The 576,716-nt window shown below is 45.8% G+C and overlaps 2 protein-coding genes and 1 pseudogene across 9 annotated transcripts; 1 reads left to right on the forward strand and 2 right to left on the reverse strand.

Moving 5' to 3' along the window:
- Nucleotides 1-8,768: 8,768 nt before the first annotated feature.
- Nucleotides 8,769-279,940, reverse strand: FAM114A1 (family with sequence similarity 114 member A1). The gene is made up of 14 exons (XM_078678335.1): nt 279,575-279,940; nt 229,291-229,638; nt 212,193-212,280; nt 183,589-183,696; nt 174,630-174,736; nt 168,871-169,005; nt 157,393-157,545; nt 109,810-109,933; nt 95,504-95,595; nt 72,666-72,827; nt 51,875-52,014; nt 44,408-44,480; nt 32,591-32,644; nt 8,769-10,283 (listed from the first exon to the last, which is right to left on the reverse strand). The coding sequence occupies exons 2-14, from the start codon at nt 229,624-229,626 to the stop codon at nt 10,182-10,184; spliced, it is 1,674 nt and encodes a 557-aa protein (XP_078534461.1). The 5' UTR covers nt 229,627-229,638; nt 279,575-279,940; the 3' UTR covers nt 8,769-10,181.
- A 36,565-nt stretch (nt 279,941-316,505) lies between these two features.
- LOC144821372 (toll-like receptor 6) lies at nt 316,506-395,004 on the forward strand. 8 transcript variants are annotated; one of them, XM_078678344.1, is made up of 5 exons: nt 316,506-316,744; nt 358,389-358,452; nt 363,273-363,529; nt 363,619-363,708; nt 387,875-395,004. In XM_078678344.1, the coding sequence occupies exon 5, from the start codon at nt 387,932-387,934 to the stop codon at nt 390,290-390,292; it is 2,361 nt and encodes a 786-aa protein (XP_078534470.1). In that variant the 5' UTR covers nt 316,506-316,744; nt 358,389-358,452; nt 363,273-363,529; nt 363,619-363,708; nt 387,875-387,931; the 3' UTR covers nt 390,293-395,004. The 8 variants fall into 8 exon arrangements, with proteins under 8 accessions (XP_078534470.1, XP_078534464.1, XP_078534467.1 ...); XM_078678343.1 differs by lacking the exon at nt 316,506-316,744 and adding an exon at nt 316,866-317,133; XM_078678338.1 differs by lacking the exons at nt 363,273-363,529; nt 363,619-363,708 and adding an exon at nt 317,073-317,133.
- A 96,578-nt stretch (nt 395,005-491,582) lies between these two features.
- LOC144821781 (toll-like receptor 1) lies at nt 491,583-494,998 on the reverse strand (annotated as a pseudogene).
- Between the last annotated feature and the right edge of the window lie 81,718 nt (nt 494,999-576,716).

Here is a 576,716-nt window from a genome sequence, read left to right on the forward strand (position 1 = left end):
TGGTTTTCTGATTAGTATATGTTGGGTACTTTAATTTGATATCAAATTCTGGCTATGTAAAGAAATATATCTCCATTTTCTGTTGTGGATCAATCTCCTCATCCTAAATAATAAGTAATACATCAATTGGTGTGTAATGATCTAGCCTTCGCGCGACATGCATGCGACCTCTGCCCAGCGTTGGGCTCGCGCCGCCTGCGTGCGTGCGTGCGTATTGTACACTCTGTGACAGTTGAACTGGAGTTATGATTTCCCCTGTGACCTGTGCAGCCGCATGTGTTCGTTTTCCTGTGGGACTCATTAAAGACTCATTTTAAGTTTATTGCGAGTGTTTTGTTCTAATTACTACATGGTGTTTTGAGATATGTCTAGGACCACTTGGCATATAAAACAAGGCAGTAGTCAAAAGTACTCCTATTATGCAATCGAACCCTAAGTCTACCTAGTGTGTGTGTAGGTGTAGAGCCAAGAATCCCCCAAAGGACGATCCAACCCCATTACCTGTTGGAAGAGAATGAAGCACCCTGTCTTAGTCACAAACTGGACAACCTTCACAAGATGTCAGACCACTGTGTGGTGATATTTCAGCATGCATGAACCTCTGATGTCAGCTGGAGTGCCTCCTCAGCTCATCTATTGGATGCTCATATTTTATAATCAAAAGTAGCCTTGCGATGTGAGCATAGATTAGGGATGTTATAGATATGTAGATAGCCCTATCACCCCGTGGATGAAGATAGAGATGACATTTGTGCATAGTGCAAAAAGAGTCTTTGTACTTGATGTTCAGCGCATTGTGATAATCTTGTGCAAAGCCAGATGTGTAAACAAGTTTAGTTTCAGGGAAACTAATCCAACAATGTCACACATGCAAATATGTGCAAAAGGTTACTGCTGAAAATATAGGACAACAAGCTGCTTCCCTACATGGGCCTAACTCGGGAATATAACAAACTGTTTAGTGCTAAGAAAGTACACATAGTGTCTTCACCCACAGCCTCAATGAAATCACGAGGGAAAATGTAAGTGCCTTTATGGTTGATAAACAAAATAACCGAAATACTGACAGCACTCTCACAACCATCACAGAACTGCAGTTGCAGACTACCAGAAGCACTGTTTCACCCCTCACAGAGTACCAGTAAGATATGTTTGGAAGCCCTCTTACACCACTCACATGCTAATATTCTCTCGCTACTTACAGCCCCTCACATCCATGGCAGGAGCAATCACTGAGGCATTCTCACACACCAGCAGTCTAAACACTGTTGACAGCACACAGATGCCTAAAAAAATAGCAGTCACACTACCAGAAGCACAAAACACTTGCAAACTAGCAAAAGCAAAAGGTCTAGCTGATAACCGAAAGTGCCTCTTCGTTGATGAGTCTGTGTGTGTGGTAGCGTAGATGGCACTGTTGTCGGTCTCATTTGTATGCGCGTGATTCAATAGATTTAATTCCTATTCTTATGTTACTACACTCATTACGGAGAAACAGATTTAGGTCCCTTTTCCAACCTCTCAGTGAAGAGTGAACTTCAGTGGTACATTCAGCCATAACTGTTTTGTGTAGATAGCTGCGATACCCATCTAAACATCAGATTAAAGTTAAGGGGCCAGTAAAGGATACTTTAATAAAGTTACAATTCTGTGAAGGTTTGTACATTTCAAATCCGAGAGTCTGCAGTGACCAAGAAGCAAATGGTAACAATTTTTCCACCTAAAACCAATATATGTGCGGAGAAAATATTTTACTATTCATAATACATGATGACGCCAAGAGGTATTGAATTGGCATTGACACTGCATTTTGTCTCAGCTTCTACAATTATTTTCTATATGGATTGCAGAAACATTAAGCAGACAAGACTTCCGCACCTGTCTAGTCATCCATCTGTATGTATGGTATTGTATTGGAATTGCACTTATATAGTGCTTACTGTCCCTGACGAGACATTGAAGCGCTCTACGCAGGGCAATATCCTGCTCTGGAACGCAAGGTAAGTGGTGTTTTTTCTGTGGCTTGTGGGGTTATCCATGTCCTCTTAAGGAGACCATTGCTCCAGTGTTTATGTGGTACATTAAATTAATAGACGTTAAGTGTGATCTTTAGTGGGAGGTAGAATTCATTCAAAAGGTAGCAGTATTAATAGATAGGCCAGAGGAGATTAGGGATTGGATTGCAGGGGTGTTACCTTAAAAGAAAGGTCATGATCTTTGAAATGAAGTGTGGGCAATTTGCAGAAATACAATAATAGGGATAAGGCAAACATGTATGTGCCTTAGAGTAGGACGTGCTTAGAGAATGTAGGAAAACACTAGAAGATGGAAAGGAAGGAGAGAGTCATTCAAAAGAAAAAGAAGACCCGACAAATTGAAGTTTTAAGTCAAGGTCACTTTTTCATGCAGGGTCTTTAGGAATATTATAAAGTCGTTTTGGGATAGAATACAAATCAGTAGAAAAAACAACATTTGCAGGCAAGATAGTGCTATATTAGGTAATGTGATAAGCACTAGATTCAGATGAAGAGCCTGTCCACCACTACACCACCACTTCAGCAAGAGCATTGGATGTAAATACGGAGTAATGGCTGCCCGTATATATAGGAAAATCCTGAGAGCTTTAGGCTGCACTCAAAGGAAGCAGTAAACTCATGATCCTATCAATATGAGATTACATGCACGGTAAACAATGCAACAGTGAAAGTAGACTGTGAAAGAGCTGGAGTGGATCTTTTATGATGTTTAGTCTTAAAGTTTGGGTCACAGTAATAATTAGAAGAAAGAGGGGTCAATTATTGACACACATGATTTAGAATGGCACAAGATGGAAGTGAGGACAGCCTTCCCGTACAGTAGAAGTTAAATGCCTGCATTCCTGTGGCTTAAGGGTGGAGACCAGAACACTGACGTGAGAGAAGAAAGGGACGTGTGCGCCCCTTAGAAATTCAAGGAGTACCTTGTTAGGACGGGAATGCTGATTGCTTGTTTTTCCTGAGAACTGTCGGTTTAGTAGATTGTGTGTGAGGGGTGGGACTGCACTTTCTATTGTCCATGTTGAGCAAGTTTCCAGAAAAGTACTCTACTTTTGTGAATCTGGTTACTGCTCCAGGAAGGTTGCATGACAGCCAGGTGTATGATCTGTCACTTCATTATGCCTATGTTGTCGGTGCTGCAGACTGGAGACTGGCCCAGTGCTACCTGCTGCGAGAAGCATCACTACACTAAGGCTTTGTTTGGAAAGTAACTTCAGTAGGACAGGCAATGCAACTTTTTCCAAAGGCGTATCTGTGACTTGCTTCTCAAAGTCCTGTAGCTCAGTTTATGACAACTATGGTGTTTAGCAGAAGTAGAGCTGTGTTTAGTGATTCCGCCTTCACTACAATGGAAGCCTTGTAACCCTTCTCCACCAAATCAGTCTTTCCTTGTTTCGTCTGCATATTCGTCCTTGCCATGAAGCTGGCCTCCTACCTCCATCACTATACAGTCGCAGAGCAAAAAGACTTTGGAAGGCAGAATACCACATTCTCCCTGCTCATTGGCACTTTTACCTCTGTCGCAAAAGGCAAGTCCAGCACTGGTGTAATTGCAATAGTAGCTGATGGCAGAACACATCATGATTAATAATTCTTCTGGGAGTTGAGACCTAGGGATGAAGGGGAAATGTGCTGGATTGGACAGAAGTAATAATGGAATGTGTTGATCATTTATCTGAAGATAGGTTGAGTAGGTTGGGGTTCCAATAATTTTCAGCATACTTTATATGCATATGCTGAAGAGTGGAGGCGGTAGGGGAGACCCTTGCAGGACATTAGGTAAGATCTGGTAGGAGTCATACAGGAAAGCAGATGATGGAAATCTTTTGAAAATAAAATCGGCTATGCACCGTTTTTACTTTTAACTTTTGTTTTTGATCCATAAAGGAAACATGGGGACTGGTTATGTTACCTAAACTTTTAGTACCAATTTATGACTTTCAGTTGAGAATTGAGCCCTTTCGTAAAACACTTATGTCACACATAGTTAGTAGACAGAGCAAACATCAGAGAGCCAAGACTGAACCACCGACTGTTGTTTTATGGGATGTATGTCATTACGACGCGGTGTTTACACCGCACTACCATTACAACGCAGTTATCACAACGCAAGTCGTTACAATGACTTGTATTGGAGAGCGCTGGATTGTGGATTATTTTAATTTTCTATTCCAACTCCAGCCCACGTAACAGTAGGGAAGGTGTTGGAATAGAATATTAAACTATTCCTTGAGCAAGAGCGCCATCCAGCGCAAGTCGTAGTAATGACTTGCGTTGTGATGGCTGCGTCGTAAAGGCCCCGCGGTGTAAACACCGCGTTGTAAAGGATGTTTTCCGTTTTATGTACTACAGAAATAGGTTTGGATGCATCCAACCAGTTTCAAGTAGAGCGGGAATTCACCAGACATATAGAATAATGTCCTGAATCTGCACTAACTTCATATAGCAAAAAAAATACATGCTTGTAAAAATGATCATTTGTAACAAAGGTGCCTCACAACAGGCTATAAAAGTCAATAGTTTCAGAAGGCTTAGCTCATGCATAGTAAGCGTCCTGGGATGAAGAGAAATCACAGGCAACGATAGCAGGGCTTTTACTGCACTTTTACATTTGTTTTAAACTACAACTTGTTCATATGTTTGCCATCTTCACTTAATAATCATATTGGGATCGGAAATGTCCCCTGCATGATGTTAAGTGGCGTTCTTCTGTCCTCTATGTCCGACTGCGTGTATCTATCTGATAACCTGGCTTTTGACTGTGGCCCTAGCATCACACTAATCTAGTGTATGCGCAAAAGACTAGGCCTATATTGTTTGACTGATGACACCCAGGTTCAAGAATCTCACATCTCTTTGTGGCTCTGTTGTGTGTATTCCACGATCGAGACTACCCTGCTATGGGAAGAATCACTCTCCATAAACGCTGCGTCTGGAGAGCACAACCTCAAAGCGGTTCTGAAAGGGCAGACAGTGGAAACAGGGCCAGTCCTAGAACTTCTGGGGCCCCGGCCAAGAGGGAAGATGTGAGGCCCCTCTAATTTGCATGTGACATCACTAGAAGTGACATCACAGAAAGTGACATCGCAGGACTATTGATCTTATTTGGCATCACTGTAGAGACCTAATGTGGATATCAGTAACATGGACAAAAAGATCAACATACAAGTGAAATAAGTCTATATATTGAAGACTGTATTAAATGGATTACATTTATCACATTGGATGGAATAGCTAGGTGCAGGTCTAAAAAAGATGGATATTTTGTACTCCATGTTTCCATATTCCATGATTATTTCCAGATGAGTGCATGATAACATTTCCAGTTCTGTCTCATAAAGGGGAGAGATCCTGTTGAGGTAACGAGGGGTGGGATCACTCAAAATATAAAATGAAACAAGACAAAAACCCTCACACCATTGATGTAATCGCAAATTTCAAAAGGCCCCCTTATCTTTCCGTGCCATTATTGTGCCACCTTAGTATGACATTAATACTTAGTAAGTTGTTTTAACGTAAATCTTCTCACCAGTATCCCATCTGCACATGCTAAGACTCATAGGACATTGTTTTTTGTGTGTGGGCTCTTTACTCGCCAGAATTATATTGCGTGCAAAAACACAACACATATATTACAAAAATACAAGACACCATTGCAAACAAATAAAGATTGTACATAAATTTATAAAAATACTTAGAACCACTGATGCCACTACTAAATCATAGATTGACTTGACAATGTTTTTTTATTTAGTGTTGGAACTGTAGTAAGTGGTAGAGGCCAGCTTTAGTGCTGGTGGTACCCCCCCCAATTACTCCCTCTGCCACAGATTCCCTCAAAAGTGCCCCTCAAGCTTCCGCAACCACATTTTCGCTCAGATGCATTTAATTTGATCTACAGCTCCACTGATACCAGTGTAGGGTGTCAGACCACTTTACAACACACATTACACAGAGACAATCAATCATATGTATGTAAAACACTGTAGAGGAAATGTTAGATAAGACAAAGGACTACAAGGTGTAGGAGTCACATGACAATCATACTAGTAGGCAGTATAATTTAATAGTGATTGGTCTGGAGAAACACAAACTCTGAATTTAGAACGTAATATCATTGTTGAGGGTTCCCTTTAATAACCGGAATTGATTTCTTTCCAAATGAACCCTTTTTGCAACATTAGGATAATCAAAGACTGGGGAAATAACCATAATGCTTTAATTTATACCTTGCAGTTTGCATGCAGCTCTAAGATGACAGGTAATAGCTCACTGTTCTATGTTAAGATTTTTGACATAAACTGAAAGCAACAAAAGGGTCTCACTGACAAAAGCAGTATCACACTGACCTATTTACATTATGTGCACTTTGTGATCTGCATGGTAAATGTTCTAAGCAGCAAGCACATTAACCCTCTGCGCTTACTTTTCAGGAGTCTAAACTTCCACTTGACAAAACTTCATCTCTCTCTAGGAAGAACATTAATCAATGGAGTTATCGTGACATTTTTATTGTTGCCGAAATTTGCTGAAGGCCAGGAAGGAGGCAACAAGTGCTTTTAAAAATGTAATATACTTGCAAACATGACGCCCCCACCGGAAGTCAGCGGCTGGTGCGATCGCAGCGGTCGCACTGCACTAGAGCTGGCCCTTCTCAGGGTCCTGTGACCTCAGTGGCAGGGTCACTGCTGCTCTAGGGTGTGCTGCTTCGTACGCCTGCCCGCAAGACTGGAGGTGAACTTCAGTATGGCTTGTGGTGGACAGGCCTTCAAGGTTAACCCACACTTGCCACTGCTATGGTCCACCTGCTGGTGCTAAGACACCAGGGCTTCCATAGTCTAGCAGGACCTTCTAAGGTCTAGCACAGGAATGTGCTCCCTCAAGAGAGTGATCTGGGAGACTGGTCATGACGGCCAGGGCTTTAAGTGGAATTAAATAACAGGGGGCCTATCAGAGGGGCGTGGCCAATGTAATTAAGGATGTGGCTTAAAAACACATAAGCTAAACATGTGTCTGTGTTGTACCAGCCCCATTCAGTTTGCTCCTTCCTCCCACCCCAGCACCCCCAGGAATGGCAGCACGCTCGACTAACTGTGAAAGTGTGGCCTTTCACAGGGAAGCGGGTGGGGGCCCCCTGTTTCTCAGCTGAGCGCGAGGCCCTGGGCAGCTGCCTACACCGCCCATGCCTAGCGCCGTCCCTGAGTGGAAGCACATCCCTTGTTTGCTTTTACTGTACACAGTGGAACCCACTTGTTGTTCTACTTCCAAGTTTTCTATGAGCAAGGAAGGTAGTACAGAGTAGTTAGAGAACTGCTAGGCAACCAGAGCAGATTGGACAGCCAGTTTCCCAGAAGTGAGGGGGCATTACCTAAGTCTACCCCTTGCTGAAGGACTGTTCACCTATCCTGAAGTGCATAGAAGCCAGCTTCTCTTCTGAGAGAGGAAAGGGAGAAGAAAGGAAACTTTTACAACCCTGCATGACGGAGCCACAGTCCAGGAGGAGTGAGGTGCTGCATGACCCTGGTGGGTCTGCAGAAGAAAAAGACTGTGCAGAGAGGTTTGCATGGTGCCCTCGACTCTCCACTGTGATTCCTGGCTAAAATGGTTAAGCTGCAGCGTGACCCGAGTCTGGCCTGTGTGTGGCTGCACAGATCCAGACCTGAGCAGCTCAAGTTGGGTTGTACAAAGCAACTGCTGGAGCAGCTGTGAGAGATCCAACACTTCCCTAAGCATCCTTCCTGACAGCGATATCTGCTGCATCATCAACTAAATGAATGCTGAGGAGGCTGAGAGGGACTGCTGGCTCCTGAAGGAAAGACTGTGCACAATTTCAACATTTCTGGGGTAATCTGCACCTGAGCCTAATCATGCTATCATATAAGGGCGGGGCAAGAGAGAGACCCAGAGCCAATAGAGAGAGGCACAGACTACTCCAGCGCCAGGACACTAAACTGTGTTGTGCACATTTTCATATGTGTAGTATTTAGTTCTAATGTGCATTAACATACTTTACGTCTTGAAAGTCAAGCACTAAGGTGGACAATCATTTGTTATTCTAATGTGTGTTTGTCGAGTACAAAGCTCAAGCACCCCCACATTACCGCCTTGAGGAGCATGTCACTACCTGCCACCACTACCATGGAGAGTCCAGGGGTAAGATGTTGTACTTGGTCCAGCTTGCCTAACCATAGTAGGATAGATCCTTGGATATCCAGAACAAACAACATCAACAAAATGATCTCATTTTGCAAATTAAATGATGATATTCAACTGGGAGCACTTACATTGTGTGTGTAAACATCTTGCTATTCCATGGTCTTTGGAGTGACTCTATAATGCACAATTATTGTGCGATTTTGACAAATTACTTGTCTGAATTCTACGTTGTCCAGTTCATGTAATATTCAGTACAATCTCAGCATGGTCTCCAAATTGAGCTACTTTTCATTTACACTATCCAAAGCAAAAGGTCTTACATTAGCAACCACCTGTAATATTTTTGGATGTGTGATCATGTTAAATTGTGAAGGTAATGTTACATTGTAAAGTGACAACAACCCTACAGCAGTTAGGAGCAGGATTTCTTCGATACCATATTTGTCCAAAGGCATGCACACGTCTGGATTAATTAAATGGCAAGATAGAGGAGGCAAATAAAAGGACAACAGAAAAAACTTAATTCAAACTCAAAGATACCTCTATTTCTTTAAAACACAATACACAGAACACAAATAAGTTTGAAAACAATTACTCTTTATCGAATTTACTTTCTGGGTTCTGAATCTGTTCAAAAGCACATACATATATATTCCAGTAGCTAACCCCCTTCTAAGTAAGGAGGGGTGAGACTTAGCAACCTCTTATGTCCCAAAACATACATTTTCAAGTATTGTTGGAACTCAGTGAGTGCCGGCTTTACAATGTTGGACCACCACTTGTTTGAGTTCTTACTGATGGCAGAGCTTTCAGAAACACCATAGAGACAACTTAAAAGCTTAACCTTTAAGAGATACGCAACGATCCTTGAAGAATGGATAGTTCACCACATTCAATAATTCCATTCCACGGGTCTTACAATCACAAATTGGCTTAAATTTGAACCATTTTAAGATTGGCATCCTGGCAATTTAAGGCTGGGCTATGAAAAGTTCAAAAACCTTGGATGTTGACAAATACAATTTGCCACAATACATTTAGTTTATCCCACTAATAGTGATGAGATGCCTGTAGTTCTCTATCCCCATTCATCCCTCAATCTTTTAATACAGAACATGATCACAGTGTTAATGGGAGGAAGAACTGTCAAAGTGTACTTTCGAGGACAGTTTCTTATGCTACACAAGAAGACATCTTAGAACTCGTTGTGCAGATCTATATTGAAAATACATTATCTCAGTCTCAGTAGTGATGTTAATTTGAAGATTCAAATAATAATAAAATTCCTTGAATGGGATTAACTATCCTAAATGAAAATCTGAGTGTTTATCTCTTTTTTAAAAATCAACAGAAATTAAAGTACATTTTTTAAATTGCAACATTTGTTTTTTAACAGGGATGGGGTACTTTCTGTTTATACATATACAATCAAGGGTTATACATAGTCATCCATGGGTGAGCATCGGTACCGCTCTATATATACAGTGTTTTTCTAGACATGGGTTTTAAGGTATGGACAATATTTAGTTATGTTGTGTATTTGTATAAATTCTGTAGTGTTTAATGTACAAGGTTTGTCAGAAAACACATTTAATACCTTTTTCTGCTATATATGTGACTTGGGTGAAGAAGAGGGAAAAACTGTGGAGACCAGTTTTCCTTAAATTGTAAACATGCAAAAGTGAAGGCCCTTTTTTGTTGTATGCAAACATGTTGGTATGTAAAGGACTGTTCTGAGCTTGGACCCTATTCTCCTTTCAGCCACTGTCTATCCTACTCATAGAAAAATGTACTACCATATATAAAAATATTATGCTACTTCACATAAAAGCAATGTCAATAATACGGTTTTATCTCAATATGTGCAAACCAACACCTTGCTTCTTCAAAATGTTTGCTGACAACATTTTTGGCATCTCCTAAAGCTACTTGGTGCATAAAGGATCCCAAATTATATTCTCATCTCAGAATGCATTTGTTCTTTTGATGTCATTGCTGCATAATGGAACTTCTAGTCTGGATATGTGAAATCTGCATAACTGGGAGTAGTAGCTGGAAAGCGTCTTGTATGTAGGTTGTGCTGTTAGCACCCTGTGGGAGGCAGAAGAACATGCAATTACATTTAATGTCGATTGAAAATGCTTTATTTGCTCTATACAGAAGAATCAGTATTGCATTCGTACACAATAAAAGATTCATAAATAGTTAAACAGTTTTATAATTCATAGGTAGGTAAATAGTTTTATTGTGAGATTTAGATTAACAATCAATACAATAAGATAAAAGCAGTTACATAATTTAAAGAAAATAAGTTGGTGTTAAATATAATTTACGTTTATATCAATTCATTAATACATTTGGCAGTTTTCCATAACCACGTAGTTCAGCCGGATCGGTCAAACTAATCCTTTATAAGCATGGCTGTAAGTGAAAGAAATGTAGTTGTGCAGCCAATTATTTTGTTTGTTACACTACAAAAACATAGCAACTTAGTGTTTTCAATTGTTCTTACACCAGTTCTGTAAAGGATTTGTTTGAAATACTTATGCCTCAGATCCTGTAATAAGGGGCACATACATAAAATGTGGTCTATTATTTCATGGGATATGTTCCAGAGGCTGCACTTAGTTTCTTTTACATACAAGGTTTGACCAGGAACCTTCAATCTGTAAGAGCAGAACATGCAGCAGTCTAAATATTATTAACTCCCTTTTGGTCCAAGGATCTAAATTGGAGTCAAAGTAGGCTTGCCTTCTATTTGAGTATGTGTTAATCGTATAACTTGAGTTCTTAGATTTAGTTAGAAATTCCTTATTAGTATTGCAAGATATAGATTTAATATTTATTTTGATTAAAACTTCCTAGCTGGTGGTGAAAGTTCTGCTAATATCTTTCGTAGTTGGCTTTGAAAGTGATGCTAAAATTAAAATTAGAGGCAGTTTACCATTTTGTAGTAAAATATTTAGCTCGGCTTCTGTGATCACAACTCAAAATATTATTATTTTTTTTTTTTTTTTTTTTTTTAAAAACCTTTATTTGAGCAAGCAGAAACGTACAAGGATGGGCCTACAACCACACGGGCCAGCCGCTAAAAAGGAGTAGACAAATATCACATAAGCCCGCAGAGGTAATCGTCAATCAACAATGCAATACTCCACATTAAATACAGGACCAAAACAGGTTTTATATATATGAAAGAACAAACATACAAAAAGGCGAGAGTGTATCACTGAAGGTCAGCCCAAGGGACGTAAGGGGGGGACAGCAGCGGAGGTGCAGTAATAATATCCTAAGCACTAAGGAGTATGGAGCGGGGGGGGGGGGGGGGGGGGGCGGGGAGGGGGGCAGATATCAGGAAAAAGAAGGGGGGGAAGAGCCGGTGACACCAGCTCAGTCCCTATATGAAGATTCCGGGAACGCTAGCCTAGGGAGATAGGGTAATCTCGATAGTGTCCACAAGGGGAGGAGTACAAATGTCGCCACGGTATTCGTTCCATTGACCCCACACCTTCACCCATGCCCTGGGTCTACCCCTGGCCACATAAACAGTTTTCTCACGGAACATGGACCAGTCCATATTATCCTCCCATTGCGCGAGGGCAGGGGGCCTGGAGGCCCCCCAGAGTTGCGCAATATCTCGCTTCGCAATCATATAGCCCAGGGTGGCCCATCTAGTCTGTGCCACCGAATAGTCCGTGGGCTCCCAAACATTCAAAAGACAGCGACGAGGTTCCGGTCGCAAGGATATCCCCGTCACCACAGTCATCAGATCAAGCACGGCCACCCAATAAGCAGCCACCATCGGGCACTCCCAAAGAATATGCAGGAAAGTAGCACGCAAACCACATCCACGCTTACACAGTCCATCAGAGGAAAAACCCATCACCATCAGTCGCGGTCCCGTCACGTACACCCGATGAAGGATCTTCAATTGGACCAGACGGAGTCGAGCCGGTATAGCCACCTCCTTCGGAGAGGAGAGGGCCGATTGCCAATCCTCATCATCAAGTTCCAACCCATCTCCCAGCCACTGTTCCCGAAGTCGGGCCAATAAGTCAGTCCGATTGTTGATCAACTTTTTATAGATCAGGGAGATAGTGCTATCAGGAAGATGTCCGTCGAGGATATGGTCTTCAAGTGGGGAAGAGTCAGGCGGAATCTCACCAGGAGCAAACACCGAAACCAAAGCGTGCCTGATCTGTAAATAACGAAAGAATTCCCGACTACTCAGGCCATAGTCAGCCTGGAGGGCCTGAAACGGGCGCACAGAACCCTTAGAATATACATCTCCCACTTTAGAGATCCCAATCAAGTCCCAACGGTCAAAACCCTTGGAAGACCAAAGACCGCCCAGACGTTCCGAAGCATAAAGAGGCGTCGCCAACGTCAAGCGATCCTCCCAGCCCAGGCTCACATTCGCAGCACGCCACACTGTCAAAGCAGTCAAAGTAGGTCCCACAAGATGGCGCCCAGCGGAGCGAGAATAGAGTACTCTATTAAAGTCACCTCCCGGAAGCTGAAGTTTATCCATCTCAAACGCCGGATTACGACCCGGAGAGAACATAGCGTGATTAATAGCGGACAGATGGGAAGCCCAGTAGTATCTCTTAATATCGGGGAGCGCCATGCCCCCATCGTACCACGGGATAGAAAGTTTCGCGAGAGCAATGCGCGGTCGCCCATCCCAAATAAGTTGCCTCTGAAGGCTCTCAATCTCCCGAAAATAGGTCTTGGGGATAGGATCATAATAATTCTGGAGAGCGTAGAGAAACCGCGGTAGTGACATCATCTTAAACAGGGCCGCCCGACCCAGTGGAGACAGGGGAAGTTTGCGCCAGCGGGCAACGTCCAAACGGAGCCTAAGCAACGGGGGAAGGAGATTACGATCAAAACGAAGGGACGGATCCAAGGTAACGAAAACACCCAAGTATTTGAAACCATCCCGGACCACCTGAAGAGGAAGTCTACTCGGCAACGGAGGCAAGATACCAGATAAAACGTATACACAGGATTTAGACCAGTTGATGACGAGGCCTGAGTTAGCACCAAAGGACGCAAGAACGTCAAATAAAACAGATAAAGACTTGCTAGGGGAAGTAAGATACAAGAGGATGTCGTCCGCATAAAGCGAGACGCGGTCTTCGAAGTCCGGGGCCCATCGAATACCTTTAAGGGACGGTTCCCAACGGAGCCAGGCCGCCAACGGTTCAAGAGCGAGCGCGAACAACAGAGGGGACAAGGGGCAACCCTGACGGGTACCCCTGCCCAAGGAGAAGGGGGTCGACACTCTACCGTTCACTACAACTTGCGCCAGAGGTTCCGCGTACAACAGTCTAACCAATCCAAATTTCTCAAGTGTCGCCCATAAATAGGGCCACTCCACAGTATCAAAGGCCATGGAGGCATCCAGGGACGCCAAAATGGCCGGTTCAGTCAAAAGCCCCGCCCTCGCCAGCGCGCCGTGGAGGCGACGTAAATTCAGAGCAGTGTTGCGATGCGGGATAAAGCCAGACTGATCCGGATGGACCAACTCCCCAAGAACCGAAAGGAGACGGGTCGCCAAAAGTTTAGCCAACACCTTAGGTTCAACATTTAATAGGGATATGGGCCTATACGAGGAACAGAGGTCACGCGGTTTACCCTCTTTGGGAATGACGACGATTGTCGCCAGACGCTGATCATAGGGAAGCACGTTCCGCTCACGAGATTCTAGAAACATGGCGCGGAGATGCGGCGCCACCTTATCGGGGCATAATTTGTACAACTCAATAGGCAAACCGTTCGGGCCCAGTGCTTTGCCCGAACGGAGCGATCGAACTGCATTAGCTATCTCATCATTCGTAAAAGGGGAGTCCAAAGCAATACGGTCCAAGTCGGTGACACAGGGCAAAGTGATATCGCGCAGAAGAAGGCGGGAGTCGGCAACATCCCTCACAGACACGGGAGCATATACCACACGGAAATACTCTGCAAAACGATCAACAATGGCGGTCGGATCAATCACATTCTCACCATTCGCAGACTGAATCACGGGCACCACACGATTAACTCTTTCTTTCTTGTCCAACCACGCTAGGAGTTTGCCCGCCTTGTCACCCACATCGTACAATCTGCCCTGCTGCTCACGAAACATCACCTTTGCAGCGTCAGTGACCAGAGATTTATATGCAAACTGTTTTAGACCCAGGGCATGGAGTTTGTCAGGCGTGACACCAGATTCCAACTCGTCCTCCAAAGCAGAGATCTCCCCCTCAAGGTCCACCACCTCCTTCCTCCCTGCCCTCTTGGCTTCAACAATCAAGGAAAGGGCCTGTCCACGAATCACAGTTTTAAAAGCTTCCCACAGGGACACAGCCGAAGAGACCGACCCCTCATTTTCCAGGAAATATGCATCCATGGACTTGAGCAAGAGGGTACGAGTCTCAGGGGAGGAAAGATACCAAGGGTTAATGGGAGCCACTCGGCCCGCCGCCTCTACCCCAACCTCGAAACGGAGCCAGAGCGGCGAGTGATCAGAAATACCCCTCGGCAAGTGTAAAATCTCACGAACCGCCGATGATTGGGCTGCGGGCATCAGGAAATAATCCAGCCGGGACAGACTGCCATGGGCCCCAGAGTGAAAGGTGTATTGGAGCTGAGTAGGATGCAACAGTCGCCAGCAGTCCACAAGGCCAAAGGTATCTAAAAACCCACCCAACCACTGCTGAGCCTGCGGGGTATCTCTAGGGGGATGGCGATCGTGAAGGCCGGAAAGCACCGAATTAAAATCACCGGCAAGAAAGAGAGTGCTATCAGGGAGATCCAACAGAACACGGCCCAAGTCAGTAAAAGTAGAGGCCTGCAAACCCGGGGGAACATAAACATTGAAGAGAGATAGGGTGCGGCCTTCATATCTACCCACCAGGACAGTATATCTCCCACGGTCATCATGAATCACCTCATCGATAGCCAGGGGGAGGGAGGTTCGAACAAGAATACCCACACCCCTAGATCCGGAGGTAAACCCTGAGTGCGCCACAAGGCGGTAGCCCCATCTATTCATCGCATAACAAACATTACCAATCAAATGGGTTTCTTGCATGAAAACAATGTCCGGTGACAAACGTCGTATACAGTTTAAGACCACACTGCGCTTAATACGATCTCCCAGGCCATTAACGTTCCAGGAAAGAAATTTCAACCCTCTACCCCCCATCCCAACCACCCGAGCCAAGACCCCTCGTCCATGAGCTAGACATCAGGAACAGCAGCAAACACAGGAGCAAATCGCCTTGAAAACAACACACAGAAAAGAAAAAACTTCCCAACCCCCCTCCCCCAAACTGAAGAGAAACACCCCCCACCCTGCACCCCTGCAAAAAGCTAAAGAGCCACCCCAACCTGCAGTGTGCCTGTCGCCCAAAAACCCCTATTCTACACAAAGACCCCGGAGGAGGAAAGGTCTCCGTTCCATCCACCCCCCGACCTCAGCAAGAACAAAAATAACAAACGAAAAGACAGAATGATCACAATGTAGAGGGACGCCGGCCAACACTCCTGAGAATGTATTCAAAATAAGACATAAGAGCCGAACAGTTAGATCTCCACACCACCTTCGGCACCGCCCGGGTGAGCGGCGGAGTCTGTCTCAGGAGGACAGTCAGGCAATGAGTCCAGCCAGTCATTAACAGCATCTGGCCGATCAAAGAAAAGGGTACGTTCATTGTATTCAACCCGGAGTCTAGTGGGAAAGAGCATGGCGTAACGTAGGCCCCGATCCCGGAGACGTTTCTTGGCACCACGAAACTCCATACGTTGTCTCTGAACCTGTTGGGAAAAGTCCGGGTAAAAGTTCACCGTAGCATTCTCAAAGGCCACCGGGCCCTTCGCCCGCGAGGCCTGCAGGATAGCGTCCCGGTCTCTATAATGAAAAAGCTTCGCTACAATGGGTCTCGGCGGGGCTCCCGGCTTGACTTTGCCCCCTGGAACACGATGTGCACGTTCCACCGTGAAAAATTTTGTGAGACCAGAAGGGGCCAAATGGTTCAAGACCAGATCCTCAACCAGGAGATCCACCGAGTGGGGTTCAGGGTTTTCCGGTACACCAACCAGGCGAACATTGCAGCGACGCGCCCTATTTTCAAAGTCCTCCAGGCGACGGGTCATGAAGTCGTTCCCCCGACGGAGATTTCCAATCTCTGTTTGGAGCTCCGAGACGTCATTCGTAAGGCTAGAGGATTTAATATCCAGTGATTGTACCCTCTCATTCGTCTTGCCGAGGTCAGCACGAATCAGATTCACCTCGATAGCCACGGTGTCAAGTTTGTGGGCCAAGGCCTCGTACTGTAGGCCGATGGATTCCCTCACACCCGAGATGGCGCCCATGATATCCTGTAAGGAGGGCTCCGCCGACTCTTCCAAAATTCGTTCAGACGCAATACTAGAACCAGGCAGGGCAGCTCCGGGGGACCCCTTAGAATGGGTATAACGGTCCATGACATTTGATTGAACTGGAGCTCCGCGCAGAGGTGTATTCGTCTTGCGCGTCTCCCTGTCCCCTCTGCCCGCCATTTTGAAGATGCGTCACAGGACAAGCCACCAGGTCCGACGGGCCCGACACCCAAAGTACAGGATCAAAAGTACAGAAAAAGGGGGCACAACTCGGGTAGAGGTCGCCAAACCAGCAAATAGATCACATGAAAGCCCAACAGCCGATCTGCCTCCAAGTCTCAGTCGCAACACGACATCCACAGCCGTGGCCCAAGTCGGAACGGAATCGAAACCGAAACTTAAAAAGGGGGGACCCACAAGGCCAGATCTCTTGCCGTTGTTGTTCAATTGCAGGACGGCTACAGTACCGCACCCCGTCCCGGGCGCACCTCAAGGGCGGAGCCCAAAAGTTCAGAGCACCATAACTCAGGAATACGAGATCCAAATCGATTTCTGAAAAGTGCCAGGGTAATCAGCCAAACGTCCCCTACACGAATTCTTGCAAGAAATCAGGATTCAGCCAGGATAAAATGTCGGGAGCGGCGAGGGTCCGGAGAGCGCTGTGCTCAAGCGGCCATCTCGGATGCCCGCCAAGCTCCTCCTCGACAACTCAAAATATTTATTTAAATCTTCTTGGATTAAGACCTTCAATGTTTTCATAGAGGCACTGTAACAATCACAGAAATAATTAATTAGGCTCCAGTTAAGGTTTTTTGATTTAAAACTGCTAAGTGACTAAGACCCAATTCTAGTCTGATTAAGGTGTGAGGTATTGATTTTCTTAGATTGAAGGATTGTCTAACAACTTCGACAAAGGTAGAGTTAAAAACCTCGATCTTTTGAAAGCTGTCCTTCCATATAAAAGTTCAGGACAAATGTTAATGTTCAGAACAGTAAGTATAGAAAAGCAAAATGTATTCGTTATTTTTAAAATGTGTATGTAATTATTTTGGTCTTAGCACATTTTACAGAGGAACACAGCATGAAAATGCATTCAACTCTATATACCACCATAATGCAGCAATTTTCTAAAACAACATCTTACTTTGTGTGTTTAAATAGAACCCAAAACTACAGACAAAGTCACACCAAATAAGAACTTCATGGTTTCTTGGCCCACAAATATAAATGTCTGTTATTTAAGTTGTCCTACACCACAACATGCTGTTCTCAAGTAGCCGCTTCTCAACTGGAAAATGTTAAAGTAAGGACTCACTTTGTAACAGTCCAATGGGAAAAGCAGGTAATAGAAGGTAAGCCATTGTTGTCAGGCTAGGGCTTTACGCAGGGCCCTGGAAGGGCTACTCACTGGGACCACTCCCTTTGTACAGGGGTGTGTATAATCCTAATGATCAGCAAAATCTATTTGAAGTAGATTGTTTTAAAATCTCTTTTAACGGTCTAAAGTCAGTTAGGTTGCTTTCTTAGATTTCAACTTAAGGCATTTCAGAGTTGAGGTCCCAGTACTTTCATTGTTCAGCCACCAAGCATTTTCCAATGGAATATGGCTGGAAGATCAGATTGTCTCTGCCTAACTCCAGGCTGTAAAAAGCTAATTAGTAGGAGGCCATTATATATAGGTATTGTTGGTCCTATACTTCAAACGTAGTTTTTGGGACCTCGATTTCAAAGGCTTTGATTAGAGATCCGTGAATTTTTTATTTTATTCTCATTGACACTGGGAGCTTTTTGATTGTTTTGATTGTTTTCATCTACAGTTGAGGTGTGATGATATCATGTGGTTTATCATAGCTCAGCCATTTAATTTTGCATTCTCTGCAACTTCTAAATATTTGTGGTGCCCAGTTGTTGATGATGTTGCAGTAATCCAACAGTGATAACTCCAGAGCTCTCATTCGGTCAAGGGGATTTCTTATCTACAGGAGAGGAAGGAGTCTTCTCATCCATCTAAGTAACACATATTTCAGTCATCAAACTGTTGGGTGTATGCCATTTTCCTTCTTCCAGTAATATATGCACTTCAAGAAGCTCATGATTTTTTTGCTACTGATCAATGTTGCCGCCCACTTGGATGTGGAGCTCAATATTGCTTTCACACATAACTGACAGAGAAATGCTGCAAGTGATGAACTATGACAGGTCAATTACTAGTATGGTTTGTATAGTATGGGATGAGGTCACTACACCACAGTAGGGTGATACCAGTGATTCCAGCTCATTTAGCCAGCTGCTCCTATAGAGGTTCATGTGTCACTGATGTCACCTACGGAAAGGTCGAGCGTTATTAGGATTTCTAGTTTTTGAACAAGGACAGTAGGCCTCTCCGGCTGTCAGCGGGTGTCATTTCTCTGCCTGAGTGTCCATCCTTTACGATTAAGTTTGATTCCCCAAAGTCTTGGAGTTGGTGAGTGATGACACTCCCAATAATTTTACCTATTGAGTGGATTTCAAACATGTGCTGATTATTTGTCAAACTCAGCCAGTTTATTGCTGTGTTTTTTACAATGGTTTAACAAAATCTTGCTTTAGTTCTCTATTGGTTATGCCTTATTGTGAGGAACCAATGATAGTGCTTGCCATATTTGGAACTAGTTAGTCAATGTGTTTATTATGCTGTGTGAAGTGTGGTCAGATGATTAGAGTCTTTGATATGTCTCACTGTTTTGTGAACATATTTGAGATTTAGATTTATCAAGGTTGTTAGAGATGCTTTGAAAGTGGGAGAAGATATCTGGAAGAAAGGAAGATCTCTGGGTTGTATCAGATTTGGCTACATTTCTTTGAATCACGCCCTCAAATAAGTCTATCAGTTTTTTTTCCACAGTGGAGTGGATGTGGAAGGGGGATTTTTCATTGACTCTGGGTTCAGACATTTATTTGGTGATTTTAAACAACTCCATTATTAAGGTTGCTGAAATGACCCACTTTTCTGTCTGGATTGTCATGTGAAAAACTCCCATGTGGCTTGTGCACTGTGTCTATAGCATCCTGATGCTGTCTCGACATTTGCTCCAGCCTCATTCTATTCTTTTTATTTCAGCTAGGTTTGTTCCTAACCGCTTCTTGATTGCCTTGTTGGCTTTGGTTTCTTTAAGCAAAAATGGCTATCATATCAAGTGATCTGGTATTGTGATGTACAGAGAGTTTTGCTTTCTGGTGACTGTTAAAAGCTGTCACTGTTCTGGTCCCCTCTTACTCCTGGCCACCTTATTTAAAGCTTATTATATCCTAATGCAGTTGTAATACGTAGAAGCCATATCCAGCACATTTGTGATGAGTATCTGTCTGCCAAACTGTAAATTAGCCCACTTTTTGCTTTCATCAAGATGGCCCAGTTCAGTTTATGCGTGAATAAGGAATAATAGGCTACCTCAAGACATGCTCTGTTATAGTCCATAGCACCAAAACTATAACATTGACCTGCCCTGACTAATTTGTAAATGCTTCACTGAGTGATAGACAACATAATCATGGTTCTTTGGAGTCTGTTCTGGGTAAAATATTGTATTCACTTTAGACTATTCTAGAAGGATATATACATATATATATATATATTTTTTTTATTTTTATTTAAGCGCATCTATGATGTTGAATGGGAAAGTGATATGTTGCTTATAACTTTTGCTGTTTCTTCCCTTTATACAAGTATACATTACAGTGCAGCATTTTTTACGCATAAGACCACTAGGATTTGCTCTACATAACCACATGCTTCTAGAGATGACTGAATATTGCCTTACTAATAACATCTTTACTTTTGGTAAACAATTATACCAACAACAGAGAGGGAATGCTATGGGCACCTGTTTCACCCCCAGCTATGCGTATCTTCACATGGGCTGGTGGGAGGAACAGGTGCTCGGGGGCAAAGACATGGAACACTGGTAGTAGCACATAACTTTGCGGTTGGATGACCTCTTTGTTCTGTCGCAGGGCACAGAGGGTGATGCTAAACAATTTGCGAGGGAGCTAAATGAGAATAACCTGAACCTTAAATCCACTGCTGCTATTAGTTCCACTTCAGTGAACTTTCTGGGTGTCAACATTTCAATTGGTACTAATGGTTTGGAGACCACGATATTCAGAAAGCGGACTACTGGGAATACTATCCTCCATTCTAAAAGTTTTCATCCTGCACCACTCATCAGAAGCATCCCATTTGGGTAATTATATAGAGCCAGAAGAACATGCAGCAATCTAGAGTCTTTTGATAAAATCGAAAATGAGATGCTGAAAAGATTTAAACAAAGGGGATACTCTAATCGTATCCTAGATGCTGCCTGCAAGAGAGCCACAGAAGTGGGTAGGGAAAAAGCACTATTCTATCCACCCAGGAGCAGTATGAAGGGTAGAGATGCTATTCGCACACAAAGATGTAGCACCACATACAACCAGGAACATCAGAAATTGCGACAGGCCATGTCCAAACACTTACATCTTTTGAGGGAAGATCCAATTATTGGCTCATTGGTTCCTTGACGTTCAATGATCACTTATAAGAAATCCAAGCCAATGAGAGACCATCTGGTCAGGAGTGACTTTGATAGTGGGGTTAGTTCCCACACTTGATTGACCCAATATGATGGCTTTAGAAAATGCTCCAAGTGTAAAGCTTGTAAGAATGGAAAATATCTTACATTCATTGAGACACCCTTTAGAAAGAAAATCAAGAAATGGGGCAATCTTACATGCAATCCGATTATGTTGTTTATGTTCTCTGCAAAATAATTTTTTTGTGGGGAGCACCACACTGCCGGTTCACAGGAGAATATTGCAACATATTCGTGTCATCATCCATAGGGATCACAGTTATCCTGCTGCCCGTCACTTAATTTAGGGCACTTCAACTTTTGCAACTTGCGGCACAGTGATGGAACAATGAACTATACTCACAGAAAGATGATTGGCACGGACTTATTTAGTTTTGAACCAGTAACCTGGCATGTAGCTTGTGCAGAAAGAAATTTTGTTATATATAAGGCACTATATACATACTACTTCTACCTTGCCCACTTGGGTTAGATTTGGGTGTTTGAAACTGAATTTAAGCAACACAATGACGCCAATGCTAGTCTCAATAAAGTTATACATTGAGACTTGTCAGATTACGAGTGTACACACGAACACATAATGGTTCAATAAGTACTTGGTAATGTGATTGAGGCATTTAACCAGAAATGTATTAGCCCATAATGTGCGTAAATATTGTTTTTTCGTGGGAATGACAAATGTAAATATTATTCATTTAATATGATTTACAATTTGTGTAAATAGTACGAGATCAAATATTAAGCAATGAATTGTGCATTTTACAACAAAAACAGAATTTGTAGGTCGTAGAGAGATTCTACTGTGTACTTTTGCACACTGTAAGATGGCCGCTATAGTTGCTCTTTGAATCACATGGGGGTGAACGTTTTATCACGTAATGTTTGGAGTGTATTTAAACATGGCGGCTACATGAATTTACGAGCGTGAACAAGATTTATTACCGAAACACTTCGTTTTTCCCTTGCCTAAATAAATTTACTGCAAGCATCTGGAGTGTCAGAGTGGTTCCGGTTAGGAGTAGGAACTTGTTGAGCGAATATATATATATATATATATACGCCCTCTGCCCTCTTGTAACCACCCGCCACTGATGAAGGGACACCCTAGTTCCCGAAACGCGTTTGGCATTTTGACTCTTCCGAGGCTGTCACGCTGCTCGTTTACCTGCTTGCAAGGTGTTATTAAAAATACTTAAAGCAACATAGATTCCTCCTGTGGTCACTTCGCTTGGGATACCTGCAACTGTGTGATATATATATATATATGTATATATATATGTGTATATATATATATATATATATATATTCGCTCAACAAGTTAAAATTATATATATATTTATATATATATTACCTACTGGCGGTCGCCAGTAGGTATATATAGTTAGGATTTTTTCTCTATGGGTTTTTTGAAAATTCTATGTCTAATAACTTTGGCGTTTGTGGACGGAATTGGCTGAAATTTTCAGGAAAATGGCACATTTTGTTTCTGAGCAGCCCCTGAAAATTGGGGGGGGGTTCGTCCAGGGGGGGTCGAGAAAAAAGGGGGGTCCCAAAACGTGTTTTTAACATTGAGTTTTCCATAGGGCGGTTGGCCTCACTTTTAGCCCGAACGGCTGAATGGATTTGCACGAAACTTGGCAAAATTGTAGGGACTGGTAGCCCGATGTGCCTTTTGTAGGTCTCAATATATGTGCTACAGTGGATTTTGAGAAATTAACGTTTAAAAAAAGATATATATCTGTAACAGCGGACCGGGCAGCGCTCCAGGACGCGTACTTTTCGCGCAACGGAGCTTTGTGAAGCGAAGCTGATTGGTTCTCCGGCGTCTGTCAACATTCCAAACAGTCCGTAGCGGCCGCCATCTTGTCTCTCGGTAGGATCGAGAGACAAGAGGAGGCCAAAGCGAAGGGGCAAATGACCATAAGGGGGAATAGTAGATCCTCGCTGACCCCCTAGGTTTGATGTGGAGGTTTTAAAAGGGCCCCGCGGGGCAAAAAAAAAAAATAATAATAATAATCGAACGGCTGAATGGATTTGCACGAAACTTGGCAAAATTGTAGGGACTGGTAGCCCGATGTGCCTTTGCTAGGTCTCAATATATGTGCTTCAGTGGATTTTGAGAAATTAACGTTCAAAAAAAGATATATATCTGTAACAGCGCACCGCTTCGCGGAGATAAAATTATATCTGTATTACCTAGCTGTTGCTAACACCAGTTAGCGACGGCTAGTAGGAGATAGCGACCATCTTGGGCCCCACTTTGCATGTGAGTGATATTTATCACTAATGACATGCAAAGTGGACATGCCAAGATGTTAGCGACTGGAAACAGTCGCTAACATCGCTATCTCCTATTATCAACTTTTGGAAATATTCGAGATAAGCGCGAATATCTCCAAAAAGTAACAGCTGCCCTGAGCAGTTCTTAGCCATGTTATCCAATGGGAGGTGGATAACATGGCTAAGAGCATTAGCTCGGTAATGCATGAATATCGCTGAGTTTTCAGCGATATTAATGCATTGCGGTCGTTTTTTATCGTATTTGCGATAAACCTTGATAATAGCAAGGTTTATCTGCGATAATTTCTGACGGTAAAAAAATCTTTGCAATGCATCGTTAGGGATAAATATCGCTTAACTTTGGTAATATGCCCCAACGTCTGTTAACGTTCGATTCGAAGGAAATCAGGAAGTGTTGAAAAACATTGTCTGCGCCATCTTGTCTTTTTTCAAATGCCACACTTTTGTCGTGCACGGCAGCCATTTTAGATGCCTTGACCAGACCCACTCTGTGCACGCTGTCGATCCTTAGCATGGCTCCCCACCCTCGCAAGCATCTCACCCAGGCAGTGGTCACCCCCGCTCTCTGTCTTATGCATGGGTAATAAACCTCCCCCCATCTGCGCTGCTCTTCCCTGAGAATCACACCCTGTGCCCGCCCGACACCTCCCTTTCGCCCTATTCACTACCGCACCCTCTGACACTCCTTTTCCTCTATGTCCGATTGTCCAGGCCGGTCCTAGGCTATCAGCTAGCCCTGCAGATGTAGTTTATGGCCACAGCTGTAAAGAATCACCCCTCTTCAAAGGAGTTATAGTAGATCAAGGCCCACACTCGATGAGATCCGTCACAGCAGAAGCGTTGCTATTATCTGAAAACCATCCTGTATTGTGATTGGGGAGGGGACCGAGCGTGAAGCGGAAGATTCCAGGGATGACTCTTTGTACATCAAAGTTTTTACAATTATGTGTCACATTAAAAATATATAGCACTCCGACAAAGTAGTAAGATTATAAAACTTTAATAATTTATAAATATATACAAGAAAACAAAAATAGTAATAACATATAAAAAATTTTAGGGAAAAACAACGAAGTAGCGGTCGGCTGTGCGAATAGTCCCAACGCAGCACAACGTCCAGATTTCCGGCGTGGGGCGTCGCGGGGGGTGGGTCATCAGTAGCAAACTGTTGTGCGAATAGTTCCAAGGCAGCAGAACGCGCCGAAATCTAGATGAGACGAAAGTGATGTCTAGTAAGTTGCCACCCAGCAAATAACGGCGTGGGGCGTCACGGGGGGTGGGTCATCAGTAGCAAACTGTTGTGCGAATAGTTCCAAGGCAGCAGAACGATGGCACCAAGGTGATGTCCAGTAAGTTGCCGCACTGGTTTTGGTATCCTACAATGCTGCTCCGAATAACGGCGTGGGGCGCCCCGGGGGAGGCGGCGTGAACGGGCCTCTCCAGGTGGAGTGTCATCTGTTGTAGTGGGGCGCCCCTTTACCGTTTCAGTTGCCATTCCGTCCGTTTTTGGTCCACTGTGTCAAAAGCCGCAATTCAGCTGAGTTGCGCCCACTCTTGCGGTGCAGCGATAGGCGGCTGTCACAGTACTCTCAAAATGGCGGCAGGCTCTTTCCTTTTTAGGCCTGGTCCACTGAAATGGCCCTGGGACACCTTGGAAATCGGACGCTTGTCTGCTAGGTCTTGGACCCCATTCTCGAAAGCGTCCCCTCCGCCTTGAGAATTCATCAAAAGTTTTGGGGGCCCCGACTCCTGCAGGCTTCTGGTGGGGAGCGGCTGCCATGATTGCTCGCGGAATGACCACGACGGAGCTACGAGATGGTGGTGCTCTCATGCTGACGCCAGTTTAGTCTGAAACATCCAGAAACAAGGTGGGGCTTTCATCGTTTGGGAAAAAAAAAAAGTTTTCATCCAATGAAAAGTGTTGTTTTTAGGTCATATGATCAAGCCTTCCATCATTAGGAAACCAAAAGTAAAATGAACCAATGAAAAGTTTTATAAACAAGTCACATGACCTGTTATGCAGCATAGGGTATAAAATGCGGAGAAAATACGTTGGCACGTGAGGCGGCGTCAGTAGCGGACCGATGTGCGAATAGGCCGAAGGCAATACAACGCGCCAAGATCCGGATGGCACCGAGGTGGTGTCCAGCAAGTTGCAGCACTGGTGTGGCCATCCTACAATGCTGAAAGTCGGCGTGGGGCGCCCCGTTGGCCTGTGAGTTTGCGTCAGTAGCGGACCGATGTGCGAATAGGCCGAAGGCAGCACAACGCGCCAAGATCCGGATGGCACCGAGGTGGTGTCTAGTAAGTTGCCGCACTGGTGTGGCCATCCAACAATGCTGAAAGTCGGCGTGGGGCGCCCCGTTGGCCTGTGAGTTTGCGTCAGTAGCGGACCGATGTGCGAATAGGCCGAAGGCAGCACAACGCGCCAAGATACGGATGGCACCGAGGTGGTGTCTAGTAAGTTGCCGCACTGGTGTGGCCATCCTACAATGCTGAAAGTCGGCGTGGGGCGCCCCGTTGGCCTGTGAGATGGCGTCAGTAGCGGACCGATGTGTGAATGGGGCCGAAGGCAGTGCAACAATATTTTCGGAATAGAAGACACCACTAGGCGCTGAGATGCCAAGATCCGGATGGCACCGAGGTGGTGTCATAGTTGAGAGTTCTGAGCAGCGGTTGTAACACTGTCTGAAGCTTATTTGCAGCTGCTGCAGCTTCACTACGCGTCAAGATCCGGATGGCACCGAGGTGGTGTCTAGTAAGGTGCACTGGTGTGGCCATCCTACAATGCTGAAAGTCGGCGTGGGGCGCCCCGTTGGCCTGTGAGTTTGCGTCAGTAGCGGACCGATGTGCGAATAGGCCGAAGGCAGCACAACGCGCCAAGATCCGGATGGCACCGAGGTGGTGTCTAGTAAGTTGTCGCACTTCTGTGGCCATCCTACAATGTTGAAAGTCGGCGTGGGGCGCCCCGTTGGCCTGTGAGATGGCGTCAGTAGCGGACCGATGTGCGAATGGGGCCAAAGGCAGCGCAACAATATTTTCTGATTTGAAGACACCACAAGGCGCTGAGATGCCAAGATCCGGATGGCACAGGAGGTGGTGTCTAGCAAGTTGTGGCACTGGTGTGGCCATCGTACAATGGTAAAAGTCGGCGTGGGGCGCCCTGTTGGCCTGTGAGATGGTGTCAGTAGCGGACTGATGTGCGAATGGGGCCAAAGGCAGCGCAACAATATTTTCTGACTGACACCACAAGGCGCTGAGATGCCAAGATCCGGATGGCACCGAGGTGATGTCTAAGTTGCGGACTGATGTGCGAATGGGGCCAAAGGCAGCGTAACAATATTTTTTGTATGGAAGATACCACTAGGCGTTGAGATGCCAAGATTCGGATGGCACCGAGGTGATGTCTAGCAAGTTGCTGTACTGGTGTGGTCATCCTACAATGCTGAAACTCGGCGTGGGTCGCCCCATTAGCCTGTGAGATGGCGTCAGTAGCGGACCGATGTGCGAATAGGCCGAAGGCAGCACAACGCGCCAAGATCCGGATGTCACCGTGGTGGTTTCATAGTTGAGAGGCACTTCATCTGCAGTGGGGCGCCGAGATCCGGATGGCACCGAGGTGATGTCTAGCAAGTTGCTGTACTGGTGTGGTCATTCTACAATGCTGAAAGTCGGCGTGGGGCGCCCCATTAGCCTGTGAGATGGCGTCAGTAGCGGACTGATGTGCGAATGGGGCCAAAGGCAGCGCAACAATATTTTCTGAAGAGAAGACACCAAAAGGTGCTGACATTCCAAGATCCGGATGGCACCGAGGTGGTGTCTAGCAAGCTATGCAGTTGAGTTGTGTGCGCACTTGCGGCGAATAGGTCGAAGGCAGCATAACAATGTTTTCTGAATAGAAGACACCACAAGGCGTTGAGATTCGGTTACCACCAAGGTGATGTCTAGCAAGTTGCCGCACTGGTGTGGCCATCCTACAATACTGCTCCGAATAACGGCGTGGGGTGCCCGAAGGGGGGGGGAGCCGGCGTGAATGGGCCTTCCTAGGTGGAGGCTCGTCTGCTGTAGTGGGGCGCCCCTTTACCGTTTCAGTTGCCATTCAGCTGAGTTTCGGCTGCTCTTGATGCTACAGCGACAGGCGGCTGCAAGAGGACTCTCAAAATGGCGGCCTGTTCTTTGGATTTGGGCCTGGTCCACTAAAATGGCCCTGGGACACCTTAGAACTCGGACGCTCGATTTTTTTTTCCTTTCCTGTGCATGCAAAAAAAGGTAAATGCCCGGTACGTTACACGCTTCATCTGCCACGATGAACTCTCCAGAAGAACCGAAAAAAAATATAGTTGTGGTAACTATACCATGCATCGTCATATGGAGAGGTGGCACCAATTAATTATAGTGCTGCATAAAAGAGAGATTTGGAGGAGAACCCCTGACCTGCTAGTACATTCATCAAAGAAGTGGCACTGAGAGCTTCAGAGGCAAGGGAAACGGTCCCAAATATTTAGAAGAACTTTGGAAAGATTAAAATGACATGTTTAGATTGTGGCAAATTAATTTCATGTGGACAGATGAGTGTTACTCTAATAAATACAGCATATGAACATCATCATAGTCGATGGTTGGTAGAGACATTTTGACTATATCCTGGACCTGCCCGTCCTCGCCCAAAATGGCGCCGGAATAAATGGGACTCGTAACTCCTTGTTGTGTACTGGTTGCAGAACCTTGAAATAACGAGATACGTATGCAGTTTTGAAGCACATGGCGGGCGGGGACGAGAATTGATTGAATATTTCGACATCCCTATTGATATTAAGTTCTGATGTGTTATTGATTACTGTACTGTTGAAAGTTCGAATTAACGTCACCCATGGTACTTGCCCGCAAATGTATATCTAGATAATTTTATTGTAACTGGCCCTGTCGTATTTTAATTATAAAATGTACGTGCACCGATTCCGTAACTGTTAGACACCTTAGTTCTTGCAACCTAATGGCCCGCCCGTTACGTTCCTCTACAGTGTAAATGTCTATTCATCATATACGATTACAGTTTGCTCCGTGGCAGGCCCACGTGGTTATAGGCTCGTATTTGTATAATGAAATTTTCACAATAAAGGTTTTTAAAAGAAAACATGGTAGTAGTATATACATTGGTAAAGTTTTTAATAATAGTGACTGTTTTAGAATCATTAAAAGGCAAGTGAAATAAAGCAGACCAATTACATGAAGGGTAAAAGGTATAATACGAAGGAACGCAGTAAAGATAAATGGTCAAGGGCTGTTGTGTTTTCTATTCCTGCAACATAAAGTGATCGATAAGAATCTCATATTCAGGCGTATCGGCGACTAAGACAGCAGGTCGACCCTCTTTTGCTCAACGGCTCCGTCATGGGACGAAGAAACGCTCTTTTTCTCGAAAAAAGAATATATTTTACTTGCAGGACAGTTGTAAAATTTCCGGGAAAGTACATTAGCCTGGAACATTATAACATATATTTAAGAAAAAATAATGTTCGGAAGTAATGAAAAGCGTAATTTTTAGGTCATATGACCAAGCCTTTCATCATTACAATAAGAAAAGTAAAATGAACCAATGAAAAGTTTTATTAACAAGTCACATGACTTGTTATGCTTACGTTACGCGCTGCGCGCCCCGGATGACTTCCGGATGCGCTAACGCGGCGCGTCATATGACGCATTACGCGACAACGCAGGTACAGAATATAGTCAAAATGTCTCCACCAACCAGCGGTCGGAACACAACCCCTTTCAGCAGGCTAAATAGTTCTGTTAAATGACAACAGAAGGGACAGGCAACAAGAACCATCAGTCAAAGAGGGAAGGGCTAGTTCTTCTCTACCGGGTTACATTGGGGCGCTACCGGAACTGATCGAATTGGTAGTCTACAGTGTTTCTGGATGTTTCAGACTGAAGCTGGGGTTAGCATGAGAGCAGCACCATTTCGTAGCTCCGTCGTGGCCATTCCGCAACCAATCATGGCAGCCGCTCTTTATCGTTATTTTGGGCGGGGTGGGTGGCGGAGCCGAGCTGTTTTGCAGCCATCATTGTGTGGAGTTCAGTTCATCTCACTAGTTTTGTATTTGTCATGAGGGGTTGTTCCTAATGTTTCTATTTTAGCGAGGTCAAAAAGAGATCCCATTAGTGGCCTACTGATTTTGCTCGATTCCTTTTCTTTTTTTTTTACACGATTTTTCGTTATCTGCAAAGACTAAACAGAGTATTGCGACTCTGTGTTTGTTTGTAAATAGAGAATGAACCAAAGAGAACTAATTCTAAAACAGTAAATACTTGGATAACAATCAATCAAATGGAGAGAGAAGCAGGCACGACGGATTACAACGGGGGCAAAGGCCTGCGTTAACTACCTTTCACTATCTGCAAAGAGAGAGTACTCCTAATAGAAATGAGGGGGGGGGGGCACCATTCAAAGCAGATCAGTGTGCATAAACACGAAAATGTTTTCACTTACCACGTACTTGACATTCGACAGCTTATGATATTTGCTATTAAAAAACCATTGAAATTCACTGAAAAAACCATAGGTTATAGACCATATATAGTTAGGAATTAGCATTTACAAAACCTTGAAAATTCACTGAAAAAACCATAGGTTATAGACCATATATAGTTAGGAATTAGCATTTAAAAAACCTTATTTTACTCACACAAAACCATTGAAATTCCATATATAGTTAGTTGCACTAACTATATATCGCGCACCCGCAATCCACTGCTGATCATGTCACATATTACATCATTCATGACATGGTCAGTGACATCACTGATGACATCACTGATGACATCTCAAATGACATCACTGATGACATCACTGATGACATCTCAAATGACATCACTGATGACATCACTGATGACATCTCAAATGACATCACTGATGACATCTCATTTGACATTACTGATCACATCACTGATGACATCATTCATGTGATAATACGATGAACCTCTTCAGACTCTAATATAACCTTAGATACACTCAGTGTAAACAGACACTCATAGACTGTCACTCATCCATGGAGTTACTCAGACACTTAGTCAGTCATGCAAAGAATCAATCACACCTCCATTTCCTCAACTATACAGTTATACACACCTTACTTATTCAAACATATACTAAAACATATTTACTCACTTATACAATCCTGGATACAAGTTCACAATGATCCATACAGCCACTCACACATTCACTGGCTCTTATGCACAGTTATTTATATATGTCAACTCTCACATGTACTGTGTTTTACATATGTACTTACTTTGACATGTAGCACTGAGATATCCATTCACTCACCAATACACTCATGCACACAGTCAACCGCCCATACAGCTGTTTCCACATGCACTTTTGAACCCATACATCTAGTCAATCAACTGCTCACACATCTATGCAGAGAGTCATACACCTCCCAGCCACCCAGACACACACTCAGTCTCCCATACAAATGCTTGGGCAACCAATCAATAACCCATACAGTTAATCATATAGCTAATGATCAACACATGCAGCAGTTTACAGAACAACAGACATAATGATGCACAAATTAAGACAGTTTAGTCACTAACCCATGCACTCAGTGAGACACATTTAATCAGTCACTCATACAGTCAGCCATGCCCCTACTAAATCCTTCATCAAGACACTTATACATCCACTCATTCTTCAATATGTAAGACATATTTTAACTTTACAGAATTATACAGTCACTGGATGTAGTCATCAGTGATGTCATCAGTGATGTCATTTGAGATGTCATCAGTGATGTCATCAGTGATGTCACTGACCATGTCATGAATGATGTAATATGTGACATGATCAGCAGTGGATTGCGGGTGCGCGATATATAGTTAGTGCAACTAACTATATATGGAATTTCAATGGTTTTGTGTGAGTAAAATAAGGTTTTTTAAATGCTAATTCCTAACTATATATGGTCTATAACCTATGGTTTTTTCAGTGAATTTTCAAGGTTTTGTAAATGCTAATTCCTAACTATATATGGTCTTTAACCTATGGTTTTTTCAGTGAATATATATATATATATATATATATATATATATATATATATATATAATTTTAAAATAATTAAAATAATTCAGTCAAGAATACAGTACTTTTTAACCTTAAGTGCACATGGCATGCTTCCAGTGCAATAAAGAAACCAGGTCCAGATCAAGCAACACCCCATAGCTTCTATTACAAGTGCCTACATATTTCCGGGGCAGGTTATGTGATTTACCAGTGCCAATGTAATTACGAGGCACAAAGGAACACTGGAGACCCACTGTTTTTCAGGGACATATTTCAGAAGCTAAAATCTCCAGGAGAAATACCGAGTGCGAAATACGAAATAACCAGAAGACTTGGGATCGTAACTACTGATTACCAAAGTAATTCCTCATTTCTTAGAGGACTCTCACTGTCCAACAGGTAATACCGAGTAAAGCTGCCTCCTCAAACTCCTGATGCCTCCAGCATCAGTAAATCTGGACACATGGGCATACTTACCAAGTAATGCACTAGGGCAAAGTGACCCAATCAGTCAAGGAATCAGCATCCTCTGGATTATTTATCTGGAATAGTCATTGGTCCACTTTGCCGATCTCAGCTGAGAAACTGATTCATAAACAGCATAGTGACTTGCTCACCTTCCTCAGGAACATCTTTTACAATGCTAGGAGTGTCACTGGATTGTACATAGTCAAACCACTCTATTTAAAGGGGTTTTATATTAACACCATTCTTATTCATGATCTACACCGGGCCATGCATGCGATCAGTCAACAGCTAGATGGTTCTGTTCTATGACCCTTCTTGTATTTTGAGGGTGAAAAGGGGAACACTGTATTCATTGGTTGAGTCATTGAGTCATTTAAGGAGTGGCTTTCACACAGGTAGGTATGCAAGATTATTCAAGTAACACTTGCATCATTACTTACAAAGATGGCTATGTATTAACTGAAGTTGAAAATAGCCACTGTGGCTCAATTTATGACACAGTCATTTTATTTAACCTTGATTCACAATAACATGCTAATGTGGCATTAAAATCAGTAAAGAAAAGACACAAAAAAGTTTACCTCTTCCAAAACACTGTTCACCATTGGGCTGAGAACCTCTGCTTTCTTTTTACTCTGTTAGAATGAAGTGCATATAGATTAATAAGGGATTACATAGCACATTTCCAATTGATTATCCATATTTGAAATAGCAACCCTGCCTAAATTGTTCTTTTTGGCTTTGGAAAGCATGTTAGTGGTATTCTGTCAGATGCACATTTGAATAGCACATCTTTGGGAGGTCTAAATTAATGAAATAAGGGTGATCTGATGGAATATTGACGGCCATTTGATTTGTCATGGGAGGGACAACCAATTAAACACTTGCTTGGAGATGGATGCCTCTGAGTGAGCCTATGAGAAAAGTCTTTCACTGTATATAAAGCCTAATCCCCCCTGTTTTTCACCAAACTGCATTCCTAGGTTTTTAAAGTTCTTTAAAAAGGATTATAATGGGCAGAGGACATACTAGTGTAAAGCAAAGAAGTGGGTCACAAAATAAGACAAGTGACCTATATTGATGGAACTAGACCTACAGCCAGGAAATGTCAGGAATAATACCCAGACTTAAACCTTAGGTGCCAGCAGACAACTCGCATGAACAAACTTGCATGAAAGGTGTGCAGCACAATCTAGCTTATAAAAAGGTTTTTAATTAGGAAGGGCTACAAATTACAGGCAGTCACAGAAAAATGCACACCTTCTGTTCGCCATTGTTTTTTAATCATTGGGTACCTATTCATTCACATACACACAGCTATCCCTTAAACAAATTGGGATAACGACTATCCCTAAAAATTCATTTTATTTGGAATCTGTGCTGAAAAGGTAATTGAATGAAAAAGGTGATTATACATGTTGGGAGAGGCAGAATTTCTGAGACAACATTTTTAAAGAACATAGATGACAATGATAGCATCTTATAGCCATGTATGTGCTGACATCATATATATCTTAAGCTTTTCTAAATAGTGAACACTATTGGAAAATCTTCCTCTTTCTGCTCTCTTTAGATGAGAAAGTCAAACAAAGTTGTCAGCAATGGTACAAGATCTAAACATGTGGACCAAGACCCACTTTAGATATAGACATGTGGGAGGCAATAGAAAGAACAAAACTATAGGAGCATCATTTCAGTTGACAATCAGTGACAAAGGGAAGCACATTTACATTTACAAGAAACATTCCCAGCTGCTCTCCGCATCTCTAAGTGGGTAACTTGAAGCAATTCACCTGCTTTCCTGAAATATATCGACATGGAAACAGTTGGTAAACCAATAGCTCTGGCCTTGGCGAGCTGGTACGAGGTTTTAATTGCTTTTATTTATAGTAAGCTTACACCACAAACATTTAAAGGACTAAAAAAATAAAATATTCGGCCACTTAAATGTGCCCGCTGTATGCTTGCAATAATAATTTAACATGTTTAAAACTCCACTGACGTGGCTGTTTTAATGGTGCAGCTTTTATTAAACAACGCAGCTTTCAGTTGTACCATGCATTTTGGAATTATTATATACGAGACTAAAGCACCACCTAACCAAGCACTCAACTCGAAAGGTAGCTGCAATGTTACAATAACAACAATAATATAAAGGAGAGAGAAAACCAATCACTATGAAGGCATAAAAAAACCACACTTTGAACCAATTTTGTCAGTCAAGAGAAGAAACAATTTTTAGGAGGACATGAACAGGCTTTGTGTGCAATCACTCTAAATGAAGAGAGGCAGTGGGTAAAGTGGGCCGATTCAAAATGTGAATGACAATTTAACAGACCAACAGATGAAGCTCATTGACCAAAATAGCCCCTACTTATGTACATTATGTATACATATTTTGGAAAATGAATAGTGTGCTGTCAATAGACAGGGAGCTGCCTTATGCAAATCAGTCTTGTTACTGCTCCAATAGGAATAGTCCAGCCTCACCTGCTAAGCTAGATCTCCTCCAGATAGGAACACCAGCAACTACAGATATGTTCAGCAGAATCCTATAGCACAGTGAACACGGAACCTGTGTCCAGGCATACCCGACTCACCTAGAGCATCATAATGAATATAAAAGACATATCATAGGGATAATCTCTATGGAGATACCCGAACTGACAGATATAGCACTGGAAACCTGGAACACTGTCACCAAAATGTTTGTTTTGGAGAGCCATCTCCTGGATAAAATTCCATTATAGGTGAGTTGTAGAATGTAGAAAGTGTTGAGATTGGAGGAGTTCCAATTGGAGGATGTCCAATGACATGACATGTTTCACCCTGCTGCAGTAAGATAACAATTAAATCTGCACCTTCTTAGATACTTATACCTCAGGCACAACATTTATAAGTAAAATATAGGAATAGTGATACAGCTGTGCCAGAATGCACACCATTAGTGTGCTGGGTACAGGAGGAACCGCTCAGACGATAAGTTATATTGGTTATTTATAACACACTTAACTTATGCATACTTCCCCGAAGGTCTAGAGAAACTGAGAGAAACGTGGGAAAGGAATATAAGCTCATTTGACAACAGCAACTGTGAGAAGGAGTAGGTTCTGTCCTGTGACTCCAGTTCTGTAGTAGGGGTATCTCTGTTATAGTCATAATCTAGTGAATAGTCCCGCCCATGTGCGTGGACCCCGGAGCAATCAAAAATAATCTCTTAAATTGTCAAAACATGCAGAACTGCACAGACACTTAAGAGAGAATTTAAAGACAGATAATGCAGCCTATATCCACAGGCTACACTGTCCAGTACTTCATCTAGAAATTCCACCAAAATCCACAAACAGCACAGCCTGTCCAGATTTTTCTACAGAGAAAAACCTTGCCTTTAACAGCAAAACCCTCTGGAATGATAGAGAGGAAGAAGTGGACAGATAAGCCCCATAGGCTGCCATTATGTGGCTCAGAAAAGGATACTGTGCCTTTAAGAGAACTTTCCAGAAGTCTCACAGTATCCCAGAATGCACTGCAGGTCCCTTTTACTTTGAGTTCTTTTTGAAGGCGTAACACGCCACACCTGTAGCATTTCTTACATGAATATCTCTCTCCACTGGGGAGGAGGGTGGGCGCTTATGACTATAACAGAGATACCCCTACTACAGAACTGGAGTTAGAGGACAGAAACTACTCCTTCTGTTGTAGTAGGGGATCTCTGTGTATAGTCATAATCTAGTGAATAGAATGGCAAGCCCATCCCCACACCAAAGCGGTGGTGGAGAAAAGAGAAATAACACCACTACTGTGCTAACAGATTACGCAGCGAAGCCTCCCCAACCTGAGCGTCTGACCTGGCATCAGTGTCCAGACAGTAATGCTTAGCAAAGGTATGGACCGACTTCCAAGTGGCCGCCTTGCAGATTTCTGCAATTGGAATATTACGTAGCAAAGCAGTCGTGGCAGCTTTGCCCCTGGTGGAATGAGCCTTAGGTTTACCCCCTAAGGTCTTATTAGCCTTTTGGTAACACAATTGTATACAGGACACAATCCACCTCGAGATAGACTGTTTCGAGGTAGCAAGACCGGTCCTGACTGATCCATAATTGATAAACAATTGGTCTGACCTACGAATATCCTTGTTTTTATCCACATAAAATTTCAACACCCTCCTAACATCCAGGGAATGCAGGGACCTTTCCGCTGGAGATGAAGGATTCTGAAAAAACGTAGGTAAAGTTATGGTCTGGTTAACATGGAAATCAGATATAACCTTTGGAAGAAATTTAGGGTGAGTACGCATAACAACCTTAGCAGCATGAAATACAGTATAAGGTTCTTGGCAACACAACGCCTGAATTTCACTCACCCTGCGGGCCGATGTAATGGCCACGAGGAACGCCGCCTTCCAGGACAGGTGCTGCAACGAAGCCTTATGAATAGGTTCAAAAGGCTCCTTCATCAATCTGGACAGCACCACGTTGAATTCCCATGAAGGCGAAGGAAGCCGGACAGGAGGGAACACTTTCTTCAAGCCTTCCAAAAAATCTTTGATCACAGGGATCTGGAAGAAGGAAGTCTGTGAAGGGCATTTCCTGTAGGCAGTCAGCGCAGCGAGATGAACCTTAATGGAATGGACATTAAGGCCAGACTGCGCCAAATGTAGAAGATATGGAAGGATAACATCTTCCTTACACGTCGTCAGGTCATAGTTCTTGGACTTGCACCAGATGCAAAATCTCTTCCACTTGTAAGCATAGGAAGTCCTAGTAGAAGGTCGCTTAGCCTCCTTCAGTATGTCCATACAATCTTCTGGTAGCTTCAAATGGCCATATTGCACTATCTCAGGAGCAATGCTCCCTCTAATTTTTTTCCTCTGTGTGCGGCACTGGAGGGTCTCTGTGCGCTGCAACCATGGCTATGTGCGCCAGGAACCAAACCGCGCGTGTCTGCGGCACCAAATGGCACTCAAAACGTTTACTTTAAAAAGTGAAAAGATGATGCATTTTCACACATACAGAGCCACAATAAGGGTCTTAAGGGCAGTTTGCAAATGTATTGTATTGCCTGTATTTTCATTGTTGTGTCTCTGACTGCTGTTGTCTGTCTTTCCCGCTGCCTGTACGTGGTCCATGCCCCGTTTTCTTCCCTCTGTAACCCTCGCTATCCCCCTGCTCTCTCTGCACGGTCTTTCCTTCTGTACTCCTCGCTGCACGTGTCTCTGTCCAGTTTTCCCTTCTGTTTCCCTCGCTGCACCCGGGCCTCTCTGCCCGTTCTGCCTTCTGTTCTTAGCTGCCCCTATATTTCTGTATTCTGCCTCTATGCCATTAGTTTTTTGTGCCCGTCTGCCCTCTGTGCCACTCGTTTTTGTGCCCTTCTGCCCTCTGTGCCACTAATTTTTTGTGCCTTTTAGCCCTCTTTTTCACTTCGTTTCCCCTCGTTTTTGAGCCCTTCTGCCCTGTTCCACTCGTTTTTTTGTGCCCTTCTGCCCTCTGTTCCACTAGTTTTTTGTGCCTTTTAGCCCTCTGTTCCACTTCGTTTCCCCCTCGTGTTCTGTGCCCTTCTGCCCTCTGTTCCACTCGTTTTTTTGTGCATTTCTGCCTTTCTGCCCTCTGTCCCACTCATTTTTTGTGCTTTTATGCTCTCTGTCCCACTAGTTTTTTGTGCCTTTCTGCCCTCTGTCCCAGTCTTTCTGCCCTCTGTCCCAATCGTTTTTTGTGCCTTTATGCTCTCTGTCCCACTCGTTTTATGTGCCTTTCTGTCCTCTGTCTGTGTCCCACTCGTTTTGTTGTGCCTTTCTGTCCTCTGTCTGTGTCCCACTCGTTTTTTTGTGCCTTTCTGTCCTCTGTCTGTGTCCCACTTGTTTTTTTTGGTGCCTTTCTGTCCTCTGTCTGTGTCCCACTCGTGCCTTTATGCCCTCTTGCCTTCTGTTCCGCTCGTTCCCCAGCGGCTGTGGCCTTTTGTTTAAATATTGCTGTTAATCGGAGCCCCTTCACGGGCTCCGATTAACAGCAATACTTAAACAAAATGCCACAGTCTGCCCCTCGCTTTACTAACAAAAGCGTAGACACTTTCCAAACACAGCGTGAGCACCCAGCGGCTGTGGCCTTTTGTTTAAATATTACTGTTAATCGGAGCCCCTTCACGGGCTCCCATTAACAGCAATATTTAAACAAAAGGCCACAGTTTGCCCCGCTCCCACACAGCCGCAAGCGCCATAATCCCCACCAGCCCCCCGCCTCCTTACCTGCACTCCTCACGCCCGCTCCACTGCCACCACTGGAAAAGTGCTCATGTTCGCGCCGCTCGCGTTTTAAAAGCGGCGAGCGGCGCGACCCTCTAGCGACGTCCTGTGTGCGCGCGCCACTCTAGGTGGTGCGCGCTGACTTGGGGGGAGGTGTAGAGGGAACGGTGCTCAGGAGCCATGCCGCCAAACTCAAAGACGAGAGGTTGGGGTGCACCATCCGCCCCCCGAACTTCGTGAGAAGGTCCGGCCTGCACGGCAGCCATATGTGAGGAAGGAGAGACCGGTGAAGAAGGTCCGTGAACCACCACTGCCAAAGCCATTCCGGGGCAATCAGGATCATCCGTGCCCTGGACTGGGACAGCTTGATGAGCACCGCCGGAATCAGGGGAATGGGTGGAAAAGCGTACAGAAAGCTGTTCGACCAGTTGATCCATAGCGCATTTCCCAGCGTCCCCTGCTGGTAGAACCTGGAGGCGAAGTCTCTACATTTTCTGTTTTCGGCGGTGGCGAACAGATCTACGTCTGGAGTCCCCCACCTTGTGAAGACTTCTCCTAGCACTTCGTCGTTTATGACCCATTCGTGGTTTTCCTGAATCAGTCTGTGCGTCTGCCTGAACATTCTGCACACCTGGTAGATAGGTGGCCGTTATCGTCATTCCTCTGGCCAGAAGCCAGCACCAGATCGCCTGCGCCTCCTGTGACAGAGTGCATGATCTCGAGCCCCCTTGCTTGTTGAGGTAATACATCGTGGTCGTATTGTCCGTCTGTACAAGTAGAGAGTTGGTCCGGAAGGACGGATGAAAGGCCTTCAAAGCCAAGTGAACAGCTCTGAGTTCCAGGAAATTGATGTGGTACGTGGACTCCGTCGGGGACCACGCTCCTTGAATCTGTAAGTCTCCGGAGTGCGCCCCCCAGCCGTGGAGAGACATATCCGTCACGATAGTCTGTGTGGGAATGTCCTTGTGGAAGGGAACCCCTCTGAGGAAGTTCTCCGCTGAACACCACCACTTCAGAGACTAAAGAGCATGCAGAGACAGTCGTATCTTGTCGTCCCAAGACCCCTTCCTCTGATCCCACTGATCCTCCAAGCACTCCTGCAATGGTCTCATATGCAGCTGTGCGTGTGGCGTGAGGAAGATACAAGAGGCCATCGACCCGAGTAGAGAAGACACCGTCCTCACTGTTGTAGATGGAGTGGTCATAAGAGCCTGAGCCTTCCGAAGGAGTGATAACCGTCTCTCCTCCGAAGGAGACACGCTTGCTGACAGCGTATTGATGGAGGCTCCCAAGTACTGTATGCACTGGACCGGGGTCGGGATAGACTTGGACATGTTGACGTGTAACCCCAGCTTGTTCAGCAGAACGCACGTCTTCTGGAAGTGTGCTTGAGCTTCCGAAAAGGAGGAGGCCTTGATCAACCAATCGTCCAGGTACGGGTAGACAAACACCTTGTTCTTCCTTAGGTGTGCAGCTACCACTGCCATGCACTTCGAGAATGTTCTGGGCGCAGACTTAAGCCCGAATGGCAGTACTGTGTACTGATAATGATTGGCGCCGACTTGGAATCGCAGGCACTTCCTGCGTTTGTGTGCAATGGGCACATGGAAGTACGCATCCTGTAGGTCTATAGCACATAGCCAGTCTCCCTGTTGCAGGTGAGGATAAATCTGATGCAACGACAGCATGCGAAACTTCTCTCTGCGAATCCACTTGTTTGCTTGTCGCATATCCAGAATGGGCCTGAACTCGTTCTTGTCCTTCTTGCGAACCAGAAAGAACCGGGAGTACAGACCTCTTCCTCTTTGAGACAGAGGTACGTCTTCTATCGCCCTTTTCCTTAACATTTATATCGGCCTCCACCTGGAGCTCGCGCAGTTGAAACTGCGAGCTGACCGGTGGAATCGATGAGGCGGGCTGGTGAACCGAAGACTGTATCCATGGCAAACAATATTCAGCACCCACTTGTCCGGAGTAATTTTTCTCCACTCTGCCAGAAAAAATGAACGCTTCCCCCCACCGGAGTGGGTAACAGATGTAGGGGAAGTAACCGCTCAGGGTCGAGACCCAGCTGGGCCTTTGTTCGCTGCTGCAGACTGCTGGCCGCCTCTACCCTTCTGGCGCTTCTGGAAGGGCTTCCGGAACTGCTGCTGCTGTTGTTGCTGCTGCCCCGAAGTCTGTCCACGCCCTCTGCCCTGCGCCCCAAACCGTCTCTGGAATGGGCGGTAGGTCTTCTTCTCCTTGGGCTTCTCCAACCTGACCGCCGTTAGGGTCTCGGCCTCCGCCTTCATGCGGGCCATTTCGTCATCCGCATGCTTGCCAAACAGGATTTCCCCCGAGAAAGACAGATTGGCCACCCGCTGCTGAGTTTCCGGCTTGAGCGATGTAAGTCTAAGCCAAGCGTGGCGTCGCTGGTTGACACCATGACAGTACCCATGTGCCGCCAGCAGAGACGTATCCGCAGCCGTGCTGATAAGCTGGTTCGACACCAGCATCCCCTCCTTCAGGATCTCTTGAAAGTCCTCTTTCTTCTCACGGGGAAGGAACTCAGCGAATTGCTGGAGGGACTACCATAGGGCACGATCATATCGCCCTAGCAAAGCCGCAGCACTGGCCGCCTTCATCGCAGTAGAGGCCGTCCCACAGACCTTTATGCCTGCCGAGTCGATCCATCGGCTCTCCTTATCAGGAGGTACAGTAGAAGACGGGGAGGTGGCATGTTGCTTCCTAGCCGCCGTCACTATGACAGAGTCCGGAGTCGGATCCATCCGAAGAAAGGCCGGGTCAGAATCCGGGGCCCTGTACTTCTTAAGGAGCCGGGAGGGAGCGGCCTTCGTCACCGCAGGGGTGAGAAACAACTCCTCTGTGGGCTCTACCAGTCCTGGCACTAGAGGCAGTAAAGGTCGAGACAGGTGTTTTTTATGCAGTGTCTCGAAAATCACGGATGTCGTGGGAGTAGGCACCGTCACCGTGATACCCAACTTAGCTGCACCCCTCAGGAGAACATCCTGGAAGGTGCTGATGTCGTCCACCGGAGATACTCTTGTCCCCGGGGATTCCGACAAAGTCGGTGAGTAGGTTCTGGTCCCGGAAGAGTCCATGCGGGACCGTGATCTTCGCCTCTAGTGACGCAGTCTTGATCTCGTTAAGGATCTGTGACGACTCCGCGATCTCCCCCTCCGACCGGAGCGAGATCCCGACCTCCTTGGCGTCGGGGGCTCCGCCGGCTTCACAGGAGCGGGCGACGTTGGCCCTGCAGGGGTCCTCGGCCGAGGGGTCCCCTTAGGGGGCATCGGATATCGAGGCAGCAAAGCCGTCCTCGGAGGAACCGGAGGAGACCTGTCAGCCGGAAGCTGAGGTTGAGGTTGAGGTAGAGGTTGAGGTTGAGGATGAGGTGGAAGTAGAGGTGGGGTGGGAGACCGCGGAGGGGGTCCCCTGGGCAATAGAGGAGGGGGCGTAACCGACTTCGGCCTAGAAGGCGTGTACACTTCAGAATACACCGAGCCCGGTGATCCGCCTTCTTTTCTAGGCTGGGGCGTTGGAGGATCCCCTATCGGCACCTGCCGCCTGCTAGACTGACTCCTAGCGCCAGAACTCCTTCTGCGCCTCTTTGGCGTCGAAGAACGTCGACCCGACGGCGAGCGTCGGCCCCTCGACGGCGAGCGTCTCCTCCTCGACGGCGAACGCCTCCTCCTTGACGGCGAATGCCTTCGCCTCGACGGCGACCTTCGCCTCGACGGCGAGCGTCTCCTCGACGCCGAACGTCTGTGTGACTTTGAAGTCCTTCTCGACGTCGAGGATCCCCTCGACGACAACCTCCTTCTCTTCGCAGACGGCGAACGGCGGTGTCGCCTCGACGGCGAGCGCCTACGCCGGGCCACCTCTCGATGTCGATTACTCGACGCCGCTGCCGACGGAGACGACGACGAAATCGTTACCGGTGTTCTCGACGGCGGTCTATTCAGTTCCCTCGACGCCGAGCGTCAACGCCGCTTCAACCCAGAGCCCTGGGGAGACGGGGAACATACTGTAGTGATCCCTCTCGTCGCAATAGTCGGTGCAATCGACGGCGACGGAGAATGGGGACGTTTGCTGGTCTTCCTGCCCCTGGGGAGCCCCCCAGAGGCCTCAGCATGGGCAGAGGAAGCCCTTCCAGACCCACCTTGCGCCTTCAGTCTTCTGTCTTCCAGGCCTTGGAGCCTGATCTTCATCCTATCTCTCAGGGTTCTGCTAGAGAAGCCCTGGCAGATGTCACACTCCTCTGGGACACGAGATGAGGGAAGGCAGATGATGCACACCTCGTGTGGGTCCGACTTGGCCTTCTTCCTCGAGCACTCTGGACATTTGTCAAACAATGCAGGCATATTGACAAATAAAGAGTGCACCAAGACAAACACAAGGAAGAAACACCATAGTACTTCAAGAAAAGCACTCAAAAAACTTGAAAAAAAGTGAAAAATCACCAATTAAACCCTTGAAAAGGGAGAGCTCAATGCTCCAGGGTTCTGCTTGCAGGAGCTGGAAAAAAGAACTGAAAGTAAAAGGGACCTGCAGTGCATTCTGGGATACTGTGAGACTTCTGGAAAGTTATCTTAAAGGCACAGTATCCTGTTCTGAGCCACATAATGGCAGCCTATGGGGCTTGTCTGTCCACTTCTTCCTCTCTATCATTCCAGAGGGTTTTGCTGTTAAAGGCAAGGTTTTTCTCTCTAGAAAAATCTGGACAGGCTGTGCTGTTTGTGGATTTTGGTGGAATTTCTAGTTGAAGTACTGGACAGTGTAGCCTGTGGATATAGGCTGCATTATCTGTCTTTAAATTCTCTCTTAAGTGTCTGTGCAGTTCTGCATGTTTTGACAATTTAAGAGATTATTTTTGATTGCTCCGGGGTCCACGCACATGGGCAGGACTATTCACTAGATTATGACTATACACAGAGATCCCCTACTACAGAATGCTTTAATGTACCCCGAGGAGTGGCAATTATAACTGGATTCAAGTTGCTCCAGCCGAAAATCTTATATAGGATATATTACATTAGAGTACACCTAAAATAATTTCTAACATCAAACCATTGTCTGATTGTCTTTGGGAGGTGGAAAAATGGTACTTACCTTCATACTGCATGACACTGTCCCAAGACTCAAACCTTCTGAGAGGGGGTGAAGAATTGTTTGACCAGAGTTCTTGGAAAGAAGGAGGTCATGCAAGACACATCAGGTTTTTTATTGATGGAGGAGAATTGATCTTCCCCATTTTTACCCCTCTCCCTGTTGACCCAAGCTGAGAAGATGAGGTTTATGGGAACACGGACAGGATATACTTTACGGTGTGTGTGTGTAAATCGCTCAGGTGCGCCAATACTTTAACTAATATGGTTGTTATTGCTCATGAAAAACAAAATCATTATTAAATATGAAAAAATACAATTAGCAGAAAATCTTGAATCATTAGCTACAGAAACTTATTGTGGTAGCCAGTAAAGATAAATAACTAAGAGGTTTCTTCTACTTGTAGAAGTTAAAGATGTACGTGAAAAACAAGAAAGTGGAAAATCACAGTAAACAATCACCGAAGGACAATACTTCTCTGATATAACACAAAGGTAGTGTTCAAACTGCAACGTTGTCTCATTGTCAGGTGAAGCGAATATTTGGATGCTAATTCGACACGAACACAGTATCAGGCTTATTAGGTGTACTCTGTAAACACCTGCTAATTGTTTTTCTTTGCTATACTGCACCCCCTTATATTATCATAATTGTCTAGTACTTTGGAGCTTTTTTTGGCATTTAAAAATATGATATAAAATTGATGCTATGGTGTTAATCGCTTTCCACTGAGCAGGTTTGCTGTTCCGTAAATTGCCATGCCCTTGACAAGTAGAGTTCAGGATAACAAAATAATATAAAGAACATCATTACATAATGAGTATGACTATACACTTGCAGTACATCACGTTTGTAAAGCTTTGGGTTGTCTCAAACAGTGACAAACCTAAGATATTACTATTATAAACACTAAACAGAGACACTCGACATTTATAATCAATGTCCTCACTATTTCTAATTGCACTTTGGAATATAAAAGGCATTTTAAGAGTCGGCTGTAATACATAGACAATTACAGAAATACAGATAATTTTAAAAACTGATGACTTACTCCAGCTGTAGTCAGGAAATCTGAAAAATTATTTGACAACGAAGATACTTCTTTACACATAGCATCATTTAACCTAAAAAATAAAAACATAGCCATCATTAACAGAATTTTCCCCATAGTACCTGTTGGAGAGGTTTTCATACAATCCAAAAACAGTGAGCACTATAATTAAATGTGTCTATAGCAAGGCCAAAAAGATAAGAGAAACAGGATGCATTAATATGTAGCAACAAGTAACACTACTTTTGCGATGTGGAGTACAAAACTCTTTACATGTAAAAATCACTTAATCACAAGTTACATTCCACCAATTTGACCAAAATATCATGAAGATCCTGTAAACAAGTTATACAAGTTAATTCAACTAATGACTAAACCTTCTATGACGAACTTACAGTAAAGTTTGCCTGCGCAAAACACAAACACATCTTAATGTGCTAGATGTAGATGCTGAAGACTGATTTTCGGAAATCCTAAAAATACCATGTGTAGTCTAAACCCCTCAAAATGTGCATGCATGCATATTCAGTATATGTATCATGGAAAATCCCCATTCACAGGAAATTAGTGATATTTCCACCATAACCTATCTATGCCTGTTTCTCCACATAAAAAATCATTTTCTAGGTGTATTTTTCTCTCATACCAAAGTAAAAATGTAGGGGTTCATGCACTTTCTGCATCACCTGGATAATTTAGGTTTGAGTTGTCAAGAGCAGATACGCGTAGCAAAGGTATTGTAAATGATTATGAATAGCATCAAGTTTTCTGTAGCTTTCTCCACATTTGCATGGACGATTAGCTTAACAACTCCCTGGAACGTTTAAATAAGTCTCACATACAACTGCAGATAGATCTGCCTATTTGAGAGAACTTGCATTTGTAAGGAATGCCTCTCAAGCCTTGCTCAATCTGCACCATGTATTATGCTATAAACTGCAGTGCAGACCGAGATCCACACCTTTTTTCTTTTACCCCTTCTGATTATCTGGTGAGGTACTGCTGAAAAATGTATATTGCGGTGTATGGATGCAGTCCACACCACTGTATGTTAGGGTAAGCATCTCACTACTTTAAACAACTCCTCAGGGGAGTATGAGTAACAAACCGTTTAGTAGAAGGTCTTTCAGGAGTGGCTCGGTTTGAAGGAGTTTATTATTGCCTCCTGTGATCATGGTTAGCATGAGTAAGCTGGGAGGTATCAGCGCAGGCTACAAATGCGCCTGCATATATATATAGGCAATATTTATTGTAAACATTAAAAACCCTTCGAGGAATGGAGCAATGCCATTCTTAGACGGGGGGTTTTCACTATTGGGGAACTCGGTGAAAAGTGACAGGGCACACAGATCAAGAAGTCAGTTGTCCAAAGATATTAAACGTTAGATCCATGGTATTGGTTGGGAATACACTATTGACTAATATGTACACACACTGCACTTTTGTTAAGGAAATATGGTTTTAGCATGAATCACCTGAAAGACGAACTTCATTTTTGATTACAGGTGATTTTAATTTTCATATGGATCCGTCTCTCCCCCCCCAGAAAGAAGTTGCAAGTTGTGTACACAGTGCAACACAACCACAAAGTTCTGTTGCACATAATGCTCCTTATAATACTTAGTAGCCTGAAATCCCTGTATAAAAAAGCCCATTGCTAATTTCCTTATTACACAGCAACTTTGGACATCTGCAGTCAACTGTTAAATGAAACAAGGCAGCTGCTCGACTGTATTACGTTATTATAGTTAACTTGCAATGGCAAAATCACTGCTAACAGAAGCAGCTTCCAAAGTTGAAGACAGCTCACGGAGCATGATTGCTGTGTACATATATTTAGCTTCATCTTTGTATTTATTCTAAAGGTATTATATTATATATTGCTTACAGCAACCCATTAAGAACTATTTACCAGAGTCATCATTTATGTATATGCTTTATTTGTATTGCCATCTGCATTGTATTGCCTCTTATGAATTTACACTCATATGCTTTAGTAATAAGTTAACCATAGCTGGAAGAAGGGTTTTAACTTTAAGTAATAACTTAGCCCACTTTTGCATGGTATTACATAAATGTGCACTTATATATAATTATATATAATTCTGCACAGAGTGTGTAAGAACTTGGGTGCATACTATAGTTGTAACTTTCCCACACGAGTTTAGTCAGATTATTTATATTGACTGAGATCTAATCCCTCTGGGTAATCCAACTAAAAAAGTGGACGTATCGTGTAAATTAAGACAGTAAAGAACCTACTACATATGACAACCTTTTTTTAATGCGAGTAGTAAACGTGTTAAAATACCTGTAACTATATGGCAGAATTCTGCTGGTTCCGTGAATGCAGGTGTTGACTGCATTACGACAGAAGCGTGCTAGCATTAAACTATGCATTCACTCTTGTTCAGGGTCATACTGTATTTTAATATCATGACCTTACACTCACCCTAGAAGTGTTTAGAAAGGGTAGGCACATTGGTGGTTTTCATCATCTAATTCTAATTCTAATTTAAAATACTTCTAGAGCGCAGCGTACACCTTGCGGTTTCTTGGCGCTGGGGGGATCGGCAGCTGAGGGGGAAAGACCAGGGAGAGGTGAAGGGAATTTTGAGGAAGATTAAGTGAGGAAAGCCTGGCTGAAGAGGAACGTTTTCAGATCTCTGCGAAAGGGGAGATACTGAGTGGCAGAGCGGAGGTGGTCAGGGAGTGAGTTCCAAAAGGTTGGAGCCAGGGTAGAGAAATTGGCCCCGACCCACTTTTTGCGAGTGAAGCGAGGGATATGGAGGAGGGACTTGGAGGAAGACCGGAGTTCTCTTACGGGTACATAAGACTTGATTAGTGAGGAGATGAAGGCGGGGGCAGTGCCCTGGCGGGCCTGGAAGACCATACAACCGATCTTAAATAGGGCCCGTTCCTTTATAGGGAGCCAGTGAAGCTCCCTGAGAAGAGGGGTGGAGTGGTGATACCGAGGAAGACCGTACACCAGCCGGGCTGCTTGGTTCTGAACGGTCTGGCGTCTACGCAGACTGTATGCGGGGATACCGTGGTAGAGAGCGTTTGCGTAGTCCAGTTTCGATATCACAAGTGCGGCCATAATGATCTTAAGTGCCTGGGGGGAAAAGAAGCGGGAGACAGTGCGGATAGTGCGGAGAGAGAGGAAGCAAGAGGACACCACAAAGCTGATTTGTGAATGGAGGGTGAGTTGGCTGTTTATTTTGACACCAAGTGTTTTGACCGTGATGGAGGGGGTCGGTGCAGTGCCAAGGGAGGGGGGCCAGAAGAGAGAGTTCCAGGGACTGGACGAACCACCAGTGAGAACCAGCTCGGTTTTATCCGGGTTCAGCTTAAGGTGGTTGTGGTTCATCCAGTCCCTGATGAATGTCATAGTTGACTGGAAATTAGAGACCGAGAGAGGGGAAGGGGACAGATCAAAGATGAGCTGGAGGTCATCCGCGTAATTATAGACGGTGACCTCCAGCTGCTGTAGTGCAAAGATGAGAGGAAAGATATAAAGGTTGAAAAGTAAGGGGGAGAGAGAGGATCCCTGGGGGACACCACAGGTGACAGGGAGGGGAGTGGCCGTGAAGTCGCCTAGCCGGACCGCCTGAGTGCGTTCCCTCAGAAAGGAGGAGAGCCAGATCAGGGCTGATCCCCCGATGCCGGCCGCCTTGACACGGGTAAGTAAGATGGTGTGGTCCACCGTGTCAAAGGCGGCGGATAGATCAAGGAGGACCAGTGCCTGGTGTTTGTTTCCATCCATACCCTTTCTGAGTTTGTCCAAGACTGAGACCACGACTGACTCGGTCGAATGCCTGGGACGGAACCCGGCTTGGCGGGATGCCAGTCCCCCATTTGCCTCAACATGGGCGCTGAGCACCGCGGTAACATGGCGTTCCATCACCTTGCCCAGAAAGGGTAGCAGGGAGATGGGGCGATAGTTGGCAGAGATAGAAGAGTCAGCGCCAGGTTTTTTCAGGATGGGCACTATGGTAGCTGCCTTGAGCGCAGAGGGCACTACGCCCTGTGCCAGGGAGCTGTTGAGGAAGGCAATGGGGGGGTCAGGGCAGCTGGAGTATATTTGCTGCAGGACTCGTGCTGGGCAGACGTCCGCGGGAGACCCCGACTTCACTTTAGGGAGTATCTCTATAAAAGAGTCCTGAGTGAGGGGGGGGATGGAGGTAAGCAGGTAGGGGAGGGGAGGGGGGGGAGGGATCGACGAAGGCAGAAGAAGGTGGAGGGATATTGAGCTTGATGGTTGCTATTTTATCTAAGAAATAAGTATTGAGCTGGTCGCAGAGTGGTTGGGAGGGAGGGATATTGGGCGAGGTTCGGTCTGAGAATGCCAGGTCATTCACTATCCCGAAGATTTCCCTGGGTTTATTTTCGGCAGAAGTAATTTTTGATGAAAAGTAGGCGGTCTTGGCAGCCAGGATTGCTGTTTTGTATTTGTCCAGTGCTGAAATGAAGTGGGTTTTTGATAAGGGATTGTAATTTTTCCTCCATTGCCTCTCTGCCCGTCGGGCGCTCAATTTGAGATCTTTTAGGTGGTCATTAAACCATCTATTAGCGTCCTTTGGTCGGCGGATGGAGATGCGGCGTAGGGGCGCCACAGAGTCGCAGCCTTCAGCCAGCCAGGTGTTGATGGCCTTGGCTTGAGAGGTAGATGGTAAGCCAACAAGAGCATGGAGGTCAAGGAGGGGTAATCCAGTCTATTCCAGTTCCGTGCCCAGATGTTTTTGGCATGCGGGGTTTTAGGCATCGCGTTACGGGGAATAGAGAAGGAAATGAGGGCATGGTCGGACCATGGGCACGGCGAGACGGTGGCCGAGGCCACGGGGAGGTTGAGGGACCAGACCTGGTCCAGTGTGTGCCCATGGGAGTGGGTGGGAACGGATATGTGCGACACGAAATTAAGGGATGAAAGGCAGTCTGTAAACTCTTTTGAGGCTGAGCACTCGTGTGGGTCGGAGGGCCAGTAATTAAAGTCCCCTAGCACCAAGACCGAGGCGTAGTTGACCACCAAGTTGGCCAACAGGTCTTGAAAGGCCGGCAAGAATGCGGGCGAGGGCTGGGGAGGCCGGTACATTAATAGGCAGGTGATGGGGGGAGAAAATGAAAGAGAACGGACTACCAGGAAGTCAGCAGGGGGAATAGGGGGGGAGGGAAGTGATTGGAAATTCAACTCGGACCGAGCAATCAGGGCGACCCCACCGCCTGCCTTGCCTGCCGGCCGGCCGGCTCGCAGGGCCACATAGGAGGGGGGTAGGGTGGCCAGGAGAACGGGGAGGGAAGTGTCACAATACCAAGTTTCGGTCAGGAGCAGTAGGTCAGGTTTCTCGGAGTCGAGTAAGACGAACAGCTCAGGGTGGTGCTTGACCGCTGACCTGGTATTGAGTAAAAAGACAGACAACGCTGGCGAGCGGGGGAGGAGGTCCGGGGGGAGGGGACGGGGTGACAGGGGAGCATGTAACGGGGGATGAGGGGCTGTGGGGGAAGAGGAGGCCAGGCCTAGAGAGGAGATTAGTCTGCGGATGGGATCTGGAAGTAGCCAATGGCCTTGAAGAGCAATTAGATCCTTGGAAGAGTAGGATGTAGTTTTGGCATGGAGTCGTGCCCCTAGCCCCGTCCGGCCGCGGACGGGCGCAGACGGGCTTGCCTTAGGCGCGCCTTCGGCGCGCAAACGTCGCGCCCGCTGCGCTCGTCCGCTGCGCTCGTCCGCTGCGCGTCCGACCAAGACACATACTTTATGCCGCTGATCGGGAGGTTGGAGGGGGCGTGGCCAGCCGAGGGGGCGTGTCTCGCCTCGCCCTCGTGAATGGCGTCGGAATGAGGGGGTCGTTGCAGCGAGGAGCGCTGTTTGTGAAAGCCCAGGTACAGGTTTAAAAACAAAGTATCACACACAATAGTTAAAAATCAATTTGTCCCCTGCTCCCGGCTTTTCGCCTCAGGAGCCAATCAATAGTGCGGCGCTTGGCGTTTGGCGCGCTCTATTTGTCTGTTTTCCTGGCGGGGGGGCGTGGCCAGCCGAGGAGGCGTGTCTCGCCTCGCCCTCGTGAATGGCGTCGGAATGAGGGGGTCGTTGCAGCGAGGAGCGCTGTTTGTGAAAGCCCAGGTACAGGTTTAAAAACAAAGTATCACACACAATAGTTAAAAATCAATTTGTCCCCTGCTCCCGGCTTTTCGCCTCAGGAGCCAATCAATAGTGCGGCGCTTGGCGTTTGGCGCGCTCTATTTGTCTGTTTTCCTGGCGGGGGGGCGTGGCCAGCCGAGGGGGCGTGTCTCGCCTCGCCCTCGTGAATGGCGTCGGAATGAGGGGGTCGTTGCAGCGAGGAGCGCTGTTTGTGAAAGCCCAGGTACAGGTTTAAAAACAAAGTATCACACACAATAGTTAAAAATCAATTTGTCCCCTGCTCCCGGCTTTTCGCCTCAGGATCTGCCCACTCATCAGCCCCAGAGCCAGGGAAGAAAGGATTTAAAGCAAGAGGATTAAGGTAGATAAAATGCAAGATGGTCAGATACTGTATTCCTTCTAGTCTAACCCTGGGCTCCAGATAAATAATTTTGGCATTTTGCAAACGTAAACCCACTCATCAACAATACATAAAATGTATTGTATATATATCAAAATATACTCAGTCAATGAAACTTTTTAATCATTGTGTACACAATCAACATTTTCAATTAGATGTTTAAAATGTTCACCATTATGCATTGATATATTTGTAATAGCATCAGACTTTTTAGTGTTTTTAAAGACAAATCTAAATGATATTGAGGTGTCTTTTAATGTTTATACAATCCATTTATGTTATTGTTTAAAAATAATTAGCAATAAACTATTGGTAATATTTTAAGCTTGGATTGGGTATTTGTGCAATATCTATATTTTTTTTACTCATGTTATTATTCAGGGGTTCCTGGTTTGGGGACAATAGTGTAGTGGTCTAGTCTACCCCATCCCTTAGTGACTCAGGGGTAGCTCTACTGTTTCATATATCATGGGAGGATGCGTTATGCCAATTGGTCTGTCTTTAGTCCATCTTTAAACAGATGCACAAATGTGTGAAAATACATCCTTCTTACTTGTAAGAACATCCTCTACAGAGAATGATAAAGATAGAGAGAGTTAATCTTTCTCTCTTGGTATTATACATATTAAAGTAATAAACAAATCACTATACATGTAACTGAGTTATATGAGATTGAATTGTAGGTATGTCCTCTTTGTGGATTTTAAAGTCTTGGTCAAACCTGATAAAATCCCAAATATTACAAAGTTACATGTGGTTTATGCTACAAAGCACACCTGGTAAAGTTTACAGTATCATACATACTATACCTGTGATTCATTAAGATTAGTCCTGCATTTCAACACACAGCATAATGCGTACAAAAAAACACAAATATTAGAACATCTTTGATGCAATGTATTAGACAACAGAAGGTGAAGAGCTAGTTTACCTAGTCAGGACTTTTGCCTGGTCCTGAGCTGGCTTTTCCACATCTTGCCCATGAAGAATTAACTCTGCTATCTTATGAAGTTGTTCAATACAACGAGCTGTTACTTCAGCGAGGCTTTCGATAGACAGCTTGTAAGCATCCTATTCAAAAGACAGAAATCATAACAGTATTTGTAGAATGCTACCAAAATGCTGCTTTACATAAGCAAAACAGGTGATACAATGATACTCTGAAGTGAATTGTGCGATGGCCAACATTTATATTTAACCTTAATTTATTTTATATGAAAGTCCCGCATTTGTGGAGCACATCACTACATTTTTTAATCTGTATCAATAAACATGTTCTTTTATTTAATAAATACATTTATTGCTTTAAATAATTTACCTTTTTGTCCAGAATTTTCTTAACTGAGTGGATCGGAGTCCTATTGAAAGGTCTCTTTTTTTTGGATAGCATTTTTTTAACTTGTTTTATTACAGTTTTGAGAAACAAATAACACAGGTTGCATTCGTAGATATTCTGCATACTTTTCCAGTGAGTATAAAAATGAAACAACAGTAATAGGTAGCTGTAATATAGAAATCTCAATGCAAAGTATTCAGTAGCACTGCAGTAATGCACAATGTCAGTCACAGTAGCTTATAAACCAATAAGGTAATGGGCAAATGATGAGATGGATATAATTAGTCTATTTATAACAAAATAAGAAAAACACAAAAAGGGGGCAAAGAACAATGGTTGTCTGTGGTAGGATAAATGGGGTGGTGTGAGGGTATGCTGAGGAAAATTGGGTAATTAGGAGGTAATTACCTTTAAAAAAAAAAAGAGGGGTAGGGGTAAAGACAAGCTTTTCGAGGTATGCATTTGCAGGTGCAGCGGAGATCAGGCCAAATTGTGCAGTGCGAAAAAGTGAACGCGCTACAAACAGGGGCCGCTCATGGGTGCAGTGCATCATCTCTTAGAGCCGTCCGCGAAGCATCCAAATCATCTGTAATATGGTACCTGTGGAGACCTTTACACTCTTCTTTGTGAAGTGCTTTACTTTCAGCCCGGGCCAGCGCAATGTTATTGAATGCCAGGATTCAAATGTGGGAGCTGTGGATGCCTTCCACCGGGAGTCCCGCAAAACACAATGTTCATAATTCAGACAAGCAAAGTGTCTCCTGACTATGCAAGTTTCGTCCAGGGAGATCTCAGACAGCCAGCTAGATACCAATTGAAACTGTGCCGCAGGGTAATAAGCCTCAAAGTTAGTATCACCAAGTCCTCCTCCGTCATCGGAAACTGGAGCACAGGCATGGCCACATTTTGGTATCCGCTAGGCCACAACAAAAGTGGACGCAGATCGCAAGAGAAGTATCGAGTAAGACTGGGCAGTTCACAAAATAATAAATCAGTATTGACAACATAACCATCTTAGAGATGGGAAAACGTCTGATGACCAAGAGGGGCAGCAACTTATAAAATGTCACCTGACCTACGGGAATTCACTGCTCGTAGAAAATTACCTACCCATAGGTCTTCCTCTGCATGGTACATGAGTATTCCCAGATAACGGAACATTGAATTCTCCCACCACATTGGGCAATCACCCAGAGAAATATTAAGAGGAGATGGCCCCTGAGTAAGAGGGAATAGACAGGAATTGTCCTTATTGACTAGTAGGCGGGAGACTGCCCCGAAACCCAAGTGATGGTGGTATGGCCTGGGTGAGAATTCCTCAAATAGAGGGGAACATTGTCCGCATAGAGGGAGACTGCATGGACACCACCTGAAAGAAGTGTGCCCCAGTAATAGTACCTTGCTCAAAATCAAATCGGTGCTAGGGTGGAGAGTAGAGGGAGAGTGTGCACCCTTCCTGGTGGCCCTTCCCATCATTTTGGGGTTTGATATAAACCTGCCCTGTCGAATTCTGACTACCAGGTTAACTTAAATCAAATGTATCATACTGAGGAGGTGAGGAGAGAACCCAAATTTGCCTAGGGCTATACGTCCCAATTGAGTGTTCTGAATGCCTTCTCTAAATTTAGGATTGATTTTTTTAAGACCAACGGTCCCAAACTTTATTCAGTTTCACAAATAAGCCAGTAGGTAAACATACAGTGTCAGAACCACGGAGTATTGTTACAGACATTAATCTAGCAGATAGTACATGTCGACAATTCAGGTGGGCATGAGTGAAAACAAACAGGTGCTGGTGGAAGTGCATCAGTTAATAAATGACGGTGTCAGGAAATGCCACATGGTGCAGTGTCTACAGTTCACAGCACTGCAACAAAGAACCTGCGTGTCCAGAACGACAAGCCCACAGTCATTGTTTGAAATGAAGTTCCCTGGTCATCGTAGCAGGGGGTTAAGGCAGCATCATACCCTCTGGCGTCTAGTGGGTCGCTGGGTGCCCGCTTCCTGGTTCTGAGCACATCAAAGCAGCTGTACATAAGACGTAGACAAGGAAGGGTACTCGGGCGTTATCCAGAGTATAGCATGAACGGCCTCTGTGTCAATCAAAATAATTAACTGGGTAGCCGAAAACATGGGGTGGGGGGGGAACATTGCAATAACTGTTAGACTAGTGTTCGTGTGTGTGGTAGTGCATCTAGTTTTCCAGCTGTGTGTGGTGCATCCTATGTGGGCTGTGCGGGGGCAGAGACAAAGGATGAGGTGGCGTCGCCGTGACTGTAGGGCAATAGGGGGGGGGAACTGAGCGGCGGGGGGGGGGGAGGGGCGGGAGTGGCAGGGGACATCTCCATCGCGCAAGACCTCTGTCGCCGGGAGGGGGGGGGGCTGTGGAGGTTGGTAAGCACGCGGGGTGGGGGGGGGGCGAGGAGAGGGGGGGGGGGCGAGGAGAGGGGGGGGGGGAGAGGGGTGGTGGAGTCTGCGCCAGGTGCGGACAGCATTCAGGTGGGCCCTCCCTGTTCTGTGTCGAGTCGGTACTCTATGCCGGCTTGGGTGCATGCGCGGTGATATGCAATCAGGGCAGCGTCCCAGTCTTGGGCGATCGGGTATTTCCGTAGACCCGCGGTCTCCTCTCTGTGGAGCGACACACTCTCCGCACAGGCCCAGTTTGCAAAAGAGCGGCGCCAGTCTGCAGGGCGCGGCGGAGTGGGGCTCTTCCACCGTCGGGTAATGAGACGTTTGGCCGTAATTAGGCCCAAGTCCCAGAAGCGAGCCCGTAGCTTGGTCTGCTTGGTTCTCTTGTAGAGCCCCAGTAGGCATACTTCCCACGTCGTGGGGAGGGTTTCGCCCGTCGCCGCTGTCAGCATATCCGTGATCGCGGACCAGTACGGGGTAAGATGGACGCAGCTCCAAAGTGCGTGTAGGAGGTCTGAGTCCAGGAGGCCGCATCTGGGACATGCCGATGAAGTGAGCCCGAAGTAGCGGTTCAGCTTGTCCGGAGACAGATATGCACGGTGGATAATATAGTATTGGATAATCTTGAAACGTGCATTGCGGGGAATGACCCTTGCGCCTGCTAGGATGGCATTCCATTGTTTGTCCGTCCAGTCTGAGCCGTGGTCAGTCGCCCATTTTTCCCTCAGTTTCTGGGAAGAAAATTGCGTATGGCTGTGCAAGGCTTGTGCGAGCCAGTGCACAATGTGGGACCCATCTCCCATCACGTGCAGGTATTGGATGAGCAGGTGAGTGGATGGCTCGTGGCTAAGATCGCCCCACGCGTTTGCCAGCACACGAAGGAGTCTGGCGTGTGTCAGGAATTGACCTGCCGGTAGCTCTGTGGCCGCAGCCAAGGTCCCGAATGGCAGCAGCTCTCCGTCGCTGTACAGGCCGCCCAGGTCATCTAGGTCTGCTGCTGTCCAGCTGCGCAGCTCAGCTGTGGACAATATGCCCGTGCCCAGAGGTGTCCCTAGCAAGGGCAGGTTCGGGGCGTAGGGCACCGTATGTCTGGTGAGCCGGAGGCTCCGTGCGAAGCATCGCTTTGCCACTGCTACATGAAGCTGCGTGGGGGGCCGGCCCACTGTCAGCGGGTGGAAGAGTGTGAGCACCTGTACGGGTGATAGGATAGCATCGGCCGTGGCCGTGTCCGCCAGGTTCTTACCGCTCAGCCAGTAGGCAACCCACTGTAGCTGTGCCGCTAAGTAATAAAGCTCCTGATTGGGAACCGCTAGGCCTCCGGCGTCTGTGGGTGCATACAGGGTCCTCAGCGCAACCCGGGGTCTCCCCTTATTCCAGATGAGGCGTCTGGTAAGGGCGTCCAGCTCCCTAAATATGCGCGCCGGTACATACACTGGCAGATTAGTATAATAATAAAGAAGCCGGGGTAGCATTATCATCTTGGTCAGGGCCACTCTGGCTGGCACATTTAAAGGGAGGGAGTTCCAGAATGCGACCTGGGCTGTGAGCGAGGAGATGGCCCTCACTAGGTTCCCCTCCAGCAGATCCGCAGGGTCCCGATACATGAAGATCCCTAGGTATCGAAATACCGTCGGGTGCCATCGGAGCGTCTCCCCCATCATACGCACATCACACTGTGGCAACTCGCCATCGAATGCGTAGGTCCCTGATTTGGCCCAGTTGACACGGAGGCCCGACATGTCTCCAAATTTCCGGAAGGTGTCCGAGAGCGCCTCAGGTATGCGCGTGAGGTCTCTGACAAATAATAACAAGTCATCGGCGTACAGAGACACCGAGTGGATGCCGTCCGCCAGTGGAATGCCCCAGGCGTCTCCGGAAGTGCGGAGCATCTCCGCTAGTGGCTCCATCGCCAGGGCGAATAAGATGGGGGGGAGGGGGCAGCCCTGTCTGGTGCCCCTCCCAATGCGGATCCTGTCCGAGAACAACCGTCCGGTCCGGACCCGGACCTCGGGTGTTTGATAGAGGAGCCCCACCATCTGGACGTAGGTGTCTCCCAGTTCGTACTTCTCAAGGACTCGGAGGAGATACGGCCATTCCACCGAGTCGAATGCCTTCTCTAAGTCAAGCACGATACATCCCGAGCGTGGCCAGGCCGGGGTCGCATAACGTTGGACCCGGAAAAACCGGCGTAGGTTGTGGGACGTGCTCCGTGTGGGTACGAAGCCATTCTGGTCAGTATGCACCAGAGTGGGGACCAGTGGTGCAAGCCTCCGGGCTAGGGCTGCCGCAAGTATTTTATAATCGGTATTGAGGAGCGCTAACGGCCGGTACGAGCCGAGTTCATTCGCCTCTTTACCTGGTTTCAGCAGGGAGACCACGTTTGCTTCGTTCAGGGACGACGGGAGTGCAGCGTCTTCCAGCGCCGCCTTGTACATTTTCAGCATTTCCGGTATCAGCACCAGAGAGTAGGCTTTGTAGAACTCCGCCGGGAGCCCATCGGGGCCCGGCGCCTTGCAGTTGGAGAGGGAGAAAATCACCTCTCGCAGTTCCTCACCAGTGAGCGTGGCTCCCAGCTCTGCCTGTTGGGCAGCAGTAGCGGTCGGGAGCTGCAGTGTCGCCAGGTAGTCTGTAATCTCCGCCACCGTGGCTCGTAGTCGCGAGCTGTATAGGGATTTGTAATGCGATGTGAACGCATCATGGATTTGTTGCTGGGTATAGACCTCAACGCCCTGGGCCGTGCGGATAGATAAGATCGACGCGGATTGCGCGTCTTGTCGCACCAGCCACGACAGGAGTCTGCCAGGCTTATCTCCCGTGCTGTGGGTGCGTGCGGAGTGCGCTGCGAAGTTGATATTCTTGAGGCGTTCCATCAAGGTAGCGTGGTCCGCCCTGGCCGAGACGAGTAGGTGGTCATCGCCCCCCATTGCCCCTTGTTCTGCACCCAGTAGCGTCCTCTCCGCCTGTGCCAGATCTCGCTCTACTTGCCTACGCAGGCCCGCTTGTACACTGAGGCAGCTTCCCCGGGTCGCCGACTTAAAGGCGTCCCACTCGATTCTCGGGGAGGAGGTCGAGTCTGTATTGTCCTCGAAGTACTGCAGGATCTTCCCGGAGATTTCCTCTCGGAATGGGGCGTCGAGTAGGAGATCCGGCTGTAGGCGCCATGTTGGTATCGGCGGGTGCGGGCGCTTCCATCCATATACCAGCGTGTGCGGGTTGTGGTCCGAGTGGGTCCGACCGAGGTAGTCAGTGTCGGACACAGAGGGGAGCAGGTCACGGGACAGCATGAATCTGTCTAGCCTGACATGCAGTGAGTGGGCTCCCGAGTAGTAAGAATACACCCGGGCGGTGGGGTTCCTGACACGCCAGGCATCTTGTAAGTTCCACTGTGTTGCCCAGTCGAGGAGGGCCTTGGAGGACGCCTGTACCGGGGCTAATGTCGCTGGGAGAGATGAGCGATCAAGGGAGGCATTCAACACGCAGTTATAATCCCCGCCCACCATCATGGGTACGTCCGGCCATGACGCTATCGCTGTCGACAGTCGTGTGAAGAATTTCCCCTGTTCTACATTAGGCGCATATATGGAGGCTATGACCAGCTGCTGCCCGTCAAGTCTGCCCTGTATGAAGACGTAGCGTCCCTCAGTGTCTATGTTGCTGTGTGTTAGCGCAAACGGGACCCCGGGCCGGACCCAGATCAGGGTCCCCCTCGCAAACGCCGAGAAGGCCGTGGCAAATATCTGTCCCCTCCATTTACGGCGAAGTGTGGCTACCTCCGTGGCAACTAGGTGTGTCTCCTGTAGCAGTGCAATCTGGATCTGATGCCGTTTAAGATAGGAATATACCTGGTATCTACGTGAGGGTGTGTGCATGCCCCTGACATTCCAGGTACAAAATTTAAACGTAGCCATCACAGTGGTGAATGCGGTCAAGTACCCACCTCCCCCCCCTCAGGGCCCCACCCGCCCCGCCCACACCCACACAGCAGTGGCGAATAATGAGCATTGTTACCTCACGCCCCACCCCACAGACCCACAGAAGCACACAATAGCAAGTCAGTACCAACACTAGTCTCAAAAGAAATAACTTGAACATAAACATAATGCCAAAAGGGCAACAACAAGAACAAGTCGTCGCCCAAACGCTCTATCGAGCTCAATCAATCCGTGAGTACAATGGGGGGTTGACTAAGTACAGCACTTAAAGTAAACAGGGTAGTTCGTTATGCCGAAAGAGCCGAAGCGGCTCCCCTCCACGGGCAGTGGGCCGGAGGAGCACCAAGAGCCAGTGATAGTGTCCGTGGCCAGTTCAGGGTTCCCAGTGTCACTTGACCCAGAGCATTGGTCCCACAGCGGGGCCCCATCTTTCAGTCCCCCGGAGGAGGGGCACTCACCTCTAGGGGTCCGTCCACCCCTCTAAAGTCAAGGTCCCGGCAATGTTCCAGCAGAGGAGCCCCGGCCCCCCGCTCAGTGCCACTGTAGCTCCGTGGCAAGCCGGAAAGCGGGGTTCGGCAGCAAAGTACAGGTCTCGGATGAGGTGGCGGTCGTGGCCGTCAGGCCTTCAGAAGCATTCATGTAATTCCCCGGTCGGGCCATCAATGGGGGGGGGAGCCGACCGCTCCTCCGCACGAGTCGCTGTGGTCCAGCCAGGGCTGGGTTGGGGAGGAGCACTTACGATATCAGATCTGAAGTTTGGGGGGTGACGTCTGGCAGGCCCCCTGGGTTCGAGTCGTCTGGCAAACCGTAGATGTAGTCGTCGTCCTCGCTCCCGCGTGAGCGCGGGCTGGCGTTGGATAGCAGTAGAGGCGATTGCGACCCGCTGATCACAGCTGTTATGCGGACGGCTTCCAATTGTTCATTCTGTATTTGCTCCGGGGTTGGGCCGATTTCCGTGTCCATGGTCGGCGACCCGGCTCTCGAGGTGCGTCGCTGTCTCCGTCTGCGCGTGCCTCGATTCCGGCGCTGTTCTCTCGGTGCGGGCTCAGGGTTCGTGTCCACTCCTGAATCCAGCCAGGCCATTGCCGCCTCTGGGGTGTCGAAGAAGTGGGTCTTGTCTGACGCCACCACTCTGAGGCGTGCTGGAAACAACAGCGAGTATTTGAGAGCCAAGCGTCTGAGCCGGTGTTTCACCTCAAGAAAGGACTGGCGTCGTCGCTGAACTTGTATAGTATAATCAGGGAAGAACATCACCTTCGCGTTGTCTATCTGTATATTTGTTAGTTTCCGCGTCTCGCGGAGGATGGCGTCTCGGTCGCGGTAGTTCAATACCCGCACGAGCATCGGTCTTGGGTTGGAACCTTCCGGGGGCGGGCGGGCCGGTACTCTGTGTGCCCGCTCCACTACAAAGTATGGCGACAGTGTGCCTTCTGGCAATAATTCTCTGAGCCAGGTCTCCATATGTTCCGCTGTCTCTCTCCGCTCCCAGCGCTCCGGCAGGCCCACTATGCGCACGTTGTTCCTCCTGGCCCGTCCTTCCGCGTCCTCTGCTCTATCCTCAAGGAACTCCACCCGGTTGAGCAGGTCCTGGACGTGTTTGTCCCTCTGTGCTAGTTTGGGGGTGGCCTCCGCCATCGTGTGCTCCAGGGTCGTGGTGCGTTCAGACAGTTTCTTGTGGTCCGCCCGGAGGAGTGTCAGATCCACGGCCACCTTGTCGATCTTGTTCTCCAGCGACGTACGGGTCAGCTGCATGGATTCCTCCAGGCGTTCCATGGCTGCCAGCATGGTGTCTAGCTTGGAAGCGGTCTGGTCAGACTCTGCGTTTTTCACCATTTTCCCTTTGCCGAGGGTCCCTCCTGTGCCAGTCTTTGCCCTTGTCCCCCCTGACATGTGGGAGGCCTTTGCGGCTGGTCAGGCGGGTAGGTATATTTTCGCAATGCGCGGCGGAGGGGCCAGAGCACGTGGGTCTCTCGGTCAGGTTCTCTGTGCCCCCTATTGTGGATGCCGTGTAGCCGTAGGTGGGGGGGGAGAGTCGTCCCACCGCTGGATTCCGGGGATCTGTGGCACGTGGCCGCCTAGGGAGGACAGGGTGGTTGCGTGGCGGCTGTTGTGGGGACTCCCGAGCGTGGCGGCCAGTGCCGCGGGGGTCCCGGTTGTCGCTCGCTTCTCGTCTGAGCCACTCGGTGGTCCGGTAGGTCGGGGTGGCGGGTCGCCCCCGAATCGTCCGCCCGCTGGGCTTGGGAGGACGCGCTCTGCCGGGTGACGCTAGGCGGCACCTAGCTCCGTGCGTGGGTCTGGCTCGTCCGGTACAGGTCCGGTGGATGTGGGGCGTGCGAGCTGCGTAGGCCTCGTGGCGCCAGGGCGGGAGAGTCTCTCAGTGTTGGGCTGAGTATTGGCGGGGCCGGTGCAACGCGGCTGCAGTCCGTGAGCGGCGCGCTTTAAGCCTCACGTCACCAGGAGGGTCCGATGTCGATCCGTGTCGTCCCGTATGAGACGGGCAGGCGCAGAGGGCTGGTGAGAGAGGGCCGTGTAGCCTCCGGTGGCGGCTCGCTGAGCGTGGCGGTGACGGTGTCTGCGCGGGCCTCGTGGTGGCCCCGCTCGGCAGCTCACAGATGCCAGATCTACCTGTTCGGGTGGTTCCAGTGCTCGCAGGTGCAGAGGGGCAGTGTCACAGACCGCCACGGGCCGGCTTTGTGTGAGTGCTTGTAGCGCTGCGGGCCCTCGGGTGGCCGGGTCGCCGGGGCCCTCTGGCACCGCGTCGCGGGTTCCCTGCGTGTGTCGTGGGTTATCAGGGCCCCGGGGCAGAGTTATGATAGTGCGGGCCCCCAGCCAGGCTCGTGCGCTCACCTCCTGTTGGTCCCGGGGCTCGGCGGGATGGCCCCAGTGGCGGCGGGCGAGGCGTGGAAGCGTCGCGGCCTTCCGTGGATCCGGGCGACGAGTGTCCACTGCTGTCCGGGGCCCCTGCAGAGTCTGGTCGCTGGTGGGCGTCCGGCGTGTGGGGCGCGGTCTTGTCCCTCCGCCGGACCGCACTTTGCAGGGCACTCGCTTTGCGGCCTATCCCGCAGGGCCGGATCCCCGGCCTCAGGTAATTGGGCCGCCGGCCGGAAGTGCACCCCAGGCGGCCAGTCAGCAGGGCCGCTGCCGGTCGGAGGGCCAGTCGCTCCGATGCGCCTGAAAGTCGCCCAGGAGGTGGTTCGGGTGTCCGGGTGCACTCGGTCCGAGTTTGGGCTCGGTACCGCCGGTATTTCAGGATAAAATGCCCGTGGCAGGGGAGCTTCGCACGGAGCTCAGCTCGGGCACGTCTTCCTACATCGCGTGCTTGGCCACGCCCCCCTAAATTTAGGATTGATGCCACCACGTCTGGCCTCCACACTGGGGCTCTCTCTAGAATCCTGAAGAATCTTCTGATGTGATTAGTAGTGTTCCGACTTTTGGACTGCATTTTAAAATGGGTATTTGTGTGAATTGCTAAATTGTGTACTGCCATCCCTGGATGAAACATACACAGATTTTTTAATAGGGAAATAACAAGGGGCAACAATGAATCAAGTAATTTGACTCCGATCTTGTAAGATATTTTTGGTCTGATCACAGAGTTTTCCAGAACTGAATATAAGCGTTTCCATAGAATCACTGACAGTGGATCCAATCAATAATTCTACGTATTAAGTCTCACCTGACTTATGTGCTTGAGCCTTCTGGGCATAAGGAGGGGAAGGGACAATAACTAATGTTACTGACTGGCTCTGCATTGATAATGTTCACTAGATGGCAAAGACATTGAACTGAACAAGTGCCTTTTGCACTAAAAAAAGCAAATGCTGGACATTTGTGTGACATAACATAATGGTATCCTGCATCAACTCTCTGTTAAAATCTAAGAGGTCACATGTATGTTCATTATTTGACAGAACTCTGGGTAGGCACACTTCCAACTCCTTGCGTTCCTCTCAATGTTTTAAAATACTACAGAGGCAGTAAACTGTTCATGAATCGTTCAGAGAAGTAATAAAATAAGGTAAAAAATGGTGGATGTTTCATTACTATTGCAGCTATTGAACGCAATTGTGCGTAATAGACACGGACTGGTTGATTTTCTGCCTATTTAGATTAGCTCAGACACTAATGCAAAGTCCACGCGCTTCAATGCATTTAAGATGAGATCCATGTAACCTGGAAGGAAAGGAGCCTGCAGCAATGCCACATACAACAAAGGGTCAACTCACTCAGTGAGGTAAGGCCAGAGAAGCACAATGATGGCAATGTAGGAAGCTTTCCAATGTAGAAAACAGTGTATCGCGTGTCAGGCGAAATTTCCCTGACAAAAACTGTTGTGACAAATGCAGCTGAGGGTCTTTATTGGTTGGTGCATGCCTTATTCCGAGCAACCTTTCAACATTAAACAAGCATTAATCAGCTTTTTGGCTTTGTCAAAGCTTGCTTAGTTTTGTCATCGTTTTTGCTAGTCTTTATTGCTGGAGAAGCTGCCAGGCTCTCATATATTTTCCATATGTTTTGGTCTGAAAAGGCACACATTGCCATAGTAGTACCTAGCAATTAAGGGAACTAGGTAGCGTGTCGATGTGCTGCTTATGAAAGGGCAAAATGACATCACTCACAAGTGAAATTAGTCAATGGATGAAGAGAGCTGACCCACTGCCCCATGCTGTATACAGTAGTTTAGTGGGTGGTAATAAAACGTGAATGAATACAGATAAATTGATAAAGAGGACTAGCTGAAAGACCATATAAGTAAGCATAATAAATATATAATTTTAATAAAATCAAAAATTCTTGGCTAACGCCAAACAGTGAACATGGTAATCCTTCCTACATTTGTTTTCTTTATTGAGCAGAGCATTAGGTACATAAAATACATAATATACTTAAGATCATTATTAAAAACCATTTGTACAAAAAAGATATGATAGCTTCTTATTTCATTATAACATTTTAGACAAAATATGGCTGTAGCAGCTAATAACATCATCAACCAAATATAGCAATGTGCAAATCATCTAATAAAGTGCAGCAACAGGAAAATCTGCTAATGCTACTAAAGTGCAATACCAAATAAAGTGCTAGTGCCTTTTTTTGGTCCCCATAAGTAGCAGCTACCACTATCATAACCACATTTTAGACAAAATATGGCTGTAGCAGCTAATCACATCCTCGACCCAAAATAACAATGTGCAAATCATCTGATAACGTACAGCAACAAAAAAGTGCTAATTCTTCTAAAGTGCAATAACAAGGAAAGTGCTAGTGCCTTTTATCATAGCAGCTACAACTCCAACATCCATATTGAAAAAGAGTGTTAAAGTACCTCCTATACCTTTTCTAAATCATAAAAAAACTTAAATTTTTTTCAAATTTCCTAGTGGCCCCCACCTGTTAAGCATAAGCTTCTTCAAAATTTCGAGTCCTCTTCATTTTATTAAACCATTTCAAATGAGAGGGAGCTTCACTAGATTTCCAATTCTGAAGAATTAAAGAACGGGCTAAAGTACAAGAAATGAATAGAGAAACTTTCTCGGCCTCTGTTAACATCATTCTATCTCTGCAAAGTCCAAACAGAACGGCCTCGGGCAAAATTCTCTTCCCAATTACTAGCTCAATATCTATAAAAATTGCCTCCCAGAAGGGGCTCAGCCATGGACATGCAAAGAAAATATGGTGTCATTCACCTTCCCCATCCACCTGGCAGCAAAAGCACTTATCTTCAACTTCTGGAAATCTTTTTTTTAATGCGGCCGGAGAAAAATAGGAAAGCCAACGTAATAGGAAGGTCATCCTTTGAAAATTCGCAGCACGCAGGGATTTTCTTCCAAGATGGCATAAGGCCTCCCAATCATTCAGGGAAAGAATACATTGTGTCTCACGAGCTACCTTAGCCAAATGGCTCTCTATCACGGGAGCTTGACCCTGTTGATGTAATAACCAGTACCAGTTCCCTACACCACTAACTTTGGCCCCATAGAGAGCTACCACAAGTTCATTTGGAGCATCGAAAATGCCACTGATATTTTTCAGAAAGTGAACAACTTGTAAGTACTCAAAAAAGGCCGGTTTCCTATGGCTTTCCGCCCTTGCCATTACCTCTTGCCAGGAAATCACCCTATTTTGAATTATAAAATGTCTTAGCTTTAGTAGTCCACAACCTTCCCAATTATTAATATGTCTTGATCGAAACTGGAGGCCGAGACTAGTACATTCTCTCAATTTTAAATATTGCAGACCCTAAGAGCCCGTCTTTTTAAAAAAGGACTGAAGTCTAAAAGAGTAATCTTTTAAAGTCTTGTATCTTGTTCTCTTAGGGAGTTTGGAAGTTTTTAAAAATACTCAAGTTTGAGAACCAATTTCTTGCGTCATTTTATCTATAAAGAAGCTATCTCTAGTACCTTTAGATTCATTGAAGCTAGACACTAAATCTAAAAAAAAAAGCAGCCTCATAATAGGTTCTTAAATGAGGCAAAGCTAAGCCCCCTTGTGCAATAGATAGTTGCACCACAGTCAATTTAACCCTTGATACTTTCTTTCCCCAGACAAATTCTCTAAATAAGGTTTCTATTTCTCTAAAAAAGGAAACATGTATCTTAATTGGGACAATGGTAAAAAGAAATATAAGCAACGGGAGTATGGACATTTTGATTAAAGAAACTCTACCCACTAACGATTAGGGGAGCAAAAGTCATAGCTCCAGAAGTTTCTTGATTTTCATTCTTAAATAATTACATTTATATAGCTGTTGGTACTGGCTAAACATAAATATCCCAAGATATCTAATTGGATCTGGCTTAGTTGCTTGTGCCCTCAAGCAAGATGGAAGAAAATTTAAATCTGTATTAAGGGCAAGAACTTCAGTTTTATTAGCATTTATTTTATAGCCACCAATTAGCACAAAATTAATAAATTCCTTTAAAACCATTTCGAGATTATCTTTGTCAGGGGTCAGCTATAAAATAATGTTGTCTGCAAAAAGTTTCAACTTTGCCATGCCAGGGATAGGGGATTGAATAGCAGAATTATTTCATATTTTAATTACCAGTGGTTCTATAAAAAAGGTAAACAGCAAAGGCGGAAGCGGACAACCCTGCCTTGTCCCAGGGTTTATTTTTATGGTTCCTGCTCGTTCTAATTTATAGCCACCAGAGCCGTGGCTCCCTGATAGATATTACGTAGCATGTTGACGACCTGAGCAGGAAAGCCAACCAAACCAAGGGAGAAAACACAGGGTTCTCCAATTAACGAAGTTAAAAGCTTTCTCAGTATCGACCATTACCATACATGCCAGAATAAGATTGGTATTAAAATAATCCAAGGTATGTATTAAAAACTCGGTATTGGCCGTCATTGATCTCCCTGCTATAAAACCAGTCTGATCACTGTGAATTGTCTCTTGGGCGGCAAATAAAAAAACACTCTGCCCATACTTTCATTAAAATCTTATAATCTAAATTCAAAAGACTGATGGGCCTGTATGAATTAACATCAGCAGGATTTTTATCTTTTTTAACAAAGGACACAATTATCGCATCTTTAAAACATGCGGGTGACTAAACCACCCCTTTTAATGTAATTAAATAGTTTTTTCAGAGGGGTAATTAATTCCTTTGAAAAAACTTTATAGAATTCAATAGGGAAGCCATCCTGCCCCAGCTGTTACTTTGATGGCTGCCGAGATCTCGGCAGATTCCACATCAGATCCCAATTGACTGATCTGATTATCTTAAAATTTAGGAATATTCACATTTGTGAAATAATATTGGATCAGCTCCTCTTCCACTAGATATATAGTTGAATTAGCCAAGAATTTACCAACTAGCTGGCTTTCTTCGTAAACCCTTTGTTGATATATTTGAGAACTACAGATCTCCTCTAGAACATAAACAGCACCGTTCTAGCCTGTTCAAGTTGATTAGGGAGTAGCTGAAGTTGGAGAGCGTACTCTTTTTCCACCGCTGTTTGTAATTTAGCTATTTTAAGTCTCTGGGCATTTGACTGGGCAGCGGTAAAGGCTATTATTTGACTGGGCGCTGCTGCCTTAAACCCACCCCACACTGAGAAGGGCTCCGCGGTGTTCTCATTGATCTTAAAATATTCAGAGATCCATTCTCTGAAGCTTTTGACCCAATCCATGTCCTGCAGGAGGAGGCAGTGCAGCTGCCACCTGGGCCGCTCCCTGCTCCCTCCCCCAAGCACCATTTCTAGCCCAACATAAGCGTGGTTGGAGAAGAAATTGAACCCAATATCACCCTTTAAAACCTTAAGTGATCTAAATGTGAGAAAAAAATCGATGTGGTCTGAGAACGGTGCGAATAGCAGGTAAAAAAATATTTATCAGAATGGATTTCTCGCCACGGATCTACCAGTTGATATTCTTGTCTAATGGCTTTCACACATTTTTTGGTATTTGGTTTCAGTTTTTTTTTGTTTTTATTTGAAGTATCCTTTCTTAAATCCTGTATAAGTGTAAAATCCCCTCCAATAATAAACTGACCAGGGGCTCCCATCCAAAGCTCATTAATTTTGACCAGGGCTGAGATGTCATCTGAAACAGGACTATAATAATTTATGAAATTCTAAATCTTCACATGTAACCTTGTTGCCACCCATATCCATCTCCCAGGTGGCTCCCTATGTACTTGTAAGAATTCCCAGGGACGTTTTCTAGAAAAAATAAATGGCAACCCTTCTCATAGCAAGGCCTGCAGGCGCAAAAAAAAACATTAGAAAAGACCCTGGGTAAAAATAACTTAAGAGAATTAGATTTTAAATGCGTCTCCTGTAAGAACAAGACTTGAGGATTGAATGATGTCAACCATCTGATTAGAGCACCATACTTTTTTTTGTTTAGAATTCTATTAGCGTTAACTGATAGGATCTTACATTTACTGGTTCCTAATATTAATACTTTCTCTAAAGTAAACTCCTTGTTTACTCAGTACCAAATCTTTACGTTGTGTGCTATCTGTACCTTTTGCTCCTACTCTTTTTTCTGCAGTGAACCCTACCCAAACTCCACCCTTCCCACCCCTGAAAAGAAGAACCCACCCATCGAAATGTGGAAAAACCCCTACTGACCACGCTAACCACATTTTGCCCCTCCCATCTAACCTCCTGGGTGTCATGGAATTACACCCGAAGTGACCCTGCTGACCAAACGGATCCCCTACATGATCTCACACAGACGCTTTCTTTCTCTATTTGAATCGACGTGCCCAGTTCTAAAAATAAGTGTGGTATAAAATGACAAATATATCTACCTTCTTTATATTGAACTTTGAAACAAACATTTATGAAAGTGATCACTTTTCCATGAGCACAGCATAAACATTGCTGCAGGGCAATTAATTATTTTACCCTAATCTTGAAGGAGCTGATACCCTGGTAAGACCACCGATCTCAGGAATCTATTCATCACAAACTCCAATGTCTGACTGGAATATCACAATGCAAAGGTTGGGAAGAAGGTAACTCTGGGAGAGGCTGTGTATACTGACTTCTTAGGAACATGAAATCCGGTCAATTCCATGATGTAATATGGAGTGGACCAGAGACGTACATGACAATAAAACATTCTATAGAACAGATAGCTGTGGCTACCATGTGATAAGTGTCAAGAAAGTCACCCATGAAAAAGGAACATTTCTCCCTATGCTCAAAACTGGTCTTATTACACTTCTACTCATGAAACTGATCTTCAACCCCACTGACATCCAACACCTGAGATCAGTCTCCAAACTTAATTTCCTCACAAAATCATTGACAACGCTGTTCCCCTGCAACCTTTCTTTCACATCTTGAACAATAACCATCTCAATTCCAATTCCAATATGACTTCCACATCAAATGCAGCATAGGCAGAGCCACCATCTAACTACTTGATTCTTACACTGTAGGAACGCACCATCATTTCCCTTCTCTAGTTTCAGTACTTTCTGCAGCATTCAACAGCTTTAACCATATGACCCTAAGCAGCATCCTTTATTCCAGAATGGGGATGAAGGGTCTAGAACTGAAATGTTTCTCTCCCCTCCTCTCATCAAAGTTCGAGTTTGTACAAATGGGTTCTACCCTCATTGCTGCTTATTTGGAGAGTACAACAGGACTTCACGGCCCCTCCTTTATTCACAGACATTGTATTACATACTTAAAGCAAAATCCCAAATCGGGGTCATTAATTCAAATGGTGCAGGGCACCACCAGCAATTAACCATCATAGATAAATCTTGACATCATTGGTTAGCTTGCTATATCCCCCTTTAATCAGGGATGCCTGCACAATGTCAGTGCATAAAGTATTCTGGAGTATGCCAGGATGGCCATGGACTTCTTTCTGCAGATGGTCAATCAATGGTTTACGTTTTGCAGCATCTCTCTCATTACATAAACTGAAAGTCAGCTTTTTCATTACCATAATAGAACAATTCCTCCTGGACCAATCATGGAAGGATGGAGATGATAGACTTTTTCATTTTAGCACAATTTTCTATTTTGCACCAAGCAGCATATTAACAAATAGAGACCAGTCACTTCCACGTAGGCCCTCCCTTGTGTTGGGTTGTAACAGCAAGATAGTTATGCATCCTCCGTTTTTAACTTCTACATGGAAACACTATGCTCTATGCTATAGTTAAAAAGGTTGTCATCATCCTAATGCCGACAAAAAATCCAATTACACCTTAATATCGCAGAAATCTTCCATGAAAACGTATTAAATGAATGACCTCACTCTCCATGAAACTAAAGCCAACAAAAAGGGAATTCCTCTTTCTTCATGCTAAAGACTCAAAGGACTTATAGATGCATCTCTCCTGTGTTAGCAAGTTTCACAAATCAGCATAATTAATCACTAACCAAAAACTATAAATCCTCAAAACTTCAAAAACACCTCCTTCCAAATCCTTTAACAGAATACCTTCATTGCAAGCAATTTCCCCCACCTACAAGTGTGACTGGGTACTAGAATGATCAAGTCTGAAACTGCGTGCCTGATCATTTCCAGCCCAGAGATACTTGGCCTGTATTTGATGCTGCAGGGGCAGGGGCTGCAGGTAACTGCACAGTGCAACCCCGTCCAATCCCTGCAGGAGCAAGGGAGATAAGAAAGTGCTATCCCCAGACATGATGAAGACCACAAAGATCCTCTGCCCACCACACTCCTTCACTCCCACCAGCCCTTTGTCAGACAATTGGAAAATGTCCTTAGTTTTCTCCACAGAATTGAGAAAACTATGAGGTAAAAGACCCAGTATCTATCTCTGTGTCTATATAGTTATTCCCCAATTCAAGAAAACATGTAATCTGTGGGTTTTGATGAAGGAATGCTCGTTACATTCAAGAATTCTAGTATCTTGGTACCCCCTACACCAAAATCTGCAGAACTCGTAAAAAGGACCTAAGAAACTAAAAACCTCCATTTCTTCACCGGACATTATAATAGCTGTACAAGCTCTGGTAGGAGATTGGCAATACAATATAATGGCCTGCCCAGATCCACTATAGATCCTTTCAGGGCCATCCTTCATACTGCAGTTCATACTTTCAAAGGAATTAAGAAATCAGATCAGATCACATCCATTCTGAAAGCCCTCCACTGACTCCCTAATAAAGCTAGGACTCCCTTCAGAATGGCTTGTGTCATCCTAAAAAGCCTTCCTCAGGGCCTCACGAGTTATCTAAAGGACAAACTACACTTCAATGGTGAACAAAGAGATAGAAGAAGTAACTCTTTCTAAAGGACAAACTACACTTCAATAGGACAAACTACACTTCAATAGTGAACAAAGAGATAGAAGAAGTAACTATTGCCTGCTTATCGAAGTATCAAAAATAAAAAATCCCAGACACTGAACCATGTGTAAAGCACTAACACTATCATTCTGAAGTCGCCTACCGAAAAAGGCTAACACTTAAGCCCAATTCACCCTTTTTCTGAAAAAAGACTTTAAAACACATTTTACTTCCCTGCCTTATCTTGTCACAATCTTGTATGCATTTTCCCTGTAATACATAAAAAGTTCTTTCGCCCTTGTAGCAAGGGCTATGTTATGTAGGTATCTTATTGTTAATAATAATAATAATAATAAGAAGAAGAAGAAGAAGAAGAAGAAGAATGATGATAATAATTATGTATTTAAGTAGACTAAACATTATTTAAATTATTATACATCTATAATAAATTCTATCAATAGGCCAGGGAAACCTTTCAACATCATGTCAATAATGTAGTGGGAATGGGGGGTATTACATTTATAGCTTCTCGTTGAGATTCTCGCAGTCAGATATTCTGGATTAATTGATAAGAAAGCAGGGACACTTTCTTATTCACAAAAAGAAACATACACCTTTCCCTTGACACTAACTACAACCACAGCCTTTAAAATTTAGCCCAATATGTGAGCGGCTTCAATTTGTTATAAAATATGTGAATTTATCAAGATGTTCATGTAGATCCTACTCTTACCTTGTTACTCAAATCCCTCAAGGATTCGAGTGATTAAATTCCTGAAGGGAGTGAAAAAGTATGTTTGAGAAATATACCTTCAAGACCTTACCTTGCCTTTGAAGAGCTTCACAGATCATAAAGACAACCACTTTTAATAATAAATAAAAAGTGAAGAACATTGACCTGTAAATCTTTTAATATTACAGATGAAGAAAGCCATGCATTATTTCTCATGGACACCCAGGTAATGGAGGATAGGGCTGTTATATCAGCGTGGACTTTAATCATTACAAATGTGTATTCAGTCACCCCTTGCTTCTAAAAGCATGACAATCTGCTTCTTCTACACATGCTCAGGAGCTGTCCAATCTATCTGTCCATTTCGTCCAACATGAAAGAACTGTAACAAAACATAACCGTTAAGGGATTTCCTTTGCTTAGCTCTAGGCATCAACTTTACATTTGTATTAAACGCCAGGCATAGTGACAGGCTCTGACATGACTTGGGGTGGTTACAACCAAAGACAGATTTGTATGTGTTGTTTGTAAGTGAGGTGGTCCTAAATCTTGTTTACGGCATTTTCGAGGGAATTTCAGAGCTGGGTTACCAAGAGGGATGCATATGCTCGACTTGCGGGCATAATTGACTGTTGGAACCATTAGTAAATGGGGGTTTCTCGATTAGTGGTGGTAACCAGGAGTTTTATCTGAGGGGTGGCTGTAATACTGTTTCTTGTTCATCTCTGGCATTTTTTTAATACAGCATTACATAGTATGTAATCCGTCTTGAGAATTTTTAATCAAATAAAAATTGTAATGCTCCGACTTTTAGCATCTGGCAATCTTCAGTGTATAACAAGATTTACGACAATGTGGAAGGGCCTTCGTCTTTCACAAAAGTAACCAGAAATGCCTTAGCCATGGGATTGTCAACATAAATACTTTCCAGCTTCAGTGAACCTTCCCCTGCGAAGACCTGAACTTTACTGTTCTCATCATTGCCACCATGATCAATCTGAAAGTCCACTACATGACCTCCTTTTAAGCTTTTCCTGCACAATAACAGTCGGAGTTGCACCATACAATTGGCCAACTGAATGCATGCCAAAAAACACGAATCCGAACTGATAAATCACTCCAATGTTCCCAGTTACGGTGACATTAATATTGATAATTGTGTCTCACCTGCACATGCCTAGCATGGACAGCCACAGACTGTACTTATGTGTATGCAAAAATATACCACTACACACAGCCAAATAAAAAACACCACTTTACCAACATGCTGCTGCTATCCAGATTTTATCTGAAATCCATACAAAATGGAGACAGGTGTTTCCTGTTATGCAACTTAAACTATAATGCCCACTCTCAAGCTACATCAAGCCACAAACATTCGCCCCCTGCATCAGAAAGTCCCTTAAAGTCACACTTTTCAGTAATACCCAATCATCTTCTTCTGTTCAGAACAATCTATAGCACTAAACTAAAATTCCCTTCTTAGTGTGCATATTGTAAACACAATAAATAAAACATTAGAATAGAGAAATGTTCAAACATGTTGTTCACCCCTGCGTATTTGGCTCAGCCTTACCTCCACAGTGTTGCATTTCTTCTCTTCAATTCTGCTTTCATCTTCTTTTCCTTCAACATTCTCTTCCACTGCAACTATAGGTTCTTCCACTGCCACGTTCTCTGGGTCTAATGGCGTTGTAGACTGTGCGTCTGACAGCCAGTCATGAGCTTTTTTCCTAGCCTAGTAAAAAATAAAATAATACACATTGCAGCAACTGAAACAATAATAGATTTCTTAAGTGATCTTCCACTATACAGATGGCATCCAAGGTGTGTACAAGTCATACGAGTAGATAAACGTTGTTTCAACCTATTGTACTGAAGGACTGGACTATTTAAGGCCCAGCGGTGCCAGGGACCAACACCTAAAACCTTCGTGGGATACCTGTTCTGGCGCACTAAAGACAGAGACACGGGAGACTTCCTTCGGCGTCAAAGATCAGCGTTTATTACTGCAGGGATGCAAGAGTCATGGGAAGTACAACAGAGTGTAGGTTCCAAGAGCCTGCTTCCACTTGTATTTGTGGGTCGCTCTCTTTTATACAAGATCTTGTCATTGCACAATATGTAAGCAAAAGGTTACAGCTCAGTTCCCACAGTAAAATTCAAAAGGATCGCTTTCATGTATTCAGAACCCCGGAACATAATTACAATAACATCACCAGTCCCAACTGTAAAAGCACATCTTCCCACCATTAGGTACATTCCACTTGAGTTGTAAATAAGCAAAAGAAAGAGACAAGAACAGCTGCAGGGAAGTCAGACAACAGGGAAAAGAGAGGGTGAGGATAATATTGGATGCGTAATCGTAGCTTGAAAGGGCTTGATCCCAGCACGTGCGAGGCTGTAACAATAGACCGGCACGGTGGAATCACCTTCGAGCGGAGGCAACTGCTCTAGCAGTATCCTCCCCCTACTCATAAAAGACGCACGAAAAGGCATATGCTTCTTCCGTGAAGCTTGGGAACAAAAGGTCACGATGCGGACAGTTGCCTGTTCGCTGACTACGTGAGGGCAAGAAACAAAATGGATGCCGTATCTAAAATGGAACCCGAGGGTTCATTGGAAAAAACCTGTAAATGAGATGAACTCTTCTGAGTAGCATGGCGATACCGCGTACACTTACTAAACTCGTCATTTACGGTTCATAGATACCACACTCGTCCATATTCGGCGATGCCCAAAACGTCGTAACGATTTTCACGGAACCTCAGTATGTACGTTTATTTTTGTGGTAAGATATTTTAATTGGCCAAATAGTTAACACGGAGATAATATATTTTTCTATAATGTAATTGCTACTAAGATGCATACTTCGTCAAAGGAGACACAAGCAATGAGAGAAAGAATTTAAAACTCCGAAAGATAGAGAGGTACTACACAGATATTGACGAAACTGGTTTGGTGCAAATTAATTTAGCTTTTATTAACAAAACTGTGCAAAGACATCTACCTTGGCAGCCACGGGTACACGAATGTTAGGCTGCTTGACTGGATTCTAGTAAGACAAGGATCTGGTAGCAAGAGTGGAATTCTCACTGGGTACGAGCAATCCATCTGTTCAGTGCCACAGAAAAGTGATGCATGACTAGTTTGTGTTAAAAGAAAAGCATCATATATAACTACTATAAATACACAATATCTCAATTTCATTTTATAATTGTAAAAACAGATTTCAAATTTTCAATTGCCTGTTTACATAAAATAAACAGGCAATTGGAAGACTCCGGGTATATCATATATAGAAAAGCAGAACAGCCTAATATCTTTCATCTTCAATAAACCTGCTGGGTAGTGTTTAATTTGTGCCTCTGCTAAGCAGTGCTCAGCACCGAGACTCCCTTAAGAGAACTGGAACGGGTCTGCGCTTCATTCTGACAGATTCTGTGATCCCAGGAGGTTCGTTTGCAGAGGCTTGGAGTCTGAACAGGAGCAAGTGAGTGACCCCCCGCACTCTCCATCCTGCATGTTTACACACATCCTTTTTGAAAAGATACAAGGCTTTGCAAGGCGAGCTGAAGTGAAGAGAGTGTTTGCTGCAAAATGAGTGTTACTGTATTGGTGTAAGAGGTCCTTTTTTGTAACTACATACATGCACCGCAAAGAACCAGCTGCTGCTCTGCCCCCTTCAGGCCTGGCGGAGTCCACTCTAATCCAGACAGTCATGCAGCGTCATCCTATTAGGTCATTTAAGATGGCGGGCCTGGCAGCATAAGCACTGGCAGACCCCTACTCAGAATGAAGGCGGTCTCCTCCTGATCGTGTGGTTTTGCCATGCGTGTACTGCAGGGCCTGCCCAGACATTCATCCTTGTGACTAACCACAGCACTGGAGCCTAGCCTGGTCGCTGATGGACTCACTGGGAACGTCCAACACCGTACCCAACACTGACTATCGGTGAGATAGGGTGAGTGTTAAATTGACTTATACCTGGGTGCACTCTTTCTGCGCTCTGACATTACATTCATGACCTACCTATAGTCCGCTTTAAAAAAATCAAAGATATCTTTTTTTATATATAACTATGCATGAATGTTTTACAGTCTAACAAACCAGATATGAGTGTGTTTATTTTGTAGCTTTAAACTGATTCACTAATAAATGTTTCTATATTTTGCTGTCGATGGAAAGGAGACCGTAAAGTTGAGTGTTTTGACTAGGATCACATCATTTTGTCAAGTTGTGATGACAGGATCCGAGTCTGCAAATCAGGCATTGTGGATACATTTAGCAATTTAAAACTACATGCGTGGTGTTTTTGTAGTACAAAGTTAAGTGGCAAGACTAACTGCATTTATGTGCATTGAACGTTAGGCCTTTGTTAGCATCGACGCCTCCAATTAAAAGTTTTACAAGTATTCACAGCAATCGAATGAATGTCATAGAGCCCGCAAACGGGCATTCTTGACACCCCTACTGATTTATCAAGTCGGCTACAGCTTTTGCGGTAGCCCTGATCCTCTGACCCCCACTGATGTGTGTTTAAGAGAGAAAGAAAAAGAGAGAAAGAAATAAGGAAAGAGCAAAGAATGAGAAGGAAGGAAAGAGAGAAGGAAGGAAAGAGAGAAGAAAGGAGACAGAGAAGGGAAAAAAAGATATAGAAAGAAGGAGAAGGAAATCTAAAGAAAGCGGGAAAGAAAGAAAAGGAAAGAGGGATACAAAGAAAAACTAAGAAAGAGGGGAGGAAAGAAAGACGAAAGACAGAAGGGTAGAGAAAAAAAGAAAAAAGAAAGATTGGAAGAAGGCGACAATGAAGGAAGGCAAGAGGAAAAAATGAGGAAGGAAAAGAGAAAAAAGAAAGAAATAGGTAAAAGAAAAGGAAAGTGAAAGGGAAAGAAGAAAAGAGAAAAAGAAAGAGAAACAAAGAATGAGAAGGATAGAGAAGAAAAGAAAGAAGGAAAGAAAGAGTGAACGAAGGCAAGAAAGAACAAAGGAAAGAAAGAAAGAAGAAAGGAAAGACGGACACAATTCAGAAGGAAAGAAAGCAAAAAGGAGAAAAAGAAAATAAGTATAAAAGGATAACTTAATACAGACCAGTTTCAAATGCACACAATCTGATCTGGTATTCTGTCAAATAGCAGCAATCAGAAAAGCAAAACACTCCAAACGGAATTTACATCAGTATTGGCAGGAGATTGGATCCGATAAAGATGGAATATGCATCAGAAATGTCCTGTTATATCACATCAGGCTCTAAACACTAGGGCACACTAAAGTAATTATGAAGTAAAACAAGCATTTGCAATGCAATCAGTCTCGCCTTTGGGACCTCATATGTATTTAGCTATGCAGCACATTAGCCTGGGTGCTGAAACATCAACTGTTCTTTAAAATGGAGGGAAAATAGGCACCAAACTGCGTGACACACCAGGTATGACAACACATGGAGAAATATTGCCTTTCACCGGGAAATGGTATAGTCCAAAGCTCTGTTTTTAATATAAAATCAGGGCCTTAGGTGGTCATATAACTGAAATACAAGATTTGAAAAAAATATTATTGTCTACGGGTGCTCATGGAAGACAATCTCTATAGACTGGAACCTAGAGAATGCTAAAGTGATTCTTGTATTTTACTGACCTCTGCTGGTCGTTTTCTATCAAGACAGTTAAATCGAGGCAGTTGCCAAAAAAATTAAAAAGAGAAAGTCCCTACGCAGAAAGCAATTCTGGTATTTTACTGACCTCTGCTGGTCGTTTTCTATTAAGACAGTTAAATAGAGGCAGTTGCCAGAAAAAAAGTCCCTAAGCGGAAGCAGACAAGTCCTAGGGCTGATCTCCAGAGCCCACAAAGTATATACACATATAAGTATATACTAAAGTATATACAAGCGGTCTCGACTGCTCGACCTAAACACTGGCACTGAAGGGAACTAGCGTGGGAGGGCCCCCTCCCTGTGAGAGAGCAAAATGTAGTCACACACATTCCAGTTGCTCAGCAATTTAACACGTTGCGAGTACTACCTGGACCGTCGTGTACTCGCAACGTGTTCAATCGCTGAGCAAGTGGAATATGCTATCCCACTGTGATGTGACAGCGTTTGGAGGGGGAACTACGGCCTATCACTACTCTGGAGTTTACGCTGAGAGTACTATATTAGTGAACTTACTGAGCTCCTATATTAATTGAGACTGTACTTTGGACACAATTCGAAGACATAAACTGATTTATTGGAATGACAAAGGATATACTAACACAAAAGGTGCTTAAAAGAGGTTGTTGATACTCATACACAGCCCTGATGAAATCGTGAATGTGAAGAAACACGTTGGCTAAAGTTGGGTTGACAGGTCCCTGAATAAAGCAACTCATATCCATTGGAGAATGCGTACAACACTTGAAGACTGGACTGCTTATTTTTTTTGTAGCGTGCAATAAGGCTGTATTTAACTATATACTCTCCCAGTCCAGCCCTGCATGTGCAGCACGAAGATTGGATTTAAAGTGATACTGGAACACTGCGCCTCTATACAGTCAATTTCTTTGATGTAATGCCGAAACACTGCTACTGTACACTGCAAATTGCTTTGATGTGATGTCTAAACACTGCTACTGTCCAAGGAGAATTGCTTTGACATGATACCAAAACACTGCTACTGCATACAGAGAATTGCTTTGAAATGATACCAAAACACTGCTACTGCATTTAGAGAATTGCTTTGACATGATACCAAAACACTGTTACTGCACACAGAAAATTGATTTGACATGATAACAAAACGCTGCTACTGTACAGGGAGAATTACTTTGTGACTGAAACACTGCTACTCTACACTGCAAGTGGCTTTGATATGATACAGAAACAAGGCTACTTTCTATGCTGTTGCACATGTGGGACTGTATCTGCAAATTGTTCATGCGAGGACTGCAATTTCACAAATTGGAGAGGAACGCAATGCTCTGCAGTGTCTCACACCAGTGATGCACAGGCTGGTGATCAGGGACAGGACAGCTACAGAGCATATGGCTGCAAGAATGTTTTGTGTTAAAGTTTTTCTTAGTTACAGAGGGGCGTGGTTTGGGCGTTGTGCTGGATCACGGCTCGCCTTTGAGCTTCATGAGGAACGACAGTGCAGACACCTCCGAAAATCCAAGTGCTGCCGCTTCTTTGCCTGGGCTGATTTGTGGGTCTCCCTAGAGGCTTCATAGATGCTTTGCTGCAGGCCGATGGATTGTTAAGCCCATTCTTCAGGCTTCTCTGACTTCCGTCTTAAGAACGGACGGTTTTCAAAATGGTGCCACCCGTGTGAGTCTGCCTCCTCCTACGATGGCGATCAATCAGAGAACTCGAAATTCCTGGTGAAGAATTTAAGGTAAGTCGGAGGGTGCCAGTGGGTCTTCCCGAGATACACTCCTGCCTACATGAAGTTCTGCCTTCTTCCCCGGCCTTTTACTCATGCATTCCAAGTCTCCCAGTTGTAGGCCCCTCTCAACCCACAGCCTTGAGCTCAGCTGCCCCTTCCCCAACTACCACATTCTCTAACGTCTTGACCAGTATAGCACAGCACCCAGCTTATGGTTACCAGGAACTTCTCTCCACTGTGTGTGGTCGGTGGCCCACTGCTTGCATTTCTGACACAAGGATGTTGCCAGGCCACTCAGCACTGTTAGGGGGCTCCTACCCTGCCGCCTGTGAATCAACACTCGTAACCTGGGCACTGGGCTTGGCATTTGAAGTTCTGTCTTGTGAACCCTCTGTATGGGTTCCCCATGAATATCAAAACAGTATGGCTGAACTCAAAGAAAATAAGTATAAAGACTGTAAAGGGAAGATAAAACAAACTATGCAAGAACCCCCATTATTGGAGTCCCCTATTAAAGGTAAATCTGAAGACTCTGCAACAATGGAAGCTATCCTGAAAAAATATAACAGTACATGAAATTGCTCAGAGCATCAAAAAGAATACAGACCTACTTCAGGTGGAAGTGGCAGCATTAAGAGATATTTGAAGGACTTGAACATCAGAATCAATAATGCGGAATCTAGAATAAGGAACGCAGAAGACTGCAATATGGCCCATGGAAAACCGATACAAAGGACCGATCAGATAATTTCCTCCCTCAGGCGAAGATGTTATTAATTTAGAAGATCGCAACAGGGAAAGCAACCTTAGAATATTAGGGCTACCCGAGAGCAGAGAGGAGAGGGCCACCTCCACGGTGGGATTTCTGGAATCCTAGATCCCAGCCACCTTGAAGATATCTTTCGAAAAAGACTTCCAAATCCCTACCTTGCAGCACAAAAACTCTAGAACTCCATATCTGGTAATTTGTACGCCTTTATGCCACCAACACTTGGAAGCCTTTCTTGCCCATGTGAGGAAGTCCAAAGAGCTCATCTGGCATGGTTATAGGTTCTCTATCTCACAAGACTTTGCGAGAGACGCTGCGGAAAAGAAGAAGGGCTTTCTGGCCCTAAGGAAGAGACTCACTGAAAGAGCCATCCCCAACTCATTTGTTGGTCCTTCAAGATCCAAAATCGACTTCAGGGACAGAACACAGACCTTCCATGAGCCTGCTAACCTCTGTACCCTCCTGGACAATACAACTGAAACACAGATAGACAAAGATGGAGCCTCTGGTTCTTTGAGCCTCCCAGCCACTTGACTCTTTTCCCGATACCTCCAGAGCAACTTTCTGCTAAAGGCTGGTTTAATTTATAAATTTGCTGGGTGCCTCATGCCTGCAGCGATGCCAGGCCTACCACCTGGGGTGGAGCGTATGGCTTGTTTATCTCCACAAGATATACTGTGTACCTGTTCCACTGTTGAGCTTGCAGGCTACTATACACCATTTGCACTGTGGACACCTCACAAATTTGAAGATCTTACAACTGTATCTATTTTGCATTATGTTTTTGCAGTACTTCATTAATGCTTTAAGATGCATATGAGTGGTGTTCTCTCAATTTGTAACACTTCTAGGTTTTAGTATATAAGTATCTGGCTATCTCAGTTTCTGCTGTCGTAGTAATGTTGCAATGGTGCTATGATTGTTTTTTTTTTTTAAACATATTTTTGTTGATTTTCAAGTGCTATGGTTGTTGTAAGCTTGTAATACCATGGTATGCCACCTCCAGCTTAAGTATTTGATAAAGCACTCAATACTGTTAGGGCAACTGACCAGACACCTGGTACTCATGATGTCTCCACTGACCTGTATTGCCTCATGTTTGTCTGCTTTCAGTATAGCTTTGTAGAATTGGAACTGGCTATGGGGGCAGAGTTATTTTGGTGATCTTCTATACTATTGTATTTGCTGTTCCCACAGTTTTAGTCCACTTCCCACAGTCATAGCTCCTCCTTGCAACCGGGGAACTTTGCCTTGCTTAGATGGGATCTCTTACAGATCTATAATGTATCCCCATGGTTTGTATGTTCATCACTCGATCTTACGTGTCTTCGAGATTCCCCCACCAGTTTGTTCGGCAGCGTTCTCAAATACTTATAGATCACTAACTTGCTGGTGCAGTGAGTTCCTTCCCACCTCCTTCACTGCACTGATGCCCCCACAGCCTCTTGGATCCACACCTCGTTCCATAGGACTTTCCCTCTCTTTCCACAGGAGGATCTTTGGTTTATTTTTATTTTTCACTTCCTTCCCTATCTCCTTTCCTGTTACCTCCCCCTACCCGTCTTGCCATGTGGCCTATGGCATGAAGCCAGATGCAACTGCCTTTGGGCTATCTGTTTGGGCTTTTGCTGTCCAGCTTGCACGCCAGATTATCAGTTCTTCCTAAGATGCTTGACTTAAGTATAAGTATAAGTATAAGTATAAACCATTTTATAGCGCGCTCCGTTACTGGAGAGTATCCTGGCGCGAGAAAGGGAAAGGCAGACAGCAGAACACAGAGAAAAAAAAAAAAAAGCATCTTAGATTGCACTCTTGAATAAATGAGTTTTCAGATGTTTTTTGAATGCAGCCACTGTTGGCATGGAGCGCAGATGGAGAGGGAGAGCGTTCCAGGCCCGAGCCACAATCACAGATATCGACTTGCCACCGAGTCTAGCACGTTTGAAGCGGGGAAGGGACAATTTAAACAGAGTGGAAGATCTCAGGGTGCGTGCAGGGACATAGCTAGTGAATCTCTTTCTCAGATGCAGGGGGCCTTGATCATGAGTTGCACGAAACGCAAGCACCAGAGATTTAAACAGAATGCGCTGTGCAACAGGAAGCCAGTGGAGCGTGCGCATCTCAGCGCGGACGCTCTTCCATCTAGGGATGTTAAATAATAGACGGACAGCCGCATTCTGGATAATTTGCAGGCGTCTCACCAGATATGCCGGAATGCCACTGAACAGTGCATTCGCATAGTCCAACCTAGCCAGTATGAGCGCCCGAGCAACAGACTCCCTAGCCTCCCTAGGGAGCAAGGGGAAAAATTTACAGAGCATTCTTAGAGTGGCAAAGCAGGTGCCTGTAAGCTTTTTAATATGGTACTCGAATCTGAGATCCTCTGTGAACCAGATGCCAAGATTTTTGGCAGGTCTCCCCATCTCTTTCGGGCTAGGAATGTTAGAAGGCCACCGTGTGCTCATAAACGAGGGGGGGAAGGAACCATAAAAAAGCACTTCAGATTTGTCCTCATTGCATTTCAGCTGGGCCTGCGTTAGCCAGCGAAATACAGAGGACAGACACAGATGGACTGTCGACGTATCCAGATTATCATCTGGCCAAGTGAACAGCAGTTGGGTATCATCTGCATACCCTATGATCTTAGCCCCAAACTGTTCCGCTAGATAAACCAGGGGGGTGATGTAAACATTGAACAGTAAGGGGCTAAGAGTGGACCCCTGCGGGACCCCTGTAAGCAGAGGTTTAGGCTCAGAGGCATGGGGAGGCATCCAGACCTGCTGGGTCCTATCCGATAGAAAAGAGGACAGCCAGTCTAGCACAACCCCCCCAATGCCTATGGCAGACAGCCGGCCGAGGAGGAGCTCATGAGGGACGGTATCGAACGCGGCAGAGAGGTCCAATAAAATTAGGACCGCTCTGCCACCTCCGTCTAGGCAGTCCCGAATTGCCTCGGTCATTTCCAGCAGGGCCGTCTCGGTGCTGTATGCAGCCCTGAAGCCCGATTGAGCAGGGTGGAGGGCGTTGGAGGTTTCAACAAAGCTCTCCAATTGTTGAAGTACCACCTTCTCACATATTTTCGTGAGTGCCGGTAAAAGGGAGATGGGGCGGAAATTCCCAGGAGCCGACGCATCCAGTCCCGGTTTTTTCAAAAGCGGCAGAAGTTTGGCCTGTTTCCAAACTAGAGGAACCTCGCCCGCAGCCAAGGAGAGATTCACTATCTGCGTGATCTCAGCGCAGACCGTTTCCGCCACCTCCGAAAGCACTCGGGCTGGACACGGATCGGTTGGAGAGCCGGATTTCAGGGACTGGAGAAGGGGGAGAACAGCACCCTCCGTAATCTGTGCAAAGTTCGTAAGTTGCTGTCCAGAATATGGGCAAAAGGAAGGACACAGGCCGGCTGCCGAGCAATCGGTGGGAAGAGCCGCTAAAAGGTCCTGCTGAATCCTTGCTATTTTAGTAATAAAAAAGGTGGACAGCTCCTCGCACCATTGCGCTGAGGGCAAGAGAGAAACAGCCTCAGCGACAGGTGCCACAAAGCTTAAACGTGATCTCTCTCTCTAGGGCCTTAATCGCCTGGTGATATGTAGAAAATGTTTAGATTAGCTGTGTGATTAGATTATTGTAACAATCTTAAAGGAGATATAATTATCCTTAAGCAAAATAAGGTTGGCCATAAGCATGCCCTATTCTTTCGTACTTGCTGGGTCTTGATCTGGCCAGCTCCCCTGCTGTCTCAATCAGCCCGTATTGTATTGGGGGACACTTCAACCTACCCATGGATGTAATTCTTGATAGACAATCAGCATTCTAATATAGACCTCCCAAAGCCAAGCTCAATCCATAAATTGGTAGACGTTTGGCGACTCCAGAATCCTACAGGATGTGACTTTATGTTATTCTCACTTCCCCACAATATGTCCTCTAGGATGGATTTCATATTCGTTAGCACTGGACTTGTTCAGGATTCACTTGATTCCTCAACAGAACCCATTTTAGTCTCCAACCATACAGCCATCATGACCTCATTTAAATGTACCCCAGCACACGCCATAACATGTGCATAGCGTATGAACTCTGAGTTCCTAAAGTCTGAGAAGGATAAAGAATTGCTGGGTATGGAAATTTCTCAATTTTTAAAAGAAAACACTGACTCAGTCTCCTCCCCAGTGATTCTGTGGGATGCCCTGAAATGCGCTACAAGGGGCTTCTGTATTAGTCGAATGTCGAAAAGAAATAAAGACATCAAGACTCCTCTATCCATCTTAGAAAAAGCGGTTAAAGAAAAGACAGACATCTACAGACACCCTAAGGTTCCCACCCTAATGACAGAAATCAAGAGACTCAAATACGAATATATTCATATACTCAGTAAGAGAGCGCACTTCACAATTAAGGCCCAAAACAGTACAAAACTCCTATATCTCTTGCAGCTTACCCAAATTTAAACACAATAACTCCATTATAACAGTGATAAGAGACCTCCAAGGTACTACTATGACCAAAACATCAGACATTCAGGAAACCTTTAAAAATGTCTATGTTTCTCTAAATAGTCCTAAGATAGCAGCCTCAAAACAGGCATGTGCGAATTTCCTTAAAAACATTCCTATTATCTCTCTCGAACATGGAGAAACTATCCCTAAATAAACCAATTGATTCCATAGAAATCCTTGCCTATTCCGCCCCACGTTTTGTGGTCAGCCGAACGTTGTGCCGAACGTTGTGCGAGGAGCAGAGGGGGCTGCGGGCTGTGAGCTGCATGCGGTCGGATGTGAACGCTGAGCCGAGTGCTGAGAGAACAACGCCGCCGCCGCCGCAGGGGAGACCGCAGGGGAAACTGCCACCGCCGGAGGAGCCGGAGAGCAGCATAGGCGAGGAGCTGTAAGCCGGGACCGGGACCGGGACGTGTTGGCTTGGACTCCCGCTTGGATCCCTCCCTGCCTCCTGCCTCCCTGCCTGCCTGGCCCCCCTTCTACTGAGGCAAGGTCTGCGAGTCGCAAACGGCGACCCGCAGCACCGCGGCCTGCTGTATTTCAGCTGCTGGATGGACAGTTTTCCCCCTCTGGCGATGTGTGTACCGTGAGCTGCATCCCTCGGAAAAAGTGAGTGCACTTTCACTGGCAACACACACACTTTGCGCATGGACACAGGGGTATTGAGTGGCTCATTCAGTAGTGTTTTGCATACGCAAGCGGCTAGTGGCAGAAGAAGTGAGGCGTGGCGAGGAGGTGTGAGGAACGCCCGAGGGGTTAACACCACATCAAGAGAGCAGCGGCCGGACCCACAGAAGGTGGGGGGTTCCGGTCTGGAATGCATAATTGACTTTAACTACGTGGCCCCCACAGTTATAGTCAGGAGACTCCATCCGAGTGCCCCTTTGCCCGCTTTATTGCCCCCTCTGCCTCACCTCCACCCCCATTCAGGAGGGCTGTAGCCACTGCATCGGTCATGTCAACCAACAAGGGCACCAAGGTTGGGGGGGCCCGATGGGCCAAAGGTCCACCCAAAGGGCCACACCAAGAGTGGGAATATATATGACATGCACAGCTGGGTAAGGACCGGCTTCGTCCCAGTAGCAGGCAGCCTAGAGTGGACTAACTTGGACACTTAACACAGGAAGGATCAGCCCTCAGAGTGTTTAGATATCTCCATTGATAGAACATCCCCCTTACTCAAATATGATGATGAAGATGTCCTTAAGGTCCAAGAGCCTTTTACAGCCACAACATCTCCTGGAGCCACAATTATCAAAGACAAATTCCCCAGGGTCAGCACAACAGCAGGTGAAGGATCAATAGATCCACCCCCCCCCCCCCATTAATGGGGACAAAGTCATCTTCCCACCGTCTTTCATCTACACTGCTCAGGGGGCGGACGAAAAGATCTCTGTCTTCCCACAACTTGGCAGTCTCTCCAGCTTTTCTTGATTCACATATAACAAAACAGGTAGGAAATCAGGAAGAGGGCTCATTCCCAGGAACAGCCGGGGTGACTCTGACCGGCTGCAGCAGCCCGCATAATATCTAAAAAATCCAGACGTTTACTTCCCCAACGCTGAAAGAAGACACAGCCATTGACGCCTCAACCCCAGGTATTGTAGCCCATACTAGCAAATGTGGATCACGCATCTTGATAGGATCATCTCCTGAGTTTGATCCGGGGTCAAGGGACTCCTTACATAGATCACCACCGCTCCTGCCTTTTGAGCTCTCATGTGCTCAGGACAACTTGCTAAGATCAGTCAACACATCCCTCTCAAACGCCATTAACGTGCTAACATGGCAATCTGAGAAATTCGAGCTGCAAATGGACACCCTGCAAATCATGGCAACGAAAATGGTAGAGATGGACAAAAAAATAGGTAACCTGGCCGCAAATAGGAACAACTTTTTTCCTTCCTCTCTTACTCCCGATTGCCGATGTCCAGTCCTGATAGACAAACTGTCTTCGCTCCCGACAGTACTCTCCTTGTTGGTGGAGGAACTAAGGCTCAGTATTAGTACTCGCCTTGTTGCAGCTAACACTGAGCAGTACACCAGCAGCCACACGCCAGTCGTGGGGGGTAAAAATCCGGAGTCCATACAATCACATCAGCGATCAACATCGGCCGCTCAGCCCTCCCCTCTGGGAGCTTCAGCAGGCCCAATGGGACTGAGCAATACTACAGGGGACACCACTTCCATCAATTCAGGGTCCACTACTCAGTCGGAAGGTGCCACTAATTGGTCGGAAGTTGCCACTAATCGGTCGGAAGTTGCCAAGGTCGCCCCCCAATAACATGGAGAGAGAAGAAACGCCTCAAAAAACAAAAGAAGCAAGCTACGAGTCTAGCGCTAAAAAATCACCAGTGTAATGTTTTGGCCACAGAACAAACAAATCCTGCACTCAATCGGTCCACTGAGCCGGGACACAATCAGCCTCTTTTCCCAATATTCTGCAAGAAGTCTAATGCGAAGCCCTCGCCTGCCCTACTTTCATTGAACACACAAACCATTAACCAGCCCTCAGTAGAGATAGCAGCCATAGAGAATGGTCCTAAGAAGTCGAGGAGCCACACGTAGGGGGTCCTGACACTGCAGGGCTTGCACCAACATTGGAATTGGACAGTCATCCAACCCCTCCAATTCTAACAATATCCATGATGGGATGCCGGGTGCACAAAGTACCGACGCAGCTGTAAGACGGTTGAACGGGAACTCAGGAACCATCGGGTCCCACCACTAGGAATCCTACCAGAACCCCAAATGTCATCAAGAAACCACAGTAGGGATTGAGGACATGTAACAACCTGCCCTGGGAATGTTCAAGGCCCACTAACGGTACATTTCCCCACCAGTATCGAGAATCATATCAGATATGGAGGCTGCCTAACAACTTGGCCGGGAAACGTACAAGGTAAAAAAATGGGACATTTTCATCAACCTAACAGCTCGATTCCAACCTCTTCCACTAGTACCCAGAATAACTCCAGGCACAGAGGAATCACGACTACCTACCCGGGTAATGTTCAAGGTCCGCCAGTAGTCCAACTCCATCAGACTAATGCCGCCCCCACCAGAACTGTGTCTCTAAGTTCAAAGCAAGGAACGGAATTTGACCCCCCGACTCCCTGCAAGCCTTCTAGCCTGGATCCACCTACATGGGCCCCAATCTCACTATGCAATGGCCCCTTTTCAACCCTGGGACAACAAGCCCCCCCACGGGAACCTTGGGAGAGGTCCATTTCTCAAAAACGAGCATGATTCCAAGCTATACTTCAAAGGGCAATCATGATTCTCTTAATAGATCAAATATTTTGACCCTCCTCCAACATACACAGTCACTCTCCCAGATCTCAACCAGAGCATTGTCAGGGTCCAATTTGTCTCCCTGCCTTCACACACAGGGAAAGAACAAACCATTGTAACCTGGGCCAACACAGACATTGCTGACAGAGTCCTCATGGAAAAAGAACAATTTGCCGAATGGGGTATCGAAGTGCCGAGGTTGGAACAGGAAAAGTATCCATATATCCTCCAGGCTCCAACTAAGAACCCCCCAATGGTCAGCATATTGAAGGGGATCCGAGGAGGGGAGGGCTCCCTTGCTCAAGCGAACTTGAACATTCAATGCATGGTCGATGGGCCTTGGGGGGGGAGACAGGTCATCTCCACATCTAAAACCCCCACCCCCTTTTGCTCCACACCCTCTCCAATCTCGGCCTATTGCGGGTGGGTCGCGGCCAATATGGCCAACAAAACTCAAGTCCCCAATAAGTGAGGGGTCCGGACCGACAAAGGCCTGGCTCATCCCAAGCAACAGCCGTGCTCAGCCCAGGCCCTTTCTAGCCAACATCCAAGCACTAAACATATTGAATTGGAATGTCGCAGGGATGACGAAGGTTCTACAAAGTACTTTGGCGACCACGCTCCTTGCAGGGGCTGAATATTTTGCGCTCAAGAAACGTGGTCAACCACGTCCATTCCAATAGGAGGCTACACAGAATACTTCAAACCTGCAATTAAAGGCACCATATTTGGGAGACCTGCGGGGGGCATCTCCATATACATCAAACACGCCTTGAAAGTCCATTTCACCGAGAAAAAGAACGACTCTGACATGTTCTTGGCTGGGATCCTGAAAGGGCTTAATACGGGAGAGGGTCCCCTATCCCTTCTCTTAATCAATGTATATTATAACCCCCACGGGCCGGCCCCCAAAGACAAGCTGACTCAACTGATTGCACAGATTGAATCTTTGCTCATTCAGTTTGCGTCTATGGAACCTATGATCCTTGGGGATCTTAACATGCATAAAATCATTCCGCTGGGAGCGCTGCGAGATGTAATGCCTTTATGCGGGCATACAACCTGGCCACCACGCACTTCCTATTTACAAAGGCCAAGCCATGGTTATCTCACGCACCCACTTATAACAATCAGACCATTCAGACCCCCATAGACTACATTCTATAACGTGAGAGGCTACAAAAATATATGCTAAACTTCGAAGTGCTTCCTCGGAGTCAAAGTGACCATGCCGCCTTAATTCTGAACTTAACCATCAGTACAGACATCCGCAATATCGTCCCCTGCATCGTAATATCCCATGGTGAAGAACAGTTCAGGCTCCTTAGAAGGATTAAATGGGGGGCAAGGACAACCAACGAATTTGCTTTATGGAAAACATCATGGGTCGGATGGCAGACCGGCTACAATAACTGTGGTTGTATAGGGGAATGGGACAAACTTGCATATGCTCTGGCCACACTGCTGCGGGGGCACACCACACATAGTATCCCTCGAAATCCAACATACATCCTGGGTCAAGTTCCAGCGATAAAGCAATGCGCTAAACACTTAAAGGCCAAACGAAGGGCCTTTCAAAAAACAAGGCCAGAGTCTGCTAAAAAGGAACTCAAATCAGCCGCTAAAAACTATTCACATCAGGTTTGGGAGTCAAAACGCAAACTCACTGAGGCAAAATGGTTGAAAATATTTGAAATACTGGTACCGTGTAAATCTCAAGATTTTTGGCGATGCCTAAACCAACTATTCCACGGGACCTCAAACATAGAGAATCCTCTGGATGAAGCTACATGGGTAGCCCATGTTAAAAGACTGTAAACTGATGACCCGAATGGCACCCTGCAGAACAGTACCTCAACATCTGGAGAGGGACATGGAATCACCCCAGCAGAGCCGGTAGTCCCTCCAGCCGCTTCAACTTTCCCAAGCAAAGGGGAGGTCTGTTTAATTCTAAAAAAGATACGACAGAACGGAGCCCCCAGCCCTAGTGGTCTACCAAGTTCCCTTTTTAGGGACGACACAAACTTCTGGTCAGACACCCTGGCACAATTATATGCGGAATGCAGGCTACTGGGGGATGTCCCAGACTCCTGGAGGAGTTCACTGTTGCAACCAATATATAAAAAAGGGCCAAACACGGACCCAGGGAACTACCGAATGATCGCCCTCCTGGACATCGAGGGCAAGGCCTATGCAAGCCTACTTTTGGCTGAATTAGTGGACTGGGTCGAGGCGCAAGGACTTCTGCCCTTTTATCAGACGGGGTTTAGACCAGGGGGCTCAACTGTGGATAACATTGTTGCCCTGTCATATCTAGCTCAGCAAGCAGTGTCCTATTACACCCCGCCGCTTTTTGCCTGCTTCATCGGCCTTCGACGGTGTAGACCGATCCATCCTTTGCCAGAAACTGGCTCGCTGGAACATCAGTCCACCCCTATTACAAGCCATTAAATCACTATACTCGCGTACCTGGGTAAGGGTCAAACTCACCAGTCAGTTTGCTACAGGGAAAATTACCACGGACCGGGGGCTAAATCAGGGGTGCGTGCTGGCCCCGATGTTCTTTAATTTGTATACTGCGGATATGGGCCAGGCACTGCATGGAGCCCCACTAGCCACGCCCAGGACTGGCCTCACAAAGATGTAGCTGCTGCAGTACGCCGATGATCTGGTTCTTTTCGACCACACCAAAATAGGGCTTCAAAAAGCTTTTACGGCCCTTTCGGTATACAACGCTCAGAACAAGCTGGTCGCTAAATCAACAAAGTCCAAAATAGTAATTTTTGGCCATTACCCGAAAAAAAAGGTGGCAAAATGGCGATTGGGCAGGCTGACTCTGGTCAGTGTCAAATCCTACAACTACCTCGGGGTTTGGATCAGCAAATCGGGACGCCCACAGGCACATCTCCACAAACTGCAGCGGAAGGTGGAAAAGGGTTACCTACGCCCTTTGCAAATTACATGCGACTCTGGATAGCCCTACCACAATGGCCATACAAAGAGTCCTGAGGGCCAAACTTTTACCGTCCCTCAATTACGCGCAACAGGCATTTCCAGGGAAATTTGCGCAAGACCTGGAAAAAATACATTGCACCGCCTACAAAAAGATATTCCGTCTACCAGCTTGCACCAGGAACACCTTAATTCGTCTAGAATTTGACCTCAATCGACAAATACTAGAGGAGCTGGCGACTCTCTCAAAATACTTTTTCTTAACAACGGCGGTCCCCATAAACTCTATTAAGGCGGTTTTAAAATCTATTTTCCTACAAACCAGTAATCCATGGTCTGCCTGTCTTGCCTTAGCCAAAGATCTTCTGCAGCTTGCCACAGAGAATTGGGAACCCAGTTTAACCAACTATGCTATCAACAAGGCAACAATTGCGGCTACGATCTCTCACCTTGGATATGGAATCCCTGGCAGCAAGAGGTTTTCATGAGACCCAAAGTCTCCCACACACACAGTCCAGCCAGAAACCCCACCTTAGGCAGGCTGTGGGAAGGCCAGCCCTACACAGGATCTTAGCTGCCCGATTACACCCTCTTCCTTTAAAAGAACTATATCCAACTACGAACTCAAGGCCAAGTATAAGGGAGTGTCGCTTCTGCAATTACAAACGAGAATCCTTGGCCCACATTCTACTTTGCTGTTCAGCCCTCCAGCCAGCTCGTAGAACTTATCTTAGACCCATCCTCCTTCAACTGGGCACCCGTACAGCAAAAGAGGCTGTCCAACAACTTTATACTTTGGACATTGTAAAGCACATGGCGAGTTTTGGGAAATTTGTTTACCATACTCGCACACTAATTATGGGCTACTCTCCACAGGCCGAGTCAGGAGCACCCTCTGGAGTTTCGTAGAAAGCTGGGCCCGGGTTGTGGAGGCTTGGATAATACTGAACTTTTGACTTGCTCTGCCCACAACAGGTTTTTCTCAAATTTCTGTCTTATTTTATAAACAAAAACAAAAGGTGGTTTTTAATAATTTTTTTGTACACATATTTATTGTTTTACATTTCTAAAAGTGTTGTTTCTCCTGTTTAAAAAAACAAAATATGTTGCGTTTTGTAATGGTTTTGATTAACCGCACAAATAAAGTATACACATACACTCCATAGAAATCCTGCAGGCAATTAAAATTATTCTGGGGGTAAAGCCTCTGGAACTGATGGCCTTCCCATCAATTTCTACAATTCTCTGAAGAAGTCTTGCGGCCACTGGAATCATTATTCAGGCATTTACCTCCTGCGGCAAAGTTACCAGCTTCACAGCTGAGGCTACCATAGTAGTCCTTCTAAAGAGGGGAAAGACCACCTGGATACCAAGAATTATAGACCCATCTCTCTCCGGAATATGGAGGCCAGATCTAGCTAAACGGTTGGAATTTCCGATACCTAAACAAATTCCTCCATCCCAATCCAGGTTTGTTAAGGGCAGACTAGCTTGGGACGAAACCTGTCTTGTTTGCCACATAGTCAAAAAAAGCCCCCTTTCTCCAATCTCCGACCAGTATGACCATTCCATTAGATGCCGAAAAGGCCTTTAATAAAGTATATTGGCAATTTCTTGAGGCGACCCTGGATAGATACAACTTAAGTGACTTCTTCTCCTCCATTGTCTGACCCTATATGTTGAACCCAGAGCTATACTTAGAATCAACGGGGCACTCTCCAAACTCTTCTCTCTATACCAGGGCACATGCAGGGCACTAGCAATAGACCCGCTACTAGTCATGATTAATGAGAATCCATATATTATAGGTGTCAACTTTGGCTCCCTCACATTCAAAATGGCTGCCTATGCAGAAGATATAATTATCTTCCCCGAAAATCCCAATATAACAATCTCCAAAACTGTCTTGTTGATTCAGTTCTTAACAGAATTCTCCAGCTGCACCTTAAACAGAGATAAGATGGAAGTTATGCCGCTTAATTTTCATTGTCACTCCTCTATAGGACAGTGCTGCCTTCAAAGAGAGCCAAAAATAATAACATACCTAGGCATCTGTTTCTCAATCAATCTATCATAATCAGCCACGTTTAATGAACAGAAAACTCTAGACAAAATCAAGGACCTACTATCCTCCTAGTCCACTAAGTTTATCTCGTGGTGGAGGAGACTAGAAACTTTGAGAATGATGTTTACACCCCTTGTGAACTTTCCATCCATTATGCTTCCAATGCGCTTATCTGGATCAAGCTACTCTTTAACTTCCTTTGGGCTAAAATAAAAGCCAGATTCGGCCTAAATAATCTCAGACTGCCATGCTCAATGGGAGGGTGCAGTCTCCCCAACTGGTAGAACTACCAAACACCCTTTCTAGCTGCATGAGGCACAAGCTGGTTTGACACTAATACCACAACAACAGTACAAGGCACATGGTTGAACTATACCTCATATTGCCATATTCGCTACCTGAGACGCTGAGAATGCCTTTCCTAGTGTTACCTTACTCTAACCGTATCTTCCTTGACACCATTCGTGCTCAGAATGACAGAGAAAGTTTTGTTCCCTACTTTAAATAAATCTATGGCCCTTTCTCTATGGAACAACCCTAAAACAGCAACAACTGTTCCAGCCAAAGAAAGCCCAATTTGGGTGACAAAAGGCACCAGTCAAGTATGTGACCTAATGGCTGATGGCCTCCCCCTTACTTTTGCTTCACTACAAGAGAAATACTCCCTATCCAATATGGATTATGAAACATTTGTAAAAATGAAGGCAAAACTCTCTAAACTAGACCCACTACTCCCTTCAGGTCAATTCAGTTTTATTCAGCAATCTAATAAAGGTAGCCGCTTAGCGTAAAAAATCTACACATTTTTAAACAACTCACAAGCCGCCCCACCCGAACCATCCAGAAACGTTGGCTTAAGCATCTTGAAACCTCAAAATACCCCTCCTACTCTTTCTGGCTAGCCCAGAATATCCATCAATCTTCTAAAAAAAATGATACCATCATTGACTCCGACATGGTTCTATGCTGCATATTTCTTATACTGGACACCATCCAGACTGTTCAAATTGAAATTGATTGAATCTGATCACGGATGGCCCTGTAAAAAAGCAGCTGGTACAATGAACACATATTTTTGACCTGCAAGTACCTATCGTCTTATTGGGCAGAGGTTCATAGGCGGCTCATCCCCGTTTTCAACGTGAGCTTTCCTCTAGCCTTGTCTCTTGAAATATTGGGTCTGCATGCACTCAACCCCCCACTGGACTTACTTGGTGCTATTGGACTTATTGGTGACGGTGGCCATCTAGATCATCTTATTAGAATACAAAGCGTTAAATAACGTTTCTTCTCACACGTGGTGGGAAGGGTCATGTATCTCAGAAGCACACATAAAAACGTTACTCTCTCATCTAGAAACAATGGATTTGGTGCACACTTGAAAGATTCATATCCACCATCTAATGTTGTTTTATCTCACCACTCACCTCCCTTACACAGAAGCTGGCTTATTCACTCTCTTCATTCCATTTGTCCCCCATGGCGTACACCTCCACCACTCTCCCTACCCACCTGGGTTCACTCTTTCCCATCTCTCCTCTCTTGTCCTACTGTTTCGCAAATCTAATCTTTTTGGCCAAATAGGACTTCACCCCAGTCCTTGCTTGTCAGAACTTCTTTTCTTGTCTACTAATACCGCCTTAGTGTCTGAATATATTAGCTTTTAGGATTCAGTACTATTGTCATTGTTGCGAATGATACTATATGTTACTATAATACTATGTTATTATGAGGTTATTTTATTATGCTTCTTGCCAAAATGTCATATGGCAGATCTTGTTTATTCTCTCTCCCATATATCCAGACATATGAAGATAATAACAGATATTTCACCTGTGACACTTGTACTAGGTTGGGCCTCGAATTTTTACAGTATGATGTAAGCCTACTGTTTCCTTTATTCTTTAAAAAAAAAAAAATATATATATATATATATATATGTATATATATATATATATATATATACATATATATATATATATATATATCACAAAAAGATTTTCTTAGCTAATGATGGAATTTGGCATTTTTATAGCACCCAGTCTGCTATAATTAAGGCATTGCAGCGCTTTTCAAGTACTTCGAGCTATCTGTATATGAAGTCAGTTCCTCTGAACTCGCGTAACGTGATGTGTCATGACAAGGCCCATTTCTGGTGTTTTCATCATTAATCTCATTTGTGGTTATAGCTTCATAGTCACGGAATGTGTGCAATTATGCAAAGGGGTCTCACAGGGAACAAGTGAAATGGATGAGCACAGCAGGATGCAGTTACTTTTTAATTACTTGTCTGTATTTAAACTGCTATATTAGCGAATTCACACAAAAACACACACATATCCGAGAGTTGATTTCTGCCCAGTCCTTTACAGAGTCCCACATTTTCTTAACCTCTAACCTTCATTAGGGGGGAGAATGAACAGGAACTGCCTGGGATGCTGAGCCTGACAGGTTACCCCAGCCAGACCACTTTCAGATGGCAGTGGAAGCCTATAACTGAACCTATCACAAAGGACAAATGGAGGAAGTGGGCAATGTCAGCAGAGGCAGTGAGAAGCAGAATGCCAAAAACAGCCTCAATAGGCTCTTGAGAGCCAGGAGCTCAGACCATCATGCAGTTCACACAGTCACCATCTTTCTGGTCCCACTCAAGACTCTTCAAAGCTTTATTGCTGCAAGAGAATCGAGTAAGATGATGATTTATAAGATGCCAAATAAGATGCTGTATATTTGACTAGACAGAAGGCGTATGAACGCTGGCAAGTTGCATGATATACCCTTATTTATCAAGAACTGGAATGCAGAAGAGCCAAGAAACACGATATGGACCCAGTAGGGTATTGGAATTGGTGGATGACATATTTAGAAGTAGCTTAAGATGTAGACAAGCATACACTTTAAGACAGGAGGAATACGCCAAATCAGTTGCAAGTGGTTAATATCAGAGTAATGAGTCAAAGTTCTGCTTAATAGGGGACATATTAGTACTGTGGTACTAGGTTAGAATTTTCAAATCATAACTTTTCTAATATGTTTGTTTACTGATGGCGGTGTGTAAACTCTGGGAGATCTCACAGTCCTGACTTTGGAAGGAAAGGAAAGGAGACCATGTAATGGCCAAGTTAATAGATCAGGACAGCAGTCTAAGTGGTGAAGTGAAATTGTCCTGGTTAAAGAGTGCTTTTCATAATGAACTGCTTAAATCTAATCAATTGCATATTGAACTCATATAGGTTTGAATTTGAACAGCAACCTAAAAAGTGGAATTGCATACAACTTACTCCAGTGTTCTTATCTCTACGCCTTCCAGTGGTAACCAAAACTATTTGACAAAATATTTTAAAACCTGGTAATTTGTAAGATGGTTGTAGGTTAAAGATCTCTGTTCTCCAATAAATTAAAGGTTTTCCACTTGCATATAACACACCAGAAGAACACAGGTCTACCAACAGGACATTAAAGTCACACTGTACTGACCTTATTGAGCTTGTCTGGAGTGGCAGCAACATGCAATTCAAACAACAGTTCTGTCAGCATACTAATGAACTCTTCATTTTTCACTTCTGAAACTAAAAACAGACATTTGTTTAATGATTTGCTTAAATCAACAAGACCAAATGAAGTAATTAATAATGAGGACTATTCATGTAGTGAACTGCATAGATTGAATTGTCTCTATACATTTAATTATAGTGTTATTACTACTCAAATCAATGATTCTTTTTATCAACTCCAGAGGAATGAAAGGATAACACTGACCTGCCAGATTTCACATATGACCTGAAAGTCAACGAGCGAGTGTTAAATCCATAGAGCTGTCTCACTGATGCACATGGACGGTCGTCTGTCACATATTTTGAGATTGGTTGATTTTGGTGTGGTATCTATGCCTTTCGGAATGGAATTCATACAAATGTCTTCAGGTTTTTCTTTAAGACACATTCTGTCAAATTGGTTTATATGTCATAAAATTATGTGACACAGTGGGTTAAAGTTAAATATTGCTTTGAGATTAACTTAGCGTGATTGTGTTATAAAAATGGGAGATCATCATTCAGGCTACAAGGAATTGGCATGTACAGGTTACTACCACCGTTTTTTAAGCAGAAAGAGATGCATGTTTTGTTAAGCAATTTTAGTTAAATGTTAAAAATTTCGAATTGGATTCTGTATTTTTTTTTGCATTCATTTACCTTCAGTTGGTATCTGTTTTACCTATTTTAACATTGATTTGGGCAACCGGTTTTTGTACTTCCTGAATGATTGCAAACAGGTGGAGTGTTAAGGTAAGCTCATTCCTCCTCTAGTCACAGCAATAAGGTTATGTACTAAACAATAAATGAAATGATGAGAATAGCACTCTGTATAGTAATTTACAGTTTGTAGGATTTACAGAGGGGGTGGAGTGGACGACACTGGAGTAATTCCTTGAGAACTGGATTTCATCCTGGGTGCCCTCTGCCTAACTGTCCTCCTGTTTTGTGATCAGACAGGTGTACAGGTCCTTGGCACCTAGGCCGCCCCCTGTGGGCCCGCCTTGCCCAATTATTACCAAAGTACTCAACTACAAGGACCGCATCCGACAGGAGGTCTGCCGGGCCAGGAACCCAGTTCACGATGCACAATGGATCATTATTTTCCCGGACTAGGCTCGCCAAGTGCAGCTGGCGCAGAAATCAAATGACGAGGTCAAGGTGAAACTCTGCACCCTCAATCCAAATCCATGCTGATGTTTGTGGCGCTTACAGGTCATTCACAACTCTAAAACTGTTTTCTTTGACACACCAGAAGCGGCTTAGGAGAGGAGACAGAACAGTGTTCCTTGACAATGAATTTGGCTAGGGGAACACAGCCATGTGGGGGCCCTATGGGGGCAGGTGGATTGGATGACTTGCTCGCTGCCGGAAGTTGCGGAAGAGGAACCACTAAGCATTTGTGGTGGACTCGGACTCTGGGGTGGGAGACTGTGCTTGAGATCAAGGCCACATGGTTCACAGAGACTGGTGTCTTCGCAGCAACAGCCCACCCAGATGATGTCTCGTGACTTATCAGCGGACTCGAAGGACAGGACCTAGGGCCATCCCGACTCCTTTCTTTCATATCTCTGTCAGCACCAATGTCTCCCTAATTAACATGGGATGGCGCAAAACCGTGTGGGGAGCAGACTTTCGCCTAAGTTTGATTTATCGTTTGGTGGGGTGGACAACAGATGTTTCTGGAAGGAAGTGTGGGGTGGGGGTGGTTGGGGAATGGCCAATGATTATTTTGCTGTTATTGTTTCGGGTTAATTGTATTTGTTGAATGACAAGAGGGGGTACCACAGGCACACTATATTCTTACTTTACTCCTACCCGAGTTGGGTTCTCACTTATTGTACATACTCCCACTTGGGGCAATACTGGCTGCGATGAACCTTACTCCAGGTGATGGCCCCGTATGTGGTGATGACGTGGAATGTCAACGGTCTAAATGATCGTATTAAACGAGGGGCAGTGCTCCACTTTGCGAAGCAGCAAGGCCCTGCATTCCTGCTCTTGCAGGAGACCCACCTACTTGGCACCAGTTGCTCCTTCCTGGCCCGATATGGGTTTAATAGAGTCTTTCATCCTGGACACACTACAAGATCCAGAGGCACGGCGGTGCTCTTCCACAAAACATTCCCATTAGTAACCTCTCAGGACCACTTGGATCGCTCGGGGAGGTATGTTTAGGTAGAAGTTAGGCAGCACTGGCGCATACACTGCTTCATTAGTGTATAGGTTCCTCCTACCTTGGTGTACAATACCATGGAAGATCTACGGTCACAGATTTTACGGCTCTCTCATGGAACCAGCTTCATTGGTGGGGATTTTAACAATATTATGGTCCCCAGCGAAGACTCAATGGGGTTGGGCACAGCCGGAGGGAGGGAGAGCAGGCGCTTACACAGTTGCTTGGAGGATCTGGGCCTTTATGACACCTAGATGGTATGGAACCCTGGAACTTTGGCTTATAATCATCACTCTGCTTCTCATAACTCCTTATCCCATATTGACGTAATCCTCCTTCTGGAAACAGAATTTCCTGGCACCTCAGGTTCTCTCATTCTGCCCCGTGGTATGTCAGATCACACCTCATGGCTCTCCTTTGGCAGACAACCTGTGGTGACCCAATGTGGTGACTTAATGCTTGGTTTCTGCAGCAGCAGGAATTTTGGTACTTTCTTGCCCAAGAGGTGATGGTTACTCTGACTTTAATTGGGGTACCATGGACTTACTGAGAGCTCTGTGGCTGGCCGGTAAGGCTGTTTTGAGAGGGGTGGTGAGATCCTACCTGAGAGGGCAAGAGTGTGCTCAGCAGCAACAGAGAGCTGAACTAGAATCCAGTATCTTTGAGTTGGAGGGCAAAGACTTCTCTAATATGGATGGTGCTGATTTACACCAACTAGCTCTGAAGTGCAGGTCACTCCAACAGCTGGCGCTTGAAGAGGCTCGCCAATGCTGGATGGCCTCAACACCCAGGGTCTATGAGTGGTGGGGACAAGTCAGGTATGCTCTTATATTGGTTTGCGATGTGGGAGCTGGCCCCCAAGTTTGACCCCTCTTTTCAATCCGATGTGAGGGTGGTAGCGGAAAGAGCTGAGGATATAGTGCCTGTGTTTGCAGCATTTTATAGGGATTTATACGCCCTCAGGGAGAGGCCTCAGAGGGAAGCAACCCATCCCTCAGTATTTGACATCCCGATGACCACAGTGTCTATGAGCGAGAGGACTGACTTGGACCGCCCCCCGAGGCAGAGGAGATCATGCTGGCCCTCTCGGACATGAACTGAGGGAAAGCTCAAGGCCCATATGGGTTCCACATGGAATACTACAAACAGTTCCAGAACCAGCTGATGCCTCGCCTTCTTGGCCTTATCAAGAGGCGGTACACAGAGCACAGTTTCCTCCGAAGCGGGACTTACCGACCATTGTGCTTCTACCCAAGACCGGCCAATCTATGTATGGGTTAGCATTGTTTCGCCCAATTACGCTTATTAATTCTGAGGTTAAAATCTTTGCTAAAATTCTGGCGAAGCTGCTAACTGTTCTCCCACAGCTGGTCCACCTTGATCAAGACGGTTTGTGCACTGTAGAAGTACTAGGCACTGCTTCCGCAGGGTACATATGGCACTCACAAGTCGCTCTCTGCTGTGGATCCAACTGCTCCCATTTTATAGGATTTTGAAAAGGCCTTTGAGTCTGTTAGTTGGGCCTTTCTGGCGTAAGTCTTGGTAGGGTGGGTGAGGAGCCCCGATTTCGGGCATTTTTTTGCGGGTGCTCTACTCTCATCCCAGGGCCTAGGTATGGGTCAATGGCACCTTATCCGCCACTTTTGTTTGCTCTGGCGACTGAGCCACTGGCAGTGTGGATCCACTATGATGCTCAGGTCTGGAATTTTTACTTTGGGGGTGGTGACGGAGGACCGCAGTGCTTTCTATGCGGGAGATGTGCTTCAGATCCTTGGTCTCTACGGGATGCATCGGGATTTATTTTAACTGGCCTAAATCAGTCTTGATCCCCCTGAGGGGACCTCTAATTGATGTGGAATGGTCAGTAAGGGACTATGGTGCGCAGACTGAGCTTCCGATACCTAGGGCTGTACATGGTCCTGGAGCCAGATTTAACTTGTAGCTTAAATATTTGACCGTTGTGGTCTCACTTAACAACAGATCTCGCCAGATGAGATAAATTGCATCTTAATATCTTGGGCCACACCACTCTGTTCAAAATGATCAGATGTCCCAGCTTGTAGTATACACTAAAAAACTATCCTTTGCTGCTACCGCAATCTTGGTGGCGTCAACTGCAGGCCAAAATCCGGGCATTTTTGTGGTTTAACCAACCTCCCTGCATAGCATATTGGAAATGCCCTCAATCCACTTGGGACGTGAGGCTGGGGATGGTGGATGCGCACCTGGGCGGTGCAGCTCATGGTGGTCAATGAGTGGCTGAAAGTGGGGGTGGGGGATCCGGCTTTTCAGTAGGAAGTGGCCGGGATGTAACTGGACAAAATAGAAGGGTTACTATATGGTATTCCTGTCCCATCTCATTTTTCTCACACGGCTGGTTCTTGGGACCTGATGCATGGCACGATGGTGGACGATTGGGATCGAAGGATTTCGCCGGCGACCCCCCTCTTGGTGGGAGGATGCTTACATCTGATCTCCTCCTTAGGATTCAGTGAGTGAGAGAAGATTGGGATCTCCAAGGTGTGGGACGTCTGGCACAGCAAACACCTGAAGTCCTACCAGGTGATGCAGGAGGGGTTTGACCAACACAGGTCTCAGTTTTTTAGATACCCACAGTTGCGCCATGCCCTGGATCAACACCACGGCTCCCTGGGGAATGTTCCTGAGTGTAGCCACCTGGAGCCCCAGATTCTTATGGGACCCATGCCCCATTGCAGAGAAGGGGATTTCCTAAATTTATAAATCCCTTATAGTTCACTCCCCAGACTTGGTTGCGTCCCTCAGGGCCTAATAGGAACATTGGGTGGGGCCCATGGAGGATTGTGACTGGAGGGATGCCCATATGGCACCAAGCGTGTCGGTTATCTCCTCACTGCTCTGGCTCATCCTGCTCAATTACCTGCACAGGACCTGCAAATTGCCAAAGTGGCTTTGGTAGGCAGGTGTGAAGTCTCCGGCACGTTGGAACAGCTCGGGGACGCCAGCTCACTTCTATCACATGGTGTGGGATTGTCCAATGATTGCGAGGTACTGTGGTAGAATCAGTGAAGTCGTATCAAGGGTTCTGGGAAGTTCTATTGACAATTCTCTGCTGTACATTCTATATGGAGTCCTGGAAGTGGTCTAAGATGCCAGTGGAGATAACCTTTTGGTGGGGATTAGGGTGGCACTGGCCAAGCGAGATATTGCCAAATGGTGAAGGCTGCCCTCTCCTCCTCCGATAGCTCTCTGCAAGCAGGCAATAGATGGGAGCACTACTCAAGACTAAACTGTATACACGACTAGGGGGTGCCCGAAAAAGCATGCACAGATATGGGGAAAGTGGATGGAGTATTGAGGATTTCGCAGAAATGCATGTTCAAGTGGGATGTGGTGGTGTACAGCGGAGGGCATCATTTTATTGTATTTATTTTTTTGCCTGCGGATTTGTTGTGGGTTGTTGATAGCTTCAAAAATCAATACAGATTCAGTTTATACAAAAAAAAGAAATGCTGCTTGCTAATTTTTATGTATTTTAAGTCTTGTAACATAATGTAGAAATCGAAAAGAAAACAGAAGAAAAAGCCCAGGAAAAATAAACACAACAAAATCATCATTCATCGTTTTTCTGGTCGACCATCAATTAAGATATCTGATACCCCTCCATGAAATCCAAAGACAAGTGGTAACCTAAACTTATTGGCACTATGGTCAGAAACTTTAGCACTGAAGTAAAAGAAAGTCACCCAAAATACACACATCATCTGTTATTGTACACAATTCTTCATATAAAAGAATCAGTTTATTGTTACAATAATTTATTTTACTTTGATAACTTTGTCCCCCTGAAAAACACATCCCATATCCTGCTGTGGGGGAACTGGGCAAAGTGTTAGAATCTCAATAATGTTAGAGTCTGTTGAATGAATCGAGAGCAAGAGGTAGAATATGGGGTCTCTTGTGCAAATTGGGATTCAGCAGGTAATATGGAAGGTCTGTTCTATGCACTGGGAATGTGGTAGAATGTGTTGCTTTGTTATAGGTACTAATTTTCCGACTGCTACAGAAATACTCCCAGTGTCAGTTGAACTTAGGCTCTTTCTGTGATGAGCAGAGATGCAAGGAGATAGGCATTTTTTTAAATAGACACAGGGTGCGTTTGAAGGACTGATTTAAACGAAATTTTTTAGGGTATTGGCTTTTGTTTCTTCTAAGGATTTTAGAGAGTTGTCGTCAGCTTAGTTAGAATGTCTGAAGGGCAGATGATAAGGTACTGAAGCAGTTAACTCAGGCAATAGTGGACAAGGTTTTTGTAGCTCTTGTGGAGCAACTTAGAAAAGCTATTGATGATTGTATGGATAATATAATAATGTAATATATGAAGAGAAGAAAAAACAGGAAGGCATCCATGAGGAGCTGAAGTTTAAGTTAGCAGGACGTTCTGATGAACAGGTCAGAAAGCTGGACACTTTTGTGGAAAAATGGTGACCCAGAAAAGCAAACATATTTCGTTTGAGAATAGGACTTGACATTTCTATGTCTCAAAGAGAGACAGGCGATCAAAGAGGGAGAGGAATGATTTATAAGAAGGCTATGAAGTTTGAGAGTAAAACATTTAATTTTGCAATGCATTCTATGATCATTGCTTTCCAGGGTGTGATCATTGGTTCCAAAACACTATTTACATTCCCAGTGGCTTGCGATAAATTCTCAAGTGGCGGGGACGTGGAGATCCCTGCTGTTCAGGTTCGGACTCAGATTCTGGCAAGGATGATAAGATGCAAAACCGACATAGGTATGAAAATGAGTGAAAGAAGAGGAAGAGAAAGGTTTGATTGATCCTCATGCAAATTATTTGCTTGATCCACTGCTAATCCAGTACCCTCTTTTGCCACTTTGGTCGCCTTCATTACACGTGGCTCTATATTTGGAAAAGTGGATAAGAAGGTAAATGTATCCAAGTCAGACAATGTCTAGCAAGGTGGCTGTCAGTCCTGAGCTTAACCCAAATATGTTAGTTTTCCTCCAAAAATTCGTCTGAGATCCACAGAAAGGCTAGGATAAAGGTCTGAAAGGATGCTAGGATAGTCTTCAAGATGTGCTACGCCCTTTGACAAGAATATTTGATATCCCTTAACTGAAGAAAGCAGGCATTGATGTGGAGATGCTGCACGAATGGGTGCGAAAAACAGCATGTTTATTGGGAAATGCTAAAGCAGCAATTTGCACTGAAAGATGAAAGAGCAGTCTTCTAAAGATCGAGCTAAAACTAGTGGAGTTGGCTAGCCAGGATGGGTGAGGATCGAGCTAAAACTAGTGGAGTTGGCTAGCCAGGATGGGTGAGTCTCATATGAGGGCAAGTTGTTTGGAGAGCATTTTGTAAAGGATATATCCAAGTACGTAGGCACTTTTAATTCCATTTAGAAAGTGAAGAGATAAGAAAGGCATTTGGAAGGAAGGTTTTTGGAGTTGTCTGGAGAATGTGGGGTCGGTTCCCCAGCCAAGATCAAGGGATTGTTCGTGCATCTATTGAATGAAGATATAGACTCCAGAGTGCCGCATGGTTCTTTCTACAAAGAAAGAGATCCTGAGCACAAGGCACAAGAGGTGGCATAAAGGTAAGAGAATCTACAGGTATGCTCAAGCAAATACCTTATTACTACTCGCATAGCACTTGGTGGCAGACCTACCCAGTTTTTAGAGTAAGGTGCAGAGATAGCACAGGCATGGGTATTGGAAACTGTACAGGGGTATTGGATAGAGTTTATGGCACTGCCATTTTAGGAGCAAGAACCAAGTAAAATTAGGTTTTAACAGACGAAATGGGGATGGTAAATAAGGAGACTGAGGCATTGTTTCATAAAAGAGCAATAGAAACGGTGTCAGGCGGGTAAAGTGGATTTGTCAGCAATGTATTGCTGGTGGGAAAAAAGGACAATCGCATGAGGACAGCAGTTAGACTTTGAGAACAATATGATTAGATAATATATCAACACTTCAGGATGGAGGAAATGTATCTACAAAGAGACTTGTTGACTCAAAACGATTGTAATTATATGCTTATTTAACAGTCACAGTGTGTCAGATAATCGATTATCGGAGATTCCATGGGGGAGGAAAGATTTGGAGGTTTACATGTCTCCCATTAAGCTTCATTTCACCCTTGTGGTGTTTCACGAGAGGATTGCAGCCAGTTATTACTTGGGTGCGAACAGGGGGTGTATGATTGATTGTGTATTTGGATGATGTACTGACCACAGCCCCACAGCATGGGGGCCACAAGCTCATACAGAATTTGAGATTTGTAAGGAACAAGGCCAATTTGAGCATGGTGCCACAGCTTGAAACCACGTTTTTAGATACAGATATTGGAATGTGTGTTGAATTTACTGAAAGAGAAACTGAAAAAGATTCACAGGGAGATCAAGTGAGTGATTGTAGAAGAGGTAGTATAATTAAACCAGTTTTCAAGACTTCTATGTTTGTTGTCAGCATTGATTCAGGTGATCTTTTGAGCTCCTCTGAATTACCTGTCTGTACCGAGGTTTCAAGGTTTACAATACATGAGACATTTGCAGAAGGTAATTCGGAGTCTGGAGGAGCTGGAATGGTGGACGGACAATACCAAGTTGTGGAAAGGCTGCACTATATTCAGGGAGATTCCAGAGATAGCTGTTGAGTTGGATGCCAGCTAGTAGAGCGTGGAGTGCAAGATGTGGAGATATGATGATAGGGGTGGGGTGGGGTGGGGGGAGAAGTGGTCAGAAATTGAAAGGAACTTGCATGCAAACGGTCTTGAGTTGTTGCAAGGGTCATGTGCAGAGTTAGCCAGGGAGTGGTGGCACTTTTGCCTCGACAAGAATATTATGGTTCAGGTCCAGAAGATTCTGGGTTTAAGGAAGTCTGTGGCACTTTGGATTTGGAGAAACTTGAGGGAGGGAGCTGTTTAGGAAGGTACAGTAGAATAGATTCGGTTGCCAACAATTTGAAACTGTAGGCTCTGGCGTTCTTCTGTTGGTTCCAAGGACTACAAAGGCATATTGATTGGCCTGCAAGGGGTGTGGGGATCCCCTTTTGACAGCAATAGTTAATACTATGAATCTGTTAACAGGGTTGTATTGTGGGGATCTGTGATACAGTACTGTGACTTTGTAGAGGTCAGCTATTTCTGCGGGGCATTAAGAATGGGTTACCTGTTGGGTAAAATACTTTGGAAGGGAGGTTAGTCAGAAGATTGTGTTTAAAGACAGCTCCGCCAGAAAGGCATCAGTCTTTGTGGGATGTGAATAAGGTGCTATGGTTGCTGCAGAAAAGGATGAAAATAGGGTTTTAGAGTTGCAAACTTTGTCCCCAAAACTGGCTTTGCTACTCTGTCTGATTTTATGTCCCTGTGTGCCAGATGTCTGGGCTGTATAGATTTCCTTGTAGAGTTTTTTAGTTTAGTTTCATTTTAACACCAAAGATTTTCTTTTGATCAACTCAGGGGACATTGTTCTGTCAGTATTTATAAGTTTAAGATGTGCAACTGCTTTAAAGGAATCACGAAGCGAAGGAAAGTGGCTGGGTAATGATACGGGTGAGATTCTGGAGGGACGACCACTGTTTGATGAATTTTTGTAATTGTAGGTGATCATCTTTTATCAATTGCAAGGATAAGAATTTGTATATGGGGTTAAGGGACAACGAATTTAAGTTTCATACAAGCTTGTATAGAACAGTCAAGTTCATTCATTTTTTACATTACAGTTACCCCTGAGCTTACAAAGCCTGCAATGCATTGGGTTTATATGAATGAGGCCACCCTGACTGAATTAAGGATTCCGACATGCTTTTGAATACAGCCATGGATGGGCAATTCTTTTGCATTTGAAAAAATTAAGAATCGTTCAGATTTTGATGTGAATGGAAATAGATGAATCTTGGCGAAAATGAACGGATTTAAACATGATTAAAAAGGACTATTGTTGATAAATGATTGAGTCTCTGGAATATTACATAATTTAGCTGTGTGACTTCCATTGGAGCGGCATGACGTTGCATATGTTTTGGAATTATGCATTTGTGCTTTGGGGTACGGCACGATACAAGTCTGCACGCGACACTTGAGCCTGGAGCATCCTTTGAATTGAAAATGAAAGATGGGAGTATAAGGTGTGCATTCTTCCACATGTACTGGATTCATCATATGTGTGCCAGATGCCTGGGCTATATAGGTTTCCTCAAGGTGTTACAGACCGAAAAGGGTGCATTTTTATGTAAGGAAGAGGATGAGAACTATGTCTAGAACTATTTTCCATTCTGGAGAACCAAAATAACTTTGGCACAGTTGTCTGATGGTGTATGAATTCAAAACAGAGATTCTATGAAAGCAATGATACACTCTGTTATTAATATTTTTTGGCCCACCTCATAAGCCAGTATCTTCCCCTACCTGATGATCAGTGGCAGTTTGAGTGACACTTTAAATCTGCAGATTGGTCAGAAGTTTCCACTTTCAAGAGATTTTAATTTAAACCTTTAAAGAGTGCTTTGGGAAATGTTAGGACACAGCTTTGATCATGCATAATGTATGAGCTTCAAGCTCTGCCATGAAATGCAGATATTCCACAGCATGGAGGTGAAACCCACCCCAAGATTTTAATAAAAACACTGAGGCTAATATTATCCCTCCCAGTTATTTCCGACCCTGTAATTTTCTATAATTATTTTTCCAGGTCAATACTAAGGTAAAGAAAAGATGGACATGCAAAGATCCATTCAGATTACTAAAATGGAGTTCTTTGGCTCAAGCAGGAGGTAGGTGAAGGGACTGTTTATGTACAGCAGAAAAAGAAGGAAGATGGCTGCAGAATCTGTGTGTTCACACATGTTAAGTGTGATTTACATTTAACAGTTCTATCCTTGCTGCGGCTGTGTATGACAGCAATAAAGAAGGTCTGAATGATACTAACCATTGTGTCTTTATTAAGATCATGATTTTGGTCCCACCAGGCTGTGGAAAATCGGCATTATACTTGATGATTGCTCACCTTACCACCGGCTTTGAATAGATGGGAAAAAAGGAGTGGATGGGTGGGTACAGGCATGAAGCAGAGGGTTAGGAGAGTATCAGGGGACAGCAGGAGGTAGCCTTTTATGGCTTCCTCTTTCTGTGCCATGTAAGGGGGTTAGCAGAACACCACGGACGGGCTGAGCTTGCTGCGAAATCCTCACGTCATTTTAGTGCCTAGATTTTAAAGCAGGTAAAATTGGGGCTACTGCTCCCATTCTTGTGAAATCCGGCCATGGCAACACCGGACCATTTATAATTGGGCAGAGGGGTAATGCCACCCAGGAATACAGCTCCGCGTAACTTTTCAAAGCCACACTGATTTATAGAGGACATGTGATGGTCTTTACACGTGATGTAAATGAGAAGATCCATCAAGTCATACTCCTACTATATTGGCATAATTTACCGCTCATTAGTTGCTGTGGCGGCTGGTAACCTTTAAAAGTGGTGAGGCGTAATCCTTGGGTCGAACTCCAGAGAGCTTTTTCTTGAAGGGTTCTCTCACACTTTCTTGCATTAAGTTTACTGTCTCACTCTGACTCACTCAGTCTTACAAATTCACTTTTTCCCCCTCAGTCCCACTCATTTTCACTCACTCAGAATTATTCAGTCTTACTGTGACTCAGTCTCACGTACATTAACACTCAGTTACACTCACTGTCATTCTCCCTCACTCGCTCACATTCACTCTCACACATACTGGTCCTTACTGCCACTCATTCTCACTCACTCCTTCACTGACTCTCTCTCAATTTAACTCACACAGAAATGCTGACAGTGCTGGAATGGCGCAGGCACCTTCATCCACCTGTGCCAGGAATCAAACAACGTCACTACCTGCCTCAGTTCATTGCTGGACCCGTATTGGGTCTGCATTTTATCTTTACTTATGTTAAGAATGAATAATTATTCACTCTTGATACAATAAATTGGACCACAAAACAAGGAGGGTGTGGTGTAGCTGTGGAGCCCATAAAGGAGAGCAGCTCCTGGTCCAGGGACACCTACACATCAAACAAATCAATTCACCCTTTCACATATCCACCCCCTTTCAACCATTCATCCATTCATCTATCCATCCTTTCTCTCATCCACCACCCTTTCACTCAAACTATCCATCCTTTCACCCCATCAATCTATCATCCTACCTTTGGCTCATCCATCTATCAACGGTTTCACTCTGCCATCCATCCTTACACCCATCCATCCACCCACCCGTAGTCCCATCCATCCACCCTCCATTTACCCTTTCACTCATTCATCCATCTATCCATGCTTTCATCCTTCAATTCACCATTTCAGTCATCCATCCAGCCTTTCATTCAGACATCCATCTACCATGCCTTTCACTCATCCATCCAATGTTTTAATCATCCATCTTTACATACATCCTTTCGATCATCCATCCTTTCACTCATCCACACCCCCCCTCATCCATCCATCTATTTACCCGTCCACTCATTCATCCATCCTTTAACTCATTCTAACATCCATCCTTTATCTCATCATCCAGAAACCCATATATTCACTCCATCCATCCACCCTCCCTTTCACTCATACACCCTCTCTGCCTTTCACTCTTCCATTCTTAAATCCATCCTTTCACTTATTCATCCATGCACCATTACATCCATTTATCCACCCATTTTTCCATTTACTCACTCACCCTTTCAAATTAATTATGCGCCTTTGTCTGCCGTGCTGCAGACATATGAGTCCCATCAAGAACCCCACTCCCTGTAGGGGGGAGGGGGGGCAGTCGATGAAACCCCTGATGCAGGCAGAAGCTTAACTGCACCTCTACCTCTTAGTCCACACGTGCAATTGTTGTCTGCAGCTGGTTACTTCACTCTCGTAGGCCTCTATGGTCGAGGTAAGGAGCAACCTGATGTGCTCAGCTCCATAAAGTATTTTTTCAAAGTGAAACCAAATGCAGTATTATACATGTGTTACTGCCAAGAAAGCATCCCCCTGAACACCTCCTATAGCCTGTCCCTCTGTGATGACCAACAAATTGTTGCCACCCACTCCCGCCTTGTCTCATTGGCCTGCTCCACTCCCAGCCATTTAAGTGATCCCGTTGCTTTTGGAGCCACTGTTTAGGTGCCCCAAAAGGAACCGGATCACCTGCTTTCTAATTCAGCACTCCCTCTCCTGTGATGTCACTGCTGACTCCCTCCTTGTGATGTCACAGCTGTAGCTTGTACCTGCAGGTCGAAGAAAAAACTGGCCCGGCTGGCACTTGCGCAGTAGGACATCAGCAAAGTTCCCTAGAGTTCACCCAAGCGTTTCAGCTCACTGTCTCAGAGAAGTGATTCATTTTCAGCTGCTCTGTGTTTATTTCCATATTATTGCCTCTCCGCCAAGGGTGACATGTCAATACCCCTTTTGCCCATGAACACCAGTCACCCTCATTAGTTGGTGTTGGACAAGTGTGTGTGGGATGGGATAGCGCTGGACGCCTCTAAGTGCTACCTTAGAGTTCAAAAAAGAAATTTAAAGATGGTAAATTCCTCATCCTGGTTCACAGAATCGGAATGTATTGAACTTTACGAACATAAAGCATACGTATGACTGTAATAGTGTGCAAGTGTGTGTTCGTGAGTCAGGTAGCATTTCAGGATTGGCCATTCTCCAAAATTAGCCAAATAACCACTAACTTAAAGAACTGTTGGCATTCACACATCTCTTGCAGCTTCCACGCTGGAAACACACACATACATGTACTCCTGGTGGAATCCAATTTTATGAAGAGGAGTATTGATGGAAGTCTAGATTTCCAGGAAGCCTCCTGAGATTCTTTGCGAATCACTTAAAAGTTAGCACTAAACTGCAAATTTAGGCTCAAACCTACAGAAATGGACGACTTGCACAGTCACCTAAAAATACAGTAAATAAATAGTAGATGCAGTACCGCACACATCTGTAATTGTGCACATGCGATAATTAAAAGATATTTTGAGTACATCCCCTCTTTCCCTCCATTAAGGCTGCACTTCCTCCAGTTTACAAAGGACTGCAGCACATCTTGATTGGTCCATACCTGCCTCTTCCGGCTCCGCCTCCTTTTCCAGCTCCTTCTGAAGAAAGATGTCCTTGATGGCCACCAGATCTGCTTTCACGGTTTCCAGCTCATCTCCTTCCAGCGACGTTACATACGACTGGACCTGAAATTGAAAGGCCATCACGCTTAATACAATTCCGCATGCCTCAGAGCGGAGGTAATCAAATGACGCGCTCAATCAGAGAATAAATAATAACAGAGCGCGCAGAACGCAAATCCCAGGCATGGCATTATCCATCAGCAAATGGAATTATGAAATAAAAGACGGGACACACTCTAATCCAGGGATGCGTCCACCATATTAAAACTGGAGCGTGGCGAGAGCGCATCCACAGGACAAACCGTGCAATTTTAGTCTGCGCAATCATTAGTTTCACGAGGACAACGCCCGTAATATGCTGCACTCGGGGCTTTGCAGAAAAGCGTTTTTAAGCAAGACCCTATTCTCAGAAGGAGTGTCATTTCTATTTTCGGAAAGTGCTTTCCTCATAAATAAATAGCATAGCCCCGATACGTGTTTCATGCCCCGTCCAAGGCTATTGGATCAAACATTGGCACATTTTCAGGAAATGTAGTGCAAATTTGTGTTGACCTGCAATAAATATAAATTACACGAGCCAGCGGGGGCTGATTTGCAAGCGGCGCGAGGTTACAGAGCCTTTTAGTCAATGGATCGAGGGAGGCTGAAAGGTCACAGAATTCATAGCAAGCGGGTGACTTGATAGGCGCTCTTTCTGAAAAGAGATCAGGCCTTGCCTCACTTTACAGTACCAGAATGCAACAAGCATTTGCAACGCTATCGGTATCGCTATTGGCTAATTCCAATTCTAAGTTACAGTACCAGGAATAGGAAACAATAATAAAACAACACTTGTTTCCACACAGTATCCAATTATTGAACATACACCAATCCACTTATCAAAGCATATAAAAGCCTGTGCTTATTTATAACATCCTTACAACATTTGAGGAAACTGCTCAGCAATTAAAGCGCGAGGCAATGCAAGGTGTCCCTTAAAAAAACAAGCATTTGCAATGCAATAGGTCTCACATTTACGAGATTTTGAGCTAGTAGCACTGTAAATGCCAATGCCTTTTATTTATGTGCTCTTTTTAAAACCGATAAATAAAAGGCCTTGTCATTTACAATGCCAATAGCTTAAACTCTTGCAAATGCGGGACCTATTGCATTGCAAATGCATTCGGCGCCCAGGCTATAAAAATAAATCAAAAGCGTTAGGAGAGTGCGTGTCCTGCTGCAACAGCAGGCAGTACAAAGCTATTTGAGAAAATAGAGCTCAGAGGCTGTGATTAAAGCCTACCGAGTAACAACCCACATAACAGGGGGTGTTGCCACTGGAGCTTACAAAACGAGGCAAGGTGGTACTAAGGCGAGACTAAGCCTTTTGGCCAATGAACAGCCACAGTTTACAGTAGACAATGACAAAAATATTAATATATATATTTATTTAACTGCCACAAATACATGAGCGACAAGGAGAAACATGGCAGTAGATGTGTTCTGCTTGATTGGCTGTAAAGTCTGCATTTTGAAATAAATATCTTATGGGGTTAAGGCACCTGCTGCAGAGATCGTTGTGCCACAGCTATGTCTCAGGGAATAATATTAACTCTGGAGGTTAGCACTTTTGCTGGAGAGATCTGTGTCTAATCCCAGGTTTGAATCAGAGTGGTATAGAACGTCAATGTCTCCTGCAATGCACATTATGTAACATGCCAAGGACAGATTTGTATGTTATGTAGATGGGTGAGTGGGTTACTGCTTTCAACAGAGTTCCATTTGTTATTTGCAGTTCATAAATTGTAATCCTTCTAATATAGCACAGTGAACTATGAAGGACATGTGATTCCAACACCCTATCACCCGGTCTTATGTAACACATCTTGTAAATTAATTTACACAACTACATAGTTTATCGTCAATGTATATGTACGTTGCATAAAGCGCTTCGACACCCTGCATTGAGATGAATTGCGCTATAAAAGTAATAAAATAGTGAACATTAAATTATTTGTGTAAAAATTGGGACGGACCAATAAAGCTGACATTCTTACAGTGCATGCATCTCTTATAAACAGGGGCTGGACAAAGTCAAAAGCATGCCTCTGTTTAGTACCTGTGAAGTGATAAGCTGTGTGCCTTTGTTTCCATTCTGGTACATTTGCATCTAAGTGTATGGCTCCAGACAACACCTAGCCAGGATCATATTGGAACAAAAGGCCTGATGGCCCCTTATCTTCGACTCTGGCCTTTGACCCAGCTAGGGGTGAAAATAAAAAAGCCCAGAATCTGCCTCAACATTGCTGCTCGGAATGAAAGCCGACAAGGTGCAGGCGCTGCTGAAGGTGTCCCAGTGTGTGAAAATTACACAGGACAAGTTCGGCATATTTCAGTGGGGCCCAACATCTTGGCAGGGTGGACGGCCCTTATGAAAATAGTGAATACCCGTGTGTACCTGCAAACAGAGATCCTGTGAGGACAGTGTCACACTCGCATGTACACAGACCTCACAGGAGGGGCGGTGTTCCAGCCTCTAGCAGACATCTGAGAGACAAGCATGTCCTTCCAGTGGTACATCATGTACAGTTAGTGTCTCACTCGCAAATACACAGATGTCACAAGAGGGACGGGCTGCCAGCTTCTGGCAGACAACTGACAGAGATGCCTGTCCCTGTAGAGGGAGACCTTGTGTAGACAGTGTTGCACTCAGAGCACAGGCTCCACACGAGGGACGGGCTGCCAGCCTCTGGTAGACATCTGAGAGAGAGAGACACCTATCCTAACAGGGAGAGTTCATGTATAGTGTCACACTCACATGTACACAGGCCCCACACGAGGGGCGGGCTGCCAGCCTCCGACAGACATCTGAGAGAGAGAGACCTATCCTAACAGGGAGAGTTCATGTATAGTGTCACACTCGCATGTACACAGGCCCCACAGGAGGGACGGGCTGCCAGCCTCTGGTAGACATCTGAGAGAGAGAGACCTATCCTAACAGGGAGAGTTCATGTATAGTGTCACACTCGCATGTACACAGGCCCCACACGAGGGGCGGGCTGCCAGCCTCTGGTAGACATCTGAGAGAGAGAGACCTATCCTAACAGGGAGAGTTCATGTATAGTGTCACACTCGCATGTACACAGGCCCCACACGAGGGGCGGGCTGCCAGGCTCCGGCAGACATCTGAGAGAGAGAGACCTATCCTAACAGGGAGAGTTCATGTATAGTGTCACACTCGCATGTACACAGGCCCCACACGAGGGGCGGGCTGCCAGCCTCCGACAGACATCTGAGAGAGAGAGACCTATCCTAACAGGGAGAGTTCATGTATAGTGTCACACTCGCATGTACACAGGCCCCACACGAGGGGCGGGCTGCCAGCCTCCGGTAGACATCTGAGAGAGAGAGACCTATCCTAACAGGGAGAGTTCATGTATAGTGTCACACTCGCATGTACACAGGCCCCACACGAGGGGCGGGCTGCCAGCCTCCGACAGACATCTGAGAGAGAGAGACCTATCCTAACAGGGAGAGTTCATGTATAGTGTCACACTCGCATGTACACAGGCCCCTCAGGAGGGACGGGCTGCCAGCCTCTGGTAGACATCTGAGAGAGAGAGACCTATCCTAACAGGGAGAGTTCATGTATAGTGTCACACTCGCATGTACACAGGCCCCTCAGGAGGGACGGGCTGCCAGCCTCTGGTAGACATCTGAGAGAGAGAGACCTATCCTAATAGGGAGAGTTCATGTATAGTGTCACACTCGCATGTACACAGGCCCCACACGAGGGACGGGCTGCCAGCCTCCGACAGACATCTGAGAGAGAGAGACCTATCCTAACAGGGAGAGTTCATGTATAGTGTCACACTCACATCTACACAGGCCCCACACGAGGGGCGGGCTGCCAGCCTCTGGTAGACATCTGAGAGAGAGAGACCTATCCTAACAGGGAGAGTTCATGTATAGTGTCACACTCGCATGTACACAGGCCCCACAGGAGGGACGGGCTGCCAGCCTCTGGTAGACATCTGAGAGAGAGACACCTATCCTAACAGGGAGAGTTCATGTATAGTGTCACACTCGCATGTACACAGGCCCCACACGAGGGGCGGGCTGCCAGCCTCTGGTAAACATCTGAGAGAGAGAGACCTATCCTAACAGGGAGAGTTCATGTATAGTGTCACACTCGCATGTACACAGGCCCCTCAGGAGGGACGGGCTGCCAGCCTCTGGTAGACATCTGAGAGAGAGAGACACCTATCCTAACAGGGAGAGTTCATGTATAGTGTCACACTCGCATGTACACGGGCCCCACACGAGGGGCGGGCTGCCAGCCTCTGACAGACATCTGAGAGAGAGAGACCTATCCTAACAGGGAGAGTTCATGTATAGTGTCACACTCGCATGTACACAGGCCCCTCAGGAGGGATGGGCTGCCAGCCTCTGGTAGACATCTGAGAGAGAGAGACCTATCCTAACAGGGAGAGTTCATGTATAGTGTCACACTCACATATACACAGGCCCCACACGAGGGGCGGGCTGTCAGCCTCTGACAGACTTCTGAGAGAGAGAGACCTATCCTAACAGGGAGAGTTCATGTATAGTGTCACACTCGCATGTACACAGGCCCCTCAGGAGGGACGGGCTGCCAGCCTCCGACAGACATCTGAGAGAGAGAGACCTATCCTAACAGGGAGAGTTCATGTATAGTGTCACACTCACATGTACACAGGCCCCACAGGAGGGACGGGCTGCCAGCCTCCGACAGACATCTGAGAGAGAGAGACCTATCCTAACAGGGAGAGTTCATGTATAGTGTCACACTCGCATGTACACAGGCCCCTCAGGAGGGACGGGCTGCCAGCCTCTGGTCGACATCTGAGAGAGAGAGACACCTATCCTAACAGGGAGAGTTCATGTATAGTGTCACACTCGCATGTACACAGGCCCCACACTAGGGGCGGGCTGCCAGCCTCCGACAGACATCTGAGAGAGAGAGACCTATCCTAACAGGGAGAGTTCATGTATAGTGTCACACTCGCATGTACACAGGCCCCACACGAGGGACGGGCTGCCAGCCTCTGGTAGACATCTGAGAGAGAGAGACACCTATCCTAACAGGGAGAGTTCATGTATAGTGTCACACTCGCATGTACACAGGCCCCTCAGGAGGGACGGGCTGCCAGCCTCTAGTAGACATCTGAGAGAGAGAGACACCTATCCTAACAGGGAGAGTTCATGTATAGTGTCACACTCCCATATACACAGGCCCCACACGAGGGGCGGGCTGTCAGCCTCTGACAGACATCTGAGAGAGAGAGACCTATCCTAACAGGGAGAGTTCATGTATAGTGTCACACTCACATGTACACAGGCCCCACACGAGGGGCGGGCTGACAGCCTCCGACAGACATCTGAGAGAGAGAGACCTATCCTAACAGGGAGAGTTCATGTATAGTGTCACACTCGCATGTACACAGGCCCCACAGGAGGGACGGGCTGCCAGCCTCTGGTAGACATCTGAGAGAGAGAGACCTATCCTAACAGGGAGAGTTCATGTATAGTGTCACACTCGCATGTACACAGGCCCCACACGAGGGGCGGGCTGCCAGCCTCTGGTAGACATCTGAGAGAGAGAGACCTATCCTAACAGGGAGAGTTCATGTATAGTGTCACACTCGCATGTACACAGGCCCCACACGAGGGGCGGGCTGCCAGGCTCCGGCAGACATCTGAGAGAGAGAGACCTATCCTAACAGGGAGAGTTCATGTATAGTGTCATACTCGCATGTACACAGGCCCCACACGAGGGGCGGGCTGCCAGCCTCCGACAGACATCTGAGAGAGAGAGACCTATCCTAACAGGGAGAGTTCATGTATAGTGTCACACTCGCATGTACACAGGCCCCACACGAGGGGCGGGCTGCCAGCCTCTGGTAGACATCTGAGAGAGAGAGACCTATCCTAACAGGGAGAGTTCATGTATAGTGTCACACTCGCATGTACACAGGCCCCACACGAGGGGCGGGCTGCCAGCCTCCGACAGACATCTGAGAGAGAGAGACCTATCCTAACAGGGAGAGTTCATGTATAGTGTCACACTCGCATGTACACAGGCCCCTCAGGAGGGACGGGCTGCCAGCCTCTGGTAGACATCTGAGAGAGAGAGACCTATCCTAACAGGGAGAGTTCATGTATAGTGTCACACTCGCATGTACACAGGCCCCTCAGGAGGGACGGGCTGCCAGCCTCTGGTAGACATCTGAGAGAGAGAGACCTATCCTAACAGGGAGAGTTCATGTATAGTGTCACACTCGCATGTACACAGGCCCCACACGAGGGGCGGGCTGCCAGCCTCCGACAGACATCTGAGAGAGAGAGACCTATCCTAACAGGGAGAGTTCATGTATAGTGTCACACTCGCATGTACACAGGCCCCTCAGGAGGGACGGGCTGCCAGCCTCTGGTAGACATCTGAGAGAGAGAGACCTATCCTAACAGGGAGAGTTCATGTATAGTGTCACACTCGCATGTACACAGGCCCCTCAGGAGGGACGGGCTGCCAGCCTCTGGTAGACATCTGAGAGAGAGAGACCTATCCTAATAGGGAGAGTTCATGTATAGTGTCACTATCGCATGTACACAGGCCCCACACGAGGGACGGGCTGCCAGCCTCCGACAGACATCTGAGAGAGAGAGACCTATCCTAACAGGGAGAGTTCATGTATAGTGTCACACTCACATGTACACAGGCCCCACACGAGGGACGGGCTGCCAGCTTCTGGCAGACAACTGACAGAGATGCCTGTCCCTGTAGAGGGAGACCTTGTGTAGACAGTGTTGCACTCAGAGCACAGGCTCCACACGAGGGACGGGCTGCCAGCCTCTGGTAGACATCTGAGAGAGAGAGACACCTATCCTAACAGGGAGAGTTCATGTATAGTGTCACACTCACATGTACACAGGCCCCACACGAGGGGCGGGCTGCCAGCCTCCGACAGACATCTGAGAGAGAGAGACCTATCCTAACAGGGAGAGTTCATGTATAGTGTCACACTCGCATGTACACAGGCCCCACAGGAGGGACGGGCTGCCAGCCTCTGGTAGACATCTGAGAGAGAGAGACCTATCCTAACAGGGAGAGTTCATGTATAGTGTCACACTCGCATGTACACAGGCCCCACACGAGGGGCGGGCTGCCAGCCTCTGGTAGACATCTGAGAGAGAGAGACCTATCCTAACAGGGAGAGTTCATGTATAGTGTCACACTCGCATGTACACAGGCCCCACACGAGGGGCGGGCTGCCAGGCTCCGGCAGACATCTGAGAGAGAGAGACCTATCCTAACAGGGAGAGTTCATGTATAGTGTCACACTCGCATGTACACAGGCCCCACACGAGGGGCGGGCTGCCAGCCTCCGACAGACATCTGAGAGAGAGAGACCTATCCTAACAGGGAGAGTTCATGTATAGTGTCACACTCGCATGTACACAGGCCCCACACGAGGGGCGGGCTACCAGCCTCTGGTAGACATCTGAGAGAGAGAGACCTATCCTAACAGGGAGAGTTCATGTATAGTGTCACACTCGCATGTACACAGGCCCCACACGAGGGGCGGGCTGCCAGCCTCCGACAGACATCTGAGAGAGAGAGACCTATCCTAACAGGGAGAGTTCATGTATAGTGTCACACTCGCATGTACACAGGCCCCTCAGGAGGGACGGGCTGCCAGCCTCTGGTAGACATCTGAGAGAGAGAGACCTATCCTAACAGGGAGAGTTCATGTATAGTGTCACACTCGCATGTACACAGGCCCCTCAGGAGGGACGGGCTGCCAGCCTCTGGTAGACATCTGAGAGAGAGAGACCTATCCTAATAGGGAGAGGTCATGTATAGTGTCACTATCGCATGTACACAGGCCCCACACGAGGGACGGGCTGCCAGCCTCCGACAGACATCTGAGAGAGAGAGACCTATCCTAACAGGGAGAGTTCATGTATAGTGTCACACTCACATGTACACAGGCCCCACACGAGGGGCGGGCTGCCAGCCTCTGGTAGACATCTGAGAGAGAGAGACCTATCCTAACAGGGAGAGTTCATGTATAGTGTCACACTCGCATGTACACAGGCCCCACAGGAGGGACGGGCTGCCAGCCTCTGGTAGACATCTGAGAGAGAGACACCTATCCTAACAGGGAGAGTTCATGTATAGTGTCACACTCGCATGTACACAGGCCCCACACGAGGGGCGGGCTGCCAGCCTCTGGTAAACATCTGAGAGAGAGAGACCTATCCTAACAGGGAGAGTTCATGTATAGTGTCACACTCGCATGTACACAGGCCCCTCAGGAGGGACGGGCTGCCAGCCTCTGGTAGACATCTGAGAGAGAGAGACACCTATCCTAACAGGGAGAGTTCATGTATAGTGTCACACTCGCATGTACACGGGCCCCACACGAGGGGCGGGCTGCCAGCCTCTGACAGACATCTGAGAGAGAGAGACCTATCCTAACAGGGAGAGTTCATGTATAGTGTCACACTCGCATGTACACAGGCCCCTCAGGAGGGACGGGCTGCCAGCCTCTGGTAGACATCTGAGAGAGAGAGACCTATCCTAACAGGGAGAGTTCATGTATAGTGTCACACTCACATATACACAGGTCCCACACGAGGGGCGGGCTGTCAGCCTCTGACAGACTTCTGAGAGAGAGAGACCTATCCTAACAGGGAGAGTTCATGTATAGTGTCACACTCGCATGTACACAGGCCCCTCAGGAGGGACGGGCTGCCAGCCTCCGACAGACATCTGAGAGAGAGAGACCTATCCTAACAGGGAGAGTTCATGTATAGTGTCACACTCACATGTACACAGGCCCCACAGGAGGGACGGGCTGCCAGCCTCCGGCAGACATCTGAGAGAGAGAGACCTATCCTAACAGGGAGAGTTCATGTATAGTGTCACACTTGCATGTACACAGGCCCCTCAGGAGGGACGGGCTGCCAGCCTCTGGTCGACATCTGAGAGAGAGAGACACCTATCCTAACAGGGAGAGTTCATGTATAGTGTCACACTCGCATGTACACAGGCCCCACACTAGGGGCGGGCTGCCAGCCTCCGACAGACATCTGAGAGAGAGAGACCTATCCTAACAGGGAGAGTTCATGTATAGTGTCACACTCGCATGTACACAGGCCCCACACGAGGGACGGGCTGCCAGCCTCTGGTAGACATCTGAGAGAGAGAGACACCTATCCTAACAGGGAGAGTTCATGTATAGTGTCACACTCGCATGTACACAGGCCCCTCAGGAGGGACGGGCTGCCAGCCTCTAGTAGACATCTGAGAGAGAGAGACACCTATCCTAACAGGGAGAGTTCATGTATAGTGTCACACTCCCATATACACAGGCCCCACACGAGGGGCGGGCTGTCAGCCTCTGACAGACATCTGAGAGAGAGAGACCTATCCTAACAGGGAGAGTTCATGTATAGTGTCACACTCACATGTACACAGGCCCCACACGAGGGGCGGGCTGACAGCCTCTGGTAGACATCTGAGAGAGAGAGACCTATCCTAACAGGGAGAGTTCATGTATAGTGTCACACTCGCATGTACACAGGCCTCACAGGAGGGACGGGCTGCCAGCCTCTGGTAGACATCTGAGAGAGAGAGACCTATCCTAACAGGGAGAGTTCATGTATAGTGTCACACTCGCATGTACACAGGCCCCACACGAGGGGCGGGCTGCCAGCCTCTGGTAGACATCTGAGAGAGAGAGACCTATCCTAACAGGGAGAGTTCATGTATAGTGTCACACTCGCATGTACACAGGCCCCACACGAGGGGCGGGCTGCCAGCCTCTGGTAGACATCTGAGAGAGAGAGACACCTATCCTAACAGGGAGAGTTCATGTATAGTGTCACACTCACATGTACACAGGCCCCACACGAGGGGCGGGCTGCCAGCCTCTGGTAGACATCTGAGAGAGAGAGACCTATCCTAACAGGGAGAGTTCATGTATAGTGTCACACTCGCATGTACACAGGCCCCTCAGGAGGGACGGGCTGCCAGGCTCCGGCAGACATCTGAGAGAGAGACACCTATCGTAACAGGGAGAGTTCATGTATAGTGTCACACTCGCATGTACACAGGCCCCACAGGAAGGGCTGGCTGCCAGCCTCTGGTAGACATCTGAGAGAGAGAGACACCTATCCTAACAGGGAGAGTTCATGTATAGTGTCACACTCGCATGTACACAGGCCCCTCAGGAGGGACGGGCTGCCAGGCTCCGGCAGACATCTGAGAGAGAGAGACCTATCCTAACAGGGAGAGTTCATGTATAGTGTCACACTCGCATGTACACAGGCCCCACACGAGGGGCGGGCTGCCAGCCTCTAGTAGACATCTGAGAGAGAGAGAGAGACCTATCCTAACAGGGAGAGTTCATGTATAGTGTCACACTCGCATGTACACAGGCCCCACACGAGGGGCGGGCTGCCAGCCTCTAGTAGACATCTGAGAGAGAGAGACCTATCCTAACAGGGAGAGTTCATGTATAGTGTCACACTCGCATGTACACAGGCCCCACACGAGGGGCGGGCTGCCAGCCTCCGACAGACATCTGAGAGAGAGAGACCTATCCTAACAGGGAGAGTTCATGTATAGTGTCACACTCGCATGTACACAGGCCTCACAGGAGGGGCGGGCTGCCAGCCTCTGGTAGACATCTGAGAGAGAGAGACCTATCCTAACAGGGAGAGTTCATGTATAGTGTCACACTCACATGTACACAGGCCCCACACGAGGGGCGGGCTGCCAGCCTCCGACAGACATCTGAGAGAGAGAGACCTATCCTAACAGGGAGAGTTCATGTATAGTGTCACACTCGCATGTACACAGGCCCCACACGAGGGGCGGGCTGCCAGCCTCCGACAGACATCTGAGAGAGAGAGACCTATCCTAACAGGGAGAGTTCATGTATAGTGTCACACTCGCATGTACACAGGCCCCACAGGAGGGACGGGCTGCCAGCCTCCGGCAGACATCTGAGACAGACGTTTGTCCTTCCAGGGGTAGATATGTAGTGTCACACTCACATGTACACAGAGTACAGGCCCCACAGGAAGGGCTGGCTGCCAGCCTCCGGCAGACATTTGAGACAGACGAGTGTCCCTGCAGACGGAGATCCTGTGCAGATAGCGTCACACTCACATGTTCACAGACCTCACAGGGGGGTGGTGGTGTTCCCTCCTCTGGCAGACACACGTGTCCTTCCAGTGTTACATCATGTACAGATAATGTCTCACTCGCAGATGTCACAGGAGGGACGAGCTGCCAGCCTTTGGCAGACATCTGAGAGAGACGCGTGTCCCTGCAGAGGGAGCTCCTGTGCAGAGTGTCACCCTCATATGTAGGCAGAGCACAGGTCCCACATAAGGCGCAGCCACCAGCCTCTGGCAGTGTTGTGTCTCCATAGCTAGTTGACGTACAGATAGTGCCCCGCTCACGGTGTACACACACCAGACTTGCCACAGGAGGCGCAGGTTGCGAGAAGCATGACCTGTACTTACCAGTCTCGAACACTCAACACATCTGAGAGCGCCAGGTCCCCATGGGTAGATTGTGTGCACAGTGTCTAGGCACTGTCCTGCGTCCCAACACTTTGTGCAAAAGGAAATACATGGAGGGGTTTTCACGAAAGTTGGGCTAGCGTGCACGTTGACTCAGGGGGGAAGTCAGCTCCTGTGCTGGCTCACCCCAAACACGCAGCAGAGCAGGGCTTGGTTAAGGACCCACCTGTTGGATGTTATATGTTGCTACTCTTGGAAATCTCTGATCCTGCCCCGCACAGGGTAGTTGTATACCACTACCGTCAAACTAAAACAGCTTGGAGGCTGATGCCGCATGGTCTAGGAGGCTTGCTGCCTCTGGTGACCTTGACACTGTCTGCTTGCTCCCCGCCCTCACCCTGAAAGGACTTACGGAGGCGAAGACTTTGGTGTTGCTAATACTCCAAACCTCTGGAGTATTCTTTAAAGGGGCCAAACTGTTGAGGGTACTGTTTTGTCGGAGTACAGAGGCGAAGAAATGGGGCCTGGATTTCTTTGAAGCAGTCCACTGTGAAGCTGGCTTTCTTGACAAACAGGCAAGATCCTTTGAATGGTATATCATCAGTGAGACTTGCACATCACTAGAGAAGGTCGTGGATCTCATCCATGTTTGACGCCACAGTGCCATGCTATTGATGATTGCTTCTCCCAAGCAATCAGTAGTATCCAACCCAGAATGGATAATACATTTGGCCACATCCTGACTATCCTGGATGTGTTGGGCTAGATTTACCCAAACTCCCTGAGAGACTGCCAGCAAGAACTCGCTATTCTGTCGATAAAGTGGAAAACAACTGGCATTGATTGACAAGAGGGCTAGGTTGGCAGATGAAAATTGAATGCTTCAATTCTCTTTGACTCTCTGTCGGGGGGGGGGGAGTTAGTTGTAAGGAAAGAACTGGGGTTTACTCTACTGTGGGAATCCGTGACAACCAAATGTTCTGACATAGGGCCGAGGTGCCTATTAATGTGTCAGGCAGTGCTTCAGTGAATGGCAGTAAAAGCCCAGAGGAAGCCTGCCCAGGTTAACATGTTATTCTTAACTTCCATAGATGGCAGCTATAAATCTATTTCCAAAGCTGCAGTTCTTATGACAACAGCAAAGAAAGCACTATTTTTTATTGATAGCCTAGGGGGGAGAACACAGCCTAGTGTCTGGGAAAGTGTTCAACCCACTAGCCTCCTGCAAATCAATGTACAGACTCCATCATCATAGTGTGGGGGGTTATGGGGATAGAATCATCCCCATCATCCCCACTGTGAAGCCCAAAAGCTGGTGGATTCTGGTTAGAGTAAGAACATTGTTGGAATAATGGAGTGCGGCTCCGAGATAAAGATATGGTTTTGTCTGAGTTGGATTGAAATGGGACCTAGGGAATCAGTATGGCTTTGGGACGTGATGTTGGTCGAGGCCAAGATGACTTTGGGTCAAAGTTTAGGCAGCATAGACAGTGCAGAGGGCAAACCAGGTGGTGGGAATCCATCTGGAGGTGTCAGCAGATCCTTTGAAGGCGTGGTAGAGTGAGCTAACAGAATACCAAAGATTCACAGCACAGCCGCTCTAAAGACTTCAATCTTTTGCAAAGTAACCAAAGGCCCCATAAATTCGTGGTGCGTTGTGATCAGTTGTGGAATCAGCTCCTCACCAGGGGACTAAGGGCCAGATGTAGGTCACCAAATACCGGTCGGTAACGGCCGATTTCGGCCGTTACCGACCGGTATTTGGCTTTTGAGATGTAGGTGGGTCTGAATTTACAGAATCGGTATATTTACCGATTCGGTAAATTTACCACTTCGGTATTTTACCGAATCGGTAAATATACCGAATCTGTAAATCCATGTGTAGGTGACACTCCTAAGAGTGCCACAGGCCCTTAAGAGTCGGTATTTTACCACCCAATCCTATTGGGTGGTAAAATACCGAATTCAGGTGTGCATGCACATCTGTGCATGCACACCTGTGCCATGTGACACACAGACATGCCCTTAGGGCATGTCTGTGTGCCACATGGCACACAAGCCTGTACTTGGGGTGCTAGAGGGTGTCAAAGTGACACCCTCTGCACCCTTGCAGGATTCGGTATTTACCGAATCTGTAAATACCGAATCGGTATTTCACATTGATTCCTATGGGCTTCAAGGCCCATAGGAATCAATGTGAAATACCGAATCGGTATTTACAGATTCGGTAAATACCGACTCTTACAGATTCGGTAATTTTTTACCTACATCTGCCTCCTTCCTATTTACCGACTCTTAAATACCGATTCGGTATGAGTCGGTGTTTAAGAGTCGGTAAATAGGAATTACCTACATCTGGCCCTAAGAGTGAGACTGAGAGGCACAGTGACATCCTTGTGACTTTTCTAGCAGAGAGGGGCAGGAATGGAAAGAGGCCTACTAGGCCTTTTTGTGCTTCTGCTACGATTTACCAGAAGACTTGAACAGTGATGAGGGTCTGTTGCTGGAACTGTGCCGTCAACTTAGAGTGGGACTTCTATGACTTCTTTCGGCGTACAGGAAAATACAGCTTCTCAATCATAAGGGCACACTCCTTGCAGGACTTGGTGTCGTACCACGAACCTAAACACCAGAGCCATACCTCATAGGGGGATAGCGGGGTCTGACACTGATAATTTTTCACAACAGTCCATACAAGATTTAAACTATGTAGTTTTAGAAGGGGACATAGTTCCCTTGCACACTAGCACAAAGAAGAATCTAAAGAAAAAACCTGACAAAGAAAAAGTGGAAGCGAGCTCTAGATCTATGTATGAATGCATTGAAAGAAAGAAACCTACGTTGACACAGAGGTGGAGCTTATCTGAAGCTCAAGCCACATGAGTCAATGCAGAGCTCCACCGTGCCACCTACCATAGAGCAGAAACTATGGTGCTTAAACCTACTAAATCCAGACTAGCGCCTAGGGATATTCTAAAGGTGAGGAATCAACGGTTAGAAGTATCTATCAAAAAATAGAGTTCTTCTCGCCCCTAACCTGTCGCCCCCAGGATCTTCCTCTATACATTATTCTCTCTAATAGATATTGCTTGGCTCTGTGTGCTGACGATGAATGTGGATTCCGGGTTTCAGAATAGCGATGTGCCAGATCTTGAAAGCAGTTTTGAACTTTGTCAGTAAGCAACATGCACTTTTCATAGTACTTTGATCTTCATCCTGGATGTAGCAAGAAGCCAATGAAGAGCTTTCATCACTGGTTTAATGTGGTCACATTTTTAGAAATATAGACACCTTGCTGTCTGGTTTTGTGCTCGTTCCACTCTGTTGAGCTTTTTTGGTAGGTTGGTGTAGACTACTTTATATTAGTCCAACTGGGCCATCACTAGCACACATGTAAGCTCTGTTCAATGGTGAGTTAGTAGGAGTGGAAGAATTTTCTCGAAAAGACTGTGTTAGAAGCAGCGTGCCTTGAACGCAACATTTCATTGTGCGGTGCAGCTGAGATCTGTGGGTAAGAGTCCAGGTTGAAGTACTAGTTAAAAGGCAGTGACTCTGACCCTCCTATTATCAAGACTTCAGTCTTTGATCCGTTTTAAACAAAGTCAGCTTTTCTTCACCCCAAAAATTAAATGATCTTGACAATGTTCTTACGCTTCTCCATGCTATTCCCCAGGTGTGTATCTGAGTGTCACCTTCACTAATCTGCAATTATACCTGATGACCGTCTAGCACTATAGCACTGCACTTTATGGGATGATGAAACAGACAAACCAGTATGTAATGCATCTTCCCTCATCCTGCACAATCTTGGCGCAAACCTATTCTCTGTACATCTCAGTTGGTTATTTATGTCACTGCTGCCCCTGCAGTTCAAGAAGAGAATCCTCCCCTACCAATGAACTATGCTAGTCTTAGGTGAAATTCAATTATGCACAAAAATGGGCACATGATGGTGTTAAAAAAAAAAACGTTTTTCACACCCTTGCACCAAAAATTATTTTTACATGACTGACTGTGATGACATGACTATTTGTGTGATTTAATGCAGCTATTGTAGGTGCTAAGATCGAACTCTCAATGAATCTGAACAGAGACAAACTATTTAACTTATTAAAGTGTTAAACAATCGTATAACATTTACCATGCATGACGTCTCTACGATGAAGAATATATCTTTCAGTTTAATAAGTATCACTTTTCTTTGGGCCAAGTCATTAACTGCAGAATACTTCGATTTAAAACACAATCTAAATTTAAACTTTACAATCCAGAAAAACATATTAAGAATCAATGCAATAAGGAACAAGTACCAAAAGCGTGATGCATTTCTAAGCCCGTTTGCATCTTTTTATTTATACACTAGGCATCGATAAATATATGCAACACATTAAAGTTGAATGTCCTTTTCGCTGAAATGCCAGCTGTAATGCTATAAAACAGGCATTTAAATGATGGTTAAGATGGCACTTTAATGGGCTCCAGTAATACTTTTTAAAGATTTCGGCTGATGATCACATTACTTGTGTGTCTAAAGGGAGATCAGGCCTCGACAGTGGAAGTTAAGTGCTGATGGAATACGCAAAGGCACTGAACATTTAAATATCCCTCATTAAATTGAGTTAATGGACTTTCACAAAGTAATTCAAGGCGGTTACGTATCTTGGGGATAACGTACATAATGATGTGTCATACAATGTATTAAAAAGCGTTTTTGTAACATCCTCTGCGATAAATCTTTAACAAACCACTGGATAGGCAATAGCATCAAATGAGAAAATAAGCAAGATGTTGCAAAACATACACCACAATTAAATGGTAATTGAATACACTATTTACTTCGTATTGCAGTTTGATTCATACGCGTCATCACATTTTCCTGATATCCGTACTGTATCACAAGAGGAGGCAAATAAGAAGTGCATACCCCTCTGTGGAAAGTCAACAAACCCAAGTAGTGGATTTTACCTTGTGCAAGAATTGGAATGCTATTTGGTGGAATGTGGAAATAGCACCTTTTCTGGATCGTACAGGACAATGTTCCACTAAGGTGGTGGGTTAGGTGAGATTAGCCTGGCAGTAGACCTTGCGCCTTACGCGCCCCGTGTGGGCTACACTCTACAGCCTCATAGGAAACAGTAAGCTGCAGGATGGTACACAGCGGGACTAAATGGAGGTAATGGGGGGGGGGAGGAATGGAGAGATGTGTCTCAGGATTAATAGCATACAAGGAACCTCTGCCACAGCTGCTATCTGGTCTGTAAACCCAAGCAGCTGGAAATGGACACAAACATGTACTGCTGCTGCTGTGCATGGAGACTTACCTCTGAAACCAAGAAGTGTAGCATCAAGGTGGTGAATATTGTTGCCCGCAGTTCTGCATTGCACAGTAGGTTCAATAATGTTCTTACATAGAGCAGTGTAGAGACAGGTAACCTTTCCACACTGCAGCAAGACACATCCCAGCAAGGCACATAGCAATGTATTAAACCCACCCTGGAGGTATTTAAAAGCCTTCACTGTAAAAAATGTGCTGCTAAGTTTCTGACTTTTTACCTAAATGTTTGTTTTACACTCAGCGAAGTCAACAATCTGCAAGTTCACTGAGCGCGCGCCATGTGTTGCATTTACAAGGAGAGCACAATGCTTTGGTGTTCAGGCGTGTTACCAAAGCATACCCTCACTCATAGTGGAGGATGGCTTCTTCCTCCAGCCAGTACTATGTGGAAATGAAATGCTAAGGGATCATAGCCAGTACTGCGTACATTATAATAGCCCCAGTATTGTTAGTACAAGGGGGTAAGAAAAATCATACCACCCCATTAAGGTAGTAGTCATTTTACATTGTAGTTCATCAGCTGCTGTTCCAGGTGTAGGAGGTCTTCATGTCGAGTCACTATCCGCCTTGTCTCAGTTAGTGCATCGGTTCCCGATGTCTATGAGATGCAGGTCTTGCCCGGTAGGGCAGGTCGTTTGTCTAGCAATACATTTGCCTTCTTGGCAAATGTTAATGTCTCTTTAGGGTTGGTATATACGTGCAATTTATCATCATCGTGGATGTAGAGGTGGGTCGGGTAAAGCATGGCATATTTGATGGTTTTTTCTCGCAGGATCTTCTGTGGTTCAGCAAACGCCTCGCGAGCCTCCTGTATAGCTGGAGTAAAGTTAGGATAGATAGAACTGTCCGAGCCCTGGTATGTCGGACGCTTTTCTCCCTTGCCAGGCAAAGAGCAATGTCAGGATCATGATAGTCCAATCGGCTGCGGCGGGGCCCCAACCGGCATTTGGGGCCTAAGGATCTGTAAGCCCGTTCCACCACCAGAATATCAGAGAAGTTTTCTCGGGTAAAAACTGCTACCAGGAAGGACTCAATAAATAGTTCAGCATGTCTCTAATAGTGGTTTCTGGGAGTCCCACTATGGGGATGTTGTTTCTTTGCAATTTCAAGACCTCATTTTTGGCTATCACCTGCAGTGTTCAAGATGGCACACTGTAGCTTTAGTGGTAGGGGGCTCTTCCCCAAGGGTCGACATCCTGGTCTCCACTTCATTATGGCGGAGCCCATTTTTATCTAGTCTATCCTACACCAGAACCATTTGCGCATTTAGATGGTCGATTTGTGCACCAATTTCAGTAAGGCTGATTTTCATCTCCAAGACGATCGATTTTATGTCTGGTTCCAACTGTGAGGATGTCACCATCAGTAGATCGGAAGCAGGTGAGTGTTACCTGGATCATGATCCTGACTGTCGCAGCAGCTCGGACGGAAGCTTGCTCTGCTTGTTATCTGTTTTTCCCTTTGCCGCCAATGGTCTCGTTAGCCAGTGGCCTCTTCTCAGACCTGTATCGGGGTTTCAGCAGGTAAGTGGTGTATAGCCTCGATGTTCAGTTGTGTGTTGCAGTGGTTTCCACAGTTTCATGCAAATTCAGAAACAGGTCCTATGGAGCAGCCAGGCATTAAGGAACTGGCTGGCATGGCCAATAAAGTAACAAAAGCCCCGAGCTCCAGGGAGCCACCTTTGCAAAAGTGCTAGGTGGTGGGCCAGGGCGGGGGGGGGAGAGGTGCTCTCTGTGTACTTAGCAGTGGGGGCCTCCTCAATTTTTGGTATGCCACTGGGGATGGCTCAGATCCTTTATCCTTCATCACATAGACCTGAACAAAATAAAAGTGGAAGAGGCGTGATATGTTGCCTAGGCATGTGCCACAGTGGGCACATGCCCCTCCTATGCAATATAGGCCTGGCGGGATATACCATGTCCTCTGCGCCCTGGCAGTATTTGCAATAAAAGATTTCATAAAAGTGTCAATGAGGGGGGCCCGTATTCAAGAGTAGCACCAGCAGGCCCAAGGCAACAAGACATGAGGCCCAGTGCTAGCAGGTTGTAGGCCTTGTAGTCCTTATTAGTGTTGGTATGATTTGGTAGACTTTAGGCTCTGTTTTAGCTTGCAGTGCCAGCTGATTCTGGTAAGATATTTCACATCCACTTGTGTGTCAGTGGCCAGGTGGTGTCCCTGTCCTGGTAGTCCTTGCGATCCTTCGGTGCAGCTGCCATTTCTCACCGGTAGGTTGGACGCCGCTGCCTCGTGATCCAGACACCGAGGTGTACATGCCTACCCACCTCGGGTACTCCGGTGGCTCTATGGATAATAGAAGGCTCCGATCTCCTCACCTGTGATGCTGGGGAAGGCTGTGGGGGGCACCTTTCAGGGCAGCCCTCCCATTGGCACCCCAAGGCTCTTAACGGGATGGAATGTCAAAGTTTCAGAGCGGCGAAGGGAGAACTCTGCATTAGGCAGACATCTAGGCCGGTGCCTAGCCTAGCCCCGCCTCCTGAGATGAGTTATATAGTCGAAACATACAACAAAGGAAAGACAAAAATGCAGTAGGCATATACCTTCAAGTCAAACTGTATGAAAGGAAATTAGTATTTTTAATAGAAAAGAGATGTCTGCTTGTGGAATTTTTTTCGCAAAGTTATATTTTGAGCAATCAACGGTAGAAACTTTGTTAGTACCATAGAAAAAAAATCTGTTTATCCGTGCAAAGAATGCTAAGTATCTCTTGCATCGAGATTTAGCGATTTCTAAAAAACTTTATTGTGGTATGAAGCAAAAACTACACAAACTTGAGTGTTACATATTTTAAAATATTGTTACCATGGCAAAAGTACACAATAGCGTAAGGCTACATTGAATGTTAAGTACTTCCCAAGATCCACAAACTTTCCCATAAGACAGTAGTGCTTCAAAAGCAGTACCTAATAGAATACCAACTATAATATTTAATTCCTGTACTCGAGAGAAGCAGGAGGGTCCTGTCCGGGTCTAGCCGCTACCTGTAACGCTCAGGAAAACACCTTTTGCCGCTTGAGAGGACACCGCCGACCCTCCTACTGTCGGTACTTTGTTTGGGAGCAGGAGCGGGACTGGGCTACACGTCCCAGTCTCCTTTGCCACCACTGCAACTGACCAGCTGACCACGCGCCCAAAGGCGCCTACTTAACTGTCGGAAACCTCCCTCAGCGCTGGTGCACACGGGAAAAGCCCGGGCCAAGGGCTGGCCCGTCCACGCCCATCGCAGGCTGGGCTGGGCCTATTCCCTTTCATCTGCATTTCTGTTAAGGTACAGTTTATCCCTTACTATCCCGGCCCATAACTATGTTGAAAGGAAAGGGATGTAAGGAGAAGTCCGGAGGGAGGGTCGGAGCAACATTGGACTCTTTCCTAGTAAGAGGGGCAAGCGTTCTCTCCCATCAGATAGAGTTGACCGAGAGACGTCTCTCTCTAGACTCTACTTCACTAAGATGTATTCCATCCCCGACACCACCTCCCGAGTCTGACACCTTGCCACTTACAACATTGCCAATTCCAGTAACCCAAACAGTTCTGGTATTAGATAAGAGTGGCCATCTCCCTGTAAACCACATCACAGAAGCTGCCCCAGGAAGGGGCCTAGACCGGTCCCCCCAGATTGTCTCCCCATTGAATCGTTCCTCACCGCTGCCACCCACCAAAAGAACCAGAGCAGGTGGGGCCATCAATGGTGCAATACTCAAAAAACCCAAGAACATCCGTGCTTCGAAACCTAAACCTGCCCAAACGAAGGCCTATGCCACAAAATCTTTGTTACCTCCGGATCCTAGCGGCTCAGAGGCCGGGCTGGAGATTATAGGAAAAATAAATGAGGTACTGGATCCCATTCTTGACAAATTGACCCAAATCGAGTTCCACCTGACGGAGTTGGAATTGCAGAATCGGACTCTACTTGCCAGAATGCCTGCTATCCACGCCCCTCACCCATTATCATCCATAACTCAAAAACCATCAAGAGAAATTCGGGATACTCCTCTAGTGGCAAATTTGAAGCAACCACTAGCATTGTGTTTACCACATGGAGGTCTTACCAGTCATCTAATGCAAGACTCTAACACACCCCAAAACGCCAATCCAATTGGGCACACGCAAAGTTCTTTAGGCCCAAAGGAAAGAGCCATCACCTCCCAGCCATTACTATCCCAGAAGGGTAAAATGAGAGTTGCACACAAGGCAATTACCCAAGATCAAAATGTCGGAGCGCAACAGATTTTCCGGCAGCATATCCTTCATCTTCCATATGCTACTGTCCCATTAGTCCTGGTTTAGGCAAACGTCCCTCTCCTCCGTGAAAACCAGAGTGAAACTACTGGACAGTTAAAGGACAAATGTTTGCACTGGTTACTTCACAATGTTAACGTGACCAATCCGGGGGGGGGGGGGAGGTTTTGGCTCACAAATTGACTATGGCCAGGAGAGTGGAGGGACATGCATCAAGGAACACCCAGATAATACCCCTAGCGTTGGAATACTTTTATGCTGGCCATGATGATCCATGGGGGAGGGCTCAAATGGACAAAACTAGGAACCTTTTAACTGACTGGAACATAAATCCTGGGATTATTCTACAAAATAGATTTGCTGCCCTGTCTAACAGGAGGATTGTGATTGACTAACCTTGTCACCATCCCAATTATTCAGCAAATCTCCCATCATGGCCATAGCAGAAAACAGCTTACAGCCACCTTTACCTAATCCAACACCTCTTGAAGCAGTCCCTGTAGATGTGACTCGGGCCCAAGGAACTCAGGGGCATGGGCAGACACCCCCGAATATAATTATGGGCTCAAGAGCAAACATGGTATTGTGGAATGTGTCAGGCTTAGCCTCCAAATTAATGAACCAACATTGGCTGAATGAGTGGCAAGCTATGGAGTTAGTTATATTCCAGGAAACCTGGGCAATACACCCTCCCTTCTTCACAGGGTTTCATTCCTTCCACTCCCCAGCTGTGTCTGCAGCTTCAGGAAGCGCAAAGGGAGCTTACTTACACTACCTTCAAATACCTCACCACTCCAAGTCAGACAAGTTAGCCCGCTACACACCCTATTCTAGATACTAGAGTTGGTCTTTAGGAAACAGAATATTTGTACTCTTGTCAACTTCTATAACAACGAATTTGGGAGAAACTCTAGGGCTGTGGTGGATGCTTTAGCGGTGGAGATTGACAAATTGTATAAAGGGAAGAAAGGGGGAAACGTGAATCTCATATGGGCGGGGGATTTTAATACCCATCTATGTAAATTTACTGGGACTAGAGTCTGTGGTGTAGAAACCACCAACGTAATCCCCTCCTGCAGTTTTCGCACAAAACACAACTTGTTATCTCAGTGGACTTTGCTTACATTAAGCGAGTCTAATGAAAAAGGGCAAGGGTCAACTTTCAGAAGAGGCACTCAGGTAACTACTATTGATTTCATCTTAGTGTCTGGGCATCTACTTCAGAAGGTAGACCTTAAGAGCATTAGGTTCTCACCCCGTAGCGACGATGCCATCCTACTGACTCAGCTAAACATCCTTTCTACACCCAAACAACATAATCTGGTTCTTATGCATGTGAATCTGTCCAGAAAAAATGGTTATTTATTATTTATTTATTTATTTATTGCATTTCTAAAGTGCACTATCACCTAACAGGCATCTTGGCGCTAGTAACTCAACCTGCCAACCTCAGGGGGGCCTTACTGTAGCCAACCCCTAAGTCTTGGGAAATAGCCATGTTTTTAAATTCTATCTAAATGGAAGGAGATCACTAATTTGTCTCAGCTCGAAAAGTAAGGTGTTCCAGAGCTTTGCAGCAGCGATATCAAAGGATCTCCCTCTGCTCTGACTTTTTTGAATCGGGGGATTTTTATCAGTTTTGCTCCAGATGAACGCAAAGTTCGGGGTGGGACATACCACTCAAATTTGCGTTGAAGGGAAGTAGGACCCCTTCCATGCAGGGCCTTAAATACTAGGCAGAGTGATTTGAACTTGATTCTTTGTTTCACGGGGAGCCAGTGCAACTCCGCCAGGGCCAATGAAGCGGAGGACCGTCTCGACCAGCCTAGTACCAGCTTAGCTGCAGTTGACTGCAGCCTCTGCATCCTGTCCACTAGAAAGTTTGGAGATTCAAGGAGCAGGGCATTGCAATAGTTAACTTGGCTAAGTATAGTACTGCGTGCTATCAAGGAACGCGCCAGAGGGGGGAGCAACGGAAAGATCTTCCGTAGAGAGCGAATGATGGCCAGGCAACAACCCACCACTTTCGTGACATGCGCCTCCAGGGTAAGATTACAATCAAATGTCACACCCAGGTTGCGAACTGTCTTGACAGGCTGGCCAAGATTAGAGGATTCTGAAGGCCAGAAGTTACGAGGCAACACAGAAGGGACCCTTTCCATGGCACAATAAAGCACCTCAGTTTTAGATACATTAAATTGTAGCGAGTTATCCCTCAGCCACAATGACGTCTCTCGCAGGCAACTGTGAAACCCCTCTAAAGAGATTGACTGAGCTCCCTCCAGGGAGAGAATTAATTGCGTATCATCCGAGCAATTAACGATCTTAATGTTATAGCGCTTGATGACCGCCATCAGGGGTCTTATGTAAATATTAAAAAGAATAGGGCTAATGGCCGAGCCCTGTGGCACGCCATGCGAGACACAAGTAATGGCAGATTGGTAGGGGGAGGGACGCTGCCTGCCTGACAGAAAAGAGTGGAACCACCTAAGGGCGCAGCCCGTCACTCCCACCTCTTTCAATCGTCTCAGTAGGATTGTGTGGTTAACCATATCAAAGGCGGCAGACAGGTCAAGCAGAATAAGTACAGCTGCCTGACCCCTGTCTGCCCGCCCCTGAAGTTCGTCCATCACGGTCACCGAGGCCGTCTCGGTGCCATGTGCTGGCCGAAACCCAAACTGCTCCTCCTCCAGAAGCTTAGCTTGTTCTAACTGGTTACCAACTGTAATCGACAGTGGTAATAATATCAAATTTGGTCCCTGAAATTCTGGCACACATAAAGAAAGACATTATAGAATGCCTGCGAGAAGACCTAAGCCCCATAGACATGGTCACCAGATTCACTGCCCTTCTGGCAAAAATAAATATAGCAATTACGCGGCAAAGTCATCAAACTTCGCCGTAAAAAAGGGGTGGTTCGCCTTAGCCTGCACTAAAGCCAAAACAGACCTTGTAAACGCCTTAAAAAACCTCCCCAGGGATTACCCTAAGATCCGTTTACTACGTGTAGAATATAAAATAGCCAGGAGGGTGAGAGACAATGATTTAAAAACACCGGCGTGGAATGATCTTGAACAAGCAGCCAGCTCTGGCAGCAGCAAAGCTTTCTGGGAAGTTATAAACGCACCTTATTTAAAAGATACTAATGACCCCGTACTAGATGTTCACGTAGACGAGGAGTCTTGGGTGAGACATTTCGAAGAAATATTTTGGTTAACCTCTCCTGTGGAGAAGTGTGGCTCAGTGGTTAGAGGCGGCAGACCCGGAAGCTGAGATCAGCCGTGGACCAGGGTTCGATTCCCCGCCTCGGCGGGTCTCGGGCTCAAAAAAAAAATTCCACGGACTCGACTATTCTCGCTCCGGTGCCTACTCGACTCACAGGGTCACACTCTGCGACTCTGGGCAATAGCTTGCTTAATCTCCACTACGGCCCCTCGCGGCGGGATGCCTGGCTTTCACCTTGTGAATACCCTGGCGGGGTATCTCTCACAGGGGAATACCAGGACGGGTTCCCTAAGCAAGCGCCTTGAGACCCCTGGGTGAAACGTGCGCTATATAAATCGAAATACATTTACATTTACATTTACATCCTGTATTTACACAAACACCCTCCCCAACTAACACACCTCAGGAAGGACTAGTCTTCACTACCCCCGAGCTCCGAAGTGCACTAAAATCCTGTTTCCCTGGTAAGGCACCAAGGCCGACTGTGTTCCGATTGACCTCTTCCAAATTGATTGCAACATGTGGGTCCCCTTACTTACAAACACTTTTAACAGCATTGTGTTAGCAGGCCCACCACCTTCGTGGAGCCAGAGCGTAATAGTCCTGATTTATTAAAAAAAAGAGATAGGGCTTCACCAAAGAATTACTGCCCTATAACCCTCCTCGATACCACTGCCAAACTAATAGGGAGGGTCCTATTGGCCAGACTGGAGGAGTGGGCAGAATCACATAACATAATCATGAAGGTACAATATGGATTCCGGAGAAGTATGGGGACAGTCGACCAGTGCCTAAACCTTTCTCTAACCATAGGGAAGTTCTCAAAGGGCAGAAATGGGAAACTATACATGGCCTCCATGGACCTAACATCGGCCTTTAACTGTGTGTCACATTCTAGGCTATGGTCCATGATGGAGGACATGTGTATAGACCTGCCGATTATTGGGTTCATCCACCAGCTGTATGCCAATGCTTCTGCCTGTGTAAGGTATGGTAGATAGGGGGAGTGTACACGTCACTTTAAAACTGAAAAGGGAGTTAGACAGGGGTGTGTGCTCGCCCCGTTCCTTTTCTCAATCTATATGAACGGAGTCGAGTCCTCCCATTCTGTCCTCTCTTTGGACGTACCCCAATTTGACCAAACCCCCTCCCGACTTTGGCATACGCTGATGATGTGGTGTTGATGGCAAGAATGGCCCTGGCCCTACAAAAACGAATTAAAGCTTATGCCATCTATATGGCTTCCCTTGGCTTAAAAGTAAATGAAACAAAATCTATTATAATTATGGCCATAGAGACCAGAGGAGAGAAACTCCCGGATTTCCAGATGGCCGGCAATGAAATTAAGGTGGTGGACTCCTTTCCATGCCTAGGAGTGCTCTTTGATAAGGATCATTCTTGGTCCAAACTAGTAAAAACAAGAGCCCATGGTATGCAGAGGAGCCTAAACACATTTAAAAGATTTGCAAAAAAGTTGGGTGGAAACTCACTGGACGTAACAAAAAATATTTAACAAGCCAAAATAAAATCAGCCACAACATATGGAGCAGGCGTGCGGGGGATGGCGAATGCTTGCCTGTTACAGCGAATGGAAGACTCCTTCTTTAAAAACTGTGTGTACTTACCCCAATCGGCTTCAAATTATATTTTACGTCACGAATTAGGGCTCCCGTTTTTGAGCGACACCATAAGAATGACCCCGGTCCTCTTGTGGCTATCAATTTGGCAAAGAACTACGGTCGACTTGACACAAACTATTATAAGAGAATGCTGCAACCTAGATTATTACAACAGAATTGGGTGGCTAAATCATGTAGAAACTATATTGAAGTCTATAGGGATGGAAAAACTCTTTCAGGACCCTGATTCCTGTAAGGGGGTCACGAAGAAACGGTTAAAAGATCTATGTTCTCTGGACAGGTATGGCCAGCTATGGGTCACATTGGCGGTGACAGTGGCCAAGAGGGACATTGCGCAGAAGTGGGGTGCCCCGGAATTGCCTACGGTGGCTGGCTGGATCAGGAATATGGACCTCCTCATGGTGAAAGAAAGAGCGGTTTACGTGCTGCGGGCCTGCCCGCGTAAGTGGAATAAGGTGTGGACACCATGGAATAAGTACAGGGGAGAACCGTGTGAACCCCTACCGGAACATGAGGACTTGGACTCGGAAGAGGAGGAGGATTAGTAGGGGTGGGCATACATATTAACTCGGGTTGATGGTGGGGTGGTGCGGGAATGTGGTGCTACCTTTGATGTCGTGCTGAACATGTGCAATGGCTAACAAATGACTATGGGCGGGACTAGCCCTCTACCGAGTGATGACTTTAGTTGGGTTTTAATGTTTCTCTATTTTTGTTGTAAGTTAATTTTGCCAGGAAAAAATTATTGTACCAAACACGAGCGGACCACGAAATGGAACAGGGGTAGGGTATGAAGATGAGATGAAGGCCGAGAGTCTTAGTAGCTTGTGATTCATTTGTGTCCATATTAGAAGGGTAACCACACTATGTAAGAATGCGATCTGATGCCTCCAATTCTGTTGATGATAACTAATATCGATATGACAATGATAACTAAAAGAAATATTGTTACTGTGTAGTGTAGCTCCTATTTTCCCAATAGGCTCTGCGCATTGGAATAGTACCTACAGCAGTAAAGGCCTAGGCCAGACGTTAACTAGGTCTACTACTGTCGATACTAGACTTAATTTTTGGGTTTGCCAGCTAAGCTCAGAGTTCGCTAGAAACTTTCTCGAATGTTCAAGGAAGGAATTAACTCCCCTGATTAGACAAGAAGGGATTTAGTTTCTGACAACCATAGAACATGACAACTTTGCTCTCCCCTAATCAAGAGTCAATCTCGAGAGTCGTGTGAGCACAAGGCAATTATTTTACTCAGTCAGTACGTGCATTCTTAGTCTCATCAGAATGTAGAGAAAAGGAAGAGACGGGCGTGTTCAATAAAAGATGTTATTTATTGATCAGTCTCTTTTCTCGTACAAGAGAAATGGATCGATATTATTGCAATACTTATAGTTAAGTAAAGTGCATACATTAAAAGCAATAGTATAAAATAATACTGTAAAAACATTGATATGGTTTCTGAGCCATATGATGTTTAAAATGATTAAAATATATTTACATACACATATACATTTTGACTAAACGTGCTCAACTGGTGTTTCTAAATACGCCTACCCCGTGTACCTGACCTAAGTCTAATGCGTGGGCGGGAATAGAAAGTTACAGTTTAAGTTAAGTTTGTTTTTGCCAAGTGAATAACTAAAGAATTCTCTGTGAGGGGTTATTCAGTTCTGTACCTGGAAGTTAGGATGAATGAGGAATGGTATCTCTTTCTCTGCTCTCGATATCCCAGGCTGCCTGCGAGGGCTGCCCAGAAACGCCGGTGCTGGGTCTCTCGGCTTGAGATAGCAGCGCGTCTCTCAGCGCGTCAGGAAGGCGGGGCTGCTGCCAGCGGGGTCTGCTTCTGCTCTCGGCTTCGGCAAGTATGGCTGCTCCGTCTTGTCACCACGCGTGTGTTTGCATAGGGCAAGATCGGCAATATTTATACCTTAAAGGTGCCGAGATTGACGTAAGGATGGACATAGATACGTCAATAAAGATGTCATACGATTTGCTCGTTAGCACATTCTTTACTAAAGTTCTCTGTGAAATCAAAACAATGGCCGCACGGATTTTCCAGGTTGTCATAGGTTTGATTTGTTATGAGAACGTCGTATGCCTTATCAGGGGCTGGAGGAATGTCGCTTGTCTAATTAGATCTCAAGCGTTATGACCTAATCAGATAACACGTTCCTGTGCCGTAGTGTGACTGCGTCAGATAACGGTATCTGCATCATGGGGGTTTTCTTGCCTCATGGGCTGACTGTTAGTTAACTTGATAGTTAGTTTAACCAGAATAGGGTCAGGAATAGGGGGATCGATTCAGAACCTATAGAAATACACGACACCCACTCCACGCTAACTATGGTCATATCTACTAATCTATGCATAGTATAACATAGTACAACATACTATAGAGTATAGTGTATACCTTACCACCCCAAAATACATAAATGCATTTCGAAATTTTCAAATATACTGAAAAATTGCAGTCATATATATTGTATGCACTTAAGCTATGAATTAAATGCAAAAGTAAACACGCATTGTTATGCATTATTGCTTATTGGTATATGAGAAATACACATGAAATGGCTCTTAATATAGCTATACAGAAAGGAAGTTCGAGACCATCTCATCACATAATAAAATATTTGTGAACATCCCAGCGGGCAACTAAAGTTTATAAAGTATCTAAAAATAGAAATCTTAGTTCTCTAGGAATAGTTTCTTACTTTAAGCAGAAGATAAGTGTCCCGAAAAATTTGTGAAAAATAATTTGGGGCTGCTAAAAAATTGTTGTCCGTGAACTGGTGGGAAGAATTGTTCATGTGACTTTATTTTTAAAGTTGAAGGCCGAATTCAGGGAACGCCGTGTGCGAGCTTGCTCAAAAGTCTCTATTTCTGTTCTGGAGAGAACATCATATCATTCAGGCTTTCGAAAAAACTGTCAACAGCTTCATGGGAAAGTTCCACTAAGTCGGAAATAGGGGTAACCATGCATTCGTGCGCATGATTGTCTGCATTGACATTCTGATTCGCATTGCTGACAGAAGGTCGTACCTGTTCGATGCTGCTTTCATCTTGAACTTCACTACTCTTCAATCGCAGTGGTGAAGATTCCAGGAATGCCGTCATCAGGATTGGCAGCCTTTGAGGGCAGCACAAAGCGTGAACCTTGGTAGGAACCAACAGTGTATCTGCATCCACTGGCGCATCCGATTGTAGCGTCAGACAGGTGTCTAACACGCATTCTTCTCCGCATAGCAGACACCTTAGTACAGGTAAAACACATCTTTGCCACATTGGTCGAAATGATAGAAACCAAGTCATGTTCAGGTCTCTAAGCCGGGAGAGTCCCAGGATTTTTGATATCCGGTCCCGGTATCCAATGGCTAGGATCGTATCTTCCATTGTCGCGAGAGTTTGATCTGTGACATGGGTTGCCATAACGAAAAATAAGGACTAGGAATAGGATTCCTGCAATTAGTCCCAGGATCAGGGGAAGTCCGCCAAAAATCGAATGGACGAAATCTGGAAAAATACCCAGTATGGCTTTGAATGGTGTTAATGCCATCGAAAATACTGTCTTAAATACCCCTGAGATCCCATTGGTATCAGAAATATTTAAGATTTCGCTCAGGATTTCCGCGAAATGTACGGGGGAATTAGTTGATAATAATGTATGTATCTCTGCAGTCGTCCTTGCGACTTGTAGATCATACGTTTCTTTTGATGACGTGAGCCTTGTAGGCGTCTGAAGAAGCACTGTTTTCATTCTGCTTAAAGTATCTATTCGAATAGAAGTAATTTTCAAACTGGGCCATGCCCTTGCCTCCCTGTCTGGAAAGGAGCTGGGGAATAAAGAACGTCCACAGCACTTGACCTTCGCCGTCGTAGTGACTAGATAAGGAGTCCCGGGCCTAAGACTACAACATCTGCGGTCTACAATAAGAATGTAACTCCCATTATAGAGTCTTTGAAAGAATGGTTCTATTTCAGTTGCAGGTGCGCCTTGCTGGTGACATGAAAGGTTGTATGAATTCCCTTCACAGGCTCCGTGCAAACTAATACCGTTACACAGAAGCGTGCCGCTTAGTGACATAGCACAATTGTTGCCACTAAGAAACACTTTCTGTCCTTTATTACTGACACATGCATGTGAATAGGGCAGGTTCCAAGTTGTTTTAAGGTGCCCCTTTCCCAATTTCTCGTACATGCCAGCCTGTATATATTTTTGGCAGTATTGAAACCTGAAGGTTGAGATTGGAATATTTATGATTCCGTGGATTATCCATTCACTGACAGGTCGTTCTGACATTGTCATTGGTAATCTTTCTAGTTTTTCAATGCTCAAGATTGTATAATCAGCACCCTTTTGCGCCATACCGATTTGTCTATCAGTAAGGTTAAAGATTTGGAATAGTGACGTTGTGTTGATTAAACGCCAAGGCACATAGCCTGAACGCAGATTTTGTAACGTCCAGCCAAGCTGTACAATAGAACGCAATTGTGACTGACCATGTTGTAATAACAGTAAGTCTTGCGATAATATATCGATTGCTGAAGACACAATGCTGTCCAATGAAAAAATTCTGGAGGACAGAGTCATTAACCCATTGTCCACTACAGAAAGTGATTTTTCCAAATTGATACGGTCAATTTCCCGTATTCTTTCTGCTGTTTCAATTTGAGTAACCTTCCAGGCCTCATTGTATGCTGCATATACAGAGGCTGCTATGAAACGCTTTTGACGCTGTTTGCGTGGTCCCATTATGAAATCACGCAAGTCAGCACCATCAGTAAGTAAAGTTTGGTGTTGCTTAATTTCAGGCACTGTGGAAGTTTGTAGCCATTGAAGGCATAATTTGCCCACACTGTAGGTTGTTATTATCCCTGGGTGATGTCTTTGGGGATATCTAGGGTCTGGCCTGGTCATTTTGAAACCCTGTGTTTTATTCAGGAATCTATCTTGACAGTGATTTGTATCTGTGGGCCAGATCAACCATTGTTTCCAATCAGGATGTGTTCTGTTTTGGTTTAATATATGGTTTACGTCTATCTCTTTATCTGTATCAGAGCTATTGCTAAACATTGTTGGCTTTGGAATAGACGGTTTAATTAAATCTTTGATTTTTGCTAAGCCAAGACAGGTGGTTTGTTGAACAGTGTCATTTAAAAATATCATTTGTTCTGGGATCATGCAGGCTCTAAACAAAGCTTCTATACCCTGTACTTGCCATTCTTTTGTACCCCAAACACTTTTCAAATCAACATTTTTGTCCCAATAATCAAATCCAAATGTATTCATTTTTTCAAAGAATGAATCTGAATATATCAATTTTGTGTTGGTTATCATGGTTTTCATCCCTGTCTTGTTTGACAATTTAAAATAAAATGTTTCAGCATTACTTGTGTTAAAACCTGAAAAATATGAATATTTGTCGTAAACGGTTCTTGAGCTCCCTTTTGGAGGTGTAGCACAGTGTTCCCATTGATTGTAATTCAAAACATTTCTAGGTTGTGCAGATTTATGTAAAAAATGGTTACCATAGTGGTTATAGCAATACATACTGTCATAATTTGTAGAACCTTGCAAATAATCATGTTTTGTAAATTTAGCAGACATTACTAAGTCAGACATCATGTTGTTAATACTTTCGAAGTCCCAATCATCAGCAAATGAGTTTGGTTTTGCAAAGTCACTCAAGGAGATCTTGATTTGGTGTGGATATTTCAGGATCTCGACCGGACCATAAATTTCATAGTCAGTGTTGTCCCAGGCTACCCCACCAGGTATAGGATTGGCTGTGAAGTTGGCTGAAGAAAGTTCTCTTTTCTCGACGTGTGAAGATGTGTGTGGTTTGAGGACCAAGTTGATGTTCTGGCTTGCTGTGTCCATTTTAGCATATTTTCCCTCAATGAAGCGTCCCAAAGTAAATACCATGATGAGCCAAAGTATGAGGATAAATGCACCAAAACCCACCCAAAATTCAATCCATGGAGAAACCAGATATGTTTCTTTCAGATGTTTCAAAAGTTCCTTAGCTTTGTCTTTAAAGGATTTTGATGATGGCTGTGTCTTTGATTCACTGAAGCCGTCAGAGGAATCATCGAAGTTGATGAAGTAACCGGATGCAGTTCTGTCAATTGTTCCAATTGGTTCAGGATTTCTGTTTTTTGCATTTTCACTCGGTACTTCAGTATAGATTGGTGTGTCTCTGCTAAATGTCTTTATTTGGGTTTTCAGAGGTCTGAGTTCTATTGCATTGTTGCATAGTCCTTCTTGTTCTTCTTTAGGCGTTTCGAATGTGATGAGCCTTTTTGTTAGGACCTCTGTGCTGGTAGCAAACCTTGGTGTTCTGCTACTTATTGGGAGTCCACTTGGCCTACTGTTTGTTATCGGCCACATGTTGTGGTTTTACCAGGTCGATGGATACAACTCGGTTCTCCTTTTTACCAGCAAGTGGCGGTAGTACAACTGATCTTGTCCCGTTGACAGACAAGACAGGAACTGCTTTTCTGTAAGAAGGCCCAAATTCCTTCTTTACCGCGATCTTTTCCCTGACTAGATCCCCGACTTTTGGAATCCAGACAGGTCTTGCTGGGACAGGTGGTGATTCTTCAGTGGTTGTTGGCTGTTGTTTCAACTGTATGTTGCTCAGGTCTTTTCTTGTTTTGTTTAAGTCCTGCAAAATAGCCAAACGGTCTTTGACATCAAAGGTTTTTTCTATTACCACTGAAGTCTGACTATCAAGGTCAGAGATCAACATCCTAGTTCCGAATAATAATTCGTACGGACTGAATCCCTTCAGAGAATTTCTTGGCAAGTTATTTAGACTACGTTGGACACTTATTAGATGTTTGACCCACCCAGCTCCCGAACCTAATATCCTTTCTATTATAGATTGCTTTCTGCCTTGGTTTTTTCTTTACACCATCCCGTACCCTCAGGAAGGAAGTGAGAAGATTCCCGCTGGACTGTGCTCATTTGGCCATGTTTCCCCCCAGGCTGGTTTGCCTGAGTGAAAACAATGGTCAAACGTAACATGCTCTTAGCGTATATGCCAATTAGACTCGCAAATCTTGTATAATAGTCCGGACGTCAGCCGAGTGCTGGTGATCTACATTATAAGTGGAAACTAGCCTGTATATGTTAATCGCAAGCCATTCTTTTTGCTGGTAATATTATCTGCCTTGATACGACGAGGTATTAAACTGCTTCTCTCCCCACTGCGATCTCTGTTGCAGTTTGGGCAGTTTTTTACAAACATGGTGTAGTGCAGGCTCATGCCTGGCCACCAGTACCGTGATTGTAATTCTTCCAGAGAATCTTTTAATTTAAGGTGTCTGAGACCCTCGCCCATGTGTGCGTCTGCGATTAACAAGTTTCTCCTGTCCATGTTTGGAATCACTCTATCCCCCACTCCAGGGATTCGAGCAAAAGGGACGGAGTTTGCATCGATTATGTATGTATAATTGAGTGGATAGTTGATCGGTAACGCTGAACAGTCGCCTTTTGATGACGTTTTCACCGCCAGCATTGTTTCACCGTCAATGTATTTTAATGTACGCTTTTTTCGATCTACGGGAGCCGGTTTAGTGGCTGCCGCTGCGGCTGTTTCAGCCAATGAATTCCCCACAACGTGAACGCCATCACGCTGATGACTCAGTGAGTGTGTCACGTGAGTCTTTGGTAGTTCTTTTTTCAAAAGAGCTACTTGTTCCCAGAGCAGTCTCTGCTTTATTGGTGCATCTGTGTCATCTTTGTAACCGTTCTGAATCCATGTCTGCAAATCCTTGTTATATGCTTTGACGCAGTAATATGAATCTGACACTATAAGCGTCGGGAATTCGCGATCCGCATTATCTAGCGTCATTTTCAAAGCTATTATTTCAGTTTGTAGTTCTGAATTAGTTTCTACTGAGTGTGATTTTGTTAATAGAGGTCTTAGTTTACCTCCGCGCCACACTTCTTTTGTAATCTCACATGTGGGATTGTTTGTATGTTCTCCCCAAACGGAGGGTTGAGCATGTCCGTCTGTATAGATTACACAGGCGTAATGTCGTAGAGGAAGAATGTCGATTGGCAGAGGATACGTCTTTTCATAATTTAGATTTTTTAATTCTTCTAGTTCTGGATCAAAGTAGTAGTATACTTTGTCCGTTGTGATTGAATTCACCCATTGTATCCATTCCGGATTCAATGTTGTTGTTGGTAAATTACAAGGTGTTGTTAGTGCCTCAAAGGCTGATTCTGCTGTTCTGACTGTGATATGTCTACCGTCAGCTATGTCTTTTTCTCTAGCTATTGCGGTTTGAACTGCACGAATGATTTTTTCTGTATTACTGAATTTCTGTTCAGCTTCTGTGTACAAGTGTGATTTGAATGCAATTGGTACCTTTTCTCCTTCATTAGAAGTCAGGTATGTGAATCCGCATCTCCCTGGGATGACTCGAATCACAAGATTGCGTGTGTTATCACGTGTTTCTAATTTTGTTTTAATTAGCATGTCTGTTTGTAAGGATCTCAAAATTTCTGTGTGTGTTTGAGTCCAATTGGATCTTTTAAAGTCTGGTTTAATTAGATCATAAAGGGGTTTGACCCTTTCTGCGTAATTTGCAATGTATGTTCTTCCGAAATTTAGGAAGCCTAGAATTGACTGTAGGTTTTTTAGTGTTTTAGGAGCTTGGATTACGGCACATTTCTCTAGGAAATTGTCTGCCAGGCTTTTACCTTCACTTGATAACTCATATCCTAAGAATAGGACTGTCATATGGGCAATTCTGGATTTTTTAAAGTTGAATTTGTAACCCTCTGCAGCGAACCCAAGTATTATGGTGTTCACCCTTTTCAAGTGAGTCTCCAAGTCATCATCTGTTAAGTAAATGTCATCGACATAAGATAATGCTTCATCATCATATAGTTGTAGTAATTCTGTTACTCTCGCTGAGAATACCCCCGGGCTGTTCTTGTACCCCTGGGCTAACCGACAGAATTGTTTTTGAGTGCCATTTACTGAGAATGCAGTTAAATATCTGCTCTCTGGTGCTATGTTTTGACAAAAGAATCCATTGGAGATGTCCAAGGTTGTTTTGTATTTTTTGCGCACTATGTTATTCATTAGTGCAGCACTGTGTGAGTTTTGCACTGCAAAGGTTTTGCAACATGTGTTAAGGTGTCGGTAATCCAAAACTAGACGATATGAATTGTCTGGTTTGGAGACCGGAAACAAAGGGTTGTTCATTTGTGAGGTGCAAGTTTCAATCACCCCCTGGTATTCTAGCTGATCTAGTATTTCATTTACCTGTTTTTTAGCTTCTTGCTTAATTGGGTACTGCCTTTGTGCAGTAGGTTGTGATTTTAACTGGATTTTGTGAGGAGGAGAATCCTCATCCCATCCTACATGATTTTTATATAAAGCAGGTGCTAAGGCCACTGCCCACTTTCTAGCAAGTGTGTATTTTTTATGAATCGGTATTTGATTCGAGAAGGCAGGCATAATTACTTCTTCGCCATGAGGGCACTCCCTGACAAACTCTGGTGGCCAGTCTTTTTCAGCTAGAAGGATGTCATAACCCTTTGAAAGGTTATCCCAAAATAGTCCCCTAATTTTCCTAGTCTTATCTCCCTCTATACGTAATGTTATCTCGTATATCTTGTGGGGCTTGCTAACTCTGGTGTCTGCAGTTTCCACTTGAAGGTATTCATTCGTGTCCACTGTCTCCAGATGATTCATAAGGACTTTGCGAGCTATGCTCACCTCTGCTGCGCTGTCTAGCATTGTCTGAGCCCATTCTCCGTTTTTCAGTTGTGTCCTCAGTATTCTCGGCATTTTTAACTACCTTGATACTGGCTACCTTCTTTTTTGGAAATTGTAATTTCTTTTTTGGCTGAGCAGGTTCCTTGTCTTTGGACTTGGCGTGCTCTTCTGATCGTCCTCTTCTTTCCGATTTCTGCGAGGAAGTCTGAAAAGATTGAGAGGGACGTGTATCAATGTCTTGATATCTATCAGGTTTTTTAATATTATCCCTATTTCTAAGGTTATATCTATTCCCAGAGGGGTCACTCTGCGGTGACCTTTGTCTTTGGTTTGGAGATTTCTCTCTTCGCCTAGGAGACCTTCCTCGGGACTGGAATTTCTTTTCTTTAGGATTGGATTGTTTGTTTCCATCCCAGTTCTTTTTTGGTGAACTATTATTAAAAAATATTTTTTCTGGACTTGTAGTCAGTTGCGGTTTTACTGGTATTCCACCTAGACTATCTCTGCCTAGTTCTTCATAGGATTTTTCTATGATTCTGGCAATTTCAGCTGGTTGGTCTGCTATATCTGTCTCTTTTAACCTCTGGCGGATCGCCACGTTTGCTGCTTCACCTTTTATGTTGGCTAATAATATAGCCGAGACCTGCTTGAAGTCTTTTAGTAATTTCATACCAAGAGTTAAAGCAGGTTCTGGACCGTATTCATCTTGAATTTGTTTTAGCACATCTGGTATTACCGAAATGGATGGAACACCGTGCGTTTTTGTGTAGATGGAAGCAAAGACTGTACCCCAAGTGTCACAGTCCTCAATGTGTGGTGCGATTCCCATTGGGAGACATATAGTCAGAATCCTGTGTTTTTCTAATGGGGTGGTGTCAGGAAACACCGCCTCTATTTGGGTAATTTTCTGTGCCAACCAGAATGGTATCTGTTCCCGTTTAGCTGGAACTTTACCTAGGCAGGATTGGATGTTCTGTGGTGTAATTTTATTTGTGTTCCCCTGGTGAGGGGTCAGCTGTGGAAGTTTAATCGCTGGCTGAATTGTTGAAGTCCGCATTACATACTGAACTAATTGTCTATGAATTTTTAGTAGTTGTTTTAGCTGTATTAACAGCTCTGCTGCAGGCATTCTATCGATGTCTGGATGCGGTGTGTATCCGGCTAAGACCGGCCACGTTGCTCCTGGTCTTCCTAAAAGGACCGAGTCTTGTAATGTGATTGTTATGTATTAGGGCGCCATCAAATAAGAGCAAATGCTCTTGGAATTTGAGTGGTACTTCCACCTCCTCGAAAGGAGTGTACGTTTCAGGAGGTTCCTCTACTTTGTAATAGTGGAAGTACTTTGTTACAGCATTTGCTGCTGGAAAATGTATCCATGAATAGTATACCTCTGTCTGCCGATATTCGTGTGCCTCGATTACGAATATGACTGTGCCACCTCTAGGTGTCAGTCCATTTTCTATAAGTTTTAAGGTTATAGATCTCCTTTTAATGACCGGAATGAGTGTTATATTCGGGTCTGCTGCTTGCATGGTAGCATCAGCATCTGCGAGTTCAGTTGCTAATCTAACTGCCTCTCTTTCATCATCACTCTCTGCCATTTTACAGACAGGATGGTATTATGTTTGTTGGCAGATCAGGTTTCTTTATGGAAACAGAGATTAGTTACACAATATTTTGGGAATGTTTTTATCCTTCAACGTTGACTATACCAAGAACCTTACATAGGAGTTCCCTCCTGCGAGGTTTTGGAGGATATTACCTTTCACCCACTCCAGACGTCTTTGGAGTATAATGGAAAAAGGGGTCTGAGTGAGAAAGCACGACTGAGTTACTCTAAATGTCTTACGTTAGTTTTATCGCCCTTTCCAAACGCGTTGGGCGCCATGTAGTGTAGCTCCTATTTTCCCAATAGGCTCTGCGCATTGGAATAGTACCTACAGCAGTAAAGGCCTAGGCCAGACGTTAACTAGGTCTACTACTGTCGATACTAGACTTAATTTTTGGGTTTGCCAGCTAAGCTCAGAGTTCGCTAGAAACTTTCTCGAATGTTCAAGGAAGGAATTAACTCCCCTGATTAGACAAGAAGGGATTTAGTTTCTGACAACCATAGAACATGACAACTTTGCTCTCCCCTAATCAAGAGTCAATCTCGAGAGTCGTGTGAGCACAAGGCAATTATTTTACTCAGTCAGTACGTGCATTCTTAGTCTCATCAGAATGTAGAGAAAAGGAAGAGACGGGCGTGTTCAATAAAAGATGTTATTTATTGATCAGTCTCTTTTCTCGTACAAGAGAAATGGATCGATATTATTGCAATACTTATAGTTAAGTAAAGTGCATACATTAAAAGCAATAGTATAAAATAATACTGTAAAAACATTGATATGGTTTCTGAGCCATATGATGTTTAAAATGATTAAAATATATTTACATACACATATACATTTTGACTAAACGTGCTCAACTGGTGTTTCTAAATACGCCTACCCCGTGTACCTGACCTAAGTCTAATGCGTGGGCGGGAATAGAAAGTTACAGTTTAAGTTAAGTTTGTTTTTGCCAAGTGAATAACTAAAGAATTCTCTGTGAGGGGTTATTCAGTTCTGTACCTGGAAGTTAGGATGAATGAGGAATGGTATCTCTTTCTCTGCTCTCGATATCCCAGGCTGCCTGCGAGGGCTGCCCAGAAACGCCGGTGCTGGGTCTCTCGGCTTGAGATAGCAGCGCGTCTCTCAGCGCGTCAGGAAGGCGGGGCTGCTGCCAGCGGGGTCTGCTTCTGCTCTCGGCTTCGGCAAGTATGGCTGCTCCGTCTTGTCACCACGCGTGTGTTTGCATAGGGCAAGATCAGCAATATTTATACCTTAAAGGTGCCGAGATTGACGTAAGGATGGACATAGATACGTCAATAAAGATGTCATACGATTTGCTCGTTAGCACATTCTTTACTAAAGTTCTCTGTGAAATCAAAACAATGGCCGCACGGATTTTCCAGGTTGTCATAGGTTTGATTTGTTATAAGAACGTCGTATGCCTTATCAGGGGCTGGAGGAATGTCGCTTGTCTAATTAGATCTCAAGCGTTATGACCTAATCAGATAACACGTTCCTGTGCCGTAGTGTGACTGCGTCAGATAACGGTATCTGCATCATGGGGGTTTTCTTGCCTCATGGGCTGACTGTTAGTTAACTTGATAGTTAGTTTAACCAGAATAGGGTCAGGAATAGGGGGATCGATTCAGAACCTATAGAAATACACGACAACTGTGTCTTTTGACTTCCTGACAATAAAGAGTTTTAAAAAAAAAAAGATCTATGTTCTCAAAAGCAAAATACGCCTGCAGGGAAAAAAACGATCCATTACTCTACTGTTGCGTATCACTTGGTCCCATCAATACCAGGAGATGGTTTCCAATACTTAGCACGGATAAACAACACACAGCACTGATTTATTTCACTATGCTTCAGATTAAACATGATCCCGTTATTCCTGGGATATCCACAAAAAAAGTATAGGCTAGCAGATCTCGATAGCTGCTCCTGTAACAACCTCGCGGCGCAGACAGATCTGCATATCCTACTATTTTGTCAAAAATATTCAGAGGAAAGGAAATTGTTTACTGCCAATTCTGAGGCATCATAATTTTAGGAAATGTCGGGTCGCAGTGTATTTCTTAAAAGCCCTACGTGACCGATTTGCCTGTTTCTGTGTCGCCTCATATTTATGGGCCTGCCTCAGGAAGAGGAAAAGGGTGAGTATAGTTTCTAGCAGCACCCTGTAATCATATTATGAACTGTTCTTTTTACATAACTGATTTCAAAGGTTTTAATTAGATCACAGTAAAATGTGTTTAATAATGTTTTAACTAATGTATATATGAATATTTATTGATCTGGAATTTTTTTATATGTATTCTTGTACTTTTATGGTCTATTTACAATGATCGAATAAAGCTGTGTGAAATGAAAAGAATTCCTGTACTCATTTTCAAAGATATTTCGTAACAGTTACGCTGGAACATTCCCTAACAATTTTCAGGAAATATTTTATCACAAACAAATCAGTGCTTAATAATAATTACTAGTTGTTAAGTGTGAATGAGTCACATGCTTGCGTTTTATTACAAATATGAAGTATTTGAAGTGACCTTAAAGTTAGCTCTTTTATTTAGGTGCTACTTTTTTCTGTTTAAGTACTCTACCTGAATGTGTCATTTTCAAAAGGCACCCTCATGTCCTTCTCCCCCTTCCGTGTTGTCCCCACCCTCCCTCCTTCACTTCCTACATTTTGCTTTCACCTACCCATTGACCATGTTTATTGTTTGCCCCTACCTGCTGTCCCTGTTTGTTGCTTGACCTCACCAGCTGTCAGTTTTTAGGTCTCGGCTAGGCAGCGCTTGTGCTCTCTCTTCGAGACATGCTGTATTCAGGTATGGACTTGAGGCTCTGCCCACTCTCTGTCCATCTTTTTAATTGTCTGCTGTGGCTGTCCTTGGTAAATGGTTGCTTTTGATTACTGAATAGTCTTGGTAGTCACTCCTTAGTACCGCCTTTTCTCCTTTTGTAACCTCCCATGAAGACTGGCCCTCTTACGTGTGTTGTTACTCAGTATCTTTCATTTATAGTCTGCGAGCACTATTTTGTTAAATGACTTTCTCCTGCCATGTTGCAGGCAGGACATGCTCTCCAGTAGCCGCTTTTTTCTTTTTAACCAGCTGCACCTTTCTTTATATGTTGCTCGCCATATTCAGGTTAACAAACACATTTTTTCTTTTTTTAAAGGCTAAGGTGTCGCACTTTAACTTTTTATATATATTTTTTCTAATGTGCCATGTGCGCTGCAAATTTAACATGGAAGCCACGAGCCTTTCTTTTGTGCTGCAGCTCCCCAAAACATTTAAAAATCCATTTTTTCCCAACTACAGCAAAATGTAGAGCTTTAACTATGGTCAGCAGTTTGGCAGCTCCTAACATTTTCGTCCGCTTTCCCTACATGCCCGCGTTGGCGCAGTTGTGTTGCCTGGACGAAGCTCCGAGATCCCTACAGTCCCTGCAGACATGACGGACAGCGGCAGAAGTTTTATTCACTTCAGAAGACTCTGCTTACTTTTGTCCGAAGTTTACCTGGGTAACTAGAAAGCCAGGTGTTAATAAATAGGAAGGGTTGGCTTGGCTTGTTATTAGCACTTTGTAGTTGTAGCCCGACCGGAGGGTATTGGAGCACTCCAACTGCAGTCCAACATGTAAGAAATTTAGGGATAATCATTGATGACAACATGACCATGCAGATACACATTGCCAAAACGGCCTCCACATGCCTTCTGATCCTTAAATGGCTTAGAAAAATTCTATGGCAATTACCGGAGGGAGCACAAAGGACTGTTATCCAGGCATTAATAATGTCGCGCCTAGACTACGGTAACGTCCTATTTCTTGGAACCACGAATAGAACACTAAACCAATTACAAGTGGTACAAAATTCCGCCGCAAGAATACTCCTGAATCTGCCAGGGAGAACAAGGATGACAGAACATCTCAAAAACTTACACTGGCTGCGGATCTCCAGCAGAGTAAAGTTTAAAGCTCTGTGCTATATGCACAGAATAAATGCAGGAATAGCTCCTAAGTACCTATGTAAAATGGTTAGTAATTACCTTCCCCCAAGAAATCTACGCTCAGCAGGGCAAGCTAAATTTATTGTGCCCAGGGTAAAAAGAGCTCGACTAGGTGGTCGCTCCTTCTCATACCTAGCACCAGTACTTTGGAATTCACTCCCTATCCATCTCAGACTGGAACCTTGCTACCTTCGATTCCGCAAACGAGTGAAAGCCTGGCTATTTGATCTATAACGGCCATAAGACGTCTTCTACAAATGCTGATCCAGGGTGCCGGGAAACCCTCAGGGTAGCTGTTGCGCCATAGAAATGCAATAAATAAATAAATAATACTTGTGTGTCGTTGTTAGTTTCTTCTCACATTCATTTTCCTTAAACCAGGAATATAAGGATTCCTCTCTAAAGGGCACCTTTGAACGGACAGACACTTAATCCAGAAGGGGGTGGCGGAAGAGACAAAGGCTTTTATATGACACATCCACTGCGGGGGAGAGTCATGTGCGGTAAACAATTACAAATTCTTACTGAAAAAGATACTGCTGCTGGAACCCATGGTGTTGTTTGAAGAGGTATTTGTAAATTATCAAAGCACTGCTAAACTTATGACCTAAAATGTCCTTATAGCTAATGGTTTCAAGTTGTCATTTGCTTTCCTTGTCTATGTTATGTTGTTATGTTATCGGATTTTATTAAGAGCACATATCACCTGAGGGCCTCAAAGCGCTAGCCTAAAACCAAGAACATAGAGGAAATAGAATGAAGGGGGCAAACAGAGAGAGGAGAGATCAGAACAGCCAGGTTTTAAGATTCTTACGGAATTTTCTGTGGTTGGTTTCCATACGTAGATGCAAAGGGAGTGAATTCCACTGGGTGGGGGCAAGATATTATTATTATTATTATTATTAGTGGTGTTTTGTTAAGCGCATGCTACCCGGAGGCCTCGTAGCGCTATATTGTTTGAGTCATGAGAAAGTCAGAGAGCCAAGTTAGGTGAAAAGAAGCGTTTTCAGTTCCTTCCGGAACTTCAGCAAGTTAGGCTCGCCACGAAGGGTGTCAGGCAGGGAGTTCCAGGCTCTAGCGGCATTCCAGGAGAAGGAGCGTCCACCCCATCTTGCCCGTTTGGTTCTGTTAACGGTAGCCAGGAAAGCTGAGCTGGATCTCAGGCTTCTTTTAGGGAGATAAGGGTTTGCAAGGGAGCAAACCATGGCTGGAGCAGTTTTCCACATGGCTTTGTGCATAATGCACATGGATTTAAACACGACTCTGGCCTTGATGGGCAGCCAGTGCAGTTTCTTTAATGCTGCTGTGCCGGAATCTCGCCGGCCCAGGCTTAGGAGAAGGCGAGCGGCTGCATTCTGTGTAATCTGAAGTCTTCTGGTGGTAGAGATAGGGGCTCCTAAGTATAATGAGTTTCCGTAGTCCAGACGGGACAGGACAATGGCTTGCACCATGATTCTACGTGCCTGGAAGGGAAGAAGAGGCAGCACCTTCCTGAGCATCCGCATCAGGCCACAGGTAGCGGACAGGGCAGTAGCTTGTTGCTTGAAGTCCAACTTTGAATCCAACCACATACCCAGACTCTTTATTTGGGTCTTGGGTTGGGGTGGATTCCCCATACTGGGGGGCCAGTCGAGCGTAGGGCCCGGAGTAGGTGAGTTGCCCAAAATCATAAGCTCAGTTTTCTCACCATTGAGCTTTAAGTGTGAGGAGGTCATCCAATGATTTATCGCTACCAAGCAATTCGTGAGATTGGGGGGAGAGGTATTAGGCTGATTCATGGATACCACTAATTGTGTGTCGTCGGCATAGGTTACGATATCTAGGCCAAACGAGCGCACAATGTCCGCAAGGGGTTGTAGATACACATTAAATAAGGTAGGGCTCAAAGACGAGCCCTGTGGTACACCTTGATCAAGGGGCCAGATTTTTGAGTGGGCATCGTTCTCGACTACCTCGAAGGAACGGTCCTCCAGAAAAGATTGAAGCCATATTATGGCCTTCCCTGTAATTCCTATGTGGCGTAGGCGGTCAAGGAGGATACTAGTGTTGACGGTATCGAAGGCGGCACTGAGATCAAGCAACATAATTGCTACAGTGCCGCCTTGATCCATCTGTTTCCTAGCCATCTCAGTCACAGTCAGAAGGGCCGTTTCTGTGCCTAATTTTGGGCGGAAACCTGCTTGGGAATCGTGGAGCAGGAGGTTATGTTCCAGATATTGAGTGACGGAGGCATTAATATGTTTCTCCAGCAATTTGCTAATCCAGGGAAGGAGTGAAATTGGACGATAGTTGGCCATGTTGTCAGGGTCCAAAGTTGGTTTTTTCAAAAGTGCTCTAACTTGGGCACGTTTCCATGCTGGTGGGACTATGCCTGTGGTGATAGAGGAGTTTAAGATTTTAAGAATAATAGGTCTGATGATGTCCTTGATTTTAAGTAGATGGAAAGGGGGGGCCGGATCAGTAGGCGAGCCAGATTTAACCCTCTGCATCAGAATATCCAGTGAGTCCTCATTGAGTAGAGGAAACTCATCCAGCGTGTGTGGCGTCAACTGAGGTAAAGGGGAGCCTTTGGGTGGTTTAAATGTGGCGATGATATTCTGTATTTTCTTGTGAAAATATTCTGCCTGATTATCGCAGCGTAGTTGGATTTTGTTAGGATCAAGGGGAGTAGTTGGGGTATCAATGAGGGATTTTGCAATTTTAAAGATTTCACTTGATGAATTAGAGGCACTAATAATTATGCTTTCAAAGTACAAGGCTTTTGAGTTTCTAATTTCTGCTTTATATTTTTTAATTGCCTCTTGATAACTAAGTTTATCTAGATTATTGCGGGAAACCCTCCAGGTGCGTTCCAGTTTCCTACAGCCTCTTTTCAGCTCTTTGAGTGGAGGAGTGTACCATGGGGAATTTCTTGATTTGGTTTTTTCTTTAAGAGCTTTCCAAGGTGCAACAGAATCGAGAGCTGTACCCAACCAATTAGTGTAGGTGTCATAAAGAAGTATGGGGTCTGTTCCCAATTGGGAAGGGGCCGGAGATAAGGATTCGATCCACTGGTCCACCGAAAATTTTGACCATTCTCTCCCCTGCAGGATAGTACGGGGAACAACTGGTGCTGGGGTAGCTGGTGTCCATTGTATCGGAACCAGGTAATGGTCTGTCCAGGCCAGGGGCAGGGGTGTCCCTACCTCTAGTCTTTGGTCATTGCTAAATACCCAATCTAGGATATGAAAAAGATCTCCTGCCATTCCGGGCGATAAAGGTCTTAAAAGGGATTTGAAGATGTTTGTTGGCGGATCTAAGGGTTCTGGTGGGGTTATACCAGATCACTTTTTTTTGCAAGATAGTGTGGTCCATTCCCATAAATGGTTTTGTGGACCAGGCAGTTGAATTTGAAGATTATACTTTTCCTGATGGGAAGCCAAGGAAGAGCTCTCAAACTTGGTGTTGAGGGGAATCGGGAAGGTAGATTTAATACAAGTCTGGCACCTGTGTTTTGAAGGATATGTAGTTTGGTGAGGAGCTCTTCATTAATAGAGGCCATTAGGGCCTTTCCAGAGTCTAGACGACTGACGATTAATCCTTGAACCAGCGGTATCCGAGATGCCAATGGAACCCATTGCAAGATCTTACGGAGACTGCGCATAAGTCCATAGCAAATGCCCGTCACATGATTAACATGGTCAGTCAGGGAGAGGTGGTTGTCAATCATTACCCCAAGATTACGAACCATGGAATTGGGAGATGGACATGGGCCAAGATTGGGAGGCCACCAATCCCTCGACCACAGGGTTTGAGCTTTGCCAAAGAGGATGATTTCCATCTTGCTGGCGTTAAGTTGCAGATGATTAGTTTGCATTTAGATGTGTATGTCGGACATACACTTAATAAATCTGAGTTTGGTGTCCGTTGGATCTGGGCCTAGCGTGATTAGTAGTTGTGTATCAGCGGCATATGACACAGTGTCGAAGCCATACGATCTGATCACTCTAGCTAGGGGTGCCACGTACAGATTGAAAAGCATGGGGCTTAAGATAGAACCCGGGGGATACTCTTTTCTATCACTTGGCTGCGGGAGACAAAAGTGCCAGCATGTACTTTCGAAGAACAATCAGTTAGAGAGCTCCTAAGCCAATTCAATGCATTACCCCTGATGCCCATATCCCACAGACGATTCACAAGCGTACTGTGGGAGATGGTGTCAAAGACAGCCGATAGATCAAGTAGAACCAGAATGGCTGACTGACCAGCATCGAGGGAGAGTCTGTTCTTGTCGACTACCTCTAACAGAGCAGTTTCCATGCTGTGCGCAGCCCGAAACCCAGATAGGGAAAAGTCCAGTAGTGTATTACTAGCTAGAAAAGTGGTGAGTTGTTGACTCCAAGACTTTCCCAAAGAAAGGGAGATGGGCCGATAGTTGTTTGGTTCTTTGGGGTCTAGGGTAGACTTCTTTAAAATAGGCTTGACCATGGCCGCTTTCCATTTTGTGGGGACCATTTAGTGGCATAAGGATAGATTAAAAAGCTTAGTAAGGCCTGTGAGGAGGGCTGGCCCAATTATGGACAAAATGTGGGGAGAGACTGGGTCGGCAGGAACAGAATAATGCCACAGTAACAGGGGCAGTCATCTGGGTGGGTCCAAAATGCCAAAAGGCGGAACTAATTTACCCTATCCACCAAACAAAAGCAGACATTTAATAAGGGCACTAACAGTAGCCAATAGAAAAGAGGGGTGTTTCTTCCACCACACATACCAGATATAGAATGCCTGGCAGAGCAGCGCATGCCCGTTGCGCTAGGCTCTACCTAAAAACCCAATATGACGCAGACAGCACTGGCTGCATCATACCACTTTTACTCCCCACATTCTGCATCCCCATTGCTCTCCCCTAACACACACACACCATCTCTGTGCTGCTTCCTGCTCCCGGTCCCCTTCAGTAACAAAATAAAAGCGCTGTGACATGGCCAGCGCTGGCTGTGTTGTATCTTTTTTTTAGCGTCTCGGTGGAGAAAGGAGTAATGTAACATTTTAAACCAGCTGTGGTAGTGGCACACGCAGGGCAGCTCGTCTTTGCAGGCAGCATTACTACATGCGGCATCCCAGTCACGCAGGTAAGTTGTAACCCAGCCACCTGGATTGCATCGATGCTCATACTCTCCCCAAAACTTTCAAAGCGTGCCCTTTTACTCTGAAAGAAGCATCTTTAGTACAGCACAGACGTTGCTTATAAACACAGGACTATTGCAGCCTAGACAGAAGCACTGGAAACCTCTGTGTAAGATTTTTAGGGTCACATTGCATGTGTGTTGATGGAGTTGGTGTGTGCAACAGTATGTCTTTGGTGTGCGCTTGTGTGGTATGCATTGGTGTAAACAAACATTTGTAGAATGGTGTGTTTTTTGCATGGTGGTGTGTATGGAATGATGTGTGAATCTAGATGGTGCCAAGCTGTGAGCACAGCTGTGTGCATCTAATGTGTGGTGGAGCCAATTGGTAAAATGTCTGTCAGTGTGATACGTGTGTGTATGAAAAGGTATGTCTTATAGTGTGAATGTGTACTGGTGCATGTGTGGAATGGTGTTTGGGTGTAATTTTGATCATCTGACTGTGTAAATTAGCACTGATTCCCGTGTGGAATGATGCGTGTATGGTATGTTGTGTTAGGTGTGCATGTGTTTTGTGTATTCAAGTGAGAGTATGATGGTTTGTAAAACCATTGGCAAAACCAATACATTCCAAAGGCGGGACCTATTGGATTTGCCAATGCTGTTTTAACAGTAATACAAACTGACCGACCAGTTGTACTTTAGAAAACCTTTTAATCAAAAGTCTGACGGCCAACTAATACAATAGTTGAATTCTCCTCTCGTAGTGTGATTTAAGCTGTAATCTCGCTATGGGATCGTTCAAAGACATGATATCCTCTTATTACTTGGTTGGTGGTTGTTGTGTGAGGAGTGATTATGTCTGAATACATATCTGTGGAAGTGGTAACTACTAACTATGTTTGATGGATTGCGGTGTTGCCAGTCCCATATGAAACTGCCAGACTGGATTTCACTTTTGTCCCTCGAAAAGCTGCACCATGGAATATCTGTGCTGCGGTCCCACAAACATGTGTTTCCAGTAAACGTACTGTGCCATACCTTAGTTTCACTTTCACTAGAGAGAATTTCCAGGGCTTCTAGATGGGAGAGGCCTTGGAACTCGTCAAAGAGCAGCCCGTAGTGCGCCGTCCTCTCATCCGCCACGTGCTGGGCCAGCCGCTGCTTCTCCTTCTCTTTGGCTTCTCTCAGCATCTGCAACAGAGGAACAGGTGCACGTCAGCCTTCCTCCCAGCCAGTAGCCACTCGGGCTTCATTATTTAATTATAAAATATTTTCCGACCAGGACAGGCACTGGCTGCAAGGCAGCTCAAAGTGGGGTCGCTAAATCTCTTTAATGACGCACTTAACTGAATTTAAATATCTGCTTCTGGTGTGTTCAGGGTCACAAGGAACAAACAACAGGCCAGGGACAATGGGCCCCCCTAAAAGTGGCCCACATTTGTGAGTTGTGACTTTTCGTAAACCATTGCTTGGTTAATACTTCGGACTATTATGTGGCAAAATATGACATACCTGTTGAATTCTTTTCCCAGGGACTCATCCATCTTTTTCAGCAATTATGTCTGATTTATTTAACTCCCCTATACCTTCTCGCTTGTGCCCGCCTTCTCCTCTGTGCTCTTCATCCATTCCTTTTCAAATTATGAGGACTTCTCTCTGTCTCATCCAGTCAACTTGTCTCCCTTAATTTCCTGCTGCACAGCCTCTTTCTCCCCTCTTCTTTTCCTCTATTTAGCTATTTTTCCCGATGTCTCATCACTTTCCTCTTCTTTTCCTCATGCAGTCTTTCTCTCCTTTCCTTCTCGGTGTCTTTTTCCTCCTGTCACGCCTTCGTCTATCATTTCTTCCTCTAATCTCATCTGCCTGTTTAGCACCTTACATTTTACCTTCTCTCTCCTTACATGCAGCCCATGTACCTCTTTTTTTACTCCAGTTATTCTCTCCCTTCTTTTCCCTGGTTCTCTACTTTTCTTTTATTTCCCTTCCTCCATGTTAACTTCTTATTTCTTCCCTCCTTTTCCCCCCTACAGTATCCCTACCACAATTTTTCTCATAGGACTTTATCATCTAGTATACTCAGTCTATACAGCTCCGTAATCTTGTCAAATCTTGCCATCCTTGTCAAACTCCTTTGCCCCGCCAGAGGCTGAGGTTTAGTACTCAAACCTGATAAACCTGATCGTGCCTTTGAGCTCTCCTCCCCAGCCCCCACAGACTACCCAACAGTCTGGAGCAAGAGAACTAACCTGGGGCAGTTAACCTTCGAAGTACCTAATGCCCTGACATATTGCCTGTGCAGGTCTGTTTTCCTCGACCATCCCTAACTCAGGTTACCACATGACTATATTCCGCCTTTGCATTCTGGGAGTTACATTCCACATTCACGCCAATGAATCAAAAATGAACTAACACACCTGAAAACAAATATGTTGGCGGGTTAGTGCCATCCTTCACGAGGCGGTACAAAAGGGGGTGGTGATGGACGGAGCATCCGAACCAATCAAACACTCAAACCCAGTCAAAAGATCTGGGTTTAATCCATCACCGTTCTTTAGCCCACTCTGCCACCCCAGTTCAGACATGGCTATATGCAAATCAGTCTGGCCCTGTGCCTCATGGGAACAGTCCAGCCCGAACTGCCAAGCCATGCCCTCCCTGGACCGGAAAGAAGCTTCCGAGGACAGGTTTCTGGCATTACAGCCGTCTTCAGCCCAGCTTGCTTGAATCCAGTGGCAAAGTGAGCAACGGACTCATGTCTGAGCATACCTTGCCACACTTATGGCGGCCAAAAGCGGTACAAAAGGGGGTGGTGATGGACGGAGCATCCGAACCAATCAAACACTCACACCCAGTCAAAAGATCTGGGTTTAATCCATCACCGTTCTTTAGCCCACTCTGCCACCCCAGTTCAGACATGGCTATATGAAAATCAGTCTGACCCTGTGCCTCATGGGAACAGTCCAGCCCGAACTGCCAAGCCATGCCCTCCCTGGACCATCCTTCACGAGGCGGCCGGATTGTTGTGTCCTTTGAGGGATTGGGTTTTAAAAATTAAAAACCCGCCAAACAGCTCTTTTGGCGAATCTCTAACTCATTCCTTCCTTCCAGAAGGGGAATCTGCCAGACCAGTGCATACACTGGTACAAGTTCGAATTCTGGTGGGTTCAATCGGCTTTTCAAGGTCAATAAAATGAGTATCCCTGACGTGGATAGCAATACACGTCATCTGTTACTTTAGCGTCAAGGGACCCAAGGTGATCGTTCGCTCTTCAAATATACATTGTGTTATAACTGAACCACAGCCCTGGAGCAGCAGCTCTGCGAGCTTCACTTCTGCCGAGAGCCTGTCTGGAAGGGAGTAGGCCGCAGGCTGGAGGCGCGCGCCCCGCGTGCTCACCTGGGCAGCCCATCATCATTCTATGAGAGGCAATGAGCCAGCCGGACAGGGTGCCGTCGGGCTGCGGCAGCCTTTGGCGTTTTAAGAGTGCGGTGCGTGGTGGCACCAGACCGTACAAGTAGGAGCAAAAATGCCACTCAGCCGGCCTCGGCCACTGGCCCCTCGGGCCAATGATCCGTTTTGTCGATCCAGCCTTGGGTGTAGCATTCCCCACCACTCACCTGATTTAGCAAACACTACGGACTTGATCTTTTACAGTACACGTAGAGTGACTTTCAGAACGGTAAGCCTGGCGGGACCCTCGTGGAAGCTGGCACAGGGCAGCCCGTCAGCAGTTTCACCTCAGCAGAGCGGCGCTGGCTGCACGGCTGTCCACTCGTCTGTGGGTCACTGGCACTGAACTCGGGAGTCAAGAAGGGACTAAAGAAGTGGTACATCTTCTTTCCCTTTGCTGTTTTTACCTCCCCCTCTCTCTACTTAGGTCTTTCTGATGTTATGTTACCCCTGAGCACAGACCAACAAGCTCTATGTCAGCGCGTTTTATAACTTAAATGGCCATAAAAAGAATGACTCCACTAAAGTCCCGATCGTAGCTCATTTCTGACACATGCCATAATGAGTAAAGGCAGCTCATCAGCAAAGCTTCACATTGACCCCTCGCGGCCACTGTAACTGTGAGTCGGCAATATTTCCCGCGCTGAATCATCTTTACTGGCGCGAGGACTCGAACGTAACGCTGGCACGCGACAAACCTGAGCCGACAGCAAGTTCATATTCATCAATCACAACACCCACCGACCACCAGGGCACGCAGTGGAGCACTGCTACCCCAAGGAGACAGCTCGAGGTTCTGCTGTCACTTCAGCACAATGTCCACGGAATGTAACCTGCTACGTCGCCTCCACCTCTGGGGAGTGACGACCCAGGACTGTGGGTCCTTCCAGCGCTGAGGGGAGGAGAGGAGAGGACGCCGCTTCTTCCCGGGCGCCGATGAACATGGACAGCGGCCTCCGATGACATATTGTGAGATGCTATTGGTTAAAGTCGGCAGATATTACACACGCTCTACGAACAGCTGAGGGCCGGTGTATTTATTTCCTTTATAGGGTGACATACCGTATCATGAGGACATTCCTCGTAGGCGGTGGAAAAGGTGGTCTTTTAAAAGAGAACAACAAGTAGGGTGGAGGTGATAGAGGGCATGCCAGTGTTCAAAGTGGAGGGGGGGGGGGGTGAAGAGCTTTAATATATCCACTTGGATGCTAAGCATCTTCTGGCACTTCAATGTAATTTCCATTGAAATGAATGGGCACTCCATGACGAGTTACCCTTGTCATTAGCATCCAAGTGGTTTTAAGGTGGCTGTCACGTTAAAGACTAGTGGGAGTAAGAGGTTTATTGCAGATGATTATATTTGTGGTTTTGCACATTCCACATTTCGTGATCAGAGACCTTTGAACCATTTACTTTTACAAACTGTGTGAACCAAGTATAATAGACACTCAGTATCCGCACAGATTTAGACACATATCAAGTTGCCATTTAATATTAATGCACGTACGGGTGTTACAGATGATAGTTGATGCCCCCCGTATGCCACAGATTAGCATAAACATTAAAATTCCATAAATGTTAATTACAACTAGTTAAATAGGGGCTCATTTGGAGTTTTGCATGCCGGACCCCTGCTGTGAGTCGGTGAGGGTCTCGCTCGCGGTTCCCCCTCCCTAATCAGAGGCATGGGGGTTGCAGAGATTTTGATAGTAGAGCAATAGCTGACTCTGCCATCGCAGCACATTCATTCAACACAGGGCCATCAGGCTATAGATGGTTGCCCCACTCAATTCAAACCAACACTAGCAGGGCACAAGTCGGGGGTACACCAGGCCCGGCTCTAGGATTCTAGCTCAGGGAGGGCCATGAACATGGATGTGTGGGCCTTAAAGATGAATGGGCAGTGGTACAAAGTACTGCAGAAATCTAAGATTTTAGGTACTGACATTGTCAACTTTTGATATTTTAGCACCATAACCACCAACCAACGAGGCTTCGCTTTGGCTTTGTAGAAGGGGAGGGACACAGCATACAGATGGGATGCAGCCTGCTCCTGGTCACGTGCAGCAACAGAAACATTCCTACAGCCACACATCTCTTTGCAGCTTTTCATCTGTTCTAAAAAAAGAAATTGTCCGCTTTGCAGTTTGCAAAGCACCGAAGTTTAAAAACGCAGTGCAGTAAGCCCTCTTACAACTTTTCACACTCCTACCTAATAAAAGAATGCAGACTTTACAATTTATTTACCCTCCCTTTCTATGCACGTTTATTAAAAAAAAAACAGTTAAAAACTGAGTTATAGTTTTGACAAAAGTGAAAAATCAAGTAAACTCACGAGTTATGGTAACCAACGCACACAATACAGGCCATAACTCACGTTGCCAGTCACGTTCAAAACCCATTCTCAACAGGGCCTGGGTTTTTCTCCCATCTGTTTTAAGGCCAAGTTTTTTTTAAATGAGATATTGCTTTTTTGCCATTCTAGCCTCTGGCAATACTTCCAGCATTCACATATCCCCCTTAATGGAAGTAACAACATGCTTGAACTGCTAGTAGTTCTGGTTGTTTTGTAGCGTGTATTTGGTTTACAATATGTAAACGGTAATGAATGTGTACAAAATAATAAAAAGAAGATTTATTCAGGAAAACAATACTGCAGTGCCCTGTACCAAACAAATATGCTCAGAATAGAAAGCACTATACTGTGCACTACTGAGCTCTGCTTAGCCACAAGTAATAAAAAAAGACTTCCACAGGAGTTAAGGGTACAATGGGCGTGCACCATGAACCTTAAAACACCTCTCTTTAAGGCACTGAAATACTTCAGATTAGGTGCTTTTGGAAAAAAAAGCACAGCACTGCTTTAAGTCACATATAAATCATAAGCCCTAAAGATCACAATTAATGGGACCTATAATATATATCCCTCTACTCAAAAGTGGACAAGACACAACATCATTCCAGAGTCAGGCATCCAGACAAGACAATATTCTTGCTGTTCAGCAGTCTTTAGTCAAGCTGTGTAAAACATTTGTTTAAAATGTTCCCAGCACAAGATAGCCAACACGTATTTCGTCTTTTACTGAGACTTTTTCAAGGCATAGACATCCAAGTCAATCCGGCCATAACTGAAAAACAGTTCGTATGGAGTCTTACAAACAGTTACGTGGAAGGGCCCGAATCCGGAGTCCAATAAACCAACCCGGCTCAAAGTATTCAGAAATCGTCAACTACAAGATCCCACTTTCCGGAAGTAGTTCTGGCAGGTTGAGACAAGAATCCTAAAGCTGCGTGTAGGTAGCTCGCGGGTCCAAAAGTTCAGAATACCGTCGTCATTACGATATCCATATCCGGAAGTGAATCTGGCAGGTTACAAGATGATTGTAAAAGCTGCAAATATGCGGGCCCAAAAGTTCAGAGTACCGTCGTCATTACGATCCCCATATCTGGAAGTGAATCTGGCAAGTTACGAGATGATTCTAAAAGCTCCAAATGTGCAAATCACGGGCCATAAGAAATGGGTCAAACTTGTGTCCCTCAATACCAGAAAACACTGCGAATTGCAGCGGGCCAATAATTTCCCCTTCAATCTTTCCTTATTAAACGGGTTAAATAATACCTCCTACCCCACACTCAGCTCCTCACACACCCCTTCTGGTGCCAAATGTATTGCGCCTGTTGCCAGTGCAACCGTAGTACGCTGAACCCCTCCGAGTCGTAATGTCTCCGCCGGTCCGCGTATCACCACTGCCAAACGAATTTGATTGTGATCTATACCGTCTATGATTTATATGTGACTTAACGCCTTAACCGCGGCAGCAATTCTGCCGCGGTGCGGGCGTTCTAATGAGTGGGCGGGGCTGCGACGGCCGTTGGCAGCACTAGGGATGGAATGCTCCCGTCAGCCAACGGCAGCACGGAAGGGGTTAAAGGAGTGCTGCTGGAGTCTCAATTTTTGGTATATAAGTTGTTGCACACGGATGTGTGCTTAATAACACCTCTAGGTGGTAGGTGTTTTGAGCAAAGCGAGCACCCGCTTATACAGATCTAGTAGGATACTTTGACTTTTTTCATGCTAAATTGATTATTGACTTTAATGTGCTATTGAAGGTGCGGACATTCCCTGTTGAGGGATCACTACCACCCTTGTGTTATGGTTATGGTGCAAAATGGTTGCAAATGGAGCATCTCTGAATCCTCTCTCTGCAACCATGTCCTTAAACTCCTGGTCATTCTTATGAATCCTTGCTTGGCCCTGACCAACATGACCCCAGAATCTCATGCGTATCATCTTGTCTTTAGTCTTCTGTTCACACGTAAGAATCCATAGGTACTGCTCATCCTTAGGCCTTCAGACTCTTGCTCATCATCAGTTGGTCTCTAAACTACCCACTTATTAAAGGGACCCTGGAGCTCATTTCCACTCTCTGGTCCTTTGAGACGCCTGCTCAGGTTCAGATCCTTAAGGTTCCAGTTCACTCTCAGGTGTCTTTGGATTCCAGCTCATCTGGTCACCTGATTTGCTTGTTCACTATCGGAGCCTGTAGCTCCTGCTCAGTCTTACTTGGAAGCTCCAGGGCATGCTAATGTCCCAGAGGATAATGAATACCATGAAATTCCGCATAACTTATATATCTGTATAGCTTCCTTGATGTTTTGCTCACCCTAAGGGCATGAGGTGTATTGTCACCACCAGACGGCTGAAGCTCCTGATCACCCTCCATCCTCACAGTGGGCATTGGGGGTGAACATATGCTTCAGAGGCCTAGCTGAGTTTAGGTGCCTGAGCCTCAAGCTCACCCTCATAGTCATTTGCTTTATGAGTACTCCAAGTTGCCCGAAACTCTACTCACTCCAAGGTCTTCAAGGCTCCTGTTTGTCCCAATGGCTCTGGCTCACCTGGGCGTGCTAAGGTTCCTGCTCAGTGTCGTTTACTTGTGGTGCCTGGCCACGGTCAATTGCCCAGAGGTTCCCGAGTGACTCAGGGACATTAATCCCAGGAGCTCTGGTCCACCTTAGGCCCCAGGGGCACATAGCACCCTCAAGTTGCTGAATCTTCCACTAAATTTCACATACCAGAAGATCTCGTTTACCTTCAGATCACTGACTTTCCTCGTCACCCTGAGGTCTCCTAATATCTCTGCCCACCCTTATGAAGTCAGAAATCTCACTAATATACTTCAGGCTTCAGTGGCTATACACATCCAAGTCTTTCGTAGACCCTTTTAGTTGCCACACAGAAGTCTCGCTATGTGTGATGTCTTAGGGGGTATAAAACAGCTTGGTACTTGGTGACTGTGGGAAGAGACATGATCTGAATCTGCTTGACATGCTGGAGGAAAGCACTTCATCTACAGCCATTCTTTTCATTTTCTATATATTACCGATGCCTTGTTCTCTATTTCATCACCCCACATGTATGAGTGGGCCCATCACTCCTCCTGCTATTGTTTATCCCTCTCGCCCCTTTCTTTACTCTCTCATTTCACCTGCTCTCTCACGTTCTCACCGACCACATATATTACATTTTCTATGTTCCTGTATGTCTGTCCTACCAATTCTTCATTCTGTCTTCCTATCATTCTACAAACCCCTCTATTTTAATCCTCTTCTTTATCATTCCCCCTCCCATTATTCCATCTCTTGCGTTATCCATCTCTTTTTTCCTGTCTCTCTCTCTTTCTCTCTCTCCGTAGTTGCCCTGATATTCCCCATTACCATTGCCCCTGCACTATTCCCCTCCCTCTCTCTTAGTCTATAACTTCCCCCTCTACCTCATTCCTCTATCTCCCACATACACTCTGTATTTCGTTGGTTTTCTACTTCCCAAGTCCATATTCAACACTTTCTCAAATCCTATTGCGTCTGAGTTTTACTTCAGTTCTTTTTTCCGTCTTTAATAGTCTCCTTTTCATCAAATTATGTTTTCTCATGTCAGTCACCCTCATTTCCCTCCAGCCCTTGAACTTGTTTGTGTCCTGAACCTAATGTTATATTTCATTGTGTTCTATTTACTGAGCTGCTGCTGTCAGTAGTTACCTGCTTTATCAAACCTTGACATTTGCAGAAGACCATTCTCTGTAGACATTAACTAAATAGCTGTCCTTATAAGTGTTTTCAGTTCTGCATGCTTTTTAAAGTTATTCGGGGAAGTGGAGGGGCCTTGTTCTACCTTTAGGAGTGTTAACCACTTGCACGCTAGCGGTTTTCCCGCTGTGCGCTGGAATTTCAAAATCAACATGTTGAGTGACGAGTTCATCTTGTCATCCGCACAGGGTAGGTAATGCTGATGACGAGCTGAGCTCGTCATCAGCATGGAAGGGGTTAAAGGAAAAACCACCTATTTCTGGAGGAATTGTTAGATACAGTGGAGAATCCACAGGTGGCATTTCTTTTACCATTCTACCCCTTTCTAGAAGGGATAGTACCATATTAGCCCTTTCCTGGGTTCTACTCCTCATTTGGCACTTACTCAAGGTATCGCCAACCTCTAAATCAATTGTAGACTGCTGGACCGTCAGAATATGAAGTGTGTGTGATCCATCCTTTCCTTATTACTACTGACTAGGAAACTTCTAACACCCTCTTCTGCATCCATCCTTTGCTTTGTCATTCACTATTCTTTTTCTCCCCTTGCCATTGCCCTTCTCTCCACTTTTATTTCCTACCCTGTCTTTACCAATCTCTTGCTCTACCCTTCTCTCCTCTTAGACTGTCCTCACTTCATCTTTTCCTTGGCTGTTTCCATCTCCTTTCCCCCCTCACTCCCTCATTGCGCTTATCTATAATTATTTCCCTCCCCTCTTTTCCTCTCCTCTCTCTCTTTTCTCTCCCCCTCTCTGTTTGTCTCCACCCCCCACTCCGTCTCTTATTACCTTTAGTCTCTGTCTCTCTCTTTATCCCTCCTCTGTTGTTACCTCTCCATGTACCCCAAGATCGAAGGTGAATTAAATTTTTCATTGCAACATTGTTAAAATCTAATTTTCCTTTTATCCATTTCTAGTAATCTTTCTCATTAAGTGTAAAGTTATTTCAGTCCTTAGTGTTTTTTCTGAAGTTCCATCACTTTTAGCTGTGAGCAGCACCCTTCCCATTCCTTAAACAGATGGAATTTTATTAGAATGAAACTTCAAATCTCAATTTGTTGTGCCACTGCACAGTTTTTAAACCAAGAATGCTGGTAGTAGGCTTTTCTATACGATCGTTGTGGCCTGCTGCGAGGGACTAAAGCTAACGTTCCCCGTCCAAGACTTGTTAATGGTGCTGCTCAAAAGCATCAGCAGCTTCCTGAGGACCCAAAGTCACCTCCTTAGGCCTGGGATGGGAGGAGATACACAACTGCTGTGCCTCCTGGGCCGGACCATTGTCATTCTGCCCATGACAATCAACTGGCCTGACTCTGTTGCTTGCTGAGAGTCACACTTAAGCTGTAGCAACTTTTTGGGTTGTGCACCAGTAGGTAAGTCGGCCCAGGAATGTGGACCTGCTTTTCCACTTCTGAATGGCTTTGTGTGGGCCAGGATCTTCCTTGGGTGGGCCTCACCCACCGTCTAGAACTGGGCCGGTGGTACACATGGGTAGTTGGTGTCCACCCACTGTTTTCACAAGGTATGGCAGTCCCGTGTGGGTAAATCATACAGTGATCATAAAGGGCAAGGAGAAAACGTCCTGTGTGCCAGGGCCTTTATTTTTTCTGTTTACTAGAAACAAACTATTGTTTTTAAGAGTCTGTTTTCTTGACAACAAAAAACCTTTGCAAGAGCATCAGACATGGCGCCTGCAGTAGAGCCAGTGCACTGGCAGCTTTGCTGAAGACACACAAATACCTGCCTGCCTAGCAGCAATCCCTAGATTTGGTATGTGGTCCTCAAACCAATAGAGTGGAGGTCATGGCCTCTGCTGCCGTGGTGGACAATTGGGCCACCCATCAGGATCTAAATAACTTGCCTTCATCTGTAACGCAACTGGTGCTCACGTAAAGCGCTCGGGTCTAGTTCGCACTATATAAAACTCCCCCAAAAAAACAACAACAAAAAACTCCAAGAGTGTTTGGCTACCCTTGCCATGTTATGTAATACTACATATGTACATAGAACATAGGATCCTACTGTAGTGGATGGGAGTAGTCAGTTTCACCCAGAGGTTATTTATAGGACTATAGGGAGGTTAGCCTCTGTAGCCAGTCGTTACTCAGCGATAGCCATGTGTGAGCGGTTCTGAAGAGTTTATGGAGTATGGTCCAGCAGTGGTTTGGCTCCTTTTTGAAGGTCTTTAGAGGTGTGAAGAAGCAGCATGAGTTTGACATTGCTTGACCAGTGCTGCATTTCACAATCCTGTTGCACTAATCCACATCCGGTATTACACCAATCCACATCCGGTAATACAATTACCCCATGGAACACCACCCTGTTGGTAGTCAAAATGGTGGAGCTAGCAGGGAAATTCAAGACGCGATCCCATGTCCGTTCTCGGCATGGTTACAACACCTACGTTTGTGAATTTTGGGTGTGAGCTAGATTATTAAAAAGTATTCAAAAATTGGCAGTCTAGAGCTCTGAAACCAATTCAGACGGTGTGCTGCAATATCGGGAAATGAAATACGTTTATGGAAAACGGAAAACACTGGGATATTTGAGACAATATTGAATGTTTTATAGAAAATAAAATAGTAAAACAAATTAAGAAAAGGGCGGAAGAGCAACAAAAAGAAACTAACAAAAATATGCTTTCTAAAGCGAAACTTCCAATAGACTGGCCGCATACAAAGGATACACACGTTACTGTTTTTTTCGTAATTGTAGCAGTATTCATAAAGCGGAGAGCGTCTATTCCCCTCACTGAATCTGAATGTGTGAATACACTGCAGTGTTTCCACTGCCAAGGTCGCTTTATGATTTACATGCATTAGCCCACAGATTTCCCAAGAGGCACAAAAACAATTACAAGCTTAATTTAACCATTCCCATTAATTGAAAAGCTCTTAACAGCTTTCTCTCGCACTAGCACAGCCACCATCCATCAGAGGGCGTTTAAATCTTCTGCCAGTGCATCTGAAGCAGTCTTACCTGTGACAGGGAGGCAGTCCGCTGCATCAATATCTTGGTTCTCTTAAACCCAGGATCACCTTCTGCCAGCACTTTCATCGTTTTCTTGCCAATAAATTCGAGTGCGTCCAGGCCTCCAGTCAGAACAGTTTTCCCCTTCATATAACAACAGGCACTTTATCAGGTAAACATGATACTAATATTGAATGGTACTAAACATAAGCTGTCAAATTTAAATTAATCTTTATTTTATTTTTTCTAGTAGAAGAGCCACATTTAGTGTTCCATTGAGAAAGTTCTATGTTGCTGCTGTGCATGAATGATACTATGGTATTGTGTAAGGTGGTTAAAGGTGGTGGAGCCGTCACTCATTTAGGGGACAGGGACACATTTTTCATCAGACTTTAACCCAGAAGAGGAGAAAAAGACGGCATAACATGGAGAAAAAAGAATGAAGAGAAAAATAGCAAAATAAAATGAAAGGGAGAAGGCGGGGATGAAAACGAGCCGGCAAAAGTGAAAAAAAGAAAAAGGAATTTTAAAGGAATAAAGTGGAATCAAAATCTGGGCAGTCCTGGCATCAAGCAATACAATGGGGGGTGAGGGGAAGCTCAACAATTTTGGACCCCGCACAAATTATTCATTTTTTAACAAATTTAGCACTGTACTGCAAAGAGGTGGGGAGTTATCCGTTTGCACAGAAAAGAGAGTCTTGTATTGTGCACTTTGGCCTAAGCCTTGAATTGCTGTCAACAAGAGTAAGACTAAACACAGCCAATTCTGAAACCTAGAATTAAGCATTTTATGGAGCTCAAAACCAGGCATTCAAAACCAGGACTGTTTGATCTGTCTGCCTATAGAGGTCTTTTCATATCTCTACTGACCTTCCCCCTTCTTTGCTCCTCTGTTACATCCTCCAATTTAAATTTGTAACTATTATTCTATTTGATTTCGCAATTAAATCTGAATTATTTTTTAACCAGCAATGTACACTTTGGATAAAAATGTCTTCAAATTAAATGCATTGATTAGAAATCTCTAATAAAGAAATAGTCTTTTTATACAAAAAGAGCTAAGCAAACAAATACAATCAATCACCCTTTTGGGTTCTGGTGATTGCCAGAAATCCCCCAAAACACGTTAAGACTGAACCACAAACGCATTTATGAGTAGCAGAAGTAGTATTACACGTGTACATTTTTACATACTCTTATATGCCTTTGTGAGTCCAACCTGAAATGTCCAACTTTCTTATAGTAAAAGTGCAAAAAGAGAACAGTCCTTTCTAGTTATAATAATTGCATATGAATATGCAGTGACTGTTCCCATTAAAGTCTCGTATTAGATGTTCTGGGGCCAATTCACAAAGCCATGTTTTAGTATGTAAAAGAGTTCTACGTGAATACTATGTTACCTAAATCAAAATGCATTTGTGAATAGGTCTCTTGGACCTCTGTGCTTCATGCTCAGGGTGTGACCTGAATGCCTGTTATTGACACTTGCCTTGCAACATTTACCTCTTTCTACTAGTGTACGACACCCCCTATTCCCCCCCAGGGCGACAGAAAGCCTACTAGGCACAGATTTTTTTTTAGCAATGTGCCTACCTGTGGATTTTGGGCCCTAGCACAGCTGGCACATAGGGAAACCTAGCAAACCTGTACATTTGCGAAAACTAGACACCAAGGGGAATCCAGGATGGGGTGACTTGGCTGGCTCTCACAGGTTCTTTTACCCATAATCCCTTGCAAACCTCAAACTTTGTCCCAAAAAAACATTTTCCTCACATTTATGTGGTGGAAAGTTCTGGAATTTGCATGGATCCACAAAATTCCACCCACTCCGCTTTTCCCGAAGTTTTCCAAGAAAAATGGTACCTCACTTGTGTGGGTAGGCCTAGTGCCCCCAACAGGAAACGGCCCAAATCACAACATGGACACACCCCATTTTCACAGTGAAAACTGACCCTTTTTTGCAAAGTGCGTAGCTGTAGATTTTGAACCCTAGCTCTGCTTGCACCTAGGAAAACCTAGCAAACCTATACATTTTTAAAAACTAGACACCCAGGGGAATTCAGGATGGGGTGACTTGTCTGGCTCTCCAGATTCTGTTACCCAGAATCCCTTGCAAACTTAAAAATTTGTCAACATTTTTCTCACATCTCAGTGGTGGAAAGTTCGGGAATCTGTGTGGATCGATCCACAACATTTCACACACCCCGCATTCCCCAAAGTCTTCCGAGAAAAATGGTACCTCACTTGTGTGGGTGGGTCACGCACCCGCGACAGGCAAGCGCCCAAAACCCATTGAGGCGCACTCAAAATTACCTATCAGAAAACAACCTGGTTTTGCAAGGGGGGAACTAGACACCCATGGGAGTCCAGCAAGGTATGGCATGCGTGGATCCCCCAACATTCCCTACCCAGAATTCCTTGCAAACCTCAAATTTAGCCACATAAATCCCTTTTTTCTCAAATTTCTGTGTGGGAAAGTTTTGTAATCTGCTTGGATCCACAAATTTCCTACCACCCAGCGTTCCACTAGGTCTCCCGATAAAAAGGATACCTCACTCGTGCCCAAAACCTATTGAGGCGACATCAAAATTATCTATCACAAAAAACCTGGTTTTGCAAGGGGGGTCCCATGAGATTTTGGCCCCGGGCTTGGCGGCCATCTAGGGAAACCTACCAAACCCACACATTTCTGAAAACTAGACAACCGGGGGAGTCCAGCAAGGTATGGCTTGCAGGGGTCCCTCAACATTTCCCTACCCAGAATCCCCTGCAAACCTCAAATGTTGATGAAAAAAAAAAGAATCTCACATTTCTGTGCAGGAAATTCATCCTGAATTCCCCTGGGTGTCTAGCTTTAAAAATGTATAGGTTTGCTGGGTTTCCCTAGGTGCCGGCAGAGCTAGGGTTAAAAAACTACAGCTAAATCAGACACGCGATACGGGCAGCGTTCCCCTCGCTTAAAGATATACCAGAGTCGTCACCTCTGGAGGACCGCTTGTTGGATGGGACTCTTACTTCGAAGGCAATATCTCTGACTTATAAGAAGTTGAGCAACAATTTGCCTGACACCTTCCCGAAGCTCAGAGAGTGATGGCAAGACGACATGGGCCCTATAGAGGACGAGGACTGGCAGATGGCTCTTATGTCCCCACGTGCAGCGGCTATCACTCAGAGATTTCGGTTGATTCAACTTAGGGTACTCCACCGCACGTACATCACAGGGACAATATTGGGGAGAATAGGAACTAGACCTGATGACCGGTGTGTGAAGGGTTGTGGTCAGAAGGCCATATTTTACCATACACTGTGGACCTGCCCCAAAATACGTCCCCTCTGGGAGGGAGCCTCAGACCACATGCGCACAGCTTTGGGGAAGGACATAGTATTAACTCCACAATTGGCAATATTAAACATTTGGGAGGCGGCGACCGACCTAACGGAAGTCGAACAGCAATTTACGACATTGGGGTATAGACTAGTGAAAATAGAGAGCTAGCTAGAGGTTGGGGGGGGGAACAAATCCACCACTCGTCACCATGTGGGCCAGAGAAATGGATAGATGTATGTGGGTGGAGACTGAGGTTTTTAAGGCTTGTGGATGCCCCAAGAAATGGGATAGGAAGTGGTCACACTGGAATAAGCATCGGGGGATCCTTGTGTGTCGGCTACTGTCGAAATGGAATTGCATAGACAGGCGAGTCTTGTAGGAAATGTGTAAATTGCAACCAGGATTAATGTCTGCTTGATTATCTTGCTGAAAACCTCGTATAAGTTGTTTAGTCAAGTAATGTATGGCTGTGACTGAAACCAATAAACAAATAAAAAAATTAAAAAAAATACAACTAGGCAAAAAAAGGGCAATTTTTCACAGGGAAAATGTGGTGTGTTCACAGTGGCGTGTTGCGCCGTTTCCTTTAGAGGGCACTAGGCCTACCCACACAAGTGAGATACCATTTTTCTTAGAAGACTTAGGGGAACGCTGGGTGGGTGGAAATTTGTAGATCCACGAAGATTCCAGAACTTTCCACCACAGAAATGTGAGGAATTTTTTTTTTGTGTGAATTATTTAGGTTTGCAAGGGATTCTGGGTAACAAAACCTGGTGAGAGCCAGTCAAGTCAACCCATCCTAAATTCCCCTGGGTGTCTAGTTTTCAAAAATGTATAGGTTTGCTAGGTTTCCCTACGTGTCGGCAGAGCTAGGGTTAAAAAACTACAGTTAGGCACTTTGCAAAAAAAGGGTAATTTTTCACTGTGAAAATGTGGTGCGTCCACATTGCGTATTACGCCGTATCCTGTCGTGGGGACTAGGCCTACCCACACAAGTAAGGTACCATTCTTCTCAGAAGACTTTAGGGAATGCAGGATGGGTGGAATTTTGTGGATCCACGTAGATTCCAGAACTTTCCACCACAGAAATGTGAGGAAAATGTTTTTTTGTTATTTATTTAGGTTTGCAAGAGATTCTGGGTAACAGAACCCGGTGAGAGCCAGTCAAGTCACCCCATCCTGAATTCCCCTGGGTGTCTTGCTTTAAAAAATGTATAGGTTTGCTAGGTTTACCCAGGTGCCGGCAGAGCTAGGGTTTAAACTCTACATCTAGGCACTTTGCAAAAAAAGGGTCATTTTTCATTGTGAAAATGTGGTGTGTCCATGTTGTGTTTTGAGCAGTTTTCTATCGTGGGAACTAGGCCTACCCAAACACGTGAGGTACCATTTTTATCGGGAGACTTAGGGTAATACAGAATTGGAGAGCAACTGTTATTACCTATTGACCTTTGATGCATTTCTGCCTTCCAAATAAAAGACAATGTGTAAAAAAGAAGTCAGTTTGAAAATGACCTGTAGTTCTCATGCTAGTATGGGTACTCCCAATTTTGGAAATGTGCAAATATCTACTGTTTCTAAACTCTATATTTTGTTCCCATTTCAGAAATACATAGGCGTCTTACATATCGATTTTTCCATGTATACATTTTCCCAGAATAATTGCTATATACCCGGTACATAATAAAAAACCATTGCAAGACGCTGCTCAGTTTTTGGCTCTGGGTTCGTCGGGTTCTTAGTGAACCTACAAGTGCTATATATTCCCCACAACCGGAAAGGTCCAGCCGATGTAACAGTATATTGCTTTCAAATAGCTGTCATAATTAGAAGTTACAGGGGAAAACGACACAAATGGCTGTTTTTTAACTAGTTTTCAATTTTTTCTACATTTAACTGTTAGTTTCTATAAAGAAACCTTGAAGGATCTACACAAATGACCACTTGCTGAATTCAGAAATGTATCTACTTTTCCCAAAAAACAGATGCTTTCACCTGTAGCCATTTTCTAGCATTTTTCCCCCCAAAAACAAAATCTTTGCTGTATTTTGGCTAATTGTTGGGTCCCCTCCAGGGGAATCCAAAAACCCTGGGTACCTTTAGAATCTCCATAATGTTGAAAAAAAAGGACGCAAATTTGGCATGGATATCTTATGTGGTTAAAACGTTACAGGGGCATAAGCGCAAACTACCCCAAATAGCCAAAAAAAGGCTTAGCACGGGGGAAAAGGCCTCGCAGCGAAGGGGTTAAGATAAAACCCCTAGTGTACGAGATGTTCATTTTAAGATAAAACTAGAGTACGAGATGCTTATGTTAAGATAAAACTCCTGGTGTACGAGATGCTCACGTTAAGATAAAACTCCTAGTGTACGAGATGCTCATGTTAAGATAACACTTAGCATTCACAAAGAACAGTACAGGGCTCAGAAGAACTACTTACTGTGTTTTGTACAACATTTGTGATTGTTGACAACACTCCGCGAGAACTGGCTGAAGGAGAAGCTGGTGGAGCTTCGGCAGTACCCTCTTCTGATTCAGAAGCACATTCTATTAAATAAAAAAATATAATAATAACTCATTTTAACAGGACCATGAACTCTGAGAGAAGGAAGTTGTTCCCTGGTTTGTTGGATACACTAAAAGGATACTTAAACATGAATTGTGTTGAGTATGCACAGCACTAGTCGCAGGAATAGTGGTTATGCGACAGTTAGTAGTTCTGGCAGGTTGCAGGTGGCTGATTTTTTTTTTTATAACTCTTTATTCGAGACTGCACAGAAGGAACAAGCAGTGGTAAGAAATCTCATACATACACCAGTCACGATTTTCTCTTTTCTCCCCAACAATTGACATTGGCAATAACTGTCCTTTCAATGTATCATCAGGTAACAACATCTATACAGAAACATTTCAGCCCTTCATGATACATTACATGTCACCCAGGTTGCAGGTGGCTGATAACGCATTTGCAAGTGGCCTCCCTTATAAATAGGGGGAACAAGACAACCCACACCAGGGACTGTTGGAGCATGGATTGCCCAGGCGAGGTGACCGGAGCAGAAGAGGGAAAAGCATGTGATCAGGTCTGACAGGGTCCACTAACGCTAGACTTAAGCTTATCCAGTGTAATATCTTGCATAGAACCTACATGACCCCCAGAAACCTTTCTAAGATATACCCAGCGAACCCGAATGTCTGGTAGGTGCGCACTGGCCTCAGCAGCCTTTTTACACAGACATGGCCCTGTCAACCGCCAGTGGAATTCTGAGCAGAAGTGAGAAGTACATTATTGTACCTAGCAGGGATGGTTCTGACAGGGACCATAACGGTGCTTGTTGATGGTACTGCCACAATGCAGGAAAATGAAAATGGCAACATGGATGGTGACGCTCAGGGTAGTCCTAGCAAAGATGCCAGATCTCCATACACTGGCCTGCACCCTGAGCCCTGGAGGTAAGAGTCTGCAAGAGAGATATATTGGAGTAGGCTTAACAACACATGCAACTCACCCGCAGAGATTACAAAGTGGTAGAGTATTTGGCGACTTGGGTTGGACATATTTACAAAAATAATGGACCCCCCAATAGCAGACCTCCCTTAACTATAAAATGTTGACATTTGTGGGGTCCGGTAACGATAAAGTTATGAGTGAGCATTATGTGGAACATCTCAAAGAATTGGTCGCTCAATAACTGCTGTGACTGGATGTAATGGGGTGGTCAAATACTTAAGATTGGTTGCACATGAGATAATATTTATGCTTTTGAGATTTTTCTGAAAATTCTAATAAGCATATTAAAAAGAAAAAGAATATCCGCAGCAATATTCCATCGCTCCTATAATATTCCAATGTTCCAGGACACTGCACTGAAATCTACTGTCAGACCCTTCGACATTAGCAGTCAGAGAGTGGACATTCCTTGACATCATCGGACCATACAGACTCACCCAGCTACCTTTCTTCAGCTTCAGGTCTTTAGGCCCAAATTCACAAAACCAATTATGAACTAAGTGTGACTTTGGTGCATAAGTGGCTTGATTTCCGAAAGTAAATTCATGTTTTAAATTCACAAAATCTGAGTTTAAACTCAAAGTAACTTACTCACATGTAATATTACAAGAATATGATCTATTACTTTGTGGGAAACAAATACACCCTGCCATCACGGGGGCAGAGGTGTGTATTTCTAGGTGGAGACAATGGCCATAGTAAGTGAATACTCATAAACATGCATATCTGTGCTCTTCACAGACTTTTGCAGGCCCTTTCCTACCCCATATGTGCTACAACATGTACTACTGTCCTTGACAGGTGTATATTTGTATTTGGGGTGGGAAAGTGGATTGGACACTCCCAACATTGGGGGAGGATTACAGGACAGCAGTTGTCCACAGGGGAAAATATTTTCCAAATAGAGAAAAAGAAAAAAAACTTTACAAGTGCAAATGTGTAAACGTACACTGTGTCTAAATTACTCACCACATTTCCTCCAATTACACACCTCCGCTTGAATATCAACAATGCTTATAAATATATGAGTATATGTTTGACTTTCAAAACTTTTACACATTTCAGTTCCAACATTTCCTATACATTGGTAGTACGATAATTCTCTTTTGCCAGAATAGTTTTTAGGTCAAAGCCTACAACACAGCCCAGCCGTCTGGTTTGCTAAAGACATGTTGTGGACATTCGGAAAGCTTCCCTGGGAATGCATTCCGCCCATTGCTTACCATTGGCTTTGCGGTTTGTAACTCACATTTGCTTGCTTTTTAATTACTGACTATATTTGTTTTAGGTTATCCAGCTTGAGTTCGTCCCTCCCCGTGGAGCATTACCTATTTACTGTATTCTTCCTGCTAGCTTTCTGTAAACAAGCCTTCAAATCTTGTTCTTATTATGCCACATTCAAAGACAGAGGTCAAATGTCAGGCTCTGCCTTCCAGGGGAGCTTGGTGTTTACTATTCTTTCATTGACTACAAAGTGAGAGGATTTATGTGACAACGTGCTATGAAAGAAAGGCTTCTCTGTAGAAACACAACATAATTTAAATGTCTGTAAACTGTGCAGATATTTTAGAATTAAGAAAGCACAAATGAAGCAATTTTTTTTCTAATTTTGAAATATGGTGGAAACAAATATTTTAATACGATCAAAACAAATCAATACACTAAGTGCTGATATTTTCACACATTATCATTTGTGCTGAATACTTTATCAGTAAAACCGTATGTCTGTGCACATGTAATGGTCATTTCAATTGAAAATGTGTTGTCTGTAAAGGCAAAGTGCTCCGCACCATGCATACTCCACTTTACACCACTACACTCTACTTTATGTCACTGCACTCTACATTTCTCTACTCTACTGTGCACAACTCTACTTTATGCCAATGAACTCTATGCCACTCCACTCTACTTTGCACCACTCTGCTCCATAACTGCACTCCACTCCACTCTACGCCACTCTACTCTACTGTGCACCACTCGACTTTATGCCAATGCACTTTATGCTACTCTGCTCTGCACCACTGCACTCTATGCCACTGCACTCTACTCTGTGCCACTGTACTTTAGGACAATCAACTCTATACCTCTCTAATCTGTTTTGCACCACTGTACTCGATACCACTGTACTCTATGCCACTGCACTCTACCAAGCACCACTGCACTCTACGGCACTTCACTCTACTCTGTAACAATCTACTCTATGCTGCTGCACTCTACACCACTCTACTCCAGTTTATGCCACTCCACTCTGTGCCACTGCAATCTACGCTATGCCACTTCACTCTATGCCACACTACTCTACGCCACTCTACTCTGCAGCACTACACTGTACTCTCTACTACTCCACTCCATGCCACTGCACTCTAAGCCAATCCACTCTACCCCTCTCTAATCTAATCTGCATCACTGCACTATACAACACTCTACGTCACTGCAATTTACCCTGCACCACTCCACTCTATGCCACTTCACTTTACTCTGAAACAATCTAATCTACACTACTGCACTCTGAGGCACTCAACTCTATGCCACTACAATCTATGCCACGACACTCTATGCCACTGCAGTCTACGCTGCGCCACTCTACTCTACCCTTCACCACTCTACTCCATGCCGCTCTATGCCACTCTACTCTGCAATACTGCACTCTATGTCAATACACTCTACACCAATGCACATACTCTGTAGCAATCCACTCCCTGCCAATGCACTCTACGCCACTCCTATCTACCCTGCGCCACTGCACTCTATGCCATTCTATGTCACTGCATTCTACGCCAGTCTACTTTAGCCGCTTCCTTCTTCCCTACATCACACAACCCTGCACCACCCCACTCTATACCACTCCACTCTACTCTGAAACATGCACCCTACGTCAATGCAATCTCTGCTGTGCCACTCCACTCTTCGCCACTGCACTCTGATACTCTACTCTATGCCTCTGCACTCTACGCCAATGCACTTTACACTCCTATACTCAAAACCAATGCACTTTATGCCACTGCACTGTGCGCCAATTTACTTTGCCCCAACTGAACTCGATACAACTATTCTCTACTCTGCAACACACTACACCACTTTTTTTACTCTACACGATTTTACTCTATGCCACTAAACTCTACACCACTCAACTCGAAACCATTGCACCCTGTGACACTTTACTTTTCAACACTGCACTTTTTGCCACTAAACTCCATGCCACTCTACTCTGCACCACTGCACTCTATGCCACTGCACTCTACACCACTTCACTCTACTCTCCACCACTCAGCTCTACACCACTCTACTGCACTCTACTTTACCACACTCTATGCCACTCTACTCTGCAGCACTCCATTATATGCCACTGCACTGTACTCTGCACTACTTTACTCTGTGCCACTACACTCTAAACCACTTGACTCTCCTCTGCACCACTGTGCAACACTCTATTCTGCACCACTCTATGCCACTACACTCTGGACCGCTGAACTCTACTCCACTCTATTCTGCACCACTGTATCTACACCACTGCATTCTACAATGCTGCGACACTCTACTCAACTCTACAATATTCCACTCAACGAGACTCCACTCTACGACACGGTCCTCTATGCCACAACGTTTTGGTCATGCTGAACAGTAGTCATGCTGGTGTACAACATGGCTAAAACACATAGGCAAAGCCAATAGCACTTGAATAGGCGAGACCTACTGGCTTTTCCACTGCTTGTTTTATTTGCTTTCGGTTGTAAATCTCTCATAGAAGCAATTTCTGCTTTCAAAAGAAAAGTTCTTGCTCTACAGACGTGATAGGAAGAATTTGGACCCTTACCTCTAGAATGGGCAAAGAATGTGTAACCTATTGCTGAGCGTCAGAGCCTTGTGTATCTCACACAAGGTAGGTCAAAAGGCACTGACTTCAGGTAATAAAGGAAGCCTCAAGGCTGAGACTGTGACCACTCTAGAGAGGTCATCAGCCGCAGATTCAACACATACAGAGGGAGTGCATTCTAATGGCTTGGGTTTTGGGCTATTTGCTACTGGAATTACTGGTGTTTGCATTGGTTTTGGGGTTGTGTTTAATACGTCAGTCTCTTATTTACCTCTTTATTTGGAATAACAATTTTGATGTTAAACTGTATTGTTCTCCGACCAACAGATGTGCTCGTGGGAGTAGACTTAAAATAACATTATAAACAGTCAGCTGTGCGCCAAGAGAGTTTTGTTCCCATAGAGAAAGGGCAATTAATTCATACCATGGTGTCCTGTGTGACACATCCCTAGTGCAAGCATTAAAATCCTATTACCTGGAGCCACATAGATATGCGCATGATGTGCACCTTTTATCCTCTAAGTCATTTAAATCATAGGAAACTGCTGAATTGCGAATGTGACGGTCGTACTTCAGCAGCGTCAGTGTAAAAAACGAATGGAAATCTAAACAACAAAAATACCTATGAAACAACCCAGTTATCCTAATTTTCTTACTAAAGTCTGCTGCCATAAGAACATTATGTGATAGAAACCTCTGCTAATGTAGTAATTGTGCATCTTTATTTAGAAAAACAAGAATTTGCAAAGCCAATACATCTTGCCTACATGAGAGCTATAGGCTTTGCCAATGTCTTTAAGACGTCTTGCAGAGCTGCAAACGGAAGTAGCAACACAGAAAATGAGGAAGAAGAACGATAAAGAAGCAACAAGGAAGAAGAAAAAAGAAGCAGCAACACAGACAATGAGGAAGAAGAAAGAAGAAAAGCACCTCAATCACAGCGCGAGTAGTGAAAGGACACTAATCAAGAGGAAGCAATCAGTACTTGGTCTATGCTCCAAAGGAAAGAAGGGGAAGGGAAACTGGCACGTACTAACCAATCAGAAAGCAGCAAATAAGAGTGAAAATGAAACAAACAAATGGTAAGCAATATGGGCCCCAAGCCCCCTTGTAATATACAATATTTCTCACAAGCAACACTGCATGTGTGCTGCCTTAGGCAAGATCTAAAAATCTCAGTAGCCTCGGTTTAGCAGAATACCAAAAGTGGCATCACAACAACAAAATACAATGGTCTTCTTCTAAAGATCATAATTCTGGCTAATTCACTCCAAACCATTTATATGGTTCCTCCTTTATCGGAAACTAAATGGCAGACACCCTCCTTGTGGTCCTGGATAGAAATTTACAGTGCTATACACCAAGTTGCTCAGGCAAGGATGTCAGAGCTGGGAAAACAAGCAACATACAAAGGGTTCTCTCAGATCGAATACCTGGGTTTCAAGTCTGTGTCTTTTTGAAGAGCACTCCTTTCACCCCTACGGAGGGTTGCTTGCATTCACCATCCTTTTCTGGATATCGAATGATTACCTCACATAAACATCATAAGAGATCCTTAACTCAGGATGCTGAGGAACTACCAGACGTTAAAAAGAACAAGCAGTTTTTTTATTTTTATCAAGACACCTAACAATATTCTTTATCTTTATTTATTAAAACAAAAGACACACTTTTCATGGTAAAGTAAGCCACGGAGGAATCTCTACCATCTCCTGTTATGAATAAGCACATTATGCCAATACACCCTGGCCATATACCTTTGATGCTGCTTTGCTTATTAGGCCATCTGACAGCAGAGAGCACTTTGTAGCAAAACAATGACCAATCCGTATCCCTAGCATACACACACCATGCCAGCATAGCAGAGCATGTGCAAGTTTAGGGTTTTTGAAGTGAGCAACACGTCCAGATATTAAAAGGCAGGGCGGATCCCATTACTGACTCCAAATGAGTACCTACATCCCCGATACAATTCAGAGGTTTCAGTTTGAGTGTGCCAATGACAAGCTACACTGTGCTGCTGAGAAGGACTAACAGGGAACTTGGTAATTAAAGTCCTTTAGTTTTTGTGGTAAGTGCTGAAGCTCCACACTGGAGTCGTTCTTCAGGTAAGAAGCGTATTTATTAGTTAGAACTTCACCCACAGCATGGAGTGTGTCTCTGGCATGAAGGTCGATCTGCAATGTCATTGCCCATCGAACCTACCGCCAGCGCACACTCCATGCACGGGACACCGTTGTTTAAGCAATAACATTCTGACAAACTATTCGACATTAAAATACAAACCCACTATAGTTTTGGTCACCATCAAGGATCCACAGCAATATTGTAAACCTTCAGCTAAGTCACTGACCCTAAATATTTATTTCCTTCTAACAAGGACAAAGAGCCACATCTAATTGACTAAACCTCACCCGGTGAGAACCATACCTTTAGAAATAGGGTGTTTGCCAACAGAAATATGTTGGCAGGCGTGTACATGACGGAGGAGCCCCATATGGGTGCTCTGGATGTAGGGGCACTTGAATTAGCGCTTCAGGAGAACATTCTAATCAATGCATTGCCAGAATGAGGATGCACCACTTTAGGCCTTTTGCATCATAGGATGCTCAGTGTATTATTTGTAGGGCACCAGTAAACATACTTCTGGAATGGACTACAACAATGGTCTCTATGCTGTCACCAGGAAACTCCCCACCAACTTTGCATATAGTTTTCCATTTCGCATAGAGCCAACCACCACAACCATAGTTTGATTGTTTTTTACCACTTGTTACTGTGGTATGTGCTGTGCAACCTAAGATAAATATATTTGTAGTGTGCACTATAAAAAAATAAACATATAAAACAGATAATGTATTAAATAAGTAAACAGTCTAAATGTCACCTTAAACACTGGCATGTTTTCCACCCACAACACAGAGCCTCTGACTCCATTTTGCGCATAATATATATATTTTTTTTTACCACACCAGGTAAGTGCCATTACTACGGAGTGAATTATTTACCAGGTGTGGTAAATACATTCTATTTCACTTTTTAAATGATAACTAACATGCAGAATGCATATATAGTATCCAAAATATCACATTTTGCTTTTTTTCTGGGTCATTTCCTGTTTTAACTTTCAGCAGCGTTGACCTGCTTAAATGTATCAGGTCAAAACTGGGAAGATGTGATAATTATCACACAACTCGTAATATCCAGTCCCTGTGCAAACTTCTGTTTGTAGAGCAATCGTTATTTAGCTCTGAACGTGTAATTGGGCCGGAGATGGATAGTTTAAAGTATATTCTCCAATGTGTCGATAATGGCCATGTCAGATGTTCACTTTAATTCGACAATTTTACTACCAGGCTTCTTTCTTAATAGCTCTTTTATTTGCCAGCAGAATCAATAATGGAACATCCTGGGTGATATAAACTGCGGAAGATGAACAGTTGAAGAAAAAACGGGCACCTGTTCTGGTGGCTGGCTGTGTGACAGAGGGGGAAGTTACCACAAAGAATCTGAAAGGCAGCAACAAGCACTGCTCTTAGGGTTAAGATTCTACTGGCAAATATTTGCAAAGTGACTACCTAGTGGAAATGTATATCAGTCATGACTCAGACACAGCGTGGGGCATTCATTGCAACAACCCTTTGCCACCACGCACATGCTGCAAACTGCAATCCAGTAAAAAACAAAGTACCAGAAACAACCCATCTGTTTGTATGCAATGACATGCTGCGACTTAGGACCTCTGGCCACTGTTGATAACTAAGGGTGATGAAAAAAAGCTACAGTTGGCGGCGAGGAAATAACTACACTTGATCCCACTGAGCGCGTTTTCACAACTGATTTCTTGCCTGGAAAAAAATCCGTTACATTATGCAGATATTCATTAATTTGTACCAGATATCGCGCAAGAATTAATAGAAATGTGACGGCCTAATAAGAACAGACACTCATTCTTTTAGGCACGCCAAGAATATTTGAGAATAAAAGGCTTTATATGCACATTCTAGTTCTTGCAACTTGAGAACATAAAGAAATCAGATAACTCAAATAAATATTTGAACTGTACAAAAGTACCTGCTTTTGCAGTTTCAGAGGTGTCAGAACACGTATCTTCATGAGAAGTTGTGCTATGAATTCCAAGTGTAGCTCCAGCTTTTTCCTTAACCGCTGTTAATCCATGACCTGTTGTGAAAAGAAATGAAACTGCTGTCAGAAAAAGCAGCAAGAAAATGCAACCGAGCTGCATTAAAAATACGCTGACCATAACGTTTTATTGGAGTAAGACAGGTTAAATATATGAGCCACTGTAATTTCAAATTGATTTTTACTAATGTGTTCTACTGTTCTGTTTTCAGTAGTTTTGTTCAGGGTTGGACTGACCTATAGGGGAATCTAGCAGTGTCCGTAGGGTTTGCCTCATAGATCAGTGTACGGGCTGTTTTTTTATGGCTGTTTGTGGGCATGTTTTGTATTCTGTCGGCCTGTTTTTACTGTCGATTTTTCTGATATTGCTACAAATTTTGGCAGCAGCAAGTATAAACGCATGCAGTGTCCCATACCTAGCGAAACACCTATATTGCTGGCCTATACAAGTTTAAAAAATCCCTGATTTGTAAACGTGGGCCATTTTTTTAGGCATCTGATTCACTAATTGGGACACTTTTAATTTGGTGCCCGGGCCTGTTTTTTTTGTCCCAGTCCGACCATGGCTTAGATGTTGGTCTACCGAGAAACATTTCGCCAGGGTGGGCTATTCGTCCTGCAGTCAGGTCACAGCCTCTCGTCTCATAAAGGGTTTGCAGCCACTAACACTTTGCACCTTTTACCCTGGGCTTCTTCTGATACCCCACCGGCTGATGTGATGCTGCAGGAAAGTTCATGCCCATCCACTACTGGGTAGTTGATAATGTGTGGGGAATTTATCATTAGTCCAGAATGCAGGTGTTCAAGGACTCCTTGCGGCCTCTATGACCTCATATTGTATGGTCAGTGACCCCATTTCCCTATAGCACTACTACCTTCCCCACCCCCTCAAATCCCAAATCAACTGAGCATCACACTGGGGTCCCATCCAGCTGCTTGGAAATTCGAAGGACGAGGCCCCATACAACATCACTCGATTCACAGAAGAGTAAAAATCAACATCTTTGGCCATTTGGGTCCTTTGTCCACTGGATTCTTGACTTTGTAACATTTCTAGTGTTTTGAAAGCGTAGCTGACTGTGACTGGATGTGTACCCTCAGGTATCTGTTATTAAAAACTCAGTGGCTACACCAAAGTCAGCTGTGACTGAGGGTAGGAATAAACGTTTAATCATAACCACAAACATGACGCGGCAGGGCTAGTCCCTGCAAGAGGAAATGACACCATTCCACCAGGCAGTTCCAATTTAACAGGAAGTATTTCTATAGGGAAGTTTCAAAAGAGGCTCTATACATTTCAAAATTAATAGGTTGACAAGTATATGAATAAGATCAAGAAAGGGAAAGTTGTATGTACATCTTCCAGCTCAGGAAAGATATCACTGAAATAGAATGTTAGCCCGATATCTTTGTTGTTATAGGGTCATAGCATAAGATAGGAGGAGGAAGTGATTGTCTACAGTAGCGTTTTTTCAAAATGTGATTACATTATTTTTACCACTAAGTATGAAGTACATTTTTAGGCGTTGTCCTTTGAGACGCCTTAATTGTGTGCCTCTCTTGCATTGCCACAAGATGACTTGCAAGGAAATATACGAACGACAGTTAACAGAATGTAAAATGCTATACTGCTAAAGGAATGATACATATACAGTTTACAGATTTTTTCAGAAATCTCTGGTGGAAAAAACACCCATCATAACTACACTTGTTATTCTTCAATATAGAGTAATTTCATAAATTTGTTGGTAGATGTACCTCAGTCCGTTGAAATACTAGCCCAAAATTAACTCTTTGTTTTTATTGCCTTTAATCAGTAGAAGCACATTATGAACACTGACTAGTGGGAGAGTGCGCTTACCAACATGAACACTCACAACAATCAACGTCTCTAAATTAAAAGCATCTTCAGCTACCCTTTACTTAAAGGATCACTAAAGGCATTTAAGCGTGACTGACAATTAGTTGAGTTAAGGTTATTCATCTTGGACACAGACCAGTGTCCAAGATTAATCCCAGAAAAGTAGCTGATGGAAAACATGAACACGGTTATTGACAGCAGAGAACGACCACTTGAGCCCTCTAGTACCACAGTCCAGCCTTAACCTTTCCCCGTCTTTGCTTTTATACTATGATTACTCTCTCGCCCTGTCCAAATGTCGGCTCTGTAATCTGAGGGATTACCAGGGAGGAGCACACATGCCTTATCTGAGGAGAGGATTCATTAAATTAAGGAAGCCCTTGGTAAAATAAAGGATTCTTGAAGGAAGTGCGATGAATTAGTACACATGAGAAACATGTCACAGGAAGGACGTCAACACGGGGACACTTTCTATCAGTAGGATGCAGAATCTACAGCTGCTGTGCTAATGGAAATGGTGAGAGGACACCTACTGGCCAAATGCAAAAGAGGATCTAGCACATCAAATGTTCCCAGGGGTCAAAAAGTATGGTATGTGGTGTGACAGAGTCATAATGATGCCAGCAGGGCGGAGCTGAGGGAGATGGGGTGTAAGGTCAGTATCAGAGAGGAAAGCATGTTAGCCGTGGATTTATTTTGAGCGTTTCATTCCATACTGGCCTCTAAAGTAGGCCTAGTCACTAAGCGAGATATAGATTTAACATTACTGTGTTATGTTGTATCTGAGTTACTATTCCTCTACCTCACCCAGGAGTAAGTCTTCTCTGCCTGCTGTCAAATCCTTTGGTGAGTCAGGTGTACAAAGGAAGCAACCTGGTTATTGTATTGGAATAAAATAGAAGCTTGGGCCTCACAATCTCCTTTTAGTCTCTTATCTGTACATTTTGGGAGCTTTTAGAAACAGGCTCAGCCAAAGTAGTGAGTGCCATAAAAATCCTTAATAGAGAACCCTCAACAAGGTATGCAATTATCTGAGATGGACATGCAGAAACACCCAACCTCCGCCGACAGATGTGGTATGGTGGACAAATTTTAGCCATGGCACTAGGACATTTGATATTTAATCCCGGCTTTACCACTATGCCCAAAGATGTGGACTGGGACCTCTGTATTAAAAGTCTGGGCAGGTTTCACAAGACAGTGTTTTTTCTTTGGTTAGAGTAGTCCCTCAGTCTCACATTCAGAATCACTCACACTCCACCTGTGTAATGAGCAAGATGGAAACGATGGAACCAGAAAATGTGCTTTTTTATTAATTTTAGTATCCTCTTACGGAGCTAGGAAAAATAATTCAAACTCAAACACTGGCAGTAGGTATCTCAGAAGAAACCATGACTGTAACCGAAAAATCATTTGATTTTACTCATGTGGGAGAGAACACCTAGTTTCACAGTACACTCACTAAAATGTAATGTACTAAGAAAGCTATGGACCTTAAAACAAGGGGTCCAACTCTCTGGTGTTGGTACTCCAGATTAATTACATTGTTTGATGGTCAAATGATGTCCTTCATATGCCTTTGTCTCAATAACTGCCACAATGTGATAGAAGGGAGCATGTGACTGAAAGCTCGAGTTAACCTTGACCCAGATGCCTGGGTCAGCTTGAAGTTCTCTTATATCCTTGAATCCAAACAAAACAATTCGACCCATTACGCGGCTTCTGTCTGAGACACATGCTCTAATCTCATGTGCCAAGAATTAAAGCCAGAGAATGAACTTTTTGAATAATTAAAGACAGAGCATGAACTTTTTATGTAAAACTGAAGAGAGCGAGATACCAACCTAGTGGCTACATTGCACAACGAAAACCAGAAGCAATTGTGGCCTCCTTACTTGGGCAAATTGTGTGATCCTAGACAATTGTGTTATTTCACCTTGTCTGTTTTTTTTCATTATCGCATATGTGAGCACCCTAAATTACAGGAGTTAGGTCTGCAATGTGTTGAAAAATGTATCTTGGATTTGATTCACTAGACAGCAATGCTGTTCCAGGCCAAAAGAGGGCGCACGTGAAAACTAACTTGCCTCTTGCTTCACTAATGGCATTGCTGTGAGAGACAGGGAAGGACATGGATGTTTTTAAGTTCATGTTTAAAAACGATCACGCCTAACAAACACCACTCAATGCAGGGATATAATATGATGTACTAAGGTGAAACACATCCACATATTAGAGAAATATATATTTTTAAAATTTTGAGGACACGTGATCATATTTTTACATGTTTGCTGCACAATGTCTTTAAACGTGGAGGTGTGTCTAAAGATAGGCAGTGCAGGACACTTTTGGTGCATCTTTTCCTTTATTTCCATCAACATGTACATAAATGCATGGACATTTCTTTAATATCTCCTTGAATGTTAGTGTTCAGTCAAGAAAGCAGCAGCTCAGTGCTTCTATTCACCATGGTGCAGTATGTAAAGGTCATGTGGGCTCCAAGCAGCCCCTGGGGCCCTACAATAAGTGTCCCTGATCTAGCACAACTCTAGTGACTGCTCAAGGTGACAGGACAGGGACACAATAATGCTAGAGTTAATCCGCTTGCAAAGGTTTTTGGAGGAAGGAAAAATCTGATGTGCCAATGTTGACAACTTCTATTTGTATGAAAGATTTTTCAGTATGAGCATATAGGGCAAGCTCCCATTTAATAAATTCACATTTTAGAGAAGCTCAATGTCTGATTCTGTTCAGGGATTCAAGTAACTGAAGACAAATAATTTACACACTAGTTTTTTATTTATTTATTTATTTAATTGTTTTATATAGCGCAAACTTGACCCGTAAGGGTATCAGAGCGCTTTACAGGGGAACATAGCAGTGTACAATAGGCAAGGAATCACATTAGGGTAGAGGACATGTATGTACAGTTTACATATGAGTAACTCCAGATAAGGCCCCAGATTTCTAGTGTTTTTGTTCGCTCTCAAATGTGACATGGAATCACGATGACTGCTTTACTATTCATAAATTGTATTTAGCTGTTATAGCAGAAGATCAAAATAATAGATTGAAGTATCTATAGGAAAATGTACATTAGAGTAATAACAGCACCATAGTAGCTGGGCTATAGTCAGAAACCATAATCACGAACTCATAATTTTGCAGTTAGTTAAATATAACGTATAGTTCATGCTAAGTCTAAGTCCATTGATGCTGCATCATAGGGTCTCAAAATGCACTTCACGGATGAGGTGCTACAAGAGAAAAACAGGCCTGGGTTGGAGTGAGCTCATGTGCAGAGGGGATGTGGCACAGCAATTTGGGCTTGATGGTTCCTACTGAAGCAGGACCAAGGCGGAATAGCATATGAGGACTACCCTTCTGTGATGGCACAAAACAAAAACGGTGGTATGGAATGTGCCCAGACATATTACCAGTGCCCAAGATAAATTCGATTATTCACACCCATTGCATCATTTTGCTGTCTATGTGGGTAGCCGTAAAGGGCATTGGTATGCCCAGATGTGTTGCTTATTCTTCCATATGGATTGAAGCTTCTCCTCACTTATGGGGCAAAACAACATCAGGAAGTTCTGGGGTTGGTTGTGTTCCTGTGCAGAGGGCACATATCTACGGAGTTTTGCTGGAATGATCCCATTGGAGGGGGTCCAATGCTGCTTTCCACTTCTTCTGTGATGGCAAAGAAAAGCTACAAATGAAGTTTTTGAAATACGTCTAGAGTAATTACCAGAGGACTAGATACATTCAATTATTTCCACCTATCACATCTTTTTTGCCATGAATACCCAAGAAATTGTGTGGGTATGCCTAAACAGGGGATCCCTTGCTGACTGTCAAAGGAACTCAAGCTTTACCTCAGTAAGGAGATCAATCACATTTTTTGCTTTCTACAATTTAGTTCTTGGTATAGTGGGGCGGGAGCCTACCTCTACCAGGGGGCCGCCATAGAACAGAACATTACAGGTCAAGAGGACCTGGACATACCATCAAACATATGACACTATTCCTGACCAACCAAACAATATAAAGTAAGAATCAGGGCATTAAGACCCTGTTGCAGTGCACAGTGAAGCCAGGGGGCCGCACAGTGAAGGACAAGCTGTATCTGGCATCGATTTTGACACTAGTTCATATTTGGATTTTGGTGGCAATTCCACTCAATCCTGCATTAGTGAGCGACGCACCACCATGTCCAATCAGCTAAAACCGGTCTGTCTAACAACGGACGAACATCAACACCTTCAAAAATATTCTCATTTTTATCCCTAACCTACTAAGCAGGTGCAAACTAACATCAATTATATTTGCTGCGGTGTGTTTTTGCACCTGCATTTCACGACCAGGTCTAAATGACAGTGTTAATGTGTGTTTCAAAGCTTGTAAACACAAAAAAACTCTTAAATAGAAAAACCTCAGATTACAGTTTTGGTGTAAGTAAACTCCTAGAAGGTGCAGATTCACAAGGATCACTGGTAAAAGAGCAATGCACTTAGAGAGCTGCATGAAGCTGTGGTGGGATTCTCCATTGAGGAGTGTCGAGTGCACCAATGTGTTGGTGCGCACATAGGCTAGCTGCAGTGAGGTGCACAATAAAGGGTAAAGCTGGCAAGAAAATAGGCCCTGGTACCAAAATAAAAGTGACTCCAATTAGCGAACCATGTAGCGGGTAAACGGCCTACATGTGCAAACCAGGACAGTTTCGAACTTGTAAAGACATGCTCTTTATGTGTTTTTTTCAAAGGTATGGAAGCCTGCATGTATTTGTTCATAGTGCATCCAACCTCTGTGCTAATATCAGGGAAATGAACATTATAAACAGCCCACCAGCCCATAAAACATAACGTGTATTTGTAAAGCGCACGTTCACCCAAGGGCATCTATGCACTGAATAACAGATGTTTATGGTTACCCAACTCGATGGTACTCATTTTATCGACCTCAGAAAGATGAAAGGCTGGGTGGACCCGCCAGGATTTGAACCCGTGACCATGAGGTCGAACACAGCCCCCTACAGTGGACGCATTTACCCACTAAGCTACTAGACTAAAACAGGCCCACAAATGCCAAAAAATGGCCCACATACTCACGTGTTGCACCAGACCATCAACACTTCTAAATTGCCCTACCGGCCTGCCCGACCCCGTACACAAACAGCTCATTTTCCGGAGAGGGGATTTGATTGAGTTTTTTATTGCTCAGTAAACAGGGACGAGTAAAGCAAGGGGCAGCCGATATCCAATACCTGCTTTCAGTTTCGTGATGAGCTCTGACATAATGATCTCTTCTTAAAGGGACAGGTTACCATGCCACAGTGAATGCTGCTGTATAAACTAACTTTGGAGGAGCAGGGCGCATTTCTGGAGTGATACTTCCCGTGACCCCATAAGCCAGTAGCCCTACAAGTGATGATCGCAGTTGGCCTTTGTAATGTGTCACATGACACACCCTGTAAAGAAATACAGCATGACACACATGCACGCAACCTAGCGCCAGGCGCGGCATCAGGGGGAAGGTTAATGGAGAAGCAGGAGGGTGGCAGAGTGCACGGACATCCGGACCGGCGGTGTAGACGCCGAAGCCTGCTGGAGGGCCACTCCTGTTGTTGCCAGTATCCAAGCAACAAAGCACAGGCAACACAACAAGGCTGCCAACCTGTCCTGCACTCTCCTGGCACACGGCAGTGCACCACAGCCAGAGAACAGGGCGTGCTGGTGTGCTTCTTTCACCAGGGGGGGCTTGGCCCAACAATCAGTGCAGGAAGGAAAATCTAGCAAGTCCAGTACTTTAAAACTCTTGCAAGTAAGAACTATTTTCTTTGGTGAAACAGAGGCATATGACTACCTGGTCCTTCAAGTAGAGAAACAAAGCACGTTCTACTCCACCTACAGGGACTAAAGACAACGACCATAAAAAAAAAGCAAATATAAAGGAAAGCGCGCCAAGATAAATATTGCGCCACCAGACCGACGTTGTACCACTACATCACAGCGAACCCCTTAACACCCAAAGAGATTGACCTCAAGACCAAGAGCAACACCCAGCAGGGAGGGGCAGAGGCAGCCCAGCAGCAACCAGTGCAGCCCCCCCCCCCCATTACACGGGGAGGGGCAGGTCCAGCAGCCTCAAACTGGGGCCGACCAGGGCCGGCTCTAGGGCGGTGCGACCGGTGCCACCGCACCGGGTGCTGACTCATCCAGGGGGCACCGCGTTTGGAAGTATTTTATGGCTTTAAAAGCACCTGCTGCTGCATTGCTGGCCGCCGCAATTTTCATTCCAAAAATAAAAATGTCAAGATAACAAGGTGATTAATGTTCTTCCTGGTGAGAGAAGGAGATTTGTCAAGTGGACGTAAAACTCTCTGTGCTACCATAAAATGAGTTAAAAATCATTTTATGCTAGCACAGAGAGTTAATGTACCTGCTGCAAAGAATGTGTACCATGCAGATCACAAAGTGCATATAAAACTCTAAAAAGAAAAATATATACATATATATATATCGGTTAAATAGGTCAGTGCTTTTATCAGAGAGATCCTTTTCTTATAGCAGTGTAGATGTTAAAATCCTAACATGGAACAGTGAACTAATAACTGTCATCTAAGAGCTGCATGCAAAGTGTAAGGTATAGATTGGAGCATTATGATGTTTTCATCCATCTTTCATTATTCTGATGTTTCAAAAAGGGTTCATTTTGGTAAAAAAAATATCCTTGTTATTAAATGTAACCCCCAACCATGGGGTTATGTTTTAAATTCTGAGTCTGTGCTTAGTGACCAACCGTCCGTAAATTTCACGGACAGTCCGTAATTTCGGCCGTCTGTCCGTTGTCCGTGAAGGATTTTTTAACGGACGCCATTTGTCCATCATTTTAACAGGGCACCGGTTGCCTCACCCTAAAGCCGGCACAGCTTGCACCCACCTCCCTTCTTCACACCGATGCTGCACCAAAGCTCCTCAGATACTCAGCAGCAATTGAGAGGCACAGCGGGATAGCAACCCTCACACCTCCAGCCCTTGATGACCTGTTAAGAGGTGCTTCGAAGGTGACTGAGAGGGAGGGGCTGCAGGTTCAGGAGCAGCGACATATATTCACATGCAAACAGCCCTGAATGCATCATGTCTCTGCTATTTAGAGGGGGGCTCACACATTCCATTTCTACCCAGGGCCCCAAACATCCGAGACTCGGCCAGATGATACTAGAATACTGCATGCCCACCCCTGTGCCCACCCTGGTGGATCCTGTTCCCCCTCCTGTGATGGCTCCTGCCCTCCCCTCAGTGATGGCTCCTGTCCCCCCATGTGGTGGCTCCAGTCCAACCCCCCGCCCGTGATGGCTCCTGTCCCCCCATGTTGTGGCTCCAGTCCACCCCCACCTGTGATGGCTCCTGTCCCCCCATGTTGTGGCTCCAGTCCACCCCTCAGTGATGGCTCCTGTCCCCCCATGTGGTGGCTCCAGTCCACCCCCCGCCTGTGATGGCTCCTGTCCCCCCATGTTGTTGCTCCAGTCCACCCCCACCTGTGATGGCTCTTGTCCCCCCCTGTGGTGGATCCTGTCTCCGCCCTGGGCGGCTTCTGTCCCAGTATTGGAACGGCCCCTGCAGCGAGGGTGAAGTTCTTGATGGGCGTCTTCTCAAAAGGGCTCAGCTCAAAATTAATATGGAAAGGTGGGCGAGTAAGTAAGTGAAGGGATGGGTGAATGGCTGGGTGAATTAGTGAAAGGATGAATGAAAAATTGAATAAATGGATAATGAGAGGATGGATGGATTGATGAGTGAGGGGAGGATGGAGAGAAAATGTAAATAGCTGGATGTATGGGTGGAAGGGTAGCTGGATGATGAATGAGGGGAAGGATGATGGACGAGGAGAAGGATGGATGGATGGAATGGGAAGGATGGATGGATGAGGGGAAGGATAAATGGATGGGATGGATGGATGGGTGAGGGGAAGGATGGATGATGGATGAAAGGATGGATGGATGAGGGGAAGGATGGATGGATGGGGGAAGGATGGATGGATGAGGGGAAGGATGGATGGATGAGGGGATGGATGGATGAGGGGAAGGAAGGATGGATGGATGAGGGGAAGAATGATGAATGAGGGGATGGATGGATGGATGGATGAGGGGATGGATGGAGGGGAAGGATGGATGGATGGGTGGGTGAAAGGATGGATGGATGGGTGGGTGAAAGGATGGATGGATGATGTGGGGAAGGATGGATGGATGGATGATGAGGGGATGGATGGATGATGAGGTGAAGGATGATGAGGGGGTGGGTGAAAGGATGGATGATGAGGGGAAGGGTGGATGGATGATGAGAAGGGTGGATGGATGATGAGAAGGGTGGATGGATGGATGATGAGGGGGTGGGTGAAAGGATGGATGGATGGATGATTAGGGAATGGATGGATGATGAGGGGGGTGGGTGAGGGGATGGATGGATGAGGGGAAGGAAGGATGGATGGATGAGGGGAAGGATGGATGGATGAGGGGATGGATGGATGAGGGGAAGGATGGATGGATGGGTGGGTGAAAGGATGGATGGATGATGTGGGGAAGGATGGATGATGAGGGGAAGGATGGATGATGAGGGGAAGGATGGATGATGAGGGGAAGGATGGATGGATGAGGGGGTGGGTGAAAAGATGGATGATGAGGGGAAGGGTGGATGGATGGATGATGAGGGGAAGGGTGGATGGATGGATGATGAGGGGGTGGGTGAAAGGATGGATGGATGATGAGGGGGTGGGTGAAAGGATGGATGGATGGATGATGAGGGAATGGATGGATGATGAGGGGGTGGGTGAAAGGATGGATGGATAATGAGGGGAAGGATGGATGGATGATGAGTGGGTGGGTAGAAGGATGGATGGATGGATGATGAGGGAAAAGGATGGATGGATGATGATGAGGGAAAAGGATGGATGGATGATGAGGGGAAGGATGGATGGATGATGAGGGGAAGGGCGGATGGATGGATGGATGATGGGTGGGTGAAAGGATGGATGGATGGAGAGTGGGTGGGTGAAAGGATGGATGGATGATGAGTGGGTGGGTGGGTGAAAGGATGGATGACGAGTGGATGGGTGAAAGATGGATGGATGGATGAGTGAGTGGGTGGGTAGATGGTGGGTGGGTGAAAGGATGGATCAGTGGATAGGATGGTGGGTGAAAGGATGGATGGGTGGGTGGATGGTGGGTGGGTGGATGGATGGTTGAGTGGATGATGGGTGGGTAGGTGGATGAGTGAAATGATGGATGGATTGATAAGTGCAAGGGTGAATGAATGGACGTATGAGTGAAAGGGTGGATGTAAGGATGGATGAGTGAGTGAAAGGGAGGGTAGATGGACAAAAGGATGAATAGATGTGTGAAGGAGTGAAATGATGGTTGAGGGATAGGGTCAATGGATGGATTCATGAGTGGATGAGTAGATGGATGGATGGGTGGGTGGATGGATGGATGGAAGGAAGGATGGCTAAGTGAAAGGGTCGATGGAGAGAGAAAGGGAGGATGGATGGATAACTAAAAGAGTGGATGGGTGGAAGGATTAGTAAGTGAAAGGATGGCTGGATTGGTGAAAGGGTAAATGGCTGAATGGATGAGTGAATGGATGGATGGGATGAAGAGTGGATGGATAAGTGTACAGATGGATAGGGTGAAAGGGTGGATGGATGGATAATGGAGGATGAGTGAAAGGATGGATGAGGGGATGGATGAAGGGATGGATGAGTGAAATGATAGATGGAAGGATACATGATGGATAGGTTTGCAAATGGTTGAATATGTTTGGAAACGGCTGGGCTTACTTATATACTATTGCGCGACCTCTGATGTGTCTAAAACGTACCTATTGTATTGAAGTTTTGTCCTGAATTTTGACCTCCTGTCCTGAATTTGTGTCCTGAATTTTGACCCTTTGTCCTGAATTTTTACACTCACCGTCCTGAATTTGCACCAATGCCAATTGGTCACCCTACCGGTCCAGACTAATCTCTCTTAAACTATACTGTCTACCAGTATGGATGACATGTGACTCACCGTGTAGTCTTCTGGCTTATGTAACATTTGCTATACACTAATTTACACACATATGATTGATTGTCTCTGTGTTATGTGTGTGTGATGTAAAGTGCTTTGACACCCTACACTGGTATAGCTGGCGCTATATAACTAATTAACTACATCTGTGAGGCAGTGGTTATGGAAACTTGAGGGGGCACTTATAAAGGGTGGTAGTGAGGGAGTCTGTGGGGAGCGCCTGTGGGCGGCGCTAACAAACATTGTCTCACAGGGCACCACCGGCGCTAAAGCCGGCCCTGGGGCCGACTGTCAAACCCAAAGGTGGAGCCACCAACTCTCTCCCCTTATGTGAGTTCAGTCACCCAGCTACAGCGGCACCCTGCTGGTGCACATGGGTATCACACTTAAACAACTCTTTCAAAACTACCAAGGAAACTAACAGGGAAGTAGAACAATTCCTCCTACTTTATTATGTTGGGAAAGAGATCTTTAAATTGTTGAGGAACCTCCTTGACATGGATGGCAACAATGATAATGTCAGAGCAGTCTCTGCTTTGAACATACATTTCGATCCCCAAATTAACCCGGACCTTGAATGTTTCAAACTTTGTCAAAAACATCAACGAGAAGGGGAATCCATCGACATCTTCAATGCCTGACTACAAGAACTTACAAGCACATGTATAACTGACAATCCGCAAAAGGAAGTTAGAGCACAACTCATCCAAGGATGCAGGTTGGCGGCTCTCAAGCACCTCATCCTACGCAAAGTCAGCATGTCCCTGGATGAGAGGCTCTCCATTGTCCGCTCACACAAATTCATTAGCAATTGGACCAGGCATCCAGCAAGCTCACAATCAAACATGAAAGTGAACACAAACAGATCAAGACGGATACTTGAGAAGCTGCCAATAAAGGACCCAATATGTTGCATACGGGTTCCCATGTACTCAATGGTGAAAAAACATGTGTGGGTACTGTGGATTCTCTTCTCACCCCTAACAAGACTGTTCTGCACTGGGCAATATCCCAACCACCTTGCCAAGGTCCATAGTGATGGCCATTGTTTTGCAACAACAAGAGTGGAGGGCGAGGGCGTGGCTTGGGCGCCGATGGAGCAGGTGGAGTCAGCCGATAGCTCCGCGCCCTATCCCGGTTATTATCCTGTAGCAACATCCTGCTGGTAGCTCACGGTAACGGAGCTTACATCGGAAGACCAGGGGCATATTCGGAGCCCAGAATTGCGGCAGACGGCGGCTCCGCGGGGCCGTGGGAGCACCTTGAAGTGCCGGAGGAGCGGAGGAGGGACCCGCAAAATGGCGTCGGCTGTCGGCTGCTCGGACTGATCACTGCCGAGAGACCCGCTGCTGGATTAGTACGGGGACGGAGCTGACGAATGCCGGGAGCGCGGAAGGGAATGCAGCTGGCGGATGGGCTCCCGTAACTGGTGTGATTGGTGAGGCGGGCTGGTGAAAGCGGACTCGGCTTGGCCGAGAAGAGACCTGCTGGATACGCTAAGATGGCGGCCGCCGGGAGAGACGTCTAGGGAGCGCTGCATACCTGGGGCTGCAACCGGAGGATCATCGGCTGGATCCCGGCACCCGTGGAGGTTGGGCGACGGCGTGCTGCACCTACCCGGCGGTGGCGCTGTGGACCCCAGGACTTGTGAGGGCCGGCACGGCCTACGGGGCAGTGACCGGTGACCATCGCTTGCGGAACATGCGACAGGCCCCAGTGTCCTGCGGACAGTAGAGGCATACGGAGAGCGAAACGGGAGCCCTGAGGATGGCGAGCGGCTGGCGGGCGTGTTTCCTCCGCGGCCCTGGTGAGTGTGGGGTTGCGGGCCTGCGCTTGGTGCTGTGGAGGCGGGGGCGGGGGCAGGCCCGCGGCGCTGCACGAAAGGAGGATGCGGGGACGCGGCTGCAGGCATAGGGACGGCTGGGTCTGGAGGTGAGGAGAACGCTGACCCGATCTGCCAGCCTGAGCCCGGTCATTGCTGGGAGCCCTGGAAGAACACAGCCACATGAGTGTTGGGGGTGCTTCTCCCTTTCGATCTGCTGGCGCCCCAGGCCAATGAGGATTGCACGTACTCTGACAGCATAAGAGCAGAACAATAATACGAGGCACTGTGAATAGATTGGCGGCTAGAGTGCACCCGGTGTGAGGAACGATTCTGGTGGCCCACGAGCACGGTGCAAGGTGCGGGGGTACACACGTGCTCTTGGGGACCCCTTGCCCCTGGAGGCAGTCTGTGGTGGAGACATGCACAGTGCTACTTATTGTGCAGGCGGCCTGAGTGGGGCGGTGAGCTTCTGCTGCGCGTGAACAAGTACCTACGGATATCAACTGGTGATGTATCGCTCCTGCAACAGCCTGTGACACACTGAGAGCGGTGATTTGGAGAAAACAGCTTTTACTCTGTGGAACAGTGGACGCTCTGTCATTCAAAATGAAGCCCAAAAATAAGAGGGAGGACGCGGTGGAGCAGGAAGACGCCCAGGATAACGGGGACGATGCTGAGAGCACGGTGTCTGAAAGGAGGCTGAACAAACGCCTAGATAAAATCCTAGAGGCCATCGCAGCGACGAAGGAATCCTTGCACAACGACATCACACAAGTTGCGACGGGGCTGGGACTCCTGAGGGCTGACCACTCGAAACTGGTGGACAGGGTAAAAAAAACTGAACTGGTGGTTAAAGACCTGAAGCCGGCGGTGGTGACAGTAGAACGTAAGCTGGAGGATGCGTTGCAACGACTGGCAACGCTGGAGAGAAAGGCCGAGGATGCTGAAAGTCGAAACCGGCGCAACAACGTAAGGGTGGTTGGCCTGCCGGAAAAAATAGAGGGTACAGACATGATAACCTATTTAGAGAATTGGTTCAAGACACAGGTTGCCCCGGAGGACCTCTCCTCCTTCTTCACGCTCGAGAGGGCGCACAGGGTCCCGGCCAAGCCGCCCTTATCGGGCCGCCCACCCCGACCTGTCGTGGCTAGAGTCCTTCACTACAAAGATAGAGATCTCTTGATTTAGAATGCGCGTGCAACGGGGCCTTTTAAAGTGGAGAACGGCACTGTCACGATCTTCCCGGACTACACACAGGAGATACAGAGGCGCAGAGCCTCGTACTTGACCGTCAAAAAAGAGCTCAGGGATGAGGGGATCCAGTATTCACTGATATTCCCTGCCAAATTACGAATCATCATGGACGGTACGACACAGTTCTTCCTGACGCCCGAGGAAGCTTGGTCCTGGCTCGAATCCTATAGGGCAGGAACAGATCATAGGGGCAAGGGAGACAGAGGACAGCCTAAACCGCTGAGGATGCGCCAATCGCAACGTATCCGTAAGAGAAACAGGAATCAACAGGCCCTACAGCCCACACAACTGGCTGCTGACAAGCAGGGTGCTCTGGCGGCGACGGCGGCGATAACGGGGTCACACAAGGAGGGCTCGGTCAGGGGGTCGGAATCAGATGACGACAGAAGACACTCGGGCACTGAACTATCAGATGTAGACAGCGCCAAGGGACCGGAGGTGACACCTAGAACGGCGGACGATCTGTAAACTACATGGCCTTCTGTGTGAATCCCTGCCCATGGACTGAAATTAGAGGAGCTGGAATATCTGGTAATCTCTATGAACATTATCACTGTACCATGCTACAATACGGGACTGCAGGCCGGGAGGCTGGGGTGGGTGCTGCCACCTGTCGGGGTCGAACCACGCTCCCATTGCCCTTAAAGCAACCTGTAGTGGCTACTGCAGGATAGTCTTGTGTGCATTGTTGTGGAAGTTTGGATGGGGACTGATACCTTGTTCTTAGGTCCTGTTCTGGGGGGGGGGGGGAGGGTTATGGGTGTTCTATGGGGTGTTCAGAGGTTGGGAGTTAATGGTTCTGGTGTGGGCTGGCAGGGTTTGGAGGAGGGGACATTGAGGAGAAACACAATGGGGACATTACCTGAATTGAAATGTATCACGTGGAACGTACGTGAGCTGCATACCATGTCCAGGCGTCATAGGGTGCATGCATATTTGGTGCGACGCGGGATTCAGATTGCATTGCTCCAGGAGACCCATCTTACCAAACAAGAGTGCAGAAGCGTTGGCGGGGCCAGGTGTTTGGTACAGCCTACTCAGCATTTGCTAGGGGGGTCTAGATATGGGTGAGAGCGGAGATTCCCTTCCAGGTCACGAGTCAGGCTACTGAACCAGAGGGCAGATATGTGGCGGTAGCAGGGAGACTGTATGGCCGAGAGGTGGTGCTCTGCAGTATTTATGCCCCGAACACGGATCAGTCCCGATTCTTCGACACACTATCAGGCACATTAGCACATTATTTGGCGGGTCCGGTAATCCTGGGGGGAGATTTCAATTCAATTACTGACATCACATTGGATAGATCGCATCCACCATTAGTTGAGTCCCTTGTATGCAGAGTAGCGAGGCAGAGGGTGGATTGGCAGGACAGATGGGGGCCGAGTGACATATGGCGAGGATACCACCCTGAGGATTGGAACTATTCTTTCTTTTCTGCACTCCATGAACTGCACGTTAGAATTGATACGATCTTATGCGGCCGCACGATAGCTTCTCTGGCGACACACTCAGAGTACCTGGTTAGGACCATTTCTGATGGCAGCGGGTGAGGACCGCCATCCCCACTTGGAGATTGAACCCGGAAACGTTAGAAGATCAGGTTTTTGGCTCTGAGGTTCAGGAAGGTGTCGAACACTATTTCACTGTCAATAAAGGGACGGCATCTACTAGAGGAATAGAATGGGATGCTTTCAAGGTGGTGGTGAGGGGGATATGCCATAGTAAACACTCTGGAGAAAGGACAGTGGTTCTGGCAGATGTCAAAAAAACAGAGGAGGCACTGAGGAACATAGAGAAGCAGAGGCCAGAGCAGAGGACACTGCAAGCGCAGCTTTTAGAAGCTAAGGAATTAGTGGCGGCAGAGACGGAAAGATTGCGGTGCTATGATTACAGACAATACACGGCGAAGGTTCATGCTGAGGGGGATAAGGTAGGCACACTGCTAGCAAGGCTGGCGAACCCGGTACCAAGGGGATGCCCGGTTTTGAGTGTGCGAACAGAGACGGGAGAGCCGGTTTATTCCCAAACAGCGATCCTCTCACGCTTCTTGGATTACTACACGACCCTTTACCGGAGCCACAATATGGCGGAGGCTGGGGACATAGAGGACTACCTGGCGGGGATTCAGTTCCCACAGCTGGAGGAAGAGGATGCTGAGACTCTGGGTCACGCTATCACATTGGCTGAGGTTAGGGGGGGTAATTAAACAGATGGCAAGAAGCAAGACACCAGGTGTGGACGGACTCCCGATAGAATTTTATGTCAAGTATATTGACACTTTGGCACCCCAATTGCAGGAGGTCTATAACGAGGCGGCGGAGCAGGGCCACCTGCCCAGGTCCATGAGGGAGGCACTGGTCGTCCCCCTGTTGAAACCTGGGAGAGAGAGCAGTGACGTGACCTCCTATAGACCGCTGTCCATGCTGACTGTGGACTATAAAATTCTGAGCCGCATATTGGCCACGAGGCTGCTGCCACATATGACGGCGCTAGTCCATGAGGACCAAGCTGGGTTTATTCCCACTAGGAATACCTCGACCAATATCCGCTGCCTCGTAAGAGTGTTAGGGAGCGACCTGAGTGTGAAGGTGATGCCAGCCGTGTTGTCCATAGACATAGAAAAGGCGTTTGACAGTGTGGAGTGGGAGTACCTAGATAGGGTGCTGGAGAAGTTCGGCCTAGGTGCTCAATTTCAAAGATGGACGAAAGTGCTGTACTCCTCAGCTACCGCCAGGGTGCGTCTGGGTTCAGTAATATCAGCCGAGTACCCGGTAAAGAGAGGAACGAGACAGGGGTGCTCACTTTTACCCCTGTTATTCGCGCTGGCGATTGAGCCTCTGGCTATTCTGGCTAGGTCGGGGGTGGCATACGGGGGCCTCATGTGCGGAGGTATTCAGCAATATATTTCATTGTATGCAGACGATCTGTTGATGTTCATAGAGGACACGTCTGTAGCGCTGCGGGGAGCAGTAGACATGCTTACAGAATTTGGGACGCTATCGGGCCTTAGAGTTAATTGGAACAAAACGTGTATTTTCCCGCTGCGAGCAGATATGCCCCAGCCGCCACTGGTCGCAGATATGGTATGGGAGCGGTCGTGCTTCACCTATTTAGGAGTAAGGATCTATCATGGTGCCGATGACATGTTGGAAGGGAACATAGGACGCTGCATAAGAGCCCGGAGGAGCTGCATGGCGTTTTGGGCCACCCTCCCACTTTCAGTGGTTGGGAGAGTGGCGCTGCTCAAAATGATGGCCTTGCCGCGACTGCTCTACTATTTCCGAACGCTGCCACTATGGATCCCGCCTAGGTTCTTTAGGGAACTACGAACGCTCACCATTGACTTTCTGTGGGGGCGCGGGAGATGACGGGTGGCGCTGGACATGCTGCGGCGGCCGAAGTCGGAAGGGGGAATGGCGGTCCCCGACTTCGAACTTTACTATCTGGCAGCGCAGCTACAGGTCCTTACACAGATTGTCGCAAGAGAATTTAGGGGCCCATTTCAGAATCGGGGGGCGGGGATACAAAGGCATGTCCTGTCATACATCGTCATGCAGCAACAACTTGATGTGAGGGACTTAACCCTGGAGGAAAAGACCCTGAGGTTGTGCTGGAATAAAAGCCAAAAGAGGGCAGGAGTGGCGCATCCATATGCACCTGAAATACCTCTGGGCATGCTGACAGCGTTACCACATGGGGGGGATTGGTCCCCCCTCATGGAATGGGAGGAGATGGGGCTCCACATGATTGGTGACTTATATGCTGATGGCGAGTTACTGCCCTTTCGAGCAGTACAGGAACAATTCGGTCTTCCGGACGGAAGTTTCCTTTTGCATATGGCTGTGACATCGGCGATAAAGAAACACTGGAAGACTGGGCAGTTGGAACCACCGACCACGATGGCCTGCGAATATGTGGTAATGGTGGTGGGAACATTTAAGGCGGTCACTTGCCTGCATTCTCGAATGCTTCACGAGGGACTAGAACCCCTCACGGCCCTAAAACAAAAATGGGAGGAGAGTGTGGGGAAACCCATACCGGATACGACATGGGGGCATATCCTGAGAAGGACATGGAAGGGGTGCAGGAACGCTCAATTTCAGCAGGTGCACTTCTTTGTAGTGCATAGAGCTTACCTTACCCCAGGGAGGATTCGGAGGTATTTCCATGTAGAAGATGCGGCGTGTCCTAGGTGCTTGCAGCCTGAGGTGGAGTTGGATCATATGTTATGGGACTGCCCGAAATTGGGGCCGTATTGGTCTGAGGTGGGGGCGCTTCTGAACGAAGTAACTGATAGGCAGGTGGACTACGACATGGCGACCTGCCTGTTGCTCTGGTTCCCTCACAAGAAAGAAAACGAAAGTCACTAGTAAATTCATTGATCTAGGTCTTATCTTAGCCCAGAGGGAAATCACCTGGCATTGGAAATCGACAGAGGGTCCATCTAGTAGGCGTTGGGCTGCCGAATTTCATAAATGGACCCGTAGCGAAGGTACTGTAATACTTAGGCAGGCATCTCGTACCGCTAATGAGAAAAGTTTGGAAATGGCACGGGCATGGGAGGGAATGGTGAGAACACTGAGCGACTGCCAAGCTAGCGAGAAGGACTAGGGAATGAGAATCTTGCCTAGGATTCCATGTGATGCACTGACAGATGAGTATTGCTCCTTCAGCTCTTGTCCGATTAGGAATAGTCCTGCATTATGCCCACACCAACAGCAGTTGGGGGGAGGGTGGGGGAGGGGTAGTTAGGGGTCCTGCTGATGGTACAGGAGATGGCTGACTATTGAGTGCCTAGTGTGAGGACATTTGCATGGTGTGTCTGTTTAAAGTGTTCCCCTAATTAGGGATCAGCACACTGAGTTTGGTTCTTTATTTGACACACATGTGAGGATGCTCGTCGGTTGGGGAGGGCAACTGCAGTACGATGGCAATGTTTCCCCGCAATTATCATTTGCGCGGCGGGACAGGTTATTTGTTGGGATTAGGGATTGGGTAGATACAGAAAAGCAGATCCTAGACCACCTTGCCGAGCAGATGTCATTGTTTCCTTTGCTACACCCTTTTTTAATGCTTCCTAGCTGTCGCCGCACAGCCTCCGGGATGTGAGCTAAATGGCTGTGTGATGCTTCCTCTACGATCTGAGTGTGATGTCTGTAGAGGGTGGGAGAGTCGGGCCAAACGATTGTATATTTTCTGAATCTGCAATAAAAACACAATTTACAAAAAAAAAAACAAGAGAGAGAGGGCCCGCAACGCGTCAAAGAGTGCGCACCATTGTAGAAGTGAAAGACCCAACCAAACACATGTGGAGTGCGCCTCCAGCCCCGATGACACAAAATGAAGAGGAGGAAGAGAGACAATTCTCATCTCATGCAAGCTGGGGTGCTAAAACAAACCTGGCAAATCTCCCCCAGTATGCCAGGTGACATTAGGTGGGACGCCCATAACATCCCTCATTGACTCAAGGGCATTGATGAATGTAATGAGCAAAACCTAATTTCAACAACTGTAATCGCCACCTATACTGTTACCATGAAGGTCAAAATGTTTGCATACAGGGGATGACACCTATCCTACTGGAAGGGACGTTCCACAGTAACAACACCCACTAGGGATCACCCTAGGAGATAAGTGGCCAGATGTAGGTAAAGTACATTTACCGATTCTAAAATACATAATTTTACCGATTCGGTATTTTAGAATCGGTGAATGCTATGTCAAAAAAATCGGTAAAAATTACTGAATCGGTAAGATTCGGTATTTACCGAATCGGTATTTACCGATTCGGTAATTGCCATTCATTCCTATGGGCCTGGAGGCCCATAGGAATGAATGGCAATTACCGAATCAGTAAATACCGATTCGATAAAATGAGGGACACATACAAGGGTGACAGGGTGTCACTTTGACACCCTGTTGCACCCCTGAATCATGCTTGTGTGCAGATGTGGCACACGCATGTATGTCTGCCACATGGCACGGATGTATGACGTTACAACGCATACTTTTACAACGCCTACCTTTACATCGCAAGTTTTACAACGCATACCTTTACAACGCATAGTGCTTTTAGGCGCTGGATAATGAATAGTTTAATTTACTATTCCAACTCCAGTCCCCGTGGATAGTAGGGAAGGTGTTGGATAGTACATTAAACCTATTCCCTATCCTAGAGCGCCCCCCAGCGCAATGCGTTGTAATAGTTTGCGTTGTAAAAGTTGCGTCGTAAAGGCACTGCGTGGTAAAAGTTGCGTTGTAAAGGATGTTTACCCATGGCACAGTTAAAAATGCACTGATTTGCATTTTCAAAGCTATTCCTTATTTACCACCAACTTATAGTTGGTGGTAAGTAACGAATCCTAAAATGGGAAAAGCACTCATTTGAGTGCTTCCTACATTGCAAATTCGGTAATTTACCGATTCAGTATTTTAAAGAATCGGTAATTTACCGATTCCTTAAAATACCGAATCGGTAAATTACCGAATTTGCAATTTAGGCCACCTACATCCCAAATGCCCAATACCGGTCGGTAACGGCCGAAATTCGGTAATTTCGGCTGTTACCGACCGGTATTGGGCCACCTACATCTGGCCCTAAGTTCTTTGTTGCAGCCAATCGAGTAGAAACACTTTTCAGCTGCTCCACTGCTGAGGCGTTCAGTCTGATCCACTTCACATCAGCTGTCAACGACAAGCGCATCACCAAAATTCTCATAGACTTCCAACACCTTTTTAATGGTCTTGGCTGCCTACATAGCCCCTCCGTGTCTCTACATGTTGACTCCACTATAAAATCCATTGCGCTCCTCAATCGGCTGATCCTGTTCCACCTACGCCTAGCAGTAGAGGCCAGAACTGAATTACTGAAACTAGAAAATGCAGTGGTCATTGGGAATGTATCTGGGCACATATCATGGGTCTCTCACATGGTCTTTGCTTTTAAAGCCTAACAGCCCTGGAATATACACATTTGCATTTACATGATAATGCTAAATAGAGCCATCCCAAGGGAGTGGCACGTTACCATGACCATCGATTAACTCAATACTGATCTAAACGGGGACCGTGGGTTCTTGAAGTCAGACCTTAACTCTGGTTACCACCAGCTCCAGCTCCACAGAGAATGCCGCTATATCACCACTTTTTCTAAACATGTCCTCAATGTCAGTGATGACATGCTGATATACTATCCCACGGTCTCAGAACACCAAAAGAGACTAGCTGCCACCCTTGGAAGAATCAGTGGTGTGGGGCAAATGCTACAAGCAAAAATGCCAATTTCTGCTACATGAAATGACATTTTATTGCTACATCTTTTCTGTGACTGGCGTACGAGTGGACCCAGCAAAAAGTACTGTCATCCAAAAATGCCGTACCACCGACCTCGCAGTCAGAAGTCTTCTTAGACACATAGTGTACGAAGTTCATACCGAACCTAGCAACTCTGGCAAGGCCTCTGAGACACCTGACGAAGGTATTAAAACCCTGGTCGTGGGGACAGGTAGAGGAGGCGGTGTTTAAAGATATCAAACTGGCAAGACACAACAATGTTGTATTCTGACCCAGCAAGAGTCTGAACTAATAGTAGATGCAAGTCCCATCAGGCTTGGAGTGACACGTAAGCAAAAAATAAAAAAACTGAAGTGGACACCGGTCTCTTAAGCAAACCGAGCACTCACTGAAACTGAGAAGAGAAATGCCCACATTGAGAAACAGCTGATTGCAATCAAGTGGGGCTGCACCCGTTTTCATCTGTACTTTGTATAGCCAACCCTTCAAAATCACCACAGAATATAACCCCCTCATATTATTTCATACTTATTATTTTTGTAGGCATGTACCACCACACCCTGTATAGAGTAGAGGGCGCTCCAACTTCAGAAATACCAATTCACACCAGTTTGGAGCAGTACAAACCTGGATGTACCAAACCCACAGATTATCTGTTGCAACATCCCCATACTGATCTGCCAAAAGTACAGGAACTCAAGCAGGGGCAAACAAATACACTGAGTAGCAACATTCATGGATAGCGCTGAAATGACTATATCAGTCCCCTGCCTACAGAGTGAATGTAACAGTGCTATCTCAATTCAATGGTAGGATATACTTCAGTGACCACGACATCCACCAGTGGCACTGTGGCATATGCCAGCGCCACGGAAAGTGGCATCCTCCTGAGGAGGAATCAACTCTTCATTCCTTGACAGATGAGACACCAAATTTTGCTCCCTGCACACATAGGACATCAAGGTGCAATGAAGACTAAAGCTTGACTGGAAAGTAAAGTCTGGGTTCCAGCAGTGGGCACCAGTGTTGACAAGGTGGTGGTGAGCCGCCACTGGTGCCAAAAAAACAGGCTTTAGATAGACTTGTACCAATTGTGACAGAAGACCACAGTGATAGGCTATGGCAAGATGTGAGTGTTGATTTCGGATCACTACTTCATGGGCGCCATATGCTAGAACTCTTAGATACATATTTCAAATCCCCAGTTATCGAGATAATGACCACCATGTATTTTGTACAAAAGGAAGTCATATCAACAAAATATTTGCCATGTTTGGGCTACCAAAAATGGTGAAGAGCAACAATGGGCCCTTGTCCCAGGGGAGCCAATTCCAATATCTTACGCTCCTAGCCCTCACTCATAAGAAAATAAAGCAACAGTGGTTTCAAGTCAATTTTGATGTTGAGAGGTGGATGAAGACACTGAATATAGCCATCAGGATTGGTCTGGAACAGCAAGAGGATGTTGAAGACGTGATCAGTATATTCCTGGGAGCATATAAACGCACTCCACACAGCACCACCAACCGGCCACCAGCTGATGTCATGTTTAACTAAGCCTCTTGAGACATTCTTTCTCATGTAGAATCATCGTCACCAGCATCACTGGGCAAACAGGCTAGCCAACAATAACGAGCCTGCAATAACGTTGGGGTGAATTCGATCAGAGGATCTCGAGAGTCAGTCATCAAAATTGGTGACTGGGTCCTGGTGTGCAATCAGCATCGATGAAGGGGAAAGTTCTATCTTCCATTTGAAAAGCACCCTCTACTGGCAACAAGCAACAAGCATTGGAAATGCAATAGGTCTCGCAGCATTAGAGTTAGTGCTTTTAGAATTGTTTATGGGTTTTTTTGTAAATCTTTAGCATTTTTGTTTCCTGTAGCCAATGCTAAAGAATTAAAAAAAAAAAAACAAACATTTCTAAAAGCTCTAACTCAAATGCTCCGAGACCTATTCCACTGTGTGAGGGTGAGGGGTTGAGGGTGAGTGAGGGTGAGTGAGGGTGGGTGAGGGTGAGTGAGGGTGAGGGGTTGAGGGTGAGTGAGAGTGAGGGTGAGTGAGGGTGAGTAAGGGTGAGGGTGAGGGTGAGTGAGGGTGAGTGTGAGTGAGGGTGAGTGAGGGTGAGGGTGAGGGTGAGTGAGGGTGAGTAAGGGTGAGGGTGAGTGAGGGTGAGTGTGAGTGAGGGTGAGTGAGGGTGAGTGAGGGTGAGGGTGAGTGAGGGTGAGGGGTTGAGGGTGAGTGAGGGTGAGTGAGGGGTTGAGGGTGAGTGAGGGTGAGGGTGAGTGAGGGTGAGGGGTTGAGGGTGAGTGAGGGGTTGAGGGTGAGTAAGGGTGAGGGGTTGAGGGTGAGTGAGGGTGAGGGGTTGAGGGTGAGTGAGGGTGAGGGGTTGAGGGTGAGTGAGGGTGAGTGAGGGTGATGGGTTGAGGGTGAGTGAGGGTGTGTGAGGGTGAGGGGGTATTGGTGAGAGGGTGAGGGGGTGTGAGGGTGAGGGTGAGTGGGTGTGTGAGGGTGTGTGAGGGTGAGTGGGTGTGTGAGGGTGAGTGAAGGGGTGTGAGGGTGGGTGAGGGTGGGTGAGGGTGGGTGAGAGGGTGGGTGTGTCTGCTCACAAAACCAGAGCTTTCAACACAACTATCTTTTGTGTGCAAGAGGGACACATCTTGCAAGGCAGGCACAGAGAATTTCGGAACTGGCTGCATATTTGAAATGCATCAGTTCAGTGTGCAGCTACTAGAACTCACCAATGAGATTGTGCTTTTATCTTGCTTGTCATAGCCACAGGCTTTCTGCTGCAAATTTAAATGAAAAAATTGCACCGAAGAGCCTCACATATAAAAGTGGACTACACAAAGTTTTTAGTATGGTCTCCAGTTTTACCCCCATATTCTCCGCAGTGAAGAGGTTTAGAATTCCACTGTAACTACGATAATTGGCCGCATTTAATCAAAAACTGTTTGTGCAGACAAGGAATGCTTTCCACTTTTACCTCTGTGTAGTCTCTTTCAAGTGAAGGGAGTATTATCTAACCTAGGTGTGGCTCAGGGGATTCCCGTGCAGAAGGCAGATCGAGGACAAGCCAAGCGTCTGCAATGAATGAAGGCTCTCTCAGGAGCCAACACACGGTCATTGCTTTTGTGACCCCCATCTCTCCTTCAGCAAGATCACTAGCCCGTACAGAGAGTGACAGTGCAGACTGGCACTCTGTGAAACTCTCCCTGCTCTTTGGTGCATGAGACCTGGGCAAAAGTTGACCGAGCGCAAACTTCACAGCAATGTAAAGAATTCTCGGTGAGGGAAGAGGGTGTGAGGGAGAGAATAAAAGAGAAGACATTGCCTTAGCTGGTAAGGGAAGGTGTCGGGAAGCAGAAAGCAGTGAAAGTTCGCTAAATCTGAAGGAAAGAAAAGCGTGCAGAACAGAAGGGCTGCGGAGGAGGGGTGGCAGCTGCTCCTGCACTGCACACTTGAGGAGGAGTATTCACCAACGCACTCAAAGCACAAGACGAGAGGGAGTCTGTATATGTGTGTTAGATATTTACCCTGAACACAGCGGCATAAAAAACGGTGACCTACCTGTAGAGGCACAAGATTTCCATATACAAAACAAGCATTTGCGCCGCGCAGCTTTAAAAGTGACGCCGTGCTGAAATAAAACAAGAAAGGAAACAAGACGGAGGGAAGAGAGGGGAGGGGGGAGGAGAAATGCGACACGGCGGGAAGGGGAGGGGGCGGAGCGGGTACAATAAACAAGACGGAGGAATCAAAAACTGTTTGTGCAGACAAGGAATGCTTTCCACTTTTACCTCTGTGTAGTCTCTTTCAAGTGAAGGGAGTATTATCTAACCTAGGTGTGGCTCAGGGGATTCCCGTGCAGAAGGCAGAAACAAGCATTGGCAAGAAAGAGAAAATGCGAGAGACATGGAGGGAGAGTGGGAGGGAAAGAGAAGACGGAAGAGCAACAAGCTCTCGGCATTGCGTGGCGGGGGTGGGGGGCAGGGGAGCGGGGCACGTCGAGTCGCAACAAAAAAAAAAAGAGCGGCTGCGAAATGAACTGGAGACAGGGCTGACACCATTAAGCTGCCACCAGCACGCTCGCCTTACTGAATTGCAGAAGTTATCTTTGGCGTGGATAGCGTGTAAAGCTTAAGAATTATACCGCTAAAACGTTAGGTTTTGCGCAGCAACAGTAGTAAAGGAGCCTTGAGCTACGGAAAGAGTGAGTAGGTCTTCAGCCATGACTTGCACACTGGAAGGTTTATGGAAACAAGCATTGGCGAGAAAGAGAAAATGCGAGAGACATGGAGGGAGAGTGGGAGGGAAAGAGAAGACGGAAGAGCAACAAGCTCTCGGCATTGCGTGGTGGGGGGGGCAGGGGAGCGGGGCACGTCGAGTCGCAACAAAAAAAAAGTCAGCAGCTGCGAAATGAACTGGAGACAGGGCTGACACCATTAAGCCGCCACCAGCACGCTCTCCTTACTGAATTGCAGAAGTTATCTCTGGCGTGGATAGCGTGAATAGCCTGTAAATCTTAAAAATGATAACGCTAAAACGTCCGGTTTTGCGCAGCAACAGTAGTAAAGGAGCCTTGAGCTACGGAAAGAGTGAGTAGGTCTTCAGCCATGACTCGCACACTGGAAGGTTTACGGAAACAAGCATTGGCGAGAAAGAGAAAATGCGAGAGACATGGAGGGAGGGTGGGAGGGAAAGAGAAGACGGAAGATAAACAAGCTCTCGGCGTGGCGGAGGGGGGGGGGCGGGTGAGCAAGGGAGCGGGGCACGTCGAGTCGCAACAAAAAAAAAAAGACCACAATTACAACGGATGTCTTGCTCCAATAAATACGGTTTACATACACCTCTGGATGATGCTTGTGGAATTGCGTGTGTGTAATCTATGATATGAGCAGGGCTGATCTTTACAAACAAGTGAAAGACACGGCGGGAAGGGGCAGGCAGGATGACTCAGGGGAGGGGGCGGAGCGGGGCAGAGCGGCATGTGGGTGTGAACAAGCCGGGCCTTTGAAGTGAAGCTAAGCTTCACTTCAAAGGTGTCGGAGGAATGCGGGCGGCTGTGCACGCGCTTTTAAGCTCAATGCACATGCGCATTGAGCTTAAAAGTCACGGGCACTGCAAGGAATCGCCACGATTCCTTGCAAGTTAGATAAAGTCTGGATGAGCCCCTATAGTCTCGCTTGCTCGATGCGCATGCGCATCGACAGGCGAGACCTAAAAAGGGGACAATGGTGAAAGCCCGGAGGGCAGTGAACTGGTTACAAGAAATATCTTGTCTTTCCGGAGGTGGTGCCCCAACATACCTGAGAGTAAAAACCAATGTGTGCCCGGGTGATGATCAACAAAATGATATGGACTGCCTGAAGTTCCTGAAAGCTCCTAACACCCAACCTCAGACGCTCTGGGTCAGTCGAAGCTCTATCTCCCTTGGGGAAGGTGGGGTGATGGATGCGTCTCAAGTGTAATCCCAGAAGCAACCATACCATTTGCAGTCCCGAGTTCGCAGACCAAGGAGATTTGATGACTGTGAATGCTACTCACTGTGGAATCTATAATTAATGAGAAGCAACTGTTAACGCCACCTGTTGAGTAGCCACCTGTTTGACTTGGACATTCAGGTCAACAACATTTGGGGAGGAATGTAGTGGCATGTCGCATGACACACCCTATATGCCATACTGCGCAGCACACATCTTTACGCTGGGCACTGCATCAGCCCAAAGGTCAATAAAGAAAATACTGGGCTGAAGTGTGCACAAACCCTGACTGCAAGTATTCCTCCAAACTGATGTCGGCCCTCTTCTTCAGCGCATGTGATGAGGCTTTGTCCATAGGCACCAGAGGATTCATAGATATCTTTACTTTGTAGCTTATATTAGTTTGCCTCCTGCTCTCAGCAAACAGTTACAATCCAACTCGTTGCATTTAAGGAAGTCAACTTTTTACTCAGTTTACATTCACGACTAGCGAGGGTTTGTAAGATGGGTACTGCACTTCACAGTAGCGACTGCAATGCACATTTTCTGCATGCTGAATTCTAAGCTGACGTTGTAAAAGCAGACATCTGTAATGCATTCGGCCATCATAATTTTATTTACATATTCTAAAATGTAACATTTTTTAATTACTTAGTTTGACTATCAAATGTCAACTTTTGAATAATATTGAGATACCCCTATAAGCAAACAACATGGAATTAAATTCAAAGTTAAATGCAATACTAAGTTACTCACCAACTGAAGCAGTGGCAGTTGACAGCAAAGACTTGCCCCACGACCCCCAGGCTCCCCAGCCGCTTCCTGCTGTGAGGGTGTTTGGATCCTAAAAACACAATTAATATTTGTATTTAGTTCCAGATTTTTTAAATACACAACCAAAACGAATACAGTAACATGATTAGTTAGCAATACTTGAAAACATTTTACATTTATTGGAGCATGATGAGGTATAGCTGATAAAAATGAGGATCTTTGCCACTAAAATGCGGATGAAGTCAGGAATTTAGAAGGGTGATACCATTTAGGTCAATGGGGAATTAGTGTTTTCTGTAGGGTGACAGGTGTGAAAAGCAGGGGACCCCATTAAAGTCGTTGGAGGCATTTTGTTTCTCAGACGGTTGAATTGAAATAAAAAGCGTATGACACCCCCCAAATGTGGGTTAGTTGACAGATAGATATATACAACAGTGGAAAACTCAAGCATAAAATGAACTTTTTCAGATTATTTAAATTTTTGTGGTTCAAATTTCAAACTTATGAACTAATTTAAGGATATGACCGATGATAATGTACCTGAGTGACCCCATTCTAGGGTGCAAATATTAGCGATGCTCATGGCATCAGCTATATAAGAACCTATTTTTGGTAGGGAACTGTATCACCATTATCTAGATAACTTACCTTAATTATTCCAAGTCTTCCTTCCTCCTCGTTTCAGTAGTTACCCGCCTGACTGACACCTCACACAAAAGCTGTATTTTTATCCATAGACCAATGAAAAGGGAGTTTAACCACCCTCCGTAATGTGCCTGATGTGATCCCTAACAATAGATTGGTGCTCAAAGCACTTTGTTGATACCAAGCTGAAAGCAAAAGATTGCACACAAAGCCTCAACCTTCGTAAAAACTGGAAAGAGGAAGGAAGAATCGGAGTAATGAAGACTACTGGTAAGTACTCTCAACATATTCTCCTCATCTCCTTCCTTGTCCCATTTCTTACTTCTTTTCAGATATATTTATTGTTTTTATGCTGATTTAGAACAATAAACACAGGATCAGACGGAGCATTACATAATTTGCACAGTCATGGCGACATCCACACAAAAATGATGCGACGCAATCTCGAAATAAATGCGTAAAAACGGAGAAAAGAAGGAACAAGAGAAAAAACAGTGCTCTGTAATCTGCATGAAAGTACTGAATGGAAGTATGTATACCTGAAATAAACAAACGTATGCAAAATATGTACCAACAGACTGGTCAATCAAATGAGGGGTCAAATAGTAATTACGGTCTTTACAAGTTCCTGAGGGGCACCCACTATCCATATCTAGCAATCAGGTGGGGAGGATTTGAAACATGGGGTGGGGGAGGGAGGGAGGGAAAGGGGCACAGTGAGGACACGAACCATGAAGAAGCCTCTGGGGGCAGGTCACTGATGAGGGCATCAATCATTCAGGAGGTTTGATTGGGAGGCGGCACTCATGCATCCACGCGAGGTGGCAATAAAACTGAGGTTGCGCCTCATCCGATACAAAATTTTGCACCAAACATATTTTGATACAGCAGGACTGCATAAAATAGGGAGAGCGGCGAGACCAGATTGTCTTAGATGCCAAACGGAATGTGGAACATTCATAGACACCCTTTGGGAATGTAATGCAATCCAAACATATTGGGGAAAGATTGTGGGAGAGCTTAATAAAGTATTGGGAGTCCAACTGGAGCTGGAACCAAAGTTTCTCCTTTTGGGAATCCCTACGGATGTGGACATCCCGAGACTCAAACTCATACTAGCCAATTTGGGGTTAGTGGTAGCCAAACTGAATATAGCTAAATAATGGGGGAGCCCGCAACTACCTGTACTTAAGGAATGGAGGACAAGTCTGGATCTGTATATGGTGGCGGAACAGGTGACCTACAAGGCTGGGGGTTGCCCTTGGAAATTTGTTAAGATTTGGGCACCATGGATAGAATACTATGGTCTAGATGTGTGGGGGGAGGAAGACGGAAGGGGATTGCTGTTAGAAAGGTCAGGAGAGAAGCTGTGAAAGATGTAATGTTACACCCTAATGTTGGTAACCATGAACACAGTAAATGTGACCCTGTGTCTTTCTGTGCCCAGGTCGTTCAAGTCCAGCTACAGCCTAACATGCAAAAGACATTTTACCCTTATAACTGCCTTACAAAAATGTAGTGGATTGATATTCTTCGTGTATTGTGTATTCATGCTTTGTTTAATGTTTTCTTTTCTTTTAAAAACAAAATAAAAATATATATTTTTAAAATAATTATTCAGAGGGTGGTAAATCCCTGACAGCAACAGCAGTCTGAAGTAGTCGCACATGAGTCGCAAAATAATTTAGTGTACTCACACCGTAATCAATCATCAATCCCATTGGGGTTATGTTAGCTGTATATCCGGGCGGGGCAATTTCATCTTTCAGGATCTTGGACAGGGACAAGTCTCAGTTTGTAATATGAGACTCCTTTCACCATTTTCTTGCCAGAACAGATAATACTTGGGCTTCCACAACAGTCCATTTCATCAGTTCTTACCTCCATTCATCTGGTCCTGAAGCAACCCTGTTCTTCCTTTGCACTGCAACCTGCGATTTAGTTAAAGCCACAGCAAGGTCTATGAACCTAGTCACTTCCCTGGTCTTCTTGGATCGCAGCATTATACCAAGCAAGCAGAGATTAGAGGAGTGATTGGGATACACAGCTCAATAATACAACTTGCTAATTGTAGAATACAGGACCAGTAAGGCGCAAAATTCAGATATGCCCAGAAACTGCACTTGCCCGATACTGTGGGAAATATTCTATGAAGTCTTATTGGTGTTAGGTAAGAACGGTGCAGTATATGGTAGTGAATCAACTGAGTACGGGCATTTCTAGACACTCCCTAAGAAAAACACACTGCACACTTCCACTTGCTAATGGGAAGTTCACCATTCACATCCGTCTCCCGGACAGCTTTTGGTGTGGTTAAAGGAATCTTTGCACTATCAGCTGGGTAAATACACCAGCATTAGTCGTTTATAACCACCAATCATTAATAGAGCCTGGACAATGGTGTGTCTATCTGGAGTGGTTAGGCTATCCCCCTATGTTTCTGTAAAGGCATTGCAAATTGCTTTAAAAGACAGGAATTGGCCAGGAGGCAAGGGGAATGTTTGTGTTAAATCGTGGAAAGATACGAAATGATTATCAACTACCGAATCACCAATGTGTTTCACCCCCGCCTGAGTCGATGAATGCGCCCCAACACTGTAAATCAGCATACAGTATCTAGATAGTAACCACAATGGTAGTTGGGGAGCATATGGGCCTGCACCCTCTGTGCATTATGGCTTGCTTTCAGCAGTATTTAGCCACCATCAACAGATGTTACAAAGAATTAGAACCATTAAGGGAATCTAGCAAATGTTTGACAATCGCATCTCCCTTAAGTTCATCTGCTGACTACCTTGTCAGTAACTGTAGTTGTGCAGCCACATAATACAGTTCATACTGCAACTTTCTTGCTCATAGAGCACCACCCCAGACTACGTCTACTAGGATCCCATTCAGAGCGCAAAATAAGTTCCATGGGAGGCTCATGGACAGCACCGCAAAAACATGTCCCATTTTTTACTGGATGAGGATCTATCCAAGCAGTACATATTCATGCGATCAACCAGTCTGATTATCAGACATACAGAAGTTCAAATTAATGTAGTTCCAGACTTGTTTACAGCCTAACTCAATGCAAAAGTTGTTCATGTTAAAACAAACGACACACTACAGCCACAGTGGAAAAGATACCTCTATATACACAAACCACACAGTCAAGCCAGCATAACAGTTAAAAGAGATGACATAATTCGCTCAATGGCATAAAGTGGAAAAAACAAAAAGGTCTGAGGCCCTTTCACACAACAAACAGATGATCATATCTCCAGAATTCAGTTTCTTTAACGTGATCTAAAGCACACATTGTCCAAATTAGGAGGATTTAAAGTCATATACACCAGGTGACTGTGACAGAATAAGCATCAGGACCTGCCACTGAACTACTGCCACTAGCTAGATAAAGTAACTCAAACCTCCTTCCATATATGCAAGCACAAGATATAAACCCTAAAGATGGGGTAGAAAATAGAAGGGAGGAACTCCAAACCTACGAAAGGAAGAGTTAATTAAATATCCAACTGAGGATTGGTTGCGGGGGCAAGGTCACTGAAGCCATCGATGTGGGCAGGGGGGTCAGGGGTTGCGTTCTGGCCCCCCTTCTCTTCATTATCTACATTAATGGACTGAATAAAACCTTAAAATCACTAACTCAAGATGTTCCAAAAATCAATGGCAGACAACTGCCCATGCTACTCCAAGCGGATGATGCGGTCCTTATGGGCTGCTCTCCGAATTCCCTACGTACGCTAGTGCAGAGCAGGCGCGGTGCGTCCATTGGGGCGTAGGGGCGTAGCCCCACGCCCCATGGACCTACCGCGTCGTCACTAGAAGCCAAATACAAACATTTTATCTGCCGGCCGGGAAACCGGGAGACACCCGACTTTCCCGGAGTGCGCAAGGGGGGGGGGAGAATGGGCCTGCTGCAGCTGCGCAAGTGTATTTCTGGGCACAAACATGCCCGCGCATGCGCATATCGTTTCCAGGGAATTCCCCCCTTAGAGAGAGGACCAGGGGGCGGGCCGCAGCCCCCGGGGTTACACAGGACGACTGGGCGAGGAGTCATGGTGCCCCCCCAGCCAATCCTGGCGCTGCATACAGCGCCAGGATTGGCTGGTCAATACATAGCCTGGGTACATAACCCCTGACGGATAGCACGGCCGACTTTGGTGCTGGGAAACCAGGTTCGAGCCTCTTATCGAACCATAAAAATGTATACATGACTTACTTTGGTGTTAAATAAATAGATATTTTAAAAACAAATAAAAATGATGTTCCGACTAAGGTGTGAAATTGGGTTCGAGACTGGTATTGAACACTGACAAGCTGTGTGCAAGTTATATGGTCATAAAAATACATGAATGATGGATGCAGGATGGGTGAGTGGATGCATGAATGGATGCAGGATGAATGATGGGTGGATGAATGGATGGGTGGATGCATGAATGAATGATGGATGGGTGGATGGGTAGATGAATGAATGATGGATGCAGGATGATTGCAGGGTGGATGGATGGATGGGTGCATGAATGAATGACGGATGCAGGATGGGTGGATGGGTGGATGCATGAATGGATGCAGGATGAATGATGGGTGGATGAATGGATGGGTGGATGCATGAATGAATGATGGATGCAGGGTGGATGGATGGATGGGTGGGTGCATGAATGATGGATGCAGGATGGATGGATGGATGGGTGGATGCATGAATGGATGCAGGAATGGATGCAGGATGGATGATGGATGGGTGGATGGATGGGTGGATGGATGGATGGGTGGATGCATGAATGAATGATGGATGGATGCAGGATGGATGGGTGGATGGGTGGATGGATGGATGGGTGGATGAATGAATGATGGATGCAGGATGGATGGGTGGATGGATGGATGGATGGATGCATGAATGAATGATGGATGGATGCAGGATGGATGCAGGATGGATGGGTGGATGGATGGATGGGTGGATGAATGAATGATGGATGCAGGATGGATCGGTGGATGGATGGGTGGATGCATGAATGGATGCAGGATGAATGATGGGTGGATGAATGGATGGGTGGATGCATGAATGAATGATGGATGCAGGGTGGATGCAGGATGGGTAGATGAATGAATGATGGATGCAGGGTGGATGGATGGGTGGATGCATGAATGATGGATGCAGGATGGATGGGTGGGTGGATGCATGAATGAATGATGGATGCAGGATGGATGGGTGGATGGATGGGTGGATGCATGAATGAATGATGTATGGATGCAGGGTGGGTGGGTGGATGGATGGATGGGTGGATGCATGAATGATGTACGGATGGATGCAAGGTGGTTCGGGCTCGCTCGCTGCGCTCGCTGCGGTGCAATATGCAAATTAGTTTACGCCTCACCACTTTCAAATGTCACCAGCCGCCCCTGGTGCAGGGCTTTGTTAACTATATGGGCAGCTTAGACCTACGCACTCATTTAAAAAAGTATTTTATAATGTTGTGTGGTCCAAAGAAATGCCAACTTAGCTCTATATCTGTGGACAACCAGAAGCTGATGAGCACCAGTACCTTCCCTTACCTTGGAGTGGTCTTTGCTGGGAACGGCTCCTGGAGTGAGCACATGGCTCACTCCAGGAGCAAGTTCTCAAAGGCCTCCAACTCAATTCTTAACCTCCCACACCCAAAGAGAACATGTGGAATTGTAGCCATTTAAAAATAATTTAAGTCCCAATGTGTGCCAACAGCTACGTATGGAGCGGAGGTTTGGGGCTTCACCAATAGCACCTGCATCCAACAGGAAGAGAATAGATTTTGCAGGAAGTTATTAGGCGTCCCAATCTCCACACTCCAATACACCTGTCATAAAGAACTTAACCTACGTTTTATTTAAAGATTTTATTAGGGCCCGCCCTGCCCTTTTCTGGTTATCGTACTGGAAAAACCTGGCCGCATCCCTAACAAGAGAGATCATTAGTGATTGTATAGGATGTGCGAAAGGGAAAGACATACCATGGCTCTCAGGAGTGTATTGGAGCCTTTGTAGCACTAATAAGGAAATAATCTTTTCAGATCCGAGCACAGCTATGGCCGCAAACAAAAGTGAGCTTAGGAGTGAGCTCTATTTGTTATATAGAGCAGAAAGGTTCGAAAAGGAATCTAAAAAGTCCCTTGTTCATAGCCACATGGCCATTAGAAATCCTCCACACCCACTGGCTAAATATATCACCCTGCCAATGAGCCACTGGGAGAGGAGCCTTCTGTTTCGTCTAAGGACTGGCACCATTACATTTGTATTAAGTTTTCCCCTTGGTTACCACCCTGACCTTGACCATTCACGGCCAGAGAGGCCTATATATTTAGCACTTTTTGTTTTTTTGCAAATACTATCTAAAGTATATTAAGTGGCTTTTAACTCCGTGTTTTAAAAAGCAAATGCCCATTAGCTTGGAAAACGCTTATTTAAAATTACTTACCCTGGACAATGAAGAGTTGTTCTTTCGCACAGGCACTTTTTTGAGAATTGCAGTTCGAGCACGTCAAATGATGTCTAACCCTTGAGCTTTTACATTACCTACTAATGAATTTTTATGAATTTAACGATTACTGTATATTGTATGCTGCTATGGTTTGATCATGACTCTCTAATTTGTAAATTTTTAACTTGTTTGGTGTTGTGTTTTTGTGCTTTTATGGATACAATGGATACGATGGTATCAGAATAAAGTGTCCTTGAACCTGAACCTGAAATGCTTAACTCATTTCAACAATAAACATCCAAATATAAGGATGTTTGCTCTAAAGAGAGTTTGTCTCACCCAAATCATGAGCAGAGTGAAACCAATCAGTCGAAACATTTTAGAGGAGAAAAAGTGATAAGAATCTCCTCAACAGAAAAGCCCATAATATAGAAAACAACCAAAAAAAGGACGTTAGAAAAAGAAATAAGACAAATTCCCAGTTGCAACCAGAAAAAAATAATTATAAAAATGCTAAGCGAAAGAAGGGCACGTCAAGGATCCTGGTGACGAAAACCCTCTCATTGTACTCTGTGTTATCACACATTGACTGGCATTGCAGAAACCCTTTAAGGAACTGGAACACTAATTCAGACTCAGCCTGAAGGAGGATCCACAAAGTACATAACTCATCATTCGTAAAAAGGTTCCAGGAGCATCATATTCTTAAATCATTGTACAATACAATGGAGCCTGACCCTTCTCTCCCTCTTGGAGAAGGTGCCTCCCTCTCCCCCAAGAATTCTGGGTGAAGAGGGAAGAATGCAAGACAATCTGCAGATCCTAGTAACATTATGTTCGGCCGCAAAACTCCATGCAGGGCAGAAGTAAACAAAAACTCAGGAATACTGAGGATTGATTCTGTTCTTCATAACCACAAAAATAAAACAATCCATAAGAATATTACTAAAATAAAACAGACACCACCTCTCCCAGGAAAAGGAAGAAATTATCCTTATTCCTGTATTCCATCAACCCTCATAAAGGGAGTTACAAACAGGGAAGGAACCCTCCTTAACATCCATAAGGAACTGACATACAGAGACTAAATCTAAAGTAAATAGTTCGCCCAACTGGAGCGCTATGCCGATTTTATTTACCATATACTTTGTGCAATAACCATTGCCTGACAATTGAGAAAAGTGCATGAGATTCTCTGAACAGAAGCAAATCCTCTTACTTTGACTGAACACATAATTTAGGAGAGTCTGATGACTCTGAAGTAACATTGATACTCCATGTTACTAACACAACTTAAATTAACAACCTTCATGAACACCATTAAAGGACCTCTGGAGGGGAGATGGCCCCTCAATGTACAAAAGAGTTGGAATTGACACTGGACCCCAATGCAAACCAACATGGCGAAACACGGAGGCCTAGAAACAAACCGCTCCTCAGGTGCCAAAACAAAAAAATCAACAGGATACTTAACTAGAAAGGAAATAAGCCCCATCAGAAAATAAAGGTGAACTGTTAAGGAAAACAAAAATCCTCCTTGCCTCTCTGCACCCTGATCTAAATGCTGAATTGAGGGTAATCATGCAGTAAGAAAAGGAAAATCCATAAACCTGGCTTGTAGGAGGGAAGAAAGCATACATTGTTCATCTAAAGTAAACCCCCTAAAATCTCCTCACAACTGGCAGGGGCACAAATGGCATATGTGAGGAACTGGAGATAACACTGAAACTGAATAACTTGCATGATCCGAACCATGTCTCTGAGATCTTGAACTCTAAAAGATTTAAATACAGAAGATGATCATGGGACCACAATTCCCATGTCTTCCCCCACACATGGCTGAAATTTCAGCAAAATAGTCGAAACAGGCTTATGAATTGATATCAAAATGCAGACGTTCCCTGCACACCCCCAGTGAAGGCTGGCAGATGAGAGGGGAGTTAGAACTAACATACCCGGAGGAACAAAGACAGAGCTGCAAAATGCTGTAAAATCCTGCAGCGTTCCACGTAGTTAACCATTTCATTTGTTCCAGAGACCTTGGGTTCTACAGAAACATCAAACACTGGAAGCCATACCCTTTGCCAAACATAACTAAGAACATAACAACTGGCATGCACACAAAGTATATTTGTGAGGAAAGAGGCCCCCTTCTGCCCTGTCAAGGCTCTGACAAACCAGCGAAAAGGCCTAGACAAGACTACTAAATTACAAAGCTCCACTCTTAAAGGTGAACTTTGTTAGAAGTTGACTCAACCTAGAGCCAAAAAACACAGCCATAACTGTGGATGTTAAGTGCTCTGAAAAAAACATCATCAAATTCCCTATCAATTGTGGGAAGCCCATAGAACAGCATATACAAAAGGCTGAGCATTTAAATTCTCCATTCATCTAGAAGAGACGGGTCACTAAAAAGAACCTCATAGCCATTGGTGGAGCCTTCCATTGGTGCAATGAGAAAGAGACTGAACAGCCATCTTTCACCGCCAACCTTCTTAAGGATATATTTGAACCAACATATGACTCCCTATGAGTCGTTTCTGTCTCCCTTTTATGTATTTAGAAAATACTCAAGTCTTGGCCGCTTATAACCAGCTTATCCACCATCAAAAACCTTTGGATTCTAAAAGATTGTTGGCCAGTGGGTAGAGACAACTAATAAACTACTTAAACAGATAATCTATTCAAGTTTCTATATTCAATACAACGGTAGCTAGCACAATGTAAAACTACGAAACCGATTAATCAACTCCACAACAAAATGATGTTAATGATGCCGTATTAATCAATGAAGACGACCGTAACCTGCAGGCACTATTACCATAGTGATAGCAGGCTAAGAATCCTCATCTTTCAGGCCTAGAGCACTGAATGTCCAGGAAGCAGAGCCAAAGCTGTTGCAAGGCCAGTTGATCCCACCAAGAGGCCACCTCCCAAGTACTGATTATCAAGCAGGAGATATACAGACTGAAAAGGGGGGGCCCTCGGCCCCCCCGCACGCATGGCGGCGCGGCGACCGTCGCCCCCACTGTCTCCTTGGTTGCCACTCGGCGGTGGGGGCGTGCCCTGGGGGGCGCGGCCCACCGCCGATTGGCTGGCGGCCCCCTTGACCCGGATCCTGGGAAATGGGTCCGGGTCAGGGGGGGCGGGCTAGAGGAGGGGCCACCTGGCCCCTCAGGAATAAAGAGATAGGGAGCGCCCAGGAGACCCCCTTGTCCCTGGACGCTCCCTCGCCGAAACGGTGTGCCCCGCGCTCGGGGCTTCTTTGTTTTGTTTTGCAGGTCCGCTACGCGATCGGTGTGCTTGGAGCAGATGAGCCCGGGAGAACAGATGATTCCTTTTTTCGTCGGGGCACATGTTCGCGTTCGCGCTTTGGAGCCCAGGAGAACAGCAGAGCAGCAGCGCTCGGCAGGAATGGACGAGTCTTCACGTTCCGGGCGGCGGATCCCAAAGGCGGACGGGGATGGTCGGGCATTGGCCTTTGACTTCGGCAGGGCGCTGGCTTGAAGGTGAGCCATGAGTACGGGTGGGGGCTTGAAGGTGAGCCATGAGCTGTGCGGGTACCGTGTGTTTCCAACGCGGGTGAAGCTTGATCAAAGTCATTTGCGAATTGGGACAAGTCACTTAATATCATTGTGCCATTATGTATCGTACTGGGTTTATGTAAGCGCTCGGAGTCAGCTCGGTGACTCGAGACAGTGAAGATGGTCCTTTGTTTATGGATTGGGACAAATCACTTGATATCCCTGTGCCATTATGTATCGTTAATAGTGTTATGTAAGCGCTCTGAGTCAGCTCGGTGACTCGTGCCAGTAAAGATGGTCCTTTGTCTCAACCACAGGCACAATGTGGCCTGAGGGTGGCCTTGTGGTGGCTTCAAGGAACCCTGGTTTCTTTCGGAGCCTCTAATAAATCTCTGTGGAGCCGTTGACAGACCCTCGGCGCGCCGCTGGGGGGCAGAGAAGGCTAGCAATAATTTACTTGCTTTAATGAACTTAGAGTCCGGACGCAGGTCTGGGTGGTATCGTGAATAGTTTTACACTTGTTCTGTATATATGATGCCCTTAATGTAATCACGCTGGTCAGTTTAATAACATGCTCGTGTTCATTTGATCCAAAATCTAATGTAAGATTGCTTCGGTGACACTGCCTGCTCGATTCCCGCCACCAGTACATCTGTGGCGTTTGATAGTGCAGGATTATGTGCTGCGGGGTTTCTCCGACTACGCACTCAAAAAATGCAACTTTTAAAAACAATTAGCAGTGTCTTTAGAAGGTGATATGCGTCACAATTTGTACAAACTATTGCTCTTGAGTGTGAAATAACATACCGGGCGAAGCTAGTGTAACCTCAACTGTTTAAACTCGCTTGGGCAGAAGTAAAAGTCAGTCACTCGCCAATGTCTCGTGATAGCTGGGATAAAAAGAAAATAGGTAGGGAATTAATTTAGTTGGGAGGACAATGCTAGTTTACACATTTAGATGCAAAAGCCACCTCTTGCATAGTCGTGGAGTCCAGCTGGCTGTCCTCAATTGGTAGTGAAACCTGCAACAGAGCTAAGTGAAGCCACGAGGCACAGAGCGATGTAATGTGCGGGGGGGACTTTGCATGTTCCGGTTGTGGACAACCCGGGTTGCCTTCCGATCTTGAAGAGTGTTCATCATCCTGAAGTGCTGTCTGGGGCCGGAGTTTGCATCAGGGGATGCGGTTATTAATTCTCCCTCGATCTCTCCCGCCTCCAGGGCGCTTGGCTTGCCCGTATCTTTATTTGCATTGTATTTCTTGCGGGGAAGCTCTCGTCAATCACCCGCGTTAGAGCCACTCCCGAGCCCCCATCCATCAGCCAAGGCCGATTAGTTCAGTAGCATGGCGCTGACTGGAACTCCTGCGGCTGGCAGGCCCACGTGCTCGCTGAACTGCACAGGTTCTAGAATGAAACGACTTCCTTTCATTCAATCTTGTACGCCATTAATTTAAAACAAACACTACATTGTACTGCTATAAGTATTCTCCGACTGCTGTTCCAGGGAGTATTACAAAAATCAAGGGGGTCCGCACTCCGCAGGGGCTTCACCTGGAAAGGACTCCCAAAGCGTTTAATTTTGAGACAATGTAGTGCAATTAGAGGAGATGAATGGGTCTAGCGGCTAGGGCACTGAAGCTGGGGATCTGGGTTCGAGTCTCGGTAAGGACGCCAAAACCTCCTGTGATTCTGGGTAAATCACTTAATCTCCCCGTGCCAAAAAATGAATGTGGGTCCGATCTCATGTAACGTAACTGGGGCTATGTAAGGCGCTCCGATACCTGATTCGGTTCGGGTCCTGAGAGGATTCACGGTGCTGCTCGTGTACCGCACTTGATGCGGTACCGGTGTTGAAAAATCCGTGACTTTACTGCCTGAGTGGTTTGCCCTAGGTACAACTTCTCATAAGGGCATCTTACAAAATAGTAGGTATTGGTTCGCATTTCAATTGGAAATGTAGTCTAGTCTGGACCCCCGACTAGAAGTGGGTACACATTCTTTGAATAATAATTTTCCAGTTTTATTTCAGTACACTAATAACTGGATTAGTTAGTACTTGCCTTGGTATACTGAAAGGGTCTCGTAGGGAAAACATGTCCTTTTTAAAGAAGTTTGAACTAATTCCTTGCGCTATCCTCCATTGCTAAGCTTATTAGACAGCGAATTGGCATTTGTGAGGTAGTCCTCTTCAATGGTACAATACTTTCGGATACGGGGGACTTGCTCAAAGGGTAGAGTTCCTTCCAGTGTTCTTGGGTGCCCTTCGGGGACGTGTAATAACGTGTTGAGCTTTTATTTGATTTTACGCTTATTCGCCTTCTATAACTAACATGGCTAGGTCCAAGAAATTGGCTTTCTCCGTATCATGCATCATGGTAAATACTCAGTCTGATTGTTAAGCCAGTTCTAAAGCTCATTCAACTTACCAAATCATATGACATAATTTATATAGCGGTACCACTTGTGATGCCATTTCAACAGAAATTCTAGAGGGGCCTGGGGTGGCAGTGTCCTTGAGTTCACCACATCTTTATTCCCAGATATGGTCTCGTCTTGGGTGACATTAGAGAAGGGAGTCCTACATCACAAGCTGCCCCAGTAGTACAATAAACGGTTTGAAAAGGGTGTCTAGATATTGTGTGAGGGTTCTGCTAGGAAACTACATGCAGAGATGACGGGTCTGCCTGGATTACCATTAGGGTGTTTGTGAAGTTTGGGCAGGATATAGATCAACCACAGACAAAGTGGCTGTAACGGCTAGGGTGGTTGCTCTCAATTCTGGGGAACTGGGTTCGAGACTCTGTGATGACGCTCAACATCCCGTGAGTCTGGACAAAGCGCGTAATCTCCCTGTGCTTGACAAAACAGAATGTCCCGGATCACGGAACATTGTTATGTCCTTCGTAGTAACTTGAGACATTCGGGTGGGTGTTAAATAAATACTTCAGGGTTGGTCGTTACCAAATTGTGTGACATCTTAAGAGGAAGGCGATGTGTTCTGATAAATTTGGTTTTGCAGTGTTTGTACTTCATTATTGCAAAAATACTGCGCTGGGCTATAGCTGTTGGGCTGGAGGCAGATCTAACTATGTCGCGATGTTGTGCCCTAAAAAATTTTAATTTTATTGTTATATTACTTTGTGTATATTATCGGGGTATATTGTTACATTAAGGTTATTGGGTTCACAAGGCAGACGCAGCGCCCTGATGGGACGGGTCCCCACCAGGGGTGGTGAGTTACCCAAAATATGCTCTGTTGGCATTCGGTTGATGAGTTCAGTCCTGAAAAACTCATTGTCTAAATCAGAGCTCACGCTACATGGGGACATTAAATTTCACCTAGAGAATGGGATGGTTGGTGACATGCCTGGGCTGCTTATTCATGTCCCATAAGCACTTGCTATACTTTATCGAAGCCATGGTTGCTGCTTAGTTCTCTTACGCGAGGAACAGCCATTGCCATAAGTCAAATTTGTCATTATAGAACGACTATCAGTGGTCTGCTAGGTGATAGTTGGAACAATCATGGAACATTCACGAATAGGGTATGCCACCTTCCATTGGGGTCAACCTGGGGGTGAACGACATCTAAGGGTAGGGCTTAGCGAGACTGAGGGACAGTTTCCCAGGTCCCACTTTCCTTTGCAAGCCAAAGCAGAAAGCCAAACAATGGACTTATTTCATTGTGGAGCTAATCACCACATGAGGTGCTGTTCACGAATATAGGGGGGATATACGCCAGTCCTCACATTGCACCTGTCCAAACGCCCCCTTCATGGATGATGGGTTTAAACCAACATTATTAGTAAATTATCCTAGGGTTAGCAAATGATTCGGTGTGAAGACCTCTATAGCACACAGTAATTTACCACCATATACGTTGAGCTCTAGGGGTACACCAAAGCCATATATTAATAATATGGTGGGGGAACCACGAATGGCATAGAGACAGGGCCTAGAGCCTCTAGAACGACTAATGGGGGTCCTGATAAAGATACACACCCTGATGTCACACCTAAAAGGTGCCCAAGAGCCTAGTTGCGGCATCACATAGTTCTGGGGATGCATGTGATCATGTCCGGGTGGCTGGGATGATATTTCCCAGAAGCCAAAGTGGCGTACTTAAAAGGTCCTTGGGGCCAGCTTAGGGCCTGGCGGAGTTTGGGCTGTGCTAATTCTTTAGCCAACAACTGTGATACTGCACTGCTAAGTAAGCCGTCTTGTTTTAACACATAGATCCTATGCATAAAGACGTGGGTAGGAAACAGACAAACTGAGGCTATGCTTAACATTTGCTGTCGGCGTGTTGAGGTGTACGGATCTGGCATTAAGATTAGCTAAATTTAGCGACGGATGGTAATGTAAGTCTGACACGTGTACAGCAGTTATTGCCGGAAAGACTAATGATGTGTGTCTATCTTTCCAATTTATGTATGACCGGGTCCATGGTTGATACCTGGAGTGCTCCATATCACAACAGCTGCAACAGGTGGCCAGCCCAAGGGATGCTTACGTCAGTCACGGCTGGGTCCATGGCGGATATCTGAGGAGTACTCCACACCGCAACATCATCAGTGGGTGGACGTCAAAAGGAAAGCATACGTCGAAAGAAGACACCAAGGGCCCAAGTATTGCTGGCAGGTGTTAGTGTTACCCATTCCCTAAGGTGGAATTGGGAATGGTTACCCAGGTTTTCTTGGTCTTTTTCTGGTTCTTGCAGTTTCTCAAACCTGCCACGCAGGGGAGGAACTCCTCACCAGAAGTTGAGGAGCTAAAAATGGTTACCCAGGTTTTCTTGGTCTTTTTCTGGTTCTTGCAGTTACTCAAACCTGCCACGCAGGGGAGGAACTCCTCGTCAGAAGTTGAGGAGCAAAAAATGTGCCAGCACAAACAACGTGCCGGACGCAGGACAGGGAAGAGTGGGTTTGAGGGTCTGTGCCATGGTCAGTTCAGGAACTGCTTTCGGGGACTTTTAGCTCAGCAGCCCGACCCCCTGTCAGTGGTGATACCTCACCTAGGGGGGGACTGAATGGGCCAAACTGGGGAGGCGAATACTCATTGATGGGTCCATCTCCACTGTGGGTGGGTCTTCAGGACTTGGGTGGCACGGTGGTAGGGTCTCAACTTATCCCGGGGTGGCAGGGACTCGGTCAGGGTGTTGAATCACTCGATAAAGGGGATCAACACACAGTGGGACATACTATTTCAAGCCCCCACTCGGCCTGCAGATGATCCAACATGGGTGTATTGGTTCTACCTGGTAATGGGTGTATTGGCTCTGCCTGGTAACGGGAGTCCATGTGACGGAGGAAGGGAGGGTCCTGTGGTCTGATGATGTCGGGGCCTGGCCGGAAGGGGTTACTAGAGGGAGACCTTTGTCGGGTAGACCTAGGCAGGGGGAGGCCAGATCGTCGGTTAACAATGCTGGCCTGTGGCGGTAAGGTCATTATCGGTGAGCACATATTTTGAGGTCTGAGGGGGCGGGCATCATCCTATGGAGGTTCCCGCCCAGGGGGAGGAGCCTGCGGGCCACTCCCACAACTCCAGGGGCAAGGTAATAGATGCTGCAAAGCAAAGGAGCGCGGGTAGGAGTAGTTCACGCTTTCCTTAGGCTGGTAGCCACCCCGCGCGCGTGGACTCATGACGCCACAGGCGCAGAGTAAGGGCCCTCCTTTAGTGGGTAAATGGAGTTCAGGGCGTAGACCGGGCAATTCCCGGGGTAACACTGCGCATGCGCACATCCAGAGGGGAGGCGCAGCTTGTAGGACCTGACACCGGTAGTGACCCTGCCATATGGCCAGAAATGTACAAAAATTCTAGATGAGGATGTTTAGTATAAGTTAGGAATAACATGTATTAGAGTTTTGTTAAAGTCAGGCTCTCAAACTTGTTGCTAAGAGTATGTACCTAAATGTCCTGCTGAATTTTTGTATAAATTGGTGATTATGCAATTAAAACCTTTTTTAATTTCATACTTTAATAAATACGGCCGGGCGACTAGCGCCCGCCTTCCAAAAAGTAAAGACGTCTCGTGTCCACGTTCCTGGGTATTGGGTGCCGGATTGGGGGGGAGGCGGCAGCTAGTCGCTGACCATGTGAATCCTCTGGCACTGTTTAACCTCTACATTCCTTAATTAATGTATTTATACATAGCAGGTGTTTCGTATCGTGCTAACATGCCATTCCACCTAAAAAGTCATACTAGAGGACTAGGAGACACTGTAAACCTGAAGTGCAGCATGAGAAGGATATCAGTATTCAAGCAAGGCAGACACCCAAATCCAACAGAACTACTATTGATAAGTGAGGGCGGTGCTTCGCTTACACCAGTGCAAATGACTATGCTACGGGCTACTGCTTGTTTGTATGCTGGCCTCAGAGAGGCACAATTAAAAACAGAAATATCAACAGTTCTTCCATTCTCCCATTTGCACTGACGTATTTTATAGACAAGTACCTGAGCACATTGTTCTTCCAGTGTCCCTTCGGCTCCAGGCTCGGGCTCTAGACTGACAAAGTCGCTGCACTCAGGCCTATTCTCTGTTCCTTCTATGGAAGAAGGCTGAGTTCTAATGACTTCTTCCTTCAGTGGGAGCTCTGCATCCGCTGTCTGTTCTTCCACTCCCAGCAAAGGTCCAGCTCCACTGGGTTCTGCTTCTGACGCGTCCTTCAATAGTGCTGCATCCGGCTCGGGTTCTAAGCCTCTATCTCCAGACTGCGCTGCACAGTTATCCATTTGGGGTGCTTCCGGCTTCACTTCGATACCAGTTGCCTCGCTTGATTCAGCAGACATGTTTATTGAAGTCTATAATATAAGATCAAAAACATGCATTCATTATTGAGTGGAATGTGTAAAACTGTCCGCACAGCATAAATGTAGCATAAGGAAAATATATCATAATACTCCTACTCCCATCTAACTAAAGAAATTCTTCCTTATTAAGCAAATAGAGTGAAGAGATTTTGACTAGAACATATTTGCTGATTGCAGGGTATTTGGACCTTCAACTTATCTCAAATTAAAAAATAAACACAATATCTTTAGCTGCCAATTTTTTTGTGCCAGAGAACATGGATATTTAAGTAATATACCCTCAGAACGAGCTCTTATGTAAAAATGTGTAGATGGTTAGGTGAGGAATCTGGTAAGCAGCTGGGAAAAGCTGCTAAAAGTAAGAGACGGCGGCCGAATGAGGGACTAGGGTGGGTGCCGACAGAGTAGGTCTGTCCTTCAGGGGGACGTTGGGCGTTGGTGCAGTCCAGTGACTGTAAGCGGAGTGTTGGGCCCTTTCTGGTATGGTGGGCAGCAGGCACCTATAGCCAGGGAGCGTTGGGCTACCAGCCACCATTGTGTGCCATATCAACACGATGGCTGGTAGCATAGGCAGAGTTTGTTCAGGAACCCACCTGCCCATCCCCCTGTAGTCAGTTTGGAAAGGTGCATTGTCGGGACTGCATGGGTGGAGCAGGTGCATAGGTTGGTTATTGAAGTCAGGGCATCGCTTTTGGACAGGTGCAGGGCAGCGGCTTGATGAAAGGTTTTAACGGTTTCAATTAGTTTTTATTGTTGTTGGGGGTGGGTGAACCAGTTTGAAAGGTGGAGGGGGGGCAAGTTTACACTTCCAGAAGTCAGGAAATTGAGGGGTTACAGTTCAAGAATAAAGGTACTTAGTTTGTTTATGATGTAGAGTACAGTGGTGACCGAGGCTCAAGTTCGGGAATTGTGGGGGAGGGATATTTAGGAGTGGTGGTAGGAAAAACATTAGTTGTTATTGATGTATAGTCAGGCAGTTAGTTTTGTAAGGCATTTGACCCAGGCTATGTTATGCTTTTGTGATATGCACCTGTTCCAACAAAGCAGCCTTTTTCACACAACAAGTTGCAGTGGTCTGTGCAGTAGCCTCGCGCCCAAGTGGAAGCAACACAATTACTGCAGGAAAGACCAGGCAGTAGGGAAAGCTGGTGGGGACAAAGTGGGTCCACAGAGGAAGTCATCGGAACAAAGAAAGAAAAAGGAAATGGACAGAGCATAAACAAGAAAACAATATCTATAAGGTTGATTTGAAAAGATCCATGGTTTGCAGCATCTAGGGATCTTTTGCGCTATTTTCATGTAAAACCTCTGCCCATATATTCAGGGAATCCCAGAGCAGATAAGAGGTTTCAGGACCCGCCATCCTGCCCTTTTCCTTGTACTCAGACTTGATTGATTTTCTTAGTATATTTTTCCTGTTTCTCTGTACCAGGTCCTGGTAGTTTTGAAATAATTTACTTTTTTGTGTCAACATTGGCTAAGTGGTTATTCAGTGAAATCACTTAACCATGGTAGACACTTTATCACCTGGGGTCTTCTGCAATTGCAATGTGATGCCAGACCAGCCGAGAGGTTGCCCCAATATACAAAAGCATTCTCTCTGGAAAAGCACTCATCTGCCAAACATATTAGAATATGCAATGTCAAGTCGTAAGTGAAACCTTATCGCTGGACGTCATTACCCATAGATATTAAATGCAGGCCCTCCCAACATCCAACCTTCCTTTGCTGCTGCCTGCGCCTGGGTAAATGATTTGTATGTTCACTTCGATGACCCTGTTACCACCCAGATGATAACATCTGATAACATCTTTCCAGCAGACTTCAATCTCTGCTGATGGAACAACACATCTTGGCTCGTATGTACACCACCACACCGGCCTCAAACTAGCGACCAAGTGAAACACTGGAAAGCACTCAAACATGAACACAGATTGGAACAACACAGTATCAATATCCCCTCTCACTTACTTCAAATTTCATCCTGGACATCATACTTTTCAAACACTAATGTGCCAATAAATAAGTAATCCTTATCATAGTCGGCTGGTCAGACCAACTTCAAATTCTATTTACCTTCACTTTTGAAAGAATAAAAATGCAAACTGGTCTGGATTAGGAAAGCATGAACTTGGATAATATTATCAATCTGGATTCTCCGGTCTCAACCTAGCAGACATCAATGACCACATTAATCGTCTAGCCTCTTCCTTCCACAACATGATGACTCAGAAAGGCAGTGTCTTAGCCTCACTTGGCCTAAAAAGGCAAATGCTGAAAATAATCTGCTTCCTGGTATTCTGCAGCACGAAAGAAGAAAGGAATACGGTTGAAACTTAAATGGGCCACAGCAGACATCCTACTGTGACTCCATCAGATAAGAGCTACTCACAAGAACATTACCTCCTCGTCAGCCCTCCCCGTCCCAGTCCTTACCCATGAGCATAGCTCCTCCCACCAGAAACTCCCAAGCAACTAAAACCCATCCCTTCCCTCCAGGCCACACCCACACCCTAAGGCATATAATCATGTGACCCGCCCATCCACATCCTGTTTGTTTTTTCTGCGGAATTCATTTCCTGGCAACTTCGTTGTGGGGAGGTACTGGACCGATGGTGCCTCCTTTCGGGTGAGTGTGAAACGGCCTGCTGGGCGGCCGTTTGTTCCCCTGCTGTACTTGTTTTCTTTCCATGTACTTTCGAGTCCCTGCTTTAGCGGGACCGTGGGGTTGGGGGGCCTTGACTGCCTGGTGTGGGGTGGTGTCTCCCTGCTGCGGCCTCCCCTCTTCCGGGTATGTTCCCTGCCCTAGCGGGTTCACCCGGGGAGGGAGGGGGGGTGTGTTGGGCGCGGCTGGCCTCTCTGCTCGCCTGTGGCGTGGCGGTTTGGCTCCTCCTTGGTGGTGTGTTTGGTGGCTGGGTGCTCGTAACGGGCCCGTGTTTCCCACTGTTTGCTGCCATTGGTTTGTCCGGGATTTCGGGGGCTAGGATGTGGTGTCCCATGCACTGCTTCCGGCTTTGGACTTGGTTGCCCGGTTTCGTGTGTTGGCGTTGCTTCAACCTCGTGTGGTTCGGAGCGTTTCGCATTTCCTCCCCTGCCTACAGAACGTAATCCTGTGTCCTTCTGTGATGCTACTGGTGCTCGTAAAAAGCGCGCCGTTACGTTTTTCCGATGTTCCCGTGTCTGTTTGGATCTGGGGGTGCCCTGGTATTCTGATTGTGTTGGGCTGTGCCTCGGCTGCATCTGTTTATCGTAGTGACATGATCCTCTATGTACTGTGGAGCGTGTTGGGTGTTTGAGCCTGCCCTTAACGGAGAACATGTGCTTTATTATCTTTACAATACGCATGCCTGGGGCCGGTTCCTTGGGGGGTCGGGACTCTGTGTGCTGAAGGTCCTTGGTTTCTCCCCTGGCCTCTTTCTCCTGCCGTGGGTCGCTCTCTGCCCCTTTTGAGGGCATTGCTTCTGTTTCTGACAGGGACCCGTGGTGGGGGCACGACTTGTCTTCCTGCTGGGGCCTCCCCTCTTCCAGGTTGTTTCCCTGCCCTAGCGGGTTCGCCCGGGGTGGGAGGGGGGGTGTGTTGTGCATGGCAGGCTTCTCTGCACGTCTGTCCTCCTTTCAGGTAGGTGTGTGGCGGTCTGCTTGGCGGCTGTGTTTTGTTCCCCTTGGATACCTGTTGTTTCATGTACGTTTGAGTCCCTGCTTTAGTGGGACCATGGTGTTTGGGGGGGGTCCGGGACTCCCTCTTTATGTCATGTTTGGGCTGGCCTGCTGTCCTGTTGGGGTGTGGCTTTCCCTGATTGGCCCTTGTGGATCTTGCGTTGCTTGGTCTGGGCTCTCCTTTCTCTGTTCTGTTCCCCTACTGGAGATGTGTGGTTTGGGCTACGCTGTAACTGGGGGGTGGTGGTCGCTGGGTCTTCCGCTGCTCCTTCACTGTTGTCATGTGCTGGATGCTTTGCTGTCGTGGCTCCGGACGTGGTTTCGGGTGAGTCCTGTGGGCAGGCTTCACGGTGTTCTGCTACGTGTTTGGGTCGGTTTGGGGTTCCCTTGGCCCTTGGGAGGTGGGAAGTCTGTAGACTTTTTCCCCTTTTTCCTGTTGTTGGGGCTTGTAGGCCTCCGTCTTTCTGTACTCTGTGAGCGGTGTGCTTGATGGGGGGTGGCAGGATGTTGTCACACTTGTTTTTCCCCTGGCTCTGGCGGTGGGGTGTCCTTTACAGTGGTTCGCTGTGGTGTCCTGGCTGTGGTGATGGTCGATCCCTGCTGGCTGGTGTACCTTCTCGGTGCCTGTTGGTATTTGTGGGTGCCGTTCCTTCTTATTCTGTGGTCCCGCTTGTTGCGAGGCCTTGGATCCATCTTTTTCTGCCTCTGGTCCTACTGTTGTGTCTGTGCCTTGCCCCTGCTTTTGGGTTCGGTTGCTTCTGTGTGGCTGTCGAGGTTTCTCTGCGGCCTACGGCCTTGCCTCCCTGGTTTCGCCTGCTCCGGTCTGCTCTCGGGAGTTGGGCATGGTCGGGCCTGGTTGGTGCCTGGTTGGGAGGCCACCTTGGACTACCGGGTGCTGTGGGCTAAGTTCCCTCTGATTCTTTTTCCATGTTGGGACTGCTGTTGCGTTTCCTGACGGATTTGTCCTTCGGTTCCCTTGGTACGGCAGCGGCTTGGTCCTCTATGGCTGTTCGCTGGCTGTTGTGCTTCTGGCCTGGGGAGGCGGTGCTGTTTGTGGGGCTGCTGTGATGGGGCTTTCCTTCAGGGGCTCTGTCCAGTTTGGGGTTCCGTTGGTGCCCTTGTTCGGTTTGGCGGCTGCGGTCGTTCTTGTTGGCTCCAGTCCGATTACTCGGTGTGGGTAGTTTACGGGTTGTGTGCGGGCTTTTGGTCTGCCTTTCGTTAACTTTGATTGCCCGACCCTTTGTGGTGTGGTGCGCGGCCGGTGGGTCCCTTCCTTCCACATGTCCCGGGGTTTTCTGAGTGCTTCCTCTTCTTCTGGTCCCTCCTTGTTGGGCTGGGCTACTGGATGGGTTCTGCACTGCCCCTGTTCCGGGTTCTCTGGCGATGTGTCGGGCTTTCTTTCTCGGTTTTCGGGGCTTCGTTTCTGTTGGGCCTGTGTGGTACCCTCTTCATTCCTTCATGATGGTGTCTCTTCAGTTGTTTCTTCCCTTCCTGTTGGTGGGGTTTTTTCATGGATTCTGGTCTTGGAGTCTTCCATTCTTTGCGCCGCTCAGGTGCTCCTGTTCGTTGGGTGTTTCGGCGCCTCAGTTGGTAGGGTCTTCCTGCCGGTGCCCTGCGGGCTGGCTCTGTTGCGAGGACTGCGGTGGTTGTTGGGGGCTCAGTCTTCCGCTTCTCCCCGGTGGCTCCATGTTCCGCGGCTGTTGTCTGCTGCTGTGGGGTTTGTTCCTTGGGCCCGTTGGCGCTTGTTCCCCCCAGATGTGTCTTGCTCTGGGGCTTTGGGTTCCGGCTTCTTTGGGCTGTCTGCTGTTGTTTCCGGGGGGTGTGGCCTTTGGCCGCGGGTGGTCCTGTTGGCTGGTGGTTCGCTCCTCTTGCGTGGCTGCCCTTTTCTGTCCCGTGAGCGGTTGCCTCTATGCCTGTCTTGGGCTTGTTGGGCGTTGATTGTCCTTGGACCTGTTACTCTATGGTATGTCTTGTGCCTCTGCTGCCGCGGGCTCACACTGGCGTTGGGTTCATATCCTGCCTCTGCTTTCGTGGTGTCCCTTGGTGGTTTTGGTTCTTGTGGTGCTTTCGTTTTGACCGGAGTGCTTTAGCTCGATGGTTTGTCTTGTGCCTCTGGTGGCGCAGGCTCGCACTGGTGTGAGTTTGGGTCCTTCTTCTGCTTTCTTTGTCTCCTGTGGTCGGTTCGGTTGGCCTGGCCTCTTTCTGCCTTGGCTCCTCTTGAGGTTCCTATCGGTCTGGTCGGACTGGGTGGTGGTGCCGTGGGGCTTTGGCTGGTGGGTGTTTCTTGTACCTTATTGTGGTGCCCGCCCTCGGAGGCCTGGGTTCGGATCCTGCCAATGCTGTGTTTGTGTCCCCTGGTGGTACTTTTTGTAGTTCCCTTTGGGTTTTCTGTCTGCCGGGGGTTTTGTTCTTGTGGCGACTCGCCTGAGTGGGGTGTCTCCCTCCCTGTCCGTGTTGGGCCTCTTTCTGACCTGGTTCGGGGTTCCGTTGTTGGTCCTGTTTTGCATCTCCGAGGATCGCCTTGGGTTGAGGTTGTTCTATGGTTTGGCCCGGCACTGTCTGGGGGGTGGTTGCCCTGTCCTTCGTTGGACGGGGGCCTGCTGTGTGCCTTTCCTCAATTCTGAAGCCCTTCGCCTCTCCTGTCCTGGGCCGGTCGTGGGGTTTTCCTTCCTGGATTACTGTCCGGCACGGGGTGTGTCTGCATTGGATTCCGGTGCGGGTCTTGGGTTTCTGGGTGGTTGGCTTCGACTGGGTCGGCCTGTGTCCTCCCTGCGTGCTCTGTGGGCGGATGTGTTGGCCTTTCAGGGTTCGGGCATTGGGCCGATGCGCCCCTTGGTGTCCGGGTGGTTTTGGATGGTTCCTCCTGGCGCCGTTCTTTCGTTCCTTTGCTCCTTGTTGGGGTTTCTGGTTCTGCCTGTTTTCTGTCCTGTTCCTCTTTCTGGGGTTTCGGTGCAGCTACTCTGTTTGACGGTTGTGCGGGCTCTGGAGGTGTTCCTCCTTCCTGTGGTGTCTTTTTTATGGGGTGGTTTTCCCTTTTTGTTGCCTTTGGGCTGGCTGGTCCTGTTTTGGGGCCTGTTGTGGCTGCTCTCCGTCGGTGGCTGTGTTGGTTGTGCGGCCTGCTGTTGGGCTTGTGGTGTGTTGGCGCCTGGGTCGGTTCGAGGTTCCTAGCCTCGGGGGTGGCTGCTTCTTGTGCTTGCTTCCGGGGGGCCTCCCTGGCTGTGTTCTGCGTGTATGCTGCTGGGTGTTCTCCTCGAGCTTTTATGTCCTCTAGTCGTTGGTTGATGTGTGGGACTGTCTCTCCTGGGTTTGGGGACGCTGGGTTGCGTTCTGCTCGGGTTGTGTGCCTTCCTGCCTGTGAGGCTTGAGTCTGTTTTGCTACTGTGTGAAGCCGATTCTTGCTTTGGTATCTGCTCATGGGTAAGGACTGGGACGGGGAGGGCTGACGAGGAGGTAATGACCGGTTACTCACCTGTAATATTCATTACTCCGAGTCGTAGCCCTCCCCGTCCCAGTCCTGGTTCCCATCCCTCCCTCCCTGTTCGGCTTCTTGTGCTTGGTGGTACAGGATGTGGATGGGCGGGTCACATGATTATATGCCTTAGGGTGTGGGTGTGGCCTGGAGGGAAGGGATGGGTTTTAGTTGCTTGGGAGTTTCTGGTGGGAGGAGCTATGCTCATGGGTAAGGACTGGGACGGGGAGGGCTACGACTCGGAGTAATGAATATTACCGGTGAGTAACCGGTCAATATCAGACAAGCCAAAAGATTTAGACCAAACGACCCAAATCAAGCCAGCAAACAATTGTGCTAAGAAACTGTCTGAGACAGGAAGGACACCTTTAACCCATTCCCAACAACAGTGCTACAGCCAGTGAATAAATGGCAGCCATGATGCTTGCTTCCCTAGCAAGGCCAATTGCCAACCGTGCAGAATCTGCCTTCAGCAAACCAATAATGTCTCACTAAACATGATGAATCGTCTGCAAAAACGTAACAGACCTACCTTCACCAAAAGGAAATCCACTGCCCAACAGGATGACAGGAACAGTTACTGCTCCATCTTTAGTCTTTCATTCAAAGTCAAAACCATCAAAAACGGGCTCCTTACAAATCAAATTTACCTCTAGCAATCATCCTCTACAGGGCCGGACTGGCTACCAGGCAGTTTGGCATTCTGTCGAGCTGGGGGCTGATGTCACTGCGGTGGGGGCTAATTTCGTAGATGGAGACCTGTGTGTGCCTCGAAATCAACAATGCAAAATGAATTTCGTTTTGCACACGCAGGTCCCGATCAACGAAATCAGCCCCCAGCACTGTAGAATGTCAAAATGCCCGATAGCCAGTCCGGCCCTGATCCTCTAGAAGACCATCGGTCAGCACATGTCAAGGACAGAACTCTGAAACAATCACCATTAAAAGATACCATTTTACCCTCACTAAAAATGTCTGCCTCCTTAGTGTTCTAAAATCACAAGGAGTCTACATGGTGAGTCACACAATGTTACTATATTGTCTAAAAACTCAAATAGGAATGGACAAGGTTCATTTAGTTTCTCCATAATCAATCCAATTTAACCAAAATAGGTAATTGCTTGTCTTTCCCTTAACCTAGACTCTACAGACTTCAATGGAGGAATATCTTCACACCATTATACAACTACTGCATCGCATCTTTGGGAACGCTTGCGAGAAGCATGCACGTATCAACTCACCATTTCATGGACATCAGGCAGCTGTACTAAAGTCACTGAAAGCTATACAAGCATGGGTGTCTCACCACTATCTACATCTAAATCTCTGAAAAACAATATTTTCTACTATTGCGCCTCTGTCAGATATGTCCAACTAGAATTCACTTACAGCACTCTCTTTAGAACTGGTGTCACATATAAGGGTATCCAAGTCGGATGAAATAAGCTTGATATCTCTTTGCTTAATTAAAATAACCGACAAATTTACATGGAAAGCTGATCTTTGCACTCTCGTTCAGATATCTTGTCTAAACTGTGTAAATGTGCTCCGCTCTGGCCTTCTTAAAACAATATTTGTGTTGATAAAAAGTGTTCATTGTATGACCCTCAAGACTGGCTCACACTTCCACAATTAGGATCACGGCTCCCCAATCCGACCCATCCTGCACAAACTTCACATCTAAGTTTATTCTCTCTATTGACCAGTTTACATTATAGGCAAAGTAATTCAACACAACACCCCCAGCACCAAGGTGAAAAATCTACAGTCCCAAGATTATCCTGCGGACGGTATACAAAGCAGGATTTATATGTAGAACTATGGACCATTGAAGACATTAGACTCTCAACCACTCCATCTCTGGCCGCATCTCACAGACCACTAGTGGTCAAGAGAGCCCCATCTGAGGCGTCTCATAATGTTTCCAAAAGTTCTGAAACCCATCTTCTTTATAAATATTTACAAACAAGCACTGCCTTTGTTCTTCCTCTCTGTTCTTCAGTCAGCTATGGACTCCTTGCAGTTTTTTGTGAAGTGTGGTGCTTCCAGTGTTGTGCTTTCTAGTGGTGAGCTGGAATGATTCTTACATGAATTTACTAGTTCTACATCATCATATTTTCCCTCTCCTGTTCCTAACGTTTCAGACACCTCAAACATCGCATTTTCGAGGGGCCATCACACCCTCAGGATTGAATGAACCTTTGAGAATCCACTCACTGCTTAACTGGTCCTATATGTCTCATTTTACTGTTTCTTGGAAGAATGTAGTGCCGTTCTAGCCAGTTTCTATTTGTTTTACTGTCCCCCCCAATGGAAGTTGTATTTTTTTATACCTCAATGCTTGATCGACATCTTACGTTATTGATCTGCCTTGAAATATAGATTAAATACTTTGACTTTTGCCCACTGGATGGCTATGTGCAGAAAAATACTAAGCTACATTGAAGGTGGTCTGATATAATTGAATTCTCCTAATGAAGATTTGAAATTGCTATTCAACATACGAGATGGCTGGCACTGGTGACTTTGAACTGACTACATTCACAATAAATTACATTAAAATATAGTTACAATATACGTAATTTACTTGATAATGTAACATGTTGCTGGAATGTTTGGACACAGAAAAAGTGACCTAAGATAGGAGGGGAAAAATCGACTCCTGGCACTCTCCAAAAATAATTCACCTATTTATTAAGACAAAAACAGCAGGGAGTATGGTTCCATACCACCCAGTGTCAGAAATAAAGTGCAGTCATTACAGCGTTATTTCCGTCACTTTAAATGGCATTTTATTTTATGCTGTGGCATTCTTCTCTTCTTCAGTGAACAGTAGTAAGCAGATGTACAGCTGTCAGCATACTCAAGAATTAACTATGGATCTAGCTCATCAAGAAGCTGACCATTGAACATAAGTGATAACGAGGGTTTTAAAAGGTGAGAACCGCTGCTCAAAACCATATTCAAATATTATTTTCTTGTTCTGCATATTATACCAAAATCATACCAGCACAGTCTCGAAGACTAAGTAGACAGTTATTTTGAAATACAATAATAAGCGATGAGTTGAGAATTATTAAACAATTCTACTGACTGAAAAGCAGTTTAAATGTTTGTGAAATTAAACTGAGACTTCAGCTGTCAGTCTCTTTTATCTGAGAACAAGCATTTTAAATGTTTGTGAAATTAAACTGAGACTTCAACTGTCAGTTTCTTTTATCTGAGAACATAAACCGAGTATCACTGCAGGTGCTGATCGCACCCCTTGACTATCTTTTCTGGCACAAATTTAGCATGACCAATGGCAGGTTGGACCAGTCCCTCGCAATGTCAAAGGTCAATGTGTTACTGTTGCTGGGTAGTTGGGTAGGGCGGTTAGGAGCCTGTATCTGTATAGTTGGCCGTGGTCGTGTTTTTCAAGTGTTGTGGGCACCCAGGGATCCTCTGGACAGCGTTACACTCAAAGGGGCAACCAGGTTATACCATAGCCTAGGTTTCCGTAGGGTTAGCACACATTGGTCATAAAGACCCCAACACGCACAGTGGCCCAACAGTGGGGAGGAATCACAGAGTGGGACTGGATGCACTAGAATAGATGGTATAGTGTGGGAAAGAGAGAGAGGAAATGGAGTGGTGAGAGAGAACGGCACAGTCTAAAAGTGGCTGCACAGACTGTGAGAATAAATCAATGATGAAAATAATTTTTAAAGTGCAAACTGGCCACCAGGCATGTTGGTTGTAGGACCATAGGTAACAGCAAGAAGGGGTGGATCAACAGAATAGGAATGTTTTAAAGGTTTTTATGAAAGGCGGTGTGATTGGTGAGGAGATATTGATATTGAGGTGGGGGTGATAGGGCGTGAATTCTGCATCTGAGGTGCGAGCGCCAAGAAAGAATACTTATCGGAGGAAAATTATGGGGAACTGTTGGTTTTTCGAGTGCAAATAACTAGTAGGGAATGAGCCAATCTTGAAGAAAGGAAGGACCATTGAATAGTGTTGCTATGACGGGCTAGGGATCATAGAGTTTTCAGGCTGATTGGGGGTTTTCGGAATTCACACTGTGACCCTAAAGTTTCAAAAATATGTGAAAGCTGTTACTAAATATGTGTGTCCTAATTAGCACTACAGTGTCCCAGATTACGCTATTTTGACTTATTTTACCAGAATCAGAGCAATACTTGGTATTGGGAAACAACCTGCATTCCTCACAAGGGTAGCGTGGCCTAAAAACACAGACACTGCATTGCTGGTGATCTGCTTTATGCATGACTGCTTGTTTTATTTTAGAATGGACGAGGGCTGATGGTTCTCAAGACGTGCTTTTAAGGGAAGATGATAGCTCTACAGAGAAATCAGGACTATTTACAAGACATGTGAGGCTCTGAAATGCTGAGGGTCTTTGATGACTAGGTAAGAGCTAGTTACAGCAACAAGAGGTTGCCTCACATTCTCACTTCCTAAAGTGTGGCCGAGGATGCACTGAACAGTAAATGGCCTCCTGTGGTCGCGGTTACTCTCTTCCTAAAAATGGCGCCTTCAATGTTTTCACATGATCCATTTTTGTAAAAGTCATTATGTGTTTAATGAACCAAGATTAGGCATACGCCTAACGGTGTAAAATGTAGTAAAAAACAAAGGTCCTCTAGTTTCTTTTTGATTTGATTGAGCACTTCGTCTGGTGATTGTAGTTTCAACACGTAATTCTGTATAGTACACAGTAGTGTAGACTCTAAACATTATTAAACGACTAAAAGGGATTCCGTATTTAGACCTTGGATGGAAGGCAAACTCGGTGCAGCAGGTCTGCAATTTATGAGAAGCAGATCTCTGGACTTTTTAATTCTGACTGCGATTTAAACAAGCAGTGCCAAAGCCAACAGGTCTGAGTTAAACATGCTAGCACAAGCAGCACTAGCACATCCGAGCGAGACACATGTTAGAGAGCCAGAAAGAGCGCATAGAGAGAGCTATAGCTATAAACTAATCCCCCAGGCAGTTCAATGGAGCAGAGGTGGAAGGATACATCCACACAACCAATACCATTAACTGAGAGATAAATACGCCACTGGGCTGAGTCCACACGTGTTTGATAAATTCTCAAGCTATTAGCTGAAAGAGTCTGGTTATAAAAAACCAATGGTTGGAGGGGGGTCGATTAAAATCCTACTATTTATATATTTTTACCACCAAGTAGGTTTGACAGTTATGCTGTCAAAGCACAGACCTTAAAGCAGCCTCAATCACATATGATTGTTCTGAATTTTGTGTCAACGGCTCTGCCTTTTGAACAGCCCAGTATGGAGCCCATTGCAACTGAGCCTAGAAGTAGCCCAGCCAGGCACAGTACTGCACGGCCATGCCTCGACCCAAGGGCCAGTTCTACAGCACCCCTAGACAAATTACTTTGATTCTGGTTTAGAGGATTGTAGTAACAGAGAATCTACTAAAACATTCCAGATTATCCTTTCACATCTCCTACAATTTAGTCACCCAATTCAGAGTCTAGTCTCTGGGTGTTGCTAATGCTGCTAAAGATAGAGGTGGTTAAAAGTTGCACCAACAGTAGCAGTTCAACCCCAAGTTTGGTGGAGTTAGCACTATGAGTGGCTGCAATGGAAATTGTGGCAAACCTTGAATATGTATATGTGCTATTTGTTTCCAAGTATCCATTGCCATATGAAATAAAACACTGCATTTCCCTGCATTAGTCTCCACAGGACGTGACGCCACTGGTTCCCACCAAAAACAATCTTTAAAGAATCTGGACAAGCAGACTTCCATTTCCAAGCATGTATGTTTACAGGAACTAACATCACTTGATGTCCACCAAAAACATCTCTAAAACACGACTTCATAATATGCTCCCGTGAAAAATGTATGATGGTGACTTCAACAAGGGAATTCACATAAATGGACAGGAAGGGAGGAAATGTAAAGTGACCAAGATAATAGATAGGGGGACTGTTGTAAACAGAAACAGAATTCTACAGAAAACAATGCACCTCAGCTGGATAAAGAATGAAGCAGCTGTGACAATTGATTATGAAGCCCGTTACTTACTATTCTCCTTCTCCCAGCCATGTTAAAGATGATAATGTTAATGATTGTTGACATGCAGCCACTGATTAAACAAATGTAAACATTTAAATGCTAATGTCCTAATCGACGTTTTCATTGTTCTTTTATGCATTAAGATGTTCTACAATTATACAAATTATATATATATAAATATATATATCATCAACATCCGTGGCGTCAATAATCTTTCTCCCAGACAAACGGATACAGACGACTTTATCGTGCAAAATTATATTCTCTTTATTTCGTGCTAGGTGGCATGACGCGTTTCGGCTCCCACCAGAGCCCAAGAGCATTTAGGAGGGCACACAACAGAGTCCCAACCATCCGGTTTTCTCCTGGACTTGTCTTTCGTGTCACACTGCAATTACTTTGTGCCCGCTGCTTAAGGGCAATTGATGTTCATATTTCTACACGGCCCCTACCGTGGGGAGGAGCACCATTTTCTGCAAACAAAATAAAAAGGCTGTGGAGAGGAACTGTTCCACATTGAAAGCACGGCGCTCTCATGCGATAAAGAAAGCCCTTTTTTCTGCATTCCATCCTACTAAGGAAATAATAAAAAAAAGAGTTTAGAGACTTTAACACACCGTACCTACTACAGGAGAATAATGATACTCACCATTAGGAACAACAATTTCCAGCATGCCATTCGACTAATGCTGTCACGCCTACGAAGTGCGATGATGTCAATATGCTAATAAAAGAATGTTAATGGTCAGCCCACAGAGTTTTTCTGCCAGAAGGGCAATGCCTCGAAACGCGTTGGCTTCATTTAATCATCACAGCATAGCTGCCAAGGTTTCCGATTGCAATGTGTGACATGCTCATAATTTCAGTGCAATTATGAGTGAAATTTTAATGACCATGAGTGACACTTTCTCGTGCAAGCAATGAAAACCAGGGAAACATATCAGTATCATACATTACAGCCATTTGAGCATCTGGGCTTGAGTTCTAAGTTTTTTCAAGTATCCTACATACTTTAGGTTTGCTGAGCTATGTTCAAATGCTAGTCTTTACATTACCCCATTTGATACATGTATAATTATTTGGTGTGCCATTAAGCTTGCCTTGATGGCATTTAGGCCAAGTTCATTGGTATTTTATACATGTACCATGCCTAATTTGCTATCAAATAAAAAACAGAAGGAGCTCATACTTTTTCTAAAGAGGGTGTCACTCATGCTGCCGAATGTAGGGGTTCATGAATACCAAGGCTTATACATTTTGATTTCACGTCATGCTTCTTTTTTCAATCCACCTGCACTTCCTGTGTTCTTAACTCTCTCTTGTTGGTTATTTTTCATTCCTACTATCTTCATGACACTGTTCCATTATATTCCTCTGCTTTCTTCTTGCTCCCTTTCTGTAATTCTCTCTAGTAGTAGCTCTGGACCAAGATATGTTGGAAGAAAATTAACTCTCAGACCCCAAAAATTAATTCCCTCCACTACCAAGCACCTGCATAAATGATGCACTGTATACGGGACAAAGATGAGTCACAAGAGGAGGAAGGCCTCCTCCACCTCCCACCTCTCTCACACAGCCACACACACCACCCCTTTCCTTCTGCACCGAAGCCCCCTCCTTCATTTCCACTAACTCAAACACTTTCAGCCGTGATGCGCTCGTGTGCTCACCTTACAATTCTCCTACCCGATGTTCCCCCTCCTTCAGGCAAGGAAACCCTTTGCAATACTCCTCGGGCCCAGACAAAGCACTCCCCCCTCACCAATCCGGGAATACACACTCCCTTCCAGTGAGCAGTCTCTCTCGTACACCACTCACACCTGAGCCCAGTAAAGAGACGTGCCCTGTGTATAAACTAGAAATCTCTACTTTCTGTAGAGTGCTGCCAGTGTTTTTTTCTTCCCTCGCTGTGATGTCTGTTATTGCAGTGAGATATAGAAGAGCTACGCAGAGCTGAGCTGCACAGAGATGAGCTGCCTTAGCCAGCCCAAGTAAAGAAGGCTGTTGGCTGGCCGAGGCTGAAGTAAAACTAAAGGCGGCAGACACCAGAAGCACCCCCGCAGCCTTGAGCCTACAGCCATGCCCAGGGCAAGCACTCCCGTGGCCCCTAGCCTCGAGCCATGCCCAGGGCAGACCGTCATGAGCGGCACTGGCTGCAAGCAGCTGATCAAGCAGCTGATCAAGCGCTGTCTCCAGGGCCCATGAGACTCCTTGTGCAAGGCACTAAAGTGAAACCAAAGTGCTGCGCAACGACGGGTGTTACGAGAATCATCTTTCCTCTGCAACCGAATCCTAAAAAAACCTCGGGGCTATATCTACCATACATAACCTAAAACATCCTGACTTCCATGAACCCAAGTGCACCGCTGCCGCCCGGGCTGAGCCTCCTGAGCAGAGCTGTGAGAATGAAAGCTGCAGCTGAGCCCTGAAGACGGCGCGGCCGCAACTCCCATTTTGGCCTGCTACAAACCATACATTAGTTTGCAATGCTTCAGTTGTGTGCAGCAGGCGGAGGTCAGATAGCTCACAGTGTGTCCACTGCATGCTGCCAGCAGCGCACCAGGCTCATGCTGCTTCACCTAATGGGGCACAGCTTCTACTACCGTGGTAGCACTTCACAGTTAGACACCTGCTGAGACACTACGATTATGCGTGACAATGCATTTCAGTGCGGTAATGCGGATTACCACACTGAAATGCGCTAGTGTCACGCCTGATGCGTGACACTTGGCAGGCATGTCACAGGAAGCAGAGAGGCGAGCTGCAGCGAGGCTTTTAATGAAAAGAGCGCCATTGAATGACCTCCCGCTGCTTAAGGGCAATTGATATATATATCTGGTAAGCCCCAGCCCCCGTGTAACATACCGCAAATGCAGCTCTTTACAGGACATGTTGGTTCATAGCCACTTGCAGAAGGGCACGACCCACTCAGGATCTTGGTTGAGGGAACTCCCAGGATTTTACAAATGTGGAAAATGAAAGGTGTGTGCAAGTAGTCCCAATGTTAAAACATACATGCTGCCAAAGGGTTAGAAAGCTAAGATACACAAATTCATGAACTGCAACAGTGAATATGTGGTGTATGTTCTGGTATGCGTGTGTGGTCTCAAATATGTGTGTAGCACAATTTTCCCAGTGAAAAAGAGAATATTAGAACACCTTCGTGCAATCAGGAATAAAAATATGAGCTACACTTTGGCTAAACACTGAACTTCTACATGGAACTTTCGCAGATATATCTTCTAAAATCTCATTTTTTGGTGTTGATAGGATCCCAAATCATCCAAGAGGGGGAGATAGAGAACGATAGTTGAGATGAATGGAATCTGAATACATCATCCGCTTGGGCAGCATGTATCCCGGTGGCCTCAACCATCATGAGGAACTCCATGTGCACCTAGGATAGCCTCCCCTGAAATGTACCCTGGTGGGTCTTTCATCTTGAGAATAAATGTAGCTTTAAAACGCAGTGTGGTATTTAAGGGATGAAATGCACACAAATTAGTGTTTGTTTTATTTTCGATTAGGTGGATTGTATTTTCTTTGTTCACTCGTTTTCTTTTAGGGCATCACTGGTGGAACTTAGCGTGCAAATAGAAAGGGAGAGTTTCCGCCACTTAGCGTTGTGTATAACAAATAGGCAGTATTTGTTGAATTTTTCATGAGATATGGATCAACAGTATGAGGCACTAGCCTGAAGTAATGACCATTATTGTGCCCTAATTTTGTTTATAAAATATTGTGACGTTCTTTCTGAATTTTTTTAAAGAAAGAATTTCAAATTAATTTGGCTATGGTGAAATAGTCTTTCTTCTCCCTAGGAAGTGTAACATGGTATCCATACATTTTCCAAAGAGTCTGTTTTTCATGTTTATTTATGCTAAATCACTGTTTCTATAGAAAATAGAGCACGTTCGTGTGCGGACTATGACTCTGACAAAGACCGTGGAGGTTGAAACGCGTCAGTCAAAGTAAAGAAACTTTATTTCAATAAATCCTGGAGTGCGGTTTATTCTTTGCGGCAGCGCAAGACAAGATATATATATATATATATATATATATATATATATATATACACACACACACACAAACACACATTCTTTTTTTAACCAAAAAATAGAACAGCTAAGGCCCAAGGCACTGCACCACCAGTAAATACCCTTAAATAAGCCATATTAAATAATCACCCACCTCTCGAAGTTGGCTGTCCAGAAATTGAAATCATGCACTTGAACAGAAAGGCAACAATAATATATGTCCAATTATGTGTCATTTTTAGGTCTCGCCTGAGCCAGCGCATGCACTGCTCTGGCGAGACATTTAGTAACTGGGTTTTAAAAGTGCTACCCAGAGGCTTTTCCGGCCACCAGCTTGCTGTTATGCGCATAAGCGGGTGCGACACGCACAGCTGCCATCTGGCTTTCTGTAATGGCTCATTAAGCCTTACAGCGCGAGCATGAATGCTACCTCCCTTCTCCCACTCCCTTCTTGTCAGCTTCATTGCTTTCAATTTCGCGCATGTGTGAATTCCCTTCCCCCTCCCACTCCCTCCTCGTCAGCTTCATTGCTTTCACTTTCGCACGCGCACTTCCGATGCTGCACAACATTGGCAGAAAGCATTGTCAAAGCAGGTAGGTCAACAAAGCAAGGCTTATTGTATTTTTTAATATCTGTTTTATTTTGTTTCCTTCTGTATCGCTAAGAGTCCATGTGCTCTCCAGCTGCCTTGACATACTGTTTACCAAATTTGAAACATGTATGTTAGTGAGATGCTCCAAGATTAGTGAAGCTCACACTGCTGTTGTCTTTAGCTTTGCGCGTGAGTGTCGTGGCTGTGTGTATATAGTGCATAGATATACACATACATATATTGTCCGTTTTTTCCAAGGCTATTTGACTTTTTAAACATCACGTGAAAGTGGCGGCAGGCTTGCTCCCAATCCAAGTCTATGTTGCCCACGACCTCAGTGCTCAAAATCGCGCTAAGCTTGGGTAATTTTTTAGTTTATATTCTGTTTGCCCAGCACCCAGCGGAAATAGTGGTGCTTTTACTGCTAGGCTGTACAGCAAGTCAACGTTACCACGCGCTGACCCTTGTCAGTGTGTGTTAACGGTCCCACAACGGACGTCTAGGCCATGCTTCAGCATGAGGGGGCTTGGGAGGGCTTGGATGGTGTCACATTGTCCACGCTCTGGTTTTAGGCTTCAGTCCCGTGTTTTCCTCCTTCGCTCTATTACTGGATGAAGGCGCAAGACAACTGTTGTGGCAAATATTGAAGCTGTGAGCGGACATAATGTTCCACGTGCTCCCATGGATGCGGAAACCACTATCACAGCCCAACAGGGAACCACAGTTTCTTACTGGCTAGATCACGGGTACTCATAGTACGGCCCGCGGGCCAACAGCGGCCCGGCAAGCCTTCCCTGGCGGCCCGCGGACCGTCCAAACATCGTACCCATGTTTTAATATATATATTTTTTTTAAGTATGTCAGCCAACACCCCTGCGGCAGCGCGACTCAAGAGACTCTGCTGCTCTGTGTAGGCGGGCGATTCCCCCCATAGTCAGAGTGGAGCTGCTGGGGCCTAAGAGGTGAACAAAGCCTCATTAACATGTGAATGGTCTTTTAAAGACCTGTGAAGTGCTCGGGTGCGGCTGTGTGTGTGTGTGTGTGTCCGGAAGCTGTCTCAGCCAGGGCACACACAGGCAGGGTGAGATGAAGAGGGTGACAGAGGGAGAGGGAGGAGGTAGAGGGGTAGAGAGACAGAGGCAGACAGAGGGAGAGCGAGGGAGGGAGACAGAGAGAGAGCGAGGGAGAAACAGACAGAGGGAGAGCGAGGGAGGGCGAGCGAGGGAGACAGAGGGAGAGCGAGGGAGGGAGACAGAGGGAGAGCGAGGGAGGGAGACAGAGGGAGAGCGAGGGAGAGTGAGGCAGGGAGACAGAGGGAGAGCGAGGGAGGGAGACAGAGGGAGAGCGAGGGAGAGGCAGACAGAGGCAGAGCAAGGGAGAGCGTGGGAGAACGAGGGAGAGCGAGGGAGGGCGAGCGAGGGAGGGAGACAGAGGCAGACAGAGGGAGAGCGAGGGAGGGAGACAGAGGGAGAGTGAGGGAGAGCGAGGGAGGGAGACAGAGGGAGAGCGAGGGAGAGGCAGACAGAGAGAGACAGAGGGAGAGCTAGAGAGAGCGAGGGAGAGCGTGGGAGAACATGGGAGAGCGAGGGAGAGCGAGGGAGAGAGACAGAGGCCGAGGGAGGGAGAGCGAGGGTGAGCGAGGGAGGGAGACAGAGGGAGAGCGAGGGAGAGGCAGAGAGAGGGAGAGCGAGGGAGAGCGAGGGAGAGGCAGAGAGAGGGAGGGAGACAGAGGGAGAGCGAGGGAGGGAGACAGAGGTAGACAGAGGGAAAGCGAGGGAGAGCGAGGGAGAGCGAGGGAGAGCGAGGGAGAGCGAGGGAGGGAGACAGAAGCAGACAGAGGGAGAGCAAGGGAGAGCAAGGGAGAGCAAGGGAGAGTAAGGGAGAGCGAGGGAGGCAGACAGAGGCAGAGCAAGGGAGAGCGGGCAGAGAGAGGGAGACAGAGGGAGAGCGAGGGAGACAGAGGCAGACAGAGGGAAAGCGAGGGAGAGCGAGGGAGAGCGAGGGAGGGAGACAGAAGCAGACAGAGGGAGAGCAAGTGAGAGCAAGGGAGAGCAAGGGAGAGCAAGGGAGAGCAAGGGAGAGTAAGGGAGAGTAAGGGAGAGCAAGGGAGGCAGACAGAGGCAGAGCAAGGGAGAGCGGGCAGAGCGAGGGAGAGCGAGGGAGAGAGACAGATGCATACAGAGGGAGAGCGAGGGAGAACGAGGCAGACAGAGGCAGACAGAGGGAGAGCGAGGGAGAGCGAGGGAGAGGCAGCGAGAGGGGGAGCGAGGGAGGGAGACAGAGGCAGACCGAGGGAGAGCGAGGGAGAGCGAGGGAGAGCGAGGGAGAGCGAGGGAGAGCGAGGGAGAGCGAGGGAGAGTGAGGGAGAGAGACAGAGAGAGAGCGGGGGAGAGCGAGGCAGACAGAGGCAGACAGAGGGAGAGCGAGGGAGGAAGACAGAGGCAGACCGAGGGAGAGCGAGGGAGAGCAAGGGAGAGTAAGGGAGTGTAAGGGAGAGCGATGCAGAGCGAGAGAGAGAGGGAGAGAGACAGAGGCAGACAGAGGGAGAGCGAGGGAGATCATGGGAGACAGAGGGAGAGCGAGGGAGAGGGAGGGGGGGAGACAGAGGAGCGAGGGAGAGGGAGGGAGGGAGACAGAGGGAGAGTGAGGGAGACAGAGTGAGGGAGGGAGACAGAGCGAGGGAGGGAGACAGAGGGAGAGTGAGGGAGATAGAGTGAGGGAGGGAGACAGAGCGAGGGATGGAGACAGAGCGAGGGAGGGAGACAGAGCGAGGGAGGGAGACAGAGCGAGGGAGGGAGACAGAGCGAGGGAGGGAGACAGAGCGAGGGAGGGAGACAGAGCGAGGGAGGGAGACAGAGCGAGGGAGGGAGAGAGACAGAGCGAGGGAGGGAGAGAGACAGAGCAAGGGAGGGAGAGAGACAGAGCGAGGGAGGGAGAGAGACAGAGCGAGGGAGGGAGATCTCAGAGTGAGGGAGACCTCTGAGTGAGGGAGGGGGAAGGAGAGAGAGGGAGACAGAGGGAAGGAGGAAGAGGGAAGGAGAGGGAGGGAGAGGGAAACAGAGTGAGGGAGAGGGAAACAGAGTGAGGGAGAGGGAAACAGAGTGAGGGAGAGGGAAACAGAGTGAGGGAGAGGGTAACAGGGAGAGGGAAACAGAGAGAGAGGGAGACAGAGAGAGGGAGACATTCAGAGTGAGTGAGACAGAGGGAGAGAAGGAGTGAGAGGGAGGGAGACAGTCAGAGTGAGTGAGACAGAGGGAGACAGAGAGACAGAGGGAGAGAGAGGTAGAGAGAGGGAGGAAGAGGGAGGAAGAGGGAGGGAGGGAGACAGAGAGAGAGACTGAAAAAGAACGAGAGAGAGATGTGTGTATGCCGGGTCTGGTGGCTCAGTGGACGAAGGCGTCCGCTGCAGGGACCAGTGGTCAACCTCATGGTACCAGCTTTTTTTGTTGCTCTAGCCCCGCGCCCACCGGTGCCGCCCTCTGACACAAACCACACTGTAAATTTGGCCCCTGAGAGAAAGTTTATGAGTACCCATGGGCTAGATCATTGTCTATTGCTAAAAAGTTTCTCTCATAGCCCCATACTTGCTAGGGCAGGTGGCCCCATGGTGTAAGAGTGTATCTAATTTATTTGTTGCCCTCCTCGTGCTTATCCTCAGTAGGCTGCTAAATACAGCATTGTTTTACTTAAGCATCTTTGATTGAATCATTACTTGTGCTGGTAGCTGTCATTATACCCTCAGTATAAGGGTGGCTGCGTAGTAAGATAAAAAAAATATGCGTTACATCGACTGCATGTATTTAGCCCATGGGATTTAGGATTACATTCACAACTTCGGTCTTTCATTTGTAAAGATTGTGTCTGACTGAGTTTGCTATGGCTTGGGCGAGATATTTCGGCGTGGCAGTGCGACCTGTAACACGTGTTGAATAAACTGTTGCTTGTTTCTTCTGGATGTTTCTTCAGACAAATCATAGTTTGGTTTTTCATCTGCAGTTCTTTCCATTCAAAATATATGTGATACAAATTACATTTCCCGTGTTCATGATGGCCTGGGTGAAGTAACTATGCAGAACTAAATGCTTGTGTTGCAGTGCAGCCTTCGAAGTCTGCAGTGCTAATGAGATGGCAGCCACAAGGAGCTTTTTGGCTACCCTGACTTTGATGCAGGCTACATTATACTCAATAAGTTACGCTATAAAGCTTCCCTTATTAGCCATGCAGGATACATACTCAATGTGTGGAAAGCATTAAAATGGCTGCCATTGATTTACATTTGTTTTTGTTTCTGATCGGTTTCAGCTTCGCCCGTCACTTACTCTCTCCAGGTCGTTCCTAAATCCTCATTCCACTCCAAACAAAAACATTGTCATTTACAACGCCAATAGGTCTAACTTTCACAAATGCAAGACCGATTGCATTGTAAATGCTTTTTTTAATAGGGTCATTTAGTTGTACATAATATCTTCTGTTTTATATCTACAGTAACAAAAATACTTATAACACTTTTTTATTGCAACTTTTTAACATGCTGCACAGCAGCCACACTGCTCTACAACAAATCTTAAAAACATTGCCAGAGCCAATAGCTCTGGCTAAACACTTATGAGGAACTAAACGCGAAACCTATTGGCTATGCCAATGCTTGTTCAATTTATGAAAGTCCAAAACATTAACGCTTGAAACCGAGATCATTTAAAAGATCTTTTAAATTTTTTTAATTTAGAACACTATAAGACACTGATGGGTCTATTAGGATGCCGTGCGGATCACCATCGCCCTAACGGCGGTGGCGATCTGCCCGCCAAATCACCCCGCCGGACGGCCTTTTACCCCGCCATGGAGGACGGAAAGAACGTCTGCTGCTTTTCCGCCGGTATGCAATCGCCCCGATTGCCTACCGGCGGAAAAGGCCCATAACATGGTGGCGGTGGCTTGCAGGCACCGCCATCCATATTATGATGTGGCATTTTCAATGCCTTTCCATGGCGGAAAATCCACCATGGAAAGGCATGCAGAGTTTAATTTGGGGGCCCGTTGCTGGCTCCCAGGGGGCTGGGGCGGGAGGGGGGCAGGACTTGGGGGTACCCCCCAACATTGGCATCCACAAGGTGGCAGGCACCATGCTGTCACGTCACAGCACCGCCCGCCACAATGTAATATATATGGGATGCCACTGCCACAATCTAAACCTGACCAACCATTGGAAATAGAAGATTGTAAATGCTTCATAGTATGTATCATACTTTAACGATCCACTCCCTCATAATATGTTTTCCTTCAGGAAGATTCAGATGCATCTTCTGTTGTAGGGTAATCTCTTCCATTAACTTTAAGAGGTAAGATTGCCATTGATACTGTGTGACATAATTTGACGGTTCAATCAAACTTTAGCCACCCGTTACCAGAACTCAGTCATGTCTTGTTTTTAAAACTTCAGACATAAGTTCCCATGTTTATGTCTGGCTTAACAGACCAGACCTTATGTTGTTTTTAAGTACACCACATGATTATGCAGTACTATGCTTTCACTTTTTGCCTTGTCGGGGAACCTTTTGCTCAATATAGCAGCACTAAGTCAGTTATAGTGGCAAGCCAATGATCTGGCTATAGACGTGATAAATATTATGAAAAGTTAAGAAAAGTTAAGATAAAGCTAGTCGGCCCGATGTGTTTATTGTTGAAAGCATATGTTAAAGTCAACAGGCATTTAAGGGTGGATTGCTAATACTCCACAATAAAGCCTACAGCAATTCTGTTACATGAAATCTCTCAGACTACAATATTAGGCAAAGTTTTTGGTGTTGGTTACCCTCCCTGGCAAACCATAGGTGTAGAAGATTTGGACTGTGATCCATGTTAGGCACTTTTAGAAGGGACAGTATTTTTGTATAGATTTTGAATGTTATGACTGCAGGCCTGATGAATGCCTTGTGGGAAACCTTGCACCCTATACAGGACGCCTATAGGAAGCTGGCTCTGTATATATAATCCCAAAGTAAGGTATAGTGTGCGCAGAGGTCTGGGAGTGGCCAGAGGTATAACCGAGGCTAAATTAGGTAACTACTTACAGCTCGCTTTATTGTAGTGTGGGCGAGCAGTTAGGCTTATCCAGAGGGTGTGTTAAGCATTTATTCCATTCACTCAATCAAGACTGATAGCACACACTCAGAGACTGAATCCAGACCAATGATGTAAGTATAAAAAAAGGTATACTTATGTTTTATTTTTAGAACCAAGTAGGACTTGGCACAGGTAAGTAAAATATACTCTCAAATGCAAGACTTTACAAGGAAATGCAGTTGTGGTTGAATCTGCAATCATAACAGGTGTGTACCGGCATCAGAAAATTCAAATTACGCAGTAATTACTTTTGGATTACTTTTAGAGTACATCAACTACTTGGTGTGGTACGCCTAGATACCACACCGGGGATCTCACAATACAAGATAAGTAAGACTTTGGAAGGTTTGCAGTTTAGTTACATCATTTTTTGGAAAAAACTTGTAACATTGGTTACTATGGGAGACAAAGGATTAACGGTTCTCAGGTAAGTAAACGACTTTGGTTTGGAGTTTAGAGGGTTGGGACCAAAGTTCCCTAAGGTCTAGGTAGGGACTCAATTTGCACCACAAGCGGCACTGGGGCAGCTGGGTTCAGAGTGAAGAGGCCCAATATTAGCCAATGGGGCTAGAGACACTTTCGTTGGGGGCTGCCCACAGCCAGGCCACTTTCTTGCGGGGCCAAGCTCCTATGGTTAAGGTCAGGGCAATGGGGTTGGCACCAAGTTCACACCACCAGCTGTGCAGGGGCGACAGGGTGCTGAGGAGGGGTCGGGAGCCCAATGCAATCCTATGGAGGTTGCGCTTTTGAATTCGGGATATAGGTGCACCTCCGGTCCTCTTCTCCAGGGCACGGGGCACAGGGAAGCCGGAGGCAGAGGTGCCTTTTGAGGCCAGATTTCACCTTCGCAGGTCACTCGTGGTTGGGGGGATCTTCGTGCAGAGGTTGCAGGTGACGTCGGGAAGTCCTGGAGGGGACAACCCACGGTGGAATCGGACTCTGGAGCACTGGGGGACCTCGCTGCGACCGGTGAGCCACTTGGTCTTGGGCCATACGTGACAGGTGCAGTGGTGGTACCAGGCATCTGGTTTCTTCATCCTCAGCAGGCTCAGAGCTTTTCATTGTAGTTTCTTTTGAACTGAGCTACTGTTCGCGGGAGATCCAGTTGAAGGCAGTCAGTCCTCCCAGGGGTTCCGGAGGTCACTGGCTGCAGGACAAATCAACTTTTGGTGCAGGATCTCCTCAAACTGCAGACGGGCCGGTAGGGCTGGGGCCAAGTCAGTTCTTCTCTGTAGTCTCCTCTGCTGTGCCACTTCTTCCGTCCTTCTTCTTTGTAGGTTGCAGGAATCTGAGGAGGCAAGGTTCAGGGTTGCCCCTAAATACTACATTTAGGGGTGTTTACTGGGGGAGGGCAGGTGGTGAACACTGGGTCCCTTCCTTGGGGTGGGTACACCCCCTATTATGCCACCCTCCAGTTTGAGTGGGGCCTGAGCCTCTCTCTAATTGCTGGGTCCCCTCATCTTCAAGATGAAGGGAACTGAGATGTATGCTTCACCTCGTCTCCCCCACCTGAGGGGTGGGGTTGCCACTCTCCTCCTAACTAGGTTTTCCTGTGGATTATCCCGCCCAAAGTGGGGGTCAGAACCAGTAGGAGCCAGTTTCTAGGGGCAGTGAAAGGCAGGGACAGCTTACAAAGGCGCCAGGCCTTTGAAGCTTCCCCTTTGTGGACCCAGCCCATTATGGGGGAGGAGGCATGACACCTCTGAACAGGATGGGCTTTGTTTCTGAACCCAGAGAGGGGAGGCTCTCTACCCAGGGGTCCAATAACCTGTCTAGTGGTGGCAAATCGCGGGCAGCCATTCAGGAGCCACACCCAGTCTGACCGTTTTTCAGGGGGCATCTTCCTCTGTGTGCATTTTACATTAAAACCCACACTGGCATCAGTGTGGGTTTAATCTGCTGAGATGCTTGCTACCACACTACCCAGATTTCAGTAAAGCCATTATGAATCTGAGGAGTTCGTAATGACTCTCCACTTTCCGCTGCACCAAAGCACGCAGCCTGCAATGGCAGTGTGTGGGTGTTAGGCTTCAGGGCCCCTAAGGGTGGCACAATAGGTGCTGCAGCCTTTAGAGGCCTTCCTTGGTCACAGTGACCTTGGTACCCATGCTACCTTTTACAGGGTGCTTACCTGTGGCCAGAGATGTGACAATTGTGGGTACAAAGGTACAGTATTGGGAAAGAACACAGGCCCTGGGAACCTGATTGGCAGGGAACCAGGGCACACCAAGTCAAGGTGCATCAGAAACCTGCCAAAAAGTGGAGGGGTTACTGCAAAATAAACCAACTTTCCAACAAGGCACGAGTTGGTTTATGGTGACAGGCCAATGACAAGGCTAGAGGCCATGTGTATTATGAAAGGTTAGGACAAAGGCAGCCACATTGTATAAGAAACAAAAATCCTGTTGATAAGTGAGCTAACTGTAACCCAGATCCTGAGGTTTACTTGGTCACCCCATTTGAAAGTAATAGGTTCTTATTGTGGCATTTTTAATGGTAGATTGTTACCACATTGTGTTACAGGTTGTAGATAGAGGTAGGTGAGCTACTGAAAGCTAGCCAGGCTCGAGAAAAATGCTTGGCTGTGACTCAGCTCGAGCTCCCCTAGGACCTTGAGCTCAAACTGTACTGAGTTTTAAGCAGCTTCTGCCTGCCAGCAACACTCAAACCTCAATCACAAGGAGTTCAAAACAAAGCAGTGACCTTTGTTGTATAAAACAAAAAGGAGAGTGAAAGAGATACAATCTAGTGTTACAATTTCACAATGTGAAACCAGAAAACCTGGAATCAATCCCAGCTTCCTCGTCTGACCAAATCGTGTGATTAAAGGCACATTTGTCTTCATTGTCAGACATGAGAGTACCTTCAAATACAGGAGTTCAGGATGTCCACTGTAAAAACACCTGTTTAGTTTGATTGAATTGACAGTTATGTTGCTTCATGCATAATAAGAATCCATGCCATACATATGGTATAGGTGACAACTGACTTGTCTTAATTCACTAGTGGCATTGTTGTCTTCGGCGGAGGCATACATTTTCACTGTAGTGATGTAATCTGATGTACTAAGGTGAAACGCTCTGCATGTTAAATAAATCCACTTTTTTTTAATGTTGTTGAGATTCCATTATATTTTTACATGATATCTGGTGCTTGATTTACATGCTTGAATATTTTCCAGGCTCGGCTCGTCCACAGTCCTTTAGAGCGTAGCCAGACCTTTGGCTTAGCTCTCCCTTTCAATGTTTTGGCTCGCCCACCTCTAGCTTTAGCGAGGTATTTTGTTACATGAAATCTTTCAGAGTACCATAGTAACTCACTCTGACAAATCCTAGGGGTAAAAACATTTACAGTGATAATCCTTACAAGGGTCTTTTAAGAAAGGGATGCATATTGTTTTCCCAACTGTAATGTTGTACATATTTTGCAATTTTATTAAAGTACACCTGATGCTCACTGTGATAATCCATATGAAGCCATTTTGAGAGGGGCTGTAAATTGTTTTGCCAACTATAATTTTGTACATATTTTTAATAATATTACTGTGTATGTAATGGTGGAACAGCATAATGGTTACTAGTTTATGCACATTTCAGTAGGCCTATGTTGGTTAAGGTATCAAGCCAATGGCACATGCTCTAGCCACTGGTACTCACAAACATTTTTTCCCAGAGCCACAAAGTGCGGTCTCTGGTGTGCCAGAGTGCTGCATTGATGCTAGGAGGGTGGGAGTGCGGCTTTGTGGGAAGGGGGCAAAGTTGGTTATTTGGTGCATCCACTATCCATTTTTATCTTTAACACTTTCACTCACGCATATATTTCTTTGAGCACTGCTTCCAGTTACCACTATGTTGAATAGTGATATGTACAATACGGACATACCACCTTGTGAAATCGCCCAAATGATGACAACAAGGGCGGTTCAGAGTGCATAACTGATGGGTACATACATCACATTGTGATTAGTCCCTTTGTACTTCACAGTATAGTGAAGACCGTTTGAACACAGAGACCTTAAGTTTCACATAGACCCACAGTTATTGATTGTTTATAAAGTATGTTCTAAGGGGTTATAACTGTGTATCTGGTCTTTAAATATTCCCTTGGACCCTACTCCCTCCGTGTTTGTTATTGTTTAGTGCAGTTGCATGACTGCGGGTCCAGTTTTTCTCATTTTTTCTAAAAAATGATTACGTTATAGCTCGTAGCGAGTGGGAAGCAAGGCTCCACTTAAATCCCCCAAACCAACGAATCATAGCATCGGGTTGGGTTCCCCACACTCGATAGCTGCCGGTTCCTTTCTGACGTCAACTCTCTTGATTCTTCTCTAAGAATGGCGACCAATTTAGGTTTAGCCTTCGATGAAGAAGAAATTCAATCCATTCTGAACGAGAATCCCAGTATGTTAGAATCAATGCCAGTTCCACCCTTGACAAACGAAGATGGATGGCCTAAGATTCTAATATTAAAAAAGAGCTATTCCCGCACTTGTGTTCACGGAATAGCCATGGCTGAATATCTCAGGGGAAACGGTGCACCATCTGGGTTGATTGTTACCAATGCCCCTAGACTCTTCCTTGATGATAAAGATTTCTTGTGCGATTGGTCACTCATAGCATGGAAATGCACTCGCGATTGGCTTGTTTTAATAATTAAAACTGCAAAAAGGGTCGCTGACAAGATTCTTGTTGAGATACAAATATTGGAGGGTCAAATCAAGGCTAAAGTCACAGGGAAGTTGTTTACCAAACAGCAAGAGGAGAACAACAAGACTAGTAAGGAGTTTAAAGACTCGATTTTATTTGCTAAGCTAGAGAAATGCAAAAAAGATCTGGCGAAATTCGCCATGGACAAAGTCTATCCCTATACGAGCACCACTTATGTACCAACTCCGTACAATAGAAACGGACGAAGAGGTGGCTCCACGTATGGTACCTCTACTTCGGAGGACACCTCGAGTGATTCTGACTCCAATAACCAAGACAATTCTGCCAACCAACAACGAGGCAGAGGCAACAAAAAGAACTGAAGAGGCCACAACTATGGCCCGAATCAATTCAATCCGTGGTGGTCACCCAACCCATGGATGTCTGGAGGCCCTTTTCCACTTCAACCTATGGGCCCTTTTGGCCCTATGCCTTTCCCGCAAAATCAAAATATGCAGCCTTTTTTAGGCTTTGGCCAAGGAAGGACACGAGGAAGAAGACGAACCTCAAGAGGCCATGTCCAGTGGAGAGCACCACCACAATCGATGGGTCTACGGAGCGGGAGACAAATACAACAGGACCAAGCAGGAACGAGCACAGAGACGATTTGATCATCAATCTCAGTACAAGAGAGTTGTCCTCCACTGAAAGCCAAGTATTAAATCGAGGTCTTGGTTTTGTGCAGACAACAACTGGTGACGCTTTTCAGACACAAGTGGAACTAGCCCCATTTTTTAGGAAGGTCAGGTTACACTTTTTCTTTTTGAAATCTGAGAATACTCCCAATGAAGAACAGAATACAGGTTTAAGGAAACCTTCCAGTTTCCTGCCCTTACCTCATACAATACCAACAAAGGTCATAACCTTTGAGGAAGCAGTGCCACATGATATTCAGCACTTATTCGAAGGTACTGAGAAGCCATTCATGAACCTGCCCAAGAAAGAACAAGAGGCTTTATCGAATCTAGCGAGAGATGACTCTGTCCTTATAAAGCCCGCAAACAAAGGGGGTGCCATAGTACTTATGGATACGAACACTTACAGACAAGAGTGTCTGAGACAACTTAACAACACCTATTCCTATAGTCCGTTGTCTGAAGATCCTACTGAAAGACTCTCCAATACGATCAAACTTCTCACGGAGGAGGCGTTATCAGAAGGCTGGATCACCACCAACGAGGCCTCTTTCCTTTGTACGTCTAAACCGGTGATGCCATATTTTTATGTGCTCCCAAAAGTTCACAAGGAAACACGCCCACCGCCAGGACGCCCGATCATTTCAGGCATTGGGTCGTTATTTGAACCCTTATCGACCTTTGTCGATATTTTTTTGCGACCATTGGTGAAACTGATGCCAACATATATCCAGGATACAAAAGACCTTTTGAGGATTCTCCCTGATATTGAGTTCGACAACACCTTGGACATCCTGGCGTCCTTCGATGTTGAGTCCCTTTATACCTCGATACCACAAGATGAGACACTTGAGACTATCGAGATGCTTCTACGAGAAAAAGAATGGGACTCCATCACTCCAGTTTCTTTCATTATGGAACTGGCTACCATCGCAATGAAAGAGAACTTCTTTCGTTTTGAAGAGACAGTGTTCCTCCAAACGTCAGGTACCAGCATGGGGAGCGTTTTTGCCCCCAGCTTGGCGAACCTGTACGTCCACAAGTTTGAACAGGACTGTGTATTGTCATCTATGAACCCCTATTTACAATCAATAAGGGTTTGGAAACGTTACATAGATGATATTTTGATTGTGTGGCGTGGATCTGAAAGTGAACTCAAGTCCTTTTACTTGTGGTTGAACGAACAGAATGCGTTCTTGCGCTTCACGTGTGAACATTCAAAGTCTACGCTGGCCTTCTTAGACCTACGGATCAATGTAACCTCAGGGGGTTTGGCGTCCGAACTATATAAGAAGCCAATGTCACGCAATTCGCTGCTCCAATACGACAGCTGCCACCCCAAAGCGTTACGGGATAATTTGCCCTTCGGGCAATTCCTACACATCCAGCGAAACTGCACCACCAAAGAAAGTTTCCAGAAACACGCGAAGGAACTTGACGACTGTCTTCGAGACAAGAAATATCCTAAAAAGGTGATTAGAGAATCCAAGAAACGAGCCTCGAACAACAATCGAGAATCATTACTAGAACTTACTCCTCCAAAACCCAAGAACGAGAGGATAGCTTTTGTCAATACCTTCAATACAAGGTCAAATGCCATCCAGAAGATCGTGCGACAACACTGAAAGATCCTGAACACTGGCCCAGACAAACTTGCGGAACCCCTCTTTGCTTATAAAAGAGGAACCGATTCAGAAAAGGGGGTGGTGATGAACAGAGTGTCTGAATTAAGCAGACCACTCTTACCCAGTCCAAAGATCAGGGCTTGATCCATCACCGTTATTTAGCTCACTGCCCCATCCCAGCTCAGAACCTGGCTATATGCAAATTAGTCTGTCCCTGGCCCAGTGCATCATGGGAACAGGGCAGACCAAACTACCAAGCCAATTCTTCACCAGAAAGGAGACAAGCTACCGGGGACCGGTTTCTGGCATTTCAGCCTCGTCGGCCCGGCTTGCTTGAATCCTGATGGAGCAGTGAGCAAGGGACTCATGTCTGAGTATACCCTGCCACACCTATAGTGGCCAAAAATGATTCAGAAAAGGGGGTGGTGATGAACAGAGTGTCTGAATTAAGCAGACCACTCTTACCCAGTCCAAAGATCAGGGCTTGATCCATCAACGTTATTTAGCTCACTGCCCCATCCCAGCTCAGAACCTGGCTATATGCAAATTAGTCTGTCCCTGGCCCAGTGCATCATGGGAACAGGGCAGACCAAACTACCAAGCCAATTCTTCACCAGAAAGGAGACAAGCTACCGGGGACCGGTTTCTGGCATTTCAGCCTCGTCGGCCCGGCTTGCTTGAATCCTGATGGAGCAGTGAGCAAGGGACTCGTGTCTGAGTATACCCTGCCACACCTATAGTGGCCAAAAACGATTCAGAAGGAACTTGACGATTGTCTTCGAAACAAGAAATATCCTAAAAAGGTGATTAGAGAATCCAAGAAACGAGCCTCGAACAACAATCGAGAATCATTACTTGAACTTACTCCTCCAAAACCCAAGAGCGAGAGGATAGCTTTTGTCAATACCTTCAATACAAGGTCGAATGCCATCCAGAAGATCGTGCGACAACACTGGAAGATCCTGAACACTGGCCCAGACAAACTTGCGGAACCCCTCTTTGCTTATAAAAGAGGAACCAGCATAAGAGATCGGCTAGTACATACGAGACCAGGGCCCAAGAATGTCCACCAAGTTGGGACTCTGTGGGACCTCCCTCCAGTTGTAGGGCACCATCCCTGTGGACACTGCGCTGCTTGCCCACAAACTAGTCGATCCACCAGTTTAGACATTGGAACATCCAGGCGTTGGGAACAGAAACAGTTTACCAACTGCAACAGCATCAACCTCATCTACCTGATTACATGTCCCTGTCCCCGACAGTATGTCGGGATGACAACGAGGAAAATCAAAGTGAGAATTTCTGAGCACAAGAGCACAATCAGGTGCAAGAAGCAGGCAACCCGCCTCACCAACCACTTCTTAGAGGTGGGACATAAGCCAACTGATTTTACTTGGACTGTCTTGGAACAACCACGAATTCCACCTCATATCACTGACATTACCAAACATCTATTTAAATTGGAGCAGAAATGGGTGTATCGTTTGAACACTGATAAAAATGGGTTGAACGAAGACATCCCGTGGATAGCGTTACAGTGACCTAGTCTTCTTTGACCTCCAGGGCTTGTTTTCTCGCTCACCTGACTGGTCGGCGACCTATTCATCATGCCGAGTATATGGTGCACAAGCTACAATCATGAGTGCTTAAAACAAGACTACCTAAGGCTCAATATAATCGAGTAGGCAGTATAATTGTGGAAATACTCTCGCACTTTACACTCTCTAATGGGCTTCAATAGGTTGGTCTATAGTTGGGTTGGAATAGCGATGCACGGTCACACTATTTGTGATACCTGGGCAAAACTATGAACCTGATGAATTTTGATTGTCTGTCATTGCTTCATGAGATAACTGCACCAACAATGAAAATAAATGTTCAAGCAAACTATACCAACTCTATCTTACCGAAACAGGTCATTTGCACATGACAGGGGGGAGTCGAACCTGAGGCTCTCTGTGTGTTGTCCATGCCGCATACAGCATTGACTGTCAATGTTTCAGAGACGTGGCACACATGATGATAGTTGCTGCCGCGCTGTGACATACATTGATTCTAGCTGTCGGGGCTTCCAAGTCCTTATATATAAAATGATTGCTTCGACTTGAGATCGGAATGTTTGATAAACATTTTTATCACATTTGAAACAGCATTATTGAGACAGAGCCGATTGCCGTCATGATAAGCGATCCCTTAACTACAATTCCCGTGATTCTTTCAAACGCACACTGATGAGGCCTGTGACATTGACCAATGGGCTTGCACGGCGCGCAATGGCGTCATGACGTGTAATCGCGACCCACGTTTTGTAAACAACTTTGAAATACGGCAAAATACGCCCCCTCGGTGCCTCCCCAAACAGCGCAGATGCCTGACCGGAGTACCGACGGATAGGTACGTACAACCACGGCCGGCTAGACTGTTGACTGACTCATGCTTGGTCGGAATGGAGTGCGCAGGTTGCTATTCCCGCGTCGATCTCCATTATTTCCACCCTGCTGCGAGACCCGGGTGTTTCAACTAATCCCCGATCATTAAACTGCACGAGATCAGGGGTGTACTCTAATAATAATGCGACGGAGTGGTGAGAGGATGTCTTCTGTTACCATCTGTGTAGCGTTGCAAATGCTTTGATTCTCACAGAGGTGACTTACACGATGATAGACACCACCACAACGTTGTAACTCTAATGATTGATGACGTCTGTTTTCGGAATGGCAGCTGTCGTGTGGGGTTTCTCATTTTCGTTTTTATGATTTTCAATTAGAGCGGTGCCCCCAATTCCTGAGCTGTAGCCAGGTGAGGAGTGGCGCTGGTCCCTCAACCTCCAGGTGAGTGAGAGGAGTGTCCAATTAATAATCGGTTGGGTAATATTGTTTTGACATAGAACAATTCACAAGTCAATAGACTTTTATGAAACTAAGGAGAGATAACTCTGCTAATAATATGTTATCCTACTATCTCTGTTTTCTTCTTTTTTTATGTGTCTTCTACACCTCTGCATCACTCGAACAGAACAGTGAGAGGACCTATTCAGGTGATATCCATTTTCGGTTTTTTGCACTCACTCACTTTAGAAGCAGTCGCAAAGTAAAAAATGTTTTGGTCCTGAAGAAGCAGAGATCCCGTCTGGATCTACTATCTGCAGAAACATGTCGACCTTTATCAACATGCAGTAGATATTTGTTAAACTACTGTTACTTTGCACTTTAAGGTTTTTAATCTTGGAGGTGGTTGCCTTCTCATTAAAGTTATTTGGTGCATCCACTATCCATTTTTATCTTTAATACTTTTACTCACGCATATATTTCTTTGAGCACTGCTTCCAGTTACCACTATGTTGAATAGTGATATGTACAATATGGACATACCACCTTGTGAAATCGCCCAAATGATGACAACAAGGGCGGTTCAGAGTGCGTAACTGATGGGTACATACATCACATTGTGGTTAGTCCCTTTGTACTTCAGAGTATAGTGAAGACCGTTTGAACACAGAGACCTTAAGTTTCACATAGACCCACAGTTATTGATTGTTTATAAAGTATGTTCTATGGGGTTATAACTGTGTATCTGGTCTTTAAATATTCCCTTGGACCCTACTCCCTCCGTGTTTGTTATTGTTTAGTGCAGTTGCATGACTGCGGGTCCAGTTTTTCTAAAAAATGATTACGTTATAGCTCGTAGCGAGTGGGAAGCAAGGCTCCACTTAAATCCCCCAAACCAACGAATCATAGCATCGGGTTGGGTTCCCCACACTCGATAGCTGCCGGTTCCTTTCTGACGTCAACTCTCTTGATTCTTCTCTAAGAATGGCGACCAATTTAGGTTTAGCCTTCGATGAAGAAGAAATTCAATCCATTCTGAACGAGAATCCCAGTATGTTAGAATCAATGCCAGTTCCACCCTTGACAAACGAAGATGGATGGCCTAAGATTCTAATATTAAAAAAGAGCTATTCCCGCACTTGTGTTCACGGAATAGCCATGGCTGAATATCTCAGGGGAAACGGTGCACCATCTGGGTTGATTGTTACCAATGCCCCTAGACAATTCCTTGATGATAAAGATTTCTTGCGCGATTGGTCACTCATAGCATGGAAATGCACTCGCGATTGGCTTGTTTTAATAATTAAAACTGCAAAAAGGGTCGCTGACAAGATTCTTGTTGAGATACAAATATTGGAGGGTCAAATCAAGGCTACAGTCACAGGGAAGTTGTTTACCAAACAGCAAGAGGAGAACAACAAGACTAGTAAGGAGTTTAAAGACTCGATTTTATTTGCTAAGCTAGAGAAATGCAAAAAAGATCTGGCGAAATTCGCCATGGACAAAGTCTATCCCTATACGAGCACCACTTATGTACCAACTCCGTACAATAGAAACGGACGAAGAGGTGGCTCCACGTATGGTACCTCTACTTCGGAGGACACCTCGAGTGATTCTGACTCCAATAACCAAGACAATTCTGCCAACCAACAACGAGGCAGAGGCAACAAAAAGAACTGGAGAGGCCACAATTATGGCCCGAATCAATTCAATCCGTGGTGGTCACCCAACCCATGGATGTCTGGAGGCCCTTTTCCACTTCAACCTATGGGCCCTTTTGGCCCTATGCCTTTCCCGCAAAATCAAAATATGCAGCCTTTTTTAGGCTTTGGCCAAGGAAGGACACGAGGAAGAAGACGAACCTCAAGAGGCCATGTCCAGTGGACAGCACCACCACAATCGATGGGTCTACGGAGCGGGAGACAAATACAACAGGACCAAGCAGGAACGAGCACAGAGACGATTTGATCATCAATCTCTGTACAAGAGAGTTGTCCTCCACTGAAAGCCAAGTATTAAATCGAGGTCTTGGTTTTGTGCAGACAACAACTGGTGACGCTTTTCAGACACAAGTGGAACTAGCCCAATTTTTTAGGAAGGTCAGGTTACACTTTTTCTTTTTGAAATCTGAGAATACTCCCAATGAAGAACAGAACACAGGTTTAAGGAAACCTTCCAGTTTCCTGCCCTTACCTCATACAATACCAACAAAGGTCATAACCTTTGAGGAAGCAGTGCGACATGATATTCAGCACTTATTCGAAGGTACTGAGAAGCCATTCATGAACCTGCCCAAGAAAGAACAAGAGGCTTTATCGAATCTAGCGAGAGATGACTCTGTCATTATAAAGCCCGCAGACAAAGGGGTGCCATAGTACTTATGGATACGAACACTTACAGACAAGAGTGTCTGAGACAACTTAACGACACCAATTCCTATAGTCCGTTGTCTGAAGATCCTACTGAAAGACTCTCCAATACGATCAAACTTCTCACGGAGGAGGCGTTATCAGAAGGCTGGATCACCACCAACGAGGCCTCTTTCCTTTGTACGTCTAAACCGGTGATGCCATATTTTTATGTGCTCCCAAAAGTTCACAAGGAAACACGCCCACCGCCAGGACGCCCGATCATTTCAGGCATCGGGTCGTTACTTGAACCCTTATCGACCTTTGTCGATATTTTTTTGCGACCATTGGTGAAACTGATGCCAACATATATCCAGGATACAAAAGACCTTTTGAGGATTCTCCCTGATATTGAGTTCGACAACACCTTGGACATCCTGGCGTCCTTCGATATTGAGTCCCTTTATACCTCGATACCACAAGATGAGACACTTGAGACTATCGAGATGCTTCTACGAGAAAAAGAATGGGACTCCATCACTCCAGTTTCTTTCATTATGGAACTGGCTACCATCGCAATGAAAGAGAACTTCTTTCGTTTTGAAGAGACAGTGTTCCTCCAAACGTCAGGTACCAGCATGGGGAGCGTTTTTGCCCCCAGCTTGGCGAACCTGTACGTCCACAAGTTTGAACAGGACTGTGTATTGTCATCTATGAACCCCTATTTACAATCAATAAGGGTTTGGAAACGTTACATAGATGATATTTTGATTGTGTGGCGTGGATCTGAAAGTGAACTCAAGTCCTTTTACTTGTGGTTGAACGAACAGAATGCGTTCTTGCGCTTCACGTGTGAACATTCAAAGTCTACGCTGGCCTTCTTAGACCTACGGATCAATGTAACCTCAGGGGGTTTGGCGTCCGAACTATATAAGAAGCCAATGTCACGCAATTCGCTGCTCCAATACGACAGCTGCCACCCCAAAGCGTTACGGGATAATTTGCCCTTCGGGCAATTCCTACGCATCCAGCGAAACTGCACCACCAAAGAAAGTTTCCAGAAACACGCGAAGGAACTTGACGACTGTCTTCGAGACAAGAAATATCCTAAAAAGGTGATTAGAGAATCCAAGAAACGAGCCTCGAACAACAATCGAGAATCATTACTAGAACTTACTCCTCCAAAACCCAAGAGCGAGAGGATAGCTTTTGTCAATACCTTCAATACAAGGTCGAATGCCATCCAGAAGATCGTGCGACAACACTGGAAGATCCTGAACACTGGCCCAGACAAACTTGCGGAACCCCTCTTTGCTTATAAAAGAGGAACCAGCATAAGAGATCGGCTAGTACATACGAGACCAGGGCCCAAGAATGTCCACCAAGTTGGGACTCTGTGGGACCTCCCTCCAGTTGTAGGGCACCATCCCTGTGGACACTGCGCTGCTTGCCCACAAACTAGTCGATCCACCAGTTTAGACATTGGAACATCCAGGCGTTGGGAACAGAAACAGTTTACCAACTGCAACAGCATCAACCTCATCTACCTGATTACATGTCCCTGTCCCCGACAGTATGTCGGGATGACAACGAGGAAAATCAAAGTGAGAATTTCCGAGCACAAGAGCACAATCAGGTGCAAGAAGCAGGCAACCCGCCTCACCAACCACTTCTTAGAGGTGGGACATAAGCCAACTGATTTTACTTGGACTGTCTTGGAACAACCACGAATTCCACCTCATATCACTGACATTACCAAACATCTATTTAAATTGGAGCAGAAATGGGTGTATCGTTTGAACACTGATAAAAATGGGTTGAACGAAGACATCCCGTGGATAGCGTTACAGTGACCTAGTCTTCTTTGACCTCCAGGGCTTGTTTTCTCGCTCACCTGACTGGTCAGCGACCTATTCATCATGCCGAGTATATGGTGCACAAGCTACAACCATGAGTGCTTAAAACAAGACTACCTAAGGCTCAATATAATCGAGTAGGCAGTATAATTGTGGAAATACTCTCGCACTTTACACTCTCTAATGGGCTTCAATAGGTTGGTCTATAGTTGGGTTGGAATAGCGATGCACGGTCACACTATTTGTGATACCTGGGCAAAACTATGAACCTGATGAATTTTGATTGTCTGTCATTGCTTCATGAGATAACTGCACCAACAATGAAAATAAATGTTCAAGCAAACTATACCAACTCTATCTTACCGAAACAGGTCATTTGCACATGACAGGCGGGAGTCGAACCTGAGGCTCTCTGTGTGTTGTCCATGCCGCATACTGCATTGACTGTCAATGTTTCAGAGACGTGGCACACATGATGATAGTTGCTGCCGCGCTGTGACATACATTGATTCTAGCTGTCGGGGCTTCCAAGTCCTTATATATAAAATGATTGCTTCGACTTGAGATCGGAATGTTTGATAAACATTTTTATCACATTTGAAACGGCATTATTGAGACAGAGCCGATTGCCGTCATGATAAGCGATCCCTTAACTACAATTCCCGTGATTCTTTCAAACGCACACTGATGAGGCCTGTGACATTGACCAATGGGCTTGCACGGCGCGCAATGGCGTCATGACGTGTAATCGCGACCCACGTTTTGTAAACAACTTTGAAATACGGCAAAATACACCCCCTCGGTGCCTCCCCAAACAGCACAAATGCCTGACCGGAGTACCGACGGATAGGTACGTACAACCACGGCCGGCTAGACTGTTGACTGACTCATGCTTGGTCGGAATGGTGTGCGCAGGTTGCTATTCCCGCGTCGATCTCCATTATTTCCACCCTGCTGCGAAATGGGCACTCTATGTGCCGCGAGACCCGGGTGTTTCAACTAATCCCCGATCATTAAACTGCACGAGATCAGGGGTGTACTCTTTAATAATAATGCGACGGAGTGGTGAGATGATGTCTTCTGTTACCATCTGTGTAGCGTTGCAAATGCTTTGATTCTCACAGAGGTGACTTACACGATGATAGACACCACCACAACGTTGTAACTCTAATGATTGATGACGTCTGTTTTCGGAATGGCAGCTGTCGTGTGGGGTTTCTCATTTTCGTTTTTATGATTTTCAATTAGAGCGGTGCCCCCAATTCCTGAGCTGTAGCCAGGTGAGGAGTGGCGCTGGTCCCTCAACCTCCAGGTGAGTGAGAGGAGTGTCCAATTAATAATCGGTTGGGTAATATTGTTTTGACATAGAACAATTCACAAGTCAATAGACTTTTATGAAACTAAGGAGAGATAACTCTGCTAATAATATGTTATCCTACTATCTCTATTTTCTTCTTTTTTTATGTGTCTTCTACACCTCTGCATCACTCGAACAGAACAGTGAGAGGACCTATTCAGGTGATATCCATTTTCGTTTTTTTGCACTCACTCACTTTAGAAGCAGTCGCAAAGTAAAAAATGTTTTGGTCCTGAAGAAGCAGAGATCCCGTCTGGATCTACTATCTGCAGAAATATGTCGACCTTTATCAACATGCAGTAGATATTTGTTAAACTACTGTTACTTTGCACTTTAAGGTTTTTAATCTTGGAGGTGGTTGCCTTCTCATTAAAGTTATTTGGTGCATCCACTATCCATTTTTATCTTTAACACTTTCACTCACGCATATATTTCTTTGAGCACTGCTTCCAGTTACCACTATGTTGAATAGTGATATGTACAATACGGACATACCACCTTGTGAAATCGCCCAAATGATGACAACAAGGGCGGTTCAGAGTGCGTAACTGATGGGTACATACATCACATTGTGATTAGTCCCTTTGTACTTCACAGTATAGTGAAGACCGTTTGAACACAGAGACCTTAAGTTTCACATAGACCCACAGTTATTGATTGTTTATAAAGTATGTTCAAAGGGGTTATAACTGTGTATCTGGTCTTTAAATATTCCCTTGGACCCTACTCCCTCCGTGTTTGTTATTATAATCCATATGAAGCCATTTTGAGAGGGGCTGCAAATTGTTTTGCCAACTATAATTTTGTACTTATTTTTAATAATATTACTGTGTATGTAATGGTGGAACAGCATAATGGTTACTAGTTTATGCACATTTCAGTAGGCCTATGTTGGTTAAGGTATCAAGCCAATGGCACATGCTCTAGCCACTGGTACTCACAAACATTTTTTCCCAGAGCCACAAAGTGCGGTCTCTGGTGTGCCAGAGTGCTGCATTGATGCTAGGAGGGTGGGAGTGCGGCTTTGTGGGAAGGGGGCAAAGTTGGCATTGTGGAAGCAAAGCATGTACATGGTCAGTGAGTCGTGGAGCTTTTTTGAGGTTTTCACTCCATACTGCCCTCTAAATTAAGCACGTAGTCTCTAGAAGAGTCATAGATTTGACAATACTGTGTTGTTCTATATTTGAATCGCTAGCCTCTACCGCACCTTAAGGTAAGCCTTATCTTGTTGCTAGCACTGCCTTGGGAGAGTTAAGTGTAAAAAAGAGGTAACTCCTTTATTGATTGCAATTAAAAAAAAAATCACAATGTGAAACCAGAAAACCTAGAATCAATCCCGGCTTCATCACCTGGCCAAACTGTATTACCTTGGCAATTGTTTTATTTCACTTTGCTTTCTTTTTCCTCATTATCACATGTAAGACCACCTTGAAATGCATGTGCGCTGCACAAAAACTTCTCTTGTGCTTCTTTTAGGAAACTTTAATGTTGTCCATGTATAACAAAAACCCAGGCCACCCAGAGGGTTCGACGTGACATATGTCATAAGCAGTAGGCCTCATGTATGTATTATGAAATGTATAGACTAAATCTAGGCCTTTAAAGGTGGATTGTTACTGCACCTTGTTAAAGCTTACAGCCATGCATTTTTACATAACATCTCACAGATTAACATTTGTGGGGAAGAACTTTGGTGCTGACTACCCACTTTGACAAACTGTAAGGGTAAACGATTTATACAGTAATACTACTTGCTGGAGTCTCTTTGGAAGGCCGAACAGGATTAGCTATCTGTCAGAATCTTTGGAAAAAAATCATTAAAAATACAAACATACCTATATACAATCATATGGCTGAAGCAGCATTCTGTTTTCATGCATGATAGCATAAAGCATGGGGCAATGGACCAGTCCACTTCAGTCACTAGCTCTATTCCCGGATAAAGGATGACACTTGTCTGATCACATGTGCATGTCTACCTGAAAATGAGTGACTTGTTGTTTTCCATCTTCTCTTTTCATAAATTCAATTTAATTTCTTTCCTTCTCTTTTTCTTATCATTTTAGCGCATACTATAGTTTCCCAGGCAGTGCTAAAAGACAGCTTGCTTACTGCTCATTTTATCAGCACCGCGCCATACCCCTTATAGCCACTGATTCTAGAACTTTAAAAACAACTAAACACTGTGTACAATTCCATTGCAAGATGCCCTCTGGTTACTATGTGTAATTATATTTGTTATTGCAGTCATATTATTACCAAGTTTACACAGCAGTATGTTTTTTTTTTCTACGTTAAGTATTTTAAATTAGCTTGAATATTTTGTTGGGTGTGCTTCGTTATGCATTTGTAAGTGGATAAACGCAAGAATGATTTCGTGGATTGATGAATGATGCATGGGTGCAAAAAGGAGGGACGGAGTCATGGCTCTCCATCTTAAATCTAACAGGCTTCAAACTCCAACTGACAGAAAAAGTAAAATCCCTTGGATTCACCCTCAACTCGAACCTCCCACACAAAGAACACATTGCCAAGATGACCAAATCAGCCTAGTTCCAAATTTCCCTCCTAAAAAAGTTAAACATTTTCTCCCAGGTTAAGACTTCAGAAAAACAGTTCAAGCCCTATTCCTATCTCACCCAAATGCACTGCTCAACGGCATCCCAGAGACCGCTCTTACTTCCTTTAATGGCATCCATCATGCAGTAGCACGGCTCATCAAGTGGCTAAAGGAATCGAACCACAGCATCTTCATGCTAATGGATCTACACTGGCTCCTCCTGCAAGCCCTGATCATCTTCAAGATCAGCTGCATCACTTATAAGACCCTCTACGCTAAGACCCTGGTCTACCTAGCTAACAAGCTAACTATCTGGAAGTCAATTCCAGAAGAGGAGCTCCAACATAGCCTGATTAGAGACTAAATATTGCAGGGAGGAGAAAACAAGAAAGCAAGCCTTTTCAGCATATGCCTCTAGGATCTGGAACAACAACCCATCTGACATCATAACAGCGCTAAGCCTCCTACAATTCAGGAGGAAAATGAAAACTCGCCTCTTCGAGGAATACTACCTCAGATACAATGACTTCTCACCTCTTCCACTAGTTCAACCACCTCTTTCACGGCCCTCCCTCTATGTATCTCCATTCATGCTCTGTTACTAGGTAGTTAGGTAGGTTTGTGATTTAGAATTACCAAAACATTCATACACTCATAGACTGCATGTATGAGGTGTATGCTGACATATTGAATGTTTAAACAATCAATGACTGAAGAGGCACTTTCACAGACCTGCCAACCTCGAACAGATTTTTACTGTGCAAGTGATGAGGTAGGGGTCGCGAAGAGGGTAGAGTATGGATAAGGGGTCGGGTTGAAAGTTCTTCAGTGTCTGAGTAGCTATAGGACGACACTGGAGGGGGAGTGACCAATGCGATGGGAAGGGATTTGCGACCATTACTGACAAAGGTATCTACTCTTACCCTCCCTCAAAATGCCACCCGCGTTGTCTTGGGGAGGTTTAAAAAGCTGGAAATGGAATGTAAATTGTGAAGAGTCTCCAGGCACGAGCTGGAAACCCACTATATATAAGGGTTTCCAGCTCACACTGTGCCCTGCGTGTTTTAGTGGTATTTTACTCAATGATACTGTGGAAAGTGCTAATATTAGGTCATGCCTTGCTGCCAACCCCAGATATGCATGGCCAAAAGTTTGGAAATTAAGAACATCATAAAAAAGCCCATTAAATGAATTACCCCTCCCCAAAAAAAGAGTTAAAAACTGAGTTATGGTTGCGGCTCAAACTCCCCAAGCCACTAAAGTTCGCCAGTAATGGTTAGTAATGCACACAGCACATACATAACAGACAGCGCAATATAGATACATTATATATATATATATGCAAAGAATCAGGTTGCCCTCTGCGGTAGGACCACACTCGCAGGTAGGTATAGCACATTTGCAAGAATGCTCGAGGTCCGACGCGTTTCGGGCCAACACCCTTCATCATGGACCCTCCTCTGTGCACAAAACAGGAAACAAACAACTATAATCCCACCTTTTATTTAAATTCATTGACAACACGCTCAGGTGAGCGAACCATTGCCTGCTGAGACTGGTAGTTCCAAATATTCCCCAAGTGGGGGCTGTTTCTGCTGGCACATTGAAAAGTTATTTATGAGGCTGCCAAGTGTCCCGCAACATTCCTCCTGCCATCACAGTACCCCACCTGCTCCGCACTTTTTAATGTGCCATGAGGGACCCAGAAGGACCCTCCTGGGGCCAAAAAGAGAGAAGAAAAAAAAATTGGCAAACACTGCAGTAATCCTGCTGGACTCCTGCAAGATCGGAAAAAACCCAAAACAAAATGGTGGCCTGGGCCATGATCACTAAGTTTATGCCTTGGCAAACCCACCCCCCGGGGCTGTATTCATAAGAGGGAGGGGCTGCACAGCCCCCTCCCCAAGCCTTCAGAGGCCCCAGGGAGCACACCCCTGTTGCTCAAATTAGTGTAAATGGGGGGGGGACGGTTGGGGGGGGTGCAGTGCAGACCCCCCCTGATCCTCCGGAGGTCCCGGGACCCTACTCGCATGAACAAAATGCTTCCATTGTGAGAGGCGGGCCACCCAGCCCCTCTGCTCGGGCTTTTAAAGGCCAAAATTACTTAAAATGGAGAGGGAATGCGTGCCTCACCTCTCCGAGCCATTAAAGGCCCCAGGGACCCCATCCCTTAGGGTCGGCTCACATACTATGTTCTGGGTAGCCCACCCCTGGGACATAGCAGTTACTCTGCCCGCACAGGCATGGGCAGGGAAACCTGTGTTTGCTCTCGCTTGGTGGGAGAATTTTCAAAACTCCCGCCAAGTGGGAGCAAACACCAAGTCCGTACCCAGCGAGTGGGAACTATAAAAATGTTCCTACCAACTGGGAGAGGACTTATGATCTGTTTCAGGGCAGGGAAACAGAGCAAAATATTGCTCCTGCCTGGAGGGAGCAGCATTAGTAGCTGCTAGGGAGCAATTAGTCCATTACAGACGGCGATCTACACTTACACTTACAACTGAAAAGTTGGCCTGAACCGCTTCCTTTTGTATCTGTTGCAACTGTTTCCACACCTGAACCTTTACCATCCTTTGAACTGCAGTTGAATTGCGTCCCTTTTGAGTGGTCTGTGTCGCCGTTTACCACCTGTTTGAAGTTATTGGCCCTTTGACATTGATTTAGTCTTAGAAGCCCTAATATCCACTACCCCCTTCAGGTGTCTTGATCCTGTAGCTCAATGAAATACTAAATCCTTCTCTTCCAATTTCACTCCGACTACTTTAGTCTGAATATTGACTCCCTTTCTACCCGGAGTTAACTGCCTGAAATTCTCTGTAAATTTCATGCGCAACACCTGGAGTTAATCCAGCCTCTATTGACCATGCAGTCTTTCACAGATCTGCCACCACGTGTCACTAACAGAAACCCAAACCCCTGCTTAAACTGCTGTACACATGAATGTATGCTCAATGCAAAAGTGGAATGCTGTACAACGTTGTGAAATCTAGCTACTTCCAATCCCTGACAAGTTCTTTATCTTTGAGGAGAGGTGGTGAGAACATAGATCATGCAGTCTCGATCTCTTCCAGGCATCACTTTGCCATGTAGCTGTCTGCCGGAGTTTCAAAAATAGAATTTTCCATTTGTTACTTTTGGCCAATCCAGCCGTATCATTCTTTATATATACACACACCAGGGCTCGAAATCATAAAAATGTTACTAGACGTGCAGGACTAGTAACTTTAGTAATCTACTCGACCTAACTGTAATGTACCGGACCCGTGAACGGGTCTCATTGTGTGAGCCTAGGCAAATGTTATGTCTTGTGGAGCCGCCTTTTTCTTACAGTTATAGGGTACACATGATTCCTGGCGTGCCTCTTAATTCATAATAGCATCGTCATCTGGGCAGGAGCAGTAATAATTCCCAATTCCTGCTTAAAAACTCACTTTTCATAAATATATTACCAAAGCATAATGTGGTAGTGCATTGTCGTTTACAGATAGCCCATTTTCCATTGAAACATGCTGCACCCATGGGATGGACTAATGTTCTGATTTGTTACCTTTGCCTCAAATTGTAAAGCGCTCTGATATCTTTCGGGATCAAGTTTGTGCTATATAAATCTTTATAAATAAAAAATAAAAAATAAATAAAGGCCGGCTCCTGCTGCATGCCCCGGCGGTCATGAAGGAATATAATATGGGTGCCCTGGGTGGGGACCAGGGAACCCACCTTTCAATTATATGGGCCTCCGGGCATGGGGTCCCGGGACTGATTTTGGCTCTGGAAGGGGGCCGCACAGTCCCCTCCCCTTTATTTAAATGAGTGGCCCTGATGGATGGATCCCCAGGGTCTAACAAAGCTCAGGGAGGGGGGGGGCAACGTGCCCCCCCCTCTTACTAGGGGATGAGGTCCCAGGGCCTTACAAGGCCTGGGAAGAGGGGCCACATGGCACCCTCCCCTTTAATTTCAGTGATGGCCCTGTAGGATGGCGTCCCTAAGGCCTGACAAGGCTTGGAGATAAGGGCCATGCTCTCCACCTCCCCTTTAATATTAGTAATGGCCCTTGGGGATGGGGTCTCGAGGGCCTAACAAAGATCTGGAGTAGTGCCAAAAAAAGGCCCTGTGGGTGGAGTCCCAAGAGCCTAAGAAGGCTCGGGGAGGTGGGCCATGCGGACCCTCTCCAGTTTAAATTAAGTAGTGGCCCGGGGGATGGGGTCCCCAGGAACTAATAAGGCTTGGGAAGGTGGCCCGCATAGCCCTCCCTCCCCATTAATTTTAGTAATGCTTGGGGACTGGGGCCACATGGCCCCTCTCCCCTTTAATAAAATAGAAAGGCCCTGGAATATAGTGTCCCAAGGACCTAATAAGGCTCTGGAAGTTAGGGCACACGGCCCGCTCCCCTTTATTTTAAAAAACTGCCCTGGGTGATAGGGTCCCCAGGGCCCAATAAGGCTCAGAGAGGGCAGCACATGGACCCTTGCCTTTTAAAAAACATACTGTTCTGTGGCCACCCCCCACCACGCACAGCATTTGAGATGTCATCAGTGATATCATAACTGATGTCAGAGAACATGTCACGAGTCATGTAATAAATGAGGTCAAACAGTGCATGGTTGAAGCACGAGTTACAGTTAGCTCTGCTCACTATAACTGGTGAATTTCTGTCTTTTAGTTCAAAATGTTAATTTTATCACTGATATATTCACCCCACTATAACGTTACATTAACCTTTTTTGTGTATATATATATATATATATATATATTTATATATATTGATAAAAAACACAATTAGAAACTAGTTATGGCTCAGTGAACACAAAAGTGAAAAAAGCCCTGAAACTCACCGTTTATGGTATGTAATGCCAACTGCACACCATAACCCATGCCCACACCATGTTTAGCTTTTTGTTGACGGACTTTTTTCATTACATGACACCGGCTAAGCTGTATATTAGGCGTGATGGGTGGGGCATGAGTTATCATGTGCATTGTACCCCATAACTTGGAATTTCGGCGCTTTTCTTAACTTGTGTTCACTGACCATAACTGATCTTCAACTGTGGTTTCTTTAGTGAATTTCATGATCTTTATGATGTGCTGCATTTGCCTCACTTGAACCCATTCTGCACTGTACATGAGTTTTAGCTAAGCTCTGAGCCCAGCCCACTTCTGTGGTGCACAGCGGGAGATGGTCATAGGGCCTGCCTAGCCTTGCACTGGTCCTAATTAACTAGCTGCTAGACTTCACGCAAACTCATCAAAAATGCTAATATGTTGGTGAATGTAACTTTTATTGCCCCTGTTTATCCTTTTTCCTCCTCTGACAGATCTGCTACACATGTGATATAGGCACAAAAGTTGATATACCATTAGCAAACCAATCATCAAATATATCTGCTAAATATGTGCCGATTTGTACCATAGTGCCAATGTTATTAACGAATGAAGATATTTTTGCATCTACGTTTTAACTGGGCTTTCTTTTATGGATCTGCATGAAATTGAAAATACCAAGGTAAATCTAAACAGGCTAAATCTCTGCCAGATTTAGTGCATTTCCACCAGAGATGTTCAAAGTTATTAGTATATCATATATATTTTCTACTGCCCTCTTTAACTTTGCCCCTCCCCCATCAGGATCTTCATGACATTGGCACAAATCCTGGCATACCAATAGAAAACAAATCCTTTAAAGCTTTTGCCACAATTTGTGTAGATTCATCACATAGTGCCAAACTTATCAGCAAATGAACAATGTTTTCTCCCTCCCCCTTTTCCAACTGCTATCCTTAGTGGAGCTGTATGAATTTGAAAATACCAAAAGTCCAGATTTTATGCAAAATCATCAAACACAGCCCAAGTTATGAGTAAATAAACAAACGGCTTTTGAACTGACAACATATGCAAAAGTGTAAACCCCACTCTGCCCCTTTTTAATATCTCAAGAACTACCAAACGGATTTAGACCAAACAAACAAACACACACTTTCTGAGTAAGTTTATGCAAGTCTGCTGTAAATCTGTTTAGTGAGAGCAAAATTTCCTACAGGTGTTAAGATTAGAAAACACATCTTATTTGACCCACCTCTTAATTGTGTTACCCTGCACAGAAGTGCACAAAATGAGACTTTGACCACGTTAGGTGAGGGCCACATTTTGTGCAGATCCGTTGGGGGTGTTGGGGGGCAAAGAAATAGTCACATCGAAAAGGGGCATTTCAATGGAAAGTGTGGCTGAACCATAACTACACAGTGGTGACTGCCACCCTGTAATGTATAGTACAAATGAATAGATGCCGAGTGTAATATCACAATTGTTGTGTGGGGAGGAGTCATGACTCACAGGCGAAGCAGCCTTGAGTGAGTTGTGATGGTCCTCATCTCCCTCAACAATGCCAATGGGGCATCTGCGTATATGGTTTGAGTCATGGCACATTTTCATTTGTATTTCATTTAACAAAATGTATTCAACACAAATGAGAATACAAGGGGTCACATTACAGTTACAAGGTAAAATTACATTGAAGAGTCATGGAACTATTAGGAAAGTTGTTTCCCATATAAAGTAGCTTTTACACGAAAACATCAAGGTAGTAAAAAGTATTTTTAGGCCAATTTTGCTGTGCTATGGTAATATATGTGAATTTGACATTTGTTCTGTAGAGATAAATGTGTGAATGTACATTTATTAATACAGTTGCTCTGCATAACGTGTGTTAAGGGGGTCAACATTTATTTTCATTGCTGTGGAATGAATAGATTATTTATGTTATTTATAGAAACTACCAAAACACATTCACAAAGCTATAACTGGAGTGCAGAGGTCTCATTCATGTTTATTACCACAGTCCATCCAACTTGACTTGAAACCTCTACAATGTGAGTTCACCTTGCTGCAAATATTTAACCCCTTCTATACTGGTTTCGGGCAAATATATTTTCTTTTAAGAAATAGACATTTAAAAAATGACATGGACATGGCATAAATAAGTGCGTCTTGACCTTTTGACTTACGTGAGCCACTACTGAATCACTAATAGAAACTGGGGACCCCAGCCTAAGCAAATTTTTACAAAACAATACACACAACAAGTGTACATCTAGCAAATACCCAAGTCCTGAAATATGTTATTTATTTCACACACAAAAAATATATTAAAAAATTATTATAAAATATAAACACATTTTAAAAAAAATATTGAACAGGACGCTTAGAGCTTCTCAGATGTTTTTTATTTCTAAAAGACAATGAAATATACTTGACTCAAGCTTATCACTTTTCCTTTTTGACTCTTAATGCAGGCAATAAGCTACCATGCATGTGAACTAGCTTCAGTTTACTGTACCTGTGCTACTCCAATCAATCGAGCTAAGATTACCAATTTAATTTTAGCAGTCAATTTCAAATTTCTTCAGTCACAGAGGATTTTCAAATGCTCAATGTTACAATTATCTTTTTATTTACCTAAAATATAATAATGTGCTATTATTATATCATTGTTTTCTGCGGATCCCCTGAGTAGGCATCGTGGCCAGCCAGGGGTCTCAGCGACACGGGTTATGTATGAACCGCTGGCATAAACTATATAGATTACACAGAATGCAATGTGCCATTGTTGTGGGAGGGGAGAGGCAACACGACCCACTCGAGGCCGTTTCTCTAGTGTCACGGGGGACTCTCGGTCCCTCTTCACGGTCATTAATTGTAATAAATACCGTGTCTGACAATTTAAAGGGACCATCCAGGGAAGAGAAGGGAGCAGATCATTCTCTTCTTCGCTAACAATCACCAATAGTAAACATAGCGCAGCAGCGCCACCGAGTGTCCAACAGCCTACATTGCAATAGCCTTCCACGTTCACAAGTTAATAAATGCCCAGGGGCGTATAAAAAGTTCTTCTCCGAGTACAGAGTTTACCAAACGCGTGACTTGAGTCCATATGGGTGTGTGATCCACACGTCAGTTTTATTTCAAAATATAAGTTTGAGGAAAATAAATAACACTACGTGCATGCCAACTGTACAACCAGCAGCAACACACAGACACCTATCAGCGCAGGGACAGTGCAGCACCAGAGTCACATATACTAACCGTGGCTCCAAAGCAGCGAAGAAGCTGTCCATCAAGTCAAGCTGGCATCAGCAAGTTACGTCATGACTCATTCCAGGAGAAGGTATAGCAGTTCGGGACGCCTCGCTGCGTGTCTCAGCCCTGCACGTCTCCCTCCAGCAAGTAAGCACTAATCCTTTGGGCCAGGGTCTACGTGCGGCCTGTGGGCATCGGTGCCCAGCCTTGTCAGTTCAGAAGAGGTTGGTTATTCGGAAGGCACTTGGCGAGTTTCCCTAACAGAGATGCCCTTTCAGCTCAGCTGTTCTCCCGGCGTTGCTATTGCCGGTGCCGCGCCCCCTCGTCCCTCCCTTCCAGCCGCCACGTAGTCAAGCAAAGCGCAGAGGCTTTCCCTGGGAGGGCGGGGAGGGGAGTGGAGCGGCCGCGGCCTGGCCTGGCCCCCCTACACGTCATCAAAGGGACAACGAGGCCTGACCCCGGGCTCGCCAAACAGGCTGCTGTCTGGCCCAATTCCCTTCTCAGGCGGCCACACTATTGGCCTTGAGCCCTCGGCTGCCTCGCTCTGGTAATCCCGATGTTAGTCTAGAAAGTGAGTTATTTTAGTGAAAAAGTTTTAACTTGATTCACAGCAGACGTTATAAACCCGACCCCCATTTCTTGTGGCGCTATCCTATTTCTGGCGAATCCTCACGTGTCGCCACTAAAGAGTCCAGATTCTCAAACAAGTAAACATTTCACAAAGGGCGTCTATTCAAATGATAAATCAAGACACGACAGTCAAAGTTCAGCCTTGCTTTGGGGTTGGCAGAATGTCAGCGGAGTAGCTATTCACTTGACCCTGGGCTCCGTGTGTTCCAATTCGCCCATATGGAACTGCCAGTTTGGCATCAAACTCTAAATGAGGGTCTAGGATATTTGACAGAGATAGATTATTAGATATGGGGAGCCTCTTACCGGCTGGTGGTCTTTTCCTTGCGGTGTTTCTTCTTGGGCTCCAGCGCTACTTCTCGCGACACCCGCTCCGCGGGTGCCGCTCGTCGGATTCACAACCTTGCCGGCCTGACCCCTGAGGATACGGGGAGACTTTGCCTGCCGGAACTACTGAGGGTCAAGAGGCGGGACTGCGAGGACCAGACTGCCCAGCGCCGCTGATCGGCCGCAGCTGGTCCTCTTCCCGCCCCCTCCTCTTCAAAGACCGTGTGCTCCTGAGGGCAGTGGGAGCCTCTTACCGGCTGGTGGTCTTTTCCTTGCGGTGTTTCTTCTTGGGCTCCAGCGCTACTTCTCGCGACACCCGCTCCGCGGGTGCCGCTCGTCGGATTCACAACCTTGCCGGCCTGACCCCTGAGGATACGGGGAGACTTTGCCTGCCGGAACTACTGAGGGTCAAGAGGCGGGACTGCGAGGACCAGACTGCCCAGCGCCGCTGATCGGCCGCAGCTGGTCCTCTTCCCGCCCCCTCCTCTTCAAAGACCGTGTGCTCCTGAGGGCAGTGGGAGCCTCTTACCGGCTGGTGGTCTTTTCCTTGCGGTGTTTCTTCTTGGGCTCCAGCGCTACTTCTCGCGACACCCGCTCCGCGGGTGCCGCTCGTCGGATTCACAACCTTGCCGGCCTGACCCCTGAGGATACGGGGAGACTTTGCCTGCCGGAACTACTGAGGGTCAAGAGCCGGGACTGCGAGGACCAGACTGCCCAGCGCCGCTGATCGGCCGCAGCTGGTCCTCTTCCCGCCCCCTCCTCTTCAAAGACCGTGTGCTCCTGAGGGCAGTGGGAGCCTCTTACCGGCTGGTGGTCTTTTCCTTGCGGTGTTTCTTCTTGGGCTCCAGCGCTACTTCTCGCGACACCCGCTCCGCGGGTGCCGCTCGTCGGATTCACAACCTTGCCGGCCTGACCCCTGAGGATACGGGGAGACTTTGCCTGCCGGAACTACTGAGGGTCAAGAGGCGGGACTGCGAGGACCAGACTGCCCAGCGCCGCTGATCGGCCGCAGGTGGTCCTCTTCCCGCCCCCTCCTCTTCAAAGACCGTGTGCTCCTGAGGGCAGTGGGAGCCTCTTACCGGCTGGTGGTCTTTTCCTTGCGGTGTTTCTTCTTGGGCTCCAGCGCTACTTCTCGCGACACCCGCTCCGCGGGTGCCGCTCGTCGGATTCACAACCTTGCCGGCCTGACCCCTGAGGATACGGGGAGACTTTGCCTGCCGGAACTACTGAGGGTCAAGAGGCGGGACTGCGAGGACCAGACTGCCCAGCGCCTCTGATCGGCCGCAGCTGGTCCTCTTCCCGCCCCCTTTGGAGACGCCTCGTATATTAAGGTCTACCAGTGACGCGCACGCGGGACGCGCACGGGACACAGAATGGGGCGAAGACCGGGCAAAGAGCGGGCCGTTTGAGGCCGTTCGAGAACGTTAGAGACTGGGCTGGGCCATCCCACTTATAGCAGGAACATCTCCATTTCCCCTTTTCGCTTCTATTAGATTATCTGGCCTCTCCCAGCGCCCTCTAGTTATATTGCTCACTATGAATAAAATGGAGACGAGGAGAAAAGCCAATTCGGCAGTTAATGGTCCCACGACAATTGCCCCTACTCAAGGTAAAATTGATAACTATTTCTTGAAGGCAGGATCCCTCTTGATAGATGACATCACTCTGCTAGAAAGACGCATTTCGCAAGAAATAGAGTGGGTTAGGAGGTCATCGATGGGTCCCATAGCAATGGCAAAAACTCCTGAGGAGAGGCGGAATATAGATAGCTCACAGCTTGGTGCCTGTGGAGGGGCCCAGCAAACCACTAGCATAGACCTCTCTGACGGAATTCTAAGTGATCTTGAGGACATGAGCCTTCTCTCACTGCCATTGACACAAATTACTCAACCACCAAATATAACAAACATGGGAGAAGATACTGATTTAACCACCCAAAGCCCTATTCCATCGAGGGAAGAACCCCCCTTAACTACTGACACCCCAAATGTGGCAGGGCCATTAAATCCAGATCGGGGTTTAAGGGAGGGTGCCATACAAAGAAGGAAAAGAGGTAAACAGGGTAATAAGGAAAAGAAGGGGAAAAAAGCGAAGGAAGGGCCAACACACAATACACCCAGTACAGACCCTACTACTCCGGATAGAACTTCACCCGTGATATCGATTGACTCTCCCCAGCAACCATCTAGTGACACTCTCACTGATCTGCCACCTCCCACCACTGAACACAATCTTGAGTTAGCTGAAGAGGATATAACATTAGCAGACATAGGGAAACTCTTTAGGTCAATCTTAAGCCCCCTAGAAGCCCGCCTGATTAAAATGGAAGCGAGGTTAATTAAAATTGAGAAAACCGCATTACAGATTATGGACGGTTGGAAACCTGGGGCTCCTGGCCCCATACTTTCTAACACTGATCCAAAACACAAAAAGAACCCGGACCCTCCAAAACTTGTAAAAAACACCAAGGCTGTAACAACTTCACTGGGTGCTAAAAACACCAATTCACATAGCAATCAACCATCAAACCCAAAAGTTAAATCACCTACGCCAGTGATTTCTGCAGGTGTCTCTAATAAGCAACCTCCTACTGCACAACAACAATCAGCTTCAGTCACCGATAACACGCAGTTCCATACACAACACAAAAGTCTTTCTAAACCCCCCCCCGATCATCAACCAAAATGCCCAAGACCTTAATAACTTAGTGGCAAAACCACAAAGAACAGTTACTGTTAATCTCCCGCCTGAGGTAGCCCCATATACCGTCATTCTAGTCGGGGCTCCCGAACTAAAATCGGATACAAATGAGACAGGGGAGTCATTAAAAAATAAAGTAATCAACTGGCTTTCAACCCATAGACCTCTTCCCAGAGGTAGGACCAGCGATATTCGCATGGTAAGAAGAGTCTCGTGGGTAGGCAAGAGACCCAAAACAATCAGTGGTGACTGCATACTGGTGAGCTTCAAAGAGCCAGGAACAGTCTCATTTATTTGCAGTTCCTTTTTGGAGGATGAGGGGAATACCATTCACCCAGTCCCTCTTTCGTTCTTCTATCCAGCAAATGAACATGTAACCAATGACCAGAGAAGAGGATACCATCAGAACTCACAGGGAAATTGGGAGGACAATCAGGGAAGGACGAGACCCCTCTTTAACCAAATGCGAAGACCCCCTGATCATCCGACTATATACAATAACTTTCAGGGGTGGGAGACTGTAAAGAGAAGAGGAATGGGAATGGGTGGATTTGATAGAGAAGTGCCTTGGCCTCCAAGATTCTGCCAGCCACCATTTCTACCATTGTCTAACCGATATGACTGCCTTGAAATGGGGGACTGACATCTGGCCTCCGAAGAAGGTGTACACGGACAAACACTAGGGTGTGATGAAGGCAACTTTGACACCTCTAACTCTAGGGAGGTGATATCTACTACTAGGAATCTAGACCCACCCCAACAGAGAAAAGAAAGGGGAACTATTCTGGAGGGTCCATCTATGGCTGAAGGGCATAAAGATATGGTTTCTCGCACAGCCCACACAAGTCAAACGGTCAATCAATCTCGCACGCAGACTATCCCACAAACATTAAATTTGCTTTCCTGGAATGTGGCAGGTCTAGCCAATAAAATAGACTCGGACCTATGGGCCGAGCTAATACATCCAAAAAGCGTCTGTCTCTTGCAAGAGACTTGGGCTAGGGACGAGACCTCCTCCAGGGGTTTCCAGACATTCTCAATTCCAGCTACCTGGGGTGGGAGAGGCCGACCATCTGGAGGCTTGGCAACCTGGGTGGCTTCCGACTTAGGCTGCTTAGCTTCACGATATATAGTAGACTCGGAAGATATATTGGCCGTCCTACTTGAATGGCCGGGTCCCTTTAAATTATTAGTTATAAATATTTACTCCAGACCAGTCCCAATAGCTACTACCTCTAAAACTATAGAGGCATTGTCTCGCCTCCTAGAAACCATCCCAGGGGATATATCATACCTAATAGGGGGGGACTTTAATTCACATTTTGAACCATTGCCTGGATTACTTGATGGACCCTCCCTAGAGGAGGATTCAAGTTGGCAGGTTCCTCCGACAGAAGCACCCCCTCCTAGAGCATGGACACCATTGGCCGTTCAAATAAATACACTAAATCTCACCTACGGTCTGAGAGCTTGTAACGGCCGAACTAGGTCTGACATCCCGAGCAAATGTACATTTAACAAACTAGGGAGGGAATCCAGATTAGATTACTTCCTGGTACAGATGCATGTATGGAAAAGGGTAGTGGATTTCAAAATAACATCAAGGCAGGATAGCGACCATAACGCTTTAGAATTAGAATACGCCATCCCCTGCTTGGAGGTGAATGTGTCAAGTGAGCAAAAATTGAGAGAGGGACACCTCCTGGACAACAGGAGGAGGATAAGATGGGAAAAGCTTGCCTCTAGTGAAGAGAAGCTAGCCTCCCTTTATGCTGGAATTATCCCTATCCTTGAGGAGGCTTTTGACCTATGGAACCTAGACTCCCTAAAAGATACTAGCAAAGATCTAGCACAAGTACACGAACACCTAATCAGGAACCTTGAAGCTGATCTCTTTAGTACCAGACGACCTAGAACTCAGGGACCTACCAGAAACTCTTGGTTCAATAGTACTTGTCGACTGGCCAAATGAGACCTCCTATCCACCATAAAAGAAGGAGGCCCAAGGGAAGAGATCCGCTCTAAAAGGAGGGCTTACAAAACACTTATAGCCAATGCTAAAATAGAGTGGGATGTACAGCACTGGGAGAATCTATCGGAGTCCCTAGCCAAAAGAGACTCCCGTAGATTCTGGAGAATAATTAATCATGGAAGCGGGGATCTTCCCACGGCAATTGAGCCCAACATTGCAGCAAACGTCTGGCAAGAACATTTCCAGCAGCTGTATTCCCCCGAGAATGAGGAGTCAGAACCAACATTACCTACTATTCTTGACACATACTCCTATGACCCCTTCACCATAAAAGACATTAGGGTGGCGATAGCAGGGCTTTCCTCTGGAAAGGCGCCAGGCTTGGATGGGGTGCCAGGCGACCTCTTCAGGCAGGAACCTGGGATTTGGGCACCCTACCTCATGGTCTTATTCAATGCAGTGCTGGGGGGGATGAAAATACCGGATACTTGGCTGGGAGCGGAGGTGGTCCCAATATTTAAAAAGGGGTCGCCCCTGCTCCCCGCCAACTATTGCCCAATCAGCCTCATTGATGTGTCCCAGAAGCTGTTCGGTAGATTAATTCTTGATAGGCTGCAAAGCTGGATGGAGGAGACCGACATCCTGAGCCCTCTCCAGGCGGGGTTTAGAAAAGGAGTTTCAACAGTCGATCAAATACTTAGATTGAACATTTTGTACTGGAAGACGGTACATCTAGAAGGTGGGTCACTGTATGCGGTCTTCGTGGACCTCCGCGCCGCCTTTGACTTGGTCCCTAGGGCTAAACTGTGGGCGGTGCTGGCTGATCTGGGTGTCCCTGGAGATATCCTACAGATCCTAATCAGGCTACACACAGACAATTACGCCCGAGTAAGATATGGAAAGGGCGGTAGGCTGACAGATAGGTTCCCTGTCCGAAGAGGGGTAAGGCAGGGCTGCGTGTTGGCGCCAACCCTGTTCTGCCTATTCACGAATGGGGTGATAGAGCATTTGAGCAGGATCCCCAATATTGATGCGCCTCAATTGAACAGTAGCAGGGTACCAGCGATTATGTTCGCGGACGATACCCTGCTGCTGTCAAAAACACCAATGGGGCTACAGAGAGTCTTGAGGGGGTTCTTGGGGTTCTGCAATGAAAAGGGATTAGAAATAAACCCCTCCAAGACTAAATTCATGATTCTTAATCATAAACCCAAAAGCTGCCCAAATCCCCGCCTGGGATCTACAATCCTAGAAAGAGTTTATGAAATTGAATATCTCGGCATAACCCTCAACCAGAACCTGACCTGGTTGCCTCACAAAACAAAAGCAACCACAAAATTAATTCAGAGGGCTGGAGCCATTACTAGAATCGCCAAAAAATCACCTCTTCGCCCATTGGCACCTGCCATACACATTTATAAAGCCCAAGCCCGGGGGGGTATTACTTAAGGAGCCGAGTTATAGGGACACACACCGCTACAGACCATACAAGTTGCAGAAAACAATTGTATTAGGCAACTGACTGCTCTTCCACCGAGAACTCCTCTTCTCCCACTCAGAATGGACTTGGCATTACGACCAATTATGGAGGAACTGGCCCTTAAACCCTTGACTTACTGGAGGCGCTTGTGGAGCAGCCAGAATCTAGTACACTATAGAAGTGAATTGCAAGACCTTCTCAGATTAATCCACGTGGCCAAAATCCCATGGCTAAAGTACATAAGGGACATGTGTACGACCCTTGGAGTCACAGAGTTATGGTCCAATCCGGAGGTCATGTCTGCAAGGCTCCCGAGAAAAGAACTTTCCAAATTATTTTACAACTTCATGCTCCAGAAATCTCTGAATTCTACACGGGAAGGATCCTTAACCGATACATTTATCAAGGCAAAAGACTTCTACAGTCTTGAGTACGTCTTAGACGGTATGACGCCAGTGTCTGTAAGGAAGATCTTTATGCAATGGAGGTACGGTTCTCTTCCCCTGAGGTCCCTTACCAAATCATGGGACGGCTATCTGGACTCGGAGAACTGCCCAGCATGTAACTATAAACTGGAAAGTGACCTTCACGTGGTCCTCTTTTGCAGAGCTTATAGCAGAATCAGGAGCTATTGGCTGGTCCCCTATTTAAGGAACCTGGGCTTTCGAACTTATGCCCCAGCCTACAGAGTGCTCAAAACAGACTTAACAGCTCCAACTGTGTTCGTAATGGCGAAATTTCTGACGGCTATGTGGAGAGTACGAGCAAGAATTATAAGGGACGCTGACGTTGTATGAACTCTTGGCTCTTAAACCAAAAATTATTTATCTTAATTAGATTGTAATCGCGATTTGGGTATTTTATAACATATAGCTTATTTCATAATGATTTTAATGGTGGCATTTATTTGTACATCTTTTATGATCTCTAATGATCGAAATAAAGATTATTTGAATTGAATTGAATTATTAGATATCCAGAGGAAATGCAAGATAAGCAATAAGGCTTATAGTAGTGCAATATCATTCATTATATGCAGTAAAGATCTTATAAAATTAGTACTAAAATGGATGTTACTGAAGGTTTTTGTATCAAAAAACTGCTTAACACCCTGCCTCTCAGTAAAGTACTGCTTGAGTGCACCCAACATCAGAGATGTGGTGATAATATATATATGTACTTTGATCAAACTAATATCTGGCTGCCTGGAGAAGTAATAGAGCTCAATGTACATAGCCCTTTCTGGACATACCCATTGGATTGGATATTGCACAAACGTTTGATGAAGCTGGTGATATGAAAAGTCTTTCATCTAGAAAATGTATCAGTTCAAAACTTTTACAAACAGTAATACTCCTGGTTTCTTTTTTTTTTGTTAAATCATTTTTATTGAAGATAAAATAAAACACAGGATTAAAAAATGAACATTTAACAATTCTGATATAAAGGTGAGTACATAAGTATGAACCAGTAGTTGAAACGGACATGGGAGTTTGCCTCCTGCTCTGGTTCCCGCACACCCCAACCACGAAGGTTACCAGTAAATTCATCGACCTGGGGCTGATCCTGGCCAAGAGGGAGCTCACCCTACACTGGAAATCTAGAGGGGGTCCCAGCTTCCTGAGATGGCGGGGGTGTTTTCAGCAATGGGCGACTAGTGAAGGGACTCTCCGCTTACAACTGGCCAACCGCGCAGATAATGATAAAGCACTAGAAACAGTCAGGGCGTGGTGCGCGCTAGTGGCAGAACTACAATCAATGTCCGAGGTCGCGGAGGATAGTGAGGAAGAGGCGCAAGCGAGCCAAGGGGAGGAGATGGCAGCGGGGAGGGCGGGGACGCCCACAGGGGACATTGCATGCTAGGACTGCATTCCTGTTGGCTATCAAGGAACTAGAACATCACACCAGGGGTTGTGGAGACGGGATGGGGTTGCATACACGGACCTGCATGGCGTTTGGAATCCACCTGGGTATGGGGGCTGCTGCCCGAGGTTTGAGAGGAGATGCCTGCAATTTCATGTTGAGTTATGTTGCATCGAGGGACCGACACACGAGGCACACTGACATGGGGGGGTGGGGGTAGAGAGGGTGGGGGTAGAGGGGACGGTAGGGTATTGATATGTGGGGCGCAATACTTGAAATATTGATCTGTGAAATGCAAAACGGAAGCCTGCAATACTTTGTTTGTCTGTTGATGTGAAAATTCAATAAAAATTTTGTTAAAAAAAAAAGTATGTACCAGTAATATTCATAAAGTACATGAGATATAGAATAAGAGGAAATAAAATTGCATAAAACTTATACTAACATTCCCAAAAATAATTACTATGAAAAATAAGAATACATAGCAAACCTGACTGTATCATAATATACTAATACATAAAAACCTGTGTAAATATAGAGAAGAAAAGACAATAATAAAGAGATTTAGTTTTTTTAGAAAGGGAAGAGCGAAAGAGTAGAGGAAAGAAAAAGGAAGATATAAGGAAAAGAAAGAGAAAAGAAAAAAGAGAGGAGTAAGAGGGAAGAAAGAAAGAGGAAGGCGTAAGAAAAAACAGAATGATTAACCGTAAAGATTAAGAAGATGATGATAGAAAGGTAGTAAAAGGTAACCATAGGAAATCTGATTTCATTTGTAGAGGAATTGAAGGTTGAGGTACTGAAGCAATTCTATGTTCATCACATATTAAATTCCACCAAAGTTTTGGTCTAACCTTGGCTAAACATGATATTGCTAGAGCCTGGAAGGCACCTCTGGCTCCGCCCCTAGCCACTTGGAAGAACGGCATGGACTTTTGTATGGGGCTGGAGCAGCCCATCTTCCTGGCCAGGGGATGCCCCCGTAACCACTTTCGGATTTGGAAAAAGTGGGCTGATTACCGGGGGCTGGATTTGGACCCCCCACCGGAGAGTGATTCCCTTCTGACAATTTAACTGCAGGGGGTTGCTGGAGCACGTCGGTAATGCTCTGATGGAACTGGCGTGTATTTACTGTTTATATTATTGTTTTTTAGTGATCTAGTGTACGGTAGCAGTGCAACCTGGGGGGGGGATGGAGTGGGGGGGTTGTTTGCATCTCATGGAAATGTCTGACGATGGTATACATGCTTCATTGCTGTGTGCAATAGACTCCGGAGCTCTGGGCTATGCATTTATATTTGTGCGGACGAATAAAATCTGTTTTTAAAAAAAAAATTCCACCGAAGTAAAAAGGATCATTTAGAATTGTTTTTCCAGCAAGTTTATATAACTTTAAAAGCAACAGCAATAAATAGATCAAATAAAATAGACTTGGAGGTAATTTAATCAAAATCAGGTGACATTGTACCTAAAAAGACATTTTGAATGTTAAATTGAATGTTATACCGAAAAATCAAAATACATTTTGACCATATAGCTTTCCAAAAAGTATGTACCTTAGGACAATAAAAAAAGTAGGTGTGTTAGAGACCCCTCAGCAGTAAGACATGACCAACAAGCTGATGAAATAGAATGATTGAATTTATGTAAAAGTAGAGGAGTAATAACCACTCTATTGTAAATAAAGTATAGATATTGCGTAATATTTGCAGCTTTGGAGGTGCTGAAGAATTTGTGCCAGAACGTATCCCATTGAAAAATAGATAATGCCTGGGATAGGTCCTGTTCCCATTCAAGTTCAATATTTGACTTGCTTCGTATGCACTCTGAAGTAGATACAATTTTATAAATAAAAGAAGCACTAGGAATAGATTCAGTAGAAATTTGATATAAGGGAGTATCAGGCGGGAAAGTTGGGTTAGGAATACATTTCTGTACACATTCCTGTAATATGGCAATTAAAGTATTATATTGGTGGATACATGAATAAGCTAAATGAAAGGTCTCTTGCAATTGATGGAAGGATAAAATCATATTATTATCAATCATTTGGTTGACATAAAAAAGGCCCTTCTTTTTCCATTGTTTGTAATAAAAGAATGTGTGTTGAAACTTAATGTATTTATTAAACCATATTGAGGAGGCTAAAAAGACTGATATTCATCAAAATTTTTAAAGAAAAGAGTACGCAAAAGGTATTGAGAATGTTTCAAAATAGGGTATTTAGAAATAAAGGTGCAGTTAGACATGTATGTAATATCTCGTACTGAAAAATCGTTTAGCAAGGAACATTCAACATTGACCCATGAGGGGTTAGATAAATCTTGATAATCTGCAGCTAAAGTATAAAACTGACAGATCCGAAACACATTATGGTGTAATTGAAACTTAGGAAATATTACACCCCCTGCATTATGGTATAATTGAAAGTCAGTTAATCTTACACCCCCTTCATTCTTGGGACGAATCAATTTGGAGATAGCAATACGTGCATGTTTATTATTCCAGAGAAATTTAATACATAACGAATTAATTTGAGTAAAGTAATATTTAGGTATTTTGAATGGCACATAGATAATAAAAACAAAACCTGGGGAACAATCAGCATTTTAATTGTATCAAGCCTGCCCCACCAAGATAAAAATAGAGGTGATCAAAGATTTAACAAATTGGTAATTTTAAGTTTTAATGCAGTAAAATTATAGAGTAATGTGTCACGAATGTTAGAAGAAAACCATGTGCCTAAATATTTTTTGGGGATACCATGTGAAATTGGCTGAATCAAACATATGTCTATAACATGAGGGATTTAAGGGTAACATCTCTGTCTTAGAGAAATTTAATTTATAGCCTGAAACCTTTGAGAATGCAGCGATCTCTTGTAAAAAGGGGGGTAAGGAGGATATAGGATTAGATATATAGATAAGAACATCGTCAGCATAAGCAGACAATTTAATGTGATGGGATTTTATTTTGAAACCAGTAATGAGAGAATTGCTTCTAATGCGTTCCAAAAAGGGTTCTAAGCCTAACAAAAAAAGTAACAGGGAAAGGGGACAACCTTAACAAGTACCTCTTTGGAGAGAAAAGTATGAAGAGAAAAGACCATTAACGAAAACACCAAGTTTTGGATTTGTATATAATAATTTGACATATGACATGAACTTTGGACCAAATCCAAACCATTTTAGTGTGTGCATCATGAAATCCCAATTAATTCAATCGAAGGCTTTTTCTGCATCCAAAGATAGTGCTGCCAATGGAGAGGGATATTTTTTGCTAAGAGCCAAAATATTGGAGAACATTCTAGCATTATCAGAGGCCAAACGACCTTTAACCAAACCATGCGTGATCAGGTATTATAATGAAAGGTATAACTTTCTCCAGACGAGATGCTAACATTTTTGTAAAGATTTTACAGTCATAATTGATTAATGAAATAGGATGAACATTTTTGCAAAAGGATGGGTCTTTATCTGGTTTGGGGATTACAATAATGAGAGCTTCTAAAAAAGAGCCATAGGCCTTAGAATTGGATATGAAAGAATTACAAAGTTCTAATAATTTAGGGGAAAAAATTGAGAAGGCTAAAAGTAATTCAACTGAAAAACCATCAGGGTCAGGGGTTTTTGCTTTTTTTCAGGTATTGGAAGCATCAGATAATTCTTGAAGAGAGATATCTTCCTCAAGCTGTTTAAAAAAATCTGGGGAGATTTTAGGTTTGGGAATATCTCGGAAAAAGAGATGGTAAAATCTTCTTCAGATGGTGTAGTAGTTTCTGTGTATAAAAGATTGTAATATGATTGAAATGTACTAATAATATCGGAGTCAGTTGAGAGGAGTGCGTTATTCTGTTCTGAGTGAATGGGCCCAATAGTTTTAGTTTCTGATTTGATTTTTAAATAATTTGCTAGCATCTTTCCTGCTTTGTTTTGACCTCCTGTGGTATTTCGATTTAATCTTAAGGAGGATGTTACATGCATCTGTAGTAATTATTTTATTTAGGTTGGATTTAGCTTTAATTAATTCTTGTAATGAGGATGGGGATTTGGATGAGTAGTAATTATTCTCTAATGTTTTGATAAGAGCTAGTGTTTCCTTATATTTAGCATTCAATAGCTTTTTCTTGGAAGACTAGGCAATTGTAAAGGCTCTAAAGGATGCTTTAAATGCATCCCAATTATTGTGTAATGAAGTATCTAGTGAATTATTAAATACAAGAAACTCATTGATAAAGGACGTTGCTTCTGATACAAAGGTACGATCTGATAAAAGGTGGTTATTCTGTTCTGAGTGAATGGGCCCAATAGTTTTAGTTTCTGATTTGATTTTTAAATAATTTGCTAGCATCTTTCCTGCTTTGTTTTGACCTCTGTGGTATTTCGATTTAATCTTAAGGAGGATGTTACATGCATCTGTAGTAATTATTTTATTTAGGTTGGATTTAGCTTTAATTAATTCTTGTAATGAGGATGGGGATTTGGATGAGTAGTAATTATTCTCTAATGTTTTGATAAGAGCTAGTGTTTCCTTATATTTAGCATTCAGTAGCTTTTTCTTGGAAGACTAGGCAATTGTAAAGGCTCTAAAGGATGCTTTAAATGCATCCCAATTATTGTGTAATGAAGTATCTAGTGAATTATTAAATACAAAAAACTCATTGATAAAGGACGTTGCTTCTGATACAAAGGTACGATCTGATAAAAGGTGGTTATTAAAACGCCATCGACCTTGTTTGCATGTGGTAGTTGAACTGTCAATAAGAGTAGAAACAGGAGCATGGTCAGAAATAAAAATAGAACCAATTTCAGATGTTTGGAGACGAGGTAACAATGATTTGGAAATTAAAATATAATCAATATGAGATCTAGTATGGTGTACAGGAGAATAGAATGTAAACTCTGTGGTGTCAGGATTACACATTTTCCATGTATCAAATAGGGGACGGTAGGAAATAGTTGATTGGAATGATTTGTGAGTTTTATCTGGGTTAAATTTGCATTTGGATAGTCTATCCGAAAACGGGTCCAACCAGTTAGTCACCACCAATCACAATGTCAGAATTCGAAACAGATAATAATTGCAATTTTATAGATTACCAGAATTCCGGATCTGGTTTTACAGGACCGTAAATATTAAAGAAGGTAATTTGTTGTTTATTAATGATAGCATCAACTAATACCCAATGACCAGAGGGTTCACAATCTTATGACAAAATCTGTGCATGAGTAGATTTGTGAAATAATATAGCAATACCACCATGACGATCATTAGCAGGAGAAAAAACAACTTGATGAACCCATTGGCGTTTAAGTTTAGGAGGCTCTTTGTCATTACAGTGGGTTTCCTGTAAAAAAGCAACCTTGGCATTAAGTTTGGCTAAATGAGACAATACCTTTTGACGTTTGACAGGATGACTAAGACCACGAACATTCCACAAAACTACATTAACCATGACGACGGGATATGGGAAACAGGGACACAGGGACACGTAACTGCAGAATCGACAAAAGAAAAAAATAGAAAGATAATGGTCAACGTGAGATAAAAGAGACATATTAAATGTAAAATAGTTGTAAAAGAACAAGACTAAAATTGAGATAAAATGTGATGCTTTTTTAGAAGTTAAACAATTACCAAAACCCCGGACTAAAAAAGAGATCGAACAAGAAGAGGAAAGAAGAAGAAGGAAGAGAAGAGAGAAAAGAAATAGAAGGAAGAAGTTAGAAAACAGATCAAGGAATAACATCCAGATCTGTAAAAGGAAAAGAAGTCAAAAGATGAGAAGCATACTGACGCCAGAGGACACGGACCTCAGAGAAAAGAACAAGAAGAAGAGAATAAAAGAACCTCATGAAGAAACTGAAAAAACAAATATTCTAAGAACATTGAATAAAACATGAATGATGAATTCAAAATATGCATAGTGAATTCAAAGTGACACTTCTTAGCAAAGAGAAAAGCAACCATTAGTATCCATTCCAGTTGATGAAAAATCATGCAAATAAAGTTTACGTTTTTCCGGATCATCAAATGAGCGTGTCCGACCTTTATGCGTTATCCTGCAGAGAGACGGATGTAGGATTCCATATCGGATGTTGAGATGTCTCATCTGAGGACGCAATGCAAGGAATTCTTTGCGACATGCGTTTGTTGCTTTGGAGATATCTAGAGAGATGAAGAGATTATGACCAGACCAAAAAAGACGACGTTTAAGTCTTACAGCCTTCAAAACCTGCATTAGCTCATTAAATCTAAGAAAGAGCATTATAATTCCACGTGGTTTAGTAGCGTTAGGGTTTAGACGTCCCAAACGATGTGCTCTCTGTATGTTGAGAGGATTTGTTGAAGTTTGAAAATCTAGGAGTTCTAGGAGGAGCTTTTGTAAAAATGATACCATATCTGGACCTTCAATGTTTTCCGGCAGACCATAAAGGCGTACATTATTTCTTCGATTTCGATTTTCAAGGTCCTCAGTATGGATTTTTAACTTGTGAATTTCCTGTTCTAAGAAAGGTATCTTAGTAGATGCATCCTGTAAGTCACTAACACGTTGTTCTAATTCCAGTACCTTGCTTTCCATAACAATCCATCTCTCCTCTATCTGTTTTAATTTTTCGTTTGTCGTGGACCTGAAGGGTTGGAGACCACGGACTTCATCTAGTATAGAGTCCAACACAGGATTCTGAGACAAATGAATGGGAGAAGGCGGATCATTTTTATGTCTTTTTGGTTTTGTGCCAGATACAGAGGATCTAGCAGAGTGAATATCATTAGCCATAGTTAAAAAATAATCACCAGAAGTGAGAAAAAGTTATAAGGTATTAGCAACAACTGCTGTAAAAAGACCAAAAAGGTCCTCCAGACTGCAAGAATACCAATGAAATTTAATGAAAGTTCCTCAGTAGAAAAAAGCTGGCACTATTTGAAAGGAAGGCTACTTCATTTACCCAGTATACTGGTAACGTCAAGAAAAGATCTGCATACAATCAATTTAAACCAAGTTATTAAAGCTCCATTTCAACAAGGCAATAAGAGGAAAGATGTGACTCTGCCATGTTAGCTCGCATTTTCTTATTAGAAGCACCTTTTGTAGCACAGTATACATACACTGCACGCATAAGTATAGCTGATTGCACCTATTCTGATTCCTAATAATTCCTAATTATCATATCCCAAAACTTGATAGAGAACACAGGAATGGGGGAGGGATAGCCATAGTTTATAAAAACTCAGTGAATATCTCTATTCTAGATCAAATGAGAAATGACCAACTAGAAATAATGGTCTTTAGTTTTAATTTACAACACAATTTTAACATGAAAGGAGCGTTAGTATACCGTCCTCCAGGACCCCTTACCAATATCTCCTCGCAGCTTATTGAATTCATTGCCCCCCACGTTATTGCATCCAAGAATTTTTTGCTTTTTGGCGACTTCAATATTCATAGTGAGATCTTAGATAACCAAGAAACCTCATCTTTTCTTGCGGAGTTGGCAGCTCTCAATCTTATTGCCATAAATAAGGATCCCACTCACCAGACAGGGTATACTCTAGATATCATCTTAACAAATTCCCCTGATATATCTTATATGGCCACGACTCCTCTGATTTGGTCTGATCACTCGAGGGTAGAATTTCAAATTAACAACAATAAGGCACCGCCCTGCCCTAAATACTTACCTAGTAAAGAGTATAGGAAATGTAATCTGATATATCCCGTGCGTTTTTCAGATACTTTCCGTCCACCTGATCACAAGAACTCTGATAACGTGAAGGATGGTCTGGCCTCATTTAACGTTAATTTATTGGCTACATTAGATAGCTTAGCCCCCCTAAAAAATGCCCTTCTACAGTTAAGCTGAAGCAGGCACCATGGTATTCTGTCTCCCTGCAATTGGAAAAAGGCGTATGTAAAAGATTAGAGCGCCTTTGGCGTCGTTCTTAACACTGTGCCGATAAGGAAAAATATAGAGAGGCTCTGAAGCAGTATCATTGCAATTTAAAAAACGCTAGGAAAACCCATAGAGCAGACACTCTTCTTCAAGCTGGAAGTTCGCAGAAATGCCTCTATCAAACTCTAAAATCCTTTACCAGTCCATCAGCCTGTGTTACATCCGCTATACCCTCTCAAACTCAGTGCGATAACATTGCTAGTCACATCGTGGAGAAAATTGACGCGATCTATAACAACATTATCCGGACTGGTAATCTCCATTCTACAGTGGACATGGAGCTTGAATCAACTTTTTTAGTAAATCACACACTTGACAATTTTCGTTTGCTTACGATAGAAGAGACAGAATTGCACCTCAAAAACGCTAAATCTGGATCTCCACTAGATCTGATCCCAGCCAAAGTAACCTCCACTTTGGCAAAACACTTGGCCAAACCCATCTGTAATATTCTTAACTGCTCTCTGACAGAAGGAGTTCTTCCTCCAGCCTGGAAAGCTGCACAGATTCTACCGATTAAAAAGAACCCTAAACTTCCCTTTGAAGACATAACAAACTATCGTCATATCTCTCTGCTTCCTCTTCCTACTAAAATTCTTGAAAAATATGTTAACACACAACTTTCTAACTACATTGAAACTACTAATAGTTTAGATCCCTCTCAATCTGGCTTTCGACCGAGATGTAGCACAGAGTCATCTTTAGTGGTAGTGACAGATACTATCAGAATGCTGCTGGATAAGGGTCAGGCGGTAATGTTGGTGCTGCTTGACCTTTCAGCAGCATTCGACACCATATCACATCAAATCTTTCTCAGGAGACTGAGTGATATAGGTGTCACTGGATTTGCCTTGGAATGGCTAACTGACTTTCTTACAGATAGAACTCAGACAGTTAATTTGGGTTCCTACCATTCCAAAACCTCAAACGTAACCAAGGGCGTCTCCCAGGGCTCATGCTTGAGCCCTACCTTGTTTTAACGTTTATGTGGCACTCATGGCTAGACTGTTGAGAAAACTGGGATTCATCCCCATATCTTATGCGGATGATACCCAGCTACTCCTGCCTATAGACAAATTTGACCCCAACTGCCAAACCATCTTTGACAATGGTATGAAATTATAGCACAGTGGATGAAAACCAATTATCTCCAGCTGAATGCCACCAAATCAGAAATAATGCTCTTTGGTGAAGCCACCTTGGTTTGGTCACCCACCTGGTGGCCAGAGGAATTGGGCCCTACTCCCTCCCCGAAATCAGAGGTAAAAAATCTGGGAGTTCGCTTAGACCTGTGGTTCCCAAAGTGTGCGCCGCGGCACCCTGGTGCGCCGTGAAGGGAAGCCAGGGGCGCCGCGCCGCTGCGCAGGATGTGGGTCTGAGAAAAAAATATAATTATCCTCAAAATGCAGTGAAACTGCGAGCTAACAATTTTGGAGCTGGGGAACTGGGTTCGTCCCTCGACGTCAGCTCAGAATCCTGTGTCATTCTGGGCAAATCACTTAATCTCCCAGCGCCTACCAAAACAGAATAAATGAATGTATCCTTGTGTAACGTGACTGGTGCTCTTTGGGTCTCCTAGTAACATGGAAATAAAAAAAGTAATATCAGCTTTTCTGCAAATGACTTGAGATTTTCAGCTCAGAACTCCTGCTGAGTACAACTTTACTATAATAGTTAATCATTTTCTGTAAACTCCTTCAAACCTAATTTTGTTGGTACGAATATGCCATTCCTTAAATAGAACAAGCACTAATGTTTTCTCTAGCAGTGCGTATTTGCTACATTGTCTGGGACCGTTGCAGGTATTGTAAATAATGGTTTAAGTGTTCATGGAACCAAGCACAACATTATCTGTTTTTATTGCTAGGCAAAATAGCCGTAAGTGTTTTCATTACAGCACTGCACTTTTTATTTTTTTGACATATCAGAACATGAGGCAAAATTAAATCTGACACTTTATGCTTAAAGAATGCAGTAGGAGGAGCATGGGGCCATGTGTTAAGCTGTAAAATAGAATGTATTGTTGCTGCAATAGCGTCAGTCTCCACTCCATGGTAATTCATGGTTATGCTCATCAATTCAATTATGTCTATGTGGGACCTGGGTGCTTTGTCCTACAGTGCAGAATCATACTTCAGATTCTGAGTTGAGAATTATTATTTCTTTGGATGAACTAACTGTTATCTGATTAACTCTGTGTGGCAACTTGTTTGAAACTGGACTCTAACTAGTAAGAGACTAGTAAGTTTAGTAAGGTTATTATTGGACGTATTCCATTTTTTTCCCCAGCTATGTGCATTCAACTTAATCACTTTGGATATTTATTTTGGAGACTTGCTGTTGTATTTGATGTATTGGGTGGGTGCATGGTCAGGGGCCTGGTGGAGAGCGTTGGATGGGTGGGTGCAGGGTCAGGTCCTGGTGGAGAGCATTGGGTGGGTGGGTGCAGGGTCAGGGGCCTGGTGGAGAGCGTTGGGTGGGTGGGTGCAGGGTGAGAGGCCTGGTGGGGAGCGTTGGGTGGGTGGGTGCAGGGTCAGGGTCCTGGTGGAGAGCGTTCGGTGGGTGGAGTCAGGGTTACGGGCCTGGTGGAGAGCGTAGGGTGAGTGCAGGGTCAGGGGTCTGGTGGATAGCGTTAAGCGGGTGGGTGCGGGGTCAGGGGCCTGGTGGAGAGCGTTGGGTGGGTGGGTGCAGGGTGGGGGGCCTGGTGGAGAGCTTTGGGTGGGTGGGTGCAGGGTGGGTGCAGGGTCAGGGGCCTGGTGGAGAGCGTTGGGTGGGTGCAGGGTCAGGGGCGTGGTGGAGAGCATTGGGTGCGTGCAGGGTGAGAGGCCTGGTGGAGAGCGTTGGGTGGGTGGGTGCAGGGTCAGAGGCCTGGTGGAGAGCGTTGGGTGGGTAGAGGGTCAGAGGCCTGGTGGAGAGCGTTGGGTGGGCGCCTTATGCCCTGATGCAGCCGCACTCTGCCAGCTTCTGTCTTTGCCTCACTCCTCGTTGAGGGGTCGTCACTCGTGACTGCTGCATGTTGGAGAGTGTGGTGTGTTGTCTTTCAGTTTTGTGTTCCTGCTCTGCTCCCTCGAGGAAATCCTCCTGTGAATCCCTTGTATGGCCTCGTCGTCCTACATATATGGTCCTGGGTGAGGGCCTCAATCTGGTCTCATAAATCCCTCCCAATCTCCACTGTTTCATGTAGGCACACTGCGCACCGCGGACCACATACAGCTATATATATAGCGCTGTATAAAGCGCCTACTGGTTATACATCTTCAGAGGCTGTTTATGAATTTATGGTGATGTGAAAAGCCTCTTGCGCCGTGCTCTTTGTAATTTTACTACGTCATCTGATTCAATGCTCCCCAAAAGCAGTACAAGGCCCCGCTACCAAGTATTTTTTTGCAGTTTTATATGGCGCAAACTCCACCCGAAGGCATCAGAGCGCTTCACATTAGCACCAGTTGCGTTACAGACGGACACATTCCTTTTTAGGCACGGGGAGTCCATCATGCTTTTATAATGGTGCCATTGTTCCAGGTGGCAGCCCCCTCCATTGGGTGGGAAGGGTGCAAGGGGGTGGCCGAGAAGGGTGCAAGGCAGAGGGGAAAAGGGTGCAAGGCAGAGAGGAGAAGGGTGCAAGGTAGAGAAGGGTGCAAGGAGGAGGGGAGAAGGGTGCACAGCAGAGGGCAGAAGGGTGCAACGGGGAGGGGGAGAAGGGTGCAAGACAGAGGGGAGAAGGGTGCAAGGTAGAGAAGGGTGCAAGGCACAGAGGAGAAGGGTGCAAGTCAGAGGGGAGAGGGGTGCAAGGTAGAGAAGGGTGCAAGGCAGAGAGGAGAAGGGTGCAAGGCAGAGGGCAGTAGGGTGCAAGGCAGAGGGCAGAAAGGTGCAAGGCAGAGGGGAGAAGGGTGCAAGGCAGAGGGGAGAAGGGTGCAAGGCAGAGGGGAGAAGGGTGCAAGGCAGAGGGGAGAAGGGTGCAAGGCAGAGGGGAGAAGGGTGCAAGGCAGAGAGGAGAAGGGTGCAAGGCAGAGAAAAGAAGGGTGCAAGGCAGAGAAAAGAAGGGTGCAAGGCAGTGGGGAGAATGGTGCAAGGCAGAGGGGAGAAGGGTGCAAGGCAGGGGGGAGATGGGTGCAAGGCAGAGGGGAGAAGGGTGCAAGGCAGAGGGGAGAAGGGTGCAAGGCAGAGGGGAGCAGGGTGCAAGCCAGAGAGGAGAAGGGTGCAAGGCAGAGAAAAGAAGGGTGCAAGGCAGTGGGGAGAATGGTGCAAGGCAGTGGGGAGAAGGGCGCAAGGCAGAGGGGAGAAGGGTGCAAGGTAGAGGGGAGAAGGGTGCAAGGCAGAGGGGAGAAGGGTGCAAGGCAGAGGGGAGAAGGGTGCAAGGCAGAGGGGAGAATGGTGCAAGGTAGAAAAGTGTGCAAGGCGGAGGTGGAGTAGGGTACAAGGGGGAGGGGAGAAGGGTGCAAGGTGGAGGGGGAGAAGGGTGTAAGGCAGAGGGTTAAAGAGTGCCAGGGGGATGGTGATGAAGTTAAAAATTTGCCCCCCCAACGAAAACATTTCTGCAGATGCCCATGATCAGAGCCCACCTCACGTAAACTTCCTCACGTAAACTTCTTGTAACGCCACAGAGCTCCTTGAGCCTTTCTCTAGCCTGGTTACTTTTAGTGGGAGTGCTTTATGCATTGAGATGTACTTTATAAGATCTTTGTGATTGCAAATAAAGTTTTATGACAGTGATGGCTACTCTCTGAATCCCGAAAATAAACAAGGACCCCCTGGGTCAGGGTAAAACAATTTGTAACAAGAGTAAAAAACCCAGGCAAGATATAATATCTGGCAAAGAATAATATAAACAGGAAACACAATAATCTATGATAGCAAAAAATGATTTAATTTAAATTGCTGAGAAATGCATTAATACATTTTTCTTATGATAAAAAGTATTTAAAAAAAGGGGAACATTTCATTCAGATTGATACACAGAATTCAGGGAGTCTAAGAGCATTGTTTCTTCCCAGACTTTGAAGAAAGAAGCTGATTTTCGTCTACGCGTTTCGACATGTACAACGTGTCTTCATCAGGACAATGTCAGCATTTTTCTAAAATTGAACAGATAATATTTAGACATGCTATCCTTATATTTGCATAATACAATTAGTTTAATGCATCATGATCGTAATTGTAATCCAAACTCTTGCCAGATTGGTCCACCAATCTTATCGACCCCCTCACTTTTGTCCTCGTTTATCGGCCCCCTCTGCCCATGCCTCAATTTGTTCCCCTCTTTCAAGACATCCTGGCCACCCTATCAGTGAACAACTCGGCAGTTGTCCTACTAGGCGACTTCAATTACTGGCCGGACGATCCTCGAGAAAGTCCAACTTCTAAAGACTTTTCTGCAACTCTTCACTCTTTAAACTTCACTCCTCACGTCTTCTCATCCACTCACGTTAAGGGTCATACCTTGGACCAAATTTGGTCCCTGCGTTGCCCCCTCTCTGTTCTCTCCACCCTTCCCTGTCTCTGGTCAGATCACTTTCTTATTTCTTTTAATATTCCCGTTCCTTATCATCCTAAAGTCCCTCTCCCCAAAAACTTGACAGCCCGCTGCTGGAATCAGACAGATCTCTCCCTTCTTTCTTCCTCTCTGGCTTCCACCATTCCTGACTTGACCGACCTCTCTCTGGAAGACCAAGCTGATGCTGTCTGTGCTTGGCTATCCTCCTCCTGTGACCTCGTCGCCCCTCTTAAAAACATCAAATCTGGCCGGCCCCATGAGGCCCACAGATGGTTCTCTAGTGAACTTAAAGAGTTAAAACTTAATCTTAGGCGATCAGAGCGCCAATGGAGGCATCACTACTGCCCTCTTCTTCGCATTAAGTATAAATCATTACTCAACAGCTACAAAAAGGCCATTATCTCGGCAAAAATGGAATACTTTTCCGAAAAAGTTGCCCGCTCCTCCAACAAATCCCGAGAGATTTTTTCACTCGTAAAACAACTTGCCACATCCGATCGTACTAACGTTAGTGTCACCCCTTCCCTCTCATTTTGTCTTTCCCTCAATAATTACTTTATTGACAAAATCTCTGCTATCAAAGCTAATATCCCCGCAGTTTCTAAAACCCTGGTTATCCCCCCTCTCCCCCCGCCTTTTATGTTAGACCTCTTCCCCCCTATCACTCCTCCACAATTCTCTGCTCTGCTGGTCAAGGTCAAATCAGGATCGCCAGTCGACTGCGCGCCGGCTCGGATTCTTCAAACCCTTTTCTCTCACTCTCCTGGACCCCCTCTAACACTTCTTAACTCATCTCTGGCTCTTGGATCTGTTCCCTCTTCTTTCAAAACCGCTATTGTTCTTCCTATAATAAAGAAACCTGGCCTGGATCCTTCTTCACCCTCTAACTTCAGGCCCATTTCCCTTCTTCCCTACTTGGGGAAGATTGTGGAAAGCCACGTCACCTCCTGCCTGTCCTCACATATTGAGAAGCATGGCCTCTTGGCTTCCCACCAGGCGGGCCTCCGCCCGGGTCACTCTACCGAGATGGTCGTCACTGCTGTCTTGGACGAGCTCAAGGGAAGGGCCGATTCCAACCTCCCCCAGGCGCTGGTGCTCCTCGACTTGTCGGCTGCGTTTGACACGGTTGATCATGCCATCCTTCTCGACCGTGTCAGCGCAGCCGGCATCAGGGGGGTAGCACTCTCCTGGTTGAAGTCCTTCCTTCAGGGCAGGTCCCAGGCAGTTCAGCTTGCCGGCTTCTCCGCCCCTCCCCGCCCTCTCGTGTGTGGGGTTCCCCAAGGTTCTTCCCTTTCCCCTCTTCTCTTCAATCTTTATATCTATCCTCTCATTTTTTCTCTCCGCGAGCTGGGGGTCTCCGTGTATAATTACGCTGACGACCTCCAGCTCATCTTTGATCTTTCCACTCCTGACTCTTCTTCCTTCTTTTGTTCTACTTTAGTTTTCATTTCGGACTGGATGATCACGAACCACCTCAAATTAAACCCCGACAAGACGGAGCTTGTCCTCACTGGTGGTCCCTCTAATCCCTGGTCCCCCTCTCACTGGCCCCTTTCTTTAGGCACCCCCCCTATCCCAGTTCCCACTGTTCGCACTTTAGGTCTTAAAGTCAGCAGTGACCTCTCCATTCACTCCCAAGTTAGCGCTGTAATTTCATCTTGTTTTTTATTCCTCCGCCTTATCCGAAAAATCTCCCGCTTCTTTTCCACTGACGCCCTCAAATCCATCATTTCAGCCCTCATCACCTCCCGCCTCGATTACGGGAATGCCCTTTATTCCGGCATCCCCGCCTATGAAATGCGCCGGCTCCAGGCCATCCAAAATCAGGCCGCCCGACTCATCTTTCACCTCCCCAAATTTTCCCATATCACGCCCGTTCTCAAGTCCCTTCACTGGCTCCCGGTTCGCTTTCGTTCCTCCTTCAAATTGGCCTGCCTAGCCTTTTTAGCCTTCACCCACTCTGCTCCTCTGTTTATTGTTTCCTTGATCACTCCCTACACTCCCTCTCGCACTCTTCGCTCGTCCTCTCAACTTCTTCTCCAAATTCCCCGCTACCGTAAAGCCCGTATTGGTGGCACCCGTTTCTCGGTCTTGGCCCCTCAGTACTGGAACAGTCTCCCATTTTCCATCCGATCAATCCCTACTTACCCGGCCTTCCGTAAAGCATTAAAAACTTTTCTCTTCCTCCAGGCTTTCCCCGGCTAGCTTCCATCGTCTGCAGTGCTGGATCCGCTATCCCCCCCCCCTACCCCTTTCTCCCTTCCCTCCCCCTTTCCCCTCCCAGCGCCAGGAAGCCGCGCGGCCACAGTGCGCTTAATTAAGTTCCTTTTTCATTTCATATCTAATAATTAAACATGATGCACCGCTATGATTTAACATCGTATCTGATAAATAATGAACTAAACAGTCCTACAGAACCTGATAATAGACCTATACATTCTAACTTACAATTTATTTGTACATAAGAGAAAAGTCTTCATAAATTTGAAACGAAACCAAGAATAGAAAGAAAAAAGAAAAGGGGTAATCAATGGGTTACTGGTGTTGTTGTTATATCTAATTAAAGTCTTGAGTTGTTATTATTTGTGTTGCTAATTATAGGGTTTCTCCGTAGTATTATGTCGTAGCTACATCGTAGCCAACAAGAATTTTATTTGGTTTCTGATTTTAAACAACATTAGAATTTACTTGACTCGACATTATCTTATTGATTTCTCCTATTTCGCAGTTTTAAAAGGAAGTAGCTTACCTTAGTGCACAAAAATGAAGGATGGTGTTGTAAGGACTAGGATACGATGTTTAGAAAGACCCTTTATTTCTGCATTATGAATAAACAATGCAAGACGAGAATCAAAAACTATAAGTAAGGGTGTCTTCTGGTATATATTTACATTATTGCCATTCTTGTGTTTCTGGAGTACTTATTAACAGGTAAGGCTGTATTCTAATATTATTCATACAACGCAGCCTCATTTATATGCATATTTGCCTGGGTTTTTTACTCTTGTTACAAATTACTCTCTAAATCCTTCATCACGTCTAGACTTGATTCTTCATGTAGACCAGTGGTTCCCAAAGGATGCACCGCGGCACCCCGGTGCGCGGGTAATAAAAAGGTGGGAAGCCACAGCCAACTGGCAATTAGGTCAAGGGAGCCACGGGTCAAAAAAGTTTGGGAACCACTGGCTTAGACCATAAACTCACTTTGAGGGACCATGTCTCCACAATCATCGGAGCCTGCTTTCATGTTCTCAGTATGCTTAGAAGAATATTTCCTTTCCTTCCTTCGTCTTCTAGGAAAACTTTAATACAGGCACTAATTCTTAGTCGCCTGGACTATTGTAATGCTCTTTTAATTTCAGCTACTGACAAGGATATTAATAGACTGCAGGTAGTTCAAAATAGGGCTGCTCGCCTTGTAGCTGATGCCCCACGTAGGACAGCCTCTCTCCCTTTGCTTGAGAAGCTACATTGCCTGCCCATACGTAAGAGGATCCATTTCCAAATCTGCTGTATGGTCTTTAAAGCTGTCTACAAACTGGGTCCTAGCTACCTGAATGAGAAATTTGTAAACTATGTGCCCAGTAGATCGCTTCGATCTGGAGATAAAGCCCTCATAAAGGTTCCACGTATTAGAAAATCACGATAAGGAGGCAAGGCCTTTTTCCATCTTGGCCCTCGGCTTTGGAACAGTCTCCCCATTTGCTTGCGACAGTGCCCTGACTTCCTGATTTTCTGAAGACAATTAAAAACTCTGCTCTTCTGATCTGTCTGCCGGAGTGTCATGGAGTCTTAGCGCGGAGATACCCTTATGGGGTGATTCATGCGCTCTATAAATTTTAAAATAAATAAATAATAAGAAGGGACCTGCTAGTATTAGGAACACCAATTCAATGAACACCATTGGTAGTATACTAGGGGATTGCAAACATCAGCAATCTACAAATAGATTCCTCGCAGCAAGGAGCAACAAAGGTGCCTCTGAGTGACTGAACAACAATATCTCTTGCAACATTGAGAACAAAATGACAGCATGTGATGACTGTGGTATTGTTATGGCATTTCCAATAATAGGAGCAGCAAAATTTGGTATTTTTACATAAACGCGAGCGCAGCGACCCAAAAAGGCGGCCGCACGCGTGCTGACAGGAACAGTTACCGCATATGGAGGCTGTGTGAAAAAACACTCTTCTGAGCTTTTCAGTTAAACAAAGTCACTAAATTCACTTGCAATAATCAAAGCATACGGCAGGATACAGTCTTTGTGTAGCCATAACATATTTGAATTCAAAATTCAGGCGCGGCAAAGCTTGATAGTTGGGGCAGACGCGAGCGCAGCGACCTAACAAGGCGGCCGCTCGCGTGCTAACAGTAAAAGTTACCGCGTATGGAGGCTGTGTGAAAGAACACGCTTCTGAGCTTTCCAGTTAAACAAAGTCACTAAAATCACTTGCAGTAATCAAAGCATACGGCAGGATGCAGTCTTTGTGGAGCCATAACATATTTAAATTCAGGCACGGCAAAGCTTGGCAATTGGGGCAGACGCGAGCTCAGCGACTTAAAATGGCGGCCGCTCGCGTCTGTACGATGAAGAAATTACCGCGGGTCCAAAACGTCTCAAAGCAGGTAACAATCCTTTTAGAAAACGGTCTCCAGACTCACCGCATCTTCTGGAATTGAAGCCTGTCACTCCACACCCAAAGAACCGGGGTAAGAGACTTGAAATAAATTCCTGAGTCCCGTGATGCAGAGGAGCTCACACAGGGTCCGCCATTTCACCTTGGCGTGCAAGCCATTCCCCAAACTGTAATACTCAATTTGTATGTTTCACGATCAGATCAATGAATTCAAACAACTATGCCTGTCCCGACACACACCAAAGGAGCCATCCTTGACTCCATTCTCTCAAATGAAGATCTGGCCGCCGCGACCAATATCGTCCCCATTGACTGGTTTGACCATCACCTTAAACTGTTCACCATTGCTACTACTGCAAATCTCCCCACTTCCAAAATTAACAGACTGAAGAAATTGACCAGAAATCTAAAACTTATCCCTCCGGGTGTTCTTGAGTCTAAACTCCAAGCTCAACTTCTTCTTATTCCCCCCTCACAAAATGCTAATGAGCTCACTGAACACTTTAACAATACTGTCTCTGGTATTCTGGACCAATTGGCCCCGCCTAAACTCAAGAACCAAAGAAGCACCCCCTCAAACTCTTGGTTTAATACCGAGCTTAATAACGAAAGACGATCACTCATCCTGTCGGAAAGAACCTGGAGACACCATCCCTCTCCCTCCCATCTTACACTACTCAGACGTGCTAGAACCACGTACAAAAAACACATCTACAAGCAAAAGGCATCTTTCTTCCGCACTCAAATTGATCGTGCCAAAAATAGACCTAGGGAACTCTTCAAAATCATTTGAAACCAAACCTCCCCCGCACCTCCAAATCTGATCGCCTCCTCAGCCAGATGTGAAGAAATTTCCCACTTCTTCTTGGAAAAAATAGCCAAAATGAATCAATCCTTCCTGCCCACTCAGCTCCCCTCCAACTCCCAATGCAAACCCGTCCTCACCTCCCTGCTGCCCACTATCCTACCACCCCCCCAGCGACTCTCCTCACCCATCTACTTCCTCTCCCCCCAAACCACTCCCTACACCTATCCCCTACCACATCCCCGATAACCAACTCCACTAACTCACAATTAAAGAACAATGCATCCTTGCTCAACTTCCTCCCCGGGACTGAGCTTGAGGTCCTTAAAATAATTGGTAATCTTAAGCCATCCTCCCACACAAAAGACCCCTTACCTTCCAACCTTGTCCCTGCCCTCAAACACATAATCACCCCATTCTGTACAACAATCATCAACACCTCTCTCTCCACTGGCTCTGTCCCCACCTCCCTTCAACTTGGACAAATCTCTCCCATAGTCAAAAACCCCAATGCTGACCCCCATGACCTAAACAATCTCCGCCCCATCACTAACCTTCCCCTTCTCTCAAAGGTCCTTGAAAAATGTGTCCTACTACAACTAGACAAACACATTGAAAACTTCAACCTTCTAGACCCTTTCAATCAGGCTTCAGGAAAGGCTGCAGCACTAAAACGGCAATGCTCATTGTAGTTGATGACATCAAGCACTCACTTGATAATGGCGAGACTTGCCTTCTCATCCTCCTCGATCTCTCCGCAGCGTTCGATACATTCAACCATTCAGCCCTACTTAATGTACTTAGGACCTTTTTCGGCCTTAATGGTACTGTATATAAATGGTTTGTCTCCTACCTACAACATCGAACTCAGCAAATCAAAATTCAAAACTGTCTAACTCCACTCCTGTCTCCCTTGGAGTCCCCCAAAGATCTATTCTCTCCCTCTCCCTCTTTAACCTCTTTATGGAACCCCTCACCCTCATTCTTAAACAAGCAGGCATCAACTACCACCTCTACGCCGATGACACCCAAATCTATTACAAGATTAAAACTCATGCTGACATCCTACACCTGAACAACACCCTCACCAAGATCCAAACTTGGTTCCATTCCAATCATTTCAAACTTAACCCTAATAAAACCGAAATCATTCTCTTCTCCCCCAAAAATAACCCTCTCCCCGTTCAATCATGGATCTCTGACCTTAACACACTCAATTGCTCACTCACCCTGTCCAACTCTGTCAAATCTCTTGGCATTTCTATCGACAACTCCCTAACCCTTAACGTCCACATCAAAAACTCTGCTAAAGGAGCCCTATTCACTCTACGTCACCTCAAGAAAATCAAACCCTTGATACCCACTGAGGACTTTAAACTTGTAGTTCAGTCACTTGTTCTTTCACATATTGACTATGTTAACCCCATCCTCAATGGAATTCCCAAGGTCCACCTCGCTCCAATCAAAGCTGCGCTCAACCTTGCAGCAAGGCTCATCACTGACTGCAAGCGCTTCGATCATATATCCCCGGCTTTCAAATCTCTTAAATGGCTCCCTATTGAAGGCAGATCTGCCTACAAAACTGCCTGCATTACTCATAAAGTCCTCCACCAAAACAATCCGCAGTACCTCTCTAAGAAACTCCTCATTGCGGGTACCTCACGACCTTTGAGAAGCACCAACACCCTCCTCCTGATCCCACCACTGCATAAAAAGAAAGCCACACAATTATGCTCCTTCTCTGGCAATGCCCCCATTATCTGGAATGCCCTCCCAAAAAACCTGCGCTGTAACCCCTCCTATTTCAGCTTAGAAAAAGACCTCAAAATCCATCTCCTCAACTATTACTTGGGATCCTAATCGTGTGTCCTGCACTGGATCGCCAATTCAACAAGTTACACTAGTTCAGTAATTGTACATTTGCCTGAACATCATCTACCTAATTACTTGATACGTATAGCTCTTCCCCATGTTTATCTATTTGATTTATATATTTCCCATGGTGTTTTTGTGATCTCTTATCTATTTATATTCCATGTTTGACCAATATTATTATTGGAGGTCCTAACCTCTGTCCTGCACCTGATCGTCAATCACCTTGTGATACTTGTTCATTTCTCGAACATCATATACCTAATTACTTGAAATGTATAGCTCTTGCACCTGAATATTCTATGCTGACTTGTATATCTCATAAGATGTTTCATTACCTTCTACATACTTGTTTGCAATGTTTGCCATGTATTTTGTATATCTATCCTGATTAGTATATCTCCCATGATGTTTCATTATCGTTCATCTACTTGTTTGCCATGTTTGCTATATATTAGCTTCTCTTGTAAAGCGCTCTGATACCTCTGGGTCTAGCCAGCGCTATATAAAATTCAAAAATAAAAAGTAATAAGATGGTGGTGACTATCCTTTGTTGGTATTAAAAATTATAAAAGAAAATAATGCAAGCTTTCAGAAGTGAGGGCGTGGAGGAACAATAAATTACAATATTCTACCGCAGAATATTTCAGAACACCTCCCTCCCGCCCCCCCCAACCTAGCAACCCAACAGATCTCATTTGATGTGGGATCGCTGCAATACAAAAACGTGTGAAAACGAGAGTTTTTTTTTAATTTTATGTTCACATATTTTATTTGCAGTTTTAGATAATGTGAACAAGACTGGCATTGGCTGGGGGACACTTTAAAAAAGGACAGTTACAATACGGAAGCACATAAGACTAATTACAAAAAACTGAAGACCGCAAGCAGACCAAAAACTGAATAGTAAAGACATCATTTTTGACCTTCGCCATCCCATCGCTATGAAGCTGCTGCCAGACCTTTCCACTGAGAAAGGGATAGTTTTTATTTATTTATTTTAATTGTTTATATTAGGTTTTAATAACGCATATAGTAAGTACACAGTACAGGAGGTCACCTAAATGCAATGAAGATAGTGGCAACATATCAACGTTTTGCAACCATTATACTCATAGTAAGTCATACAGCACAATACAGTTCGTCTTTTCTCTGACATTCAACAAGATAAAGGCTTATAGGGGCCTGGTGTTCCAATAATAATGTGTTAAGGGGACGCCGCAGTAGTGTCTCGTTGGCGCAGATATGTCAAGGGTGGGTCCCAGATATCTGTCGGTTGGCATCTTAGGGGCATAAGTTCCCAGTAGGCAGTGAGCTGCATTTGACATTGCGCGCCATTCCACAACCACACTCACACTGTGGGCTCTCGTCTCTGGCCCCAGTGCATCGCCGCCCTGAGCTTAGCTAGTAGCAATAGCATTGCAATTAAGCAGCAGTGCACGTCAGGGGTTTCCTTGACATATCCTAGCAGGCAAGCTCTGGGTTCTGATGAGCAGGGGACTCCGGTGATATCAGTGATAATTGTGCACAAACTTTGCAGAATTGTGCCACTCTCAGGCATGTTCAGGCCAAATGCGCAAATTTGGTAGGTCGCGCCGCATTCTCCGCCAGGCCCATCCTGTGGAGGTGTGCGGGTGTGCAGTAGATTCTGTGTAGATATTTAAAGTGTATCATGCGAAGTCTGTAGTCGGAAGATAGCCGTTCAGTCTGGCCACAGCAGTAGAGCCATGTCTCCTCCGGTATATCCAGCCCCTAGTCCAGCTCCCAATGCTGCATGCACGCGAGGCATTCGACGGGAAAGCTGATTTTGTCAGGGTGTTAAGGCGCGTGATAAGCCTCCGCGGCAATATAGCTGTGTGTATATATTCAAGTGCAGTGTTGATTGGGGGAGCCGGGAAGGTACTGTGCATGTCCTTGCAGGTCGCCCTAATCTGGCAGTATAAAAGTTTGTCAGCTAATGTGATTGGCCTTTCAGCGGTGTTTAGAAATGAGGACAGAAAGTGATCCTCTGGGTATAGGCCCGCAAATGTTCTGTTACCGAAGGCACCTGTGCGGCGCTCCGCCCTTTTGTTCTGCAGTGGGGGAAAAATGGGTTTCTCTGCCACTGTGGCTAAGGGCGCATAGAGCTCGACAGGGGGTTTAGACCGTCAACTCTATGAGTAGACGGGTGAGGCAGAGCATCTGTTTCGCATATGAGTTGGGTGACGCCTGTTTTTAGGTTTCGCCTGGCGTCCACTGCACAGCAGTGTTCGGGCAGGCAAAATCTTTTGTTTAGCAGTACGGGGCTTTGTCCTGCCTGTCTCTTCCATTGGCTAGCTCCATAAATGGAGGCTAGCCATTGGAAGAGAGATCTGTCCGTTATTCTCCGAGCAGATTCGTGGGCGTTCCGTAGATTTTTTCTCATTCCCCTCCTTTTAGAACGTCATGCGGCGGTGGGCGGTTGTTTTTTTTTTTTTTTTTGCAAAGGTTTGTTTTTGTCATTCCTCCGAAGATGGCGCCGGGGCCCGTCGACTTCTCGCATCTCTTCCTGACCTCCTCTTTCGACTGGACCGTCAAGCTGTGGACGACAAAGGTGAGGCGTCCGGAGCCGAAAGCTCGCAGAGTGGACATTTGACTTTCATTACCGCAGTACTCGGAGAGGCAGCGAGCGCCCCCACCGCACACCCCGACATCCGGCAGCGGCCACAACTCCGGCTCACATTGAGTTGCTTGTTCCGATAAAAGAGCATCACTCTCCAGAGCCTGCTCTCCACCCACGCAAGTGTCTTATTACAGGCTGTGTGTATTCCGCGATTATTAGAAGGTTGTAAAATGTGGCTGCCCTATCTAGTGTTTTGTGACTACAATGTCTGTGACGCCAGTGAATCCGCCGACCCCCCACCTAGCTAAAACAGTGGAGTGTCCCACGCAACGTCACTGCTGGAAGCTTCCTTCTGAGTGTTGTAGCTCGGGTGGTGTTTCTGGCATGCTCTTGAATGCATCAGCTGATCCACTGCGTGTGTCTTTGTAGGGGGGGTCAGCGGGGGCCGAAGGGGAGGGTTGTAAGGACCGAGGCCTTCATGCTAATAATGTGACATGTTTGTCTCGCCTCCCACGGTGTCCCAGCTCTCGGCCCTGCCCACAGTTTATGCCATTTTACTCCTCTTATTTACTGCTCTGTGCAATCGCCGGTAGGCGCCTGCAATATGCAGCTGAACGCTCAATTTGGATTTTTTTTGCGATCAGTGACGGCGGTGATTTCGTGCACAGACTGTGAGGGCGCTATACACACCCTGCCCTGCTATGCACTCAGTGGAGGGAGGGTCGTGAGCAATGTGCATAGAAACAGACTGTCCGCAGCAGACTCATAGGTAGCAGTCAGTGAGGGCCCTGGGCACAGCCCGTGCTTCTATGCACTCACCGAGGACCATTTGCTCCCTCAGAGTGACTGCTCACAGGGAGCAGTCGGTGAGGGCCCCAGGCACAGCCACCCCCTGTACACTCACCGAGGGATATTTTTGGTACCGTGAGGTCTCTGTAGAGTGTGCGTGAGCTGCGGACAGTCTGTTTCTACACCTGGTCTGCGAGTGTCACCCTGTGCTCCTATACACTCAGTTGCGGGTGACTGCTGCGTGCGAGGGCTCAGTGCTGTGAATGAGGGCTGCGAGCAGTCCTTGTTCCTCCCAATGCCTCTCCGTTCCTCCCTCAGCTTTCCCAGCTCTCGGCCCAGCCCACAGTGTCCACCCTCTGACTCGTGTCATTGGCAGCCCGAGGACCCAGCCTGTAAGACACATTCCTCTGGTGGCCTCTCCAGGCTCCTCGCCTCTCCCTTCTCCAAGCCCCCCATTCCTCAGTTTCAAAAAAGCAACATCTGTATGTGGGCCGTTTCCACGCAGCAGTCCCAGCTCTGCAGCCTGGCTGCATGGGTGGATGTGAGCTGAGAAGGGAACAAGGACTGAGCGCGCTCTGGGGACTGACCTTTGTTCCTGTGTTTTGGCTTTTCATCGAACACTGCTATTCCTTCCACTCTGGAGTGCACCAAACCGCGAGAAGCCGAGGCCACCCCTGGAATGTGGGGGTCAGCGCTGCGACCGCTGCCTTGCCACAGATGTGGGGGGCGTTGGATGCCTTTGGGACCTGCTGGGACGGGGCTGAATATGTATGAGAGGCCGTGACGTGGGCGTCTCGAGACCCGTCTCATCCCTCTACTGGAAACCTCAGACTTACTAAGATCTGAAGTCTTTTTGACAGCTTGTTTTTTCCGAGCTCCCCTGCTGGCCCTGGACTCCTCTGGCATCAGGCCTTACCCTGGTGGATCTCACGGACTGTCTCTTTGGGGCTGGAGCCCAGCTCTGAACACCATTCACCTCAGTGACCACAACGCACTGACTCTGTAATCTCTGGACCCCAACTTGGCTCAACTGCATGAGGACTTACCGTGTTGCGCAGCGCTGCTTGGACCACTGGTTCTGCTCGCACTGGCCCTGACGCTTTCATTGGCGTTTGTTTTGTGCTCTCTAGACGAAGGCTTCCCTCAAGTTGGCCTTAGTACAGCTCTCTGGAACTGGGCCCGCCACCCCTCGCCAGTACCCAGCTCTGGTTCTGCACTGTGTGAACGCTCGCTCTGCCGGAAGTGGGCCTCGATTCGACCCTGACATGGACATGGATATGATTGGTTGCTGCCTCACTAGCTAGAAAGCCTCGGTTCTTCTTTTAGGGCTCTGGCCCTTTGCAGTTGATCGAGTACTGGGAGTCCATCCTGACCTGCAGGACGTAGAGCTATATCTTCAAGAATCTATCACCTCATAGCCCAAGCTAAGAAGTACACTATTTCCGGTGGCTGGAGTCACCCCTTCATCCAGGTCCCCCCCCCCACCCCCCGCTCTTCCTGGTTGTGCTAGTGTCCCTCCCCCCACCCCCGCTCCTCTTAGTTGTGCAGGTGTCGTCCCCCCCCGCTCTGTCTGTGTGAGGGTGGCTCTGTGTAGGTGGCTGTGTGTGTGAGGGTGGCTCTGTGTAGGTGGCTCTGTGTGTGCTGGCGGCTCTATGTGAATGACTCTGTGGGTGGCTCTGTGTGTATGTGTGGCTCTGTCTGTGTGGCTCTCTGTGTGTGTGTGGCTCTGTGTGTGTGTGTTTGTGCTGATCCAGCGCTCTGAATGAAAAACTGTCTCACCAACGCTACCTAACACCACAATACTCACCATTAATCATGAATCATTAACAAAGGCCCATAAACCTACGAGACAATTTTTGAGCGACTGAATCATGTGACCTAATTAATCAGATATATTCACAATCTATTTACATATTTATATACAACTGCAATTTATCATTTCTTACCATGGTTTTTCAAACATATATCATCTTAATTAAGTCACTGAAGGCAAATGGATCAACTGATGGTAACTAGACCATGAATAAACAAGACCAGCTTGTCTTTTCAAATCCAATTTTATTAATTTTATTCTTCAAAGAAAGAGCATTTTCTTTAATAGATCTTTATTTTATTAGCAAAAGGTAAGCAGAATTTAATGAGATATGATCAATTAGACTGACATTTTAAAGGCATAATCAGGAAACATGAATATTAGTTAATAACAGTTTCCATTCCCTAAATCTATTTCCCTGACTATTCTCACTCCACCTAGAAAGGAAAAATCAATTATGTCTACTGTCATTACGTGAGCAAGAAGTCTGACAGCATGTCACGTCAATCAGGACCCGGAAAGTAAGGAGCACCCTCCTGCCCATGGGGTCAGGTTTTATACCCTTCTATCTAGTAAACTTTCTACAAATTATATAATTTCTCAGAAATCCACGCCGCTCATTGGCTACGCCATGTCAGTCCACGATTAAGGCGTTAGGTCATCTCCGTTTCCAAACCAAGTTCAGGTTTTCTCTTAAGCCCTATTGTCCTTTTGCTTACGCGTCTTTTGGCTTCCTCAAAAGTGAAACTTTTCTCTCGAGTTACAGTCCACGACTTCCTAACCTTGGCAATGTCGCCTGATTTCCTGTCCTTGAGCCTTCTTCACCGAGAGCACGTTCAGCACAGTTAATATTCTGCATTTTCTGTCAAAATCAACAACGTGGTAAAAGTTTCCACTTCTGTGGGAATACAAGGCTCCACTCTGGACAAGTTTCACGACCACAGCCATTTCTTTGCAGGCCTTAGGCCTCTCTCGGAAACTATTATTTAAACAAACACAAGACATCAATTAATTATAGAATTGAGACCCATTCTGTTACCCACCCCCTCTGCTAAAATAAAAACCCATTAATTTATGTTACCTAGCTGAGCACACAAAGCTGCATTTTATATCTACCTTCTTCTTTTAGACCGCAAGGATTCTCCACAAGCTTTTGTCACAGAAAAGAAATAACATAAGCACACAAATAAGCACATGCCATTAGTTAAACGGCCGCATTTAATACTGACAAAGACAATAGACAAGGTTAGTTTATTATTTTTCTTCGCATTTGCAACATAGAGCACATATGTTAATCCCACGTGTTTTTAAAAAAAAATGCATTTTAAAACTAAGTTGATTAATATTTTCATCACATGCTTGTTAGTTCAGTTATACTTATTATGGAAGTTTAACTTTGCAAGTTTGAACAAAATATTGTTCATCACCTGCTCCATCAGTGCTCTGTGTGTGTGTGCAAATGCAATAGGTCTTGCATTTGTGAGAGATTAAGCTATTGGCATTGTAAATGACAATGCCATTTATTTATCTGTTTTCAAAACCAACACATAAATACAAAATTTGTCATTTACAATGCCAATAGCTCTAACTTTTACAAAGGCGAACCCGTTGCATTGTAAATGCTTGTTAGAGTAGTCCGAGGGAATTCCCCTGGGCTTAGAGGAATGTCAGCCTCTTGTGCAGAATTTAAAAAAGTTTCTTTTAAAGACACTTGCAGTGCAGCAGTTTGAGCATCTATTTCTGACTGGGTAGTAACCAAAGCCTTCAGCAGTGTCAGAGGCGGGTACCTAGGAAAAACGTTGTTTTGCCCTTTTACAAGTTAAGCACTGGCCCCATGACTTCTGTTGGTCCATGGTTAACAAACAGCAGGTTCCATTCCGAGACTTTTCTCTTCGACTTTACCTCTGAAAATATGGGCTGAAGACTTGGGGACACGGACACCTGTTAACCTATGAATGCGAAAAAGATGATGTAAGAACGGAAAACCCCTGCACCACGCAGCCTTAATCCCGGCCCGGTACTTTCACTGTGCGCGAGCCAAGCAAAGAAAGCACTTGTGTTCGGTGAAGCGGTGTGGAACAGGGCAGACTGGTTTGCCGCACAGATGAAGGACACTTCCTGTTGGCACTGCCTCAGCCTCAAACAGGAAACCGAGCTCGAAAAAATCCCCCAGACACTGCTTTAAATGTGAAACATCAGTTTTATAACCTCAGATTTCTCTTTTTATCTCCACGACCATCAGCGCAGTTCTCCTCCGCCCTGTGAGTATTCAAACGTAGTTTACACGTCTTCCTGCGATGCTGGTTTTGCGGCGGTAGTTGGCGCTGTCTTTTTTACATGTTGCTTTTCTGTTTTATTTACTTGTATCTGTTTTATATTCGTTAGTGCAGTTCTAGTCACCGTTAAACTTCAGTGTCTGGACTTGATCGCAGCATGCTGCCTAACAGCAGCATTCAACGGATGTAATTTTGCAACTTTTCTAAAATACTTTTTTTTAAAACACGATCGGTGTTTACCATCGCGTCGGTTAAAGAAGCGAGACGTGAGTGGTCTGTATTTTTACACAGCTCTTGGCTTAATCACCTCCAGATGCAAGGGGCTCTGTTCACATTGCACGGCTACATCTGCATCGGAGAAGAAAACTGTACAGGCAAGTATGTTTACTTTTATATCTTAGAAGACTCATAGTATTTGCATGGATTGGGAACAAGTAAGCAAGGCCGGTAGTGCTGTAAATTCGGAAAATAAAGTCGTTTTAGTGGGGGAGAGAGAGGACGTAGGCGAACACAAGGGACACTTTTAGAGATGCCGTCAGTACTAGACAGTCACCTCCCCCCAACCCCAAAAATAACAACAGGATAAATTCAGAGCAACGCTGTCCTTCCTTACTTATTTGCCTCATTTTAAGATACCTCCGAGTGTTAAGGCGCCTGTGCAGAGATCTATATGTAACAATCGGGGGCTAAAATAAGTACGATAACTCGGCTGGTTAACGTGCTTGCTGCAGAGATCAGCGTCAGTCAGATGTGTTTTCATCAAATAACCTATGGGATTAATGTGCGTTCTGCAGAGCACTGCCAGTATCCTGTAAGTCACATTCTCATTTCTGCAGGAGGACAGCTCAGTGGGTTGTTGTTGCAGAGATCCTTGAGTAACTTGCAAGGCTTTAGTTCCAACCCTGGTGAAAAACAACACTTGATAATGCACCTATTACACACAGCTGTGTGTAGCCTGCTAGGCAGAAGTTTGATTTCTTACAAGGTTTACTTCAGTCTTTCACTCTTCTAAGGTTGATCATATGTGTGCCATTGAGTTGGATAATAAATAAATATGTATTACGTTGTAGAATAATTAAGTTAGTATTTTGTCCTACATTAATGTTGAATATTAAGGTCATTACCCACATATATAACATACCTCACATACATAAAGCTTGAGATAGTATGTGCTTTCATATCTCAGTTTATCTATTGAATATCTTGTGAAGTGCACAGGGGAAACGCAGGCCCCTGCAGTGCAGGTGAGGGCCATAACCTTTAGGGTCCCCGTATTCAGCCCAATGCCAATGCACAAATGTGAGATATGGGCGACTCATGGGCCCCTCATCAACATTCTGCAGGGAGGTATGCATAATGTTGAACCACTAGTGTAGGGAAAAGAGTGTGGCGTAACTGCCAGAGGTGGCGACTTGTGAGCTGGGGACCCAGGTTCGAGTTTCAGCGTTGGCTCAACATACAGTGATTCTTGCCAAATCACTTAATCTCCCAGTGCCTACCAAAAATAAATGTCTTTGTGTAATGTAACTGGTCGTAATGTAAAGCGCTCCAACCTCTTCGAGGTCGATTTTGTGCTGTATAAAACTGCAAAAAAGAAAAATAGTGACAAGTATGGTGTAAAGTGGTTAACACCACTAATAGACTGATGGCCCAGGATGAAAGGCCGAGACCAGTTGTGCTTCCTTGGATGGCTGACACCTACCCCCTGTCAGGTCAGAACACAAAAACAAGCGTTGGAAAAGCCAATCGGTCTGGCCATGGCAAGATGTCGCAATGCTTATTTTTTTATTGAAAGAATATTCCATAAAAATAACTACATGAAGAAAATAAACTATGGTGTCACCGAAGCATGGTTGCCTTATGTCTGCAATAAAAATGTAAAAAATATTCACCACTGCAGCTGTTTTACTAGTGAGCTTGGTAAACAACAAGCTTTTCAATCGCACCATATGCTTTATTATTGGTAAAGGGGATACGAGTAAGTCACCTCTTAACTAAGCATTGACATTTCAGGAAGCTACAATGTTACATAAAATATTAACTTTAAAAAAGAATGCATACAAAATAAATAGATTGCTATCTAAAGTTAGTATAAAAAAATAAATGAATAAACAAGCACTGTTTGAACCAGCTTGCAACTGAAGAGAAATTCATTATTTTGTGGCAGATGTGAACAATGTGTACCGGTGTTCAGAACACAAGCACAGGTGCACCGCACATCAATATTGAGGCGAAGGGAATTATTATACAGTCCATATCCCATAAAGGTGTTCTTCAAATGTTCTCTTTTTATTCCATTTGCAGTAGATTCAAAAACGGAGTAAACTGTTATGACTTTTCACACAGTACAGCCGACGCGTTTCGTCCTAGTGCAGGACTTCTTCAAGGCTGTTAATTTCAAACAAATAAATATACATATCAGAAGACAAAACGTACAACAAATATAACACATCACATACTATACAGAGATAAAAATGAGCTAGCCTATCTAACCCATATCTATATAGAACTACTTTTTAGACAATGCACACAAAAGAGAAATAGACTGTAAGACAGACCGACATTCTTATATCAAATACCAATTATTATATTCCAAACTGATGAACAATAAATGGATAAATATTCCTAGATACAACTGTGTAAGGGCCAGTGATCCTAGACTGAACAAGGTTCCTACCAAAGTAGCCTAGTTTTCACATAACTTTGATTTCATAAGTGTTGGACTTGGCCCTTTTTGGCAGGTTCACCCCTGAACTTTTTGCCTTAAGCTCTGACATGGTGGTATTGATTTTAGGCCTCTGCGCACTTTAGCACTGTGGCCCAGTGTAAAGTGCGTTCGCTCTCTGTGGTACATTTGGAAGGTTGGCCTGCCCTCCCATAGGAATGCATGGGGATTCCCTGGTCATTGTGTGTCAGTGGTAATTCCTGTTATGAGAGGAGCAGTGTGGTCAACTCTGGTATGTCTGAAATCGTGTGAATAAATGCTGTGCAATAGTGTGCGCAGATGTGTTGTGTTTTTTTTAGAAATGCCACTTTTAAAAGTTGGCATTTCTGTGTCCTATGTGTCTGCCTGCATGATGTGAATTGCATGCCTGGCTTGTGAGTGACAGGAGCTGAGAGGTGTGGGTGGCTCCAGGAGCCAGGGGGAGTCTGCCCAGTGGTGAATAGAGAGATCTGCACGCAGATGGGAGGGAGGAGTTGCACCTGGGACCTGAATAGGGCTGTTCCTTCCCTCCACAATGCTGGCACTGCCCCCTGTGGTGCGTCTGATCCCTGAGCCCCTAGCTAACAAAGGAGAGAGGAGCTGAGCAAAACAAAGTGCTCCAAAGCTCCCTTGAACCAGTTGCATCTGGTTCTCCCATGCCCTGCACTTTGACACAAAGGATTATGTGGTATGAATATAGGGGCTGTGACCCCATGAAAGGGTTCAATCTTGGTGTGCTGTTCCTGTGGGGGCGTGCTGCTTCTGGGGGCCGGGGCTCCCATGAGGGCTTGTCTCCTTGGGCCCTGCGCTGCCTCTGGACCTGTAGGACCTTTTTGGGACCTCTTTTTCTTTCCATTTCATCTCCAGGACATTCATGGGACTTTGGCTGCACTTTTGTGCCCTGCGAGCGCTGTGCTTTATTTCTTTTGTTTGCCCCAAGAGAGGAGAGCGTGGGGCTACGCAGCGTTGAGGTGCAGCCCTTGGTAAGGTAATCCCCATCATAGGGGTTATGCCTACAGTGGCGGGTGCCCACCCCGCATTTTTGTGTGTTTCACGGGTGCCCACCCCGCTTTTATGCCCCATTCGCTTTTGTTTAGATGGCGGGAGCCCACCCCGCTTTGTATTCTAGATTCAGAGGGAGCCTACCCCTCATTGCCGCATTTTTGATTTCATTACTTAAGCGGGAACCCACCCCGCGTTCTGCCAGAAAATATCTCCGCCGCCGGCCCGATCGAAACCGGAAGTCAGGCACTTTGCCTGGGACATGGGCGGAGCGGGGAGAGGAAGTCCCCGCCCCGCTGCCAGAGAACCGGTCGGAGCCTTGCAGGCTCCGTGAGGAAGTCCCGGGTCCCATGAGGGGGCCCGGGTGAAGCCAGGACGAGAGAAGGGCTGAGGCAGGTTGATGGGGCTCCCGTGGCCGAGGGAGAGCCCCGCACGTTGCCCCAAGCGCCACTGAAGAGTCCCGGGTCCCAGGAGGGGGCCCGGGTGAAGAGGATGAAGACAAGCGGGAGCCCACCCTGTCTGCGTTGTAGCTGCAGAAGCGGCTGGATTCCCAGCGGGGCTCCCATCAGCGGAGAGAGCTCCGCCTGTGGCTGACCCAGTGAAGAGGAGACCGAGAAGAGAGGAGCAGAGTCCCCACGCAAGCCCCGGTGAGTAGGGGCTTCATCCATGTTGTGTTGCCTTGTGAGGCACAGTGTTGGGTCCCGTATCGCTCAAACGATGGGGGATATCTGTTCTTTCCCCGTGTTGTGCCCAGTTTTGCTTAGAGCGCCAGTGCGCTCTAACATGGGCATGATTGTTTTAGAGCCCCGTGTGGCTTCAACATTTGGCATGTTGTTCTTCAAGAGCCGGGTGGCTCCAACGTGGGCCATATTTGGTTAAAGGCCCCCGTGGGGGGCCAAAGGGCACCGCATGTTAGGGCCCTCTTTTGAATTACAGCTGCTCCGTCTTGCTAAGAGGGCAGCTGCCGCATTTTTGGGACCATGATGTTTGGGGAGCCCATGTGCTCCAGCGAGGGGGCCACTGTGATTTAAAAGCCTCTTTCCCTACTCACAGCTTCACCGCACCGTTTTTGCATACCTGATTCAGAGGGCACATTGAGAGCCCTAGCCTCAACTTCTTTGGTGGCATGTTTGAAGTTAGGAGTGAGATGCACTCCTTTGCCCCATACTTACCCAGCTGCGCAGCAATTAGTGCCAGTTGCAACGTTTAGGTCTGCGCAATTGCGCACCCATGGATTCAGATGCTAGGCAGCAGCCCTGACTTTTGGACATAGGGCATTTGAGCCCCCTTTAAGATGGCCAGTTGGCCAGGGGGACTGTTAGATTATAGGGCGCCAGGCCCTAGTGTGATTTATGTGGTGCTAGGAAATGTAATTGATATAGTATGATTTACGCACCCTGATTTATACCTCTGAATGTGTTTTTAGGTCTCGAATATTCTATCACGTAAGTGATAAATAGACGAGAGTATTGAGGGCAAAACAAGCTCTGAAACCACCAGGCGGATTACGTCGAGTGCATGTGCTCGTGCACAAGCTTGCCATTTGCTCCCCGTGCCGCCTGCCTCCGAGAGCTTCACTTCAAAGGCATCCGCTCCCCCGCCCCCTGCTTTACACTTTTCACGGCCGCCAAGCCGTGTCTCGCATTTCTCTTCCCCCACCTAATTATTCACCCCTGCTGTTGCTGCCCACGGCCTCCCCTCAGCAATGCCAAGAGCTTGTTTGATGAGCTGTTTTCTATATTTTCTACGGTAAACCCTCATAAACGTATACAGTGATCTCTGATAAATCTAATCTATTTCAGTTATTATATCCTGTTTTATTAATTATCGACGTCAACTCCAGAGCGTCAGTAGTCTCTGGTTGTGCCTTTCAGAACATTGGCACACCCTGTACCTTACATCAGAAACGTTAGCAGCCTTGACCTGCACCTTTAAGCATATGTAGCTGCATTTGCTATAGCCAATCATGAGGTAGCTTATATATACTGGCTACGCACTTAGCATTCCGTTTTTCTTCCGGAGCTGATCCCAGCCACACAGCACCAGTCTGCAAGGAGGCACTCATTGCCCCGCAGGTAATTACTCTAGTACGGAGCGCTTGCTTTGCTTCGCGTCAATCGTTAGAGCAGTTTATCTTTAGTTACACTGCTGTATTCTGTGTTTTCACAGAACAACGTCATGATCAGCAGCTGAATTTCACGGCCATTGCCGGGCGTTTGACATGCTTTTACCAAATCGTGTGCCCAGATAAGATTGCTACCACAGCACCACTCAGCGCCACCACAGCACCACTCCCCACCGCCACAGCATCACTCCGCGCCACCCCAGCATCACTCAGCACCACCACAGCACCACTCAGCACCACCACAGCACCACTCAGCGCAACTGCAGCATCACTCAGCGCAACTGCAGCATCACTCAGCGCAACCACAGCATCACTCCGCGCAACCACAGCATCACTCCGCGCAACCACAGCATCACTCCCCGCAACCACAGCATCACTCCGCGCAACCACAGCATCATTCCGTGCAACCACAGCATCACTCCGCGCAACCACAGCATCACTCCGCGCAACCACAGCATCACTCAGCGCACCCACAGCATTACTCCGTGCAACCACAGCATCACTCCGTGCAACCACAGCATCACTCCGTGCAACCACAGCATCACTCCGTGCAACCACAGCATCACTCCGTGCAACCACAGCATCACTCAGCGCAACCACAGCCTCACTGGTTCAAATATGTTCTCTCAATGTTTCAAGCTTTATTACAAATGTCACAAAAAGATGTTAATATTTCACTTCTGTTCTTGGATTTTCGTCACAATAAAATACACTGAACATAATCTTCACAAAAGTTATTTTCAAAAGTTTAAGCTATTGCCATTATAAATTACAAGCACTTCTATTTAAGTATTAATTATTTAAAAAAATTAAAAGCCATTGTTATTTGTAATATCAATACATCTAAGTCACGTAAATTCAAAACATGTTGCATTACAAATGCTATAGGTGTCACATTTGCGAAAGTTATAACTATTGGCATTGTAAATGACAAAGCTATTAATTTAGCTATTTTCAAAAACAACACATAAATAAAAACATTGTCATTTACAAGACCAATAGCTCAAACTTTCCTAATGCGAGACCTATTGCATTGCAAATGCTTGTTATGATTATGAGGTTTTGCATACTGTGTTATGTGTTAGTTTATTCTCTACTGTGGTTTAGGTATGTGTTATTCCCTACTGCGGTTTATGTTAGTAAGTTTATTTCCTAATTTGACTTATGCTTAGGAGATTATGGTCTACTATGTTTAGGCTTATGAGGTTCGCGCAGAAGGTATTTCTCGCCTGATATGATACTGTCCATGATATGATTCATGTTACAGGATGATGCTGAGTATAGTGCGCCAGTAATTACTGGTTGTGTTCTAAGTTTAGGATATGTCTTACTTCTACTATTTGTACCAAGTGATGATTCTGACAGTGGTCCATGTGGCCCTGTCATGTGTATATAATCCCCTGTAAATATTGATGCCAGTTGGCACAGTGTATATTATGTGATTACTATCCTAATGTGTCTTATGATAATACAAAGTCTGTTTTTTGATATAACCTTTTGTGAAGTTCCTTCTGAGGTGTGCCTAGGATGTTGTTGCTGTGTGTGTTGCGCAGATGCTGTACACATTGCCACCGGGATAAACCAGACTGCTCGTGCCAAGCTACCAAGGGGGTGAGCAGGGGTTATCTTTGGCGTGTAACTCCCTTGCCCTGACTAGAGTGGTGGTCTCTGCCTGGCTTTGACGCAAGGCTTAGCCAACCAGAGATCCCATTTCTAAACCATACAAAAAACACTATAGCAAGTACCTATTAGTACTGAGACAAAGAAAAGATTACCCATAGGGACTGGAAAGTAGATGAAACACAGAAGCAAAAGAAAATTATAAGAGAGTGTTATCAATATAGTGTGCCCGAGCTGTGAAATAATAACAAAACTGGAAGAGAAAGTATTATAGATGGAATGTGCCCAAAGTGTAAAGCTGTATTATAACACCATAAAAACCGCATCAAGTTGGTAACCAAATACTCCACTAGTGAATAATGATCAGGAAGAATGGATACCCACCACTAAATATTGGGTGGGTCAAACACATCCAAAGGCTAGTGAGTAGCAGGCTTCATTGCTTGTAAATTGTTCCCCGTCAAGTATTATCTATAACATCGACAAAAGACATCATTGTAGGCTACATCTAAAATGTAAAGGTACAACTACTGGACAGACTCTATAAAAAGTAGCCTGCCCAATTCCAACGCAGACTTACATAGTGTCAGAAGTATGAGCCGTCTACATCAAGAGCACGAAGAAATGGTGGCTAGTAGGAGGATCCCAACATTCGGATGTCGATCACCGCAGTAATGTATTACGCATAGGCTCACATCCAAAACTTGCAGTTTATAATCTAGAGCAAAGAGGAAATTGATACACAAACACCATAATAACTCCATACAAGCTTATTAAACGGTGCTAAAGGAGACTTACTTATATCCATTCCGGTACAGTGATACTTACTGGATAGCATCCAAGAGTGCAAATTCCTAGTATTAGAACACATACACCAAGAGTATGCAAAAAGACCTACAGGTAGGACAAACAGCTCCACCAGGCTAAAATGTGCCTAAACAATATCAGCCTCCATGATTACCTGGAGGAACAAAATTAACCATGATGAGTTCCAACCTCTCCCTGTTTGAAAACTACGACGTTTTAAATTTACATTGCTCTACCATTTCACCCAATAGTGTCGACTAGTAAAAACGACTTTATACGTATATCTACACACCCCAGTACAGAGTTGCTCTATTCACATGAGGCGTCTTACCTAAGGTCATGACAAGACGGAGAAAAGGTCCCAAAATATTTTCTCGTAAATTGATTATAATATCGAACGAACAGAAGACCACAAGCATATCAATAGAATTGGGAGACAAATAAGAATGAGGGCCAGGTGACATAACTTGCACCAATAATTCGTAACATTCTGCCAACCCAGTTAGTACTAATGAGGACGGGACCCTCCGTTCATTATTCGAATTCCCATCTTTTCACGGAGCATGTCGGCCAACTCCCGCAATCTAGACGCACCAACCCCCCACCCATATTACGCAGTAAATGCCCGGTATGCATATAATAGGGTCCAGGGATAAAAGAAAGAGAGGCTCAAAGATGCATTATGCATAGTAAAATATCCGGGGAAAGAAAGGCATCTGGGCTGTAAAGCGCAATGGAACGGGCAGTTACAGTAAGAATCACCCAGAGTCGGCGGGGTACGGGGCGAGGCTGAGAAACTAATATGACCTTCCAATCAGCTTACCGGAATTGAGTCTCTCCCAGGCAAGATACCAGGGGATGTAGCAGTAACGAATAACAGAACGAGAAGCCGCAGTCTCATTGGAGTGGATTTAAATACTCGCGGTAGCCCGGGAGAAGCCATACCACCTGATTTGCATCGGGGGCCTATCCATCAAACGTTCTAAGATACCCGTGTTTCATGGCGGCCATATTGTAATGGTGTTCATCATATAACAAGAGACTTTACTTTGTACGTTTAACGAAAAAGAAGCCAGTGATAAGCATTAATAAATTCTTTACCATATAATCGGTAAAATATAGGAAACCTACAGGGGTAAGAGTGCAATAATAACGGGGATCAAACGTGAAGCAAAAAAGCCTCACCATACAGGCCCCCCCTTGTTTGAATATAAGCAAAAACAAAGGACTACAGTTTCAAAAGATTGTACATGTTGACGAGTATTTAGTCTAAGGGGCAGCATGTATTCTATATTCCAATGTTATCAATTGTTACTGCCTGCAAGTTCCCTAGACAAATGTCAATAAATTCGAAAATAAACGTGGCGGCCATCTTATCATGTGCTAAAATCACTAGTTACAGTGTGTCTCAATCGTGGTCACGATATCAAGGGTTCAAGTGTATATGTTGACGAGTATTATATCTAATGGGCAACATATATTCTATATTCCTATGTTATTAATCGACACAACCTGCAAGTTCCCTAAAAAAATATTAATACTTTTCAAATTATAAGTGGCTTCCGTCTTGTCATGTGAAGATATCACTAGTTTCGAAGAGCCTCAATAGTTGCTCTGTTCAGTTGAAGAGCCAGGTCTTGAGATCCTTCCTGAAGGTGTTCAGGGAGGTGGCGCGTCTGATGTCGATCGGGAGCTCGTTCCAGGTCTTGGCCGCGATGTAGGAGAAGGCATTTCCCCCTGTTCTGGCTATGCGGATGCATGGGGTTTCTGCGAGGGCGAGGTTGGTGGATCAGAGGTTTCTTTTGGGTACATGGAAGGTGATTCTCTCGTTGAGGTATTGGGGTCCAGTATTGTGGAGGCGTATCTTGAAAGTGACTCTATTCTCGATGGGGAGCCAGTGTAGATTCCGTAGGTGTTGGCTGATGTGCTTGTGTCGAGGGAAGCTGAGGACGAGTCTGCCGTCGGTGTTCTGTATCGTCTGGAGCTTGCGGAGTAGAGATTTGTTGATTCCGGCGTAGAGGGCGTTTCCGTAGTCCAGTCTGCTGGTTATGAGTGTGTGGGTGACTGTTTTCCTTGACTCGGCGGAGATCCATTTGTAAGTCTTACAGAGGATACAGAGGGTGTTGAAGCAGCTGGAAGCGACGGCATTGACTTGTGGGTTCATGGAGAGGGGGGAGTCGAGTTCTATACCGAGGTTTCTGGCGTGGTCCGTGGGGTTCAGAGGGTTGCCGAGGACGGTGGGCCACCAGGTGTTGTTCCATGCCGATGGGGTAGTTCCAAGGACGAGGACTTCTGTCTTTTCCAAGTTGAGCTTCAGGCAACTGTTGCTTATCCAGGTTGCGACGTCCTGCATTCCTTCCTGGAAGTTGAGTCTATTGGTGGTCGGGTCCTTGGTGAGCGAGAGGATGAGCTGGGTGCCGTCAGTGTAGGATACTATGTTGAGGCTGCTTTGTCTGAAGATAGCGGTGAGGGTTGAAGAGGGTTGGTCTGAGTGATGACCCCTGGGGTACTACGCAGTTGATTTCCATGGGTTTGGTGAGGAAGGGTGGCAGTCTGATCCTTTGGCTTCTGCCGGTGAGGAACGAGCGGATCTAGTCGCGGACGGTTCCTTGTTTGCCGACGTCGAGTAGCCTTGCGGATAGTATGCATTGAATGATCATTTACTGTTTGAAGCAAGAAATAGCACACAGTGACAGAAATAGACAGTTGAAAATCTCAATCAAACAAAAATGAGAACACATGCATAAAAAGAATCTAAATAACAACTGTCATGTAAGCCCTGCCCTCATACCCTCCCCATCAACGAACCCCGCCCCCTATCTTGTTGCTAAGTAAATTACTCGTGCATGTTGGATGGCCTGAGTGATCCCCTTAAGAAGGCTAAGAAAGCAACTTGGGGAGAATTGCTTACAGTTCAGGGACCATTACCAGGAGAGTTACTCAAAGCAAGGACTGGGGGTCCTTCCCTAGATTTAAATACCTGCAACTCTCCTCGTGCTATGTAAGTGCTTAGCAGGAGATTGGCAGAGACTGGGAAACAGTCACTAATGCAAGAAACTCGTCCTAATAATAAGGAAGTATCCATATGGTATTGGAAGTTATTGAAGGCCGACTATAAAGCTTAGTAGACTCCGTAGGTGGTTTGGGAGACGTTGTTTCCAGAGGCCGATCTCGCGCATCTGTGGTCAGAATCTTTAAAATTGTTGTACTGTATGGTTAAGCCAACTAATTTTAAAAGGAACCATTTGTTTAGTCTCAATAGAATTTTTTGGACTCACCAAAGGCTGGCTAGATTTGTACAGAACCCGATCCCTAGATGTAAACGATGCAGCTGCCGCGAAGCAAACAACGAGCATATGTTTGCCACCTGCCCCTTGATCCGCGGGGACATTTTGAGTAATCTTATTTCGAAGATTTTGGGAGTTAAAATTGAGTTCAACTTGGTGCTGGTGTTGTTGGGAGTGGACACTACTACTTTCTGTCTTCTGGGCAGAACTCAGAGATGTTTAATTTTTTATTTTGTGCTGTTGGCCAGAAGGGAGAAATGTAAACGTTGGTTAGATCCGTACACCAGATCTGTGGGATGGATTTAGGGACTACCTGGGGGGGGGGGGGGCTGGATGGGGGGTGCTTGAGGCTATTTGGGCTGATTTCCTGAGATGGAGTATGTTGGTCCCGAAAAGTCGATCTGTCCCATGATTCCATTTAACACCAAAGCTTACTGGTGTTTTATCCCAGTTTGGGGTGGTGAGGCCACCGTAAGTGCATCAGGTGTAAGACTGGCCTTCCCCTTTAAATGTTCACCTGAGATGGCACTATCTTTGATGACATGAGACCCAAAAAAATCTAATAAAAAAAAATGCCCTGTGTTTGACGCCAGGTGTCACATCAGTGCGGCCATTATCTCGGCTAGGGGCGCATGCCGTCCTTGCTGCGGGCGCTCAGAGGACCGATTACAGGGGGCAGCAACTCACTGCACCACCTCCCAATTTGTCGTCGTGGGACAATTGGGCTTTCTGCAGTGGAGGAGCTTCTAAGATCTCAGTATGGAGGTCAACCATGACTGCATCTTAGCTTTCGGCCAATGGATATTTTCGGAGTCCCATTGCATCTTCCCTACGTAATGCACTTTCTCTTCTTTGGCCCAGTTTATTCTGAACCTCATCCAGACCACAAGGTGCTGAGGGTCAGATGACTTCCACCTGCATGTGATCAGCCGTTTGGCTATGATTAGGCCCATATTTATCAAGTGAGACATGACTGTATTTTTTACTAAACCAGTATAGGCCGAGTATGTACACCTCCCATGTATGAGGGAGTTCTCTCTCAGTACAGTACGGGCACGGATCCCACGCCATTACCGTAGTAGAGGCATGCATGTCCACAGCAAATGTATGATATCTTCATTCACGAGCCCACAACGGGGGCAACCTGCGTTCGTACAGTGAAAGTATTTGTTGATGTTGGCCGGGGTAAGGTAGGCCCTGTGTACAATATATAGCTGAAATCTGGCATTGCAAGGTTTGTGTGTAGGGCCTTTCAATATGGTGGACCATTATCTAGCCGTACATGGACGAGAAAGGTCAGCATCCGATTGTGCTTGCAGGGATGCCAACGGCAAAGCCGTATGAGAGTGCAGAGAGGCATCAAGCTAGCGCACCAAGTGCCTGCCCCGGCCCATGACAAACATGTACTGTATAGTTAGATGCATGGGTGGCAACTGTGTCATGTCCCCCACCTCCACCCCCATTAGTGTTGCACAGAGAAGGAACTGATCAGAAGAGAGACCGTCATCCTCCAATAGCAGCTTGTAGGGCAGAAGCTCGTCATCGCTATAGAGATTCCCACCGTCTGGACTCCCGTTGCGATCCAAGCGGTCAGTTCCAATGCAGTGATGTAGCTCTGGCCGCAATGTATGTCCAAGAGCTTCAAGGTTGGCGTGTATGGTGTAATCTGCGACGTAAGGTGGAGACGTCGTCATAAGAAGCGATGCGCCACCAACAAAAGCGCCGGCTTGGGGGTTAGCGGTCGGGTGCAAGGGTGAAATAAGAGATACTGCCCATGGTCCAGGTTAGCAGCAGCGTGGCCGTATCTGATAATTGTAGAGCAGCAAGTGATCTAGACTCCCACTGAAGTTGGGAAGGTAAGTAATATTGCTCAAAGTTGGGGACCACCAATACTCCAGAGGTTGTGGGTTGATGAAGTTTATAGAGTGCTACACAGCACCTAGAAGTGTTCCAAATTAAGCTTCTGATCTCTTTCTCAAAGTTTTGGAAAAAGGAGGCACGTATGTACCGGGAGTATGACCATCTTGAGAAGAGCAACTCTGCCTGTGACGGATAGAGATAAATCCTCCAGAATGTCATATGGGTCCACAGTAAAGTGACAGCGTGTGTCAGGTTACCGTCGAGGAGATTGGCAGATGAGTGATACATTTGAATGCCCAAATATCGAAATGTGCTGGGTTGCCAGACTAGGGGGGTAGAGAACAGGTATGTGTTCGGGCCAAGGGTGGTCCGAGTAAGTGGGAAAAGACAGGATTTAGCCCAGTTGACTTTTAGGCCAGTAAGCAGGGCAAATTCCCAGAGAATGCAAGCAATCCTATCAGGGATAGAAGAGATCTCCCTCAAATAGATGTTATGTTATGTTAACTTTATTTGTGTAGCACATTATTGCCCTGTGGCATTTAAGCTCTGTTTTGCTTCAGCTGCCAGTGTTAACAAAGGTGCCAGAAGAGTTACCAGGATTTGAATAACCAGGTCTTTACAGAGAAGATCATTCGCGTAGTGCATGCCTTCTCCTAGGGTTACACCCCACTCCACACCCTGTGCAGGTGAGCTGCCAGCGGCTCCACCGCTAAGGGGAAGAGCAGTGAGGAGAGCGGGTATCCCTGGCACGTGCCCCTACCTATGAGGATGGGGTTGGAAATGAGGTAGCCAGTCTTTACTGGGTAGCGCATATAGTAATCAGACGAGTTGCAGAAACCTGTCTCCAAGACCATACAGGGGCAAAACTGCGAATAGAAAGGGCGACTGTAAGAAAACCAAAGCCCTCTCTAGGTCAAGACCCGACAACCTGCATGGGACCATTCAATAATTCAATAGGGGCATGTTCCATATTATGGAAGAGTTGTCACAAGTTGAGCGAGGTTGTACGAGACAGAACTAACCCATTTTGGTCTGGGTGTACCAGCTGCGAAACCAGCAGAGCCAGTCGATTCACTAGAATTTCCACCAGGATCTTGTAGTCTGTCTTCAACAGTGTTTGCGGGCGGTACGACACCAAGGCCTTCGGGTCTTTGCTTTGCCTGGCTTAAGTAGCGCGATGAGGAGTGCTTCACGGAGAGACACTAGAAGGCAAGAGGCCTCCAATGTCTCTGCATATAGTGTTTGTAATTGGGGGGTCAGTTGCGAGGCATAGGCTTTATAGAATTCCACAGGAAGGCCGTCAGGGCCAGGAGTCCTGTTGGTGACCAATGCTCGTATAGCTTCTTGTATCTCAAAGGATGTATGACGTTACAACGCATGCTTTTACCACGCATGCTTTTACAACGCGGTTTTTACATTGCATACCATTACAACGCATAGCGCTTTGGGGTGCTGGATAGTAAATAGTTTAATTTACTATTCCAACTCCAGTCCCCGTGGACACTAGGGAAGGTGTTGGATAGTAAATTAAATCTATTCCCTATCCTAGAGCGCCCCCCAGCGCAATGCGTTGTAATGGTTTGCATTGTAAAAGTTGCGTCGTAAAGGCACTGCGTGGTAAAAGTTGCGTTGTAAAGGATGTTTCCCTACCTCAAATGATGTAATAGAGTCATCTAATTTCACCCTTTGTTCGGGAGTGATACAAGGTATGTTGTGGAGAAGTGTGGCTCACTGGTTAGAGGAGGCAGACCTGGAAGCAGAGGTCAGCCTGGGACCAGGGTTCAATTCCCGGCTCGGCTGGGTCTTGAGTCCTAAAATGTCCATGGACTCGACAATTCTCGCTCCGGTGCCTACTCGATTCACGGGTTCACACTCTGCGACTCTGGGCAATAGCTTGCTTAATCTCCACAATGGCCCCTCGCGGCGGGATGCCTGGCTTTCACCTTGCGGATACCCTGCCGGGGTTATCTCACAGGGGAATACCAGGACGGGTTCCCTAAGCAAGCGCTTAGAAACCGCTTGGTGATTTGCGCTATATAAATTTCTGTACAAGGTAGGGATACAACGGTCAGGAACAAGCCAACGTCGGCCTGGGGAGCCACAGTGATCTGTTGATAGAGGGCAGAGCACAGTGCCACTATAGCCATGCCGGGCTGGTCTTGGTGGATCAGCCGGTCAAGGAGCGTTCCAGTCTTGTCAGAAGCCGCATTAGTCCTGGGTGTGCAGCAGCTTTTCATTCATTCATAGTTATGGCATTGTAAACGCTCCAATAAAGCAGTGTGCTCACTCAGTGCATTTGCCAGTCTACAGCCATTAGTTGGATCTGTTACTGTTGCATTTTCAAAGCAGAGGAGCTGACACTATATGTAGGATGTCAGTGTCTAGTTGCCAATGAATGTTCCACCAGACTCCCATGCAGTGACCCCTCAGCGTCACTTTAAAGGCATCCCACTCGATGCAGGAACCCAGTCTGCATTCAGATCAAATGAATCGTCAATGATCGTGGCAACAGACAAATGGAAGGTGGGGTCCTCTAGCACCACCGGCTGCCATCTCCATGTGGGAATAAGGGAGATACCAGAGTCCCACACAATCTGCAGATATTGGGGGTCGTAATTAGAGTGGGTGTGGCCCAGGTAGCCAATATGTGTGACACAAGGGGCCAGGTTCAGTGTGCCAATCAGCCTATCAACCCTCATGTGTAGAGAATGAGGCACTGAATTAAAGGAATACACCCTTGTAGTCTTGTTGCGGGTGCGCAACGGGTCCATGATACTCAATTCTGCCACCAGTTTTTGGGCGCTTGGACATTCGAGGAGGCAGTCATATGGGACAATGCAGGGAAAAAATGATCTAGGGTGATATCCCTATTAAAATCACTGCATAATAGCCACGGTACTACACTCCAACATGACAGAACTCCAGAAAGTGCATTCAAGAATTGTATCTGGTCAGTGTTGGCTGACTATATGCTTCAAAGAAAGACATGGTGACCATCCAGTCTTCCCTTAACAAGGACATATCTGCCCTCTGGGTCAGTGACTGTCTTGTCCAGCTTAAATGATGTACCTGGACGCACCCAGATCAAAACACCTCAGGCGTAGGAGGAGATATCAGTGGTTAATGTCTGTCCACACATGCGGCTCTGCAACTTAAACACTTCAGGGCGTGTCCAATGGGACTCCTGCAGCAGAGTGACATGGACTTAGTGGCACCTAAGGTATGAATAAATGGCATAGCTACATGCAGGCATATATATCCCACGGACATTTCAAGTTAGCACTTGAATGGATTTCATGGGTGTTGATGTGTGTGAGGTAGGGACAAACGTGAGCAATAGGTGCGAACCATTGTGAGTGGGCAGTGGTGATGTCCTGTCAGCGAGAAGGACAAAAGCAGGGAGACCAGACAGCATGTTTAAAACCGAAATAAGAAAGCATAACAAGATTTTTTTTTAACCAATGAATACCAGATGTGCAGTATGTCAACTGAGCCCCCGCCCAAGCCAATCTGATGTTACCATTAGGTACTGATTAAAAACTCTTTGCAAAGGAGGTCAGCACAGACACAAGAGGCGGTTAAACTCCTTAGTGTGATCAACAGAAAGTGCCTAGACAGAGTAATGGGCTAATTACAGGTATATCAAATACATCAGTGTTCCCTGTGGATAAAAGGAGGATTAACACAAGTCATGAAGAGAAGGGGCATAGTGGTTCAGCTCGCCATATGTCCATGGGGTGCAAGAGGTTAAGGCAAGACCTGGGTGACCGGGTTTCACACTGCACGTGATGGGTGAATGATAGACAAGTCAGAGAGCAGGTCAAATAATTTCATCAGCTGTTTGTGAAGTCACCTCCGGAGGGGGCACGGAATCTGCCCATGAGGGCCAGGTGGCAGCAGAACTCTCATCACTGGAGGATCGGGACAAGTCATCTGCAGGGTTCGAGTGTCTTGTTTTGTCTGTGAGGGCAGCAGTCAGTTGTAACGCTGTGTGCCACTCCGTAATGATCTGTTCCAAATCAGTGACAGGCTTAGGGGCAAAGACCAGCCCGATCCAGAGCGACGGTGGCAGCGACCTCCGGTGCGCGCCTGATCAGCGGCAGCACCAGGCCTCGGTATACCAACAGCATGAGGGACGTAGGTTTTAAGCCAGTGCCAAGCGTTAGCAGGTGAGTCGAGAAAGTGCATGGTTCCGCTCGCGACCACACTAAGACGCATCAGGAACAGCAACGAGTACTTCAGCTCCAATTCGGGGAGGCAGCGCTTCACCGCCAGAAAGGTGCTGCATTGACGACTGCCTTTATCTGAAGAAGTTTTCTGGCCTTGCGCAGGATTGAGTCCCAGTCACGGAAATGCAGTAACCAGAGTACCACTGGATGAGGACTGGATCCTGGCGGGGGCTTTATCGCCAGGACGTGGTGCACCCCTTCAATAGTGAAGTCTTGTGAGAAGGTGTGCTGGGAAATCAAAACCCTAAATCCATATATTGCACAGCGTCTCTGCCCTCTGTCCCCTAGGGGAGGCCCACAATCTGAACATTGTTTCTTCTCGATCTTTCCTCATCGTCTTCCGCCCACCATTCCAGGACATCAATACGCTCCAACAGTGCCTGTCTAGAAGAGTGCGCATATTGCGGTTGCAGGTCAGCTAGATTGTGTTCCAACATATCTACCCTGTCCGCAAGTTTCAATAATCGGTGTGCAGCAGTGCAAGAGCCGTAGTGGGTATTTTAGCAGCCAATGGTGTGCGGGAGCGCTCAATGGCCACCTCAATTGCAGCCTGAATAGTGTTCAGCTTGCTTTCCAGCAACGCAGCACAGTCCAAGGGCTCCGATGCTGAGGCATCTCTGGAAGGCAGGGACGGGGTCATTGTCGGCCGTGACGGGGTGTCGTGGTAGCTGAGTGAAAGCAGCCCATCGCTGATGCACGAGGCGGAGAATCTAACAATTCAGTAGTGCCAGAATAATTCACAGAGTCTGGGTTGTGGGGCAGTCAGCTCTGTCCAAGAAAGGGGGGCCAACCACAGTGGCGGAAGCAGAGGCAGTCCCAGAGACTGCACTACACATGTGGTACCAAATATTATTTTCATGGCAATACAGGGAGGTTAGGAAAGATGTCTTCTTGAATCAGCTGCACAAACCATGGCTCTCAGAGCCGGAGAGGCACTACCGGATCCAGGGGTACAATATGGGTCCACCAGGTCCCAGCCGGCCACCAGTGGCAATCCTCTACCCAGGCAGCTAGGCCTCTCTACTTCACTGGTGACCGGCAGTAGCAGCCGTGGTCCGTAGGCATGTCAAGCATCAGAATCCATGGCAGCTCCCAACAAGAGGTTTAGATGAGGGCCAAGATATGACCGCAGTATCCAGACCCTAGTCACTCCTGACCCCCACCTCACCCGGCTTCCACATTAGGAACGTCCAATCAGAGAGGCCCAGGAGCAGTGGAGCCACTAGTGACAGTACTCTCAAGGTCAGTTGTGTGTTACAGGAGTCTAGGCCCAAACTGACCCCTGTGCCTCAACATCCAACAGCAGCACCTGGATCAGCACCTCAGTGCCCTAAAGTAGCACCCGCAGTCTGTAGGCCCTGAGTCCTCTGCCGAGGCCACAGGGAAAGCCAATATGCAGCAGGGCCCCCTTCCCTCGCCACAGGGCCCAAATGTCACAGATCACTACTCGCCTCTCCTCCCAGCCGCCAAGCTGAGGCCCGACATGACACGATCCTGCAGCAGCTGGGGAGGGCTCCCGCAGAAGAGGGCTGCCTAGTCTCGATTCAGCTCATGCAGCCTCGGCCACAGGTGCAGCTGCAGGACCCCCACAGTTCAGGGGTGGCTGGTCAGCTCCAGCATGCACAGGTGTCCAGTCAGCAGTGCAGGGGCAAGGCAGCAGGCAAATAATTCAGGTCAGAGGTTCAGTGCGAGGCGTCCACTTCACCACTGTCGCTGGGCCTAGGCCTAGGCCTGTTACGGCCTGTGGGCCCCTCACTGTCACGACAGTCAGTGGGGGAGGGGGGAGGAGAAAAGAAGGAGAAAAGCAGGCAGGAGAGCCGCCGCCCTGTAGCTCACCGGCTCATACACCCCACAGGGGTCAGATGTCAACTCCAGTCTTCGTTCTCATCTCGGCCGCAGTCTCCTCAACCCCTGGAATCTCCTTTAGGAGCACAGGCTCAGCTGGTGTGCAGCTGGCCCCCTCTGCAGCTGAGGGCCCAAATGTCACTCTTCTTTGCCTGTCTCACTTCTGAGTAGCCAAGCCTAGGCCCAAATTGGCACCCTGGCCTGCAGCAACAGTGGTAGCCAAGAAGAAGGCAAGTGTGAACCCACACAATAGGAGAGGCCTGGCCACAATCCGGCCCTCATGCTTCTGCGTTTAGATGCAGCGATGGAAGCCCTAGCAGCCCAGAGGCAGTAGGCCAAATCTGACAGTCTCAGGTTTGTGATAGGCAAAGGCAGAGGCACAACAGGAAGATGACCACCCCACAGTTTCTAAGCCTGGACCCGATATAGCCCATGGGGGCCTTGTTGCTACAGCAGCCAGTATGGGGAGGGGGAAGTGGAGGGAGAGGGCAGGCAGGGGATCAGCAGTGCCTCTGCTCTCAGGCTCACTAACCCCATTAAAGATCCCCCAGGCAGGCAGCTCTCCTCTCTGCATTCACCACAGTCCTGACATCCACGAGCAAGGCATGCCTCCATCTTGGGGACCTCAGCGATCAGCTGCACAGCCACTCAATCACCACTACAGGCTCATGGTCAGGTCAGCAGGAAGCGTCCGGGAACGTCAGTGAAAATCTTGCGTAAGCTTAAGGAGCATACCACCGCCCAGCACTCACCATCCCGCTGCCATGTGAGTGTAGGCCACAGTTGATCTCCACGGCAGAGAGGCAGTTTGCAGGCCGCGTTCTGCATGATGGCGGGATGTGATGGTAGGGGATCACCCTGGGGGATCAGGCAAGACAGGTCAGGGCATTGGAGGGAGAGACATGGAACCTCCTCAGAATGCGTCTGCTATCTTGGCTCTGCTAGCCACGCCCACTGCAGAGTGCTATATAGCGCAACACCAGCTCCCGCAGTGCAGGAAGAGAACTTTGCCAGAGGGGCCTTGAGGGACTGCAGTCCCTCGCAGCTCAGTAAGGAGTCATTTACCACAGAGGTCACAAGGGACTATAGGAACCACACATTAGTGCGCCATGAAGGCTCTTCTGCAGAACGCTATATAGTGCATCACCAGTTCCCACATTGTGGGAAGGAGAACTTTGCCGCAGGAGCCATGAGGGACTACAGCTACCATACATCAGTACTCCAGGGAAGTGCTTTTACAGAGCGCTATATAGCGCATTGCAAGCTTCCGCAGCGCGGCAAGGAGAACTTTGCCTCAGGGGCCACGAGGGACTACAGGCCCCTATATATCAGTGCACCAAGGAGGGGCTTCTGCAGAGCGCTATATAGCGCATCGCCTGCAATGCGGAAAGGAGAACTTTGCTACAGGGGTCACAAGGGTCTACAGGCCAAATACATCAGTGCACCAGGGAGGCGCTTCGGCAGAGCACTGTATTGCACATCACCAGCTCCTGCAGCGCGGGAAGGAGAACTTTGCCACAGGGGCCACAAGGGACTACAAGCCCGAAACACCAGTGCACCAAGGAGGCCCTTCTGAAGAGCTCTTTATAGTGCATTGCTAGCTCCCTCAGCGTGGGAAGCAGAACTTTGTCACAGGTGCCACGAAGGACTACAGGCGCCATACATCAGTGCGCCAGGGAGGACTTTCTGCAGAGTGCTATATAGTGCATCGCCAGCTCTCTGTCAGGGCTCGGGCTGCGAGGGCTCATGTGATTCCCAGCATCTTGTTAAAACAAATCCCGGGCCCCATGCCTGTATTTTGGAGGCCACAGGTGTTTGTTACGAAATCCCGGGCTTTTGGACGGGCGCGCCCAAGATGGCGGCACGCCAATATAATCGCAGGTTTAGTCTCTCTCATTTAGTCGCGAGCCAGATTGCAGACACAGCTGTGAATGTGTGGCAGGAGCGTTCTAAGCAGTGCACTTCACCGATTACTTCACCGTGACAGGACCTGTGCCCCTTAGCTCTTGTAGTCAGCCAGAGTTAGGTAGTTAGTTTCTGCCAGGCTTTAGGCGTAGGTTAGTTCCGTATCGCTGTTCGTCGGATAGTTAATTAGACAGAAAATCTTGAACATTTAACCTCCTTACCAAGTAATTTCTGAGAGGCATTTCGAAAGCTGGTCTTCTCCTCAGCGTTTCTCGAGGAACGTCTTCAACCAGTCATACCCTGAACCGAGTACTTCAAGATACCGCAAGTATTCTCCTGTTGGAGAAAAAAGAATGGGTTAAGTGTTATATGTAAACTACATATTGAAACAAAGTTTCTAGAGAGTTGTCTAAGTAATTTAGTATACTTACAGCAAATATTGTTTACTGAAACTACGAATATTGAAGCCTGAATACACGAAGCTTAAATAATATTTTTCAGAAGAGAAACAATTGCCTGTCGCTAGAAGGGTAAGAATTCAGAGAACTCAGCAGGTATATCTAGCCTTAGGTGTGATTTTGGAAGTTATGAATGTTATTGTTTGTTTTTTAGTTCACCAAGAAAGAAAGAATAGAGACAGAACCAAATTACTACAAGCATTGGCATAGCCAATAGGTCTCGCTTTTGGGACCTTATAAGTATTTAGTTATGCAGCACAATATCCTTAGTGCAACAACACCAACTGTGCGTAGCTAAACACTTATAAGGTCCCAAAGGCAAGACCTATTGGCTATGCAACACTTGATGTTGTTGCCCCAAGGATATTGTGCTGGATAACTAAACACTTATATGGTCCCAAAGGCGAGACCTATTGGCTATGACAGTGCTTGTTTCTATATGAAAACAATCAACAATATTTATAGTAGGAGGGAGTCTATGGTCCTTCTTTCCTTTCATTAAAACAAGCAAAGTAATGTAGTCTCTTTTCAGTTGCTGCAGCATGAGGCATTCAAAATGGTCTCATTTGGGGAGACAAGCCATGTAAAATATATTGGTGGGTTATTTCTGGTTTATTGACAGTGGGTTCTCCTCCCTGTCCAAGTCTCCATGTAATAAAAATACAGGAATGACACTGAAGGTGTGGAGTTGGCGGTGTAATGACCCCTCCCTTGGCTTGGCCTGGTTATGTGAGCTGGAGCTAGAGAGGAGGGTGCCCTGACTGCCAGCAGCAGCGATGAGGACAGTCCAGCTGTCGGTTGCTCCCTTGCCGCCCCAACAGCGGATTCTGTCTGGACACTGACGGAACCTCCACCCGACGTCTGCTGCTAAGGAGACCCCGGGCCAGAAGTGTGAACCCGGAAAGGAGGTACCCCGCTGCTGTCTCCTACCCGCATCACCTGGCTACAGGAGAAGGAGGAACTGCAGTACCTCATTCTGTGGCTAAGACATTCTGTGCATGTACCTTCCATAAAAGTACATGCATGTAACAATCAAAACATCAATACACACCACACACATCAACGTGTCAGTCTCAGGCTCTCTATCCGGAAAATATCATGTGACGAAACAAAGACACTGTCACCTTATCACACACCATCACACCGTTCAACATACCAACACCAAGCGGACACCCTAGCATACGATTACATTTTACAGACACCAACAGAAGCACGATCACTTGCACACAACCTGAGTGGACAGATTGCAGTGCCGCTGCCAGCGCGGTGAGTGGTCTGTCTGTTTTAGAGATGGTTATACAACAGTACCGCATACACATACACTGTGTGTGTCAGTTTCTGTAAAGGTGTGTGCGTGCATGTAAGGATGCGCTGTCCTGTCTGTGTTGTTAGAGTCCACGCACGTGAAGAAAGCTCAATAATGCATATCATGCACATGTTTGTGTGCGTGCGTGCGCATGTTTAATCTCTCTTCTGTCCCTGTGAAGGAACCGTGCACAACTGCTGCTCCTGCACTTATGAAGCACCAATGAAGGCTGCAGTGTTGCTGCCCACGCTTAACTAAGTTGCTTGTTAGTGAACCTCAACCGTGGTAAATCATGCTCATTCCGCAATAGCCAGGACATTGCATGTGTAAACACAGGCTGGCTGGGGAGAGAGACAGCCATGCTGTCCCGTGCACAGCATCGCTGCAGGTGCTTCAGGCCCGCTGCCATCTGTGCTTTAGAGATAGCTGTTCGCGTGGTTTCTTGTCTTCGTGTCCAGCTGCTGCTGCGCCCTCTTGACTAAACACTAAATATCAGTGTGATCAGTAGCGTAGCAAGGAGGCCATGGGTCGTGGTGCTAGAAAAGAAAATGGCCCCTTGACTGCTCTGTTGGGGTAGTAAGACACAGCACTGTCAGGGCTCGGTATGCCCCTCAGGGCTGTGGGACCCGGTGCTACCTGCTTCCCCAATGACAGATATGCCCCTGAATTAGATTTCCTGGTTTACAGCCTTTCACACTTAGTAACACAACGGCATAGCGAGTACCATAGGTCACCACTTATTATGCTCATGGTTTTAATTTGGATGAAAAAACTGGGGGGTCTCTCCAAGGGGCGAGGCCGATATAATTAAGGGCGTGGCTTAAAAACACATAAGCTAAAAGTTTGTGCTTAGCATATTGTGAGCCGCCTGTCTGGTATTTTGCTGCTTCTATAATTGCATCCATGTACATATTAAAAGTAACATTACACCTACAACAAGTCAGGACTATTGGCTTTGCCAATGGCTGTTAGTTGCATAAGATAAATAAGTAACAATGGCTTCATTGTTTATAATATTGAAAATGCTTCCATTTGGAAATGAAGAGACCGTTAAAGAACTATAACCAGTGTCTTTGAAGTTACATCAAAGGCAATGAAGGGTGGTAATGCTGCAGAGTTAGGATTTTTTTTCCCCTGAGGGTGAGGGCAAAAATGGAGAGCCCGACAGGGACCCGTGTCAGCACCTGCTTTTTAGAAATTACCGGTGCTGAGCACCGGCAGGACCCGGCCCACTTAAAACCCTAATTATGCGACTCTTCTCCACGATATTTCATTTTCACATTATGTATCCCCAAATGACGTCCTCTCCCGGGGACTGCCGCGTGCTGGTTATTGCGAGTGAGGTAGGCAACGAATGCGCTCTCTTGAGTCACCGCTCTACCTCACCCCGGAGAACAAAAAGAGTGGGAACCTATACAGCACCGACCAGAGTCATGATTAAAACACCGACGTGTGTGGTAGTCGGGGTGCAGCCAAACACAAGCCAGAGTCAGCGATGATGTCACAGCGGAAGCAGCCCTCCGGGAAGCAGACACCAGACCTCAGACCTCAGACACGCACCCCCTCACAGGTGGGGGGGGGGGGCGGCCAGAGATAGATATCAACCGCGTGGGTCCGGGGGTCTCCCTCGGCTTCACAGGGAGGTGCAGCCACGCTTTGTTATCACTTAGCACTTGGAGTTGTCCATCACCACAGAAACAGAGACAATCAAATTTCCTCCATAATATACGCCGGGTGGTCTTTTGTTCCGAGCTTAAAAGGGCACCTTTTTGCGTGCCTCATAAGTCCCAAGGAGTACAAATATCAGAGGCTAGTTACAAATAATTTCTGCTGGACCCAAGTGATGCACAGTATTTCAGGACGCTGGTCTATATGTGAGAGTCAGAAAAAAAGCGTGGGGTGTTACAAGGGCTAGAAAATACAGACTAAGTCAGTAGACATAATCAACAAAAGGCATATTTAGTGAAAATTGCAACACTTTGCCATTGAAACCATTTATTTCTCTAGTGAATCCAGAAGAGTCCCTCGGTGGCTTCACCTGAGTTCTTTGCGACTTTTCTTTTCTTAGTGTTTAAACAACAAAGAAGTGACAAGCCCGGGAGTGGTGCATGCATGCGCGCTGGGGAAAGCAGTCTGCTGTTTTTCAAATCACATACTTGTACTTGTGCTTGTGGCTCGCCGCTACGCACTCCCGCAAGACGTATGCCACCACAAGCACAAGTATGTGCTTGGAAAAAGAGCTGCACGATGGCTAAAGGTCTTCTATGCAGTGCATGCGCACTGCGTAGGCAAGACCTAAAAGAGTAGTAAGAGGGAGTTGAGAGAGAGTGGTGAACCGAAGAAAGCGAGGCAGTTTCTTCTTGTCCCCAACCACTTCCCCCGGCAGGGTTCACGCGACCTTCTCTGTATTGGGGTTCGTGGGAAGGCCTGTAGAGGGAATTAGGAATTCTCGACATTCTGCTCACTCGAGTACCAGAATTGAAGTGAGTGTGCCAATGAGTATTGTGATAGAGTGAAGTGCCCACGAACTTTACTCACCTGAGCAGAATGTCGGAGGGGTTCGACTTAAAAATTTTAGGGAAGGTCCTTGATGTCATTCAACAAGAATTAATGGCAGTCAGAGAACAGAATAAGGTTATCAAGTCAGAGATGGAGGCAACTAGACGAGAGACTAAGGAAATGGCAATACAGATTAAGAGAGAGAGTTCTGGGGATAGGTTCCTTCCTCCCTCATCTGGGGCAACCTTATTTAATTCAGGTTCAGTTCCTAGTTCAGGGTCTACCACTCAAGTAGTACATTACCCGGCCCCCGTTATTCCTTTTACACCACCTGAGCGCTTCAGTGGGGATCCGCAAAAGGCCCAAATCTTCTTCACACAATGCTCTTTGCATTTTATGTGTCGACCTATAGACTTTGGAAAAATATATACTCATAATTTTGTGCGACCTTGAATAATTCTTGACTTCACATCCAAATGTTTTAAGACATTTGGATGTGAAGACAAGCAGATGCCAGACGAGAACCCCCGTGTTACGTAAACCCACAAAAAAGTGAAGCCAATCAGACAGATTACAAACAAAGAACATTTGATTATCAGACCTATACCAGAGTGATAAATAATTAGACGGATGTCTTTGGCTTGGAATACGAAATAAGAATGTTGACATAAACGAGCGAGTCCTCTGCAGTTAAATCAAGGCACTGTGAAAGGTCGACACACAGCAGTTAAATTAGGAAACATCCTTAGTTTCTCTTCTCAAAGGATACAAAATCCTGTCCAGTACGCAGATGTCCACTAACTACAGGGACTTGTAAAAGATCCCCGCAAGTACAGTACAAACGAAACGTTGTCATCAAGAACAATAAGTATTGGAAATATTAAAGTGAAGCACCACTAGATACCACGTCTGTATTTGTTACACATTGCCATGTCTTTAACTTGAGAATGACGGTCACCTGACGAAGGCCACTGGCCGAAACGCGCGTAGTTCCATTCCACCGCATTGCCTTCTTCAAATCCTCCATCGACCGAATATATCGTATAGCACTTTTCATTTCCCTCTTTTGTGTTGTTATGTGAATATATGTAATGTATGTATTTGAATGTAATTTATGTAAATAATATAAAGAAAACAGTTAAAAATGATAAATAATATAGAAAGAGAAAAAAAAAATTATAAATAAAATGGTCTCTAAATTTTGATATATCATCTTGTTTCAGTCAAGAATTATTCAAGGTCGCACAAAATTATGAGTATATATATAATTAGGGCGGTATAACAATAATTGGTTTGCTATACAGTCTTCTTTCCTACTTGTCGACCTACAGTCTTTCCAGACCTGAAGTACTGCATTGCCTTCATCCTGTCTTACCTCAACGGAGACGCGGCCGCTTGGTCTATGCCCTTGGTCACACAAGACGGCCCAATTCTATATAATTTTGACAAATTCAAAAAAGAATTTCTGCACTTTTTTGATCGTCGAAAGGTTGTGCATGCTTCCGACATTGAATTGTTAGAATTGAGACAAGGGGACCGAGAACTTGTAACTTGTCTTGCCGGAGTCCAAAAGAGCTGCCTTGTGCTATCGTGGTCTAAAGGATGACTTGCAGGACGCCTTGTCACGAATACCAAATCGCCCCACAGTGGTATCAGCCTTGATTGACTTAGTCTTAGAAATCGACTATAGACAATCTGAAAAAAGAGGTGAGAGAAGACAAGAGTTTTATCCGAGTGTCCCACGCTTTGACAGGGCAAAATCTAATGAGAAAGATCAAGGAACCGAATCTATGCAAATTGGAACTATAAGAGGCCCACTTTCCAAGGAAGAAAAAGATAAGCGGAGATTAAATAATTTGTGCCTTTATTGTGGTACCAGTGGACACTTTGTTAAGGCATGTCCTAAAAAGCCAAAAATATTCAAGAAGGAAAACTAGCAGCACCACCATTAGAGGGAGTTGGACTGGTGGTTGCTAACGAAAATACAACTCCAATTCGTCACCAAGTTGCTAATACCTTGCAGTCTTCTGCTCTGCACCTCATCATGACGATGACTCTGAAATTCCGAGAACACATCCTTTCTGGAGTAGCTGTAATGCTAGATTCAGGTGCTACAGGGAACTTTTGCGACCTCAAATATGCTTCTAAGGTTGGCCTGAAGGCCTTACAGAAAGAGAGGAGTGAGACGGTCCGGGCTTTAGATGGTACAAATGTATCTTCTGGTCCCATCACTAGCCATACGGAGATCATGGAACTCATTTCCAATGAGGGTTACAGAGAGGAAATTCAATTCAATCTGATTGATGCTCCGCAATTTGGAATCATATTAGGTCTTCCCTGGCTCATGGAACACAATCCAACAATAAATCGGAGCGAGAGGACAGTGAAATTAAATTCCAGTTACTGCTTGGAGCATTGCTACTGTGAGAAGTCTGAAAAAAAAGAGAAGAAACTAGCAGCCTTGCTGCGTGAAAATAAAATGATGGTGTGTGCTGTGCAAACCAAGAGTCTACCAGTTGAATACGAAGAGTTTGCCAAAGTGTTCAGTGAGGCAGAGTCTAAAAAGCTTTCTCCTCATCGATCCTATGATTATAAAATCGACCTGGAACCAGGGGTCAATCTTCCTTGTAGTAGGATCTACGCACTCACTGAATCTGAGAACCAACGCTTGAAGGAGTATATAGAAAAGTATTTAGAAAACAGGTTGATTCGACCATCCCAGTCCCCGGTCTCCTCTCCAATATATTTCATCCCTAAACGAGAAGGAGGTCTTAGGCTGTGTATTGACTACCATGCCTTGAACAAGATTACGATCAAGAACCGATACCCACTACCTTTGATATCTGTCCTTCTGCATCATTTTGGTGATGGTCGTTGCCTTCTCGAAAATGGCGCATTTTGTTGCCTTGAAGGGAAACCCATCAGTCAAACAAATAGCCACTCAGCTGAATCAGAGTCTGATTAAGATTCACGGAATCCCAAAAGTTTTTATTTCGGATCTTGGATCTCAATTTCTATCCCATTACTGGAAAGCCTACATCAAGAAGTTAGGAATAGAAACACAATATTCCTCTAGTTTCCATCCTTAAACCGATGGCCAGACTGAGAGGACCAATCAGGAACTGAAGAAGTACCTTAGATTGTTCCTTTTAGATCAAGCAGGTGAATGGCCCGATCTTCTTTGGACTGGTGAGTTCACACATAATAATGCAAAGAATGCCTCAACTGGATATTCCCCCTTCTACTTGAATTACGGGAGGCATCCTAACTCAGTGATTACCAGTCAAGAGGTCTTGGTGCCCGCAGCACAAGAACTAGTTCAGCACCTTAGTGAAGTGCACGAGTCAGCCACCAAGAATTTAGCGCTAGCTAAGGAACACTATAAGGAGTATGTAGATAGGAAGAGAATACAGGAATTAGTTCTCCAGGTGGGAGATAGAGTTTGGCTGAACTCTAAGCACCTACGACTCGAGGGAAATAGGAAATTCCAACCATGCTTTGTCGGTCCCTTCCCGGTAGAACAGGTTTTGAATTCCGTGACCTATAAAATGACTCTACTTTCACAATTGAAGGTTCATCCAGTGTTTCACATATGTGACAAGGGGAGCCAGAACGGAAACAATGTGGGTGTGGGTCTGGCACCTAGACATGTGAACGGACCTCTCCTCCCTCTCTGTATACAGCAAGCGGAAAACTGGAGCAGATCTGTATGGGCCCGAAGAAGAAAACAATCCCTGTTTCTTTAACTGGGCTGAGTTCACATCAAGCCCCGCCCCCTTCAATGACACAGAGGACGCTGAACGAGTAAATCCTGGAAGCGAACAGACGTCGGTGTGTAATACACCCGGAGGGGAAGAAGGCGTGAGTGGAGAGAGAGCGGAGATTGAAGAAAGAAGAGGAATTGATGGAGCAGCGTACCAGGATCCAACGACACGGCGCATCGCCCAGCCACGCTTCAGGGGAAGCGTGGCTCTCACAGGTACGTTCGCGTATCTCGGTTGGGCGGAAAGGAAGGGTTTTAACCCACTCTAGAGAGCGATGCGGCCCCGTCACTCCCTCTCCTGAGCACAACCGGCACCTCGTAGCAATCTTGTTTTTCTGTTTTTTTTGTGTGCACAGAGTGTCTCCTCACTACCCTTCCCCTGACACCGTGTATATATTGAGCACCCAACTGAAATCAGTCTTTCTTTACTTTTGTTCCCTCGTAATCCGGACCGGTGGGTGGCCTCCCGATCATCCTGGAGTGGAGGAAACGAGGCCAGGACCTTCGGAAAGGGCGTGTTTCCCAGGAGGAGAAGTAATCCGAAGCACCCCTTCCCTACTATAGACTCACTAACTGCCAAAGACGCCTGTTAAAACCAATAAAACCCTCTTTAACCTCCTACCGGCTCACTGCGAGTTCCTCTAGCCCACCACAAGTGGTGGAGAATGCGAGCATAGAGGTAACCATCTGCAAACCTAAGATGGTAGACTTGCTGCAACACCTTGTAAAAGGGCAAGAACAACTAGGATGGGCTGTGGAGCAACAGCTTACATCCGCACAAGCGGACAGGGAGACATTTAAGAATACAATTTCTGCCCAGATAGAGGGGTTGCAAAAGCTGATGATGGACCCTGCTGCCCCCGCATTTTGGGAACCCCGAAGCCCTCATCCCAGCCCGTCAGGGATTTCCCTTCAAAAGTATATGGCGGGGGAAGACCCTGACGCATTCCTGCTCAATTTCGAGAGAGCCGCCCTAGCTTGTGGGTGGCCCCTAGAGAAGTGGCCGTTCTTTTTGGCCACCTTTCTAACTGGGGAGGCCCAGGCGGCATACCAGGTGGCGAACGCCACAGGGAACGCCCCTTATGCCACCATCAAAACCATCATTCTTGACCATCTCTGTCTTGACTCAGAGGCCTACTGTGTGCGCTTTAGAAAAGAGAGGGGAGCGCCAGGGCAGAATCCAAAGACTTTATTCTTTCGCTTGAAATGGCTGCTGATAAATGGCTCACCCCGCGGTTTGTTCGAAAGAGGAAATTATGGACAAAATTGATCTTAAACAATATTTAGAAGCTTTGCCCTATGGAACACAGAAATGGTTACGTCAGCATTCCAACCTGTCTACCGCCCAAGCGACGGAGATGGCCTCCACGTTCGCCAGGGCACAACCACAACTACATCCTTGGGAGCTTGAAAACCCCTCAGACCTCCCCTCAAAGTAGACAGAAAACCCTGCCAGAGTACGGAGTCATATATCCCTCGCCCCTCCAGGCCTGATCTTCCCCCTTTCAAGGGACCCCAGTGTTTCGAGTGTGGGGCCTGGGGGCATATCGCTAGACTCTGTCCACAAAGAAAGACAGCCGAAGAACCCATTATTAAGGAAGGGCTTCTTTATCGGCAGGGGAACAAAGAAGAACCCCTCCAGCTCTTAGTCCCTACCTCTTTCAGAGAACAAATAATGTTCTATTCACATACTCACCTTCTAGCGGGGCACATAGGAAGCAAAAAAACACACAAAATGTATTGAGGTACTTCTATGGGCCAGGCGTTTATAAGGACATAAAAAGCAATTGTCAAGCATGTGATATATGTCAAAAGAAAAACACCCATTGTCCTCCATCCGTACCCTTGCAGCCGCTCCCGATAATTGGTACCCCTTTCGAAAGAGTAGGGATGGATTTGATAGGGCCCCTCCCAAGGACCAGCCGGGGAAACCTTTATGCCCTAGTCATAGTGGACTATGCCACTAGATTCCCCGAGGCCTTTCCCCTGAAAGCCCCTACCTCCCGTGTTATAGCGTAGAAGTTTATTGAGTTGTTTTCCAGAGTAGGGTTCCCAAAAGAGATCTTAACAGATCAAGGTACACCTTTTGTGTCCCGATTAATGCGAGAAGTATGCAGAATGTTGGACCTCCGTCACATCAAGATGTCAGTATACCACCCGCAGACGGACGGACTTGTGGAGCGCTATAACGGAACCCTCAAGTCTACCCTCAAGAAGATGCTGTCCCTAAATGGGAGGCAATGGGATCTCATACTCCCCCTGGCTTTATACGTGATACGAGGACAAAGGCAAGCAGCATTGGATGTTCATCCTTTGAAATGTTATATGAACGCCAGCCCAGAACACTGCTCGAAATGACCAAAGAAGCATGGGAGACTGAAGAAGCAGGAGAAGAACGAAGTATCCTAGAGTACAGCCAGTCACTAAAGAACAAACTAGGAAAAATAAGGGAACTGGCATATTCCAGCCTGGAGAGGATCCAGGGAAGACAAAAGACGTACTATGATAAAGGGAAAAAGTGGTACTATGATAAAGGGAAAAAGTGGAGACGACTCGAGGTGGACGATTGGGCTCTTACTACCCTCCGCCACAAAAAAATTCCAAGCGGAATGGATGGGACCCTATAAAGTGACCGGAACCCTCGGTAAAACGAGCTATAGGATCTAGATATCACCTCGAAAGACCCAGACCTATCATATCAACGCCTTAAAAAAAATGGATCGAGCCTCCCCAAAAGAGTACTAACCTCACCTTACCCACGGGGTCTTCCTCTCCGTCATCCTTAGAAGAACTGGTGATTAACGAAGACCTTAGGCAACAGGAGCAAGAAAGCCTGCATGAAGTACTTGTTCCTTTTTTTTCGCTATTTTCGGATCTCCCGGGGAAGACCTCGGTGATAGAACACCGGATTGAAACACGAATGGGAGCGGTAGTCAAACAACGGCCCTACAGGATACCCGCCGCCAAGAGGCTGGCTGTGCGGAAGGAAGTCCAAGTAATGCTACGCCTAGGACTCATCAGGCCGTCCCGGAGCGAATGGTCCTCACCAATTGTAATGGTGCCAAAGCCAGACGGAAGCACGAGGTTTTGTATGGACTTCAGCGCATTGAACAATCTTTCCTCCTTTGATGCCTACCCTATACCTCGAATCGAAGAGCTGATCGAAAAACTCGGAGAGGCCAAATACATAAGCATGTTAGACTTGACCAAAGGTTATTGGCAAGTGCCCCTACGGGAGGAGGACCGGAAAAAGAAGGCCTTTGTAACACCGGACGGCCTATACGAGTTCAATGTCCTCCCCTTTGGCCTGCATGGAGCCCTAGCGACTTTTCAGCGCCTAATGAACGACATCCTGAGAGAATACAAAACCTTCTGCTCCGCCTACCTAGTCAACATCATAATTTTCAGTCCCACATGGGAAAGCCACCCAGAACACTTACAGACCATACTGGGGAGCCTTCAGAAAGCTGGCCTACATGTAAAATCGAAGAAATCTCGTATGGGTTACCAAAAAGTGAAGTACCTGGGATATGTTCTAGGACACGGAGTAATCGAGCCCCAGATAGAGAAGATCAGGGCGATAGCAGATACCCCCTTCCCCAAGAGCAAAAAAGAGATGAGGACTTTTCTGGGACTAATAGGGTACTATTGCCGCTTTATCCTCTCGTTTTCCGAGATAGCAGCTCCGTTAACAGAAACCCTAAAAAATGACTTCAAGCCTTTAACATAGCAGAGTCCCTCGTCCGACATGTGGAGAGCCTTTAACTCTCTAACGAGGGTAATTGCTACCAGTCCAGTGTTGTCCTCCCCGGATTTCACCAGACCTTTTATCCTCCACACCGACGCTTCCGATTATGGGGTGGGGGCCGTTCCATCTCAACTGTCTCCTGATGGAGTGGAGCATCCGATACTCTACATCAGCAGGAAACTCTTTCCAAGAGAACTAAAATACCCAACCATCGAGAAAGAGTGTCTCGCAATAAAGTGGGCTGTTGATAAATTACGATTTTACATCGAAGGTCACCCATTCACCCTATACACTGACCATGCTCCTCTCCAGTGGATGAGCCATAATATCTCACAGAATCCCCGAGTCCTTGGATGGTTTTTGTCCCTCCAACCATTCTCCTTTAAGGTCTGTCATTGCAGGGGAATTGATAACGGCATTGCCGACTTTCTTTCTCGGGTTTCCTCTCCCCGACCGGGAGAATCCAGGGTGGTGGTGGTATGTGACGAGGGGAGCCAGGACGGAACCGATGCGTGTGTGGGTCTGGCACCTAGACATGTGAACGGACCTCTCTCCCCCTCTCTGTATACAGCAACCGGAAAACTGGAGCAGATCTGACACACCACTGTATGGGCCCGAAGAAGAAAACGATCCCTGTTCCTTTAACTGGTCCGAGTTCACATCAAGCCCCGCCCCCTTAGATGATGCAGAGGACGCTGATCGAGTAAATCCCGGAAGCGAACAGACGTCGGTGTGTTCTACACCCGGAGGAGAAGAAGGCGTGAGCGGAGAGAGAGCGGAGATTGAAGAAAGAAGAGGACTTGACGGAGCAGCGTACCAGGATCCTTCCTGACATCTAGCGGAGCCAGGAGGCCAACGTCATGGCGCATCGCCCAGCCACGCTTCAGGGGAAGCGTGGCTCTCACAGGTACATTCGCGTATCTCGGGTTGGGCGGGAAGGAAGAGTCTGAAACCACCTTAGAGAGCAATGCGGCCCGTCACTCCCTCTCCTGAGCACAACCGGCACCTCGTAGCAATCTTGTTTTTCTTTTTTTTTTGTGTGGACAGAGTGACTCCACACTACCCTTCCCCTGACACCGTGTATATATTGGGCACCGACTGAAATCAGTCTTTCTTTACTTTTGTTCCCTCGTAATCCGGACCGGTGGGTGGCCTCCCGATCATCCTGGAGTGGAGGAAACGAGGCCAGGACCTTCAGAAAGGGCGTGTTTCCCAGGAGGAGAAGGAATCCGAAGCACCCACTCCCTACTATAGACTCACTAACCGCCGAAGACGCCTGTTAAAACCAATAAAACCTTCTTCAACTCCTACCGTGTCACTGTTCCTCTAGCCCGCCACAACATATCTCTGTTAAAAAAGGTATCTCCAAGCTTCAAAGTTGTAGATGGGCAGGAAGAGTTTGAGGTCAAAAGAATCTTAGAATCTAAACTCGTTCAAGTCAAGGTTTTTTACCTGGTGGATTGGAAAGGTTACGGTCCCGAAGAGAGATCTTAGGAGGTGGAATCTGACGTCCATGCTCCACAATTGGTTAAGGCCTTTCATTTGCAATACCCACACAAACCCCAGCCCGAGGCTTGACCTTGCAGGGGATACTGTCAGGGCTCGGGCTCATGTGATTCCCAGCATCTTGTTAAAACACATCCCGGGCCCCGTGCCTGTATTTCGGAGACCACAGGTGTTTGTCACTAAGTCCCGGGATTTTGGACGGGCGCGCCCATGATGGCGCCTCGCCAATATGATTGCCGGTCTAGTCTCTCACGTTTGGTCGCGAGCCAGATTGCAGACACAGCTGTGAAGTGCGGCGGCAGCGGTCTAAGCCGCACACTTCACCGATTACTTCACCGTGGCAGGACCTGTGCCCCTTAGCTCTTGTAGTCAGTCACAGTTAGGTAGTTAGTTTCTGCCAGGCTTTAAGCGTAGATTAGTTCCATATCGCTGTTCATCAGATAGTTAGTTAGACAGAGAATCTTGAACAATTAACCAAGTAAACTCCTCCCTACCAAGTAATTTCTGAGAGGCATTCCGAAGGCTGGTCTTCTCCTCAGCATTTCTTGAGGAACGTCTTCAACCAGTCATACCCTGAACCGAGTACTTCAAGAAACCGCAAATATTCTCCTATTGGAGAGAAAGAATGTGTTAAGTGTTACATGTAAACTAAATATTGAAACATAGTTTCTAGAGAGTTGTCAAAGTAATTTAGCATACTCACTTCAAATATTGTTTACTGAAACTACGAATATTCTGAAAACCTAAGAAAGATAAGAAAAAGCATTAATATCAAAAAGAAATCTTGAATAGTTGACAGAAGAGAAGGAATTGCCTGACGCTAGAAGGGTAAGAATTCAGAGAACTCAGCAGGTATATCTAGAGAGAGCCTTGGATGTGAGTTTGGAAGTTATTAATGTTATTGTTTGTTTTTTAGTTCACCAAGAAAGAAAGAATAGAGTCAGAACCAAATTACAAAAAGAGAGGCAAGAGGGAGCTGAGACAGAGTGGTGAACCGAGGAAAGCTAGGCAGTCTTTTCATGTGACCTACCCATTTCCCCCGTAACGGTTATCACAACCTCCTGTTTGTTGGGGTTCGTGGGAATGCCTGTAGAGGGGATTGGGAATTCTCGACATTCTGCTCCCGCAAGTACCAGAATTGAAGTGAGTGTGTCAATGAGCATTGTGACACTCTCACAGCATGGGAAGGAGAACTTTGCCACAGGGGCCATGAGGGACTACAGGCCCCATATATCAGTGCACCAGGGAGGTGCTTCTGCAGAGCGCTATATAGTGCATCGCCTGCTCCTGCTGCGCAGGATGTGCCCAGGCTGTGCTTGGGCCAAGAGTGGGCCCATGTTTGCCCAGTAGAGGCTAGGCCATCCTTCTGACATCTGGAGGCTCAAAAGGTACGAATATCTACTATCTTAACCTCCCGCTCCTTTCGACTTACTGTTGCAAGCACCAATTCAGAAGCCTATTGTCCATCACTGACTGTATTTTGTGGTCCTAATATGGGGAAAATAAAGGTGTTGGAGACATTCTTAAGGGCTTCTGAGGTGTTCTCCTTAGGATAAGTAGCAGGCAGGAGACAAAAAGTAGTTGAAGAAACAGCATAAGTTTATTGTACATCTCATGCAAGGGACCTCAGCCACCAACAGTCCAAGCAAACTGACCAAAGCTTTCCAATTATAACCTTCTCTCTCAAGGGGAACAGTTCCACAACAGAACACAACCTAGCAACCTCAGAAATGCAGATTGTGCAATACAAGGCACCGAAAGGAGAGACTTTAAAGCAGAATACCACAGCTTCCTTATCAAAGAAAATGATTTGACAAACAACAGCAACACCTTGACTGGGATAGATACTCTGATTGAAGAGGTTGAGTCAATGTTAAAGCCTAAACACCCTCCCGGATCCCTTCACTCTCCTTTATCGGGTATAAAGGGGTATGGGACGACATTAACTAAAATATTTACTAAGCAATCCGGGAATGGAGGCAAAGCTTTTGGACCCTAGTCTTACAAGCAGCTCAAATCAGTAATGGCTGTGTTATGGCTGAACCCGTACAAATTGAGCTCATTTTAGAGTCCGCGTCTAAGTGTCTTCCTGACAAGACTAGTATTCCTTGTAAAAATCAATACTCTCTGTTGTATTCTACTTGTTTGCATTCTATTTCCATGGTCACTTGTGTTGTCATTGGAATGTACGGGGGGATTCCAGCTAATGATTCGAGGTTAGGCAGTTGCGCTGATACCTCTGATCTAGGCTGGTGTGTTGGGACTGTGCTGTTTACCATTGAGTAATAAAGAAGACAGCTTTACTTTTTTTGCCTTCGTGAATTCCTTGAAGAACCTGTTGTTACAATTGGTGATGATTGGGATCTCATCGTACACCATACAGCACTTTTCTAACTGCTCAGGATTTAAGTTCATCAACGTTTTCACCCATGATGTACAGCACTCTTTACTGTGTGGACTGAGGTGCTTACTATTTTATTTATCTTTTAAATATTTTCAATTGGGCCTGCCATCTCTCCAACTGCCACTGTCGCGAGCGCCCAGACTTACCTGCACGTGCCATTCCGAATCTTCCTCACTGGAGATTCTTCTGCTCTCTGGCCATTCTCTCTCCTCCCGAGTTCCAGCCTTTCTCACGTCACGATTCACGTCTGAGTGACGCGAGTCACGCAACGTGCTGCCATTTTGAGGTCAAGCATCAACTTTTCAGCATTTTCTGCGCGGTGACGCGCACACCAGTCAAGTTTGCTGAAATCTATTTAGTGCATACCTTTTATTACGAAAATCGGTGATGCGCACACCTGGTCTTATCAACACACATCTGTGAGATTGACACATCATACTTTATCAACAAAGCACAATTGTGTAATCATTACAGCGTGTTTGTCATTATTTCAACAGGTGACACGCACACCTACATTCAGTGTGTTTTGCACAATCCTACAATTCACATTGTTTCACAGATCACAGGTGAATTTTACATTTTTTTGGCTCATTTATTCTTAAGCTTGATGGGCAGTTATGCATTCTAAGTGCTAATTTTGACTGTTCTCTGAAGGGCGCTTTGCTTATTTTGATTCATATCATTCGCTTATATATCATTCAATATGCACAATTTTACACGTCCTCCACATTTCTTACCAGAACCAGATATACCAAAAACAAAATGGGAGCAATGATTTAAAGGTTTTGCCAATTATATAATAGCTCTGGTTGGAGCAAAATTTGAGCCAGTTAGGAAATGAGCTCTTCTGTACAATAATCTTGGGTCAGAAGGTCAACATATTTTTGATCACTTGCCAGTGGTTACTCAATCTGATGAAACTGATTGGGATGTTTATAAAGAGGTAGTTTGCAGACTTGCCAACTTTTTTAAGTATGACACCAGCGTGGTAGTGGAGACACACAAATTCTACACTAGACGTCAATTGGAGTTTGAATCCATTGACTTTTTTTAGCTGAATTGAGAGTTTTAATTGCTGCCTGTGAATTTGATGGAAACATTGATTCCTACCTGAGAGACCAGCTAATCGTCAATTGTTTCGACCAAAAAATGCAAGAAAGATTACTTTGTTGTAGGAATCCGTCATTAAATGAAACTCTTGAATTAGCCAGAGGCATTGAAAGATCAGAGAGAATTAAACAAATCTAAGATTGATCCTGTGCCTGAATCGGTTAAGGCAAATGGAACTAGACCTAAATCTACGTTCTCAAAACCTAGAGACAGAAAAAAGCAAAGTGCTTGTTACAGATGTGGATCTCTTACACATTTAGCCAATGCAAAGAATTGTCCTGCCATTGGTAAACTTTGTATTAACTGTAAAAAATATGGTCACTTTTCACGATTGTGCAAGAATCCTCAGAAAATAGCGATCCTTGAAAATGTAGAGGATTCTTCTGAAAATAATATTTGTACTGTTAAAAGTTTTAAAAAGATCGTCCTTTCAATTGATTCAGATTTAAATGATGATGGTCCTTTGTGTAATGTAACCATTGGTGATGTGGAAATTCAGGTAACTGTAGATTCTGGTTCCCCGGTTACTTTTGTCACTGATGGGTTGTTTTATAAGCATTGGAATTCAGTCCAACTTTCACCTCCAGACATTCCTACTATTTTTTTTGGGGGGGTCATAATATCGATATGTTAGGGGTTTTTCTCGACAATGTCAAATTTAAAGACAGAGTAATTTTTACTAAAGTATACGTGGCAAAAAAAGGATACAACATCCTAGGATGGAAGGATCAAGAGAAATTTGGCATGGTTTTAAGGCCAGGCACCTCATGTCCTATTTCTCTAGTGGATATACCGGATGTAAATCCTTCTTTATAACAGCTCCTTCTTAAGCATGATTCCTTATTTAATGGTAAATTAGGTTTGGTGCATGATTTTGAACACAAAATTATTTTAAAGAAGAATGTTGTTCCCATCATCCACAAACTAGGAATGGTCCACTATGCATCAGAGATCAGCTAAAACAACATTTGGAAAATCTTTGCTCTGCCAAGGTCTTAGAACCAATTAATTCATCTGAGTGGACTTCTCCGATTTTCCTCGTGAAGAAGAAAGGTTCTAAGGACGTCAGACTTTGCATTGATCTAAGATCTTTGAACAAGAACATCTTAGTTGACTGTTTTCCTTTGCCCAAAATCCAGGAAATCCTAGCCCAGTTGGGAGGTGCAAATTGTGTTTCGTGTCTCGACTTAAAACCTGCTTACCATCAGGTGGAGCTTGCTGAAGATTCTTGCTCCCTCACAGCTTTTAACACACCTTTTGGTGCTTTCAGATTTTTGCGAATGCCTTTCGGACTGGCATGGCCGCTTCTGTGTTTCAGAAACTAATGTATAAGTTATTTAGGGATTGCAATAATGTTCTTCTTCTCTAGAAAAATTGTCTAGTGTATTGCAAATTCTAGAGTCAAATGGCTTTACAGTTAAAAAAGAAAAATGTACATTTTTAGTCAAAGATATTGATTATCTAGGTCATCATATTTCTGAGTCTGGTATTTTACCCAAGTCAGACCTCGTCAAAGCCATTGTTGAAAGTCCTCCTCCGGAGAACAAAGATCAATTGAGATCTTTTCTGGGAGTATGTATTCACGGTTCATTGATAGTTTTGATTTTCAAGCTGGACCTTTAAGGAAATTACTTAGGAAAGTTGAACAATTTACTTGGAAGGAAACTGAATCTGCAGCATTCAGTAATTTAAAAAATCTTATTGTGAATGCTCCTGCTCTATACCCTTTCAGAGATGATGTACAATCTATTGTTACTGTAGATGCCAGTGGAGTTGGGTTAGGTGCAGTTCTTACCCAATTGGTAGAAGGTGTTGAGCATACAGTAGGTTTTGCTTCTAGATCTTTATCTCAAACAGAATTCCATTATAGCACCATTGAAAGGGAGGCTCTAGCCTGTATGTGGGCTACTAAGCATTTTGAAACATTTCTTTGGGGTAGAAGATATGTTTTGGTTACGGATCACACACCTCTAGTTTTCTTATTATCCAGAAAAGATCATGATAAGGTCTGTCTCAGATTGGTAAGACTACTTTCAAGTATGTTTGAATTCAATTTTTTAATCGAACATATTCCGGGATGAAAAAATGCTCGTGCTGATTTTCTTTCTAGATGTCCCCTACATAATGAGAATTACATTTCTTTTAATGATGATCCTGAGTGTGTTGTTGGTTTGGTTGTTTTGGATGGAGCAATCAGTAACTCAGAATGGTTGGATTGTGTTAAACGTGATTATTTACAGAATTTAATTAAGAGTCATATCATTAATGGTTGGCCTGATGAAAGGAATTTGGAGGAAGGTTTGCGCCAATTTTACGAAGTAAAGGATGATCTCACCATTGAAAATGATTTCATTATGAGGGGAAGTTTGTTAATTCCTCCTGGGGAGCTTAAGTTAAGTTTGCTCAATTTTGCTTATCAAGGTCACCTTGGTATAACTGGTACTAAAAACGGTTGCGTCTATAATATTGGTGGCCAAGAATGGATGTTGAAGTGGAGAATTTTTTAGGGCATTGTATCAGTTGTTCTGAGGCTGATAAATAATTGAAGGTTCGTAATACTCCCCTTCACCCTGTTGACTTTCCCAACGCACTTTGTGAAAAATTGGGGACAGATTTTATTGGACCAATGTACAATCTCAAATCCAACATGAGATTTGCTTTGGTCACGGGTGAATACTTCTCAAAATGGGTGGAATGTAAGTTTCTATCTGAACCTTCTACTATCCCAGTAATCATTATGCTGAATGATTTGTTTTATAGAGAAGGTATTCCTAAGTATTTAGTGTCAGAAAATGGAGTACAGTTTAAGTCTCATGCCATGGAAACATGTTTAACCAATATGGGTATCAACCACATGACTGTGGCTCTCTATCGTCCCCAATGAAATGCCATGGTAGAGAGAGTGATCAAAAAGTTGAAAGATACTTTTCTATTAGTTTCTGTTCAGGGTGAATCTATTCAAAAAGCTGTTCAAGAAAGATTATGGAGTTACCACAATACTCCACACTCTATGACTGGGGTTCCTCCTTTTGTATTGCTCAAAGGGCGTTTTGATTCTTCTAACCTCAGTCCACATTGGGTTTTGGAGCAAACAAAATGTTCTGACAAGTTACCTGATCTCAAACAATTATGTGACTCTTTTGAAAAGGCACAGTCTAAAATGAAACAAGTCTATGACATTAACAAGAAAGTAAAAGATATACAACTTTCAGTGGGGGATTTTATCAAAGTTAAAAGACCAGTTGGAGCAAAAGGTCATAAATCTAAGTTTTATCCCATGACAAGGATTATTAAAGTATACAGACATGCAGTTTTGGGTGAAAATGGAAAATGGTGGAGTATTAAAAGGAATGTGGTTTTTGTGAAAAACAATGCTCAAGAAAGTTGTGTATATGATACGCCTTGCACGTCCTCTGGTTTCTCTTTACCAGACTGTTTTTCTTCCTTCCAGTCATTCGGTTGATTTTCTCCTCAAAACACTGGTGGTGGTGATGCGACTGTTCTTCAAGATACTGGTAATGGAAATTGTTCTGTTTCTGCACTTTCAAATTCTTGTATGTTGCAAGATAATGATAGTGTTATTGCTGATTCTAATCCTTGTGGGGTAGCTGCTCTTCCCAGGGAGAGCAAAAGAAGGATATGTGCTCCCTATTATCTTAAGGATTACATTCAATGAGTTTTATTAGTTATGTTTTTTGTGTGTTTTGTTTAGTCACATCATTTGTATTTATTTTCTTTGTGGAAAAGGGGAAGATGTGTTGTATTCTACTTGTTTGCATTCTGTTTTCATGGTCACTTGTGTTGTCATTGGAATGTACGGGGGGGATTCCAGCTAATGATTCGAGGTGAGGCAGTTAGGCTGATACCTCTGATCTAGGCTGGTGTGTTGGGACTGTGCTGTGTACCATTGAGTAACAAAGAAGATAGCTTTACTTCTTCTGCCTTTGTGAATTCCTTGAAGAACCTGCTGTTACACTCTCCTTTGGAAGGCTGCAAACCCATTCTTTACTGTGAGTCTGCTTCTTTGAGCGGCCATGTCGATACCCATATTAAAGCTAGCTACCAATCTGCTATGCTACAGGACCTGACTAAGACAGTTGACAATCTCAACGAGTAACTTAAGGACCTAAGATTGCAGATTACATTAACGGAACAACATCTAACATTTATTCCCTTACTCCAACAGCTGGCCTCCGCTAACTCTCAAAAAAGGTTTTTGGCATGATTCAGCTCCTCCTCGGGGTAATCATCGTTCATCATCTCTTGATACTCACATAAGTTCTGAGTTTCGTATTCCTACAGCCCCACAGTCGACAAATCAGAGGTTGAAAGCTTCTCTTTATGCTCTTGGGATTCACAATAGTCTCCTTTATCCCCCCCCCCCGAGACTCACACCAGGGCACTTAGGAATAGGAACTCAAAACTTGGCTTGGACAACAGGCCCAGGACTATGAAGGAGGCATGTTTGCAACAACTCAAGTCCACCTGTGTTCCTTTTGATATTTTAGTGCCAAAACCCCCATGGGAACGTAGATCTGGAACAGGCTTCATAATTTATATGCATAATGTGCCCAGGTTGCTGCATGGGGTCAGAGAAGATCAGAAGTCTGTTAAATAAAGTGATTCACTGGCTACCCAATATTTGTAAATGCCCATCTGTCATACGCCAGGACATTGTTGGGGTGAGAAGCTGCACATCATCAGAAGGAGCTTCCGATTACATTGAAATTAGGCTTTTATCTCATGATTTGGCAGATAGTGATATTGCATTTGAGGATCGTTTCCCTTGTCCTGAGCCAACAAAAATTAGCTTAAAGTACCACGTGCCCCTGACTGAACCTGGTTACAACATGGGGGCTCAAGGCAATCACAGGACCTACTGGTTTCATCCCCTTCCAATTCACCTTCTGCTCGTCCACTATCTACAAAAGAAAATAACTTTCATTCTTGGAACATTGCTGGTCTAAAATCTAAAGTGGCAGATTCTGAGGGGGGGAGGCTTTTATTGACTCTCTCGAAATTTGGTTACTTCGCGAAACCTTACACAGAGCCGGTAAATAGGGTTCACAACTTTCTATTGTCCAGCTACATTACAGAGGAAAGGTCCTCCTGCAGGTGGTTAGTTATCTGGGTGAAGAACTCATAGGATTGTAGCATTGGGAGGCTCAAGTTAAACACTCTGGACATTTTGACTTTATTTTTTGATAAGGGAGGGACCTCTTTTTATATCTATAATGTCTACAATAGAATACGTGAGTTGACTGAGACATCTAGTACACTTTTGTTTGATAAACAAGTTTTTATGAAGTTTTAGACCAGTAGCACTAGTGAAACAGTAGAGCAAGGCACACACAATACAACATTGTAAAATGTAAGTAGCCCGTATAGGGCAAGCCATCCTTGTGATTGTTAAACCGAACATTTCTGTAAAGCCCACCAGCATAAAGATGCAAGCCGTCCAAGCCATTTCCCCTACACCCTAGCATGCTTGCGAGGGCAGCCACGTGCTTCAAAGACCACCCTCTCTTGCTGCGCACACCGATCAACACCCCTTCTACACTTTAATAAAGCGGGTGGTCTAGAGGCCATCCATTTTGAGGCGATATCATTCTTCACCACCAGGAGGGCCATGATACCTAGGAAAGACCTCTCAGCTCTTGTATCCCCAAATATCTCGAATAGCCCTAGAAGAACCAGTAGTAGGGACAGGAGAACCTCCCGTCTCTGAACCTCTGACAACTCCCGGGTCACACCCGTCCAGTACTGGAGCAGGGAGTCGCTGGCCCACACCATGTGATAAAAATCTGCTTGGTCCGTTCCGCATTGAGGACATGTGGAGGTGTGTTGTAAGGCTGCTCGGTGCAAACGGAGTGGGGAAAGATATACAGAGGAAAGGCAATACATTTGAATGAGACACAGTTTAGTGGAGGTGGGTTCATCAGTGCATCTCCAGTCCTCATCTTCCACTGAGCCTATCCAACCCTCCCACCAGGTCCTAAGGTGGTCCAGTGATCCAGGGGAATTAATAATGAGTGTGCAATAAATCTGAGAAATCCCGCCCCTGCCCATGTGCCCCATTAATAGCTTGACTTCCAAGAGGTTAAACTTCGGAATTGTATTTATCGGGAGGGGATGTATTTGAAGGGATGTCTGACTTGAAGGTATTTATAAACTGTGCATGAGTAAGGTTGTAAGCCTGATGAGGATCGTGAACAGACGCCATATGCGTCCCGACCATACATCCCCCAGTCCGGTGATGCCAATAAGGTCCCAGGAGCGGAAGCTGCTAAGAGACGCCGTTTCCTTTAACCAACTGCTGTGCCAAAGCGGTGACTGTTGCATAAGTTTAGTCTCCCATTGCACATGGCGCAGGGCCGCCCTCCTTGCAAGAAACACAGCCTGGGTCACCAGGGGCAATGAGAGATAAATTGGAGCACCATAAAGCATTGCTTGAAGATGGGAGAAGTCTAAAAGGGAGAGTTCCACCTAGTAGGCGGGGTCCGACCAACCATATTGAACCAGTCATGGATGATAAGCAGGTGAGAGTATAGATAGTAGAAATAGAGATTGGACATACCCAAGCCACCGTCGTAGGGCCCCCCCTCGACAGTGCCCAAGGGCAATGCGCGGCCGAGAACCCTGCCACAAAAGGGTCAAGGGCAGAGAACCAAGTTTGAGGTAAGTGTAGTGGTAAATTTGGAAAAACATAAAGGAAGCTCAGGAGAATCATCATTTTGAGAGAGCAATACCACCTTAGAGGTTGAGGGGGAGAGTATGCCACATAGTGAGGTCTGACCTTGTTTTCCGTACCAGAGACTGGAGATTAAAGGCCCAGGTGAGTTCGGGGTGTAAGGTGATCCATATACCCAAGTATTTAAAGCTAAGCCGATGCAAGGGGATTGCCGCTTGCCAGTCACACGCCTGCCCGTGCCAGCACCGACTGGAGTTAGCTGCAGTCCACTGCGCCGAAGGCCTTCTCGTAATCGATAAGAAGTAAAGCTAAGTCCGGGAGCCGTCGATAACGGTGGGTCAGGGACACATGCAACCTTCATATACAGTGTCTCATGCTCCAGAATGGCATGAAACCACAGTGGTCTGGGTGCACCAGTCCTGCGATGACTCGCCTACGCTGGTTTGACAGAATCACTGCCAATATTTTTACTTTGCAGTTAAGTAGCGATATCAGGTGGTATTCCGCACTGGGAGCCGCGTCTTAGGTATCACCACTATAGTAGCTTAGTCTACTTCAGCCGGAAAGGACCCAACTTGATTGGCCTCTTGGTATAGCTGTAAAAGGTAGAGGGTGAGATTTTTACGGTAGGCATTATAGTATTCCACGGGGAAACCATCAGGACTTGGAGTTTTGCCCGGCAACATACTGGACATTGCTTTTTCAATTTCTTCCGCTGTAAGGGGCTCATCCTGTGAACGGGTCTCAGGGGGGTATAGGCAATAGAAGGGGGAGTGAGTCAAGAAAGGCCTGCAATATATCACTTCCCTGGCTACGGGTTTAGCGTATCATTTTTGGTAGTAGTGAGCAAAGGCCTGAGCTATCTGTAGGAGGGAATGTGCAGGCTGACCGTGTGCATCAAGGACTTCGGGTACGAGCCTGTTGGCCTGCTGATACCAGCCAGTAGAGTAGATTCCTGTTTTTGTTCCCCCAACCATAAATTCTTGCCTGTGTGGCCCTCCAGAGGAGGTGCTTGGCTACATCTAGGCAGTGTAACCAAATGTCTTCCCCGATGAGGCTCAACTGGCAAGCAACGCCGGCTCGAGAGTCAGCCTCCAGCTGTTGCTCCAGCTGGAGAGCCTGTGCCTCCAGTCGAGCAACAAGAGCCGACTGGTCCTGTTCCCAGCCCCTAATAGAGCTTTAAGCTAGTCCTGACATTGTAGATTTACTCACGGATCATAACGTTCCCACCTTGGCCATGGAGCCAGCATTGATTGCAAAAAAGGACTGGAGTTCAGACCGGACGGGACGTGTGAACTCTTTGTCCTGAAAGTACCAGACGTTGATGCTCCACATAGGTCGCTGGCCGTCCATAGGGTTTGACTCTATGTTCATTTATTTTTTGCTCATTTATGGTTGGATATATGCCTTTGTTAAACAACCACCCTGACTTTTATGTGCACAAACTCAATTTTATGTATTTTGATGATTTTAGTGTCACACATTACACATGACTGATAAATGTTTGTGTATGTTAAGGGAAGTTGTTCATACACATCAATGTACAGATTTGACAACAGGTGAATAGTGTCATGATATCATGTAAGTTACACGCTCTTGAAAACGAATATATGACAGTTGTGTTTCATTTATTTTTCTTACCAGAAAATCAATGCCCCTGATGAAGGGCAGCATTGCCCGAAATGCATTGGGCCAAATATAATTTTGATTTATGAATCATGTGAAAAATCAAGGATTACAATAAGAGAAACCCAAAACTTCAATAAAACTTTATTTTTGAAAGTATCAAGTCTTGAAGGAAATTCTTCGATACAGTGTGCTTCTGGGGACGCCATTCCCGACTGGAATGGCGCTATTATAAGTATCATTTCATCCTCCAAGACTCAGAAGGCGGAACTCAGGTAGCACCTAACCACTTGTTTCACACTGTCTGACCCAAACCAAGAACTTTGAGTGCGAAAAGGTTCAATCCTCATTCATTCCTCCATAGGGTGATCTTGGTGCAGAAGTAAAGAGGAGTGGTCTGAGATTCCATGGGCCAGAATCTGAACCTGGATCAGCATTTGACAATCAGGGGCAGGTAAGCAGGCCTGGTCTATCTGGTAATGGGTGTGGTGAGCCGCTGAGGTGTGTGTAAATTATTGGGGGTGCCTAAATCTACAAGCATCGCAAACCCCCCCAAGCCGCTGCCCAGTCGGTGAAATGACAGGCGCTAATCCTACGGAAAGCCATGGGGGCACCTGAGCTATCCTCATCAGGGTCAGGCACAGCGTTACAATCCCATCCTAATACCGTGAGTCCGTGCAGGAGGCGGGTGAGAAGACGGGAGAGCCCGGAGGCCAGAGATGTGGGTGGCATATAGACTCACAGCAGTAGGACCACCTGGCCCTCTAACGTGCCCTCCAAGGTGATATGGCGCCCCTGTGGGTCACGTATTCCATTTTTCACCACTAGCGGGAAGGAGCAGTGCAGCTAGATGGCAACCCACCTGGTCCCCCGCAAGAGCCCTGCGTGGAAGCATCTGTTGTAGCCCTTCCGGCCCAGGAAGGGGCATAGGTCCCCCAAAAGATGGGTCTGCTGCAGCAACAGGACTTCTGGGCGATGTCAGTGAGCGAAGAAGAATAGCGCTGCGCACTTCACACGGTCTAGCAGGCCGTTAACATTCCATGTGATAGCTCGAAATGTCATATGGGTATGAGTTTGGGGTTAGTGTGGAGAACGTACATCAGTTCATTCCTATAGCATGGGGGTCAAAGGATCCCTGTGAAACCCTGCAAGGTGTGATAGTGGAGTGTGATAAAGGAATGTTAACCCAGGACTGCGCATAAAATACAGTGTGTGTGTGTGCGCCAAAACTGAGGAAGGAAAAGAAAAGGTTAATCAAAAGAGCAACTAACAAGTGCAAACATACCCAACCCCCACCCCATACTGCTACCCCAGAAGCATCTGTTGCCATGTAAAAAAGGTAAACAATAAAAACCAATATGCATAACAACATTCTGTATGTCTTGATGGGTGTGAGAGATCCCCTTCTTAACATAAAAAGATCATCCAAGTTCGACCAAAGCTGCTGTGGAGTGGACAGGTCTTAGTCTTTAGGCAGGCCCATGTGGCCCCGGGGACTCAACGTGGCCCTCTGGTGGTTGGGCAGGTGAGACAGTGTAAAGTTTAGGAGAAGGTATCATCGTCAGGATCAAGTTCTCGCACATGGCAGAACTGTAAAGGGCATTAGGATCGGCAAGGATGGAGGCTGTCCCACTCCTGAGAGCCATGGTGTCTGTGTCGGCCACCGGTACTCTTCCTCAGACGGGTCAGGGACCCAAGGGGGAGGTGTACACAGTTCCTTGGCCTCCACTGTGCCAGTGCACACAGAGAAAGGCGGAGTCTCCATTAGAACAAGGAGTAGCACAGCTGGCTAGTTAAAGTTATTTTGAATGTTTTTGAAAGGTATTATAAACTATTATATTCTGATGATACAAATTCTTCTCAACAAACTCTTGATCAATATTTCAAGAACATTCCTAAGTTTAATATTATGGACCTGGACTTTGCAAAATTGGAGTAGGATATTTCACTAGAACTATAAAACAAAGCAACAAGGCCATTCTATTATTAAACCACTCCAGAGTTCCTAGTCCAGATGGTTTATGCATTGAATTTTTGTTTACATTTTGTAAGCTCTTCTCTTCTAAGATATTGGGGCTATGTGCCTGTTTTGTATCTGATTCAAAAGCCCAGGAAACTTTTCTTGAAATTTTAATTACACTAATCCTGATATTGGTTGAGAAGAATACATTTTTCAAAGGGATAGGCCCATTTCATTAATCAATTATTATTTTAAGGATCCAGAGTTCAGTCTTCTACTGTCGGGATGGCAGGCGTGACCCACTCACGCAGCTGTTAGCGCTCCAGGTCTCCCCTCCCCCAGTCCACTTTCTCTTTCGCTGAGAAGCCAAGAAGCTGAGGAGGCAACAAGGCATGAGCTCTGCTGTGGCCGTAGTCACAAGAACCGGACCGAAGCAGAAGCAGTGCAGCAGCACGGTAGCCCATGGGAGAGATGCCCGTGGTGCTCCGTTTGTGTGATCAAAAGGTGTGAGTCTGGCAGTCGCGTTTGATCAGGCGACGGGGGCGGCAACCCCCTTTGCGGTCGTGGTATTAATGCGAAGCCGAGCTCGGGCCCATCCAGGGGTGGCAACTATATTAGTGAGACTGTGGCTCCTACAGGACGCCAGTGCTACGGGTGGTCTGCAGGTTCCTGGCACCCCGCTCTCTGTCTCTATTGTTGAATAGACCGGAGTGAAGAAAACGTGGTAGCAGGGGAGACACCCACAGCACTGTGTATTCTATGGCACCAGAAAAATAAAGAGTCAGCAGGGGGGACTATTGCCTGATGCAGAGGTGAGTGCCATAGGAAAGTAAAAAGTGGGGGCAGGCATTCGTGGAACAGGTGTAGGGGGATCTATGGGACACTTGCAAGACTTTACGAGACTATACGTGACTGCTAATTGTTGTACTATATGATCAATGGTCCTTTGATGCTGCTTTCTACTTGGTCGCTTCTTTCTTCATCTTCTGACTGCATACTCAGCTCTCTGCATTGGATGTTAGAAGGGGGAGAGCATAGAATACCAACAAAACAGCCCAGAATAGCGAGGAAAACAAAAGTGCAATGCCATACCAGCCCCTAGAACTAAACAAAGGGGGTAAAGAAACATTTAACATAGAATGGAACTAAAAGCGAATGCATTACTTGAGACAAAAAATAAATAGAGTGTGATGATACCTCAGATAGATGTAAGTAGAATACATGGGAAAGGCTTCTGACCCGCAGCTTCATCCACAGCCCAACCCACAATTGGACACAATCTGTATTGCGGAACACGAAGATAGGAGAGCAGAAGCGCAGAGAATACAGGTGGCAGATCTCGCTATAAGCGGCGGTCCTACTCCCCCTAAACAATGCACACTCTTTCAAAAGTCTCAGAAACAACTGAAGCCAGCTCTACTTTCACAAGGCGAAGCTGCACACACTAGAGGACAGACTAGCTCTCAGCTTCTAAACCAACAAAAAAAATATTCAATCTGGGCTGTCCCTAGGCTCTCCTGCTGCATCACTATCTTTCCAGGATAATCAATTACCAATCATGTCGCATCGAGCGACAGCCGGTAAAAATGAAGAGGACGACGAGTGGACAAACAGAGCATGCATAGAGGAAGGACGTCCCGAACGGTCACCGAGAAGAAAGTCAGAAGACGGAGAAAGGAGGAGAAACCTCCATTTAAAATATGCTGATTACTATACTGGGCGCAATTACCCCCTCCCGTGGTCAGACCACCTCTTGATTCCCTTCTCCTGGACAACCTCAACCCTTCACCCTTCACCCTTCTCCACCTACTGCACTCCGTCTGCCATAAAGCTTTACAAAAACAAAATTGGAAGTGCTCAATCTATCTTCTTCAAAAACAAAATAAACGCGGCAGCGTCAAAGCCCAAAGAAATCTATCAAATCGCCATAACCTTGCTTAAACTCCCAGAAAACCCCCTAGATCCCTATAATGCCCAAACATGGTGTAATGATCTAGCAGAGTATTTTTCTAATAAAATTCATACCATTTACTCCTCTTTTCCTCACGTTCAACCTCTCTCCCTCCCAATTGGACACAAGGACGCAGGATCCCCACGCTCAGTCCTTCTGGAAACCCTCCCCCAATTGGATCCCACCATCCTTCAATCCATCATGACCCAGGTTAAATCTGGCTCCCCTAGTGACCCAGCACCTGCCCAGTCTCTACGGACAGTCTCCTCACTTATTCTCCCCACTATTCTTGATCTGATCAACACCTCTCTGGCCACAGGCATCGTACCACCCAGCTGGAAACAGGCTATGGTCAAAGCCCTTCTCAAAAAAGCTAACCTAGATCAGAAAAATCCAGGGAACTATCGACCCATTTCCCTGCTACCCTGGCTTAGCAAAATCGCAGAAAAACACGTTAATAACACTCTTACAGAGTTCCTGGCAACAAACCATCTGCTAGATCCCTCCCAAACAGGGTTTCATCCCATGCACGGGACGGAGACCGCCCTCCTCGCCGTGACAGAGGGAGCTAGGATGATTACGGATCAAGGAGGCACAGCGGCCATTATACTCCTGGACCTCAGTGCCGCCTTCGATACCGTAAACCATAACATCCTTCTACATAGGCTCTCCGATCTAGGAATAGCAACAAAAGCAATTACCTGGATCGAGTCCTTCTTATCGGATCGCTCCTTTCAAGTCTTTGAGGGCAATGTCACATCCCCCAGGAAACCACTCAGCTGTGGGGTACCACAGGGCTCCTCCCTGAGCCCCATGCTTTTTAATATATACATGTGCCCCCTAGCGGAGGTCGTCCGCCCCTTTGGAGTGCAAATCATCTCATACGCTGATGATACTCAGCTGGTGGTGGCTCTGAACCACCCCCTGACCCAGCTGAGCGACCTGAGGGGCTGCCTAGAAGCAGTCTTCTCTTGGATGACTACGTCTTGTCTCAAACTCAATGGGGACAAGGCAGAGCTGATGGTGTTAGGCAACTCTCATCAAAAACCCATCGACTCCATATGGCCAACCTCTCTTGGACCTGCCCCCAGAGCTAGGGACACAATCAAGAGCCTAGGAATCTGGCTGGACAAGGCGCTCACCTTCAATTTCCAAACAGTCAAACTCTCAGGCTCATCCGTAAAATCCTTCCCCTCCTCCCGTTTAAGGCAAGACAGATCATGATTCAGGGCCTGATTCTCTCCCGGCTGGACTTTGGGAACGCCCTTTACCTGGGAGCCCCCCAAACGACCCTAAACAAGCTCCAGGTGATCCAGAATTGTGCCGCCCGCACCCTTCTCCAGATCCCCCGCCGTCTCCCTGTATAATTTGAACTCAGAGACCTCCATTGGTTATCCATCAGGAAAAGAATCAAATTTAAGAGCTTGTGCATTGCACACCGCGCCTTCTGGAGGAAGGGAGCGATCATTAATCAATCTCTGATCTCCCCTACCACCCGAGCAGCCAGCTTAGATCTGCCCATGCCTTCAGAGTCACTACTCCTATGATTCGGAGAGCCAGGTGTGGGGGCCGAACATTCTCCTTCAACTCAGCAGGACTCTGGAACTCCCTTCCCCTCCCCCCTCAGAGCCCAACCTTCTATCCTTCCGTAAAAATTTAAAAACCCTATTATTCAATAGATAAAATTGGTCCCTTCCTTCAATCACATCCGCCAGTCCACAGCGCTAGGACGCCTCAGGGTAGCTACCGCGCTCTATAAAAACCAATTCCATTCCATTCCAATTAGTGATGAAAAGTCGTCGCAGGCCTTTGAGATTGCTTCATTACATGAGAGGCTGTCTAAGCTGGAAGAAAATATGTCCAACACACCAAAAAGAATGAGTGAGGCAGAGAGCCACATTTCAGAACTGGTTGATAAACTGTCACTCAGCAAGAACTAACAGATCTGGGTAAAAACAAGAATCAGGTGGAGCTGACGCTCCAGGATTTGGAGAATTACATTAGGCACTCCAATCTTCGCCTAGTGGTCATCCCGGAATGATGCCAAGGTGCTCAGGAACCTAAATGGTCTGGCTTATTATAAAAAAAAGTAATACCGGAGTTGGAAGGGGACTTAACACTCACAAGAGCCCATAGAGTCCCTGCAAAGAGACAACCAAACGCTAGATTCCCCCGAACTATATTACTCAACTTTGCGGACTATCGAGTCAAGGAAAGACTACTAAGGGGCATATATATGTAATTTACATTTTGCGATTCTGAAATAGCGATTTTTAAGGAATCGCTATTTGAGAATTGCAAAATGGAATGTATGTAATCGCAATTTTTCTGCGAATCTCTAAAATTCATTAATTGCGATTAGCAAATTGCGAATCGCAATTAAGGAATGAGTGTCCCATTCATTCTTATGGGCCAAAAGGCCCATAGGAATGAATGGGGATACATTCTCAAATTGCGATTTTCTATGAGAAAATCGCAATTTGAGAATCGCAATTCCAAGGGTGCCAGGGTGTCCAAAGTACACCTGTTGCGCCCCTGGAATGTGCATGTAAGTACATGTGGCGCACATACATTTCCTAAGGGCATGTCTGTGCGCAACATGGCACTTTGAATTTTTTAAAAAAGTGCATTTTAACAGGAAATCGCAAAATACCATCTACTTGGAGTAGGCGGTATTTTGCGATTCCTTAAGCCAAAATCGCAATTTGCAAGGCACCCCTACATAGCATTTAAGGAATCGCAAAATTGCGATTCCTTAAAAGTTTGAGCAAAATAAGGAATCGCAATTTTTGCGATACCTTATTTTGCTATGTGGCCCATACATACCAAAACGCCGTTTGCGATTCGCAAACGCCAGAATTCTGCGAATTCCGGCGTTTGCGAATCGCAAACGGCTTCTTACATATGCCCCTAAGTACTTCTATTATTAAGAGGTCTTTTTCCACTACGGAAATCCTGCAATTTAAGATATTTTCAGACATGTCAGCGGCAACAGCACGACGAAGAAAAGAGTTTAAGATGATTGATCTGTTAACGGGAAAGGGGGCCCGGGCATCGATAGTACAACAATCAAAGTTTAAACTTTTAGCTAAAGGGCAATTTTACGTATTTGCGGATATTCAGGAAGCTCAATCGATGTTAACAAAATTGTCTGAAGGGGATAAATGAGGTCAGTCCGTGGGGACACAATTTACTCAGTTAGCTGTATGTCAAAAAGTATCTTATAGGGCAGGTGGAGGAGTGCTAGGAAGCATAAGTCCCCGATGGGGGGAGCAGGAGTGAGTTAGGGATGCACCACAATGGCATCCAGAGACAAGGACGTGGAAGAGGGAATAGTGGACAATTCCATATTCCATGGGGGGCATGAAGGGTCTGAGGGGGTGAGGCTGGTGGGGGTGAGGCAAAATATAAAAGGGGAGTTCAAATTTAAGTAGTTAATTATCTCGTGGGATGAAACATATCAGGACATATAAAATGAAGAGCATGGTGGCACATGGATTTAAGAATAGAAAATCTGGGGAGGAAAAGAAAATCCACATGTCACTTTATTTTCAAATTCACACCGGATGCACTTTAGGATTTTTAAATGTCTGAGTCACTTTATGCACACTCAACGCACTTTAGATCTGAATAGGTTACATACTAGCAGCTATCAGATTCGCTTAGATGCAACAAAACTGCAATATGAAGCAATGCATGCAGCACTTTATCTGAGGAGGAGGAAATCACTCTTTGTTTACAATAACACAGGTCACTTTAGTCTAGTTACAAATAAATTATAGGTAAAGAGGTTTTGAAAGTAATCTCTTTAATAACAATGGACTGAATAATAAACGTAAGGCACAGGCAATAGAAAGCTGGCTGAGAAGCCACAGTCCTTTTGCAGGAAACTCATTTTAGGAACATAAGTAGTGCAAATAGGATTTTACAACAATGGGCTGGATTTAATTGTCTCTCATATGCCAGCTCTGCTCAGAAGGGGGTCGGCATACATGTGGGTAAACATGTACCATTTCAGGTGAAAGTCACGCAGATAGATCTGGGTGGAAGGTGGGCCTTTGTAAATGGGAGATTAAATCAATCAGATTTACTATAGCAACGATTTATGCACTGGCTCTAGTTGACCCGCTCCCTCTGCTTCAGCTTAAACAGGCACTTACCAATATCCCCGGCCTTGTTATCCTAGGGGGAGATTTTAACTTCTTTCAAGAGCCGATAATTGATTCCTCTACTAATGCTAGAAAACAAAACAAGCCTCAGATGGCCATTGCTGTAGCTAATTGTAAAAGGGATTTAGATCTGGTAGACCCATGGCTCTCTAAGTACCCTATGAAAGACGTTTTCTCATGTTTCTCGGCAAAATATAATACTGCTTCCAAAATAGACTACTTTTTGATATCGCATGGTCTGAAAATGATAAATCCCGAATACATTCAAAAGACCTTCTCAGACCATGCGCTAATTAAAATGGAAGCAGCAGGGGTAGGGCTTGAAAAAGTACCCAAAAGATGGCACTTTAACAAAATCAACCTAGAGAGTGAAGAATGGTGCACAGAGGAAGCTGATTATTATAGCTATTTTTCGAATAACACAGATACTGCCTGAGTAAATACTGTGTGGGTTGCCTTTAAGGCTGTGCTACGGGGTTGAATTACATCTAAAGAAATCCCACAACAGAGGGGAAAAAGGGGAAGAAGACGTGAGCTCGAAACTAGGCTGGAGCAAGCCAGTAAAACATATTCCCAAAATAGGATTTTTTTATTTATTTTTTAACTTTATTTAGCAGTTTTATGAAAAACATAAAGCAATGCACTGAGCTCAAATAAAAGGGCATCTTGGTTACATGCAAATGAGACATCATCATTAAACATCATTGATACACAGCAGGTCATTCCATATATCACATTTTGTGTAAACAACACAGTAAAGACCCAACCCATTTGTTACTGTCAGGATCACTGTATGAGAATCATGTGCCCCCTTCAAATATCTGCCTGTCAATGCAGCGGGATTGGTAGACTGTAGTATGTGGTAAGTGTGTTAGGATTCAAGACATACTACAATGGAAACGGCAGCTTAGCCCATTCCAGCTGGCACCAGGCCTTGTTCCCATTGTGAGGAGTGGTCTTGCTGCTGTGCTGCAAGGTACGCCCTGAAGGGGCCCCAAATGTCTCTTGGTCTGGAGGTTGGGGGCGTACTGCTCGCTCCTAATAGAACAGGACGCCAAGCTTTGGAGCCAGCCCTGTCTTGAGGGTGCTCTCCTACCTCCCCAGTGTATTGCTACCTCTCTTTTGGCCAATAGCAAGGCGATACCATCCAAACGTCTAACCTTGAGAGGAAACTGCACAACATATCCCAGGAGTGCGATCTCGGGCAGTTGGTTTACTTGAACCTGAATAATGTTGCTCAATGTGTGGTGAACCTCCACCCAATATGTGTGTGTACGTGGGCATGTCCAGGCTCGGTGTGCGAATTTGGCTTGTGGGGATTGACATCTCCTGCAGTGGTGAGGTCTATTGGGGTCTAGCTTGTGTGCTCTGACTGGAGTGACATACATTTGTCGTAAAAACTGGAAGTGGATCACCTTGTGTCTGCTGTTTATGGATACCGTTTTTGTTTCCAGGCAGCATGCTGTCCATTGTTCATCAGATATCTGATTGCCTAGATCTGCCTCCCATGCACTCCGTACTCCACTATCATCAAGCATGAACAAATCAGCACAGGTTTTGTAAAGTTGCGAAATCAAATGGACCTCCCTGCTACTACCTATAACCATTGTAAACGGCAGAAAGGACGGAGGCTCCAGTGGGAAGTCGGGGAACCCTGCTCGTAGAGCTGACCGAAGCCTAGCCAGCACGAACCTATCCATGAACGTAGCGTCTGGAATAATGGACTCTGTGTCAAATACATGGCCCGCAGGGAATAAATCTCCCAGTTTGGCAATACTGAACTTCATGCAGGACTTCTGTACAAGCTTTTCCCCCGTTATAAGCAGTAATTTAGTGTTGGGGAGTGGCATGTCGGAGGAATACACCATCTGGGTGTTCGTAAGACGCCCCAGCTAGGCCCATGCCCAGCTAGTTGTGGAGACCGGCTGAATATCAGTGCGATCTTGCGGGATACCGACGGGCAGAACTGTGGCCATCGTGTCTGGAAGGACAAAATCTGATTCCGGTCTCAGAAAAGTAATCCTGGCGTCCGGATGATACCACGTAAAGTGTATATCCCTAGGCAATTTCCAGATTCATACAAGTCATAGATCTTTATCTAAAACGTGCTTTTCAAGTGCAATATATTAAAAAACAACTGAAGTGTAACAGTCAGAACTAGGTTAGTTGCATGAATTTAAAAACATATTGTTCGAGGCATATGAGCTGCAGATTGTACATTTAGCAATAGATCGCCACCTGGTGTTGGGCTCGGATGACTGCAGGTTGTTGTCTTCTTGGAAGAAGTCTTTGTAGTCACGAGATAGGTGACTCCTCCCTTGGACAATACTGCGCATGGTTATCGACTCCATCCTCAGATTGTTTTTTTCCGCCACTGGGTTCGGATGAAAGTTTTCCGCTCCGGCTAGAAAAGACTCTTTTCGGCATTTTCGAAGCGTGAAACTTTAGACAAACAACTTTCGACATCGAAGACACTTTTCGACATCACCAGCTACATCCCGGTGCGTCGACGCGGGCCGTTGGGCCTACCGGCGCCGTACGGCCTACGCCTCATGGACAGAACTCCATTCAAGAGATATGTCGAGCAAAATTCCCTCATAGCGACCATCACGAGGTTTGCAACCTCTGTCTCTCGCCAGAACACGACGAGTCGACCTGCACAGCCTGTGCCTCCTTCCGATCGAAAAAGACCATTCGGGATCGGAGGGCCCGTCGACACGAGATGAGGAGATCAGCGCCAGCAGCCGGAGGCCATCTTTGAGGAGGAGATCGTCGAAGAAGACGTCTCCGAGGACGAGAACCCACTCGAAGATATCTCCGAGGACGAGGCTCCACTCGTCGCCGAGGAAGACTCGCCTAATCTCCAGATCATATCGGGAACAGAGGACTCGGACGATTCGATTCCATCTCGACAACCCATGAGTACCTCTGCCCCTGCACAACAGACACTGCCCAAACCAAAGGCAACGGTCAGCACTCCGCCCATGGGGCCCAGTCGAGACCGAAATTTACCCTCTGACGCCCCGCCTTCCGGCTCGGCTCCGAGCAAAAAGACTACGCCTTCCGGTGCCTCGGCACCGAAAAAAACCACATGTGCCAATTCCACCTCCAAAGCTAACACACCCTTCGGCGCCCAAAAACTCTTCGGCCCCCAAACCTAAACAGGCATCGGTGCCGAAACCAAAAACAGTAACGGACCCGAAAGCTTCGACTCCGAAACCATCCGGCTCCAAAAACAAAGACGGGAAGATAGACTCCGGCGCAACAGGCCCAACAAAACCTGTCTCCATGCCGAAATCCTCGATAACGGTACCAAAGACCACAAGGCCTGATACAGACAAGCCTAAACCACCTTCGGCACCGAAGAAATTGCCACAGGAATCAATAACTCCTCCTAAGGCAAAAAACACTAAAGAACCACTATCGGCACCGAAGAAATCGGCGCCGAAGCGGATTATACAAGAGCAAGAACTATTTAGACCAGATCCCAAGCAGAAAAAGGTCTATATCAATCCAAAAACTGGACATGTGGAAGCAATCCCACACAAAAAGAGACCAGCAGACACACCACTTCCAACTGTGGTTCCTGCCAAAAAGGATTGTGCAACATCTCCAATGCACCCTTCCTCTCCTTCACCTTCTTCCTCTCCTATCACTCCATATATTGAGCCTATAACTTCTCCTGCTCAATCTCCTGCATGATCACACCACACTGACGAAGAGTATGACTTAGGTGGGGGGATGATGTACCTGAGCCACATACATACCCTTTAGATGAGGATGAGGATGTCAACCCAGAATATACCAAAGACGATGATGCATATCATTTCCAAACAAATAATGCACCAGACATCCCTGATCCTCAGTACTACCCAACAAAACCTTCCCCTCCAGAGGATAGTATTGGGTTTAATCATCTACTAAACAGAGCTGCACTTTACCACGGAGGTCCAATGCACTCTGATGACATTGAGGAGGATTTCTTATTAGACACTTTTGAGCTGTCACAAATATCTACTCAAATACTACCTATGATCAAAGGGGTCATTAAACATGCTCCAGAGATTTTTAAAGATCCAGTAAGGTGTAGGGTACTAAATCCCAGAATAGAGAAAAAGTATAGACCAGCACCAGCAGATCCTATCTACATTAAGGGACATCTACCATTGGACTCTTTAGTAGTGTCAAATGCACATAAAAGAGCCAATTCCCAGACTTCTGGTGACACACCCCCGCCTGACAAAGAATCAAAAATCATTGATGCGTCAGGGAAACGGATTGCTGCACAAGCAACAAACATATGGCGCATAGCAAACACACAAGCCTTACTCTCACGCTACAATAGGGCTCACTACGACCAACTAGAAAAGTTAATGGAACATCTACCAGATCAATACAAAGATCAGGCAGCAGAGCTCTTACAGGAAGGCAAACTAATATCTAATGCCTCAATTAAATGCGCACTAGATGTAGCTGACACAGCATCCAGGGCAGTTAACACCAGTGTTATCCTCAGACGTCATGCATGGTTACGCATTTCCGGTTTCAAACCAGAGGTACAAACTACCATGCTCAACCAGCCCTTCAATCAGAACCAGTTGTTCGGGCCAGAGGTAGATAATACACTAGAAAAAATGAAAAAGGACACAGACACTGCTAAGTCTATGGGTGCATTACAATCTACCCAGACTAGAAGTTCTTTTCGTCGCTCCTCTTATAGAGGAGGCTCCAAGCAGACCGGCGCAGATAACACATCATCTTTTAAAACACATACACAAACCCCCTCTAATAAGGGTTACTTTAGAGGAGGGTACAGAGGCAACAACAATAAGGGAAGAGGTAGAGGTAACAACAACAACCGCTCCTCTTCCACTCCCAAACAGTGACTTACCTCTGCCTCCCCTACAGCATTCCACCCCTGTAGGGGGCAGATTATCACAGTTCCTACCTGTCTGGAATTCCATCACAACAGACAGGTGGGTAAGACAAATTATCCAACATGGCTACTGCCTAGAACTCACAGCAACCCCCCAAACATACCACCCAGGCAGCATCCAATGTCCACAGAACACATACCCCTGAAGTTCTAGCACTTCTACAAAAAGATGCTATTCAAGAGGTCCCCTTACAGGAACAAGGAACAGGAGTCTACTCCCTGTATTTCCTAATACCCAAAAAGGACGGGACATTAAGACCGATCCTCGACCTCAGGCTACATACAATCAATTCACTACATTCAATCAGATCATTTTCACATGATCACTTTACAACAAGTACTCCCATTACTACAACAGGGAGACTTTCTGACTACACTAGACCTAAAAGACGCCTATTTTCATATTCCTATACATCCTGCGCACAGGAAGTATCTAAGATTTGTCATACAAGGAAAACACTATCAGTTCAAAGTCCTTCCATTCGGAGTCACAACAGCACCACGAGTGTTTACAAAGTGCTTAGCAGTAGTAGCAGCACATCTCAGAAGACAACAGATACATGTCTTCTCTTACCTCGACTACTGGCTCATAAAAGCAAGATCGTTCAACCAGTGTGTACAACACACAAAACAAACGATTCAAACATTACACGACTTAGGGTTTACAATAAACTACACCAAGTCGCACCTAGAGCCTTCGCAAGTTCACCAATATCTAGGAGCTACCATAGACACATCGGCAGCTCTAGCCTATCCCAGTCAAGCCAGGATTCAAAGCATTCAGAGCTTAGTCTCCTTTTTTCAATGCCAGCACTCTCTTCAAGCCAGAGTGTTCATGAAACTAATAGGCATGATGATGTCTTGCATCTTCATAGTTCCTCACGCAAGACTGCAAATACGCCCACTACAAGAATGTCTAGCACAACAGTGGAATCAGGCTCAAGGTCAGCTCACAGACCTGGTGTTGGTAGACAGCCATACATATCGCTCTCTGCAATGGTGGAACACCAAAAACTTGGCAAGGGGACGGCCGTTCCTAGAACCTGTTCCACAAATAGTGCTGACAACAGATGCATCCCTCACAGGATGGGGAGCCCATCTCCTGCACTATACCACTCAAGGCCAATGGAACAGCCAACAAAAACTGCTCCACATCAATCATTTAGAGCTGCTAGCGATTTACCAAGCACTCAAGACTTTTCAAGTACAAGTACGAAACAAAGCTGTTCTAATCCGGACGGACAATATGACAGCTATGTATTACATACAAAAACAGGGGGGGGACACACTCTCTGCAACTGTCCCAGCTTACACAGAACATTTGGAGATGGGCCATCCCTCAAAACATACACCTGACTGTAGAACACCTTCCAGGAATTCACAATCAGGTAGCAGATCCGTTGAGTCGTCAATCACAACAGATTCACTAATGGGAGTTGCACCCACAGGTTCTACAACCATTCTTCCAAATATGGGGGCACCCACAGATAGATCTGTTTGCCACCCACGAAAACGCAAAATGCCCAACCTTCGCCGCCAGGTTTCCCACCCGCGGTTGGAGGGGAATGCAATATGGATGAATTGGTCAGGCAGATTTGCGTACGCTTTTCCGCCTCTCCCACTCATTCCACTAGTAGTACGCAAGCTCAGACAACAGTCTCTCAAACTAATACTAGTGGCCCCCACATGGGCACGCCAGCCGTGGTTCACCACACTACTAGATCTCTCACTGGTTCCACATCAGAAATTACAGCTCACGCCATCCCTGTTAACACAGAACCATGGAGAAATAAGGCACCCAGAACCAAGCCAACTGAATTTGGCGATCTGGCTCCTGAGGTCTTAGAGTTTGGCTACTTAAACTTACCACCAGAATGTATGAATATAATTAAAGAAGCTAGAAGACCCACCACTAGAGCATGTTATGCTGCTAAGTGGAAAAGATTTGCAATATACTGTAGCAACAATCACATTGATCCATTGGATGTTTCCATCCAAAATATTATTTGTTACCTTCTACACCTACAAAGGTACAACTTGGCTTATTCTTCCATACGACTGGATCTAGCAGCAATTGCAGCCTATTTACAAAATAGACAGCACCTATCTCTCTTTAGAGTACCTGCGATAAAAGCATTTATGGAATGATTAAAACGAATAATCCCACCTAGGTTACCACCTGCACCAGTATGGAACCTAAACGTGGTCCTTACAAGACTTATGGGTCCCCTATTTGAGTCTTTACACAAGTGTGAATTGCAATTCCTAACATGGAAGACTGCCTTCCTTGTTGCCATCACCTCTCTCAGAAAAGTTAGTGAAATACAAGCATTCACAATAGAAGAACCATTTTTTCAGATACACCCTAACAAAGTGGTTCTTAGACCTAATCCAAAATTCCTGCCCAAAGTGATTACTCCTTTTCACCTTAACCAATCAGTAGAGTTACCAGTGTTTTTTCAAAAACCAGACTCTGTTGCGGAAAGGGCTTTACACACCCTAGATGTTAGAAGAGCTATTTTATACTACACAGACAGGACTAAATCCTTCAGAAAGACAAAACAACTATTTGTATCTTTCTCTTCCCCACACAAAGGCAATCCCATATCTAAAGGAGGAATTGCCAGATGGATTGTAAAGTGTATTCAAATATGCTATCAAAAAGCTAAACGTACACTAACAGTTCCTCCTAGAGCGCACTCCACTCGCAAACTAGGAGCCTCTATGGCTTTCTTAGGAAGCATACCACTAGAGGACATATGTAAGGCAGCAACATGGTCTACCATACACATCTTCACTAAACACTATTGTGTTGACGTGCAAGCCAAGCAGCAAGCTGCAGTAGGCCAATCTGTCCTTAAAACACTATTTCAGTATGCTGCAACGGATACAAGCGACCACCGCTAGGGGAGACACTGCTGCACAATCGTTGCTAAATGTACAATCTGCAGCTTTTATGCCTCGAACGGAATATGCTTCTTACCAGTATGCATCTGTTCTTGGCATGTAGAGCTGCAGAGTTGTACATGCCCTCCCGCCTCCCCGGGACTTGTATCCGTTCCAGTACTCATCTTACTTAGATGCACACGCATGGACATCCTTTCTCTTTACTTCTACTAACTCCATCATTTCCCATCATGGCGAAAAACAATCTGAGGATGGAGTCGATGACCATGCGCAGTATTGTCCAAGGGAGGAGTCACCTATCTCGTGACTACAAAGACTTCTTCCAAGAAGACAACAACCTGCAATCATCCGAGCCCAACACCAGGTGGCGATCTATTGCTAAATGTACAACTCTGCAGCTCTACATGCCAAGAACAGATGCATACTGGTAAGTAGCATATTCCTTATTAAAATACAAACAAAATAAAAAATTCTTGCCACATATAAATCTTTTTATCTCATATACACATTTATATCAATCCTTTTACAAAAAAACAATTCTAAATAATACCCTTTTTCTTTATGGCAAATAAAATAACAATCTTCAGTTTTTATAAAAAAACTCAAATCTAATAAATAACAGTCTTCCTTGTGGCAAGGAGAATACAAAATATTCGACGCGCATTTCGACGCAAACTGCTTCTTCGTCAGGAAGGCCACACGCTAACTTTTCACTTTTCTTTATTTTGCGTGACTGTTTTTCTAGTATGCGTTTATCCAATACTAGAGAAATCTTGAAGAGATCAAATAATACAGGAATAGTGCGCTCTTGATTCAAATTAAGATACTGTTTCTTAGAGGATTCCTTTCAATGATAAACATAGGGATTTCCTCAGGAGATGTGTTAAAATCTTAAAAATAACTTCTCTAGTCTTTTGTATATGGATATCTTTTAAAACAGCCAGATAAGGGGACACAATTCCCAGTTCTAAGCAGTACATTGGACAGTGCTTATGATGTACAGCTTGTTGTCCTCTATATATCCGTCGGCGTCAGCGCGTCCTGACCGGACGTACAATTTTGCACGATCCCGGATGATACCACTCCTGCGCAAAACTGTATTGCGCCACCAGATAGTACAGCTGCAAGTCAGGAACGCCGTACCCTCCCCTGGCGCAAGGAAGCGTCATGACCTGCCACCTAACTCTGGGTGTCCTAGCGCCCCAGACCAGTCTGATCAATTGGGTACGAAGTGTGTTAAAATTTTTATTTGTAAGGGTAATCGGGATATTATGAAATAAATATAAGAACTTTGGGAGGATTATAATTTTAATGAGGGCGACTCATCCCGCTATGGAAAGTGGGAGTTTCAACCAATGATCTATTTGTGCCTCAAGTTTAGAGATAGCCACCCCATAATTGCGGCTAATAATTTGTTCCGTATCAAGGTGTATGTGCACCCCCAGGTACTTCACTGAGTCCCAGCACCACTCCAGCGGAAATTCCAGTGTCCATTGGGTCGTGGTCTTCGTGAGAGGAAAGATAACGGATTTATGCTAGTTGATCCCCAGACCGGAATATGTGCCAAAATGCAGAATTTCTCGTACAAGGGGATCCAATTTAGTCTGGGGGTCACGGACGTAAAGGATCGTATCGTCCGCATAAAGGGAGACCAGCAGTGGACCTGTATGGAATTGCAGGCCTCTGTCCAGATGTTTCTCCTGTAAGTGCCTCACTAGTGGTTCCATCTCCAATATGAACAGTAGGGGAGACAACAGGCAACCTTGCCTAGTACCTCGAGATAGGGAAAAGGGTGTAGATAGAGTGCCATTAAGTCGGAGTCGAGCAGTGGGCTGACTATATAATAGGGCTGTGGTAGCTATGAAGCCCTGTGGCATACCCATTTGTTGCATTATTGAGAGAAAAAGGGGCCATTCCAGTGAGTCGAAGGCCTTTTCAGTGTCTAGTAGGATCGTTGCTGCCGGGGTGTCCGGGTCTATTCTATGTAGGGTGTTAAACAGTGTACGGAGGTTGAACGCCGAGGAATGATGGGGTATAAAACCCAACTGAGCCGGAGAGACTATGGATTCCATCAGGAGCGAGAGGCGGCATGCTAATGCCTTAGCAAGTATTTTATAGTCTAAGTTGAGGAGGGACAGGGGACGATAGGAGCTGAACAGCAACGGGTCCTTCCCGGGTTTGGGAAGTAATATAATAACTGCCTCGCGGAGAGTAGGTGGGAGGACCTGCTTCTCCAGCGCTTCAGCATACATATCCAACTGACGGGGGATCAAGAGCTCCTTATATACCTTGTAAACTTCCCCAGTGAAGCCATCCAGCCCGGGGGCAGTGGAAGAGTTCAAGGAGGAGATGGCTTTGTCTATGCTTTCCGCAGTGATGGGTATCGCTAAAAATTCCTGCATAAATTTCTCAAGATATACAAACGCCACTTCTGCTAAATAGGCCTCTTGATCAGTGCGGTCTTGCCCAAGCCTGGTGGAGTATAGTGTTTTAAAATAGAAATGAGAAATTCTTGATGTATGCCCACAGGGTCAGTAATGTGCTGTCCCGCTTGTGACTGCAGCTCTGTGATGTAGGCTTTCGTGTAACGGGTTCTAACCATTTGTGCCAGAATCTTACCAGGACGGTCCCCTTCCCCGTACACACTATCATTGTGGTATTTCCCCATATATAGGATTTCCCTCTCCAGCGTCTCCCTGTATTCCAGTAGTAAAGCGGCCCTCTTCGCGCCGTTGGCCGGGTCTGTTGACACCGTTTGTGCAGCGTCTAGGGCACCAATCTCACCCTCCACACGGGTAAGAGTACCACGATTATCATGTAGCACTCCGGAGCATTTGGCCATGCACACGCCTCTAATGTAAGCCTTAAAGCCCTCCCATAGCACTGCTTCTGTATCCACCGACCCAGTGTTAAGTGTAAAATATTCTTCAATTGCGTCCTGGATCTGCTGCCTAAAAACCTAATCCTCCATACCCCGGTGGGGGAACCTCCACTGCCTTTCAAAGCCCTCGGGGCGTGGGATCATCAGGGAGAGCAGTGCGTAGGAGTGATCTGAATATGTTCTGGGTAGCGTTTGAATTGTATGGAGCCATCTAGAAATGTCCGGTGTAGCCAACCAATAATCCAGTCTGGTCCAAGTGTCATGGGAACGGGTATAATGGGTGTAGGTGGTTTGACTCGGGTCTCTTGCCCGGCCGATATCTAGGAGCGAGAAGTGTTCATTTATAAAGTGTAGAGCTTTACGAGCTCGAAACTTGGGGTCTGGCATTTCAAAAATAACCAACAAGGAAGCAAATGTGGTACTGTCAAACATCACCACTTTGATCTCTTAGGTGTACACCAAAGTGAGGGGTGTATCGCTTTCCACGGCCTTGCAGCCTCAACAAATAGTATACTCAAGGTATGAATTCCCGGCTGTCGCCATTAACATTTCAAATGCGTGGCGTAGTAACAGGGAGCAAGTGACCAGCAGTCAGCTGTGCCCAGAGTTCGAGAACAAATCCACACTGACAGCAGGGCCACTGTGTGGGGTTGAAGCAGTGTCTGTTTCTGTGGGGCGTTGTTGTTAAGTTTATAATTGCTGCAAAATTCCTTCACTTCTGTAGGATTTTCAAAAATTTGAACACGTCCATTCACCTCCATCCTCAACCTGGCTGGATAAAGCATGCCATACTTCAACCCTAAATTCTTTAGTGTGGCCTTTACCCCTAGGTATTTCCTCCTTGCATCTTGAACGATGGTCGTGAAATCCAGATATAGCGACTGTCTGGAGCTCTACCAAGAGAGTTCGCCATGCTCACGAGCCAGTAGCAGAGCAGTGTCCCTGTCGCGAAAGTTCATTATACGCGTAATAATGGGCCTGGGTGGGCAGCCCGGGTTGGGGCGGTGCCCAATAGACCTTCTTTCCCAAACAGGTCAGTGAGGATCGTCTCCACTAAGTTATCCATGCGTCCTGAAGCAGTGGACTCCGGCACACCCACCAGGCGAACGTTATTATGACGACTTTGCGCCTCCAAATCCTCGTTTTTCGTTGCGACTTCTCTTTGGATCCGTTCCATGCGGTCTATCTTCTTCACTGCTTGCGACATTCCATCTTCTAGGTCCGATGTGCGGGACTCAACAACATCCAGTCATCGATCGTGCACCTGGAGCTTCATGCCAAGATCTGCTATGTGCTTGTCTAGAGAGTCAAAGCGGACATCTAGCTCCTTGAACCCATCCCTCATTTCCAAAAGCAGTGGGTGCAATTGGTTTGAGTCGTCTGTCGAGGTGGAAGGAGGATGCCCACCGTCCGCCATGTCGCTTGGTTGGTCTCTAGAAGGTTCTACTATTTTCTAAAAGGGGAGGACGTGTTGTTTAGAGTCCTTGCGGCCCATGCCGCAGCTGCTCTGGGGGGTGCACTTGTGAAGGCAAGGAGGCGCTTAGGTCGATAAGTAGTCTGTGATGTGATGCCGGGGGCGCCCTCCGCCAATGGTGCAAAGCCTGGGTTCTCTTCGCTGCCGTAGCCGCAACCAGTCCCAGCATCCCACAAGCTGGGCCCCAGGCGGAACCCGTCTTATGCTTCACCGACTGTGCAGGCTGCAAAGGGAGCGTCCACCCAATTGCCGTATGAGGGGGTCAAGTACGTCACAATGCGGTCTGGTGGTGTCTCTTGCACTGACAGGCCCGTGTTGGAAAAGGGGGCCCGCGGTGCAATCAAGCTGTTCAGCCCGGCGGCAGGCAGGGCAAAGCAGAGAGCGACCCCGTCAACAAGCAGGGGCCTCAAGTGGAGGGGGGAGGAGGAGCCACATATATACACAAGCGCTGGGGCTCCGCGCTGGTTCTTGTGGCCCCGGGAGCGCTGCAGGCAGGTGAAGTTAGGGCCTGGTTTGGCGCCCCGTGTGCCGTGTACTGTGGGGCCTCTGCTGTGCAATCACAGGCACTCGTGGTTCCCGGGGCAGCTGAGAGCGCTACACGGGAGGCCCGTCCGGCCTCCCGTGTAGCGCTCTCAAGAAATAAGTGAAAAAGATAAAATATCACCTGAGATATAGTGATAACATCCTTCTCCTGACAATTAGTCAGGAGAGAAAAGTCCCACCTCACCTGGCTGCAGCGCAGGTAAAACAGGGCACCGCTCTGTCCGTCGGTACCCCGGGCGTCCCTCTGGGCTGTCGCTGCAGCCAGGTGAGTTGGGACTTTTCCCTCCTGCCTAATTGTCAGGAGAAGGATGTTATCACTATATCTCAGGTGATATTTTATCTTTTTCACTTATTTCTTTATAAGCAGTAGCGGTAATGGTCCTGAGGAAGCAGCTAGATACCACATGGATCTAATTAGTCTGCAGAAACATGTCGACCTTCCATCCTTAATAGTGGTTATTTGTTTAGACCACTACGCACTCCTTTTATTTTAGGATTGAAGAGAATCTTAATAAATATTTTTTTCTCTTCTCTACCTAATTTTATAGTTTTTTCACAATTTAACTTTGCACTTCACTTTTAGCACTGCTTCCAGTCACCACGCTATACATCATGTGTTCTCCTCACACTGGGCACCACATGTAGGATTAGGCTCTAAACACCTGCCCGTCCACAGTGGGTCTCACAATCTACCTTCGAGGGTGAAGGATCCCAGATGATGAAGGGCGGATCCGAGTGGTGACTGATGGGAATCTTTTCACAGAGATGAGAGACCCTATGTGTGATTTCCACAACACATTATTAGTTCTACTCCATTTTCCTTCTATTCACCACGTAGGAATTTAACTTAGTTTGCATTTGCGCTGACCCCTTGCTATCTGTTGTTGAAGTGACTGTTCCTAGGGATAGTAGCATTGCTGGGTCGTTAAACCGTCCCTTAGACCCTCGTTCTCCCTGCAAGGCACCGCCACAAAGATTCCCTATGTTTTGGTTCCACAAGGTGGGCGGAAAAGGACCGCATTGCGGAACAGTGGCGAGCTGTGTATGCGACCGCCACGCTGCACTGAGGAGTTCCCCCACCATCCTAATTTGGTGGTTGGGGAATCCACATAAGATGGCGGAGGGCGTGCCACTGCACGGCTGGCAATGGCGGGCCTTCCGCCACCGTAATTGCCCCTTTTTGTGGCCTTATTAGAAACAAGTATAAAGAGATCAATAAGTAGCTGGGTACAAATTCCCAATGAGCACCAGATTTCAAGGGTGTATGGAAGAGCTCGAGATACAAGGCAAGCAAAAGAAGGTCTACAGATTCCAAGGACAGTAAGGAACAGAATCAACAAATTTAACACAACACTATTAAGCTGCGCCAATTTTAAGAGAATTCAGTATTATACCAAATGGCTACTATATAGGACACCTAATCTTCTACATAGGGTATATCCCCAGATAGAGGGCAGATGTTTTCAGTGTTTTGCAGAAGAGGGAGGCACATGGACCCATATTGTCTGGGATTGCCCAAAGATGAAGCATTTCTGGGAAGAAATAAAGAAGTACTGTAGATACAAGTTAGGACATTTGATAGCCATAGATAGGTGTATTGCAACCCTTGGGTGTTCCCCAAATATAAATGTAAGTAACACACAAGTGGCGAGATCACTAATTCTTCAGAATTGGCACAGCGAGAACGAAGAATAAATAACCTCTATTGTATATTGCAATTCCTGAGCATTCTGTTACCCACTTTAATAAAGAGTTGGGCATATATTATAACGTTTCTGAGTACAATTTTAAACTACATGTATAATGGTATTCAATTTCAATGGAACCCATAGACATTTGGGTTTCAAATGATATTAAATGTATTATACATTTGAGCATATCTTTCAAGATTAATTTGCACTCATTAGCTGAAAATTGGTCTTCATTACATCTATCCTAGTGGGGTATATTGGATATGATTAAAGTGATGATGGTCCTAAATGTTCTATACATTTAATCTATGTGAAAAACCCTTACATTTATTTTTGAGAGAATTTACCTATTTTTCTTACTGAATTAGCGTGGAACAAAAAAGGTCTCAGGTTTACTTTGTCGAAAATTGAAGGTAAAAAGAAAAGGTGTTGTTCGATTTTGAGACTTTTGTTCTGCATTAAACAGGAGTATACTTTGCCTCTTCAAATGTATTAAGCATGTACTCTCATTGGGGTAGCAGTGGGAATCACCTCCTCTCTTCATTTCACTTCTGAGTAAATATTATTTGTGTTGAAATAGCCAAAACTCAAGTTATTTCCAATCTTAAAGACAGTTTAGCAAATTTTAAATGAATTCTATTTAAAAACATGTTGCAAAACGTTTTTTCCTTTCATCTTTTATTTGGTATATATAGGTATAGCTAAATATATGATCACATTAAAGAAAGGAGTTGTACAATAAGGGTCTTTCATAGCTCCCATTAGGTCTAAAATTCCTTTTTAAGACCTTCAATTGTCCTTTGATTTAAACGATTGTTTTCACCTTGAATATAATCCTTTAAAGCACATGCTGAAATCAGTTTTTCCTTTATATGTTAGTGAATGCAACTATTTCTTCACCTGATATATAGCATACTATTGAGGATGATTCATCCCTAAGTCTTCATTAATTAATAAACCATGGCACCAAAATACTTCCTAGTGTTCCAGATTAGGAATAGAATATAATTAGAAATCAGATTTTCAAGTTTCCTGATCCATTTATGTATGGGATAAAACATTGACTAAATTATTTAAAACATCGAAAATTGCAAATATTTGTGATCACACTGAGACACAAATATGCTTTCATACATTGTGCACACTGTTCCCCGCTGACCTCACCAACAGATGAGATACAAAACAATACAAAACACCATCTCATCTAGGTCGATTGAGCCCATCCACCCCTCCATTAAAGTATCGAGGGGATGTAGACAACTCTATGATGAAGCACAGCACCTAGGTTGGTGTCTGAGGGTTAGTCTAAAATTTTCATGACTAATTGGTTTCTTTTTGTGATGGAGTCCATACAAATTACATTGGCCTAGGGATCCTCAGCATCACATGTTAGACAACCGAGGTAATTAGATGAATATTGTTATGCTTGGTTACTTTCTGAAACTCAACAATAAAAGAAGTATTAAACCTAAAAAAGGGAATGGTATTTGAAAATATATGTCAAAAACCTGATTTTTCCTGACACACTTACGTATACACCAATCTTTGTGAAACAGGCCCTATATATTTAAACTAGTCCTTGTGCAGGGTCTTTATCTCTTGCTTGTTCACAGCATTTGAATGCATATCTGTACCTAACCTTTTAACTACATTTGTTGAGATCTTGCTCTGTGCTGACTGGTTGCTTGTCGGATCCTGAATAAAGAGTTATTTTGCCATTTCTATGTCATTCCATGACAACCAAAATGGGCAAATCTAATGTTTGTTTTACTGGCTCCCTAGACAACTTCTGATTTTTTTTTAAGACTGCACCCTGACTAACAACTAACCTCTTTCATCAGTCAGTAGTATATGTTTATAGAGTGATTGGGGTTCGTACGTAATTGTTTCACACAACATAGCTTGCTATATGAGTATCAGACTAGAATGCTTTATACACTTTAAATCAACTCTTAATGTTTCTCAATGCAATTAAATACGGTGAAATAATATGATGAACTTTGATAATTTCTCTGCACTGGCAGATACATTAAGTTTCAATTGAATAAAAATTAAGCAAATATTCCAGGCTGCAGTTTAACAAACCCACATTTTTTTTTTCTGGATAGGAAATTGAAACCTGAAAAGAAGACCCACAAGCATCTTCAAAGTACTGTCCTGAAAGTATGGCAGGAATTATACTAAGATCGTTTGTGTTACTCTCCAACTTTATGTTCTCCATGTCCAACACCTTGCATCTGCCTACAAACACAGAATATACTGCAAACTTCTCACATAGCTCTCTGCTGAGTGTTCCCAAGAACCTGCCACTGCAGACAACTATCTTGGATTTACAATCGAATAATATATCCATACTTGTGATGTCAGACTTCGGCTATTTATTGAAACTTAAGGTCCTAAATATGTCACACAATGAATTGAGTGAGTTGGACAGCAGCATTTTTTCGCTCAACAAAGAGTTGGTATACCTGGATCTGTCTCATAATCTGCTGGCTGTTATTTATGGTCAGTTTGAAGAAGGGCTTCAACACCTGGATCTTTCGTTTAATCATTTCAACTCTTTGTCCAAGTGTGAAGTATTTAAAAATTTGATGCATCTGAAATATTTGGGGCTAGGGGCTGCAACGGTGCAAAAATCTGATTTAAAATGTTTTCAAAGTTTGGAGCTACACACTGTACTTCTGGAGTTAGAGAATCTCTCTCATTATGAATCTGGTAGCCTACAAATCTTAAACACTCTGAAGCTTCAGCTTGTGCTCCCAAAAAAGAACATGGACCCCTACTTTCTTTTGTCTGATGCGGTCAACAGTGCACAAATTTTAGAACTCTCAAATATGAACTATGCAACGACACACATAGATGCAGAAAGCTTCAAAAATTCAAGGGTTTCTGATATCACTATGATCAATGTGACATTGAGCTGGAGTAATATTGTTAAGTTGTTTCAGGCCTTCTGGAAATCATCTGTTCAACTCCTTAAAGTGGAGGAAATGACAATAATGGGAGCAATTCAAAGTGAATATTTTGATTACAGTGCAACTTTAATACAAGAGGTATTGTTCCAAAATGTTACCATTACTGATTACAGATTTTCACAAGCTATTGTATACAAATTTGTTTCTGAAATGAATATTCTAAGTTTGACAGTTACTCATGCCAATGTTCTGTTTATGCTTTGCCCATCCAAACCTAGCATATTTAGAAGTTTAAAGTTTCCACACAACGCACTGACAGATGATATTTATCAAGATTGCAGCAATTTAGCTAACTTGGAATCATTAACGTTAGCATGGAATAAATTAAAGAAGTTATCTAAAGTAAGCTCTATGACTACCCATATGATCTCTCTGCAGAATTTGGATGTGAGCCACAATTCTTTGCAGTACGAGATAGGTGAAGACTGTCATTGGCCAGAAACCATTGCTAATTTAGACTTGTCTGAAAATCAGTTGACCGAATCTGTTTTCATATGTTTGCCTATAACTGTCAAAAAGCTTGATCTGCACAGTAACCAGATTGACCACATTTCCTGGGAAATAAGACAGTTTGCAGCTCTAGAAGATCTGAATCTTGCATCTAATCGTCTAAAGGATCTTCCTGATTGCCGCCCTTTCGGCAATCTTGTTGTGATGAACGTGGCAAAGAATTCCATTCAGACGCCCACCCCTGATTCTCTTTATAGCTGCCCGACTGTAAAGACAATACAGGCAGAACATAATCCATTTCAGTGTAATTGTGACATAAGGGAGTTTATTTATCGAGAAAAAGAGTCATCTGCACGTTTGCCAAAATGGCCTGAGTCTTACCGATGCGAGTATCCAGAAACCCTTAAGGGAACATTACTGCAGGACTTTCACATTTCTGAATTATCCTGCAATAGATCACTTTTAATTGTTCTGATTTTCCTTACTGTTGCCATCTTAACCTTGTCTTTGTTTTGCCTGTGCAAATACATGGACATTCCTTGGTATATGAAGATGATATGGCAGTGGACACAAACAATGCACAGGACTAAAAACAGCAGGAGCACACAGCAGAACCTGCATCAGAACTTTGCTTTCCATGCCTTCGTCTCCTATAGTGAACATGACTCATCATGGGTGAAGGAATGCCTCTTGCCTAATTTGGAGAGGGAAGATGGGTCTATACAGATCTGTCAACATGAGAGGAACTTTGTTGCAGGAAAAAGTATTGTTGAAAATATTATTAACTGTATAGATAAAAGCTTCAAATCCATCTTTGTTCTGTCTCCTAATTTTATCCAGAGTGAGTGGTGCCATTATGAGCTCTACTTTGCCCAACACAAAGTGTTTACTGAAAACTCTGATGACTTAATACTTATTTTATTAGAACCCATCCCAAAGTACCTAATTCCTGCCAGATATCACAAGCTGAAGGCTCTCATGGCTCGTAGAACCTACCTAGAGTGGCCAAAGGAAAAAGGAAAACAACGGCTTTTTTGGGCCAACCTGAGGGCGGCAATTACCATTAACCTGGTTGAGTCTGACGATGAGTTGATCACATAGGGCGTGGGTGATAGAATCTAGAATTAATTGGTACCTGTGCTCTCTGTCATCCATTCCCTCTGGAAGTACAGATACCATTGTGTGTTGTTGAAGCACCAAATATTGTTGCTACTAACATTGCCACACTAATCTGTAGTCTAGCTTCCAGTATAGAGGAGATGTTCACCTCTTGTGACTATCCTTCAAAACATGTGAATGAGTGGTTGGAAATGGATGCGTAACCAAGCTTCAAGGTGCTTTGAGTGACCCATAAAATGTGTTAAAGCCACTATTACTTTGCAAACACAGTTGGTAAGTTTCTCTACCTTGATGATAACATTTGGTTGTGGAGTAAAAGTACCACATAGTGACTCTTGGTAGATTGGGATTCATAACCATGTGCTAAGGGATAAAGTTACAATGGCCACATGTGAGTGGAGCTAAAGCCTCAGTAACCAAGTGTGGGCAGTTTTAAAAAACAGTCCCTGACTTTAGGTACAGCTTACTGTCAGTCAGGCTCCATGTTATACTACTTCCAGAAAGGCAAGGTCACATCAGGTTACATGAGGGAGAGTGATACATCAGTATACAATCTGTCACCATCTTAGTGTACCATCTAAGAACTACAGAAGTGTGATTACTATCATCGTTCCTCTGCGGTGTCTTCTATGCATAAAGACCCTTTCCCTGTGTGCTCACCATATTTGTCAATTTCGCTTTCATTATCATTAATACCCAACAGTACACACAATATATTGCTTCAAACCTGTATTATCTCTGATTTGCCTGTCCACTTCTTAACTCCCATATGTAAAATAGTGATTTCCGGGTCAGCCCATTCGCTTATATCTGTGTTTCAATTTTCCACACTCAGGTCCTCAGTAGATTTCCAGGACAATGGCAATTTTCCAATACCATGGCAAGCTATATACATTTAATACTTACTTTGTTTTTGGCGAGGGGGCTGTTTTTTGTCACAATAAACAAACTTCAGGCTTTACAAATATTATTCTAACTTTAGCCACTGCCATCAGTTCGGGCAGTCTAATTGTAGATGCTGTGCATCTCGGGCTGGGCGACCCGATACCTGGGTGCATCTTACTCAGTTTTCAGGGAGTCCAAGTAAGTTCTATGAACAATATTGAACTGTTCAAGTTTATAGAGGGTATTTCTCAACTTCCTAGGTATGTAACTTAGTATTAGGCTCCAGTCCACTTCTTTTATTTCTAAGCCCATGTCTAAACACCATTTCTCCTATGGTTCTTCATGCAACCTCCGCCCCAGTTAGTTATGCTCAAGATAATACAGTTCCTTCTCTCCTGCTTTACCCAATGTACACAGCATTTGAGGAACTCCGATGGTGGGTGGTTCTGTTTCCTGTTCCCTCCAGATTTGTTGTAGAACTTTAATCATTTCAAGAGCAGTTCCTCCGTGAGAGTGTGGGAGCGTTCCACGCTAAAAAAAATGCCCCAGAGCAGCTAAAAAATAAAATGGTAAAAAGGGTTATTTATTAGCATTTTATTTTTCTGCAACCCGTCCTGAAGCGAGTGCCAGGATGGGGCAATTTCTGCTGAGTGGCAGCAGGGAGATGTGCATGTCTCTTTGGCTGATCGTCTTGTGACATTCAATCAGACATTGTCATTTAAAACTTCTGTATGCTAGCTGTCTTAGACATCTGAGTTAGAGAAAGCACTGGCCTCCAGCCCTCTTAAGAGTGCTGAGAGAGGCTGCTCCCTTCAATATTTACACTTCTCTCATACTGTTTAACAGCATTAGGGCAGTAACAGGATTGGGTAGGCCACTTTCTTGGGTCTGGAGTTTCGAGGAGAGAAGACACCAGAGGGAGGAGGACTTTGTGCAGCAAGTCAAAAAGGGAAGTGCCAAATTTGAAAAATTATTTTAATACCACCTGTATTTTGCCTGCCACATCACTCTAAATACATGCCAGCTGCCACTGAATCATTGATGAATACATAAAAAATATTCCCACTGGGATATATGATCTCAAACAAGATACTGAAATGGTTGAATAATTCCTGAATTAAAAAAAATAACTCTCTCACCGTACTAATAGCTCTGTTCGCCCATATTATTGAATGTCAGGTTATTTTTCTTGAGGCTGAGTACACTGTCAGGCAGAAAATTAGGGGCACATGCTGCGGTCAAATGGGCCCATTTTAAAGTTCATCGAATTGAGGGTGTTGCCTCTCCTTTTTATTGTGTTCGATCACTAATCACTGTTCTGCATCACACAATGCTCCTTTTTTCAGGAAAGTGTCTATTTTTGAATTATATGTAAAATGCTATTCATTCCATCTTTAAAAACATATCTTACGAGTAGATTGTGTTCCATGTGTGCCCATGCAAGGCAGCATATTCAGCAGATATCATGGTCTGAAAATGCATTTTTTTACTTGTGGCAAAAATACAATGTTTTTCCTCATGATAGGCAACGTCTGTATAGATTCATAAAGAGCAGTTTTGCAATACTGGAACACATTTGATACCTGAGACCTTTGTGCTTCTTCACAGTACCAATCTTTGAATCTAGTTCTGCTAAAAATAGTACAATAGACTGTTTTTATCTCAGTTACTAAAACAACAGGTAAAAAACTGTAAATTATCATGTAAGTACAGAAGTTTTTTTCATTCATCTAAAAATTCAATTGCCCTCTTCTTCGTGTCTGCTCCTCAACCCCTGCCACAATTGTTGCCCCTTGCTTTCAGTTCCTTATCAGTTAGATCAGCAATTAGACACATAGATGGATGCACACACCCAGGCACACGCAACACGTCTAATGTCCAGCCACTAAAACATGGCATAAATGCATGTGGCCTACTATAGCAGTGTCTCGCCAAATGAGAGCAAGCTTCCTGCTTAAATCTGTCTAAAGGTTTTTACAAAAGAATCAGCAAGCACTCTAAATGGCTTGCAAATTACACTTATCAGTGGTTAATTTTTTTAAACGGCAGACTTGCTCTTGCGTTCATACTCAAGACAGACACCTTTGTTAACGCATACCTGTGACAGAGGGTTATAGCGCTGATATTGCATAAAAAGTGGAGGGCCCAAAAGTTGTCCCTCGAGCCAGCAGATGGTGTTCCTGAATGACAGGATTGCCCGATACCAAGGCTACCTCGCCTTGATTCCAACTGATGTCTCTTTCATCCAAAACCATACTCACCCTCTCATTTTATCTCACTCTTTTCTTTTCTTTCTCTACTTCCTTATTTCCCTCTTTTCTACTTTTCTCTCTGTTGATCTGGGCCAGTCTGATGATGAAAAATGAGCTCCACTCCCCAATAATGAGCCCTGGTGAGCCCCACCTGCCACCACCAGCACAAAGTAATTAGTGGCAGCGTAATCACCCTTCCGGAAGGCACTTGGTGAGGGAAACATCCTTTACAACACAACTTTTACCACACAGTGCCTTTACGACGCAACTTTTACAATGCAAACCATTACAACGCATTGCGCTGGGGGCGCTCTAGGATAGGGAATACGTTTAATTTACTATCCAACACCTTCCCTAGTGTCCACGGGGACTGGAGTTGGAATAGTAAATTAAACTATTCACTATCCAGCACCCCAAAGCGCTATGCGTTGTAAAGGTTTGCGTTGTAAAAACCACGTTGTAAAGGCATGCGTGGTAAAAGCATGCGTTGTAATGTCATACATCCACTTGGTGACACAGCTTTTCCATTCTGAAGCAGGGCAAGGAGCCTGTTTTATGTACTTCTAACACATTAGTATTGTCTAGTTTCTAGTGTTGTCAATTGGCTTGCTCAGTGTAAGAAGGGGGCAGCTGTGAATCTGTAATTGCTAGTGTCATCCAATTTAATGTGTCCATTATAACTGCAGATTTGAACATGCATGAAATATTTCCTGTTTTATGGAAGTGTAGACGTTTTATGCATTCATAAAATTGTACTTTGCTAATATTCTGTCAAATGTCCGTTTACACTCGAAGTCACATTTGTATAGTTTGATGTTATTGTCTGAAATGAATTCATTATGACATATCAGTGTGTCTTTTTCTGACTTATGTAAACTAGCCCTCATTTAGGCTTTAACGCCATCTTCTTTAAAATGTTTCTCTGTGCACATTCACTGTTTATTATTTCTGCAGCACACAGTCAAGCAGAATCATGTTTGTTTATTTCCACTGGTGGTGTTCATGCTGTTATCGAAGAAAATGTTCTATCATGGGCTTAATAATGTTACAAACAGCCCAAGTTCCCTTCCACTAGCTCACTGTGCTGTATTTATTCACAATATTTTACTGTTATTTTGTAACTAGTTTGTCCTGCCATCTCCAGATAACTTAGCATGGAGAGACTGAATCAATATTCATGTAGTGGGATAATGCTTAGATGGTAAGGTAACATGACGTTTAATAGAACTGTGCTCTGATTTTCTGAAATAATAACTGTTTTGCTCACTAAATGATGATTTAGCACTTTCAATGTTAGTCTATGAGAAGATTTCCTATATAAACCCTTTTATTTGGGGGTGAGCTAGAACCTTCTTGAGACGTTTCCAATGGTACAAAGGTTGCTGTGTGTTTTTTGTTAATTTTGCTGTTCATTTGAGATTTGTTCTGAATTTATTTTTTATTATGATTTGTAATATCACTAGGAGCCTTTGTGGCATTGGCTTCATACATTTCATTTCACAAGTTTCATGTACTGCACTTTTGAATTTGTGTAATAAATTTTAATACATTGTCTAATTCCGCCTTAGAACTTAGTTATTGAGTCAGTCCTTACTCAACAATATATATTGTTGATATGCTCTCTGGTGACTTGCTTTGGGAATCCTTGCATCATTAAATTGAGGTTTATTGTATTGTTTATGTTTTTATTGAAGTTTTAACCCCTTCGCTGCGGCGGCTATTCCGCCGCAGTGCTAAGGGGGAGGCGGGGCTGCGCAGCGGTCCCGTGCTCGTGATTGAACCGCTCCTTAAAGGCCCGCGGGCGAGCTGTGCTTATGACGGAACGGTTCCTTCACGGCCCCGCCCGCCTAATAGAACCTTCAGTGCAGGCGTGGAATTCGCGCCGCGCAGGCGCGGCGAGCGGGCCGTGACAGAACCGTTCCATCACCAGCACAGCCCACCCGAGGCTCGTGACGGAACGGTTCCTGCTCGAGCATGGGAGGGGTTAAAGACTGGGTAAAAAACATACAACAGTTATTGTCATCCCACAACATGTATCATTATGTAACAATCAGCAGTTCTTACATTAAACAATAATAGTAGCCTCCCTCCAGGAGTATTGTATGCAATTATGTGATCTGCTAAAATGGTGGGTATCATCATGCTGGAGCCTGATATGTTTCACATCCCAATCCCCTGCTACATCACCAGAGCAGATGCTGCGCATTAGCTCATGGTGGACGCTGTGAGGAGAAGATCACAAAGGGAGCCCATATTTTTTTGGGTTGGTTTTTATCAAGCATAAACTCCCAGTATTCCTCCAGGCATTGCTGGCTGGTTTCGGGCAGGCATGTCGTCCGACTCGCTACCCTCCGCCTTCCTTTCAGAAGCGCACAAAAGGAGTTAGGTCCTTAGCGGGGCTGAGGGAGGGCTGGATCGTTATACAATATACATACTCAAAAATGCCCCCTTCTCACACTACTTACAGTATGACTTTTACAGCGACCGAATAAACACATTCATTGAATCCGGTCTGGTATGTTTATTTATACCTTCTACTCATTTGTTTTTTAGAAAAAAGTTTTTCAATTGACAGAGAAAAATACACATGTCAGGAAGTATTTACATTCTTATTTGATTAGCAAAATACATTTCGATCTAACATAAACATATACAAAAAATATTTACAAACAACTCAAAAACTCAAAAACATCCAACAAAACAAAACAATTCATCATTTTGTAATTTGTGCAGTTCACTAAATCAATTATTTGATTCCAATTCCTAAACAGAAAAAGATTTCATAACAAGAGCTACAATGTCCATTTCATTCAATCAAAAGGGCACAAAATGCGATGCTTGGCTCTTGATGGATATGCCGACGCGTTTCAGGTTCGGGTCATAAGTCCCCAAACCCTCATCAGGGCTCTGTTAGTTATCTGTTGAGTATGCAGAAAAACATAAAGTTTTAATGACCCTTAGAGGATTGAGGGAAATGAAGGGTCATTAAAACTTTCTTATTTTTGAGTATGTATATTCCCTTCAGAAGCAGCATGGTCGTTAGTCGGAGTATAACAACCAGAATAGCTTTGAAATAACTCAGAAGAGGAACCATGGTGGTCCGTGGCTTAGATTCAGATTGAAAATACCTTATTTAGACATTCAAGTCCATTAAAGTGTTAACAACATGATGTAGAAAAGTGCACAGATAAAAAAACATTAAAATATGGTCAGCAGATAGGGGATGTTACATTATACATTTCTATCATTTTGTAAAATGCACTAAAAAAGCAAGTGAGACTTATAGCATACTACATTAGTAAACAAGTTACTACAAGCTTGGGTGTAAGATGATGGTTAGCGCAGAGTTAGTTTCAGAAAGTGCCTCATAAGCCCAGATTAATAGTGTGTGCACATGTATGATTCTGTCAACTTTGACCCTAGACTTAGATATCATAGCTTACACTAAGACAAACTAAGATTTTTTAACAATACATCAGTATTTGCCTATGTGTTCTAGACCTAAGATAAAAACATTTAAATACAACTGCCCGGTTTTCCAAGCTAAAAAGCAGGTTAATCAGGGCCTAAGATTTTTGCTGCTATGCAGGAATTGTAAAATGATGTGCTCTAAGGAGTATAAGAACTCGCTGTAATGTGAACCGGCTGACATAAATCGTATATTACTATGTTTCAAAAATAAAGTGCTAGACCCAAAACAAACTTGCCATTAAAATTGTGTGTTTCACAGGTGAATTCACATGGAATTATGCAAAAAAGTCTTACCATAAACAGACTCTAATCATTATATTCCTGAAGCAGTAGGATAGGTGAGGTATGTCAAGAGGAATCAATCACAGATAATAGTCTCATAGAAAGTTCTTGTTGGAGTGTTTGAGTGACAACCTTCACCTAGCAGCTTACCCACATTGTTTGTGTATGATCCAAAGTTCTGCTGGTAAAATGTACACAGAAAGCCACAAGAGGTCCACACTTCTGATGATGAAAGACAGGCACAAGGCCTCAAGTCTCTGTCACTTTGATTCTGTCTTGCTTATGGGACATGAGGCAGAGGATCATGTAATAAGCAATCTCAAATTGTTATGTTCCTGATGGTGGCAGGATAGGAGAGGGGGAACGACACCCATCTTTTAGCAGCCTAACTGCTTTGTACTCACATTATCCTTTGTTCACCAAATAATGTTGACGCAAAGAAGGGCTAGGCCTTTGAGAGAGTTGGGTGTGTTGCAAAGTTCCTTAATGCTTTATCCCCTCTGTTCACATATTCTATAAGACTGGATATAGATTGTGGATGTGCTTCATTAAAGAAATATTTATTAGCCCCCTGGATTGACACTATCCCTCTGTTAATTAGGAAGTAGCGAAAAGTCGCGAAGAAACCTCCTACGTTCATCAATTAAATCTGGGGCAGATGCAAATAAGGCATGACAATGTCTCTTGATTCAGGCCGCATTGACAACACTTGTTGATGGCAGTTTGAGGCACCCATGGCGGCAGTAGATCTAATGATGAGAAACATCCCTTGCATAGCTGACAAAGCTTGATTTTGCAATATGCTGAAAATGATACAGTGATATATTTTTGGATCCATCTTTAAGCATAACTGCTGATAATAAGATCAACGTGCTTTCTTCTCATGAGGTTCTTACTATCAGACATAAAAAATAAATCTAAACCTCTTTATTTAGGGCAGCTTTGAACGGTTGTTGAGGCAGATGTAGGTTCCACAGAATGGCTGCATGTTTTAAATACAAAGCTTCTGTGAAAGCTTTTAGCCAAGGATTGTGGGGTGGCGAGTTGCTTGCAGATGTTACCTCCAACCAATTTAGATTCCTTAGACTCCTTTACCAGCTCATACAGAGTGCATATACTTCATAAAACTGGCTTTCTGTACAAGATGTTGGTCATTCAGTTTAAATTCCAGCATAATCTGGGCTGTGAAATATTTTATGGGAGCTTAAACAAGGCCCTGAAGATTAGACTGTTCAGAAAAGCACTTAATTTCCCTGAAAAAGATTCAGTGCCGTATGCCGATATCGGGATACATTTGACATTAATTTTCTTCAGCAAGGGTTCCAGATTAGGCTGTTTTTTGGTTTTGAATATTGTTTACAAAGCAAATTGTAAAGAAGTGGATTTTGGCTTTAATGTGTTGAGGTGTGTTAGATGGCCTTCTTTATTGCCCAGCCAGCATCTGAGGTATTTGTATTTGATTTAATCAAAGGATGGTTGTTCAGAAACTAGGTGCCAGGTTTATTCAGTTTCTTGCCAAATATTACGATGTTTGTTTTTTCAAAATGTATTGTCATTCCGTGTGAACTGCTGTGAATTTTGATTAATCTTTGTAGCCCCTTCGCCATTTGGCTTAAAAGGACCACATCATCTGAGGAAAGCAGTGTGGTTAAGAGTTGATTTGCCAGTTTTAGCGCGTGGCTGGTACCAGATCGCACATAAAAAGATAAAAGAGGGCCGGGGTAATATGCAACCTTGTTTAATGCCTTGTTCCATTTTTATCTTGCTGGAAATTGCTGTTTTATTACCCAGTTTTACTCTGGCCCACATATCGGAATGGAATGCCACGAAGAAGTGCATCTGGAATTTGCCAGGCTTTGAATTTGGCCCACAGCAATTGCCGATTAACATGAAGGAAGGCCTTGCTATAATCTATGAAGCAACAGTAAAGCAGCTAACTTTTCTTTATTTGTTTTGCAGTGAGCATCATTATAGCTACTCGATTATCTGAAGTAGCTGAAAAACATCTAAAGCCTGTTTGGTTGAAGGGTATCATGCTCCTTGAATTTTCCCATGTTTCTAGATCTTCCAAGAGGAGAGAGACAAAATATTTGCCATCAACATCCAAAAGGACAATAAGGCAATAGCTGTCGGAGGCCGCCACTCAAATCTTCTTGTAGATGTGGTGCAGAACCGAGTCTTGCCAGGATGGTGGGATGGATTCGGAAATCATACAATATTTTTAAAAGCTTTTCCAAAGATGTGGACTAGAACTCGGCATCCCGTTTGTAAACGGATACAGGAATACCGTTGGGACCAGGACCTCCAACTGCCCTTTCTTGTGAACCTGAGGGTTAACCTGATGGTATTGCCTTGATGGTAGTTAAATGTTACTAAAGACAGGGGTCCCTAGAAAACGAATACTGGTGACCAAATCAACATATGCTAAATAGACAATATGCTCTTTGTCCAGCCGGACAGAATTTATTCGAACAATATAAGTGATAAAAAAATTATTATCAAGAGGGCACAACCTGTGACCCACACAAACAAGACAAAACAGCAATAGGAAAGAGAGAATTCAGGCAAAAAGAGAAAAGGTCTGTTTTCTAGTAATCAGTAGACAGACTTGATTGTATGTAAGTACCATTTCGCAATACATTCAGAATATTTGAAGGCATATGGTACATTAGTGTCGACGTTTCGATCCCTTAACTCAAGGGATCGAAACATCTACACTAATGCCTGAATTCTCTCTTTCCTATTGCTGAACAGGGTTCGGTCGCATCCTAATTGCAGGTCTGTAACCGATGTCAGAAGGTCATTCGGTTACAATTCCTGATGGATGTTGGATGGAATCCGGTCCGTCCGATATCGGAATCAGGTCCTTAGTATAGCCAGAAATGTTGTTGGTAATCAGCCAGTAGTCAGTGCGTGACCACAATCTGCAGGAGGTAGTAACACAGGTGCATTCATTGTCAAGTGGATGTCTGACTCGTCAGATGTCAACCAGAGCTTTTTCAGTGAGGAGGGACTGTAGATATGCAGCTGTGTTGGGATTAAGCCTGTGATTAGAAGGTGATTTTGTAGGTGAGGGTCTGGCGCCACATTGAAATCTCCTCCCCAGATCACTGTAGCATGGCCCAATGCTGTAATTGTACCCCATAGTGCAATGAAGAATTCAGAAAAGTCCACATTTGGGCCATAGACGCACGTCAGGGTGACCCTACCACACACCAGTAGGCCATGGGCAAGGACACATTATTCGTCAGTGCCACACAGCACTTTTTTGCACTTGCCATTGAATCCCTTCATGTATAAGAATCACTGTTCCTTGCACATAGGCCGAGTAGGTAGACACATGGCTCTCCCCATCCAGCCCCCTCAAACTTGTGGTTGGGTGTCCCGCGTGAAGGGAAGTTCTTACAGCATCACAATCACCTCGAAATGTCTGCGGAAGCATGCAAACATTTGCTGCATTTAATGGGAGTTGTTCATGATGTGTAAATTCCAGGAGTAGAGAGTAATGTTTCTTACGGTCGTTGTCAGCGTCAGGGCCTGAACATCAGATCTAACCATACTCTCCAGTTTGTGTGTGTAGTCTGAGACAGCAAGACAAACACATGCCAGGGCAAGTCCTGCATGGTGTGGGCAACAGTAATATGTGGGGACAGGCATACAGCAAACAAAACCCCAACAACCCCTCCTTCCACTCCCAATTCAACCACCTCAACCAGTTGAAGAATACATTCCCCCATACAACATCAAAAGCAAAATAGAACCAAATCGGAATCATCCCTGGGGGCCTCAAGTGAGGCGGGCGGTCTCCCTAACCTCAAAAGGTGGCCTGGCATGACAATGTCATCAGGCTGTAGAGTGTGAGCATCAATCATCACACAATAAGTCACATACCCCTACACTTTTTATTTTAGCAAAAAAGGCTACTTTATTAAGACAGGTATATAGCTTGAACTTCATTAATACAAGCCATGCAAACAACTCAAACTCACTAATATATGAAAAAATTCTAACCATTCCCTACACCCTTAAACTCCCCAAATAGCTCAACATTGCTTCAATAAAAAAATGTTCTTCCATCTTTTCTCATTATTCCTTCCTTCCCCCCTTTTCCTTGCATTCCCCAATCTCATGATCTCCCCCATCAAGCATCCTCAAGCGATCTGCTGCAGTGTTGTTCAAAGGCACACCATTTGCTCTTCACCTCCCCTGTGTTCTGTACCCGCCCCCCCCCCCCAGGGATGGATAAGCCGGCTCCAGACTGCTCAGACTCCAAAAAACCACCAAGCTTAATTCATAAGCTACAACCTGTCTTACAGTGGCAGAATAAACTTAATTCAACGACTTTCAAATGACAGTCCTGAACAAATTAGCCAGCTTGCTAACATTCTTAAGCTAAAAATTGTAATTAAACCAAGAATTCCCAAATAAATGAAAGGAAACAAGGGGTTGATAGGTTGGTCAGAAAATGTCCTAACTACCCTGGGCACTGCCTCAGCGAATGACTTCCCACCTAAAAAGACGCCTTTATAACCTCTAAGCCCAGCCCAACTACCTACCTAAACCTATCTAATTCTGTGACCCGTTCCATCGTGCGAAGTTACCCTGGTGGAGACTGGCTCTTGCCTTGCTCCCCCTGGGTCCCCGCATCGCACAGTATGTCACATACCGCTACACTCTTTATTTTAGCTCTGAATGCCCCTTTATTAAAACAAGTATATAGCATGAACTTCGTTAATACAAGCCATGTAAACAACTCAGCCTCACTAATACATGAAAATATTCTAGCCATTCCCTCCACCTTTGAACTCCCCAAATAGCTCAACATTAGTATAATTAAAAAAAACATGTTCTCCCACCTTTTCCCATTATTCCTTCCTTCCCTGCCTTTTCCTTGCATACCCCAATCTCATGATCTCCCCCATCAAGCATCCTCAAGCAATCTGCTCTAGTGTTGTTCAAAGCCACATCATTTACTCTTCGCCTCCCCTGTGTTCTGTCCTCCCTCCCGAGGGATGGATAAGCCCGCTCCAGACTGTCTAGCCCCCAGAAAACGCCGTCCAAGCAAACAGAGTTTTCAGGCTGTTAAAAAAAATTCCTGAATTCATAAACGTTTAAAAGAGCACCATAGCTTCTCCTTCCATAGTTTTTCAAATACTTCTCTCATTTCCAGCAAATAATACGCTATCCCAAATTTGGAAAAGTGCACCCCATCATCACGAAACATATGAGCATCATTTACCTTTATATTCCCATGAGACAGAATAGTAATACATATTGGAACAGAAAACTTTCATTGCCCTATACAATTTGCGTCTGCATGACTCCTCGCTCCTCTCCCTACTTTCCTTGGTAAAAATTCAGTCCAAATTAAACACAAACCCCCCAATTGTGTTGTATAACTGACAAATCCATTTGCATTTGCTTTATAAGAGACAGACCTGACAGTTGAACTAAATCATTTTCACCTAGATGAATAACTAACATATTCGGACACCCTCTGACAGAGCAAAGTTCAGCCAATGTATTCAGCAGGTTCCCCCAACACATTGCACTTTTCCATTTCCATACCACCTCATGTCTGATACTTGGGAGTCCAAAAGATTGGCCATAAATGTGTTGGTCTGCATGCAAAGCTGCCATTTTATGAAGGATTGACCCCCTATCCAAGTTATAATTTTTTCAGATATCGGACCATGAACACAACCTAAACAAAAGGAAAATACAGGTATCAGCACAGGTTTGCTTATCAAGTAAAGTTATTTATTTATGAACGTATCATTTTCAACATTTTGACTTCCGTCTGCCAATCCTTCTTATGTCTGACCATGACCAACCCAGACGTGCAAGCTCTGTAGCTGCCCTAATACGGAAATAGTGTGTCCCATACTTTCTAGGATCCTTCCCCAGCCAATATGAAGCTTTTCTCAATACTGCTAAGAAGTTTAACATAGTGATACGATTCTCTTTAGCATGGCAAAAAATTTCAAATATGCTGTTCACCATCAAGGACTGAAAATGTCTCCACTCCTCCACAGGTCAACAACCCTCGACTCCACTCTTGTTTAGACATACCCATTTACCTCTACCCAACTGATCAGTTTTAGACTTATGAAGCCAAATCCTTAATCTATGCTGATCCAGAAATATCTCATCTGTTTGAATGCCTGCATGCCCTCTCAAACCCAACAACACCGATGCTCTGAAGGCACCAAAAATAACCACACATGCATAACCTAAACCTAGAACTTTCAAAATCACCATAACAACAAAAAGTCAGTTGTAATAACAACTGTTGTAACAGGTTAAAAGTCACTGGTGCGCTGTGAGAGGGATGGGCGGAAGAAAAAATGAGGAGGCCGGATTATGGGCTCAATGATGGTATTTTGTTTTTATTCAAGTGAACAACACTGGGAACCAAGGTTATCTGTAGAAGGAAAATTTAAAAAAGTATTTTTCTCCCAACTGGCGATTGGGTCGTCTGCTTCTTGAGTCTTGGGGTCTTCTGTTGACGAGGAGGATATCCCAGGAGGCTCGCAGGAGAGGAAAGCAACATAAAAAAGAAAGAAGCGGTTAGTTCTCTGTCCTGATACTAGTATGGTAGGACAGAACCCTTCACCGTTTGTCAAAAAGCCCATAGGGGTCCAGCATTTTTTAAAGTAAAGAAGGATGATTTGAATGGCAATCGAAAAAAAAAAATACAGAAGATCAATCTCTTGGCTGACGGTTGGATACAACCGTAGGTTACTTCTGATCCAGCGAATACAGATCAAACCACGGAGAGTATAAATATAGATAACAGTGAAGAGGTTATCTAGTGTGAAAGTATGGGGCGTGAGGGGGCCGGGGTAGTTGTAGAGGTTGGTGAGGGGCACATGCACGCAGTGGACACACGCGGTGAACCCTTGAGCTACCCTCCACTTACTCCCTCCCTGTACTCCCTTCCAGGCCACGTACCGCATCAGCTGCTGCACTCCTGAGCTGCGGCTTCTCTCTAGCGTCCTCCCGGGGTGTCCACCACTCCTCCGCCCAGGCGTCGTGTCCTTCGTCTTCCTTGAGGTTCTGGATACCGGAGCCCTCTGTGGCGTCACCCGCGTCGCTCTGCCACCGATATGGTTCCTGCAGCCCGGCATCTTCCTTCTTCTTGTTCTCCAAGCTTGCCAACGCCACTTCCTGGTCTCCCGGTCCTTCCGTTAGTGGACGTGGTCCAGCCCCTCTGTCTCCTCATTGGTTTTCCTCACCCCGCTGCTCATGACGTTTCTGTAAGCGAGGAGAAGCGGACAGAATTAACTCCTGCTTTCCCGGTTTCATTGTCTTGCTATGGGTGTCATGGGGGAAAGGCAGTGGTGAAAAGGTGGTGATCTCGTCAGCCCCGTCGGCCCTCTCACATGCGCTTAACAATTTCTTGTTACATTGTTCCTTACTCAAATCCTTTAAAACTTTACATACTAAAACACCTTGAACAGGATCATGCCCCCACCAGCGTAGACTTTAAAAGGAAACCCCTATAATTTCCCTGAAATAGTGTTGTGAGACAGACCTTTTTGAATTAAAAGCAGCCCAAAGCCAAAAAGAATATGTTCCTTTTCCGACGAACTCCCATCCCGTGAGTCAATGTTCCCATAACTTAAGAATTCACTCCCGGCTTTTAGATAACTTCGTCTTGTGGATGGAGCTAATCAATTTTCTACGAGCTCAATTATCCTCAATCCCCCCAGGCCCAAACATTCTGTGGGATCTGTGTCTTGTTGCTGTCTGCGCCCGGAGCCAAGCTGCTAACCCTCTGCCAACAAAATCGAAATAGAGCGTTCCCCTATATTATTACTTGCTCCAGGAACATGTCTAGCTCTAAAAACAACATTGAAGTTCAAATATTTTAACATAAAGTCTCTTAGTAAGTAGGCGCAATACTCTCAGGTCTGTCACCTTCTGTTTATTGACCAATTGTACATCAGCCATGTTATCCTCATAAAAAAGAACTGATCTATTTCTAAATTCATCTCCCCAAGCATACAATGCGATCAACAAAGGGAAAAGCTCTAAAAATGCTTTATTGCACCCTTGTCTCAACCATTGATCAGGCCAACTCTCCACGCACCAACGACCCTTCCAAAAGAGACCAAAGCCTTTGGCACCTGACGCATCTGAGAAAATCTGAATCTGCCAAATCATTTTGTAGGAGAGTGGGATCTGCTTCTTATGGTTACCCCCACTTTTTTCTGTGTTTCACTGGTTTATCGACTTTAGTCTGGCTGTGGTCCTGCTAATCAAGACCACAGCCTAGCTGTTCTCTCTCTAAATTGGTTACCTGTACATTAGGTACACTCCAGATTGGTTACTGGGCTACCCTTGTGAGTCCCTAGTATATGGTACCTTAGGTACCAAGCGCATAGGTACCCCAGAGGCCTACCAGGGGCTAAAGCATGTATTATGCCACCCCTGGGAAGCCTTCCAAAATGGCACCACAGGTCGGCACTTGCAGCCTGGGTAAGGTGGTGTAAGCACCCCTTACTTAGATATGGTATACCTATATCTACCTATATATATATAGACACATATAAACCTATATGCCACTCCTATGGCAGGCCTTGACAATCCTGAAGGCAGAGTGTTTGGTTTTGTGTGAGAGGGTGCCCTAGTATGAGATGAGCCCCTCTGCAGCTTTCGGAATCACTTCCTTATAGCTGTTCTATGATATAGCCATACCATATACTTATAAGTGCATTATAATCCTCGTGATTAATGCTAACTTTGGAATGGCTTCATCAAAACATGCCGTGTCTGTTGTCAAATAGTTTGGAATCCTACCCCCTGCTTCAGTTCTGGAGGCGGGGGTAGAATTCCACCCTTCTAGAGGGAGAAGACATGTACACACTTACTTACCCGGTAAATGTTTAAAAGAGCCCCCGCATCACAAAATGGATGCTGCTGCCACAGACAAGCGTATAACCTCCTGCTGCTGGACGAAACTCCAGCAGGGGAGGCCTGGCCAGCACCTCCCCAGACAGGCTTTAGTGTATTGGGGCAGGGTGGGTTGCATTCAGTGAATGCTTTACAGACACTGCCTGGGGCAGACAAGGTGTCCCATGCATTTCCCAGTTCAAACCAGTTGCTGGGTCACTCAGCCCCAGCTCTGGCGCAAAAAATGGACAAAGGGGAAGGGGTGTAACCACCCCCTCCCCAGGTCCTCCCATAGGTGGGACCCTAGAGTCAGTCCAACCCCTAAACATAGTATAAGTATAGGAACCCAGTCCCTAGGACTTCAGATTACCCTGGACAAAACTCTGATACAGAAATCTTGGACGTTCGACATTCCTTATCGACTGGAAGACGGAAGAAATCTCCCTTGGGGTCAAGGAGTGACTCCCCTGTTCAGGAGTAGAAGCATCTTGCCGGTCTTCATTTTTGAGGCTCCCGACGGATCCCAAAGAATCTGCCACACAGGACCTGGATTTCCAGACATCGCAGAGGCTGACTCGAGTCCCCAGCAAAGCTGAGACCTGTAGCTATCACGAGAGAGACGTGGGACCGGAACTCCTGGACATCCTGCACAATTTGCTAGTGCATCGACTTCCCGAGCTTTCCTGAAGTTGTGCATTGGGCTACAAGCCCTTAGCACCTTTTGTCTTGAAGATTGTGGGCGTACCCTCCACGAGTGTTCCGTGGGCCCGCTTTCAGCATTTCCACTCAAGGCGCCTTTGCGATCCCTAGTCCGTCGACTGGTGAGTAACCACGAAGGACAAACCTTTGTTTCTAGGGCTTTCCTGGTTGCTACAGACGTGCCCAGACTCCCCTCCAAAGGGTGAATCCCTCAGACCTTGCTGGTCTGCACCGAAGCCATCATCTTGCATGGGTTGCTGTTGCCAAGGCTTGTGGGGTCCAATCCGGATACTCGACATCCAACGTGGGTCAGCTCCTGGTTGTTGTCGACGCCTCCTGGACCTCGTGGCTGAAGAGTCAAGCTTCACCTACATCACTTGAAAGCACCCGACATCGGCTGACATCTTCTTGTCGCCGTCCTGGTCACTGGCTAGTGACCCAGACTGTGTCCCCTCTGCTTTCAGGTTCTTCAGATCTCTGATCCACCCTTGGATCCATCCGGACACTCTTCACCTGGACGCCTGCAGCACTTCTTTGCAGCTCTCGATTGAAATCGACGACGAAACCCGACACAAAAAGACACCTAAGCACTCGGCTTCCCTGGGTGAGGGAACACGAGTACTTCGGTGCTCCCATGGGTCTTGACTCTCGAAGTGTCCAGTACTGAAAGGGTTTTACCGTAGTCCACTCCTAAGTGTCCTTATTCTTTAAAATTGTAACTCTAACTTTCTTCATAGAAGTCAATGGCGATACGCGGCTGTGTTTAGAAACTGCACGCATCCCCCGTGGGTCTCCTGCGTCCCTACCTTGGGTGGTTCCTCTAGGCCTGGTCTCTATGTTGAGAGTGGTACTTATACCACTTTCTTAGTATATGGTTTGTGAGGCCCCTAGGGCAAAGACGTATACTCTGCTAATTTACTGTGTGCTATTAGAGTTCTTGTATTGTACTTTTGCCTCTAGCCTCATAAAGAAACTAGAGGGGTGTGTTTAGAATAAATGTGCATATTTTTATATATATACCTGGTGTGGTGCTCTTTCATTTGATCATTCAAGAGATTATAGACTGATAAAACAAGCTGCTTTATATTCCTTTCAGACTTAGCCTGAAGGCTACTCTCCACAGCTACCACTAGGATAGCTTTCTATAAAGGTTGTCTTAAATCTACCATCAATAAGGGTCGTTTGGACTGGTGCAAGGTGCCCACTAGAATAGTGGACATCATATGCCAGGCCAACTTCTCACACATTTCTTCTTCAACAAAGTACAACAAGACTTTGTTAAATTCATTCAGTAACTTTAACCAAATATACAAGTCAGCCCTGATGGCCACGGTGATCCTTATTCTGTGGTGAGGAAGGAAAGCTCCAGACATGACCAACCCCAAACATTTGCAAAACTGTATTACGGCAGTGACCATCCACCAAGCAACATTTAAGTAGCTTAGCAATTTCTGAACTTCCTTAAGTTCCAATTTCCTTTCATTCATTACTGACTACAAGAAAGACCTTATCTCCTGAACTTTTGCAGGCTGGAGCCTAGCTATCATTTCCACTGTGTCTATTTCAATGCTCAGAAAAGTCAACCTAGTGCTAGGACCCTCTGTGTTTTCAAGGGGCAATGGTAAACCAACCTCTTTAGCCATTACTTGAAACTTTTGTAGAGCTTTCTCACATTGATCTGTGTTGCTTGTACCAATAAACATAAAATCATTCCAGTAGTGACAAACCCAATTGTGTCCACTGAAATCTATGAAAGCCCACTTCAAAAAAGTGCTAAATGCCTCCTATAAGGCGCATGATCCCTGACCCTGCTTGCAGGCCAGGTCACCCCCCCCTGCTCCTGAACAGCTCCACCGGTTGCCTGATGCTCCTGCCTGAGAACGAGTTCACGCCCGCTGTGTCCTCACTGCCACTGCTCTCCGCTCTGACAATCTGCATTTGTACAGTGCTCTAGCGCTTTATGTCTCCTTTGATTTCTGTGCTCTCTGTACTTGTACTGTTTTGTCTTTTTTCTGACCAGCTCATTCCCCCCAACCCCCCTTTTTATATTTTGTACCCTGCCGCTGCCCACTGCGGCCACGCCCCCTCGCCGCCCCGCTCCCGCCTCTCAGCTGCTCCTCCCTCCTTCCCCGCCTTAAATGGCGGCCGCTGCCCGACAGCAGGAGTGACCCCTGACCCTGCTTGCAGGCCAGGTCACCCCCCTGCTGCCGATCTGGTCCAGCGGTTGCCTGACCGCTCCTGCCTGAGTGCGAGTTCGTACCCGCTGTGTCCTCACTGCCGCTGCTCTCCGCTCTGACAATCTGCATTTGTACTGTGCTCTAGCGCTTTATGTCTCCTTTGATTTCTGTGCTCTCTGTACTTGTACCGTTTTGCCTTTTTTCTGAAAAGCTCGTTCCACCCCACTCCCCGTTTTTATATTTTGTTCCCCGCTCTTTCCCACCGCTGCCCACTGCGGCCACGCCCCTTCGCCGCCCGCTCCCGCCTCCCAGCTGCTCCTCCCTCCCTCCCCGCCTTAAATGGCAGCATCTGTGCGGCCGCGCCGCTAGCGCGCCAAAGGCGCTCCAGTGGCAAGCCCGTCTGCGCCCGTCCGTGCCTGGACCATGCCCAGCGCCAGACCCCCTGGACCCCACGCACGCCTCGACGCCAGACTCTATACGACGCCAACACCACCTACACCCTCAACACCGGCCGAGACGACCACTGCTTGCAAGCCGCCCCGAAACGCACCCACGGACCCTTCTCCTGCCACACCTGCAACTTCACCTGCGACAGAACCACCAAACCTCCAAGGACCGGACGCAACCACCTCCGCTGCATACTCCTCAAGACCCGCTCCGCACGCAAACACACCATGGAGCTCTGGGATCTGCTCGACACCTTTGCCCCAGATGTCGCTTCCTGACCGAAACCTGGTGGAACGACTCCTCGGCACATAACATCGCAATAGCCATCCCGGACAGCTACAAGATCTCCCGCAGAGACCGCACTAACGGAATTGGAGGAGGAATAGCCATTGTTCACCCTCCAGGTCCACACCCTTTCAGACGACTCCCTCAACTCCACCTAACACCTTCACTTCCGGATCCACACCGACCCCAACACCACCCTCAGAGTAACACTCGTCTACAGACCTCCCGGGCCCTCTTCAGCGACTCAATCGCCGACCTCGCCAGCACCCACGCACTCGCCTCCACAGACTACATCCTCCTCGGGGACCTGAACTTCCACCTCGAGAACAACAACGACAACAACTCCGCCACCCTGATCGACAACCTCACCAACCTCGGCCTCCGACAACTTGTCAACGAACCCACCCACGCCGCCGGCCACACGCTCGACCCCGTCTTCTCCACAAGCACCTACATCGCCTTTAACCACACCACCAAACTCCAATGGACCGACCACTGCTGCATCCACTTCACCTTCAAGAAACCAACCACGCACCACCACACCCAACAGCTCCCTCGCCGCTGCTGGAGCAAAGTCACCGAAGACCAGCTGACCTCCACCCTCGCCCAGAAACCACCCACCGACACAGACACCGCTGCCCGGAACTTCAGACAGTGGATCGACGACTGCGCCAACACCCTCGCCCCGCCCAAGAAACCCTCCATCAACCACTCCAGCAAGAAAGCTGCGTGGTTCACCAAAGAACTCCAGACCTCCAAACGTACATGCCGGAAGCTGGAGAAGAAATGGCTCCACAACCGCACACCAGACAGCCACGCAGCCCACAAGGACGCCATCCGCAGACATCAGCACCTCATCAGAACAACCTGGACAGCCTGGACAACAACGCACACAACAGTAAAGAGCTTTTCAACATAGTGAAGGAACTCTCCAACCCCAGCGCCAACACCAACGACATCCTGCCCTCGCAAAACCTGTGCAACTCACTGGCCACCTTCTTCCATCGCAAGATCGCTGACATTCACAACAGCTTCAACACCTCGACCACCCGACTATGGCAGACCCCATCCCAAACGCCACCTGCACCAACCAGCTGACCTCCTGGTCCCACATCAACGACGATGAGACACGCAAGATCATGAACTCCATCCACTCAGGATCAACGTCAGACCCATGCCCACACATTGTATTCAACAAAGCAGACGCAACCATCGCACCACAACTACGGAAGGTCATCAACATTTCCTTCTACACACCGACATTCCCGGATAGCTGGAAGCACACCGAAATCAACGCCCTCCTCAAGAAGCCCAAGGCGGACCCCAAAGACCTCAAGAACTTCCGGCCCATCTCCCTGCTCCCCTTCCCGGCGAAGGTCATCGAGAAAATCGCCAACATACAGCTGACCCGCCACCTCGAGGACAACAACATCCTAGACCCATCCCAGTCCGGATTCAGCCGAAACCACAGCACCGAGACAGCCCTCATCGCCGCCACAGACGACATCAGACGCCAACTTGACAACGGCGAAACTTCTGCCCTCATTCTCCTGGACCTGTCAGTTGCCTTCAACACGGTCTGCCACCAGACACTAAGAACACACCTCCAAGAAGCTGGAATCCAGAAGAAGGCCTTGGACTGGACCACGTCCTTCCTCTCCGGCAGAACCCAGCGAGTCCACCTCCCACCCTTCTGCTCCGAAGCCACTGACATCATCTGCGGCGTACCCCAAGGCTCATCCCTCAGCCCGACCCTGTTCAACGTCTACATGGCTCCCCTCGCGCAAGTGGCTCGCCATCACAACCTGAACATCATCTCCTAGGCCGACGACACCCAGCTCATCCTCTCCCTCACCAAGGACCCACACACCGCCAAAACCAACCTCCACGAGGGAATGAAGGCCGTCGCCGAGTGGACTACAAACAGCCGCCTGAAGCTGAACTCGGACAAGACGGAAGTCCTCATCCTCGGCCCCACGTCCTCTGCGTGGGACGACTCCTGTTGGCCAACCACACTGGGAACAGCTGCAACACCCACGGACCACGCACGCAACCTAGGATTCATCCTCGACTCCTCCCTCTCCATGTCAAAGCAGGTCAACGTCATCTCCTCCTCCTGCTACAACACCCTCCGCATGCTTCGCAGGATCTACAAGTGGATCCTGACCGAAACCAGAAGAAAGGTGACCCAAGCCCTCGTCAGCAGCAGGCTGGACTATGGCAACGCACTCTACACAGGAATCCCAGCCAAACACCTGCGACCACTTCAACGCATCCAAAACACCTCCGCCCGGCTGATCCTCAACGTCCCCTGCCGCAGCCACATCACCTCCCACCCGAGAGACCTGCACTGGCTCCCCGTCAACAAGAGGATCACCTTCAAGCTCCTCACCCACGCACACAAAGCATTCCACAACACCGGACCAGCCTACCTGAACAACAGACTCAACTTCCACACCCCCGCCCGCCAGCTCCCCTCCGCCAGCCTCTCCCTTGCCGCCGTCCCGCGCATTCAACGAACAACCACCGGCGGCAGATCCTTTTCCTCCCTCACCGCCAAGACCTGGAACACCCTCCTCACCCATCTGCGGCAGACCCAAGACCTGCTCACCTTCAGAAAGCTCTTCAAGACCTGGCTCTTCAAGCAGTAGCAGCACCCCCTCCCCTCAGCGCCTTGAGACCCTCACGGGTAAGTAGTGCACTCTACACGTTCTTTGATTGATTGATCTTTGATTGATTGAGCTTGAACATCCCATAGGGAGAACCCTGCCTACATAAAAAGCTCCTCTAAAATGCATACCAAGCAATTAAAAATCCGTGGGATGTATGGGTAGGAGTCTAAATGCAGATTGGAGGTCACTTTTCGCAAGCTCTGCATCCTTACCAGCCGTTTGAACCCATTTCTAAGCATTGTCAACTGATGCATAGGATACACTAGAATCCACCTGAGAAAGAAAATCATTGACAGACTGGCCCTCTAGCCATGCCAAATGGTGTATACGTCTGTACTCACTGGGTATTCTCTTTGGCACTACTCCTAGCGGTGAAACAATTAAGTTTTCAAATAGGCACTGTCAAAACGGGCCTGCAACCCTGCCTGCTTTTAACTCTGTACTTAGCTTTGCTGTACAACATGTGGTAAGTCCTTAGCTGATTTGAGATTATCAGCCCATCTCCTCATCCTTAGCCCTTGATAACCAATTTTAAAAACATCTTGAAAACCCCAAAGTAATTTAGATGCTGCCTCTCCATCAGAACACAGCCTTAACCAATTTGCTAACACCTCAGTTTCAATTGGGGTATGAGCCCATTGATGAATATTGAAATGGCTGACCTCTGCCCGTTGCATTCTACCTTGTTCCCCGAATTTGGGACCGGAAAAACATTGTGTAATTGGATTTTTTCCGCCACATTGTGAGCATTCATGTTTGTAACTGCAAAATTGCCTGATACAAATGCCTTTGTTAAAATTCCAACATGCTCCTGTAGAAGGTATTGACACCCTCCCCTACCACCCCGCCCAGATTGGGCGTGACGATACTGAAAGGACCAATAAGTAACAGGCAAACCACTTGCTGTATGAGTCGTGGCTAGCGGCTGCACGGAGGACATCCATTGGAACCATAATTCAGAGTGAACAACTCCCCAAGGTTTATCGTTGACAGACTGACTCTGGTCCTGAACTCTTCATCGTAATTTAGCCAAGCATAACCGCCAAAATGCATTTGAGCTTTACAAATGATGTCTATGTATTTGAAAAGTACCACTGCTCTATCTTGGTGTTTCTCGCAGTAGATACTCACATAAATTAGAAATGCAGATGTCCAATTCTCTATGGTTTTGGGGACTCTAGGCCTTTTAGCTAATTCCCACTCTTCTTCTTTTGAACCTTCTTTCGCTTGGCTATATCTGTGCAATAATTTAAACATGTCTACAAATTCATGTCTCCATATTCTATTCTTTGTTTTCTCTAATAGATGAGAGCCCAAAGGCATTGCAGTTCTCATGGTACTATGCGACCATCTTTATCACCCTCTGAATCTGCCCCCCCACTGTCAACACTGCCACTCCCATCTTAAAGTTACCACCACTGCTAGGACCCAGCATACTTTTAGGATGTTGCTATTTGACGAGCTTAACCCGGATATAGTCTTTCTTACTGAGACATGGTTAACCCCGTCCTTGGAGCCCGATATAATACAAGCATTGCCACAGGGTTACCAAATAGCAAGGACAGACCACTCATCTGGGAAAGGCGGCGGTTTAGCAATAGTATTCAAAGATAACTAAACCTGCCGCTGCTCCCCCACCCCCTTCTTGGATTGTGAAAGTATGTCTTTCAGTTTGGAGCTGTCACCTAACATACATTTTTCCGGAGCATTGATCTACCGCCCCCCTGGCTCGGTTAGACAGTTTGTAGACTCCTTGCCCTCAGTAGTTGCAGACCTTGCTGCTTCCTCTGCCAATTTTACACTGTTGGGCGATTTAAACATGCATTTTGAGGATATTGGTGACCATACGGCCCAAGAGCTAATTGCCGACCTGTCCGCATTACAGCTATCCCCGCTCGTCCTACTACCCACACATATGAAAGGGCACTTGCTGGACCCTGTATTTAGTAACTGCCCCGATCTGGAGGCAGAATACCCTATTGCGCTCCCGTGGACGGACCATCGGCTAGTCCCGCTAACTTGGCACATTCACAAACCCCCTGCCCTTATGACAGGATTACGGGACGCACGAAATTGGTCCAAACTCTCAATAGATAAGTGGGCTGATGAGCTGCAAGCCACAACACCTTTTATTATCACAGATCCCTTGGTAGCTAATGACGAATTTAACAATTGGATAACCAGAGCACTGAACACCATACTCCCAGTTAAGACAACTCGGGCAAAAAGATCTAGGGTCTCGGCCCCCTGGTATTCTGAGGAGCTTAGGGAGATTAAATGTAAATGCAAAAGGCTGGAGAGGAAATGGCGTCTGGGCTACACTGACCCAGATAAAACTTTATATAGAAACTCTATTAGGGATTACAAGATGGAGATTAAGAAAGCACAATCTCGGTACTATACACAAAAGATCTCTGAAGCCAGCTCTAACTCCAAGGAGATCTATCGGATTGTAAAAAGTCTCACTGTTCTCCCCCAGCCCCCTATAAATAGTGATGACTTACAAGCCCGATGTAATGATCTAGCTGACTTTTTCTATAATAAAGTGGATCTTATTTATTCATCCTTCTCAACCATCTGCCCAAATACTTCAGTAGACGCCCTGGCGTACCCCAAGCATGACATTATAGACAATTTGTCACCTGTGCTGGAGGAGTTCCCTTTGTTGCACCTGGACCTACTAGCCACTTTAATGGCCCAGGTCAAATCGGGCTCTCCCAGTGATCCCGCCCCCGAGCTCTCTAAAGACTGTTAGCCATACCATCCTTCCTGTTATGTTGGAGGTACTTAATGCCTCAATTTCCACCAACATAGTCCCACCTGCATGGAAAGAGGCTAGGGTGAGAGCACTCGTTAAGAAACCTAATATGGATATTACCAACTTTAGTAACTATCGTCCCATTTCCCTGCTCCCTTGGGTCAGCAAGATACTGGAAAAATACATCAACAGTCTTCTGACTAATTTTCTAGAAAATAATCAGCTGCTTGATCCCTCACAAACTGGTTTCCGCCCCAAACATGGGACAGAATCCGCCTTATTGGCGGTGCTGGAGGAAACTAGAGGCATCTTGGATCGGGGAGGATCGGTGGCAGTCATCCTCCTCGATCTGAGTGCCGCTTTTGACACTGTGAATCATGAAATCTTATTGCAGCGTCTCCAGGATATCGGGATTCAAGGAGGAGCGTTGAAATGGCTCAGGTCATTCCTGACTGATAGAAATTTTCAGGTTTTTGAGGGAAACACCACTTCCACTAGTAGACCTCTATATTGTGGAGTCCCGCAGGGCTCCTCGCTTAGTCCGACGTTGTTCAACGTCTATATGAGGCTGCTGGCTGGGGTCGTCCATCCATATGGTATTAAGATCGTTACCTATGCGGACGATACCCAGCTGGTGGTCTCTTTGACGCGGGCCGAGGACCCTGCGGCCATGGTGGATCTGGTGGGCTGCTTGAGTGAAGTCAACAGCTGGATGACCCTGTCTTGTCTCAAACTTGATGGGGACAAGACAGAGGTTATGCTGTTGGGACGCTCGGCTCCGTCCTCGGTAGACTCGATCTGGCCAGCCTGCCTGGGCCCCCCTCCAGTCCCCAAGGATGCTATTAAGAGCTTAGGCCTTTGGCTGGACAGGTCCCTAACGTTGGATCACCAAGCTGTCAAGCTATCCGCCACTTGCTTCGGCCTCATTAGAATGCTGAGGAAGATTCTCCCCTATTACCATTCTAGGCTAAACAAATTGTTGTACAGGGATTGATTCTCTCTAGACTAGATTTCGGAAACGCACTCTATCTTGGAGCCCCTGACTTCACATTGCGGAAACTACAAGTGATCCAAAATTGTGCGGCCCGGACCCTACTTCAAATTCCCCGTAGGTTTTCTGCTAAACCCGGATTAACAAGATTGCACTGGCTCCCTGTTAGGGACAGGATTAGTTTCAAGTCCCTCTGTATTGCCCATCAGTCATTTTGGGAAACTGGCCCATCGATCAACCGCCCCTTAATCACCCCCTACCTCCCTAGCAGACAGCTACGTTCCACTAATGCGTTTCGTGCTGTCGTGCCTAAGGTTAAACGGACCAGATCGGGAGGCCGTTCTTTCTCCCTGAATGCGGCCAGGCTATGGAACGGTCTTCCCCTTCATCTAAGGTCCAATTCAGATCTCACCTCCTTCAGGAAACACCTGAAAACTTTTTTGTTCAATAAATAGATTCATTCCCCCCTCTGTGTCACTCGTCCATCTGTCTGAACACCTCTCAGTCATAGCGCTTGGACGCCTCTGAGCAGCTATTTGCGCTTTACAAAACACATTTTCATTTAATTTCATATAAGGTAATATTTTATGCATATTTGTATCCTCCTGTTCACCCTCTAGACTGTCAATTACTGTCGTGTCCTTTAGAATAGTCCTATCATGTATACCCCTTTTTACATACATTGTCCCATCCACACAACAATAACAGTTCTGAACAGGTGACCTTTTGCCTAGTAGCTTGCCCCTGTCTCTTTTCAACACCAGTTCTTAGTATTCTATTCTGATACCTGTACATGACATACATAAACATGTCCTTAGGCACGGAATAATTACTCTGTATAAGGGTCACCGTTTGTTTTTATCCTTGGCCAGCAGCCAGCTGCGCATGATCGCATTTGTTTGGAAAAACATTCATGATTGTTTTCAAAACAATTGTGACTGTTTTCAAAACATATCAGTCCTAGTATATAAGACCCTTATTCCCCCATGTAAATTAGAGAAAAATTCCTTCCAAGCTGACAGAGGGTCCTGCATGCTGAATCTTTGACACACATCAGTCTAACATCCCTTGCGGTGTGTCGTCCTCAAAGCAAAGACGGGGTCTCAGGTGAGGGAAATGGTTCTATCATAGGGGATTCTTGGCTAGATAAATACATATACACATTAACAAGCTACAAATCTAGGCTAGGTACATATAGGAAAATTACTTAGAGCGCAAATTTTAGGAATATGCAAATGCTATTGTTTTTATCTGAACTGTATATGTTAATTTTATTAGCACTATGGTAGAAATGTATCTACTATTCACTATATTGGTACTTGCAATCTCTTTTTAATGCTTCTGTCTCCTGATTGTCGCATCAAACATGTTTTACACAAGACTGATGCTGGACCAATAAATACTTATTGAAATGTCATAATCGCCATCCTGTGTATTTTCTGAGAATAATTAAGCACAAGTGACTGAGCGAAATGTACTGTACTGTTCTCCACAATCCCTGAGGATTCACGGTTGTCATTTTCAGTGGTTGCCAGAAACTACCTACACCACTATAAGATACAAGGGGGGGGGGGGATAGTGGCACTGTGGAGCTAGCTGGTCTAACGGTCCTGTGGGGGTGTTCTGAAGTGGTTTGGATACCAAGCCCTCAGTTTAGGTCATGCAAAACGAGCAGGTCCTCAGGATAAATAGGAGCTACCTACATTACTTTGTCTTTTTTGACTTTGTCCTTGATTTGCAACTGCTTTACGCACACCAAGTTTGTCCGATCCTTTTCTTTAGCTGTATCTTGTTGATCGTTGTTTGAATTTTCATCCCTTCTCCTATCAGTACCACAATCTTTTAACAGTCTACCCTCACCTACTCCAATAGATCTTGTGTACTTTTATTAACATTGTCCACATTTTCCCATGCGGACCACCATGATGCCTTACCTTTTGGCAATTGTGATGCTCTTCTCTGGAACTCCTTAGCCTTGCTTCATTGCTGTTTAAATTCCTGTCCATCTTGCACCATTGCGCTGTACGATCCAGACTTCTGCAATACACTAAAAGCACTTTTTTGCCCCGTTTCCCTCATAGCCTTATCCTTTGCAAATGTACTTCTTTCATTCTCACAACATTCCCATTCTCTCAACGCACCCTCCTCTAGCTCTTCACTGTCTTCTTCATAGTCCAAACTCTCATCATACTCAGATTAACAATTGTTCCCACTTACATCCAGCCTCTCCCCATCACTAACACCCTGATCATATACTTTCCATTTTGATGCCAACATATGTACAAATTGCTCTCTTGCAGAAGGAAAATCCGAAACTGATCTTCCTTTTTCTTCGGACCAACGTGAAAGAGCCACTTCCTGCTCTGTTGGTAACCGTTTTGTTCTGCCCGGTACCTCCAATTTTTCTTTAGAAGGCTTCATCAATAAGCAGCACCTGCCAGATTGCAACACAGTGTCCAGGGCCCAAACTGTATTGTTGCCCTTATCTTTATTAGGAAACAACTCAGAATTATTCACCCACACCCACTGACCTGACTTGACTCCAAAATCTGTTTCCTCTGAACTAAACAATGGCTGAGTATCAACTTTCAAGTCTGGTGAAACATCACACTTCTCACCTCCCTCTTTTAAACTCTGCTCGGACTCCATACACATTTCTAAATTCTGAAAATGCTGGTCTAACTCAAAAACACCACCTGGGAAATGGTTTGTTTTTGTTAAAGTCTTCTTACTAGGCGATCTGACCCTGTTATTATTTTTAAAAACTAGTGGGTCCATAAAAACGGTGTGTCCCATAGTATCTGGGAACTCAGAATCAACCTCTGTATCCTCATATGCCTTATGCTTTACCAGTTCCCCCATGTGTGGACATTGTGCCAATTGTTTATAGGGAGGTTCAGTCAAAGTCAAAGTCAAAGTCAAAAGTTTTTATTGATTTGGTACTCAACTGAGGACCACAAATATATAACAACAATTTTCTTTACAAATCAGTATAATGTCAAAAAAGGTTTTAGAAATGTATAAAAGTTATAACAAACAAATTCATTGGGAGGCTGTTTACATGCAAGTAGCAGTTATTTTGCAGTAACAATTTTACAATTGCGATATATAGGGTCTAGATATCTTGACCGTGCTGTTACTACATTTGCATATGGGCATACGAATAAAAGGTGCTCGATGTTCTGATTTCCCCCATGACAGAGAGAACATAACGGGGATCTGCCTGGAGACCACCTAGAGGTGAAAGTTGACACTGGCAAAATACCCAAACGCAAAATTGTGATTGCTCTCCTTGCGCCATGAGTAAGGGAAAACCCTAAATATGGCTGTTCTTGCTTATATTCCAATGTTTCGGTGTAAGTTTTGAACAGAGATAAATTACTACAATGAGAAAAATCAAGGTCAAAACTCAGTTTGGGGGTAAAACATTTTAGGAAAAGTTTGAGTTGTGAGGGTGACCAAGTCAACAAAATTTCTAAATTAATTTTGGCTAATTGAAATGCCGCTGTCATGTTTCTAAAGAATATAGAGTATGAAGCGTTTTGATCGAAAGTCTCAATCTTTAATAAAAATCGTAATGAACCTTCTTTGGCATGAAGGAGGTTATAAGCCCACCTGATTATGTTAGCTACCGCTGTAGCATATGCGCTAGTGATCGAAAATTCAAGTCTTAGCGCTTGCACTGGTGTTGCTGCTGAGACTTTCAAGATTTTCTTTAATATTTTTCCTTCTTTTTGATCCATGTAGGACCACTGTTTTATGGCAATATGTTCGGTGGCATACGATAAAACAGGAGGTATCTTTGCTCTGTACACTTTTAGTAATGTAGAAAAATGCCTGTTCCCAGTGGTCGAATACAGTCTCATTAATGCCCCAGCGTGTAATTCGGATTTCCTTTTTAGATGATTAATTTGCTTGATATTTTTCAGATTCTTTGGAAAGATCCTACCTAAGTATGTGTATTCCTCGACCTCTTCTATATGTTCTCCGCCCAACCTCCAGCAGTACTTTACACCTTTTTTCTTACCGGAGAATGAAACCACTTTTGTTTTATTTAGGTTGGGAATTAAAAAGTTATCTTTCGAGTATTTGTGTAGAATGTCGAGAAGTCTTTGTAATCCGAAGGGCGTAAGATCCAACATTACTATATCCTCAGCGTATAATAAGGCATGTATGCTTTGTGTAGCGATCTTTGGGGGCAAACTGGAGCCTTGTTGCAGATGAAATGGAAGGTCGCTAAGTTACAGTGAAAATAAGATCGGTGCTAAAAGGCACCCTTGTTTGAGGCCGTTGGACGTGCGAATTATATTGGTCAAACCTTTTTCGCTCCCCATTTGAACTTGGCACCATGTTTTGTTGTGGAGATTAACAACAACCCGGAGCAATTGTTCGGGGATACCCAACCTCCTCAATTTATTCCACAGAGTCGGTCTGTCCACCCGATCGAAAGCAGTAGAGTAATCAATAAAGGCTGTGTATATTGGTTGTGATCTCCCTACTGTATATTTGTCTAGAATGGACTGAAGTGTTGCTATATTATCAATGACGGAGTGGTTGGGTCGAAATCCTGCTTGAAACATTGGTATGAGACCCTGCGAGAATGCCCAAGTTTTTAATCGATCTAATACTTCTGCAGCGAAGATTTTCCCAGACGCATCCATCAGTGCTATTTGCCGATAGTTACTGGCTGTATTTTGTTCCCCTTTTTGTATATTGGAATGATTGTACTTCCCTGCCAAGACTTCGGTATTTCTCCGGTTTCAAAGATGTAATTAAAAAGGGGAGAGAGCATCTGGCTCCACTCCTTGGGGTCAGTTTGGAGGACCTTGATGGGAATTTGGTCGGGCCTGAAGCACCAGTGCTTCTTGCTTTTCTGATGTGGATTGCAATGGAATTTGACGAGATCTTAGTGATTTTATTGTTATTCCTTTCCGTAATAGTATCGAGGTCCTTCCTTTCAAGGTGAGGTGGGTTTGGTTTGTATAAATCGTGCAGGTATATTTCCCAGGCCTCTGGCGAGACTGGAATAGCTTCAAGTTTCTTTTTCGATCCAGTCATTTTAGCAATTAAAGACCAGTATTTTAGCTGATTTTGGTCTTTAGCAGCAATTTGGATATCGACCCAGTTACGGTCCTGCAGTAGTTTTGTATGCTTATTTTTCTCTCTTCGTATTTGGTTTTTTAGTTTGTTGATTTCTGCCTTTGTTGTTATTGAGAAATTCAGGTGTTGTGCTCGAATGAGTCTATTAAGTTTTTTTGCAGCAGGCGGGTTCAGATTTTTATTTTTTTTATTAGTGGTTATGCTTTTTCCGTAACTGGCCTGTTGAGATTTATTTAGGAGTGCGTTCTTGAGATTCTTGACTATATATTCGAAATTCGTAATGGGATCGTCTGAGTGGATGTTAGTTAGCAATTGAGTATGTGCGACCAGTGTAGTGATGTTGTCCAAAGTGGAGGAATTCCCAAAAATCCGCCTCTGGTTAGTATTAACTTCAGTTGTAGATTTGTGAAATGTTGGCTGTTTAGTGAAGGAGGTATAGGCCATCCAGAGGGTAGTTAAATGTAAAAGGGCATGGTCGCTTTCCTCTGTAAAGTAGATATTCAGGTACATAACTGACTCCTTTATATCCGTCCCACAGATTAAGTAATCGAGAGTAGAAGAAGTTCCGTTTGCCCGTCTGGTATGTGATGCCGGTATGTCACCTTCCGTGTTGCCATTAAGTATTGTCCCATTTATACTTGGTAGAAATGATAATAGCGACCTACCTCTCTTATCCGATTTGTTGCCCTTAGGGAATTTTGGGAAGGACATTTCCAGAGATTCTTCTTTAGATGAATTAGCCCATTTTCCAATTTCGCTGTTTGAAATTTTTCCATTCAGGTCGCCCATAATTAGATATGGCATTTGGGTGCGATCATCAAGGATATGACTGATTGTTTCCATTATCTCACCAAAAAGAGCATCATAATTATTGCCTGGTGGGGCATAAATGTTAAAAAGCAATATTGCATTGCGGGGACCTGTGGGTTCTGTTGTCATTGCCACCTTAATACACTGCAGGTTTTCAGACTTTGTCGCGATATTTTCTTGAGACCATAGGTATTCCTCACTTAGCAAGATTGCCAGCCCACCCTTTGCGTGGCCCCGAATGGATTTCTTTGCAGGGATGTCGTAGACGTAGTATCCTTTCTGGCAGAAGGTTTTTGTTGCCCAAGTTTCCTGAAGGGCCAGGATATCTGGATGATTTTTTATGGCATCGGTCATTTTGTTAGTGGTTTTCCCGGCCATATTCCATGATGTGATGCTCAAGCCATTACTAAACAGAATATTGTTGGTGGTTAATGATTTTATTACTGTTTAGTGTCTCCGATATCCAAGCCCAAGATTTTATTGGTTTTTCGACATCGCTTCCTTCTGGATCATGACTCCATACTGTCCTTTCACCTTTGTTCACTTGGATTTTTAAAGAGTCATTTCCCAGAACATATGGTACCGACTCTTCCCAATTAGTGAAGGTATTATGCTGACTTTTGCTTTGTGTAACAGTGTTAAATAGGCCGTTAAGTCCTTTATTATGTTTAATTTTCCTGGGTTCTGTTCTTGCAATTACATCGTAGCCATTTTTATGTAATGTTTCCTTCTCACTGAGAATTATCCCTGGGAGTACTGGTAACCAAAATGATACCAGCGCTAATTTGTTATTTTCTTTTTTCGGGAAAGTCACCAAGTCTATTTCATTACTTGTAAGGGAGTGTAGGGAAGGTATTTGTTGAAGAAGATTGATTATTCTTCCTCGATTCAGTGGCACATTGTCAGTGGGGAAGAGTTATTCAATTATTAGATGCTTTGATGATATTCCTTCCCCAGGTGTAGATTTACTGATGTCTTTTTCTCTTATTCCATTAATTATCGGCCCAGTTTTATAAAGTGATGTAACCGGAAGATATACATCTGCTTTTGGGTTTAAAGATTTCACATTCGATATAGTTTGATTAATTGGAGGTACCTCGAGTTTGGAAGTATTAGAGTTTATTATAGCGTTTTTTCCCTCTGCAATTATTGTCGGAGTTGTTGATTTTTGGAATTTGAGTTTGCACACCTTTTTTTTGTGAATTCTTCTTAGCGGCTTTCTTCTCCTTTTGTTCCCCTTTGCACTTAAGGTTCCATTTGTTCTTGAGGTCTCATCCTTGTGATCTTGTTCTAGGTCATTTTGAATGGTTATTGCATGGGCATCACCAGCATACCCGGTTTGGTGTGAGTCTGATTTTTGTGTAGATTTCGAAAAAATTTAGTAGTGTTTGGTTATATTTTGTGGTTCTTCTCTGAAAAGCTTCTTAAGTGAGTAAGTAATTGGTGATCTGTTATTTCTTTTTGATTCCTTTGTTTTTATTTCCAGTATTACTACTTCAGATGTTTGTGTAATTATGTCATGTTTATTTGGAAACTGTGTATTTATAGTACAATTTGCTAGTTGACCTTCCAGATTTAGCATTTTGTCATATTCTTGTTGTTTTTGTATTGCATTAGATAAGTCTTTTTTCCTTTTTTTCTCTACCAAAAATTTAAGTATACCGGTTTGAACATCGAGAGTGTCATCCGAGTTTGCTAAGATGTGACCTAGATGGGTCAGAACTGATTCCAGTATTTCCTGCAAGGAAAAAAGAGCTTTTGACATAGGTGTTGCAGGATTTGCTAAGTTTAAATTTGGATAAAAAGGATCTGGGAAAGACTCATTTACTGAATGGTGATGAAGTGATTTTTCTGAAGAGCTGATAGTTAGAATTTCTTGAATTAATGGTATTTCCGATTTATTGTTTGCTGACTTCATGTTGTTGCACATAGAGACTTCAAAACAGGTTTGACTACCTGAAGATTTTTTCGGCTTTAGGGGTGTAGAGTGAGATACCTCGTGATCCAATTTTTGTAATTCCTCGGTTAGTGAGTTTTCCTTTTGGTTACCCTCGGAATCTGAAACACTTAAATTGTGTGCGCATTGTTGGTTCGGAGAGGAAGGCTGTTTTTCCTCCTTAAATTCCATGAGGTCAAAGTTATTTCCTGCTTCAGAATTGATAGTAGATAGTTGTTTTTTCGGTGATAGAGCAGAAAAGTATTTGCTAATTGCCGGGGTACTAGATATTTGGCCGTGCTTCAGTACTTTATCGGAGGATTTCCTAACAGCTTCCTCAGTGCCCATACGTTTCATAAATATTGTGCGTGATCGTAATTTTTTTAAGGCCATTGAAGTTGCATAGATATCCACTGATGAATGTGAAATTACTCTTGCTCCAATAGGTGAAATTTTGAAGTTATCTGGGGTCCAACGCAAATATGACAATAAGGTGGCCCGTCCCGTCCTCGTACGTCCCCGGACGGCCACAGACGGCCCGCCCTTTGCCCGGGCTTCGCCCCGTGCTCCGTCCCGCGCGCGTCCCGCGTTGCGCGAAGCTGGGTTTACTTATGTAGTGTGTTGGATTATGGGGTGTGCCACTGGGAGGGGGCGCGGCTCACGCGGGAAGAGGATCCAGCAGAAGGTGTTGTATGCTGGTCCTCGCAGTCCCGGGGCCGGCGCCTCTTCCTCCTCTGCGGCCACAAGGTTGTTTTCACGCTGTCAGGCAAGTCCAGTAGCAAGTATATCTCCTAATCAGCTACTCCAGTAGCAGGGGGAAATCAAACGCAGTAACAGCTGCTTCTCTTTGGCGAGCGGCTCCCGCGAAGCGGGGGCCGCGAGAAGTTATCAGTGCTGGCTGGGGGTGTGGCACTGGGAGGGGGCGCGGCTCATGCGGGAAGAGGATCCAGCAGAAGGTGTTGTATGCTGGTCCTCGCAGTCCCGGGGCCGGCGCCTCTTCCTCCTCTGCGGCCACAAGGTTGTTTTCACGCTGTCAGGCAAGTCCAGTAGCAAGTATATCTCCTTATCAGCTACTCCAGTAGCAGGGGGAAATCAAACGCAGTAACAGCTGCTTCTCTTTGGCGAGCGGCTCCCGCAAAGCGGGGGCCGCGAGAAGTTATCGGTGCTGGCTGGGGGTGTGGCACTGGGAGGGGGCGCGGCTCACGCGGGAAGAGGATCCAGCAGAAGGTGTTGTATGCTGGTCCTCGCAGTCCCGGGGCCGGCGCCTCTTCCTCCTCTGCGGCCACAAGGTTGTTTTCACGCTGCCAGGCAAGTCCAGTAGCAAGTATATCTCCTTATCAGCTACTCCAGTAGCAGGGGGAAATCAAACGCAGTAACAGCTGCTTCTCTTTGGCGAGCGGCACCCGCGAAGCAGGGGCCGCGAGAAGTTATCGGTGCTGGCTGGGGGTGTGGCACTGGGAGGGGGCGTGGCTCACGCGGGAAGAGGATCCAGCAGAAGGTGTTGTATGCTGGTCCTCGCAGTCCCGGGGCCGGCGCCTCTTCCTCCTCTGCGGCCACAAGGTTGTTTTCACGCTGTCAGGCAAGTCCAGTAGCAAGCATATCTCCTTATCAGCTACTCAAGTAGCAGGGGGAAATCAAACGCAGTAACAGCTGCTTCTCTTTGGCGAGCGGCTCCCGCGAAGCGGGGGCCGCGAGAAGTTATCGGTGCTGGCTGGGGGTGTGGCACTGGGAGGGGGCGCGGCTCACGCGGGAAGAGGATCCAGCAGAAGGTGTTGTATGCTGGTCCTCGCAGTCCCGGGGCCGGCGCCTCTTCCTCCTCTGCGGCCACAAGGTTGTTTTCACGCTGTCAGGCAAGTCCAGTAGCAAGTATATCTCCTTATCAGCTACTCCAGTAGCAGGGGGAAATCAAACGCAGTAACAGCTGCTTCTCTTTGGCGAGCGGCTCCCGCGAAGCGGGGGCCGCGAGAAGTTATCGGTGCTGGCTGGGGGTGTGGCACTGGGAGGGGGCGCGGCTCACGCGGGAAGAGGATCCAGCAGAAGGTGTTGTATGCTGGTCCTCGCAGTCCCGGGGCCGGCGCCTCTTCCTCCTCTGCGGCCACAAGGTTGTTTTCACGCTGCCAGGCAAGTCCAGTAGCAAGTATATCTCCTTATCAGCTACTCCAGTAGCAGGGGGAAATCAAACGCAGTAACAGCTGCTTCTCTTTGGCGAGCGGCTCCCGCGAAGCGGGGGCCGCGAGAAGTTATCGGTGCTGGCTGGGGGTGTGGCACTGGGAGGGGGCGCGGCTCACGCGGGAAGAGGATCCAGCAGAAGGTGTTGTATGCTGGTCCTCGCAGTCCCGGGGCCGGCGCCTCTTCCTCCTCTGCGGCCACAAGGTTGTTTTCACGCTGTCAGGCAAGTCCAGTAGCAAGTATATCTCCTTATCAGCTACTCCAGTAGCAGGGGGAAATCAAACGCAGTAACAGCTGCTTCTCTTTGGCGAGCGGCTCCCGCGAAGCGGGGGCCGCGAGAAGTTACCGGTGCTGGCTGGGGGTGTGGCACTGGGAGGGGGCGTGGCTCACGCGGGAAGAGGATCCAGCAGAAGGTGTTGTAGGCTGGTCCTCGCAGTCCCGGGGCCGGCGCCTCTTCCTCCTCTGCGGCCACAAGGTTGTTTTCACGCTGCCAGGCAAGTCCAGTAGCAAGTATATCTCCTTATCAGCTACTCCAGTAGCAGGGGGAAATCAAACGCAGTAACAGCTGCTTCTCTTTGGGAGGTTCAGATACCGCCTCCAAAACAGTCAAAACCTCCTCCGCCCCATCCTTCAATGGAGCGACTACCCAATTTGTGCCAGCCTGACATTTAACTCAGGTTTGCGGGTGTGAGGCGAGTCACACACAGGCGGTTCAACGTCTTCGCCACTGCCGGCCAAAACAAAAGCCTCAACCTGCCCATTTCATAGGGCCCCGCCTTCTCAATCTGACACGCATTAAAATCGCTAAAAGCTGCGACACTTATATGCTTTCTTGCTACACATGTGGCCGAAGACAAAGGCTCCACCCTTTGAGCTCCACCCCTACACCTTCCTGTTCCTCCAACGGCCTGCTTCCCATTCTGGGCTAGCACCGCATGAATTTGCTGTGGCGCGGTCTCAGTCGTACAAACATGGTGGCCCACAACTACCATAAAAGAATTCAGATCTGATGGGGCGAGAGGCGTGCGCTTCTTAAAAGGTACTTTCTTACATTCTAAAACTGACTCGACCTTCACTTTCACCTTACTCGACACAGGTAAACACGCAGCAACGGCCGCCCTCCTGTTAGGGTGTTCTAGGCCAACCCATGCCTCACCCGGTATGCTCAGTTTGAGGAGGTCCTCCCTCCATGCCTCACATAATACCCTTATGGCTTTACGACCGTCCTCATTGATGTCCATTACTAAATTATAATTAAATTGCCTTAAACCTTACCTAACTAAAAAAGTGGGGGTGGGCTCTGTCAATAAACTTCCCTACTACCCTGGGCACTAACTCAGCGAGTACACAATATTTGTTGTGGTTGAGTTAGAAGAAATAGCAGTATTATTTGATTTCTGAGGGCTTGTTTTGTTCTGAACAATTCAATTTTTTGATTTACGGTTAGAGGAGTCTTGCTTTCAGTGCTAGCTTTAGCCATATACGTTAAAAGATTGATAATCAGCATCTAAATTGGGATCAACCTTCAAGGGTGATTAGAGACTTCTGAATTTTTGCAAGCATTTTTCTAAGTCGCATAAACGTGATTCGAGATATCTGCAGCATGTCATAGACTCAATGGCAATTCTCTTTTGAGTATCAAAATGGGGAATGGCTTGATTTTATATTTGTTTTTGCCAACTTCTTCATGTATACATTTTTTACTTTTTTATCCTTTAATGTTATGCTACTTTCTCAAAATTGTATCCTGCTGGTGGACAAGCTCTGCATGAGTAACTGGTCCTAAATAAATAACTTTTATTTACATCTACTGCTATTGGTAGAATGTCCGCGGTTGGCCCATTACAAAGTAACTTGGTTATCTCGCTATCCACAGAGCTTATTTCTTCAATGTGAATTACCAATGATTTATATTTTTCTGTTTGCTCTATTTTTCAATTTGATGTTTATTCTATCCATGTAACATGACTTGTGTAACAATATGGAGGGTCCCATGTTTGTTTATTATTCTGCCATAGAACCGATGTTCACATTTATCCTTATAATTCTATACCAAGGAAAACCCGGATTACGTCAGGTTCCACCATCAAAACTTACTATGAACCCTGGGTCGGCAGATCTTTTATTACCTGCTGAGAAGTGTAAAGGGGAGTATTATTCATGGCAACAATTTATCAAAACCAAAAACTATAACTCAGAAAAATCACCGATTCCAGATTTCAATTTACGGGATTTATTACAAAGTCAAAAACAACTGAATATACAAGCACCTCAAGACGAGGTTGTAAATATACATAGGAACTAATACAAAACCAAACCTGCGGATTAGTCTGCTCCGGTGGATCATGGCAAAAATAAACAACTCTAGGAAAAGAACACAAGCAAGAACTGCGCCAACATTTAAATCAGACTTAATCTGTGACTGAAATAGGTGACATTAAGCTATCCCTACTCTATCTCTAAGGTGGCATCCCTACTTAGCATTTCCCAGGCAAAGTCAGTAAAAGGTGACAGCTTGTGAAGACTTCCTAAGAAGGACATTCACAGAGTACATCAGGTAGCCAAAGTTACTGAGCTCATTCTAAGATACTCTTCTCCAGGTTGAACTCCTAACCCCCTTCTCCTAACTCATTCTGTCTCCTTCTGCCTCTCCTTCCTCGGGGCTCTTTCCCTAATACAAAAATGCATAGACGTAAAACACGCCCACAGATCACCTCCTGCTAACGGACATCTCTCCTAGGTAGTTTTCGACCGTCCTCTCCAGATGCAGTCCGATGACCTTGGTTCCCAGGCCTCCTCAATGAGAAAGAACACTAGCTCCCAATTATCAACCTTCTATTTACAATGTTTCACTTCTCCTTCATGCCTAACTCCTAAAATAAAAGGCATTAATTCTAACTAACAAAGGCAGCTTCTTCTACCTGCAACTAAAACGTGAGAACAGAACATCCTTCCAGACACATGAAATTCGCTGACTACCTCCAAATGTGAGAGCTTACCAGGGAAATTACATTTCCAGGCCTACACAATTCGGCCAACATAGGAATAAACAAACAGGCCTTTCTTGAGCACAACGTGAACATTTCATTTAGACCCCTAACATCAAATTAATCACACATGTTATAACATTCCATCTGCCAGCAACTACATTTCATTACATTTTAAGTATAACTCATTACTTCTTCATGCAATCTTCATCATGGTGCACGTTTAAATCTAATAGATTTCACTACACATGAGCTTTTCATTAAGCAATTGCAATAGACATCAAAAGGTTACTGTTTCAAATAAAAGCACCATTTCATTTCTTTTCTGCATGGCACGAAATACTTTTCTATTAATACACTTGCACATTTTTGTTATTACAGCATACTTATACTAATCAAATTAATACAACACAAGAATATATGTGGGTACAGACTATCCATGATTATGATGCACCCTTACAATTTTTAGAGCACCATCGCGCTCCATCAATTCCCCCCTCTGATGACAAGTGTCATCACACCAAATCACACTCCCTGGAGAAAGAACTGACCTAAACAGAGCTTGTAGCCACTCTTCACTGTCCGAACCTCTCCAGGCTTTTAATATTCTCACAATGACTGTCCTGCAGTCTTTTCATCCTTCTCTCTTGCTCTCTAAGTGACTTCTCAACTTAGTTTGCCTTATGCCACTTGTAGGCTCTAGTTAATCCCCACAATATATTCACACAAACCACCACTATGATGATGGGCTTCAAGATGTAACCAAGAATTCCCTTTCCTAGCGAAGCAAACCAACTTGCTACATTACCAAATCCTTTCCCCACCTTGTCCCAAATTCCTTCTGTAGCCAAATCATGTACCTCATGGTGAATCTCAGTGATGTTACTTATATACTTCTTCAGATTGTTGATGTTGTCAGGTATATAAGTACAAATGCAGAAACAACATTTGCATATGGCCATGTATGAACTGGGGTGGTGGAGTGAGCTAAAGAATCATGATGGATTAAACCCAGATCAGTTGACTGGGGGTGAGTGTTTGATTTGCTCAAGCGCTCCATTCATCATCCCCTTTGGTATCGCTTTGTTTGCCCTAAGTTGGCGGGGTATGCCCAGACGTGGGTCCCTTGCTCACTTTGCCACTGGATTCAAGATAGCCTGGCTGATGAGGGTTATGAACCCGAAACCAGTCCCAGGATGCTTGTTTCTGGTCCAGGGAAGACATGGCTTGGCAGTTCGGGCTTGACTGTTCCTATGAAGCACAGGGTCAGACTGATTTGCATATAGCCATGTCTGAACTGGGGTGGTGGAGTGAGCTAAAGAATGATGATGGATTAAACCCAGATCAGTTGACTGGGGGTGAGTGTTTGATTTGCTCAAGCGCTCCATTCATCATCCCTTTTGGTATCGCTTAGGTATATAAGTACAGCACTCTTGAACCTTCAACATTTTACAGACTTCGCCCTCTTTTGCCAGCAAAACATCTAAAGCAAGACGGTTCTGTATCACCATAGCTCTTATCAACACAATTTCTCCATCTACCAACAGCAACAACTGAGCTGTGTTTGTTGACAACTTGTCCACAATGGTTGTCAGCTCTCTCATCTTGACATCATTCAACGCCACTCCCAAATCTGGTATCAGTGCTCCAAAAATATCTTCTACAATTTCTCCTGCACTTGCACCTCTCTTCCTTCTAGGATGTTATCCACCTTTCAAATGGTCCAAATCTTCTACATGATAAATCTTGGGAAACACTACTGCTATTTAGCATGTACCATACCAATTCAATGGCAATCGCACATAAGTATTTTTCTCACTCACAAAATACACATTTGGCACCACTTGTACTGCGTCTTGTAGAAACTTTTTTCTTGTAGCCTCAATTGTGAAAATATGATCACACACACTCTCTCCCACAAAGACCTTATCATAATAGGTTTGAACTTGCCTCACACACAACTTCCCTCTCTGTTGGAAATCCAACGCAATTGGACCACTACTCCCTTTCGTTTTATGAGCCAACTTCTCCTTGTCCGCTCAATCTTTCCTCCCTTGTTATAACGAATCCCTGTTAATTGTCTATGTCTATCTTCAACCTGGTCTACAAACTTCTTCTCTACATCTGTAACTGAACATGTTAATTTGTGACAATTTGCATAAGCAGTATCTAAAGTTACATTGGGTATGACATTTTTTCCACCCTATCTTCCTGCTTGTAATAATCATACTTATTCAAATGCTTTTAAACTGGAACCTCTGAAAGAACTACATCATAGTTAAAAAACAAATATTCATAATGACCCTTGTCATAAAACATACTAAGCAATAAACTACATGTAATCCCATACGTCAAAGGAAGATGGTGATAACCAATACCCTCCTCCACCGACACAGGCAGTTACATACACCCATAACAATCTCTCACATCCATCATATCCACATTCTCATATAGCAGCTTTCCATATGCATTTTGCCTATAATCACCCCTAGATAAGTCTACATGCAACATTCGACTAGTCTGATCTAGCATAGCCTTTTCAGCTCCTACGATACCCTCTTTTGTGCTAGAAGTAGTAGGTGTGGACGTCCCTTGTACCCCCACTTCCGCAACTTCCGATTCATGTGAATTGATTACAGACACAATAATAACTACTGCTATAACAACTATCACTCCTACAATGAGTGTACCTATCACACACTTAGACCTACGGTTCGAATTTCCAGACCCCAACCTTAGCTTGTTGGTCTAGTTCAGCAAGAGGATACACAAAAGTCTCTTTTCTCTTCCTCAGGTTGCTGCTCAAACAATTCAAACACAGTTCATTGAAGTGCTGGAAATTTTTCACAGTTCAATTCCTCTGGATTTATTTACACAGTCCAACGATTTCCCTAGTACTTCTTCATCTTGAACGGAAAACCCTAAATGCATTCTTCTCCCACTCGGACCTAGGTCATCTTCTTTTGGAAAACTATTTACAGTTAACAGTTCATTCACAGTCTCTTATAAGCTGAGAGCCAATTTCGGTTAGCACACGCTGCAAACTCTCAAGACGAACTGCTGCGATCTCCTGAGCTGGTGGCTGATACCCCAAAGTTGGAAAGGACATTTCCTGAGGAATCAAAATCCACACTCTAGTCAATACAGGAGGTCTCGGAACAGTTATTGTCAGCACACCCTCTACTTCCAGTCCAGGAACTAGCAGACCCACCTCGATTTTCAGTTCAGGTGTTCTGCTGACCACTCATGATGACCTCAGTCTCCCTGTTCCCACTATTCCCGGTATCAGTGACCATATAATTCCACTCAGGAGCAGCGTATCTTTGGCAAGGCACTCTTATTCTCCTCGGCCTTCTTGGACCCACTTGAACTTGCTCTACTTCACTCAGTTCCGATTCAGATGTCTCTGACACAGGAGCAAGATCTCTTTCAGGAGCTCGTCTCAAATTTAGCCTCCTTTGTCCCCCAGGCCAAGATTCTTCGATAGTGTCAGCTTTTCTCTTCTGCCCCCGACCAGGCACTCACCCTTGTCGTCTCCACCCTTAGCCTCGACGCCCGAGCTGAGACGCCCTAGGCCTTGGCTGTACGTATATATATATATATATATTCAATGAAAAAACCATAGGTTATAGACCATATATAGTTAGGAATTAGCATTTACAAAACCTTGAAAATTCACTGAAAAAAACATAGGTTATAGACCATATATAGTTAGGAATTAGCATTTACAAAACCTTGAAAATTCACTGAAAAAACCATAGGTTATAGACCATATATAGTTAGTAATTAGCATTTAAAAAACCTTATTTTACTCACACAAAACCATTGAAATTCCATATATAGTTAGTTGCACTAACTATATATCGCGCACCCGCAATCCACTGCTGATGATGTCACATATTACATCATTCATTACATGGTCAGTGACATCACTGATGACATCACTGATGACATCTCAAATGACATCACTGATGACGCCAGAACCACAGCTTACCTGCCGTGAGGGGAACGGCTGCTGTACTTTCCTCCTGCCCTCACCTTTCTTCTGCTGTGCAGCGCAAGTGAGACGCCGTGAGGGGAACGGCCGCCGCGCTTGCACCGCCATTGAGCCTGCATCCACCGGGGGCCCAGACTACACCTCCCAGGTGCCCCGGCGGCTGAGTCGCGTCCCTGACGCCATCTCTGCGCCCGGAGGCGCATGAAAAGAGAGGAGCGCCGAGCGCTCTGAGGGACGCCAGAACCACAGCTTACCTGCCGTGAGGGGAACGGCTGCTGTACTTTCCTCCTGCCCTCACCTTTCTTCTGCTGTGCAGCGCGAGTGAGACGCCGTGAGGGGAACGGCCGCCGCGCTTGCACCGCCATTGAGCCTGCATCCACCGGGGGCCCAGACTACACCTCCCAGGTGCCCCGGCGGCTGAGTCGCGTCCCTGACGCCATCTCTGTGCCCGGAGGCGCATGAAAAGAGAGGAGCGCCGAGCGCTCTGAGGGACGCCAGAACCACAGCTTACCTGCCGTGAGGGGAACGGCTGCTGTACTTTCCTCCTGCCCTCACCTTTCTTCTGCTGTGCAGCGCGAGTGAGACACGGTGAGGGGAACGGCCGCCGCGCTTGCACCGCCATTGAGCCTGCATCCACCGGGGGCCCAGACTACACCTCCCAGGTGCCCCGGCGGCTGAGTCGCGTCCCTGACGCCATCTCTGCGCCTGGAGGCGCATGAAAAGAGAGGAACGCCTCTCGCCCCGCGAGTCGCGCGCGGGAGCGCCCAGGCTAAGCCCGGGCAAAGGGCGGGCCCTCTGAGGCCCTCAGAGGTCAACAGTGGTCAGGCGGGCCACATCTCTAACGCCCCTCCTTAAAGGTGAGACTCCTCTTGGCCAGTTGGCTGTAATCATGGCCAAACGTAATGCTGTTACCAAAACTATAAACACAGCCACTCAGGACGTTGAAAACTCTGTATCCCTAATTACATCTTTTGAGGCATTAATAGACACTGCATTTAACGAGATTGTCGAAACTGAGAGGAGGTTCTCTATGGGTTCGTCTACCACTAACTTACCAGCTGTAACTGAAAATCATAGTGGTAACATGCACATTTTTCCCGAAATAACTGTGGAGAAACAACAATCGGATGCTGTAAATGTGCCAATAGTTGTTGAGGATGAAAATACTATCACCTACACAGTCTCAGTTGCAGTCCCGGACCTTACCCCTTTATCAACAACCACTGAGACCACTGAGAATACAGGTGCTAAGCGTAAAAGAGGCCCAGCAAAATCATCATATAATAAAAGGAAGCAGCCCCCCAGGACTGTAAACCAACCAACACCTCAAAGTATGTGGAATAGGGGGAAGAAACAGAAACAACACATAGCTACCGAGCATGTTCAACCCCATCTGGATGATGTCGTTGTCATAAATAACGATGGTCTAAATTCAATGACTATTTCCACTCAGACGGATTCTTTCGCTGTAAATAGCTCGCATTCTAAATCTGAGGGAAATCTTATTGAGACCATTGCGGACACAATTTTTAAGCAACTTGAAGTTCAAATGATCAAACAATTTAATAACATTTTTAAGAGACTTGACAGACTGGAAAATTTAATTAAAAATGATGATGCCAAAAGAAAAGGGTCAGTGTCACTGGATAAATTAAGAGGTGAACGTCTGCTAAAAGACCTGGAATCTACCTCCCATGCACTCACTAGCAGAAACCATACAACAAACGGCAATCTGCCGACAGAAAATAGGGGTAAGGTATCAGAAGCTGTGAATGGTCTGCCAACAACTGTGCCAACTGTGCTATCTGCGGCGACCACCAGCTTAGGGAAAAGTAACTCCCCTGATCCTTTAAGTAAACTTCCATTGCCCCCTACTGTCAGTAGTGCACCTAAAAACAACCATAAAAGTAACTTCGCTATAGGTAAAACAACGCAGAATGCCCCTTCAAACCCAAACCAGCGCTTCAATAAGACCTCACATGAAGACACCAGGCCTCCTAAACATCAAGGCCCTGCCTTACATTTACCACCTGAGGCGTGTCCTTACGTTTTAGTTCTGGCTGGGATTCCACCCCTCAGGGAAGGGCAAGGAGAGTCGTGGGTGCAATTGCACAATAAATGCATCGACTGGCTAACCAAGCACAAGGGGGTTGGCTATGATGTTTCTAACGAAATTATATCTACACGTCGAGTAACATGGGTTGGTCCTCTTTATAAAAACATTAATGGGGACTGCATCATAGTCAATTTTAGGAATCCTGGTACTGTGAAGTCTTTGTTAAGCAAGAACTTTGTCCATCATGGCCCATCTACTGTGGTGACCCCACTACCATTAAATTATTTTTATCGCCCCCCACACAGAATGATGCAGCCCCCACCTGTGTTTCCATTACAAAACAGGTTTTTACCACTCCACGATTTGGGTACACTGGATTGACTGTCTCCCACTATTGAAGTACCTGCTTCTACGTGTCCAGCTTCTGACTACACAGTGGAAACATCTTTTGAGGCACCCCCATTAACATCTGAAACCTTCCCATTCGAAACACCATGTGAATCACAGGGGCAAATCACAACTGTACTTTCTCTAACAACTGATCAGGTCCCTTGCTCGAGGCCCGATAATAACCTGTTAATACTCAGCTGGAACATTGCTGGCCTGAAGGCCAAAATGGAAATTACATCTTGGATGGATTGGGTCTCCTCCCACGATGTATTAATGTTCCAAGAAACTTGGTGTACCGATGACCTGTTATTCGAGGGGTATTGTTGCCATAACATGACTGTCTTGGCCCCCCCCTTAGGCCGCCCCAGCGGGGGCCTTTCCATCTGGGTTAAAATATCTGCAGAAGTAAAAACTGATTTACTTCAAACTAACAGCCCAAGTTTCATGGCATTGGCATACATCAATAGGATAAGGCTATGTTTGATCAATTTTTATAATAATGATTTTTTGTCCCAACCAAATTGTAATTTTATTCTTTTATTTGAATTTATTGACGAAATCATGGATGGACAGAAATATGGGAAATTCGATGTCATTTGTATAGGAGGGGACTTTAATGCACATTTACACTCTAGAAATCCCCCCTGCAGAAGAGGTATAGAATTATCAAACCTCCTAGCAGGAAGAGAACTTGTAAATTGCATGGAGCATGCGGGTATGGAAACCAGCACTGCCCCGTTTCCCACCTTTATTGGTCATGGCAGTGGCACTACGATTGATTATGTATTTGTTTCATCTACTGTCGCCAATATTTTAATGAATGCCGAGGTTGTGTGTAAAGTTTATAGTGACCATCTCCCAATTGTAATTCACATACTACTTCCGAGGGGCAAATGCCCACAAACTGAAATAGGCGCAAGGAACTTGGAAGTTTCAACTGATAAACTGAGGGTAGCGTGGAGGGGCGTGAACAACAGGGAAATTCTGGCAAAAGTCATCAAAAAATACCCAGCCCTGATTGGAATCTGCCTCACCAGCGATGACCATGGGGGTAATAATATTATTAATTCATTTAGTGAACTCTGCTCTGCAATAAAAAGTGAGATCTCCAGACCTGCTTTGAGGACATCTGAGGTAACACCTAGATGGTTTGACGCCTCTTGCTCTAAAGCAAATAGGAAGTTAAGGGCCGCATTAAAATCTGAACCCAGAGATACACCTCAAATAAGGTTACTCAGAACAGAGTATAAATCCACCCTACGAAATAGAACTAATGAACTGGTTAAGACTCACTGGGATTCCTTGGCACGCTCGGCCGAATTGAAGGACACCACTGGGTTCTGGAGGGAGGTAAAGAACCTAAGATCTATAGGGTCGAATTTAACGGCAATTAGCTGTAACATCACTGGACCCACTTGGGTTGAACACTTTGCCAAAATTTACGCTACACCTGACAACCCTGCTTTAACCTCCCCCCCAATAAGCCCCCTTAACATCTCCGTGTCTGAGGTCGAGGATGCCATAGTTGAAAGTGCAGGAAATAAAGCGCCCGGCCCCGATGGGCTCTCAATTGACCAGCTAAAGTGTGAACTTAACTTTTGGGCCCCATTGTTATGTAATGTTTTTAATAACTTAACGAATGAACAATTACCAGAAACATGGTCTTGCAGTACCATCGTGCCAATCTTTAAAAAAGGTGACAGGCTGGACCCGGGGTGTTACCGTCCTATATCGTTAATCGATAATACCTTGAAAGTCTTGGGAAGGGTCATTTTTAAAAGGATTACATCTTGGGCGGAGGAGAGCAAGATTCTACACCCCAGCCAGCTTGGTTTTCGCAGTAATGTTGGCACGGTGGAACAATGCCTGAACTTGAGTTTGATCATGGCAAAATATAATATTGCTAAAAAAACTCCTTTATATTTTGGTTTTATGGACTTAAGTTCGGCTTTTGATTTTGTAAATCGTTCTCGTTTATAGTCCACTCTTTTAAATTATGGTTTGGATGATTATTTGGTGAACTTTTTAGCTTTTTTACATAGTGATCTTAGAGCTCGTGTGCGTATCAATCAATCTGGCGAAGTCTCGAACGATATCAACATTGGTAGGGGGGTCAGACAGGGATGTGTGCTGGCCCCCCTCCTTTTTATCCTTTATATCAATGATTTGAGCTCCTCTTTGAGTACCTAAACAAAAGATGTACCCTATGTAAATGGAGTCCCTATACCTACCCTCCTTTATGCTGATGATGCGGTCCTAATGGGCCGCACACCAAGGGCACTCCGTATCTTAACATCAGGCTTTGTCCATTTCATGGCAGATCTAGGTTTGACCACTAATTTAAAAAAATCATTTGTTATGAGCTGTGGCCCTAAAAAACATAAAATTGCTGAGATTAAATCAGGGTCAAATGTCTTGAAAAGTACTTGTACTTTTCCGTATCTGGGGTTGCTGTTCTCAAGCTCAGGTTCATGGCAACCACACATTGCTTATGCCAGGAACAAGTTGGGTAAAGCTATAAATTGTGTCACTTCTTTGCGACAACCCTCCCACGCTGATGTGATCACACCACTAGTAAAAATTTATCAAACCCAATGCATCCCAATTGGTACTTATGGCGCCGAGGTTTGGGGTTACACAAATTGCACCCATCTCCAAACCGAAGAAAACAGGTTCTGTTGGAAGGTGCTGGGAGGGGTCATTGGTTCACCTCAATATATATGTCACAACGAATTAAATATCTCATATATAGAAGACTTTGTAAAATCAAGACCAGCACTCTTTTGGCTAAAATTATGGATTAACCCGGCTGCCATTTTGACCCGTGATATAATTTTGGACTGCCTAAAATGTGACAGGGCACACTATATACCCTGGTTAAAAGCTGTTAAAGACTGCCTTGATAGCATAGGATATGGTCAATTGTTTACCTCACCTACTTTGATAAATCATTCCCACAAGACTACCATTCAAAGGGCATTGTATCATATGTATAGAGAAGAGCGGGAAAGGAAAAATCTGTCAAAGTGCACTGTAATAAAATACATGGGTTATTCTGATTTACAAATCAAACACCCAGGCCCTCCCGCCAGATATCTACGTTTACACCTTGGCAGATGGAACAGAAGCTTGCTGTTTCGCTTCCGTGACGGGAGCATAGTAAATCTGTTAAATTTTCCTTTGGGTTACAATAAACATCTAGAAACACTGTATTGTCCATGTAACCAAAATATGAAACAGAGCCTTTTGCACTTTTTGTTTTTCTGCGGTTTTTATAAAAATAATTCTGCTCATTATTTGATGTCTTACTGTAGAAAACATAAGTTGACTTGCTTTAGAAAAGCATTGAGAACTTTTTTATCATTGGAATCTGATGAAGTAATATTCAGAGTGAGCTGTTTTCTTAAAGCGGCCGTTCGTTCACGAGCCACCTTATGTATTGACGTATAATATCTGCACACTATATTTCTATGCACTTTATAAATGCGCTCTTTGTACATTGGGTTTTATTCGCTCTTTTGCACATGACTGACGAGGATCAATTAAACATTGCTGCTATTTCCTCCATCCATCTTTTTATCTTTTTATCTCTGTTTGTTAGAAAACAGCTTTTAATTGTGTAAAATGTTGTTGTTTTTAAAATAGGAGGGACATTTTTGTGTGTTTATGTAAAATAAGATTAATTGGCTTATGCCTTTTTCTTTCCAGCTGTCATATTATCATTGTACTGTAATGTTTTTATAAATTGCATTTGTATGCACTTTTATGGATGTTTTTATTCCGAATAAAGATCATTTGACTTGACTTGACTTGACTACTCTGTTTAGTCTTTGCAGATAGTGAAAAATCGTGTAAAAAAACAAAAGGAATCGAGCAAAATCAGTAGGCCACTAATGGGATCTCTTTTTGACCTCGCTAAAATAGAAACATTAGGAACAACCCCTCATGAGAAATACGAAACTAGTGAGATGAACTGAGCTCCACACCATGATGGCTGCAAGACAGCTCGGCTCCGCCACCCACCCTGCCCAAAATAACGACAAACTCTATGCAAATATTACAAATATATACAACACACCAGCAAAGTAACAGGGTAAAACATTTTATTAAATAACTATTTACATAACTATTTTATACTTTTTGTTGCCCGATCCGGCTAGCTCAATCGATTGAGCATGAAACTCATGCACTCTGATAGTTCAAAGTTTTGAGGAGTGCTTGTTAGACTGTCTGAAGCTTATTTGCACCTGCTACAGCTTTACTATTCTCAATGTAAGTGGGGGCTGTTTGAGGACGTGACTGCATTTGAAAACAATGTGATGCGGTGCCTCCCTGAACCGCTTGACGGAGGCCCCCGAGGGACGGTGTGATGGCGCGGACTCGGAGGGGGCGCTTGGCTCCGGCCCCCTCCCCAAGTCGTGTTGCCCTGGTGTGGCCTGAGATCGCCCCCGACATAGGTGGCCGGCTCCCGGGGTCAAGCGGAACTTTTTGCCTTTTGGTGACTCTTCCATTCTTGACCTTGTCCCACAATCCGTTTGACCTAAAGACACGCTGTAGTGGGGCGCCCCTTTACCGTTTCAGTTGCCATTCCGCCCGCTTTTGCTACACTGTGCCTCTTCCGCTATTCAGCTGTTTACCGCCCGCTCTTGCGACTACAGCGTCTCGCTCACCATGTAGTTGAGTTGCTCCCGCTCTTGCCGTGCAGCGATAGGCGGCTGCCACAGGACTCTCAAAATGGCGGCCGGCTCTTCAGATTTGGGCGTGGTCCACTAAAATGGCCCTGCGACACCTTGGAACTCGGACGCTTGTCTGCTAGGGCTTGGGCTCCATTCTCGAAAGCGTCCCCTCAGCCTTGAAGATTCTACAAAAGTCTTGGGGGCCCCCGACTCCCGCAGGCTTCTGGTGGGGAGCGGCTGCCATGATTGCTCGTGGAATGGCCACGACGGAGCTACGAGATGGTGGTGCTCTCATGCTGACGCCAGCTTCAGTCTGAAACATCCAGAAACACTGTAGACTACCAATTCGATCAGTTCCGGTAGCGCCCCAACGTGACCCGGTAGAGAAGAACTTGCCCTCCCCTCTTTGACTGATGGTTCTTGTTGCCTGTCCCTTCTGTTGTCATTTAACAGAACTATTTAGCCTGCTGAAAGGGGTTGTGTTCCAACCGCTGGTTGGTGGAGACATTTTGACTATATTCTGGACCTGCGTTGTCGCGTAATGCGTCATATGACGCGCCGCGTTAGCGCATCCGGAAGTGCTCCGGTGCGCGAAGCGCAGCTTCCCGGAAGCGATCCGGGGCGCGGCGCGCAGCGCGTAACGTAAGCATAACAGGTCATGTGACTTGTTAATAAAACTTTTCATTGGTTCATTTTACTTTTCTTATTCTAATGATGAAAGGCTTGGTCATATGACCTAAAAATTACGCTTTTTATTACTTTCGAACATTATTTTTTCTTAAACATATATGTTATAATGTTCCAGGCTAATGTACTTTCCCGGAAAATTTACAACTGTCCTGCAAGTAAAATATATTCCTTTTTCGAGAAAAAGGGCGTTTCTTCGTCCCATGACGGAGCCGTTGAGCAAAAGAGGCTCGGCCTGCTGGCTTAGTCGCCGATACGCCTGAATATCAGATTCTTATCGATCACTTTATGTTGCAGGAGTAGAAAACACAACAGCCCTTGACCATTTATCTTTACTGCGTTCCTGCGTATTATACCTTTTACCCTTCATGTAATTGGACTGCTTTATTTCACTTGCCTTTTACTGATTCGAAAACAGTGACTATTATTAAAAACTTTACCAATGTAAATACTACTACCATGTTTTCTTTTAAAAACCTTTATTGTGAAAATGTCAGTATACAAATACGGGCCTATAACCACGTGGGCCGGCCACGGAGCAAACTGTAATCGTATATGATGAGGAGACATTTACACTGTAGAGGAACGTAACGGGCGGGCCATTAGGTTGCAAGAACTAAGGTGTCTAACAGTTGCGGAATCGGTGGACGTACATTTTATAATTAAAATACGACAGGGCCAGTTACAATAAAATTATCTAGATATACATTTGCGGGCAAGTACCATGGGTGACGTTAATTCGAACTTTCAATAGTACAGTAATCAATAACACATCAGAACTTAATATCAATAGGGATGTCGAAATATTCAATCAATTCTCGTCCCCGCCCGCCATGTGCTTCAAAACTGCATACGTATCTCGTGATATCAAGGTTGTGCAACCAGTACACAACAAGGAGTTACGAGTCCCATTTATTCCGGCGCCATTTTGGGCGAGGACGGGCAGGTCCAGGATATAGTCAAAATGTCTCCACCAACCATCGACTATGATGATGTTCATATGCTGTATTTATTAGAGTGACACTCATCTGTCCACATGAAATTAATTTGCCACAATCTAAACATGTCATTTTAATCTTTCCAAAGTTCTTCTGAATATTTGGGACCGTTTCCCTTGCCTCTGATGCTGTCAGTGCCACTTCTTTGGTGAATGTACTGGCAGGTCGGGGGTTGTCCTCCAAATCTCTCTTTTGTGCAGCACTATAATTAATCGGTGCCACCTCTCCATATGAAGATGCATGGTATAATTACCATAACTATATTTTTTTTCGGTTCCTCTGGAGAGTACATCGTGGCAGATGAGGCAGGTAACGTACCGGGCATTTACCTTTTTTGCATGTAGAGGAAAGGAAAAAAAATTTGAGCGTCCGAGTTCTAAGGTGTCCCAGGGCCATTTTAGTGGACCAGGCCCAAATCCAAAGAACAGGCCGCCATTTTGAGAGTCCTGTTGCAGCCGCCTGTCGCTGTAGCAGCAAGAGCGGGCGAAACTCAGCTAGACGGCGCTCCACTGCAGATGAAGTGCCTCAACCTGGAGAGGCGGGAGAGGCTCGTTTGCGCTGCCTCCCCCTCCCCCCCCCTTCGGGCACCCCACGCCGTCTTTCGGCGCAGCATTGTAGGATGGCCACACCAGTGCGGCAACTTGCTAGACACCACCTCGGTGCCATCCGGATCTCGGCGCCCCACTGCAGATGAAGTGCCTCCACATGGAGAAGCGGGAGGGGCTCGTTTGCGCCGCCCCCCCCCCCCCCCTTCGGGCACCCCACGCCGACTTTCGGCGCAGCATTGTAGGATGGCCACACCAGTGCGGCAACTTGCTGGACACCACCTCGGTGCCAACCGAATCTCAGCGCCTTGTGGTATCTTCCATTCCGAAAATATTGTTGGCAGCATTTTGAAAGGAAAGATAAACAGCCGTTTGTGGCCCTCACTACACCGTTCTCCTAGTGAGTCTCACATTGTTACATTTAGGAAGAATGTTGAAGAGTAGTATGTTGAAAATCTGAAGCCATTGTTCTACAAACTCTCAACCAGCCTTGGATGGAAAAATCCTGAAGAATGTACAAACTGAAAACCAGTTTTTGTCTGTATAGCATCAGCAGCAACGCTTGAGTCAGCTTTGTGTGAAGCCGCCATTTTGATTCAATCAATAGCGTCCCCCTGCACACATTCAGGGACCTGGTCGTGTCTTCAGGTCAAACGGATTGTGGGACAAGATGCACAAAGGAAAAGGAAAAAAGTTCCGCCGGACCCCGGGAGGCGGCCGCCTATGTCATGGGCGATCTTAGGCCACACCAGGGCAATAGTGAAGCTGCAGCAGGTGCAAATAAGCTTCAGACAGTGTTACAAGCGCTGCTCAGAACTCTCAACTATGACACCACCTCGGTGCCATCCGGATCTTGGCGCCTTGTGCTGGTTCCGGCCTATTCACACATCGGTCCGCTACTGACGCCACCTCACAGGCCAACGGGGCACCCCACGCCGACTTTCGGCGCAGCATTGTAGGATAGCCACACCAGTGCGGCAACTTGCTGGACACCACCTCGGTGCCATCCAGATCTCGGCGCGTTGTGCTGCCTTCGGCCTATTCGCCGCAAGTGCGCACGCAACTCAGCTGCATAGCGAGTGAAACACCAAGGGGCGCCCCACTGCAGCCGAGGAACCTCCATCTTGGGGGCGACGCACAGCATCACATTGCTTTCCAATGCAGTCAGATCCTCAAACAGCCCCCACTGACTGACGCGAACTCACAGGCCAACGGGGCGCCCCACGCCGACTTTCGGCGCAGCATTGTAGGATGGCCACACCAGTGCGGCAACTTGCTGGACACCACCTCGGTGCCATTCGGATCTTGGCGCGTTGTGCTGCCTTCGGCCTATTCGCACATCGGTCCGCTACTGACGCCACCTCACAGGCCAACGGGGCACCCCACGCCGACTTTCGGCGCAGCATTGTAGGATGGCCACACCAGTGCGGCAACTTGCTGGACACCACCTCGGTGCCATCCAGATCTCGGCGCGTTGTGCTGCCTTCGGCCTATTCGCCGCAAGTGCGCACGCAACTCAGCTGCATAGCGAGTGAAACACCAAGGGGCGCCCCACTGCAGCCGAGGAACCTCCATCTTGGGGGCGACGCACAGCATCACATTGCTTTCCAATGCAGTCAGATCCTCAAACAGCCCCCACTGACTGACGCGAACTCACAGGACAACGGGGCGCCCCACGCCGACTTTCGGCGCAGCATTGTAGGATGGCCACACCAGTGCGGCAACTTGCTGGACACCACCTCGGTGCCATCCGGATCTTGGCGCGTTGTGCTGCCTTCGGCCTATTCGCACATCGGTCCGCTACTGACGCCACCTCACAGGCCAACGGGGCACCCCACGCCGACTTTCGGCGCAGCATTGTAGGATGGCCACACCAGTGCGGCAACTTGCTGGACACCACCTCGGTGCCATCCAGATCTCGGCGCGGTGTGCTGCCTTCGGCCTATTCGCCGCAAGTGCGCACGCAACTCAGCTGCATAGCGAGTGAAACACCAAGGGGCGCCCCACTGCAGCCGAGGAACCTCCATCTTGGGGGCGACGCACAGCATCACATTGCTTTCCAATGCAGTCAGATCCTCAAACAGCCCCCACTGACTGACGCGAACTCACAGGCCAACGGGGCGCCCCACGCCGACTTTCGGCGCAGCATTGTAGGATGGCCACACTAGTGCGGCAACTTGCTGGACACCACCTCGGTGCCATCCAGATCTTGGCGCGTTGTGCTGCCTTCGGCCTATTCGCACATCGGTCCGCTACTGACGCCGCCTCACGTGCCAACGGATTTTCTACGCTTTTTATAGCCCTATGCCGCATAACAGGTCATGTGACTTGTTTATAAAACTTTTCATTGGTTCATTTTACTTTTGGTTTCCTAATGATGGAAGGCTTGATCACATGACCTAAAAATAACACTTTTCATTGGATTAAAACATTTCTTTTTCCCAAACGATGAAAGCCCCACCTTGTTTCTGGATGTTTCAGACTGAAGCTGGCGTCAGCATGAAAGCACCACCATCTCGTGGCTCCGTCGTGGTCATTCCGCGAGCAATCATGGCAGCCGCTCCCCACCGGAAGCCTGCAGGAGTCGGGGGCCCCCAAGACTTTTGTAGAATCTTCAAGGCTGAGGGGACGCTTTCGAGAATGGGGTCCAAGACCTAGCAAACAAGCGTCCGAGTTCCAAGGTGTCCCAGGGCCATTTCAGTGGACCAGGCCCAAAAAGGAAAGAGCCTGCCGCCATTTTGAGAGTCCTGTGGCAGCCGCCTATCGCTGCACCGCAAGAGTGGGCGCAACTCAGCTGAATGGCGGATTTTGGCACAGTGTACCAAAAGCGGGCGGAATGGCAACTGAAACGGTAAAGGGGCGCCCCACTACAGCAGACGAGCCTCCACCTGGGGAGGCCCGTTCACGCCGCCTCACCCCCCCCCCCCCCCGGGGCGCCCCACGCCGTTATTCGGAGCAGCATTGTAGGATACCAAAACCAGTGCGGCAACTTACTGGACATCACCTGGGTGCCATCCACATCTCAGCGCGTTCTGCTGCCTTGGGACTATTCGCACAAAAGACCGCTACTGACGAGGCCTCCCCCCGCACCCCCCGGGACGCCCCACGCCGTTTTTCGGAGCTGCATTGTAGGATACCAAAAACCAGTGCGGCACCCAGGTAACATCACCTGGGTGCCGTCCAGAACTCAGCACGTTGTGCTGCCTTGGGACTATTCGCACAAAACACAGCTACTGACCATTGTTGCTTCTTTTTTCAAAAAAATGTTTAAATGTATTTACTGTTTTTGTTGCGTTGTATATATTTATAAGTTATTAAAGTTTTATAATCCTACTACTTTGTTGGAGTGCTATATATTTTTAATGTGACACATAATTGTAAAAACTTTGATGTACAAAGAGGCATCCCTGGAATCTTCCGCTTCAGGCTCGGTCCCCTCCCCAATCACAATACAGGATGGTTTTCAGATAGTAGGAACGCGTGTGGTGTGACGGATCTCATCGGGTGGGGGCCTTGATCTACTGTAACTCCTTTGAAGAGGGGTGATTCTTTACAGCTGGGGCCATAAACTACATCTGCAGGGCTAGGTGATAGCCTGGGACCGGCCTGGACAATCGGACACAGAGGAAGAGGAGTGTCAGAGGGTGCGGTAGTGAATAGGGCGTAAGGGAGGTGTCGGGCGGGCACAGGGTGTGATTCTCAGGGAAGAGCAGCGCAGATGGGGGGAGGTTTATTGCCCATGCATAAGACAGAGAGCGGGGGTGACCAGTGCCTGGGGGAGATGCTTGCGAGGGTGGGGAGCCATGCTAAGGATGGACAGCGTGCAGAGAGTGGGTCTGGTCAAGGCATCTAAAATGGCTGCCGTGCACGAGAAAAGTGTGGCATTTAAAAAAAGGCAAGATGGCGCAGACAATGTTTATCAACACTTCCTGATTTCCTTCTAATCGAACGTTAACAGACGTTATCTCTCCCACACTACCGGTCCCCCTGGGCTTAAACGCCGAGATGGTAGGGACTGCATCCCGTGGAGATAGGCCGAGACGTCACTCAGCAGAAGAAAAAAAAAAAAAAAAGTCTATAAACATACAATAAGTTAAAAGTCAATCATTCTTGTTTCCTTGTAGTACGCTCCCCAGTCCGCTTTCCGTTACGCGTACCGGGCGCACCCCACGAAAAAAAACGTTTTTTTTTTTGTTTTTTTTTGCCCCGCGGGGCCCTTTTAAAGCCTCCACATCAAACCTAGGGGGTCAGGGAGGATCTACTATGCCCCCTTATGGTCATTTGCCCCTTCGCTTTGGCCTCCTCTTGTCTCTCGATCCTACCGAGAGACAAGATGGCGGCCGCTACGGACTGTTTGGAATGTTTACAGACACCGGAGAGCCAATCAGCTTCGCTTCGCAAAGCTCCGTAACGCGAAAAGTACGCGAAACGGAGCGCTACCCGGGACGCTGTCACAGATATATATCTTTTTTTGAACGTTAATTTCTCAAAATCCACTGGAGCACATATATTGAGACCTAGCAAAGGCACATCGGGCTACCGGTCCCTACAATTTTGCCAAGTTTCGTGCAAATCCATTCAGCCGTTCGGGCTAAAAGTGAGGCCAACCGCCCTATGGAAATTAACATGGGAAAAACGCGTTTTGGGACCCCCCTTTTTTCTCGGCCCCCCCTTGACGAACCCCCCCCCCAAATTTTCAGGGGCTGCTCAGAAACAAAATGTTCCATTTTCCTGAAAATTTCAGCCAATTCCGTCCACAAACGCCAAAGTTATTTGACATAGAATTTTCAAAAATCCCATAGAGAAAAAATCCTAACTATATATACCTACTGGCGACCGCCAGTAGGTAATATATATATATATATATATATATATATATATATATATATATATATATATATATATATATATATATATATATATATATATATGCATGACTCAATGCAACCACAGTCTTCTTCCCAGCATTTATTTGTTGACACCTGTGACACACTGCTTCAGCAAATGCACGGAACCGTGGATTGTACCACGTCGGTCTGAACACTCGCATAATAGCATCCCTCCCATGGTGTACTGCTCCATGAATCTGTCTTGCCAAAGGATTTAATAGATCATCTGGTAATACTGCTCGACCTTGATTGGTAATCCGAATTCCTTCATCTTCCTTCTCACAAGCTGCTCTGGCCCCCACAGCTTTTTCCTCTTCTGAAACCTCCCCCTGCAGACGCTTGAGTTCATCCCAGGTGTCTGCCATGGCTAACTTCGTGTTGAGCTTGGTTCTTTCTGGGCTCTCTCCTGTGTAATTTCCAGTAAAAATGCATCCTTGTTCAGCACAAAAAAGTGCAACTTCATCTGCATATCTGTTACCCAGAGAGATAAAGTTGTTTCCCCTCCCATGGGCTGCACATTTTACCACAGCAACTTCTTTTGGACGTTGCAAAGCTTCTAGCAATTGTCTCACATATTCCCCATTCCCAATGGGAGATCCTGATGACGTTAGGAAACCTCTCTCTGACCATAGCAGTCCGAAGTCATGAACCACACCGAACCCATACTAACTGTCGGTGTAGACAGTCCTCAGATTTGATCAGCAACCAAACATGCGCGAGTCAAAGCAATGATTTCAGCTACCTGTGCGGAGTATACTCCCTGTAAACAAGCAGCCTTTTCAACTCCAGAAATGGTACATACAGCAAATGCTGCTCTCAGGTGACCCACATTGTCTCATAAGTAGGAACCATTTACAAAAAAGATTTAATTAGGCCTGGGCAGTAAATTCCGTTCCACTCACTGAATTTGCAATATTTGGGTAATTTTGCGTTCCACGGAGAACACAGAATTGCCGAAAATTCTGCGATCCGCGGCTTCAAAGAATGTTTTGCTTGTTCGCGCTTTCAAAATGTGTGTTCGCAAGATATTTCCCCCAAGTACGCAAACAATGTTTGCAAACAGGAAAAAAGCATCGCGTAACAAGCAATTCCGGGTGTTCGTGGAACTTTTGCGCGCCCGCTGAGATTTTTTACCGTTTCGCTGAGCTTTGCGTAGCGCGGCTACGCAAATTCCGCCCACCCCTAGATTTATTCAGACTTGGGTAGAGGTTCATCCACAATGTCAGGTCTCGGTTTGGTGCACAGTTCAGTCACATTGAGACAGTGATGGTCCTCACAATCTTCACCATCAACATTTGGCAAAGGCAACAGTGTAACAGGGTTCAAAACAGAACAACGTTTCGAAGTCACATTTCCTGAAGCAAGTATAACTTGCTCATATCGTGTAAGTCTATTATTTGTCATATGTTGTGTCTTAGTTCTCGACATCATGAGCTCAACTGAATGTGGAACAAAAACAGTAAGTAGATGACCCATGACAATACTTTCACATCTCTCAATGCTGACACCGGTTGCAGCAACAGACTTGAGACATTCGGGCAACGCTGAACCTACTGGATCCAAAGTAGCTGAAAGTAGGCAACTGGTCTATGGACTCCTCCATGATTTTGAGTTAGGACTGACAATACAAAACCTTCCTGCTCATAACAGAACAATGACAAGGACTTGTTATATTCTGGCATTCCCAGAGCCGGAGCACGACACAGGTCCTCTCTCAACTCCAAGAACGCAACCAAACAGTCATGATCCCACGGTACTGGATCACTCACATCCTTGTGCATCAACCTCTGCAAAGGTTTTGCCTTCAGGGAAAAGTTTGGGATCCACTGTCGGCAGTACCCAACCATTCCCAGAAACAACCTGACTTCCTTCTGAGTAGAAGGTACGGTCATTTTCATTATCACTTCAATTCGATCTGGTGACACCTTCCTTTTCCCTTTCTCAATTCGGTGACCCAAATACTGAACTTCAGGCTAACAGTACTGTAACTTGTTTAGGGACACCTTGTGTCCATTCTCTGCTAGGTGATTTAATAAGGCAATATTATCAATCTTGAAAGCATCCTCTGTTTCAGACGCAATAAGGAGATCGTCAATGTACTGCACGAGAACTGAATTCTGTGGCAGTACAAGACTCTCAAGATTCTTCTTCAGAAGCTGTATGAAGATTGATGGGCTCTCTGTATACCCTTGAGCGATACAATACCACGTTAACATACAATCTTCTAGCCGGAAAGCAAACAAAAACTGGCTTTCCTCATGCAAAGGTATCGGAAAGAATGCCTGACGCAGATCAATCACTGTAAACCACTCAGCTACACATGGGATCTGGAACACTATCACTGATGGATTTGGTACCACAGGACAACATGGGACCCCAATCAAGTTGACCTTCCGCAGGTCCTGCACAATCCTATACTTCCCACACGGTTTCTGCAATCCCATGATTGGTGAGTTACATGAGCTTCCCATTATTTCCTTCAGGATTCCCTGTTCGATCATAGACTCAATCACAGGCTTGATTCCTGCAACCGTTTCCGGTGACAGATTGCACTGAGGTGTTCTCGGAAACTCTGCATCTGGTTTGACTTGAGTCTTAATTGGCTCAACCACTTTGATCAGTCCTATGTGAAATCCCATACGTCCAAAGAGACAGAATCCCTAAGTGTGGGAGTTTCTCAACTGTTAGCATAGGGAATATCTTTGCACACAGATTCTGATTCATCACCTTAAATGCGGCATCATCATCATGAGTCTGTAGTTCCACTCCCTTTGGCGTGCAATAGATGGTGCAGTTCAATTTGCACAAAAGATCCCGACCCAACAAACAGACAGACTTGAGTCACATACCACAAATTGATGTAGATTGCGAAAAGTCCCTAGTCTCACAGGTATTGCCTCAGTCAGTGGATTAGTCATTTTCTTACTCGCCACTCCTACAACTTGAATCGATTGTCCTGAAAGGGGTAGGTTAGGAACTACGGCAGAGCTCACAGTCGAAAGAGTAGCACCAGTATCGACCAAAAAGGTAGTTGGATGACCGTCACCATCCGCCTCTACTTACGATCCTCTCTGGTCTACCTCCAAGACTGCTCCAAGGGTATAGTCTTCCTCCCCCCTCAAACACCATTGCTGCAATGGGTCTGAATCAAATTCATAAAAGGTCTTGATAAAGGGCATCTGTTGGTAAGTTCTATTTCCCTGTGGGATGCTTGGTAGCTGGGGAACTTGTACCTGCAGGCCTGTTGTCCCCACTTGTACAGACCTGGATCTTTTTACAGTATTGACAACCTCAGGTGTCTGCACCACTTCCTTCCTTGAGTCTGATTAGTTAGATTTGCCCTACACTTGTGCTTCCAATGCCCGATCTTGTGGCAATTATGACATGCAGTGGTCTTCTTTAGTGTGGCAACATCTACTCCTGTCTTAGGCTCTATGGGTCTCCCCCTTCCCTGACCCGTTACATTACTGGGTCCCACCTTGATTATTCCCCTGTCTTCTTCCTAGTGACTGTCTGATCTTCCTTCTCTGCATTCTGCCTTCGGACCAGCATCAGCTTATCCTTAAGCTTCTTATGCTTCGAGTTCACTTCGTCACTACAGTACCTGGCATACCGTAGAATCTCATCCATGGATTTATTCTGCCAGCAAATCAAATGCTGTTGCATCATAAGGCTAACTTCTGGTCTCAGTCCTAAAACAAATTCGGATATGAACTGTCCCATATCCTTTGGGTTGAGAGGGTCCAACCCGCTGTACTGCTTGAAGGCTTGCCAGAGCCTCCCATAATAGGCATGCACAGTCTCCTTTGGTTCCTGAACAGTTCTGTCTATCTTAACCCAATCAATATCTTGGGGTGGAATCTTAGATTGCAACCACGTGACTACCTGCTCATACTTTTTAATAACCAGAGGTGAAGGACCATGTGTAACAGAGTCTCGCTCAGGTTCTGAAGACGGCCAATCGACAGCAATTTTACAAGCCGACCACAGATCACGCGGTACCACAATATCAAACAATGTATTCAAATCACTCCACAACACCCTTGAAATTTTAACAAATCGATCAACTTGTTTGTACCACTCAACAGGTTTTTCCCTCAGCCGAGGAAAATCATTGGTAAACGCGCCAAAAAGCCTCTACTCTTACTGTCCCTCCTCCTGGAGGTGGTGTTTCTCCTATGCTCTCCCTAGCACTCTTCTTCTTTGCCCATCTTTCCTTCCATTTGTCAAGCATGCTCCATGCACGTATCCCTACAATCAATTCTCGAATGTGCGTTTTCAACCCTATGACTCTTTTCTCTTCTAATTCCTGATCACTGCAATTCAGCCTATGATTGCCTTGCAATATCTTTGTTTTAGAAAAATCCACATCATACCTATGTGCCAATTCTGTCCATTTCTCATCTGGCTCATAAAGTTCAATCCTTTCTAAAGGCAAATTTCCACTGATTATTTCCTCTACTTCTGCCTTTATTCTCACCACCTCCAACACTTTAGCCGTCATAGTAGCTTTAATTGTTCCTCTACTCGTCGCGCTACTAGACTCCCCACTCTCACTACTCTGATCTTCCAGCTGATCTCCTTCCATCATGTTCCGTGAGACAGATTGACTCCACAAAACTCCCTGACCATTGTCACTTCCCATCATCCTTCCACTAGGACCTCACACTGGGGGTTCCCACATCCTCAAGTCAGAACGTGAATTAGTTAAGGACCCTGTTTTTGCTGCTCTCTGTTCTACTATCCCCTCCAGAAGAATCCGCTGTGGCTGGCAAAGGCCTACTCAATTCTATGGGCCTCGAAGGGTGACCACTTCCACTCGTTGTCCTATTCCCTCCAAAATCAGTACTTTCTCCCATTACCAATCGTACCAGACTCCCATTTCCTGCATGATCTGGATCGTACACTGATACTATGGGACCAATGTTGACCGGCACTGTAAGAGCTTCCGGTAGCCTGACAGTTGGATTACCTCCACCTGTCTCTGCACTCCTCAGTGTTTGTGTTTCCATTCCCTCTGTTCGTGTTGAAATTCTCCTTTTTACTCCTACACTTGAGCTTGTCTGTGGTTCCCTAATTTGCTCTGTAGCAGCTCTCATTCCTTCCTCCGAATCTGGATAATATGGAGGTGGATGTTCTGCCAGTAACATTTCCAAAAGACTGTCATCTGTGTCCCTATTATCTTCCTTTTCTCTTCTCTTCTGAGAATCTCCCACCTTTACTAACAGTGGAAACAATCTGTCTCCCTCAATGGTGTTTACTTCATCTCTTCGCCAATGCATCCCATCGTGCATCTTGGAATGCCCTGATCGACTTCTTCACCCTTTCCTGACTTCAATCTCTTTTTCTTGCAAGTGCTGCTCTTATCCATGCATCAAGCGCCTCAAACTGAGTTGGTCTGGGTAAAGGTCGCAATGCAGCCATCACTGATCTAAATTGGTACAATACATCAAACCTAAATGAACCATAACGTGGGAAAGTCAAATCTTCCTCTCTTTCAGTAATCTTTTGCCAATTCTCAAGCCAAATTATAGTATGGAGCCCTACATTCGTGGCCAGGTAATGAGCCGGGGTATCCTTGGGCGGTGCTTCTTCCCCCACTCGAGTTACCACTCCTCTATCTCCCCTACAAAGTTCTCGCAATACCTTAAAACATTTCATGATTAAATCAACTCTTTTTCCCACAATGTTGTCATTTTAATTCCTTATGTCAATCCACCAATACCAGCGCATCTTCACACCAACCGACCTATTGCAGCCCGGCACACTTCAATGTCACTCTTCCTCCGCGTTCAGAAGTTCCCCTTCTTCACAGTTTGTCTCTCACTCTCACACGTCTCATTCACACTGCAAAGTAACTGTCTGTGCACCATACGACCGGACAGTCACTCAGTCAACTATCTCTCCACCAAACGACTGGACAGTCTCTCGTAATTGTCTATCTCAATCTGACAATTTTTTGTCAGTGAAACGACCGGACAACTGCTCTCTACCATCTGCCTACGAACGGCCGGAGGGTCACATAAATAATTGACAGGACCCAATCACTCAATTTTACACACATAGTAACCCACGACCTGTGTTGGTCACTCAAACCTTCACTCCCTCGTTCCCTGTCTCGGGTGGGTTTGTCTATGACGTCTTATGACTCCCACAATCAATGGCTGACAATTACAGCTCTGGGTGTCTTCTACACCACAATCTATCTATCCCAGGCTCTTAGGCTACTCGTTGAGCCTGACATCAAAATCTCATGGCCTGCGCGCGCTCACAGTACGAAACCTAATTCCAACTCCGCAAGACATCACGCAATCAAATCATCACCGCAATCTAACAACACACTCCTATTCATACTCACTCCACCAGGAACTTCTGCTTCCGCCACACCCTCACTCCGGACAACCATCTCTTGGGCTCTATGGGGTTTGAACTAACCTTTCTCTATCTACTCCCCTTAATACAGAGGTAACCATCCTCTACCAACATGTCTAATTTCTTGAGTTTGGTTTAAAAGGAGGGCGAACAATTTCCAATCAATTGCAGAATGTTCGCTTGTTTTTTTATTTTCCTTGAATGTAAATCCTCTACCAAAATGTCTAATTTCTTGAGTTTGGTTTAAAAGGAGGTCAAACAATTTCCAATCAATTGCAGAATGTTCACTTGTTTTTTTATTTTCCTTGAATGTAAATTTAAAGTTGTGGTAATCGTTTCCAGTAGAGCACGAATTGCAATTTAAGTATTTATTGGAGATTGAGCTTTCCCCCACTTGATTCACGTTTTTAGTTGACAACTTGCTCTTTTTATGCTCATTGGCGGCGTGGCTACGATGGCGACCTGAACAGACGCAGGATCGCGTGGCTCCCCAACCCTGATCCCCGTTATGGCCCATAAATAATATCTAAGCCCCCAAAATACAGTGCATCTTGCCTTGCCGGGACGAGGAAGCTGGTGCCTGTCCTGCTGAAGCGAAACGACCGCGGTGTCGGTCCCCGGGGACGCTCTACCCTCGCGGCGCGAAGGCCTGACTGGTGTCGAGACGTAATGGCGGCCTGAGCTGGGGGAGACGGGACCCGCATTGCAGCCACAGAGGACCCACCGGAGACTGGCGGCCAGGAGTACGGAGGCGGGAGCGGAGACCAGACCCCGGTGCGGCCGGGAGCAGGGGAGAGCGCGGGACCGCGCGGGGTGCAGCCACTGCCCGAGTGAGCGCCCGTTGGGGGAGACGCCGAAATCGAGCCCCCGGCTCTGGGGCCTGCACCAGACCGAAGTGCCGGGCCCCGCCAAGGCTCCCGAGTGGCGGAGCAGCCGGGCGGTGGAGCGTCAGGGCGCCCCCAGACTTGCAGCGGCATACGGTTCCATGGACAAGTGCCGGCAAGGGGTTCAGCGGCGGCAGCCCCGGGTGAAAGAGAGGCACTGTGGTGAGGCGCCCAGGGGTGCGAAGAGCATGGCAGGCGTGAAAATTGAGCCCCAGGCTCCGGGGCCTACGCAGGCCACACTGCCACCACACTGCAGACAGAGGGAAAGGGGCTGCCGGCCCCGCGCTGTGGGAGAGCCTCGCTTGCCCAAGACCTGGGGGCAGATCAACCAACAGCGCACATCAACCCAGTGGGACCAAGAAAGTGCCCAGAAGGTGAGGAGCGGCGCAGAGGGAACTGCGGCGCCTATCTGGAGGCCATAGTGCCTAGACTCCGCAGAACTGGGACTGTGGGGCCTCTTGTGGACTGGGGCCTGGCCTGCCCAAGCGGACTTTGTTAGTGCGTGGCTCAGCCTGCGCTGCTTATCTATCACACGGGGACTGGAGCGGGCCTCGGGGAACCGGCCACTCCGGGTCCCTGCGCATACGGAGGGGCAATAGCAGCGACTGGAGCGGTGAGGGGGGACTCGTGGGGGCATAGACCTCAACCTCCGCAGTTTGCCTTTTGCGTCAACTCACACCCCCTGAGGGCCCCTCCCGGGTGGACCGACGGACAGGATTCCCTGGAGCTCGAGCAGACAGCGCATCATGGCCAATGTGGGGCGTCGCGGCGGGCGCACTATCACGGACATGCTGACCAAGAATGCCCCTAAGAGCGAGAAGGGCCCTACGTCTCCAGCAGGGGCTAGGAAATCCACGGGGCAGGCGGACAGCGGGGCCTCTATCACCAAGGTGTTCCTGGAGACCCTATTTACCTCCCAACGAGAGGACTTCCTAACGCTCAAGCAAGACATGGCCGGGGAGTACCGTGAGCTACGACGCGATGTACATGGCCTAGGTGAGCGGGTGGGGACGATGGAGGACGCAGAGCATAACAGGAGTGAAGAGGTGGAACATTTGCAGCAAGAAGTCCTTCGTCTTCGTGAGCAACAAGTTGACCTTCAAGCACATGCGGAGGACCTCGAAAACCGCTCACGGAGGAACAACATACGGGTCCGTGGCGTGCCATCCAAAGCAGAAGGGGGATGCGCTGCCAGCTTTCTGCAGGGTCTGTTCCGGGAGATTCTGGGGGAGCCTGAGGACTTTGACATTTGGCATTGACAGGGCGCATAGAGTGTGCCTGGCGCGTCGGGCGCCTCCCCCCTCCCCCGGACATCCTGGCCTTCCTACCTGACTTCCCCTTGAAAGAACGAATCCTGAGAGCGGCGCACCAGAAACAGCCGTTGCAACACCAAGGGTATCAGGTGGCGTTGTATCAGGACCTCTCGGCCATCACTTTGCACAAGAGAAAGACATTCAAGGTGGTTACAACGTTCCTGCGCGACAAAGGAATTCCGTACTCTTGGGGTCACCCCTTTCGGCTTATTTTTAAATGGATTCCGCAACGCAAGAGGATACTCTCCGATCTTCAGAGGAGAAGTCCCCGCGACCGTCCCGAGATGGTTGGTAACGAGTGGGCCGTAGCCAACCTCCTCCGTTCTCGATGCTAGGTCATAAAAAACTAACTTTCCCATCAAACATTGCCTCAGTGCCGAGTTTCTGAAACCTGAACTGGAATTTAACTGCATCCCTCACCAAGTAAATGAAAATACGAGTGTTTTTTGCTTTAACACATTTTGAAAATAGATGAATAAATAAATTATAACATAAATTCACAATTACTTATTTTGCTAGTGAACCACCTCTTCAATCAAGTCAAATGTGCAGTCCTAAGTTTTAAAATTATGTCAAATATACAGTCCAAAATTGATCTTAAATGTAAACAGAATCCGTTCGAGTTCATAAGATGTAATGCTGTCTCCGAGGTGATGATCTTTGAGGCACATTCTTTTCTCCAACAGTGGATGAACATATGGGGTGCAATTCACTTTTGAGACGGAAATTACAAAGTCAAAATGCATGATAGTGAATGCACACCTTCCCTTTTTAAATCGATTAATTTTGAGCTTTGAACTGCCTTAAATGCAGCCTGGGTGGAGAGCATGTAAAGTGCACATGAATGTTTGACCGGCCCGAGACGTCCGGCCAAACATTCATGCGCACTTACAAAGTGTGCTCACCACTCCCCCTGTTCCTGTCGTCAGAGCGGCACTGTCCCACCCTGGCAAAGCTGCCACAGCAGGACATAATAAAATGATAATAACCTCAAGTTATTATCATTTTATTTTTCCTTATTTTACTGCTGCACAGCAGTGGGGCAACTATACTCCGCTTGAGTGGAAGAGCCGCCACTTGTTACATACACCGCAGCAGACAGAAAATTGCCGCAACGTGCGGCGCATGCAAAAGCCATTTGTCACGAGTAGAATAGAACCTGTGGCACAAATGTGCCTGCGTTGAGAGTCACAATAATAAACACAGGCATATCAATCAAAACGTCATAATAAAGCAAACAAACTCATGAGACTGCACGGAGTCAAGTCATATATGATGAAGGGGGGGACAGCCCACGGAGTGCCCACCAAGTGTGACAGACATCTTGCTTTAAATAGAAGGAAGCTTAAATGCACAATCTGAGTTTGTTGTGCGACTTTACTGCTGATTTACAACAGCACACTCTGTATATTGATGTGCATCATACGTCTGATTTCTTAACCGCATCTTCCACTGCATGAATACTAATATCAGAATATTCATCATATAATGCAGAAGTTATGACCACTCATGGGGCGTATCAGAGGAAGAGAAAATCATGTTGGTTGAAAATAAGGAAGTGTGTCTGGCTTAATAAAAATGGCATATACAAGTGAGGATCATCAAATGACGCAGACCTTTCCAGACAACTAAATATTCGAGTGTTAATTTACCCACTTCCAAAGGTCCTCCTTTTCCCCTCGGATTTCTTTAATGGATCAGGATATGCTCTTAAAGAGGGTCTGCTAGGCCGGACGGCGTTTAGTTGTGTCCCTAGACGACCAGGCTGCTTGTATTTTAGTTTTTGCTATCGCCTGTCGCATTCACAAACTACAAACAAATGTGTCTTTTGGACACACATTACAATGACTCTTTTTGAAAGGGCCATGCCTTCGCAGAGAGGTTTCTAACAACAGCAGTGACCTTCAATACGAGTAAAAAAAAGGTCAGTTTTATAGAGTCCCTATTCGCGCCAAAATACTGGAAAATAAAGTTAACCAATGCCCGATTAAAGATTACACCGAACTTCAGTTCAATTAATAAGCATTGACAAAGCTAACAGTATTTCCATTACACCATGACCAGAACTTTTGGCTTTCCCAATGCTTGTTTTCCCCCAGGTGGCCTCTGTGCATGGCATGTATCCACACAGGAGTTGTTGCAAATGGTGGTACCTATATTAAGACACAAGATGATTGAAACCAGGTACGCTTTAGAGTTGTTGGAGTGTACTTCAGGGTGGGGCAGACAGTCATTGAGGCTGGACAACACATTCAGATTGACCGTCAGATGCCACCCCACTCTTAGGTCCACACCCTCGCTTGCTTGAATATAAACTGAACCAGTGCCTAGTTTTGGGAAACGATCAAACAACACCGTGATGGAAAGAATGTTTGAATTAATCTCGGCCAGTGACAATCGAGTGGTCCACATTCCAGTCCATCATTTTTTGCTCATAATGCCAGTTTAGACAAAGAAATCCCAAATGCAAATGAGTCTTGGTCCTGCTACATTAGGAACAGTTCAACCCAAACTGGGCCACAGTCAGCCTCAGGCAGGTTTTGACATACTCTGGCCTTGCCAGTGAAGCTTGCGGATGTGACAACAAGTGCAGAGGAGAAAGTCTTTTTCAATGTCATGAAAGTGTTTTCTGCTGTTTTGGACCCAACGTATAGAACAATACAACACTGTTCAATGCTGTTATTGAGGTTATGCTCTACTAGAGCTACCCATTAAATCAGCGTTACAAATCCCCGAATCACAGGAAATATTGTATGTCCTTGATGTACCGTTGTATAGGCCACTGACCTAACGTTTGACTCTATCTTTCTGCACTTTAGAACCAAGATGGTGTACCAATGAAGCCCAAGAACCAGCCTCTTTTATATGGAATATACACTTTCTAAGTTTACAGACATGGTTGTTTGCTTTTGAGACAGCAAGCAAAGCTTGCAGATGGCAACAATGATCTTCGTCAGGGGTTGAGTATGTCAGAATACATATCTTCTATATCTACAATGACAATCTGATGCAGGTACTCTCACATCATATTTTTAAATACTGGAAGGTGGAAGGGGCATTGCAAAAAATGAAAAGCATTATAAAGTATTCAACTAAACTGCAACATGTGTGAAGGCGTTCTACCACTTACCTAGATTCGATAAGCATAGTAGATGGTATGCTTCCCAATGACTTGGTTTGGTATACATGGATGTGGTCCTTAGCTGATAAAACAGCACAGAAATCAGGGGCACAGGCTAACTTTTTTGTTGTGATTGTATTGAGGGCATGGTAGTTAGTGCAAATCCTCAACTCCCCATTTGCCTTTGAGATAAAAATTGAGTGAGACAGCCGCCGTCTCTGATAATTTGCTAGATATTTATTTAGGTATGCATACAGGTGTTGGTTTTTACTCTCTCTTAGAGCTTATATAGTGCTGCATGGAGCATTTGACTACTGCACTAAATCTACCTACCACTCCTATGAGTAATACGGAAGTAGAACCCGTCTCTTGAGGGGTATTATTACAGATGCCAGAATCTTGTTACTTTGACTTCATTTCAACAGCTCCCAGCCTGTTGAATCTGTGGCTCTTCTTCTTTCAAAAACGAGCTCACACTTCCTTTTACCTGCAGCCTAATTATATAGCAAGAAATCATCAGAGACGCTGCATCATCACTCAGGTATGGCACCAGGAAAGCTACTTGCGACTGGACTTCAGGGATGTTTGCTATATAGCACGTGGAATACATTTAAACTTGGGTGAGGAAAGTCTGAATCTCTGTTGGATTTCACGTGTGCCATTCTTGTGCAGTCAGAGGTAGGAATGATAACACACATTTGTAGGACCCATGACTGGGACCATGGTGTAAAATGGGCCATGCTCAGAAACTGAGACAGGGGATAATGAAAGTAGTTGTGTACTCGTCTGTGAGCTGTTGGTAATGGGGTTACCCAGTCTTGCAACTAGGACACTGCCCACAAAGGGCAGCAATTATGCCCCTTGAGGCTTGTTGGGATGGAAAAGTCCTCTACATGGTAAAAGATATGTACCCCTCCCCTGAGTGTCCAACTGTATTGTTATTTGGTTCCCTACTGTTGATTTTTTTGAAATAGGTGAATACAGATCATGTGTGTGTGCCATGACAGAGATCTGTCTCACGGATTGTGGTCTTGTTTCTACATGAGAGGCATCCAACATTCTAACCTCATAGAGTCGGAAGGCTACCAACTTCACAAACAAATAAGCAGCACAAGCATAATGGTGGCAGCATACTGTGTAGTGATCAGTACTAGTGAATAGGGTATTTTGACAATGTGTCACTGGGGTGAGGCCTACAGGCTCACTCCCCTTTTTAAAAGTTCCACTGCCGTGTGCTTAACTCACTCTTGGCCTACATCAGGTAGATGGGGAGTGCTGTGCAGGAGAAGTTATTTATTTATTTATTTTATTTATTTATTTATGTGATTTATTGAGCGCGAACAATTGCCCGAGGGCGTCTCGGCGCTATGGATGAGGCAGAAAGTGCAAGGAGAGGTTGATTTATTGATTGAAGAGCCATGTTTTTATTTTTCTTCTGAAGATGGTCAAAGTAGGAGCGGACCTAGCATCTAAATCAAGGGAGTTCCAGAGTTTTGCCGTTGAAACGTGGAAACTGCGATCACCCCATGCAACAGTTCTAGTGCGTGGAACTGTCATGTTGAAATTGTTCATAGAGCGGAGTGATCGACTGGGGACATGAAACGTAAAAGGGTCAATGAGAAAGCGCGGGCCTTGTTTGTACGCGGCTTTGCAGGCTATGCAGAGTGCTTTGAACTTTATCCTATTTTTGACTGTAAGCCAGTGATAGTTTTTTATGGTATCGGCGATGAGTTTGAATTTAGGGGTGCCAGAAAGTAATCTGGCCGCGGCGTTTCGTATGGATTGTAACCTTTTGATGACCTTGTTTTGGGCATTCACTAGGAGTCCATTACAATAGTCCACTGAGGACATGACAAAAGAGGTGACCAGGGTCTTGCCAGAGTTGGGGGGGGGAGAAGTGGGAGAATCTTTTTTATGGCTTTCAGTTTAAAGAAAGAAGATGAGACAGTCGTGTTGACATGGGCTGAATAGGAGAGTTTATTGTCTATGAGTATTCCTAGGTTTTTAACCTTGGTGACTGGGAGGGGGGGCCTAGATTAGTGGGCCACCATACATCTGACCAGGAGGGAGTGAGTTTGCCAAAGGTCATGACCTCTGTTTTATTAGAGTTTAATTTAAGACAGTTTGCTGACATCCAGTGACTGATGGCCAGCATGCCCTGTTGAAAATTGGCAGCTATTTTTTCTCCGTTCTCTTTGATGGTGAGAACCAGCTGGGTGTCGTTCGCATAAGATGTTAGGCTCATCCCCCAGTCGTTAATTACCCTTGCCAGGTCGGTGACATAGATATTAAATAGGGTTGGACTGAGGGATGATCCTTGGGGAACACCACAAGGTAAGGCCAGTTGTTCTGATAAAAAGGTGTCTAGCTGAACTGTCTGGGTATGGCCGGTTAGGAAAGATCTTATAAGGTCTTTAGCTTTCGCTTGGATGCCGATGGCATTGACACGGTCGATCAGGATGTTGTGATCGACCGTGTCAAAGGCCGCCGTGAGATCGAGCAGGATGAGGACTGCCGCTCCTCCTTGATCAAGTGCTTTCCTAATCTCATCGGTGGATTTGATGAGTGTGGTCTCTGTACTATGAAGTTTGCGGAAGCCGAATTGACTGTCATCCAATAAAGAGTGTTGTTCTATATATTGAGATATTTGGGAGTTCATCATTTTTTCAACTGCTTTTGCTGGAAATGGCAGACTAGCTATTGGACGATAGTTATTGGAGTTATCCGCATCGAGGTGAGGTTTTTTAAGTAGGGGTTTAAGGATAGTATCCTTCCAGATTGCAGGGTAGACTCCGGTGCTAAACATGGTGTTAAAAATGTTAGCAAGTTGGAATGACTCTGCACTGGATGTATGTGTGCCTGGGATGTATGTGTTTGCCGATAGCACACCCTGGTACATTAGAGAAAAGCTTTAGTGCCGAACAGTGTGTGTACATTGAATGTGTGTGCTGAATGCATATGTACTTGTGGTGGTACAATGCATGGTGGTAACAGTGCTGGGCAGTACGTGTGATGTGAATGTACATTAAGTAATTGTGCCTGCAATGGTACATTACATGGAGGACCCTGTGTTCCATTTTGGGGAGCTCAGGTCTTCCTGGTGAAGACATGAGGAAGAGAGGAATCCCCTCCAGACAGATGTGTGTATTCCTGAATTCCTGTGAGCGGGATGGGGACACACATTGTAGGAAACAAGGAAGAGTCTCCCTTTACTCCTCAAAAGGCTGCTCTTTGATTCAGTGATAGATTACAAGGAAGGGGCCTGGACACATCTCAGGAAAGGGGATGAGGCTGATCATTTCTTTTTTGCATTACTGATTCCATGTTGGTGGGTGAAAACAGTTGCATGTGTGGACTCAGACACACTGGGAAGACAATATTTTCGAAATTCTTTCCCTGTAATGCTACAAACAGTTTTTTCCGTGGGGGAGAGGTGCTCCAGGCAGGATAGGGTGACTGTCTTCTATGTCTTTCCTGCCTCTTTATTTGCTGGCCATATGGTGGTGGCCATATTATGTAGTCAGTATGTGTAGTTGCCAACGACTGCCATGTGTCTTTTGTTCCCCATGCTTCGTCTATGCTGGCCTTGTGGCAGCAGCCATTTTGTGTAACCAGTGTGTGTGTGTGTGTGTGTATGTGTGGTCACAGTGGCCATTTTGTCTTTGACCTATGTGGCTCCTTCTTTGTTGGCCATGTGGCCACCACCATTTTTTGGAAGCAGTTAGTCTGTGTCCATTTGGTTGCCATTTTGTCTTTCTTTTCAGTGCCTCCTTCTTCAGTGGCCATAGGTGGATGGGCTAGCTTTGAATATTTTGTGCAGCCAGTGTGTGCTTCAATATCTTTATTCCAATTCGAAAAGCCATTTTCATTGATGGAAAAGGCCTATGACATTTTTGTTCATTTTGTTCCTTTTTTTCTGAGATATTTATTTGGGCTTGTGGCTGATTGTTGTACAGTATTGTTGTTATTATACATTTTAAAATGTTTGCCTGCCTCCTTGTGTTGCTCAATGTACTCCTGTGTATTGGATCCACATGATGACATTTGACTTCCATTGTTTTAATTGACTTTATCTGTTTTAATTTTCCTACAATATCACTTTTTCTGCATATGCGTGTTGCCTGTGATTTAATTTCGTGTCTCCTTGTAGCTTCAGATTGGGAGTGTTTCATAGAGTAGGGCAGCCTTAGTCTTGCCAGGAACAGAATGTGTGAGATGTGAGTTTGAAAGCATGTGAGAGAGAAATATGTGGCTTGTACCTCCACTAGGATGACAGAAGTAATGACCCTTATACATAGTTATTATGCAGGAGATGGTAGGCCTGCTGTCCTGCTGTGATTCCGAGAATCCTATGCATAATGAATGAGGCTTAAGCTTTTCGGAGAAAACCCCATGCATCTTTAGGCATTACCATAACTAGGTAAAAGGTCAGTTATGCAGTGTAATATCAGGGGACTGCAGGTGAAAGGTGTATTCATTACCTGAGCAGGTATTGGGGTACCTATATGGAACATAACTCGAGTATAGTGCTGTCGGCAGGGGTATGCAAATGTGTATTATGTTATATATTGTAAAATGGAGTTTTACCTATGGGCTTTAACGTGCCATAAACTCTATCTTGAATTCTGACTCTGTTTAGCCTGAGCTATACACATACAAGCAGGCCACCAGGTTACTCACGATTATGTAGGTTATTCACGTTCAAGATTGTATTTTTTACTTTTAGAAATGTTTTCTACTTTTGCAAGCTTCACTAAGATAAGGCGATACAAAAGGGGATGATGGACGGAGAGTTTGAACAAATCAAACACTCACCCCCAGTCAACTGATCTGGGTTTAATCCATCACCATTCTTTAGTTCACTCAGCCACCCCAGTTCAGACATGGCTAAATGCAAATCAGTCTGACCCTGTGCCTTATGGGAACAGTCCAGCCCGAACTGCCAAGCCATGTCTTCCCTGGACCGGAAACAAGCATCCTGGGACCGGTTTTGGATTCATAATCCTCATCAGCCAGGCTATCTTGAATCCAGTGGCCAAGTGAACAAGGGACTCACGTGTGAGCATACCCTGCCACACTTAGGGCGAACAAAAGGGGATGATGGACGGAGAGTTTGAACAAATCAAACACTCACCCCCAGTCAACTGATCTGGGTTTAATCCATCACCATTCTTTAGTTCACTCAGCCACCCCAGTTCAGACATGGCTATATGCAAATCAGTCTGACCCTGTGCCTTATGGGAACAGTCCAGCCCGAACTGCCAAGCCATGTCTTCCCTGGACCGGAAACAAGCATCCTGGGACCGGTTTCGGATTCATAATCCTCATCAGCCAGGCTATCTTGAATCCAGTGGCCAAGTGAACAAGGGACTCACGCCTGAGCATACCCTGCCACACTGAGGGCGAACAAAGCGATACAAAAGGGGATGATGGACGGAGAGTTTGAACAAATCAAACACTCACCCCCAGTCAACTGGTCTGGGTTTAATCCATCACCATTCTTTAGTTCACTTAGCCACCCCAGTTCAGGCAAGGCTATATGCAAATCAGTCTGACCCTGTGACTTATGGGAACAGTCCAGCCCGAACTGCCAAGCCATGTCTTCCCTGGACCGGAAACAAGCATCCTGAGATAAGGGGCTGGAACATGTCGAGAGAATATGTGAGAAATCCTTCGCTTTGGAATGCTTGCGGGAACTGGGCCAGCACCAGTAAGGTTTCTTGCTGTACAGGATGTCTTCTCATGTACTGAGAATATTATAAAACTGGGGTTTCTTGGCTCTGAAGCCAGATTTCTCCTGAGAGACAGACTTGTCAGCTCAGTGATACATTTCCCGCCTTGAGGAGTCTCTTGACCCCAGGACTGTGGTTTGAAATCCTCAGTCTTGTGTGGATTAAGATGAAGATATTGCAGCGAGTGAGGTACCAGGCAGCGCAAGATACTGTGTGTGTGACGCGAAATAAATTACCAGACGTTGTAGATAGCCAGAGCGTTTCAAGAGAGAAGAATTTGCTTAAAGTAAAGCTGCAGGTTAATTCACAATGCTCACAGGAAGTTTTAATTAATTCTCTGGAGGACTTTACTCCACACGAGATAATGGCATTTTGGACAGATTCCGGCAGAAAAGAGGAGAGGCTTTGCTAACGTGGATTGTGCATTTGTTTGATTAGGAGCCCCTGAAGTGATGTTGAATTGAGAAAATGTAGCACAGTTGTGTGCACTTAGCCTTGACTGTAATGTGCAGGAATATTTTAGAAATTACAGAGAAGATAAATAAATCAGCTTGTTACAAATAGCAGTTGCTGGATGTAGTCACAAGTCAGACTGGTCGGTAAGTGATAAACCTTGGGTTGCATTGAAAGAAGCTAATCAGAGACTTAAGGCAGAAATTATGAAAAGTGCTATTTTTCAACATGATTTTGAGTGGGGAGAGCAGTTGCAATGTGCTTTTGAGTTGCCAAAAGAGGCTGTATAACATGATTTAGATGAGTGGTAACATTGAGTAAGATGGGACAGCTCAGGGGCAGTATGCTACTTGGAATATGTGGAAAAAACTAAGGAAAGAAGTGAGTTCTCCTGGGTTTTGGATTAAAATGTTGTCAGATGCTGGAGACTGGTTTATTCCCTTTGAAAAACATTTTTTTTGCACTTTGATAGACACGGGGCAGGTACAGTTGCTTTTGTCTTTTTGCACGCTGACAGAGACTGGGCAGATGAAAATAAAGCACAATGTGATTTTGAAATTTGAAATTCCCTAATGCAGCGGAGTTCTCATGAGTTATACAGAACTAGGTACAAGAAGCAAATGTGATCAAGATGTACATACAGACAGAAACTGCAGTGTTGCATAAGCAGGTGGTGCAGTTCATAGTAAAAAACACAGAGGTGTTACAAAATGTGTAACAAAATGTGTAACAAAATGTGTCTGAGATACAGGAGTCCCCTGTGAGGTGGGGTAAGGATCTGTGGCAAGAAATTTGGGATATGTTACAGCAAAGCACAGTCACTGTTTATCATGTAGAAACTCACTTAACTAGAATGCTGGTTTAATTTCCATGCAGACAAAAAAAAACAAAATCTTGGATACAGAAGTGGTGACGCAAGAATCTAATTTGGTGGGCATAGCTATGTGGGCACACCAAAAATGTGGACACCTGTGAGAGAAAGCCACTAACAGGTGGACAGAGAATAAAGGGATGCATATTCCCCTAGACCTGAGTAAAATTGTGATTCCTAATTTTTCAGCATGCACAGCACAGATCAGTCCCACACATGGTGAGGGGCCAGTTGGAGAGAGGAAAATTATCAGACATTGGGCTCATGCCAAATGATCGAGTGTGGACACATTCAACAATGTATGGAGAGAGAGTCCGGAGGGGACTGCCCCAGCCCTTCTTACTGTGCAATAGGAAGGTGGGTTTGACTCCACTACCAATAAGCCAAAGTGTGGCTGGGATCATTGCAGACAAAACGTTGATATTAGATCCAAAGCAGAAGGAAAATCTTGTTTTTGAGAAGAGTGATACTTGTTTCTTTCCTAGATTCTACTGCAATGTGTGGGTCCCTGTGTCTGAGTGGAGCAGTGAGGGAGCGGGAGACCCCAAGCGCAAAGTATCCACCTGACAGCGCAGATCGATCCCTTTGCTGACATCCTTTGGCTGAATCAACCAGATGGGCTTACCTGGCACAAACAGTTTTTACAGATCATGTTAAATGTGCACAAATGACACTGATTATCTAAATGAAAAATGATGATTCCAAGAATACTTTTAAATCACAAATGTAAAAGGATATTGTTTTAAATATAACAGAAGGGTTGTCTACAATCACATGGCTAGGACTGATGCATTGCATACCCAGAGTGTAACAGGAGAAGCTGTTCAGCTTGATGTAGAATTATTTTGAGATGTAATTATTGTTTTAGGCAAAGTAATTAAGTTTAGGTGTTGCAATAGTTGAAGTACCAGGATTAGCCATTTATAACACTGGGAGCAATATTAAGTTAGCATGTTTGATTCTTTTTGTGTATTCATCACACATTTATTTCTATAGCTGAGGTATTATTGGATATATAAGAACTATTTTAAATGAAGATACAAGTTACATTATTTTATAATGTCACTGTTTTATGTGTGCTTAATTTCATATTCATGCTCTTAATTTTAGATATGTATTGTTATGATAGTCAAAGGTCATGGGGTGGAATGTATTGCTACATGCACTCCTGTGTATTGGGACCATGTGATGACCTTTGACTACCATCATTTTAATTAACTTTATGTGTTTTAATTCACTATAACATCATTTTTTCTGCACTTGCCTTTTGCCTTGTAATTTCATTTCGTCTCTCTGTAGCTTCAAAGTGGGAGTGTTTCACAGAGTTGGACAGCCTTAGCCTTGCCAGGAACCGAACATGTGGGATATGCGTTAGAAAACATAAGAGAGTGAAATGTGTGGAATGTACTTCTCTGTCTAAGAGAACAGTGCTGTAGGCAGTGGTGTGCAAAGGTTCATTATGTTATACATTGTAAAGTGGAGTTTTACCTATAGGCCTTAACGTGCCATAACCTCCATAATGAATTCTGACTCTGTCTAGCATGAGTTCTGCACACACAAGCATGCCCCCATGTCACTCACGGTTATTTAGGTTATTCAAGTTTGTTTTCTGTACTTTTTGAGATGTTTTCTACTTTCGCAAGCTTCACTAAGATAAGGGGCTGGAGCATGTTGAGAGAATACATGAGAAATCCTTTGCCTTAGAATGCTCGCAGGAGCTGGGCCAGCACCAGTAAGTTTCTTAGTTGTAAAGGAAGTCTTCTCATGCATTGAGAATATTATAAAACTGGAGTTTCTTGGCTCGGAAGCTGGATTTCTTCTGAGAGACAGACACGTCTTCTCAGTGCTGCATTTCCCGGCTTGAGGAGTTTATTGACCCCAGGCTGTGATTCGGAATCCCCCAGTCTTGTGTGGGCTAAGATGAAGATATTTCAGCGGGGGAGTGTTTTCTCTGATCATTGGTATTGAGATATATGTATGGATATAGGTTTATTTTTACATGTACTTTTGTCTGTGCTGAGCGACCAGCCTGTGAAGTATTTACATTATTAGGTTCTTGTTCATAGACATTATCGGATTTTTCTGTGTATATATTTTATATGCTTGTACATGCTCTTTATATTTGATTACTTGTATTTGACAGTGCTTGTTTCTTGCATTGGACACCCATTATTATTATATTTGCTCTCTTGCATTTGATTTCTTTATTATAATCTGCTTATATTTTGCTCCATTATTATTATTTGACTTGTAAGTGTTCATTATTTGTGTGTGTTTTCCCATAGTTATCAGCCTGTGTTTTATATATTATGCATTTGAACTTGTGATACATAAATACATTTGCATGTTGTTTTCATGTATTATCTGGGAAAGTCTTTCTGTTAGAGAGTGTTCCACTAATAAAACCCCACACTTTATTCTGAAAACTGTCTCCTGATGTATCTCATTTGGTGAGGGTAGAGCCCCTTTCCAGGTGTTTTCTTGCCTTACCGACTGCCCCTGCTAGGGAGTGCTGAATTTCTTTTATTTAGGACTTTAAAGCAGGACACTCCTATAGAGTCCCGATGGGCCCTGGTGGGGCACCAGTAATTATATGATGTCTTTTTAAAATTTTTGCCACTCTGTGTTTGCCATAGGCTGCCATGTGGTCTTTGTTCTCCATGCTTCCTTCTTTGCTGGACATGCAGCAGTTGCCATTATGTGTGGCCAGTGTGTGTGCGGTGGCCATTTTGTCTTTGTTCCCTGTGCCTTCATCTTTTCTAGCCATGTAGGAACAACAATTTTGTTGAGCCATTTAGTATGTATATTTTGTGGCCATTTTCTCTTGATTTTCCATGCCTCCTCCTAGAGGGCTATGTGGTGTGTTAAATAACTACCGCTACTTTGTTCAGCCAGTGTCTGCTTCAATCCCTTTATTCTACTTTTAAAAGCCATTTTCTAGAAAAATGTTGTTCATTTTTTTCTTATTTCCTGATATATTTAGTTGTTTTGTGGCTGATTATGGTACAGTGTTGTCGTGTTTATTAAATTTTTTGAGAGATTTGCCTACCTGCCCCTGAGTCTCCATGGGCTCTGGTTGGGCAGCAGCAGTTATTTATTGTTTTAGTTTTATTTTTCTCTGCCTCCCATAGAATTCTCAGGAGTCCTGGTGAGGCACCAGTAATGTTTTTATGTGTTTCTTTTCGATTTCTACCTCCCTTCACCAGCCTCCTACAGAATCCCCATGGACAATGGTGGGTCACCAGCAAATAATTAATGCATGTGTTTTAAATGTTTGCCTGCCTCCTATTGAGACCCCATTGGCCTTGGTGGGACACCAGCAATTATTTATTGTATTTTTTTTTTGCCTCCATACAGACCCTCCAGGATATCGCGATTTCGCGATTTGCCGCGAAATCGGCACTTTTTAAAAAATGCTGCGATTTTTACAAAAGTGCCCGCGAAATCGGCATTTTTGTAGAAATCGCGGCATTTTTCGCTATATCCTGGGGGGTCTGCTTTATGTGGCTATCGCCTGTGAATTGGGCTAGCAGCCAAAGACATCCAGTGCTGAGTTTTCCACGCCACGCCCTGCCTTCACTGCCACGCCTGTCTGCCCACACCATTCATGGAGCATTCGAACAAGGAAGTGTTTGCCTTCTAGAAGCATGCTGGCGCGAGCTGCCTGTGTGTCACCCTGATGGAATGCTTCGCGGGCTTGGAGACGGAGCGCCGTGCAGAGATGTCTGTCCCTCAAGATAAACAGACAGAACCGCTCAGCCGAGAGAGCTGAGGCACACACGGGACGGGGTATCTGCAGAGGCGCGCTGGACAAGGGATGAAGTCAGAGGGTTGAGCTCACCTATTGCAGACCGTTTCCCCTGGGAGTGAGCCATGAGAAAAATCCTAGAGGCGAGAAATTTAACACGGGCGTCAAGTGGCCCCATGTCATGGGTGTCAACTTCAACCAGTCCCGCTTTTAAATCGGCGACGATTTGCAGGCTGACATTTTGCAACGAAACTACAAGTACCAACATGCAGTTCGCTACTGTTTAACAAGTGGCCGTAGGCTTCACACAGAACCAACAACCACTTGGCGGTTTTGACTGCTCTTTCTCTAGTGTTTAGGTCTGTCGAACGGGTATCCGGTGGGATATCAGGTTGTGTTTAAAATACACTATATTATTTAACGTGCTTACTAATAAAAGGGGCGATAGGTATAGCCATCATTAGTGCAGCAGGTACAGTGGCACCAAGCTCTAAGGCTATTGCAAGACACAAACTGACCTGCAATGGTACGCCTCTTCTGGCGCAGGGCTTTGCAACGTGACGCATCTGGGAGATGCGTCACGTTGTAAATACCCCGCACCATGGTGCATCTTATGCGCCGCCGCTGCGTCACAAAAGTGACGCAACGGCGGCGTAAAAGCAGCGCAAGGGGCTTGTAAATCTGCCCCAAAGTGTCTACATTGTAAAGAAACCAAATATACATAGCTTCATGTTGTTAAATAACTAAAAAAAGTAAGATATCTGTGTTTGTTGTAGGAAAAATGGCCACATAAAATGCCGCAAAATTGCCGCTAAATTTCCATATTTGTGCCGCTAAATTTCCATTTTTGTGCCGCTAAATTTGCTAATCCATGCTGCTATATCCTGGGGGGTCTGTCCATACCCCTGCCTCCAATAGAGTCACCATGAGAACTGGTGGGGCACCAGCAATTATTTAATGTATTTATTATAATTTTTCGCTATGCCCTCTGGCTCCCATAGAGATTTCATGGCTTTGGAGGAACACAAACAAACCTTTTCTGTGGAATGTCATGTGAAAAGTTGTTTATGCAGAGGTGGCGTGGCCACGGAGGCGACCAAGATGGCCGCCTTAGCTTGAAGCTCCGCCGGCTGGACTCAATAAACTTCAATTTCCCCAATGTAACGGCATTCTAACTGCAGCAGACACCCTCCATCTGCTCCCGGGAACCGGAGGGAACAGACTGATGCCTGCTCAGGACGGCGGCGTGGGATGTTCCTGCGCTAGGGGCTTGCGCGGCTCGTCGGCCTTCCCAAAGAAGATCCGGCTTGCTGCTGTGGTGGTGAGTGCGGCCCTGGTGGGTGCTCTGCACTGCCCGGCGCTCCTTCCCCGCTCCTCCTGCGTGCTCTCCTCCCCCTGTCCCTCTCGCTGCGGCTCCCAGCCTAGTCCTGCTACGCGGGGACGCTTTCGGGTCCTTCCCGGCCTGGTGGGCGTTCCTGCACTGGGGCCTTGCATGTGGGTTGAGGCAGGAGGCGAGGCGGGCTAGTGTGGAGGCCCCAACGTTCCAACCTGAGGCAGTGGTGGCGCGGGGGCTCACAGGGCGTGCTGGCTCCCCCCGTCCCCCCCGCTGGCCGACTGTCCGCAGTGGGATGTGGCGACCTGCTCTGGGGGGGTGCATGCGGGTGTGTAGATAGGAGTGCGACATTTCCGCCCCAATGCCGATCAATGAAGACTGCTGACTGTCCCTGGATGCCTGGTTCTCCCCTACTGGCATACACTCGCTGAAGGACCTGCCTACCTGGGTGGATGGGCACTGTTGACTCCTTTGCGTGCCTTGGCAGACCACTGGGGCCTTCGGTCCAGCTTTCACCCTCATTCGCCAACATTCTCTGCTTGGTGGTGGCCTTAGATACGTTGCTGCATTGACAAGTAGCATTCTTTTTGTTGTTCAGCCTAGGTCATACCATCGGGCCGGTGACTCCGCGCCAGTGTTTTCTACTGGGTGCTCGCCCGGCCCTCCATCGGCTGGTCAGCGTTACCGGTGCGGCCGTGTGGTGCCCTCCACCGCGTGCTGACACCGCTGCCTGACATATTGGCGGAGGCTCCATCCCATGTGCATCCTGCGCCTCTCTGTCCTCTGGTTGCTCCGTGACTGCGGCCTTGCCAGTCCACCTGCAAGCTTCCTTCCTCTAGCTGCAGAATGGGAAAGAAGGACCCCAAACAACGCATGTTACAATTCGACAAAGCTCCCGGCCCCGCGTCGGATGCCCCCCTGGCCCGGGTGACGGAGCCGTTTTGATGACCTTGACAAAAAATTTGCTGATATGGGGACTAAGCTTCAGGTACACTATCGAAGACTGGATGTGGTGGAGGCAAGGGTATCGGACATTGAAGATGGCGCATCATTATCACTGAAGCGACTGGACAGGATGGAGAAGATCCTCAAGGAGGTGGCCATCAAGAATGGGGATTTAAAGGCACTCAGCCGCCGGAATAATATCCGAATCGTCGGAGTTGCGGAAACGACCTCCACTGGGCGTATGGACATCTTTGTTGAACAACTGCTCACAGAACTGTTTGGTAGGGACACATTCACACAGGGCTTTGTGGTGGAATGAGCCCACAGATCATTGGGCCCCCGCCCTTGGCCGGGCCTCCCCCCGCGTTCCATCATTGCTAGACTCATGAACTTTAGAGACAGAGATGCTGCTCTCCGTTCGGCTTGCGACATGGGTGACGTCCAATGGCAGGAGAACAAGTTGGCTTTTTTTTCCTGACTTTACCATCATGGTTCAGGATGCAGGATGCTAATTCAATGGTGTCAAGGCTACCCTGAGGAATCTGGGTCTCAAGTACAGCATGCTATACCCGGCGAGACTGCGGGTTGATGTGGACTGCAGATTTCGCGTCTTTGATACTCCCACCGAGGCGCAGGAATTTTGCCAGGAATACAGAAAGAGATGCTTGGGGGCGGCGGTCATGCCGCGCTCTGACTCCTTGCCTCAGGTGGATTCGCAGAACAGCGTTGAACTCTTCTCCGACCCCGGGACTGGTTGAATGATTATTGCATTTATCACTGTGATCTGCTGTGTCTAATACGTATATGCATTTCTACTTTACATGCTGAGTTCATGTTGCTTGTTGCCCGACCGGCGTGGCGTTGCCGCGCCCTATGGTGAATACCAAAGGTTATTTGTATTGTATGATATTGTTGCTATGTGCTCATTTGCTTCCTAGAGTACTAGGGCTGTTCCAAATGCACGTGTTCGATTAAGAAAGTTGGGGTCTGCCTCTTTAGGGTCAATAAGAGGCTGGGTGGCAGGTGGTGGGGGGGGTATTTGCTCGAATTCATTGTTTCTTTTAGTATCCTGATACAGGTTGTTAGTTTGCGGCAGAAGATTTACATGCATTGCGGTTCGGCTGTGTTTAGGAATTTCCAGTGGTTAAACTAGTGCATCAACCCGGTCCTTCCGGGCTCTCTCTGATGTCATGGAACGTTAGGGGTCTAAACAACACGAAAAAGTGAAGATATTTTCTCAACTATATTGTCAGACATAACATCGATATTGTATTCATGCCGGAAACCCATCTGTCTAATTCCGACTCTTCTCCCGTCGCTAAGGGCTGGGGTTCCCACAGATTTTTTTCTAATTATAGTCGATATGCTAGGGGTGTTGCCATACGTGTCCCCTTTGCACCACACAAGACCTTGACTGATGCTGAGGGTCGAGCTTTAATGGCTACTGGTTCCCTGATGGGACACAAGATTTCATTTATTGGGGTTTATGGTCCGAATGTAGACTCTCCAACTTTTTTCCACGATCTGCAGGTGCAGCTCCTCACACTTGATCCTGGACTATTGGTACTAGGGGGTGACTTCAGTTTATTGATGGACCCGTCCAGGGATAGCACTTCCACGTCCCCTGACATTAAACCCCACTCCCAACAGGCCCTTCGCGACATTTGCACTCATTTTTCTCTGATAGACATAGAAAACAAATTGCATTCACATCTCCCAGAATTCACTCACTATTCATTTCATAATACTTGGACCAGGATAGATTACTGGCTAGTCTCCCCGGGAATTGTAGGCTGGGTGAGTGGGTTACTTGTCTTACCCTGTACACTTTCAGATCACTCTCCGGTTGTTCTCAAACTAAATATTCCCAGGCCGGGTGGCTACGAACGGCAATGGCGCTTTCCCGGAAATACGTTACTAGATCCGGTTTTTAATGAGGGTGTTCGACAATCCATTGAGGACTATTTCGAAATCAACACTGGATCGGTAGATACCTGGGCGGTTCTTTGGGATGGGTTAATGGCCTATATCAGAGGCGTATGTATTGCTAAACATGCTGGTGTACTACGGGATCTACACTCCACTTTAAATCGCATTGAAACAGACATTGCCGCCTTGGACCGGGAATTACTGGTCACGGTCTCTGGTACAGCTAAGGCTAGACCCCCGGCACTGCTATTCGAATTTAGGGAAACTGCTGAACGTGAGTTATTGTTACTCAATAAACAACATATCGCGCGGCGTTATGGTGAGGGTGAAAGACCTGGTAGATTATTGGCTCATACTCTCCGCCCCCCCAGACTCAGCCTACATCACGGAAATACAAATGGGGGTGGGGTCGCACACTACTCACACACCGGCGGTGTCGCCCCTAAGGACTCTGGTCAATGTAGTAAAGTGTTCGCGATGCATCATCTTTCGATCTTCTGCTATCTTCGCTGTCTTCGCCATCCCTGGACACGTGTTTCGGGGTATTACCCCTCATCAGCAGGGATAGGCCGTGTACTGGGGTTGCCGATGGCTGCCAATATCTGCCAGGTATAGTACCACTCAGGCGCGTAGGTACGGGATCCCAGGCTCGTCAGCCCGCTGCTCAAGGGAGCTTTAAAGTTACAAATGGGGGTGGGGTCGCACACTACTCACACACCGGCGGTGTCGCCCCTATCGAGGTAAAAATATAGAATACCAAAATATCGACCTCCTATCTCCAAACAGGTAAGTACAAAAATATTGAATCAAAAATATCGATGTAAAAAATATAGTTAGTCAAAATATCGAATTTTTTAAAATGCTTTAAATTAATTAAAAATTAATGAAATAATAAATATAATTAACTTAAACATACTTAAAATACTTAAATAACCTTAAAATTAATAAATAATTAATGTAAGTAAACAAAAACATACAAATTGATTTGTTAATACATATATATATATATAAATTTAATACTAATAATAAAATTACAATATTTTTACCGTAGGATAGCGGAAAGGGTAAAATTTACTATTACCACTCCAGTGAGTGCAACAGTAGTGAAAGCGTTGGATAGCGTAGGGGTAAAAATTACTATTCCCACTCCAGAGAGTGCAACAGTAGGGAAAGCGTTGGATAGCGTAGGGGTAAAAATTACTATTCCAACTCCAGAGAGTGCAACAGTAGGGAAAGCGCTGGATAGCGTAGGGGTAAAAATTACTATTCCCACTCCAGAGCGTGCAACAGTAGGGAAAGCGTTGGATAGCGTAGGGGTAAAAATTACTATTCCCACTCCAGAGAGTGCAACAGTAGGGAAAGCGTTGGATAGCGTAGGGGTAAAAATTACTATTCTCACTCCAGAGAGTGCAACAGTAGGGAAAGCGTTGGATAGCGTAGGGGTAAAAATTAGTATTCCCACTCCAGAGAGTGCAACAGTAGGGAAAGCGTTGGATAGCGTAGGGGTAAAAATTACTGTTCCAGCTCCAGAGAGTGCAACAGTAGGGAAAGCGCTGGATAGCGTAGGGGTAAAAATTACTATTCCCACTCCAGAGAGTGCAACAGTAGGGAAAGCGTTGGATAGCGTAGGGGTAAAAATTACTATTCCCACTCCAGAGAGTGCAACAGTAGGGAAAGCGTTGGATAGCGTAGGTGTAAAAATTACTATTCCCACTCCAGAGAGTGCAACAGTAGGGAAAGCGTTGGATAGCGTAGGGGTAAAAATTACTATTCTCACTCCAGAGAGTGCAACAGTAGGGAAAGCGTTGGATAGCGTAGGGGTAAAAATTACTATTCCAACTCCAGAGAGTGCAACAGTAGGGAAAGCGCTGGATAGCGTAGGGGTGAAAATTACTATTCCCACTCCAGAGAGTGCATCAGTAGGGAAAGCGTTGGGTAGTGTAGGGGTAAAAATTACTATTCCCACTCCAGAGAGTGCAACAGTAGGGAAAGCGTTGGATATCGTAGGTGTAAGAATTACTATTCCCACTCCAGTGAGTGCAACAGTAGGGAAAGTAAATACTTCACATATAAATAAAAATAAAATAAATATTAATACCAATTACAAATTAATTAAAAGAATTAACACTTTTATATAATATATTTATTAATCAATTCAAAATACAAATAAAAATTAATTAATGAAAATAATTACCTACTAATACAAATTATTTACCAATTAACAATGCATTAATTAACAATTAAAAAAGAATTAAAAATTAGATTAAAAAAAAGAATTTAAAAATAGAATTACTTACAATTAAATTACTCCCCACCTTATTCCCCTATAAACCCACAACCCACTACAGAAAATAAATCAATAAAATTAACATAATTATCAATTAATAAATTAATTAAAATTAATTACCCATTATATTTTAATTAATTACCAATTAATAATTAATTAACAATTCATTCAAAATAAATACAAATAAATAAATTAACATATTTAATTATTTATACTTAAATAACTTCCCACCCTATTCCCCTATAAACCCACAACCCGCTACAGAAAATAAATTACTAAAATTAACATAATTATCAATTAATTAAAATTAATTACCAATTATATTTTAATTAATTACCAACTAATATTTAATTAACAATTAATTCAAAATACATACCAATAAATAAATTAACATATTTAATTAATTATAATTAAATTACTTCTCACCCTATTCCCCTATAAACCCACAACCCGCTACAGAATTATATTACGCAAAAATTAAATACCATAAAAATAATTAATTTATATAAATAATAAAATAAATATACACTTTTCAAACATATACTAACAGAAAAAACACTTTAAAAATTGATATTAACTTACCTCAATTTCGATATTTTTGTAGTCTATATTCTTCCATTCTATATTTTTGTAGTCTATATTCTGTCCATTGGATATTATGTCCATTCTATATTTTTAATTCGATATTAATGCTATCCTATTCGATATTTTTTGTAGTCTATATTCTGTCCAGTCAATATTGTGTCCATTCTATATTTTTTAATCGATATTAATGGAAATTGATATTAAAAACTCAATATTTTGACTGTATACCGAATTTATTAAAAACTCAATATTTTGACTGTATACCGAATTGACCACAATAGGCCCCACCATTGTCAGAAATGTGGGGCTCCTTTTGCTGACTTTGCTCACCTTTCTTGGACATGTCCTAAAATACACCAATACTGGTCCTCAGTGCACTCCACGCTAGGTGACATACTCTACATGCAACTAGTACCCACCCCTGAGATTGCACTGCTGGGTTACGTGGTCCATTTCCCTCGGACAGTCAGGAAACTGGCAGCACTGGGCTTCCTGTTGGCCAAACGGGAGATTGCTCTGTTATGGGGCAGCAAGAGATCCCCAACACTGCAAGCATGGCTTAGAAGTTTGGCATTTTGTAACGTAAAGTGTGAAGAATACTCCACTCTGATTTCTAACTCGTCGAGACCTGTAGACATTTGGGGCCCGTATAGGGAATACATCGCTAAGAAACAATCTGATCACCACTCACAGACTGCAAACGGTATTGTGCCTGAGGGGATTGGCTAGACGCGAGTTTTTTGGTTTTGTCCATATGTCTGCATTAACATCTCCGTTTATAAGTGAGATGTAGTGGTCTAATATTGCAGATTGTTATATTGTTCGCACTTGCTTTGTCACTGGTCTATGACCGCAATGCATGGTACATTTACATCAATAACTGTCATTGTTTACATTTGATTAGATGTGCATGTTCTGCTTACTGCCACTGATATTATATTCTGCAATGTAATGATCATTGTATTCCTGTATGCAAAAATGGGGAAAAATAAAGATTTAAAAAAAAAAAGTTGTTTATGCAGGTTGTGGGTACCCTATTGTTAAGCATTTGGGATGAACAGTATTATGATGTGCTGCAGAAGACATCACATACAGTACTGATGCTGGGAGAGGTTTGTGAAAGAATCAGCTGACAATGATACCAATTGAGTGCTAGTTGAGAACTGCTCTTGTGAAGAAGATAGGCCCAGAGAAGAAGGCTCCTGCCAAGAAAGTGGCCAGTGGAAAGAAGAAGAAGCTGGTTGCCACCACTGGCATCAAGCCCTCCTGCTTTTTTAGGAAACCTGATGTACCTGCTGCACCCTGCTCTGGGCAGAAAGAGTCTGAGAGGATCACTCCTGCATCCATAGCACTATCACCACCAAAACATAAGGCCATGTCTCTCAACACTGCAGTGACTGCAGCCATGGAGAGCAGTGAATCTGAAATGGAACTGTCTCAACCACAAACCCGACAGGTGAGGAAAGTGAACTTTTGAACTTCATCACATGGCTAAAGATTATTGATGTGAACCTCAAATTTACGGCAAAGTATAGCAAGGAGAAAGTTGAATTCCTTGACATATGGATCACAAGCGAACAAGACACTTTGCAGGTGATCTTGTAAAGGAAACCTACAGCAAAAAATACTATCTCAGAACAAAGTAATTTTCACCCACACTGCCAGAAGTACTCAACACCATTTGAAGAGTTTCTAAGAATACGGCGCAGTTGCACGAACATCAAAGAGATCAACTACAAAAAAGACTACTAGCTAGAGGCTATCCTAAACGCTTAGTAAGACAAGCTTTTAAGCGAGCAAAATATTACAACGGGGATGCACTCATTTCAGGACAAACGAAAAAACAGCAAGAAAAGCGAGAATGTGTCGTTAACCATTCAAATATTACAAAACGAATCATTTAAAAAACTTTTTATTGGAGAATATCACCTAAAAGATCAAAGGGTATCTGGTTGTGCATGACAGGGACAAAGTCAAAAGTTAAGGCTGACTGAGATGGAGTACGGGTCAGATACATGAGGTGGATTGGGCCTGCTCTTGGCTTACCTTTAAACGTAGAAATTCTGTAAAAAAAGTCCATAAGAAGGTCGAGTACTGTGGGGCAAGGCAGCCATTGCCACTGAGAAGCACAGGACGAGGTGTCGGTGAAGCTGTCGACAGTGGCAAGAAAAAACTCTGAGCAGCAGAAGCCGGTTTTGCAGGCCGAGGATTGCCAGCACTGTGGGGGGCGGGCACAGTCCTATTCAGGTCCCAGGTGCAATTCCTCCCTCCCATCTAGATGCAGATCTCTCTATTCACCACTGGGATGACTCATTCTGTCTCCTGGAATCCCCCAGCCCTGTCACTCAAACTCCAGACAAGGAATACACAACCTAGCAATGGTTAGGCAAGCAAATACCTACTTTCTAAAAGTGGTATTTGTAAACTCAGAATATTAAAATAAACTTCACTAAGAGATGTATTTTATTATTCTGAGTCCAGGCATACTAAACCCGTATTTCTACCATGTTCTGTGAGTCTGCTAAGATTATAAACATATAGGGCCAGATGTAGGAGCCCTAATACCGGTCGGAAACGGCCGATTTCGGCCGTTTCCGACCGGTATTAGGGTTTTCAGATGTAGGGGGCTGAAAATTACATAATCGGTATGTTTACCGATTCGGCAAAATTACCGATTCGGTAAATTACCGAATCGGTAAATATACCGATTCCTTAATTCCAAATGTAGGTGGCACAGTTTACAGTGCCACAGGCCCTTAAGAGTCGGTATTTTACCACCCAATCCTATTGTGTGGTAAAATACCGAATTCAGGTGTGCATGTACATCTGTGCATGCACACCTGTGCAATGTGACACACAGACATGCCCTTAGGGCATGTATGTGTGCCACATGTCACACAAGCCTTTACTTGGGGTGCTAGAGGGTGTCAAAGTGACACCCCCTGCACCCTTGCAGGATTCGGTATTTACCGATTCGGTAAATACCGAATCGGTATTTCCCTTTGATTCCTATGGGCTTCAAAGCCCATAGGAATCAATGGGAAATACCGATTCGGTATTTACCGAATCGGTAAATACCGAATCTTACAGATTCGGTAATTGTGTTTTAAAAATTACCTACATCTGCCTCCTAATTTACCGATTCATAAATACCGAATCGGTAAAATTCGGTATTTATGAGTCGGTAAATTAGATTTACCTACATCTGGCCCATAGTAATCTAGCAGCCCATCCTGGCCTATGGAGAGCAGGTAGCCTTGCAATAGTGAAAAACGAAAATGGCTGTAATTCACTATTAGGACATGCATCATACATCAGGGATTGACCTACCTTATACTTACAATGCACCCTGCCCTTGGGTCTACCATAGGGGTGACTAATATGAAGTAAAGGGAATGTTTAGGGACTGCAAAGGGGGTGCACTTGCCCAGTCAGCATGACAGTACCAGACTGCACGCAGGCTCTGCAATGGCAGACCTTAGACACATTTTACAAGGTCGCTTCTGTGGATGGCACAACCAGTGTTGCAAGCCCACTAGCAGGGTTCGGAATTACACGCCCTGGGCACACACAGTGCACTGTACTAGGGTCTGACAAGTTAACCAAATAGTCAATCATGGCATCACCAATTAGTATATTCATTTTACAATAGGGAGAGCATATTGACTTTAGCACTGATCAGCAGTGGTAAAGTGCCCAGAGTCATTAAACCAACAAAAACAGGTCAGAGAAAATATAGCAGGAAGGCAAAAAGTTCAGGGATGACCCTGCAAAAAGGGCTAAGTCCAACAAGGCCCATATAAAATGAGTAGTGGTGAGTGGACAGAAAAGTGTCGAAAAGAGAGGAAGCAGTAAGAAAGAGAGGTAGATAGCAACGAAAGTGGCCGTGTGGGCGGACGGGGGCAGGGGCGCGAAGGCACATGTTATTGAGATTGGAGGCCCTAATACTTGTCGGAGGGGATTACGCGCATAGTTGAACTGATTACATGAGTAGCCTGTTGGGATCTGGCAGGAGTATAGCATCTTCAAAGAGTCGTAGAGCTCTAAGCTTGGAGGGTAGATAGCGCGCATGTTCTATTTTACAGAGGTATTTGACTAAGGGTCGCCAGACAGCGGTGAAGTGGGTGTCGCGTGATTGCAGTTGCGTTTTAAAAAGTACCATGGGTATTACATGCCATAGGCGCACACACCAAGCGGCAATTGTGCGAGTGTCCGCTTTTTTCCAATATAGTGCTATAAGTTGTTTAGCTGTCCCAAGCATGTGAAGTGCTATAATCCAATTGCTGCGGGTAAGTGCTTTTAGGCTCTCAGGTTTAAGGCCCAAGAGGATTGTGGTTGTGGACTCAGGCAGGGGGAAGCCCAACACCTCCTTGATATGACTAAGGACTTCCTTCCAGAGCAGGGTCAGGAGTGGACAATCCCACCAAATGTGAATGAAGTCTCCAGGCGCCTTGGATGCACCTCCAGCACAAAGGGGATGTGGCAGGGAACATTTTGTGCAGTTGAGTGGGCGTGTAATACCATTGTGTCATAAATTTGTATGCATTTTCCCTCTGTGAGATGCTACAATGGACCCTCGGAATGTCCTGCCATAGGCGATTCCACTGTGTAGGTGTGATTTCCGTGGATGACGTCAGTTGCCATTGGCGTTGGTACGGTTGTGTAGTTAGTACCGGAGGATGCTGCAGGATCTGGTATGTCCAAGAGATAAGGCCCTTCGATTCGTCGAAGGAACAGACCAGCAGCTCAAAGGGGGTGAATGGCCGGACAGCTGCCTGTTGCATCTCTGGTGAGGATACCCAATGCCGCAGTTGTGCATATTGTAGTCCCACTTCGCGTGGAAGACGAAATTCCTCCCTGCACTGGGCTAATGTCTTTAGTAATCCCCCTTCGTTCAGGCCTCCGATCACTCTGCATCCCCCCTGTAATCATTTAGCGAATGTTTGCGGGTGAAGTGCCGGAGGGAATAGTGGGTTACCTGCAATGGGAGTATGGGGGGGAGGGAAAGGTCGTTAGTCCCTTACGCATGGCCACTTTGTCCCATATATCTAGGAACATCTTAGTGGGCAGAGCAATATAGGCACTGTGGGAGCGTGCAGTATGGTTGAGCCACGTAAGATCCCAGATGGTACGCCCAGTTGCCATCCTGTCCATATGGAACCAGATCTTTTCGCTTTCAGTGGTTGTCCATTTCAAGACAATGCGGAGATGAGAGACCCAATACTAGTCCAGAAGGTTGGGGCATGATAGCCCTCCTCTGTCTCGCGGGAGCATGAGGATCTTGTGGGAGAATCGTGTTCTACGCCCGCCAAATATGAAGCTAGTGAGATCTCGCTGGAAGCCCTGTATTTGGTGTTGCGGGATAGGGGTGGGAAAACATTGGAATAGATACAAGATTTTAGGGAGTATCGACATTTTGACGGTGTTGAGCCTACCCAACCAGGAAATAGTCAGGGATTTCCACCCTCTCAAGTCTTCCAAGACAGTTCCCTTGCATTCCCGCCAATATACCTGGGTCCACGTGTCCAGAGAGGGAGTCAGCTGGAGCCCTAAATATCGGATATGATCAGTGGCCCATTGATAAGGAGCAAGCGTCTTCAAGACTGGGATCTCTTCATCATGAATTGTAAGGTTCAAAGCCCAGGATTTGCCATGATTAATTTTAAGGCCTGAAGCCCGCGCAAAGGACTGCAGCAGAGTGTGAAGCGCCGAAAGGGATATACATGAACACGATAGTGTGAGGATAAGGTCATTTGCGAAGAGTGCTACTTTGTTCTGTCGACCTCCAAGAGAGAGGCCGTGTATGTCCGCAGTCTGCCTGATCATCTCTGCTAGAGGTTCTATCACCAGGGCAAACAGCAGAGGGGACAGGGGGCAACCCTGCCGCATACCCCTATGGATGGAAAAGGGTTCTGTAAGCTGCCCATTGACCCGAACCGTAGCTTGTGGGGAGAGATCATGTTCCAGCCCAGTCCGATTTTCTGCAACACCGCTCGAAGGAAACCCCAGTCCACCCGGTCAAACGCTTTCTCCGCTTCAAGCGACAGCAGGCTGGCTTGTATGTTCCAGTGGTGTGCTTTCCCCACCAGGTGCGCAATTCTACACGCATTGTCCGCCCCTTGTCTTTTGCGGATGAAGCCAACTTGTTCTGGCTCCAAAAGGCCAGGCATGTGGGGATCTAGGCGTTTAGCAAGCATTTTGGTGTAGACTTTGAGGTCTGTGTTTAACAAAGCTATGGGGCGATAGGATGCACATAGCGTTGGATCTTTTTACCGGGTTGGGGATAAGAGCTATTTCTGCCTTAACCATGGAGGGTGCTGGCCCTTCCGTGTCCAAAAAGATACGGTAAAAGGCCAATCGTAGGCCGTCTGGGCCTGGCGTCTACCCGTGGGGGAGGTGTTCACCGCTACCGTCAGTTCCTCCACAGTGAAAGGGCCGTCCACTTGTTTGGCATGGTGTGAATGTATTGGGGTCCAGGGGCACTGGCTCAGAACGTCGTGAATGTGGGCTTGGGATGCTGTTCTGCCGTATAAAGGGCAGCGTAGTAGGCCTTAAAGACTTTGCATTTAGCCCGCTCCGTGGTGACCCTTTCCCCATCCCCAAGGGGCTCGATCCCGTGGCGGCTAAGGCTTTGCACAGGGGCCCGGCTGCGTTATCCCATGTGTTGCAGTCTGGAGTGGTTTTCACAGATCGGGAAGGTCTCAGGCGGGCCGTCTTGCAGGAATGGCGTTGGGCTGCTTCAGGGAGGTGGTCGGGCAATCAGGGATGGCATGCGGCTACATCGGTGGTCATCTCATAGGGGCAGCGGCAAGCGCACTGGGGTCAGGCCAGTCTCCCTGCAGGCCCCTGCCGCGTGATCTGGGGTGTCGCGGCAAGGCATGGCTGGCACAGGCTGGCATGGCCTCAGGTGGGCCTCCTCACAGGAGTGTCTTTGGGCTGCTTCAAGGAGGTGGCCGGGCAATCAAGCAGGGTGCACGGCTACAGCGGCAGGTTCTTCGCAGAGGCAGCAGCAAGAGCAACGGGGTCAGGCCGGTCCCCGCAGGCCCCGGCTGCGTGGTCCGATGTATCGCGGCCTGGCGTGGTTGGCACAGGCCGGGAAGGCCTCAGATGGGCCTCCTCGCAGGAGTAGCTTCAAGCTGTGTCAGAGAGGTGGCCAGGCATTCGGGCAGGGCATGTGGCTACAGCGGCAGCCTTCTTCACAGGGGCAGCGGCCCAGCTCCCCCTCGCCTCAATCAGCAGGATCCCTGCGTGCCAAATCTATAGCGCGTCACGATAGGGTTGGGTCCGGGCCCTCTGCAGTCAGGGTGCATCTACACACCGCCTCCAGTCATCATCAGCCACTCAATAGCACCACTCACCACCCCAATATCAGCCGCCGGCAGGTCGCCTCGCCGGTTGCCCGCTCCGAACCGTCTCAGCCACGATCGGGTCTGCACCTGGGATCAAGATGGAGGACAGCCGGGTTGGTCCGAGAGTCCCCAAGCCGCCGTCAGCGCCTCCAATGCGCCTGCCGTCACAGATGTGCCCTGGGTCCTTTGTCAGGGCAGCGCGGCACTGATGGGGTCTGAGGGGGTGCAGGAGAACGCTCGTTGGCCACACTGGAGATCCAGGCCTGAAAGCCACAAGATGGCGGCCGCCGCACTCAGCGATGGGGTCGGTGCAACATGGCATTCCACCGCAGCAGGTGAAGCCTCAGTGTCATTAGCTCACCAGGAGAGGCTCCTCACCCTCCGCCACCCTGTGCGCCCCAAAAAGCAGCACCAGATGAGCCCCAGCTCAGCTGCTAATATCTTATGAAGGTAGTAATCTGCCAGAGCTCCTGCGGCGTGCGTCTCACTTCATTCACAGCGAGACCACGCCCCCCCCCCCCCAGGACGAACTCTTTTGTATAGTTTGGTATTCTAAGAGCGTGTGCAGGGCAAAGTACATTTTTCAGCTCTTGAAAGGCTTCTATGCATTCATGTTCCTTTGGTATCGTGTCATTGACATTAGTATGTGTCAGTCTAATCAATAGCTTCGCAAGCAAAGAGAAGTTTGACATCCCTTGTTGGCAATAACCAACCATTCCCATAAACATTCTCACTTCGCTCTGAGTAATTGGGAATTTCATATTAAGGAGTGTCTCTGTTCGTTCATGAGACACTCGTCTCACTTCTTTTGATATTTGGTGACCCAAGTACATTTATTCCTCCTGAAGGTGCAGTAACTTCTCAGGTGAAACCTTATGTCCATTCTCAGCTAGGTGGTTTAGTTATGCAATGGGATCTTGTTTACAAACCTCTTTTGTGTTACAATAAACAAAGACACCACACCGGCTTTTCTGTTGAGGAATATTTATCCCACAGAGAACAAACCCCACAATGCAGCTTTGCCAGACACAGCTGGACAAACTGTCAAACTGTCCCCAAGCAACGTGACATCACAATGGAACCGAGGTGCATCATAAAGGTATGCAGTCCCAGCCGATCTGAGACAGCTTAAGTACATCACAACATTTTGTCATTGAGGCAATCAATAGATCAGCGATATATTGAGTTAGAGTCTCTAAATTATTTTTAAGAATTTGATTAAACAAGGAGAAACTCTCTGTAAACCCTTGTGTAGCATGACACCACACAAGAGTTTTCTCTTAGAACTGAAATGCGGAGAGATATTAGCTCTCTTCATGCAACAGAATAGAGGAAAATGCCTGGCAAAGATTAATGACCCTAAAGGATAAACTTCTTCAGTCTCAATGACTTCCTAGCTCCATTTTCTCTACTTTTCTTCCTCTTGCTACTTTTTCCATGAACGGGCCCTACTACGAATTTTTTATTCAGACTGCTCTCTTCTTTTGTCATTCACTATCTGCTCCTAAAGATTTACATCCTCAAATTGAATTGGTCTAGGTTGCGGCTTGAACTTATATATTTTTGTTCTCTATTCTTGGGATATGGAAGGTTCCACTCAGGGGAAATCGTAATTCCACATCTCTAGCTGTATATTCCTGCCATTGCATGAGCCAGATGCACGCATGTAACCCTTTCTTCGCAGCCATTTCCCTAGCCGGGATACCTTCTTGAAGAAACTTCTCTTCTTCATTTACATATCTTTCTCTTTTTTTAAAAAGGATTCCCAATTTTAATTTAGATAGCAAGTAATTCTAATACAAGCTTCCAACCTTTCCGCATCAACATCTCTGTAACTTGTCCACCAATCCCAGTGCATCTCTGCCAAAGGTCACCCTATCACAACACAGGTTTTCTAATCACCAGCAAATCACAGCATAGCTCAGCAACAACAAAACACTCCAAATGCTCCAATTAAAGTGTGGCAGAGAAATGATGCACCACCTCACTCAAATCAATGTCTCCCAACTTTACCTCTTTTGCCTGTTACGGCAACACAAACTTTTCCGCCCCAAAAAAAGATTTACTTGTTCTCACATTAAAGTGAGCTCTTGACCAGCAAAAGTCATAGATCATCATGCTCACCCCTTGTGCACTCAGAAGCAAATCACTGGCAAGTCGTTTTAATGCATTCCCACAGAAAAAGTTATACGTCTAGCTTGGTGTGACTGATAGCGCTTCACAGTACACCTCTTCTAACAGGCAAGATTACCAATTCAAATTCTATAATAAGGTACCTCTCGTCTAAAATTTGAAAAATATCATCAAAAACACAAAAAAGTAACTCTAATAAGACCAAAAGTCAAAGTCATCCCATATTTATCCTCAAATATTTCCCATGCATTCCTCTCTCACAATGCTCACTACAACTCCCAACATGCAATGCACTGCTTACTTCATGCAATCTTGATTGATACTCACATTGTTATTCTTCTGTTAGCACCTCCCATCTCTCTGGTCAATTTAAATCTCGGGGCAAACAGCCTGGACAATAAAGGTAACGTACCCGGTTCTACAGCCAATTAATATCGAGACATAGGTCAGCTCCAATTGGAACTGTCCTCTGTTACCAAGATCAGTTGGCGCGTGGAACCCATATACAACTCCTAACTAAAGCCATAGAAAACCCGCGCCGCAGTTTCATTCCTTGGAGCGGTGTAGTCCATGTAGCTTGGACTTTGGTGCTCCCAGATTGGAACAGTCACTTTAGAATCGATTTGGCCCCACATAAGAAGGAGAATGACAGACAAGAGTTCTTTTTTAATGCTTTATGTAAGTATTTAAGTCAAAATACACAATACTAAAAAGTTAATTAGCAGCACAGCATATACATCATAAGTAAAAGAACAATTAAGTATAAACATTAGCATAGATTCACCTTCTACACATGGGAGTACGGGTCTCTGCTCTATTGTGAGAGAAAAGTACACTCTTATATAGGGCTTTGAACAATGGGGTTCATACATTCGGTGGGAACACATGATTCATGAAGTTTAAACCAATAGTAAACCGTCTAAAAGAAACATATCTGCATTGAATACATTAATTGATTTTCCTACCACCAATACATTATAGTTTGATCGTTCTCACAGTCTTGACTATACAGTTTAACTGATACAATGTTAACAGCACTAGGATGAGCAAGATTTGCATTGGCTTAGTACATTCAGTAAGCTTTCTCTGAGAACATTTTTGCTAGCTTGTGTCAAACTATTAAAGTTTATTTTAGAAGCGGAATCAACAAATATCACATGACTTAGGGTGACTTCTAAACAAGAAGGAAGACGATGTAAACACGGTTCAGGATTAGCAGCAGTTCAAATATAGCATGTTATTTTTATTAACTGAAAATTAGCACTCACATTACCACATTTCCATTCTACCTATTCTGTGACATTCTCCTTATGAAGAGCATCTTGTGGTCCCAGTTCTGAAGTAACCAGCTGTGCCACAGGTCAATATGAAGATGCACTGACTGAGCGCTATATGGGAATCAATAATGTAGTAGCAGGTGGTGAAGCATGTGTCAAAGCTTTTTCTAAATGTGCAATTTTGGATGGCAAATTAATTTTGAATACTAATGATTTTTGTCATAACAGATGAATTATTGAAAAGGCACTGAGTATTAGGTGTTTAGAAGTGTGTTTATTAAAGTAGTTTAGTTGTGCCACATTTTTGCAGTCACCATTTTATTAATATGGATGCTGTTTTGGTGTTCTGCTCATCTTGCTCTTGCTCATTACCCATCCCAATCAATGTCCCTCCTCGTGTCTTCTCTCCCCACAGTCTACGCAGAGCACAAGACAGTCTGAACAAATTGGTTATTATTCTTAGAGAGCATATATTATAAATGGAACGTTCTTTGTGAACTGAATGTATCATTCTGAGCAAAACTTCTGTTGGAAATTCTGTTGTAGGGCTGCAAGTATATCCTAATGTATGAGTCTTTCATATTGTGTTTTTCATCTCCGGACTGCGCTGTTGCTGAGGAAGCTGATGGAGTTTCCATTTTTCCATAGAAATGGTTACATTGTGTTATATTTACGCTCATGGCAATCGTTACTCTGATTTGCTCAAATATGTTATCAATAGTCATATCATTCTGAATTTGCAGTTTTTGCTTATTACCTATTCATAAAATTAGTACACAAACTCCTGCTTGTGGGGGTGAGCCATGAGACGTTATTTTTGTTCTCTCAGGATGCTTTCCTTTTATTGAGAGACTCTTGTTTCTACTTCAGATTATGTTGGCTTCCTTTGTGATTCTGACAATTATAGAGAGATTACTTTTCTATTCCTCCTGGGACTCTGTCCATTCCATTTATGATTTTTGTTGATTATTGGAACTTAGAATAATTCTGATTTCTGACTATGTACTCTGTACATGAGCTTTTGTATCATATATTTTGCATTTCTCTGCATTGCTGATTTTGAGATTTTTGTAGTAAACCCCTTCAAGTTTATATTGGTCTAGCACTCAGTTATTGAGTGGTCCCAGTCACTAATTCTATCTACTCTGCTAAATTGTTGGGCCTGATGTCGGGAAGGATTGGTGACTCTTATCAAAAAATCAAAGGTACAGGAGCTAAGCTGCTAGGTGTTGGGAAGGGTGGTGACTCTGATCTCAAAATCAAAGGTACGGGAGCTAAGCTGCTAGGGGTACATTTTGGGGTGATCGAAATATTGGGGCATAGTGAAAAATACGGGTTAGCTCTCACATATGGCAGAATTGAGGTGCATTAGCAGAGATGCCTTTTAGTGACAGTAACATCTGATCCGGCAGAATAGAGGTGCAATGGGACAGCTCAACGCTGATACAAGATTTCAGAAGTAGGATGAAGAAGTGAATTAAGATGCTAAATACATTTTGAAATAGGAAACCACTTGTGAAATGTGCAGACCTAAATGTTCTGAACTTTTGCTTTTTAGCAAAGTTATGGGAAATTGTGCTGAAAATAACAATTTGGGGGAGAAAAAAAATCAACATTCTTTTCAGGCGGGTGCCTGCAAACCCAAAGACCCTGGGGAGGATCAGACTTGCTAGGCACACCTTGAAAGTTGTGAAATATAGCAACAGTGCTCCTCCAGAAAATACGGGTTTCTAGCCAAAGTAGGTGAAAACTGTGCTCTAAAGTGGACAATGTGGCCCATTTTAGCAATATGTACTTGGGCGGCGAATTTCCATCACCCTGGAACCTTGAACTCTCAGCTCCTTAGGAGAAACTCCGATTTATAGGTTTCATTTGCATGCTTTATGCAAATAAGGGATTCTATTTCTAAAATGCACATACTGTAACTGTGTGGTGCAGCCTTTACTGTGTCATCAATTTCTACATCACCAGCCACCAACCACTCTGATACTCTTAGAGGAACTTTTGATTCACTAACACAAAAACATGCTTCCACCACCTTAACTTGCTGGTACCTCTAGTACAACCTCAGTGGCAATATTACTCTCTAGTTGAAGGTGAACTCCCAAGTAGTCTGTTATTGCTTTCTTTCATGCACATAATCTTACGTGAGAGGTGCCTTTTGATTGCATAATTTTCATTATCACCACTTTTCACATCACTGTAATTTAAGGGTTGGTGTTATGGTTTATACTAGGTAGGCAGGTTTTTATTGTGTGTTTTTTTAATACGGAACATGCATAAAATCTAAATTTTTAGAAATTCATCGCATTCTACGTGACACAGAAACAGATCTTCTACTTCGTGTGTGGCCAGAGACGTTTTAAGGCATGGGCAAAGTGGGCTCTTGCCCAGGGCCTCCTGATAGAGCCACCTCTGTTCTGCAGAGAGTCTTGCCTGATGACCTCGAAAAATGAATAAACAGATTTCTTTGCACTGTCAGTGACTTGGCCAAAGATGGCATGAAAGAGCTGAAATTGAATCAAATTCAAACCTGCCCTGGACACGGGCCCCCAAATAGGTTTGGTCCAGGGCCCACAAAATCCTTAAGATATCACTGTGTGTGGCGTCCGAATGCAATAACCACTGGACTGACACTGCCATCTCTGTAGAGCAGCAGACATTCCTTTCACTCAGCGTTGTGCCCATGTAAACAATCGTTTAATTACATATTTTTCAACAAGCATCACAACAAAGCGATAAGCAAAGAATAAACGTTTCAAAGAAACAGACAGAATCTTGCATAATATGTTGTCAGGAATACATTGCAGATGTACCATAATCTCAAGCTGCTCCGTTTTGCTGCTAGTTTTACAGGAGTGTTTGCAGGGAGGTGTCTTTTGCTGACTCCAGCTGCAGAGGCCCCACAATGTTGCTGGGTCCAGGTTCATATAACTGACAGTTCACAGGCTGCCCTCGGTTACACGTTAACCACAACAGTGACAAGCATTTTGGGGGCCGGGGTATAACACTTTCCGAGCCCCTTTTAATCAATTTTGCACAGTGTACTGGGCGGTAGATACTGTTTTAAGCTATTATTTAATCGCCTAGCTTTAAACCTCTGCCCCAGCGCCGCTCTGAGCCTTGGCCATCTCCTCTTCCCCTGTTATCCTCCCCCTGCCTCATCACGTCTGTTTTACACCTCTCATTCTCTTTTTTCCTCGTATTTGTAGATCCTCTAATGCCAGGCGTCCTCCGGCCAATTTTGGCTTCTTAACCCACAGTTCTTTGAATTCTGGAACTTGTAGTTTTCTTTTCCCCATTATAACTATAGGCTATAAATTCCACCACGAGAAGTGGTGTTGGCTGAAAAGCCAAGACTGGTGCAAGGTGACACCCATGACATGGTGCCATGTGGCACTGTGGCTCTTGCATCTACACCTCCCTCTTTCATGAACCTGCCTCCAACTTTACCGATAAGCTGGCATTCTTCTATGCACTTATACTAAACCCTGGATACCTCTCTGTTTTCCAGGCATAGCGAATAGTCTAAAAAGCATGACTAGACTGAGCCTCCTTATGCTCTCAGTGATTCCCTGATAACTGAAATAGTCTGATTAAAGTGACTCACTGCTTTTATGTGCCACACCCATCTCGTGAATTTTGAAGAGCCGGGTCCAGCATTCCTGTTGGAGACTTTGGCTGTGCTGATCAATGAAGCTTGGCATGCCCCAACTCACTCGCCATGACCTCCTCCATGGAAAATGTTAAATTGTATTTAAAATAAATAAAAATAACAGCACAACCATTTTAATACCCTGAGTAGGCAACAATGTGAACACAGAATGTAAAAGTTCAATCAAATGATCCCAGAACACCTAGTCTAGATTAGCACTGTGCATCATCAGTTGTCTAAATCCAGCTTGTCTATTTGGTTACCCTGTAAAGGGTCTTCTATCACATGTTCAGATGTAGGAATTGTGACTTTTATGGCCTCCTTAAGGTTGGCCCCAAAAAGCCCATGTTTGCTTTTCTCCCTAGGCCACTCCAAATAGGATCTCCGTGCCATGAGCCTAAATAATAGGAATACAATTGGTTGTGAATTGGTGTGTCTGTTGATTTTAATTACACTGTCACCAGCAGTGTCAAAGGGCTCTGCTTCTATGCACTTTCACTGTTTGGTTTTGTTTGGACACTATTTTTATTTTTTGAATTGAATGACAACCAGTGATGAGAAAAGGGGCCCAGTCTGGTGAATATTCGCCAGTTACCCCGAGGGTGGTGTTCCTGTGAGGTGTCATTCATTTCGTCACATTTTTTTGACATATGATTTCCTTGCTGAATTTGCTTTAACACTTTTGAAATACTTTTGGGTTAAATACTGGATAGACTCAGTTTTCAGTCATTGTGTGACGCTCTGTTTGACTGTCAATAGATGTTAACCAATATACTAACATTCTTCCCGGCTTTTATAAAAATTAAAGTTTCAAGAGTTTCAGGTGTCTGACGCATTGCAGTAGATACCCATATAAATATGATAGATATGAGGGTAATGCTAAGGCAAACACAGATACGAGTTTGATCTGTTGCATGTCATACTGACACTATTTGCGTCTATAAGACAGGGTTTCATTGTTATTGATGTTGTTTGAGTGGAGGGCAACCCTGTTTTCTTTCCCCTCTAAGCTCCTTTTTGTGATAGACTCCTTAAGGGTGGCCCAAAAAAGCCCATGTTTGCTTTTCTCCCTAGGCCACTCCAAATAGGATCTCCGTGCCATGAGCGCCTTCAGTTTGTGATATCTGGCAGGTATGAGATACTGTGGAATGGGTTCCAATAATATCAAGATCAAGGAATTGGAATTTTCACTAAATAGTCTGTGATGAGCAAAGTATAGCTCATATTGACACCATTCACTTTGTACAAAATTTGGAGATAACACAAAGATTGATTTGTAACTTTTTTCAATGCAGTTAATGATATTTTCGATAATACCTTTTCCTGGAATGAAATGCCTCTCGTGTTGACAAAATCCTTATAGAACCATCCTCTTTTTGTAGGTTAGGTAGAAGGCAGTTTTTGACCCAATTTGAATCATGATCACTGTAGGAGATAAAAGTATGAAAAAGCAAATCCCGTTCAAGATCTTGGGCGGTCAACTTTTCTGCTCGATACTTGGTTCGCGCCCACTGCCACACCATCCTTACATACCAGGGCACATTGCAAAATCTACACAGGAACCCAGGCAGAGTATTAGGACCACAGTACTGGTTAGAATGACAAAAATCAAAAGAGTTGTATTGCAAGATAACTCAGATAAATGTAAATCTTTGAGTAAAGTTCCCCTGACACCTTCTGGATATTGACATCTGTAAGAGCTTAGCAAGCCACTCAACCGGGCAGGTGTCATGTTTCCTTGATGAATGAAATCTCTCATGTCACAGTTGCAGACAAATGGATTGTTTCCAGCATATATTGTATTGACGTTCATACATTTGTGTGAGGATTCCAATGATGGGGAAGAAATAGAATTCATTTCCACGTTCAGATTCGCCAGGCTACTAAACCGGCTGCAGTCTGGGCGGTCTGTTAGCCGGTTGAATGCAATATTCAGTTCCTCTAAATATGTAAAAAGTCTCACTGCTTTTGGGATGCTCGTAATTTGATTTTTTTGCAAATTAAGCATTTGAATTTTAATGGGCAGACATTCGAAAACAGAATCAGTTAGACCATTTGATGACATGTTTAGTGCAACCAATGTCACTGGCTAATGACATTTTCTGTCGTTCTCATAATATAAGAGATTCTCACTTATGTCCAAAACTGATAAAGACATCATACCACTAGTCATTGAGCTCACTTTAGCCAGATCTTCTAACCTGTTCCTTCGTAAATTAAGGGTTTCCAAATGAACCAAGCTACTACAGTTTTGAAAAATGTTGTCAGTGATTCTGTTTTCAGAAACATCTAAAACATGGAATACATTGGTTTCTGGTGGACAGGGGAGATGAATAAGGTCTGAGTCTGATAATGTAAAGTTCTCGACACCCATCTTGGAATACATATGATAGGGATAAATGCCATGATATAGGAAAACGTTGTTAATAAGGTGCTTTATTGCCAATTTCTTCAATATAATGTCAGAATAGTCAAATTTGACATACAAATATTCAGCCACCAATGTCAATGAATTGATATATAAATATTCAACTGAGGAATTGAACACTGACTGCAGGATAGTTCCAAAATTAGCAAAAGGCATTCAGAGGTTGCTGAGAATTAGGGGCCCATTACGATGTCGGGCGGATCACCACCGTCATGGGGGCGGTGGCGATCCACCAGACATCCATGCTCGCCTGCCACCCATTTCCCCCCCGCCATATTACTATGGCGGGGGGACCGCGGCGGACGGAAACACCGTCCGCCGCTTTGCCGCCCCGGTCGCCTTGCGGCCGGGGCGGAAAAGGGTTTATATGGTGGCGGTGTCTATCAGACACCGCCAGCCATATTAGGATAGGCTTAAAACAATGCCTGCGGGCCCCCGAAGTGAAGGCGAGGTGGGGGGCTGCACATGGGGGGTACCCCCCAGCATATGCATACACAATGCGGCAGGCACCGTGTTGATATTCACATGGAGCATCACACCTAATATTTGAGAGCGCTAATGTCTGGGAAGTTGTGAAGGCATCTAGCAAAGGAAGCCGCGAAATTACACTTTGTGGGACAGTAATGTGGAGCGTCTTTGTGTTTACAGCTTGAAGGCTTCCCAGTTCGTAGCTAGAGAGATCCTCTAACCCCAAATAGAGAGTTTCCAGTTTCAAATATTTGATTGCATCAAAATCTGATTTATGTATCTCTGCTGCACTCAACCCCAAATATTTCATCCTTGAAAGAGAAAGAAAATGTAATTCCTCACAGAGGCTCATAGTTGTAAACTTGTTATAAGAAAGATCTAAATATTTCAGGTGCTGAACAACATGAAGAGAGCTGCAGGTAAAACACTGCAAGCTGTTGTGGGAGACATCCAAGTATTGCAAGACTCTGTACAGTTCAAAAATGCTGAAGTCAAGTCGTTCGATGAGATTATAAGAAATATTTACGAATTTGAGACCAGGCATATAACTGACATCCGAGTGCTGAAGTGTAGATAGGTTATTCACAGATAAATACAGGGCTGTGGTCCTTGATGGTAGGTTCTGAGGCACATTTTGAAGTTGTCTCCCTGAGAAGTTGGCAACAATTGCATCTCTTTGAGAGATTGCGCAAAGAAGCAACATCAAAATCAGAACGACTTTTGCAGCAATGCGCACAATTTGCTCCATGGTTGTCTTTTGCAAAGCTGATTTTCTACATTAATTATTCATCTTTATTTCGTACAGAAAAAATACAAATAAACATGTTGAAATTATTAAGTAATACAGTATTACTCAAACAGTATGAATATTATGCATTCTGAATATTGTCCTATTTTTCTTCAAATCACCACACTACACAAATCATAAAACCTTTGTTCACACCAAGTCTAGCCCCAATATACCAAAGCACCCAGCCACAACACTGGTGGACTCCAGATCTTGTACACCCATAACACCTCAGACCCCACTATCATGTACACTCGTAATAAAAGGTCTTTCTCACCCTGCACATCCCAACACACCAGCCTCAAATTACTGCAGAGAAAATGAATGACCTCAACCCTCTGCATACCCACATACCTGCACTAAACATCCACACATGCATGCACATGCACACACGTACTCACGTACACACAAAATCACTCTCCCTCAATGCTCAAACTCAAACAACATGAAACCTCAATCTCACTGACCACCAAAATTGTAGTGTATTCCTTAACTTGATGATTATACAGCACATCCTAACATCAAACAACAGTGCATCTGGAGGGCACACATAGAGGCACTTCATGCATCATTTTAATGTACACCTTATATCTTGAACATTCTGCCCTTATCGCGGTATAGTATAAGGAAATTCTCTTACTAACCCATGTTCCAGGGGGTCACGCCCTGACGAAAGTCCAAGCACCATTTATGGGGCAGCAAAGGACAAAAACATGTTGGCAATAGGGTCTTAGGACCATATTCTCCCTTCAGACTCTTAATTCTTTTTTTTTACTATCTTTGCCAGATCCAAGAATAAAGGGAAACTGTGATCTAACATTTATTTTTAATCTTTATCCCCCTGGCCAAAAACTATTTCAGTAATTCTCCCTGAAATACGGTCGAGCCCACCCTGACTTCTAGGCGTCAGGGTGTCCCGATGATGAAGCATGACACCACTAGGGTGTGTGAGGGAATACAATAACAAAAGGAATTGCTTCCTTCCCCACGCATGAGTGGTGCAAAAACTTCACATAGGGCATACCACCCTTCTATGATGTGTAGACTGTTCTAATTAGCCTAAAAACCTATCAGAGGCAGACTAGGTCATCTAGGGAGTACTTCTTGTGATACAGTATATACCCAGGGGAGGGTGTACTCCCTCCAGAGTTCCTCTCGGCCCCCCACCAACCGAGGAAGTTTGTTCCTCGCAAGGTTTTGTGATCCAGGTTATAAATGGTCACCTTACCAATAATTTTAACAGTGCTATCTAGTAACACGAGTCTGTAGCACTTCGAGACATCCTGTCAACCTTCTATAAAAGATGGGTACAATAGCAGCCACATTCCATAACTCAGGAATAAGCATGTTTAGTGAACAGTTAAAAATGTTAGCAATCAATATTGCATTTTATTAGGTCAGTAGGGATCCCAGCAGGAAACAGGGAAACACATTGCATCACAATGAACATTGCTCACCTTAGCATTGCCAGCTTTCAAAGAGTAAAATACCGGCCATTTGTTGTTTTTTAAGAGTCTGCAGAGACCCACACGTTATACTAAATAGAAGACATTAAATTACTGGTGGTGCCAGAAGAAAACTGGCCAGGTGCCAACCCTATTCACCTAGGATGAAGGAAAAGGCTGAAGCACAGAGCATGGAGGTGCAGTGTATATAAAGTAAAGGGGGTATGACAAAGGAAAGAACTAAGATAAGAGGTGGTGGAGTGATGACAGAGTAGAAGTATAGCAAAGAGGTGACAGGTGAATGTAATGGGGGCAGAACGGCAACAAAGAGCAAAAGGCTTGAGGAAACAGAACAGGGAAGAGGAGCAGTGTTTGCGACGGGCAAAATCAGTGAGAGAGGGAAAGATCTGTGCAGTGCTGGTGCTAAGCTTGGGCAATATGGGCAGCTGCCCCGGGCCCTGTGCTCAGATGAAAACCTGGGGCCCTGATTCTGTGTGAAATGCCACACTATCAGTCATCCCACCTGCTGCTCCAGTGCCCCATCCCTGATTCAATCACATCACATCACAAATGTATTTTTAAAGGGAGGTGTCTTGACCTCCCTTGTCCAAGGGGGTACTTGCATTCCCTGGGGTGCAAGGGTGGGAAAGGGAAAACAGTGGGTGGGGGAGTGGGCAGCAGTAAAGCCAGCAATTTCGTTGACTCACAATGTCAGGACCGGGGCAGCACCTCGCTTAAAAACCTGCCCTAAAGCCTTGCCTCACTTTCCTGTTTTTCTTTGCCAGACAACAAAAGGGAACTTTTGTTTCAAGGACTAGCTGGACACTATCAGGTGAGAAGAGGTGGGTTCGTGGTGAAGGGAGCAGCCATAAAGACTGGCATGACAGGGCTGCATCAGGCAGCAAGGTCCAGGTATGGGCCTGTCCCTGGGCCTTGCCACCATTTTCCAGTGCGGCATGGCTCAGGGCGTCCTCCCTCTCCTTGGCCTGAGTGCTGGGGATGACACTTCCTCACCTGGACCTCCCAGTTCATGGAGTAGTTTAATTGAAGTGGGGAACCAGGTACAGGGCCTTGTGTCAGCTCTAAATCCTGTGATTCTGGGCAATTAAACCTCCCCATGCCTAAAAAATTTTTATCGTTTGTAATGTGATTGGTACTTTTGTAAAGCTGTCCAAAGACCTTGGGCGAGTTTGTGCTATATAAAAGTGCAAAAAACAGGAACCACGACGTCATGCCACAGTATTGTATTGTATTGTATTGTAGAGGCTCTTCTATAGCGCATGGCTACTCGGGAGCATCCCGGCGCTTAGGACTGACCAAAAGTAAGTGGATTGCAAGGAATGCGGAAGCCCAGACTCTAGATCCTGGGAAACAGAACAGTTTTCAGCTTCTTTCGAAATGCAAGTAAGTTAGGCTCTTGTCGGAGGGATGGAGGAAGGGCATTCCATAACTTAGCCGCATTATACGAAAAAAGACGGCCCCCTGTGCGGGCCCTATTAATCCTGGGAATTGCTAATAGATTTTGCTGATTGGATCGAAGGTTCCTAGATGATTTATAAGGCCTAATCATGTCATCCAGGATGCGGGGACCTCTCCCATAGAGTGTTTTGTGGACCGTACAGAGGGTCTTGAAGTGAACCCGCTCCCTCACCGGAAGCCAATGCAGAACACTCAGCGCGGGTCTAGCTGAGGAGCGATAGCTAGCACCCGTAAGTAGCCTCGCTGCAGAGTTCTGGGCTACCTGAAGTTGCCGAATAACCGAGACATGGGCTCCTAAATAAAGCGCGTTCCCATAGTCCAGCCTAGCTAGAATGAGGGACTGGACTATGGTTTTCTTGGCTTTTTCAGGTAGCTGAGGAAGGATTTTGCGGATTGACTTGAGCAACCCAAAGCAAGTAGCTACTGTCTTCCTTGCCTGGGTTTTGAATGACAGCTCCGCATCCAGCCAAAATCCGAGGCTCCTAATCTCGGTCTTTGGAGTGGGCCCGGGCCCCATGCAGGAAGGCCAAAGTGTCAAGTTGTTAAATGTGGCTCGTTCCCCAGTAGCATCAGCTCAGTTTTTCCACCGTTCAACTTAAGATGGGAAAGATCCATCCATTTTGCAACTGCTTCCAGGCAGTTGCAAAGGTTGGTCGGAAGGGGCTCTACCTGATTCAAAGAGAAAACTAGCTGGGTGTCATCAGCATAGCTTACTAATTGAATTCCAAAGGAGGCCACTACTTCCGCCAGAGGCGCCATGTACACATTAAACAGTGTGGGGCTGAGGGAGGAGCCCTGTGGCACCCCACACTGTAATGGTACTGGAAGGGAACAACTGTTCTCCGAGAAGACCTTAAAAGATCTCTTCTTTAAGAAAAGACTCGAGCCACGTAAGGGCCTTGCCCGTGACCCCGATCCTTCCAAGGAGAGATAGGAGGACACGGTGATTGACCGTGTCAAAGGCGGCACTGAGGTCCAGGAGAATAATGGCCGCGCTGCCACCAGCGTCCAGAATCCTCCTGGAGTCCTCGACCACCCTCAACAGTGCTGTCTCGGTTCCCTGCCCTCTCCGGAACCCTGTTTGAGTTGGGTGGAGCAAGTTGTGGGTCTCTAAAAAAGACACCAGCTGTTTGTTCACCCATTTTTCGGTCAGTTTGCTAATGCCAGGGAGAAGGGAGATGGGGCGATAGTTAGAAAAATCGTTAGGGTCAAGGTTTTTCTTTTTTAACAAAGCCCTGACCATAGCCAACTTCCAATCTCGTGGCACAGTGCCTGACTCAATCGAAGTGTTGACTAAGTTGATGATGGGCGTACTAATGTGGGGCAAAGCCGAGTTTAAGATGGTCATAGGGGCAGGATCGAGTGGAGAACCACTCTTTATGGATTTGATGAGAGGGGGTAGAAGTTCTACACTGAGGGGGGAGAAAATAAAAAGCTGAGGCAAGATAGAGTCAATCCCACCTACCAGAGGGGGAATTAGTTCACCCATAGGTAGGGGGGGAAGGGAGAGAAGGATCTTTTGAATTTTGGTGGCAAAAAAATTTGCTAATCCATCACAACGAACACCAGATTCATCAGAAGATGGTGGCGGGTCTGGGGCTTTCAGCAGAGATTTGACTATCTTAAACATCTCTCTCGGGGCGTTTGCGGAAGCCTCAATTTTTCCTGCATAAAAAGTGGATTTGGCCATGTTAAGGGCAGATTTGTATTTTTTTATGGTGGATCTGTATTTATTTTTCTTCTCCTCATCAAAATGTTTCCGCCACTGCCTCTCCTCCCGTTTACATTCCTGTTTAAGGGACCTTAGGTCCGAATTAAACCAGGGTTGTTTAGTAATAATAATAATAATCCACATTTGTATAGCGCACAATCACCCGTTAGGGTCTCTAGGCGCTGGGGGGCCGTCGGGAAGATTAAGCAAGCTATTGCCCAGAGTCGCATGGTGCTGGGCTAACCTGCCGCTGGAGCCGGGGATCGAACCCTGATCCCCAGATTCCAGCGTCAGTCGCCCTGGCCGCGGCGCCACACCTCTCCCACAGGGCCTTTCTTGTTTGTAATACGTTTTTTTGGGAGCACGGTATCCAACGACTCTTCAATCCATTGATTGAAGTCTTTGTTTGCCCTATCTATGTCCTGATTACCCAGAGGCTCGTTCTTCTTCAATATTTCTAGCCATTCATTTAGCTCTAGTTTCGTCCAGCGCCTACTTAAGGCTTTGTGAGAAGGTATAGTTGGACTGGGTCTATATGCCTTCCATATGAAAGGAATAACCATATGGTCTGACCAAGGGATCGGATATGGCTCAGCTGAAGTTAACTCCGCTATGTTTGAAAATATGGGATCTAAAAGGTTCCCTTTGGAGTGAGTGGGATGTGAGACTATTAAACTCAGTTCACAGGAGGCTAAATCCTTAGTCAGTTCCATTGCGGTGAGATCTGAGAAATTATTAAAGTAGAGATTCAGGTCTCCCAGCACTATAAAATTAGAAACCGTACTAGCTAAATCTAGAATAGTTTCGATTAGTCCTTCCTGAAATTGTCCTATCGAGCCAGGTGGACGATAGATCAAAAGACCTGAGAATGACAGTTCTGGAGATAATGTAATAGAAAACTGCGCCCTCTCACAATCTGGAATAGAGCTACCAGTCATACGGCAAATTAAATGATCCTTATAAAGGATGGCAATCCCTCCTCCAACCTTGGACACTCTGTCCCTATGTTGGATCAGGTATCCAGGCGGGAGTGCCTGGACGATATCTGGGCCAGAATTGGATACAAGCCACGTTTCTGTTATAAAAAGAATATCAAGGTTCAGGTCTTGAATTAAAAGGGAGATTTCGATGGCATGTTTCGGTAAAGAACGGCAGTTTATCAATGCCATTTTCAGATCTACCTCTATTTTCCTTTTGTTTTCGACCACCTCCGTCGCCCTAATAGAACAGTGCTGACATGAAAAGCGGTGGAGCGCAAGGTCCACAGAATGGCTGCATGAGGAGGGAATTACCCCCTTTAGGGCAAGGAGTGTCGGGCGGGAGTATGTTTGTGAGGGGGCAATTGGTAGGACAGAGGTCCTGGTCCCTGGCCCGACCGTGCGCGAACGGGCGCAAACGGGCTTACCTCTGGCGCACCTCCGGCGCACCATCGGTGCACCCGCTGCGCGCCGTCGCTGCGCGCCAGCATGGCCAATTAAATATATAGGAGGTGGAAATCCGGCCCAAAGACTAGAGCGCCTCCCAGCCTATGGCGGCCACTGTTGTAAGGCCTGCCTCACCAGCCAAGATGGAGCTGCTGTGTGGGGGAAGTGAGTGTTCTCGCTCAAGCGGCGGGTGCCCAGATCAAATTTTAAAGTGCAGGTAAGTGGGGGATGTGAGCCTGGTAAAAAACGGCGATTTTAAAATATGCGGCGATTTTTTAAAAAAATGATCAAAGTCACAGATTAATGCGCCCTGCGTCCTTGTAATGAATTCCAGCAGGACAAGCAAAGACTCCCGCTCAGCGCGTTACACAGAGGTCGTAATCACCTCTGGAGTCCTTACAAGCGCGCGAGCAGGTCTCACCTTTATAGCGCCTGCTGCAAACCCGGCCCAAAGACTAGAGCGCCTCCCAGCCTATGGCGGCCACTGTTGTAAGGCCTGCCTCACCAGCCAAGATGGTGCTGCTGTGTGAGGGGAGTGAGTGTTCCCGCTCAAGCGGTGGGTGCCCAGATCAAATTTTAAAGTGCAGGTAAGTGGGGGATGTGAGCCTGGTAAAAAACGGCGATTTTAAAATATGCGGCAATTTTTTGAAAAAATTATCAAAGTCACAGATTAATGCTGCCTGCGTCCTTGTAATGAATTCCAGCAGGACAAGCAAAGGCTCCCGCTCAGCGCGTTACACAGAGGTCATAATCACCTCTGGAGTCCTTCACATCCTGGAACTATGTGCAATGCATGACTTGTGAACCCCCGCAGAATGGATGGGTGGAAGGGTGGGTGGACGGAAGAGTGAAGGGGATGACGGATGGATGGAGTGAAAGGGTGGATGGAGTGATAGGGTGGATGAACGGATGAGCAAAAGGATAGATAAATGTGTGAAAGGATGGATGGAAGTGTGAAAGGATGAATGTACAGGTCGAGTGAAAGAATAGATAGATGAGTGGAAGTGAGGGTGGAGGTATGGAGGAAAGGATGGATGGATGAGTGAAAGTGTGAATGGATAGATGGATGAGTGAATGTATGGATGGATCAATGGACGAGTGAATAAGTGAAAGTATGGGTGAAAGGGTAAATGGATAGATGAGGGAAAGGATGGAGTGAGAGTGTGAATGAATGGATGAGCGATAGGATGGATGGATGATTAAAAGGATAGGTGAATGCATGAGTTAAAGAGTGGATGGAAGGATGGTTGAGTAAAATGATGAATGGATAGCTAGGTTTGATGATGGATGGATATGTTTGAATATGGATTGGAACATGAATGGTCGAACATACAGAATGGTGAAAGACTGAATTAGGGCTGGCTCTAGGACGGTTCAACCGGTGCCACCTCACCGGGTGCTAACTTTGGGTGGGGGTGCCCTGGTGGTAAAGAGATTATGGCTTTAAAAGTGCCTTCTGCTGCATTCCTTGCCTCTAGCAATTTTCGGGCAACAATAAAAATGCCAAGATAAATTCTGTGATCAATATTCTTCCTGGAGAGAGATTGGATATTTGTCTAGTGGAAGTTTTGACTCATCATAAGGTATTGCAGGGGATTAATATGCCAGCTGCAAATAATGTTTACCATGAAGATCACAAAGTGCATATGATATAAATAGGTCAGTGGGTTACTGCTTTTGTCAGAGACATCCTTTTTTTACTTGCATTTTAGAAAGTTAAAATACTAAAATAGAACAGTGAGCTATTAAGTGTCATCAAAGAGATTACAGTGTTAAGATTTTTTCTCTTTTTTCATCTTCTTAATGTTTCAAAAGCGGTTACTTTGGGTAGAAATCAATTCTTATTATTAAAGAGAACCCTCAAGCATGGTGGTAAATTTTAAATTCTGAATTTGTGCTTCTCCAGACCATTTACTCTTAAACTATACTGCCTACCAGAATGATGACTGTGACTCCTACACCTTGGAGTCCTCTGTCCTATGTAACATTTCCAATATACTGATTAACACATGTATTATTGATTGTCTCTGTGTAAAATGTGTGTGATGTTAAGTGCTCTGACACCCTACACTGGTATGAGTGGTGCTATAAAACAAATTAAATGCATCTGAAAGTGGTTATGGAGACTTAATGTCATGATTCCCCCACCATATGCCGAGGTTAAAACAACAGCGCAGTTTAAAACATAAAAACCCACCCCTTTCCTGTGCACCCGCACTCCATGTTTAGTCACTATGTATAGTGAAAAACTGTTTGAATTCTGTATCACTAAAAATCATGTACCTGAGATTATGACTCCTGTTTTTTGGGTAGAAAAGTTGCATTGTTTGTTTTTATCCGTTTGACAATTTGAGTATTGAATCAGCATTAATATTTTGTTTATAAACCTCTTTCAAGATTAGAGGAAATAATGCAGTTCTTGGTCAACATTAATTCCACTTTCCACAGCCTGAAGCTTAAGAATCCATCTAGCTTCGCATTGCCTAAGTTTATGTTCCTTATCTCCGCCCCTTGGATCATTATATATGGCTTCTATACCATGAAACTGAAATCCCAAACTCTTCTTTTGTTCAGCACAATTAGCCGCATGGCAGCCTATTGGGTATCTCTGGTCCATATTTTTAAGGGCACGGAAATGTTCTGTCATTCTTTCTTTTAATGGGCGAATCGTACTTCCTACCTAAATTTTCTTACACCTACAGGCAATAACATAAACTACATACTTTGTCATGCAGTCTATGTGTTGATGAATCTTAAAAGTCCATGAGCCATTGTATCCGAATTCCTTAACCCCCTTCATTGCCATCCGGCACATACTACAGTGAGTCTTCGACTTCTCCTTCAACCGAGGAACCTGCAAAAACAAAAGAAATGAAAAGATAAGTAATTTTTTCTTCAATCTTGAGTCGCCCTTCGCAAGAAAGGAAAAAACTGAGCAATTTTTGGAAACTTCTGCAATTTAAAGAGGTTAACAAGGACTATAGCGAATTAAAGAGTTTACAAAGACTATGTTTATTTTAGGTCACAAAAAGAAAAGATGTTGTCACATGGAAACACTTTTATTGTAAAACTTGATATGTGACTTTGAAAAGGCCTTCTGGTTCAGAGATTGTTCTCTTCTTTTGTGCATTTTTTTCCTATCATTTCAGAACACTAGACCCCAACAACGATTACCTAAGTTGAGAACCTTTTAAGTAAGTATAAGGTTAGGCAGAGAGTAATATTGGAGAATAAGGGGGGGTTAGGAAGGATTGTAATTTGTTTCTTTATTTTTTAGCGATCCCTTGAAAGAACAGACAAAAGACTAGCAGCCAGAAAATCTTCTAACTTCTAACAATCAAGACAAGACAAGACATACTGGACGTTAGTCAAGAAACCGCTGTTCGCAGGTCGACAACAAGAATTCTAACTTCTAACAATCAAGACAAGACAAGACATACTGGACGTTAGTCAAGAAACCGCTGTTCGCAGGTAGGCTCATATTTTTACCACAGAGACACTAATTAGATATTGACGGAATCTTCTGAGTTAAACCATAGAAGTCTGGAATAGACTTTAGACTAATACCTTGGAACTTGTTGTTTCATAGGTCGACAGCAAGAACTACTTCACGTCCAGTACCGGCCCTCCTCCATTGTTTCTAAATTTACTCTTGTAGTGATTTATAATTCGCAAGTCTAAGGTTAATTACTTGGGAAGTTGGTCCCTTGCGTCTCTGCGAAATCTACTACATCATCTACAAGTGTCTGCGAAAAGGCAAGGTAAGAGACGACGTGGTAAGAGCTGAGAGAAGGCAAAGCCCAAGAATAATATTTTGCCCAGATGCAATGGACCAAGTTTCCTTACAGGACATAGCCGCCATCTTGAATGACCTCAAAGCAGAAAATGTAGCTTTACGAAAAGACATGTCATATCTACAGAATGTGGTACAACAACAACCGATTCTCAAACCAGCAACCTTTCAAGGGACTAGCACACCTTCTAGTGCTCAAACACAAATTCAGGTGGTCACTCCTGTTCCTACTCCTCTTGCTCAACCCGAGAGATGTTATGGAGACAGTAATAAATTCTCCATATTTCTAAATCTGTGCCATTTACATTTCTTGGCAAAAACCACAGCTTTTCCAGATGATTCATCAAAAGTGGCTTTCATATTATCCTATTTAGGGGGAGATGCAGCTCTTTGGTCAGTTCCTCTAGTAGAAAAGGATGACCCAATTTTGTACAATTTTAGAGATTTTGTACTTGCCCTAAAAAAGATTTTTGCAAAACATGTTTTTGTGCAATCTGCTGACAACGAGCTTCTCAGCTTGAAACAAGGAAACAAGGATCATCAGATTTGCTTCATTACATTTCAGTCTTTAATCGCCTAGTCTTAGAAGCTGATTGGCCTTATGACAAAAGAGTAGGATTAAAAGACGATTTAAAAGACATGGTAACCCACATTTTAGAGCCTCCTGATGACATCAATGAATTCCTTGATTTAGTAGTGAAATTAAATCATAGGTTAAATGAGAGAAGAGGGGAAAAAGGAAGATCTGACCACAAAATCGTATTTCTAAAAGAGAAAGCTACTAATTCACGAGAGGTTACTCCCAAGCTTGATCCAGTAGAACCTATGCAGATTGGATCCATTCGTGGACCTTTATCAAAAGATGAAAAGGAAAAGAGCCGGAAATTGAATCAATGCCTTTTTTGTGGTAAGACGGGTTATTTTGTTAAGGAATGTCCTACACGACCAAACAAAAATAAAACTAGATTCTTAGAAGTAGCCATCACACAAGAAAAGTCGGAAAACTAGAACACTCGCTAAAAGACGAGGTCATTTTGTCGAGTGACTCTTTCAGTTTGGCCTCTACTGTCCCGCCTCAAGGGTGTCGACATTTTTGTATCATAGTAGAATTAAAAAGTCTATCTAATTCCATGAGTTCTAGAAAAGTAGAAGCAATAATTGATTCTGGAGCAACTGGAATTGAAATGAATCCTAAAAAGATAGAAGCAGTGAGATCACGGCCAAGTCCTTCCTCGGTGAAACAAGTACAAAGCTTTTTAGGCTTTGCGAATTTTTATCGTCGATTTATTCAAGATTTTTCCCAAACAATAACTCCCATTACCAAATTACTACGAAAAGGAGTTAAATTTAACTGGTCTGACTCCGCTGATAAGGCTTTTCAGGATTTGAAAGGGAAATTCACCTCAGCTCCCATTTTAAGTCACCCTGACCCACAACAGCCTTTCATAGTTGAAGCTGATGCTTCCCAGTTTGCCTTAGGTGGAATTTTATCCCAACGGAACTTTGAGACTGGTCAAATGCACCCAATCGCTTACTATTCCAGAAAGCTATCCTCTGCAGAAGTGAATTACGCAATAGCAGACAAAGAACTATTGGCTATAAAAGCAATTTTTGAGGAATGGCGTCGCTACTTGCTAGGAGCTCGTCACCCAATCACAATATATACAGATCACAGGAATTTACAAGCCTTAAAATCTGTAAAAGCTTTATCAGCCAGACAATTAAGATGGTCATTATTTTTTAATGGTTATAACTTTGTGATAACATATCGACCTGGAAAAGAAAACCTAAAAGCAGATGCTTTGTCTCGGCTTGGAGAAAACTATTCCGAACAAGATGCAGTTGTTCATCCTGTAATACCAACCACATGTTTTCAGGCTAGTTTGTCAGTTTGTGATGTTATTGTAGACATTAAAAAAGAATTGGAAAAGAAAGGTTTTGATTATTGGAAAAAAGATTATCCATTCCTTCAAGAAAGAGATGCTTTTCTTTGTACATGACCTCATTATGGTACCTCCTATTGCTATCCAGAAGTCAATTATTCATCTTCATCATGACACTCCTCTGTCAGCTCATCCATGGATTATTAAAACCTACGAACTGATTAAAAGACACTTTTGGTGATCATCCATGTTCAAAGATGTACAACAATTTATTGAGACCTGTAGTGTTTGTATTCAAAATAAAGCCTCCCATCAGGCTCCTAGTGGTTTGTTGACTCTTCTCCCCATACCACCTCAGCCATAGCATACAATTTCTTTAGATTTCATTGTGGAGCTTCCCCCAACCAAGAAAGGGTATACAACCGGTTTAACTATTGTAGACCAATTCTCACATATGGCTCATTTCATTCCTCTGAAGAAACTGTCTACCACCATGGAATTAGCACGGCTTCTAATGATGCATGTTATACGTTTACATGGCATTCCATCAGTAGTTATTTCGGACAGGGGTTCTCAATTCATTTCTCGTGTTTGGCGTAATCTTAGTTCACTTTTAAATATGGATGTCCAGTTATCATCCTCAAACAGATGGTTTAACTGAACGCACCAACCAGACCATAGAACAATTCCTTCATTGTACGTTAACTAGTGTAGATGAAGATTGGTCAGATCTCTTAAGCCCTCTGGAATTTGCTTATAATAATGTTGAACATACCCCTACCAAAATGTCCCCATTTTGTTGCAATTATGGATTTCATCCCAAAAGCATTCCGAAAAATTCCAAAGATACCAATACAGTCCCTGCTATTTATGACTATGTTTATAAACTATCATCCATTCAAGAAGAAGCACATTTTAATTTAGCTAAAGCAAAAGAGAATCAAAAAGAGTCAGCTGATAAACATAGGATAGAACAGCCTAAATACAGTCCAGGAGACCAGGTCTGGTTAAGTACAAAGAATTTGAAAATAAAAGGAAATAAAAAATGTAACCCAAGATACATAGGTCCCTTTTCCATAAAAAAAGATAATCAATCCTGTTTGTGTCAAGTTACATCTTCCTCCAAATATCAGATCCACCCGGTATTTCATGTATCTTTGATCAAACCTTATAACTCGAATAATCCAACCTCCTCCTTCTATAATCATAGAAGGTCATCCTGAGTATGAAGTAAAGACAATCCTAGATTCAAAGAGAGTCCGTGGAAAACTCTTTTATTTAATATATTGGAAGGGTTATGGTCCCGAGGAAAGATCGTGGGAACCAATAGCTCATCTTAAAAATGCACCTAGAATCTTAAGAGCCTTTCACATGCGTTTCCCAAATAAACCAAAACCGATAACTACAGTTTTAGGGGGGATCTTGAGGAGGGAGTACTGTCATGATTCCCGCACCATATGCCGAGGTTAAAACAAAGCGCTGTGTAAAACATAAAAACCCACCCCTTTCCTGTGCACCCGCACTCCATGTTTAGTCAGTATGTTTAGTGCAAAACTGTTTGAATTCTGTATCACTAAAAATCATGTACCTGGGATTATGACTCCTGTTTTTTGGGTAGAAAAGTTGCAATGTTTGTTTTTATCCGTTTGACAATTTGAGTATTGAATCAGCATTAATATTTTGTTTATAAACCTCTTTGCTCTGCCGTGTCCTCTACTTTGAACACTCTGGGCAATATTAGTAATACTAGCAGAGCACCCGGTAATACGAGCAGAATCAAGGAACGCACTGACCTGACGTGGCCCTGCGCACAAACATTTTGGGTGCGGCTGGGTGCGGTCGTGTATTTAAACCGCACCCAGCCTTCTAGAAGACGCTTTGCCTTCCACCTTCGATATAGAAAGGTCGCGTCAAGAGTCTCTCGCGCTGACTGCCAGAAACTTACCTGAAAGAAAGGTATCCAGCTCTCCGTTTTCTTCCTGAGTGAGTCTTCGACTTCTCCTTCAACCGCGGAACCTGCAAAAACAAAAGAAATGAAAAGATAAGTAATTTTTTCTTTAATCTCGAGGCGCCCTTCGCAAGAAAGGAAAAAACTGAGCAATTTTTGGAAACTTCTGCAATTTAAAGAGGTTAACAGGGACTATAGCGAATTAAAGAGTTTACAAAGACTATGGCCCAGATTCATCAAACAAAAATCCGCTCGCAAAGCGAGCGGTATTTTTGCATTTGGGATGCAAAAATCGCAATTTTAGAAATCGCTAAATTGCGATTACTTGCATTTAAGGAATCTCAAATTGAGATTCCTTAAATGCAATGCATGAAAGTTTTTAAAATAGCGAATTCGCTAATAGGGCACGCAAATTACCATGAAGTACAATACAACTTCATGGTAATTTGCAAAAACTTTGAAAAATGCACTAAAGGGCACCTAAGGGCATGTGTGTGCGCAACATATGTGCACATATCAATTTCAGGGGTGCAACAGGGTGTCCTTTGGACACCCCTGCACCCTTGAAAATAGCAATCTCAATTTGCGAATCGCTATTTGCGATTCGCAAATTGAGATTGCCTTCTCATTCATTCCTATGGGCCTCTAGACCCATAGGAATGAATGGGGAGGTATTCCTTAATTGCGACTTTTGCGATTCCTTATTTGCGATTCCTTATTTTCGCAAATAAGGAATCGCAAAATGTATGCTTGATGCATCTGGGGGTATGTTTATTTTAGGTCACAAAAAGAAAACATGTTATCACATGGAAATACTCGTATTGTAAAACTTGATATGTGACTTTGAAGAGGCCTTCTGGTTCAGAGATTGTTCGTGAAAAGGAGTTTGTTGTTCTCTTCTTTTGTGCATTTTTTTCCTATCATTTCAGAACACTAGACCCCAACAACGATTACCTAAGTTAAGAACCTTTTAAGTAAGTATAAGGTTAGGCAGAGAGTAATATTGGAGAATAAGGGGGGGGTTAGGAAGGATTGTAATTTGTTTCTCTATTTTTTAGCGATCCCTTGAAAGAACAGACAAAAGACTAGCAGCCAGAAAATCTTCTAACTTCTAACAATCAAGACAAGACAAGACATACTGGACGTTAGTCAAGAAACCGCTGTTCGCAGGTCGATAACAAGAATTCTAACTTCTAACAATCAAGACAAGACAAGACATACTGGACGTTAGTCAAGAAACCGCTGTTCGCAGGTAGGCTCATATTTTAACCACAGAGACACTAATTAGATATTGACGGAATCTTCTGAGTTAAACCATAGAAGTCTGGAATAGACTTTAGACTAATACCTTGGTACTTGTTGTTTCATAGGTCGACAGCAAGAACTACTTCACGTCCAGTACCGGCCCTCCTCCCTTGTTTCTAAGTTTACTCTTGTAGTGATTTACAATTCACAAGTCTAAGGTTAGTTACTTGGGAAGTTGCAGCGAGATTCATCAATGTCCCAATCTGCGAATCCTAAATTGCGAAATAAAGTGAATCGCAATTAAGGAATCGCAGATTGGTATTAGAATATTTGCGAGAAAAAAAAGCGAATCGCAGTCGGCCGCAATCGCCGATTGCGAGTTTCAAAAATTCGGTAAACATTCGCATAATCGGCCGATACCCGGTTAGAATTTGCGATCTCGCAAATAGCGATCTCGCAAATTGCGATCTTGCTAAGTGCGAGATCGCAAAAACGGGAAGTCGCATTTTGAGCACAGTAATGACATCACAACCAGGAAGTAGGCAGGTTCCACCCTCATTCAGCAGTGAGAGCCTGTACAGGAAGCATCACATTCAGAGGTCCCCTCCAGTGTGCCTACAGGACTTGTGCAGGATACACCCCAGTGGCAAGCATGACTGAGGAAGCTGCAGCTGGATCTGTTAGTGGGCGCAAAAGAAAAATCAAATTTTCAGAGCAGGAGCTAGAGTTCCTGATAGAAGGAGTCTGCAAGGACTACAATCGCCTGTTTGGGAAAGATTCGAGGAGGGTGCCCGAGGCCGATAAGAGGCGGCTATTGTTGCGCATCCGCGCAAAAGTTAACTCCGTGGGGGTGACCCAGCGCTCCGTGGACAAACTTAAAAAACGCTGGTATGACCTCAGAGGGAGGTCAAAGGAGAAGATAGCGGAGAGGCTGGGGGAGCGTGTGGCGACAGGTGGAGGGGAGCCCACTGTCCCACCGAATACACCACTGGAGGACCGAGTGGAGGACACAATAAATCCACAGGCATGCGTGGGTGTGACACAGCTTGACTCCTCCCGACCCACACAAGACACACCAGGTAAGTCCCATGCGACTGCGACCCCCTGTCCCCTAACAATGTCCATGACTCCAGAGCCCCCCATATCAAACCCCAGTCATGCAGCCAAAGCACACTACTAAAGCACTATTGCATTGTGGGACATGTAGTCTGACCACAATTACCATCTTGACCCATTAAGCCGGACATGTTTAGTCAGAGTCAATCCTGTAGCGACTCAGGGAATGGTAGTCTGCATGCATGTAGGAAGCCTAACTGTGTAAGAAACATGTCACTAATCAACGTCCACTTTACATCACAGGTGGCGTAGAAGTCCCAAGCACTGACAGCGATGGCCTGGTCATGGACATCACGGAGGACACAGAGGGAGACACAAATCTCTCCCCACAGCCTGGACCATCTGTGCAAGCTGCCGCATCAGCGCTCATCACACCACCTGCCCCTGTGGCCAGTGTCACCCCTGTGCCAGCACGCGCTGCTGTAGCACTGCCCGTCACACAGTCCCCAGTGGGACATGCTACACCAGCTCCAGTTCGCCAACCAACCCGCCGCCCTGCGGCTGTGAGGAGCCAGTCCAGAGGACTGGTGAGGGGTCAGCGCACAAACATTTCCCGTGCTGGTAAGGGGCAAAATGTGCAAGCAGGGGGGCTATCCATCGAGCGCAGGATGCTCCATGTGCATCAGACACAGGCACGTCATCTCAGGGCCATCCACCTGCAACTGGACAAGACCCCCCGAAATGTTGCAGTAATGTCTGAGCGGATGACAGCTGCTATGGAGGCCCCGCCAACTGCTGACCCGCCTGTCGGCGTACACGCGCTCAAACTATATAATAGGTAACGGTACCTCCCAGCTCTCGCGACGCTCCTTGGCAATGCAGGTCCAAATGGTCCAGTGCTGCCAGGACGTTGCGACAGCACTGGAGCATGTGGCCACTGCAGTCCAGGCCATGCAGGCTGCCAACCATGGCCAGGGGGGTGGGGGGGCGACGACACGAGTGAGGCTACATCCAGCCATAGCAGCCAGTCCATCCCTCCGGTGGTAGCACCCCGCCGCAGCAGCAGGCCCTCTGCTGCCTCACGGCCTGCTCAGGAGGAAGATGTGGAAAGGAGGCTGGGAGCATCTGCCCGGAGGCGGCATTGAGCATTGACATGAGGGGCCAAGCTGCTGTTACAAGCATGCCCTCCTGGAGGACAGACATATGACGCAATATGTCATTTATGTACAAGTTAGCAGAATGCCAAGTTTATTGTGCTTTAACAAATAAAAATGTTCTGACTACCTTAATCTGACTCATGCCAATATTAATGTCCTCATGCATGAGTCAAGTAATGGGTGTGGGGAGTGGGTGCGTTAGAAATGGTTCATGCAGATTGCGTTACGGCGCCTGTGTCCCTCAGCAGGATTCTCCCCACGTGCGTGACGCATATGAGCAGGTGGTTGGTTGTCCCCTTCCGACTCACTGCCAGATATGTCAACAGGGATCCTGCGCTTGGTAGCAATGTTGTGAAGGATGGCACACACGGCCACGATGGGGCAGCAGACCTCTGGATTGTATTTCATGGCCCCACCTGTCTTATGCAGTATGCGGAACCTACTTTTCAACAGGCCAAATGTCCTCTCAATACAATTCCTTGTGCGTATGTGTGATGCATTAAATCGCCGTTGCTGTGGTGTTGCAGGGTTGAGCTATGGGGTGAGGAGGTACTCACGGAGAGCATAGCCGCTGTCACCTGAATGAAAGGAGCAGAAGGTGAGTGCCTGTTCTGCGCAGCTACATGATCACAGTGTACAATTTTAGGGCATGTGTACTTACCTAGTAGGTGTCCTTCCCCAAAGTCTCCCCTGGCCAGTCGTGTGTGGATGCCGATGTGCCTGAAGATGAAGGAGTCATGTGTGCTTCCCGGATACTGTGCCACAATGTCCGTGATGATTGTTTTTGCATTGCACACCATCTGGATGTTGAGGGAGTGGTAGCTTTTCCGGTTGCGGTACATGTACTCAGTTTCAGCAGGTGGGCAAATATGGATGTGTGTACAGTCAATACATCCAATGACGTGTGGGAATTGCGCTACATTGTAAAATTGCAGCTTGGTCTCATTGAGGTCCTGTTGGCTGGTGGGGAATGATATATAGTGGTGTAGCCGGGTCAGCATTGCCTCCAGGAAACTACTTAGGCAGCGGGACATGGTGGGCTGGGCTATCCCCCCTGCAACAGCGACCATCCCCTGGAAGCTTCCGGAGGCCAGGAGGTGCAGGCAGCACAATACCTGCACATGTGTGGGCACCGCATTGGTCCTCCTTGTAGGGTGCTGCATAAGGGGGTCTAGGTCCTGGATGAGCTTGATAATCATAGCCCCACTCAGGCGGTACTTGGCATAGATTTGCTCCCTGGTTTGGCCCAGAAGGGTGACCCGCTGGCAGAAAATCCGGTCCTGTATCCTCCGTCTGTTGCGTGCAGCTCGCTGCAGCCTACGCCACCTCACCAGCATGTATAGTCCAGGCATTGTGGGAATCCCCAGGCTCCAGCTGCATGTCCTTAAATGTGTTTGGTCAGCTCTGCACCTGTTGGGACTAACCTAACTGTTTTTCAGAAATATTTTTTTTTCGGTACTGGTTACCACCTGATTTGAGTTCTTCTTAATTTGCGCCTCGCTATTAGCGATTTGATCGTTTTTTCGCTTTTAGCGATTTTTCATGAATGCCGATTGCGACTGATTTGCGAGTTCGCAATTGAATTCGCAGGATCAATGGATTTTCGCTATTTCTGATTCGCTAATGCCCATCCTCCAGGATTCTGCGAATTTATTTGCGAACTCGCAATATTTATTTTGCGAATACGCAATTTTGGTATTTTCTGTTTTTTAAATTCCTTTCCGTCAAACTGCGCTTGCAATTGCGAATTCCCAGCTATTGCGATCGCAATTTGGCTTCATGAATCTAGCTGTTGGACCCTTGCGTCTCTTCGAAATCTACTACGTCATCTACAAGTGTCTGCGAAAAGGCAAGGTAAGAGACGACGTGGTAAGATCTGACACTTAAGGGGCACTGTAAAAGGGTGGTAGTGAGGGAATCCGTTGCAGAGGTAGTCATTTGGAGGGCGTCAACAGACATTGCCGCACTGGGCACCACCAGTGCTCAAGCCGGCCCTGAACTGAATGAAAGATGAAGGAAAGAATGGGTGACAGAATGTGAAGGGGAAATAGTGGATATCAGCAGGTGGATGCAAAGATGAAATGATGAATGAATAGATGTTTGGGTGGAAGAGACAAGAAAGATCTTCTGGGGAGGATTGCGATGACTTGCTTGGCTTGCTTGGCTTGCCATAAAAGCTTTGGTTCAAAGTTGGGGGTATCTTAATTTTTTGGCTATCCCTTGCCTATGTATGACATTTCTGCATTTGCCGAGTATTTACTTATGGCATATCTATATCATATGTTTGACATTTTGAGTTCCACCCAACTGCTACTTGAATGTTATACTAGTAATTGTAAATTGTAACATGTCCTGGTTTTCGCAGGGGAGCATCATAACCCGCCAGTTTACCCTGGCGTTTCTGCCACCCCATACTCATCTGATTAAGTGTGATCGGAGGGTCAAAAAGAATTTATTTGTGAGGGATTGGGATGTTTTGAAATAAATATAAACATTTGGGAAGCACAACCATCTTAATGAGGGAAACTCGCCTAGCCATGGATAGTGGGAGCTTTAGACATTTTTCTATTTGGGTCTCTAATTTGGAAATAGCTGTCCCGTAATTGCGGCCGATGATCTGCTCTGTTTCTAGGTGTATATGTATGCCCAGGTATTTGACCGAGTCTGTATTCCATTCCAGGGGGATATTCCAAGTCCCACTTATCTGTGCCGGTCGTGAGTGGAAAAATTACAGATTTGTGCCAGTTGATTCCCAGCCCGGAATGTCTACCAAATCGCAGGATTTCCCAGATAAGGGGATCCAAATTAGTCTGGGAGTTGCGAACATACAGAATCATGTCATCTGCATACAATGATACTAATAATGGGCCGGTGGTGAACTGTAAACCCCTATGTAGGTGTTTCTCTTGGAAGTGTCGTATTAGTGGCTCCATGGCTAAAATGAACAACAGGGGTGATAACGGGCAGCCCTGTCTCGTGTCACGTGAGAGTGTGAAAAGAGCAGTCAAGGAGTCGGATCCAGTCGGAGTCGGACCAGCGGTTGACTGTATAGTAGGGCGGTCGTGGCAATGAAACCAAACGGCATCCCCATACGATGCATGATGGATAAAATAAAAGGGTATTCAAGGGAATCAAATGCTTTTTCTGTGTCTAATAGTATTGCTGCAGCAGGGATTTCCGGGTTAATTCTATGCAAAGTGTTAAATAATGTGCGTAGATTGAAGGCTGTCGAGCGATGGGGTATGAAACCAGACTGGGCCAGGGAGATGATAGATTTCATTAAGCGAGCAAGGCGACATGGAAGAGCCTTTGCCAGTATTTTGTTTTCTAGGTTTAACGGTGATAATGATCGATAGGAACCGCACAGGAGGGGGTCCTTTCCAGGTTTGGGGAGAAGAATGATGACTGCCTCACGCAGAGTGGGAGGTAGGATCTGCCTCACCAGGGCTTCTGTATACTCTTTATAGGCCTTATAAAAATCTGCTGTGAAACCGCCTAGCCCCAGAGCCGATGAGCACCTTAGGGCGGAGATGGCCTCATCAATGCTCTCCTCAGAGATAGGCTCATAGTGGAAGCCCTGCATAAACTTCTCAAGATACACTAAAGTGACCTCAGACCGATAACTCTCCTGTTCCGCCCTATCTGTACCCAATCTAGTAGTGTATAATGTTTAATGGTGATAATGGTCGATAGGAACCGCACAGGAGGGGGTCCTTTCCAGGTTTGGCGAGAAGAATGATGACTGCCTCACGCAGAGTGGGAGGTAGGATCTGCCTCACCAGGGCTTCTGTATACTCTTTATAGGCCTTATAAAAATCCGCTATGAAACCGCCTAGCCCCAGAGCCGATGAGCTCCTCAGGGCGGAGATGGCCTCATCAATGCTCTCCTCAGAGATAGGCTCATCGAGGAAGTCCTGCATAAACTTCTCAAGATACACTAAAGTGACCTCAGACCGATAACTCTCCTGTTCCGCCCTATCTATACCCAAACTATGAGCGCGTTCTATCACAAAGCCCGCGGTGAAGGCTTCCCTGCCAAACAAGTCTGTCAGAATTGTTGCTACCAAGGTGTCCATGCAACTAGTGGCCATCAATTCGGGAACGTCCAATATGCGTATGCTATTTTGGCGGCTGCGCGCCTCCAAGTCCTCGTTCAAGATCGCGATGTCCTTGAGGATGCGTTCCATGCGGTCATGCCTTTTCAATGATTGCGCTGTTCCATCTTCTAGATCTGATGTACGAGATTCCACCACCTCGAGTTGCCGGACTTGGATCTTCGATCCCAGATCCGCCATGTGCTTATCTAGGGAGTCAAAGCGTACATCTAGCGCCCTGAACCCCGCTCTCATCTCTTGCAGCATGGAGCCTAATTGGTTGGGGTCGCCCTCCGGTGCTGTGTCTTTCTGGCCACCTTCGGCCATGGTGTCAGGGGCGTCTTGGGCAGCTTCCTTGACCTTTTCAAGAGGGAGAAGGCGCTGTTTGGGGTCTTTGCGGCCCATAGCGCAGTTACACCCGGCAAGTGTTAATAAGGCCCAATTTCAGAGTTCTCTGGCTATAGCTGCAGGGTAGGTGTGAATAGCTGGCAAAGAGAGATTAGGCAAGCAGAACTGAGGAGGTCACCAGAAATGAATGGGCAGCCGACCTGTGCTTATACTTTCCTGGTAACTGGGAGGTTTTGGACATTCCCACTGTAGAGCGTGTGGCGCAGCGTGGTCCAAGCTCAGTACTACCACAGAGCAGGCTGTCTGGAGACATGGCAATGCGCAGCCGGCTGTCAATGTCTCAAAGTTTGCAGCGATATATAATAGTGGCTGGCGCGGAGAGACTACTGAGGATTGTGTTCAGTTTGGACTCTAGGAGCAACGCAGTCTCCTAGGCAGAATCGCAGCAATGGAGCCATGTGGGGGGGGAGAACAGCGTGGGCCGTGGCCGAACAAAGGCACATGTGGTGCAGGAAGTCCCCAAGAGCTTTGCAGAGATACTGGGCAAGGCGTTGACGCGGGAGCCAGCACAGGCCCTGTCCCTGTGTGCCCCCGCGATCTGCGCTGATGTGAGAGCACAGTGCTCGGACCGCCAGAGGTCAAACGGACCACCCGTTAGCACCGAGCGCCGTTGTGCCCAGAATATGGCTGCTCAATGCCCCGGCCCGCGGCCCGATGACTCACCACACCCCAGCCACAGGCTCAGTCCCACCGCCGCGGCCTCCAGGAGCCTCCTCACATCGCCAATGCCGCCATCTTGAAAATCGCACTGCTGCATTTAATCGTCAATTTCTGCCATTCCGCTGGTTTCCTCACGGCGCCACAGGGAGATTTCAAATCAGGATCCCCTACGCTGCATGCAGGCGTCTTGTCCCTGCCCGACAGCCTCGCTGGAAAGTGTGAATTCACATAGCAGCCCCGACGGCCTGCGGAGCTTCAACAACGTGCGCCCATCGTGATCTCCGGCTTGGCCACGCCCCCATTTGAGATTCATAATTAACATAATCTTCTCAATATATTAACTTAAATTCATGTAGGCCTTATTCTCTGAATGAAACCATGGACTGGTATTATCAAAGCATTTGGAAACATTCCGCTGTATTGCCAGTAGAAATTAAATAATAATTGCTTCCTTTGACATCCCCAGTACTGAGCAGTGCACTTGCTACACTTTTTGCTACACTCTAGAACAGCTGCATGGGAAATTGCCCTTTTGAACTTATTATTTATTTTGAAATTTGTAGAGCTCGCAGCTACCTCCAGCGGAGGTGTCCCGGCGATAAGGCAATCGAATAACACAGGGCACACGCAAGCTAAGTGACGGTTGAAGAGCCAGGTTTTTAGAGCTCGCCTGAAGGCAGGTTCAGGTTCAGTCAGGCGGACAGGGAGGGGCATAGCATTCTATAGTTTTGTGGTCCTAACCGCATAAGCTCTACCGCCTACCCTCGCCTTGCGAAAGCGGGGGGGGGGTGAGAGCTTTAGGTGGTTAGATCTCAAGGCCCGGTCATGCTGGTAGTTTTGGAATCTAACTCTCAAGTAGGCTGGACCTCGGCCCCTGGTTGCTCTGCATGCCAGGGTGAGTTCCTTGAATTCCATTCTCCTTATGTTGGGTAGCCAATGGAGGCATCTTAGGTGGGGAGTGATGCAGTGAAGATAAGGCACCTTGCAAATCAGTCTAGATGCTTCATTCTGTATCATTTGCAGTCTGCGAATCAGATATGCAGGGAGACCCAAGTAAAGGCCGTTGGCATAGTCCAGATGGGATGTGATTAATGCATGAACCACCGTCCTGCTGCAGTCCATCCGGAGGAAGTGGAGAAACGTCTGCCGGGTACGGAGTTTCCTGAAGCAGGAGACTTGCCAAATCTGGGACTTGCAAGAAAGATCATTATCAAATCTGAAACTCAAGTTTCTCACTGAGTCTACGGCTCAAGCGGGGGATTCAATACTTGAGGCCACCAAAGCCTAGAAGGTGGAGAGGCCTGTTGGTTGAGGAAGAGCACCTTGGTTTTATCCGAGTTAAGCTTTAGACAATTTTGGGTCATCCAGACAGAGATGTGACTTAAACACCTTCTATGGTTGATAAAAGCAGCCTCTGAGTGTTCTTTAAAAGAAAACATAAGCTGGGTATCACAGCGTAGGAGATCACCTTCACCCCCAGGAATTCAACCAGGGCTGCAAGCGGGGAGAGATATACATTGAACAGGAGAGGACTCAATGCCGATCCATGGGGGACCCCACAAACAAGGGGCTTCTGGGAAGAGACAAAGAGACGTAGAAAAACTTGTTGTGCCCGGTTCTCCCGGAAGGACCGGATCCAGGCAAGGGCTAAGCTTCCTATTCAATGTACCATTGTTAAATATGTTGCATGATCCAATAACTTAAGGAACTGCCTAATTGATCCACCTATTTTTCCAGATATGTGTCTTCTTTACTGCCACATCAAGCTCATCCTATACAAACTGACCAATAGATTGAGTGGTCTGACAAATTAAAGTGATACCAGCAAGTGTAACCCCAGAAACTGGGCAAGTATAATCGCTTACCCTAAAGGAACTTGGAGGGCTGCTCTCTGAGATCTGAGGATCGTGGGGTTCTGTCATTGATGGGAACTGAGAGAGTGGAGAGCTCTATTCATGAGACTTTTGCTGTTTCATCGACTAACGAGACAGATTACTGTGTAAATGGACGGGCTACTTGGAACTTTGCTGAACTCTCTAAAGAGTCTTTGCGGAAGACACACCCGGCATCTATCTATACTGATGCATACTCTGTATGTGCTTGGAGGTTTACCTCATCTGAGGGAGACTGCCCCCTTACTCACTTTGCTTTGGTATATTTAATTAAATCCAGTTGTGACTCCTCCTCTAAAGCGGAGGAGCGTCGCCCCACTGCAATTCTGCAGTGTAAGAAAAAGAAATGATAACTCAATGTTATCATTTTATTTTTCCTTGCTGCCGGCGCTGCAACTTTGAGAAGTAGGCGGGGCGGCTCTGCTGAAGGAGCAGGGAAGGGGAGGAGTGGTTTTCACTCCCTGCAAGAACATGAATGTTTGGACAGCCAAACATTCATGTGCACATATCATGCTCTCCGCCCAGGCTGCATTACAGCCTGTGTGGAGAACATGCCTATGCACCCATTTTCTGTCTGAGTGCCGAACCACTGCGCTCAGATAAATCACAGTGCTGCATTGCAGCATTGTGATTGGCTCAGGGAAGCCTGGTTGCTTCCGGTGTCCTTCCTGTTCCGGCCGGAGGAATGAGTTGAGAGACGTGATGTGGACGACGCAGGATGTGGACAGGAGATACGTTTTTAATGTTTTATTTACCCACTTCCCCCCTCACCCTGGCCTCCATGCCCGCCACCCCCGATCAGTGCCGTCCCCCACTGATTAAATATAATCTTATTTGAATACTAATTTTCTTAATTATATTGTTTCCAATTCATCTGATAAACCAAATTAACTACTTGAACTGATTCTGCTGTTCTGACTCATTGATTGTGAGTGAGCACTATTTCTGGGTTACCCAATAACTAATGATGGCTATAACAAAATGTTATACGAGTGCGACTTTGAGATTGTATATACAGTTATTCTACTCCTGGTCCTCATTGGGTAACTGTTAATTCTTTGAATATCGAACCGCTTTCAGCACAGAACAAGATCCATAGGAGGACCAATTAATGGTATGTTGGGAGTTAAGTAATACAAGCATTTACAATGCAATGGTCTCGTCTTTGTTAAAGTTAGAGCTATTGGCATTGCTCATGACATTATTTTTATGTTTTTAAAACATATACATAAATGGCATTGTCATTTACAATGCCAATAGCTTAATCTCTCGCAAAAGCGAGACCTATTGAATTTGCACCCACACAGAGACCCCCCACACACAGAGCCCCCCACACACATACAGAGCCACCCCCCACACACACAGAACCCCCCACACGCACACAGAGGCACACACACACACACACAGAGCCACACACACATACAGAGACACACACACACAGAGCCACACACACACTGAGCCACACACACACACACAGAGCCACACACACACGCACAGACACACACAGAGCCACACACACACACACACACAGAGCCACACACACACAGAGCCACACACACACACAGAGCCACACACACATACAGAGCCACAAACACACACAGAGCCACATACACAGAGAGCCACACACACACACACACACACAGAGCCACACACACACAGACAGAGCCACACACACACAGAGACAGAGCCACACACACACACAAACACTCACAGAGCCACACACACACACAGACAGAACCACACACACAGACAGAGCCACACACACATACATACAGAGCCACACACACAAAGACAGAGCCACACACACACAGACAGAACCACACACACACAGACAGAGCCAGCCTAATGGTACTAATGAATGACACTCTTACTACTGCTCTGAACGCATGTGAAAATGTGCTCTAATTTATGTACGTCCAGCGGTGTGCCACACGCGTGGGTCATAACAGAAAACTCAAACAGAGGCACTAAAATATTGGCCATTGCCCTGCTTTACTTACGGCAAAGAGTGATTCAATGTGTCACTCATTATTTGTAATTTGGCTGATACTGCTGGCAAGCGCTGGTAACACCAATAGGTGCTCTATTTGATGTAAGTGCAGTGTTTTGCGACACGCGTGTGCCATAACAGAAACCTCACACAAAGGCACTAAAATACTGGTCATTGCCCTACTTACGGCAATGAGTGATTCAATGTGTCACGCATTTGCCAAAAGATTGTCACCCACTCACACTAAGGCAGCTGATAGTTCTGCCATCTTCCTTTGCTGTCGCACCCTCTACAGGCTTGCTCTATGCTCTTGCCTTATGTGTATCTTTTGCCTATGCCCTCATGACGCCCCTGTGCCTCTATCTGCACTTGCACCGCGGTCCTCGCTAGAGCTGCTGTTCAAACCCTTCCCAAGCTGCATCGCGACGGTAACGGCCGTAGGGGGAAGCAAGCGTGCATCGACCACCGACCTCGCGCCCCAGCCTCTAGCACACCCCTCACCGGGCACGTGCACCCTCAGACCTTTCCACCGAGCGCATGCTCCTCTCTCCGACCACCTGCAGTACCCTACTACACAGTGCGAGCATGACAGCTCTTGTCTCGCCCCCTCCTCCTCCCCGCACGCTCCCGTGTCCCGGAAGCGCTACTGACCTGAAAGATGAAGGACTCGGCTCAGCAGCTACCGGCCACCCCGAGCCGGCACAAGAAGAGTCTGTGCCTCCTAACTACTAAGTTTGTGTCCCTCCTGCAGGAAGCCAACGATGGCGTACTGGACCTCAAAGTGGTGAGAGAGAGCGCGGTGTCAGGTTGCAGCATGAAGAGCGCAAATCATAAATGGTGAAAAGAGAGCACGGAGAGTATTGAAAGTGTTGAGGAAAGTCTTGAACGGAGACAGGCGATGAGGGGCATGAAGAAGACTAGCTCCAAGACAGTGAAAGTAAAGCAAGGAGTGTCATGCGAGATACCAGAGGCTTTTGGGGCATCAGAGAGTGCTGCAGCTACAGCTGTGAGGGTAGTCACAGAGAGTGATGGAGTGGACTAAAAGCGAAGCATTAACAGTACTGGATAACAAGCATTGGGTAGTCTCACGCCTAAACAGCGAGACGGGCAGGCGGGCAGCAGGAGTCTGTAAGCCTCGTCCTTTTCAGACTGAGGGGCATGTTTTTTGATTGACTGAAGACGTCACAGAGAGAAAGAATCGAAAAAACACACCCCCAATCCGAAAAAGATGGGGCTTAAATTGACAGACAAACCTCTTCTCCAATGGCTGGCTGCCGTTTAGGAAGCCAGCCAATGGAGAAGTGGGGCTGGTTTCAGCTCCACTACTAGAAAACATAAAATCTCGCCAGCGAGCCTGCGCAAGCGCAGCCTACGCAAGCCAAGACCTAAAAAGGGCCCAGTAAATGCTAAAGAACTAGAAAACTTTCTTCTTTTTAGGAGTTTGCAGGCAGGTGTTTTCACATATGCGGAGATATGTTAGTAAATATTTTTCTTCTAGCTGTGATACTGATTAGGGAAATAGCATGTGTAGTATTTCCTCCTATGCTAATGCTATATAGCCGTGGTTCGGCTATCATGGTCTGCACATATCTTGTGGAGTGGTAGGTGTCTTGCTATGGATCATCTACATGATAATGTCATGGGTTTGAGGACTCTCGCTCATACTCTCTGAAGGTACACCGAATAACCTTATGTTTAGTATTTTACATCTCCTTGCAGGCATGCTTTCCTACATCAGCTGCGTTGTGCAACATTTCTCAAATAAATCAAGGTGCTTGAAGAATGTTGGTGAGGCCACTGTTCAACTAGACTCCATTTTTCCAATAATATTTTTCTCATAATGGATTAGAGTTTCTTTCTGTGAAACCTGCCTGTATTGTTAATCTCCTTTCCCACTGATGCTTAGGAAGAATAGCAGGAATAGTATTGTCTTGAAATTTATCAGACATCTTCACAGTGTCTCTAAAGTGAGGCAGTGCAAATATTGCTCATTTCCCAAGGTATCTACTGTCAGAACTCAAAGCTGATCTTAGTGTCACAGAAGTGGAGACAATCTACATCTATTCCTAAGGCGGCACACCCGCAGCATGCTGAGTAACACAAAGTAAGATAAAACTGCCTGTGGAGAAGAGTGTTCAGAAGAGAGAGAGAGACACAGGTGTTTTCCTCCTGATGATGCAGCTCAGCACATCTAGAGAATTAACACGGACTCGCTAGTCCTTTCGGGTTCAATATCAAAAGAATACAACCCATTAGAAAGAGAACGATAATAAGCATGAATCACTCCAAAGCCTAAACTCATTATGGTGCTTACCAGGCTCGGGTAGAGGAAGCACTGTAACTAGCAACCAGGTGCCTGGATTCAGCCAGCGAACCGAATGTTTAGGGAGCATCGGTCAAGCGAGACTTCTGTCTTGGAGTCTTCGGTAAGCGAGCAGTCAAGCGGGACTTCTGTCTTGGAGTCTTCGGTAAGCAAGCCAAAGAGATGGAGGAACACCAACTGGTGAGTAGCACAGGACTGCAGTAAAACCGAGGGGGGGGGAGGAAAACTTGTAGAGTCTTGCTTTAGAGGAAATTGCCTAATAGGGAACTGAGGCTAGGGAAAACAGAAGAAAACTGTGGGTGCCTGAGTCTGAGTCAGAAGAGAGAAAGCCCAACAACTGCTGTTGCCAAGCGCAGTACACCATGATTGCTGTCCTTTTAACTGGCACTGCCTCTCATAGCCCAGAGGTGAAACCAATAGCTGACCCCACTAGTGTAAGCTTTTCAGCCCCTTCCGTGAAGGTCTGTTCCAATTTCTAAATTCCTGTTCTCCAGAGGTTGCAGCTATTTGAATTTTTGTGGCTCTGCTGTAACTTGCTTGGACTCTTGAAAAACAATATCCTAAGTCAGCAGTTCTTAAACTGTTGTCCAGGGCTCCCCAGGAGTCCGGGACACCTATTCATGGGGTCCACCACTCAAATAATATCAACAGATTAATAAGGCATATATAAATAATGAAGCCATTGTAAAACTGAAAATTTGAAAACTTTCTGTAAATGTGAAGAAATTGGAAATTGGAGGCTAAAAATAAAGTCGGTGTCCTGAGATTAATTTGTGGGAGTAGTCAAAGAGAATGTACCATGATCATGTAAGTTAAAATTTTAAAAGCACCAACTTTGCAATTAAAGTCAAAACTGTGATTTTTTTAATTACATATGTGTATGAAATTAAACATTTCACCATTAAGTATATTTGTTTGGTAAATGCTTGAGTATGTATTTTTGCACATTGTTTTGTGGTACAAATCATCGAAATTGCTTAGGCTGGGGCCCTGGATTCCAATATATATATATATTTTTGCAGATTTATATAGCGCGAACTCGACCGAAAGGTATTGGAGCACTTTACAAAAGCACCAGTTACGTTACGCAAGGACACATTCTTTTTTTTTTTTTGGTAGGCACGGGTAGATTGAGCGATTTGCCCAGAATGATAGAATGTGGAGTCGACCCAGAGGCTCTAACTTTGGTTTCCCAGCTCCAAGGTCGGCAGACTAGGCGTGAACCACATCCTCTCCCCTATATTGACTCACTGGAGACAGGCAGACTCCAATAAAGGTTGATTCGGGATCCGTGAAAGTCAGTAATGATTAAGTGGGGGTCCACAGAAGTCAAAAGCTTAAGAACCACTGTCCTAAGCAACTGAAAATTTATTTTTGTACACCTGACTCCTGGAAAACCCCAAGTCTAAGACTGATTCCTGACATCTACCCACATGGTGCTATGGGATGTCTAACATACCTGCTTCAGAAATGAGAGTCAGAATTGGTACTGTCAGCATATTTCTTTTGTATCTGTGTAGTGCCTGCTTGCACAAGACGATCTATGACAACATAGATCCAGATAACAGCAGCATTTGAACAATCCTTTAATAGTGCAAAAGAAAAGGATGCAGCAAAGTCCGAAATCAGTGAACTGCATATAGAGAAATACATATTTTGTGTATACGAGGGATGCGATGATAACCTTGCTCTGCGTTGCAGAAGGATGGGGGGTCCATAGAGGGACTTAACCCACTCTTTTTTATTGTAGCAGTTTTTGCCACAGTGCACCTAAACACCACGAGCTTGACAGAGTGCTGGACAATAGAGGCTCATCAGACATACTGTTACTGTACAGTACAAAAGAAAACGTCAGTCAAATACCAAACAGTAGATACTTGGAAAATACATAGGGTTAGGTTATACTCTGTAAATAGGAAAATTGGACTTATAGCTTTGTATGATGCACAGGTGCCGAAACCCAGGGATGCTAGTGTACACAGCAAAGAAAACAGACAGTGGTATAGAGCTGTAGGGAAATTAGTAATTATATATAAGTTTATCTAGGTTGGTTTTTAACCCTACATGCTCAGTGATTTGGAGTTTGACCTAGTGACTCCCCCTGATACCGGTGCATCAATAAATTTGGTGGGGAGGAGCTTCGGAATTACCTTATATTATAAGTGAGACCCTGAGAGTCCCCTTAGAAATGAGGAACTTGTAATTCTGCATCAGATTCCCCTAGTTAATCCCCATTTCTCCCCAATATTTCTCAATATTCCCCCATTTCTCCCCAAGGTTTTCACTACCTCCTTTTAGCAGTTAGATTCTCTGTATGGAAAAGACCTGATCTGCAGAATTACAGCAGAACATGAAATTCCAATGGGATGGTATCCCCTGAACTGGCCTACTGACAATTACAGGGGGCTCACACTGAGGCCTTTAGTTCGTGTAGTGCCGTTTCTGCAGGATGCACAGAGTGTGAGTTGGGATGTTCTGGTTGTGGAAGAGTAATAGGGATGCCAGGAAAGGATCTGTTTTTCAGTAGTCTGCTCAGGTTCCATGTCCCTCTCTTCTTTCCACTTCTCTCTGCCCCACACAACATTTGGAAAAAAGGCTTTGGAGAGATGGAGGGGAGGATGTAGAAAACACAATGAGAACTTTGATGTCGGATTGCGGTTTGTGAGAGTCTCTGGAGTAGCGGCAGCAGGAAAAGAGGACAGGGGCTGAGCAAATAACCCCTCTGTATCTCAATTTGGTAACCTCTCGCGTTTCCCGCTCCGCGGGAAACGCTCGCCTCCGCCAACATCTAGGGGAAGGACTGTGGGGAAACTACAGCGCCCACAAGGCAGTGGGGCTTCCAGACACGCCCAGCACACTGTGGACCAGGTGTATTTAATCACCACGGGACCCGCGCCGTTTAAGCCCGTTCAAGACCGGATAAGGACGGGACGGGCCACCCCCTCTTCGGCTCATATGTGGCATAGTCTTGTGAGTACATTGTATTATTACAAATGGGGGTGGGGTCGCACACTACTCACACACCGGCGGTGTCGCCCCTAAGGACTCTGGTCAATGTAGTAAAGTGTTCGCGATGCATCATCTTTTGATCTTCTGCTATCTTTGCTGTCTTCGCCATCCCTGGACACGTGTTTCGGGGTATCACCCCTCGTCAGCAGGGATAGGCCGTGTACTGGGGTTGCTGATGGCTGCCAATATCTGCCAGGTATAGTACCACTCAGGCGCGTAGGTGCGGGATCCCAGGCTTGTCAGCCCACTGCTCACGGGAGCTTTAAAGTTACAAATGGGGGTGGGGTCGCACACTACTCACACACCGGCGGTGTCGCCCCTAAGGACACTGGTCAATGTAGTAAAGTGTTCGCGATGCATCATCTTTCGATCTTCTGCTATCTTCGCTGTCTTCGCCATCCCTGGACACGTGTTTCGGGGTATCACCCCTCGTCAGCAGGGATAGGCCGTGTACTGGGGTTGCCGATGGCTGCCAATATCTGCCAGGTATAGTACCACTCAGGCGCGTAGGTGCGGGATCCCAGGCTCGTCAGCCCACTGCTCACGGGAGCTTTAAAGTTACAAATGGGGGTGGGGTCGCACACTACTCACACACCGGCGGTGTCGCCCCTAAGGACTCTGGTCAATGTAGTAAAGTGTTCGCGATGCATCATCTTTCGATCTTCTGCTATCTTCGCTGTCTTCGCCATCCCTGGACACGTGTTTCGGGGTATCACCCCTCGTCAGCAGGGATAGGCCGTGTACTGGGGTTGCCGATGGCTGCCAATATCTGCCAGGTATAGTACCACTCAGGTGCGTAGGTGCGGGATCCCAGGCTCGTCAGCCCACTGCTCACGGGAGCTTTAAAGTTACAAATGGGGGTGGGGTCGCACACTACTCACACACCGGCGGTGTCGCCCCTAAGGACTCTGGTCAATGTAGTAAAGTGTTCGCGATGCTTCAGCTTTCGATCTTCAGCTATCTTCGCTGTCTTTGCCATCCCTGGACACGTGTTTCGGGGTATCACCCCTCGTCAGCAGGGATAGGCCATGTACTGGGGTTGCCGATGGCTGCCAATATCTGCCAGGTATGGTACCACTCAGGCGTGTAGGTGCGGGATCCCAGGCTCGTCAGCCCACTGCTCACGGGAGCTTTAAAGTTACAAATGGGGGTGGGGTCGCACACTACTCACACACCGGCGGTGTCGCCCCTAAGGACTCTGGTCAATGTAGTAAAGTGTTCGCGATGCATCATCTTTCGATCTTCTGCTATCTTCGCTGTCTTCGCCATCCCTGGACACGTGTTTCGGGGTATCACCCCTCGTCAGCAGGGATAGGCCGTGTTCTGAAAGATGAGTAATTCCAGCTTCACTAGAGCAGCCGGTTGTGGGTGACTCAGCAAGCCTAGTTCCTTCCTTAGTTGATCCTTCACCAACTAGAACGGTGCATCAGGTCGCAAGCGGGACGTCAAGTCAAAGCGACAGGGTAGGGGGGATGGACCACGAACCATCTGCTGTATATGATACACTCAGACTTCTCCTACGTCCATTCGAGGATAGATTGAGTAAGATTGAACAGCACTTAAAAAGGATCGAGCGTGACTTTAGGGGAATCGCTGACTCCTTATTAAAGGACGCTACTCCTATGGCTACCCAATCATTAGTTGAAGCTAGTGGGAGAAATGCTCCGGTTGTCCTGAAGGACGCTGTAGCATTGAATGTTGCCCATAAGGCCCCAGTTGCACCCCTTAAGAAGGATTTAATAGCTGCCAATACAAGTAAACCCTGCCAGCATAGTGTTCCTCTGGACAGTGTGGGTGGAGAGGTTCCTTCAGCCCAGATCCCCAAGGGGAAAATATTATAAATCTACCCCCGGAAGCATGTCCATTTGTGGTAATTCTAGCAGGGGTTCCAGAATTGGGTAAGCATGAGGTGGAGTCCCCTACAAATCTGAGGAATAGGGTTGTCCATTGGCTAAGTATAAACAGACCACTGCCCTTGCATATTATGTGTAAAATACTTACGATTCGAAGGGTGGCATGGGTTGGCCATTTGGCCAAAAATATAAGGGGGGATTGCATTCTGATTAATTTTAACGACCCCAGATCTGTTGAGTATATTTGCAATTGGAGATACCCCAGCCCAGGAGCGACTATTCACTCCCTTCCATTGTCTTATTTCTATCCCCCAGGCCATTTTACTCCATTAGCAGATGGCTGGACAGTGGTGCAGCGGAATGGGGGGCAGCCACCCCTGGGGGGCTGGCCAAGGCCCTTTTTATACTTGAACCCTATCCCTACCCAAAATCGTTTTAATTGTCTGGAGGCTGTTGATTGACTCCAGGACAAAGTAGGAGCATTGACTAGTTCCTCCCCCCCCCCCGAGTGGTTGTTTCCCCCTTACTTCTGTACCACCACAGCCTCCGGGTCCAGAGCTACCAATTCCTGTTACAGCACCTCTGAGGGTTATTAATACCACTAGTCAGGATTTATATCAATCCCCACGTGCTTTAATTTTCTGTAATGATCCCACCAACAACTTTAAACTTGTTTCGTGGAATGTGGAAGGACTGCGAAATAAGCTTTTATTACCGGACTGGAATGATTTTATTGATGGTATGATATGTGTTTATCTCAGGAAACCTGGTGTCTTGAACCCCTGTATAAGCCTGGTTTTTCTTGTTTTCATGTACCTGCTATCTTGGTTGGCCGAGGTCGTCCCTCTGGAGGGCTCATGGCATGGGTAATGATAGACCTTAACCTTAAGATTACTCACCACACGTGTTCAACACTAGATGTTATGAGACTTTCCATTAAGGGCATGAATGGCATCACCTCTTGGGAATTCTTTAATGTATATGCTAGAGGTACCCAAGGGGGGGGCTAAATCCACCACCATTTCTGTTCTTTCTGACTTGCTCCAGTTGTGCCCCTCTGATTCCTTAGTCCTGGTTGCTGGTGACCTAAATTGTTCATTCGAGCCTCTGGCAGTAGATGACATCCTTGGAGTTAATGAGGAAGATGCCAGATGGGGCATTCCGTCTTTGTCGCTTATGCCTATCAAGAGATGGTCACCGGTCATCATTCAATTGAATGCCCTTATGATAGAATCAGGTCTGAGAGCTGTAAATGGACGTACTATCTCCGATGCTCGGGGGGCAAACACATATAACAGGGTTTCCTGCGAAAGCGAATTGATTATATAATGGTGGACAGGAGGGCTTGGAAGTTAGTGGAGGATATGATCGTTATTCCATCAGTAGATAGTGACCATAACCCCCTGTCCCTTACTATGGTGGACCTGTGGCATAGGAAGGAGCATACCTCCTCACCTAGCTCGAGATTACTAACTAAGACAGTTGTACCATCTGATTGTAATAGGTTTCTCAAGTGGCCGAAGTTTATCATGGACGAGCAAAGATTAGGTGCATTGGAAGAAATTCTCAGTGAGCAGACCATAAGGCTTTCTGCAGCATGTAAGGACGTGGCTGGGCCTGTGGCGGAAGAAACTATCTTCGTTGATACTATAGATCAGATTGGTGTTCTGTTTTCAGTTCCCAGTAAAAAGCGCCCGATGAATGTCAAGCCAGTGCAGAAGTGGTTTGATAGAAACTGCAGAATGAAAAAAAATTGTCTGAATCTTGCCATTAAATCTAGTAATCCAGTTCTTGTTCGGCAGACCAGGTTATACTATAGACAAGCCATCACAATAGCTAAGAGGGACTGGGCAGAATCTCATTGGGATAGCCTTAGAGCAGCGAGTAAATCCAAAAATGGTGAGCTATTTTGGACTTTAGTTAAAAGATCCACTGGCTGTGACCCAGATCAATGCCCCCAACCAAATAACGGACAGGGAGGGGTTCGAGCACTTCAGGAAATTGTACGGGGGTGATGAGCATTCGGGTATTCCAGGGCACTCTCATGGTGCCACGGCTACTGATTCTGCACAGGCTCCATTCACTAGAGTAGATAAGAAAGAGGTGCTGGCTGCATTATCCAAGATTGTGCCCGCTAAGGCTCCGGGACAGGATGGTGTACCGGGTGACCTTTTTTAAAGCTAACACCGAAGGCTGGGCTTCTTACTTTGAAATTCTCACGAATGCCTTGTTGGAAGGCTCACCGGTCCCGAACTCTTGAAAGGGGGCTGAAGTGGTCCCTATATACAAGAAGGGCCCCAGGGGGGACCCTGCCAACTACCGCCCAATAAGTCTCATAGATGCTGGGCAGAAATTGGTTGGCAGGGTACTCTTGTAGAGGATCCTCTTGTGGGCGGATGAAAATAGTATTATATCACCCTTTCAGGCGGGCTTTAGGGCTTGCACAAGCACAATAGACCAGGCATTCAGGCTTGTACTCCTACATTGGAAGGTGGTTACCATTGGCAAAGGCGGTCTTTATTTGGCATTTATTGACCTGAAGACCGCCTTTGACCTGGTCCCCCGAGATCGCCTATGGCTGGTCCTGGAAGAGATGGGGATTCCTTCGCCCATTTTGAATCTTCTGGCCCGAATGCATGACGGTAACTATGCCCGTATTAGATGGGGATCACAGGAGCAAAAAACTGACAAAATCCCTGTGAACAGAGGGGTACGCCAGGGTTGCGTACTGGCTCCTACACTCTTCACGTTATTTGTGAATGGTGTAGTCTCCTTTCTGCTCGAAATCAATGCTGACGCCCCGGTTCTGGCGGGTGATAAAGTCCCCGCATAACTCTTTGCGGATGATACGTTGTTAGTATCAAAAACTCCCGCAGGATTGCAGAAGCTGTTAGATCGCTTCTGTTTGTTTTGTAAACTGAGGGGCCTTGCCATAAATACTTCCAAAACCAAGCTTCTTTATTTTAACCCGAGTAGATCATCTAGATCCACCTTGTCTCTTGAAGGGGTGTCTCTGGAATGTGTAAAAGAGTTTGACTACTTGGGGATTAGAATTTCTGATAAACTTAAATGGCACCCACACATTGATGAAATGGCGCTAAACCATAAGAGGGTTGTTGGAGTACTGGGGAGGGAACACCGTGCCTCCACCTCTAAGCCCATTGCTCCTGCCCTGGACATCTATGCTACAAAAGCTGTAGGCTGCGCCCTATACGGCGCAGAGCTTTGGGGCTTCGAATGTGTGGATGCCCTAGTTATCGCAGAGAACAAGTTCTTCAGGGAGCTTGTCTCGCTCCCGAGGGGTACCCCCACTAAGCCACTCTTGAGTGATCTGGGTCGCCGTTCCATCAAGGACCTAGCTACTCTGTGCCCTCTTTTATATTGGGCCAGACTATGGCGTACCCCAGAGCTCTCAAGGCATGCCGATGGCCTAAAAGAGGTCATGAACCTCCAAGGAGCCTATAAAATTAGCTGGTTAGCTAACATAAAGAAGCTTTTATTGGCAATGGGCCTAACATCTGCTTGGGAGTCTGGGGCATTGCTATCTAAGGCAGAAACTAAGCGGGCCTATTGGGCATGGGTTGATGATCAAGAGCAGAGGGACCCAAATCAAGGTAGGCTAACTGAGGTATTCCGTCAACACAAGCCTAAGCCTTGCCTGGAGCCCTATCTAGATTTTATCATGAAGCCTAGGCACAGATCTCTTTTTATTCAGTTCAGGATGGGCACTCTTTCTCTTCGTGACCGTACTAGCAAGTGGAAGCCACCGCATCAAACTCCCGCCGACTGTCCAACCTGTAAAGGTGTTATTGAAAATATTGCTCATGTCTTCTTTGTATGCCCAGCCTATACAAAACCTAGACAGAAATGGCTCAAACCAGTGTGCCTGTTGCTTGGAACCAGGGACCACTCTGTCGCACACACAATACTTAAGGCTGATGCTAGCACAACCTTAGTGTGTGGAGTGGCCACATTTTTAAATTGGGCTTGGCTGATTAGGCTGAAGACAACTCGATGAACTAAGCATAAGCAAAATATCTTTTTATATACCCATATGTCCACAAAGCTGTTATAGTTTAATGTATTTTTAATTATTTATTGTAATATAAAAGGTTTTTATATGGAATTTCTTTTAATTGCATTGTTAATGAACTGTGTTTTTAATTGTAAATGTGCTTTTATGATATTATATATATCGAAATAAAGCTTTGTTGACAAAGAAAACACATTGTCCAGCTTTCAATACACAGAGGAGGATGTAGGTCGAAATAGAGGAAGGTTAATCATCCGGAATTGGGGGACACACAGAATATATAATGTTAGTGATATTAACCATCTAAAACTTGGATGCCATTTTCATCCCTATTGGGTTAAGTGTGCCGTCGAAGCCATCACAGTTGCCAGGGCAAAAAATCGTGGCCAGTTCCCAGGTGGTGTTTATGTGGATCACGTCCCTGTGGCAAGAGATTCATCCCAGGTAACAAATCTAGCAATTGGCTTTTAACATTTGCATTAAAAGAACTACACCCAAGTGTCTAGACTTTCATTTCCGCCTTTGAAAGGAAAACAAACTTCACTCTAATGACTTTCACTTCTGTTTCTGTAACAGTGGTATTTTGGGGTATTTTTCTGCACAGTTAAATATCAAGTGGCACTGATGGCTGTGTATAACCCAACAAGTTCACAGATAACATGCACAAATGTAATGAAAATACATTCTAAGTATGAACAACCAAAAATACATTCCAAATCTAAGAATCCATTCACTCTTTGGAAAAAAACGACCCTTTAGCATTCTATTAACTAAATTGTAATGAAGAATGAATTATTGGGTGATAGAGGCCACTTTCAAGAACAATGGTGCTTAAATGAAATTGCACAAACAAAGAAACCTATTGATATGGACGCGGGCTGAGTCTTCCTTCAAGTCAAATTACTTTACAAATGATTTCCCAAAATGTTTCTGGAACAAGAGAATTTATGGTAACTCAATGCTACACAAACCTGATCAGAAAACACAAAATATTCTGAAACTTTTTGAGTTATGAGTATCAAGCATTTTGGAGTTTTTTTTATAAATGCTTCAAAACCTCTTTATTCGTTCCAACTGATAATTCCGTGCAGTAGTGAAGAACAGGTTCTTCAAAGAGTTTGATTAGAGGTAAATGTATTCTGTTATAAAACCGGATGTCAGAACCTTCCAGAAGCGCTAGCCCTGTCATAGAAATTTTTTAGGACCAAGCCTGTGAGAGAATGCGCTACCTCATGTGGGACACTGTTGTTAACAAAAAGGGCTTGAAGCCCGCCCATTGCTTACCATTTGTTGGCTTCCGTGGAACTCTTCCTTACAGCCTCATAACTCATCAATGCAGTCGTAACATAATTTCTGTTCCTCTCTGTGGAGCAGGGACAAGCACTGATTGATTCAACATAATCAGTTCTCGTCCTCTGCTCCAGACATGATTGAGGTACTATTTTGTTCTGTTTAACTTTTAGTGCCCTGCAAATGGAAGGCGTGTGACTGGCAAAAAAACGTGTCGGCTCAGCAGGACAAACAAAATTGCAAAGATTTATTTTCTATAGTTAACTTTATTTTATTTTGCAAGTCTTCTTTTCTTACTTTGCACTCATGCTTTATTGTCTTTGCTTGTGGGCCCTGTTCTCAAAATATGAGGATTATGTTTTTGCAAAGCTAAATTGTTTCTTTCTTGTGTGTTGTTTCTGAAATGATGCTTTAACACATAATCGTTCAGTAAACCCCATCCACCCCACTACAATTTGCCCCACTACAATCCATGCCAATCCACCCTACCTCACCCCATTACAATCCGCCCCACTCTATCCAATACAGCCTACCCAGGACCAATCCAATCCACCCCACTTCAATCCAAACCACTGACCCCAATCCACCCCAATCCAATCCACTCCAATCTAATCTTCCCAACCCACCCCATCCCAATCTGCCCCACTGAAATTCGCCCAACTTCAATCCAAAACCATCTGCCCCACTTTAAACCAAAACAATCTGCGCCACTCTAATCCAAAACAATCCGCCCACTCCAATCCGCCCCACTCCAATCCAAAAACCTGCCCCATTCCAATCTGCGTCAATCTAATCCGCCCCACTCCAATCTGACCTAATCCAATCCAAAATAATATGCCCCACTCCAATCTGCTGCACTCCAATCTACCCAACTTCAAACCAAAACAATCTGCCCCACTCCAATCCAAAACAATCTGCCCCACTCCAATCCAAAACAATCTGCCCACTCCAATCTGCACCCATTCTAACCCGCCCCACTCCAATCCAAAATGATTGGACCCACTCCAATTCAAAACAATTTGCTCCACTCCAATCCCAAACAAACACTCTACCCACTCAAATCTGCCCCACTCCAATCCAAACACTCTGCCCTCTCCAATATGCCCGACTCCAATCCAAAATAATCAGCACCACTCAAATCCATCACACTCCAATCTTCCCCACTCCAATCCAAAACAGTCTGCCCCACTCCAATCCACCTCACCCCAATCCACCCACTCCATCCCAGTTCATCCCACTCCAATCACCACAATCTACTCTCTCCAATCCAATCCACCCCACACCACTGCAATTCACCACAATCTAGCCCAATCCAATCTACCACAATCCAGTCCAATCCACCTCCCCAATCCAATCCACCCCACTCCCTCCTCGATTCTTGCCATTGTAATCTAAAACAATCCGTGCCACTCCAATCCACCCAACACCAATCTGCACCACTTCAATCCAAAACAATTTGCCCCACTCCAATGCAAAACAATCTACCTCACTCCAATTCAAAACAACCTGCCCCACTCCAATCTAAAACAAATGGCCCAACTGCAATCCATCCCGATTCAATCTTCCAGACTTTAATCCAAAACAATCTGCCCTACTCCAATCTGCCCACTCCAATATGCCCACTCCAATCCACCCACTCCAATCCACCCCACACCAATCTGCCCCTCTCAAATTCACTACAACACAATAAAGTCTACCTCACCCCAATCCACCTACTCCATTCCAATTTACCCTACCCCAATCCATCACAATCAACCCCGCTCCAATCCAATCCACTCCATACCAATCCATCCCACCCCAAATCAATCCACCCCAATGCAATCTACCTCACTACAAACCACCCACTCACATCCAAAAACAATCTTCTCACTCTAATCTGCCTCACTCTAATCTTCCCCAATCCAATGTACCCCACTCAAATCCAAAATAATCTACTCACTCCCATCTGCCCCACTCCAATTCAAAACAATCTGTTCCATTCCAGTCCATTCCACTCCAATATCCCCCCTCCAATCCAAAACAATCTGCTCCACTCCAGTCTGCCCCACTCCAATACACCCCACTCCAATCTAAAACAGTATGCCCCACTCTAATCCAAAACAATCTGCCCACTCCAATCTTCCTCACTCCGATTCAAAACAGTCTGCTGTACTCCATTCTGCCCCACTCAAATCCAAAACAATCTGTCCCTCTCCAATCCACTCCACTCCAATCCAATCCAGTCTACATCACCCCAATCTACCCACTCCATCCCAATTCACCCCCCTTAACCCACCACAGCCCACCGCTTGTAATCCTGATATCCTCGGGATTGGGTAACCTCAACCCTCTCTGGTACACCACCACAAGAACGGAGAAGAAACGAGGAGAGATAAGGAGACCAGCTATTTATTAATAGTACACAACGTAAGGGTACGGTAGATGTTCCAACCGTCCTCTGCATGTACGCCAGTCCTGGCGCTCTCCAACAGAGGACACCGTGCTAAGTAATGGCCGACAATGTCACTCGATATAAGAAACAAGCAGGTTACCGTCGTCCTCTGCACTCGTGTCAGTCCTGACACGCTCCAACGGAGGGCAAAGCAATACAAACGATAAAGGAAAGCCAGTAAAGTTCTTCCTACTCGATAACCCTCGAGCGGGCACTGGCATATGTCTGTGGTTGTACTGCGTCCCACGCGCTCGATAACCCTCGAGCGGGGACTGGCAAGGGTCTGTAGAGGGACTGCGTCCCACGCGCTCGATAACCCTCGAGCGGGGACTGGCAAGGGTCTGTGGAGGGACTGCGTCCCACGCGCTCGATAACCCTCGAGCAGGGACTGGCAAGGGTCTGTGGAGGGACTGCGTCCCACGCGCTCGATAACCCTCGAGCGGGGACTGACAAGGGTCTGTGGAGGGACTGCGTCCCACGCGCTCCATAACCCTCGAGCGGGGACTGGCAAGGGTTTGTTGTAGGACTGCGTCCCACACGCTCGATAACCCTCGAGCGGGGACTGGCAAGGGTTGTGGAAGGAAGGTCGTTCCACTGTGCTCGATTACCCTCGAGCGGGGACTGACAGGTACTACGGCTTGGGCTGGATACAAATGCCCGCGAACTGCAGAGTCCTGCCTGCGTGCGTGTTCTCCTTTCCGCACGAACGTTCAGCACTTCCGTAACACAAAAAGCTGCATACGAGGCTCACCTTCCTTGCTGCGTTTGCTCCGCGGTCTCCGACGCTGACTGCTGGCGTCCCGACCGTCTTTATGGTGACGCCCTCCACGTGCGGTACCGCGCTATGCCCTCTGGGATTTGTAGTTCGGGGCGGATGCTTTTCTGGGACTTGTGGTTCCTCGCCGCTACGGAGCGCTGAGGAGTGTCTTAACAGTACATTCCCCTCTGTCAGATACCTCCCGCAGGACCGGGCTTATTCGGGTATTTCCTGTGGAAAGCAGACACCAACCGTGGCGCACAGATACCGCCAATAGGCTCCCAGGACTCCTCCTCCGGCCCGTAGCCTTTCCACGCCACAAGGTACCACAGCTTGCCCCGGCGCCAGCGCGAATCTCGGATGCCTTGGACCTCGTAGTCCCGTTCCCCGTCCACCCATACAGGCAAAGGTGCGGGGGGTCTGGGGGCCCTCGATGGCTTAAGCAGGGAGACGTGGAAAACGGGGTGAATGCGCAGGCTGTCTGGCAACTCTAGTCTCACATTCACCGGACTGATGCATTCCTTTATTCGGTATGGCCCGATGAACCGGGGATGGAAAACACTGTGTTTGCGGAACTTCAGGTTCTTTGAAGACACCCATACGTAATCCCCTGCCCGATACAGTGGGCCCTGCCTTCGTCGTTTATCCGCAGATACCTTGTATTGTCTCTTTGCCTTCTCCAAACACCTCCGAGCGCTCACCGTTGTGTCCCGGATGTGAGCCACTCTCTTGGTGGTTTCGGGAATGCCCGACGTGGTCGAGGGGTGCAACAAAGGGAGGAACCTGGGGTGATGCCCGTAGTTGCTGTAGAACGGAGACACCTTCGTGGACGTATGTGTGGCATTGTTATAAGCGACCTCAGCCAGCCACAGTTTATCCACCCACTCCTCCGTGCCTTGGTCGACGAAGCAGCGGAGGTACTGTTTCAACGTTTGGTTGAGGCGTTCCGTCTGTCCGTCTGTTTGCGGATGGTAGCTGGTGGACAACGCGGAGGTGACATGTAGCGCCGAACACCAGGTCTTCCAGAACCTTGCCGTGAACTGCGAACCCCGGTCTGACACGATGACGCTGGGGAGGCCGTGAGCCCTCACCACCTCCTTTAGAAGCATGACCGCCAACTGTCCAGCAGTGGGCACTCCCTTACAGGCTATAAAGCGACCCATCTTGGTCAAGTAATCGATGACCACGAGAATGGCGGTATGCCCCTTGTCCACGGGCAACCCAACCACGAAATCAAGGGAGATGCGGTCCCATGGCCGTGCCGGAGTCGGAAGCGGTTGAAGAAGGCCTTGGGGGCGTCTGTGATCGAATTTCATGGCGGCTGTTAGATCTGGGGGTCTCTAGTTGGCAGAGGTAGGTACCACTGTCCAAATAGGGACCCTTGCTTCTAGTCAGGGCAAGGAGATAACCCTCTGAGATAACCCCTGCTCACCCTCTAGGTAGCTTGGCACGAGCAGTCTAGGCTAACCAGAGGCAATGCGTAAAGTATTTGTACCAACACTCACAGTAACACAGTGAAAACACCACAATCTGACTCCACAATAGTTTAGAAAAATAAAGGTATTTTTAATCTAAACTACACAAGACCAAAACGACAAAAATCCAACATACACAGTTCAAGAATATGGTTTCAAAAAGAGTTCTTAAGGTTGCGTTAAAATTCTCTACGTTGCGATAGAATTCTCTACTGATGCGTGAAAAGTTCACAGTTGCGTCACGTTTACTCACAGTACCTTTTAGTTGCAACAAAGTTCCAAAAGCAGAAGCTGGTGCGGTGGAAAACAAGCGATGCGTTGCTCCTGAGACCCTGGGGAGGCGATGCGACAGCCCCGCTGCAGCAGCGGGCGTGTTGCGACGAATCCAGTCTGTATGGGGAGGAAGGCCACTTGTATGGATTCCGGTGCGTAGGTTCCGTAGGAAGTCTGTTCTCGCAAAGGCACGATGCGACGATCTCGTAGGGGCTGCGACGATCTCCGGGGCGACGATGTGCGGTCCAGCGGGGATCCTCTCTCTCGCAGCTCCTCGATGCGTTGATTCTGCGACGATGCTCACAGCGACGTGATGTGGTCCGCAAGCAAGCGGTGCGGCGTTCTCACCCAGCGACGACAGGCTCTGCGACGACTCTCGCAGCGATGTTAGATTCTCCCGCACCGGTCTGGTGCGTCCCACAAACGAAGGATGCCACGTCTCTGGCAGCGGCGTCAGGCGCTGCGACGATCTCGACCTCCGTAGCGGTGGGAAACTTCTCGCACTGTCGGGATGCGCTCCGCAAGCGAGCGATGCGACACTTTTCAAGTTCAAAAGTCACTCAAGCTTAGTTTCAAGCTTCCCAGCTCAGGTACAACTTCCAGAGGCCCCACAACTGGATCAAGCACTCTAGGAAGGACAGAACTCTCTCAGCAGAGTTCAGGGAAGCTGGGGGTGAAGTCATTTTGTTCCTGGGACTTCAAAACAGGGAGCCAGCTCTTCTCAGGCCCTTGGAGATTCCTTCAAGACAGGGGACACAGCTCAGCAGCAAAGTCCTTCCCCTCTCCTTGGCAGCAAAGCAACAGGTCAGTCCAGCAGAGCAACAGCAGGACAATCTTCCTTCTTCAGTTTCAGCTTTCTCCTTGGCAGAGGTTCCTTCTTGATTTCCAGGATGATCTAATTTTCTGTTGTCAGGGGTCCTGTACTTATACCCCTAAAGTCTTTGTTCTCTCTGTGCATGTGGGCCCTGAGCCCGGTCTGAACCAGTTCTGGGTGTTTCCTGAGTACTTTGTTTTGCTGGCTGCTTCTTTCCTTTCAGAGTGAGGGGCAGGGTCCTCAGCCGCCCAGCAGGAGGTGGAGCCAGCATTGTGGGGGGAAAGCCCAGCCCTGGAGCACTTTGTTGACATGATTCCTTCTCTCCTTTCACAGTGCAGGGCAGAGACATCAGACGCACCACAGGGGGTGGAGCCAGCACTGTGGGGGGCGGGCACAGTCCTATTCAGGCCCAGGTGCTAACTCCTCCCACCACTCAAGTTGCAAATGCAGTCATTCAGCCTAGGGCTGACTCAGCCAGCCTCCTGGGGAATTCCCCAGCCCCTGTCACTCTCAAACCAGACAGTCAATACACAAACAGGCCCAGGCACACAGAAGGGTCAGACAAGAGAACAGCAACTTTCTAAAAGTGCTGTTCTCAAACACAGGATTTAAAAACAACCTTTCCTAAAAGATGTGTTATTAAATTCTGAGTTCAGGGATACTAGATACTTATGTCCTAGCTTGTTCCTATGGGAAGAAATGCTGTTAACCACTGTAGCCAGCATCCCCCATGTTAACCTATGGAGCAAGATAGCCTTACAGTAGTGAAAAACGAAAATGGCTGCCATTCACTACCAGAGCATGTCACCTGCACTAGTACATGCTCTACCTTTTACATACACTGCACCCTGCCCAGGGGGGTACCATGGGCCTTCCATAGGGGTGACTGATGTGCACAAAAAGGGAAGGGTTAGGCCTGGTCAGTGGGGGCACTGACCAGGAGGACATGGCAGTTCTAAACTGCCCATAGGCACTGCAGTGGCAGGCCTGAGACACCATTTTAGAGCTACTCCTGTGGGTGGCACAATTAGTGCTGCAGGCCCACCAGTAGCATTTGTCATCACCAGCCCTGGCACACCCAGTGCACTTTACTAGGGACTTCATAGTGATACAAATATGCCAAACATGTATATTCAATCAGAATAATAATTTACGCAGAGAGCATATGCACTTTAGCACTGATTAGCAGTGGTAAAGTGCGCAGAGTCCTATTGCCAACAGCCGCGGGTCAGGAAAAATAAGGGAGGAAGAAGCAAAAAGTTTGAGGATGACCCTGCAAGAAGGGCCAGTTCCAACAGCGGCGCAGGTCGTGCATGTGGCAATCCATTCCCGCACATCCGCCCTCACAGAAGGCCACCAAAACTGACGCAATACGTAGTCCACCGTCTTCTCGAATCCGAGGTGTCCAGCACTGGGCGATTCATGACACCATATGAAGGCCTGTTTCTGTAAGCGTGCTGTAGGCACCAACACCCTACGACCCTTCACTGGTATGCCGTCCTTCACCCTCCAGTCCTCGTGCCTCTGCAGCCATGTCAACCACCGGACGGTGTTGACGCCTCTTTGTATGCCGTGTAAGAACGCCCCCGGCTGGACCGCACACACCACCGCACCCAGACTAATGATGGACTTGAAGGTCGGCAGGGGGTGTTCCGCCTCGGTGTTTTGCCTCGATAGAGCGTCTGCCTTCCTGTTTTCGGTTCCAGGCCTGTAGGTGATGGTAAAGTGGAACCCGGAGAAGAACAACATCCATCGAAGTTGTCGAGGGGACAGCTGTCTGGCAGCCATCATGAACTGTAGGTTCCGATGGTCTGTGTACACCAACACCACGTGTTTGGCCCCCATCAGCAGATGCCTCCACTCGGCAAAGGCGTCTTTGATGGCCAGAAGCTCCTTTTCGGCGACATGATAGTTCCTTTCCACCGTATTCAGTTTCCTGGACATAAAGGCAACGGGATGCAACTGTCCATGCACAGGGTCCTTTTGGGACAGTACCGCCCCCACCGCCGTATCCGAGGCATCCGCCTCAACCAGATACTGCTGTTCCGGGTCAGGGTGGGCGAGGAGAGGTGCCGACACAAAGGCCTGCTTCAACGCACGGAACGCGCTCTCGGCCTCTCCCGACCACAGAAACGGCACTGACTTTCTCAACAGATGCGTGATGGGAGTTACAAGTCCTGAGAACCCCTCAATGAACCGGCGGTAAAAGTTGGCAAAGCCAAGAAAGCTTTGGACCTCCTTTATGTTCTTAGGTGCTGGCCATTCCGCCACGGCTTTCACCTTTCGCTCCGCCATTGTTTGTCCATCGGGGCTTAACATGACTCCGAGGAATTCTACTGATGTTACGTTAAAATCGCATTTGCTGAGTTTACAGTACAGCGAGTTTTCTCGCAGGATTCGTAGTACCGAAGCCACATGCCCCACGTGGTCTTCTGTATTGTCCGAGTAGATCAATATGTCATCTATGTATACGACGACGTATACATCCAGGATGTCTCTAAGCACGTCGTTCAGGAAGAACTGAAACGCTGCAGGGGCGTTACAGAGCCCAAACAGCATTACTCTGTATTCAAACAGGCCAAACCTCGTCGTTTTCCACTCGTCCCCGCAACGCATACGCACTAGATGGTAAGCCCCTTTCAGATCGAGTTTGGTGTACACACGGGCCGTTTTCACTTGTTCTAGAAGCACGTTGATGAGCGGCAGGGGGTATCTGTTCTTGAGTGTGATGGCGTTAAGCGCCCTAAAATCCACACAGGCGCTGAGTTCCCCATTGGCCTTAGGGATAAAAAACAGCGGAGATGCCGCAGGAGATCTTGAAGGCCTAATGAAACCTAGGTGTAGCATCTTATCCAGGTAGGCACGTAGGTGGACGTTTTCGGGTTCGGACAGTGCGTACAGCCGGCCGCCGGGTATCGCCGCACCAGGAACCAAATCGATTTGGCAGTCATAGACTCTATGGGGTGGAAGCGTCTCCGCTTGGTCATCATCAAACACGTCACAATAGGATAGGTAGGCCTCAGGGAGGACCACCTCCTTTTCCGCAGCGGTGGCCACCACCCATCCCGTGTTCTCCGATTCCGTGCAAGACTCTCTCGACCTTTGACAGGAACGAGAACAGAAAGGGGAGTCCATTAGCAGTTCCTGTGTTTCCCAGTTGATCGTGGGGTTGTGTTTTTTCAGCCACGGCAATCCCAATATTATCCCTTACTGCGGGGCACAGATGATCTTGAAGTCCACCACCTCCTTGTGTTGTGTCCCGTATACCACATCAACGTCCCCGGTGTGGTGGCTGATGGGTCCAGACACCAGCCTGCGCCCATCCACAGCAAAGACCTCCTCCGGAACCGCACACCTCTGTAGGGCCATGCCTATACGCTTTGCTTCCTTCTCATCCATAAACAGGCCTGTGGCCCCTGAGTCGACCATGGCAGAGACCGAAACCCATGTGTTCCGGACCAGCGGCTGTAAAGGGATGTACAGGTGTCGGTTGCTCTCCGATGTGTGCAGCTGAGCTGAAGGGATAAAGCCATGACTCCAGGAATCCCCTTCTTTGTTCCAGGAGATCGTTAGTTTTCCGCCGTCTTGTCCACGGATGCGGTGGACAAGCGACCTGGGCGTGAACGTCCTGTCTTAGGTTTAACAGGACATTCGCGGACGTAGTGTCCCTTCTTGCCACAGTACAGGCAAAGTCCTTGTTTTCTACGAGCCTCTTTCTCGGTTGCCGTGAGGCTGGCTCGTACTGCCCCTATGTCCATGGATTCGGTACGGGAAGTTGTTGTCGCTTCTGATGAAGACGCATGGCCCGCAGCTAGCGGGGCTTTATCCTTTTTATGTACACCCCCACGCCTTTCGCTAAGGCGATGGTCTAGGCGAAGGGCCAGGCTGATCAGGTCTTCGCAGTGCACTGGTTGAGGGTCTATTTGAGCAATCACATCCTTCAAGTCCTCGCTCAGACCCTGGTGAAAAAGCGCCGTTTGCTTGGCAGGGGGCCATTTGGATTCCGCAACCAGGCGTCTGAATGCGTTCAAGTAATGCACAAGCCCAGTTGTGCCTTGCTTCAGTTCCAACAACTCTCTGTCCGCCGTGTAGGAGTCCGCTCTCCGGTCGAACACCTTTACGAACTCCTCTTGGAACTGTTCCCAATCGTACAACAAAGGATCGTCCCTGCTCACCAGCGGTACTGCCCACTGTGCTGCGTTCCCCGCCAAGTATGAGATCATGAAGGCGACCCTCGCCTGATTGGTGGGAAACGACTTCGGTTTACAGGAGAAGTGAAGAGCCACCTGTGTTATGAATACCTGGACTATGGAGGGATCACCGCTGTACCTTTCCGGTGTGGCAAGAGGTATTGCTACAGGCATCTCCACGACCACAGCAGCAGGCGATCCCGTGGTTGAAGCCCCTGCGTTGAATGGATTCCTCTGCTGATTGTCCACCCTCGCTCGTAAGTCCGCCGTTTCCTGGCGCGAGGCAGCCAGTTCGTTCTGAACGTCGAGCAAGGCCGCCAATACGTCTTCCATGGTGGCCATGGCCCGCTACCCAACCGGGAGGTTGATTGGTGTGGTAAGGTCGGATATTATGTAATCATGATATCCTCGGGATTGGGTAACCTCAACCCTCTCTGGTACACCACCACAAGAACGGAGAAGAAACGAGGAGAGATAAGGAGACCAGCTATTTATTAATAGTACACAACGTAAGGGTACGGTAGATGTTCCAACCGTCCTCTGCACGAACGCCAGTCCTGGCGCTCTCCAACAGAGGACACCGTGCTAAGTAATGGCCAACAATGCCACTCGATTTAAGAAACAAGCAGGTTACCGTCGTCCTCCGCACTCGTGTCAGTCCTGACACGCTCCAACGGAGGGCAAAGCAATACAAACGATAAAGGAAAGCCAGTAAAGTTCTTCCTACTCAATAACCCTCGAGCGGGGACTGGCATATGTCTGTGGTTGTACTGCGTCCCACGCGCTCGATAACACTCGAGCGGGGACTGGCAAGGGTCTGTGGAGGGACTGCGTCCCACGCGCTCGATAACCCTCGAGCGGGGACTGGCAAGGGTCTGTGGAGGGACTGCGTCCCACGCGCTCGATAACCCTCGAGCGGGGACTGGCAAGGGTCTGTGGAGGGATAGCGTCCCACACGCTCGATAACCCTCGAGCGGGGACTGGCAAGAGTCTGTGAAGGGACTGCGTCCCACGCGCTCGATAACCCTCGAGCGGGGACTGGCAAGGGTCTGTGGAGGGACTGCGTCCCACGCGCTCGTTAACCCTCGAGCGGGGACTGGCAAGGGTTTGTTGTAGAACTGCGTCCCACGTGCTCGATAACCCTCGAGCGGGGACTGGCAAGGGTTGTGGAAGGAAGGTCGTTCCACCGTGCTCGATTACCCTCGAGCGGGGACTGACAGGTACTACGGCTTGGGCTGGATACAAATGCCCGCGAACTGCAGAGTCCTGCCTGTGTGCGTGTTCTCCTTTCCGCACGAACGTTCAGCACTTCCGTAACACAAAAAGCTGCATACGAGTCTCACCTTCCTTAATCAGCACCAGTCAAATCCATCACACTCCAATCTTCCCCACTCCAATCCAAAACAGTCTGCCCCACTCCAATCCACCTCACCCCAATCCACCCACTCCATCCCAGTTCATCCCACTCCAATCACCACAATCTACTCTCTCCAATCCAATCCACCCCACACCACTGCAATTCACCACAATCTAGCCCAATCCAATCTACCACAATCCAGTCCAATCCACCTCCCCAATCCAATCCACCCCACTCCCTCCTCAATTCTTGCCATTGTAATCTAAAACAATCCGTGCCACTCCAATCCACCCCACACCAATCTGCACCACTTCAATCCAAAACAATTTGCCCCACTCCAATACAAACCAATCTACCTCACTCCAATTCAAAACAACCTGCCCCACTCCAATCTAAAACAAATGGCCCAACTGCAATCCATCCCGATTCAATCTTCCAGACTTCAATCCAAAACAATCTGCCCTACTCCAATCTGCCCACTCCAATATGCCCACTCCAATCCACCCACTCCAATCCACCCCACACCAATCTGCCCCACTCAAATTCACCCCAACACAATAAAGTCTACCTCACCCCAATCCACCTACTCCATTCCAATTTACCCTACCCCAATCCATCACAATCAACCCCGCTCCAATCCAATCCACTCCATACCAATCCATCCCACCCCAAATCAATCCACCCCAATGCAATCTACCTCACTACAAACCACCCACTCCCATCCAAAAACAATCTTCTCACTCTAATGTGCCTCACTCTAATCTTCCCCACTCCAATGTACCCCACTCAAATCCAAAATAATCTACTCACTCCCATCTGCCCCACTCCAATTCAAAACAATCTGTTCCATTCCAGTCCATTCCACTCCAATCTCCCCCCTCCAATCCAAAACAATCTGCTCCACTCCAGTCTGCCCCACTCCAATACACCCCACTCCAATCTAAAACAGTATGCCCCACTCTAATCCAAAACAATCTGCCCACTCCAATCTTCCTCACTCCAATTCAAAACAGTCTGCTGTACTCCATTCTGCCCCACTCAAATCCAAAACAATCTGTCCCTCTCCAATCCACTCCACTCCAATCCAATCCAGTCTACATCACCCCAATCTACCCACTCCATCCCAATTCACCCCCCTCAACCCACCACAGCCCACCGCTTGTAATCCTGATATCCTCGGGATTGGGTAACCTCAACCCTCTCTGGTACACCACCACAAGAACGGAGAAGAAACGAGGAGAGATAAGGAGACCAGCTATTTATTAATACTACATAACGTAAGGGTACGGTAGATAATCCAATCTACCACACCCCAATCCAATCCACCTCACCCCAATCTTATCTACCCCATATCAAACCAATCTGGTCCAGCCCCCTCCAATCCACCCCAATCCAATCCACCGCAACCCATTTAACTCCATCCCATCCAGTCAACTCACTTCAACCCACCTCACTCCACTCAATCCAACCCATTCTACCCCAATCCAACCCACTCCAGTCTAATCCAATCCAATCCACCACACTATCTCAATCCACTCCAACCCTCTCCACTCTATTCCACCTCACTCCACTCCACTCTATGCCACTCCAGTCATGCTACTCCACTCTATGACACTGTACTCTATGACACTGAACCCTACAACTGTAAAAACAGTTTCAATCGGGTCGGGGACAATCGATATTTGCCCGGCGGTATTGCCTCTGTGACCCTCTAGTCAGTTAAATCAATGAAGAGGCAGGCGCTGGAGACTGGAAGGCAGGAAACAAGGGTTTTTATTCTCTCCGGAGGAGAACACAACGAAACGGACAGAAGGTATCGTTCTGAGGTGCTCTAACTTACGTTTGAGGCCTGGCCCCTTATATACAGTGTTTTATGGTTTTTATTGCAGTTTACATATATGTGACAAAGCTTTGATATACGGAAAGACATACCCGGAATCCCCCTTTGGGGCCCGTTCCCATACACATTTACAGTTGAAATCCCCACCCTAATCACAACAAGTGATGAGCATCGCGCAGCTGGATAATCCGCCGAGTCACGGAATGTGGGGAGTGTGGTTGGGTCTCATGGGGTGGGGGCTTTGATCAACCCGGGGATTTCTTTGATGGGGGAAGCTTTCTATTGTACGGGGAGGGGCAAGGGTGGTATCGGCAGAGCTGGGTGTCGGCTTGGGAACGGGGAGGACAAAACGGGCACACGGGAAAAAGGGGGTTTGCATCTAAGGGCCGGAGATCATGAAAGGAAAGCAGGGAGGTGTCGCGCTGGGAACAGGATGAGGGCCGGGGGCAGAGCAGCGCCGAAGAGGGGTTTATGACTCAAGGCAGGTGCAAGCAGGAGGTGGTCAGCGTGCAGGCTTAGCGAAGGCAAAGGGCTATGTCAGGGGCTAGCGGCATGCAAAAGGGTTTGTTCTGATCGGGGCATCTTAAAATGGCGGGCGCGCACGACAAAAGTGTGGCATCAGGGGAAGAGGCAAGATGGCGCAGATAATGTTCACCAAAACGCACTAATTTTCCACAGTCCCTCCTTTAACATATTCAAGACATCTTGTTGGTTCATTTTCTACTCGGGTCTATTGTGGTGAGCATGAAAGAGAGAACGGTAGGAAACCCAAGATAAAGAGTTGTAAACAATACACTTTGAGGTTACTAGTTTTTAGGAGGTGCACCTATTTGATGAACTTTGATAAATTTGTTCAGCAGGAAAGTCATAGGAATGAAATACAAAAACGGCGAGCAGCAAGTACATATCATAACGTAAACTGGCAGGTTAATACATATTTCGGATTCGGATTGGAGCAGGATCAATACAATGGTGGCTGGGAGAGAAATGAGGCGTAGAAAAAACGGTGGTTGAGGAGGTCAAACGTTCGAAGTTTACGAGTTCTCATTGTTCTTTGTGGTCTTTCGTTGGCGCTGTTGAGCACCGGCGGTGGAGCTACGAGTCCAGCTCTGGTCTAAGTTCTGCGTTGCAGGGCACGACCCTTTCCTCGCGTTTCTGGTCGGAAAAGGTCCTTTTCGCCCCGTGTCCTTTGAGGTGATTGTCAGAAAGTTCCGATGGAAGAAGAGCGTTCAAAACAGTCTATAGGGTAGGTCAGAGGAAAAAGAGGGGGATGGAGCAAGGCCAAATTAGGAACAAACTAGGGGAACGAGAGACTTCAAATAGGCGGGCGTGTGACGGAATTCAGAGAGCGGGGACTTGTCGACAGGCACTGGACGTCGAGCAGGGGCATCAGGTCGACCCTTTCTTTTCATGCTGTCGAAAACAGTGCCTCGTCCTGCAGCTCTTTTCAGTCGTGGTCTCGCCTTGGCCAATGTCGTAGGTGTCCCTTAGTCTGCAGTCGGGCCTCGTGCTCCCACATCCGGTCCTTCTCTCCTCCAACAGCAGTACCCTTAAACAAGTTTGAAAAGACAGTCTTTTAGAAAATTTTCGGATGACGATAATCAAAAAGTCTATTTCTCTCCCAGCTCCAGGCAAAGAATGAAAATGTCCGTCATTTTTAACGTTCACAACTGGCATATGAATGACCGGTGGCGGACCTGCTGGATTTACTATGACTTTCCTTCATAATCATTTATTACAGGCATGACAGTTCATCTGATGGTAACCCACCTTCGGGAGATAAATCTGTCAAAGATATGCCGTTCTCTAGAGTTTAAACAATACAAAAGGGTACAGTGAGTCGTCAACATGGTACTACACAGGTATTTCGCTGAGAGACGAACATGGCTAAACATTTCCTTTCTATCGGTGCATCCTGTTTTTCAGCTACTGCGAGGTTCATTTTGACGATTTCTTTACCTTGGTCTAGTCTGTTAACCTTGTAAAACATCATTCTGGGTCCTACGTAACCTTTTACAGCCCGGTTACTTAACTAGGAAGGACAGGGGATTTATGGGAAACAACCAGGGACATAGACAGGGGAGGCAACGGGGGTGATCGTTTTTCTGGTTTGGGTATTGCGATGATTCGGGGAGGGGAGGGTCGCGTATTCTGAGGTCCTTGTTTTATACTATAGGAGCCGTTGACATGTAGTTCCCTTATTTCGGGCCAGATTAGGGAACCTCTGTCGTCTTACCTGTCCTTTCCCTTACGGCCCAACCTGGGTTCATTGACTTCTAGCGGAAAAGGAGAGGTAATGACGCGGCCTCAGGGTGATTGCATTAAAGACAAATGTTTGTGCAAATACTGACGGTATTTGAAGCCAATTAGGTGGTGTGCTAGGGGTGGCAATCTGCCAATTTCGGGGCTAACCACTCGGAAGAGTAGTAGTGAAAAAAATAGAGAGAGAGTGAGAGAGAGAGAGAGAGAGAGAGAGAGAGAGAGAGAGAGAGAGAGAGAGAGAAAGAGAGAAAGAGAGAGAGAGAGAGAGAGAGAGTGCAACGGCAGGCTAAATAGTACACGTGCAACGGAGAGGGCGGCAGTGCGTTCGAGAAAGGCTATTTAGTGCATTACACAGTAAAGGGTATTCACGAGTCCACGTTAGCTTGTAATCATGCAGTTTGAGCATTAGACAGGGTAGAGGGGACGTGCTTTGGGAAAAGGAAAGAAGAAAAAGGAGGTACCATTTTGTCGCACTTTCTCGCATTCTCGGTCCTTTGACCAGTTGGGTCAACGCCTCAGCCACACACACACACACATTCCCTCACAGTTTCGCATCATACGTAACGTGGGTTCATTCGTCCGGTCTGGTTTAAGGGTGATCACTTTTTATCAGGTTGTGCTAATTTTTCGGGTTTGTTCGATACGTGAGTAGTTTGCAGGCGTGCTTAGACACCACCCTGCGGCGCTAGTCCGTTTCGTGCACTTAGACATGGCAAGGTCTCAGATCTTCGCCACACCTTGGCTGTAATCTCTGATGTAACCTGCAGAGGGAGGAAAAAAGGGGGGGGGGGGTGGGGGGGACAGCATTCGCGCGCATACAAATACATGGATTCATAAGTCCTTTACTTACCTCTAACTCGTCTTTCCTCCTTGGGGCAGGGTCCCCGGGGATATGGTTTTCGGAGTCGAGGGGGGGTAGTGTGTTCATGTAGGGCGTGTGCGGGGAAACATAAAAAGGAAACCAGAGGTGCCTAGTGCGAGGTATCTAGTCAAAGGATATATCTCACTATCGGTATCCTTAAACCTCTTTCAACGCCGTGGCGTTCTAAAGTTCTTCGGTTCTTGGGTCCCTGCTACTTTGGAACGTTGTACTTTACAGTATTTACATTATTTCATTTCACCCTCCTTTTACATTCCCTCATTTACACCATTCGTTTTACCCATCCTTGGAAGTCACGGTCTTCCTCTACGCGAGAGTTCATGAGTCAGTCGCGTACTTTTAAGACGGAGTGTCGTGTTGTCGATCCGATCCGTCCTCCAGGGTTGGGCAACCATCTTCCTTTAACCTTAAAGAGAGAGCAGAGTAGGGTGCACAGAAAAAGAACTTTCCTACCCATCCCATATTGTTTTAAAATAAAGCATGCAATACCCGTCCATAGTTTCAAAGACTTTATTTTGCAAATTCATTTCAGCATATGGATTAGGAGGGTGTGGTCGTATTTGGTCGGTCGTGGCAATGGCTAAAGTGCGTACAGCGGGGGTGTCGTTTGCAACAGTAAAAACATCGGAAAGTTTCATTCATTCATTTGTGAGAGACTAAAACGTCTATTAATTGGCTGGAGGTTCGGGGGCATATATTTTCATAATTTAGAAACATAAGCATAACAGTTGTAATCAGATTTCCTATATACATACCGTACGCATGTATCGTAAATGAGGTTTACATCAGTTATAAAAATATAATACATTGTATATTCGTAATCAACGTTTGTAACGGGGATCTTTTCATACTGTTCGTCGAGTGAGCTCTCCTTGTCTTTTCTAGCCAAGTGTACAAAGGATCACAAAAATCTCAGAACATCAAGTTTATATTAGTGCGAAGGAACACCACGAGGTGTTCGTAAGTTCCGATTGATACCAGCGCCATTTTGGGCGGGGCCGGCACAGTCCGGAAGCAGCATCAGGGGGAAATGTTTCCATTACTGGCAGTTTGGACCAGAGTCCTTTTCGGCAGTTCTAGAATTCACGCTAACAGAAGGTGTGGCAATGTCATGTTTGTTTCGTTGGCGATCGAAGCAGCCGTCCCTTACCGGAAACCTGCAAAGGCCGAAGGCTCCGCCGGGGACCTTTGTATGATCTTCAAGGCTGCGGAGATGCTGCCGGAGATGGGGGCTCGTGCTCCATGGGACAAATGTTTGAGTTGTATGGCTGGCCGAAGTTACTCTAGTGGCCGGGGCCCGCCTTCCAGCGGATCCAGACGCCATTTTGAGGCCCTACAGGGGCCACCCTCGTCGAGTTTGCAAGAATGGAAGAGACCCTTCGGAGTGAAAGGAAGAGGTCCCTGTTTTGTGAGAGCGGGACGTTCAGCTGGGGTGCAGCTGTGATGCCCCCACCTGGGGGGGCGAGGGAGACTCGTTCACATCGTCTCCTTCTCCCGGTGCACTCCATGCCGCTCCTTTTCATCGCCCTGCATGAAGGCCTCTCCACATCCGGTGTTCCCTAAGTGTCACCATTGTACGTTCGGTGCTGCGCAAATACTGGGGTGCCACCATTGTGTGTTCGGTGCTGCGCAAGTACTGGGGTGCCACCATGGTGTGTCCGGTGCTGTGGAGGTATGGGCACCATCGCCTGACTGGGGGTGTTCGGCGTCGGACTGGGGGCTGGGAAACCTCCTACCGGTGGAGGTGGGAGAGGCTCGTCCGCGTCGCCTCTCCCTCCCAGCCCAACTTGGACAAATTGTTGTGGAGGTACGTGCAGGACATCCCGCCGTCCAGGACTGCTGCAGCTGTGACAGAAGAGAAAAGGAAGAGATGCCTCGCTCTCCTCTTGACATGTGGCGGGACTACCTTAGTCTTTCCAGGCCCGTTGCGGCCGGCCAAGGAGACATGTGGCGGGACTACCTGCAAATGCCCAGGCTGCGGGCTCCTGCCTCTCCTCCGGCTCCCCCATACGTTAAGATTTCCTGACCAAGAGTTGGCGGCGGGGCTCGCCTTATATGGGTTGCCGTTGGTTGGGCGTAGCCGTAACCCTGCCCTATTTTGGAAGGTTCCAGAATGGGGGGGGGGCGAATGTTCTGTTTGACTTTCATTTTCTACAGTTTATCGTTATTATTCCTTGTTTGTTGTGTTAAATTAAAAGTTCAAGTTTATTAATGTTCTACGGATTTTGTTTTATCATTTCTTTCTTTCCAGGTTGCTTTTATGCTAAGTTTCTGCTAACAGGGGTCGAGTAACACGGAAACACGTGTAGAGGGGTGACGCAGATTTGTACATTTACATACGCACGAACTCAGACGGGGGGCAGTACAAGTACGACATACAAAGACCCAAGACAAATATAAAAACAGTTATCGGTCATAATTATCTCTTTCCGTCTGTAAGTTTTTAAACGAGGCTGGGTTCCCGTCTTGACATTGCCCGACCTAGGAGAACTTGATCATGCCGCTGAGATTTTCCTGGCGAAATCTGTGCCATCGGGCATAATCAAACGTGGTGGTTCTGTCTGGCCTGTCTATGTAAGTCGGGTTCTTCTCTGTCTCGCGCCTTTTCTCGTACTGTCGGTCTGTCGTTCCTGTCGGTCCTCTGCTCCTACTCACGCTCAGTAGAGTCGGGCATTGGGCTTTCCAGTGTCCGACATACCTACAAAAAGCGCATTGGTCTGACCCTAAGTCTGGTCGTCCTTGGTATAGTGTCGGGGGGTAAGTTGTGGGTAGCGGTGTCCTGGGGTTGTCCTGTCGGTATATTTCCCTACTTGGTTTATCCTCGTCTTTTCTCTGTCGTTTCGTAGCCTCTCTGCGCCACATACCGAGACTGTCGAGCATAATTGGCGTCGTCTTATTATTTCGAAGGGCTATTTCTAACGTTTCTATTTTATCAAGGTCAAAGGATCCTGCCAGTGGCCACTGTTTATCTTGGCTATCTTCGGTATACCTATGCCATAATTTATTATAAGCTATGGTGACTAACCCATAGTTTATGAACATGTCCTTATTAGGGGTGCCTTCTAGTGGAGCCATATGGTCCACCTCTAACACCCGGTCCGGGCTAAACAGGCTATTTATCAATGGGGAGAAGACAGACATGACGGCTCGTAACGAGGGACTAAAAAGTCAGCACTGCCTATCTTATCACTAGGTGCAAAGACTAGACAGAATATTTCTATTCTACGTTGTTTGCAGGCAGTGAATACCTCATGGATCCCAAAAAAACCAATAGACCAACAAAATAACAATGGGGAGAATGAGTAGGATCGCAAAGATCTGCGTTACCTACCCTTTTCACTATCTGCAAAAAGGATGGTCTCTTCCCTGCTTGCAGACAGAGAATCTCCAGGAAACAATAGTTTGTGAACAACAGTTCAGTTTCAAGCAATTATTGAGTGGGGGAGAAAAAGAATAAGCACGGCTGCTACCCTACTTATCCTCCACTGCTTGCAAAGGGAGAGAGAGCCTGTTGCTTCTCCGTTTGCAGACAGTGAATCTCTAAATAAAAATAAACAAGGCAATACTAGTATTTTGAACAATCAAACGATCAAAACAAATTTCGCAATTAGTCGTGGCAACACGACCTTACCCGGACCATGTGGACAGTTTCTTGTCTTCCGAATCCAGCGCCCGATCGTCCTCTTTTTCTCGTATTTCTCACGGCACTCCTGATGGTTCCCAGTCAGGACCGTAGATCACTCGAGAGAGGTCTGTTCGGAACTAGTGAAGTTCGGATGATCGGCTGCCAGACGAGGGTCTATTGGGCAAGAGCTCTCCCGATCGTTGCAGTCGTTCACTCTGTCGTCGGGACCTCTCCCACTGGATCCACGAGTCGCTGATGGGCCCCACGCTTGGGACGCCAATTGTAAAAACAGTTTCAATCGGGTCGGGGACAATCGATATTTGCCCGGCGGTATTGCCTCTGTGACCCTCTAGTCAGTTAAATCAATGAAGAGGCAGGCGCTGGAGACTGGAAGGCAGGAAACAAGGGTTTTTATTCTCTCCGGAGGAGAACACAACGAAACGGACAGAAGGTATCGTTCTGAGGTGCTCTAACTTACGTTTGAGGCCTGGCCCCTTATATACAGTGTTTTATGGTTTTTATTGCAGTTTACATATATGTGACAAAGCTTTGATATACGGAAAGACATACCCGGAATCCCCCTTTGGGGCCCGTTCCCATACACATTTACAGTTGAAATCCCCACCCTAATCACAACAAGTGATGAGCATCGCGCAGCTGGATAATCCGCCGAGTCACGGAATGTGGGGAGTGTGGTTGGGTCTCATGGGGTGGGGGCTTTGATCAACCCGGGGATTTCTTTGATGGGGGAAGCTTTCTATTGTACGGGGAGGGGCAAGGGTGGTATCGGCAGAGCTGGGTGTCGGCTTGGGAACGGGGAGGACAAAACGGGCACACGGGAAAAAGGGGGTTTGCATCTAAGGGCCGGAGATCATGAAAGGAAAGCAGGGAGGTGTCGCGCTGGGAACAGGATGAGGGCCGGGGGCAGAGCAGCGCCGAAGAGGGGTTTATGACTCAAGGCAGGTGCAAGCAGGAGGTGGTCAGCGTGCAGGCTTAGCGAAGGCAAAGGGCTATGTCAGGGGCTAGCGGCATGCAAAAGGGTTTGTTCTGATCGGGGCATCTTAAAATGGCGGGCGCGCACGACAAAAGTGTGGCATCAGGGGAAGAGGCAAGATGGCGCAGATAATGTTCACCAAAACGCACTAATTTTCCACACAACACTCTCTGCCACTGAACCACTGAATTCTGCTTCCCTCTACTCAACTCTACAACACTCAACTCAACACTACTCCACTCTACTCAAACAATTCCAGTCTACAACTCTCTACTCTCCCCACTTCACTTTAGGACACTCCACACAACTAACATTTAGCAATGCTGAACGGCAGCCACACTGATGTACAACATGGCAAAACCACATTGCCAAAGCCAATAGCTCTTGTATAGATGAGAATTATTGGTTTGCCAATGCTTGTTTTTGTCTGTTGTATGGGCACGAGGCAAAATTGTGGGAGGGAGGCTGGAGGGAGGCAACAGGAAGAGAGTATGGGAGGGAGGGGCTGAAAGCAAACACATGGACAATGGAACCTATGAGAGAGGGACTTAGGGCAAGCTGATGCCAATAGAGCGTGGGAGGAAGCGGCTGTGGCAAGCTGACAACAACAGAGGATGCGACGGAGGGGCTGGGGCAAGCTGATGACACTGGAGGTTGGAAGGGAGGGACTGGGGTCAAACAGACAGACAGAGGAGGATACGCAAGTGGGAAGAACACTTAGGGGCAAGAGTATGAGGGAGATAGCATCAAAATACATACTCTTGTATAGTGCTTAAACGCAAATAAAAGTAATGTGTGCATATGCCAGGGGAGAGCCTAACACAGGAAGGGTAAAGAGGCCTACTTCAATTGACCAACTAGTACAAGGAAATGAGAGTGACAATGAAGCCAGCCAATGGTAAGTAATAAGAGGCTATAAGGCCCACTGTTATAAAACAAAAGATCTCGAAGAGACATCACATGCACTCTCTAGGCAAGACTTAACAAATGGCCTTAAATTAGCATGCTGCATGGGGAGGTCTCTAGTGAACACTTCAGCGTGTGCCAGCAATATGATGCTGTATGAAGCATTTGAGGCTGTGCTTTGACATACGAGGCCGAGCAGGATGTTGTTAAATTAATTACTAAAGTGCCTGTACACAAACGACTTTTTGGCACATGTCTGACATGCCTTCACCCTCTTAATAGTAGAATCATTACTTAGGTAACAACCACATTTTAAGTTTATGGTGAAACAGCATGCAATAGTTCTGATTTCACAGAGAGCTAGGGTATTATTCCACAGAATTGGAGGTTGGCATGCAAAAGCTCACTTACCTTTAAATGACTCTTAAATCTACATCCAAAAGGAAACCTTAAGCTGAGCCCTTGGTTTGTTTAAAAGTATTGCTGAAATTAATCAATCAGAAGGGAGGGGCTTGTTGACTTGAGTGCTTTGTGCACAGTACTTAGAGATGTAATTTAGTTGGTTGATTCACCAGAAACAGCTGAAGTTGAGAAAGAACTTGTGAAATATGTTGGTAAAAGTTGGTTTCACTGGTCAGTGGGGTACCGTTATTTTGACCCACTTGATTAGACTTGCAAGAAAGTGCTACATCCTAGCTTGAGAACTGACAGACAGAGGATGAAGGCATAAAGCTGTCTACTTCCTGAATGCTACAATGATTGGATGAATAAACTACAATAGCTCCAAGAAAATCACAAGTAATGGATTACTTAATTCTTCTGAATCTCTATACTTTTTACTTTCTACATCATCTCATCCTATCGAGGGCGACCAATGGGACAGAGTGGTCTGACAAATTTGGTAATGTTAAGGGGTGTAAACCTGGAATCGAAGGAGTATAATTGCCCAGATTTTGGAACTGATGGCGCAGCACCTTTACCGTTCTTGCGACATAGAGACTGACAATTTGGACTTCCAGAAACAACGCAAACTGTGACTAACTTTCTTAAACTTGCTGCCAGCTGGCATGCTAGCGTAGTGGAACCTTTTCAGCTGAAAGGTTCGCATCAGAACAACTCTGGCATTGATGCTACAGTGTTAGACATGGGCAGAGATTCTGTCTTGAATGAACTGGAACTGGTCATTTGGAACTTACTGAACATTCCTAAAAGGTTGCTATGAAACACTACTTATTTCCCCTGTTGATCAGCCTTTCTAAAGATAATAATCTCCCTTGGCTGAGGAACAGAAATCTTTTCATATTTGTTTTTCACATATTTTGCTAATGTTTTATTAAACCTGATCTAATTTGAATTTAGGATTGTAGGCAATTCATTTGAAACTTAAATAATACAAAAACTAAGATTAATTACTATGTTGATTCTGACTCATTATTTGTTTGTGGCTAAATTCATTTGAAATCTCAACAAAACGTGGGACCTTGAGTGATGTGCATAATATTGTACGTTAGCAATTATCTGATTTCCGGTCCTCATTTGATAATTGCTCATCATAGACATATTTTATTAGACAGATAGTAGTTTCAAAGTAAAAGGGCCCAACATGGTAAGGCTACAAAGGTTTTTTTTGGAGAGGACGGTTGTTGTGAAACCACTCTGGGATTGGTTGGGCATGTCATAGAGAGCTGCACAGCGATTGGGAGCTAGAATAATAATAGGGAAGTATCTTTGGAAAGACGAGTGAAATAATTTATGGATAACATTAGAAAATGTATTCGGAATCATGAACATTTTAAAGAGTATGAAGACATTGATACATAGAGATGTGCCGGTACCTACTAGTGAAGGGGTACCAATACCACCTGAAGGCACGCATGCTTTATATATGACTTTATAGAAAGGTTATCATACATGTACATAATTGGAGAATTGGACGTAGTATACTGAGAAAGAAGGACCTTTACTTTCCCTCAATATGGTACCTTTAATGTAAGAATTCTTGAAAATGTAGAGAGACAATTGATATTAAACCACCACCAAGACCTATGCAATTCAAATCTCTTGGAGAATGGGAACATGTAGCTCATCAGAAGGGGAAGCAGAAATATCAGCGAAGATATAAGAACATTAAATAGGTATGTAGAGGTTAAGTGGGATGCTCAGCAGAAATGTGGAGAAGGGATATTGTAGAGGGAGCACCAATGTATCCCATATTAGTAGCAGGAAAGAGTAAGGGGGAAAATTTAAAGAAAAGAAAAAACATCATGAGAAATCTCATAACCTTACGTTAACTGATGAGGGTGATGATGAAATCAACGATGAGTTTCTGAGCGAGTTATTGATAATTCAACCTCCACCATACGAAGTTGAACAGTCACAGACAGGGTAAAATCCAGTTGTGGGAACTCAACCAGGTGCACCTTCATTGCCAAATAGTTTAAATCCTACAAATCCTTTTCTGGTTGAAGAGCAAACACCTAGAGGTGCAGGGTTTAATAACCACATAATACCGAATGCTCAAGATGCTCTTTAAGTTCCAGTAACCATAGGACCTGTGAGTCCTTTGTATCAATCAGGTATAAAATACCGAATGCTCAAGATGCTCTTTAAGTTCCAGTAACCATAGGACCTGTGAGTCCTTTGTATCAATCAGGTATGGCAGGACAGCAAATACATGCCTTCACTTTTCCTACCGGATGAGGGGAGCAAATATTATTCCACAGGGATTCAGTAGAGACCAAATAAATTCCAATCTGACACTTTCAAATGTTGATAGCTCACATCAAGGGAATGAGTCAGGTATTAGTGCAGCGAACATTAAAACTATTATATCAGACAATCACGTGAGACCAATGAGATTATCTAGTACTGTAGAGGGTATTACAGAGATTCCCAGTAGAGGATCACAAGCTATGGCAGGAAAAGCTTAACAAATGGGAACCTGAGGTTCTGAAACCCATGTCACCTCACGATTGGAGGGAGCCAGTAGAGGATCATAAGATAGTGTACTAAATCAACCAGTAGGGCCTACCACACAGGAACTTGATGATTGGATTAACCCCTTCAGTGCTAATGACAAGGGTAACTCGTCATGGAGTTTCCATTGATTTCAATGGAAATTACATTGAAGTGCCAGACAATGCTTAGCATCCAAGTGGTTAAGGATATAGATCCTTTTACTTTTCACAAGGGTACAGAAGGTCAGGGAACATCAGTGATGAAAAACTTAAATGAGAACCCACTTGATGTAGCAAAACTTAAAGTGGAGTTGGAAGAAATTATCTTGGTAACCATTAGTTCTGGTATGATCGTTAGCTATCGGGATGTTGAGTTATTATTCGTATGTAAAGACATTACCAGGAGAGCTAGAAATACTCAAGCAAAATTGTCCGAAGTTGCACAAAAATATGGGGTGGACATACAAAAATCCAACGCATTACAAAAGACTTATCAATTGGATTTCAGTGATAAGGATCTCGAGAGTCTAAAACAATCAGGCAAAAGATAACAGATTAAAGAGTTATTGGCAACACTTAGGAAATGTGGTGAGTTAGAAAGAATGGAAGGCAGATGGGCTAAAAAGAAGGAAACAAAGAAAGCAACTATGCCAATGTATCCACTGTTTGAAGGGAAACAGAAAATACAGAAACCAAAATATTTCCAATGAGGTAAGTGCCAGGAGGAGGTTATGTTCATGTTCCATGGACTGGACCTGATATACTGTCCTATATAAATGATTTCCCAAAATGGAGAGAAAAAACAGTTGAATGGTATAGGCCAGTTGAGTGGTTTGTGAAAGTGTTGTCACACTACCGTAGATTGGGGGTCGAGAAGGGATGTTTATAGACCACTAGGTATGTTCCCTAATACGAACATCGACACAATATATACCTATAGTCTGAGAAATGTGTCTGAAGCACCATAAGGAGTGTCACTCCAACTAACCACAAGTGAAAGAATGAAAGGAAAAGGGGAGGGCAAGACATCCCTTAAGGATAAGATCCCTCACTCACCCGAAGGTGACATGCTTCATCATTGGGGTCCTCCTTACCAATGTTGAAACCCTAGTCTACATTGGGAGCTACTACTTCTGATGGATTTAAGGAAGGAGCTCAGAGATGTTTTCAATGATAAAGACTAGGATGGTAATCCCAATGAGAACTGTGGGGTGTAGTGAGGTGTGCAGCGCTGTAAGAAAAATTATATATACGGTAAGTGGTGAAGTTAAAACTGCCTAGGTGCAATCACAGAGTAATACTTTAATAGTGTGTTGTGCCTGACAGGATTAAAAGAAAGATAACAGCACAGTGGTATGGATTTAAAACCACTGTCACTCGGTGGTCGACATGTTTCAACCTCTAGATCACTACCCGTGTATCAATGGCTTTCTTCAGGACCAGATTGCATAAGTGATCATGCTGCTGCACTGTTTAGTGTAAACCAGAAATAGAATAATAAAGAAAATGTATACAGAACCGGTATTCCTGCTTGTCTTTTCAGTCAGGTCATACCCAGGTATCTGTAAACAAAGAACACATGATAGGAGGAAGAAGAGACACACTTGGAAAATACTGTGCTTCATGAACACTTTAACACCACTTGTCAATGAATCACAAGTGTCATACTGTATAAAAGCTATTTTAAGTATCAAGGACTTACCCTCAGAAGTAGGATATTCCTGCCTCACCTCTACCTGGCGAACTGCTCTGGAGGGAGGCCCCCGTTTGTGAAAGTTTCAAAGATTTTATTAAAGGACATGGATACTTTATTTGACATTGTAGTTCCAAGTGATTTAAGATTAAATGTAAGATTGCTGTAGATTGGCCAGAAACAAAACCTGTGGGACATTCGAGAACTGGTGCACCATGCCCTGAAATAATGAAAAAATACAATCAGGTCATTACTTTTTTGAAGGAAAAAAATTCTCAAAGGAAACTGATTGGGTAAAGATTGATAGAACAAGACAAGAATTGAAGGTGACAGTGCATGCGTGTTATGAAAGACTTTCACAGGCATTTAAGCAATACAGTACAATGGAAACCATGTCAGGAAAGGTTATGGGGCATTTCGTATATTGATTTGTGTAAGGATTGAGACCTGAAATAAGAGTTATGATACAACAGCATTTGATGTGTTGGCAGATAAACCCCATATTTGAGATTCCTAGGTATGCAAAGCATTGCGGAGACAAAGTGGATTCCAAACATAAGAGATTAAAAGAAAAGCAGTTATTTGCTCAGATGGGAATATTTTATTCAAAATGGCAAAACAAAAGAGTGAAACTGAAGGGTTATTCCCCTTATTAACAAGTGATGATTTACTCTTAGAATTGAGAGACACTGTGTTACCTGAAGTTTGTAAAAAGATATTGGATTGATCAAAGGAGTGGCACCAATATGGATGACTTTGAAGCCAAATGCAGAATTTCATTGAATTCCACCATGTAATCTGAGTCCCGAGACCATTGCAGGTATAACACCCTTGACTGAGTCTTTGATTGAACAAGGGATTTTGAGGGAGAATATGGTGAGCCCATGCAATTCACTTATAATGGGAATTTTGACACCAAACCGGAAGTACCGAATCTTGCATGATTTGCACAAGGTCAATCAGATTGTGATTCCATGTTGTCTGATCATGCCAAATCCAGCTGTGATACTATATCAGATTCCACGAGAAGCTGAATGGTTTTCTGTCATTGATTTGTGTCAAGCCTTCTTCTCAATTCCCTTACACCCAGATAGCCAATTTTTATTTGCTTTCCAGTTCAGAAACCTTGTCTTGGCATGGTGCTGAGTTCCACAAAGGTATATGGAGAGTCATTCCATCTTCAATCAGATATTGAAGAAGAATCTGGAATCATTGGTAATGCCAAATCATTCTGTGCGGGCACAGTACATTGATGACTTGCTGGTAGCGTCAGGTACTCAGGAGGCTTGTATATGTGACCCCATTGCATTACTGAATCATTTGGCAGTGAGTGGGCATAAGGTGTCACCAACCAAGTTACAATTTTGCAGAAGGGAAGTCCTTTACTTAGGACATCACATTGAGAAAGGAGCCTCAATGGTGTCGCAAGATAGAATTGCTACCATTCTGCAGATGGACCCGCCAAGCACACAAAAGGAAGTTTACGTGTTTCTGGGAATGGTTGACTATTGCAGACAATGAATTCCAAATTTCTCATTGACATCCAAGCCACTTCAGAGGCTTACACAGAAAGATGCATCAGATCCAGTCCCATGGAATGATGAATGTGAGTGCTCTTTTAACAAACTGCGAGAGAGTTGGTGTTGAGCCCCTGCATTGGAAATGCCTGACTTCAACAAGAGTTCCACTCTGTTTTGCAGTGGGTTCGAAGGCTGCACAGTGTCAGTTTTAACGCAGATGCATGGAAGTGCGCACAGACCTGTTGCATATTTCTCACCTACTTTAGATTCTGTAGCTGCGGCATTGCCTGGAACAGTGTGAGATCATTGTGATGGGTCATCCGCTGAAAGTGCATGTGCCACGATTTTGCGTACTCGTACTCGAACGCAACATCTCACAAGTAGCCGGTCAACAAAGTATGAGAAAGTGATTTTGGGTGCTGAAAGCATGTCATTGGTGTGATGTATGAGTTTGAATCTGGCTACATTGATGCCCTTACGGAAACAAAGTTGTGATTGATGAAGCAGATCATGATTGCTTGGATGTGACTGAATTGTGCACAAAACCCAGGGTGGACATTATGGATATTCCGTTACCTCAGTCAGATTATGTATTGTTTGTGGATGGATCATGCTTGAGGGATGTAGGAGGAAATTCGAGAGCAGTTGATTGCATTAACCAGGCTTGCAGCCTTACCGAACAATTAAGAGTTAGCATTTTCACAGACAGGCAATATGGTTTTGGGGTTGCCCATGACTTTGGGCAGTGTGGTCTCAGCGTGGGTCCATGACCTCTTCGGGTTCACCCATTCAAAACAGAGAGAGCGTGAAAAACGTACTGCTGTCATTACAGTTGTTGCCCAAATTATGATGGTAAAGTGCCCAGCCCATCAACAGGGAAATGATTATGTGACGGTTGGCAACCACAATGTGGACGAGACCGTGTGCTATTGCGCATTAAATTCTTTTCTCTTCAATGGGAACCCACTAAAAAAAAAACAGATGTCACAGAATGTAGGCTGATGTATTCAATTGTGGAAACATGGGATGAAATAAAAGCTTTGCAGGATGAGGTGTCTGAAACAGAAGGACAGGAATGGAGCAAAGCAGGTTGCACACAAAGGCAGGAAGATGAGGTTTGGATAGACACAGATGGAAGATCAGTTCTACCTGATAGTGTTTTGTGACCAATGGCAAGAAATCATGGTCCTGCACATGTTGGGAGAGAAGCTATGATGTGTCTTTTTTGACAGACCTGGTTTAACCCTCGGTTCGACCTGTTGCAGAGGTGCTGTGTCAAACGTGTGTAATATTTCAACAACAAAATATGGGAAAGAAAACACTAGTTACAATGAGTCATGTAGGAAGATCTGGAGGACCCTTTAATAGAATGCAACTTGATTTTACTGAGATGCCCCCTTGCAATAGACTGAAAAATGTTTTAGGGATTGTGTGTCTGTTCTCTTGCTGTGTGGAAGCGTATCCAACCAATTGCAATGACAACTTAACGGTAGATAAACTACTCCTTAGAGAGCTTATACCACGGTTTGGATTTCCGACTTCTTTTGAATCGGATAGAGGGACTCACTTTAATAATGAGGTGATGCGAATGCTTTGCATAGCATCACAAATTGAGCAGCAGTTACATTGTGCATACCGACCAGAGGCGTCTGGAGAGGTAGAACAGGTTAATGGAGCGCTAAAGTCCAGACTGGCAAAGGTGTGTGCGTCCATGTCTGAAATGGCCTGTTGCTTTGTCCTTGGTGTTGATGAGTTTGAGAAGTACCCTAGACAGACGAATTGGACTGTCCCCACACTAAATCATTATGGGGAGGGCTATGGGACAGCCTACAGTCCCGACCAACCAGTTAGTGAATATTAATGATGATTTGGTACTCTATTACTGTAAAGGATTGGCTGATGTGTTCTGTTCTGTTTATCAGCAGGTTGGGGAAGCTGCCACCTCACCTCAACAGGAGCAGAGCCATGACCTTTTTCCCAGTGACTGGTATGGTGAAGGAACACATGCGCAAATCGTGTTTGGAGCCTTGTTGGCGTGGGCCATATCAAGTGATCCTTGTTACCACAACTGCTGTCAAATGTGGGTGTCTGCCTAATTGGGTACCTGCTGCCCACACTCGCCGAGTCCCGTGTCCCCTTGAAAATGCAGTACAGGTAGTGGATGTGCCGATGGTTACAGTGAGACATCCAACTCAGGTCACATAGTAGAGGAGGCACCAGCAACTTGGTCTCAAGACACTGGCTCAAATGAGGGTCCGAGAGAATCAGTCCCTATAGGTATCAAGGGTCACTGAGAGAGGGACCTGACTAGGGAAAGTGTTGACCCAGCTGTTGTGAACAGTGGTAGCAAAAAGCGAGTGATAAATGGAGACCGTTAGCCCAAGAGAACTGACAGATTGAGGCAAATTTTGATGGAAGGCAATGCACCCCCAACTGTTATCGAAGTCTCTAGTCAATCTGAACAAAGCAATACTGATGATGAGAGACCAACAGTGAGAAAGTCAAAAAGAGCTAAAGTACCAATTCGAAGATACGCTGCACCTGAATGGACTTATTTAGCAGCAGCCAATGAATGGAAAAAAGCGTAACAAGATTTTTGCTTCGAGGGTTCAAACTCACAAAAACCACTGTGAGATACTGTTGCAAGTAAAGGGAAATTTTCAAAGCAGAAAAACAAAGAAAGGTCTATGAAAAACTGAAGAGATGAATATACACCGTAATGTGCTAAAACCTGAAACCTGTGAACTGTAACAGTGAGAAAAAAACAAAGGAGAACCCACCTAAAGAGCTCAACAGAAAATAATTGCTGCAGAACCAACATTATATTGAGCATTCTCTCTAAAATTTAACAGGAAACATGAGTTCCCTTTCTAGAGAGATGGAAGGTCCAAACTCGGCATCTTTAAAACATAAATGTTTATGTGTTTGCTTCGTAGCTGCTTTTTCTATAATCATTGCGCTGTTCCTTATTATTTTAAATCTTCCTCAGCATATTATTGTAAAGCATGATATTAACCCCACTTCTGTCACTAAAGCGTTGGAAGAGAAGAATGATGGAATTGGAACTAATGACCTAATTGACAAAACTTTACATCGTTATAAATCTATTAATGATTTTTCTCTAAAAGTCTTTACTAAACTCTTATGTGAATATGTGGACACTATGGGTGCCAAAGATTATTATGTGTGCATATAACTACCTACCTCAATATCAGAGGGGGTGAACTATCATCACCTGCCTCTCGCTTATGCATTTCTTGTAGTGTCATAACTAGCTTGATTTATTGCGAAGGGCAATTTCAATATTCCTATTCAAATTATGATTTGGTATTTTCAGAGATACCAAGTAAGAAAAATATGAACATTTTACCAGATACATGAACTGCTGAAAAAATGGGTGAATATTTTCGCCCAACACAAAGTATATGCACATAGACATAATTTAACCTGCTTTTTACATAATGTAGAAAAATACTTTATCAATTCAGTTGAAGATAGATGTGGGAAATAAAGAAAAAGGCTGAAACACAATCAAATATTTCACCTAGAACACACCGGGGGTGGAATTAAAAAGGCAGATACACACTCTGCAGTGGCTCTGGATAGGCAACATAAAGGAAAGCTATACATACTGAGATGCAAAACTGAATTTACCAATACATTTGTTGGTTCCAGTGAATGTGATCCCACTTTCCAAATTGTGGATGGATGGGGTTTGTATCTTGGAGAGACGGATCCTGTTTTTCCAGGAGTATACTGTATCTGTGGGAAAAATGACTAGTATAGGCTACCAAAACCTGGGGACGGATGCTGTTATATGGGAATAGTATTTCCAAAAATGTATCATGCGGGACAAGCAGGTGGAACCAATGAATTTAAGAAGACCTGTTAGAGAAGGGGAATAAGTGCTGATGAAATAATAGGTGATGATTTTGGTGCAATAAATCATCATTTAAAGAGAGTCGAAATTCTCACAAAATATTGAAAACATTCCACTGTGGTTGATCGTTTACCAACCAATACAGCAGGTGGATTCCTTGTAATAGATACTGAAATGATTGCTATCAGATCTATGGTTCTACAAAACAGACTTGCATTAGACATCCTACTCGCAACAGTGCAGATTCATCGAATGCTAAAGGTTCAAGAGTTCTGTACTTATATCCCTGACAAAAGTAAAGATTTGCGGAGATATATCAGCAACATCACTAATTTGGGAATAGATATGACTGAACTGAAAGCTGATGGAGCTTTGGAATCCATTTGTAGGGGATTTACTTCTGTGGGAAAATGATTTCCAACTTTGGGATGTAGTTTAGTGGGAAAAATATTAACACCCTACTAACTATTGCTATTTGCATACTAATAATAATATTGTTTATCAGATCTTATAAAAACATGAAAACAGAAAAAGAGACTATGGGGCTAAAGAGAAAGAAATCTGACATTGAGTTAGAAGAGAGACAATGTGGGTACTACGATTAATTGAAAGCTCTAGAACAATCTAGGCTAAAACTCATAAAGGCATCAGCACTATAAATGTGGCATCAGATAAAGACAAAGATAAGAGTGTGATGGCTTGATTCACCATCAAAGGGGGAATTGATAGAGGAGAGGTAATCCCTCCTAAAGTTACGACAATCTACACAGAAATGATTTGTGACACTACTTTACATGGAAATGATAAAATGTGTGTTAGGCTCCACGTTTCCAGAAAACTACAAAATGTGGTTGTGATTTAGATACTAGATCGTAAAAACATGCAGAATGTTAGAAGTAGTTTTGTGTTACACTTAACCGTCAATAAGTAAACAGGAAAATAAAACAAACTACATGACTTGTGATCTTGTGGTTAGATAATGTGATAATAACGACAACACAGAGATTTCCCATATGAGGATTAAATGCTTCACATGTTAGGGACAAATAGTATATTAGGGGCGTGGCTTAGGAGCCAATGCGGATGGTTGCATGAGCTGTGTGCTCCGCGCCAACCCCGACATTTCTCCTGTCTGGGGGCCGGTATCGCCCCTAAAAAGAATATCCGCCGACGTGCCGCACTGTCCTGGAGGTGCGGAAGTTATCGGTGGAAAAGACATTGTCCCTGGGACTCAGAGAACGCACTCGAGCGAGACCCCGGCTGCTCAAAATGGCACTGAACTGAGGGGAGAAGAGCTGCTCTGAGGCTGAGCGTGACGGACAGCCGACGAGACAGTTGAGCGGAGGATCGGCTTGAAGAGAATCGCTAATCCAGCGAAGTGGATCCTGGTGCGTAGAGTGGTGGCGGCCTAGGAAGAACACAGAGATTTCCCTTCCAGCCCCTTCCTCCCAGTGGCATACAAGGCGATTGGGATGGCCACGGCGAAAAAGAGAAACAGAGCGGGGCTCCGATGCACAGCGGGGGAGGACCAGGCGAATTGTGGCAGAGATCTCCCCTCTATGAAACTGGGAGTCGCAGATGAACCAAGCCGATCGCAGGGTATGCGAGACCGCCATCTTGGGGTCTCTGAGGTGCGGCATGAAGAAGGTCTGAATGGCTCCTGGCGTAGTCAGCAATTGGGCCTGAGGCGAGGCCCATAATGGAGAGGCCCCTGTGAGAGCGGCCCATAAAGGAATGAGCCGGTGGTTAGCGGACCAAGTGGAAGCCCCCAGGATATTACCACAGGAGCCTGCGGAGCTGGCTGAAACAGCTACTAGGGCGGTGAGTGGGGGCAGTGGAGAGTCAGATGAGGAGGCCGTAGGGCAGTGAGGAAACCATCTGGACCCGACGCCTGGGCTGCCCCTCGTCAGGGAAGAGGCACTGGTGGATTCCACTTCTGGCGGCCTGAGGATCGCAGCTTACTCCTGTTAGCAAAAGGGCGCAGCCCTCTAGTATGGCACTGGGAGCAGGACAAGGAGGCTGGACTCTACCAGATAAGACCAATATGCGGGGAATGGGGCCCTGGAAGACAGAGTACGTCCAAATGGCATTACGATCCTTGACCGGGACAACCAGGGTTGTGGTGAGGTTGGCCGCATTTATTCCTCCAGGACTCGGCGTATCGGAGAGTGGATCCGGGAGAGCAGCCTCTTGGGATCTCAGGAGACGAATGGTGTGCATCACTTAGTGGAACCACGACCAGCAAGGAGTAGCCAGGGGAGAGCCCTGTGAGCCTTGCAGACTGAGTGGTGGCCAGCTTCTACTGGGAGTTGAGGTGAGGACGTCCCACAACAGGGAACATCGCACAGAATACCCAGGGAGAGCGGAGGACTAGAGAGGAAACTGTAGAACGCCGGGGGGACTGTTGGACCTGTGGAGAGGACGATAATGGGAAAACTGAGAGGCAAGCAGGGGGGTGCGCCCCGGAACATGAAGAAGAAGCGGCAGATCATCGGAAGACGGAGGCGTTGGAGTCACAGCCTGAGGGGTTGATGCAACAGCAAGTGGAGGTGATACTGAAGGCTATCACTGAAACTAGAGACAGCCTCCAGCGGGACATAGCACAGGTGCCATTGGGGCTGGGCCTACTCCTGGCGCAGCACACAAACTAGTGGACCGGGTTAAACAGACAGAGGCCACTTTGGGAATTCTGAATCCAGCACACAAGGCCTTGGAGACACGGATGGGAGTAGTGCATCGTCGCTTACAGACTCTGGAGAAGAGACCCGAGGACGCTGAAGGGCGGAATAGAAGGAATACTGTGCCTTAGGACTACCGGAAGGAGTGGAAGGGGACAACATGGAGGAATATTTAGAGACCTGGTTGAGGACGGAAGTGACCCCTGAGGGTTTGTCCCCCTTCTTTACCTTGGAGAGAGTGCATAGGGTACCGGCACGTCCTTTGAACCCCGGGAGGCCACCCAGGCCAGTGGTGGCACGCTCGCTCCACTACAAAGTTAGAGATCTACTTCTGAATGGGGCACGCTCTGTGGGCCCCTTCAGGGTGACTAATAGTAGTGTGACACTGTTCCCTGACTACACTTTCGAAGTGCAACAACAGCGGGCCTCATTCTTGGAAGTTAAGAAAGGACTCAGTGCGGAAGGATTACAATACTCACTGATGTTCCCAGCGTGTCTGAGGGTGGCCATGGACGGTACAACTTATTTTTTCAACACTCCTGAGGAAGCGTGGGACTGGCTGGAATCCTACAGATTGGAACAGAGAGAAGCTGGCCACGGCCCGGAGGCTGCTGGGGGGGCACCGCGCCCTCATCGGCCACGGCGCTCTGGAAGAAGGCGGCTCAGTTCTAGGAAGCCAACGATATCTCAAACAGAGAAGGAAAGGATGGCGGCACTTCAAGCAGTGACGGAGATATCTCAGGAGAAGGGATCGGAATCGAAGGGAGCGACTGACACTGAGAAGGGATTGGCAGGGATGGCATCAGAGGAATCAGATGCGACGAGTGTCACCATGCCTCATTTCACACCAGGGACTGCAGATGAGATCGCTGATGCATAGTACAGTAAGACTTTTTCAAGGACTGGAGGGTGCCTTTGCTTACTGACAATCCTGTTTCGCACCGTGGGGGGTGGCGAGATGGCGTTGGGGGTGTGGGAGGACACTGGGGTGGGGCTCCCTTAAACCAGGGTGCTACGGCAGGAGCTGTGGCCTTAGTGGGAGTGGGGTATGGTGCGAGAGGATTGGGATCTTCTCAGTCGGTAGCACTAGACCCTTAAACACCTCCCCCCTTTTATTTTTGTATTTAGCGATCCCTGGTAGCTACTGGGGAGGCAATTTAGTTGTGAGTTTGGGTGGGTGCTGATTTGTTAGGCCCTGTTCTGGGGCGGGGTTGTTGGGGAATGTTACATATGTTGTTTGGGGATGTAGGGGCCGCCGGTGTGTCCATGAAAAATGTACAGAGGTTCCGAGAGGTAGAAGAGATTTATGGGGACATTGCTCGACTTTAAATGCCTAACGTAGAATGTGAGAGGGATGCATACAATGGGAAAGTGCCACAGGGTACATGCTCATTTGGTGTGGAGGGGGGTGCATATAGCCTATCTGTAGGAGACCCATATTAATCGTGTGGAGAGCAGTGGGCGGCAGCGAAGATGGCGGGGCAAGTATATTGCACAATATATTCAGCTTTTGCTAGGGGAGCACTAAAATGGGTTAGAGCAGGGGTACCCTTCCAGATGGCCCGCCGATTTGTTGACCCAGAAGGGAGATTTATAGTGGTGGGGGGTGACTGAATGGCATGAATTGTGTAGCATATACGCCCCTAATGTCGATCAGATGGCTTTCTTTACTTCCCTGCCGGGAATACTGGCACCGTACCTGACTGGCCTGTGATATTGGGGGGGGGTTTAACTCGATAACTGATGTAACTATGGATAGGTCGCATCCCCTTCTGCCGCAGGCACCTGTACACAGAATATCTAAAGCTAGAAGGGACTGGCAGGAAAGGTGGGGGCTTGTAGACACATGGCGAATGCAACATCTAGTGGACTGTGACTACTCCTTCTTCTCCGCATTGCACGAACTCCATGTGCGCTTGGATGCCATATTGTGCACACCGGACGTGCATGCAAAGGTACTCAATAGTGAATATTTGGCGCGAACAATATCGGATCATAATCCATTATTACAAACGATTGGCTGGGTTTGGGAGAGACCTGCAATACCAATGTGGCGCCTATGACCGGAGGTGTTGGAGGACACTGTCTTCCATGAGGACATAGAAACTGGAATTGAGCAGTATTTTGCTTACAAGGAGGGGACGGCATCTAATGTAGCGATGGAGTGGCACGCCTTTAAGGTGGTGATGGGGGGAATGTGCATTGCCAAAATAGCGGGTATGCGGAGGACATTTCTGCGTGATGTTGAAACCGGCGGAACGCCGCTTGCGAGGGGCAGAGAGAGAGAGTGGCCTGAGTACCCAGAGGTGCAGGAAGAAGTGTCAGGGGTCAGGGAGGAGGTGGCGACCCAGATAGAGACATTACTTTGTTATGACTACATGGCTTACCTAGAACTGGCGCACGCCGAATGAGACAAGGCAAGTACGCTGCTGGCTTGTCTAGCTAACCCGAAGCCGATTGAGGGGCACTGACGATACCCTCTAGGAATTTTTGGCTGATATAACGTTGCCGCAGCTGGAGGAGCAGGCGGATCTACTCAGCCAGGACATTACGCTGGAGGAAATTCGAGGGGCCATTAAACACATGGCGCGTAACAAAGCACCGAGCTAAGATGGCCTACCTATCGAGTTTTACTCGAATTATATTGATTTACTCAATCAATCAATCAATCAAGACATTTCTATAGCGCGCTACTCACCCGGAAGGGTCTCAAGGCGCTGAGGGAGAGGGGTACGTCACTGCTCGAACATCCAGGTCTTGAGCTGCTTCCTGAAGGAGAGGTGGTCTTGGGTCAGCCGAAGGTGGATGGGGAGGGAGTTCCAAGTCTTGGCTGCCAGGTAGGAGAAGGATCTTCCTCCGGTGGTGGCTCCGTGGGTGCGTGGTACGGCGGTGAGGGCGTGGCTGGTTGATCGTAGCTGGCAGGTGGGCGTGTAGAAGGTCAGCCGGTCGTTGAGGTACTTGGGGCCCAGGTCGTGGAGAGCCTTGTGTGTGTGGGTGAGGAGCCTGAACTTGATTCTCTTGCTGACGGGGAGCCAGTGCAGGTCTCTCAGGTGGCCGGAGATGTGGCTCTGTCGGGAGATGTCCAGGATGAGACGTGCGGAGGCGTTCTGGATGCGTTGGAGTCTTTTTTGAAGTTTGGCTGTGGTTCCGGCGTAGAGGGTGTTCCCGTAGTCCAGTCGGCTGGTGACGAGTGCCTGGGTGACGGCCTTCCTGGTTTCGGTGGGGATCCATTGGAAGATCTTGCGGAGCATGCGCAGGGTGTTGAAGCACGATGAGGAGACGGCGTTGACTTGTCTGGTCATCGAGAGGGAGGAGTCCAGGATGAACCCCAGGTTGCGTGCGTGGTCCGTTGGTTTGGGAGTGGTGCCCAGGGCAGGGTGCCACCAGGAATCGTCCCAGGCGGAGGGGGATGATCCCAGAATGAGGACTTCCGTCTTGTCTGAGTTCAGTTTCAGGCGGCTGTTCTTCATCCACTCGGCAACGTCTTTCATACCTTCGTGTAGGCTGGCTCTAACGGTGGCGGGGTCGTTGGTGAGGGAGAGGATCAGCTGGGTATCGTCGGCGTAGGAGATGATGTTGAGGTTGTGTTGGCGTGCGATGGCTGCGAGGGGGCTCATGTAGACGTTGAAGAGGGTTGGGCTGAGTGATGATCCTTGTGGTATGCCGCAGATGACTTCGGTGGCCTCGGATCTGAACGGGGGAGGCGGACTCTCTGGGTTCTTCCGGCGAGGAACGAGATGATCCACTCCAGTGCCTTCTCTTGCATTCCGGTGTTGCTGAGGCGCTGCACAAGGGTGCGGTGGCAGACAGTGTCGAACGCAGCAGAGAGGTCCAGGAGGATGAGGGCCGCTGTTTCCCCGTTGTCGAGCAGGGATCTGATGTCATCAGTGGCTGCGATCAGGGTGGTCTCGGTGCTGTGGTTGGCTCGGAAACCGGACTGCGAGGGGTCGAGGAATCCGTTCGTCTCGAGGAAGGCGGCGAGCTTTCTGTTGACGGTCTTCTCGATGACTTTGGCAGGAAAAGGGAGGAGCGAGATGGGGCGGAAGTTCTTGAGGTCGGTGGGGTCCGCTTTTGGTTTCTTCAGGAGGGCGCTGAACTTGGCGTGCTTCCAGCTCTCTGGGAAGGTGGCGGTGTGGAAGGAGGTGTTGATGATGTCCCGGAGATGGGGTGCGATGATGGCGTCGGCCTTGTTGAAGACGTGGTGGGGGCAGGGGTCGGTTGGGGATCCGGAGTGGATGGTGTTCATCGTGCGGGTGGTGTCTTCGGTGCTGACCGGGGTCCAGTTGCAGAGGGTGGTGGTGGCGGGCGTTGGTTCGGTGGTTGGGTACGTGGTCTGTGCGCCGAAGCTGTTGTGTATGTCGGCGATCTTGCGGTGGAAGAATGAGGCGAGTGAGTTGCAGAGGTCTTGCGAGGGAGTGATGTCGTTGTTTCCGGCGCTGGGGTTGGAGAACTCTTTGACGATGTTGAAGAGTTCCTTGCTGTCGTGGGCTTTGTTGTCCAGTCGTTCTTTGAGTGCTGTCTTCTTGGTGGCGCGGATCACCTGGTGGTGCTTGCGGGTGGCGTGCTTGAGGGCAGTCCTGTTGTCTGTGGTCTGGTCGTGGCGCCAGGCTTTCTCGAGGGTGCGGCAGTTCTTCTTGGAGTCTTTGAGTTCGTTGGTGAACCAGGGGGTTTTCTTGCTGCCGGGTCTGCTGGGAGGGTTCTTTAGTGGTGCGAGGTCGTTGGCGTAGGTGGTCAGCCACTGTGTGAGGTTGCTGGCTGCTTCGTTGTGGTTCATTGTGCTGGTGGGAGGGTTCTGGCTGAGGGAGGCGGTGAACTGCTCGGCGGTGATCTTGCTCCAGCTCCGGCAAGGAACCTGTTGCGGGTGGTGGTGGGTCGTGGTTCTTCTGAAGCTGAAGTGGACGCAGCTGTGGCCAGTCCAATGAAGTCCGGTGGAGTGGCTGAAGGAGATGTGCTTGCTGGATGAGAAGACGGGGTCAAGCGTGTGGCCGGCGTAGTGGGTGGGGGTGTTCACCAGTTGTTTCAGTCCGAGGTTGGCGAGGTTGTCCAGCAGGGTGGTGGTGTTGCTGTCATTGTTGTTCTCCAGGTGGAAGTTGAGGTCTCCTAGGAGGATGTAGTCAGAGGTGGCGAGGGCGTGCGGGCTGATGAAGTCTGTGATGTCTTCGCTGAATTGTGTGCGTGGTCCCGGTGGTCTGTAGATGAGGGTGCCTCTGAGGGTTGTCTTGGGGTCGGTGTGTATCTGGAAGTGGAGGTGTTCGGCGGCGGTGAAGGTGTCGTCGGAGTTGGTCGTGATGTGGATGGTGTTCTTGTGGACGATGGCGATGCCTCCTCCCGTCTGGTTGACGCGGTCCCTCCGGGTGATCTTGTATCCGTCCGGGATGGCGATGTCAGGCGCTGAAGAGGCGTTCATCCAGGTTTCCGTAAGGAAGGCGAAGTCTGGTGCTGTTGTGTCGAGGAGGTTCCAGAGTTCGACGGCGTGCCTGTGGACGGAGCGGTTGTTGAGCAGGATGCACTTGAGGTGGTTGTTGCTGGGGCTCGGCTTGGCGGTAGCGGTGCAGGTCAGGAGGCAGGAGAACTAGCAGGCTTGGCAGGTGAAGGGTCCGTGGGTGCGTTTCGGGGTGGCTCAGTAGCAGGCGGGATTCCGGCCGGTGTTGAGTGCGTTGAGGGTGGTGGAGTTGTAAGTCCGTCATGTAGGCTGGCATCCTTGGGGGCCAGGGGTCCAGGCGCGGATGGGCGCAGATGGGCTTGCTTTTGGCGCGCCTTCGGCGCACAATCGGCGCACCTTCGGCGCACAATCGGCGCACCCGGTGCGTGTGACCGCTGTGTGTCCGCGCGGTCTCCATTTATGGCCAAGTGGGAGGGAGGAGCAGCTAGGAAGCGGGAGCGGGGTGGACACAGAAGAAAAGGGGGCGGGCCGCGATGTCACGGCGGCGGGGAGTGGGGGCCACACCAAGGGGGTCAAGGAACCAGGAAACAGAGGCGAAAAATACAACACAAGATACAGATACAGAATACAGCAGAGGCAAGAGCAGCAATAACAGGGCACAGGAGGGAAAGAAAAACGGCAAAAAACGGCCCTCCGAGCAGCAGCGAGGGGGCACAGACACAGCTGGAGGGCCGTGCGGCGCGGGGGTGTCCTGGCTAGCTAGCTAGAAGATTGTTGACGTTTTGTAAAGAGGCGCAAGAGGGGGGAGGCTCCCAACCTCTATGAGAGAAGCTATCGTTATCCCACTTCCGAAACCGGGAAGGGACTTAGACAGATCGGCGTATTGCCCACTATCTATGCTGATGTCTGATGATAAGATATTGAGCAGAATTTTGGCGACTCATCTCCTCCCCCACATGGTACACCTGGTGTATCGTGACTAGGCGGGTTTTATCCCAACCCGGAATACGGCATCTAATATACGACGCATTCTCCGTATATTGGATGCAGATCACAGAGATACCCCAATGCGGCAGTACTATCGGTGGACATAGAAAAGGCACTTGATAGCCTAGACTGGCCCTACCTGTACCGAGTAATGCGCTCATTTGGCCTTGGTGAGGCATTTCTGAGATGGACGGGATTGCTGTACAGCGCTGCGACAGTAAGGGTGCAGACAGGGATGGTGATATCCTCGTCCTGCTCCATAGGTCGGAGAACACGACAGGGATGTCCACTGTCACCTCTGTTGTTTGCGTTAGCCATTGAACCGTTGGCTGTGCATGCTAGAATAGGGCAGCACTACCAGGGACTGGCATTTCGGGGCGACAAACTGCATATATCCCTATACGGTGATGATCTCCTTATTTTCCTGGCCAATACAGGCGAAGCGTTGGAGGGGGCGATTAACCTGCTGCGGGTGTTTGAAGGGATCTCGGGTCTGGGGATTAACTGGGGGAAGACATGCCTCTTCCTGGTGCTCCCATCAGCGGCAGGCCCTGTGCAAGTAGCGGGAATTCGGTGGCAACCGAATTGCTTGCCTTATCTGGGGGCAAATATATACCATGCGCCTGCTCACTTGCTGGAAGGGAATGTGGGAAGGGCCTTACGCGGAAGGCGAGGAAACCTGGCCTTTTGAAGTGCGCTGCCCCTATCGGTAGCTGGCAGGGTGGCACGCTTGAAGATGGTGGCGTTCCCCCACCTGCTATATTATTTTAGGGCATTGCCAATTTGGATACCGGGGCAACCTTTAGGCAGCTTTGATCCATGGTTAGCGGTTTTTTATGGGGAAATGGCAGAAGAAGGGTGGCTTTGCCTATAATGATGAAGCCAAAAGGAGATAGGGGCCTGGTGGTGCCAGATTTTGAACTCTATTACTTGGCAGCTCAGTTAAAGTGGAGCACTCAGGCGGTGGCTCGAGAGTTTCGGGGCCCAGATGGACCTGAGGGCCGGTGGCTTCCGCGTCGCGTGCTATCATTTATAATATTACTTGCGCCTAGGATTGCTTACTACTGAGGAGCGGACTTCTAGATAGTGCTGGAACAGGTACTAGCGTGGAGCAGGAATTAATCATCCGTATACACTGGAGATCCCCTTGGGCATGTGTACTGCACTTCCGCAAGGGGGGGATTGGTCGGTACTGGTGGAATGGGAGATGTTGGGGGTCCAGGTAATGGGTGATTTGTACGAAGACAGGGTGTTGCTACCTTTCCAGATGCTGCGAGGCAGGTATGACCTGCAGCGAGGGGATTATTTGCTACATGCAGCCCTGGTTTTGGTGATACAGTGTCATTTGAAGGAAGGGCTTTTAGAACCAGGGTCCTCTGTGGTATGCCAATATGTTGTGATGGCGGCGGGACGTTCAAGGCAATCACCTGTATACATAGGCGACTGGTTGCAGAAGGCCTGCAACCACTGCAAGACTTATGAAGAAAGTGGGAAGTGGATCTCGGGAAGGACATACCAGAAAGAACGTGGGCGCAATTGATTTGGAGGGCCTGGAAGAGTACTAAGAATGCCAGATTTCATTTAATACACTACTTTATATTACATAAGGCTTATTTAACCCCTGCCAAGATTAATCAGTATTTTCAGACAGACACCGCCCAGGGCCCTGTCAATTAGAGAGGGCGAAGTTGCATCACATGTTATGGAGTTGTGGACAGTTAGGAGTATATTGGGAAGAGGTGGTCGAGCTGCTTTGTGGAATTATGGAGCGCCACATAGACACCGATATGGGCACCTGTATATTGCACTGGTTTCCGCATACCCCCACAACGAAATTCACAAGTAAGTTTCTGGACTTCGGCCTACTGCTAGCTAAGAGAGAGATGACGGCCCAGTGGAAATCAAGGCGAGGGCCTTGTATAGGGAAGTGGAAATCGGAGTTACTCAACTGGGCTACGAGCGAGAGCACAGTTAGACTGCAACAGGCGGTACGTTCTAAGAATGAGAAGGCGATAGAAACAGCGAGGGCGTGGGATGCCCTAGTAATAGCATTACAGATACCTGACAATGACTCGGAGGTGGGC

The sequence above is a fragment of the Lissotriton helveticus genome, chromosome 2_2 (assembly GCF_964261635.1).
Source record: "Lissotriton helveticus chromosome 2_2, aLisHel1.1, whole genome shotgun sequence".
NCBI classification, from domain to species: Eukaryota; Metazoa; Chordata; class Amphibia; order Caudata; family Salamandridae; genus Lissotriton; species Lissotriton helveticus.

Bases quoted from the DNA above. Each gene is read 5' to 3' on its own strand.
- FAM114A1 (XM_078678335.1), bottom strand. From the start codon at position 229,626: ATGTCTGCTGAATCAAGCGAGGCAACTGGTATCGAAGTGAAGCCGGAA. The intron at 212,281-229,290 runs GTACTTGTCTAT...TTGTGTTTTTAG, and splicing joins TGGAAGAACAATGTGCTCAG to GATCCAAACACCCTCACAGC. The intron at 174,737-183,588 runs GTACTTTTGTAC...TTTATTTAATAG, and splicing joins CTCTGAAACTGCAAAAGCAG to AATGTGCTTCTGAATCAGAA.
- LOC144821372 (XM_078678338.1), top strand. From the start codon at position 387,932: ATGGCAGGAATTATACTAAGATCGTTTGTGTTACTCTCCAACTTTATG.